The 576,716-nt window shown below is 37.1% G+C and overlaps 3 protein-coding genes and 3 pseudogenes across 13 annotated transcripts; 3 read left to right on the plus strand and 3 right to left on the minus strand.

Moving 5' to 3' along the window:
• Positions 1–3,470: 3,470 nt before the first annotated feature.
• Positions 3,471–17,927, minus strand: LOC306668702 (retinitis pigmentosa 9 protein-like). The gene is made up of 6 exons (XM_079152375.1): positions 17,488–17,927; positions 13,192–13,222; positions 11,807–11,936; positions 8,017–8,108; positions 5,917–5,978; positions 3,471–4,801 (listed from the first exon to the last, which is right to left on the minus strand). Exons 1-6 carry the CDS (start codon positions 17,637–17,639, stop codon positions 4,603–4,605), a joined length of 666 nt encoding a protein of 221 aa, XP_079008501.1. The 5' UTR covers positions 17,640–17,927; the 3' UTR covers positions 3,471–4,602.
• Positions 17,928–24,172: 6,245 nt separating this feature from the next.
• On the plus strand, positions 24,173–481,340 carry BBS9 (Bardet-Biedl syndrome 9). Of its 8 annotated transcripts, none has more exons than XM_079152330.1 (22): positions 24,173–24,889; positions 43,247–43,369; positions 50,868–51,018; positions 53,568–53,632; positions 60,080–60,193; positions 153,269–153,443; positions 161,174–161,258; positions 165,512–165,695; positions 166,556–166,685; positions 225,611–225,789; positions 230,520–230,596; positions 233,423–233,476; positions 238,763–238,865; positions 240,671–240,775; positions 247,838–247,978; positions 253,871–253,966; positions 264,782–264,954; positions 270,151–270,303; positions 385,847–386,029; positions 416,295–416,517; positions 480,227–480,337; positions 480,550–481,332. In XM_079152330.1, the coding sequence occupies exons 2-22, from the start codon at positions 43,258–43,260 to the stop codon at positions 480,576–480,578; spliced, it is 2,643 nt and encodes an 880-aa protein (XP_079008456.1). In that variant the 5' UTR covers positions 24,173–24,889; positions 43,247–43,257; the 3' UTR covers positions 480,579–481,332. The 8 variants fall into 8 exon arrangements, with proteins under 8 accessions (XP_079008456.1, XP_079008459.1, XP_079008455.1 ...); XM_079152333.1 differs by having other exon boundaries at positions 43,274–43,369; positions 480,547–481,330; XM_079152329.1 differs by having other exon boundaries at positions 480,547–481,328.
• On the plus strand, positions 67,101–70,807 carry LOC306668706 (small nuclear ribonucleoprotein G-like; annotated as a pseudogene). Its single transcript has one exon. The product of its transcript is annotated as a small nuclear ribonucleoprotein G-like (transcript).
• Positions 71,786–73,993, minus strand: LOC306668703 (zinc finger CCHC-type and RNA-binding motif-containing protein 1-like; annotated as a pseudogene). Its single transcript has one exon. The product of its transcript is annotated as a zinc finger CCHC-type and RNA-binding motif-containing protein 1-like (transcript).
• On the plus strand, positions 103,433–106,041 carry LOC306668877 (cytoskeleton-associated protein 2-like; the record flags this gene model as incomplete). The annotated part of the gene is made up of 3 exons (XM_079152632.1): positions 103,433–103,458; positions 104,196–104,419; positions 104,499–106,041. 3 exons carry the CDS (start codon positions 103,433–103,435, stop codon positions 105,446–105,448), a joined length of 1,200 nt encoding a protein of 399 aa, XP_079008758.1. The 3' UTR covers positions 105,449–106,041.
• Positions 444,481–446,512, minus strand: LOC306668510 (small integral membrane protein 15-like; annotated as a pseudogene). Its single transcript has one exon. The product of its transcript is annotated as a small integral membrane protein 15-like (transcript).
• Positions 481,341–576,716: the final 95,376 nt, after the last annotated feature.

Here is a 576,716-nt window from a genome sequence, read left to right on the forward strand (position 1 = left end):
CATTTAAGTTGGGGGGATCTGGTATTGCTCAGGAAAGGAAGTATAGATGGAGGCAGTGTGCTAGGCTGCCATGACTTTTTGGGTTGGTGTTAGTACTCGAGATTGAAGCTGAGTATGAGCTACAGCCCCAACCTTTTTATTTTTTGAGACAAGATGTGGTTAAGTTGTTGAGGCTTTCCTTGCACTACAATCCTGATTTAGCCTCCCATTTAGTTGGAATTATAGGCAAGAGCTACTGTGCCTGGTTAGAATGCCAATTTTATGCAGGTTTTCCACATTGCATGTCCTGTGTGACTAATGGTACTATATTGTGACTTCTCTTAATGACCATTTTTGAGCACTGCAACCTTGGCCCAACGTCAGAGAGCTGGCAGGATGAAAAGCCTCCCTTTATTCATCTTTGGCAATGATTATATTTTGCCAACTCACAAGACTTGGTCCTCAGGTGTTGGGTGGTCACTTGACTTAAAGGCGATTCCTGCCCTGCAGTAGTCATAAAGGAAATACTAATAACTGAGTAAGAAAGAATGTAAGGATTATGACCTTTACCTTTATTACAGGAGGGAAACTTCAGATACATTGATAATGATTCTTATGTAACTTTGATTCTTCCGCAATAGATTTCAAGTAATGTTTTGTTTTTCATTATTTCCTAGCTGGAGTACCTATGACGAAATTTACTGGATGCCATGATGGGAAAGAACATCTTTTGAAATAACACCAGTGGATCAACAAATGAGTTATAAAAAATGTGAGGCCTGTTGAATGATTTATTCAAAACTGAATAAATGAAACAACTGAATAAATGAAATTGCATATATGTGATTCATGAGTTCACAAGTGATTAAGCTTTTTCCCTTCACCTGAAGTGGCTAGAACACAAATATCAAACTAATACTTGTCATTACATTTATATTTAGTTTTCCCATGGTATTTGCACATAGTATTCTCAAGTCCTTTGTAAGTAATGTCTTTGCACATAAAACATGCACATCTTCCCTATACTTCAAAATCATATTTAGGTGACTTGTACCTAATACAACCTAAATGCCACCTAAATAGACTGTACTTATCAGAGAACTGCAACAAGAAAAAAGTGAGTCTTGTATACTTCATTTGGTATTGGATTGATCCCAGGGGGAATTTACCGGTAGGATGCATCCCAGCACCAAACCCCTTTTTAAAAAATGTTTTCAGTTGTAGATGGACACAATACCTTATTTTGTTTTATGTGTTGCTGAGGATCAAACCCAGTGCCTCACATGTGCTAGGCAAGCACTGTCAGTGTGCCCCAGCTCCAGCCCAGCCCTTTTTTGATAGTGTTCCTCAATTGCTTGGAGACTTCATTGCTGAGGCTGCACTCACAAACATTGCAATCTTTCTGCCTCAAGTCTCCTGAGTTACTGGTATAATTGGTTTGTGCAAATGTAGCCGGTACTGAAATTTTTTCAAATTTTTAATCCGTGATTGGAATCCTGATGTGGCACCCCTGTCTATAGGAGGTTAAGGAGGCTAACTGTACTTCTGCCTTATGTCTAGGGAATGGAATTATAGAAATCTACAACCAGTGAGTGGATTACTAACAGATAGCGAATACCAAGGGTATGGAGTATATTTATCCTCTTTTGGGTACTGGGGATTGAATTTAGGGAAGGTTGGCACTCAGCCATTGAGTCACATCCCCAGCCCTGTTTTGTATTTTGAGACTGGGTCTCACTGAAATGCTTAGGGCCTCACCTTTGCTGAGGTTGGCTTTGAACTTGCAATCCTCTGGCCTCAGCCTCTCAAGCCACTGGTATTACAGGGCTTTGCCACCTCACCCAGCTTAATTTGTTTTTCCTTTTTGTGGTGTTGGGGATAGCCTTGTACATGGGAAGCAGTTTATTCATTTTTATAATTAAAAAAATGTGATTCTTAACATCAAATGTGTAGTGATGGGTTGCAGTGTTGTAGCACAGCATGCAGCTGGATTATCTTGTGAATTAAAATTCACAGGTGCGAGGGTGAGAGCAAAGTTACAGGGTTATTTGGACTGACCAATTAGAACTCCCAAAAGGTGGAAGCATCCCAGGAGAGGGACACCAGAGTACCTATCTAGGGCTTTATTTAGATCTGCAAGGTGAAGGGACCTGGCCCTCTACTCAATCCTGGTTAAGGCACACTGTCCATGAGCTTTTCATATGCCCTTTGGTCCAGAAAAGATTACTGTGCCCCTGTTTTGATAGGGGTCCAGTTACAGCAGATGTCTCACTTTTTTCTGCATTCTCAGGGATCAGTCTGCTTTGTTGAAGCTGGCTTGTGTCTAGTATCTCAGCTCTGCTATTCAGGCCTTACCTTGGAGAAGCCCAAGTTTTCTGCCTCAGTGTCAAATATACTTCACTTTCAACTATTCACTTGAAATAAGGATGGAATATTTTCATGCTAAGTGTGTTCTCTACCACTATGGTGTACCATCAAACAGCCTTTTCAGAGGAAGACCTAGATAGTAAATTTACACAATTTCCCAATGAATACTGCAGATGAAGTCTAAATTGTTTCAAAATGATAAGAGTAGGTGAAGGCTATACTAAGACTCTCCAAAAAAGCAGGCATGGTTGGTCTCACAGTGCTGAAGATCATGGGAGAGGGCAGAGAAGCATCTGTGAAGCATGGGTGGTAGTTACAGATGGAACACCTGTATATAGGGATAGGTCCATTGAAGAGTCCTAGGTGATGGAATGTCTTCTACATTTTTACTTATTTTAAGATACCTTTTAAGATCAGAATAGACAGGAAGAGTTGGTAATAGTAATTTCAAATGGGATGTAGAGTCCAGCAAAAGAAAGTTTTTCCAGTCTTTCATTTCAGATTCAACCCCTACCTAAGGTTTAGAAATTCCTGGAAACCTGCACTTGCCCCAATGCAAGGCTGGATTATGGTGATTTTGCTGTGTTCCAGCAGCATCTATGCTACCATCTCCATAGCCCATTACATAGTGTTGACTCCTGGTGGCAAGATAAGCAGAGTTTGCAACAGGAGTGAGATTGGATCCAGAAGGGAGCAACATCCCTGAGGAAAGAGGAACAGATAATGAGAGCAAATAGTTAATCTACTGAAATATGCCTGTTTCCTCTGTCCCACCCTCATACCAAGGATTGGACCCAGGGGTGCTTAACCACTGAGCCACATTCCCTAGCCTGTTTTTTTTAAAAAATAATTAAAATTTCAAGATATTGTCTAAATTGCTGAAGCTGGCTTTGAATTTGTGATTGTCCTGCCTCAGCCTCTGGAGCTGCTGGGATTACAGGCGTGTATCACCAGGCCTGGCTAATCTTTTATTTTTATTTTAGTTGTGAGTGGACACAATAACTTTATTTTATTTTTATGTGATGCCGAGGATCAAACCCAGGGCTTCACACACTAGGCGAGCACACTACCACTGAGCCACAACCTCAGCCCAGCCAACAACCCAAGTCCCTGGCTAATCAAACTTTTTCTGAGTTAAAACTTCTGAGAAAATTCTCGAGATTTTGGTACTAAGGTCCTAAAAATGAACAAGTCATGTCAGAGGAATACAAATGTTCACATTTTATGCAGCATTAAGACCACCTCATATGCTATTAAGCTGGTCACTTTCCCATGTCATACAGTTTAAGTTTAAAAAGTAACAGTGTACAGGTTAGCGTATCTTGTACTTACATAGAAAAAGCCCTGTTTCTGATGTGCATTTCTAAAAGACCTCTGTACAAATGGTAAGAAAGGTAACCACTGGGGCTGGGCACCATGGCACATGCCCATAATCCCAGCTGCTCCGGAGGCTGAGTCAGAAGGATCTCTAGTTCAAAGTCAGCCTCAGGAAAAGCAAGGTGCTAAGCAACTCAGTGAGACCCTTTCTCTAAATAAAATACAAAATAAGGCTGGAGATGTGGCACAGTGGTCGAGTGCCCTTGAGTTCAATCCTTGGTGCCTAAACAAAAAACAAACAAAAAAACCCCACAAAAAACGCCCCCAAAACAAAAAATAAACCACTGGGGAAGGAATTGGGACAGAAATGAAATAGGAAGAATTGTCATGATTTTGGACCACATGATTTTTTTTTTTTTTCCTTTTTTCCAAACCAGCCTTGTGCAAACCAGACAAGAACTCTATCACAGAGCTACACCCCATCCCACATGCCTGTTTTTTTTCATAAATAACTAAAAAATTAATCATGACTTTTTATTATCCTCAACCACACAGAAGGGTTAAGTAATGGACTTTAGTCCATGGGATTTGAGTTGCTTTACTATGGGAAACAAAAACTGGGAAATGCTTAGAGCATCTTTTCAGAGGTTCCCACTATACTGCCATGCTGCAGGAGGCCTTTCAAGGGAACTGCAGACTCAAGCAAATGACAGGGAGGGAGACAATGAATAAACTTTGCTGCCGAACTCTGCGGCATCCAGACATAGCACCTGCGTGGAGATAGATCACATTCCTGTGGGCCAGCTCATCATTGCAAGGTGGGGAGAATCCTTGGCCTTGATGCCAGATGTCCTCCTGTACTACTTCTCTGTGTCCTGTTACTCTTTGGCCACAGTGTTAGATTTTTGTAAAGAGAATGCTGAACAAGTCCAGTCCTCGTCAGTCTGAGTCTGAACTCTCACTCGACTTGGAAGACTTATGCTTCTGTTTTTTCTTCTTTTTCTTTTCCTTCTTCCTTTTCTTATGCTTTTCTTTCTTCTTCTTTTTCTTATGCTTCTCTTTACAGTCTGAGGAACTGGAGCTGCTCCCATCCTCATCTGAGGTGGAATCCTCCAGTAACTGTTTTAGTTGCTGTATCCTAGACATATGAGATTGATCAAAGAAATGTGATTCTTAACTTTGAATATTTCTTTTATGTAAATGTGATTTGAAAGCAGTATTGAGGTGGGTCAAAAAAAAGTCATGATTAACTGCTTCTCTAAGGTAAATACTTAGATTTTCATTGTCTTAAATATATGTGTCAGTTCACGTGGTCTTTATAACTTGTGAAAGATGCATACTTTTTTTTTTTTGTACCAGGGATTGAGCCTACCTATGCCTAACCCCTGACCCATATCCCAGCACTGCTTTTTTTTTTTTTTTTTTTGGTACTGGAAATTAAACCCAGGCGCACTTAACCACTGAGTCACATTCCAGTTCATTTTTATATTTTATTTAGAGACAGAGTCTTGCTGAGTTGCTTAGGGCATTGCTAAGTGCTGAGGCTGGCTTTGAATTATTGATCCTCCTCCTGCCTCAGCCTCAACACACTGAGATTACAGGAGTGTACCATAGCACCTGGATTTTTTATTTTAAGAGAGGGCCTAGCTAAATTGCTGAGAATGGCTTTCAACTTGTGATGCTCCTGCTTAAGCCTCCCAAGCTGCTGGGATTACAGGCGTGCACCACCACACCTGGCTACAAATGCAACTTAATGAACTTTTTCCCCACTGCTCAGTGTCAAGATCTATCTTCTGAGGAACTACAATTCAGTGCAACCAATTTGAAAACAATCCCTCCCTGTTCTGTGGTTGCAGGGTGGTGTACTGGGGAATGAACCCAGAGGCTCCCACATGATAGGCTGCCTTGTCCAGGTTGTCCTTGAAAACTTGATCCTCTTGCCTTGCCTCAGGCTCCTGAGTACCTGGGATTATACATGTGCACTATTATTCTGGGTTCCCTTTTCACCCTCCCTTTAATCATGTCTAAGAACAAACTTTAACAAAAACTCAAATCCTCAATATTGGTGAAGATAAATTAAATCACATTGAGGAGTGAATTGACTATAAGCAGACACCACAATGTGGGTTTCCAACATCAACTCTAGGGGTTTAAGTGCTTGGTCAAAAGGATGCTGGCCTATTCATTCCCTCCACATTGGCCTGTTCTGCAATGACTCCTGACTTCCCAATCACTCACAATTAATGACCTCACCTCACATCCTTCTCATGTCTTTTATTCTCTCGAATGATGTCATACATGGGATCTTCATGTGCCTTAAGGGATCAGAAAAGGTTAAGATTTTGTTAGGCATCATGGACTGGTAGGTAAATAAAAATAAAATCTGTATTTTATTTTTACTTAAAATATATATTTTTTTAATTTGTTCTTTTTAGTTATACATAACAGTAGAATATATTTTGACATATCATACATACATGGAGTATAACATCCCATTCTTCTTATACACGATGTGGAGGTATACTGGTCATTTATTCACATGTGAATATAGGAAAATTACATCAGATTCATCCTACTGTCTTTCCCATTCCCATCCCCTGTCAAAATCTCTAGTTTCTTTGATATAGTTTCATATTTAACATGTTCTAACCTTCTTAGGGGTCATTTCACTGTAAACTCATTAAAGCTAAAAAAAGAATTTTCCAATTAGAAAAATACAGGAAATAATATTCTTCATGAGGAAATAACTACACAAATAGTGGCATGATATTTGTATAAAACAGTGCTCAATTTGAGAAATACTGAGGTGATGTTTTTTGGCCTAGATGACGAGAAGATAGTATTAAGTGAAATAAATGAGTCACAAAATGACGTGTAATAATGATCCATTTAAAAGTACATAAAAATATATGCTACAGGAGCTGGGGTTGTAGCTCAGTGGTAGGGAGCTTGCCTTGCATGTGTGGAGGCACTGGGTTTGATTCTCAGCACCACAAAAATACATAATTAAAATAAAGGTATTGTTTCCCACTACAACTAAAAATAAATAAAATAAATAAGTAAATAAGTAAATAAAATATGCTGTATACCCCAAGAAGTCTAGAAATATACGTGCATCCAATTACTTTTCGTAGACTCACTCTGGGGAGAAAAGTAAGATTGGACTTGGTGGTATAAATCTTATATGAGTTTTTCATTTTGTTTAATAAGGCAAATGTATTCTTGGATTATTTACATACTTGAAAGTGGCTTGAAGTCAGGCATGGTGGCACATACCTGTAATCCCAGTGGCTCCAAAGGCAGAGGAAGGAGGATCCCATATTCAAAGTCAACCTCAGCAATTCAGTGAGGCTCTAAACAATTTAGTGAGATCCTGTCTCAAATTAAAAAATAAAAAAGGACTGGGAATGAGGCTCAGTGGTTAAGAGCCCCTGAATTTAATCCCAGTTACAAAAAAAATGTATCCTAATATAGAAATGCATATAGGAAGTAGGGTACAGTGGTATACACCTGTAATCTTAACAGAGAGACTGAAGCAGGAGGATTCCAAGTTCTAAGCCAGCCGCAGCAACTTAAGGAGGCCCTAGGCAACTTAGCAAGACCTGTCTCAGAACAAACAAATATACAGGAGAAACACAATAAGTAAATTATCTCAATTTAAAAAAGAATATTTATATTTGGTACCAGGGATTGAACCCAGGAGTGCTTAACCACTAAGCCACATGCCCAGCCCATTTTTTAATTTTTTATTTTGAGACACAGTCTTACTGAATTTCTTAGGGCCTTGCTAATTTGCTGAGGCTGTCCTTGAACTTGTGATTCTCATCCTCAGTCTGCTGAGCTGCTGGGATTACAGGTGTGTGCCATCATGCCCAGATCCCTTTTTTTAAAAAAGGAGACAGGGTCTTCCTAAATTGCTTAAGGCATAGCTAAATACCATCAGCAGATGGTAGCCTTGAACTTACAATCTTCCTGCCTCAACCTCTGTAGTCACTGGGATTTCAGGCATTCACCACCATGCCTAGCATAGTTAGTTTTTAAATTAAAGAGTTTATCTATCAAAAATGCATGGTATAGGTTGGGATTCTGGCTCAGTTATAAGAATGCTTGCCTAGTATGTATGAGGCACTGAGTTTGATCTTCAGTACCACATAAAAGTAAATAAGATAAAGGTATTGTGTCCATCTACAACTAAAAAAAAAGCATGGCAAAGGTGAAGTTACCATCTGACAACTCTGATTAAAGGCTTTTGGGGAATGTATTCATATGAACAGTTGATTCACTGGTGACTACTAACTCATTTGATATATACTATCTTTGATAAATGTGAATTCACACTGGTGTTTTACTTACTACTCTGAACTGTTCTAGCTTCTGGTTGCCTTTGATAAAGAAAGGGCATTCTTTGTCGCCTGTTCGGTGACCGTACCGTTTACAACGCCAACCTAAAAACAGAAAGGGCAATATTTCTGTAAGATAACATTTTTTGATCTCAGTAGATTAAGTTTTTCCTCATTAGTCTCCAAAGCTAATCAATGGATAGAAATAAAAGTAAGTTTCTCCCAAAATACAGATCAACAAATTTCTTCTGATTCTTGAATCTTAGCTTTATGAATAAAATATTCTCTCATCAAATATTTAGCAAACATTTCCAGGCAAAAGCACCCCAAAAGGGGATATTTATTTTTAGTCTCCCTGAATATTTTTGTGTCACTATATTTTTGTGAATAAATCTTTTTATCAAATGCCTCTGATTCTGCAGGCTAAGGGTGTAGGTCAGTGGTACAGTGTGTTCTTAGTAAGCCAAATAGGCCCTGGGTAAAATTTCCAGCATCAAAAATAAATAGCTGGAGCTGGGCATGGTGACACATACATGTAGTCCTAGCGGTTTGGGAGACTGAGGCAGAAGGAACACAAGTTCAAAGCCAGCCCCAGCAAAAGTGAGGTGCTAAGCAACTAAGTGAGACCCTGTCTCTAAATAAAATACAAAATAGGACTGGGGAGGTGGCTCAGTGGTGGAGTGCCCCTGAGTCCAATCTCTAGTACCCTATCCCCCTAAAAAAAGCAGGGAGCCATGGTACATGCCTGTAATCCCAATGAGTTGGGAGGCTGAGGCAGGAGGATCACAAGATCAAGACCAGCCTCAGTAATTTAAGGAGACCCTGTCTCCAAAAATATAAAAGGGCCAGGGATGTAGCTCAATGGTTAAGCTCCCCTAGGTTTAATCCCTAGTACAAAAAGGGGGGGGGGGTGCATTCAAGGAACTCTAGCAACCTTAACCTCTTGAGTACCTGGGATTATAGGTTTGGCCCCCATATCCAGGTGGAACCATCAAGTTTAGTAACATATACATAATGAGAATGCCAGGAGGAGTTAGAGGAATAAATATTTGAACAAATAATGATTAAAAAACTTCCCAAATTTGATGAAAACAATGTACAAGACCAAGGAGCTCAAAAACTCCAAGTAGGATAAACAGAGAGGGTCATACCTACACACAACATCGACAAATTTAAGAAGCCAAGATAACAAGAGAATTTCGACAACATCAAGTGAATGTAGTTCATCACATATATGCAATCCTTGGGCTGGATGTGGTGGTGCATTCCTGTGATTCCAGTGACTCAGGAGGCTAAGGCAGGAGGATCGCAAGTTCAAGGACAGTCTTAGCAACATGGTGAGGTCCCAAGCAACTTGGTAAGACCCTGACTCAAAAAAATAAAAAATAAAAAGAGCTGGGCAAGTAGCTCAGTGGTTCATAGTGCCCCCTAAATTCAATTCTCAGCACTAAAACCTAAACAAAAGAAACAAACAAAAAAATCCCAAATATGAACAATTCCCAAGAAGGAATTAGAAAATGTGGCCATAAGGCAGTGGAATGATATATTATTATTTTTTGGTACCAGGGATTGAACCCAGGGTGTTCAACACTGAGCCACATCCCCAGCCCATTTTTTATTTTGAGAAGGGTCTTGCTAAGTTGTTTAGGGTCTCATTAAATTGCTGAGGCGGTTTTGCACTTGCATTCCTCCTGCCTCAGCCTCCTGAGTTGCTGGGATTATAGCATGTGCCACCAAGCCTGGCTGGAATGATATATATCTAAATGCTAAGACTTAAAAAGAAAAAAAAAATTGAATACTGAATGAAGATTCAGTTTAGAATTTAAAAAAATGGTATGATTATTGAATCAGAATTTCATGCCAGCCAAATACACTTCAAAAATAATGGAAAAATGAAGAATTTCTAGATTAATAAAACTGAAGGGAATTTGAGGGCTTGGGAGTTTAGCTCATTGGTACAGCAGTTGCTTAATATACGCCAGGCACTGGATGTACTCCTGCCCCCCAACGAAACAAAACCAAAATTACAGAATTTGTTGTATATAGAGTTGCCCTATAAGAAACAAAGTCAAGAGGCTGGGGGTTGTAGCTCAGTGGTAGAGTGCTTGCCTAGCACTTGTGAGGTACCAGGTTCCAGCCTCAGCTCTACATAAAAATATATAAATAAAATAAAGGTATTGTGCCCATCTACAACTAAAATATTTAAAAAAGGAAGAAACAAAGTTGAAATTATGTGAGGGCACTACGGGTAACTCAAATTCACATGAAAAAATATGGCACCAGTAAAAGTAACTTGAGAGGTATATATAAAAGAAGTGACAAATGCATTTCATGGTACTTCTTTCATTCTCCTCCCTTGTTTAAAAAAACCATCCCATAAAGTAATGTTTATAAAACTGTGATGACAGACTTATTATATATAAAGATGTAATTTTTTGGTGTATGGGGGGTACAGGGGATTGGACCCAGAGGTGCTTAACCACTGAGCAATGTCCCCAGTCCTTTTTTTTTATTTTTCACTTAGGGTCTTTCACACAGGGTCTCACTAGGCTGCTTACAGTCTTGCAAAATTGCTAAGGCTGGCAATGAACTTGTGATCCTCCTGCCTCAGCCTCCAGAGGTGCTGCTTCACAGGTGTCTACCACTTCATTAGGCTAAAGATGTAAGTACACGACAATAATAGCACCAAGGGAGGCAGGGTGAGGTATAGAATGTGCATAAGAACTCTTCCTGTCCAGACATACCCTCTGTGGACCCTGATGGCTCCTCTAAAGTTACATGCCTTCCAGTGTATCCTCACTCCCATGGCATTTCGAATTTCTACCATGGAATATCTATTATTTTTTTTTTTAAGAGGAATATCACTTGTACTCCTGATGTGATGAGAGATCAATGAACTTGGAGTAATAAGCTTTTGAGTCATTTCTTTGCTTCTTTCCTGTTTCCTTGAACCATTTACAGACATAAGCTAGTTTCTTTTCTTTTCTAGAAAGGAAGATCATGCCATGATCTCATCAGGCTCATGCCTATAATGAGACTGCATGCATGCCAGGTACTTGGAGCTGAGGGAGGAGGACCTGTAAGACCCTGTCTCAAAACAAAATAAAAAGGGCTGAAATGTAGCTCAGTATAGACTGCTTGCCTAGCCTGCAGAAGGCCCTCGATTTGATGTCCAAACCCCTGCTCCCCCAAAAAAGAGGAGTGTGCTAAGACCAAGCTAAACAGAACTTAACACACTTTGTAAATTGTTACATAATTGTGTATATGGAAGAGTGCTATGGTTTGGATAGACTTGCTCCTCAATGGTTCATATGTTGGCAGCCTCCTCGAAAGTGTATCAGAGTTGAGGTGGTGAATTTATAAGACATGGAGCCTGGTAGAAGGTAACTGGTCATTGGGGTATGTTCTGTCTCCTGGAATTCCATTAGTTCCTATGAGAATGAGTTGTTATTAAGAGAGTTCATCTGATGAGTTTTTCTCTTGAACATAACAGGTTCCCTTTCCACTGCTCAGTCATGAATGATGCAGCCAGGGAACCTTTGCCAGGATGCCAATGTTATGCTTTTTGGACTCTCCAGTCACGAGATTAGTTAGCCAAATAAACTTTTTTATTTTCCCCAGTCAGAAACTGAACTCAAGGCCTTGTATATGCTAGCCAAGGGCTCTGTCACTGAGCTAAATCCTCAACCCCCGCAAAAAAAGTTCTTTATAAGCTATCTAACTTTTGAATCTTGTATGAAAACAAAACAAACAGACCAAAATATTAATATAAAAAAGTGTCATTTAAACTCCTCCACACTCACACTGCATAACTTTGACTTCTTTCCCCAGGGGCATCCAAAGTCCTTTAGTTGGCGCGTGAGCCAGAAATTCCCTGGCATGCTCGTTGCCTGGTACATCAGGAATACAGTCTTCTGGCTTAGTCTCATCTTCCTAAATGAAGGGAACAATGTGTAAACAACATCGCAACAAAGCATTAGAATTGTCCCTACTTCCTAGCAACCCACTATTGCCTGGCTTTCTCCTATGCCGCAGGTCCCAATGTCACCTTCAGTCATCCCCAGGAGCAAGAAAGACAAATTATACCTGACAGAAGAAACAGGAAATCAAAGGAGAAGAACTACACCAGAAAAACAACTTTCTGCAGAAAAAAAGAAACTTTACTACAGGAAAGTTATAGGGAAGCACAAGTCTGTCCTTCAGAGGGAAATGATTTGTGAGTGCCACATTCTGATGTAAATTAGATGCAATGATCAAAAAAAAGGTTTCCCTCCCTCACAATGTGTGGAATCAGGCAAAGCATAAACACGGGAGCAAGGGGCGTGGAGCTCAGTGGCAGGGAGTTTGCCTGGAGTGTATAAGGCCTGGCTTCTATCCCCAGCAGCACCCAAAAAAAAAAAAAAAAAAAAAAAGTAAACCAGGTTTTCTGTAATAATAGAGATAGTATGTTATATTAAAACAGGTCATTATGACCTGGCATGTCTGTGCACACCTGTAATTCCTCATCCTACCCAGGAGGCTGAGGCAGGAGACTGCAAGTTCAAGGCTAGCCTGGACAACTTAGTGAGACCTTGTCTCAAAATGAAAACTAAAAAGGGCCGTGGATGTAGCTCAGTGGTAGAGCGACCCTGAGTTGAATCCCTAGCACCCTCCTAACCCCCCAAAATAGAAAATTATCATTCACAAGAGGCAATCTGTTTTCACCTGCTTTTCTAAGTTTCCCTCATGCAGAGACACCTGACAGGGTGGCCAGGGAGCTGGGAGAGGGGCCCTGTTCAGGGAGGATGTAGTAGATGTGTTCTCAGGTCTCCCCAGAGGCTGCTCTTTGAGCTGAGGACACTAGAGACCCCAGCATGGGGTGTACTGAGGAGCTGACCAGGTGAGGTAGGCAAGGCAAATGAGGCAGCCAAGCTTTGAGGAAAGGCAGCCACAGTGAGAGAAGGGGAGCTGTGGCCCAGGAACGAACACACACACACACGCCTGGCTGGTTCTTTGGGGAAGGGAACACACCTGATGAAATTTCCACAAAGGCACAAGGCCCCAAATTAGGACTCATCTGGTGTCTACAGGGACGAAACAGTATTTTCATAAAAGGAGGTTTAAAACCTATACTGTCATTTTTCCTAACATGTTATTAAGTGTGCAAGTATGTCTAACAGAATAACCAGAATACAAACTTCACACTAACCTTGATGAGCCCAGGAGGAGGTTTTTCATAGCTAAAAAAGAAAAAAGCAAAACTTTACCAACCATATTAAGAGAATCAAACACACCAAGTTAATGCAAAACAGAGGTATAGAATTATTATTTTTTATATTTTGATAAACCTTTATTTTATTCATTTATTTTTATGTGGTGCTGAAAATAAAACCCAGTGCCTCACACATGCTAGGCAAGTACTGTACTACTGAGCCACAATCCAAGTCCCAAGCTATAGCATTATTGATTAGAACTTTTAGCAAAGATAAGCTTTTCTCTTCAACTCAGAAGTGTGGAAAGGTTCCTCTGCCAGTGCTCAGCTGCACCCTCCTATCAAACACTCACCACTTTGTCTTTTTCACCCTTGAAGGACTGTACCCTGTGATTTTTTAAAAAAATATTTTTGGTTGTAGATGGACATGATATCTTTATTAATTTTTTTATATTTATTTTTTTATGTAGTGCTGAGACTCGAACCCAGTGCCTCACGTGTGCTAGGCAAGCGCTGACTGTACTCTGAAGAGACCCAGAGGTTGGGTGTGAAAGTTTACATTTCAGATAAGTAGCTACAGGGGAAGGAACACTGTACAGTCGTCTGTGTGCTCAAAGAACAAATCTCAGGCTCTTAAAAGCATCTGTACTGCTTTCACAAAGAGTAACACATAAACATTTTTACCTCAGATCTGTGACTTCTCTGAGCCTCCAGGGAAGTACTCATTTTAATATCTCAGAATAGATGGAAAGGACAGAAACATTTAATGTTGTAATTTTTTTTTGTTCTTTTTTTTTTCTGATTCTCTCATATAGAGTTTAAGAGACACTTCAGAGGAGAATGAAAATTAAGGATGATAGTCAAGGAGAGTATACTAAGGGAAAAATAAATGATTTTCCATCTCCTCTTCTGTTAAGATGTGGGAGAAAACCACTAGGTGGATGATGCACGAGAAATGCCCAAGTCATTAATTCAGATCTTTTCTAAGGGTCAAAGGAAGATCTGCCCCTGAACAGTATCTAGTAAATGAATGCATATGAACAGAATTAGCTTCTTAGAATTGGCACAGTTCTCTTTCCCAAATTGATACTTGGCTATTTACATGCTAGGCAAGTGCTCTATCACTGAGCTATATATCCCCAACCCTGTTTATTTTAAGACAGGGTCCTGCTAAACTTGCCCAGTCTGTCCCCCAACTTTTATGATCCTTCTGCCTCAGTACCCCAAGTAGCTGGAATTAGAGGCATGCTCCCCAATCCTCAGCTTTAACATAACTAGTAACCGAAGGTGTGTCATGACACAGGGCTAATTTAACAACAAAAATGGAAACTGAACAATCTGACAAGATGGTAGACCCCATTTGGTAGCCATTTGTTAGAAATATTAATGTGATGCCTCATGCATCTGGACTGAAAGAAGTTTGGTATCCCCAAATCTAATAAACACATCATTTTAAACCTTAAGAAGACTTGTACAAACAACAAAATATGGCTAATTAAATTGAGAATCAAGCTGAATGTGATGGTACAAGCCTATAATCCCGGGTTCTAGAGAGCCTGAGGCAGGATTGCTACTTTGAGGCCAGCCTCAACAATTTAGCTAGACCGTATCAAGATAAAAAAAAAAAAAAAAAAAAAAAAGACTGAAATTCATTAATAAAATTTAAGCATTTTTGCCAGAATGAAAAAGAATGTGCTGCTTTGCAATATGTTAACATTAGAATTGGCATTTTCTAAAACGTCCATTTTGCAACTGGTTTCAGAAATTTAATGAAAGGTGGCTGATGTTTATTCTTAGGGCTAACCAATTCACTAATGTAACACAGGAAAAGATACTTCTCAATGTTTAGAGTAATATTTAAGTACCAAATATATGAGATTACAAAACTGGAATAAGATAATTTACTCTTTAGATTCTGAGCTGTGACAGTTAAGATCTGCATTTGGCTGAGGATGTAGCTCATAGGTTAGCCCTGGCTTAGTATTAACTGCTGTATCTACTATGACAAAAAGTTAATAGATTAGCTTAAAATTGTTGGCTCCACTAAAACAGTATACAGTTTAGAAAGGTGTAGTTATATCTCAGAAGTATAAGCTAATTGGGCTTGGTGGCACATGTTTCATCCCAGGAACTCAAGAGGCTGGGGCAGGAGGATCATAAATTGGAGGCCAGTCTCAGCAACTTAGTGAGACCCTGTCTCAAAAAAAAAAGGGGGGATGGGGATGTGACTCAGCGGATAAACATAAACAACCCTGGTTCAAGCCCTGGTTAAAAAAGGAAAAAAAGTACAAGACCAAACAAGACTCTGAAGTGGCCAAAGGCAAACATGTCAAATAACCTACTCAGTGTGAGGTTTCAACTGGAAAAATTTTCACTAATCTGAGACTCTGACCACTGGGTTCAGCTCTCATTTAAGGGTTATTTGGTTACTGTATCCCTGTCTTAACTATTTAATCTTGATTTTCTATAAAAGTTGGTTTTAATCTTTCTCAGTAGTGAAAAAGGTCTGAACTACAGAAAAATTTCATAAATATTGACAGCTGGGTAGGACCGGGCTCTACTTGGCCTTATACTAGGAAAAGATCTTTGAATATGTGTCTGGCTTGCATGGGAGACTTACAGTGACTTGAAAGGACCAACATGGATCTACAGTGTGGATGCCAAAAGTGCGGGTCTCTATCCCTTAACTACTGCCCTGCTGAAATTAAAAGTATTCAGCTTTTGGGCCAGACCCCCAACAAAGGAATGGGTTTGACGTCGATGTCAGAGGTTTGACATCGTTAATTAGGAAAGATTTTGAAAACTCACTGAGGTCCTTTACTTACCTAACTTACATAGCACAGGTAACTATAAGTATTTGAAACAGAAACAAATTACTGAAAAATCCTGTGACTATCACATTTAGAAATGTCTGAGTTTTATGGCTAACTATGGAATTACAAAGAGGTGAACGAAACGATAATCTGATCTACCTAATGTTTGTTTTGGGGGTCAGAACAGCGCCCCCCATCCTGTTTAGACTGCCACAAACTAGAATATGCCACCCCAAAATATAAAACCCTGACATACATTGAGCTAAAAGGAATTGAGAACCAGCCAGAACAGGAAAACTTCAATAGCCCATCAATTGCCTAAAATAATTTATAAGACTGTCCTTTTATAAGGGTATCTTTACACCTAAAAGGGAAATTTAGGTGTATGCTATGAGGAAGAAAACAGCTTGGAGTCAACTGTTATCACCTCAGACTTTTTGAAAAAACAAGGCAACCTTTATTCCATTTCTTCTCTAATCTGTCTCCACATCTCTCAGAAGCCCCAAAGTCCTATTCCCAGACTCCTCTCTCCAGTCCTTTCAAATAATGTTACTTTTTGTTTTACTGGGGATTAAGCCCAGAGCGCTCTATCATTGGGTTACAGTCCCAGCCTTAAAAACAAAACCAAACTTTTTATTTTTTATATTTTAAGTTGCCCAATCTAGCCTGGAAGCTGAGATCCTCAGCCCTTTCTTGCGACTCATAAACTAAAATGGCTTTTCCCGTCTTCGAGGTTTCTGCTCATTTAACGGAGCCCAGTCAAAGAACCCAGAAGGGCGGATTCAGATTCCACTGGACTCTCCTCTGCAGGTCGCCTGGACTCCTGGCGGCCTCTGCAGCGAGGGTCACCGAGCCGCCTCCACCAGGCCGGGCGGACCCTGAACCACGGCGCTGGCCCCGGGCCCCGCTCGCCGAGCTGCAGCGGCCCCTGCGCGCCCCGGGCCCGGCCTGGGCTCCGAGGGCTGCGGAGGCGCCACACTCGCTGTCCCCGCCGCCCGCCCCGGGACCTTCGGGGCCAGCTCTGGGCGCTCCAGTCTCCTCCCCACAGCGCAGCGACACGCCCGGGTCTCCCTCCCCTTAACGGCCGAGGAAGAAGAGTCGGGGTGGGCGGGCGAAGGGAAACGCCGAACCACAGGCCCCGAGGTGCCGGCGGGGCGTGTTTGTCACTCAGTCCTCGACGCCGCCCGCGCGCCCGAGACGCGGCTGGTCCCGGGGCGGCGGGACACGCGCGCGGCCTCCCGGGGCCGACACCGCCCTCCACGTGCGCCGGAGGCGCCTGTGGGGCCGGGTCTCCCCGCCCAGGACGAGGCCAAGCCGGCGAGCGCCGGGGCCGCCACCCTTCGCCCCGAGGAGCCTGAGGCGCGGGCCCTCGTCGCTCGGCCCCGGGCTCCGGCCGCGGCCCAGAGGGTCAGGACCGCCCGAGCCCGGCCTGGCGCGCAGCCCCCTCCCGGCGAGCGGCCGCGGCGCCCGGCGGACTCACAAGGACTCCAGGTGCTTGAGCTGCTGCAGCTGCTGCGCGTCGTGCCGCCGCCGCTTTTGCTCCCGGCGCCGCTGCAGCTCCTGCTCCGCCGGCTCCCGCGGCCGCCGCGAGCCCCGCGCCCCAGCGTCGTCGGCCCCAGGCCGGGACGACATCGCGGCCCCCGCGCGCGGATCCGGCGGAGGCCGCGGCCAAGGTCGCAGTTCCTTCCTCGGCGCCCGACAGGCCCGCAGCGCCCCCTCCCGCCGCCCCGCAACCCGCTGGGCCGGGGCCGGTATCCCAGCTGAGGCTGCCGGGCCCCCGCCTCCGCGCCTCGGCCCCCAAGTCCAGAACCCCAAGTCCGAGTTCCCCTAGCCGGGTTCTCTTGCGCCCCCTGGCGGCGACCTGGAGCAGAGGCGGGCGGGGGTCAGGGCGGAGCCTGAGAGGCTTCCTGACCCAGGCTACCTGCGGGCCACGCCCCTTTGTGGGCCTGGGTTTGGTACTAGTCTCGTGTGTGTCTTAATACATGGGCCTGGACTTTCCGATGAGTTTAAGTGCACTTATAACCTATTGGCAGGATTCATCCATTTTTTTACCCCCTGTCCCCTTCCTCCCAATGTTTTCCATCAGTGAGCTGCTTCCCAAGCTTTTTGTATTTTGCATTTTGAGATTTGGTGTTCAGTTGCTTAGGCTGGCCTCCAGTGTGGGGTCTTTCTGCCAGAAGCTTCTGAATGACTAGGATTACAGAGTGTGCCACAGTTCTAGGTCTGTCCTTTTTTTGAGGGGGGGCAGTTTCAACCACTGAACCACATCGTCAGAGTTTTATTTTTATTTATTATTATTATTATTATTTTTATTATTTTGAGACAGGGTCTTTCTACATAAGGCCTCACTAAATTGCAGAGGCTGGCTTTGAACTTGATCTCCTCCTACCTCAGCCTTCAGAACTGCTAGTACTACAGGCTGTGCCAGACCTGTCCTTGTTTTATTATTATTAACCCCAACTGTATGTATTAGGATGGTTTCCTACCCATCTTGACTGAGGGTACTCTTGGTATTACTTTTTAAAAAAATCTTTCTGTCCCCCACCCCTCCCACCCCGTTTTCCTCTACACCATCATCCAAAGTTCCTTCATTCTTCTCTTCCCCCATCACCCCCCCTCATTATATATTGTCATGCACTTATCAGAGAAAATATTCGGCCTTTGGTTTTTTGGGCTTGGCCTATTTCACTTAGCATGATATTTTCCAACTTCATCCATTTACTAGCAAATACTATAATTTTAGTCTTCTTTATGACTGAGTAATATTCCATTGTGTATATATACCACAGTTTCTGTATCCATTCGTCAATTGAAGGACATCTAGGTTAGTTCCACAATCTAGCTATTGTGAATTGAGCTGCTATGAACATTGATGTGGCTGCATCACGTAATATGCTAATTTTAAGTTTTTTGGGTATAAGCTGAGGAATGGGATAGCTGGGTCAAATGGTGGGTCCATTCCAAGCTTTGTGAGGAATCTCCACACTGCTTTCCAGAGTGGCTGTACCAATTTGCAATTCCACCAGCAATGTATGAGTGTGCCTTTTTCCCCACATCCACGCCAACACTTATTGTTGCTTGTGTTCTTGATAATAGCCATTCTAATTGGAGTTAGATGAAATCTTAGGGTGGTTTTAATTTGCATTCTTAATTACTAGGGTTGATGAGCACTTTTTCATATATTTGTTGATCACCTGTATATCTTCTTCTGTGAAGTGTCTGCCCATTTCCTTAGCCCACTTATTGATTGGGTTCTTTGTATTTTGGGTGTAAAGTTTTTTAAGTTCTTTATAAACTTTGGACATGAGCGCTTTGTCTGAAGTGTATGTCTCTGTCTGAAGAGTCTGTAGTCTCTCTTTTCACATTATTTCTTGTTTCCTGTGCTGAGAAAAAACTTTTTAGTTTGAATCTATCCCATTTATTGATTCTTGCTTTTATTTCTTGTGTTTATGGGGGTCTTGTTAAGGAAGTCTGGTCTTAAGCCAATGTGATGGAGATTCAGGTCTACTTTTTCTTCTATTTGGTGAAAGATCTTGAGCCTAATTCCTAGATCCTTGATCTGTTTTGAGTTGAGTTTTGTGCAGGGTGAGAGATAGGGGTTTAATTTCATTTTACTGCATACGGATTTCTAGTTTTCCCAGCACCATTTGTTGAAGAGGCTATCTTTTCTCCATTGTACATTTTTGGCACCTTTGTCTAGTATGAGATAACTTACTTATGTGGGTATGTCTCTGTGTCTTCTATCCTGTACCATTGATCTACCTGTCTGTTTTGGTGCCAATACCGTGCCATTTTTGCTTTGACTATTCCAGGTCTTTTGTTCTTCCAGATGAATTTCATGAATGCTTTTTCTATTTCTATAAGAAATGTCATATGGATTTTAAGCAAAGGTCTTGTAACTTTTTATAGGTGAGTCTCCATTGCAATGTAACAGATGTTCAAAAAATAACACTAGAGTTGAATAAAAATAGAACTGATCAAAAAACCATTAACCTAGGTATGTAGGATCCAAATTGTGAGCCTGAAAAATACTTTAAAAATATTTTAAGAAAATAAATTTCTTAAAATTTAAGAAATGTTGATGGACCTTTATTTAATTTATTTATTTATATGTGGTTCTGAGAATCAAACCCAGTGCCTCGCACATGCTAGGCAAATGCTTTACCACTGTGGCACAATCCCAGCCCTTCAATGTGATCTTGATATAGCTCTTTATGGAGAAGTGGATTTATCTATGCCCTTGAGGAATCCAGGAAATGACAGGGGTGCTAAAGCACCCCTGGCTTCAATCCCTGGTAACCCCCCCCCAAAAAAAAAAATTAAAGAAGGACTGGGGATGTAGCTGAGTGATAAAGCACTGGGTTCAACCCCCAGTACCAAAACACAACAAACAAACAAACAAACAAACAAACAAAAAAACTGGAGATGGCCTGTAAAGCCACAGTTTAACAAAGAAAAGGTTTTAAGTCAATGCCTTCTGCTTTTAGTCATCCTCTATTCGGTGCTGAGAGATGTTCTTTTGAATGGGGATTTCCTTTATAGATAACGATTTCTCTTACAAAAGAATAACCTTTCAGAGTTTCTGTGTATGCAGGTTCTCAAAATAAGCAGCTTGAATTAATGTTAAAGAGATATTCCAGAAAAATCCAGTATCATAAAACCAATTATCAATTGCAAGGTGCTGTGAGACTGAATCGGTTTATATAATGATGAGGACAAAAGTGATAATCTGAACTAGAATGTACCTAATCTTATGCTTATATCAAGTTTGTCAGGCCCATTCCAAGTGCTCAAGGCATTAGGGTTAGGTGGCAAAGCTCCACATACCACTCTAAAGGTTTTATTTATAGGAAGCTGGAAACACATTGGGGTTGGAAGCAGGATTACTCACTGGGCAATTATGCAGTTATTATTCAAGATGGCTGCAGGCAGGTCAAGGTGAATTCCTATGAGAGGCACCATTTTAGAGTGGCATATTCTGGTCTCAACTGTTATATTTCTGGGTGATATGTTAAGAACCCTAGTCTGCTATCACAGGAGAAAGCCTGAGTCAGAACTGTGCTTTGGGAATTCTTAATACACAGGAATTGTGAAAGATAAAAGGTTGATAATTCAATGTCACTAGGTTTGGTGAGGTTTACTATTGAGCAGTAGTCAGGAATCTTCAATGGGTGTGCTGAGCTTTGGGCCTGTAGGGCAAAGGACCAGACTGCACAGTTGTGCCTCTGTGATAGCTGTGTGGGAAGTGGACTTTCCTCAGTGACATTTCTAATTCTTTCCTCTCCTCTCCCTCAACTCCTTCATCTATTTATTTATTTATCTTTTGTTACTGGGGATTGAACTCCAGGGCCCAAGCATGTTAGTCAAGTGTTCTACCACTAAGCCATATTTTTGAAATTTAAAAAAAAAATTGAGAGAGGATCTCATTAAATTGCCTAGGCTGGCCTTGAACTTGCAATCCTCCTTTCTCAGCCTCCCAGGTAGCAGGGATTACAGGCATGCACCACTACAACCAGCTGATTGAATGTTTTTGAGACTTATTATGACAATCAACTCTTGCTGGGGACTTGATATATACCTGTAATCCCGCTACTTTGTAGGCTAAGGTAGGAGGATCCCAAGTTCAAGACCAGCCTGAACAATTTAGAAAGATCCTGTCTCAAACAAAAAAATAAAAAGGCTGGGAATGTAGATTAGTGGTAGAATGCCCCTGGATTCAGTACTCAGAAGAAAAAAAATCAATCATTCATCCACTCATTCATTCATTCATTTATTCCTTTGTTCATTGAACATGAAATGAGACCCTCTACTGTTATAGAGGGAATTTGAGGAGCTGAAGTGACTGCAGGGATCTGTCTGTGGCAATTGGTCCTCACAATCAGGCAGGAAGGACTTTAAACAAGTTCCACAGGATGACAGGAAGGAGTTTATAGAGAAAGTGAGAGTAAGGGCACACAGCAAGGCACTGGGCGGAGGTCTCTGAGAAAGCAGTGTAGTTCATAGTCCGGATTTTTAAGGGGTTTGGATCCCTCTGTCCTTGTCTTATTCTCTCATACCTTTTCGATTGATAAGTGACTTGTTGCCCTTTGCTTTTTCTTTTGTATTGCCCTCAGTAAACTATTTTGTGAGGGTCATGATGACCTGGTCACAAGACATAGCTGTGACATTGTTTTGAAACAATAATTCCTATGGGGCTATAATTAACTATGACTGGGGGATATTTGACATAACAATTCTCATTTTCCAGATGTTTGTTTTGATAAAATTTCTACTACTCCCAGTCCTGTACTTATGGACTCCCTTTGATGTACATGTTTGATGCCCTCCCTATAAGTTACTTCCCTTTAGTGTCCTCCCCTACCTACACATGACTATCACTATGGAATGACACTTTTCCAAGTGGAGGGGACAAATTGGTCCTTGCCTTCATGAAGCTTATGTAATTAAAAATGTTGAACCAATAATTATCCATATACCAATGTTTTAATGGTTTTAATGATCAGGGTTTTTTTTTTTTTTTTTTTTTGTTAATTTATTTTTATATACATGGGGTCTTGCTATGTTGCCCAGGCTGGTTTTGAACTACTGGGCTCAAGAGATTCTCCCTAACTTAGCCTCCCCATTATTGGGACTCCCCAGGTGTATACCACCATGGCTGGCTCAATGATGAGTTCTTTTTTTTTGGTACCAGGGACTGAACCCAGGGGCACATAACCACTGAGCCACATCCTCAGTCCTTTTCTGTATTTTATTTATTTATTTTTCATTTTTATTTATTTTTATTGTAAACAAATAGGATACATGTTGTTTCTGTTTGTACATGGAGTAACAGCATACCATTTGCATAATCATACTTTTACATAGGATAATGATGTTTGATTCATTCTGTTATTTTTTCCTTCCCCCCACCCCTCCCACCCCTCTTTTCCCTCTATACAGTCCCTCCTTCCTCCATTCTTGCCCTCCTCCCACCCCCCATTATGTGTCATCATTCGCTTATCAGTGAGATCATTTGCCTTTTGGATTTTTGAGATTGGCTTATCTCACTTAGCATGATATTCTCCAGTTTCATCCATTTGCCTGCAAATGCCATAATTTTATTATTCTTTATAGCTGAGTAATATTCCATTGTATATATATATACCACAGTTTCTTCTGGCTGTACTATAGGAATACATAAATTATTACTTTAAATTAATAAGTAAATTTAAATTAATAAGTAAATTAATACTTGAATTCACTGGGAACATGCATTCTTGCTAATACTTTAATAGAAATCTGGTAATGAAACAAGCTTGGTGTATCCTGTTGCTTTGTCTCATTTTAAATTGAGCATTAAGGGAATGCATTATTTTAGTTGTAACTCTGCAAATATGTCTATCCTAGAGGCCTGTTGCCATTTCTGTCTTCAGTGAAATTTTTGTCCCCAAGAAAGGATAACAGATTGAGTTGGTATAGTGTATTCTTGGTTATCAAAAATACTCATGTAGCTTTGGGATTTTGAATTGGTGAATATTCATGATGTGTGGAAAAACATGATACACACTACAATCTCAATCACAAAATGGGATTTTGTGTATGTATATGCACGACCTGGAGGGACACGTCCAACTAAGCTGCTTGTGACTGGATGACGTTGTTCTTTGCTTGTGTTTTTGTTTTTCCTGTAATGCACACATTAACATTTAAAAAAATAAATGCTATTTTAAAAATAAAAAAAATTGGTATTGCGAAGTTGAATATTTCGTATACCCTATATAACAGGAAATCCACTTCGAGGTGATTATTAAAAATAATTTACACATGTGTATCAGGGGACAGGTACAAATTACTCATAACAGTACTTGTTCAATTACGAAAAAAGTCATGTAAACCTGGAAACTGTTCAAAATTCCACGATTGACGATCTTGGTCTTGCGGCCCATTTTCCTCTTCCCAAAGTGAATATGCAGTGGGCCAGCACCACCCCCGCCCGAAGGGGCACACGCAGGCCACAACTGCCCAATCCATGCACAGGACCTGGTGGTGTGTGTTCCGCCGGAATAACCAGAACCCACCACCAGCCAGGGCTGCGAACCTGGGAAGCACCACGCCCCGCCCCACGCGGCGCTCAGCGCGGGCTCCGCCCACTGGAGCTGAGCAGGCGTGGCCAGGGCGCGGGAGGCGGGGCCTGTGCCCGGAGCCCCGGCTGGCGGCGCGGCTTTCCCAGCGTTTGGGTCCGAGAAGCTGCTGCCAGCAAAGGGAGGAGAACTGCGCTCATCCTCTCTGCTAAAGTCTGGGAGGCAGTGCTAACGAGCTCCGCATTCCAGTCGCGGCACACCCAGAAACGTTCCCCGCCTTCCAGGCCTCAGCCTCTCTGGACTACAGCCCCCAGTAGGCTGCGCGGCGCAGCGTGTGACTTGCGCAGTAGCGTCCGCTGTAAAGTGCTATGACAACAGGGCGAGGATGGCACGGAGTTAGGCTGGAGCGGGGAGGTGTCCCTTCCGCCGGCCAGCGGTTCTCTGCTACATCGCACCACCGCCTCCTGCATCCATTTCCTCCTCTGTGTGAGCAGCGGGACTCGCAGTTGTTCTCACCTGCCTGGTTTCCCCCAAGGGATAGGTGTTTCCCCTGATTTGGGGGGCGACCGGGTGCAGGGGAGCTTCTTAGGGGAACCGCTCTAACTCTCTGAAGCTGGTGATGCTGCCTCGCAGGGCACTCTCTTATCCCGAAACGTACAAGTTGGAGCAGGAGAACAAGAGGGAGTAGTAAAATTAAGGGCTGCTCTTCTCTGTATCCTCATTGTTGCTTGTGCTTCATCACTGGGTCCTCGTGAAGGCGTTCTTAGAGGGAAGTTTGCGGATAGAGGGATTGAAGGAGGGCGAGAGTCCACTTGGCATCAGGTAAGAAGTATGTCTGGCATTAAACTTGTGCACGATTGCCTTTTCCATGTTTTATTTTGTCGCTAAGACATCTCGTTACGCCATGTAATGGTTTTAGGAATGTAAGGTGATCCTTTTCTTAGGAAGGATGTAGTTAGAGAAGCAAACAAGAAGCAAAAGTGAGTGAGATCCTGTGAACATCTTTGAGAAAAAAGTGTGTTTTTTTTTAAAGGATGCCATTGAAGGAGTCACGTGGTGCATGAACCATCCTCCTGTGACATTTCAACAGGTCCTGTGAGCAAAGCGTTAAAACAGTTCTCAGCCTGTGACTAAAGGGGGATGCATGTACTAATACCTCCTAATACTTCTTGCAATAGGATTACTGTTTCTCCTTCTCTCTTTACTTTGCAGACCACAGCAGTTTAGATGAACTAAGCTGATTTTATCAGCACCTCTTCCCAATTGAGCTCAGCAACCGACTTCCAGTTTCCTGGAGAAATTTATAGATTTTTTTTTTTTTTTTTTTTTTTTGTATCTTAGTGTTATTTTAACTGGGAAATCATTTCTCTCTCTCACACACACACACACATCTTACGTGTGCACACACATAACACAATTTGGAAGATACTGGAGGGGGAACTATGGGTTATTTCTTTTTTTTTAAAGATAACCTATGATTTATTTTGTAAACTTACATCAAGGTGGGGAGCATGGATATGAGCTGCTCACATGGTGGTGGAGGAGGAGGGAGAGAAAAAGAGACACACACAGAACTATGACTTTTTTTTGGTGGGGGATCCCGGGGATTGAACCAACCGGAACTTGATCACTGAACCATATCCCCATCCCTATTTTGTAGTTTATTTAGAGATAGGATCTCACTGAGTTGCTTAGTGCCTCGCTCTTGCTGACGCCGGCTTTGAACTAGCTATCCTTCTGCCTCAGCCTCCCGCTTTGCTGGGGTTACAGGCGTGTGTCACGGTGCCTGACTACTTTTTCTTATTTTAAAAAAAATTTTTTTTTCGTTGTAGGGGGACACAATACCTTTCTTTTTTTACTTATTTTTATGTGGTGCTGTGCTGAGGATCAAACCCAGTGCCTCATACATACTAGGCAAGCACTCTACCACTGAGTTAACTGCAGCCCTAAAACTATGAGTCTTAACTAAAGTGTGCCAACATTTTCAGAGAGAGATATTGGCTAACTTATTAGCAATATGTAAAGAGAGTAATTGATAAGATTTCTTTTTTTGATGACTGGATTAATTTTTTTAAGCCATACTGGGAGTTGAACTTGGGGCGCTCTACCACTGAGTTAGATCCTTAGGTTTCCTCTTTTTAAAAATTTGAACAGGATCTCATGAGTTGCTGAGTGAACCTGTGATCCTCCTGCCTGAGCTTTCCAAGTATTTGAGATTACAGGCATGTGCCACCTTTTCTGGTTTAGAATGGACTATTATTTAGAAGAATTAAAAAATAAGAGACTTTATTTTGAAAATAACCTCAACTTCTTTGTGAGAGTTTGAGGAATGTGTTACACAATTTGTATAATTGTGCTCCTAAATTACAATTTAGGCTTAAATTTATGATACAACTTCTTGATGGATATACTCAATTGCAGGAAAAAAAATCCAGTACCAGTAATGCACTAATACTACTAATGTAGCAAGTCTTAAAAAATATATATGTAATATGAAGTTATTACAAAACATTTCTGATGATTAATGACATTTTAATTAAAGATTATCATCTGAACATGGTGGATCAAACCTACAATCGCAGCTACTTGGGAGGTTGAAGCAGGGGGATTGTAAATTTGATGTCAGCTTCTTCAATTTAGCAAAAGCTTGTCTCAAAATAAAAAAAAAAAAAAAGGCAGGAGATGTGGCTCAGTGGTGGAGCACCCCTGGATTAAGTCTTCATTACTGATAAATAAATAAATTTGGAAGTCATAATCTAGAGTTTATTATGTAATTTGATGACATCAATTGTATTAATGAATACCATCACTACTCATCTTTTACTTTTCTAAAAAGAATAGAACTCCAAAAATAAACACTTATTTCAAAGTTTTGTAAGTTTTTAATTTTTTGCTTAGTTTAAGTTTTTTAATGTTTTTAACTTTATTGATTTTTAGTTATATATTACATTAGAATACATTTTGACCTAATCACAAAAGCATGGAATATAATTTGCTCTAATTCAGTCCCCAGCACTTCCCCCAACCCCTCCTCCCTTCCCTTGCTCCGCTCCCTCTGCTGATCTTTCTGTAATTTTCTTACAGTTTTTTTTCTTTTTTTTAATTTAGTGTCTTGTAGATATACTTGATGTTAAGGCTCACTGTGGTATATTCATGTACATACACAGGAAAGTTTGATCAGATTCATTCCACTTTTCTTCCCCTTTCCGGTTCCTCCTTCCTTCCTGTCAATCCCACTCATCTACTCTACTAATTTTTTCTCTGTATTGATGGAATTCCCTCTCTCTCTCTTTCCCCCACGTTATTTTGGATTAGCTTCCACATTCAGAGAAAACATTTGACCTTTGACTTTTTGGGACTGGCTTATTCACTTAGCATGATAATCTCCAGTTCCATCCATTTATTGGCAAATTCCATGATTTCATTTTTTTTATGGCTGAGTAATACTCCCTTGTGTGTGTATGTATATATATATATATATATATATATATATATATATATATATATATATATATACCACTTTTTTTTAATCCACTCATCTGTTGAAGGGTACCTGGGTTGGTTCCATAGCTTAGCTGTTGTGAATTGCACTGCAATAAACATTGATGTAGCTGCATCCCTGTAGCATGTTGATTTTAAATCTTTTGGAGTGGGATAGCTGGGTCATTTGGTGGTTCCATTTCTAGTTTTTGAAGAATCTCCATACTGCTTTCCAGAGTGGTTGCACTAATTTGCAGTCCCACCAATAATGAGTGTACCTTTTCCCCCACATTCTCAACATTTGTTATTATTTTTATTCTTTTTTTTTTATTGTAAACAAATGGGATACATGTTGTTTCTGTTTGTACATGGCGTAAAGGCATACCATTTGTGTAATCATAAATTTACATAGGATAATGTTGTTTGATTCATTCTGTTATTTTTTCCCTTCCCCCCACCCCTCCCACCCTTTTCCCTCTATACAGTGCTTCCTTCCTCCATACTTGCCCCCCTCCCTAACCCTAACCCTAACCCTATCATTAACCCTAACCCTTCCCTCCCCCCATTATGAGTCATCATCCACTTATTAGCGATATCATTCGTCCTTTGGCTTTTTGAGATTGGCTTATCTCACTTAGCATGATATTCTCCAATTTCATCCATTTGCCTGCAAATGCCATAATTTTATCATTCTTTGTGGCTGAGTAATATTCCATTGTATATATATACCACAGTTTCTTTATCCACTCATCAATTGAAGGACATCTAGGTTGGTTCCACAGTCTGGCTATTGTGAATTGAGCAGCTGAGAACATTGATGTGGCTGTATCTCTGTAGTATGCTGATTTTAAGTCCTTTGGGTATAGGCCAAGGAGTGGGATAGCTGGGTCAAATGGTGGTTCCATTCCAAGTTTTCTAAGGAATTTCCACACTGCTTTCCAGAGTGGCTGCACTAATTTGCAGCCCCACCAGCAATGTATGAGTGTACCTTTCTCCCCACATCCTCGCCAACACCTATCGTTGCTTGTATTCTTGATAATCGCCATTCTAATTGGGGTGAGATGGAATTTTAGTGTAGTTTTGATTTGCATTTCTCTTATTACTAGAGTTGTTGAACATTTTTTCATATGTTTGTTGATTGCTTGTAGATCTTCTGTGAAGTGTCTATTCATTTCCTGAGCCCATTTGTCGACTGGATTATTTGTATTCTTGGAGTAGAGTTTTTTGAGTTCTTTAGAGATTCTGGAGATTAGTGCTCTATCTGAAGTATGATTGGCAAAGATATTCTCCCACTCTGTAGGCTCTTTCTTCGCATTGCTGATAGTTTCCTTTGCTGAGAGAAAGCTTTTTAGTTTGAATCTATCCCAGTTATTGATTCTTGCTTTTATTTTTTGTGCTATGGGAGTCCTATTAAGGAAGTCTGGTCCTAAGCCGACATGTTGCAGATCTGGACCTACTTTTTCTTCTATAATCTGCAGGGTCTCTGGTCTGATTCCGAGGTCCTTAATCCATTTTGAGTTTAGTTTCGTGCATGGTGAGAGATATGGGTTTAGTTTCATTCTGTTGCATATGGATTTCCAATTCTCCCAGCACCATTTGTTGAAGAGGCTATCTTTTCTCCATTGCATATTTTTGGCACCTTTGTCTAGTATGGGAAAATTGTATTTATTTGGGTTTGTGTCCGTGTCCTCTATTCTGTACCATTGATCTACCTTTCTATTTTGGTACCAATACCATGCCGTTTTTGTTACTATTGCTTTGTAGTAGAGTTGAAGATCTGGTATTGCAATACCCCCTGTTTCACTCTTCCTGCTAAGGATTGCTTTAGCTATTCTGGGTTTCTTATTCTTCCAGATGATTTCATAATTACTTGCTCTATTTCTGTAAGGTACGTCATTGGGATTTTAATTGAAATTGCATTGAATTTGTATAGCACTTTAGGTAGTATGGCCATTTTGACAATATTAATTCTTCCTATCCAAGAACATGGAAGATCTTTCCATCTTCTAAGGTTTTCTTTAATTTCTTTCTTTAGTATTCTGTAGTTCTCATTGTAGAGGTCTTTCACCTCTTTTGTGAGATTGATTCCCAAATATTTTATTTTTTTCGAGGCTATTGTGAATGGGGTAGTTTTCCTAATTTCTCTTTCTGAAGATTCATCACTTATGTATAAAAATGCATTGGATTTATGAGCATTGATCTTGTAACCTGCTACTTTACTGAATTCACTTATGAGTTCTAAGAGTTTTCTGGTGGAATTTCCAGGTTCCTCTAAATATATAATCATGTCATCAGCGAACAGGGATAGTTTGAGTTCTTCTTTTCCAATTCGTATCCCTTTAATTTCTTTGGTTTGTCTAATTGCTCTGGCTAGAGTCTCAAGAACGATGTTGAATAGAAGTGGTGAAAGATGGCATCCCTGCCTCGTTCCAGTTTTTAGGGGGAATGCTTTCAATTTTTCACCATTTAGAATGATATTAGCCATGGGCTTAGCATAAATGGCCTTTACAATGTTAAGGAATGTTCCCACTATCCCTGTTTTTTCTAGTGTTTTGAGCATGAAGGGGTGCTGTATTTTATCAAATGCTTTTTCTGCATCTAGTGAAATAATCATGTGATTCTTGACTTTAAGTCTATTGATATGGTGAATGACATTTATTGATTTCCGGATGTTGAACCAACCTTTCATCCCTGGGATGAAACCCACTTGATCATGGTGCACTATCTTTTTAATATGTTTTTGTATGCAATTTGCTAAAATTTTGTTGAGAATTTTTGCGTCGATGTTCATTAAGGATATTGGTCTGAAATTTTCTTTCCTTGATGAGTCTCTGTCTGGTTTAGGTATCAGTATGATATTGGCTTCATACAATGAGTTTGGGAGGGTTCCCTCCTCTTCTATTTCATGGAATACTATGAGAAGTATTGGAATGAGCTCTTCTTTAAAGGTTTTGTAGAACTTGGCTAAGAACCCATCTGCTCCTGGACTTTTCTTTGTTGGTAGGCTTTTGATGACTTCTTCTGTTTCATTACTTGAAATTGGTCTATTTAAATTGTGTATGTCCTCCTCGTTCAGTTTAGGCAATTCATATGTCTCTAGAAACCTGTTGATGTCTTTGAAATTTTCTATTTTGTTGGAGTATAGATTTTCAAAATAGCTTCTAATTATGTTTTGTATTTCAATCTTGTCTGTTGTGATATTTCCTTGTTCATTCCGAATTTTAGTGATTTGGGTTTTCTCTCGTCTTCTCTTTGTTAGTGTGGCTAAAGGTTTATTAATTTTGTTTATTTTTTCGAAGAACCAACTATTTATTTTGTCAATTTTTTGTATTGTTTCTTTTGTTTCAATTTCATTGATTTCAGCTCTGAGTTTAACTACTGCCTGTCTTCTACTACTTTTGGTGCTGGTCTGTTCTTCTTTTTCTAGGGCTTTGAGCTGTAGTGTTAGGTCGTTTATTTGTTGAGTTTTACTTCTTTTATTAAATGCGCTCCATGAAATAAATTTCCCTCTAAGTACTGCTTTCATAGTGTCCCAAAGATTTTGATATGATGTTTCTTTGTTCTCATTTACCTCTAAGAATTTTTTAATTTCCTTCCTAATATCTTCTGTTATCCATTCATCATATAATAGCATATTGTTTAATCTCCAGATGTTGGAATAGTTTCTGTGTTTTACTCTTTCATTTATTTCTAACTTCAATCCATTATGATCTGATAGAATACATGGTAGTGTCTCTATCTTCTTGTATTTGCTAACATTAGCTTTGTGGCATAATATATGGTCTATTTTAGAGAAGGATCCATGTGCTGCTGAGAAGAAAGTGTATTTGCTCTTGGTTGGATGGTATATTCTATAAATGTCCGTTAAGTCTAAATTATTGATTGTGTTATTGAGATCTATGGTTTCTTTGTTCAATTTTTGTCTGGAAGATATGTCCAGTGGTGAGAGAGGCGTGTTAAAATCACCTAGTATTATTGTGTTATGGTCTATTTGGTTTCTGAAATTGAGAAGGATTTGTTTGACATACATGGATGAGCCACTGTTTGGGGCATAGATGTTTATGATTGTTATATCTTGCTGATTTATGCTTCCCTTAAGCAGTATGAAATGACCTTCTTTATCCCTTCTGACTAACTTTGGCTTGAAGTCCACATTATCTGAAATGAGGATGGATACTCCAGCTTTTTTGCTGAGTCCATGTGCATGGTATGTTTTTCTCCATCCTTTGACTTTTAGTCTATGGGTATCTTTTTCTATGAGGTGAGTCTGTTGTAGGCAACATATTGTTGGATCTTTCTTTTTAATCCAATCTGCCAGTCTATGTCTTTTGATTGATGAGTTCAGGCCATTAACATTCAGGGTTATTATTGAGATATGATTTGGTTTCCTGGTCATTTGGTTCATTTTTTAAATTTTATTTATTTATTTATTTGACACAACTTGGTTCCTCCTTTATTTGACAATTCCTTTAGGATAATTCCTCCCTTTGCTGATTTGCTTCTTTGTTTTTCATTTCTTCTTCATGGAATATTTTGCTGAGAATGTTCTGTAATGCTGGCTTTCTTTTTGTAAATTCTTTTAGCTTTTGTTTATCATGGAAGGATTTTATTTCATCGTCAAATTTGAAGGTAAGTTTTGCTGGGTATAAGATTCTTGGTTGGCATCTATTTTCTTTCAGGGCTTGAAAAATGTTGTTCCAGGCCCTTCTAGCTTTTAGGGTCTGGATTGAAAAATCTGCTGATATCCGTATTGGTTTCCCCCTGAATGTAATTTGGTTCTCTGCTCTCACAAGCCTTTAAAATTCTGTCTTTATTTTGTATGTTAGGTATTTTCATTATAATTTGCCTTGTTGTGGGTCTGTTGTAATTTTGTGTATTTGGAGTCCTACAAACCTCTTGAACTTGATTTTCCATTTCATTCTTCAGATTTGGGAAATTTTCTGATATTATTTCATTGAATAGATTGTTCATTCCTTTGCTTTGTTTCTCTAGGCCTTCCTCAATCCCAATAATTCTTAAATTTGGCCTTTTCATGATATCCCATAGTTCTTGTAGATTCTGTTCATGTTTTCTTACTATCTTCTCTGTTTGTTCAACTTTGTTTTCAAGGTTAAATATTTTGTCTTCAATGTCTGAGGTTCTGTCTTCCAGGTGTTCTATCCTACTGGATATGCTTTCTATGGAGTTCTTAATTTGGTTTATTGTTTCCTTCATGTCAAGGATTTCTGTTTGGTTTTTTTTCAATATCTCTAACTCTTTATTGAAATGATCTTTTGCTTCCTGTATTTGCTCTTTTAATTGTCGATTGGTGCGATCAATCAATGCTTGCATTTGCTCTTTCATCTCATCATTCAGTGCGTGCATTTGCTCTTTCATCTCATCATTTGCTTCCCTGATCATTTTAATTATGTACATTCTGAACTCCTTTTCTGTCATTTCCTCTGCCATGCTGTCATTGGGTTTTATTGATGTAACATCTAGATTTGTTTGCGGCATTTTCTTTCCTTGTTTTCTCATATTGTTCAGGTATCAGTGGACCGCAGAGATATTGCAGATTTCCTCTATTGACTTACAGTGTCCCAGAAGATTTCTATATATATCCCCTCTTAGCCTTCAGTAGGCTGAAGTCTTGGAGGAAGTTGATAATGCGGTGCTCCACAAGGAAGCTGCCTCTCTAGGAGTGGTGGCCTTCAGGTGGGGTATATTCCCTGCTAGTGGGCAGAGGTGCCTCCACTTGTTGACCAATGGTCATCCAAAGGGGAACTAGGCTGCGGGCTAAGGCAAGGCCTGTTTGGGCCTGTGTCTCTGGTTTTACCATCCTTGTGGGGAAACCTCACCTGGCAGGGAAGACTCACCCGGTGGGGAGGTCTCGCTGGTCAGTTCCCCTCCTAGAGGTTCCCCTCAATTTACAGCTACCGCCTGGGCTGGGCTGCCTTCCTCTGCAAAGTTCCCAGGGGCCCGGCCCTACCTCGTGGGCCCTGGAGCCTCACCCTTCGCAGACGAGTCTCCTTAGGCTGCGTCTCCTCAGAGAATCTGTCCGCAGTCCTGGAACCTTTGCTCCGCCCCTAAGCGTGTCTCTGTGCGGCTCTTCCACCAAGAAGCTTCCTAGATCCTGGGACCCTGCTCTGCACCTAATCGCCTGGCTATGCGGCCCCTCCTCTGAGCAGCCACCTGGGGCCCCGTACAAACGCTCTGAGTACCAGAGACCCGCCGCACGCCTCTTCCTCCAGACAGCCGCCCGGTGTTCTGGTGCGGTCACTAGGAGTCCAAGCAACTCACTGCGTGCCTCCTCCTCCCACCAACCGCCCGTAGCCCTGGGCAATCACTCCGAGTCAAAGTGACCCGCCCCGTTCCTCCTCCTCCTCCAGGTAACCCCCCGGGTGTTCAGGAGCGGTTGCTCTGAGTGGCTCTGAATCCACGTGACCAGCTGCTCGCCTCCTCTTGGCGACTGCCCGGAGCTCTGGTGCGGCCACTCGAGACCAAGCGACCTACCACGCTTCTCCAGGCAGCCCCCCTGTGTTCAGGAGTGGTCGCTTTGAGTCCAAACAACTCACCAATCGCCTCCTCCTCTGAGCAGCCGCCTGGAGCTCTAATGCAGTCACTGCGAGTCCAAGCGACCCACCGCGCTCCTCCTCCTCCTCCTCCTACTCCTCAGGGCAGGCCCTGGTGTTAAGAAGTGGTCTGAGTCCAAACAGCTCGCTGCGCAGCTCCTCCTCTGGCAACCGCCTGTAGCTCTGGTGCAGTCACTCCGAGTCCAAGCGGCCACGCTCCTCCTCCTCCTCCTCCTCAGGGCAGGCCCCGGTGTTCAAAAGCAGTCGCTCAGAGTCCAAACAGCTCACCGCGCAGCTCCTCCTCTGGCAACCGCCTGTAGCTCTGGTGCAGTCACTCCGAATCCAAGCGGCCATGCTCCTCCTCCTCCTCCTCAGGGCAGGCCCCGATGTTCTGAGTCCACACAGCTCTCCTCGCCGCTCCTCCCCTGGGCAGCCATCGGAGCCCCAGTGGTTGCTCCGAGTCCCAGCGCTGTGCTGAGTGGCCTCCTCTACGACGCTCCCAGTTGTCCGAGTTCACTGCTCTAGCGGGGGGAGGGGCGTCTCGCCGGCAGCTCTACTTCACAAAGTTCCCTGCGTTCCGGGACTACCGCCCCATCCGGGACGCCTCCCCTATGGGAGCGACTCACCCGGCTGCTTTGAGTTGGTCCCAAGTCTCTCAATTTCGCCTCTTTTGAATCCTGAGTCCTCGAGCAACATGAAATGCAGCCACCCTCTAGGCCGCCATCTTGAAACTCCCCTATTTTTATTCTTGATAATTATCATTCTGACTGGAGTGAGTTAAAATCTCAATGAAGTTTTGATTTGCATTTCCCTAACAGCTAGAGATGTTGAACATTTTTTCATGTATCTGTTAACCATTTGTATTTTTTTTTTTGAGAAGTACTTGTTTAATTCCTTTGCCAATTTGTTGATTGGTTTTTTTTTTTTGGCGTTAAGTTTTTGTATATTTTGGATATTAATGCCCTATCTGAGGAGCAGGTGTCAAGATCTTTCATTCTGTAGGCTCTTCGCTCTCTTAATTGTTTCCTTTGCTGTGCAGAAGCTTTTTAATTTGATGCAATCCCACTTAGACTGATTTTTTTTTTTTGTACTGGGGATTAAACTCAGGGGCTTTCAACCACTGAGCCACATTCCAAACCTTTTTTTTTTTCTTTCAAAGTTTTTTTGGTTGTTGATGGACCTTTATTTTATTCATTTATTTGTATGCAGTGCTGAGGATTGAACCCAGTGCCTCACACATGCCAGGCAAGCGCTCTACCACTGAAACAAGGTCTGGCTAAATTGCTGAGACTGACTTTGAACTTGTGACTCTCCTGCCTCAGCCTCCCAAATTGCTGGGATTATAGGTGTGCATAACCACACCTGACCCAGTATTGACTTTTTATTTTATTCTTGAACTTTAGGAGTCTTGTTGAGGAAGTCAGTTCCTGTGCTGACATGCTGGAGTGTTGGGTGTCATTTTCTTCTAGCAGTTGCAGTTTCTGCTCTAATTCCTAAGTCTTTGATTTACTTTTAGTTGACTTTAGTGCAGGGTGAGAGATCGGGTTCAAATTTTGTTCTTCTACACGTGGACTTCCAGATTTCCCAGCACCATTTGTTAAAAAGGCTAGCTCTTCTCCAACTAATCTTTATAGGTGCTCCATTAATGGGACAATGGGATGTAGTGGGTTAAGGGAGATTCTGTCTCAGAATAGAGTAAGTATTTTAAAAAGGACTGCAGAGCCAGGCTTGGTCCATGTATATAATCCCAGCATTGGGCTCTGTCTCAAAATAAAAGGTGGTAGAGATGTAGCTCAGTGGTACAGCATCCCTGCATTCATTACTTAGTACAAAAAAAAAAAAAAAAAAAGAGGAAAAAAAAAGAAAGTCTGTGGAGTTAGCTAACCGCTACAGTGCTGACCTTGCTTGTATGAGGCCCAGCAGTCAATATCTCTAGTATTGAAACAGTATAAAACACAATGTTCCTCCCATACCCTGCCAAAGATTACTACTGGGGGCTATTGATATACCTTAGTGGTAGAACTGTTTCTTATGCACAAGTCCCTGGGTTAAGTACTCTACAGCACAGAGAAAGATTGCTATTAGCCTTTGGGTGTCTCATTTAAATTCTTGAAATATAAAATATAAAAAGAGCTGGGATGTGACTTAGTGGTCAAGTGCCCCTGGGTTCAGTCCCTGGTACCAAAAAACAAAAAACAACAACAAAAAATCAGTGTGGAACTTGAAATTGTTATTTGTACTTTTGTTTTTCTCATAACATATTACCACTACCATCACCCCCATTATTACTGTTGTTACTTCTGCTACATTACTATTGGCATTTATCTGATATTTATTGAGTGCTTGTTATGGATCGGGCCTTGGCTAAAAGAATACATGTGTTAGGCTGTTTCATTTCTTTTTTCCCCCCTTTTTTAAGGTGCTGGGGATTGAATGCAGGAGTGCTATACCTCAGAGCTAAATCCCCAGTCCTTTTTACTTTATTTTTGAGATTGAGTCTCACTAAGTTGCTGAGGCTGACCTGGAACTTGCTGTTCTTCTGCCTTAACCTCTTGAGGTGCTAGGATAACAGGGGTTTGTCATCATGTCTGGCTTCATTTGATTTGATTTCACTTTATTTTTTGTGTACTGGGTATTAAACCCAAGGATATTTTCACTGAACCATAGCCCTAGCCCTTTTTATTTTTTAATTTGAGCGAGTCTCATTATGTTGCCAGGGCAGGATTGCAAGATCTTGAACTTCCAATGCTCCTGCTTTAGCCTCCCATTTTGTTGGGATTGCAGGTGTGTGCCTCCCTTCCTGGCGAGGCTATTTTATTCTCCCACTACCCAAACAGTTTGGAGACTAGAGGATGAGGGACTTGCCTTGAAATTATATAGCTGGAATATGGGGTGAAGAAGTAAATCCAGGTCTGACTTCAGTTCCTGTGTCTTTTTTTATTTTTTTTTAATTTTTGTTTTTAGTTGTAGATGGACACAACACCTTGATTTTTATTTATTTATGTGCTGCTGAGGATTGAACCTAGTGCCTCACACATGCGAGAAAAGCACTGTACCACTGCGTTACAACCCCAGTCCCAGTTCCTGTGTCTTTTGAATCTTCTTTTTCTTCTTTTATTTTTTGGTACCAGGGACTGAACCCAGGGACACTTAACCAATGAACTACATCCTTAGCTAAGTTGCTTAGAGCCTTGCTAAGTCGTTGAGGCAGGCCTTGAACTTGGGATCCTCCTGCCTTAACCTCCCAAGTAGCTGGGATTATAGGTGTGTGCCACCACTCCCAGCTTTCAAGTCTTCTTGAAGACCCCAACACTGGGTCCTTGAAATATTTTCTTTGAAAAGCAATATTTTTCTAACTTTACATGCATTTGTCATCTGTGCTGGAGTGGAAAATCTGATTCCTACTTTTTGAAATACGATGTGGCACTAGCATAACCTGGAGAAAGCAAAGTTCCAAAATTGAATAATAGCTTCAGAGTCTTGGCCTCCTAATTCCAGAATCTGCTTTCAGATCCACATATTCCTCCCACAATGTAATTTGGGGTTATTATTGCCACTGCCATTCTTCTATTCTCCTTCTATATCGTAGGACTATGTCAATGAGATATTAAAATTATCCATCTCTTAAATGTAACCTAAATTTAAGTGAACTTGGTGTAGAAAGTAACATGTGGATAAATAAATAAATAGTAAAAACCGAATGGAAAATGTCATGTGATATGTATTGAGGAGACTTTCTAGAGTTTAGGGGATAAAGTATCTCCTATTTATTTTTATAAGAACTTAGAAGCTTATCTTTTGTGCCTATTTATAGGTCTGTACCTGTTAACTTCAAATTATTATTTTCTAATAATTCTTTTTTTTTTTTTTTTTTTTGTGGTGCTGGGGATTGAACCCAAGGTCTTATGCATGCAAAGCAATCACTCTACGGAGCTGTATATCTCCAACCCCTGAAAAGTGAAAGTTTTTACTCTTTATTTATAACCCTTTTTGCCTCCTCTACTGGCTGGCCAGAAGCAACTACTAATACTTTCTGTTTTATGAATTTGCCTATTCTGGGTATTTCATATAACTGGAATCATGTAATAAGTGGTCTTTTAGTGACTGACTTCTTTTAATTAGCATATTGCTTTGTTTTGTTGTTACTAGCCATTGAATGCAGAATCGCTTTGCCCTGAGCTACATCCCCAATCCTTTTTAAAATTTTTTATTTTGAGACAGGGTCTCCTTCAGTTGCTGAGGCTGGATTGAAACTTGTGATCCTTCTGCCTCAGTCTTCTGAGTCACTGGGATGACAGTGCACCAACATGCCCAGCTAAAATAACATTTTTAGGGTTCATTCATGTTGTGGCATACGTTAGTACTTCATTCTTTGTTTATGATCAAATGATATTCAATTATATGGATATGCCATCTCTTTTTTATATATTCATCAGTTGGTGGACATTTGGGTGTTTCCACCTTTTGGTTATTATGAATAATGCTACTATAAGCATTCACGTGTAAATTTAATACCTTTATTTTATTTATTTTATTTATTTACGTGGTGTTGAGGATCAAACCCAGTGCCCAATGCATTTGAGGCCAGTGCTCTACCACTGAGCCATAAGCCCAGCCCTTGTGTAAATTTTTGTATGGACATGTTTTCATTTTTCTTTAATACATACCTTGGAGTGAAATTGCTGATCCTATCATGTCTTAGTCTGTTTCGTGCTGCTAAAATTCAATACCATGGATTTAGTTATTCATAAAAAAATAGAAATTTATTTTCTTGCAGTTCTGGAGGTTGGGAAGTACAAGACTGAGGACTGGTGTGTGTCAAGGACCTTTTTGCCTCATTATCCTACTATCTTAATTTTTTATTTTAGGTTGTGTGATCATGCCCTACCCCTAGTTCCTTATTTTTAATTCAAGACAATTAACTAAATTAAATAAAAATCAATTTATGCATATATTACTTTTTTGATTCTAGCTATCATAATGGGTGAAGTGGTACATTGTAGTTTTATTTGTCATTTTCATGGTTAATAATGGTGTTAAGTGTCTTTTTATGTGCTATCTCCATTTGTATATCTTATTGAAAGAAACATGTATTCAGAACCATTGCCGTCACCACCCTGCCTTTTTTTTTGTGCTGAGGGTTGAATCCAGGCACATGGTTGGCATGTGCTCTACTACTGAGCTATACTACCAACTGCCCACTCTTAAAAAAATTAGTTCTTGGGCTGGAGTTGTGGCTCAGTGGTAAATCACTTGCCTGGCATGTGTGAAGCCCTGGGTTCAATCCTCAGCACCGCATATAAATAAATAAAATAAAAAATCCATTGACAACTAAAAAAAAAAATTAGTTCTTTTTAGTTATACATCATAGTAGAATGTACTTTTTTTGTAGTATATGGACACAATACTTTTAATTTTATTTTTATGTGGTGCTGAGTATTGAACCCAATGCCTCACACATGCCAGGTGAGTGTTCCGCCACTGAGCCACAATCCCAGCCCAGTAGAATGTATTTTGGCTTATCATATATACATGGAGTATAGCTTCCCATTCTTATAGTGGTACATGATGTGGAGTTACACTGGTTGTGTTTCCTATATGAACATAGGAAAGTTATGTCTGATTTATTCTACTGTCTTCCCTATTCCTATCCCCTCTTCCTTTCCCCCTTTTTCCCTGTGTCCAATCCAGTGAACCACTCCTCCTCCTTCCCCCTAAGCTTGTTGTGAGTCAGCAGCCTGCATATCAGAGAAAATATTTGGCCTTTGTTTTTCTGGGATTGACTTATTTCACTTAGCATGATAGCTTCCACTTCCATCCACTTACCGGAAAATGCCATAATTTCATTCTTCTTTAAGGCCAGGTAATACTCCATTGTGTATATGTATCACGTATTTTTAACCATTCATCTGTTGAAGGGCATCTAGGTTGGTTCCATAGTTTAGTTATTGTGAATTGAGCTGCTATAGACATTGATATGGCTGTGTCACTGTAGTATGCTGATTTTAAGTTCTTTGGGTATAAACTGAGGAGTGGGATAACTGAGTCAAGGGGTGGTTCCATTCCAAGTTTTCTGAGGAATCTACATACTGCTTTCCAGAGTGCTTGCACCAATTTGCAGTCCCACCAGCAATATTTAGTATACCTTTTCCCCACATCCTCACCAACATTTATTGTTGCTTGTATTCTTGATAATTGCCATTCTGACTGGAGTGAGGTGAAATTTCAGGGTTTTGATTTGCATTTCTGTAATTGCTAGATGTTGAACATATTTTCATGTTTGTTGATTGATTGTATTTCTTCTTCTGTGAAGTGTCTGTTAGTTCCTTAGCCCATTTATTGATTGGGTTATTTGTTTTTTGGTGTTAAATTTTTAAAAAAAAATTTTTAGATGTTGATAGACCTTTATTTTATTCATATATTTATATGTGGTGCTGAGAACTGAACCTAGTTCCTCACACATGCTAGGCAAGTGCTCTACCACTGAGCCACAACTCCAAGTTGTGTTAAGTTTTTTGAGTTCTTTATGTATTCCGGAGATTAATGCTCTATCTGAGGTGTAATGCTCTATCTGGGGTGTAAGGGATAAACATTTTCTCCCATTCTGTAGGCTTCATGTTTTGATTATTTCCTTTGATGTGAAGAAGCTTTTTAGTTTGAGTCCATCCCATTTATTGATTCTTAATTTTACTTCTTGTACTTTAGGAGTCTTGTTAAGAAAGTCACTTCTGAAGCTGACATGGAGATTTGGGCCTACTTTTTCTTCTGTTAGGCCCAGGGTTTTCTGATCTAAAGTCCCAGGTCCTTGATCCACTTAGAGTTGAGTTTTGTGCATGGTGAGAGTAGGGGTCTAATTTTTATTTTATTTCATATGGATTCCAGTTTTCCCAGCACCATTTGTTGAAGAGACTATCTTTTTTTCCAATGTATGTTAATGGCTCCTTGTCTAGTATGAGATAACTGTATTTATGTGGGCTTGTCTCTCTGTTTTCTGTTCTGTACCATTGGTCTTCATGTCTATTTTGGTGTCAGTACTGTGCCGTTTTTATTATTGTAGCTCTGTAATATAATTTAAGGTCTAGTATTGTGATGCCTCCTGTTTCACTTTCCTTGCTAAGGACTGCTTTAGCCCTTCTGGGCCTCTTATTTTTCCAGATGAATTTCATGAGTGCATTTTCTATTTCTAGGAAGAATGTCATTGGAACCTTAATAGAAATTGCATTAAATATGTATAGTGCTTTTGGTAGGCTGGCCATTTTGACAGTATTAATTCTGCCTATCCAAGAGCATGGAAGATCTTTCTGCCTTCTAAAGTCTTCTTCGACTGCCCACTGTTAGTTGTATTTTTGTCTTTTGTTATTGAGTTGTATGAGTTCTTTGTAGGTTACAAATGCAGGTCTAGTTCTCTGTTATATGATTTGCAAATTTTTTCACCATTCTGTGGGTTATCTTTTTATTTTGTTGATGGGTCCTTTGAAATACAAAAGCGTTGAATTTTAATTAAGTTCACTTTATTTACTTTTTCTTTTGTTATTCATGCTTTCAGTTTTCAAATCTGTCATGAAAATTTACTTACCCATTCTTTTTTATCAAATTTTTTTAGTTGTAGATGGATGCAATACCTTTATTTTATTTATTTAATTTTATGTGGTGTTGAGGATCGAACCCAGTGCCTCACTCATGTTAGTGCTCTACCAGTGAGCTACAACTCCAGCCCTTCTTACCCATTCTTCTAATAGTACTTTTTAAAGAGATTTTTAGGCAGAAGATGTAGCTGAGTGCATTTTTGTAAAAAGTTGCATTTCTTTTCCTGGTGATTCCCCTGTTTAAGGTGTATATGCTAAAGTGTTGCCTAATGTTCCTAAGTGTAAGAAGTCTGTGATGTACTATATGGAGAAAATGTGTATAAGTAGATGTGCTTTGTTCAGGCTGAGTTATAGTGCTGTTGGCCATGAGTTCAATGGTAATAAGTCAACAATATGTATTAAATAAACATACATGCACAAAAACAACATTATATATCGATTGATAATAATATGACTAGAGGCTCTCAGGAACCTAACCCTGTATTTTCTTCTCTGAGCAATGCTTTTAGTATTTGCTGATTTGTTAAGTTAGTATTTCTGGTGATCTTATATAATGATGGTTGCAAATTAGGAGAATTGACTGTATTTCCTAACTACCATTTATATCAGTGTAGCATGAAGGAAAGCTTCATGTAGGTTACGGAAACAAACTCTAGTAGAATCCCAGAGTATGTGATGCTTTGGAATTAAAATGTCCAGTATACATTCACATTAGTAACTCAATAGGAGGTAAGGTTGGTAGATGCTCATTCTAGATAAAAATTCAGAGTATAGAGAGATTGCATGATTGCCTGAGGACATACCTAGTTAGTGCCTGAGGACACACCAGTAGTTGTATGAATGGACCTGCAAACCAATTTTTCTGTTTCTTTGTGTGAATTTCTCTCTTCCATCTTGCCTTCTTTTTTGGGTGGGGGTCAGTACTGAAGATTGAGCCCAGTGGTGTTTTACCACTGAACTACATCCCCAGCACCACCACCCTGGCCCCTGTTTGATACTGGGCATTGAACCCAGTTGCACCAAACCATATCCCCAGCCCAGCTTACAACTTGCAGTCTTCCTACCTCAGCCTCCCAGGTCCCTGGGATTACAGACATGTACCACCATGTCTGGTTCCAGCTCTTCTTGAGACAGGGTCCTGCTAAATTGCTTAGGCTAGTCATGAACTTGCTTAACCTCCAGCCTTAACCTCCCAAGTTATTGGAATTACAGGTGTGCACCATCGTGCTGGGCTAGATTTTGAATCTTGATCATGCAAAGCACTCTTTTTTTTGTTCTTTGTACAGTTCTTTTCTAGATGTCTTAGAGGATAGAATTAGTTCAACATGAGTGAAAAATTTCTCAGCCCAGCTTTACCAATGACATTGCAAAATACCTAATTAATGTGGATTCCAATCACTTGGATTTGTGGTTTCATGTAAGAGTACCAAATACAAAACAATTAAAGTTAAATACATAAATGTTAATCTCAAAGTATTCAAGTTTAATTTGTTCTGCCTTAAGAGATGATTAATTCATAGTGTGAAGTGAATTTTTATTATAAACAAATGCTTTCTTTTTAGAGTGAAAGAAAATGTCTTTATTTAAAGCCCGTGATTGGTGGTCTACTGTTCTGGGGGAAAAAGAAGAATTTGATCAAGGCTGTTTGTGTTTGGCTGATGTTGATAATAGTGGAAATGGACAAGGTAAGCAACTTGTGCCCTGCTTCTTTTTTTTTTGGTGGTGGTGGGAAATTGAAGCCAGGGCTTCACACATTCTAGACAAGTGCTCTAGCACTGAACTGTAGCCACAGCCATCATGACTGTGCATCTTGGAGCAAAACTTAAAAGATAACAAATATAAATGATTTGCCTTTTAATTATTTACTATTTATTTTTTTTTCCTTGTGGTTCTGGTGATCAAAACTCAGGCCTTGTGTACACTAGGCAAGCATTCTACCTCTGAGCTACACCCCCAAACTTTGAATTGCTTGAGAATTGAACCTAGGTGACTCTTATTTCTGAGGTACATCCTGAGCCCTTTTTATTTTTCATTTTGAGACAGACTCTCACTAAGTTGCCAAGCTGGACTTGTATTTACAATCCTCCTACCTCAGCCTTCTGAGTGACTGGATTAGAAGCATTTGTTACTGTGCCTTTATTGGATTTGCCCTTTTAAATATATACATTATAAAACATAATTATAATCTTTTATGTATGTGTGTGTGTGGTACTAGATATAGAACCCAGGGAACCTGTATCACCAACCTACATCCTCATCCTGGCTTCATTATCTGTTTATTGTTATTGCATCCTATTCTATTCTTACATTACTTGTTCCTCTTTACATCTTCATGTGTTTTATTATTTTTTAATTTTAAAATTTTTACATACTGGGGATTTAACCCAGGAGTCTTTTAACATTGAGCTACATCCCTGGCCCTTTGTTAATGTTTTATTTTGAGCAGGACCTTGCTTAGTTGCTTAGGGCCTGGCTATGTTACTGAGGTTGACTTCAAATTAACAGTCCTCTTGCCCCAGCCCCCTGATTTGCTGGGATTACAGGCATTTGTGCCACCATGCCGGGATCTTCATGTGTTTTAAGTGGTCTTTAGAATAGTTTAGTTCTGCTGATCACATTGCTGCACATCTGTAATCCCAGCGATTTGGAAGGCTGAGGCAGGAAGACTGCAAGTTCAAGGCCTGTCTTGGTAATTTAGCAAGACCCTGTCTCAAAAAAGGCTGGGAATGAGTTCAGTGGTAAAACACCCCTCAATTCAATCCCCAGTAGTGAAAAAACAATAAACAAACAAAAAGCAACATCAACAAAATAAAATTCAACCCCAATCCAACCCCCCCATATAAAAAATCAGTTTAGTTCCATATCATTGTTATATGAAATATTTTTTGGTTTAAATAATTATAGTAACTTTTATTTTATTTTGCAATTCAAATAATCTTTGGTCTCTTAGAAAGAAAGCTTATAACCATTGTTTCGTTCAGTATATATAAATAATGTCCCCTACATTTTTATTTCTTTTGACTATAATAGAATCACTAGGATCTGGGGAACAAAGTGAAAAGGGAAAATTATATTGGCAAAGAAGAAGAATGAGAGGCTCTAAACTACAGTGAGCACATTCTCAATTATTTCTGAGGAAATGTAGGCCTTTCTTTCCTCCAATAGGAGATGGAATGACCTTCTATTCAGAGAATGTCCTTGAGGGGTCTCTGAAGGATAATCAAACCTACTTCTGCCCAATTGTTAAAGCTTATGGTTCCCCTATTATTTGACCCCACAGAAGAATCTTGCCACGAAAATATCTACCAGAGAGAACAATTTCAAACCCACTTCTGTGCAAAGTATCTTAACTCTCAACTTGGTTGGAAACTATACTTTCTGATTTTCTTTTTTCTTTTTCTTTTTTTTTTTTTTTTTTTGGTACTGGGGATTTAGCCCAGGGGCACTTACCACTGAGCTACATCACATTACTTTTACTTTTACTTTTTATTTTGAGACTGGATCTCACTAGTTGCATAGGGCCTGGCTAAATTCATGAGGCTGGAGTCAAAATTGCAATCTACCTCAGCCTTCTGATTCACTGGAATTACAGGAGTGCACCATTGTGCCTGAATAACTGATTTTCTGCTCATTTATGTATGTCTTTTTTTTTTTTTTTTTTTTGGTACCAGGGATTGAACCCAGGGATGCTTAACCATTGAGCCAAATTCCCAGACCTTTTTTATTTTGAGACAGCGTATCACTAAGTTGCTTAGGGCCTTGCTACGTTACTGAGACTGGTCTTCAACTCGATCCTTCTGCCTCAGTCTCCCAAGTTACTGGGATTCAGGCATGTGCTATCATGCCTAGTTTCTTTCTTTTTTTTTTTTTTTTTTTTTTTTTTTTTTTTTATGGTGGTGCTGGGGATTGAACCCAGGGCCTTGTGCATGCAAGGCAACCACCCTACCAACTGAACTATATCCCCAGACCACTTGTATATTTTTGTTAGAGCGCCTTACTAGAGTACCACCAGTGGGTTATCAGTGTGTTGAGATATTGCTCCCCCTCAGTGTATGTCCACTGTGAGTAGCATTGCTACAGAAAAATTATTGCATGTGTATATCCTTCATAGACAAAAACACTAATCATTATTTCTCAAAGCCTGGACACCTGTGTTGTAATATCTTGGAGTGATTATTATATGCAAAGATTACCTATTCCAGACCTACAAGATCCTATAAGATTGTATTCTCTGGGATTGGGTGAAGTGGTGGGGCTCAGGTATCTGAATTTTGAAAAGCTCCAGAGTTGAATGGTGGCACTCTGAAGTTTGAGCATTATTATTGTTATTGTTTTGGAATAGAAGGTTGATGAGAGAAGTTTCGGACATGTTCTGGTTGAGATAGAAATTTGTAGTATATGGAATAGAGGTAAAAATTTGGAATGAACAGGGTCCTGGTTGTATACAGAATAGAGGTAAAGATTTGGTGATGGTTGTATCTGAAGCCCTGAGAATAGGTGAAGTTCCACATGGAGAGCAGTTGGAATTAAGATGTGGGAAGTATAGGACTGTAGCCTGGAGAATGCAAGCATTAAAGGGGGAGTTTGAGAAAAGTAGTCAGTAATAGGTTCTGAGGAGGCTGGCAGAGAGGCAGATGAACCAGCAGGGCTACTACCTGGGAGGCAAGTTTTAATGATAAGTGGCCTGGAAAGTTTCTATTCCATTTAGCAGGAAGTGGTTCATTAGTGTCTTTGATGAGGGTGTCCACAATGGTAACAAGATCCAGGTTTGTAGTGAGTGAGAGTGGAAGGTGGGGAGACTGAGGGTTTATGCTTCTTTAAAGAAACTTAGCTGTGAAGGGAAAAAAGGACGATGATGATATGGGGAAACGTAGGGATAATGTGTAGGATAGAGGCTGTCATTGGTACAGCAGGGATCCTGAGAAGGTGAACAGAGATGGGGTCTGATATGTAAATGGAGGATTAACCCTGAACAGGCATGAGATCTTCATGAATGCAGGAAGGAAAGAGTAAACACAGATGTGGAGAAGTTTGCATGTATACTGATGAACTCTCAATCAAATCAAGATCTATTTGATTTTAGTGTTGGAAAGTTTGGTTAATTAAATAGGGATATGATAGGAATCCCCTATCCCCCTATCATACACTATTTAATTAACCAAACTTTCTACTACTAAAATCTCACATGTTAGTGTTTTTGGCTTTGAAATTTGAAAACTGTCCCAAATCTGGCATAGTAGTAGTATTTTGATTTTGGCCTTGGTGGGGAGATAGATTTCTATATAGCCCTTATAATATCTCTTAAGTGTATGTGTTAGGGAACCAAAGGAATGGTATATCATTTTCTGAGGAAATATATTTCTTTTAAACTCTCAGAAATTGAGAAAAAAAGCACATAGTGGCCTTGTTCTCCCATTGGATGAACTATGATAAACAGTTCATGTATCCCTGGGCCTTCATAATTGGCAACAACAGTGTCCTTTCGGCTTCTAGATTTATTACTCAGTAACTCAAAGCCAGTATTCAGTAGGTATGTATGCTTTTATTTATTTATTCTTTTGGTGCTGGGGATTGAACTCAGGTCCTCACAAATGTTAGGTAGATGTTCTTCTAAGTTACATCCCTAGCCCCAATATTCGGTATTCTTGCAGGGCTTGGGTATTTCTATTTTCTGAGTATGTCTGAATGAATGACTACCCATCCTGTAGGGAAGGATATTAGTAAAATTCACATTAGGCATGTGGGTGTGATAGAAAGGATTTACATAAAACCTTGTCATTGTTCATGGGGTGCTGAGTCTGGCAATTGACTTTTGTATGAAAATGGGCAAGAAGCCATGACTGAGGTGTCTTCTTTTTCACTTACTGAAATATTTATGGTTATCAGTCTTCAAAAAAAAAGGTCTTAATGAATGCGATGAACATATTGTAGTGTTTTGTTACAATTGAATTATTTTTCATAAAAAAGGCCTTAATAGTTTTCTATTTAATGCCTTCCTACTTACTTAATTCCTGTGGAATCCCTTATTAGTTAGCCATACCTCGAATCTGTAAGTCAGATTATTACTTGGAATCTGGTTACTCTAACAGTCCTGCTAACTGTTATAAAAATCGTACATAGAGCCAGGCGCAGTGTATATGCCTGTAATCTGAGTGACTCAGGAGGCTGAAGCAGGAGGATCATGAGTTCAAAGACAGCCTTAGCAACTTAGCGAGTCTCTGAGTAACTCAGTAAAACCCTGTCTCTAAATAAAATTACAGAATAGGACTGGAAGTGTGGCTTAGTGGTTAAGTGGACCTGGGTTAAATCCCTGGTATTAAAAAAAAAGAAAAAAAAGAAAAAGAAAAAATCATACATAGAGCTGGGCATGGTGATGCATGCCTGTAATCCCAGTGACTCAGGAGACTGGGAAAGGATGATCACAAGTTTGAGATCAGCCTCAGCAATTTAGTAGTGAGACCGTGGTAGAGTTCTTCTGGGTTCAGTTCCACTTCTCCCCGCCTCCCCAAAATCACACATACCCTTTACTTTTGAGAATTAGCTTGTTATTGGATGGACTTGATCATCTTGATCTTTTTATTTCTGAATGCAGTGAGTTATAATGGGATGAGGGCACGACAAGACACAAAAGATAAGTGGGGATCATTTTAGAAAAACTTGGAGGTTTCAGTGTTCTCCAGGTTTTCTGGACTCTTAGTAACTCCGTTTTAACAGTATACTCTTAGTCACGCTGATTAACATCATAATTTTTACTTCAGAAACCTGAAGAGATTTGTCAGCTCATACGTTACAGTAATTTAAAACCCAAAGAATCCATCTCTCTCATGGGTCTCACTGAGACAATTAGTAGGAAACTCTGAAAAGTCCTGGAGATCCTGAGTCTTATTTTTTTATCCTAAGTTGAGAATTTTGAGGGTGAAGTCCATTATTTTTAATTATCTAGTACCTTAGAAAATCCATGTCACGTTTGGCATTCCTCCTTCCTGTTCAGTGGACCTGTGGCAGCAACTGTCCAGGCCACTAGAGGTTCACCTGCAATGTGTGCAGGACCTCAGACAACTAGAGGTGATAACTTGACTGTTCTGTTACTGTACATAGTACTGTTTCACCCCATGTAGAATAACCTCTTAGAATAACAGTAATCTTACCGCTTTGTGCCTCAGCTGAACTCAAGAACCAGTTCCAGACATCCCTGTGGGTTGTGGTACCTGCAGTTTATTCTCTGATGCTCATTTGTACATCAGTTCACTTTAAAAAAATTTTTTTTCTTGCCTGACAAATAACAGGAAATTGATAAATTTAAGGAGATTGACAAAAGAGTGAGCTTCTCCAAATGCAGGAAGAATTGAGCTGGCCAAGTCTTGGTGGATACAGGAATGAACATAGCTCCAGAGACTTTGCAGACCTCTGGGACATCAGATCACCTAGCACCAGATTCCTGAAGACTTAGGTGTCTCCATTCAGGTTTGAAGTTCCCATGAGAGTACATCTCATATGGTCATTATGAAGATTTAATGAGTTAGCACATGTAAACTCTTTAAACCTTTGTCTGATACATAGAAAACTTCTCAGTAAATGAATATGTAGAACCTCTAGTTTTAAATAGAGGGAAATAAATTTCCTAGAAATACTATAAGAAAGCACCATAAATTAAGGTAGTTTAGAGATGTATTTTCACAGTTCTAGAGACTTTGTAAATCTAAAGTCAAGGTATTGGCAGGGTCATATCAACTTCAAAGCCTCTAGGATCCTTCTTTGCCTCTTCTAGCTTCTGGTAGTACCAGATCCTCTTTGGCTTTTAGATGTCCACTCCAATCTTCTGTCACTATTGTCACATGAACATTTTTTTTCTGTGTGTATTTCTTAACATGGCATTCATGTCTCTATTTCCTCTTTTCTTTTTTGTGGGGGGCGGGTAGTTACCGGAGATTGAATTCAGGAGCATTCTATCTCTGAGCCACATCCCCAGCCCTATTTTGTATTATATTTAGAGACAGGGTCTCACTGAGTTGCTTAGTGCCTTGCTTTTGCTGAGGCTGTCTTTGAACTTGCGATCCTCTTTCCTCAGCCTCCTGAGCCACTGGAACTACAGGTGTATACCACCTTGCCTGGCTTCTATTTCCTCTTAAAGGACACTTATCAAGTGCTATAATTTGTTTTAATTGACTTTGCCCTCATATTCTGCAAAGACCATTTCCAAGTAAGATCACATTCATAGGTACCTGGGGCTGGAATTTCAACATATCTTTTTTGGGGACACAGTTAAACTCACAACATTCTACACATTCTATTACTTCCCCCTCCTGTATGGAAGACTAGACATTATTAATCAGGACATTGTAGCCAGGTCTCAGAATCCCCCCACCCCACCTTTTTTTTTTTTTAACAGTACTGGGGATTGAACTCAGGGCTTTGTGCACACTAGGCAAGTGTTCTACCACTGAGCTATACATTCAGTCCTTTAAAAATTGTTTTAGGATGAGACAGGATCTACTTTGCCAAGCTGTCCTCAAACTTGTGATCCTCCTGCTTCAGCCTTTCAAGTAGCTGGGATTACATGGTTGTACCACCTTACCTGGTAGAATCCTTCTTAATCCAGGTTTTTCTTTCTTTCTTTCTTTTTTTTTTCCCTCTAGTACCAGGGATATTCAACTGTTGAGCCACATCCCTAGTCTGTTTCTTATTTTTTAAATTTTTAGATAGGGTCTTGCTAAATTGCTGAGGGTCTTGCTAAATTGCCAGGGGTGGCTTTGATTTTGTGATCCTCCTGCTTTAGTCTTCTGAGCCACTGGGATTACAGGCATGTGCCTCTGCTTAATACAGTGTTTTCCACAGTCACATCAGTTGTAGAATTGACACTATGATTGAATCAGTTCTTTGATAAAAGGGCTTACTTTGTTAAATTGTGACTCTGATAACAAATCAAGGCTTGGGGAAAATGTAATGCATTAGTATACTTGAATATTGGTGATATAAATTATTTTTGAAGAACTATGTGTTATTCTAATAAATTTACTTTAAGTGCATCTTCTATTGGCAGAGTAGACTTTCTATGTGAAGCAAGACTGTTGTTTTTTTTTTTTTTAAATTAGATTTCTCTTTTAGACATTAGGAAGTTTGTTCCCAAAGATATTTGCTAATGTTTGTTTCTGTCTGCATCTTTTTACAAAATTCTCTCTACAGATAAAATAATTGTGGGTAGCTTTATGGGATACCTAAGAATCTTTAACCCCCATCCAGTAAAAACAGGAGATGGAGCTCAAGCTGAAGATTTGCTTCTGGAAGTCCAACTACGAGATCCCGTACTTCAAGTGGAAGTAGGAAAGTTTGTTTCGTAAGTACAGCTCACTAATTCTGGTATTTTGTCTTACTTGGAGAGCAAGTCCGTTCCTTACTACGTCACTTTTGTGGATTCTTCAGAAAAGACTATATATGTATTCTGGATATTGTCATATAAGTGTTCCTCATGTACTGAATGCTTTTTGTATAAAAACCTTTAAAAATATTGAAGATAGGGGGCTGGGGATATAGCTCAGTTGGTAGAGTGCTTGCCTAGCATGCACAGTGCCCTGGGTTCAATCCCCAGTATCACCACCAAAACAAAACAAAACAACAACAACAACAAAAACCAAACCAAAACCAAACAACATTTATTGAAGATAGAATAATTTTGGATCTTATAGGAACAAATCTAAGGTAACTGACACATCAGTGACTTAAAGGAAATGAGATAAATTTTTAAAATAACCAAATTAAGATGTAGTAAATTATCACTGCCTGCCTGTAATCCCAACTGTTTGGGAGGCTAAGACAGGAGGATTGTAAATTAAAAGCTAGCAACTTAACAAGGCCCTAAGCAACTTAGTGAGACCCTATTTCAACATGAAAAATAAAAAAAGGGCTGGGGATGTGGCTCAGTGGTTAAGTGCCATTGGGTTCAATCCCTGGTACAAAAAAAAAAAAAAAAAAAAAAAAAAAATTATCACTGTATTATTCAGGTTGGACTTGAACTTACAGTCCTCAGCCTCCTGAGTTGCTGGCATGACCAACATGCCTGGTGGTCACTGGACCACTAGTCCTTTTTATTTATTTTGAAGCAGTCTCTATAAGGAGCTAAGGCTGACCTCACACTTGTGATCCTCCAACTTCAGCCTCTCAACTAGTTAGAATTACTAGACATTGTTAATCAGGACATTGTAGCACCACTACTCCCAGTGAAATTCTTGCCTTTAAAAGCATTTTGACCTTTCCATTGGAAAAAAATAGGGAACACAATCAACATTCATTCTGTATGACTATCTTATGTGTAGTTCTCATTTTTATGATCACTTGGAAGGGAAGGGTGTTGATAGTAATGAGTTCTGGCAAGTATAGGTCTTTATAAACATTGTCTCAATAATCACCTCTGCAAGGCAGATGTGATCTGTATTTGAGATAAGGAAACCAGAGCTTATAGTGTAAGGTTACAGCCAAAACTTGGACACAGGTCTCTGGCTCCATACTTCACTATCTTTCCAAGATACAATTTTTCTTGAGCATGATGGAAAAATTATTTTGAGTGTCCAGGGTACATTAAAAAATTTATGAAGTTACTATTAATTATATGATAGCTGTGTCTATTTGCATTTATAGAGTAAATAATAAGTATTTACATATCTATTATACCAATGCTTTGCAGATATTTTCTTATACAATTATTATTTTGTAAATGAAATAGTGACACTCTAAAAAAATTAAATGGTCACACATACAGTAAGGTACAGAGTCTGGGTTCCAACCCAGGTGTTCAGACTTTAATTACAGTCCTTGTAGTTTAGAATAGTCTGCAACAGAGATTGTACCAGAGGCCTGCTTGCACGTGTGGGCCTGTAGTTTTAAATGGAAAAGAGCTGCCAGCATCTGAGAGCCAGGAGGTTTCACATAAAAGCCCTGCTTTCTGGCATTTCATGAAAAATATGGAGATCTGGCCACAAGCCCAGAACCAAGTAGTAGCCACCACCTTTAGTCTGGCCCCAGTCTCTACTTAATCACAGTCATTTACACCCTTTCTCGTTAACATCCATTAGCTTGACCCTTGAAGACTGGGTTTAGGAGTTCTAGACTGTGCCATGCTGCTGACTCTGGAAACCACTTGACATGGACTGGGAAATGTAGTGGGGATGTTGGCAATTTATTTCTATTTGAGAGTTAGTCCAAACTAAAATGTTTTCAATACTTTTAATAAATTTCAGATCTGGAAGTGATAAATGCCATTTATTAATAATGATTAGCATTTTGTGGTGCTTTAAGCTTTACAAGGTTCTTTCACATGACTTTATTTGATTTATTTGAACGTCTTATTCTACAGAAGGGAAACAGGCTCAGGGAGACTAAGTGATTTGCCCAAAGTTACAGGTGGATTAGAGAGCCAGAATCAGAAGTTGGAGCTTTTTACTGTGGAGAGTACTCATGATGGAGCCTCAGATCTGCCTCTTCATAGGTCTTGGGTTGGTTTCAATGTGAAGACAGATTCTTGAAGCAGAGTATCTTTCCTCCCTCCCTCCCTTCCTTCCTTTCTTGCTACCCTCCTCCTTCCTTCCTCTCTTGACAGGCTCTGCTATGTTGCTTAAGCTGGCCTTGAACTCACAATTCTCCTACCTCAGCCTCTGGAGTAGCTGGAATTATAGCTGATGCCTCTGTTCCTGACAAGACAGAGTATGTGAGGCCGTGGAAGTTAATTTCCCTATTAGTTGTTACATTAATTTTTAAGTTCAGAATGTTTTCTAATGACTTGTTTACTCACAGTAGGTATAATTAGGAGGTCTTTTTGTAATTATTTTATAATTTTTTGGTTATATTGCACATTAATATTTAAAAACATTTAAAACATTTCCTATTTTTCAGAGGCACTGAAATGCTTCATTTGGCTGTGTTGCATTCTAGAAAACTTTGTGTTTACTCTGTCTCAGGTAAGAAACATTTATTTTCAATGTGGAATTTATATTACAAATTGGGTTCCTTACTATAACAATAGATATTTTCCTTTCTTCATTCCTTCCTTCTTTTCTTGTACTAGGGATGGAACCCAGGGGTGCTCAGCTACTGAGCCACATCCCCATCCCTTTTTATATTTTATTTTGAGACAGGGTCTTGCTAAGTTGCTTAGGTCCTTGCTAAGTTGCCGAGGCTGGCTTTGAACTTACAATCCTCCTGCCTCAGCCTTATGAGCTGCTAGGATTAAAGGGATGAGCCACCACACCTGGCTAAGTATAGATATTCTCTAGTGCTGATTTGGGAGAGAACACAAAACATTCATTTGAAGGTTTTTTGTTTATTTTATTTTATTTTTTGGTTTTGGTTAGCATTTTTCTGTTGTTCATTACTCTTTCAGAGACTTAAAAGTATTACATTTTCTTGGTCTGTTATTTCTTTGCATATTGATATTTCTAGCAGAAGGTTCCTTGTGGTCTCCTTCCTCTCAGGAATTATGTTTAGGATTGCCTATGACTGATAGGGGCCACTTCTGGGTACTTGGCACTCTTGAGTTATAAGTGTTCAACAGTATCAACAAAATTCATTAGATGCTGAGTCATAGTGGTTTGAAATACATTTTCTTTGGTAAACCTCAAGTGTTTTCTCTTCATAGTTGATATTTCTTGGCTTTTGGTTGTCTTTACTTAACTAGACCCCAAGCCACTTATTTTGAGGCTTAATCAGGTTTCATTGTCTGACATGGTTTTGTGGGCAGCAATATAGTAGTTTATTGTGGTTTAGTTTCAGCATTTCAACCCTAATTAAAATTAAAAGGTAACTTTAATTTCAGTATTTAGGTAAATTTTACTTCAACTTCAGAGTTTTTTGTGTGTATATTGATTTGGAGAATTTCTTATGGCTATGATAAATCTAAGTGTCTGTAGGACTGTTCTGTATATAAGTTATACTTTGGATTTTGTTATAAATACTAGTTTCTAAGATTTGAATTTCTCAGATTTATTCTATTTGAGCTTTCTTTACATTTTGCCTTTAATTTGAGTAATAATTTGTAATTTACTGACACATAGCTAGTGTCTTTTTGAGGTGAAGATCTATTAGTTTTCTAAGGCAGGCTTGGTAACCAGGGATATTGTATTTGGTAGATATTCAGTAAATTCTTTGAAGAATAAGTGAATAAATTTGTGGGTAGTGCTGAGGCAATTGGCAGTGGCTTTTTTTATTATTCTTTACCATGTGCTGTTTTCCTTCCCCTTCTCTGTTACCCCTGTCAGTGTTTCTTTTCCTTCCTGTTTATATCAAGGCCTGATGGAGTACACTTTCCTTGGTTTCAGGTAAAAGATGTTGCTCTCCTAGTGATAGGATATATATATATATATATATATATATATATATATATATTTAGTATTTCAGAGTAAGTTGAGGATATAGGTTACTTCATTGCATGGATCTAGTTCCTCTTTTTTGGATTGCAAGCACATTAATTACTAGTGATATTTTACTGACTGCATTAACACAGGAAGTGGAGGAAGAGAACTTACCCACAGTTAGTTACTCTGAGTACTTGAGTATTTAGCCCTTCCAGAGGCCCCTTGGGACTCTAAGCAGGGCCTCTTAGAAAAATTAAATTCGACTTTTGGCCTTCCTTGGTCCCATCTGAGATAGGCCCAGAAAGACAGAAACCTCTAAAGTGCTACTGGGCTTAAGGCGTAGGCTGGGGATAAAATGTGTTTTTTTTCAAAAGCCTGCTGGCATGTTTGACCACAATATGTTTATGGGACTGTGGTATCCTCCAAGTTAGTATTGAAAATGAAAGTTATTTGCCACAGGAATGATGACTTTTATTGCTCTTTTATTCTTTGTATTCATTTAAAAGCTTTATCTTCTCTGGAGACCAGGAATTGTCCAAACTACATTCCCTTATGTTCCATCTCACTTTCCTTCTGTCTCTCACTTCTTCATTCTTTTATGATATTTGAAGCTGACAATTTGTCTGTTTTTCCTGGCCCGGCTTAAATTGAGACTCATGGGAAATCAGTGTTTTTGTTCTCTTGAATGTTTCTTGAGGTTCCAGACTGAACTTTTACCTAGCTTTTACTGTAGCAGGGGAAGCACAAACATTTCTAGTTTAAATAAAATCACTGGTGTTAGGAGATGAAAATATTAGTTGAACTTGACATCCTTTCTCCCAACTTCCTGCTCCCTAAATATTTTTTTGTTTTCTTTTATTGTGTGTGTACTTCTGAAAAGGATTTGAAGCAAACTGGAGATCTTTAAAATCAAGTCTCTTGGACATACCAAAACACCAGCTGTCACACATTTTTTTTTTTTTTTTTTCCTGGTACTGGGATTGAACTCAGAGGTGCTCTACCACTGACCTACACTCCCACCCTTTTCATTTTTCATTTTGAGATCAGATCTCACTAAATTGCTGAGGGTCTTGCTAAGTTGCTGAGGCTGGCCTCAAACTTGAGATCCTCCTGCTTCAGCTTCCCAAGTTGCTGGGATTACAGGTGTGCATTACCACGTCCAATCATCCCAGCCCTTTTTATCTTTTAGTTTGAGACAGGGTCTCACTAAATTGCCAAGGTTGGCTTTGAACTTGTGATTCTTGTACATCAACCACCTCAGTCACTGAAATTGCAGGCATGTGCTTCCATCCCTGGCCAAAACAATCCTTAAAAGAGACTACTGTGCTGACCTGTTTTTGGTTGAAGATGTGTCATCAAATGTATGCTTAATAGAAATAATAGGATCTTGCTGACCTGAAGGTAGCCCATCTTACCATACCGTGGTAAAAAGAAAGCATCAGGTGGCATCTGATTCTTTCCCTCCTTCCTTTCTTTTACTAGGGATTGATCTCAGGAGTACTTTACCACTAAGCTGCATCTCCAGTCCTTTTTATTTTTTAATTTTAAGGCAGGGTCTCACTAAATTCCTGAGGCCTTGAGCTTGAGTAGTATGCCACTGTGCCCAGCTGCAGGTTCCTTTATGATGGACTTCAGTTTCTGAGTAAATGCTTACAGATGTGTGAGCCATACTGAGTATATTCTCTTAGTCTTTTCCAATTATGTACAATAGTGTACTTCATAACACGCCTTTGCTACACATCTAACTTACTTACAGAAGTTTAATGGTGCCGTGAGGATAAAAAAGATGTGATTCTTTATGTTTGATGGATTTATATAATCTAATTTAGTTCTTTAACTCAGTGAAGCTTTACTTAATCTGTACTGAGCTCACAGAACATCTTTAGATTGCTGAGTAGTGATCTAAAATGACACTGAAAACTGTCATCAAGGAGATCTTGAATTTCTTTTTTTGACTTTTGGTTTCCTGGAGAGTTCTTTTGTATAAATCACATTTTCTTATTTAAATAAGACCCATAGAATAAATGTTCTAAATATGTATTTACTTTCTAATTGAAACTTTTTATTAACTTCAGCTTAATGTAGACTAATCATATATACTTAGAATATTCAGTCTATATAATGAGGGCCAAAATCTGTTTAATTTTTTTCTTTTGGAAATGTAAGTATTTTTTTTTTTGGGGGGGGGGAAGCAAAATACTTTTTATTAAATTGACATATAGTAATCGTATATATTTTATAGAGTCCATATGATATTTCAATACATGCATATAATATGTAATGATCAGTTTAGTGTAATTGGCATAACTGTCACCTCAGACACATATCATTTCTTTGTGTGGGAACATTCAAAGTTCTTTCTACTAACTATTTTGAAATTTCCCATTAATTATGGTCAATCACAGTTATCCTACTGTGCTATATAGAACATAAGAAGTTACTTCTCTTATCCAACTGCATCCCTGTTCCTATTAACCATCATCTCTCCATATATCCATCTCCCACACCCTTACCAGGATCTGGTAACTACTATTCTATCATCTCCTTTTCTGAGATAACTTTTAGTTTCCAATATAAGTGAGAACATGCAGTATTTAGCTTTCTGTGCCTGTCTTATTTCACCTTAAAGTAATACCCTCTAGTTCCATCCATGCTGCTGCAAATAACAGGATTTCATTCTTAGTAATTTTTAATATTGTATCATTGATGATTTTCTAGGAAAAACACAAATCCTATTTTCAGTTCATGCCAGGTGTGTTTAACTATTAACTGCTGAATCCATTATTTACTGGTGTAAATACCTTTTTTTTTTTTTTTTTTTAGTTGTAGTTACTTTATTTTTATGTGATACTGAGGATCAAACCTAGTGCCTCACTAGTGCTAGGCAAGCACTCTACCAGTGAGCCACAACCCCAACCTCCTGGTATGAATTCTTAATGTTCTTGCCTTTCTTTTCTTTTTCATTTTTCTATTTTTAAAGAAACAAGGTCTCACTTTATTTCCCAGGCTGGCCTGGAACTCCTGGGCTCAGGCAGTCTTCCTGCCTTAGCCTCCTGAGTACTTGGGACTCTGGGTGCAGGCCACTGCGCCTGGCTTATAGTGGCATTGGGGAATTGTTATTGACCACATCCATGGACATTGTGATCTTTACTGGGGGAGGACCAAATTTCCTGAATGTTTTTATGTGGTGGATAGCCAGGCTATATCATGCTTGGCTCTAAACACCTGGGTTGATTGCATATCCTTTGCCAGTTATGTGATTTAGGGGAAATTTATTGAATTTTTTTGAATTTAAGGTGCCTCCATTTTAAAATAGGAAAAAAATATTCTTATAACCTAAATGTATGTTGGTAAGCCCTTTGGGACAAAAAAATCCCAAAACAAATAGATGCACATATTGATACATTTAGATTATTTTAATGATTGAATATTACTCTTGTTTGCTTTTTGGTAGTTTAAAAATTTCTTTAATTTTTGCATATTGAATGAATAAATGACAAAGATGTTTCTTCATTTTTTTTTTTTAACTGAGGATTGAACCCCTAGGGGCACTTTACTACTGAGCTACACCCCAACCCTTTTTAAATTTTATTTTGAGACAGGGGTCTAATAACTCAGGTTGGCCTTGAATTTGAATCCTCCTGCCTTGGCCTTCCAAATTGCTGGGACTACAGGCAGGTGCCACTGTGCCAGGCTCAAAGATGCTTCCTTATTACCGAAAAAGTTGCTTTGGTACTGGGGATTGAACCCAGGGGCACTTAACCACTGATCCATAACCCCAGCCCTATTTTGTATTTTATTTAGAGACAGGGTCTCACTGAGTTGCTTAGTGTGGAGGCTGGCTTTGAACTTGAGATCCTCCTGCCTCAGCCTCCTGAGCTATTGGGATTATAGGCATGAGCCACCGTGCCCAGCAGAAAAGTTGCTTTTTGAATCCTTTTTCTTTATAATACCTCTTTTAATCCTAATGCTCTTGCTTGATCACTGGTCAGTAGTTCTAACTGTAAGCCTACCACCACAGAAAAAATAAGGATAAAGAATCTTTTCTTTTTCTTTTTGTATTGGGGATTGAACCTAGGAGTGCTTAACCACTGCGCTGCAGCCCCAGCCCTTTCTATTTTTTTATTTTGAGACAGGGTCTCATTAAGTTGCTGAGGCTAGCCCTGTGTTGGGTAAAGAATCTTTTCTGGACTGGCACGGTGGTGCATTCTTGTAATCCCAACAATTCCAGAGACTGAGGCAGAAGGATTGCAAGTTTAAGCAAAATAAAAAAAAATAAAAAGGACTGGGATATGGCTCAATGGTCAAGCACCTCTGGGTTCAATCCCTGGTACCCCTCCCACCCAAAAAAAACCCAATAACAACAAACAAAACCTTTTCTCTTCTGGAAAGAACTAGAGGATGATAGTAGTACATATGACCTACATAATAGTATGATGTAATGAACAATCAAGTTGATATCAAGTAGCTTAAACAATGAGTTTGATAGTACATATGATCTATTAAATGCAGAGAAAGTATTTTTCTTTGCTTTGAAGGTTATTTTTGGCAGAGTTCAATTATAACGTATTACTTGCTGAGGGTAACTTAGAGAATCTCTGCATTATCTTAGTATATAATCCATTAGGGGATTGAGTATTTTGAGAGTTGGGTGGACAAATGCATTGCTTTAAAGTGTTGGAGATTTTAGCCTTAGACACTTCAAGTCATTTTTTTGCTCGTTTATTATTTATAAATGCAGGTACTTCATTTATTTGAGAACTGAAATTAGAGGATTTTGTTGTTATTTAAATAGTTACACTTTACTCAGGAATGTCTAATAGAAATAGATAATAAAATGTTCCCCAAGGTAGTATTTCATCTAATGTTGTTATCTAGCCAGATTTAACTGGTTTTAACTGTGCTGTTATCATTATGCTAATTGTTCATAATGTTTCAGTGCTTTGTCATTTTAATTTTTACTGAAATTAAATCACTTGATATAGAGAATGAGAAGAAATTAATGTCTTTTAACAAAAACAAATATAAAGTAATCCTTTAATTTTTTCTCCTTAGGAACCTTGGGTAATGTGGAACATGGGAACCAATATCAGCTTAAATTAATGTATGAACATAATCTTCAGAGAACAGCCTGCAATATGACTTATGGATCATTTGGTGGGGTAAAAGGTGATTTGCTTTTAATGATAAGTATGTTATTTCAAATGATAGATTTAGAATATTTGGTCATATGAAAATGAGGGATTTTTTGATTTGAATCTTAGAGTAGTTAAAATAGGATATTTTATTGAAAAATTTGTATCTAAATATTCAAACCAATAAAAAAGGAAACTTTAAGCAAAGATATGTTGGATTTTCATATAACCAGCAGTGTTTGTACATGGTCTACAGAGACATTTCTAAATAGCTTTTCTATAGATATTATTTTGTATATAGAAGCTGACTGAAATTGAATTTTTTTTGGTGCTGAGACTGTGTTCCTGGCTCTTTGAGGGGGATAAAGGGTTGACCCTCTTATTGACAGGCAGTACTTCAGTACTTGCTGTACCCACTGTAGGCATGGAGAAACTACAAACCCTTCTCTTCATCCTACTCATCTCCAGAGTTACTGCATGGAATTCTTATGGATTTTTTTTTTTCACAAGAGCAACTGTAAGAGTGGACAAGTGGGGACTGAAATATAGACTTGATCCTGCTTATCAAATCATGCTTTTTGACTTGAAGTAAATCTACCCTAGAGGAATCTACCCCGCCTTTTCAAAATTTCATAAAGGCAACATTTTCCCCCAAGTAAAGTTGTCCTTTTGGTATACTTAGGTCTTGGGAGATTGAGTCCAGATTCCCCTCACACCTGTAGATACCATAATACCTATGTAAAATGGAATAAGTGGGCTATAGTGGTGTGCCCCTGTAATCCCAATGACTCAGGAGGCTGAGGCAGGAGGATTGCAAGTTTGAGGCCAGCCTCAGCAACTTAGCGATATAAGTAAGAAGGGCTGGGGATGTAGCTCAGTGGTTGAGTGCTCCGGTTTAAATCCATAGTACCAAAAAAAAGGGGAATAGTGTTTGCATATAACCTACACATATCCTCTGTATACTTTGAAACATTTCTAGATTACTTATAATACCTAGTACAAGGTAAGTGCTATATAAATGATTGTTAGACTGTATTGTTTAGGGAATAATGACCAGAATAAAAGAGTTTATGCATGTTTAGTACAGAACAATTTAAAAAAAAAATTTCTGTGCTGGGTATGGGACCCAGGACCTCCTGCATGCCAGGCAAATGCTCTACCACTAAACCACATCCCAGTCCTACTGAATAGTTTCAATGCAAGGTTGGTTGAATACACTGATGCAGAATGTTCTTACGTGGAAGGCTGACTGCACTGTCTTGGAAGGATGAGTTCTTCTAATCTTAACATTTTTGTTTCTAATTAGCAAAAGGGCTTTCTTCATTTTGTGTACCAGACCCAAACTTCTGGAATCACCAGGGCATGGTGCTTGTGTACACTGTTGCTGTTTGAGTGTGTGTGTGAATCTTATTAACAGTCAAATTTCTCTCATTGTGCCATAACATAGAAGAAGAGCTGGTGGTGCTGTGTTGAGCACAGAAGTCCTGTGGTGACATTTACCCATGTTATTAAGTAACTTTGGTTGTGTAAGAATACACACACACACACACACACACACACACACTTGTGCCACCTGTAGAACCTATGATTAGGAATTTTATAGTATTTTAGCTCTTTTTGAATTTATGTTTTTGTGAGTTTATTATTTAACTTACATTACAGTGGTTAGTTATATTAGATTTTTTTTTAATTACATAAGAAAATGACTATTTTGAAAGTATCCTTCATTTGTGTGAACTCTTGTTTTTTTATATATAGAGGTAAAGGCAGGAAGGGCATAGATAAGTTTGGGCTTACCAATTTACCAAGCATAGATTTTTGTTTTTACATTGCTGGGGATTGATTCCAGGGGTTCTTTACCATTGAGCCACATCCCCAGTTCTTTTTATTTTTTGTGTTGAAACAGGATCTCACTGTGTTGCCCAACTTGGCCTCCAACATTAAATCCTCCTGTCTCAGCCTCTTGAGTTGCTAGGATTACAGGCGTGTGCCACCACACCTGGCACAATCATAGGTATTTTTGGTGGTAAGGTGCAGATAAGAGTTTTCTTTCACCTAAAGTGAAGTGAAACAACAATTGGTTAGATTGCAGAACTGCTTAACTTGAGTAATGGGAATGTTTGCATTATTTGAGGAGTGTAGGAAATGTTTAGAGTTAGATGAAGGGAAGAGAGAAAGAGATTCAGATGAGAAACAAATTTCTGTTAGTATAGTACCTCCTCCCACCTTCAGCTTTTAGAATTGATTTTCACTGCTTTTTTTTTTTTTTTTTTTTTTTTTTTTTTAAGAAGTCTGACACCACTGGGGAACATACATTTCCCATTGCTATTTTGAACTTGTTTTCCCCCATCAAATGCCCAAAAGCCAGTTGCTAAATTCTGTATACCTGGGTTCCAAAAAAATTATGATTAGAGAAAAAAAGTACTTTGACTTAAAAGTAGTTTTTTTTTTTTTTATTATTGTATCACAACATTTGTTTGTTTGTTTGTTGTTTTTGAGTACTGGGAATTGAACATAGCACTCTTTATCACTGAGCTACATCCCCCAAGCCCTTTTAATTTTTATTTTGAAGCTGGGTCTCCCTAAGTTACTCAAGGCCTCACTAGATTGATGAGGCTGGCCTCAAACTTGTGATCTGCCTGCCTTAGATTCCTGAGTTGCTGGCATTACAGGTGTGAGCCACCATGCCTGACTCGGACAATTCTTTAGATCATATGTCAAATGTTATTTTATATAGATCATATTATACTTTTTATTTTATTATCAGATTACATGAACCCAATTAAAATAAAGATTCTTCTTGATTTTGTGTAACATTTTTGCTGGATTTCATAATAGACTTCCAAATAAAGTGATGGAGTTCAGGAAATACTGTCTTAAAATATGGGACCTTGGGGCTGGGGGTATGGGTCTGTGGTAGAGCATGTGCTTAGCACGTGTGAGGCCCTGGGTTTAATTTCCAGTACCAAAAAGAAAAAAGAAAGAAGAAAAAAAAAAAAAAAAAGAAAGACTTTGACAATTTGGGGATTTTTGTTTGTTTGTGGTGCTGGGGATTGAACCCAGAGCCTTGTGCATAGGAGGCACGCACTCTACCAACTGAGCTATATCCCCGACCTGACTTTGACAATTTGAAGAACACCACAGTAGCAGGGAGATTACTCTGATCTTCCCTCTACCCTTCTCCCCCGAAGCAGATCATTAGACTCATGGGAGAGGTGTGCTTCCTATACCCAAAAGGGAGGAGAATCCTTGTTTCTGAGGGTGAAAGGTACAGAGAAGAACCTGAACAAGCAGGCCTTGCCGAGTTTCCTGTTTATTATCATTAGATCACACCCCCTTGGCTCTATCATATTTTCCCATAACTATCCATTTCCGGATGAAATCTAGTGTAAAAGGACATAAATTGTTTCTTCAGGTCTTCATTTCTTATAAAGACTTTGGTGTCAGGTAAAATGTTTTATTAAATAATGTAATGTTGTATGCCTTTCTCCAGTGAATCTGTCTCTTATTAAAGGAACCTCAGCTATGAACCTAGAATGAGTGAGGAAAAGATATTTTCCTCCCCTACAAATGATAATTGCTACTAGTTTTGAAAAGAATGGATAACTTTGTGTTTCTATGATACTCTTCTTCTCTTCACTCTTAAAACTGTGCCTTACATTTAAAAAATATCTTTTGAAAACAAGAGGCAATTTTGACATGTTTTACTTCTCAGTCATTAAGAAGGGAACCATTTTATGATTTGACACTATAATCTGCATAGCAGAAGGAATCATTCTATTGCATGGGTTTGAAACAATTATATCTACAAGAAAATATGGAAACATCATGGGATGGTCAATTGGTAAAAATTAGCCATATTGGGGGGTTGATGGCAAGAATAGGGAGTTACTGCTGATGGGTGCAAAGCTTTCAGAATGATGAAAATGTTCTAAAATTAGATCATAGCAGCCTGGTGTGGTGGCTTACACCTAAAATCTCAGTGACTTAGGAGGCTGTGACAGGAGGATTTTATGTTCAAGGCCAGCCTGGGCAACTTGTTGATCCTGTCTAAAAATTAAAAATAAGGGGCTTGAGATGTAGCAGAGTAGTAGATTGCCTCTGAGTTAGATACCTAGTAACATACACACACATCTATACACACACAAGTGTGTTGCACATCTCTGTAAATACATTAAGGACTATTGAGTTGTTCACTTTATAAGTGTGAACTTTGTAGTATATAAATGGCATCTCAATAAAGTTAATGAAAAATTACCCATAGAATAAAATCTAATGCCAGAGAGGTGAGTCATTTGTTGCTCATGGTCATATAAAATGATACAATATTCTTACAAAGCAAGTTGATTATTAACCATGAAAATGTTCTTGATGCTATAACATAAGTCACAGGAATATATAAGGGAATGTATATTAGGAAATGATCCAGAATATCCAAATGATCCAAAATATGGTAGTCACATAAAGTTGTCATTTATTTTTGTCCTCTTCCTTCTTTCCTTTCCTTCTTTCTGTGTATACATAGAATTTTTTGTAGTAAGGAGAAATTAGAGGTGATCTAACTGGATCATAGAGGAGAATGCTACAATAAGTTTTGATGCACTGAATCAGTGGGTTATTATGAAGCTATTAAGATTGTTTCCTTATTGAAATGAACATCTTTTTTCATTACCTTTGTCTGCAATTCTGATTACTTCCTTAGGATGAAATGTGGATGTTATTAAGTCAGATGATTATAAAATGACTTAATGAGAAAATAGCTATTTATGTGCTTATATGAATACACCACAGTAAATCCCACTTTTATGTATTTCTATAAAGCACCAATTAAAAAATAAATAGACGGAAGATCAGTTGAGTAGATGAAGGGGATGGGAGAAGGAGGCAGGGAGGGAAAGAGGAAGCACTGGGGACTGAAATGGAGGGAATTATATTCCGTGTATGAAGATTATGTCCAAATGAACCCCACTATCATGTATAACTATAATACACTTAAAAAATAAAACTTGAATACTATATAAATAAATGGTAAATAGTGTAGAATTTGGAAAGAAGAAATAAAAAATCACCTCCAAATTATGCACATTTCAAAAGTTTCATTTTCTAAACTTAATGTCTCTAATGTTTAATTTATACCTTTCCAGGAGAGAGTGGGTCATTCTTTTAATTTGAAAAATTCCTGAGAGTTAATCTGGGCATAAAAAGGGGAAACTTAAGGCTTCGAAAAAGGAATTAAACAAAAACAAAACCCAGCACTACTCAGGAGACTGAGGTGGGAGGGTTGCAAGTGAGGCTCTCATGGGTAACTTAGTGAGACCCATCCTCTCAAAGGGCTGGGGATGTAGCTCAGAAGTAGAACACTCTTGGGTTTGCTCCCCAGTACCACACAACCAAACCAAACCCTCTCTAGGTTTTGGTTTTTAAACAAATATTGTTTAACAATATTTTGAACAAAATGTTTTAAAACAAGGGAAGGCTGTGGGAGAAGAGACCTGTTGTGTACCTGCCTCAGAATTAGTTACCACTAGATGGCAGTCCTCTACAACTTTACTGTCTGAGTAAGATAACGGTAAATCATTAATGGGAGGAATTTCTTTTTAATGGAGGAATTTTGATCTCAAATTAACTCTTTGCTTATTTTTTTAAAGAGAATTTTAGCTTTTTTAAAAAAGTTTATTTAGTTTTGTATGTGGTCCTGAGAATCGAACCCAGCGCCTCATGCATGCTAGGCAAGCGCTCCACCACAGAGTCACAATTCCAGCCCCTGCTTTTTATTAAAAATAAATGTAGGGCTGAAGTTGTGGCTCAGTGGTAGAACACTTGCTTAGCATGTGTGAGGCACTGGGTTCAATTCTCAGCACTGCATATAAATAAAAGGATAAAATAAGGGTCCATCAACAACTAAAATGTGTATATATATGTATATGTGTGTGTGTGTGTGTGTGTGTGTGTATGTATATAAAACTTCAAGTTGCAGAAAAGTAATAGTGTTTTTTAAAAAATATTCACTATAATTGGTAACATAGACTGTTCTTTCTAGGGGCTGGGGATATAGCTCAGTTGGTAGAGTGCTTGCCTCGCAAGCACAAAGCCCTGGGTTCGATCCCCAGCACCGCCCAAAAAAAAAAAAAAAAAAAAAAAGAATATGCTTTCTAGCTGTGCTTCTCAAACTTTAGTTTGCATTTGAATAGCAAGGAGATCATGATAAAAATCAGGTTCTGACTCTTAAGTGTGTAATTGGACTGGAGATTCTGGATTTCTGACGGTATTTCAGGTGATGCCAAGTTGCAGATATCTAGAGGCATACTGTAGCCCTGCACCTGTCAAATGCTTACTCTGTACCAGGCAGTCTTCTAAGATCTTTTTTTTTTTTTTTTTTTTAAATATATTTCTTAGATGTTGATAGACCTTTATTTTTATTCATTTATTTTGTATATGGTGCTGGGAATCGAATCCAGTGCCCCACATATGCTAGGCAAGTGCTCTACCACTGAGTCACAACCCCAGTCCCCTTCTAAGCTCTTTACACATTGAAAACTTTGTCTAAAATATATGTAGTGAATAGTGAAGGATCATAACCCAGGATGTATGCATGTAGAAGCTTGCAGCTTAAACCAAACTAAACTGCCTCCCATATCTGGTCTGTGAGTGAATTGGAGAAACCTTTTCAATTCAGAAAAAAAGCTCTTCTTTCAGAAACGTGCTAGCTGGGTATGGTGGCATGTATCTTTAATTCCATCTACTCAGGAGGTTGAGGCAGGAAGATTGAACATTTAAGCCTAGACTCAGCAATATGGTGAGACCCTGTCTCAAAAAAAGCCATGGGATGTAGTTCAGTAGTAGAATGTTTGCCTAGGATGCAGGAAGCCCTGGGTTCAATCCCCAGTGTGGGGGAGGGAGGTGAGGGTAGGGTGGGTTGGGGAGTTTTGTTTGCTTTAAGTGTATAACTTTGATTCTTCATAGATTATGGGAAACTATGTTGAGTAATTTCTGGGTCATATATTTGATTTTTCAGTTTCAGTTTCTGGTTGGTGCTTTGGTTTGTAAGGAAAGTCCAAAAAGTAAAGCCCAAAGGGAAGCACAATATTTTTATCTATTTATGTATCTATCTATCTTTTTTTTTTTTTTTAAGAAGGGAAGGTGTTTTGAAGTTAAATTTTTTTTTCAGTGCTGGGGATTTAACCCCGGGATGCTTTATTACTGAGTCTTCCCCACCCATCAGTTCTTTTTATTGTTTATTTTGAAACAGGGTCTCACTAAATTGCTTAAAGCCTGGCTAAGTTGGTGAGATTGAACTTGAACTTGGGATTGCCCTGCCTCAGCCTCTCAAGTTGCTGGGATTACAGATGCGTGCTACCATACCTGGGATTTTTTTTTTTTTTTTTTGACAGGATCCCACTAAGTTTTTAGGGCCTCACTAAGTTGGTGAGGCTGGGCTCAAACTTGAATCCTCCTGCCTCAGGCTCCCACTGCCTGGGATTATAGGCATGTACCACTGCTCCTGGCTAATATTTGTATGTTTTAAAGTTTAACTCTAAGATGCTTTTTTGAAGGCACATGGACCTGGATTTTATAAAAATCTTAGTCTATCTTTGATTTTGTTTTGTTTTTTGGTGGTACTAGGGATTGAACCCAGGGGTGTCTAATCATTGAGACACATCCCCAGCCTGTTTTTAATTTTTTTTTTAATTTTGAGATAGGGTATTGCTAAGTTGCTTAGGGCTTTACTAAATTGCTGAGGCTGAACTTGAACCTACAATCCTTCTGCCTCAGCCTCTGGAGCACCTGGGATCATAGACATGCACCACCACACCCAGCTATTTTTTATTTTGAGATAATCTCCCTAAATTACTGAGGCTGATCTCAAATTTGTGATCCACTTGCTTCAGTCTCTTGAGTTACTGGGTGTGCACCACCACACCTGGCTCTAAATTAGTTTTGAAGGTAGATTTGATTTGGAAATATGTTAATAAAATTGATGTGATTTATTTGACTTGATACTTTGAATTCCTTTTTTTTTTCCCTTTTTATTTTTTATTTTGAAACAGGGTCTCACTAAGTTGCTGAGGCTGATCTTAAACTTGTTATCCCCTGTTTTGACCTCCTGAGTTGCTGGGATTACAGGCATGCACCACCATGCCTACTTCTAAATTTCCAAAAGGTGGATTTGAATTGATTTAAAATGTGTTAATAAAATTGTTGGAATTTATTTAGTTTGATAATTTGAACTCTCTCTCTCTTTTTTTCTATACCAAGTACTGAACCCAGAGGTGCTTTACCACTGAACTGCATCCCCAACCTTTTCAATTTTTATTTTGAAACAGGGTCTTACTAAGTTGCCTAGGGTCCCTGTAAGTTTCTGAGGCTGACTTTGAACTTGCCATCCTCCTGTCTCAGCCTCTCAAACTACTGGGGTTATAGGTGTGTGTCACCACGCCTGGCTTGAACTCTATTTGTTTTTGAAGAAAGGAGCAGAATGATATTTCATCCAGTTGCCTTTCCTTTTGTTTTATTGTGTTACTATAACTTCTAATGGTTGTAAAATATGGTATTTTACCTGATTAAGATAAACTTATTATTTCAAAATAGCAAGTAGACAAGAATAGCATTAATATTGACTGACAGACGGCCACTGATGAAGTAAAGATAAATATCATTTTAGGTCAACTGCATTAACTTAGCTTAGTAGAATAAGATGCTTTATATTTTCTATGTGATGAAACTGGCTACTGTCAAGATACTTGAGTTGGAGTTTTCTGTACTCATCATTTGTCTTGGATATACTGTTATATCCTTATTTACCCAAAATTTGCCCTCTAGAACTGTGATAAATGATAAACTGATAAACCTCATAATGTATAGGAATCTTTCAAGTGTGTAACAGGGACACTGAAAAGATATTATTGATTTGTTAGAGGTGTGTGGGGCTTTTTAGAGATTGAACTAAGACTTGTGTATTAGTCCATCCTTATATCATCTCTCTCCATCCCTTCAACCAACCAGTGCAAATTTACTGAGAATCTTCTGAGAGACCAGGCACTGTACTAGTTTGAGTAGAAAGATAAATAAGATTGTTTATGGTTTCAAGCAACTCACAATCTAGAGGTTGATAAATAATAATGAACTGTAGTGTATTGCAGTCAGTCACAGTAAAGGAGAATATTTGCAAAGTTTTGCTGGAGCCCTGAGGATACAGCTGTTCCCTGTAGGTGATGTGAATGGTGTTTGTGTGAATTGAATTTGGGTGAGGAATGCACTGTTACCTTTTTTACATTTTTGGTACCGGGGATTAAACTTGTGGGCACTCAACCACTGAGCTACATCCCCAACTCAATTTTGTATTTTATTTAGAGATAGAGTCTCACTGAGTTGCTTCATGCCTTACTGTTGCTGAGGCTGACTTTGAACTTGAGATCCTCCTGCCTCAGCCTCCCGAGCTGCTGGGATTACAGGTGTGTGCCACCATGCCTGGCTCTGTTATTATTATTTTTTTTTATGCCACCACTTCCTTTTCATCCACTTTAATCCAGAGGTTAGCAATCTCATTTTCTGATAAATGATCAACTTTGTGGTTTTTAGTACCAAACTTTCATTTTCTAAATTTATAATCCTTTTGGGATAACTTATTCCTCTTGAGAAGATTATTCTTTAGACTTTAGAACCCTTGTAAAAAATTATTTTGCTGAAAAGCATCTCTGAGCCTGTGGAGTAGACAGTATGAGCAAAGCTCACCCTGCTGAGCGGAAAAAAATTTATGGACATGAAGTTGTCATTGAAATTAAATGGTGGCAGACATGTCCAAAGAATATTGCAGGGATTTGACCCCTTTATGGATCTTGTGATAGACGAACGTGTGGAGATGTCAACTAGTGGGCAACAGAACAATATTGGAATGGTGGTAATACGAGGAAAAGTATCATCATGTTACAAGCCTTGGAATGAGTATAAATAATGACTATTCAGCGGAGAGATCTGTGTCCCCTTTCCAGAGGGCCTGTTTAACTATGACATAAAAATGGGGTCATGTACATTTTCACATTAAACTTTTTGTTAAATGAAATTTTAATAACAAAAAAATTACTTTGCTTTAAAAAAACCTTATGGTGGACACTGGTGGCACATGCATGTAATCCCAGTGGCTTGGGAGGCTGAGTCAGGAGGATCACATGTTCAAAGTTGGCCTCAGCAATTTAGTGGGGGCATCAGTAACTTAGTGGGACCCTGTCTCAAAAAATGAAAAAGGCTGGGGATGTGGCTCAGTGGTTAAGTGCCCTGGGTTCAATCCCTAGTACTCTCTCAACCTCCAAACAAACACACACAGAAACAAACCTTGCTATTTTCAGACTACTAAATTGGTTTACCTATAGCTTAAAGCCCACTATAAGGCAAAATTATCTTCTTTAACTAATTAACTGATCTTTAGTGGAGAAGGACATAGTATTCTTCAAGAGTACTATGATATGACTCTGTTGAGATTGAAAAATTTAAGGGGAATGATAGGAAGAGGAATTAACACAGAGATTAAGAGATCCAAATGGGAAGTACATTGTGGTCTTTCTTTGTAATCTCAGTGACTCAGGAGGTGAGGCAGGAGGATCACAAGTTTGAGGCCATTCTAGGCAATTTAGCAAGACCTTGTCTCAAAAAATAAAAAGGACTGGGGATGTAGATCAGAGGGAAAGTGCCCCGGATTCAATACTACCCAGTACTACCAAAAAAAAAAAAAAAAAAAAAAAGGCAGGGGTGGAAGGCAGGTGGGATTGTGGCTCAGTGGTAGAGTGCTGTTTAGCATACTTGACCTGGGATTGATTGCCAATAGAACATGGTGTCATATAAGGGGAGGAGGTAACAGGAGTCAAAAATGTCACAGGTTAAGTACCTGGAGCATTGAAAAGAAAACACTGGATTTAGCCATTTTTAAGTCATTGATGATCACAGGAACAGGTTTTTTTGTTTTTTTGTTTTTTAATTGGTATCAGGGATTGAACTCACGGCACTCGACTACTGAGACACATTCCCAGCCCTGTTTTGTAGTTTAGTTAGAGCCAGGGTCTCACTGAATTGCTTAGTGCCTCTCTTTTGTTGAGGCTGGCTTTGAACTTGCAATCTTCCTGCCTCAGCCTCCTGGGCTGCTGGGATTGTAGTTGTGCATCACTGTGCCCAGCTACAGGAACAGTTTTAACAGAAGGGGAGGAATGTTGGTCAAGTTGCCCAGAATGAGGAATAGAGATGAAACAGAAATCCTGAAGGAAAGCTGATATATAAAGAAATTTGGTCTTGAAGGGAAGGGGAAATTAAAGCCATAACTGCTGGGGAAAAGACTTTGTAAGGAGGGAGAAGTCTTTGAAGACACAGGATGAAATCTTTATCTGATGAACAAAATGTTTTCCATAATATTTTGCTGAAAAATTAATTTGTGTACATTTTTATTTTACAAATTATGTTATTTGGATTATGATGTGCCTATTTTGTTCCTTAGAATTTTATTTCTTATCACATAATTTGTACTGTGTAGTCATATTGAATCACTGCCTACTTCTCATAATGAATTTGTGGTTTATGGAAAAAGGATTCTTTAAGATTATCACCACTACTTCTTTGTTCTATTTTCAAAAATTATTTTTCTTGATCATAAGCTTTGTTTTATGTGAGGCTATTTACATTTTGAGCTTTCTTGGTAAACACATAACTCAAAGACCTAAAGGAATGTTAATATAAAAAAATCAGTCTCGGATGTAGTGGCGCACTCCTATAGTCTCAGTGACTTGGGAGACTGAGGCAGGAGGATCACAAGTTGGAGACCAGCTTCCACAAGTTATTGAGACAATGTCTCAGAAAATAAAACAAAATAAAACAAAACAAGGGCCAGGGATGTAGCTTAGTGGTGAAGCACCTCTGGGTTCAAATTGCCAGTGACAGAAAGACACACACACACACACACACACACACACACACACACACACACACACAATCAGAATCTCTCAAGTTCTGTAATGACCACAATTTTACTTTTCTGGGTGGATTTGGGTTTGCTTCTGTTCTCTTTCCAGCCTTGCCTTTGGTACAACTGAAGATTACTTTGGTTACAGCTGACAGTTGGAGCATTTAAAAGAAAACATTAGATTTGACCATTTTTAAGCTCTAGGGTTTGTCTTATCTGTGGTTAGTAGATATTGGGTGTAGTTTTGTGGGATATGCAAAACTGACAAATTCTAAATGGCTAAAAATATGCTTATATGGGCTTTGCGTTAAGATCCTGCTCAAAGAAGGGGCTAGTGTAGACAGGAGCCACCTTTAACCCAATTATGTAGTAATAACAAAATAATAGCAAAATACAGTAGTAATAACAGAGAATGAAATGGGTTTTGGGTGGCTCAGAATTGTAAAGACTCATCTTACCTTTGGTTTTGCTTTCTCTCCCAGAACTCCATTAGAGTGTTCCTTTAGATTTGACAGGAAAGGCAAGCAGTAGTGATTTGAGAATGTGCTGGAAGAGATCTAAGTGGATTAGAGAAGGCAGAAGCTTGCCCTGGACCTCAGCAATCTCATTCTGATAACATTGTCAGGGAATGTTTGCTCTCAATGTTTACTCAATTTGAGAGTTTTGTTATTATTCAATTTAATTGAATGCTTTGCAAAGTCACTTGTCATATTTTTAGTTCTGGTATGCATAGATATTTAAAATTTGGAGGTATGTCCCAAATTCTATTTTTTTTTTTTTTTTTTTTTTTTTTTTGGTACCAGGGATTGAACCCAGGGGCACTCAAATGCTGGGCCACATCCCCAACCCTTTTCTATATTTTATTAGAGACAATGTGTCACTGAGTTGTTCAGGGCCTCGCTAAGTTGCTGAGACTAGGTTTGAGCTTGCTACACCTCCTGAGTTGCTGGTATTATAGGTGTGTACCACTGCACCTGGCCCCCAAATTCTTTTTTTTTTTGTACTCCAAGATTTTTTTTTTAATTTTCAAGATATTTACATAATAAATACAATTTTAATCACTAAGTTCTTCCTCATCACTGAAATATGTGGTTTTCTTTATCCTTGGGTGTCTTGAATCATCTGATGTTAAGGGACTCCCTGCACTGGGTTTCCATTTGTTTTGTTCCTCTTCACTTTTGGCTTGCTGAAATGCAGTGGCCTGACTGAGGCTGTCAAGAGCAGGATCTTCCCCTTCATCTTCACTTTCTTCGACTTCCTCAGTATCTTCTTCTGGTTCAGGAAGTTTCTTTTTTTTCTTTTTTTCTTTCTTTGGAGGCTCCAACATATTTTTAGGACAGGCATAACTTAAGTGTCCACTTTCCCCACATTCATAACACTTAGATTTATCAAAGTAGTTTTGCCTTCGGATGAACTCAGCTGCTCTTCCATTGTCAATAGCAATTGCCTTTATCACTCTACCAAACAACTGTTTGTTGTTTATTGCTCTAGTGCAGTTTTGTGCAGAGTCTTTGTCCAAAAATAAAATAAAAATGACCCCTTTACTTTTCCTGGTATCTTTGTCTTTCATTATAGTAACCTTCACAACTTTGCCGTACTTGGAAAATATCCGATATAAATCATTGTTAGGGAGAAGGGCAAGTTGGATACATAAACTGTGCTCTTACTTGGAGCTAAGCCACCACTCATTTCTTTAGGTGGGGCAGACCCGAGAGACCAAAGGACCACCAGCGTCAGCTCAGCTGGGGCTCAACCCTGATTCTTCCTTGCCGCAGGCAACTGACTTGGCATCACCTGCCTCGGCAGGGGTCTGACGCAAATATCAGGTGGTAGGGCCACCCATACCCCATACCCCTTCCCTACTTACCTTAGACCTGGGCCCTGGAGCCCAAATTCTTTTTTTTTTTTTTTTTTTTTGCAGTACTGGGGATTGAACTCAGGGCCTTGTGCTTTCGAAGCAAGCACTCTACCAGCTGAGCTACCTCCCCAGCCCCCAAATTCTTTATAGATAGATTAAAACTTGATTTTACTTCATCTCTTTCTCACTTTCAATATTACCCACACCAAAATGTGTATACTCTTGTTATCAGATAAAAATGTTATCTTTTGATTGAAATCATATTTTCAAATGAACATTTAAAACATCTAGACCTATAGAAAAGAAAAAGTAGTTGATTTAGCACCACCTCCCAGACATAACCACTGATAATATACCAGAGTACAGTAGAATATAACCAGAAAGTTCCAGCCTAATCTAACCTGAGTAATTTAATTTTTTTGAAATTTACCTCTCACTACCTAAAAGATATAACCATCCAAAATGTACATCTATTATGTAAAGTCTGGTGCTGTATAATATGGGATGCAAGCAATATGGCAATAAATATGTTAAATGGATATTTCTTAGAAAAGCTTTGGCTTCATATCCATATATCTTTAAACTATTTTTCTTATTTGTGATACTAGGGATTGGACAGAGGACCTTATGCACGCTAGACAGGCTTTCTACTACTGAGCTATGTCCTCAGCCTTCTTTTTGTTAACTGTTTTTTTAAACTTGAAGACAGGTTCTCATTAAATTATTGAGGCTGGCCTTAAACTTGTGATTATAGGTTTGTACCACTGCACCTGGCTTATTTGTATTCTTGATGGCTTCCATTCTAATTGGAGTGAGATGAAATCCAGTATAGTTTTGATTTGTATTTTCCTAATTGCTAAAGATTTTGCACATTTTTTTTCATGTTCTTGTTGTTGATTTGTATTTCTTCTTTTGAGAAGTATCTGTTTAGTTCATTTGCCCATTTATTGATGGGGTTATTTAATTTTTTGGGTGTTAAATATTTTGAGTTATTCATATGTTCTCCTCTTTTTATTTTCTTAAATAAATTAAAAAACAATTTAGTTGTAGATGAACACAATACCTTTAATTAATTAATTAATTTTTATGTGGTGCTGAGGATTAAACCCAGGGTCTCACATGTGCTAGGCATTTGCTTTATCACTGAGCCATAACCCCAGCCCATCATTTACAAAGCACTAGTTCATTTATGCAGATGGGGCCTTCATGATTCAATGAGTTCCCCAAATACTACCATAATGGGGATTAAGTTTTAACGCAAACTTTGGGGATTTGTAGATTGTAGCAAGTAGCTTTTGACAGTGATTTTAGATCTGTCCATTTTATTTATTTATTTTATTTATTTATTTATTTATTTTTTTTATTGTAAACAAATGGGATACATGTTGTTTCTCTGTTTGTACATGGTGTCCATTTTATTTTTATTTTTTTACTTTAAATTTGTTTTTTAGTTGTGGATTGACACAATACCTTTATTTTACTTATTAATTTTTATGTACTGTTGAGGATCGAACCCAGTGCCTAATGCATGCTAGGCAAGTACCCTACCACTGAGCCACAACCCCAGCCCCCTAGATCTGTCCATTTTAATTAATTCATTTATTGTACTGGGGATTGAACCTAAGAGAGCTTACTACTGAGCTATATCCCCAACCCTTTTTTTTAGTTTTTATTTTTAGGCAGGGTCTCCCTAAGTTGCTTTGGGCTTTACTAACTTGTTGAGGCTGGCTTCCAACTTGCAATCTTCCTGCCTCAGTCTCCTGAGTCACTCTGATTGCAGGTATGTGTCGCTCGCTGCATCTGGTGGTAGATCTGTCCATTTTATATACTGCCCATGTTATGTGGATTTGGGCTTCATGACCTACTGGTCACATGACCCACTTGTCATTTGAGATTTGATAGATGACACTACAATTATGTTTCATTTGTCAAAAATTTTTCCCTCATTTATTTATTTTAATATATATTTTTTTAGTTTTCAATGGACGCTTATTTTATTTATTTATATGTGGTGCTGAAGTTTGAACCCAGGACCTCACACATACCAGGCAAGTGCTCTACCACTGAGCCACAACCCCAGCCCCACTCCCTCAATTATTTATAATGCAACACATTCACATATATAACGTGTGTTAGGTTTGTCTGGGTTCTCATTTTGTAGTTTTAGTTCTCCAGCCTCCCTTATTACCCTATATGCTTGTTTTGTTTAATTCATATTCTTATTAAATTGCTCAGTAGAGTGAAATGTTTTCAGAGAGTTTTCTTCCGATTCCTGGTTCTGTTTTTCCTCCATCTGCCTTTTTAATATTGTCTTTCCTGCTTCTTCTCTCCTTGCCTTTTTTCTGTAGTACAATTGAGCATTTGCCAGGCTAGGCTCTTTATAGACTTGCTCAAGCTTAGCTAGTTCAACTCTGTCTGGGCCAGTCTGCTTTTTTATGGTGCTGTATTTTTTTTTTCTTTGCCATCTCTTCCACCCAATCCAAGATAAGTTTGTGTTCCTTCCTGATATACTGTTTTGAGGGCGGGCTCTTGTTCAGTGTCTCACTTGTCACCTGTCTATGGGGGTAGTGGGGAAGGGATGGGAGTTGGAGAGGTTTTCTGTGGTCATGGCAGCCTTACTGGAGGATATGGCCTCAGCCCTCTTTTCTGCCTCTTACATCTCATACTATCTGAATAGGGTGAAGTCCACACTCTGGATGGTCTTTGACTTGAAATTCATATTCCTGGGTGGCCTGTAACCTGTTATCTTGGGAAGTGGGGGAGATACTGTCTAACTTTGGATCTTTTGGGTAAGGACTTCCTCTTCAGGTTTCCCTGAGTCAGTCCCATATATTCCTTCCCTTGTTTGATGGAATCTCACCAGAAGCTGTTTCCATTCCCTCCCCACCCACTTTTATTTTTTGCAGTAGGGGATTGGACCCAGTAGTGCTATACACATTGAGCTATATCCCCAACTCTTTTAATTTTTTATTTTGAGACAGGGTCTCTCCAAACTTCCCAGGCTGGCCTTGAATTTGTAATCCTTCTACCTTAGACTCCTGAGTAGCTGGGATTACAGGGATGCACTGCCATGCCCTGCCCATCCACTTTTCTTTTGGCTGCACTTGAGTGTGTATAAAAGTTCATGTGGCAGTTCTCCTCTAACCCATTGTTTACTCATACTGATCATAATTGCTGGAGATGGTTAGCGTGTCTGGTATTTTTTATAGTGTATACCCTTTCCTTCTTCCTCCTCCCTCCTTCCTTCCTTTTTTTTGGTACTGAGGATTGAAACCAGTGGGTGTATTAACCACTGAACTACTTTTTAAATTTTGAGACATCATCTTGCTAAGTTGTTTATGCTAACCTTGAACTTGTAATTCTCCTGCTTTAGCCTCCTGAGTTACTCCTGCCATTTTTTTCCCCCAGAAAAATATGCAAATGGTTAATTTGTGTTTTCTTGTTCGACAGGAAGGGAATATAGTGAAGTTAGAGATTTTTGGTATTATGGACACTTGCATTTCTCCAGACTATTTCCCTCCCGAGTCTGTCTTCCTCTAAATTTGGAAGTTTTAGTGAGATTTTCAGAATTTTGTTTATTCACAACCTTACCACTGCTCCTCCTTGTCTGGAGTTTATAGTTAGCAGCTTTACAAAATGCATGAAATTTGGCCCTAAATATTCTCACAAGCATTGCTTGATGGTCACCAGTTTTCAAAGATTCCATCATGAAGTAGTACCTTTTCCTTAGTTTCAGTTTTTCTTTTGCATGTTTGCTATTCTTTATTATTAATTAATTTATTAGTTTGCTTAATCTACAATATTACAGTTTTTACAAGTTCTTTTGAAACTCATCCCCATGCTAGATTTGAAAAATGGATGTTCATCAAAAAAATTCTTGTGGACTCAACAGTAGTTATTTGGTTGATTCTTATAGAATCCTGGATAAGCAATCTCTTATTTCCATTAAATGAGCTATTTATTTAGCACTGATTAATTTCATTGTATTTGATGTGAATATCTTTTTTTCCAGATTGTTTTGCTTTTTAAATTGTGTCTGCTTTGATGTGGTCAGATTATTCTCTTTATGCACAATTTATTCTGTTTCTTGTAAGCCTAGAAGCTTCTCTCCTATGCAGAGTTTTTATGTTTTTGTTGTCTGGAGTTTGTTTTCTGGCAGGAATTTTTATCTTTATTAATAGAGAAGACTATGAGGAGGGAGTTTTATCTGTGATCTCTTATGTGTTGTTATATTGCATTTAACTCTAATAATTACTGTTTTCAGTCTAGAAAATCAAAGCTCAGAGAAGGTAAAGGTCCTTTCCCAAATTATAACTAGGCACAATGATTCGAATCCAGAGCTATCAAATTCCAAAGTCCATGCTATTTCTAATACATTACTTCTTATTAAATTGCCTTGCTAGTTAGAGAGAGAGGGTCTGTATGGACTCTGAGAGGAAGGAAAGGGAGACTTTCCTATAAGCTTAGTGTAGGCAGAGATGATGGCTTTTGTTGCCTATGGTGTATGTTGTGTCTTGCAGTCATGGCAGGTAGTGGGTGCTAGTTAAGTGCAGAATGAATGAGCCAAAACAGTGACTGGGCAGAGTTGATGGTATTTAGGTTAGACTTTCAAGGGTTTTTTTCAGAACAAATGTTAGCCCAGTGCCTTCATTCTACCCAACTTCTGAGTTTCTGCATGACACACATGTGTTGAACATCTACTACAGTGTATGAGTTATGATAGCCACTGTCCCCCTTAGTGGTAAAGTATGGGTGATTACTTAGGTTGTCTGGGTTCATCTTTACTCAAAATATTTCTCAGTATACCAGTGATGCACTATTTGCATATCAGACTTACCTGTACAAATAACAACTTCTCATCTACTTGCGGTAGTGTTTCTATACATTTTTCATCCCTTCCTTATTAATTTTTAGTATAAAGTGTGAATTTATACCATTTTTGATAATGCTCACAATATATTTTTGATTTTAGAATATTACTTAAATGCTTTAATATTTAATATAAAAGACTTTTTACTTCCTCTTTGACCTTAATCTCTCTTGTCTTTCCTGCCTTTTGAAAGCTCATTTTCCTTTAACTCTTCCAGTTGTTCTACTTTTTTTTTCCAGTCAAATGGAACTTCAGAAAGAGTAGAATTTTTATCAAGGAAAGTTTAATGTCAGAATGTAGACATAATATGGGCATGGTGTAGATTAGAGGTCTGGCAGCACAGTAGTCCCACACTTGTGATTGAAGTAGAAAGAAAATACTATATATAAAAGGTTCAGTATGTTTGGGCTATAATTGTCAGTAAATGGGGTGAACAGAATTTTACTAATAATATATGTGAGCATGGTGGAATATTTTTTAAATCATAAAATGACTTCTATAAGCTTGTATGGGATTATATTGTCACATAAATAAAAATTCATGAATTCCTTGAATCAAAGGCCTGCCAAAGAAAATAGTGAACTGAAGGAAAAGTCAGTCACCTTTTGCCTCATCTTGAGGCCACTATAGATAATCAGATTCTCAGCCTTCAAATAACTTCTAATTGTCTAAAGTGCAGCCTTTTTTTTTGTCTGCCAAGGGAATGTATCAGTGGCCACATGTGGTTGCTGAGAGGCTGTGCTTCTCCCAGCTGTCTGGATTCTTTGATTGCTATCCAGAGAGTGAATTGATATGCTCAGCTGGGGTGAACGAACAGCCAGAACACAGTCTTGCTCTTTGGTGTGGGACTCTTAGTGCAAATAAAGAGTAACGCTATTTTCCTCTTAGGGAACCAGGGGATAATGTTTTGATAGCCCTTGTCTTACCAGTGAACCATATGGCCCCTATTTTCTAATACATGTGGTTGAAATGTTAGAGAGTAACGTTAGAGGAAGAATTTCTATGGTGTACTGGCTCCTGTTCTAAGCATGAAAGTGTAGGTGTTTTATAATATTGGAGAACTTCCCTCATTTATTTTTAAGATCCTTTATGGATCCACAGTGAGAAGTTGGGAGATCAAGGGGATAATAGGATTGACTCCCATCCTGTGCTGGGTTTCTCATATACGTGGCATTCATTTTTAAAATTTCTGGCCCAAGACCCGTAAAACAATGTTATTTTCAAATAGTGTCTTCCTGTATATTATGTTGTATAAAACCTTTAGTTCCTGGGGGCAGACTTATAATGAGAATTCCCTGTGGTCTGCACATTCATTTTTTACATAATCTTTTAAAGTCATTACTTTTTCTAAAAGGTGAATTCTGATTCTCTCTTTGTATATATTGTAGAAATTCAGTGGTTAAATACCTCTTTGCCTGCTCTTCTAAGAGGGGCAGAGGCTCAAAAGAATGTTTAAAGTTTCTTGGAATTATTGAAAAAAACCGAAAATTTATTTTATAGTGGTTATTTTAGTCAGCTGTTTCACTGCTGTGACCAAATGACCTGCCCAGCACAACTGTAAAGGAGGAAAGGTTTATTTGAGGGCTCACAGTTTCAGAGCTCTTAGTCCATAGAAGGCCGCTTCCATTCCTAGGGACTCAAGGTGAGGCTGACATCATGGCTGGAGATGTTGGTAGAGGGAAGCAGCTTACATCACGGTGATCAGGAAGCAGAGAGAGAGAGAGAGAGAGAGAGAGAGAGAGAGAGAGAGAGAGAGAGAGAGAGAGAGAGAGAGTGAGTCTCCACTCTCCAGATACAAAATATATACCCCAAAGTCACCTCAATTTCAATCTCCTCCAGCCACACCCTGCCACTTCAGTTACCACTCAGTTAATCCCCGTCAGGGGACTAAATCACTGTTTGGGTTAAGAGTTTTACAACCCAATCATTTCTCTGAACCTTCTTGCATTGTCTCACATGTGAGTTTTCTGGGGGACACCTCACATCCAAACCATAGCAGTGGTTGAATGTGAGGACTGGAAAAGTATTGTGGTAATGTTTCCTGTCAACACTGCCTTTGACAAGAGATGGTTAAATGCAGTAGTCTTAGCTGAGTGTGGTTGTGCACCTGTAGCCCCAGCTACTGGAGAGACCAAGGCAGGAGGATTGCAAGTTTCAGGGCATCCTGGGCAATGTAGTGAGATTCTCTCTCAATAAAACACCCAAGCCCCTGCCCTCTGCCAGTTCTATTAGTGTTTGGCAACCATTGTTGATCTGTATGTATGTTCTCACATGGTCTCCCTTTAAACAATGGAATAACTATTATATATTTTTATTCAATTGAGAAGGCAAATGATAACTACAAGCTGCTTTATTCAGATGACACCACGATACACAGAGAGTTCCAACAGTTTCAGAAATTCACTTACAAAACACATTGCCATAAACTATCTTCCTTTCCTCACAGTCTTAAATTGCTTCAGTAACCCTTTCCATTCTACACGGACATTCTTACTTCCAAATTTAGGTTCTAAAGCACAAGGTAGAAATACATGTTAATGCTTAGTAGGAAAAACAGATATTTGTATTGACTATTACCATGTTAATGGTATTTTTAAAAGTACATTAGAGCTGGGTGTGGTGGTACACACCTGTAATCCCAGTTACTTGGGAGACTGAGGCTGGAGGATAAAAGTTTGCTACACTGGGCAACTTAGCAAGACCCATCTCAAAATAAAAAGCAAAAAGGTCTGGGGATGTAGTTCAGTGGTAGTGTGGCCTGAGTTCAATTCCTAGCACCCCACCCACTCCAAAAAAAAGGATAAAAGGATATATGTATGGTATAAAATTTAAGGGGATTATCTTTTTGGTAGACTTTAGAGTGGTTTCCAGTTTTTCTTCAGGTATGAACAAAGCTACAGTGAATTTCCTTATGTAATTTGTTATGTGAACAATGTAAAAGTGTCATAGAAATGTAGGATTTTTTTTACTATTCTGTTAATTTTTTTTCCAATTCTTTTTACTATTATAAAATGTTACCTAAGGATATTGGGAATAGAGTTCTAATGTTAGTAGCATGTTCTATGTGGAAAAATGATATTATATGTTTGCCTCTTAATCTTTAAACATACAAAATTTAAACCTTTGGTATTTCATATAATACATGCTTTAAGTCACTTTTGGCTGATTAAGAATATCAAATGGTTAAGCTTGGCATATCTGAATAAGTCTGTTTGTATTAGATTAATGTTTGAACTGTATTTCTAAATATTGTTTTAGTTGTAGAAGGACACAATATCTTTATTTATTTATTTATCTTTACGTGGTGCTGAGGATGGAACCCAGTGGCTCACACGTGTGAGGCAAGTGCTCTACCACTGAGCCACAGCCCCAGCCCTGAATAGGGTTTTTAAAACCAAATTTCCTATGTTGAAATTTGTGAATAAAAAACTTTTAAATCATTTTTAGATCTTTGCTAAAATGAGACAATGGTATTTAATGTGGAAACAATAACTGAGAAATATTTCTAAATCTAATTTGAAATGTTATTTTTATGATTTTAGGGAACTGTGAACATAAAATAGGCAGTGGAAAATTAAGATTTCATATGGCTTTTTGTAGTTGGTTGATTAAGGCCTATATAGTTCATTGTCCTAAAGATGAAATTTGTACAAAGTTTTGGAAGGCAGAAGTTGAATTAAGAGTCCTTGTTTCCAAGTTAGTATGAACTGGTTTTTAACAGTCTTTCATTTTTCATTTACTGAAGGAAATATGTTAAAAGAAAAAGGAAAATGTTAAGCAGGAACAAAATGCTGAGATGGTGAAAAGCTACAAGGAAAGAAAAAAAGACTTTAGAAAGAAACTAGCTTTTTTTCCCCTCTCAACAATCTGTCTGAATTCATTTTACTTTCATTATATATCTAGCCTGGAGGCAAAGTAAGTTGAGTATTACAACAAAGAGGGTGTTATAAGGAGGACTTTTTTTTTTTTTTCAATAATAAAGTATAACATATGTGTAAACCATGCAACCTTGTAACAGGAAACTTCATAATAAGGGAGGACTGTGCTTAGCTTTTCCACAATTTTGGAAGAATGAATTTTATTAGGTGTTAGACAAAGAAATTATCAACTGACTTTTATGCTGTAAGGTTGAAAGATTTGTTATGACCATTTCTAGACTTTAGTAGTGGTTTTAATGTGGGTCCTGATATATTAGGAACAGTGCCTAGCACTATTAATATGTCTACTGTTGCTAGTTCTCTTAAGGAATATGATGTTTAACTTTTGCCTTTCAGTGAAAGATTATTCAAAATTCTGTTTTTCTGTGGTTTTCTCAGCAGTATTAGGCTGTTCTTGAATTGATCAACACATAATATAATTTGGGAACCCAATCAATGGTTCTTTTCTTTTTGAAAGATGGTGACAAATTCTTTTGAAACTTGGGAAATTGGCTCCATCATTCATCCCTTATTCTTTCTTTGCTTCTCCTACTCAACTTTCTAAAAACCATATTGTTTTGATATCTATATACAAAACAGATTATCTGCTGAGAAATCAATATGTATCAATTATACTGGAATAAATGTAAGTAAGCTTGACAAACAACATAGGTTAGTAGGCATTTGGCCAAATGGGTTACTCAGTTAATGAGGACACTAAAATTAGGGAGCTCTAGTATGACTGAAACAAATTTTCTGTAAATTTTCCCTGGTTTTAAGATTAACTGGCAATAGCTGTGTTTTTCTGACTTTTAAAGGCTAATATATCATGGTAGAGTTTAAGGATTTATATACTGCTTATTATAGAATAGTTGAGCTCTTTGTATTTATCTCAGTTATTGAAGCAAGCTTGAAGTGCAGAAGTCAGTCCTCTGCCTTTTGGCTTTTCAGCAATCTTTAAAAAATTTTTTTTTTAAAATTATACCTGCTCACTCTCCTTTCCTCCCTCTCCCACTTAAAAATGATTACATACCCCATACATTTATGTACAATTTTAAATGTTGGCTGTAGAACTTAAAGATGCCCTTTAATATGGCTCATTGCACTGCAGGGCGGTTAGAAAATCAAGGATGAAATTCCTAGAAGATGAGATATTAGAAGGAAAGAGATTTTAGAAGTATATTAGCAAGATATATTGTTATACTTTAAAAAACAGACCAGATACTCAGAGTATATTAGCAAGATGTTGTACTTTTAAAAAGAGACCACTTTAAACCTTGCAAGATTACAGAAAAGTTTAAAATAATTAATTTGATAGAAACAAAACATCAAGTAGTAGACAAGCTTCTGAAGGCATTAGTCTCCTCACTTCACCCTCTACTTTCCAAAATAACACATTCCTACCTTTATTCTTACAATGTCAAGGTTAATAATATTTACATATTGGTCTGTAATTATTACCAAATCTTCCATGAGTTTTCCTAATTCTTAAAGTTCACATAGTTTGTAAACTATGTAAATTATGTAAGTATTGTTCAGTGTAAAATAGCAGGATCACATTTCCTTATTTCATGAGTCCAGTGTCCTGTGGTCGTAAAGGAAAATGATCCTGGTGTAGAAATACATATTTCTCCACATTGTCTTGGAATTCCTCAGTTCTTTCTAGGCTTTAAGTCACATTTTTTAATCTGTCTGTTCCCTCTAGTTCCTGGAGAGCCTTCCCGTCATCCTGGAGGTAAGGGAACATACTCTCCCCATGTTCTATTTTTTATTATCTTGTTTTGTTCTAGAGTACATTTTATTTTATTCTTTGTTTTTCTTGGTCTTTTCTTATTGCAGGCTTTCCTGAAAGGTCTGAGTGTCAGTTTTTATTTGATTGCGAATCAATAGAAAGATTGAGTACTGTAAAAATAGGTTGGCCTTTAAAAAAATTGGTACATATTAATTATAGAGTAGTGGGTTTCATTGTTACATATTGGTACATGCATTTAATATAATTTTATCATTTTCACCCACTAGTATCTCTCCCTTTATCCTTTCCTCCTCCCTCTTCTTGATCTTTTTCTACCCCAGTCATTGCCTTTCTACTTTTATAACTTCTCCGGCTTTCCCCAACTTGTAAGAGAAAACATAAACTCTTATCTTTCTAAATCTGGCTTATTTCACTTACCATGATCATCTCCAGTTCCATCCTTTTGTCTTCAAATGACACAATTTCATTCTTTATGGCTGAATAAAATTCCATTTTATGCGTATAGCACATTTTATTTATCTGTTCATCAGTTGATAGACACCTACCTAGGCTGATTCTATAACTTGTTTATTGTAAATTGTGCCGCTATAAACATGGGAATGCCTCTCTAAAGCATGTTGACTTTAATTCTTTTTCACAAATACTGGAAAGTGGTATACCTGGATCATATGGTGGTTCTATTTTTGGTTTGTTGAGGAATCTTTATACTGATTTCCAAAGTGGCAGTACCAATCTGTGTCCCCACTAACAGTGCATAAGAGTTCCCCACATCCTCACCAGCATTTATTGTTGTTTGTTTTCTTGATGATTGTCATTCTTATTGGTGTGAAATGGAATTTTTCTTTTTTTTTTTGGTACTGAAGAATGAACCCATAGCACTCTAACACTGAGCTACACTCCTAGTCCTTTTTAATTTTAATTTTTAAAAAATTAAAAAAATTTTTATTCTGAGATAGGGTCTTGCTAAGTTGCAGAGACTGGCCTCAAACTCATGAGTCACTGGGATTGTAAGTGTGTTCCATTGCACTTGGCTTCTCTAGTTTTTCTAGTGGTTAATTTCTAATTTTACTTCATTATGATTAGATGTAAGAAATTATTTCAGTTTTTAAAATTTATTTTTTACTTGCTTTGTGGTCTAATGATTATATAATTATGATTTATATGATTTATTTTTGAGAGAGTTCCATCAGCAACTGAAATGAAAGTGTATTCAGCTGTTGTTGGATGAATATTCTGTAGATGTCAAGTCTATTTGATCTGAAATATAGTTTAACTCTTTAGTATCTTTTGAGATTTTTTTTTTGGTGCCGATAAGCTCTTCTTTTTTTATTTTATTTATTTTTATTTTTACAGACTGAGTTTTGATAAATTGTATACAAATGGGATACAACTTTTTATTTCTATGGTGATCTCTTCTTTTAGTGAAAGAAGTATCTTGAAGTCACCCGCTATTATTGTATAGTGGCCTGTCTGTCCTTTTATATTAGTGTTTGTTTTATGAAACAGGGTGCATGATGTTGAGGGTATAAATTTTATAATCATTATGGACTGTTCCCTTTATCATTATGAAGTGACTGTTTTTGTCTCTTTGGCCTAATTAAAAAAATTTTGTTCTTTTTAGATATACATGACAGTAAATTGTACTGACATATTATACGTACATGGAGTATAACTTATTCTAATCATGATCCCATTCTTGTGGTTGTACATGATGTGGATTTTCACTGGTGGTGTATTCATAGGAAAGTTATATCTGATTCATTGTACTGTCTTTCCTATTCCCATCCCTCCTCCCTTCCCTTCAGTTTCCTTTGTCCATTATTCACTCCCCAGTTAACAGAGAGAACATTTGACTTTTGTTTTTTTGGGATCTACTTATTTCACTTAGCATGATAGTCTCCAGATCCATCCATTTACCTGCAAAGTCATAAAGTCATTATTTTTTATGGCTGAGTAATCTTCCATTGCGTATATATACTACTTTTTCTTTATCCATTCATCTATTGAAGGGCACCTAGTTTGTTCCAGAGCTTAGCTATTGTGAATTGAACTGCTGTAAACATCGATGTGGCTGTGTCACTGTATGATAATTTTAAGTCCTCTGGCTATATGCTGAGGAGTGGCATAACTGGGTCAAATGGTGGTTCCATTTCAAGTTTTCTGAGGAATCTCAATACCGCTTTCCATAGTGCTCACACCAATTTGCAGTCCCACCAGCAATGTTTGAGTATACCTTTCCATCCACATCCTTGCTAACATTTATTGTTACTTGTATTCTTGATAATTTCTTTGGCCTAATTTTGACTTGAAGTCTGGTTTTTTGGATATGAGAATAGTTACTCTTATTTGCTTTCCAATTCCATTTGTATACAATATAATTTTCTATCCTTTCACTTTTAGTCTGAATGTCTTTGCTGCCAAGGTGTGTTTCTTGTAGACAGCATATAATTAGATCTTGTTTTTAATCCAATCTGCCAGTTTGTCTTTCAATTAGAGAATTAAGACCATTCACTTTCACTATTATTATGGGGAGTCATGTATTACTTTCTATCATTTCATTTCATTTCTAATGTTAGATTCATTCCTAATTTTTAAATGTTTACCTGCTCTTCCAATGGGATTTGTGTTTTCCCATATTCTCTTGGTTGTTTTTATCTTCTGTGTCTAGGGTTTCTTGGATTATCTTACACAATGCTGGATTAGTGGTCATGAATTCCTTTAGTTTATGTCTATCTTAGAAGGTTTTTATTTCTTCTTCAATTCTGAAAGTTAGCTTTGCTGGATATAGTAATCTAGGTTGGTGGTTACTTTCTTTCAGGGCTTGAAAAAAGTTTCATGCCATCTAGGCCTTTAGAATTTTCTGCTGAGAAATATGTTATTCTGATGGGTTTACCTTTATAAATGAGTTGGCATTGTTTCTCTTTAGCTTTGAAAATTCTTCCTTTGTTTTGAATTTTTGTTTTACTTTAAAAAATTGTTCTTTTTAGATACACATGATAGTAGAATGTATTTTGACATATTATACATACATGGAGTATTTTTATGAATGTTTTATATTTTTAGCTATAATATCTGGTGGAGAGGTCACATGTATTTGGAAGTCCATCTCATTTCCAAGGTTTGGGAAATTTTCTGTATTTCACTGAATAGATTATCCGTGCCATTAACCTGTATCTCTACTTCTTCCTTGAGGCCTACAAATTTTAAGTGAGGTCTCTTAATGTTGTTTCAGAGTTCTTGTCTTTTCTCTTCATAGTTTCTTATTTTTTTAAATTATTAATCAATACAGAATAGAGGACATGGACACAAACCCAAATAAATACAATTTTCTCATACTAGACAAAGGTGCCAAAAATATGCAATGGAGTAAAGATAGCCTCTTCAACAAATGGTGCTGGGAAAACTGGAAATCCATATGCAACAGAATGAAACTAAACCCCTCTCTCTCACCCTGCACAAAACTCAACTCACAATGGATCAAGGACCTTGAAATCAGACCAGAGACCCTGCAGATTATAGAAGAAAAAGTAGGTCCACATCTTCACCTTGTTGGCTTAGGATCAGACTTCCTTAACAGGACTCCCATAGCACAAGAAATAAAAGCAAGAATCAATAACTGGGATAGATTCAAAGTAAATAGCTTTCTCTCAGCAAAGGAAACTATCAGCAATGCGAAGAGAGAGCCTACAGAGTGGGAGAATATCTTTGCCTCTCATACTTCAGATAGAGCACTAATCTCCAGAATCTATAAAGAACTCAAAAAGCTCTACACCAAGAATGCAAATAATCCAGTCGACAAATGGGCTAAGGAAATGAATAGACACTTCACAGAAGATCTACAAGCAATCAACAAACATATGAAAAAATGTTCAACATCTGTAGTAATAAGAGAGATGCAAATCAAAACTACCCTAAGATTCCATCTCACCCCAATTAGAATGGCGATTACCAAGAATACAAGCAACAATAGGTGTTGGAGAGGATGTGGGGAGAAAGGTACACTCATACATTGCTGGTGGGGCTGCAAATTAGTGCAGCCACTCTGGAAAGCAGTGTGGAGATTCCTTAGAAAACTTGGAATGGACCTACCATTTGCCCCAACTATCCCACTCCTCGGCCTATACCCAAAGGACTTAAAATCAGCACACTACAGAAATACAGCCACATCAATGTTCATAACGGCTCAATTCACAATAACCAGACTATGGAACCAACCTAGATGCCCTTCAATTGATGAATGGATAAAGAAACTGTGGTATATATATATACAATGGAATATTACTCAGCTATAAAGAATGATAAAATTATGGCATTTGCAGGCAAATGGATGAAATTGGAGAATATCATGTTAAGTGATATAAGCCAATCTCAAAAATCCAAAAGAGGAATGATCTCACTGATAAGCGGATGATGACACTTAATGGGGGGTGGGAGGGGGACAAGAATGGAGGAAGGAGGGACTGTATAGAGGGAAAAGAGAGGTGGGAGGGGTGGGGGGGGGAGGAAAAAAATAACAATGAATCAAACATCATTACTCTATGTAAATATATGGATATGCAAATGGTATGCTGTTACTCCATGTACAAACTGAAACTGAAACAACATGTATCCCATTTGTTTACAATAAAAATAAATTAAAACAACAACAACAAAAAATTATTAATCAAATATTCTAGTTCATCTACCTTTTCTTCAAGCCCTGAAATTGTTTGTACTTGACTTAGTGGTGAGATTTTCTTTTCTTTTCTTTTCTTCCTCCCTCCCCTCTCCTCTCTTTCCCTCCCCTCCCCTCCCCTCCCCTTCCCCCCTCTCCCCTTCCTCCCTCTCCCCTTCCCTTTCCCTAGGTATTGAACCTAGGGGTGCTTTACCATTAAGCCACATCTCAGCCCTTTCTTCATATTTTATTTAGAGACAGGGTCTCTTTTGAGTTGCTTAGGGACTTGCTAAGTTGTGGAGGCTAGCTTTGAATTCACAATCCTCTTGCCTCAACCTTCCGAGCTGCTGGGATCATAGGTGTGTACCTCCACCTCAGGCTTTTTGGTGAGACTTGCAACTGATTTTTTTTTTTTTTTTTGACTTGCTGAGCTTTTCATTTCTAAGGCATCTGTTTGGTTCTTTTTTCAGAGTCTTTCTTTATTGAATTTCTCATTCATATCATATATTGTCTTCTTTAATTCATTTGTCTCTTCTTTGAATTTATTGATTATTTTAGGAATGAATTTTTTAAAAATTCCTTGTTGGGCATTTTATCAACAGACTCAATTTTGGGGGAGTTAAGTACTTTTGGAAGCCTCTTCTTGGCTTATTTTCTCAGTTTTTGTGATTCATGCCTTCCACCACACCCAGGTACAGCACTCCTGTACCCAGTTCTGTTCTGTGTACACACTCAGTATGACTTACTTCTTGTCACAATGTTCAGATTGCCAATTCTATAGGATGTGCACACTACCCTCCTCTGATTTTCAGACCTGCAAACTGGTAATTTTGCTGCCTGATGCCTAGAGCTTCCAAAGGGTCTGTACCACAGTCTACTGACTTACTGAAAACAAAAGAAAAAGTGACCATTGGGTCCTCGAAATATAAAAGGAAAAGCCTATACAATGAAGCTTCTTTTAAGATGACTCCCCTACTCTCAGGGAAGCGCAGGAAATTTTTCTCCCCTGCCAGCTTGCTGAGCAGGATCCGGGTTTCCTTTATGTGCACCTCATACGTGCCTGATGGAAGAATCAACATTTCTTGAAATCACTGAGATTTTTTTTTTTTTTTCTTTAGCTTCTTGGAGGAGAGCGTCCCCTTTCCCACTGACCTGCTGCTTGTCTTATGCTGATGCATTTCTTTCTTTTTAGTTCTCTATTATTCTTAAATTTAATATTTCTCAAATTCACTGGGTTTCTGACTCTCTAGGTTGCACCAATGCTTTCCCATAGACACGCCCATTATTATGCATCTGCACAGCTGTTCATTTGATTCAATCCCTGGGAGAAGTCGGTATGTGCCAAATGCCTGTTCATTTTCCAAAAGTCATAGGTTGGCCTTTTGAACAGCTGGCCTGACTTTGAAATGAGGGGATAGGGCAGTTGCTTGAGTTAGGGATCTCCAAAGCCTGTAAGGAGGGCTGTGTAGTCGAAGAGTCTAGCATTCATATTGCTCACTCTAGTTCTCAGTTAGGTATGTCAGTAGCCTTTGCAAGAGAATGCCTCTCCTCCATTTTTTTCTTTTTTGTTTTGGGAGTGGTGGCACTAGATGTATGACTATGGGAAGTGGGAAGGAAAGTGGAGAGTTGGTTATCTCACTGTTCTTAACTGATTATATTGTATTTCTTTTGTTCAAAAACAACTTTATTGAGATAATGTCACATATCATTTGTCTGCTTAAAGTATACAATTCAGTGATTTTTAGTATACTCACAGAGTTCTTAGCCATCACCACATCAATATTAGAATATTTTCACCACTACAAAATAAACTTTGTAGTCATTGATAGGTCACTCCCCATTTCCATGTAAGTTTTTCAGTTCTAGACAACCACTAACTCAGTTTATGTTTTTGTGAATTTATTTATTCTGAACTTTTTACATAAATGAAATCATATAACATTTTGTTAGGAGCTTCTTTCACTTAGCATGATGTTATTTTTATTCTCGCTATAGCATGGTTCAGAACTTCATGTCTTTTTATTGCAGAATGGCATATGGTATGAATATATCATACTTTATCTGTTCATCAGTTGATAGACACTTGGGTGGTTTCACTTTTTGACTATTGTAAATAACTCTATTTATGGACATTCATATATAAGTTTTTGTTTGGATGTAAGTTTTCATTTCTCTTGAGTATATATCTAGACTTTGCAAAGGAGCTGGGTCTTATAGTAACTCTGTGTTTAACCTTTTGAGGAATTATTCAACTATTTTATGAAGTTGTTGCACCATTTTCCCTTCCCATTGGCAATGCTTGAGAGTTTACCATAAGGTGGGTAGTTCTATTTGACTCATTTAGAATTTGGAAACATGCTTTTTCTCAAAAACTGCAAGTTCTATATAAAGAGGCAAAACTATAAAATACTTGTTCTAAAACCTTAGTGTCTATTATAATGACCCGGAAGGCTTACATTAATTGCTGGGCCCCATCCTCAGAATTTCTGATTCAGTGGGACTGGGATGGGGCCCAAGATTTTGCATTTCTGACAAGTTCCTAGGTGATGCTGCTACTGCTAGTCTTGGGAACCACACTTTGAGAACCACTACTGTAGAACAGTGACTCTTAAGCTTCAGTGTGCAAAAACTTTTCTGAAAAGGTTTACTAAAAATGTTGTTTCTATGGTCTCACTTCCAGAAATTCAGTTTTGGGAAATGTAGGGTGGAGTCCAGGAATCTGCATTATTTTTATTTTTATTTTTATTTTTTGCGGTGCTGGGGATTGAACCCAGGGCCTTGTGCTTGTGAGGCAAGCACTCTACCAACTGAGCTATATCCCTGCTCAGGAATCTGCATTTTTAAGTAACCCAAATAATTCTTTTTTTCTTTTTCTTCCATTTTTGTTGGTACATTATAATTATATGTAATAGTGAGATTCATTGTTACGTGTTTGTACATGTACTCAATATAACAATATGACATGTCCTTCCCTAGTACCTCCCCTGTCCAGATAATTCTTATATAGGAACCACAGGAGTTCAGCAGACCATAATATGAGAAATGCTATTTTGTAGGTTTCATGTAATAAGGATTGGAAATAAACTATCCTTAGTGGGTATGATGGTACACACCTATAATCCCAGCTACTTATGGGAAGGCTGAGGCAGGAAGATGACAAGTTTGAGATCAGCCTTGGCAACTTAGAGAGACCTGTCCCCCACCAAAAATAAAAAGGACTAGGGATATCACTAAGTGGTAGAGTGCTTACTGTGTGTGTGTGAGGCCCTGGGTTCAATGCTCTTTGGCACAAGAAAAAAATTGTTAAATCATTCTTTGTTTTTGCTACATTCAAACACTACTTTTTCTTGTCAGTTGATCTAATAATATAATAATGTGCATTATAGCATTTTTCCTCCCAACTATCATAGATTCTGGTCTAGAGGCAAGTATTGCATTTAGTTGTCATGTTTATTTACCCTCTTTTAATCTGGAAAATTTATTCCACCTTTCTTTGTATTTTTGTCACATTGATATTTTCCTCCTTCCACTTAAAATTTTTCCTCATTTTATTTATTGCTCCCTTGTGACTAACTTGAGACTATGCAAATTTTGGCCAAAATACTGCCAAGAATAGGTGATATTGTGTTCTTCTCACATCACATTGAAGTATCTTCATTTTTTTTTCATATTTTTTTATTTATTTTAATTAAAAATCATAAATTTACATAGGGCAATGTTGTTTGATTCATTCTGTTATTTTTTCCCCTCCCCCCACCCCTCCCACCCCTCTTTTCCCTCTATACAGTCCTTCCTTTCTCCCATTCTTACCACCCTCCTTATCCCTAACCCTAAACCTAACCCTAACCCTAACACTAACCCCTCCTACACCCCCTTATATGTCCTCATCTGCTTATCAGCGAGATCATTCGTCCTTTAGTTTTTTGAGATTGGCTTATCTCACTTAGCATGATATCCTCCAATTTCATCCATTTGCCTGCAAATGCCATAATTTTATCGTTCTTTATGGCAGAGTAATATTCCATTGTATATATATACCACAGTTTCTTTATCCACTCATCAATTGAAGGACATCTAGGTTGGTTCCACAATCTGGCTATAGTGAATTGAGCAGCTATGAACATTGATGTGGCTGTATCTCTGTAGTATGCTGATTTTAAGTCCTTTGGGTATAGGCCAAGGAGTGGGATAGCTGGGTCAAATGGTGGTTCCATTCCAAGCTTTCTGAGGAATCTCCACACTGCTTTCCAGAGTGGCTGCACTAATTTGCAGTCCCACCAGCAATGTATGAGTGTACCTTTTTCCCCACATCCTCGCCAACACCTATTGTTGCTTGTGTTCTTGATAATTGCCATTCTCATTGGGGTGAGATGAAATCTTAGGGTAGTTTTGATTTGCGTTTCTCTTATTACTAGAGATGTTGAACATTTTTTCATATATCTGTTGATTGCTTGTACATCTTCATCTGTGAAGTGTCTGTTCATTTCCTTAGCCCATTTGTAGATTGGATTATTTGTATTGTTGGTGTAGAGTTTTTTGAGTTCTTTATAGATTCTGGAAATTAGCATTCTATCTGAAGTATGAGTGGCAAAGATATTCTCCCACTCTGTAGGCTCTCTCTTCGCATTGCTGATATGCTCAGCATAATTTACCCTTTAGGGCAATTGAAATCAAAACCATTATTACGAAAACGGTCCATTGATATACCTGTATACACCCAGCAGAAAAGCTAAAAGACTGAAAGTATTAAGTTCAGTTAATAACTGATCATGAACTTGTAATGGTTTGACTTTATGTTTGTATAGGGAAGATCTGTGGAAAGTACACAGTATTTCCTAAATCTTTCCAACTTGGGATGTTTTACCTCCCAGATTTTCTTCCCCATGAATCTTGTCAAGGTTTGGTTTTAGGCCTTGTGATGTGGATATATAGCAGGCCTTACTCAGGAACATGATCCTTACACATAAGGGAGCAGCCTTTCTCCAGGGTGGTTATTTATTTATTTATTTTTTCAGAGTTACTGGGGATTGAATTTAGGGGCTGGCTCATGCCAGGCAAATGCCCTACATCCTCATATCTTTTTATTTTATTTTGAGACATCATCTTGCCAAAGTGCTCTGGCTGACCTCGAACTTGTGATCCTCCAGCCTCAACCTCGAGAACAGCTAGGCTTACAGGTATATGCCAGCATGCTTAGCTCTCAAGGGTGTTTATAAGGTGTTAATGATGTCTCTCCTCTGTAGCTGGGCCAGACCTTTAATATTGCCTAGAACTGCTTGACCTCTGATGTCTGTTCTGTTCTCACCCCTGTAGGAGCCATTCTCTGATCAACCTTGCACTGTCTTACCAAGTGCATGTTCAGCTCAACACCCATTCTGGAACTCACAGGGAATTGGCACCTAGCCTTCTGCTTCATCCAGTCCAGATCTTGCTTCTTTCTGGTGTTCTACTCCATATAGTTAGGTTCCTCAGCTGCTTCCAACTCTGATTTCTGCCCCTTCACCTTAGTAGGGCTTCTGTACTCTGCTTGAACTCTAGATTGCTGTTGCTGCCATTGCAAGTTATCTCTTAACAGAGAGCTTGAGAAGTGATGGGACCCACTACATGGATTTCCCTTCTCTTGGGGATCATAGGCTTGTGCCACCTGCCCACAGTAGCCTGATATGTTTTTTTCAGGGTTACTGTGGGAGGACTAGTTATTTCATTTTATCCAGAAATTGAAATCCTCCAAGAGACCTAGACTTTAATATCTGGAAAACAAGATGATTCATAATTTGCTGAGAAAATAGAAAAGCTGTCTGCCTTAGATTTTATCCAGGAGCATGGAAGGATAATTACAGAGCACGCTTAAAGGGATAATGATGAGGAAGAATAAGATTATTTCCTGCTTGTCCTCTGCCAAGATCAGGTCCTTTAGGAAAGTGTTTACATCTATGTGGAAGGAAGGGGAACTAGTCAACACAGCACCAACCCTCTCCAAGGAAATTATTTTTCTTCATTTGCTCTCTATTGAATTCTTATTCTTATAACCCTAGTGGTGGGTAATGGGCTAGTTATCGAAGAACCAGTTTTGGACTACTTCTTTCAAGATGGTCCAAGATGCGTAGATGGTAGCATCTTGCTTTAGAACAGGAGTATGTGGCACTGACAATTTGATGCTCTGGGAACTTAAATGATTAACTTTGAAGCAGGGAATGTCTGATTTTAACCACATGTTACACAATGAAATATATGACTCTGAGCTCGTTTGTTCTGATGTGTAGAATTATGGGGAATTCTTGATTTTAAATAGTAGTAGAAACCAGAGGCTATGATTATATATCTTTCATTTATCCAGTGTGGTAGCACAGGCAAAAGCATACCTCTAAGTCTGTTCCTAGTCTTGGAATTCATTTGAGCTCATCAGCATGATAGATCATTGGAATTCTAAAAAATTATACAGTTTTATAGATTTTAGAATGTATGGGTTTGTTATTCAAATAATTACTTACTTATATTAGCCATATGTTCAAAATTTGCTTTTTAAAAAGCCACAATAATCTTACTGTGAGATTTATTTGCTTTAAGGTAATAAGAGTGTGGTTTATGCTCTTCTTTTAGGAATGTTGTTGGAATGACTTATGAATGATTAAATTTGTTTTTCCCACTCTAACAATTATAATCAGCATCTCCATTATAAATTTGGTGATCTGCATAATTTGCATAGTTCCATATTTTTTTTGGCTAGTTGTATGGCAGTCATATAACTTTCCTCTTTTGTGGTTGGGAACACATTAATATTTGTTCAGAAATTTTGGAATCTGGAACATTTCTTGAGAGAAGGGAGATATCCTTCAGCTAACTGCCATTTAGAGCTACATTTTCAAATCTGGTGGAAGACCTAAACATACATTTTTTGGGGAACTGGGGCATCCATACATATGAGAATGGTAAGCTTGAAGTGGGTTTTTATGTAATTTCTGGTAAATTATTTTCTCTGATGGAGTCCAGGAAACGTTACCCCAAAATATTTTAAGATGTAAGAATTTGAGAAAACAATGGAAGCAGGAAGTTCATTTTCATTCCCCGCCTGAACCCTACAAGGAATTTTTTAATCCTTCTCTGAAGCAGGTTGCAAGATCTTCATGTGAGAGACGGCCTCCTTATATTCAGAATAGTCCTAGAGAAGAATCAGAGCAAACAGGCCAGTTTATTATCATTACATTGTATCCTCTTTGCCCTATCCTTTTGCTCTACAACTGTTCATTCTTCATCAAACCTAGCAGAAAAATATACAGATTTTTCCTTTGGACTTTAATTTCCTTATGAAGATTCTCATGTCACATAAAACACATTATATAAATTTTTATGCTTCTCTCTTATTAATTGTCTTTGTCAGGTTTCCTTTCAGACTCAGCCAGGGACCCTGAGTGTAAGGAAATCCTTTTCCTCTCCTATACCTCCAGTGACTACCACCTGCTGTTTCTCATATTTCCCCTTTTAATATTGACATAGTTGTATAGCAGTTATGGAGGGAGATCGCTTTTTCTCTACACTTGGAGTTTTCCACATGCTTTTGCTAATCCCATGCCAAAATAAATAAATAAATAAATAAATAAATAAATTAATTAATTAAAAAAAACCGAGTTTTTCTCTCTGCTGATAGTAATCATTTTGTAATGATTAGTGATATTTAGAAAAATTCAATCTTCGGTATAGAGTATTGGGCTTATAATTCTTGGTTTATGAACCACTCTTTTTTTTTTTTTTTTTTTGGCAGTGCTGGGGATTTGAACCCAGGGCCTTGTGCTTGCGAGGCAAGCACTCTACCAACTGAGCTATATCCCCAGCCCCTATGAACCACTCTTATCATTGGTTTATGCAGAACTTTTCTTATTTGTTTGAAAATAGTTTCATACTATTTGTATAAGTGTAACTATTTAAAAAATAATTTAATAAGTACTCCTGAGATTGTAACTGAACACAAGAACTAGAATATTATCAGGAAGTCACATGAGTTTTTCATTAAGAAATGAAAAGGCAAGTTATAAAGGAAAAATATTTGCAACACATTTAAACTTAGAATGTACTATTGTCAAGAATATATTAGCAATTGTTAGAAATCAATATAAAAAGCACAATGACCCTATAAAATGGATAAAAACCATGAATTTTCATTTTTCAGAAGAGATACATAAATCAGTAATCACATAAAAAGTTGTTCAGACTCATTGGTGATCAAGGGAATGCAAATGAAGACCATAATCAGATACCATTTATATAGGCCAAAGTTTTTTTGTTTTTGCTTTTGTTTTTCTTTTTTGCAGTGCAGGGGATTGAACCCAGGGCCTTGTGCTTGTGAGGCAAGCACTCTACCAATTGGGCTATATCCCCAGCCCCATATAGGCCAAAAATTTGAAGCCTGACAAAAGCAATAGAGGGAGTAGTCCAGTAGGATCTCTGTAACCATTTTGGGAACCCAGTTTGGTATCATATTGAAAAGTTGAACTTTCATATATTTGATGAGCCAGTAATTCCATTCTGAGGTACTCTAGCACATGTGTACAAGGGTGTGTCTGTGTGTCTGTGTGTGCATATGTGTATACATGTATATGTATATGCATTTAAATAAATCACAAACTTCTGTGACTTTAAAATAAGTGCATATTTCTTGCTTACGTTGCAAGCAGAGTGCAGTTGACTGTGGCAATATGCAAACCTGGACCTCTGCTCCTGGTTGTATCTCTGCTGTTCCAGGCAATCAGTAGCCACAACTGTCCTTATGGTCTTTTTATTCTAGGACACAGGATCTGTGAATTCATGTCCTTTCTTGAAGTAGAGGGAAAGAGCAAAAGAACTGGTAGAAACCTGTGATGCTTCCTGATGTTTCTATTTAGATATGGCATACATCATATTTGCTCATGTTCCCTGGGTCAAAGTGTGGCCACACCCAAGGAAAGTGGGGTAATATACTTTCATGGGAAATATGGCAAGTCATACCTTCGGAGTGCATTTGTCACTAAGAAGGTATATTCCTCTTAAAGAGCAAGGAGGGGACTGTGAAGAGTGAGTCACTGCAAACAATAGTACAATTCAAACTATGTAAATTCATTCATAAAATACCTGTCAAGTCCCTATTGTGCTAGGGATACATCAGAGACAAAAACAGGAAAAAATTTTCTGTCTCATGAAGCTTACATTCTAGAAAAAGTTTTCATGAGGAGGTGAGATACAAGCCAAATATACAAAAAAATCAGTATCTTTCTAGATACCAGCAACATTTAAGGGATAGTTACCTAACAGGTTGAGAAAAAGATCCCAGTAACAATTTCTTAAGAAAAACATCTAATTGAAGAAGAGTTCACTGAAGTACATAAAAGATAGATATTTTGGTCCTCAAAGAGAAGACTCAATATTGTAAAGATTTTATTTTCCATGGAATTAATAGAAATATAATAGATATGCAATAAAAATTCTCAGGAGAAAACTTGACATATTACTTCTTAAGTTCATAAAGCACAGTAAACCTGAGTAGGAGTAGGGAAGGAGGGAGGCCATACTATTTTCGTTTTTTATTCTTCTCACTGCTTCATTTTATTACTTAAGTAATTTTAGAATTTGATGTGGTTAAAAATAAACCATACTTAAGAATAGCAAGTACCTTTTAATAGCTGCTTGCTCCAAAATATAAATTCTCAAATGTAACATGACAAGCTCCTGTGATTTTAAAGGTTTCATGAACTTCTTTCATCATTTAATTTTTACATTAACATGATGAATAATAGTTACTGCTGGGTACAATGGCATGGTCCTATAGAACCAACTACCCAGGAAACTGAGTAGGAGGATGACGTGGCCCAGGAGTTGGAGGCCAACCTGGGTGACATTGTGAGACCTTATCTCTAAAAAAATAAAAATAAAAAGTTATTTATTGTGCACTGTTTCTGATACTGTGATAGTTGCTTTTCAATACTGATAATGTGTATCTTAAAAAATAAGTATCTGTGAGAAATGGATACTTTACCACAATTTATCATACAAGAAAATTCAGAGATATTAAGTAATCTGTTTATATGACAGGACTAAAATCTGGAATTGAGCTGACTCCAGAGTCTTTCTTTGGGACTTGGGGGTAGTGCTGGAAAATAGATGATAAAGTTCCTAATACTTTCTTTCTAGACAAGAAAAAGAATGAGTGGGGGAAACCAAGTACTGGGCATCTAGATTAATATAGGGGTTCTGCATGGGCTTCTGAGAAGGTGATTTCAAAGCTGGCACTTGAAACAAGATGAAAGGATTTTGAGAAAGAAGGAAATGTGCCTGGGGAGGAAAAGGTAGTATTTAAGAGAGGAATAGCAGTGCAATTGTCAGGAGTCAAGACAAGAACCTGTTTCTTTGGGAAAGAATGATTTTTCAGAAGCTAGATTTCTAAAAATTGGTTTGTTAAATCAGAACTTCTCAAAGTATGTTCAACAGATTGGTGCTTTCTGTTACATGCAAATAGGTATTCCTTAGCCAAATGAGTCTGGGAATTGCTTCATTAATCAGTTAAATAGGAGTTCTTAAAGTGGCTAATGTGCTCCAGTGTGCACTGCAACTCTCAGAGGCCTGTAAGGAGGTACTGTATTCCACATCTTGATGACTGTGGACTACTTTCATTGCTTTTAATGAGACTAGTGTTCCAAAGAAGAACTTTGGAGAAACCTGGTAGAAGATTTTGATTTTCCCTTTGTGTCATGCAAAAATGTCAATAGGATTTTATATATAATCCATTGAATTTTTATATGGAATATTTTAAACCTCATATATCTATAATAACTTCTTAATTATAGTGGAGTTATGTTCCAAAAATTTATTTCTTCATTACTTTTTTGGCTCTTGGATGCATTTCCCATAGTTATAATGTTAGTAGTAATTAGCTTCCACAAAATTCATTTAATTTATAATGAAAACGAGGTATATTACTATTAAACAGATTTTAACCAGTGTTTATAACATGATTTTTATGAAGAAATGTCTTCTTAATTCTAACTTGGAGTTCCTTGAGTACAATTAAGTAACTTCAGAGAGCCAGTTTCTTTTGGAAGGGTGGATATGATGTATTTTTCTCCTAGGTCCTCATAGGTTGCTAATAGGCAACATCTATATAAATTAAGATACCTCTCTATAAAGGGGTTGTGAATTAAATGCTTCTTTAGGTATGTACTATCTGTTTGAAATGGAGAACAATGATTGTCTCCAAGAGGATTTGTGGACTCTATGTATATAAGTCTATATATATTTTATAATTTTGCTTTGTTTACACTGTTTTTATTTGGAAAAAATAGGAACAAATTTTAACAAGAAAAAAATTTATTCAGCCCTCTGATGGTAGTCTCCAACTCTAAAGATAGCAGGAAAAGAATAGAAACATTAAATGGGTACATATCCACTACTCAGTGTAGATGAACTTATGATGAAAATAACATCAGAATTAAAAAATAAAATTCTAATTCTTTGATCAGTTTGATAAACCACTTTCCCAATCAAGTAATTATACAGATATTCAGAAAGACAGTTTTGGTTTTTGAAGTTGCATTAATGGTAGACAGTCTGACACAGAAAATTTATTTATTATTTATTTATATTTTATGGTTTTTATTGGAGTGCTATAATTACACATACTACTAGGACCCATTGTGACATTCATACGTGCATATAACATAATTTGATCAATTTCATTTCCCAGTATTTTTCCCTTTCCTTTCCCTCGTCCCTCCCCTGATCCTTTTCCTTTACTCTACTGGTCTCCCTTCTATTATTTTTAAAATCAGGGCATTTAAATTATATATAAAAGTGGGATTCATTGTGGTATATTTGTACAGGATGATGGCATAATGGTCATTTTTGTTCCCTAGTACCTTGCCTTTCTCTCTTCTCTTCCCTCTCTCTGAAGCCCCTTCCTCTGCTCTATTGGGCTCCTTTCTATTTTCATGAGATACCTTTTTTACTCCTTTTTTCTCTCTGGTTTCCACATATGAGGGAAAACATTTGACCCTTGACTTTTTGAGTCTGGCTTATTTCACTTAGCATAATATTCTCTGGTTCCACCCATTTATCAGCAAATGACATAATTTCATTCTTCTTTATGGCCAAGTAAAACTCCATTATGTATATACACCATGTTTTCTTTATCTGTTTTTCTGTTGACAGGCACCTGGACTAGTTCCATACTTGGCTTCTGTGAATTGCATGACACAGAAATGTTAAATTATGTGTTTTCTAAATCAGTTTTTTTGCCTCCCTTTCCAATTTCTTGGCTTTCCCTAGCATTTTCTTTTCTCTCTGATATGGTATCTTTCATTTACTTCAGTGTGTACAAATCCCAAGAGATACCAAATTAATAGGGAAGCTTCATAGGAGGGACAAAATTACTTTAAGGGTTGGTTTTCCAGTTCAAGTAGTATTAATCTACCTGTAGATTTGAGCCCATTACTGGTTCATTATCTATTTTTGCCTTTTGGCAGTTAAGTAAAAGTCTGTGGTTGATTCCATAGAAGCTTAGTCTAGTAACCTGAAAACAGTTCAGAATGCTTATATTACTGAGTAGGTCCATATTCTTTTTAAAAAAATTTTTTTAGTGATCAATGAACCTTTATTTATTTATATGTGGTGCTGAAAATCAAACCCAGTGCCTCACATGTCCTAGGCAAGCACTCTATCACTGAGCCACAACCCCAGCAGTAGGTCCATATTCTTATATATTCATTTATGAGTGGAGGTACATCTTCTCAAATAGATGTCATAAATAGCCCCAATTTGCATCACCATTCCACTCCCCTATTTGGTAAGAGGAACTAACTTCGCATTTTTCTCTCAATATTGTTGGAGTCAGTGTGGTGGACTAATAGAGACTATGGATACTGGATGAAAAGAGAGGCTCTAGGATCATTTTATCATTAGATTAAATAAATAAATGCATATGTATACATACATATATACATACATGCATACATAGTTTATGAGATATTTTACATTTGCACTGCCCCTTCTTGGCGTTTCTTACATCTGACAAATTTAATGTTTTAGGAAACTAACATAAAAGGGAAGATTCGAATACTGATTCTTACATTAGGCAGGGAAAGGGTTATTACCATCTGTAGTTCATTGTTACTAGTTTCCTCAGTTGGGCCATTTGAGGATCAAAGGCTTTGTTTAATGATCTTGAACTCTGACTCCTTACAAGGCAGCACATATTTCTGACTCTAGGCCACTGGGCCTTCTCTGTTCTTGTTAAATATACAATGCCATAATGTACATGCCATTCTGGGTATTATAATGACATATACACTTCTGTTTTTAATAACAATAACCCTTTTCTAAATTCTGCTATTAAAGATAGAATGATTCTTCCATTGGAAATTTTTTTTTAATTAAAATTTTTTTTTTATTGATGATTGGTGCACAATTTTTTGGTTCCTAAATCTAGGCTGCATTCCTATCCTTGCAAAAAACAGAGCTGAACTTTATGTTTTTTATTTACCAAGGAAAGAGATTATTGTTTGACTATACAAAAAGAGTAGTTCTTTTCCATATAAGAAAAACATAATTACTGTACTTGGTTCAAAGTTATAACACTTGGTAAAAATGATTTGCCACTCCCACCCCCTTTAGTACTTAACCCAGAGCCTGTGCATGCTACTAAGAGCTCTACCACTGAGCTATATCCTCAGCCCTTTTTATTTTTTGAGACAAGATTTTCCTAAATTGCCAAGCCTGACCTTGGGATCTTTCTGCCTCAGTCTCCCAAGTAGCTTGGATTACAGACATTTGCCTTAGTGCCTGGTCTTTTAAAAACATTTTATTTTAAGACAGACTCTCACTAAGGCTGGCCTTAGACCTGAGGAATCCTCCTGCCTCAGCCTCCTGAATAACTGGGATTACAGATGAGGGCCACAGCTGAGGCATGAATTGTCTTTTAATAGTAAGAACAATACCTTTAAAAAGAGAAAAATCTGTGGGGAGTATAAGGGCAAGTACATAATAAACCTTCTGAAAAGCAGTTATAGAACAGCCAGAAGTCTCCTTTGTTTGGCTTTGTCGCAGGGTCATACTTTGTGGAAGAATTTTGGCCTTATTTGATGCAAAAGATGCATGTGTTTTCTTAATTGATTGACATGGAATGAAGGTAAAGGTTTTTTGGAAGGACCAAATTGCCTTTTTTTTTTTTTTTTGTATTCTTGTATAAAATTGGAATTGGAATTCTTGTATAAAATTGGAATTGGAATTGCCTCTTTATTCGAAACCATTACCTGACTAAAAATGCAACCCTTGGAAAAACAAGGAATGTAAGTGGTGAAATTTGACATTTTCTAAGAATTGAAATTTTCTTACATTTTGGTGTATTTGTGGTATTTCTTACTAAAAAGGCTCTATATCAATAGTCATTTGTCATGAAAGAGCATAACATAAGATAATTTGCAGTTTCTAATTTTTTCTTTTCTTCTTTTCTTTTTGTTTTTTGGTGCTGGGGATTGGACCCAGGGTCTTGTGCATGGGAGGCAACCACTCTACCAGCTGAGCCATATCCTCAGCCCCACAGTTTCTAATTTTTTAATATTATAATTGATTTCTTTTGACATTTACCATTTCTGCTTACATGAACCATTATTATATCTGTGAAATATTTTTGACTTTAAAGAAACTTTGAGAACTAAGGAAATGATTAATATTAAAAGATTTTGATCTCCCAAACTCTACTTGTTAGTTATTTAGTTTTATATGGATTTCATACAGTGTTCATGATGCAAACATATCTTGATTGTATCTTTTTTTCTGATTGTATCTTGATATATAATAATGTTTATAATTCTCAGAACACATATATTCTAGTCATGCTGAGATAACACTGATGTTCAAACAACAGTAGCAGGTTTAATGTTTAAAAGAAACACTTGCTGACTGTAGGACATTTCATTTGAGGCATGGACTGGAAACCACGTTGAGCATGCTAAGTGATTCCATCTGAGCTGCAGAAAGTCACAATGGGTTGCATTTTTGCTTTTCACATATGTCACTGACAAAGCCAACTGGCTGGAATAGGCTTTTTGAAATGGACATTTCTGACTGAGTGTTTGGAAGACAGTGTTTTAAAAAGTGAAACATTGAGAGCTAGCCACTGCGTGCTCAGTGTGAGGCGGCGGTGGCGGCCGGAGCGATATCGAAGCTCTCGAGGCGGAGTCGCATCCCTGCCCGTGCCCCGGAACCTTGCAGCTGTCCCCGAGTCAGAAGGCCCAGTCCGCGTACCTAGTAGAGCCCAAAGAGTGATGACGTCTGAGGACCAAGTCCAAGAAGAGACAAAAATTCTGAAACTGAAAACAAAAATGAGCTCGTCTGAGTGAGTGGAAAACTAGCAAAGGAAAAGTACTGAAAAGACCCTCTAACTCAGTAGTTACCCAGCCCACGTCTGAAGGACAAAATGAAAAACCTATTGGATCTTTTTGGATTACCATGGCAGAAGAAGATGAACAAAGATTATTTACTGAAAAAGTAAACAAGACAATTTCTGAATGCCTGAACCTGATTAATAAGGGATGTCCAAAAGAAGAAATATTGGTTACACTGAATGACCTAATTAAAAATATTCCAGATGCCAAAAAACTTGTAAAATATTGGATATGTCTTGTATGTATTGAACCAATCACAAGTCCTATTGAAAATATTATCTCAATCTATGAGAAGGCCATTCTGGCAGGGGCTCAGCCTATTGAAGAGATGCGACATGTCATTGTGGATATTCTAACAATGAAGAGTCAAGAAAAAGTTAAATTGGGAGAAAATATTGAGACTTATGCATCCAAAGAACAAGTTGAAGAAGTCAACACTGAAGACATAGGTGTTAATCTAGAGCCAGAAAAACCAGAAATTGAGAATAAACATCATAGGAATGTGGTATTTAAAGATTATGAAGAAGAGCAAGATGACAAAATGGAAGATCCAACCAATGATGTTAAAACTCCTGATACAGAAACTAGAGCAAGTTGCTTAATTAAATATAATGTATCTACTACACCATACTTGCAAAGTATAAAAAAGAAGATGCAACTTGATGAATCAAATTCTGCATTTAAGGAGCTGAAGTTTCTAACACCAGTGAGACGTACTCGAAGTCTTCAAGAGAAGACTTCTAAATTACCAGATATGTTAAAAGACCATTATCCTTGTGTGTCTTCACTGGAACAGTTATCAGAGCTGGGAGGTAAAACCGATGCTTTCGTATGCCGCCCTAATGCAGCACTGTGCCCTATGTACTCTGAGACTGATACACAAAAGAATTAAAGTTCCAATAAGGAATGAGGGTTTTTATTATTCATTGGTTTCCTTCGTTTTGTGCGGCTTTCTATTCCCTTAGAAGTCTGTAGTTGGATAGATAAGTATTCATGGCATTGAGCTTTACTAACATTCATTTTATAGTTGTCCTTCTGTGCATTAAGAAACTAATCCTGCCTTGTCAATCTCAACAGACTGAGTTTTTCTTTGACATAGGTAAAATTTTGTTAGTTTGCTTATTGTGTTCCTTAAGTATAAATAGGTTTTGTCATAATGGTAACTTGTTCACTTTACTCCGTATAAGTACATTAATAATGCATCATCAGGAAATGGGGTGTTCTGCATACAAGTATATTTTTAATGTTGCCATGTTTTAAAACTTTATGATGTACCTCCCTGTCTTTAAACAGAATACTGCCAATATTTTTGCCTTTATTCAATTTGTATGAAAGTAAAATATTGGGACTGGGAGTAGAGCTCAGTGGTGTAATGTGTGCTTGAGGCCCCTGAGTTCAATCCCTAGCACCAAAAAAAAAAAAAAAAAAAAAAAAGGTGAAAAATTTGTAATGTGCAGAGTGACTCCCTTCAAATATAAACACACATAAGATTCAGGTTGCTTTTCCTCCAAATTTGTGTTAGCCAGACTGTAGAATGTTGTACTGTGTTATATCCCTTGAACTGCCTATGGTTCTTCACTATTACTTTTCATTTGTGATAGAGTCTGCCTATGTAGTCTGTTGGCTTCTGTCTTTTCATTGTAACTGAGGTCATAAAAAGGATAGTTTAACTAAATACCCCATTCCTAACCCCATTTCTAAGAGAAGGTACTTTGTATAAGAAAAAAGTGCCAAATTTAGTGAATATTAGAAACTTTAGTCTGAGTTCCCTTTATAGCTGGATTATGTAAGAATTTTAACTTCCATAGCTTCATTTGAGAGTTTATAAATTATATTAGAATGGAGTTCAGGAAGGAAAATATATTTAAGAAGTGTCATTCCAATATAGATAGCATTTCTGAAATAATACTTACACTTGCTTTCTTCTCTTGAATCATGTCCCCTGAGACATGACAGTTACATGCAGTGAACAGTTTTCTTCTCCCCATACATGAACAGCACCAATAAACTTGTTTTCTAAAGCCCTGATATATGCCTTAAGTGGCATATATCTAATATCATTCTACAGTTTCAAATAAGTGAACTATAAAAGAATAGTTGAACTACATGTGTAATATGAATGTGCAGATCACATACTTGGTCTAATGTTCATGCTATTTGCATAATATCTTTGTTTTATTTATTGTCTTCTCATGTTCTAGAGAGTGGAATTTTCATTCTTTTTAAACTGTGTACCTAACATGTATACAATAAAAGTATCTGTATAATAAAAAAAAAAAAAAAAGTGAAACATTAAAAAAAAAAAAAACACAACCCACTATTCATTGGTTGCACATTAAAAGCAAATGGTTAAAGGAAACAAGATGGAACTATAAAAAGCTTATAGTATGAAAGTATTAAATTTTGTGTACAGTTTTAATTTATTTTACTCATAGGTTTAAAAATTATCATACTAAAATAATGAGTCAAGTTCTCTAAAAAAGCAAAAGAATTAGAATTAAACTCAAATTTTACAGAGAAGTATATATTGTATAGCATAATAAAGAAAAAGATTTGACATGGTTCCTTTTACAAATGTTTAATCACAACTGTATGTTGATCTTGAACTTACTGAGTGAAGACTTAGAAAATCGAGGTGAATCAATGTTCTTTTGTCCCTAGTCTAATTTGGAAAAAACTCAACTTCATGCAAAAATTTCCAAGTATGAGTGAGTCCTTGCTTTGTTGTTGACTGACTCTGCCTGTATAAAGTACATTCTGTTTTAGCTTTGGGTTTCCCTTAAAATTTGGTCGTATATTTGCCTCATCCTGTCTTTGTCAGTAATGAACTGTTATTTAGAAGTGGCTTAAGCTCCTGGTAAGAAAGCCATTTTTGTAAATTCAGGGTATTATTTTTATAGTGTGCAGTAACTGAACAGGCCAAGCCAAAGCTTATGAACCACATATGGCATTGGGAGATGGGTGGGTACTCAGGAGTAGTTACACAAACCTTTTAGTAGTTAGTTTTTATCATGGGCTTTTCTTAAAATCTTTGTTCAGTACTGTTAGGGTTACAAGACAAATACATGCTAGTGTCCCACCCCAAAGGAAGGAAAGAAACCAACACGAGCTCTTTGCAGCATGTACTGTGAGAATAAAGAACATTCTTAGCACTCAAACTGCAAACATTCCAAAAAATGTTGGTATTACTCAAATGGAATAGGTAGTTATTGTGAAGGGCCCCAGACAGAGATTTCAGTTACATCAATGTAGGATTCAGCCTCTGGAAAATTAAAGTGGCTCCACATAGACAAATGGTGGTAAAATAGAAGGGAACTGGTTACGGTTACCACTATAGTCAAGATCCCATGAGGTCTATTTAAGTAAATGTGTCCCTTGTTGAAATCTGAAATTCCTTGGGTGAATAATACATTTGGAGAGTTTGGATGAGTGCTGCTTGTTCAGAGGATCTCAAGGCCAAAGATGAGTGAATCTTTGAAGGATATGAAATTGAACTTATTTCAAATTTGTTTTATTCAGGAAGCCACGACAGTTAAAAGCAAGGGTATCAAAAAGTTTTTGGATAGCATCTATGTCTCTGAAAGAGGAATTCAGCCTGAATTCATCAGGCTGATGAATAAGATCTGAGAGTTGTCCAGCTATAGATATAAGATCCTAGATTTTAAGACCAGTTGTGATATTATAGTGATGCAATAAAAGGCCTGCATTGGGCTGGGGAAAAACAACAACCAATATGAGTTAAGTGCTGACTTGTGCCATGTACAATGCTGGTGAGTGATGGACCTTATGTGATCAACTGTATCAGTTGAAGACCTCACATTAGCAGTTTTTTGAGTGCTTACTGTGTGCTAGGTATTTTGCTGAGAGTCTGATCATAGGGGATGCCACTGATCCTTCTTGACTGTGACCCTATGTTGCCTAATGTGAGAAGCCCTCTGGGATTTGGATTTAAGCTTTTTCTGATTGACCTGCACTTGGAATTTTGCTGGAGTATTGTAATGGTCAGACTGAGTTTTCACCATTGTGGTGTTTCCTCTATTAAACTACTTTGTACAAAATCGTGTCTGTAAACATGAAGGATAGAATTAAGCTGTTTGAGTGCACACGTGTTTATGAAACATGAAGATAATTGATTCTCTGGCAGACACTCTTGATTTTATTTGTAAAGAAATGAGTTCCAATCCAGGAGTGCTGGCACATTCCTACCTGGGAAGCTGAGGCAGGAGAATTAAGTGTGAGGCCAGCCTAGTGACTTAGACCTTATCTCAAAATAAAAAAATAAAAAGGACTGGGGACATATAGCACAGTGGTAGAGTGCTCCTGGGTTCAATCTTCTAGTACTGCAAAAACAAGAAGAACAGACAGACAAAAATAAATGAGTGTTACATGATGATGCATCCCTTTGTATTATTTGCCTCTTGTACATTATCTGATTCATGTGCTCATTTATGTTTAATCTTTTACTGATTAGTTATAAAGAAATGCCTATGTCCTTCTTAATTCTGAAATTTACATGGAGTAATAATACCAATAAAAATGAAACACTTTGAGACCACCTTTTAAATAAAGGTTATAAAATTTCACTTGGCTAGGGATAAAGGGAGAGAAATCATGTTTTATGGTTTTGATTTATACTAAGAAATTTGTTTTACAACTACAAAATTAAAGCCATGAACCTTTCCTACAGTGTAAGAGAAAAATCTCAAACATCTCTTACAAGTTTAGCAATGTTTTTTTGCACATGCAATTTCTCCTTCTCAGATTGCAGACCTGATTCTAAGGTGCTGATCTGCTGGTGTAACTTTCTGTGTGAAGCTCTGCTGTATTGGTTCTCTGCTTGTTTATAGATACAGGTTTTTTTTATACCTTACCTTTAATTATTGCATGTATTAAGTTATGGCATAATGACTTGTTTTAGTATTTCTGGACCTCAGTATTTCTTTCTTGAGATCAGGGATCATATTTTATTCAGGTTTTTAATCTCTAGTATCAGTTCCAAACATACATCAAGTAGCCAGTGCCTGGATTGAATGAATACGGTAATCATATTTTGATTTTGGGGGGGTTACTGGGGATTGAATATACAGGTGCTTTACCGTTGACCCACATCCCAGCCATTTTATATTTTTTATTTTAAAACAGTATCTCACTAAATTGCTTACAGCCTTGAGGCTGACCTTGAATTTGTAATCCTCCTGCCTGAGCCTCTCAAGTTGCTGGGATTACAGGTATGCATCACTGCACCCAGCTCATATTTTGATTAAAAAAAAAAAAAAGTACGAGATTGAGATGACTGAGTACTGTGAACTCCATGAAAAAGTATTTATTTTAAAGATGGTTTAATTTGGAATTAAAATATCTTTTCTTTTGGACATTTAATTTATTTTTATTATTTTATTTTATTTTTTTAAAGAAATTTTTTATAACATTATTTTATTTATTTATTTTTTGTGTGGTGGTAAAGATGGAACCCAGTGCCTCATACATGCTAGGCAAGTGCTTTACCACTGAGCCACAACCCTACCCCTATTTCTATTTTTTTAATTGTTCTTTTTCAATATACATGACAGTAGAGTGTTTTTTGACATATTTTGCATACATGGAGTATAACATTCTAGTTAGGATCCCATTCTTATGATTGAACATGATGTGGAGTGACACTGGTCATGTATTCATTTATGAACATAGGAAATTTATATGTGATTCATTCCGCTGTCTTTCCTATTCCCAATTCCCCTCCCTTCCCTTCATTCCCCTTTGTCTAATCCAGTGAAATTCTCTTCTTCCCGCCTACCCCCTAATTGTATGTCAGCATCCATATATCAGAGAGAACATTTGACCTTCGGTTTTTTGAGATTGACTTATTTTACTTAGCATGATACTCTTCAGTTCCATCCATTTATTAGCAAGTGCCATAATTTCATTCTTCTTATTGGACATTTAATTTTAACAGGAAGAGAAAAGAATTAGAGGAAATTGTTTTCTACTATGGGATATTATATGTCCTTACTTAGAATAATTCTCTTGCTTTTAAGTTGTCTGCTTTCTTGATAGAAATTGTAGAGCCTGTAATTCTGGAATAAAGCTGAAGTGCTTTAGGCAGTTCACATAACTCAAGATGAAGGTGTTATATTGTTCATATACTAGAATGAATTTTTAATTGCTTATAAACTCTTTTTTTATTTTTTTATTGTAAATAAATGGGATACATGTTGTTTGTTTGTACATGGGTTAAAGGCATACCATTTGTATACTCATAAATTTACATATGGTAATGTTGTTTGAGTCAATCTATTATTTTTTCCCTTCTCCTCACCCCTACCACCCTTCTTTTCCCTCTAAACAGTCCTTTCTTCCTCCATTCTTGTCCCCCTCCCTAACTCTAACCCTAACCCTAACCCTAACCCTAACATAACTCCCCCCACCCTCCCCCTTATGTGTCATCATCCACTTATCAGCGAGATCATTCGTCCTTTCCTTTTTTTGAGATTGGCTTATCTCACTTAGCATGATGGTCTCTAATTTCATCCATTTGCCTGCAAATGCCATAATTTTATCGTTCTTTATGGCTGAGTAATATTCCATTGTATATATATACCACAGTTTCTTTATACACTCATCAATTGAAGGACATCTAGGTTGGTTCCACAATCTGGCTATTGTGAATTGAGCAGCTATGAACATTGATGTGGCTGTATCTCTGTAGTATGCTGATTTTAAGTCCTTTGGGTATAGACCAAGGAGTGGGATAGCTGGGTTAAATGGTGGTTCCATTCCAAGTTTTCTAAGGAATCTCCACACTGCTTTCCAGAGTGGCTGCAATAATTTGCAGCCCTACCAGCAATGTATGAGTGTACCTTTCTCCCCACATCCTCGCCAACACCTGTTGCTTGTATTTTTGATAATCGCCATTCTAATTGGGGTGAGATGGAATCTTAGGGTGGTTTTGATTTGCATTTCTCTTATTACTAGAGATGTTGAACATTTTTTCATATGTTTGTTGATTGCTTGTACATCTTCTTCTGTGAAGTGTCTGTTCATTTCCTTAGCCCATTTGTCGATTGGATTATTTGTATTCTTGGTGTAGAGTTTTTTGAGTTCTTTATAGATTCTGGAGATTAGTGCTCTATCTGAAGTATGATTGGCAAAGATATTCTCCCACTCTGTAGGCTCTTTCTTCACATTACTGATAGTTACCTTTGCTGAGAGAAAGCTTTTTAGTTTGAATCTATCCCAGTTATTGATTCTTGCTTTTATTTCTTGTGCTATGGGAGTCCTGTTGAGGAAGTCTGGTCCTAGGCCGACATGTTGAAGACCAGGACCTACTTTTTCTTCTATAATCTGCAGAGTCTCTGATCTGATTCCAAGGTCCTTAATCCATTTTGAGTTGAGTTTTGTGCAGGGTGAGAGATATGGGTTTAGTTTCATTCTGTTGCATATGGATTTCCAATTCTCCCAGCACCATTTGTTGAAGAGGCTATCTTTTCTCCATTGCATATTTTTGGCACCTTTGTCTAGTATTAGAAAGTTGTATTTATTTGGGTTTGTGTCCGTGTCCTCTATTCTGTACCATTGATCTACCTGTGTATTTTGGTACCAATACCATGCCGTCTTTGTTACTATTGCTTTGTAATAAAGTTGAAGTTCGGGTATTGTGATACCCCCTGCTTCATTTTTCCTGTGAAGGATTGCTTTAGCTATTCTGGGTTTCTTATTCTTCCAGATGAATTTCATGATTGCTTGCTCTATTTCTGTAAGGTACATCACTGGGATTTTAATTGGAATTGCATTGAATCTGTATAGCACTTTTGGTAGTATGGCCATTTTGACAATATTAATTCGGCCTATCCAAGAACATGGGAGATCTTTCCATCTTCTAAGGTTTTCTTTAATTTCTTTCTTTAGTATTCTGTAGTTCTCATTGTAGAGGTCTTTCACCTCTTTTGTGAGATTGATTCCCAAGTATTTTATTTTTTTTGATGCTATCGTGAATGGGGTAGTTTTCATAATTTCTCTTTCTGAGGGTTCATCACTTATGTATAAAAATGCATTGGTTTTATGAGCATTGATCTTGTAACCTGCTACTTTACTGAATTCACTTATGAGTTCTAAAAGTTTTCTGGTGGAATTTCCTGGTTCCTCTAAGTATATAATCATATCATCTGCAAATAGGGATAGTTTGAGTTCTTCTTTTCCTATTCATATTCCTTTAATTTCCTTGGTCTGTCTAATTGCTCTGGCTAGAGTCTCAAGAACGATATTGGATAGGAGTGGTGAAAGAGGGCATCCCTGTCTTGTTCCAGTTTTTAGGGGGAATGCTTTCAGTTTTTCACCATTTAGAATGATATTAGCCATGGGCTTAGCATAGATGGCCTTTATAATGTTAAAGAATGTTCCCACTATCCCTATTTTTTCGAGTGTTTTGAGCATGAAGGGGTGCTGTATTTTATCAACTGCTTTTTCTGCATCTAGTGAAATAATCATGTAATTCTTGACTTTAAGTCTATTGATATGGTGAATTACATTTATTGATTTCTGGATGTTGAACCAACCTTGCATCCCTGGGATAAAACCCACTTGATCGTGGTGCACTATCTTTTTAATATATTTTTGTATGCGATTTGCTAAAATTTTATTGAGAATTTTTGTGTCAATGTTCATTAATGATATCGGTCTGAAATTTTCTTTCCTCGATTTGTCTCTGTCTGGTTTGGGTATCAGGGTAATATTGGCTTCATAGAATGAGTTTGGGAGGGTTCCCTCCTCTTCTATTTCATGGAATACTTTGAGAAGTATTGGAATGAGCTCTTCTTTAAAGGTTTTGTAGAACTCGGCTGAGAACCCATCTGGTCCTGGACTTTTCTTTGTTGGTAGGCTTTTGATGACCTCTTCTACTTCATTACTTGAAATTGTTCTATTTAAATTGTGTATGTCCTCCTCGTTCAATTTAGGCAATTCATATGTCTCTAGAAACCTGTTGATGTCTTCGAAATTTTCTATTTTGTTGGAGTATAGATTTTCAAAATAGCTTCTAATTATGTTTGTATTTCAATCGTGTCTGTTGTAATATTTCCTTGTTCATTCCGAATTTTAGTGATTTGGGTTTTCTCTCGTCTTCTCTTTGTTAGAGTGGCTAAGGGTTTATCAATTTTGTTTATTTTTTCGAAGAACCAACTATTTATTTTGTCAATTTTTTGTACTGTTTCTTTTGTTTCAATTTCATTGATTTCAGCTCTGAGTTTAACTATTTCCTGTCTTCTACTACTTTTGGTGTTGGTCTGCTCTTCTTTTTCTAGGGCTTTGAGCTGTAGTGTTAGGTCATTTATTTGTTGATTTTTACTTCTTTTATTGAATGCGCTCCATGAAATAAATTTTCCTCTAAGTACTGCTTTCATAGTGTTCCAAAGATTTTGATATGATGTTTCTTTGTTCTCATTTACCTCTAAGAATTTTTTAATTTCCTTCCTAATATCTTCTGTTATCCATTCATCATGTAATAGCATATTGTTTAATCTCCAGGTGTTGGAGTAGCTTCTGTTTTTTACTCTTTCATTTATTTCTAATTTCAATCCATTATGATCTGATAGAATACAAGGTAGTGTCTCTATCTTCTTGTATTTGCTTACATTACCTTTGTGGCATAATATATGGTCTATTTTAGAGAAGGATCCATGTGCTGCTGAGAAGAAAGTGTATTCACTCTTGGTTGGATGGTATATTCTATAAATTATTGATTGTGTTATTGAGGTCTATGGTTTCTTTGTTCAATTTTTGTTTGGAAGATCTGCCCAGTGGTGAGAGAGGTGTGTTAAAATCACCTAGTATTATTGTGTTATGGTCTATTTGGTTTCTGAAATTGAGAAGGATTTGTTTGACATACATGGATGAGCCACTGTTTGGGCCATAGATGTTTATGATTGTTATTTCTTGCTAATTTATGGTTCCCTTAAGCAATATGTAATGTCCTTCTTTGTCCCTTCTGACTAACTTTGACTTGAAGTCCACATTATCTGAAATGAGGATGGTTACCCCAGCTTTTTTGCTGAGTCCATGTGCATGGTGTTTTTCCCCATCCTTTCACCTTTAGTCTATGGGTATCTCTTTCTATGAGGTGAGTCTCTTGCAGGCAACATATTGTTGGATCTTTCTTTTTAATCCAATCTGCCAGTATGTCTTTTGATTGATGAGTTCAGGCCATTAATATTCAGGGTTATTATTGAGATATGATTAGTATTCCCAGTCATTTGGTTCATTTTATTTATTTATTTATTTATTTTGACACGACTTGGTTCTTCCTTTATTTGACAATTCCTTTAGGATAGTTCCTCCCATTGCTGATTTGCTTCTTTGTTTTTCATCTCTTCCTCATGGAATATTTTGCTGAGAATGTTCTGTAATGCTTGCTTTCTTTTTGTAAATTCTTTTAGCTTTTGTTTATCACGGAAGGATTTTATTTCATCATCAAATTTGAAGGTAAGTTTTGCTGGGTATAAGATTCTTGGTTGGCATCCATTTTCTTTCAGGGCTTGAAAAATGTTGTTCCAGGCCCTTCTAGCTTTTAGGGTCTGGATTGAAAAATCTGCTGATATCCGTATTGGTTTCCCCCTGAATGTAATTTGATTCCTCTCTCTTGTGGCCTTTAAAATTCTGTCTTTATTTTGTATGTTAGGTATTTTCATTATAATGTGCCTTGGTGTGGGTCTGTTGTAATTTTGTATATTTGGAGTCCTATAAGCCTCTTGTACTTGATCTTCCATTTCATTCTTCAGATTTGGGAAATTTTCTGATAGTATTTCATTGAATAGATTGTTCATTTCTTTGGTCTGTTTCTCTAAGCCTTCCTCAATCCCAATAATTCTTAAATTTGGCCTTTTCATGATATCCCATAGTTCTCGGAGATTCTGTTCATGATTTCTTACCATCTTTTCTGTTTGGTCCACTTTGTTTTCAAGGTTAAATATTTTGTCTTCCATATCTGAGGTTCTGTCTTCCAGGTGTTCTATCCTATTGGTTATGCTTTCTATGGAGTTCTTAATTTGGTTTATTGTTTCCTTCATTTCAAGGATTTCTGTTTGGTTTTTTTTCAATATCTCTAACTCTTTATTGAAATGATCTTTTGCTTCCTGTATTTGCTCTTTTAACTGTCGATTGGTGCGATCATTCAGTGCCTGCATTTGCTCTTGCATCTTGTCATTTGCTTCCCTGATAATTTTAATTATGTACATTCTGAACTCCCTTTCTGTCATTTCTTCTGCCATGCTGTCGTTGGGTTTCATTGATGTAACATCTAGATTTGTTTGCAGCATTTTCTTTCCTTGTTTTCTCATATTGTTCAGGTATCAGTTCACCGCTGTGATGTTGCAGATTTCCTCTATTGACTTATAATACCCCTGAAGATTTCTGGTATATCCCCTCTTAGCCTTCAGTTGCTTGAAGTCTTGGAGGAAGTTGATAATGCGGTGCTCCACAAGGAAGCTGACTCCCTAGGGGTGGTTGCCTTCCGGTGGGGTATATTCCCTGCTAGTGGGCAGAGGTACCTTCACTTGCTGACGAATGGTCATCCAAAGGGGAAGTAGGATGTGGGCTGATGCAAGGCCAGTTTGGGCCTGTGTCTCTGGTTTTACAGTCCTTTTGGGAGAACCTCACCCGGCAGGGAGGACCCACCCAGTGGGGAGGTCTCGCTGGTCAGTTCCCCTCCTAGAGGTTCCGTTCAATTCACAACTACCGCCTGGGCTGGGCAGCCTTCTTCTGCAATGTTCCCAGGGACCTGGACCTACCTCCTGGGCCTGGAAGCCTCGCCCTTCGCAGACGAATCTCCTTAGGCTGCCTCTCCTCAGAGAAGCTGCCTGCAGTCCTGTAGCCTTCGCTCCCCCGCTCAGTTTGTCTGTGCGGCTCTTCCACCAAGAAGCCGCCTAGGCCCTGGGACCCTGCTCTGCACCTAATTGCCTGGCTATGCGGCCCCTCCTCTGAGCAGCCACCTGGAGCCCCTTACAGTCGCTCCGAGTCCCAGTGACCCACCACATGCTTTTTCCTCCGGCAGCCACCTGGTGTTTCGTGCGGTCACTCTAAGTCCAAGTGACCCACCATGCACCTCCTTCTCCACCAGGCAGTCACCCAGAGATCTGGGGCGTTCGTCACGAGTCCCAGGAACTCACTGTGCACCTCCTCGTCCCGACTGCCACCGTAGCCCTGGTGCAGTCACTTCGAGCCCAAGCACCCCGCTGCGCTCCTTCCTCCTCCTTCTCCAGACAACCCCCCTGTGTTTAGGAGCGCTTGCTCTGAGTCCAAACCACTCTCCATGCTGCTCCACTGGATAGCTGCCCGGAGCCCTGGCGCAACTGCTCCAAGTCCAAGCGACGTGCCGAGCCTGTGCTTCTCCTTCTCCTCTGGGCAGCCCCCTGTGTTCAGGGGTGGTCACTTTCAGTCCAAACAGCTCACCGCGCACCCTCTCCTTTGGGCAGCCTCCCAGAGCCCGGGTGGGTTGTGCCGAGTCCAAGCGCTGTGCTGAGCAGCCTCCTCTCCAATGCTCCCAGTTGTCCGCATTCACTGCTCCAGCGGGGGGAGGGGTGTCTTCGTCGGGCAACTCTACTTCACAAAGTTCCCTGGATTCGGGGACTACTGCCCCATCTGGGACGCCTCCCCAACAGGAGAGACTCACCCGGCTGCTTTGAGTTGGTCCCAAGTCTCTCAATATCTCCTCTTCTTGAGTCCTGAGTCCACGCTGCTCCTCCGGAGAGCCGCCCGGATGCTTATAAACTCTTCAAGCATTTTGACCAACCCTACAACCCTTGTCAGAGTTGTTGTTCTTCATTGAGGTATTCAGCAAATTTGAATTTGGAAACATATTCAAGTTTGAATTTTTAGAAAGGAGAATTTTTTGAAAAGGGAATCATATATACACTTGAGGAGCCTGGAAACAATGGAAAAAATAGTTTTTTTTTAAAGGAATACTCTTGGTTAATGACCAAATATAGCATAGAAATTTTAATCCTAAAATAAAAATTATATATATCCACACTGGAATATGTGGGGTCTTCATCAATTTAAGAAAGTCAATGTTTAATTAGCAGGAATAGACACTGTCATGCATTTGACTACATTTTTTGGCTTCTTGTTTTTGCAGCATGAACTTCTTTGAAAACTGAAACTTTTTTCTTATTTTGTATTGTTTGTGTCTATGTTTCGAAGTTAAAGACTCAAGCATCTGATTGTTGATAGAAATGATAGAGATCATATGGGATCTGCTTTTTGATTTTTTTTCATCGTTTGTATAAAAACCAGTGTATCAAATTGGTTTTATACTTGGTTTAAGAAAAAGTTTTGGGGATAGTTTCTGGGCTAGTATAATGCAAAGAATTGTATGACTTTAAAATTTTAATCTTAATTTAATTTAATTTAATTTTACCTCATAGGCTAAAGGATCAAGGTCATTGCCTTTATTTCTGTGGTGTTCTTTAGTTTCTGAGCAGAGAATTCTAATGACCTAAAAAACGAAGAGAAATGGTTCATCACCTTTATCTACCAGCTTTGCCTCAGTTTGGGCCTTCTCAGTTGCTCATCTGCATTATGGAAAGAGCACCCTATGGTCTGTGTGCCTCTTAGCTTGTTCCCTAGGTTCCCTCTGTTTCTTCTCCTTCTGTTCTCCATTCTGCTGCTTTAGAGTCTTCTTTTCAAAGGAAAATCTGATCATGTTTTTGTCCTGCTCAAAATTCCTTATGGCTTCTGTCACTCAAAAATAGTAACAGTGCTTACTGTAAGGTTCTTGTCCCATAAGTTCTCTGGTCTGGTTTTACTTCAGACTCCAGGTCAAAGCAATAGTTTAAAACATTAATTTACTTTTTCATATTGATAAAAATTATATATACTTATGGTATACAACATATGTTGAAATATGCATACATCATGGAATGATTAAATCAGGCTACTTAACATATCTGTTGTCATCATCGTCATCATCATCATCATCATCTCCCTCTCTCTCTCACGTGCGCGCGTGCGCACACACACACACACACACACACACATTTTTTGTGCTAAGTCCATTTAAAATTTCAGAGCTGGGCATGGTGGCACACCATGGTGGCCTATAATTCCAACAATTTGAGAGGCTGAGGAGGATTGTAAATTTGAGACTAGCCTCAGCAATTTAGGGGATATAGCTTGGGGGTAGAGTGTCCCTGGGTTCAGTCCCTGATACCTTGCCTCCCCCCAAAAATCTCTCAGCAGTTGTAAAGTATAAAATATGTTATTATTAACTGTAAATATAGATTGCTAGACATTATTCCTCTTATCTAACTGGAATTTTAGACCAATACTCTTTCATGCTTCTGCCTATGCATAATATTTTATTAGTTTTTCTTTTTTTTTTTTTTTTTTTTTGCTGACTTCTCTTTCAAAATTTACTTGAGGCTTTAATTTTTATTTGGGGGGAAGAGGCCTTTGGAATCACTTTATACCTACCTCTCTCTCAACCCTGCTTCATCCCCCAGACTTAGGTATACCTTTTGTGTGAAACTTTAAGACCCTTGGTGTGCTTCTATCATAAACTTATACTTTAAAATTTGTCTTTCTTTCACTAGATTATGAGTTACTTGAGGTCAAGAGAGACCTCTTTTTATTTATTCCTCTGTATCTAACATACCTTCTGTTTCTTAAATGAATAGAATCCTAAAAACTCAAAGGGTCATTTAATATTTGTTTGTTCATTTTGCAGATAGCTACTAGTCTAAGTCTAGTACCACTTTGTTATAAACAGTTGTTGATTTTCTAGTTTCGAGCTTTATAGTTTGTTAACATACATTTAAAGTTGACTGAAGCATATTTAAAATTAATTTTTTTCTCTTCCTTGATATTTCCTTAAGTAAGTCTTAGTGTATTAGAATGTGGTGAGTATAGTATTTACTTTTTGAATAGGAGTTCTGTGATTATTCAGTTTTTTTGTGTGTGTGTGTGTGGGACTACAGTCTGAAAGTAGGGGTCTTCTACCACTGAACTACACCCCAGACCTTTTTTTTTAAATTTTTATTTTGAAACAGAGTCTTGCTAAATTGTAGAGGCTGGCCTTGAATTTTTGATCCTTCTGCCTCAGCCTCCTGAGTTGCTGGGATTATAGGTGTGTGCCACTGTGCCTGACTAAATTTGCATTTTTAAAATTCTAATATGAGACATTTATAATCACTCCTAAAATATTTATTAATAATCACTCCTAAAATATATTAATAATCACTCCTAAAACATTTATTAATAATCACTCCTAAAATATGCCCAATAAATCATTATTGGGCATATTTTAGGAGTGATTATTAATTTTTTTTCATATAATACCTTAATCACCAAAACAATCAAGTCAGTGTGATTAGCCTCATTTTACAGAGGAGGTAACTGATACTTCTAAAATTACTTGCTTGGATTCACATAGCTGCTTACTGCACAGCTGAGGTTTGGACTTGGTGAATCTGACTCTGTAGACCAAATTCTTAACTATTATATGCATTCCTGTTACATTTATGACAGTAATTGCAAATAATAATTTTTGAAGACAGTAAATTCATTTCAAGTTTTAAAAATTGTTCCTACAGCAAACATCAGTTAGGCTTAATTTGACAGAGGCAAAATAATATTTTAACATGAAATTTTATTGGCTTTTAAAAATGTTAAAATATATGTTAATAGATTAAAAATAGGTTCTCCCTCTTTTTTTCTCTTTCCTTCTCTCCTCCTCCACTCTTCTTGGTAACTTATTTGTTGAATAGGTTGGACTGTTTATGCTACAAATTTCCAAATGTCTGATTGTCCCCATGGTGTCTTATAATGTGCTCCTTAGGCCATATATTTTTTAATATATTTTTTAGTTGTCATTGGACCTGTATTAATTCATATGCAGTGCTGATAATTGAACCCAGTGCCTCACATATCCTAGGCAAGCACTCTTACCACTGAGCTACAACCCCAGCCCCTCCTTAGGCCATATTCACTATAAATTTGCAGTTGATTTATAGCTTCACAGTTAGTTTGTGGTTTTCTAAGGAGGCACACAATCCCTGGTTGTTCCTCTTTTTGTGTTGTTATCAACAACCACTGATGAATGAATCAGACATAACTTTTGTATGTTCACATATGAACACACAACCAGTGAAACTCCACATCATGTACAACCACAAGAATGGGATCCTATTTAGAATAAGTTATATTCCATGTATGGATAATATGTCAAGATATACTCTACTGTTATGTATGTCTAAAAAGAATAAAAAATATCATTCTAAAAATTATTTATACTAATCACAGCTAATTTACCAAAGCATTTTGATATCTAGTAAAAGCATCCTTTTCTTAAAAAAATTGATGATCTACACAGTTCTAGAGATCTATTATTTTATGGACTGTAAAGTGGTTATATTCTGATTTTATCATTCCTTTATTGTATACTAGCTGAAATATATCTAAAAGAAAAATTTACTTGATTACCCAGAGGTACCTTCATAGAGGAAAAGTAAGATGAATGTTTGATTTGTTCCTTGTTTTCAAAAAGGGCTGTGACCTTCGAAGGTGACAAATTAATTGTTGTTTTTGTTGTTTGCATATTATTATAAATTCACGAATTTAAATATTTTAAGCATTTCAATTTATTAAAGTTATTTTTACATTTTATGTATTTTGATTTATTGAAATTATTTTATTAATGCTAAAACTTTAACATGTATAATATTTATATTCATGAATTTATAATAATATGCAAACAAGAACCAAGCATTTGTTCTAACATATTTCTATGAATGTGCCTCTGGATTATTTTTGTGGTTCGTGTTTGGAAATATTATAAGTAACTTTTAAAGATAAACTATATTCATAGATTCATATTGATGCTTCCAATTAGGATTCAAAAACACAGATATTTTGCTTATCATTAACCTTACCCACACATATGTTTATGCACACATATGCATATATACTGTACACACACATAATTATTTTATTTTATTTGTTTTTAGATATACATGACAGTAGAATGTATTTTGGCATATTATATATACATGGAGTATAACTTATCTAATTAGGATCCTATTCACACACAATTTTAATACACAACACACACACACATATATATTTGCTGGAAGATACTTTTTTTTGGTGGTTGGGTATTGAACCTAGTGGTGCTCTACAACTGAGCTACATCTCTAGCTCCATTTGCAGGCAAATGGATGAAATTGGAGTATATCATGCTAAGTGAGATAATCCAATCTCAAAAAACTAAAGGACGCATGATCTCGCTGATAAGCGGATGAGGACATATAAGGGGGGGGGTAGGAGGGGTTAGCATTAGGGTTAGGGTTAGGTGTAGGGTTAGGGACAAGGAGGGTGGTAAAAATGGAGGAAGGAAGGACTGTATAGAGGGAAAAGAGGGGTGGGAGGGGTGGGGGGGAAGGGAAAAAATAACAGAATGAATCAAACAATATTGCCCTATGTAAATTTATGATTTTTAATTAAGATAAATAAATAATTTAAAAAAATCAACTGAACTACATCTCTAGCTCCTTAAAAAAATTTTTTTTTTGAGTCAGTTTCTCAGGCTGTGGCAACTTGAACTTGTGATTCTCCTGCCTCAGCCTCCTGAGTCACTGGGATTATAGATGTGCATCACCATGCCTGGCCCATGGAAGACGCATTTTTTGATAAGTATTTTAAGTGGTTTGTGGACCATCTTGGAACTGCTCTAGTCATTGGTTTTTAGCCTTTATTTCTTTCTCATTCTAGTTTGTGGTACAGCAAATTTCCTTTAGTAATAATGGCTTGATGCCAGTGATTCTTATTTTCAAGTGAAAAAAGAGATGGAAAGGGGGAACTTATAAATTCTCAATGATAGGCGAATATCAGTGCAGTTTGAAAAAATGAGGCTTACTTTTGCTCCCTTGGTAATTTGAGCCCCCAAATAGGAAAATTTATCCTATACTCTCTAAAGTGAAGTTTTTTTCCTCTCTGCTACTGGAACCCAAGTGTGCTTTACCACTCAGTTACATCCCAGCGTTTTTTATTTTTTATTTTGAGACAGACTCACTAAGTTGTCTAGGCTTTCCTTATGCCTCAGCCTTCTGAATTGCTGTTATTAACCGGTATGTAACACCACTTGGCTCAAAGTAGAGATTTTTTTCCAGGAGACTTTTGCATGTTTGCATGGGAGGTACTTTTTAATGTATTTTAAACTGTTAGAAGGTGATTATCTTAAGGGTCTAAATAAATACACAGGTCTACTTTTGTTAGATATTTCCATGACATTATAGGTGCATATTGTACAGCTTTTTTAAAAACAATAAGTATTAGTAAGTACTGCTGAATCTCTCCTATAACTTCTGATATTATGCAGAAAAAAGAAAAGGATGTAAGGGTCATAGAAAATATGTATTTATATTATCAAGAATTAATGAATACTCAAAAAAATTAAAAAATAAACATGGAGTTACCATATGATCTGTAGTTCTACTTCAGGATGTATGCCCCAAAGAAAGGAAAGCAGGGACTTGAACAGATATTTGTTACCCACATTGATAGCAGCATTATTCACAATAGCCAAAAGGTGAAATCCACTCTAATTTCTGACAGATACATGGATAAACATGTGGTAAATATGTACAATGGAGTATTAGCCATAGAAAGGATTGAAGTACTGATATGTCCTATAACATGAATGAACTCTGGAGATCCTATGCTATGTGAAATAAGCCAGTCACAAAGGACAAATATTGTGTAATTCTCCTCCTCCTCCTCCTCGCTAGACAAAATCCACCACTGAGCTACATCCTAGCCCTTTATGATTCATTCATTCATTCTTTCTTTTTAAATTTTTAATTTTTTTAGCACTGGGGATTAAATCTGGGGTACATTATCACTGAACTATATCCCTGGCCCTTTTTATTTTTTATTTTGAGACAGGGTCTCACTAAGTTGCTTAGGGCCTTGCTGAATTGCTGAGATGGCCTCAAACTTGTGATCTTCCTACCTCAGCCTCCCAAGTTGCTGGGATCACAGCTGTGCCCCTCCATGTGTGGCTGTATCTTCTTATGTGAGGTTCCTAGAGTTCCTCAAATTCACAGAACCACAAAGTTGAATGGTGGTTTCCACAGACTGGTGAAAGGGAGGTTGGGGAGTAGTGTTTGATAAGAGTTTTAGTTGGGAAAGATGAATGGTACAACATTGTCCCAGAACTATACATTGAAAATGGTTAAAATGGTAGATTTTCTTTTATGTATATTTGACCACAATTCAAAGAAAACAGGTTGGAGGTGTGCTGTCAGAAGATGAGAACAGACAATGAGATTAAGCATAAAAGAAGAGTTTAGCTTTATTTTTTATTTTTGGTGATTGGTGTTGAACCCAGGACCTTATCACTATACCCCAGCCCTAGGTTTCATTTAAAAAAAATTTTAAAGAAGTAGATAATTTAGATGCTCAGAAAAGTCTGAGTTAATGTATACTTCAAAATAAAACAGATATTAATGCTTTTTTGAATTAAAATTATTATCATTTTAGAGTTTTGATTTATAATTTAAACCTGAGGTATACCCCACCCCAACCCTGAAACATCAGGGTTTTGCTTCCCTCGGAACTTCTGAGACTCTGGTTTGCATAATTCTTTGTTGTAGAGTCTGTCCTGTGCATTGTAGGGCATTCAGTAGTATCTCTGACCTCTGTCCACTAGATATCAGCAGCACCCCTCCATCCCCCATCCAGTGTGACAACCACTGGGAGCAAAATCACCTGCTGCTCTACATTATAGGATCAATATCAATGAAAATTAAGGATTGGATTTTAGAATTATCTTATACCCCTCTTTTCTTCTTATTACAACTGTTAGATTAGAATTTAATATATGTCCCTTTTGAACAGATCATTAGAAGTCAAAATTTCATAGTTTAGCTCTTTGGTATTTTACATTTTCTTAAGGCAATGACTGCTATAGCAGTGCTAAGCTTTCTGATCTATATTTTGTACTTGAATGCTTTAATTATTTCTTTAAAATTATTTCTTATAATTTGTAGAAAATTTGGAAAATACTAAGGAAATTAGACCAGTCTTTTATCAATATGTACTTTTAAGCAAGTACATAAGATGAAAAATATAGTGTGCTTTTGGTGAACACTTAGAGACACTAGAGGTTAAAATGGAATTGTCCTTTCTTGGGTTAAAAATGGCAGACAATAATTGTGTACATTCTTGATTAAAACAAAAAAAAGGTCCTGGGGCTAGAGGTGTAACTCAGTAGTGGTGCATATATTTAGCATGCACAAAGCCCTGGGTTCAGTCCCCATTATCCACAGAATTTTTAAAAAATGGTGCTAGAGCTCACCAATATTTTCACTTTACTTAATTTTGTCTGAATTGTGTAAATAATTGTGATGGCATGTACAAGAGTATCTGTGAGATTAAAAAAGACTTGTTAATGAATGAACTATCCATTTGAGAGATTAACGTTAATTTCCTCACGTGTGTGTAAAGTAACTTCTTTTATAACACATTAAACCTTTCAACTGTTCATATATAATATATGGCTTACGTGTATATGTTTATATATATGTGTATGTGTGTATGTGTGTCTGGTTCTAATTTTATAAACAATAAAATCTAGGTTTGAACAGAAGCCATAGTCTTTTCTATATAATCAAAAAAACATGTGTTTTGGTGTAGGCAGACTTAAGGAAAGTTGTAACTCTGAAACAATTCATCTGTTTAGAAATGCTTTAGGGACTTTATATGTTAAACCCTTAATTCTATTACAATTATTGAATTTTGCAACAAGAAACATTTGTTCATTGACTCAAACTTTTTGCAGATTTTAACAACTAGAAATTTCCCAACATGATGCATGCTGTGTTGGAGAAAGAGAGAAAACTGAGAAAGAAGCCATTTCTGGAAAAATGAATTAACTTTGTAGGTTAACTGAATCTTGGCACTGATAGTTTGGGTGGCTATTGATGATGCTGGAAATGTTAATTTACTTTTATTTTATTGTCTTTTTTTTTTTAGAATGTACCATTGCAATTTTGACTGAGTTCAAGGACTTAGCAAAATGTTACCAGGTTGCAAATACATTTTTACAAATCACAAAAATCTGTTTAGAATCTTCCTTATTTTACCTAGTAGAGAGAGGCTTTTCTCTATTAGCTTTTGCTGATATGCTTTTTAGAGTATTAGAAATTTATTTTATATTAAATGATATTTATTGAAGGATAAGAACTTTGCCTAGGGAGGAGAGGCATGGTGTTTTATGTATTAATTTGTGTTTTTGTTAGATGAAGCTTTTTTTTTTGGTGCTGCTGGGGGTTGAACCCAGTACTTTCTGTGGGCTAAGCAGGAGTTCTTTCTACCACTGCACTACATCCCTAGCTATTGTTATATTAGAGAACTAACATCCTAAATGTGAAGTCAGTAAAGAATCGTTAAAACATCTTAGAGAGTGTATTTGATTTAAGAAGGAAAAAAAAGACAATTGCAGATGTTATATTGTTTCTTGTGCCGAAGAAGTCTTTTAATAAAATCTGTTAACTTTGACATTTGTTTCTTTCCAAAGACTAAGAAAAAATTTTTTGACTGCAAGTTATTTGTCTGGGACTGTGCCACATTACCTTCACATTTTTTCATTTAATTATCTTTTCCTCCAGCTTTTTTGAGGTCTAGTTGACAAAAATTGTGCATATTTAAAGTGTTCAATTTGATTTTATATGTATCTATATACAGTCACCATAATCAAGCTAATTAACATTTCTGTTAACTTACATAGTTACTATTTTCTTTCTTCCTTCCTTTTATTTTTTTGGGATGAGAACAATTAAGATCTACACTCTTAGTGAACTTCATGTCTACAGTACAAGCTACCTGTATTCACATTGTTGTATATTAGATCTCTAGAACGTCTTCATTTTGCATGATTGAACCTTTGTACCCCTTGACCTGAATTTTTACAACAATCTGCATAGTGGATATTGTTCTTAATCTGTAGATGACAAAGTTGGCAAAGCTAGAATACAAACTTGGACTTAACTTGAAAAAGGCCACATTTGTTCCTTCATATGTATTTGTGTGTTTTTACACACATACACACACACATACACGAATGTATATATGTGTGTGTATGTGTGTACATATATATGTGTGTGTGTATAAAAACATATAAATTGGAATAGAAGGTTATGAAAGTAGTGGTTTTATGATACAGTCTTCTTTTCTACTTGAATTTAGCATTGCTGATATATTTGGTTTTGAATTTAATGTGTGACAAGTATATTTGATCTTATGCACTGACTTTTAGATGTGAAAATGCCATCAAGAAAAGATTATACTTATTATCTCAGAACATGGACCCTATGGATCCTTCTCTAAAATAGACCATATATTATGCCACAAAGCTAATGTTAGCAAATACAAGAAGATAGAGACACTAGCATGTATTCTATCAGATCATAATGGATTGAAGTTAGAAATAAATGAAAGAGTAAAACACAGAAACTATTCCAACATCTGGAGATTAAACAAAATGCTATTATATGATGAATGGATAACAGAAGATATTAGGAAGGAAATTAAAAAATTCTTAGAGGTAAATGAGAACAAAGAAACATCATATCAAAATCTCTGGGACACTATGAAAGCAGTACTTAGAGGGAAATTTATTTCATGGAGCACATTTAATAAAAGAAGTAAAAATCAAAAAATAAACGACCTAACACTACAGCTCAAAGCCCTAGAAAAAGAAGAACAGAACAGCACCAAAAGTAGTAGAAGACAGGAAATAGTTAAACTCAGAGCTGAAATCAATGAAATTGAAACAAAAGAAACAATACAAAAAATTGACAAAATAAATAGTTGGTTCTTCGAAAAAATAAACAAAATTGATAAACCTTTAGCCACACTAACAAAGAGAAGACGAGAGAAAACCCAAATCACTAAAATTCGGAATGAACAAGGAAATATCACAACAGACAGGATTGAAATACAAAACATAATTAGAAGCTATTTTGAAAATCTATACTCCAACAAAATAGAAAATTTTGAAGGCATCAACAGGTTTCTAGAGACATATGAATTGCCTAAACTGAACGAGGAGGACATAAACAATTTAAATAGACCAATTTCAAGTACTGAAATAGAAGAAGTCATCAAAAGCTTACCAACAAAGAAAAGTCCGGGACCAGATGGGTTCTCATCCGAGTTTTACAAAACCTTTAAAGAAGAGCTCATTCCAATACTTCTCAAAGTATTCCATAAAATAGAAGAGGAGGGAACCCTCCCAAACTCATTCTATGAAGCCAATATCACACTGATACCTAAACCAGACAGAGACTCATCAAGGAAAGAAAATTTCAGACCAATATCCTTAATGAACATCGACGCAAAAATTCTCAACAAAATTTTAGCAAATCGCATACAAAAACATATTAAAAAGATAGTGCACCATGATCAAGTGGGTTTCATCCCAGGGATGCAAGGTTGGTTCAACATCAGGAAATCAATAAATGTAATTCACCATATTAATAGACTTAAAGTCAAGAATCACATGATTATTTCACTAGATGCAGAAAAAGCATTTGATGAAATACAGCACCCCTTCATGCTCAAAACACTAGAAAAAATAGGGATAGTGGGAACATTCCTTAACATTGTAAAGGCCATTTATGCTAAGCCCATGGCTAATATCATTCTAAATGGTGAAAAATTGAAAGCATTCCCCCTAAAAACTGGAACAAGGCAGGGATGCCCTCTTTCACCACTTCTATTCAACATCGTTCTTGAGACTCTGGCCAGAGCAATTAGACAAACCAAAGAAATTAAAGGGATACGAATTGGAAAAGAAGAACTCAAACTATCCCTGTTCGCTGATGACATGATTATATATTTAGAGGAACCTGGAAATTCCACCAGAAAACTCTTAGAACTCATAAGTGATTTCAGTAAAGTAGCAGGTTACAAGATCAATGCCCATAAATCCAACGCATTTTTATACATAAGTGATGAATCTTCAGAAAGAGAAATTAGGAAAACTACCCCATTCACAATAGCCTCGAAAAAAATAAAATACTTGGGAATCAATCTCACAAAAGAGGTGAAAGACCTCTACAATGAGAACTATACAACACTAAAGAAAGAAATTAAAGAACACCTTAGAAGATGGAAAGATCTTCCATGTTCTTGGATAGGAAGAATTAATATTGTCAAAATGGCCATACTACCTAAAGTGCTATACAAATTCAATGCAATTCCAATTAAAATCCCAATGACGTACCTTACAGAAATAGAGCAAGCAATTATGAAATTCATCTGGAAGAATAAGAAACCCAGAATAGCTAAAGCAATCCTTAGCAGGAAGAGTGAAACAGGGGGTATTGCAATACCAGATCTTCAACTCTACTACAAAGCAATAGTAACCAAAACGGCATGGTATTGGTACCAAAATAGAAAGGTAGATCAATGGTACAGAATAGAGGACACGGACACAAACCCAAATAAATACAATTTTCTCATACTAGACAAAGGGGCCAAAAACATGCAATGGAGAAAAGATAGCCTCTTCAACAAATGGTGCTGGGAGAATTGGAAATCCATATGCAACAGAATGAAACTAAACCCATATCTCTCACCATGCACGAAACTAAACTCAAAATGGATTAAGGACCTCGGAATCAGACCAGAGACCCTGCAGATTATAGAAGAAAAAGTAGGTCCAAATCTTCACCTTGTTGGTCTAGGACCAGACTTCCTTAACAGGACTCCCATAGCACAAGAAATAAAAGCTAGAATCAACCACTGGGATAGATTCAAACTAAAAAGCTTTCTCTCAGCAAAGGAAACTATCAGCAATGCGAAGAAAGAGCCTACAGAGTGGGAGAATATCTTTGCCAATCATACTTCAGATAGAGCACTAATCTCCAGAATCTATAAAGAACTCAAAAAACTCTACTCCAAGAATTCAAATAATCCAGTCAACAAATGGGCTAAGGAAATGAATAGACACTTCACAGAAGAAGATCTACAAGCAATCAACAAACATATGGAAAAATGTTCAATATCTCTAGTAATAAGAGAAATGCAAATCAAAACCACCCTAAGATTCCATCTCACCCCAATTAGAATGGCGATTATCAAGAATACGAGCAACAACAGGTGTTGGCGAGGATGTGGGGAGAAAGGTACACTCATACATTGCTGGTGGGGCTGCAAATTAGTGCAGCCACTCTGGAAAGCAGTGTGGAGATTCCTTAGAAAACTTGGAATGGACCCTCCATTTGACCCAGCTATCCCACTCCTTGGCCTATACCCAAAGGACTTAAAATCAGCATACTACAGAGATACAGCCACATCAATGTTCATAGCTGCTCAATTCACAATAGCCAGACTGTGGAACCAACCTAGATGCCCTTCAATTGATGAGTGGATAAAGAAACTGTGGTATATATATACAATGGAATATTACTCAGCTATAAAGAATGATAAAATTATGGCATTTGCAGGCAAATGGATGAAATTGGAGAATATCATGCTAAGTGAGATAAGCCAATCTCAAAAAGCCAAAGGACTAATGATATCACTAATAAGTGGAGGATGACACATAATGGGGGGGAGGGAAGGGTTAGTGTTAGGGTTAGAGTTAGGGTTAGGGAGGGGGGCAAGTATGGAGGAAGGAACTACTGTATAGAGGGTAAAGAGGGGTGGGAGGGGTGGGGGGAAGGGAAAAAATAACAGAATGAATCAAACAACATTACTCTATGTAAATTTATGATTACACAAATGGTATGCCTTTACGCCATGTACAAACAGAGAAACAACATGTATCCCATTTGTTTACAAAAAAAAAAAAAAAAAAAAAGAACATGGACCCAAAGAAGAGTATGCTTTATAGTTTGTATTTAGTAGCTTCGAATAATTTAAGTAGCCTCATTTATTTTCACATAAGAATATGTATTTTTCTGCTCTCCCTTTCTCTTTCTTTAAGACAGAATTCAGATATGAGGTCTTCTAAAACTTCATCTGAGGTATGTCATGAAGGACCTGACTTTCCAGCAGGAGGTGGCAATCTTAGCACCTTTACTTCTAATTAAAACCAGAACCCAGGTTTCACTAGGGAATTTAATATTACTTTTAAGCAATGAGAATTTCAAACTTGGGAGTAGAGTTTTCTCTAATAAACTTACAGTTCATTTGGGCCTCAGGATTTAAAAAAAGCTGTTGACTGCCCATTGTGCATTAAAAAAGGTTAAAAGTCATAGTTTTAATAGTTTTATGGCATTCTTTTTTATTATTATTTTTGTTTTATGGGTTTTATAAAGGTGCACTAAAATGTAGCAACTTCTGTGGGAGGATATTAAATTAAGTTGTTGACTTTACTGACAATTTTTTTGTCTGACAAAATTCATTGGACTTTTAAAATTATACACATGACTGAAGATGGAAATGTTTGTGGACTAACATAGAAGGTAACTTGAGGTGTGGGTACATATACAGGAAGTGAAGGGGAAGTGCAGAGGTGATTACCAGGGCAATTCACATTTTCAACCTTTGTCTGAATTAGTTGGCTACTTCCTCCAAGTACACATCTGCAAACACACACACATACACACACTTATGTAGAATTAGGTAAATAGTCCTTTTTTTTTCACTTTGTGTTTCTAGAATCTGGCTTAGAATTTATTTATTCATGAGTTTTAGATATAGAACCCTTTTTGTCTAATGAAAGTACTTTGTGAAGTATTTGGCATTACTGTACAACCACTATATTATTTATAAGTTGGAAAGTACAGTTAAATGAATACAAAGTAATTACAACAGAGGACACTTAAAATTTTATGATTATAATTAATTCAGAATTTATATATTCATTTATATCCATATACATACTTTAAACAAAATGGGTTTTGCCTTATAAATATATTGTGACTGTTTTTCATGTCAATAAACATAAAATCTACTTCATCTTTTACAAATGTGTTTATTTATTCCATATGCTAGTAGGATTGCTTTATTTGTTTACTAATTTTTAATTGGCAAATAATATAATTGTGTATATTTATGGGGTACAATGTGACATTTTAATCTATATATATGTTGTAGAAAGATTAAATCAAGCGAACTAACACATCCATCACTTCACCACCTTAGTTTTTTTGTGGTAAGAATGTTAAAAATCTATTCCTGTAGTAATTTTGAAGTATACAATATGTTTTTACTTACTGTGCCCACCATGCAGTGTTATTATGAAAACTTATTTTTCCAGTCTAATTTAACTTTGCCTCTTACCTCATTTTATGCATACATATACATCATAATTAACTTTTTTTATTAGAACTTTATAGTTATACATAGTAGTGGGTTCATCCCAACAGACTCATACATGCATGGAATTTGATTTCAGTTCCTGATCTCTTCCTTCCCCCAATCCCCTTTTCCTTCTGTCCTCTCCCTCTCCTCCTCTTCTCCTTCTATTACTCTACTATACATCATAATTAATTTAAGCAGTCCTCTATTAATATATTTAATGCTTTTAATTAAAAAAATAAATCACTATTTTTCTTTTTTTTTCCTTAAAAAATTTTTTTTTTTTTTCTTTTGAGATAGGATCTCCCTGTGTTGCCCAAGGCTTATCTTCAACTTCTGGGCTCAAGCAGTTCTCCCCCCTCAAACTTCTGAATAGCCAGGACTAGAAGCTTGTGTTCCCATGCCCAGTTTATTAGTGATTCTTTATACATTTATTTAAAAAAATAAAACTAATACTTTTTTTTTTTTTTTTTTTGCTGTGCTGGGGATTGAACCTAGAACCTCATTTATGGCAGGCAATACCACTGAGCCACATTCCCAGCCCTTAAATTAATACATTGTTATTTTATAAAAAATAAAAACTGAAAGCCCTTTTCCTTCTTCCAATGAAATCTCACTCTTCTCCCAAGACAGAAGGCAACCTTGCACTTACATACATTATTCAATACAGTTACAAACATATTTTGTTTTGTTTTACATAAATGGGTTCACTATATATTTAGTCTGTACATTGCAAAATTCATTTACTACATAGGCACCTTTTCATGTCCAGATATACAGACTACTTTCTTGTATGGGCTATTTAGAATTCTATGTATGGATATTTCATAATTGATTTAGTCAATGAGATTGTTTCTAAAACTTGCAGTTGTAGACTATGTCTTTTTTCTTTGTCTTGCTCTACTTTAATAAACAGACTCACAGTAAAACTTAAGTGTGAATATCCTGTTGGTCTGACATGGCATGTATTTTAGTATTTACATTTAATATCACTTAGGAGTACAGTTGTATTTGTTGATCTTATGGGGAGATTAGAGGCAGTTGTGGAAACATTCTAGACATTGGCAGAATTCTTTTTTAATTTTTTATTTATTCTTTCTGGATATACAAGACAGTAGAATGTATTTTGACATATTATACATACAGGGAGTATAACTTATTCTAATTAGTTTTCCATTCTTTTTTTAACATTTTTTTGAACCTTTATTTATTTATATGTGGTGTTGAGAATTGAACCCAGTGCCTCACACATGGTAGGCAAGCACTCAACCACTGAGCCACAACCCTAGCCAGGATTCCATTCTTTCATTTGCATATGATGTTGATTTTCACTGGTGGTATATTCATATCAGAAAGGTGGTCTGATTTATTCTACTGTTTTTTCTATTCCCGTTCCCCTCCCTTCCCTTCATTTCCCTTTGTCTACTCCACTGAACTACTCTGTTCGTCTCTCTCCCGACTTGTTGTGTGTTAGCATCCACATATCAAAGAGAATGTTTTTTGGGATTGGTTTATTTTACGTAGCCTGATTGTCTCCGGATCCACACATTTCCTGGCAACAGTCAAAGTCATATTTTATGACTAAGTAATATTTTATTATGGATATATATATTACATTTTCTTTATCCATTCATCTATTAATGGATACCTATGTTGGTTCCTTAGCTTAGTCTTGTGAATTGAGCTGCTATAAACATTGATGTGGTTGTTTGTTGATTTTAAGTCATTTGGGCATATACCAAGTGGAGTGGGTAACTGGGTCAAATGGTGGTTCTATGTCAAGTTTCCTGAGGAATCTTCACATTGCTTTCCAGAGTGCTTGCACCAATTTGCAGTCCCACCAGCAATGTATGAGTGTAGCTTTTTCCCCCACATCCTCACCAACATTTATTGTTACTTGCATTCTTGATAATTGCCTTTCTGACTGTAGCAAGATGGAATCTCAGTGTAGTTTTTTTTTTTGCGGTGCTGGGGATCTAACCCAGGGCTTTGTGCTTGCAAGGCAAGCACTTTACCAACTGAGCTATCTCCCTAACCCTCAGTGTAGTTTTAATTTGCATTTCTCTACTTGCTAGAGATGTTGAATATTTTTTCATGTATTTGTTGACCATTTGTATTACTTCTGTGAAGTGCTTGTTCATGTCCTTAGCCCATTTATTGATTGGGTTATTTGTTTTTTTGGTGTTAAGTTTTTTGAGTTCTTTATATATTTTGGAGATTAATGCTCTGAGGTTCAGTTGGCAAAGATTTTCTCCCATTCTGTAGGCTCTCTCTTCACATTATTAATTGTTTCTTTGCTGTAAAGAAGTATTTTAGTGTGAATTCATTTCACTTATTGATTCTTGATTTTACTTCTTGTGTTTTCCGGAGTCTTGTTGAGAAAGTCAGTTCCTAAACCACCATGATGGAGAGTTGGGCCTACATTTTCTTCTAGGAGGCCCAGGATCTCTGGTCTAATGCTAGGCCCTTGATCCACTTCAAGTTTTGTACAGGGTAAGAGATAGGGGTTAAATATTAGAGGGAATTATGGGAAGATTCTAGAAGCTTGCAGAAATCTTGATCAAATAAACTGAGTGCAAGAGATTTCTCTCTTTAGGATTACCACTTTAATCTAGTTCATTCCCTCCCTCTCTGTACTGGGGATTGAACTCAGGGGGACATAACTAGTGAGCTACACCCTGTGGCCTTTGATTTTTTATTTTGAGACAGGTCTTAGTTGCTGAGGCTGATCTTGGATTTGTGATCCTCCTGCCTCAGCCTCCTGAGTAGTAGGATTATAGGCATATGTCACCATGATTAGCTATAAAAATTTTTTGATACACATTTTAAAGTGTTTTTTGGTAGAGAGATCAGCCCAATTTACTCTTTCATCAGCTATGTGTAATATCTGTGCCAACATCAGGTAGTATCATTTAATAATAGTTCTGAAGCCTTCATGATCCAATCATTTCCTAAAAACTCCACCTCTGACCATCACTGCATTGGGGATCAAGCCTTCAACACATGAGTCTTTGGTGGACATTTCATATGCAAATCATTACAGTAAGTCATTATTGTCATTGTAGGCACGAGAAAATGTATGTTTGGCAAGATTAAGTAATCTGTCTTTGGAAACTCATCCTGTATGTGGCGGATTGTCTTTTTAACTTTTACTTTCATTTGCTGAGTTGTAATATGTGTTATTTTTTATGATGTTAAATATTTTAATATTTTGCTATGGCATCTGATCTTAAATTATCCCTATTAAGACCTTTCCTACACTTATATTCTAAGATATTTTCATATCTTTTCTTAAACTTTCTTAAATTTAATGTAGGGTATATAGGCTTCTTGATTTTATTTTTTCCCAAATATATATCCATAATTGTTTAACCACCATTTATGAATATTCTTTTCTCATATGCTAAATTCCCATAGTCATTGATGTGGTCTTATATTCTACTCATTTTCTTGATTTGTATATAAATAAGGTATTTATATAAAGAGTGCTATATCATTTTTAAAAAAATGTGCAGTATATATTTTTTTGTGGGAAGACTAATCATTCTTCATTGTTCTTCTTTTACAAAAATTGTTTTTGGTTATTCTTGCTCTTTTCCACTTTACCCTGAAGTTTAAAAAATATTTGAGTTCTGTGAACAACAATCATAGAATTTTGTTTGACATTTGTATTAATCAGCTTTTCGTGACTGTGATAAAATACCTTAGATAAACAATCTTATGGGAGGAAAGCTATATTTTGGCTCATGGTTTCAGAGGTTTCAGTCCATGGTTGGTTGGCTCCATTGTTTCTGAGCCTGAGGTAGTTGATCATAGTAGAAGGGCAAAGTGGACCAGAGCTACTTACCTCATGGTTGCTGAAAGGAGAGAGGAAGGGACACACACACACACACGCACGCACGCACACACACGGGATAAGATATGTTGAAAGAAACTCCCTTCAACTAGGTCCCACCTTCTACAGTTTCCATTACCTCCCAATAATGCTATCAAATCATGAATCCATCAGTGATGGGTTGATGAGATCAGAACTCCATGATCCATTCAATTCCCCAAAGCCTCACCTCTGAACAGTTGTTAAGGTTTGGATATGAGATGTTTTCCCAGACTCCTGTTAAGACAGGAATGTTCAGAGTTAAAATGATTAGAGCTATAACCTAATCAGCCCATCCTAGTTTGAATAGATCAACTGGGTGGATCACTGTACCCTCCCTGCTTCTCTCTCTGCCTCGTGATCATGAACTGAGCAACTTTCCTCCCCTGGCTCCATCCCATGATATGCCGCTGCCTTACCTTAGGCCCAGAGCCATCTATAATTGAGACCTCTGAAACCATGAGCCCCAAATAATCTTTTCTTCCTCTAAGTTTTTTTTTTTTTTTTTGGTATTTTGGTCACTGTGATGAAAAATCTAAGTAAAACAACGGGGGACCAAGTCTTCAACACATAAGCCTTTGGGAGACAGTCTATATCCAAACCATAATAGCATTTCATTATAGCTGTAGATTTTTTTTTTTTTTTTGGTCTATTTAGATGTACTTTTATGTCTTTTGGTAAAATTTTTACTTTTTACCTGTCTGAGGGTTTTTTTTTTTTTTTTTTTTTTTAAATATATCCCTGTCTCTTTTGGTCCCTTCCTTCTTCCCTCCTTTCTGCTGTTTATGTGCCAGGCATCCTGATAGAGTATGGATACAATGGTGAGCCAAAAATAGAGGCCTAAGTCCACCTTATGTTTGGGGACAGAGATAAACATTAGATAATTGTTACATTGATAGCAATAGGTGTAAAGTTATAACTATATTATGAAGGAAAAGATATTATAATAATAAGTATATCCAAGGGTGATATTGCTTAATTTAGTCTCATGTTAGCTTTCCTAAGGAAGTTAATTTAAGATTTGACCTGGGGGTGTGGCTCAATGGTAGAGTGCTAACCTGACGTGTGAGGCCCTGGGTTCAGTTCCCAGTCCTGAGTTAAGGTCAGTATACTAGGAACGTAATTGCTTTGGTCATTATTGTGAATGCAATATTTGTTCTATAACATTAAAATTTGGGGGTGAGTAGAGTGTGATGAAGTATGGATATGTAATGCCATGTTAACAGTTATTTTTCTTAGTACACAAAAATTAGTATCATCTTCTATTCCTATTTCCATTGATAGAAGGAAGTCAGCTTTTAGTACATCTTTTTATGGTGCTGGGGATTAAACCCAGGGCCTTGTGCTTGGAAGGTAAGCACCCTACCAACTGAGCTATATCCCCAGCCCATTAGTATATCTTTTGTTAGATAATGTCTTTTTTGTTTGCTTTTATGAGAGTCTGTGTTTTTGGTGTTCAGCAGTTTCTTATCAGGTATGTAGGGAGAATTTATTTTTACTTCTCCTACTTGGGTTTTATTGGGCTTAAAATTGGATTTTAGGATAGATAATTCTCAGTCATTATTTCCTTGAATATCACTTCTTCTATATTCTCCTTATTAAGAAATCCCAATTAGATATAGGTTTAGTTCACCTTACTTAACTTCATTTATGTTTTTCATTTCTGTTACTGATACATTATTATTTCTTTAGGTTTATTTTTCTGTTTTCTAAACCACTGCTATTTAGACATACATTTCTATTAAAATTCCTCTGGAACTTTTGTTAACTTTGTCAGTTCTATTACATCTTTTATTTTTCAGTTTTTTGTTCTTTTAAAGAAGTCTGGTTGGGCTGGTGATGTAGCTCAGTTGGTAGAGTGCTGGCCTGGCAAGCACAAGGCCCTGGGTTCAATCCGCAGCACCACAAAAAAAAAAAAAAAAAAAAAAAAAAAAAAAAAAAAAAAATCTGCTTGATCATTGATAATAAAATGACCATAATTTTAATAACTGCTTTTATTTTCTGAAACACAGAAAATGTAGTATTTTTATATTCTCTGTAAATTTCAGCATATGATGTCTTTGCAGCTGTAATTCTGCTCTTATTTTTGTCATCTTTTGCTCAGATTTTTAATTCCTTGTATATTGTGATTCTGACTGTGAAGTCATATGTTTTGGAAATTTATCCATGGGAATGATGGGTGTATTCCTTCAAAGATTTGAGTTTTCTTTTGTTAGGTGATTGTAGTATTTTCAACTCAGGGTTACTTTATACTAAATTCACAGACAGATTTCTTGGACCATCCAGTGAAATGAATTTGGTCTGCAAATTCATATGAAGATCAGGTTGAAGTTTATGAATTCTTAGGAGAGATTTTTTTTTCCTTCATCTTGTTCCAAGTTTTGAGATTGCACTTTATTTTGGGTAACTGTTTCTGAATTCTCCTTACATTAGGGGTAGAGTTCTTTGTGGCCTTAGCTTTATACTGTGGAATGAATACAATGTAAGAATCTATTAGATTCCTACATAGGGTGATCTCCCCTTATTTTCTTCCTTTCTGTACGTCACTTGAGACCATAAAAAAAAACCGTAAGGTCATCTGGTTTAGGAAAATGTCTCAAAGCCTATTTACCTTTGTAGGTTTTACTTTCACTTAGTTGTTGGTTTCTGAATTTTCTTTTTTCTGGCAGTCTATTGATATACTTTAAAAGGCTGCTTTGAACAAACATTTTATTGTGGCATTTTAATGGGAGAATTGATATTATCTGTTATTTTTCTCCTTTATTTATTTTACAGTTTAATTTTGTTATTTTTGCAAGCAATTTATAAAGAATTCAGTGAGAATTTTATCAAGTTTTATCTGTTCAACTGAAGTATTTAACATTTAGTATTTAGATTCCATTTTCTTATAAGCATAAAAGTACGGTTGTGATGATGGCCACATTAAATTTGGAATCAGAAAAGGATTTCATAATGTGCCTGTTGTATGCATAGCATTAAGTTGGATAAGCAGTATGAAGATTAGAGGATAGAATGGTGAGGTCTGGCCCTGCTACTTAACCAACTTTGAGTCTCTTACAAAATCATAGAACTTTCCTGAGGTTCAGTTCACTTCACAGTCAAATGAGGACAATAGTTCTTGACCTTCCCAATTTACTGAATAGTTGCTAGGCTTAAGTGTGTTGTTAATGTGTGGGCCAGTACTTGTTAAACAAGTATTGTTGATTTTGAAGTATAGTTTGGTTCTATTAATTTCATTGGCCTTCTGTGAGATAAGGGTGTCATTGCATTCAGAAATTCCTGCCTTTGTTCCTCATAACCTCTTAAAATCTGCCACAATTCTTTAACCTTCCTTGTTTAATTTCTCTGCATGGACATCAGAACTTGGTGAAACTTTGCAGCTTAGAGCAGGAACCAATGAATTTGAAAATTGGTTTAGAAAGATTCATTGGTTCTTTTTTCTTTTGGTATTGGGGAGTGAACATGGTCTTTAAAATTTTTTTATTTTGCAGTGGATCTTGCTAATTTGCTGAGGCTGCCCTTGAACTTGGAATCGTCCTGCCTCAGCTTCCCTAGTAGTTGGGATTACAGGCATGCACCACTGCACCCACATTCACGGGAATTTGTAAGGAGCATTACCTAGTTAAATATGTCTTTCACATTCATATCTGATGCAACAATATTCTAGTGTTTTAAAGCATCAAAAAGTCTTTGATAGAGAATAGTAAAAGCATGTGTAGTACCCAGTCAGTATTGGAAAGACTTAGCAAGATTCTGTCCCTAAATTAAAAAAAAAAATGGCTGGGAATGTGGCTCAGTTGTTAAGTGCCCCTGGGTTCAATCCCTGGTATCAAGAAAGAAAGAAAGAGAGAAAGAAGGAGAGAGAGAGAGAGAGAGGGAAGGGAAGGGAAGGGGAGGGGAGGGAAGAAAGAAAGAAAAGAAAGAAAGAAAGAAAAATCGCTGCTTGTTAGGATTTCTTTGTCTACTTGTCAGCAGAGGGAGCCTTTGCCTCACTTTTTGATTCCAGAAGTTTGACACTGGTATTTGTTAAGAGCCAACATATTTATACAAAAATGCTTGTTATCTTACTTAGGCTTGAATAAGATTTGGAGCTAGTTTGTCCTTTGCTCCTGGAAAGGAAAAAAAAAATTGTCCTTATTTTCTGACTTCTTTATAATAATAGTTCTCAAGTGCTGGTGTGGAGTTCTTTAAAACTGGTTAGTGCTGCAATATGGTAGTTGTTCTCAAATGCTAACCCCTGTGAAAGTTTTGAATGGTCTTAAGGTAATGAAAAAAAAAAGTTAATGTAGTGAGTTTTTTACCTTTTTACATTTTTTTACATTTTTACATTTGTTCAGTTGAAAGTCTGAACTTAGGCTGGGCATGGTGGCATAGGTAGGAGGCTGAGGCAGGAGAATCCTCCAGCCTAGGAGGAACATAGAGACCCTGTCTTTAAAAAAAGCTGTATTTGTGCTAACATTTTGCTGACTTTTTTTCTTTTTAACTTCTTATTTATTTGTATTGTTTTGTTGGTGATGATAGCCTGTTCTCTTGAAAAAAAAAATTCCTCTTTGGGCATTTCCTGAGGTTGACAATGTTATGATGAATGCAGTTGCTGAAATTTTACAGGACTGTGAAATTTAAGAGCCTGGGAGTCAGTGCTTTAACAAGATGGAAACTATTGAACTGAACCAATTTCTAGCTTCTTGGTCACCTTTGGCCTTATTTTCTTCTGAAATCTTTTCTATCCTTCAATACCTTAGTGAGACTGAATGACTAAATTATCTTATATCTAAGATACAGATAAGTGCTAAAGGAAGTTGTTTGGTTCTTTTTGTTAAGGGTTGCTAAATTTAGGATTAAGATGGCAAATATCTCTACCACCTTCCAGGTTCTGTTCTGGGTAGTTAATTTATAGTCCCTCTATTAGTTTTCACAGTAACCACATAGGGTGTAGAGTTTGTAATAAGGTTTATTTTGCATTGGAAACACAAACTAAATGAAGTTAAACCACCAAGGTGACATATTTAGGAATCAGGATTCAAGGTGTTATGATCTTGCCTTTCTCATTAAAAATCTTTGCTGTACTGCTTAGTCACCCTTTCTACATATGGTACTTCCCCATATTTGCTTAGATTTTCCTTTTATAATATACCATTCTGCTCTGGGAACAGGGAACATTCAGAGTATCCTAAACAATGCCCTTTATCTGGTACTTTGTCTTCTGGCAATAATCTCCTATTTTGTATTGACCAGAAGAAAACTTTGTACCTATGCTCTAACAATTACTAAAACTTTAAGGTTTAATTTGAGTATATTTTAAAGTCAGAGTTCTATGAAATATGGATGGATCAAAGGATCATTCTACTCCTTGGTGTCCATTTGGGGTTCCACAATTCATTCTTTGTGATTGAATGATTTCCCAGAGTCCTCCCCTAACCTTCCTTTATTTTCTTGTATGAGGCTCTCTCTTTCTTTCTTTGGTACTGGGGTTTGAGCCCAAGGACCTTGGGCATGCTAGGCAAACTGAGCCATCCCAAAACCCCAACAGGTTGCTTTTTATTATTTGTTCTGTTTAGTCATACATGAGAGCAGAATGCATTTCAATTCATTGTACACAAATGGAGTACAACTTCATTTCTCTGGTTGTACATGATGTAGAGTCATACCATTTGTGCAATCATATATATATGTATATATATACATATATGGTAATGGTGTCTGTCTCATTCCACCATCTTTCCCCCTCTGCCCCTCCCCTCATTCCCCTCTGCACAATCCAACTTCCTCCATTCTTCCCTTATCCCACCCCCACCAGCCATTATGTATCAGCATCTACTTATCAGAGAAAACATTTGGTTTTTGGGGGATTGACTTATCTCCCTCAGCATGATATTGTCCAACTCCATCCATTTACCTGCAAATGCCGTAATTATATTTTTCTTTAAGGCTGAGTAATATTCCATTATGTATATATACCACAGTTTCTTTATCCATTTATTGAAGGGCATCTAGGTTGGTTCACAATTTAGCTATTGTGAATTGAGCTGCTGTAAACATTGATGTGACTGTGTATGCTGATTTTAAGTCCTTTGGGTATAGGCCCAGGAGGGGATAGCTGGGTCAAATGGTAGTTCCCTTCCAAGTTTTCTAACAAATCTCCATACTACTTTCCAGAGGGGTTGCACCAATTTTCAGCCCACCAGCAATGTATGAGTGTACCTTTCCCCCCACATCCTTGCCAACACTTATTGTTGCTTGTATTCTTGATAATTGCCATTGTGACTGGAGTAAGATGAAATCTTAGTTTTGATTTGCATTTCTCTAATTACTAGAGATGTTGAACATTTTTTCATTTATTTGTTAATCTATTGTCTGTCTTCTGTGAAGTATCTGTTCAGTTCCTTTGCCCATTTATTGATTGGGTTATTTGTATTTTTGGTGTTAAGTTTTTTGAGTCCTTTATTAATTCTGGAGATTAGTGCTCTATTTGAAATGTGCGTGGTAGATTTTCTCCCACTCCGTAGGTTCTCTCTTCATGTTATTGATTGTTTCCTTTGCTGAGAAAGGGTTTTTAGTTTGAATCTATCCCATTTATTGATTCTTTTTTCTTCCAAAAAGTTTTTAGTTGTCAATGGGTCTTTTATTTTATTTATTTATATGTGGTGCTGAGTATCAAACCCAGGACCTTGCACATGCCACTGAGCCACAACTCCAGCCCTATTGATTCTTGATTTTACTTCTTACATTTTGGGAATCTTGTAAAGGAACTCTGTTCATAAGCCAACATGATGAAGATTTGGGCCTACTTTGTCTTCTGTCTGGGCTAATTTTTTAGGTCCTTGATCCATTTTGAGTTGAGTTTTGCACAGGATGAGAGATAGGGTTTAATTGTATCCCAAAAGGTTTTTGAATCCTGCTATGTACTAGAGTCCATTGGTAATGGTGGGAGTGAGCATGATGAATAAAACATAGTGTCAGGATTTAAGGGGCTTTCCTGTGATTATGGTGATATATTATTGAACATTGTGGTTGTCTTGATACTCATTGGCATTCTGGTATCTAGTACTACAGTGTGGCATGGTTTCTTACTTTGATAAGAGATCAGTGTAATTGAACAATTATTTTTAGAGCACCAATAAGGGGCTGTGCTCAATATTGTGGGCTAGACAATGAAATTCAAATAGCTTTATCTTCGAGAATTTTATGCTACATTTCTGGAAGCAAGGGAGGGGAGAAAGTTGTGTCCAGTTTAGCTAGATTATTGGGAAAAATTTTGTCAGTACTAAAAGGGAGTTTTGCAAACTATACTATGAAAGAACAAAGGGAGAGAGCAATTGGGAAAGGCTTCATGGAAGTGGTGGTGTTCTATCTTGGGAGCCGAGGATGTCTGGAAGAATTTTGTGAAGTTGAGATGGGAGAATTAAATCTGAGGGAAATGTGGACTAGACGAGAAAAGGTATAAAGGCACTTGGGCAGGGTTCTTTTACGTGGAGTATTTGCCTGGTGGGACTGGATGGCAGGAAGGACTCAAACCAAGCAGTTCTTTGAATGTCTTGTTTATGAACCGGCATTTAACCTTGGAGATACTGGAGTACTTCAAAAAAGGTTTTGAGTGGGTTGGTAACATAGTTGGATGTGTGTGTGGAGGTGATTATTTTGGTATATTTGTCCTTATGACTTTTATTAAAGATATAGTATTTTAACTGCTTGCTTTAGAAGAAACCAGATAAATTTAATAGATTAAATAGTGGTTAAATGGCAATTGAACTCTGTGACAGGAATTGACAATTCAGCAATTCAGGAAATTTAGAGTTCTTGTCATTGTCCACAATTCATTTTTATTCACCTTTTGAATTTAGATCAGGAATTTCCTGGCTATAGTTGTTGTTGTTTTTTTCCTTCAACTTTAATTGATCTTAGTGAGTTCAGTACAAATTACAGATTTTTCTTTTGATAATGCTAGTGATTTTAAGATTAAGAAGATTAACTATATAGACAGCAAATATTTAGCTTTTAAAGTTACTGCTTTAAGGGACTGATATTATTGCAAACAAGGAATATATTGCACAAAATGAAGTTTTTTTTTTTTTTTTTTTGTACTGGACTTTGAACCCAGGGCTTCATGCTTGCTAGGCACTCTATCACTGAGCTATATCCCTAGCTCTGAAGAGGTACTTTTAACATTTTCTGTTGTTTAATTTTGGAAGTATTCTCTAGATGTGTTATTGTGATTGGTTATTACCTTGAGAAATTTATCTCACTTTGAAACTTGTTATTATTTTTTTTTTAATTTCCCCAGTATTATACTCACCCCTTAAGAATTTTTCTTTTGGAAGAGGGTGAAGAAAGGAATGCTAAGTACATGGCCTCTTCTGTATAATATCATGTCTGTCTTGTGTTTCATGTATTATATGGGGAGTGATTGTGCAAAAAAATAAAAAAAAATCAGTATTAGAAAGAGAAAAGGGGAGAGGGAGGAGAGAGAGAATGAATGAATGAATGAATGAATGAATGAATGAATGAATGAATAAATGAATGACTGTGTGTTCTGGTAGTGAGGGTGACACTACCAGACAGCTCATCCCCTACTCCCAGATAGGTTTCTGGCACATTCACAATATACTTATTCAGTTATTTAATTAGTTATGATAGGAAAATTGCTATTTTGAGGAAAGTAAACTTAAAATAGGTGGAAACGCATCTTGAACAGCCAATGATTCACACAGACTTCTAAGACAGTTCTAAGAGATTTTCTCTAGTAACTAAGGTTTTTAAAAGCCCCTTGTTTTGGCAAAGAGGATGAATTTCTAATTGTGTGTGTGTATGTGTCCTTTTTTCTCTGAAAAAATTTTTCCCGTTGAATTTTAAGCTTTTCACATATTTTTTTAGGCCAGTCTAGCAATAACAATTATAATTGTTGAAGGTACTAAGGCAATATGTATTTTTATTTTATTAATCCTTATAACAGCCTCATGTAATATTTTCTCCATACTTCTGTGTTATAGGTGAAGAAACCGATAGGGCTCCCAATACTAAAATAAAAGTGCAGCAGAACTGTCCTAAGCTTTGCCATCAGTTGATAAGCATGCCATCTTTATCAGCTGTATGTCCTTCCACGCAGTGCCCTCTCTCCTAATGCGCTCCAACCAGCTCTTTCATAATCCATGTCTTTGTGCAGGGTGCTTCATTGGCTTTTGCTTCTCTGATTGCCTGACAGACTCTTTCTTAACCTGCAAGATCCACATGTTATCTTTGTTCTGAAGCCTTTCCTGCTTGTTTCAGACATGGTTAATCAGGCTCTGATAGCTTTTAAATCATTTTAATGTCTCAGTTCTTATATGGTTGTAATATTTAATTGTTTGACTCTTCATTTTCACTGAACTTTTTGAGGGTCGCAAACTTGTAGAATTTTTTGCATGGAGAATGTTGTTAAAATATATATGATTACTGCATCTGGTGAAATAAGTCTTCCAATATTTTGTGATGCAAGTGATAATATAGCATTTAGGACCTTCTTTTAGGTTTTTAACATTGCATTCATATTGAATCCATCACATATAATGCTAATTTAATGAATGCTTGTCTTTTCTTTTTAATACTTTATTAACCTTGTTCACAGTTTAGAGGGAAAGACTGTGATAAATAGCTTGGTGAAACACACAGTAGTGGTCTTTGTAAAGCTATTAAAGTTTGCTATTAAAATGAGACACATTAAAATGTCAGAAGACAAGTTCATAGGAAGAGTTAGTATGTAGACCCAATTTTTATTTTCTTGAGTCTTAAAGTAATTAGTCTTGTGAAGTTATTTATTGAGGTAACACTTGAATAGTAGTTGAGAATTTATATAATTTTTCCTGGCACATAATTTAAAATATTAGTTATTTAGCTTGATGCATGCATTCTATTTGTTGATTTCCTGGGTTTTAAAATGTATTTATTTTTGTCCTACACTTTTAAACATAGAATCTAATTGGATATTGAATTATTATTATGCACAAATTACTTTTAAAATGTTCAAACAAAAAACTTGAAAGAGTAATAAGACAGAAGCTAGCTATTTTTTAATTCAAATTACTACTTATGATTAAGCATAGCCAGAGAGTAGTATGTATCTCAAAAAAATGGTAGTAGTTTTATTTGTATAATAATGTAAATGAAAAGTATAAAACTGATACATAATGGCAAATTTATAGTCCTGCAAATTGTAGAAATCCACCTACTGGTTGTTTTTAAGGCATTATCTACTGGAATCCTACTCCAAACATTTTTATGTGTTTGCTCATAGCCAACATGTTGTATCATTTTTGAGTTAGGTTTGCACTAAAGATTAATGAGTTAGTGTTTCAGTTTTTCTGTAACAACAACAACAAAAATTTTTTCCATGCTGTGCATAAAAAGAACGGAAGTTCTACAGACTTTTGGACTCTTCTGTTCCTATGTATCAGTCTCTTGATGTTTCCTGTCTGCCTTTTTGACTACCTATACAGCTGTTTTTCATGTTTTTCAGACTTGGAGAAAGACCAAGTATTTTTGACAGCTGCATGCTGCACTGCAATATATGCTTGGCCACAGGTCACGTTTGCATTTTTTTTTTTTGTATTTTTACTCATTGTACCAAAGAAATATGAGCATAGATTCAGAAGACATGTAGCATGCTGAGTAATGGTATTCTTCTTCCACGTTTGCCATTCCACTTGCTCTGCTGCATAGATTCCACAGGAAGAGAAAGGGTACAGAGAAATGAGGAGATGTCATTCAGGAGTGCCCCCTATGGGGCTCTCATTGCCATAATATTGAATTATAGAAAATGCTCTGGGCCATACATGGTAGAAATAGCTTCTGGACTGGGGACCCACCCATACACACACATTTCTACATACCATTTTAGTGAACAGACTATATAATTTATTAGAGAAAACTGTTAATCGAGCAGTAATTTTAGCAAGTAATTGATTATTGGTTTATGTATCATGTTAAAGCTTTGATTGACTACATGATATTTTAAAGCCAGGAAATGAGTATGCTATTTAATACTCATTTCATGAGGCTGCCATAATGGGACTTCCCAGCTTCCGTTATTCATCCCCACAGGCACAAAAAGTTTCTTTTTTGAAAATAAATACTAATTTCCAAAATCATTTCAAAATGGTCTTGATAGATCCTTTCTAAATTTGTTCTTAGATCTTACGAATACTATTTCAAATCACAAGTTATTTTTTTCTCTCTGCTCAAGATTAATGGAACAAATGTCTGAGTTCTTATGAAATCTTTAACCTTCATAATTATTTCCACTTCAAAAATATTTTGTTCTGTATAGGGTAAGTATATTTTTTGAGGAAGCATCATTAAGATATTGTCATCTTTTTAGATCTGTTGCTTTTATCTTTCATGCCCTGTTGATAAAACTTGATTTATTATACTGTGGATGAAGTCTAACTGACTCTGCATCTTCTTATAATGTGTTCCTTTTCTCTCCCAGAAATTTCTTGTCCTCTTTTTTTTTTTTTTTTTTTGGTACTGAGGATTGAACCTAGGGGGTACTTAACCACTGAGCCACATCCCTAGCCCTTTCTAAAAAATATCTTATTAGAGACAGGGTCTCGCCAGTTGCCAAGTGCCTGGATAAATTGCTGAGACTGGCTTAGACCTCTCAATCCTCCTGCCTCAGCCTCCTGAGCTGCTGGGATTATAGGAATGCGCTATTGCACCTGACCTTCTTGTACTTTTATCTTTTAACCCAATTCCCTTTGTCTGTCCTTTGCAGTCCACAATTCATCCTACCCTTATCATGAAACCTTTTTCAGGAAGTTCACTGTAATGAAGCACTGATTTTCTGTAGCGTTTAGTCTATTAAATAGCATTTAGATTTTGTATATTATTATGTGTGATTTTAAAAAATGGATGGAAATTTTGCCTTTCAGTGATTCTGTGATATGTAATAGAGCTAGATAGATCCTTACTGGAATGCTAGTCTGTCACTTTCTAATTCTTTGATCTTACACAAATTAAAGTTTAAGTCTTTTTTATTTTTAAATCTTTAAATTATTTTGATTCACTGTACACAAATGGGGTACAACTTTCATTTCTCTGGTTGTACACGAAGTAGAGTCACACCGTTTGTGTAATCATACATGTACATAGGATAGTGATGTTTGTCTCATTCTATTATCTTTCTTTCCCCTTGCCTCCTCCCTATCCCACATTTTCCTCTATATAATCCATCCTTCCTCCATTCTAGCCTCCCCCCACCCTGTTATGTATCATCATCCACTTATCAGAGAAATCATTTGGCCTTTGGTTTTTTGGAATTGGCTTATTTCATATAGCATGATATTCTCCAACTCCATACACTTACCTGCAAATGCCATAATTTTATATTTCGTGGCTGAATAATATTCCATTGTGTATATATGCCACAGTTTCTTTATTCATTCATCTATTGAAGGGAATCTAGGTTGGTTTCACAATATCACTATTGGGAATTGAGCAGCTATAAACATTGATGTGACTGTGTCACTATAGTATGCTGATTTTAAGTCCTTTGGGTATAGGCCAAGGAGTAGGATAACTGGGTCAAATGGTGCTTCCATTCCAAGCTTTCTAAGGAATCTCCATACTGCTTTCCAGAGTGGCTGCATCAATTTACAACCCCACCAGCAATGTATGAATTTACCTTTTTCCCCACATCCTCATCAACACCTGTTGTTGCTTGTATTCTTGTTGATAGCCATTCTAATTGGAGTGAGATGGAATCTTAGGGTAGTTTTGATTTGCATTTCTCTTATTACTTGTAGATCTTCTTCTGTGAAGTGTCTGCTCATTTCCTTAGCCCATTTGTTGATTGGGCTATTTGTATTCTTGGTGTAAAGTTTTTTGAGTCCTTTATAAATTCTGGGGATTAGGGCTCTATCTGAACTGTGTGTGGTAAAGATTTTCTTCCACTCTGTAGGCTTTCTCTTCACATTGTTGATTGTTTCCTTTGTTTGCTGAGAAAAAACTTTTTAGTTTGAATCTATCCCATTTATTGATTCCTGCTTTTATTTCTTGTGCTTTGGAAGTCATGTTAAGGAAGTCTTTTCATGTATAAAATGGGACTATTATCTTATTTTTAGAGTTATTGAAGATTATAGCAAATATAATGGTTAAATGTTTAGCACAAGGCCAGATTATAACACGTGCTCAATATATGGCAGTAGTCATTACTCTTGATGTTTTCCAATTTCTTACAGGTCCCAATATGATATCAAGCATGTGGTAAGGACTCTTTGAATATGGTTCGTGGCTAGGTCACTGAAATATCTCCTAAAATCTCAATGCTTTTATGAAGGTTTCCTGTTGGCTCTGTTCTATCAGACCTTCAAAACTTTCATGACTTTTCTGAACTGTTCTTTCTATTTTCATTATCTGTAAGAGGAACCTTTGGTATGTGTTCTGAAGTGGTTTCAAAATAGTGATTTGAAGGATTTATTTATTTATTTTTGAGTAATATTTTGGATTGATTCCTACATTTTTCTAAACATTAGTAGTCAAGATCGTAACAAATAGAGCATTTTTCACATACTTCAAATTCATTGTGTGTAACACATAGAGTAAAATCTCAGCCAATTTAAACTGCAGATGAATAAATTATTTTGCCTAGTTTAATTCGGCTCAACAAACATTTACTAATGTATCTCTTATGTGCCAGGCATTTTATAGCTGCTGGAATTAGAAAGACGAGTAAGACAGGGTTTCTGCCTTTGAGTTTAGTCTAGCATTAATGAGAGACACAAAAACAGATCATTTCAGTAGATGATTTGTTCTAAGATGATAGTAGGATGGGGCTTTGTGGGGTCACAGACACAGGGTGATTGAAGGGGAAAGAGATCTTATAGGAGGAGATGAGCTGCAACCTGTGATGTCTTTCAGAAGAAAATAGGTTGATACATTCAGAGTCAGAAACTCAATTCATAGTGGCTCCAACATAATGGGAATTTATTGCTTGAAAGTTCAGAGGTAGATTTGGCTCCAGGTTAGCCTTGACACACTGACTCAAATGATGCCTTCTGTGGCTCTCTCTTAACTGTGCCCTTAGAAAGCCAAATGGCCTCTGTGATTACAGACCTTATCCTCCTCATGCATTACTCTCCAGGGAGAGTAATTTTTTCTGTAGTTTCAGTTTAATTTAGGGATTTGGTTTCTTTCATTGAGTATAAATTATACCCACTTTGACCCAACCACTGTGACTAGTGAGATCCTAACTAGTTTGCAAAAGTCAGGGCCTAACCTCAAGCTTAGTTAGTCTCCCATCAAGGTGAGTGTGGGAGGAGAGAATGGATGACTAGGAGGAGCTAGGAGATGTTCAGTAAACCAGGGGAAGAAAAGTAAAAGGTGTTTTTTGTTTTTGAGAAAGGGATAACAGAAACAACAGTAAGGAAGCATGCAACATTATGATGTATATGGAAAAAAATAAGCAGTTTAACATTAATCCAACATGTACCATGAAACTTTGAAAACAATGATATTAATTTTAATGCAATTGAATATTTATTACTACTGGATCTAGTTTCCATACATTTTTTTTTTTTAATTCTCACAAGTTAGGTACAGTGTCAGATAGATAGGAAACTTGAGCCCATGCTCACAGCTAAGAATTGATGAAACTGGTCTCAGATGTAGGTTATGTGACTCTACAGACAGTCCTCTTAGACTTTACAGTGTATTAAGTACTCTCCTCTTTGTTGCCAGGGTTTCAGGAAATTAGCCTCTGATGTCATACATGTTCATGGGGGGGGGTCAAGGATGCCAGGTTTCTTTGGGGTTCAGGTTTTCTTCAAGCTCTGCTTTTATTTTTTTTCTCCTTCCCTATTATGCTAAGGTTGTAAAACTTTAGCATGCATCTGAATAGTCTCTCTTGCTTGCTGCTGTGCCCCACCACTGGAGTTTCTGATTTGGTAGGTTTAGATTTGGATACTAGAATTTACATTTCTGAGAAGTTTCTAGATGATGCTGATGCTGCTAGTTTGGGGGCCATATCTTAAGAATTGCTTCTTTCAGGTCTTTGAGAGATGGAAAATTCAGGGTTCAATGATAACCACATATTGAAATGAACATATTTTTTTCTTTTTTCAGTACTTGAGATTGAACCCAGAGACTCTACCACCGAGTGACAACCCTCACCTTAATCTTTTTTTTTTTTTTTTTTTTAAATTTGAAACAGGGTCTTTCTTGGTTGCCTAGTCTGATCTTGAACTTGCAATCTTCCTATCTCAACCTTCCAAGTAGCTGAGATTACAAATGTGCATCACTATGCCTGGCATAAACACAGATTTTTATTTGTACTTCTACTTGCATGAACTGCATGCTTTGACCTCACAGTCTTTTTAAAAAAATTTTTTCTAATTAGTTATACATGACAGTAGAAGGCATTTTGACACATTGTACACAAATGTAGCTCACAGTCTTTAATGCAGATGTCAAGAGTATATTTTGGTTACTGTGATATCCTCCTCCATAGTTCAAGGTTATCATGTACATGTTTCATATACAAAAATATATACATAAACAGTCAATTTTTTACACTTTTATTGTGAAAAGTATTTAGAAAAAGTAACAACAGCTGGGTGGATGGCACACACCTGTAATCCTAACTACTTGGGAGGTTGAGGCAGGTGGATTGCAAGTTCAAGGCCAGCATGGGCAATTTGGTGTGATCTGTCTCAAAGTAAAAAATAAAAAAGAATTGGGGATGTAGCTCAGTGGTAGAGCACCACTGATTTCAATCCCCAGTACTGCAATAAATAAATTAAAAAACAATAAGTAACTAGAAGGAAGACCAGTAATACAGAAGAGGGGGAGCAGAGGGAGGGAAAAAGGAAGGGAAAATGGGGACTGAAATGGAGCAAATTATATTATATGCATGTATGAGTATGTCCATGAACCCCACTATTATGTTAAACTAGAATACACTAATAAAACATAAAAAAGAAAAAAACAGCACAGACATCCATGTTTTTGCATCTAGAGTCAATAGTTGTAACTGTACATAATACATTTTTTGGTGAACTGTTTGAAAGTAAGTTACAGATACTTCAACATACATCTTCCAATAAGAATGTTCTCTTACATGATCATAGTATTGTGATCACACTTAAGAAAATCCACCATAATTCCTTAATGTTGTTTAACATGGAATCATATTAAAATTTCTTTAGCTAGTCCCAGTATGCCTTTTATCAGGATGTTTTTTGGTACCAGGATTCAATCAAAACCAAATTTTACGAGGCATCAATGATGGGTGAATCTGTTGGGTTCAGGTAGTTTTTGTGGTGTTTTCTATAGTAGAGCTTTGGTTGCAACCATAGGAATGAAAAAATGTACCCCATTTGTGTACAATGAATCAATATGCAGTCTGTAAAAATAAAAAAATAATTAAAAAAAAGACCCAGTTGGATGATGACTTAAATGGAAAAGATGTTTATTTCTGTCATATTTTACCAACTGGAGATAAAGTGGTCCAGGATTGGTTAGGAGGGCTCTGTTTTCCTTAATATGTGGATTCATCTCTGAGGCCAAGACAGCTGCTCCAGACTTACTGTCATGAGGCTAAGAGGGAGTGGAGTGCATAGATGGTTCTTTTTAAGGGCATGCCTGAGAATTGCACGTATGACCTATGCTCCTGTCTCGTTGACAGTGTAGTCCTTTGATGTGTCTGTAATAGAGGACTGTGAGTAGACTTTTTTTTTTTTTTTTTTTTTTATCTCTGTGTGTCTAGTGACAATTCATAGTTCGAGAACCAAAGAAAGAATGGCTATTTGGAGGAGCAGTTAGCATCTCTGCCACAAAGCTCTTTTTGGAAATGACTGAGTTATAATAAATTATATTAAATCTACGTAATAACTTCTCCTTTTTGTTAGTCCATTAGCTGTCACTGCTCATGGCTGACATTGTCTTTACCCCTTTTCTAATTTCTTTCCTCTGGGTTGGGGAAACAAGCAATAAAAACCCTCATAATAATGCTATAATTTATTGTTTTCTTTATATGTACTATAAAGTGTTAGGGACACTGACATTTTATCTCTTTGATACCATTTTTTTCAGCTTTATTGAGGTATTTTCAACAAATAAAAATTATATATTCAAGGTGCACAATGTGAGGTTTTGATATATGTATATATTGTGAAGTAATTATCAAATTAAGCTAATTAACATATGTATCACCATGAACAAGAGTTTTTGTTTTATTTCTGGATTTGGAAAAAATGGTATCTTAGCGTCACAATTATTCTTAGGGATTATTTCAAGGTAGGAGATTTTAGCATGTAGTGAATTTGAATAAATGTACTTAAAATTATAGATATCTTCTAAATAATGTAAAAATTGGGAAATGTGCGTATATTAATATCAGTAACCTGATAACTTCATTTGTTTGTGATTTAAAATTTAAGGTACCATGCAGTTGCCCCTTGGTAAAAAATTAGCACATATATATATATATATATTTGTGGCAGATACTGATAAAGTAAACCAGTATACTAACAAAAATAGTAGGTTATCTAATTTCTTCTAATTCTTCTTTAGGTCGAGATTTAATTTGTATCCAGTCTGTGGATGGGATGCTGATGGTGTTTGAGCAGGAGAGCTATGCTTTTGGGAGATTTCTGCCTGGTTCTCTTCTGCCTGGCCCTCTTGCTTATAGTTCCCGTACAGATTCCTTCATTACTGTCTCTTCCTGCAGACAAGTGGAAAGTTACAAGTATGTTTGTATATTAAATATTTGAAATATTTATGTATGTATGTTTGTGGTGCTGCTGAGGATTGGAACCAAGTGCTCTATCACTGGGCCATGATCCCAGCCCCTGAAATCATAATTTTATTGGTGTATTTGTTGCTGATTAATTCTTTTCCACAAAGAGCCTGAAGATTACAAATGAAAAACAGACTAGTTTCTTGATAAAATGTAGTTGTGCTGACTTAGAGCATATCACTATTATAAAATATTTGAAAGGCAGTGTAGTGCAGTGATTTGTGGTATTAAGTCTCACTTTTTAAAAAAAAATTTTTTTAGTTGTTAAGGGATATTTATTTACTTATTTATATGTTGTGCTGAGAATCGAACCCAGTGCCTCATGTGTGCTAGTCAAGCACTATACCATTGAGCCACAACCCTAGTCCTGAAGTCTCAATTATGCTGCTCATAGCTGTTGGTGATCAGCGTCCTTATCCAGCCTGTAAAGGAGGTAATAATGCTCATTTTGACATGGTTGTTAAAAGGATTAAATGGATGTCAGGTTGCCACCCTGTAGAAAATGCTCAAAAGTTACTGTGACTATTCCCTGAATCAGATAATAAAACAATGTTGAATGAAAAACACCAGACGTTAAGATGCATGTATGAAATTATTTTATAACAAAAAAGAATGTAAATGACATTGGAAAAATACTGGCAAGATATTTAAGTATTGTTATGACTGTTAACAATTAAAAAAACTATTGAGAATAGAGATGAACTATGAAAATGATCAGCTTACATCTGGGCATGGTGGTATATGCCTGTAATCTCAGTGACTCAGGAGTCTAAGGTACAAAGATTGTAAGTCTGAGGCCAGCCTCAGCAACTTAGCAAGATTCTGCCTCAAGTAAAAAATAAAAAGTACTGAAGATGTAACTCAGTAGTAAAGTGCTTCTGGGTTCAATCTCTAGTATAAAAAAAAAAAAAAAAAAAAAAAAAAGAAAGAAAGAAAGGGAAAAGAAAAGAAATTAGTTTATACTTTTTGCTAGAAATTCTTATTGATCTTGGTAAATTGTATTTGAGAGAGAACATTTTCTTCTCCACCAGCTACATTTCAATAAAAGTTAAGACTTTTTGTTGGTAGAAAGATTGGGGAAAAGAAGGTAGAAATTTAGGATGGGAAAAGAAATGACCTGATGGATTTTAAAACTTCAGTTATTATATTGCTATCTTTGTGATGGCAACATTTAGAAATTTAAATATCTAAATAGCACATTGTTATAGGACCTGATTTTTCCCAAGGTAAGGAAATATAAATTCATTAGCAGATAACTGTAAAATTTTTCTCTTCAAGTATTGATATTGCATTTATTGTGAATTAATGCAGTTTTCCTTTCATAAATGGCAGTGTACCCTCTGTGAATAATTGTCAGGGCACCTTGGGTTTAAAACCCTGAAAATAAGCAAATGTTTGTGACTATGCACAAGTTGATGCAGGTAGTGTATCATCAGGTCATATTTTTTCCTTCTGTAACTACCATATCTCTTTTTTTTTGTATTTTTTTTTATTGTAAACAAATGGGATACATGTTGTTTCTCTGATTGTACATGGAGTAAAGGCATACCATTTGTGTAATCATAAATTTACGTAGCATAATGTTGTTTGATTTATTCTGTTATTTTTTTCCTTCCCTCCCCACCCCACTACCATATCTCTTATCTAAAAGAAAGGAGTGAATTGTGGCTGCAGATAATAAATGAAATATTATTATATCTTGAAAGGTTGAGAGAAATATCTATGTCATTTACTCAGGCCTACCAAAATTTAAACAATATTTAGGAGATCTGCTTTTCAGCTTTCCACTCAGTTTCTGCTCCTCACCTACTGCCAAGTAGTGCTATGCCAGGGTCACAGTGCAAAGATTTGAATGCTTCATTACTTACTCTTTGAAATATGTACGTAGGAATTAATTTGGTAATAACTCCAGGAGTGAATGGATGAGGAAATGGTGTATAGATTTGTTTACTGTTAATGTGTGTGCTTAATCTCACAGAAGCCTACATTATTTTACCTGTGGAAATTCTCCAACATACCAATTTATTATTTTCATCTCCATCTAGTACTAAAAATGCACACTTTATCCATTATGAGACTTTTTATAGTGGTAAAAATGAATGAGATGTGATTATCATTAAATGACAATTGAGAGGTTTTAGAACATTAAGTCCTACCTTGTACTTATACGCTCAAGTTTAATAGGTTAAATTCAATAATAATCACTGGTGTAATTTAGGATGGGAGAAATCATGAAAACTATAGGTTTGTTCTTTTGAGGCTTCACTTTATCTATTATCTGTTAATAGAATATAATCAGCTAATAGTATAGGCCTTTAAGATATAATTCATTTTCATTTTTCATATTGATGTTTAATTACTTTAAACTCTGCTCAGTCATGTTCAAACAGGAACTGATATGAGCTTTGGGTCTCAAACTTTAGTGTGCATAAGAATCTCTGGGGCAGCCTGTTTCAGAATGTATAATGAGCATTTATAGATCCATCTTCCCCAGTACCTTAGATTTTGTATTGGGGATAAGCTCCAGAAATCATCATTATAAATACATATTTGCAGTGATTCTAGTTCAGGACACACTTTGATTGTGATTTTTCTTTTGAAGTGAGAGAATTATTTGTTTATTATTTATGGACTAGGGGAAAGGGCTTTGGTATTATTCCCTTGTCCTGGGTGTTCAAACTTTGAATCCTCTTTTATTCTCTTTTCCCTTCCTTTGCCTGTCAGAATTATTTAGTCAGCGAACACTGCCTATTCTACCTTTAATTCTCTTATTCCCATTCTCATTGGTTCAAGACTTTATAATTTCACTTGGACTTCTGTTTTTCCCTCCTTCTTCTAGTCTCTGAATGGTATTTCTTATATCTGTGCTTTTAAATTACTTGAGTCTACAGTAAGCTTCACTTTCTATTAAAAAAATTAATTTTTTTTTTTTGGGTAGCTGGTCCTATGAAATCCATGGGTTCCACAACCATGGATTCGACCAATCTTGGATTGAAAGTATTTGAAAAAAATTGTTTATTCTGAACAAATATGGACTTTTTGGGGCCATGATTCCCTAAACAATACAGTATAACAACTATTTACATAGAATTTTACATGGCACTAGGTATTATAAGCAGTCAGCATATGATTTAAAGTACATGAGGATGTAACTCAGTGGTAGAGTGCTTGTCTGGCATGCATAAGGCCCTGGGTTTGATCCCCAGCACCACAAAGAAAAACAAAAGTATACAGGAGGATGTGTGTAGGTTATAGGCAAATACTGTGCCACTTTATGTAAGAACTTTGAGTATTTGCAGATTTGGGAATCCACAGAGGTGAGGAGTCGGGGGGCTCCTGGAAATAGTTCCTCATGAATACCAAAGGACAATTGTATTGACATTCAATGCTTTTTATAATCCAGCCCATTTTACCTCTGTGATGTAGACTTTCAGATTTGGAAGGGGCTTTTTAAAGTTAACTGGTTCAACTACTCTTTTTTCATCTCCTAGGTATAAAATTGCCTAAAAATATTGATTTTTTTTTTGCCCAGTATCATATATTGCTGTCTGTATCATACAGACATATTCCAGAGTAAGTCTTATATTGTCAGTTCCTTGAGAGCAGAAATGTCTTAAACATCTGTTCTGTGACTGAATAATTTAGTTCATTTATTTAGTTATTCAGTCATCCAATATTTTTCAAGAACCTTCTCTGTGCCACACACTGTGCAAGGTACTAGAAACGAAAAGTTAAATAAGACCTGTCTCTTGTCTTCAAGCAGTATTCAAACCAGTGTTGGAGGCAGCAAGTCCATCAGCTATTTCAGTGCATTGTGATACCGGCTACAGCAGAGCTTTGCTGAGGAGGCCTGTACCACAGTGCATTGAAATAGCTGGATTTGGAAGGGACTTTTAAAGTTAACTGGTTCAACTAAACTTTTTTTTGTCTTCTAGATACAAAATTGCCTAAAATCATCAATTTTGTGCCCAGTATAATATATTGCCTTCTGTATCATACTGACATGTCCCAGCTTTTACGTGCTGCATGCTTTCACTGATACTAAATATTTGCCCCTTTGTTTTTCTCCTTGATTGGCCTCAGTGTTTCTGTATGGCAAGGAATTTTGTATCCCCTGAAGTGCATCATACGTTGCTGAGGGGTAGGCGTTTAACAACAATTCCATGAAGGAGTGAAGTGTATAATGAAAGCTTCTGTTTTGTTACTGGCATCTTTCAATGAAAATGGTTCTTCCTGGCATAATCCAGAATGTTTTATTGAAATGAACATAATAATGCTTTGTATGCAGAGTTTCCATTTCTAATAAAGTTCTCCAGGTTAAATATTGAGGTTCTAAAATCACCTGGTACTCTTTGAGGTGACAACTATGTTTCATTCGAAAATAAATGATTTCAGAGGGTTTACTTTGGTGCTCTGTGACACGTCAATCCATATTTTAGTTACTTGCTGCTGTTTTTACGATGTGATATGGAAGAGCACTAAATTATATGGTTGCATTTGTCATTGGTGCTCCATGGGACTGGTTAAGCATTGGGTCAGAAAGTACTGCCATTCACCTGGAGTTGCTGTGTTTGTGATTAGCACCTTTCTGTTCTGAGAAACCTGTCTGACACTCTTTCATAAAATCTTATTGCATGGGGCCTGATTATCCTTTCAGCAGTCTCAACAAGAGAATTTCATTCTTTAGCTTATATCACTGAACACTTGAGTGGTAAGAAAAAAACGAATCAGGTGTTTTCTTTATTTCAGACTTTCCAAGTCTGCTTGGATTTGTTTGGTTTTGAAAATAGATTTTCATGTACATTATTGGTTACAGTTAAGAGGAGTTAAGGAAGAACCATAAAACAGATGCTATTATAAGTTTGTCATCATCTAAACTTATTGTCAGTTATGTTTAAGTAATAAAATACTCTTTTGAGTTGTCTTCCAGGAAGTGAAATAGTCTGGATTTGGAAATCAGGAGTCAATTTCGGCTATGTCTCTGCCTGCTGTTTTGATGTTAATGAGGCCACTTTAGGGGTTCACTTATTCCTCAGATGAAATAATCACCCTTTGTAGTTATGTAAGAAGCTTCAAACAGCTCAAGGAGCTTTGGATTTTAGCAACAATTTCATTAATAACCATATCATCCTCAGGTAGGCTGGTGTCTGCAGGAAATAAACGGCCTTTGTAATTAATTGCCTGGCGTTAGATCTATAGCGGGAACAGTTCTGGGGTAATGTTCTAGTCACCAGAGCATACTGTTTCTGTTATTATGAACTAGAAATAGAAAAAACATTTCTGTTTGGAGACTTGGAATGTGAGGTCTAATTATTTGGTACTTTTGGAGTCTTTGGGATTTTGATGGTCAGTCTGAGATGGTACAGAAACATTTGCCGCAGCTGCCTGTGAAATTTTTTAGCATGGTTTTACAAGGATCTTTCCCCTCCTACCTTTTTTGTCTCATTTCCCATGACTCATTTCTCCCTGCTATGCACCTCTTAAACTCCTACCATGGCCTTTCATGTTTCTTTCCCTGCTGCATGCTTTTACATGTGCTGTTTGCTTCATCGTAATGCTTTTTTCTCTTTGCCAGCGTGATAAATTTTTACTTGTTCTTTAAAACCTATACTGCGAGCATATCTCCTAAACCCCCAATCCGTGTTTCTGCCACCCTACTCCATTGATACTATGTGCACACCTTCTTTTAGCTCAGGGAACTCTTGAGTTATACTTAGTTGACTATGAATTCCCACAACTAGTTTGGGAGCTCCTACTGAGTATAGATCAGGTAGTAGTATTTTCCATTGTTAATACCCGTATTAGTTTTCTTCTATATATTTATGGAATGGATGAAATTCATTAACACTGAGCTTTCATAATAACTATAAACCTGTTTTTAAAATAGGCTATTGTAAGTTTCTCATCAGTTTCTATGATTTGCAAAGTCTACCTTAATTTATAATTATTTTACCTTCTACTCAAATCTTTTTTAGAAATGAATTATTTCTGATTAAGATAGGATGGTTGAGTCAATCTATAGATGTCTGCTTTTTTTGTGCCACAATAACAGAATATCCAGATTGGATGATTTATAAAGAACAGGATTAATTACTTATAGTTCTGGAAGCAGGGAAGTCCAAGGTCAAGAGGGTATTCTTGGTGCATTACCTCTTGGTGGGAGGGCAAAACAGAAAGCAAAAGAGGGAGCTAGAGATAGATCTTATAGCCTCAAGCCCTTTCATGATGAACTTTACTCCCTTTATGAGAGTGGAGCCCTCATAATCTAAACATCTTCCACTTGGCTCCCCCTTCCCATCACTGTTGCATTGGGGGTTAAGCTTTTAACACATGCTTTTGGGGGTTACATATCCAAACTATTGCAGTAGGTGACCCTGGTATAACACTGTGTATTTCAGTGCTTATTTAGATATTTCACATTATATTCATTCAAGTCTCTGGGTTTTATTCTCAGACATCTAAAGCTCTTAGAAAATATGAGGTTTCTGAATATATCTATTCTCAGTTTTCCTCTTAGCTATGGAGGGATGACAAAGGAGCTTTGAATCAATAGAAAGGAAAGGAGTGTTAGCTTGAAGTTTCTTCTTTCAGAGTAGGATTACTATTCTACCATTAATTAATGGGAATTAAAGGAATCTAAATTTGATTGACTAAATTATTTCTAAATTGAATGCTATTTGTAAGTTGTTTTTAAGAATGGTATAGGCTAGTAGTAACTATTGAGATAGAAGCTATAAAATACTTTTAGGAGGTCATAATATTCAAAATGACCATTACTGGGAACCTATTACATACCAAATGAGTGGTATGTAATACAGATCTCTATATGTAGATCTGTATCTGTCTGTCAATCCATAATCAATAACTGGACATCTAATACAGGTTGAGCATCCTTAATCTGAAAATTTAAAATCTGAAATGCTTTAATATCTGAAACTTTTTGAGTGCTGACTTCATACTCAAAAAGGTTTGGATTTTGAAGCATTTTGAAATTTGAATTTTTGGAGTAGGGATGCTCAGTTGATAAAGTCTGTGCAGATATTCCAAAATCCAAAAATCTCCAAAAGCTGAAATATATCTGGTCCTAAACATTTTGGGTAAGGACTACTCAGTGTGTTTAGACCAGATACTGTACTGGATACTTTTTAATAACTTATTTTTAGTTCTTTTTACTACTGTTTAAGTTAGAGATTATTAATTTCATTAAGCAAAGGCACAAAGTGATTAATTTGCCAAAATTCACTCACAGTGAGTAAACAGATTACCTGGGGAGTAAATTTAGTTCCTCTTGGTTCCATAGATTATGTATTAATAATTTCTAGTACGTCTAACTCCTTTGCATTATTTATAGTAACTTCTGTCTGGTGGGTTGGTGCTAGGTCTTTCTTGCATGTTGTTTGTCACACAGAGGTCTAATGAAAGTGCTTTGATAGTTGACAGAGTGGTTTTCCCAATGTTGAATAATTAGAATATTGGTTATAATTTCTTTATTGTGACAGTTTTGCATAACCTCATTTTATGACATAATTCAATAAAAATTCAATTGCAAATTTTTTAGTTTTTAAAACTTAAGAAAGAGTCATTTGTAATGTTTATGGATTATTGCCCTTCAGGTTTAAAATAATTTGTGCTTTTTAAAATTTAAATTCACTAATAATTTTTCCATCTCTTTCATACAGGTACCAAGTACTTGCTTTCGCAACAGATGCAGATAAAAGGCAGGAGACTGAACAGCAAAAACTTGGTTCTGGAAAAAGACTAGTTGTAAGGCCTTTTAAAAAATATATAAAAAATTATAGAAATGCCATATCTAATCACAGATGTTTGTTAAGAGCAAGAATTCCTGGGAAGAAAACTTAAAAAAAAAAAAAAAAAACAACTTTAACCATTTCTCTTTTCTATGTACAGTTACATTAATGACCTAAGAATTTAGTTGGCTACTTTTGAATAATGGAGGCATATGCCTAGTCATAGCTATAATAAATCAGATTATGGAGCTGTATCACTAGAATTATAGATGTCTCAATGGGGACACATTTAACTGAAGTGATTATAAACTACTAAAATAAAAAATAAGAAAACTTCTTTAATGAGCACATTTATGTACATTATATTCCTCTGTTTATAATGCCTTTTTTTGGGTGTAATTTTCATATTATCACATATTTTAAGCCCTTAGATTATAATGGCTGCCTGCATGTCTTCCCTCTTTCCTTTCTCCCTTCCTCTCTTCCTAACTTAGGAGTTGTTGGGCTTCTTCCATCTGTGAATTCATTGTTTTTTTGGCCATTAATTCTTCAAATATTTGTTTCTATGTTATCTCTCTCTTCTTTCCATTGGGAACTCCAATTACACATATAGGTAGGTACTTGCAGTTGTTCTACAGCTGCAGATTTTCATTTTATTTATTTATTTGTTTAGCAGTGCTAGAGGTTAAACCCAGGGTCTCACTCTACAACTGAACTATATCCCATTAAAAACAAAATTCTTGGGCTGGGGTTGTGGCTCAGTGGTAGAGTACTTGCCTAGCATGTATGAGGTACTGGGTTTGATTCTCAGCACCACATATAAATAGATAAAATGAAGGTCTATCAACAACTAAAATTTAAAAAAAATTTTTTTCTTTATTCTTGCTATTTAATTTGGGAAAATTTCTTTTTCTTTTTAAATGTCAGCCTCACGCCCCCCCACCCCCAAGTGATAGGGATCTAACCTAGGGCCTTATGCATGTCAGACAAACGCTCTAGTAGTAAGCCACATCCCTAGCCCCTGGGAGAATTTCTGTTGCTATTTCCAGGAACAGTAATCATTTTTCCTACAATGTCTGATGTGGTATTAATTATCATTTGTTATAGTTTTCATCTTTACTGTATGTTTGTATATCTTCTATGTCTCTACATAGCTTTGGAGATCTAGAATACAGTTATAATACTTGATTTAATGTCTTTTTTTAAAATTATAATACCTGTATCAAGTTTGGATCAGTTTCAGTTGATTTATTTATCTCTTCTGTGTAGATCACATTTTTATGTTTTTTTTTTTTTTTCATGGTTGGTAACTAAAGAAATTTTTTTTATAAAATGCCAGATATAGTAGATTTTACCTTGGTGGGTACTAAATATTTTTATATTATTAAAACTGTTCTTGAGCTTAGCCCTGGGGTACAGTTAAGTTACTTGAAAACAGTTTGATCTTTTTGAGTGTTGTTTTTAAGACTTATTAGGTGTGACCAGAACAGTGTTTATTCTAGGGCTACTTATTTCCCCTTCCTTAGGCAAGATCCTTCTGAGCACTCTACTGAATTTCCTCAGAATTATAAGGTTTCCAGCCTGGCTGGAAGGCATAGGCAGTGTTTAATTCTCTATGTGAATGCTGCTTACTGTTACATCTAGTCCTTTCAGGTGGCTTTTTCCTTGACCTTGGGTAGTTTCCTTGCATGAATGTACTGATAAGTACTCAGTTGAATATTTGAGGGGGACTCTACCACTCTTCAGAATTCTGTCTCTACATGACTTTCTTTTCTTCGGTATGCTGTCTTGTGAACTCCTAACTGTCTTGGGTTTTCTGGACTGAGTGTCCATATCCAAAATTCAGGGAGTCTGAGAGTCTCTTCCTCGGTTTCCTTTCCCTGTGCACTAGCCTGAAAACTCCCTCAAAGCTGGAGCTGTTGTACTACTTACTGCATATATTTTCTCTTTAAGGGATCACTGTCTTTTCCTGTCTGATGCTTTGCAGACAGTTGTTTCACATATTTTCTCTTTTGTGGTTGTTTCAGGTGGGATGGTAAATTCTTCCATCTTGGTTGGAAGTGGAAGAAACACTTTTATTACCATCCTTAGTAAATTTCTATATTTTAAGAGACTCATTCATTTAGAATGTGATGAATTTCCCTAAAGGGAAGTTAGAGAAAGTGACAGTACCTGGTAAATTTAAAGTATTTAGTGGGCTATATCTCAAACTATGGCCTTAGGAACTTGATTTGCCTGTTCATTCTAAATGAATCGTATCTCAGAGTCAGGCACATATTTGCCCGAGTTATAACCATTGACAAAAAATGCTAGAATGCTAGCCTATTAAGATGTATTGAAAAATTTAACTGCCGTGGGACTGCCTCATGTTCAGTGGAATTTACATAAAGGTAAGCTGTACTTGAACCAAATAGTAATGATATCTTTGTGTTCAATTTTAATTTACCTTAAGATAGCCTGATTCATCTACCTATGTTCACTTTGCCATCTCCGTTCTATTGATTGTTCTTCTATACACACTGGCAATATTTGTCCTTCTGACAAGTCCCATTTGGATTTCATATCTGCTTCGTATATTTTAATGCCTAATGTAGGTAGATTAATACCTGGTCATGTCTTGATAGCCAGAAATCCATATGCATCTTTTATGTGACTTTTCATTTCTTTCTTTTTTTTTTTTTTGATTCATTGTCTGTTGATTATAGCTAACTTTGAGGGCAGTTTTAGTTCCTCTGTTCAGATTTTTTTTGTGTGTGTAAAGCCATCTCACTGTCCTTCCCATAGGTGATATATGCCAGCCAATGTTTTTCAAAATGGTATGTCATTGCTCTTTTGCATCTTCTTGATTTAGAGATATTAATTACTTGGAAGATGAATTCTAAAAATCTTTTATATGTTCATTGTACATTCATTCCTTCATTATTTTAGGAAGCATTTATTGAACATTGACGTGTTGCTGAAATACTCTAGAGTAGTTCCTGCGTGCAGAGGATCCTATCTACACTACTGTAATAGCTTGGTGACTGCTCTTTATATATCTGCATACTGTTAAATGTTGAAGTTATAGTTATAGCAAACTACTAAATTTAAAACAATAACAATAACAATTGTATGTTTTATGGATCATTCTTGATTTGCAAAGTAAACACCATGGTTTTTTAAAAAAATTAAATTGATTTAAACTGATATATAAAAACAAAAATTATGCATATTTTTGGGATACCACATGATTTTCAATGCAGGTATACACTGAGTAATGTTTAAATAAGGTTAAAACATACGTATCCTCAAACATTTATCATTTGTATGTGATGATAACTTTTAAAATCCTTTTTTTCTAGCCTTTTGAAATATACAGTGCATTATGGGAATCTGTATCACCCTACTGTGCACTAGTACAGCAGAACTTCTTATTTCTATCGAACTGTAACTTAATACCCACTTATTAACCTTTTATTAACCTTTTCTCATCCCTTCCTCCCCCAGTGATAGCACAATAGCTAGCGTTCTTTCTTTTTTGAGTAATAAAGAATAATTTATTCTACTCTATTAGAATTAAAACAAAGCACAAAAATGTTTATTAAAATAACATGGACATTGGATCCAATAGATTTAGGTTTTGAATTCCAGGTTCTGACATCTTGGACAATTAATATCTTTAAGTGAAGTATGTGTTTTAGACCCTAACTGTCCTATTCCCCCTTTCCTGCTCCCAAGTTCACATCCTGGCCATGGTCTGATCATGAACAGAGTATACTTCCCTGTCCTTGGTCTTTGGGCCTGGCCATGTGACTTGGTTTGGTTAGCAGCATATAGACAAATGAACAGTGTTTCAGTTCCAACAGGGCACAATAGCTTTCTTATAGAAGTTTTTCAGGGAAGAAGATAGCTTTTTAATGAGTATTTTTGAGCCACCAAATAGGTAATATCTGGTAAGAGATGGTGCAAAACCTGCTAGAGGCCTGGGGTTGAGTGCTTGCCTGGCACTTGTGAGGCACTGGGTTCAGTCTTTAGCACCACATAAACATAAATAAATTTAGAAAATGGTATTGTGTCCCCATACAGCTAAGAGAATATTTTAAAAAACCTACTAGAGTCTATAAAGTACCAAAATCTGGTGATAAAAAACAAACCCCTGAAATAAATGAAGATTAGCCTGTCTTTATATTCTGCTTTGATGTAAAGCAGTTTCTTAGTTTGTATTGATATGAAAATGACTGAAAAGTTCTGTTTTTAGCAACTAACCTGATTGTGTGTTTTGCTTTGCAGGTGGATTGGGCTCTAAATATTGGCGAGCAAGCCCTTGATATATGTATTGTCTCTTTCAATCAGTCAACATCTTCTGTTTTTGTTCTGGGTGAGAGAAACTTTTTTTGTCTTAAGGAAAATGGACAAATTCGATTCATGAAGAAGCTTGATTGTAGCCCAAGTTGTTTTCTCCCATATTGCTCAGGTGTGTAGAAAGATTTTCTTTTATCTTTTCCATATGCAAAGGTTATGTTGTATATATCAGAAAAAGCCACACTCATATTTTAAACATCTCGGAAAATAGTTCTGTACTGAACATGTAGTGGAAATTTTAACTTTCAAAGTTTGAAAAGAAGTTTGATATAAAACACACATTTGGTTTTGTCAGTCATTTTATGTTGTACAAAATGACTTATAGAATTGGCCTCTAGCATACATTAGTGCTTTCCATAATGTCACTCTTAAAGTTGCTTCCAAGAGAACATTGGGCTGTTTTATAAACAGTAGTAACGTATAATAGAATGACCTATCCATAGTGAATACCCAGTAAATCCTTAGCCTAAATGTGTTAAAAGTTAATGAAATTCATTTAATTTACTTATTTTTGTGCCAGGGATTGAATCAGGGTTGCTTAACCACTGAGACACATCCCTATTCCTTTTAAAAAATTTATTTGTTTATTTTTAAATTTTGAGACAAGGTCTTGCTAAGTTGCTCAAAGCCTTGCTAACTTGCTGAAGCTGGCTTTAAAGTTGTGAACCTCCTGCCTCAACCTCCCCAGCTGCTGGGATTACAGGCAAGTGCCACTGTGCCTGGAAAATTCATACTTTTTAGATGAAATGTAAACATGTTGGTCATTATCTATAGTTTCCAAGTCTGTAAATTGACTTTTTTTTATATTGGTACCTTGAAGTTGAAAAATAATATTTTTTATTATTTAAAACTATTATTCACTAAAATCAAGCTATTAGAATTAATGTGTCTTAAATTCTCTGAAAGAAATATAATATAGTGTTTCAAATGACTGTTTTCTTAGTATTCTCTTTATGTATCTTCAACCTGCAGTTTCTGAAGGAACAGTAAATACTTTGATTGGAAACCATAAAAATATGTTGCATGTTTATCAGGATGTGACACTGAAGTGGGCCACTCAACTTCCGCATGTTCCTGTGGCAGTAAGAGTGGGCTGTTTTCAGTAAGTGATTTAACATAATTTTATTAAATTTTAAGAAATTCCATAGAAATTATATGAAATAATGGGAAATGATTTCATGAAAAAATGACAAGTGACATTGTAGTGTGAATGTCAGTAATCGAAATAATTTAAAATTTAACTTTTATTGAAAAAGAATGAAAAAAACTTAATTAGCACCATTATTCTCATTTAGAATTTCTAAAAAAAAGTCCCTCATAAATTAAAGAAAGCTGTTGAGATACCAAGAAAATGGTTTGCCTGATAGATTATTTTCTTTAAAATTTATTTCCTTTAAAATAAAGGATTTCTTTTTATAGTACTGAATGTGTATCATTTAGGAATCATTTACTGACAGTGTTCATGAGCCTGAATTTTATTATGTTAAATTATACATAACTGCTAATGTCATGTGATTAAGCAGTTTAGATTTTAAAAAATACAGTATACTGTTTTGCATTTAAAAATGAAAAACAAAATCCATCTTAACATCAAAGTTACAAAATTTATCAGAAATGAGAGAAGTAAAACGTTGTTTTTCAGTGAGTAATTTTTCAAGGTCATTAGTATAAAAGGCAAGATCCTAAGAAGGATCTTCTGATCTTGTGACAAGACACAACCTTGTCTAAAGCTTCATAGATTGCTGGTACTCACTTCTGCTTATTTAGAGAATTTTATTGCGCATTTCAAAAACCATATGTAGAATTCTTCAGTGATGCATATAGTATCTGATCAGGATGAGTTATCCCCTCACATAAAGGGTTGGCTTTGTAATATTACTGTTGAAACTCAGTGAGGGGGTATTCATGTTTGTGTTAATGCTTATCCTAAAGCCTGCATATTGGAAAATAATAACAGTGTTTTGAAAACATCAAATATTTTAAAAAGAAGTTGTTTCCTTATGTTTATGAGTAAGGACTATCTTAAAGTTATAATTGCTGTGTACTTAACAGGAATAATGGTTTTTCTGTATCTGAGGAATAATTTAAAAATTTGAAATTGGCTTTTACAATATCCACCAGATGGTCTTTTTAAGTTTAACTAAACAGACTCAACAGACATTTTGTATTAGATTTACTTAGAAGGATTTAGAACAGGAAAAACATCTTGCCAGCAGGGCAACATCAGGTATTTCTCTTCTGGGAGAGTAATTCTTACAGCAGTCCATATATTCATCCAAGAACTGTTCTCTTTGGCCTCACAAATGACAGCTCAGGTGCAAGAAGACAGATCCACACTGGTGGGTCTGTGGCCCATCTTGGCTTATAATCTCCATGCTCTTTAGGAGCCAAAATCTTTAAAAACTTAAAAGTCATTGTGGTTTGGAGGTATATTTTGGGCATGGAAGAGTGATGGCAAGAAATACTTCATTGAGAACATTTAGTTGAAATAGTTATTTTACATATATATTATGTGCAGGACTTTCAAGAGCCACCTTTCACCTTACCTAGGGAAGTATAGAGATATGACTTAGCAGATACGTGTCATAAATGTATAGTTTCTGGTTCACTTGTAATTTACAAATAAAGAGTACACTAATAGCAAGTTATTGTAAGTAAGAAATTAAATTTCTATATAGTGTGTATTATGTTGTTTATATTCAACTGTAGCATGCCACATAGTATTTTAGGCACCTGTATTTGTAAGGTAATTGACATAATCAACACATTATATGTTAATTGTTAGTATATAATAAATATTAATATATAATATAACATAATATGGAATAATAAATTCTAATTATTCAATTGAAGATTCATCTTATTTTTAGTATACTTTATTATTTTTTGGCTTTTATTTTTTAATTATTCTTTTTAGTTATACATGACAGTAGAATGTATTTTGACATAATCATATATACATGGAGTACAACTTCCAATTTTTGTGGTGTACATGATGTTGAGTTACCCTGATGGTGTATTCATATATGAACACAGGAAAGTTATGTATGATAATTTTTAATATACTTTAAAAGGATAAGATTAGACTAGTTTTGAAAAAAATTTATGGAAACTTTTTTGTTGGAATTTTAGAAGTAATTATTACTTAACTATAACATGTTTATATTTAGAAGTTATTTGAAATTAGAAGCACTGAAATAACTTCCCTCCTGCTTTTTATTACCTTTGGGATTAAGCCTTTTTGGTGGAAGCTTTCTTGGCTGAAAGTGTTTATTTATAAAGGAAATTGCTGCTATTTTAATTTTTTTCAATGAATAAGGAATATTGGCTTTGGATCAAGTTGATGCAGTTATACTTAATAACAGCATTTTACTCAGAAACTAAGATGCTTTATTTCCTCCTACTCCCACCTACTTGGCAACCCTAGTCCTTTCTACCTTGTTTATTATATGCTAATTCTAAATCAGTCTGTGTTTCCTTCTTATTTTACAGTTAAGCTTTGTTCTTGATTAGATAGTATCCTTTAATTTTAATTTTTTTTCGTGGATTAGACTACAGAAATGTAAAATTAGTATATGGGTAACAGAGTCAGGAGAACCTTAATGTGATAATGCTCTTTAAATTCTTAGCTATTACTGATTCTTATTGCATGAAGTAGGTATGGAATTCTGGCTGAGCATCTTACCTCTGCTGTGGTCAGTTTCCCAAACTGCAAATAAAGATCATTATTTATAGGTTACATTATTCTCTCTAGTGATATCAAATATATCTAACAGTGGAAGTTCATTTGAGTAAAAGTTCAAAGTGATGAGAATCTTTCCAAACTTTAGCTGGCAGCCTATAGCCATAGTGCTTTAAAATCTTACTGCAGCTCATTTTGTAGAATAAACAATTTGGTCTGGTACTTTGGTGTTTTTCTTTGCAGGCTATGCCCACAATAGTCACTTATTTATTTTTTTAATAGTTGCTTATTTTAACTTTAGTGTTTCACATTTTATCTCTTAGCTTTCATTGATGCAGTATTTTTGACTAGAGTGTTTTTCCATTTGTTCTCTGGCTTTTCGAATTTCTTCTTAAGAGTCTCAGTTCAAGTCATAAAAGTAAGTCTTCCCTCCTTGCCATGGTCTCCTCTGAATTTCTGTCACATTTATAATTTTGTGGTGACTGAATTTGATTTTCCTAACTCTCCAACTAGATCATGCACTCATTTTCTACCTTTGCATGTCATACTGAAAATCATAAAGCTCAACAGAGCTTGGTAAATATTTAACGGCCTTTGTGGTTTGTGTTCATACGTTAGGGGGATGGAGTGGCTAGAAACATCTTTTAATTGAAAACCCTTTTTTAAAATAGGACAAAAACTGAGACACATAGAGGGAAGAATGTTATTTCTTTAAAAATCACATTGATTAGGAGAGCATTTTAAAATTCCAAGTGATCTTACTTTTTTCCTGAACAGCTGTGGAGGTGGGAAATGTTCAGGTGAGTTGGGATAAAATAGGTTGCTTCATTTATGGGGTTTATTAACAGATGCACGCAATTTTCTGGTTTATATAGAACCTGTGTTTCTGAATCAGATTAGGGCAGGGTCGAGATTAGGGAGGAAGAATGAAACAACTTCCTACCTTTGTTAAGGTGAAATGAAGCTGGAGTGTGGTATGAGGGACAGTTGGATTTTTGGCTTCATTTACTTGGTAATTAGTCTAAATTCCTTTTAAGTTTTGAATTTATAATTTGTGGGATTGTTTTTCCTTTTTCCTCCTGCCATTATCCCTCTCTCTTTTTAGTGATTTTTATGCCTGTGACTTTGTTCTCTGTTCCTTCATGACTATTTTCGTTAACTATTGGAGGGATTGCTCCGAAGGCTGTTGTCATATTGTTTTATACATTTCAGAAGACTCTTAGGATCATATTCTTAAATTGCAGAGATGAATCTAGTTGAGAATTTAGACTGGAGTAATACTGAATTTCACTCCATAGTAAATCTGTTTAATTTACCTGTTATTTTCCAAAATTAATTTCTCTTCAAGCCAAAAATGAAGTGATTTTTTTAAAAATTAAAAAATAGAACGTAAAAATTTTTAGGAAAATAAATTTCTCAAATGGTTGCTGAATTCTTGGTTTTTTCACAGCAAATACTGCAATCTTTAGTTATTGAATATCCACTGTCCTCCCTGTCCAGTTCATGTTTGGTCTTTTTGCACAGTGTTCTTTATAGCCAAATTCTAGTATAAAAAGGAATTTTCAGTTCCATGAAAACTGACATAGTGGGTTTTGACAGTAACATGATTATTTTTTTGCTTTTGCTCTTGCCGGTCATAATGTTGCATTTGCATTCTTTTGGCGATTTTTCTAGAAATTGTGTTTTTGGTTGTAACTGATACTTTTGACATTCTAATTAAATTAAGTTTAATTTAGCTCATTTTACTCTGTTTAAGCTTACTGAATTTCATTGTTTCCACCATTATGTTTTTCCTAAGAAATCGAGCTCCTTCCCCCTTTGTTTGCTTTCTTGTTAATTTTCTTGTATTTTTTTTGTTTTGCCTTTTTGATCTATTTAGGAGGTAAAAAATACCTTATTTTCTGTATTAGTAATGATTAATCAGTTTTTAAGAAACCTACTTTGTGCCTTAAGCAGCATAAGATTTTATAATTTGGGTTTATGATCAGAAGTATTAGGGAAGAAAACCCTTGACTTTTATGGGCCCCCACCAGAAGTAAGGGTTTCATTAGGGCTTGGTGGGCCTGCTAATGCAGCATGATACCATTTACTTAACACAATCAGTAGTGGAGGACAAAAGAACAGAATTATGTGATATTTAGTGTTCTTTTCTTCCTCTTGTTATTACCTTAGTAACCGTGATATGGATGAATTATTTCTATCAATCCCATTGAAGAATTTTTTTGGGTAATATGAGTTGCATTAGTTTGGAGGTTCATCATTACTTTCATGCATCTATTTCTGTTGTGTGAGATCAAAGGTCCTTAATGAAATGACCTCTAGATTTTATATTGATTGATTGTACTGGAGAAGCACAACAGTTGGGTTTGTATTGTCCCTACAGTTACAAGTCTAAGCCATCGTTGTCATATGGTCTATCATTTAGTGAGCTACTTTTCATAAGCTGTTGTATGACTACTTTAATACTTTTACTTACGTTGAAAAGACTTGTGGTAATTATATAAATTATATAAATAAACTAAGTTCCCATCTTTGCTGTTATTTGTCAGTTGGGGTTGTAATTCTCAGAAAATTCTCATGAAAGTTAGAAATCTTCTACTTGAACTTGTGTTTTCACTATCATTTTTTTATGCACTAATGTAAAATACCACATCTTTTATTCTCATGAGGTGTATAATAGTAATTCCAGTTCCAGATTATTTGATTTTGTTATATTCCATAGTAAATCTGTTTAATTTTCCTATCAAAGATTTTAGAAACACTGTACAACTAAAAATAAGGAGTTGTATTTAGAATGCTATTTGTGCTTATGATTTTGTTTTATAAATTGTTTTAATAATAGAACTCTACTTATTACCATGTATTTCACAGGAAAAATTTCTTTAGTTATACTGTCATTGAGGCTGTGAATGTCTCTTAAATTGAAACTCTTGGTCTCAGAGAAAATAATTCATACTAGTAGGAAAAATGCTCTCATGTTTTGGGTTGTTGATTCACTAACCCATAACAGGGGTGAGTCAGTTGTTAATAGAGTGGTGGTCAGCAGGAAAAGTGTTTTGCTCTTCATTAACTACAAAAGGTCTTGCCTTTCACTGAGCACACACCTTGTTGGCCCTTTGGTCCTGGAGATCATTTGGATCAGGTTGGTGGCTTTGCTTTTATCTTTTCTGGGAACTACATGCAATTTTACATCTTCTCTCCTTACTTCAAATAGTGATCCCTTCTGATAACTGAAATTTGACTCCCTGGTTTCAAAGACAAAATGAGTTTACCTTTTTCTCCCTATATATCTCTATTTTCCAAGAGGAAAAAGGTCACATTTTCTTAGTTGCTTACTAAAGAACATAAAAAGGAAAAAATGATTTTTTGGTAAACTTAGGTTTACATATTGCTAAGGTCTTTGCAAAGCTTTTCAAGACTGGCCTTGAACTTTGAACTTTGGATAGGCTTAGGTTCTTTATTCTTTTATCTGGCATATGGCCTATATTTCAGAAATCTGAGTTGTTGACATAATAAAAAAGTATGTAAATAATGTTATGGAGTGTAATGTATATATGTTACTGAATAGGCTAATGTTGGATGACTTAAAATTAGAATCATTATCTGAAAGGAAATGTGGGAAAATATAACAGTATTTATTGCCTGCTATGCACTGCATAATGATGCACTGCATCATTAGAAGTTAAATAGAGGGCTACATTTTTCAGTTAGAACAACAACAAAGAGCTACATTGGAGCCAGGTGTGAAGATGTGGTGGCACACACTTAGAGTTCCAATTACTCAGGATGTTGTGCAGGAGGGTCCCCAAAGTGGGCAACATAGATTCTGTCAAAAGAAAAGAAACAGAAACTACATTGGTAGCTTATTCAAAAGTTTTTAAATGTTTAACATGGCAGGTTTAATAGTTTAGAAGCCTTCGTTAATTCTTTACATTTTCTAAAAAAAAAAAAAAAAAAGATGTGGGAAAATCATGGTGCATTTTTATATTTCAAAAAAATAGAATATTTATCAAAATTACTAAAAATAGTGTTGAAAAATAAAATATACAGTCAGTCCTATCATTTAAGGCCTCTTTGTAACTTTAACTTGAAACTTGTATAAGTAAATGAAATCTCACCTTGTAAAATAAGGCTTTAAACTCAATTATCTGACCTCTGGATCCATAGACTCTGTAAACAGATAGGATGACTCCCACATATTCTGAAATGGAGAACTATGCTCAGTGGTCTCTCTCCCTCCCTCCCACTCTCCTTCTCCCTCTCCTTTTCCCTCTCTTCTCTCTTTTAGTAGTAGGGATTAAACCAGGAGCACTTTACCACTGAGCTACATCCCCATTCCTTTTTGTTCTTTATTTTGAGACACGGTTTTGGCAGGTTCCTTAGGGTCTCACTAAGTTGCTGAGGCTGCGCTAAGTTGCTGGAAGCTGGCCTTGAATTTATGATCCTCCTGCCTCAGCTTTCTAAATTGCTGGGATTACAGGTGTGTACCACTGTGCTCAACTTTGTTATCCTGCCTTTACATAGAGAAAACCTGCTGTTTTTTGTTTACTAAAATGCAATTTACTATTAAAATGTATCAAATTAAAAGTTATGACATACTTTATTGATGAGCAAAAAATGGCAGATACCCACATTATTTGTTGTGAGTGTATAATATTTAAAACCATAGAGGAAAAGTTTACAAATTCAAAGTTTAAAGTGTTTTGTTTTAAGTAGCAGATGACAACATGCCATTATTGAAGATTAATTCATCTAATTTAGATTAATGTAACAATGAAATATGTTCTCATTAGAATTTGTTTTAATCTTGATAAACCTTGGCTAGATTAAAAACTTTGCTTTGTATAGAAAGAAAGATTTGTTATTCTTATGTCCCCTGTGTTTCATTGAAAAACTATTTTTAATGTTCACATGTTTTAGGGTGAGCATACTTTAATATCTGTATATCTACCATGTAGTATATGTTATGAAGATATTTTATGAACATATATTTATTGGTTAATTAGAAACATATTATTTCACCATAACACTATTCTTTGAGTTCATATGATAATAGTTAATTTATAGTCAGGCTGTATTCTGACTTTTCACATAGTGACAAATTTAATTATTTTAGGAACAGTTACTATTATTATAATTAGAACCATCTGGATTTTATAGATGAGGAAACTGGGGCTTAGAGAAATCAAATAATATGCTCCAGTTCATAAGTAAACATGTAAACAAATAATCCCAGCATAAGTGGGTTAGTGTTATATGGTAGAAAAGTAGACTATGCTAGGCCTTCACAGTATTTCGTCCACTACACTGCTAGAAGTCCCAGCTCTTTTTGTTTCTACTAAAAGTACTCTTTACATTTCCCTTCTCTAACACAATTGCTTCTTATTCAGATTAGTGCTACCCAATATTCTATCTGGCAAGAAGTATCTTATTTAAAGTCATAGTGGTAAGCATCTGAGAAACAAAATATATTACTTCTAAAGTGTGGGACTGAGGAATGAAAGGACCTGAAATCAGTTTTAAAACATCTTTTAGAAAGTCTCAAGTATTCTAAAACTTAACTCAAGTCTTTGGACAACTAATGATGCTGTCAAGGCTCTTTTATTTAAATCTATAATAGTTTAGAAGTATTAGATTTAAACAAATAATTTGGAATAAATGAAAAATAAAAGATTATTATTTTTAACAAGAAGAATGCTATAGAAAACTATTTCCTTTTTCATTTTTATTTGAGGGAAAAGTTATGGTTTGCAAATTAGAAATTTCTAGTAATTAATTAGTTAAAATACAAGGAAAAATATTACCTTTTGCTTTTGGATGCTGCATTTAAGAATGTTACCTTTTCTCTTTTATTTGTATTTATTTCCAACAGCAAATTCCTTTCATCTTATTCTATCTTGTTACTTTTGTATTTTAAATGAATAAGTACAAGTCATAATCATCGAACATTTTAAAATTTTCATGAATGGAAAATTACTGATTTGGACCATATGCAATTTATATTTAGGAATGAATTTTGCAATAACTTGAAAATTTTGGAATTTAAAAAATTTGCATTTCTCTTTTATAAAACTTTGTACATGATAAAGCAAGCAAAAGTATCTGTTAAGGGCTATAGTTAGAAAAAAAAAATACTCCACTTTTTGAAGCTTCCACTATGCCCATACTGTGTGAATGTAGCATGGGACTTGTGTGGGTGAGCAAGCCACTGGAATATCCAGAGTACTTAAGTTTAAGAGAAATATATGAAAAATTAAAACACAGTCATATTGAGAGTAACGAGGGATATAGTTAAAAAAAGTCATCTCACTGTTTTTTCAATTTCTGCAGCTTCCAGATGGTAGGAAATGCTTTGTTCTTCCCTCCAACCCATCTGTTGTTCTGTTGTGTAACTGACACCACTGCAACTACCCAACACTGAGCACCCCCATATAAAAAGGCAAAATTTAGAACTTATTACACAGTTTTATGGAAAAAATTACAAGAGTCAAAGTTTTAATTTCTCTTTGAGTAGTGTAGAAATTTTTCTGACTTAGAATTGAACACTAGAATTTCTTTATTGTTGAATTTACTTAATTTTTAAGCTATAGGTGATCCATTAAAATTATGCATTTGTTCTATTTTTTCCATATTATATTTTTGTTAGAAATGGAAATATAAATGTTTTCTACACAAAAATTAAAGAAAAAGGTACTAGTTATTTGTGATAATTTTAGTTCAGTAAATACACCATTTTTGCCATTTTTAGAAAAACTAAAAAATGGGGTGCAAAGCAAGATATATTTTTCTTTGAATAATTAAATATTTTTATAAAATGTTTCTTATATATTGGTGCCTTCCTCATAAATGCTATTGATTTGTATTTTGATTCTTCTATGGAAGAGAATTTGTGCCAGGTGTGGTGGTGCATGCCTGTAATTCCAATGACTTGGGAGGCTCAGGCAGGAGGACCACAAGTTGGAGGCCAACCTCAGCAATTTAGTGAGACCCTGTCTCAAATTTAAAAAATTAAAAAGGTCTGGGATTCCATTAACAACAAAAAAAAAAAGGTCTGGGGATGTAGCTCAGTTGTAAAACTCTCTTGGATTCAATTCCTAGTACCCAAAACAAACAAACAGAATGTACTTACTAGTATAGAATTTAGATAGTAAATTATTTATTCTTTTATTTGTTTATTTATTTTTACATGACAGTAGAGTACCTTTTGAAATATTATACATACATAGAATAAGTATAACTTGTTCTGATTAGGATCCCATTATTGTGGTTGTACATTATAAGGAGCTGTTTTGGTTGTGTATTTATATGCAAGAATAGGAAAGATATGCTTGATTTATTCTTTCCTGTTACCATCTCCCCTTCCTTCCCTTCATTCCTCTTTGTCTAGTCCAGTGAACTTCTAATCTTCCCTTCCTTTATTGTGGTTTAGCATCCACATATCAGGGAGAACATTCTGCCTTTTGTATTTTGGGACTGGTTTATTCACTTAGCATCACAGTCTCCAGCTCCATCCATTTACTGGCAAATTCCATAATTTTATTCTTCCTATGGTTGAGTAATATTCCATTGTGGATATATACCACATTTTCTTTATCCATTCATCTGTCGTAGGATGGTTCCATAACTTGGTTATTGTGAATTGAGCTGCTATAAACATTGATGTGACTGCATCACTGTAGTATGCTGATTTTAAGTCCTTTGGGTATAGGCCAAGGAGTGGGATAACTAGGTCAAAGGGTGGTTCCATTCCAAGTGTTCTAAGGAATCTCATACTGCTTTGCAGAGTGGTTGCACCAATTTGCAATCTCACCAGCAATGTATGAGTATATCTTTTTCCCCACATCCTCATCAACATTTATTGCTACTTGTATTATTGGTAATTGCCATTCTGACTGGAATGAGATGGAATCTGTGTTGCTTTGATTTGCATTTCTCTAATTGCTAGAAATGTTGAACACGTTTTCATATATTTGGTGATGGATTTTATTTCTTCTTCTGTGAATTGTCTACTCAGTTCCTTAGCTCATGTATTGATTGGATTATTTGTGATTTTTATTTTGGTGTTAAGTTTTTTGAGTTCTTTATATATCCTGGAGATTAATGCTCTGTCTGAGATGCTGGTGGTAAAGATTTTCTCCCGTTCTGTAGGCCCTCTGTTCACATTCTTGATTGTTTGCTGTGAAGAAACTTTTTAGTTTGATACTGTTCCATTTATTGCTTCTTTTTTTGGGGGGTATTGGTGATTGAACTCGGGGGTACTAGGCCCCTGAGCCACATCCCCAGCCCTATTTTGTGTTTTATTTAGAGAAAGGGTCTCACTGAGTTGCTTAGTGCCTTGCCATTGCTGAGGCTGACTTTGAACTTGCAGTCCTCCTGCCTCAACCTTCTGAGCTATTGGGATTACAGGTATGCGCCACCAAACCCAGCACCATTTATTGATTCTTGATTTTACTTCTTGTAAAACCATAATCATTATGATAATTTTGGATCAATTATTCATCTTAACTTTCTTTTTCTCTTCTATTCCTTTATTACTTAGTCTCAAAAAACTGGTCTCTTAAGAAAAGTAAGTTTTGTTAAAATCAGAATAATTTTTGTCCAGGTTTTTTTGCCTACTTTTAAATGTGAATATACAGCAATCAAGCAAGCAAGTATATGTTACTTTGAGGAAGAGTATTATCACCTTTCTTACGTTACTTTCCCCAATTACATGTTTGTCTTTTGGTTTTTATATATTTCTTGAAAATTCATATTAATTTGAAAAAGTCTTTTAAGATTATGTCACATTTGAATTCAGGAAATCCAGTTGAGTATAGAAGTGTTAATTTACCTTTTCAGATATTAAAATGAATTAGTGCTATGCATTGAGTTTTGTCAGATCTCATTCTTAAGCCTTTTGAACTATCCAAGTGATATTCATGTATCATTAGGCAAGACAACCATAGAAAAATTCACTAGACTAGAGAAGCCCAGTGAATTCTACAGGATTTGATTTATTAAAGACAAGATCTGCTGGGGATATAGCTCAGTTGGTAGAGTGCTTGCCTTGCAAGCACAAGGCCCTGGGTTCAATCCCCAGCACCGCAAAAAAAAAAAAAAAAAAAGACAAGCTCAACTGAATAGTAGTGTAGGGTGGGGTTTCTGTAGTAAGCTATGTACCATGGAAACAAAATATTTGCTATATCTAAGCTTTTTCCATAGCTGGGATTGGAGTCTTGTGGTTTGTAGCCTTTATGGACACTTGAGTCTCAAGACTGGAGAGAATTGTCATCTTCAGCTGAAGTTTTCCCAGGGAACTGGCTTATAGAATGGATACTTCTTCCTTTGTTTTACAGGGGCCATGTTAGTCAATTTCTTCTTGCTTAGCAGTAAGTTCGTATTCGATAAATATTGGTTGAATGAACGAATGATGGAGAAATTAGGTTTATAAATTGGGTCTGTAAACAAATGACTCACTTGAAAGGTCAAAGGCATGCTGTTTCAGAGCCTGCTCACTTTGTCTATAGAAACTTCAGAGAGCATTTAGTTTGGTTCTTTAAAATTTGTTTTTAACCATAAAGCATTCATTGTAGGAGTAGGTTAAAACTATAGTCTAAAGCAAAGGTTTTCAAATTTGTGGGAATTTAATTTAGTCCTAGTAAGACTATCTTCTCTTCTATGGATGATGGGGATTTATTTGTGGAACATTAATTTGTATAGGTCAAACATTTTGCTAACCTCTTTTATTCTATCAGATGTTAGATGATTATGTCATGAAGAGTCTTAGATTCATATTTAATAAAGACATGATTGCTATTTGAATTTTTATATGCATAATTAATATTTACTATGCTAGTAAATATACCTGAACTATTACTTTAGATTGTAGAATGAAATTTTGAAAGAATTATGTTTTTTGGCTTTGATTTTATATCAGTAATATTGAATTCAAAGTATTTTAATATATAAAATTTTTCATACCACTTTGAAAACAGCAGATTTGGTTATCTTCTAATGGACTATTTTAAAATTTCTTTCACATACATTTTTTGTGAAAGTGTATTTTTATCAAATATATATTGTATATATTTTATCAAATATGTATTGTACATATGACTCAGCTTTGGTCACTTGAAATATGTAATTGTAAGTGAATGACTATAGTTATAGTAAAAAAGTGACATCATAAATTATATAATACTATGATTCTTTTGGGGAAAAACTTCATAGTTTTAATGTTGCAAAAGGGAAACAAAGAGAAGGCTAAATCAGCCCAAATCAGAGCATATATAGATTCTACCTAAACACAGAACAATTTAATACCTTATAATGCAAACTTCCATTGTTTCTATTGAAATATTGTTTCTTGGGATTATACAGTTTCATCTGGGATAAAGTGACAGTATCGTTTATAATAAAATCAAGTTATCAGCAGGGCATGTTGGTGCACACTTGTTATCTCAGCAGCTTGGGAGGTTGAGGCAGAATTCCTAGTTCAGAGCCAGCCTCAGCAACTTATTGAGTCCCTTAGCAACTCAAAGAGACCCTGTTTCTAAATAATTATAAAAAAGGGGCTGGGAATGTGACTCAGTTGTCAAGGGCCTCTGGGTTCAATCCCCAGTACCAAAAACAAAAACAAAAAACAAAAACAAAAAAAACACACCCTGTTATCATGCATGTACAGATATGTACCAACAAATACCATCATTATGTTCAACTGTAGTGCACTAATAGAAAATGTGAAAAGAGAAGAACAAACAAACCATGTTATCCTTTAGGGTAGGTAAGACCAGGTGTAGTGTGTGAACCAAATTTTTTTTCTACTTTTGCCTTTCTGTTTTCTAAATAGTTTTGGGCCTCATTTAATTGATAAATAGAACCTATTTTATAGGTCATTGGGCCATGAAGATTCTTATACTTTTAATTACTACAGTTACTAAGGAGTAATGTATTTCATTTCACCAATGCCATTTTAATTTTCAAATTTTTATTTATTTATTTTTGGTGGTATTGGAAATTGAATCCAGGGCACAGCAAATTTTAATTTAACGTATACTTTCTTAGAAACCACTACAAGTAAATAATTTATTTTGTATTATATCATGCTGTTTAACTTCGGTCAGTTAGTAATATGAGACTTCCAAATTTTCTTTCCATTTAGGATGTTTACTTTTATCATCAGCAAAATCCCCTCATCCTTGCACAAATGTGTGCACATGCATACACACGTACTTCTCTCTCCATCATTCCATCCATTTACTTGCTTGTGTATGTAGGTATACATATATGTATGTATCTGTCTTCCCCTTCGCAGTTGATGGGGTGGATGGCTTATGGGAGGGGCAGTGGGAAGGGACCTTGGCTAGAGGTTTCTGTTGATTTAAGACAATGGGCATTATTAATAGACTGCTTCTGCACTCTTGATAATGTAGCTGACCCTTTTACTGCTGAGCACCCCAGCTGTAAGTGGTAATATTTAATACAGTACCTTAGAGTTATGTTCTTACTAAATAAATCACATTTAGAAGCTTTTATGTACTCACAATCATGCTTGTATATTAAAAAATCTAAATATTAAATATGATAAACACTAAAAGGAATTTGTATTCATGAAGCCAAATTTGATTTTCTAGATAATGACCAATTCATACGGAAATTCAAATGGTTGCTTTTAGTGTTTATCTATGCAAATTGACACTATCAAGAAAGTAAGCTCTGCTGTGATATTCAAAACCATTGCAAATGGTTTTCTTGATGATAAACTTATTTTTTCTAATGCTTTTTCAAATAGTCTCTTTTTTTCCCAAGCTGAACTTACTCTTATTGGAAGTAACTTAATAATATGTTTACTGTTAGAATGAGACCAGTATGATCTTCTATTTAGAGATTTTAGTTAGGAGCTTTTCTTTAGTTAGTACTGTCATAATGAGCATTTGAAATACAGTTGTAGACTAAAGGCTATACAAAGACATTACAAAATTTCACAGATGTCTACCATTAGGACAGGCAGTGTTGGAATTTGTGCTTAAATGACCTTGGATCTAAAATCAGGTTCAAAGGGGCAAGAATTCACAGGAATTTGGTTATACTTATTCACAGTGTTACAGAATGAGAGAGTTATGAATTGCCATTGATGTTTAAGAGTAAAATTTTTAACCATAGTGGAGAAATCCCTGATATTTTTCACCTTTCTGTTACTCATACACAATTTTTGGTATTTAACTGTAAATTTGAAATGAGAATATGCTCAGAGTGTTTTTTTAAACCAACACTAAAAGACTACAATGTAGGTAGTCTTTTTAATTATTTGTCAAGCAATAAATGGGCAAGAGTAAGAAATATTAAAAAAAACCAATCTTATGCAATACCTAATTTTTTAATTTTAGTTCTGCTTTCACACCTTCATGATATTTCCAATTTTCCTCCTTCTTTTAAAATTTTTAGTTGTTTTTCCTATCTTGCATGTAAGTTTTTTTTTTTTAAAGTAGTCTATTGTTATTTTAGTTTGTGGAATTAAAAAATTGTTCCAGATTGTATTGGAATGGCGTGACCTTCTATTTTAGATAAACTGACATTGAAGAAAAGCTGGGAGAATTCAAAACAGCTATAGTAGGCATATAAATTGAGATAGGTTTATTCAGAAATACACTGCAATGTGATTTAATTGCTACACTGGCAACTGTTTTTTCCAAACTGTTGGATTTGTTTATTAGTGACTTGTGATAACAATATCTGAATATATTTTGGGATTGGTTATTATGCTACATTGTAGATCTTAATATTATGTATCATTAGAATTTAATTTGTGAATAGATGTCATTTGATCATGTTTTGATATATAGCTAAGTTAAAGCAATTATTTTATATTTATGAATTGCATTATTTGTCATGCTTTCCTTTTGGATTTGTAATGTGGAAATTCTTTTTAGTTAGGGAATGATCACCTGCTTCACTGAGACTGTGGTAACCTAAAGGAACAAAATAGAACTCCTACTTAAATTGGACCTCTGACCCAAACTTGGCAGGTCTCTCCGTTTGCCAGTGAAAACACTTGCAGGGTTCATTATTTTCTTCCATCATCTTGAGAGATTCTGCTCCATTTTTTCTCCTCCATTGTCTAACCTTTGACTTCCCAGACCTGCATCTCTTTCCAACAGAGGTGAATAAACACTCTTGGTATGTGAAGATTAAAGGCTTGTGGCCCCTGCAGGTGCCCTGAAGCAAATTTGTTCAGAATTAATTTGGTACCTCCAGTTGTGGTTTGCTTACGATAGGAAACCAAATAGAATTCAATAGTGTATCTTGGGCTTAGTATTTTTGTTACAGACAACAGAAATTTAAAAAAAAAATGACCAAGTGCCAGTTACATTTATTTTATTTTTCAAAGGAAAATTTTGGTCTTTCTGTGCCTGGTTATCTTCAAGAATTGCAGAGTGAAAAGAAAATTTCAGTGGAAATATATTTCTGTCTCTGATATAGAAAAGACCTTTAAAAGAGTCATTGTTGACAGGAAAGGGAAAACATTCTGATTTTCTGGGATGTAAACCTTAGAAAACAAGCCAGAGTAAAAGAACATGTAGAAATGAAAAACTTATGACTCTAAGAGATGACCTGTTGTGAATTATTTCAAAATTCAGTGGGTATCTCAGATGGTTGATTTTTCTCTTGAGGTTTGCTCCTGTGAATATACTTGCTATACTGAGTTTTTAGAGTAAAAATCTATTTAATGACCACCACTGTTCTGAAGACATTAAATAGTGCTATAGAACATTCTATGTAAGGTATATGTTGTAAAGAATAAAATAAGTTTCTGTATAACTGAAGAATATAAGGGAACATTTCTCTGAGAAATTGTAATGGCTGTTCAGTCTTTAGTAGTGGACAATTTGATTTGTAGATTTTTTTTTTGTTTACAGATTATAGAATTTACAATTGGTGGATGAATTTTGCCAATTATAGTTAGGTGATTCTGGCATCAGCTATAGTAATTTGGAAGCAACAAAAGAACCAAGAAAAAAGGAAGCAAGAAGAAATAGATCCTTTCTTAGGAACACATTTCTCACCTTTTAGTGAAAGGGTAACAGATTTATTTCATAATACATGTTACCAGTGTGGCCAACTCTTAGACATTAGTTGTTTATGTTCTATTTAGGAGTAGAAGTGCAAAGTAGGCATTTGATAGTGATTTTAGGTTGGACTGATAAAATGGTTTATTAGATTCATGAAAAGATGCTGCTTTTTAAAACTTGAACACAGGGGCTGAAGCTGTAGCTCAGTGGTAGAGTGCTTGGATAGCACGTGTGAGGCACTGGGTTTGATCCTCAGCACCACATAAAAATAAATAAAGGCACTGTGTCCATGTACAACTAAAAAAAAAACCTTAAACACAGGATAGAATTAACTTCGTTAGACATGAATATCATCATTTTACTGAATACTTCTTGAATAATTATGTGCTTTATAAATACCTGCCAAAGACATTTTCTCAATCCTTTATAGATTTTCCATAATGAATCTTTTGAAATTTCATTGGGTAGAAATTTTATTATAGTCTTATCTTTTTAAAGGAATGATATGCTCTGTTCTTTTATCTGTACATCTAAACTTAATAATTCACAGACAGAGGAAATTAGAAGTGCTTTGGTTAGTTCAGTGATATCACGGCTCAGGAATATTTTTAAAAGCCATGTTTTTAGCATGAAGATATCATAATAATTAAATCAGAGGATTATGGCCTTCAGGACTTTGAGCTGTTCATTAGCTCTGAGACCTGGGCAGGATATTTAAATTTCCTGTGCTTCCGCCCTTGCTTTCTGTAAAATGGGTCTAATAACAGTATCTGTTTCATGTGGTTGTTATGGGGATTGGATGAATTAAGATAAGCACTTAGAAGAATACCTGGTGCCTGGTAATATATGTTCTGACTATCATTACTATTAGTTTTGGTACATTTGCCAATGTGCTTACTTTTGATAATTATTTTCTTTTGAGATCCTGTAGCTATAATTATTAAGTCCCTGACAGAGATTTAGTTGTCTCTGAATGGATCTCTCTTAGAAGATTGGACTCAAGATAGGAAAGTTAGACAAAGAATTAGGTATTTCCTGGTAAAAATTAGATAATGGGTCACTTAGCAACATCATTTAGTTCCACATATGCCAGAATTGTTTCACTTCCTTTGTTTGCTGAATTTGCATCAAGTTCAAACGGTTCAAATCAGAGAGAGTTGGAAATTGTTTCTCACAGGGATTTGATTCAAGATGGCAGCTAGTTGTGGTCTCCACCATCAACTACAGATACTGCAATCTGCCTGGGCGCCAGCCTGAACTGGTACCCTGATGCAGTACAAAGGAAGAAGTCCTGCTTTTCTCATTCTACGCATTCAATCAGTACCACAACCAACTTAGGAAAAATATTTTGGTTGATGGTTTAAATAGCAGTCAGTGGTCTTTTATTGTTGATACTGTTTTTCACTTAGAGAAAATTTGGAAGATGGCTAATTGTTTAGTGCTGCCAAATATATTGTTATTATGCAGACCCTGCAGGCAGCAGCTGCAGCTGTTTTCTAAAGGACATGCAACTCATCTAGCTATCGTATACCCAACTAGTATTGCTGGCTGTATTTGATTTTTAAACTCATAGTTGCATGCACACTAAGACTTTCAGTCACAACATTAAACTTGAAGGATGGGTACTGACTATTGATGGTCTGTCTTCTCTTTCATCTGTTCTTTGTTTTAGTTTGCAAATTATTGTTCTTAATTTTGAGTATTTCTGACCACAGTGTATGGTTGATTTCTATCTAATATATCCTTTTTTGGAGGGTGGGGGTTCAGGGCAGTTATATAAGTATATGATGTACTGAAATGATTTGCTTTGACTTGACCCAATTAGAATTTACTTTAGCTCTGAGCCAGATGAAATAAGATTGAACTAATTTATGCCACAATTTTTTCCAGTAATGCTGAACTGGAGCAGAACCACTTATTGTGCTAATGCTGTCTTCTGAAACATACAGATGCTTATTTACATAGACAAATTATGCACACTCGTTGCATTTTAGTCTGTGGTAAGCAAAGTATTGTAAAGGTATAGTTTGGCTTTTGACATGATTTTCAGGTGTGAAACTTGATCTGTTAAATAGCAATTAAGCTAAAAGCTGAGTGGGATGGCTATATTACTCTCTAAGTATAGTATAGTTATGTGGTCATTTTTATATTATAATTGAAGTAAATACTAGTAGTCAATAATAATGATAACACTAACATGAATAGTTTAATATTTTTTATTTACTTATTTTTTTGCGGTACTGGGGATCGAACTCAGGGTCTTGTGCTTGCAAGGCAAGCACTCTACCAGCTGAGCTATCTCCCCAGCCCAATAGTTTAATATTTATTAAGCCCTTACTTTCCACTGGACCACGGCTTTGTGTTAAATAATTTACACCATGTGTAGGAGGAATAACTTCCAAAGTTATATATAGCACAGTAGAGTAACTATGGTTTTCAACAATTAATTGTATATTTCAATTAGGGAAAATTTCGAGTATTTTATCACAAAGAAATAATAAATATTTTGAGTGATGGCATATACCAGTTATCCTGATCATATTATTACATACTGTATGCATGTATTGAAATATCACATTGTGGCCCATAAATATGATATTTATTATGTATCTGTTAATTGAAAAATGCATATATTAAAATAATTCATACCAAAATAGTTTTTGAAGTAGACACTACTGTTATTTTTTCATTTTATAAATGAGATAAGAGAGGCTTAGAGATGTTAGCAAACTCTTCCAAGGTCATGGTTTTGTTAGCAGGTCTATTTATTTCTAACTTTGGTATCAGAGCCATTTGTCTCCATGTTTTTTATTATTTTTTTTTTTTTTTATTTTTATGGTAGTGGGATTGAACCCAGAGGCACTCTACTTTTGTTTTTTTTATTTTGAGACAGGACAATGCTAAATTGCTGAGGCTGGCCAGGAACTTGAAACCCTTCTTCCTCAGCCTCCCAAAGTTGCTGGGATTACAGGCATGTGCCACCATGCCCAGTGTCCCTATTCTATTTTTACTACCCTCCATGTTATGAATCAGCACACAGGATCTTGGCAGCATGATGCACACTCAAATGGGGTAAGTGATATGTTAGGTGTGGACAGGGTAAGAGACACAAACGGGATGCTAACAACAATGGTAACTATTACCATATCCATATCTGAAGGGGCAGGAAGAGGGATTCCTTACTGGATTCTCAGCGAGTAGCTGTAGCTACAGGAGAGGGCTGTTTGAAGGGAGCTGTTTCTTTGGGTTGAGGGATACAACATCCCTTGGTGACAGCAGGGAGGGGGCCGAGAAAATGCGTACCTGGACCCCACCTTCCTCTCTCTTTTCAGTCTCTTGCCAGTGATCCTCATTGGGCAAACTCAACTGGAAGCTAGAGGAAAAGGGATCCTTGGATTCTGTGGTCAGCTTCTTCTGACCCAGAGCTGATTGGAAACAGATGGAAAGTTTTCAGGGAGAACAGAAAATATCTAGTTCACAGATGTATTACTGAAAAAATAGTTTCTCAATGTCAAAGCATAAGTAAAGCCAGGATTTTCTACTTCTGTTGTTAAATTATTTGACCTGCTTCTTTTTCATCTTAATTTTTAATATTGTCTTCTTAATTATATTAGGGAGAATGTAGACTAAGAATCTTCCCCTGCAGTTGCCAGTGTTACCTTTAGAATTTTGGACAAATGAACTTTGGATATATCTCTTCTTTTTTCTGCTTTTTAAAAAATGACTGACAATTTCAATACTATTCCTGTTCTCAGTAGATTTAATAGGGGTCCCTGAAAGTCTTCTGAATTTTGGACATTTAATAACATTTGGAAAAATCTATATTTTCACCTTTCTTACTAGTCTTCTTCCCAATCTTTAAGCTTCTGAGATCATTTCCCCCTGCCTAAAAAATTATTCTTTTACTATTTCTTCTAGTGTGGATCTATTGGTAAGTAAATCTTTCAGTTTTTCTTTATCTGAAAAGTTTTTTTAAATCCTCTGTTCATTTTCGAAAGGTATTTTTTGGCTAGATATGGAATTCTAGATTAATTAGCAGTCATTTTCCTACAGCACTTTAAAAATATCAATCCATTGATCATCTGACTTTTATAGATACTATTGAGAAACTATTTTATTTGAATTGTTACTTCTTTGAATGTAGTCTGTGCTTTTTTGGACTGCTTTTAAGATTTTTCTAGCATTTTGACTATGATATGATAAGGTTATGAACTTATTCACAACTTGTTTCTTTCTTCAGCACTTTTTAAAAACAGGATCAAAAGAATAAGGTGTTAAATTAAAAAAAAAGATAAAAAGAAAGCAGTAGGTAAGGATGGTTTGTTAATGTCAGGTAATAGGTAACAGGGTCTTTCTTCTTTTCATTACTTTTACATATTATTAACAGTATGGTTTTTTTTTTTTTTTTTTTTTTTTTTTTTGATACAGGGGATTGAACCACCCCAGGGCACTTAACCACTGAGCCACATCCCCAGCCATTTATTTATTTATTTATTTATTTATTTATTTATTTTTATTTTGAGACAGGATCTTGCTAAGTTGCTGAGTCTGGCTTTAAACTCACATCCTACTGTTTCAGCCTCCTGAGCCGCTGGGATTATAGGTGTGCACAACCACACCCATCAACATTGCTTCTTAATAGAAGAATGATAGTAATGTGGGAAGTCAGGTGGGAAAAATGAAGAAGACTTAACAAACTTTCCTTTTTCTCTTATCTGAGCAGGAAAGTAGCAGAAGAGAAGGAAAAGGTAGATTTTTTCCTGTTTTATATAAACATCATGAAAGAAGATGGTGGTCAAGGAGCTGTTGCTTACTGTAGCATAATATAGACTTGTTAACCTTCTCTCTTTGTTATTTCATGATGAAATAATGCATTTGAAGGGACAAATACTTTTTTGGGGTGCTGGGTATCGGGGTTTGAGCTCAGGGGCACTTGACCACTGAGCTGTCTCCCCAGTCCTATTTTATATTTTATTTAGAGACAGGGTCTCACTGAGTGGCCTAGCCCTTTGATTTTATTGAGGCTGGCTTTGTACTCTCGATCCTCCTGTCTCAGCCTCCTGAGCCTCTGGGATTACAGGTGTGCACCATTGTGCCCAATTGAGACAAATACTTTTAAATGAAAGGCATTATATCAATTCTGAAGCTTTATTACAAAGCTAAGTATTTTGAAATTGGTTGATTTTTATTGTAAAGGACAAATTATGTCAGTATGTAGTGAAGGTCATTATACTACTGAAGAACTTTTCCTTCCATACACCAAATTCATTTTGTATTGGCATCCTTAAAGTCTCTCATAGTCAAATCAGGACAAAAGTATTAAGAAAAAGAAAAACAAGAAAAAGGAAAAATTTTGTGATTTAAAATATGAGAATATTTTTACAACCACTAAACTATATTGGAATACAAATGATGAACTGCTTTTCTTTTGATAGTAATCTAAAAAAGTTTGTGTACTAAATCCTGTAAGCCAGATATTTGAATTATGAGTTTGATATTGCAAGATGGAAAGTATCCGAAGCATTTTGATTTCAAAAAAGGTTATGTTGTGAAAAATTTGTTTTGTAAGAGTAGATGTACAAAAAGCATATGCCATTGTTATTACCTAGAATCCAATAAAAGATAACTTTTGAAAATTATTACCACATGTGTGTAGGAGTTGCTTTCACAGTTAGGTTGTTTTAGATACCAGAGTAATTTGTTTCATATTTTAAGCATTGAAATACCCCTTCAGATTCCATATTCCTATGATTCTTGTATGATATATGACAGAAATAGCACAAAGTAAAATATTTTGGCAAGTAATTGAGATGCCAAATACTACAAGCAATCTATTGAACAAAGTAATGATATTTGCAGGAACATTGTGTGCTTGTAGTATCTCTGAGTTATCTTTCCTAAAAACTATTAAATGCAAGACTTCTGTCTTAGACCTCATAATTTAAAAAAAGCAAAAACATAAATTGAATGACAAGCAATTCTTGAGTAATGCAATATAGTATTATCTTCAGCTCTCAACTTATAACCTGTATTTGCCTTTAAAGTATCACTTGATTGTATACATGCAGTAACAAAATTAGTGGGTTTTTTCCTTTTGGTCTGTGTTTATGGATTTTAAATATTGGTAACATTATGAAATCATCTGACCCCAAAGGAAACTTACAGCCTGTAAGTATAGGCTGTAAGTAGTACAAGTAATTACTAACCATTAAGAAGGCCATTGTCACTGGACATGGTAGTGCATGCCTGTGATCCCAGAAGCTCTGGAGACTGAGGCAAGAGGATCATGAGTTCAAAGCCAGCCTCAGCAACTGTGAGGTGCTAAGCAACTCATTGAGAAACCCTATCTCTAAATAAAATACAAAATAAGGCTGGGGATGTGGCTCAGTGGCCTGGTACCCTTGAGTTTGATCAAGCCCGGATACGATCCCCGCACCAAAAAAACCCATTCTTTTTTTTTTTTTTTTTTTTTTTGCGGTACTGGGGATTGAATTCAGGGCCTTGTGCTTGCAAAGCAAGCACTCTACCAGCTGAACTATCTCCCCAGCCCAAAAACCCATTCTTATACCCCACTTAGAAGGACATATAATTAAATGGTCTATTAGTCCTCATGACTCATCATAAGGCACCTAGAATTTTAAAATATTCCTTATCAGTAATGAAATGTGTTTAAAAATTTATTGTTCTTTTTTATGAGTACAGTCTTGCCCTTTTGCTTTTTTTTTCTTTCTGTGTTTGTTGCAGGAATTTCTCAGGGCCTGGTAGACACTGAAAGTGTCCTATAACTTAAAAAAAGTGGTACTAACTTGGGCTATGTTCCAGAAGATTTGGGTGATTTGTTTGTTGCTAAATGTGATTGGAAACAAGTAAGTTCTGTAGAAGCCTAGAAGAAAGAGACAAAATTGTCCTATAATGGAACCATTTGATTCTATTCAAATTGTATTGTATTTTGTTGCAATATTGTCACTTTCTCCTTTCCAAAAATGAAGTTCTAAAACAAACCAGTTGTGAAATATTGTTAGCAGATCTGCAAAAATGACCTCAGTTGCTGAATGATTAATAAGTCATTCCATGTGGGAATGAAGTGGCACGTGCTCATTGGAGTGTATGTGTGTCGGAGGGTGAGGATTGAAGATGCACAAGTTAATAAATGTCATCTTATGATTGGTAAAAAGTAAGTAGGCAAGATGTTGGTTTGGTGTTCTCAGCATGCAGCTGGGTGACTGTATGCCTCACAGTCTGCATTAGTTGGAAGAACAGCAACAAAGGGTCTGGAGCATTCCCTGAGGGTCATGGAATCAAGGAAGGATTGATCTGGAAAATACAGCTCATCACAGACCTCTGCTTTCCTGAGAGAAGAAAATAAGGGCAGAATTAAGGAATAGGTTGCCCGGAGAGAACTATGAAAGCAATTTAGAGGTTTATTTGTCAAGATTAACCTAAACTTTCAGACAGGAGGGAAGCAGATGATGAGATAGACATCAAATTTCTGAAATTATTTTGTTTTAACTGAATTGTGCTAAAGAATTTTTGCTCAGGTGTTTAATCAAAGATTAGACACTAAAGTTCTCATTTTTGCCATTTTATATTTGTATAGCTATAAGAAAGCACCATGCTTCCCAATTCTACACCTAGAAATTGTCCTTCCCTATAGAACTTTGTGCTATAATGGTTCTCCATCTCAATCATTTGATAGTATGTTTACATTATTGTGGAAGTTTGAGGCAGAAAGATCATGAGTTCAAAGCCAGCCTCAGCAAAAGTGAGGTGCTAAGCAATTCTGTGAGACCCTGTCTCTAAATAAGATACAAAATAGAGCTGGGGTTGTGGTTCAGTGATTGAGAACCCGCGAGTTCAATCCCTGGTACCCATCCCACCAAAAAAAAAAAAAAAAAAAAAAAAAAAAAAAAAAAAACGAAAACAAAAACAAAAACAACAAAAAAAACAGGAGTGATGGACAGATCTTTCCTTGGAATTTTGAAAATGTGAACCTAATCACTACTTTATGAAAGCTATTTAAAAATGGATTTTATATTATTGTATTCTTAATCCTGACATCATTTCTATGGGAACAATGAGAAGACTCTTATCTTTGACTTAGGAGACACCAGCCATATACATATGAGAGAAAGTGAAACATTTTAAAAGCAACCTAAAAACAAATATTATATTGTCATTTCTTTGAACCTGAGTCTCTTCATCTGCAAAATGAGAGGTGGCAATAATGAGAGCCTAGATCCTGGTTCTCAGTCTTGATGAATTAGAATCACTAGAGAGTATGTATGTGGGTGTTTTTAAGAAATATGGATGACTGGGTCTCAGGAGAACTAGTATTTTTTAGAAGATTCCTGGGTAATAATTCTAATGTGTTGCGAGAATTGAGAATCTCTAGCCTAGACTAAGATAGTGGTGAATGAATCCGAGAATTTCCAAGACTTAGAATCATAACACTTTTGAACTAGAAGGAGCTGCTTTATTTCGCAAGTTAGGAAACTCAGAAACAAATAAGTTGATTTGGTGACTGCATTTACATAGAGGCATGGAAGCAGAGAAATAATTATGGTTATAATTTGAAACATGGATGATGGGTATTATGTTTCAGATCCAGACTCCCCCAGTGGTTCATGTGCCGAAGGCATGGTCACCACTGCAGTAATGTTCAGAGCTGGGGCTTTCACCAGTGATTGGATCACAAGGGCTCTGACCTCATCAGCTGAATTAATTCATTGATAACTAAATGGACTACTGGGAGGTGTGATTTGGTTAAAGCAGTGAGTCCTTGGTCCTTGGTCGTCCCTGGCCTTGTCTTCTCTCATCCTGCTTTCTAAATATCATGAACTAATTGACTTTCCTTTGCCATACCCTTCTGCCATGATGTTCTGCTTCACCTTAGGCCCAAATGGAGCCTACTGAACATGGTCCGAAACCTGAAATGGTGAGCTAAAAATAAATCCTGCTTCCTTTAAGGTGTTTTTCACAGGTCACAGTGACATGAAGCTCACTAACAGAGTGGATTAATTGTAGTAATACTGAAAGAGATGGAAAAGTAGGAAAGGGACCAAATCTATGAGAAAGAAATGTTTATTTCTCACCCTATTGAATTTAAGGTGACTGAGGTACATAGAAGGAAAGAAACGTGTATAAAAAAGACTGGAAAGACTCAGAAGTTAATACTGTTCAAAATACTCAGAAGTCACCTGGGCACATCTTATTCAAGGTTACAGATGAGAGGGTTGGCTAACAATCCTCAGCATAGAGGTAATAGCTAGTGTAGCATTGAATTTTTCAAGAGTTAGTGGAGAGTGAGAAGAACAAAAGTGAGTTTAGGGATATTCATAATTAGGAAGCAGGAGGAGAGCCCTTGAAGAAAACCAGAGTAATTAGAGAAGTCCAGTGGCATTGGAGCCCAAGGAGTAGCCCATATCATGAAAACAGCTTGCATGTTTGCAAGACCTGTGCTTCTGTGTCTGGTGGCTGTCACCTGACCTTTGAGGAGGCACCTTAGAGTGCTTTCCACTTCACCTCATTCCTTCCACAAAATCCAGGCCTCCTCCCAAAGTGTATCTGATCATGTTGGATGGCTTCAGACCCAGCTCTCTCAGGCTTAAAGTCAGGAATATTCTTGGACTTCTTCCTGTCACTCTTTTCCCACATTCATCCTTTTTCCCATTATTCATTCTATTTCTGGTATATTCCTTCTTTCCATTGTTTTTATACTAATTTCCACTAGTTGCAAAGCTTACTACATATCTTTTTAAAAACACTTGTATTAGAAATACTACTACTAGGTCCCGATCTTCAACATGTCGGCCTAGGACCAGACTTCCTCAACAGGACTCCCATAGCACAAGAAATAAAAGCAAGAATCAATAACTGGGATAGATTCAAACTAAAAAGCTTTCTCTCAGCAAAGGAAACTATCAGTAATGTGAAGAAAGAGCCTACAGAGTGGGAGAATATCTTTGCCAATCATACTTCAGATAGAACACTAATCTCCAGAATCTATAAAGAACTCAAAAAACTCTACACCAACAATCCAAATAATCCAGTCGACAAATGGGCTAAGGAAATGAACAGACACTTCACAGAAGAAGATGTACAAGCAATCAGTAAACATATGAAAAAATGTTCAACATCTCTAGTAATAAGAGAAATGCAAATCAAAACCACCCTAAGATTCCATCTCACCCCAATTAGAATGGCGATTATCAAAAATACAAGCAACAGGTGTTGGCGAGGATGTGGGGAGAAAGGTACACTCATACATTGCTGGTGGGGCTGCAAATTAGTGCAGCCACTCTGGAAAGCAGTGTGGAGATTCCTTAGAAAACTTGGAATGGACCCTCCATTTTCCCCAGCTATCCCACTCCTTGGCCTATACCCAAAGGACTTAAAATCAGCATACTACAGAGATACAGCCACATCAATGTTCATAGCTGCTCAATTCACAATAGCCAGACTATGGAACCAACCTAGATGCCCTTCAATTGATGAGTGGATAAAGAAACTGTGGTATATATATATACAATGGAATATTACTCAGCCATAAAGAATGATAAAATTATGGCATTTGCAGGCAAATGGATGAAATTGGAGAATATCATGCTAAGTGAGATAAGCCAATCTCAAAAAGCCAAAGGACGAATGATATCGCTAATAAGTGGAGGATGACACATAATGGGGGGGAGGGAAGGGTTAATGTTAGGGTTAGAGTTAGGGTTAGGGAGGGGGGCAAGTATGGAGGAAGAAAGTACTGTATAGAGGGTAAAGAGGGGTGGGAGGGGTGGGGGGAAGGGAAAAAATAACAATGAATCAAACAACATTACTGTATGTAAATTTATGATTACACAAATGGTATGCCTTTACGCCACGTACAAACAGAGAAACAACATGTATCCCATTTGTTTACAATAAAAAAAAAGAGTAAATACAAAAAAAAAAAAAAGAAATACTACTATTACTACTACTACTACTACTACTAATAAGTTCTGCTATGTTGGATGCAAAACCATGGTCATTATGTACAAAACAAATCACTCATTCTGACCAAGAGAACTCAAAAATACACATCTAGATGGGCCATGGGTAGAATGACAATGATAATATAATTCATCATCTTATCTAGGATATTTTTTAGGGTGAAAAGGGGTTTTTGTTAAGAATTTTACCAGGACAACAGGCGCTAATAAGGACTGTCCTGTGCAAACCAGGATGTATGATTATACTAGCTCAGTGGTTCTCAGCTGGGAGAGATTTTACCCCATGCCCCTGCCCTGCTCCTAGCTCCAGACATTTGATAATACTTGGAGACAAGTTTTGGTTTTGTCATAACTAGAGAAGGAAGGTTATTTTGGGCATTTAGTGGGTAGGGGCCAGGGATTCTGCATAACGTCCAGGAACTGTGCTAGATTCTAGGGATACTTCAGTCATGGTCACTGAATTCACAGAACTTATATTGGGGGAGACTGAGATTAAATACATAATTGCACAAATGTATCATTCCAACAGTGAAAAACACTCAGAAGTAATAGTTCTTGGCACTTTGGAGCATATAATAGGGGCTGTGAGTTCAGGGGAAAAGTTTCTGACAGTTGAGTTGAAATCTGAGGGATGAGTATGTCTGACCTAGACAAAGATCCTTTTTAAGAGGAGGAAGAAAGAGCATACCAGACGCCAAAGGGTCATGGACAGTGACCATTTCAGAGAACTGGAAGAGAACCAGTATGGGAGGAGGATGCAGGGTTGGGGAGGCGCCTAGAGGGAGACTGGTGAGGTAAGCCTGGGTCTGATCACAGCTTTGTTTAAAGGATTTGGATTTTCATGTAGAAATCCATTGGAGGTTTCTAATCAAGGGAGTGATGTCATCAAATTTACATTTCGAAGAAGATCCCCTTTCTAAAATACTATCTAATCCTGTGTGTTACTAATTTGCCTGAGGACAGCACTCACAGAATCCAAGATGTGTCATAGTTTGACCCTTTTGCATTTTTATTTTCATCTCTCTGAATGTTCTTCTCACATGCCTACCATGCTTACTGTTAGAAAGCTGCCCTCAAAAACGTCTATAAGGTCACAGAGACAAACCCACATAAATGTAGGTATCTCATACTAGACAAAAACATACATTGGAGAAAAGATAACCTCTTCAACAAAGAGTGCTGGGAAAACTGGAAATTCATATGTAGCAAAGTAAAATTAAACCCCTATCTCTCACCTGCACAAAAATCAACTCAACCCAAAGTGGAGTTAGGACCTAGGAATTAGACCAGAGAACCTGCACGTGCACCTAATAGAAGAAAAAGTAGGCCCAAATCTTTATCATGTAGGCTTAGGACCTGAGTTCCTTAACAAGACTCCTAAAATGCAAAAAATAAAATCAAGGATCAATAAATGGGATGGATTCAAACTAAAAAGCTTTTTCTCAGTAAAGGAAACAATAACATGAAGAGAGAGCCTACAGAATGGGCGAAAATCTTTACCACATGCACATCAGCTAGATCACTAATCTTCAGGATATATTAAGAACTCAAAATACTTAACACCACAAACAAAACAAACAAAAACCCAATCAATAAATGGGCTAAGGAACTGAGCAGACACTTCACAGAAGATATACAGTTGATCAACAAATATATGAAAAAATGTTCAACATCTAGCTATTAGAGAAATGCAAATCAAAACTACTCTAAGATTTCATCTCCCTCCAGTCACAATGGCAATTATCAAGTATACAAGCAAAATAAATGTTGGCGAAGATGTGGGGGAAAAGGTACACTTATGCATCATTGATGGGATTGCAAATTGGTGCAACCCCTCTGGAAAGCAGTATGGAGATTCCTTAGAAAATTTGGAATGGAACCACCATTTGACCCAGCTATCCCACCCCTTGGTCTTTATCCAAAGAACTGAAAATCAGCATGCTATAGTGATGCAGCCACATCAATGTTTATAGCTGCTCAATTCCCAATAGCTATATTGTGGAACCAACGTAGATGCCCTTTAATAGATGAATGGAAAAAGAAACTGTGGTATATATGCACAATGAAATATTATTCAGCCATAAAGTATAAAATTATGGCATTTGCATGTAAGTGGATGGAGCTGGAGAATATCATGCTAAGTGGAATAAACCAATCCCAAAAAACCAAAGGCCAAATGTTTTCTCTGATATGTGGATGCTGATCCATAATGGGGGGTGAAAGGGGATAATGGAGGAACTTGAGACTGGGCAGAGGGGAATGAGGGGAGGGGAGGGGGAATGGGGATAGGAAAGATGGTGGAATGAGACAGACATTATTACTCTTTGTACCTGTATGATTGCACGAATGGTGTGACTGCAACATTACAACCAGAGAAGGGAAAAGTTGTGCTCCATTTGTGTACAATGAGTTGAAATGCATTCGTCATGTTTAACTAATCAGAACCAATTTTTAAAAAATCTAAAAAAAGTAAAGGTCTGTAAAGTAACATTTTAGTGGCTTAAAAATAATGATCATTGTTTTTTTCATTGACCTTCTATTCAATATAATATAATATAATATAATATAATATAATATAATATAATATAATATAATATAATATAATATAAATTGTAAGAAATATACTTTTCCACGTGAGGTATATTAAAAGCTATTTTAATTTTGAAAGAGAATGTGGCTGAGAGACATTTGCATTTTCTTTTCTTAACATTTGTATTTTTGTTGAGTCAACTCTGTTCAAAAAGAGGTTTCGTAGCAATGCTTTAGCTGTCCTGTATTAGCAGTGACATGGGATTGTACATCTATAAATCTCCCTTCCTGGTGCTTCTCTACCCAAAATGCCTTCTTTCTGCTCCTCTTTCTTTGTTAAATTTTACTTATATTTCAAATCCTCCATGAAGCCTTTCTTGGTTTTACAAGATTAACATTTTAGAACACCCTTTTCTGTGTTACCACTGTACTTAGGTCACCCATTATATTACTTAGTGCCTTGTGTCTTGTGTTGATTAGAATGGGGTATAGGTATTTTTCTTTGTTGGTGATTGGAGATGAGCAATACCTCCATAACCTTTGTGACATTATGATATAATTCAGTGTTTACTTTAAAAATATTATTTTTAACAGAGGATCATGTAGCTGAACAGTGAATCCTTATTGAATGAGCAAGCAGCAGGGGCATGATCAGTACTTTCAGATATTGATAGAAACTGAGAAATACTGAGCAAACATGGTGTCCTTCCTGGGTCTATCAGTGACTTCCCATTGCTTGCGGGGTAAGGTTTGCAATTTTTTGCCAGATATTCAAAGCCCTGTGTACCCTTAATTTTTATCATTAATCATTTTTCCATTTTCATCTTTACTGGGAGAAAGGCTTTTCTGACTGATAGAAACATAGGTTCTTAATGCTTGTGCATGTGCTGTTCTACTTTTTCCAGAATAAATTCCCCAGCCTTAATACCTGTGTCTTCCTTTGTCTAATTTGTGACTCTTGATTTACTTTCTTATTAATTCACCATAGCACCCATTGCCTCGGATGTAGTATATATTTACTTCTTTTATTTATAGTTTCTGTCTTCTCCCTAGAATGTGAGGGACAGAGATATTTGTGTCTTCATCCTTGAGGACACAGAGATATTTGTGTCTCACTCTGGAATGATGCCTGGCATATCCTTGGCACTCAGTGGTTGTGGCCTTAGTAAAAATACTTTCTCTGAATGTGCAGCACTCTGTGGGGATGTGTACGTGTGCAGTGCAGGGAACACTTTGCTGAAATGCCTAGTCTTTCCCTCATTCAGTTCCTGCTTGTGTCATTCCTTCTGGGAAGCATTCTCTCTCCTCACTAATCTGATTTTAATGTTCTGTTTGTTTCTGTAGTCTACTTTGTTAACATATCTCTGTCACTCACTATAATTTTCAAGTTCTTTCAGGGAACTGAATAATGCAGTTTGCCTATCTTTAGCATTTAGAATGTTGTCTGAACCTAGTAGGTACTATTTTTTCTATAATGAAAGAAGTTATAGTTGAGCACAATCCTTATAAACATATTTTACTTCCAGAGTACAAAATAACCACTTCTAAAAGTTACATCATTTTCTTTTTTTCTGGTTAGCAATTTACTTGTTTAGTCTGTGAACATAATTAGTCAGATTTAGTGGTCTTGTGTTGACTTTCTAGTAAGTCTAATATGAGTTAGTTTTTAGAAAACAGGCTAAACCTTGAGTTTTTTTGCAAAGAAATTTTTTTATTACAAAAGGTATTTTGTGCAGTTTCCCTTCTATAACCTCTGTAATTTCTGCAATTTTCTGTGACAACTTATTTTTGCAGACTTCTTGCTACTTTGATATCTTTGGAAGCTGGCCTTGGCTCCCATTTTGCTTGTCCTTTTCTGGGGCATTCTAATTACCATGTCTCGCCCATTAAATAATCCGGTTGTTGATTATTGAGGCTAATGGTGGATAGCAATAATAACTGAATGCCATTTATACAAACCTTAAACTGCACCTTAAAAATCATTTGAAATTTTCCATTCTTGAAAAGTTAATATGGAAGGATGAGGACAAAACTCTCACTATAAATCGGGAAACTTAAATTCTAGACTTGATCCTTCCTGTCTCCCAGGTTTTTGTATGCATTACAGGCCATGTACATCAAAATCCATTGATTTGAAGCTTTGCCTGAGAGATAGTTATGCAGGAAAGGACCAACAAAGCATTATTATTTTTAAAAAATACAAAAGTAACTCCTCAATACATGCTTGCTAAAAGCCTTTGCAGGTGATTTGCTTAATACCTGACTTATCTCCAGTTATTATTCTGTAAATTTTTGAGTCATGTCTTTTTTCTGTGCATCAGGGAAGGACTTAAATGGCTAGCTTTCTTTGTAGAAAATTTTTGCCTTGAACTTATACTCTAGAAAAATCAGCCTTTTTATTTTCCTTGGGAAAGGATATATCTGTACACTAGTGTTATAGTTTGGACATAAGGCATTTCCACAAACCTCCTATGTTAATGCAGGAATGTTCCTGGGTAAAATGATTGGATTATGAGAGCTCTAACCTGATCCTAGTTTGAATGGATTGAGTGGGTGGTAACCAGGCAGATGGGTGTGACTGGAAGGTAGATCACAGGGAGTGGGGTGGGTGGTGGGGCATGCCCTGGCATGATGCCTATTCCCTGTGTTCTGCTTGTCTCTTCACTATTTCCTGACCCTGCTGGCCCTTCTACCATGATGTCTTGCCTCATCTTGTGCCAGAAAAATGGAGTTGGCCATCTCTGAATTGAGATCTCTAAAACCATGAGCCTCCAATAAGCTTTTCCCTCTCTAAGTTGTTCTTGTTGGGTATTATGGTCACAGCCATGCAAAAACTGACTAAAATAACTAGCTTTCTTGGCATTTCCACTTTCAAAGCTCAGTCTAGATTAGAGCTACCACCTGCATACTTAGACATTACCCACTTTTTGACATTGTCTTATTTGATGATTAGAAGGAATAATGAAGGAATATTGGATAGCTAGAAGTAAATTTGGTTATATTCTATGTTGATCTCAAAGGTTCCCTTTGAACTGTGAGGGAATTTAAGAGTTCTACATTTACTTGTTAGTCTGTAGTTATATATTGGTGTGTGGAATTTTTTAGTTTTTTAAATGTGCTTATAAATAAGTATTATACATGAGCCAGATAAGGTGGTGTGTGTATGCCTGTTTTCCCAGCAACTTGGGAAGCTGAGGCAGGAGGACTCCAAGTTTGAGACCAGTCTTAGTAACTTAGTGAGCCTCAAAAAACAAATAAACAGGGCTGGGGATATGGCTCAGTTGGTAGAGTGTTTGCCTTGCAAGCAAAAAGGCCCTGGGTTCAATCCCCAGTACTGCAAAAAAAAAAAAAAAAAAAAAAAAGGCCTGGAAATACAGTTCAGTGATAGAGAATTCTCCATTGGGTGGTCCAATCCCTGGTACTGCTTTCCCCACCAAAAAGTATTACAGTTGGATGAACCCAGAGTAAATTATTTTGGAAATTTTCATGTAAAGTCCTTGCCTTTGATATTGATGGATACACATTTAATCCTACCATAATTCTTCCTCTGAGGGAGTTTAAACCTGCTTAAAGGTGATAAATATGCAAAAATAAATTGCAATATTTTATGTGTTAACATAGAAGTACTATTTTGTGGCTACAGTGAGGTTATGAAAATAAGGTGGTCTGTTATCTGAAAAAAATGACATTGACTTTGTGAGAAAGAGTTTTTAAAAGAGGAGTGGGTATTTGTCAGATTATGTCAATTAGTTTTACTGTGTAACAACACATCCCAAAATGTAGCAACTTACAACAACCGTTTATTTAGGTCATGATTCTGTGAGTTGTTAGTTTAGGATTTAACTTAGTGAATAATTCTGTTCTTGGCTGATTTATTGGTTTCCTGGGGCCATTATAACAAATTGTAAGAAACTTTTTGACTTAAAACAACCAATTTATTCTCTTACCATCCTGGAGGGCAGAAGTTCAGTTCAGGGTGTTGACAGCACTGGTTCCCTCTGGAAACTCTCAGGGAGAATCTGTTCCATTCCTCTCCTAGCTTCTGGTAGACCGTGGCAGCCTCTCGTGTCCTTGTCTTGTGGACTCATGACTCCAATCTCTGCCTGTCTTCACTGACTTTCTTCTCTGTGCTTCTCTAGGTCTTCTAGTTTTCTGACTTTTATATGAACACGTGATTTTTTTTGCAACCTACCTTTATATAGGATGATCTTATCATTCTCTTAGCCAAAGCAAGCCACTCATTCAGTCTGTATTCAAGGGATGGAGGAGTAGACTACACCCATTGATGAAAGAGCTATAAAGTCACTTTGCAAAGGCAGTGAGAATTTTGGCCATGTTTGCGTCTACCATACAGTTAAATTGTAATGGGAAGGGTGGAGAAGTTTGAATGAGGGTGGGAGAGAACATTTATGGTATCAATATGGAGTGTGTTAGTTAACTTTTCATTACAGTGACCAAAATATCTGATATGAGCAATTTAAAGAAGGAAAGATTTATTTTGGTTCTTGATTTCAGAGATTTCAGTCTACAGGTGGCTTGTTCCATTGCTTTGGGCCGCAGGTGAGGCAGGACATCATGGAAGAAGGGCATGGGGAAGGAAGGCTCTTCCACCTCTGGCAGCTAGGAAGTCACCATTGGGCAGGGTGGAGGTGGAGGTCGGGGGGAGGTCTAGGGGACAAGAAATACCCACCAGGGCATGGTCCTGGTGACTTGCTTCCTCCATGCCCCACTGCTTGCACTTTCTGCCATCTCTCAGTAGTCTGTTTAGCTGTCAATAAATTAATCCACAGATGAGGTTAGAGTTCTCATGATCCAGTCACTTCACAAGAGCCCCACCTCTGAAATTGCTGCACTGGGAACCAAATGTTCAACACGTTCAATGAGACTTTAGGGCACATTTCAGATCTAAACCATAACATAGAGCTAGAATGTTAAGCAGGCTCGTGCCAGCCAGGGAGATTTTGTATATCAGCTCTGTAGGTGGTACATTGGTGGTGTCATTATATCTGTGTGTGTACGTATACATGAATTCTGTGTACTGATGCCGTCCCCCAAGAATTTTTTATTATGGGAAGTTCAAATGTATAAAAAGTAACATTCATGTATACCACACTCAGATTCAACAGTCAACATTCTGATGTGCTTGCTTTTTCTATATTTCCTATTTCTTAAATTTTGTAAGATTAACACACATTTAAAGACAGCTTAACTGTACAGTTTTGACAAGTGAATGAATTTGTGTATCCCACACCTCTCTCAATTTATAGAACATTTCCATCACCTAGAAAGCTTCCCTATATCCCCTCCCAGTTAAAATCTCCCTCTCTCCTACTCCTAGGTAACCACTATTCATTTTTTTTTTCTACAAGAGATTTATGTTAACTATTCTAGAACTTCATATAAGTGGAATAATGTAGTAGGTATGTTTAATATTTGTCATATTTTGTTTAGCATAACATTTTTTAGCCATCTGTGGTGCTGCAAGTAACAGTGGCTATTTATTTTTTTATTGCTGAGTAGTGTTCAATTCTTATACTATCATTTTAAAATTTCTTCTGTATAAATTATTTTTGTTGTATGTATGATTCATTTATCTTACATGAATAACTAGTAGATTTGTTGGGTCAAAGAGCTGTTGTATCTTTACTTTTATGAGAAACTGCCAAACCTTTTTGCAAAGTAGTTCCTTTTATATTCCTGACAGTGGTACATAAGACCTCTGGTTGCTTCACATTCTCTCCAACATTTTGTGCTGTCAGTCTTTTAAATTTACGTATTCTAGTATATATGTGGTAGTAGATAATTATTATTTTAATTCACATTTCCCTTATGAGTAAAGATGTGTTTTCTTCCCCACAGTGCTGGGGAGTCAAACCCAAGGCCTGGAGCATGCTAAGCAAATGCTGTACCACTGAGCTATACCCCTGCTCATCCATGATTTTTTTCTTTTTCTTTCTTTCTTTCTTTTTTTTTTCTCTTTTTTTGGTTACAGTAGTTCTTCATATTCAGAAGACAAAAGTACTTGACAGAAATTTGTTCTGTGAATTTTTTTCCCCCAGACTTTGGCTTACCTATTTTCTTTGTATCTTTTTTTTTTTTGTCTTGGTACTAGGGATTGAACCCAGGGTTGCTTTACCACTGAACCACACCCCCAGACCTTTACATGATTTATTTAGAGACAGGGTCTCACTAAATTGTCTTTAAGTTGCTGAAGCTGGCTTTGAACTTGCGGTTCTTCTACCTCAGCCTTGTGGGATCGCAAGCATATGCCATCTTTGTATCTTTAAAAATTTTTTTTTAGTTGTACACAATACCTTTATTTTACTTATTTATTTATTTTTATGTGGTGCTGAGGATGGAACCCAGTGCCTTACATGTGCAAGGCAAGTGCTCTACTACTAAGCTACACCTCCAGCCCTCTTTGTGTCTTTTGATAAACAGAACTTATGACACTTGAAGAAGTCTGATTTGTTGTTTTTCTGCTATGTTTCTTGTTTTCCATCTCTTAAATAAGTCTTTGTTTATCTTCGATCATGAAGGTATCTCATGTTTTTTTCAAAACGGCTTTAGGTTTAACTCTTATGTTTAGGTTTATGATCCATATTAAATTAATTTTTATATATACTGTGAGGTTTATTTTTTTTTTCCGTATGGATATCCAGTTTTTCCAGTACCATTTGTTGAAAAGACTTGCCTTTCCCATTTGAATTGCTTTGGCATCTTTGTTGAAAATCAATTAACTGTAGGAGTGTGGGTTTGTTTCTGGAGTCTGTTCTGCTCTGTTGAGCTGTTTCTCCTCATGCCAGTACCACACTGTCTTGATTACTGTAGATTTATAGGGTGTCTTGGGGGTAGCTGTGAAAGTCCTCCGTCTCCCCTTCTTTTTTAAGATTGTTTTGCTATTCTAGGCTCTTTTGCATTTCCATAGAAATCATGAAAATCGGCTTGTCAGTTTTTATGAAAAAGGAAAACAGAAAAGCCTGCTGGAATTGTGATTTGGATTATGCTGCATTTATAGACCATTTTGGTGAGAACCAACTTTTTAAAAAATTTAAACAATATTGAGTCTTTAAGGGTACATCTTTTTCAAACTTGTTTCTGCTCATGTCATTCACCAGCTCAAAAGTCTCTACTGCTTTTATTATAATTTAATGTTTAAGATCATAGGAAACTTTATTCTCAATAATCTCATTTTTCTTTTTCTTTTTTTTTTAGCCATCATATGTTGGATCCAGGTTCTTATTCTTTCTCATAAGTAATCTACACTTTTTTCCCTTTGTGCTTTTGTTACCTTATGTCCTCTATTCTGGATGTTCTTTATACCTACTTTCCAAATCTACAGATTCAGATATTATAGGTATTTATGTTATAATGTAATAAATGACACATTAACAGTAAAAGAGTTTTAAAAAATAAATTGTCTTGAGTCAATGAAAAACTTAACAGCTTTATAACACAGTAAACAGGACAAAAACCACCAAACAAAGCAAAACCTCAATAAATCATAATAAAATAGCACTTTTATTTAAAATATAAAGGTGAAGGAAGGTTTGAGTATACAAGAGCAAAGTACAGACTGATCAAAATAGCCAGCTAGAGGCACTTTCCAGTCCACACTCACAGGCAAATTGAGCTGCCGTGAACCAGTGGGATAATGGTGCATTGTGCACAGTCCTGTGCTCTTTTCCTGCTTTGCTGTGGAGGTTTGAAACATTCATGTACTGGGAAAACTGAGTATGAATCAGCTTCAGAGTTCTGTTGACATCATTTCCTTGTTTACATATGAGTTAATTCAGTTTTCAGAAACAATCATTGAAGAACAGACTGTTCTTCAACATCTAGCCTAAGCTTTTATTTCCACCATTAAAATGTCCTTGAGTCCTCTGTCTAGAAATGGTGTTCCTACTTCTGAGTAATAAAGTACTTATACTTGTCTTATGATACCTGTGACTTCTACCTTATGTTATCCTTATCAAGGAACATATCTATTTCCATCTGCATGGATTGCTCTTTTTTCTGAATAAATTTCTGATTTTGATTTATCTGCCTATGTTCTATAGCACTTCAAATAGTGCCCTGCATGTAACAGGTGTTGGAAAGTATTTGGTGAATGAATGATTGATGAATGAATGGAAATACAATGTAGAAATGAGAAAAGAGTAAAAAGAGGTTAAAACTAAATTGTATACAATCCGTTCTTTTTGTTTTCTATTTCCATGTTTGGTAAGAGACTAAAGAATCCAAAGCCAGTTTAACTATAGGAATGATAATTATAATTTGAGGTATATTGGAAATATGAAAATGATTTCTTTTTTAAGACATGTTTTCACAAGCACTAACCAGAGTCACATTCCTGTTAGACTCTGTAGATATTCATTAATCTACTTTATAAGCCAAATAATTTTAACAGTTGATAACTCTCATCAAAAGTTTTAAAATTTTTTCAAAATGTGCAAAGTTGATACCTGCTGAAAATAGCAACTTCTAAATGGCTGTCAAATATATTCCCTACTGAATTCCAAACATTTGTCAGATAATTTCATTTTAACATGGGGAACCAACCATAATCATTTTGTATTAACTTTATTGATTGAAGGCAAATACATTCACACAATATTTTCTGTAGCATTTGTTTCTCCTTTTCTCTTTTACCTTGATATTTGATTCTTTAATATTTGGTTGTTGTGCTTAGAAAAACAATGAAAAAAACCTTCTGTAGTTTATTTAAAGTATAGTTCAGTTATATGTAAACTTATTATGGCCTATAGAATTATATATTTGTTGAATACATAGTTCTAAAGAAATTATTTTGTATAAAGAGTCATCTGCTGCTTTTTAACAGCAGTTTTGCTTCTTTTCTCTTGGCAGTCATGATCTATTAATTTATTTTGCCTGAGTGGGTTTCATTTATTTTTTTCTTCATTAAGTAGAGGCAATATCTTTTTCTTACAAAATTATTAGGGAAACATAATATGGTCACACCTCCTGCGGTGTTTGAATCTATCTCTTTCTCTCTATTCCTGTTATTCTTACCTGGACCACTATCTCTCATTGCCTGGTTTTACAGTATTAACCCCACTCAAAGTGCTTGTGCAAGGGCACTTGCTCCCCTCCTCCATATTGAATCAAGGGCTCTGCCACTGCCTCACCCCCAGATCTCAAAGTATCTATTGCCATTGCAGTTACAGATGAATCTCATCATGTCATTCTTTGATCCTATATTTAAAAAATTCTTATGTAATTTCCCATTGCTTGAGAAAAAAATTCACAATCTTTATCAGAGTCTCAAGAACCTGCATTACTTATAAGCTTTTGTAATTTTTTGACCTCTATCCTGACCTAACCTCAGGAGCTTTCTTTGTTCCAGCTGCTCTGGGCTCTTTATTTCACTGGATACTTCATTTATCTCCTTGTCTTGGAGTCCTTACATATGTTGGTCTTTCTTGTTCAGCAAACTTTTTACATAATTGGCCATTTCAACACCCATCTTCCTTTTCTCCTCAACTCCCCATTTATTCTTTACATTTTGGCTTACATGTTACTCCCGCAGACCAAAATATCTTCTTTTTTAAAATTTTTTTTGTAGATGGACACGATAACTCTATTTTTGACATATATTTTTCTGTGATGATGAGGATGGAACCCAGTGCCTCACACATACTAGGCAAGAATGCTCTACTACTGAGCTGCAACCCCAGTCCCCCAAGGTCTCTTCTAACCGTTGTCCCTACCCTTCAATGCCCTATTCTCATCATCTACTTAAAGTTTCCTTGAAATCTCTGTCTACTTCTCTTGCATAGCACTTATTGATGGTTTTAAATAATTGTATATTCCCAAGTAAAAGATAACTACATGGCTATTTAGTGTCTCTCCCTGTCTATAAAATTGGGAAGGGACTCTGTATATATTCTGTTCAACTATATAAATCTCCAGTGCTTATCACTATCTCGGTTATTGTAGACTTTTTATATTTCTTGAATGAAAACTTAGGTTAGTTTTTATTATTAAATGCTTAATTTTGAGAGGTAAATGTATAAAATAATACCTAAGTAAGTGGGAGGACACATGCCTGGTCAACTGAAGTCAACCTTGTTTCTCAGCCTGACCAGTGTCACAAGTTTTTCCTTTAAGTTCATCAGCCTGGACTTGGTAGATGTTTCATAAATGTTCATTAAATTTGAGTCAATCTGTGGCCTTCCTTTAACTGAAAGCATAGCTGGCTGGAGACCTACATATCATGTGCCTGGCATTTTTGCAACTGTGATATGCAAAGAGTACCAATGTGCTTTAATTACTCATTTTATTCCTTTAAAGTAACATAAGGCCTTGGTGAATGATTCTGAGAATGAACTCTCTCATTTGTTTGTTATTCAATTAACAAAGCTGCATTGGGTTCATAGTAGGTGCTAGTCACTGTTCTAGGCACTTAGAAATGAATAAGTTCACTGCCTTATATACTACTGGAGACAGAAATAAAATAACAAATAATGTAGTACATTAGACCAGTGCTATGAAAGAACATAAAGTGTAAGAGGAGGATAAAAAGTGTGTGTGGGGGGTGCAGGGTGTGGGAATGATTGCCTTTTTAGATAGTGTGGTGGTTAAGTCCTCATTGAACAGTTGACATTTAAGCACCTGAATGGAATGACCCGAAGGAAGAGGGGGAACCTACGTAGATATCTGGGAAAAGAATATGAGTTCTTGGCAGAGAAAAGAGCCAATATAAATACCCTGAGGCAGAAGTATGCTTGTAGTGCTCCTAAGATTTTAAGGAGAAGGATTTGAATTATTTTTTTTTAAATTTATTTTTATTGTAAACAAATGGGATACATGTTGTTTCAGTTTCAGTTTATACATGGAGTAACAGCATACCATTTGCATATTCATATATTTACATAGAGTAATGATGTTTGATTCATTTCGTTAATTTTTTCCTTCCCCCCCACCCCTCCCACCTCTCTTTTCCCTCTATACAGTCCCTCCTTCCTCCATTCTTGTCCCCCTCCCACCCCCCATTAAGTGTCATCATCCGCTTATCAGTGAGATCATTCCTCTTTTGGATTTTTGAGATTGGCTTATCTCACTTAACATGATATTCTCCAATTTCATCCATTTGCCTGCAAATGCCATAATTTTATCATTCTTTATAGCTGAGTAATATTCCATTGTATATATATACCACGGTTTCTTTATCCATTCATCAATTGAAGGGCATCTAGGTTGATTCCATAGTCTGGCTATTGTGAATTGAGCCGCTATGAACATTGATGTGGCTGTATCTCTGTAGTATGCTGATTTTAAGTCCTTTGGGTATAGGCCGAGGAGTGGGATAGCTGGGTCAAATGGTAGGTCCATTCCAAGTTTTCTAAGGAATCTCCACACTGCTTTCCAGAGTGGCTGCACTAATTTGCAGTCCCACCAGCAATGTATGAGTGTACCTTTTTCCCCACATCCTCTCCAACACCTATTGTTACTTGTATTCTTGATAATTGCCATTCTGACTGGAGTGAGATGAAATCTCAGGTGTAGTTTTAATTTGTATTTCTCTAATTGCTAGTGATGTTGAACATTTTTTCATATATGTATTGACCATTCTTATTTCTTCGTCTGTGAATTTCTTTGTTCAGTTCCTTTGCCCATTTATTGATTAGATTATTTGGTTTTTTTTTTTTTTTTTTTTTTTAAGTTGAATTTTTGAGTTCTTTGTATATCCTGGCGATCAGTGTTCTGAGATGCAGGTGGCAAAGATTTTTCTCCCCTTCTGTAGACTCTCTCTTCATGTATAAAACATAATTTTTAATGGATTGTAAACATTCTATTATAATATTTCTTTCCCTTTTCTTATCATTTGGATTGTTTCTAAATTTCCCTAATAACTGTGTAAAAGGCAGTGAACATTTTTAAGAATTTTTGTGTACACACATATACATATATTCATATAATATGATCATACAAATATGTGTGCATATGTGTGTATGTGTGCATGTGTATGCATAAAATGTTCTCTAAAAGGATTTTAAACAAAGTTACACTCTCATGAAGTTTGGGAGACTCTATCTCCAGGTACCTTTTCTAACCCAGGACTCATTAAATACAAGTTTTGTTCTTTTGCCAGTTTGAGGTGTTAAACAAATATGCTTTTAAAAATAATTTAAAAGTATACATTTCTTTGATTTTGAATTTTTTCATCTACTTATTAATTATTTTAGCTTTATATGTGAATTGCCTGCACATGTCCTTGGAATTCTTTCTGTTTGTAATATAATCTCATTTTCATTGATTTGTAAAAGTTCTTTACATATTAGATTCAACATATAAAATTGTTCTTATAGGTCAAACAGTTGAATATCAACAACTTCATACAAATTTTATAAATTTCATACTTTTTTATTGGTTGCCAATGTTTTCCAAGTTTGTCTTTTGTTTCTACTCTGTTAAGCATACAGCGAGTTTAAAATTTTTGTGTGGTTTTACTTAGAGTGCCTTTCCTTTATAGTGACCTCTGATCTTTCTTATAGCAAATGTTCTTTTCATCCCAAAGGAAAATAAATATTTTTGTAGTTTCATTTTTTTTTATGTTTATATATATATATATATTTATTTATAAGTCGGTAAATTTTTTTTTTTACTAGTTTTTTTTTTGGCAGTGCTGGGGACTGAACTCAGGCTTTGCACATGTTAGGCCAGCACTCTATCACTGAGATATGTACCCACCCCCTTAAAACTAGGGAATTTTTATTTATTTATTTATTTTAATTAAAAATCATAAATTTACATAGGGCAATATTGTTTGATTCATTCTGTTATTTTTTCCCTTCCCCCCCACCCCTCCCACCCCTCTTTTCCCTCTGTACAGTCCTTCCTTCCTCCATTCTTACCACCCTCCTTATCCCTAACCCTAAACCTAACCCTAACCCTAATGCTAACCCCTCCTACCCCCCCTTATATGTCCTTATCCACTTATCAGTGAGAATCATTTGTCCTTTAGTTTTAGTTTTTTGAGATTGGCTTATCTCACTTAGCATGATATTCTCCAATTTCAAACATTTGCCTGCAAAGGCCATAATTTTATTATTCTTTATAGCTGAGTAATATTCCATTGTATATATATGCCACAGTTTCTTTATCCATTCTACAACTGAAGGGCATCTAGGTTGGTTCCACAATCTGGCTATAGTGAATTGAGCAGCTATGAACATTGATGTGGCTGTATCTCTGTAGTATGCTGATTTTAAGTCCTTTGGGTATAGGCCAAGGAGTGGGATAGCTGGGTCAAATGGTGGTTCCATTCCAAGTTTTCTAAGGAATCTCCACACTGCTTTCCAGAGTGGCTGCACTAATTTGCAGTCCCACCAGCAATGTATGAGTGTATCTTTCTCCCCACATCCTTGCCAACACCTGTTGTTGCTTGTATTCTTGATAATCGCCATTCTAATTGGGGTGAGATGGAATCTTAGGGTGGTTTTGATTTGCATTTCTCTTATTACTACAGATGTTGAACATTTTTTCATATATCTGTTGATTGCTTGTATGTCTTCTTCTGTGAAGTGTCTATTCATTTCCTTAGCCCATTTGTCGACTGGATATTTGTATTCTTGGAGTAGAGTTTTTTGAGTTCTTTAGAGATTCTGGAGATTAGTGCTCTCTCTGAAGTATGATTGGCAAAGATATTCTCCCACTCTGTAGGCTCTTTCTTTGCATTGCTGATAGTTTCCTTTGCTGAGAGAAAGCTTTTTAGTTTGAATCTATCCCAGTTATTGATTCTTGCTTTTATTTCTTGTGCTATGGGAGTCCTGTTAAGGAAGTCTGGTCCTAAGCCGACATGTGGAAGATCTGGACCTACTTTTTCTTCTATAATCTGCAGTGTCTCTGGTCTGATTCCGAGGTCCTGAGTTTAGTTTCGTGCATGGTGAGAGATATGGGTTTAGTTTCATTCTGTTGCATATGGATTCCCAATTCTCCCAGCACCATTTGTTGAAGAGGCTATCTTTTCTCCATTGCATATTTTTGGCCTCTTTGTCTAGTATGAGAAAATTGTATTTATTTGGGTTTGTGTCCGTGTCCTCTATTCTGTACCATTGATCTACCTTTCTATTTTGGTACCAATACCATGCCGTTTTTGTTACTATTGCTTTGTAGTAGAGTTGAAGATCTGGTATTGCAATACCCCCTGTTTCACTCTTCCTGCTAAGGATTGCTTTAGCTATTCTGGGTTTCTTATTCTTCCAGATGAATTTCATAATTGCTTGCTCTATTTCTGTAAGGTACGTCATTGGGATTTTAATTGGAATTTCAGCTATATTATTGACAGCTTGTGCTATTGGTATTGCAGTAGCTAATGCTGTCGTTGCTGCCACAGCTGCAGCAGCAGACACAGCCACCACTGTAACCACTGCTGCTATAATGCTGAAGTCTCTTTTGTTTCTAGACAAAATCATAGGCAGCTCTTCATCAGTTATGGAGACTGGTTACTGCAACGGAAAACTGGGAGGCATTCCAACAGTGTGAAAGGAAAAAAGTTACGTTAGCATCAGAACAATTTAGGACTGTAGTACCATGGTTAGTTAATAGAAACATGAAAGGGGGTGACACACAAACTGGAGTGGGAGGAAAGGTTATACTTCCATTACAGGTAAGAGACTGATTAGCAGATAGGAAAGAAGAATTGTCCCAATTAGAGGAGTTCCACTGGCACAATTTATGTCCGCTCCCAGAAGGCTGAAAAATGACTGTATATTAGTATATCCTTTTGTGTTAGAAAGCAGAAGCCAGTTATCATAAGGATTGACACGTTTCATTCCTAACTGAACATCATCCTGGTAAAGAAAAAGACATAGCATTAAAAGAACGGTCTGTGAATCAAAGGGAATTGCAGGCAATCCTGTCGAGGCATTGGTACTAAAAATAGGTGGAAGAATAGAAGAGGTATTAGTTAATGGTAAAGGATGATGACGTCTTAGATGCAGTCTTGTTAATCTCTCTGGGATCCAGACTGGTGTTTTTTCACCCTGTGGGAAAACATATGGAGCCTCGACTCCAGAATAACACTGGATCTGGGCCTCTCCATTGTCCATTGAGTACATCCTTCCATTGTACACGAACCTTTGGAGCCGCTGTAGGATTTTCGTGTCTATCTGCGGCTGTTTTTCCATCTTTGTCCAAATTCAAAAAATTTAAAGTAAATAATGCTATGTTTAGTTTATCTTTAGGAGACCTGTATGTGTCTCCTATTCCCCCTTTTTGTTTATTTAAAACAGCCTTTAGTGTTTGATTGGCTCTTTCAGTGATTCCTTTTCCCATAGGATTGTATGGAATTCCAGTGGAATGGGAAATATCAAAGGTACTTAAGAAATTTTTAAATGATGCAGAAATATATGCAGGCCCATTATCTGTCTTACATTGTTTAGGCTTTCCCCAAGTCGCAAAGGCCTGTAAGCAATGTGATATTACGTCTTTTATTTTTTCTCCACTATGTAATGAAGCAAATATAACCCCTGAGTAGGTATCAATAGTTACATGAACAAATTTGAGATTTCCAAACTCTGGAATATGTGTTACATCCATCTGCCATAGATGGTTGGGCAATAGGCCTTTTGGATTAATGCTATTATTAGGTTAATTTATGTATGTTACACAATTATTACAGTTTTTTACAATGGTTCGGGCTTGTTCTTTGGTTATATTGAATTTTATTTGTAAGGTTTTAGAATTTACATGAAATTTATTATGGAAGTTTTGTGCTTCTTCTATTATAGAAAAAACATGAGGATCCCTTGTGGATAGATCAGCTATATTATTGCCCTGTGTTAACAGACCTGGCAAGTCTGTATGAGCTCTTAAATGTCCTATGTGGAATGGCTCTGTTCTACTCCAAATGAGTTTTTGTAATGCTAAGAGTATGTTGGATATGGTGGAATTTTGTTGATTAAACAGGCATCTTCCAGTTGTTGAACTGCATTAACAGCATAATGGCTATCCGACAGAATATTTACAGGAACTTTATGAAAATCTTTTAATGTTTGTTCTATTGTTAATAATTCTATTTGCTGTGCGGAAGCCTTTGGAAAAAGAAATGTTTGTACCTTGTCTTTATGAAAATATGCTCTGGTACCATTATTGGAACCATCAGTAAACACTACCACTGCTTGTCTTATAGGTTCCCTTTTTGTAATTTTTATTTGAATCACAGGATTTCTTAGATAAAATTGTATATATGGATGTTTTGGATAATGATTGTCAAATTGGGCAGCAGTTGTGAACATAAGAATTGCCCAATCATTGTTATTATTGCTTAAGTAAGAAATTTGTTCTGAATTATATGGGGTTATTATCTTGCCTGGAGTTTTTCCAAATACTATGATGGCTGATTTTAATGCCTTGAATATTATTTGTGCCATTGCTTCAGGATAAGAAACTATTGTTTTTCTTGGAGAGTAGGGTAAATGTATCCACATTAAAGGTCCTTGTTGCCAGAGGACTCCTGTAGGGACTAAATTATTTGGAAGTACTATGAGTGATAGAGATGCTGACAGATCTATGCGATCAACCTGTGCCTTGTCTAGTCTTTTTTTGTACTACATCTAGGGTTTTTCTAGCTTCCTCTGTAAGTTTTCTGGGTGAAGAAGGATGAGCATCTCCCTTTAAGATATTAAATAATGGTCCTAAATCTTGAGTAGTTAATCTAAGGTAAGGCCTTATCCAATTAATATCAGCTAATAACCTTTGAAAATCATTTAAGGTATTAAGATGGTCAAGTCTAAGAGAAGTTTTTAGAGGTGTAATGATTGTGCTGTTTATTTTAGCTCCTAAAAATTCTTGAACTTGTTGTCTTTGTATCTTTTCAGGTGCTATAATAAGTCCTCTTGTCTTTAAATGACTGATTAGATCAGTAAATTCCTTATCTAGTATTGTTTGTTCTGGATGCAAATTAATACATCATCCATATAATGGTATATAATTATATCTGGGTACTTATTTCTGATTGGTATTAAAGCACTATTTACGTAAATTTGACATATGGTTGGACTATTGGCCATCCCTTGGGGTAGGACTTTCCATTCATATCTGGCATCAGGCTGTCCATGATTAATGGAGGGGACAGTAAAAGCAAACTTTTCTGTGTCGTCAGGGTGGAGAGGAATAGAGAAAAAACAGTCCTTTATATCTAATATTGATTTCCAGTCCTTTGGTAATGCTGATAAGACTGGTAGGCCCAACTGAATTGGCCCCATGGATTGCATTACGGCATTGATGGCTCTTAGGTCATGTAATAATCTCCATTTACCTGATTTCTTTTTTATAACAAATATGGGGGTATTCCAAGGTGATGTGGAGGGCCTTATATGCCCTGCCTCTAATTGTTCTTGTACTAATTCCTGGACCGCTTTAAGTTTTTCTGTATTTAGGGGCCACTGAGGGACCCAGATTGGTTTTTCTATATTCCATTTTATTTTAATTATTTCATCAGTGGCCCTGAGGAAAAACCCAATCCCTGTCTATCACCTTTTTGTTTAATTGATATTGGTTCTGTTATGCCTTGTTCATTGATTCCTAAGCCCTTTCCCCACTTGTGCCCTTGTTTTTTTTATTATGTTTTGTGCTTGTTCACTGTATATTCCTTCTGTGGTTATTTTCATCCCCATTTGATTTAAAATATCTCTACCCCATAGTGTCACTGGGATTTGTTCTAAGACATATGGTTGGAAAAGTCCTTCTTGACCTTCTGGGCTTTTCCATTGTCGCCACATGGAGCTCTTTTTTGGTTCTGTGGCAATACCTAATCCTCTCAATGTTTGATTTGCCTTTTGTGTGGGCCAATCCTTTGGCCAGTCTTTTTCTGCTATGACACTTGTATCTGCTCCCGTGTCTAACAATCCATTTATAATTTTTCCTTTTACAATTAATTCTAACATAGGTCTGTTTTTTACTTCCATAGTAAGGCAGGCCAAATCAATACCTGTAGATCCCATACCCTTATCTCTCCTAAAACGTTGTCATGATGGGAATGAGCCATGAAGACTAGGTAGTATACAAAGCTGAGCTATTCAGTCTCCCGGAGAAATGGAAATAATGCCCTGAGGTGATGAAGCAAGCACTTTTATTTCTCCTGTATAATCTTGATCTATGACTCCTGGAACTATCCTTAATCCTTTGAGTGCACTGGAGCTTCTGCCTAATAATAGCCCCATGGTGTTCTCAGGTAGGGGACCCTTAAAGTCAACAGGTATGACTTGTACTCCCATTTCTGGCGTTAGTATTGCTCTGGTGGTAGAACAGAGGTACAGTCCTGCACTTCCTGGTGTCGTTCTCCTTGGTCTGTCACTGGATAATGTGTCCTGGCCACTTTTTGAATCACCCCATACATTTGTGCCAGGCTCTGGGGTTGTGGGCCCCGTCTCTCGTTTTTTGAGCCTCCACGAGGAGGGATAGGGTTACCATCTACATCTATCATAGATCTACATTCACTAGCCCAATGATATCCCTTTCTACATTTTGGGCAGATTCCAGGTTTAGGCCTTCTCTGGGGTCTGTCTTGCTGTTTTAGCTGGGGACATTGTTTTTTAAAGTGTCCTTGTTGTTTACAATAGAAACATGATCCTGGAGGCCCTCCTCTCTTAAAGTTTAGCCCTTGCATTCCTTGTGTTCTTTTTTCCTGTTCCTTTTTTTTTTTTCTCCTCTAAAATGTCTTCTCCTTTTTCTAGCGTATCTTTAAACATCGGCCTCGGGTTACTTAAGCACCCGCGAATCAACGTCCAAATTGCGCTTGTGCCCACTGGCAATGGTTCTACTTTCTCCCTCTTTCTTAGATCCTCTCCTAAGTGATCCCACTGTGGTATACTTAAGAGTCCCTCATCTAAAAACCATGGTGCAGTTTCCTCTATTGTTCTGAGGAAAAGCCTCGCAGTCTTTGTTTTTAGAGGTGTTCCATTTGCTTTTAATAAGTCTCTAAGCGGACCCTCCATTCTGATCTGTGATGTTTTGCCGCCCATTTTCTAAAGCTTTAAATGCTAACCACACTACAATGCTAAGTCACACTAAAATAACTAAAAACAGTAGCGCTCTGCAACAATACAATACAACCAAAGACATGAACTCTTGACAAACAACAAACACACAAAATCTTATTATTTTAATACCTGGCCAGTCCGCCGGGGATTACTTTACCCAGCTCCCTGTCTGCCGGGGGTTACTTTACCCAGCTCCCTGTCTGCCGGGGGTTACTTTACCCAGCTCCCTGTCTGCCGGGGGTTACTTTACCCAGCTCCCTGTCCGCTGGGGTTACTTTACCCAGCTTCCTGTATACTGCTTTAACCTTTCTTAACTTATTTTACTTGAGTTGTTTAGTTTTAACAGCTGTTTACCTGGATATTACTTACCTCTTTTGTGGCGGTGCGAGGGGTCCCGGGTCTCGGCACCACTTGTCTCGTCCAGCGAGTACAATGAAGACTCGGCTCTCAAATGAAGTTTTAAGGTCTTTATTTTTATGGGAGAGCTTCTGAGCCGAATGTCTGGTTCTTCCTCCTCTTCCACCACCGCCGTCTTCTTCTTCTTCTTCTCTTGTCGCGCAGCTCGCTCTCTCCTTCTTCTCCTCGTGCAGCTGCCGCTTCTCTCTTCTTCTCTTGTCGCGCCGCCGCCGCCTCTCCTCTTCTCTCGTCCCGCAGCTGCTGCCTGCCTGCCTTGCCTTGCCTGCCTTGCCTTGCCTGCCTCCACCGCGCAAAGTATGCAGCTTTATGGGATGTAACAGCCAATCACCTTAACAGGTCAGGCGTTTGGCTCGTGGAGACTTAATGGTGGGTAATGAGGACATGTACTGATCACGAGCTAAGCACAGACGTTGAAGAGATCAGTCAGCCAATAGAAAGCACTTCCTTAAAGTTGTTTTTCTTTGCAGTTGGGCTTCTCGGCGCCATCTTAGGGCGAGGCCAGCCACCACTGCGGGCCCTACAGGGCAGCGGTCTCCAACACTACTGAGGATTGCTTTAGCTATTCTGGGTTTCTTATTCTTCCAGATGAATTTCATAATTGCTTGCTCTATTTCTGTAAGGTATGTCATTGGGATTTTAATTGGAATTGCATTGAATCTGTATAGCACTTTAGGTAGTATGGCCATTTTGACAATATTAATTCTGCCTATCCAAGAACATGGGAGATCTTTCCATCTCCTAAGGTTTTCTTTAATTTTTTTCTTTAGTGTTCTGTAGAGGTCTTTCACGTCTTTTGTGAGATTGATTCCCAAGTATTTTATTTTTTTCGATGCTATTGTGAATGGGGTAGTTTTCCTAATTATTCTTTCCAAAGATTCATCACTTATGTATAAAAATGCATTGGATTTATGAGCATTGATCTTGTAACCTGCTACTTTACTGAATTCACTTATGAGTTCTAAGAGTTTTCTGGTGGAATTTCCAGGTTCCTCTAAATATATAATCATGTCATCGGTGAACAGGGATAGTTTGAGTTCCTCTTTTCCAATTCGTATTCCTTTAATTTCTTTGGTTTGTCTAATTGCTCTGGCTAGAGTTTCAAGAACAATGTTGAATAGAAGTGGTGAAAGAGGGCATCCTTGCCTTGTTCCAGTTTTTAGGGGGAATGCTTTCAGTTTTTCACCATTTAGAATGATATTGGCCATGGGCTTAGCATAGATGGCCTTCACAATGTTAAGGAATGATCCCACTATCCCAATTTTTTCTAGTGTTTTGAGCATGAAGGGATGCTGTATTTTATTGAATGCTTTTTCTGCATCTATTGAAATAATCATGTGATTCTTAACTTTAAGTCTGTTGATATGGTGAATGACATTTATTGATTTCCGGATGTTGAACCAACCTTGCATCCCTGGGATAAAACCCACTTGATCGTGATGCACTATCTTTTTAATATATTTTTGTATGCAATTTGCTAAAATTTTGTTGAGAATTTTTGCGTCGATGTTCATTAAGGATATTGGTCTGAAATTTTCTTTCCTCGATGTGTCTCTGTCTGGTTTAGATATCAGGGTAATATTGGCTTCATAGAATGAGTTCGGGAGGGTTCCCTCCTCTTCTATTTTATGGAATACTTTGAGAAGTATTGGAATGAGCTCTTCTTTAAAGGTTTTGTAGAACTTGGCTGAGAACCCATCTGGTCCCGGACTTTTCTTTGTTGGTAGGCTTTTGATGACCTCTTCTATTTCATTGCTTGAAATTGATTTATTTAAGTTGTGTATGTCCTCCTCGTTCAGTTTAGGTAATTCATATGTCTCTCGAAACTTGTTGATGCCTTCGAGGTTTTCTGTTTTGTTGGAGTATAGATTTTCAAAATAGCTTCTAATTATGTTTTGTATTTCACTGGTGTCTGTTGTGATATTTCCTTGTTCATTCCGAATTTTAGTAATTTGAGTTTTCTCCCTCATTCTCTTTGTTAGTGTGGCTAAGGGTTTATCAATTTTGTTTATTTTTTCAAAGAACCAACTATTTATTTTGTTAATTTTTCCGATTGTTTCTTTTGTTTCAATTTCGTTGATTTTGGCTCTGATTTTAACTATTTCCTGTCTTCTACTACTTTTGGTGTTGGTCTGCTCTTCTTTTTCTAGGGCTTTGAGCTGTAGTGTTGTTTATTTGTTGATTTCTATTTCTTTTGTTGAATGCGCCCCATGAAATAAATCTTCCTCTAAGTACTGTTTTCATAGTGTCCCAGAGATTTTGATATGATGTGTCTTTGTTCTCGTTTACTTCTAAGAATTTTTTTATTTCCCTCCTGATATCTTCTGTTATCCATTCATCATTTAATAGTGTATTATTTAATCCCCAGGTATTGGAGAAGTTTCTGTTTTTTTCTGTCATTTATTTCTAATTTCAGTCCATTATGATCTGATAGAGTACAAGGTAGTATCTCTATCTTCTTGTATTTGCTAACAGTAGCTTTGTGGCATAAGACATGGTCTATTTTAGAGAAGGATCCACGTGCTGCTGAGAAGAAAGTGTATTCATTCTTTGTTGGATGGTATATTCTATATAAGTCAGTTAAGTCTAAATTGTTGATTGTGTTATTGAGATCTATGGTTTCTTTATTCAATTTTTGTTTGGACGATCTATCCAGCGTTGAGAGAGGTGTGTTAAAATCGCCTAGTATTATTGCGTTGTGGTTTATTTGATTTCTGGAATTGAGAAGGATTTGTTTGACGTACATGGATGAGCCTATATTTGGGCATAGATATTTATGATTGTTATGTCTTGTTGATTTATGCTTCCCTTAAGCAGTATGTAATGTCCTTCTTTATCCTTTCTGACTAGTTTTGGCTTGAAGTCCACATTATCTGAAATGAGGATGGATACTCCAGCTTTTTTGCTGTGTCCGTGTGCATGGTATGTTTTTTTCCATCCTTTCACTTTTAGTCTATGGGTATCTCTTTCTATGAGATGAGTGTCTTGCAGGCAGCAAATTGTTGGATTTTTCTTTTTAATCCATTCTGCCAGTCTATGTCTTTTGATTGATGAGTTCAGGCCATTAACATTCAGGGTTATTATTGTGATATGATTTGTATTCCCAGTCATTTGACTCATTTTTGTTTTTTGACATGATTCGGTTTCTCCTTTATTTGGCTATTCCTTTAGGCTAGTTCCTCTCGTTGCTGATTTGCATCATTGTTTTTCATCTCTTCCTCATGGAATATTTCGCTGAGAATGTTCTGCAATGCTGGCTTTCTTTTTGTAAATTCCTTTAGCTTTTGTTTATCATGGAAGGATCTTATTTCATATTCAAATCTGAAAGTAAGTTTTGCTGGGTATAAGATTCTTGGTTGGCATCCGTTTTCTTTCAGGGCTTGGTAAATGTTGTTCCAGGCCCTTCTAGCTTTTAGAGTCTGGATTGAAAAATCTGCTGATATTCTTATTGGTTTCCCCCTGAATGTAATTTGATTCTTTTCTCTCACGGCCTTTAAAATTGTGTCTTTATTTTGTATGTTAGGTATTTTCATAATAATGTGCCTTGGTGTAGGTCTGTTGTAATTTTGTATATTTGGAGTCCTATCAGCCTCTTGTACTTGGTTTTCCATTTCATTCTTCAGATTTGGGAAATTTTCTGATATTATTTCATTGAATAGATTGTTCATTCCTTTGGTTTGTTTCTCTAAGCCTTCCTCAATCCCAATAATTCTTAAATTTGGCCTTTTCATGATATCCTATAATTCTTGTAGATCTGTTCATGATTTCTTACCATCTTTTCTGTTTGGGCAACTTTGTTTTCAAGGTTAAATATTTTGTCTTCAATATCTGAGGTTCTGTCTTCCAGGTGTTCTATCCTATTGGTTATGCTTTCTATGGAGTTTTTAACTTGGTTTATTGTTTCCTTCATTTCAAGGATTTGTTTGTTTTTTTTTTCAATATCTCTAACTCTTTATTGAAATGATCTCTTGCTTCCTGTATTTGCTCCTTTAACTGTTGATTGGTGTGATCATTTAATGCCTGCATTTGCTCTTTCATCTCCTCCTTCAATGCCTGCATTTGCTCTTACATCTCCTCATTTGCTTCCCTGATTGTTTTAATTATGTACATTCTGAATTTCCTTTCTGACATTTCTTCTGCTGTGCTGTCATTGGGTTTTATTGATATAGTATCTAGGTTTGTTTGGGACATTTTCTTCCCTTGTTTTCTCATATTGGTCAGATGTCAGTGGGACTTTGTGATATTGCAGAATTCTTCTATTGGCTTATAGTGTCCCTGTAGATTTCCATTGTATCACCTTGCTGCCTTCAGTAGCCTGAAGTCTTGGAGTAACTTGATAATGCAGTGCTTCCAAGGAAAGCTGTCCCTAGCCCGCTACTGGTTCCAGGACTTGGAAAGGCTCCCACTGGGGGGCCTGCTCCGAGAAGCTAGCCTGGAAAGGCGCTTCCCGCCAGAGGGAGACAGGCTGCTTGTGGAAGTCCCTGACTGCCCTGTCCTGATCCCTGAAGCAACCTGCGGGCAGGAACTCACCGCGCTGGTTCAGGGACTTGAAGCTTGGTTCTGTGCAGAAAGACTCTCCCTGGGGGGCCTGCTCTGCGATGCTGGAGAATCTGGCCCTGTGGGAGGAGCCCACCACAGGAGTGCGCAGGGCTGCCTGGGGAGGACTCTAGCTGCCCTGCCCTACTCTAATAAGCCGCCTGAATCCGGGCCTGCCACCCGGGCCGAGCTTCACCAGGTGGGGGAGACTCACCCCGTGGCTCTGTTTTAGTCCGAGTCTCTCAATACCTCCCCTTCTTGAATCCTGGGTTCTGGAGTAACTGGAGATGCAGTCACCCTCTAGTCCGCCATCTTGGATCGCCCCATGGAAAAAACCTGCGGCCAGGGGTGCGGGGGGGGGGGTGCAGGGCCGCCTGGAGAGGTCTCTGGCTGCCCTGCCCTGGTCCCAGAGGCTGCTTGTGGGCCAGAGGTCTCTGCTGGCTTGGGGACTTGTGTTTGGCTGTGTGTAGAAAGGCTCTCACTGGGCGGTCTGCTCCGAGAAGCTAGTCTGGAAAGGTGCTTTCTGCCGGAGGGTGCTGGGCTGCTTGGGGAAGTCCCTGGCTGCCCTGTCCTGGTCCCTGAAGCAACCTCAGTTTCATATTTTTAAATTTAACTTTTTTGGAATTTTGTTTTAATGTATTGTTAGGGCAGGGATTTGTTTACTGAATGATGAAACAATTACTTTCAGATTCTATAGCTAAATGCTGTTGTTCAATTTCATGCCCCATTGCTAAAATCATAAATAATTATGTATCCTAGGAATATAACATCTTTGACCTTGGTTCTTCATGAAGTACATTATTCTGGTGCTTTGGGTTAGCTAATATGTTACAAATATCAGAAATAATTGAGAGACCTTAGTTTTGTCAGTGTTAACTCCATTTTTAAATTGGAAGTAATAGTGTACATAATATTGGTTTTAATTGATGAGTTCTTGTAGCATAACATTCCGTTTTTCAGAGAACCTTTGCTTTTAGCCTACAAGGAAAATATTATATAAAATGTTCTTTAAGTAGAAGTATTTTTAAAACAATATCTTGATTGATTGTGTTTCTTTTTCCTTTTATAAATTGGGCTTAACTTTAGGATATCTATATCATCTATATATCCTATATAAAAATTTCCCTTTACATAATAATGCTGAGTGATATTAATTATATATTTAATAGTTATACGGGCCTGAGTCAAAGTCTTTGTCCATCTTAGATGTTTTATAAAGAAATTCCACTGATTTATTCTAGACCATTTAGAGCTTATCATAGTGTCCATGAAATAAATATATGATTATTTTTTATTGTTGTTGTTGTTACTGGGGATTGAACCTAGGAGATTTGACCACTAAGCCACATCCTCAGCCCTATTTTTTATTTTATTTAAAGAACGTCTCACTGAATTGCTTAGTGCCTTGCTATTGCTAGGGCTGGCTTTGAACTTTCAATCTGCCTGCCTCGGCCTATCTGCTGGGTTTATAGGCCAGTGCCACTGTGCTCAACAGCGTGTGATGTTAAATGAATTAGTTTTTTGTAGAAATTTATGTTATTTGATCTAAATTATATGTAATGGTTCTGATTCTAGTGATAAGAAAATTATAAATTGCTTAAGTTCTTTAATGAGTTTTAACTGTCATGATATTCTGGTGAAAATCATTGGTAAGTTCTTTCAGAGAAAGAAGACCCCAACTCTTTCCTTTTCTGTTTGAGCACCTTTAATGCCAGTAAAGAGTGTTTTTTGAGAGTCTAAAGAAATATATGTATTCCCTATTATTCAAATTCTTCTGTATGAACTCAGAAATTGAATATGGTCAGATAATTTTTTAGTTAAATCCCTTATATCTAAATTGATAGTTATCTACTCTCTGAAACAATGGAATAAAAGTTATATAATAAACAATCCAATTTAAAGACCACAAACTTGGATAGGGAGGGACACTTGTTTTGGGTCATGCTAACTTTCCTATTATATAGATCACTCAAATGGTAAAAATGAAATGGTAATGCTGTCTGAATTCTAAGAAGAAATGGTTAGTACATTCTCTGAGAAGGCAACCAAGCATCTGCCCTTTAACATCTAGAGTTTCCTGAGAATTATTGGGTTCCTAGACTTTAGTGTGTCTGAGACCAGGCTATAGTCACTACTTGAAAGGGAGGGAGGGAGGGCTTGTAATCTTCAAATACACTCCTCAGAGCTACAAGTTAGAATTCTCTTGGCCACTAGGTGGCTTCAGTTGCTTGCAAAGAAAGGTTCAAAACCCAGGCTACTATGGGGTTATTTTTCACACTTTATTTTAGGAAAATAATTTCATTTGGGGTGTATTCATTTTCTGAGGTAGGTGACACAATTCATACAACTTAAAGATTTCTGGGGATTATCTAGTTTCACCTTCTCATTTTAGAATAAAGACCGTTTGGGAGGAATTCAAGTTGGCTCCACTCTGTAGGGCTAAGGAGGAGCTAAAATTCAAGTCCTCTGACTTCTAGTCTAACTCTTTAGCTATTGAATTAGTGATATAAAGCTATTTTTTATTTCAGTGATAGCATATTGCAGGGTTCTGTGGCATTCACTATATGTGACCCTGGAGAAGGTGCATATAGGAATATTGTGTTTGAAGAAGGTGGTGAAGTGGATATTGGTGGTCACCAGTGGGAAGGATTAACAATGGTGTCTGCTCTCAGCCTAGTCAAGCTTTTATATTAATGAGATGACCATTGCAATGATCCAGAGTTGGGAAGTTTTAAACATTTTTATTTATTCTGAATAAGCCTCAAATTTTATATATCTTATCCATTGTATACTTTATTTCCTTTTATCTTCTTCAGATGAATAGCAACATTTTTTCACCTTATTGTCTCTCAAAAAGCTTCTAGCCCATTGATTAATAATTAACCTTTAGACCAAGGTCAAAATCTTCTTCTTCTTTTTTTTTTTTTTTTTTTGAATCAAAAACCACTGTAGAAAATATAACAAAAATTAAATGTGTATTATATATCTACTCCAAAGGACTTATGCCAGTATTGATTTTTTTCCTCTGGAAAAACTATAAGGAGGAGGCAATACAATATTTCTTTCAGCTGTTTTTTATAGTAATTTCAGAAAATTTTATAGTTTTTATTTTTTAAAATGGAATGTTAAAAATTACCCACAATTTATATATTATGACTAGTTTCTAGAGTAGAACAGAAATAAGGGAACCTAAAAGAAGTAAGATTGAAAAGATGGTATCTCACTCCATTTTATGCCAGTATAATGACACCAGAGATTGGGTCATTTTTGTAAAGAAAAGAAAATGTTTCTTCTTTTGGTTCTGGGGATTGGGGAGTTAAAAGCTGATTGTCTACATCTGGTGATGACCTTCTTACTGCATCATTCCATGGCAGAGGTGGAAGAGCAAGAGACAGCAGGGTACTGAACTTGGACCATCAAGTGTGTTTATAAGCAACCTTAATCCATTCATGAGGTTGAGCCCTCATTGCCTAATCTCCTCTCAGAGGTCCCACTTCTTAACACTTGCGTTGGGAATTAAGTTTCTAACATATGCCTTTTGGGGGACACATTCAAACTGTAGCAGATGGGGAGGAAAAGAGATAATAAGGATAAGAAGAGTGATGGAGAAAGAGCTATGAAACAGGGCGATGGTCTAAGAGTGGAGAAAAAGAACAAATCCCAGGGCTACTTGGGAAGGGATATGCATAAAGGAAGCGATGGATGGACCTGTGGAAAGAGGGTAAATGTTAGCCGCCAGGGTAGAGAGAGAGAGAGAAAAGAATGAGAAAAGAGCAAGAACACATTTTTCTTCTAGGCCTTGCATGGCTTCTCCAAACATCTTCACACTGTCTCCTTGGTTGTCCTGGCTTTTCTTCTGTGCCTCATCCATTATCTTCATCCAGCCAGCAGCCCAGCTTCTTCTCTATTTCATCTCTATTTTGTTTTTATTTTTATGTGTTGCTAAGAATTGAACCCAGTGCCTCACCCATGCTAGGCAAGCACTCTGCCACTGAGCTACAGCCCCAGCCCCCCAACTCTGTCCCTCTTTTTGGGTGGATACTGGGATTGAACTCAGGGACACTTGGCCACTGAGCCACATCCTCAGTCCTGTTTTGTATGTTATTTAGAGACAGGGTCTCACCGAGTTGCTTAGTGCCTCAGTGTTGACTGAGACTGGCTTTGAACTCTTGATCTTCCTGCCTCAGCCTTTCAAACTGTTGGGATTTCAGGCATGTGCCACTGCATCCAGCCCAGCTTCATCTCTTGATCTATTATACTTCAAAGTATAGTTCACAGCTGGGCACGATGGCACATGCCTATAATACCAGCATCTCTTTGAAGCTGAGGCAGGAGGATTGCAAGTTTGAGGCCAACCTTAGTAATGTAGTGAGACTCTGTTTCAAAATAAAAAATAAAAGGGTGGGAGGTGTGGCTCAGTGCTCAAGTGTCCCTGCCCTGAATTTAATTCCCAGTGCCAAACCAACCAACCAACCAACCAACCAGCCTGTAGTTCTCAAGTTGTCATGAATCTGTCAAGTGAGGATTAAAACCTGTACCTGAGAGCACTCTTCACCATGTAGTTGGGTCCCCAAAATGGTGGCTATTATAAGAATCTTAAAGGTTCTTCTTCCCTTCTGGAATAACTCTTAACATTGGGAGTATTTCTGTAAAAATATAAATGATATTTGAAACATTTGAATTAAGTCTTTGAAGTAAAACTTTAAAAATAGACATATAATCATTGTCTTCGTGGAATTTTGATGCTGAATTGAGTAAAAATATAGTTTGTTAAGGCAAAATACTTTGAATTTTTGTTAAAATTATGTTTCATTTTGTCTTTCTTATTGTAGTGATTTAAAGGGCGTGATAGTCACCCTCAGTGATGATGGTCGCTTGCAGTGCTCATACCTGGGGACCGACCCTTCTCTGTTCCAAGCTCCAAAAGTTGAATCTAGAGAATTAAACTATGATGAACTTGATGTAGAATTGAAAGAACTTCAGAGAATTATCAAAGTTGTTAAATCACAAGGTATTTTATTTGCAGCTTTTTATTTAATTTTAATTTTAGTATTTACTGTAAAATCCACGTTATCTTGTGTATAGACAATGTTTTGTACATACTAGTTAATTTCCTCTCCCAAGATTAATTAAGGTCATATTGCAAAGACAGTGTTACTTAGCACATAGGGTCTCTGTGCTTATTTTGTATATTAACCTTTCTGGAAAATATGTCCTATTCAAGATAATGCTTTTGTTAATATGTTTCAGGGACAGCATTCTCTAGTTTTTTTTTTAAACTGTAAGAGAAGAAAAAGTACTTCTTTGGCTTGTGAGGTTAGGCCTTGAGAAGAACTTTAGAGTGGTCATTTATTAACTTCTAATATCCCTGAAAAAAAATTTAGTTACTGCTTTTAAAAGAAACCAAAGCAGTACATGTTGTTATAAAAATGTGATAATTTGCAGCTTAGTGATATAATTTATGTTTGGAGTTAATTAACTGTCCAAATGGAGTGTAGCCTGTGGTATGCTGATTTCTAATGACTCAGAGACTGATGATATTTTCAGTTCCTAAGTTTTGAATAACTCAATATTATCTTACTTTGGGACTCACAAGGGTATAATTTTATTGTAAATTAAAAGGAGAAACAAAACACCAATCCTGCAGTTACAGTTAGACATGTGAAAAGCATTACTTTAAGTTCCCTTTTCAGGGTCAGGTAAAAGTATTTTTTTAATGAGAAAAAATATGGACTATTCTTGCATAAAAGAAATGTTAAAACAAGTAGGAATAATAAAAGAAGCAAAGCATCAAAGGCCAACCAAAATAACAGAGCCAATCTTAATCCTGATCCAATCATTGCCCTAGATTTATGTATTTTTGAGTCTGTTACCAAGATTATATTCCTCTGGTTCTAAGGAACTGAGATGATATATATATATAAAAATGTGAGTATTAAAAATGAAGTTGTTATGCTTTGGCTTCACAGGTTCTTTTAGAAAGTTTTCAAAGTAAGCCAATGAAACTCAGGTCTTTCAAGTACCTCCAATTACTTCAAAGCTCCTTTGTTGTCAGCACCCCCATGTCAGCTAGAGAATGGTTAACATTGGAGCTATCATACTACAAGATACAATTGTATTTTCAATTTTTGATACCAGAATTTTGGGGATTGATGGAATTATAAGTCTCATCTTGTCATTTAAAAATGTATTTGGGGAAGAGTGGCCTACACATGAAAATGAAATTTCTAGAGTTCATTAAATAATGTGGTTTTCACTCCAAAGTGTGTGCCTTTAGATTTTGTCCTTTCCATAAGCAATGTGCTAATGGTATTTTGATTAACATTAATTGTGTATGAAATTTCTCAGAAAATCCCTTATAGCTAAAAGTCATTTCTTGGCCACCATAGTGATGCCCTTAAGTGAGAAAGGTTTGGCTGTTTTCCTTGTCATTGCCTTGATCCTTTTGTGTATCTTGAAATGCTTCTGATTAAACTGGGGATATAACTACAGACTTGAGTGCAAAGTTCATTATTTATATAACCTCATATTTTAGTTAATATTTGAAGTTCCTTACCCCTTTTAGGCTACCATATTTTGGTTTTATTCTTGTAAAAGAAACAAACTTAAAAAAGAGATTTTAAATATTTTATTTCTGGATATGGGAAAAAACTTAGTGTTTTGTACCCTTGTAAAGCTTTGGTATGTTTGTTTATTAAAATACCTGTAATTATATTAAAGTACCAAATTATTTCATTTATAGTTTATGAGAAGTTAAAACACTGAACTTACTGATGACCTCATTATTCATTTAAATGTCACTTATTTTAGTACAGTGGCTTTAACTTCCAAAAAGAATTCACAGTCTTGTGGGCTATGTTCTATAGTTTAAGCTTTTAAAATCTTTTTCAAAAGAAGAGTTGCAGCAAAATTTAAAGCCAATTTAAAGAGTACATTTTGTTGTACACATGGTGTATATTATCTACTGCAATAAAAGTGTTTTTGAAGCGGATTTTATGTGTGTAAGTTATATGAGGAATGTATGTTGTAAGCATGAAATTATAGTAATAATTTCTGCATGGCTCATGGATTCTGAAGCTTTTCATATTCAACTCATTAGTGAGAATCCTGCCTAGCATTTTTGTTACCAGTCGGCAGTAATATCTGCTGGTAGGATTTTCCTTATGATTTAAACAATTGATCATGTTCTCTGCCAGGGGTGAGCATGGTGCACTTGCTGCAACACTTAAGATAGGCACCCATACAGTTATGTCTTCGGGGAGGGAGAGATAGCAGTAAGACACAGGCATATAATGAGTCTGCACACCATTGGAAATATGTCTGGGAAGACTTAGGTTGACATTACCACTCAGTACTAGAAATATTAGAACTTAGTAACCTTGTTAATTTAGGGTTATGTCTGGCTGCATATAACAGAATACCTGAACAAGGCAGCTTAAACAGGGTGGATGTTCATTTCTTTCTGATGTAAAAGAAACTCAGTGATGGGCAGCTTGGCAGTTCCAGTTATAAGGGATACAGATTCTTTCTATCCCAGGGTCATCTATTGGTCCAGGATGGCTTCTGGAACTTTTGCTCTCACATCTGCAGTTGAGTCAGCCTCTGAAGAGCTTTCCTGGAAGCCACACCCTGAACGGCTCCTACTTATATCTCCCTGGCTATTCCAAGTTGCAAACAGGCAGGGAAATAAAGTGTTTTAGCTGAGTACTTAGTTGCTCAGAATAATATTGGGCTTCTTGTAGTAAAAAAGAATTGAAACATCGTTATTGGATGGGCAATGAGTGACCTTTTATACTCTCACCAGGTTTAAAAATTCCCTTTCCAAATTTTGCAGTATTAGTGGGAATGCCTGGTGGCAATTGTGGATAGTTTTTTTTTTTTTTTTTTTTTTTTTCTTTTTTGTGAGACATTCAGTTGCTGCCCATGTTTTTAGTCATTTGTCCTCATTGGGTAGGGATGTTTCCTCTTAGGATCACAGGGTAACCTTAGCAGTTGCAGGCATTATGTGCAGATATGATTTCTGGGGAAGAAGAGGCTTGAGTCTCCCTCTCATGAAGGAGGAAGCACTTTCCCAGAAGCATATACCAGTATTCCACAATGCCAACTTCCTTTACCTCCTATTTGCCAGGATTAAGACCATGTTCATGCCTAAAATAATGAATGGTTAGTGGAACGGAATCACTAGGATTAGATTTGAATCTGGAGTCTGAGAGAGGTGACTTTCACTGAGATGAAACTGAATACCTTAATAAAATTACGGTTGTGCCACAAAGAGGGAGGAGGGAGGAATGGCTGCTGAGTAGGCAATCAATTGTTGGATGTGTGTTTGTGTGTGCTTGTGTATACACATATATACATATACATTCACATATGTATATGTGTACAAATATGTGTATATATGTATACACATATGTACATAAAATAATTTGTGTTTCTTGTTTAGGATCTCTGTCACTTATTTATAATATTATGTAATAAAAATTATTTAAAGTTAGGAAAATAACTTATATATGTTAGTCTGTTTTGTTTCTGCAATAAAATGCCAGAAGCTGGGCACTTTATAAAGAAAAGTAGTTTATTTAACTCATAGTTCAAGGGCATGGCATCAGATTGACTTGCTTTTGGTAAGGTCCTCATGGCAGATGGCATCACAGTGGTTGAGCATGTGTGAGAGGGGAGCAATTACATTGTAAGCTAGGAAGCCATAAAGAAGGGAGGGACCAGTCTTGCCCTTTTTATAACAACCCTCTTGCAGGAACTATCCGAGTCCCATCAATTTCTTCAAGGGCAATCAATACCTTCAGTGCTTTAAGGACCTCCCACTAGGTCCCGCCTCTTAAAGGTTCCGCTACCTCTTAACTTCAACATATTGGGTGCCAACCTTCCCACATATGACCCTTTGGGGGACATACGTGAACCATGTCTAAATCATAGCAATGTATAGTAAAACTAATTCAGAAAGTACTAAAAGGATAAACGAAGAAACATGAGTCTCCCTTTGATCCCAGATCCTAGTTCTCTTTCTTAAAGGAAATTCTTACCAAGAGTTTTGTATATTCATCTAGAAAATATTCAGGTATATGTACTTGTTTTGACCCAGACATATGCATATTAAACACATTGTCCTATAGTTTACTTTTTAAAAGTTAATAGGTATATCTTTGAATTCTTAACAGTGTATGAAGATTAAATGCACTCTTACTTATAGCTTTGAACCATTGCATAGTGTGGACATACCATATTTAACTATTTCCCTATTAAATAGATATATAGATATTTAAGTTGTTTTCATTTTTATCTTTAAACTATTAATGGCAGAGAACCTCCTTAGGCTTGTGAGTATTGGATAAATTCTTGGGAGTAGAATTGTTAAGCTACAGGATATGTATACTTTACATTTTCATAGTTATAGCCAACTAACCTTTAAAAGAGTTGTATTAATTTGAGTTTTCAGTAATGGTTGAGGAGAGAGCATTATAATTCCCAATACTGGTCAATGACTTTAATTTTAACTTATATCTTTGGAGAAAGAGACAGTATTCTTCACATTATTGTAGAGGAAAAGAATTAGGATCAATGTTCTAATTCTGTTAATACATTAATTTTTTTTGATTTGTATGTTTATGAGTTTAAAAAATATATGGTACAGATAAACTTTTAAATAAAAATTATATGAAGCAGGTTTTACTTTGTGATTAAATGTCTCCCCCCTCTTTTTTTTTTTTTTTTTCCTAATTGCAGGTGTTTGGCCGATGCATGAGAAAGAAGATGACTTGAATGTTTCTGCCATGGTTTCTTCTAACTTTGATTCAGTGTCTGTAGGTGTATTCATATATTTTGTATTGTGATCAGAATATACCGGTTTAAATTCTGGGCCTCCCAGTAGAAACTTCAGGGAAGATGATAAATTTTAGGCCTTTTACTTTTCATATAAAACATTTCTTTTCTCTTAATGCTTGTAAGGAGCCTCTGAAATACGATTCCAGTTTAAAAAAGAAGTGAGGGTATGTGTTTTGGGGGAAGTAGTAGAAAGGTTCTTGTACTTGTTCTGAAGCTACCCTTCTTTTTAATTTAAAAACTTTCTCATTACCATAGAATTGAGATAATTCTAATCTACAAGATTTTTGTTGAAGATTCAATGAGATGATGTTTGTAAATGGCCTGCCTTAGGTTTTGATGATTTATAGTCTTTAATTTTTTTTTTTTTTTTTTTGGTGGGGATTGTCGTAGGGTAGTTTAAGAGTACAGTTGATTGAGGAATTATTTTCCCTTCCACTTCTATCTGTGTGATCCTAGGCAAGGTACTTAATTATTTCAGTCTCAGCTTTTCATTTGATGTACAAAATGGGAATAATAATAGAATCTACTTTGTTGAATTGTTATGTAATTAATTATCAGCAGCAGCAAATTGAATTTTACTTCTTCCAACTTTGCCACCACCTATGTCCCATTACTTGTCTTGTTCACTGCTGTATGCTTGGTGTGTGCCACATAATGGGTACTCAATAAATATTTGCTCCATGAACGTATAAAACGAAGAACCAGAAAGGATGAAAGTGAGTGAAAGGGGGGACAATTCTTGGTTCTATTATTTCATCTTCTTGTATAGTTCTCTGTACATAGTTTTTAAGAGTATGATTGATTATGTCTTATTGCCTGAGTTTGGATAAAATCCATTTCCTGAGGTTTCGGTAAAATCTGTTAAGTTTATCTGTGTCTCTTCCAAAAACTGATCAATTTAGGGAAGTGATTGAACTTGCTGATTTTACCTTTGGAGTTCATATCATATAGTTTTGCTTGATATTTAAGTATCAGAACATAATATAATAATCGTTATGGGTCTTCAAAGATTAATCTTGTATAAATAGCCAATCCAATTTGTGATAAAAATCATGTTAACGTTGCTGTAGTATAATAAATTAGGTACACTTTTAAAAGGTAAGACTATATTTGAAAGAAACATGCACCCAGATGAGTCTCATGCTAGAGGCACTATTTTAAACATTAGCCATTTAACACACCATTTCTTACTATACCTGAAGGATGTAGCCTGAATGGAACATTTCTGCTAAGTTAGCTGACAAATGTACACACATTTTCTTGCTATGGAAATGACTCTTTTTTTTTCCTTTGGGCGACTTACATAATTTTTTCTAGGTTCTCTTAAACATAGGCTATTTAGAATGAGGAATTCCTTTCTATTTTTTGGGAACTTTTGATCTTATGTGCAGTGGTGCTTTTTTGTAATGTATATTTCCCTATTGGTAACCTTGAGTGCTGTTTTCTCTTAAGTAGGTATCTCTTTTCAACTTCATTTTCCCTGTGTTGATATTCTTATTTCTTAAGAATATCATATTCATCCTACAGGAAAACATTAGCCCAGCAATTTTTGTGGCTACAGTGCCATGATGTTTTCTTATAGCCATTTCTCTCTAGCTATAATTTCATGTTTCCAAACAATGACTGTCCTTGAAAAATCTAGATGTTTCAATATGGATTGAAAAGAGCAGGAAACAGGAGATGTTGATTTCTTTTCTAGATCTGTGGGCAGCTAAATGTGAAACATTACCTGGATTGTAGGTAATTTGGTACTGGAGCAAAAAGCCTGGATTAATATTTTATTTTGAATCATTATTATGAAAGAATACATCTCAGAATCAGAAATATAACATATTAGAATGAAGTCTTTTGTAGAGGAGAGAAACATTACTATCCCATCTTCTTGTCTGAGCAGCTGGATCAGAGTTCAAATATGATTTTTTATGGAACCATAAATAGAATGTGAATCTCCCAACTTTTAATTCTGATGATGCCTATTACATCATAGTTTTCTACATTGCTTAGAAGTGGCTTAGTTTTCCTAGCAAAACATTTTCAAATACAAAAGCACAAAGGATCTGGTTCATTGGTTGAACACAGACATTATAATCTTAATTGTACCCCAGGAATTCATATGGGTATTATTACAATATAGTTACCCCTTGCTCTTATTTTATCATAGTGTGAGTGTTCTTTTCTTCTCAGTGTGCCACTTTTACTGTATAAAGCTATAAGGAAATATTTGCCTTATATATTATGAGTTCTTTAAGAGCTAGGGCCAGGTAACACATGATGTTCAAAGAGGGCCAATTAGTTTATGCACTGTTAAGAAAAGTACTCTTTCATTTTTATTTTCTAGGTTTAAGGCCATTTTTCTCTATGTTGTTAGTTACATGTCTTAGATATATGTTATTAATCTAAATAAAACATACCTTTTGCAAGCTGAAAGGATGGGTACCTAAATGAGTGATATAATGGCATGATGTTTATCTGGGAAGTATAATGAAGGCTTTTTCCATATAATGTAAAGAACAAGTTAATAATTACTACTTTGAACATTCAAGTAAATTTGGAAATAGAATGGTTTGATAAAATATGTGACTTTTCCTTTCCTTCTTGAGGGGTGTTTTTTTTTGTTTTTTAAATGTTAGCTAATGACTTTCCACATCAAAATATCCAAAAAGCCACCTTGAGTCTTTTAGTTCATCACTGGAATGATGAATCCTTTATATTTAGTTTCCTACTTGATGGTGGGAAGTATATATTGTCCCCAAATGTATTCACTCATTATTGGGCAACATCTCTTCTCAATTTTGTGTTTACAGCAAGCTGCTGATGTTGAAGTTGGAACTGACGTTGTCCCTTCTATCACAGTGAAGGTATTGTACCTGGTTTTAGATTGTAATGTGCCAACAGCATTAAATATTTCATCACATTGTCACTATTGTTATCCTATAAGTAGCTTATGGAAATATAAAATAAACACTTGAAATTTTTAGATTTTATTTTGCTTTGAGTAGTGAATAGAAAAACTTCATTGTTACCTGTAAATTTAAAGCTGCTATTTGCATTTGTAGCACATGTATATAATATAAACCATCATCATGATTTTTTCTAACATTATTTAGATGTGTAGCATGATTCATGTTTTTTTCCTAGAAATAAAATTAACATTTTGAATCTGCTAAAGGAATTGTGTCATCACCATTCATAATAGACCAACCATTTAATTGTAGCATCACATATAATAGACTGTGAAATGATACTGGGAAAGTGCATGGATGCTAATATCATTCTTATATGTATGGCTGTGTGTATGTTTGAAAAGAATTCCAAGGCATTCAAATGCCATAACATTACCCTTAAATGGATGTATTTATAGCAAGAAAATATTAAATGAAGAAGCCACAAAGTAGAGTAGTGACAAATTGACCGTCCTGGAAAAATAGAATATGAAGGATGTGGTTTTGAGTCTCGTCATTGTAGAATTTTAGAACTAGAACTCTAATGTAGAACCTTCTTAAGGCATTTAGATTAAAGTGTGGTAATCAGTCAGCACACTATTAAGCTGAAAATATTTATCACTGCCCAGACTTTGGAAGCCAGGAAAAGTTGTGGATTTTGGCGATTCACTTAGTCAAAACTTGGACGAGGCTTCATATTTTCTTAGATTATGGGTTGCTGTCCTTGGAGGAGCTTGACAGAGCACCAGGCTTTACCAATTGTGTTCGCTTACACTGGACCCAGCGGGTGGCCCAAGTGTGGAGATCTTTGGTTGGAGTTGAAGGGAGCCCAATCTTATAACAGTTTCCTCAACTAATTTTTTTGGCTTCATGCCACTGGAAATAAGGGTGGTCTTTCCCTAGTTTCCCTTCCCCCCAGTCCAATCAAAGACTCTATCTCATTAATTCTTCTGAGTCTGGAAAGGCATTAGGAGTGAGAAATCAAACATGTTAAGAAAAAAAATAATTAGAGTTCCAGAAATGATCTATACTTTTGTGTGGGCAAACCTCTTTTTACCTATGTAATGATATTGTTCAGGCACATGTGCATAATAATTCAGAAGCACACTGTAAATTGCAAGAAGAAATCTTGTATCTAAATCAGGTAACATTGCTTATGCCACCTCCACCCCAGTCAACCAGAAGTTATTGCTATAAGTAAACACACTCTCCCTCCCATGAAGTTAAGCTTTCATGTGTAATAGCCACCATAAGATGATGGCATGACACTACTGGAAAATTCTCCATTAGTGAAATTTACTATATTTGAGAATGCCAAACTCACAGCTCTTTCTCATTGCCATTATAAAAGCATGAGAAAGAATGCAATATACAAGTGTTACACAAAATTGGCTAGACTCAAACAGCAGACACAATGATTTCCTGATCCTGTCTGACAAGTTTCTATACAAATTTCTGCTATAAATCTCTCCTTATGGCCTTTTGTAACAACAGCAGCCAAGATATATAACCATGCAAGTTTCCATCATAATAAATCCTGTTAATTGAGAAAATTTTTCCATCCGTTCCAAATGAATGAAGATGTGGCTATCTTGAGTATGTGTGCATGATGCGTGACCATCTATTCCAGGCAACCAGGCAGTGTGGTTGTTCATACCTGGTCTTTGAAATTATATTTATATATCTAGGATAAAAATTTGCTATTATATTTCTTGAAGATTATATTTCATTTCATTAGAAGCGGAAAATAGCATGGAAAATTCTCATATTAACATTTTATATGTTCTCCGTAATATTCTATAATTATTTTCTTTTTAAAATATGAAGTCTATGATCTAGCCAAGTCTTTAATTTTTTTTTTTTTTGGCACAAACACAGCTATTCTTTGTTACTGTAGTTATTTTTGTCACATTTCTTTGATTTGTGTTTTAAAAGTGCCTAACCCATTGTTGGGATTCAATAAATCTGTGTATGGGAACTATCATGATTGTGCATCTAAACCAAATACAAACCCTTCTTGTAACTGCGTAAAATTGTGATTATTGTTCAAGTAGATATCATTATGCGAGGCAGAGTCAGAATGTCTGCGCCTTTACAAATAGTGTATTACTACTTTAAGGTGTTTTCATTTTCAGTTGTAAAATTGAGCTCTCATGATAATGTTCCTGATCACAGTTTTCAGATCTCTAGCACTTATTGACTCAGTGATCTTGAACATGTTTTTTACCTTCTCTGAACCTCCATTTTTAAACTGTAAAATAGGAATCCTTCTTCATTTGCAGAGTTATTTTGAGATTTAACCACAGTTGGTTAAAGGTAAGGACTCTGAGTTCTGGCAAATAACTTTTAAATTGTGATTCTTCCACTTAGAGAAGCCTTGGGCAAATTGTTTTGAAGCCCAGCTTTCGGTACAGTGTGTGTGATACTGTTGTGAAGATTAAATGAGATAATACACATAAATAATTTATTAGCACAGTTTCATACATATAAAAAGCTGCTAATGGCTATTAATGTCATTAATTTTCTTTTAAAAATATATATACATGATACATGTATGCAGACTGGCATTATATCAACAATATTATTATATTGTGATAGTTAAATACTTAAATTATAATACTTAAATGTATTTATTGTACTAGAATTTATTTATTTATTTATTGAACAAGAAGTTTGTGCCACTTGCATAGATTTTTTTCTTGCCATAATTACCATCAGGATTTTACTAAAAAGGTATTGCATTGTTCAGCTTTGAGGTATCATTGAGGAAGTTTTGTTTGTGGCCTGCCAAAATCTGTTACCAGATTTTTCTTTTCTATTGGTGGAACATTTTTGGACAAATTAAAAGTCAAGGAAGTGTTATTCATTTGCTGTGATTGTTATATTTGTTTGCATTAATAATTACCTCTTAAAAATTTTGCTCTGCAGTTCAAAATTTTTCAGTTTAACTTAAACTTATATTCACACCACTTAAAATTAACACATTTACTGATAAACATACAGTGTTTGCAGGTCTATTGTATATTCTTATATATGTATATTATATATTATTATTAACTGTATAATATATATATGTATATATATATAATATATAGGAATGGATAATACATGCCTTTTGCTTAAGAGAAAAGCTAAAACTACTTTTCTTAAAAATAAAAATGTCTTTACTTTGTATCAGTTAATAATGACATATGTCTATCTCATTCTTAATAGAATCTAATAATAAGACTGAACTGCTCCATAGAAAATGTACCACATAGAAGAGTGGTTCATTATCAACTAGTGATTCCCTGTGCATAAGAATCACTTGGTAGCAATAGAAACTATCCATACTTGGGTCTGTCCTTAGAGATCTGACTGAGTTGGTCCAGTGAATCTACCTACATTGGTGACTGTGCTGTCTGGTTCACCACACCATCCATATGTGACTATGTCATCTAAAAGAGATTCAAAGAGGCTGGCATTTTTAGGAGAACAAATCCAAAGAAAGAATATGCCCAATTGAAGCCAGGTTTTTAAGCCTTTCATTTCATGAAAATGACACTCTTAGCACTTTGACTCAGTAAAGGTTTTTGAGTCTGATGGTTTCTACAGACACTCCTTCTGAGATGAAAGTGAAAGAAGTTCTGACCTTCTGTAGCCATATCCACCATATTTTCCAGGTAAACTATTATTCTAGAATTCTTAGCTTTTGATTCTTATTGGAGCTGAAGGATTTTCTTAGCATTGCCAAGCAAGAGCACCAGTCTGGAAATGGCAGGCATCTTAGAGATGCAGCAGTCAATATTGATATTCTTCAATATTTTTGAGAATTCTTTATATCATATATTTTTGTGATAAGCCATGGAAGAAAATGTGGTATACTGATAATGTGTCTAGTATAAATCTACCTAAGTAAGGAAATAATAAAAGAATAATGTAAAAGGAAATGTACTGATACTAGATAATATAAGTCATGATAGTATAATTATATGTGAAAAAAGAATGAATACACTTATTTAATGATGTAGTTATTCAGTAGCTATGAGGGAAGATTTTTCTTTTCTATCGGTAGATCATTTTTTGACATTTCTTTGGAAATATAATTCACATACCACATGACCCACTCCAGTGATTTTTAGTATGTTTGCCAAATTGAGCAACCATTGCCATGATCTAATTTTAGAACATTTTGTCCCCCTCCAAAAGAAAGCCATACCCATTAGCTGTCATTCCTCAATCCACCCATCTTGAAGCAACTGCTAATCTACTTTATTTTTCTGTAGATGTGGTTACTCTATACATTTCATGTAAAATGAATTGTACAACATATGCTTCTTTTTGACTGGCTTCTTTCACTTATGATATTTTCAAGGTTTACATAGATTGTAGTATTTATCAATACTTCATTTCTTCTTTTGCTGAATATTAATTTATTGTATAGCTGTACCACCTTTGTTTATACATTCAACTTGATGCAACATTTGGATTATTACCACTCTTTGACTATTATGAATAATGTTTTTAGGAACTTTTGTTCATGTTTTTGGGTGGATTTGTGTTCATTTCTCTTAGCTTGTAATCATGAACCAATATTTTAAATTTTTGTTTACCTTTTTAAGAAATTTCCAGACCTTTCTTCGTTGATTGTAACATTTTATATTCCCAGTTCTTCCACATTCCTTGCTAGCACCAGTTATCCTTTCATTATAGCCATTCTTGTGTGTGTGGTAGAATATTATTGTGGTTTGCTTCATATTTTCTTCCCTCCCTCCCTCCCTTTTTCCTCCCTCCCCCCTTCTCTCTCTCTCTTTCTTTCTTTCTTGTGCTGGGGATTAACCACTGAGTCACATTCCCAGCACCCCCTTTTAAAAAACAATTTATTTAGAGATCGGGTCTCACTGAGTTGCTTAAGGCCTTGCTAAATTGCAGAGGCTGACTTTGAACTTGCAATCCTTCTGCCTTAGCTTCCTGCTAAAGATATTGAGCATCTTTGCATTAGCATCCTAGTCATCTTTGTATCTTCTTTGGAGAAAAATCTGTCCATTTTCTAACTGGGGAGAACATTTTAGTCTACACTTATGTTACGTGTTCTATTTTGCTACTACTCATTTTCCTCAGTTTTCATGATTATTTGCTAGTTATTTTTAAGTAAGTGTAATAGTTCATATAAATTTGGATAAAATGTGATTTTTCTATTAATATCAATGGCTGTTTCCTTAGATCACACTGCAGAATCGAATTGTATTGCCAAAAGTCAAATTATCCATCTACGTGCAGCCACCATTGGTATTGACTTGTGATCAGTTTACCTTTGAATTTCTGGGTAAGTTTTTTGTTTTGGCTTGAAGTCTACCTTGGTGTGAGGGTTTCTTTTTGGTTTATTTAAAAATAAAACAATGTGTTTATTTTATGGCTATATTTTTTATTTAAATAGTGAAGCTGAGGCTTTTCTGAAATCAGTGATTATATTGTGTTGCTTATATTTTCCCTCCAAATATCACACATAGACATTCAATCAATTATTTTGTTTGGATTTCAGATTTCTAAGTGCTTTTTAAAAGCTTATTGGATTGATTATTGTATTTAAGTACCATAATTTGGAAAGCTTTCTTTGTTAGTGACTTGTTTCTCTAGTGACCTGTTCATTGCAACAGTAATATTTGAAGAAAGAATATTAACTTTGGAGTTTGAATCCTAGCTCTGACACTCCATGTGTAATTTCGGGCAAGCTACTTTAGCAACCACTTGGAGCCTCCATTATTTAATTTGTAAAAGAGGATAATAACAAATGTGTTACAGGGTTGTTTTGAGGATTTAATTAGAAAATTAATCTATATGCGATATCCATAATAATGTCTAAAACAGTAGACCTGTCATAAAAGACAACTCTTAGTAAGGATTTCTTTGTATAGAATCATCACCAACTACTGACGTATAATCTGTCATTAGTCCCGTGAAAATGATCTTTGAGTTATCTTTCGAATATTTGTGCCCCTCCACCCCCCATATCAGCTGATGGCAGCCAATGGTAACTCAATAAATATTCATTGAATGACTCAACGAATGATTGACTGAAGTAACCTTGTAGGTGAGGCCCAACTATTTAATTCTCACTTACTTTTAAAATATTTTATAATACTTTCAATTTATTTATCTAAAACACATTCCAAACAATTTATTTTTCTAGTTAAAAATCTTTTATGGCTCTTTAACACAAATTGGAGGCCAAATGCATTAATGTAGAGGGACATGCACAGTCTGCTAAGTTCCTACTCTTACATCCATACATATTTCCTCTCTTCATTTACCCCTGCAAACTGTGTGCTAGCCATGATAAAGTACTATTTCCCCCCTAAATTCTCTTGCCCTTTTGTGTACCTTTTTCTCTCCGTGTTCATATGATGAGCAGTAGTGTTATGGACATGCTGGACTTACTTGTGTGTTGGATGATCTTTACCTCTCTGTGTTCTGCTTTCCCCACACATAAAAAATAAGAGCAATAATGGTACTTGTCTTGTAATTTGTACCTTCTTGTGAAGTTTATATAAGTTGCTCCATTTTAAAGTACTATGACAACATAATAGCCAAGTTATGGAATCAGTCTAGGCATCTGTCATCAGATGAATGGATAAAGACAACGTAGTGTCTATACTATGAAATTTTATTCAGCTATGAAGAAGAATAAAATTATGTCATTTGCAGGAAAATGGATGGAACTAGAGACTATAATATTGAGTAAAATAAATCAGACTCAGAGAAAAGTACTGTATGTTTTCTCACAGGTGTAGAAACTAGAAGAAAAAAACAAATAAGCAAGCAAACAAACAAAAAGGGTCTTCTTGAAATTAGAAGGGAGGCCAGTAGGGAAAGGAAGGAGATTGGAAGAGGGGGCAGGGAAGACTTGGGAAGGTATTAGAGAGTGAAATTGATCAAATTTTGTATTTGAGTATGCACAAATGTGCCATAGTGAAACCCACTCTTCTGTATAATTAATGTGCACTAATGAAAATAATTAAAAAATAAAGAACTATGACAATACTTGGCATATAGTGAGTGCTTAATAAATTTTAACTGTTAATTACAATTGATCTGATTATGTAATTTATATCACTTTTATATTACTTATAGCACCAGAGATGACTAGCACAGTAGCCTTTTCTGTTTATTTGAAAAGAAGTTATACACCATCTGATTTGGAAGGAAATGCTGTTGTTTCTTATTCCAAACCCACAGGTAAATGGTGATTCACACATTTGCAAGTCTAATTATTCCTTTAAATTATTGGAGTTATGAGTTAAATGATGATGTGTTTAAGATGGAGAAACATGTTGCAAAATATCATTAATAAAACATGCTCTTTTCTACTATTAAGTAAATGTTCAAGTTTTAATTACTTTTATATGTTATGAGAAGTTAAGTATGTTTAACTGACTTCCATATATAATGTTTGGTTCTTCTTTTCAATTAATAGCAAATTTGATATATTTTTATTTCCACTGGAAAAATGTTGTAGATCAAACTTCATTCACTTGAACTAAAGAAAAGCCTAGTCTGAATTAGTTAAATAAAGAAAAGGATATTATGGATTATTCTAACATGGCATTATTCAATTTTAGACAATATTCTGGTGACTAAGTAAAACTCCTTAGTGTCTTAAATATTAAATGATTTAAGAACAGATATATTAAAATTTGACCTGTATTGTTTCAACAAATCTCTTTTAGATTTTTAAGGTTATCTTTAATCCAAGTAAGATTCAATTATTTTAAATTTCTATTTGGTTAAGTCCAGCTTGTTTCTTTTTCTTTCCTGTGTATTGAATTCTTCCGTGATAATAGTTTGACAAGTTTGGTGGAAAATTAGACTTAGTAGTCATTACTTTTTAAAATGCACTTTTAAACATAGAATAGTTGATATTAGGGTATTTCAGCAATATTGTATTTGTGTTTTTAACAGATTTCTGTACAATTTTTTATTTTAACTTTTAAAGTGGCTTATTCATGTTTTTCCCCTCCATTCATGTCCATTTGCTTACTTGGTGACTTTTAATTTTTTTTCTTTGTCTGATTTTCTTTCTTAGTCATTGATAAGTTTATATGCTCTAATATGATTTTATAACCTAAGTGTATGTTTTAGAAATCTATTTCTTCTGCTTTGTAAGGTATTTGCTTTAAAATTTGTTTTAAAAATTTATTTTTAGCTATAAGTAACCATGTTAGCCATGTACCATATTTTCAAAATTTGGGGTTATAAAAGTATTTATATTTAATGTTTGAAAGGTTTGATAAAATTTGTTTTATAAAGAAATAAAAACTTTATAAAGAATTAAGAAATGAACTTTTGGTTGGTTATGTCTGAAAGGAACATTGAGGATCCTCCTTCTCCCCCATATTATGGTTTGAACCTAGGGCACTAGGCAAGTGTTGTACCTCTGAGCTACATCCCTAACCCTTTTGATTTTGAGACAGTCCCATTAAGTTGTCCAAGCTGTGCTTGAATTTGTTATCCTGTGTTGTAGCCTCTTGAGTCACTGGAATTACAGGCATATGCCACTTGGCCTTACTAAGATTTTCAGTGTTATTTTCATTTTGACATGTGAAATAAAGAAGCGAGAAATACATGGTTAAGATCTCTAGCTCAGTTTTCATTAATTGAACATTTCAATAATTGTTAGCATGTTACACCTTGCTACACTGTTGAATATACAGTTGGAGAGTCTGCTAATGCTTTAGTTTAAGGAATTCTTTCATTCATTTTCAAGGAAAACTCATGATATTGGTTGAAAATTATATTTGAAATAGAGAAATGGGTAATTGAATATGGGAAGAATATGTAAAAATACATTACAAAGTTGTTAAATCAGTCTGTGAGCTTATGGTTGCATATACCATTTTGGGCTATTATGCTTTTCTAGAGGTGAAATTTAAAAGATTATAAATTATTGCTGGGCCACAGCACATAGATATTAGTTGACTGAAAGTGCATTAGAAATTAATGTTAAAAAAAGTATGTAAACATAAAAGAATACCAAGACAAGCCCCCATACCCCAGATAAACATTACCTCATAATACTAGCTACTCAAATTAGTTTAAGCAATAGTAACAGGAAATATTATGTATTTGGCCTTTCAGTTGTTTTCCATTTAATATCCTTGATGCCATTTACATGTTGAGTACTTTTTGCTGTTTGACTAGATCAGATAATCTTTACCTCTTTTTGCCTCATTTAACACTGGAATAACACATTCATGAACTTCTGTGTGCACATTCATTGTTGGGTTTCATTTATCCAATCCATCCTCTTCAATTATGAAGACTTTGTGTTTGGTTAGAGGGCATCTATACCATCTGTGACAATCTTGAAATTTTAAACATATTTTTAAATAGATGTTTATTAAGTTTATGTTGTAACCTTACCACTGTCACAGATAATCTGTCACAGATAATCTTTCTCCTCTATCCCTTTTTGCATTACATCTGATGGATAGATCGAAATCCTGATGGTAAGTGAAAAGATAATTTAGAAAGAGATGAATTTCAGAGCTGAAATTTGGTTGATGAACTGATTGACCATTATACCATAAATGAACTGTTTATATAGACTGCTGTTTTAACTATACAGATTTCTTTAGGATTATGTGGTGACTTGATCCTGCTATGGAGAACATAGTTGGTATTTCCACGGAGAGTTAGATCATTATTAGTTGTTTCAGAATAATGAAAAAGAACAAAGTTAGGAATAAGAACGAATGGCTCCTTTTTAAAAACATTAAAGAATGTCATTGTCAACTTATTGCTCCAAGTACTTGGATATTATTTGCATGCTGTTATTTTTACTTAAGGAAAAAGTAAAGAACAAAGGTATTTGTCACTGAATTCTAAATTGCCTGTTTTTCTTCATGCCTCAACAGATCCATCTTTCTCTCTGATAAAAATGCTGGGTGTACTCACTCTGTGGGCCTGTTTCCTGTCTTGTTTAGAATTTGTGGGGGACTGTCATTTAATATTTAATATTTAATTTAATATTCTGGGCCCCTTGAATTTGCTTGGGTCAATGTTGTCACTCATTTCTACACCCCAACCCCAATACTTTGACTCTGTTGTAATACATGTCATAATGTGAGTTTCATTTAATTTATTTCTTAGATTTTCCTATTAGATTTTGAATTGTTTGAGTGTAGGGATCAGATACTCATCTTTGAATTATGTAATATCTTGGTACACAGCAGGCATAAAAGTATCTCTTACTTTGATTACTTCCTTCTAGATATAAATTCATATCATGGTTTATCTTTATTAAAGATATTTTTGTCAAGACAAATTTTAGATAATAATAGTGGATGATGACACATAATGGGGGGAGGGAGGGGTTAGTGTTAGGGTTAGAGTTAGGGTTAGGGAGGGGGGCAAGAATGGAGCAAGGAAGGACTGTATAGAGGGAAAAGATGGGTGGGAATGGTGGGGAGAAGGGAAAAAATAACAGAATGAATCAAACAACATTACCCTATGTAAATTTATGATTACACAAATGGTATGCCTTTACTCCATGTACAAACAGAGAAACAACATGTATCCCATTAGTTTACAATAAAAAGAAAAAAAATTGCAAAAAAAAAGATTGCATGCAACTGATAAGATTTTGGATTAAATTTTATAAAATAACATTATTTTTAAGTGATTAGCTTTAAGTTGAAAAACATCAATGAAGGTTATGGTTGAAAGAAATATATTCTCTTTTACTATAAATTCAGCCTAAACCTTGAGAAAAAGAATCACAATTTATGGAAATTTTAATGTTTCAATACAAAGCTAGAACTGGTTTTAATAATTTCTTCTGATATATTTAAAATTGTAATTAGGCTTTAGGGAGTATATTTGAAATATTCAGCCACACCTAGTAGGCAAGAAAATAATGTGTTGCCACTTGGGTCTTACATGCAAGGCTTCGTATTTCAAAGACTGATCTTTATTGTCCTGATGTGTTCAGGCTGTTTTGTAGATAAGCAGTTCTGCTTTTACATGTGGAAAAAGAGAAGCAAACGAGGTTTTATGTTGTCCCACAAGAGTTAGTCTCCATTATTTCTGCATTAAGGTTACATGACATGGGCAGTGTAAAACATGACTGCAGATGAAGCACAGTACGGAGCCAGACATAACAGGAAGGGATCAAGGAAGTGCTGGCTACCAGACATTGCTACTGCTTTGGGGTTCCTTGTTTTCAGTAAGAAATTACTCTAGCAGGCCCCTGGAAAGAGTTCTAAGGTATTATATAGATGTGTAATATATAGATGTAGTTATCCTACTCTAATATATGTGTATGTTCTTTTTTCTTTTTTAAGCACATTTTGGCTTCCTGTTTGACAGTGATACTGGGCTCTTGGGTGTGCCAGGTGTAATTAGAATTCTCTTCCTGGAAAAATTGTTCTGTCAGTAGTGGTTTTGATGTGAATTTTCTCTCTGAGTGTTAAATGATTTTGTGATTAATTGCACTGTGTTAGTTGCAACTATCCATTTCCTCTAGTATGTTAAGGGAAGGAGAGGTGATTATATTTGGTTAAAAAACCCTGCAGAACAAAGTCAGACTGATGAATGAGTAGGCCAATATTTGAGTAAAATACATGATGAAATTTTTTTTTAGCTTACCATTCAGAGTTGAATAAGCCAGAGACTGTTTTGCCTACTGCATAGAGGAAGTGCTGCAGATAATAGACAAAGTTAGGCCCAGTTAGGCTCCTTCAGTTAAGTTGAAAGCTGTTCTGTGAATAAACTTGAAAAGTCTTCAAATGCATGTAATTCTTTATTACAGAGGAGTGCGCATCAACACTGCGTGCACATGAGCGTACACACACACACACACACACACACACACACACTTGCCTCTACTGGTCTTTGATACAGTTACAATCTGAAGAGTAATTGGAAGCCAAATTTATACTTCAAGCTGCTCAAGAAAATGTAAATTCCAACTGAAATATGCCTCTATTAACCCAGGTCTGTGTACTAGAGATTGTATTTTGAAATGCTTGAATTTTAGATTGATGAGTAATACCATAAATTAGTGGCATTCTGATTTTTCTTCTAAAGGTATTGTTTCCTTACTCTGGTTTCTAAAGGTTGTCATTTTCTTTTTTTCCCCTAAAGGTAAAACTTTTCAAGCTGCCATCACTTAAAAAATAGCCATAATCATTTTATTTAGTATGCATGTCATCATTTTTCAAAGTAATGTTTTCCAAATGTCCTATGAAGCAGGTTTACAATTCCTGGGGAGAAAAGAAGTTCTGGAGAGGTTCTACATATCTTTGCAACTGCAGATCATTGCCCTAGTGTGTGATATTGTCATTAACTGACCTAACTGAACTGTGAATTGAGTTATAATGTATTTTCCTCCTTGGGTTTATTAGTGCTTGCAATACATTTATTTCCATTTCTGAAAGCACTACCAGTTCTTGAAAATTTAGGGCAATAACCTTTAAATACAGAGACTCAGTAATATAAAGCCAGTGTTGTTGATCATTTTAATTTATTTTTTACCCATGAATTCAGGATGTACCTGGTCCAAGTGACATGGAGGTCATGGTGCAGTTTTAGAGGAACAGTTGGAGACAAACTTTTGTTTGAACATTTAGCTCAGAATTCGATATTAGAAAATGTGTATAAGATCGCTTTCCTTTGTGTATAGATATAATTGTCAGGAATCGTAGCTGTTGTACTACTCTTTAAAATGAAAAAATGATGTTTATTTTTTGTTCTTTCCAGACCATATCTATTAATTGAAGCTATAATTTATTTATTGTGACAGAAGTATATTCAGTGGGTACACTTTCATAATTCAGGGATATATAGAGTATATGGAAATTTCCTTAAAGTTGGAAAAAGTAGTGCTATATAAAATTTTTTGTGTGTGCAGATATTGACAGTTGTGGTTTGACCGGTGTTTTACATCATGTTACCATAATATTTGGATTCAAAACATCTCATCATTGTAAAGTATAAATGCACATGCCTCTAAAAACCTCACAGAATGTCAGGAAATAATACCCTGGGACTTTTCTTGAGAGACACCAGTTATAATTTGCATCTAAGATTCCAGAAGAAGTGAATTTAACATATGTTGCTTATGAGCAAAAAATGGGCTAGGTAAAATTTGATGGATAATAGATTATGCTGAAGAGAATGACAAATATGCTCCACATGCTCTGAAAAAGTATTTAATTGGCCTCATATATCAATATGCTTGCCATTGTTGATGATCTCTCACTATCCTGGTGAATAAGTAGAACTGCAAAGTGTATTCCCAGCTTGGATGTAGAGTGAGCCACACAACTCTGGTTGTCTTTAACAAAATATATTGCTAATTCTAGCAATCCTGCTTTGGGATCAGGTCTCCATACTTTAACTGCTTCTGCTTTTACTATTTTTTAGCTACTCACTGACTCCACTGTGAAGAAATAAAGGAATTAATGTGTAAATCCATCAAATAGAGTAGAACATTTTGAGCTTTTCACTTCTCTACAGTATTATGTAGTATGCTGAAATGTAGACTTGTATATATTATCTTTTATCTTTAATCTTACTCAGCAAAAAATTCAGTTATCTATTTCAATATGAATATATGAGTATTGAAAACATTTGACAATTGAGTGACATGAAAGCTTTTCAAAGTGTCACTTAAAATGATATGCAAAGTTAAATGGCTTAAAAAATTTAATATGAAAGTGATATTTTTAATACTAATGTGTAAAATAGACATGGACTTCAGTAGAATGTCAGTAGAGCAAATTCTGCTTTCATATGCATCATTAATTGAAAAATTGTTAATATAATTTGAAGTAAGAATAGCTAAAGATTTAAAATGTTTTGGGTAGAGAATATTTTAGATATGGTTATATAGAGTCTTACTGATACAAAATGCATTTTTTTTTGCTTGTTTTAACTAATAGTCTTGGATTAGGGCCTGAAGATTTTAAAGACTTAGTTTAGTAATTGAATATAAGTAACCATAATGATTTTTATAGTTTCCAAATATGATGATGTAAAAATATGATATTGTTGTTAAAGATCTTATGCCTATGTTTCTTTTAAGATTTTAGTTTTGCCTTGCACTTTTAAAAATAGTGTAAGGCAAAAATAAAAATATGAATCATGATGGTGTTCTACAGTCATTGTAGTTATACTAAATGAATTTGGCAGACAACAGACTTACACACTAAGATAAGTTATTACTCAAACTACAAATTATTCTTTGCCAAATTATTTGTCGAATCTATGGATCTTCATTTCTGTCTTTTATTTCAGGCACTCCTCGAGTTATCCAGTGTAAATTTAGACTTCCCCTGAAATTAATCTGCTTACCAGGTCAACCTTCAAAAACTGCAAACCACAAACTAACTATTGATACCAACAAATCTCCAGTCAGTCTTCTCAGTCTCTTCCCAGGTAGGACTTTTGAAGTAACATGCCTGTAGCACCAGAAATGTTAAGAATTTCTAATGGAATCCTTCATCAGCAAGTAATGATAGGGCAATTATCTGATAATTGTTAAGTAAGAATATAAAAATGCCTTAAGGACTTTTCCCTCATTTGGTCTGTTCAAAGGCAAATGGCTTATATCAACAAGGTTGTTGTATCTTTTAAGTTTGATTAAGATGACTGTAATCATTATTTTGCTTCAATATTCAGAAATAACAACTTCAAATGTTTCTTTTTTAGACTGGAATTTTTGGCTTGGAATATAAATATTTATTATTTATCTTCATTGTAGGCTTTTGGATATGTACTTTTTGAAAGTATATTCTTATGCCCCTGAAAAGTAATCTCATATAAGTAGGTGCTCTTTGTGGTTCTGTTGTCTACAGTAGCAGGAAGGAACAAATGTTCATTCTGTGACTTTGGTCATTTTGTGGGGCTTATTTAGGGCCCCACAATGTTCATTTGGGGTAATTTGTCAAGGTGTGACATTTTCCAGGTCTCAGTTTTTCTTTCTGAGCATTTTAGACAAACAGAATCTTTGATTGGATAAAGCATCTTTAGTAATCAAGATTTTTAATGTATCACATCTATGAACTTTCTTGGTGATGGGGTAGAATTAAAGAAAAAATTCTGGGGATTAAATCAACCTTTTTAAGTCCTTCATTAAAAGCCAGCACTGTTGGCTATGAGATGCACCCTCATCCTTGCATTTGTGGATAGGATTTAGAATACAAAGAATATTTCCCACCAGGTTTAGAAATTTATGGTAAGTCAACTTTTGTGTCATTAATTACTTAAAGTGCTTTAAATTTATTTTTCATTAATTTGAAGTGCTTAAAAAGCTTTATTTCTATGTAACTCTTTGAAAACATCTCTAAAATCAAATGTTCTTTATTAAAAATTTTCTATTTTTAAGTTTGAAAACAATGTGTGTAAATATATATGTATAAATTTCTAGTAAATATTTTTTGTCTTTTAGTTTCTTTTTTCCTCCCTTCTCTTTCCTTTATACTTATTCAGTTAGAGATTGAAGAAAAATACATGCCGTTGACCAGGGAGATAATCTCTGTAAGAATTGTCTGCAACTTTGTGGATAATCATGTGACCATATTAATATGGGTGCATTTTTGCTTACTCTCTTTTGTTCCATTAATCTATTTGTCTATGCCCACCAACATTGCTAAAAATCAATAGCATAATGTCTTGATTATTATAATTTATAATAAGTTTTGAAGTGAGGTAGTATAATATCTCCAACTTTATTTTCTTTTTCAAAGTTGTCACAGATATTCTAGGTTTTTAGCTTTCTCATATGAATGTTACAATCAGTTTGTCAATTTAAAAATATTCTGCTAGGATTTTAATTGGGATTGGGATTGCATTGATTCCATAAACTAATTTGGAGAGAATTAACATTGTAACAATATCAAACATGATAATAATTTGCTCTACTTATTCTAGTTTCTAAGATTAAAGTGCAAATCTTCATTTATTTAGGGCTATTTCTTTTCTCTTAGGGAGGGTAACTTTCAATGTATAGATCTTACAAATGTTTTAATCACATTTATTCCAAATTATTTTATATATTTTGATACTGTTGTAAATTATTTTGCTTTATTTCACTTTCAAATTATTCTTTGCCAGTACATAGAAATACAGTTAATCTGGTACTTGGATTTTTTAAGATGCAACATTAAGTCACTTCTTGTTGTTAGCTTTTTTGTATATTTAGTTAGATATTCTATGTACATGATCATGTTATTGGCAAATGAAAACAGTTTAACTTCTTTTCCAATCTGGCTGGGTTGTTTGTTTTTGCCTGGACTAGAATTTCTGGAATGATGTTGAATAGGAACAGTGAGAATGGACATTCAGTTTTTTATTAAGTATGTTTTGGCTATAGATATTTTGTCCTTATTAGGGTGAAGAAGCTCCCTTTTGATCCTAGATTATTGATATTTTATCAGAAATAGGCATTGGAATTTTAAAGACCTTTTCTGTATCAGTTGAGATACAGATATCATTGCTTCTAATCAGTTAATATGATAGACTACTTTGATTAATTTTTAAATGTTAGTTCAACTGCATTCTTGAGATAAAGCATACTTGGTCATGATGTATTTATGAATATCAATCTGTAATTTAGTTTCTCTATAATTGTGTGTCATTAATGTGGGGTTTGTGGAATGAAGAGGAAAGTATTTTCTTTGCTACAGTGTTTTTGAAGAGTGCATAATTGGTATTATTTCTTGCTTAAATAGTTCATAGAATTCACCAGGAAGCTCTCTGGACCTAGATTTTCATTATAGATTAGTTTTATTAGTCTATTTTTTTTTTTTTGGTACCTGGGATTGAACCCAGGGATGCTTAACCATTGAGTCACCTCTCCACACCTTTTTAATTTTTATTAGAGACAAGATCTCACTGAGTTGCTAAATGCCTCACTAAGTTGCTGAGGCTGGCTTTTGAACTCTTGATTCTCCTGCCTCAGCTTCCTGAGCTGCTGGGATTGCAAGTGTACTCCACTGTGCCTGACCTGTAATTTAATTAAAAAAAAAATCACTCCCCCTCACTTCTGGTCCTTTGTATGTACATTTTAAATATATAAAGAAACAAATCCTTATTAGTTATTTATTTAAGGGGTCACATTTCCTGACATTCATAAACCTAAATACTACTCAAATCATGGATCTTAATTATCTTCTGGGCTTCTGAAGCTCAGAAGCAATGTTATAATAGTTTTTATTTATTTATTATTCTTTATGTCATATATGACATTAGGATACATTTTGACATAATCACAAGGCATGGAATAGAGGCTGCTCTGATTCAGTCCCCAGCACTTCTCCCTTCCCTCCTTCTCCCTCTCCCCTGCTCCTCTCCCCTCTATGCTACTGATCTTTCTGTGATTTATTTATAGTTTTTAAAAAATGAGTGTCTTGTGAATGAATTGATGTTGAGGTAAGCTGTGGTGTATTCATGTATGTGCACACGCAGGTTCTGTAAGATTTGTTCCGCTGTCCTTCCCTGTTCTCTCTCTCTTTCCTCAATTCCCTTCATCTGCGCTACTGATCTTTCCTGTAGTTTGAAGGAACTCCCTCTCCCTTTTTTCCCTTTCTTTCTTTCTCCTCCCCCAGCCCTGCCCCATTTTGGATTAACTTTTGCATATCAAGGAGAACATTCAGCCTTTGCTTTTTGGAGCTGAATGCTATGATTTTCAAATCACTTTGAAAGATGCTGAATTTGGTTAAAAGTGTAACTATAAAATGTACAGTGAATATTATTTTACCCCAAATAAAAATCTGGAGTCATTTTAAAATATGAAAAATAAAAAACAAAAAACAGGTTGTTCAAATCTTTGGCTATTCACTGTTTTTTTGAGGGGAGAGGGGGTGGGTACCGGGATTGAACTCAGAAGCGTTTGACCACTGAACAACATCCCTAGCTGTTTTTTGGTTTTTGTTTTTGTTTTTTATTAGAGACAGGGTCTCACTGAATTGCTTAGTGCCTTGCTTTTGGTAAGACTGGCTTTGAACTCGAGATCCTCCTTGTCTCAGCTGCTGGAATTACAGGCATGTACCACTGCGCCCAGCTAGCTATTCACTTTTCATTTTTGCATTTCTGTCAGTTTTTACTCTGTATATTTTAGAAGTCTGTCATTAGGTGCATAGAAGTTTAGAATTGTATGTCCTCTTAATTGTTATGAAAGGTTCTCTTACTCCTTGTTAATATTTTTTTTGCTCTGAAATCTACTTTGTATGATGTTAAATAGCTACTCCAACTTTCTTTCAACTAGTGTGAGAATATATAATTTTCTCTTTTAAGTTATTTATATATTCAAAGGAGGTTTCTATAAATGATACACACCCAAGTTTTTAATCTGATATTTGCCTACTTTAAAAAAATATTTTATTTATTTAATTGTTAAGTAAAATTTTGTATATTCATGATGTGCAACATGGTGTGTTGTTACATGTGAGTGGGGGTGTGTACAGCCATGACTCCCTCTCTGGGATTCTCTGGCAGGAGTGGCTATTGGTTTCTTCAGTGGTAAATGACACCAGTGTCCTCTGGGCAACAGGCTGCTTGGGACCATGGTGGTTCAAATTGCATGACTGTCCCTGATAACCTTCTTTGTTCCTTGCAATACGTAGGCATCTCAGGTACACCATTATTACTAGTTGTTCTTTCTATGTTGCTGCAGATTCTTAAATTGGGTATTGAGCTTTCATAGGGCTATTTTGGTTTGTGGATAGCTGTCTATATTAATTTCCTTCCTCCCATACTCCCTCCCTTCTCTCCTTATTTCAGTGGGATGAAGGCTGGCATCTCTTACTCCATCATCTTGGGGATATCCTTTATTCCTTATGATGTTGCTTACTATTTTCTTCTGTCTGCCATATAGCCTGTAAATTGGTAATGGGATCTAGAGTTAGCAGAGGCAGGATTAGTTATTTTGACTGAAGTTCTTTATTGGTGGTAGTATATACTTTCATCAGGGGGCATATGATGTCTGTTTGTCTTTTTTTGTGTGTAATGGTCCTAGCCATTGATATTCAAGGCTGAGATTTACTTCCTGAGAGACTGAAAAATGGTGATCTCCTATTTCATTTGAGCTTTCTTCAATTTTTAGCTGGAATATTTCTGTACAGAGAACCTTTCCCTTAACCAGTATTATTTAAAATGGTGCAGTTTGACTGGACGTATCAGAAAAAATGTTTTTTTTCTTTTTATTAGTAGTTTAAAAAAATACAGATGGTTTCAACTTACGATGGTCTGACTTAACGATTTTTTTCAGCTTTTTTGTGATGCAGCATTTGGCAGACACCATACTTCAAATTTTGAATTTTGATCTTTTCCTGTGCTAGCAATTTGTTTTATGACACTGCCTTCTGGGGCAGCTGTTAGCAGCAGCTTTTACTCAGTCATGTAATCATGAGGGTAAACAATTGATACTCTACACTGTGTTATGTTGCCAGTGTTTTTTGGATGCAGGTTTTCATCCGATTACATGAGATAATTATCACTTTGTTATCAAATAGACTTTGTGTGAGATGATTTTGCTTAAATATAAACCAATATAAATGTCCTGGGCACATTTAAGGTATGCAAAGCTAAGCTATGATGTTGGTTAGGTTAGGTGTATTAAATGTATTTTTGACTTGTGATATTTTCAATTTTTTGTTCGATTTATTAGAACATAATCCCATCATAATCTAAGGAGCATCTATATTTGAGAAATAGAGATTGAAACAAATAAAGATGATTCTCTATATAGTCTGATAGTGGCCATTTGTTTTTGTTTTGCTTTTAGTATCTGTACAAATACATGCCTTTAAATATGTTTGATGTTTCTCTCCTTTGCAATTGTTAACTTTTTTGATACTCAAATATTTTGTCTGTGGCTAGTGGTAGCCTCTTTATTTTTAATTAGAGCTTTATAGTTATACATAGTAGTTGGGTTCATCCTGACAAACTCATACCTGCATGTAAATTGATTGAGTGGTAGCCTCTTTAAGTTGGTTCCCAAGTCCTTTTCATAGAACGCTACTGGTCACTGATAGCTCCCTTGCTGTCTGCTGTGACAATGTATTTTGGGTTCTCTTGTGCATGATCTGCCTCAGACCAGAATTAACCACTAGAAGAAAGGAAATGAAATCTTCCAGCATGTTATTCTGAATCAGAAATTTCAGCAATTGGAAGCTACTCTGAAAATCAGAGTTAATATATTATCGTTCATACATGAACTTTAAATATGACTAGTGTCATAAAAGTAAATTCAACTGTTTTATATTTTAAGTATTAAGTGTTAACTGTGCCTTATGTTTATGTAAGATGATTATTTTCTTTTCTTTGTAGGCTTTGCCAATCAGTCAGATGATGATCAGGTGAATGTAATGGGTTTTCGTTTCTTAGGTGGCTCTCAAGTTACCCTTCTTGCTTCCAAAACCTCTCGTAAGTAAAATCATGTTATTACTGCTTTTGTAAGTTTCTATTAAGTACAATCACAAAGCATTTTCACATCAAGGATTCCTGCAAAGGGTAAAGATAATGTTTAAATATCAAAAACTAAGAGCCATGATATTAAGTGTATATGATGTAAAGGTTATGAAGATAGGATTGTGTTTTGTTAGAGATATGTGACTGGTTTGGGGAATGAAATGGGTTTAAGAGGGGAATTTAACGAATTGAAAATGTTTTTAAGATAGGTATATAGTAAACTGGGTTTTAGGAACTCCTAGCAACTGGAATTGATTTTTTTGCAGGGGAGGTACCAGGGATTGAACTCGGGGGCATTCGGCCACTGAACCACAATCCCAGCCCTATTTTGTGTTTTATTTGGAGACAGGGTCCCACTAAGTTGCTTAGTGCCTTGCCTTTGCTGAGGCTGGCTTTAAATTCACGATCCTGCCTCAGCCTCCTGAGGTGCTGGGATTATAGGCGTGTGCCATTGCACCTGGCTGGCATTGAGTTTTTTGATGTGTTCTCATGTCCCCCATTGGACGTGGGTAGAGATGAAAGTGAAATGGCTTTTACTGATACACATCTCAGTAGGTAGAAAAACAGTAATTATATAGTAAAGTTTGAATTTCAATTTAAATATATTTACTTAAATATATTTATATCAATTTAATATATTTATTGATTTATTCATATGAGAATAATAGTTGAAAATAGTCAATGCAAAACTAACTACTGATGTTTATAGCATACTTAACTTTCTGATCTCATTATGCACATCTTCATGAGATGATGTGAAATATTAAAAAGTGTTTAGTAAATTTGTATTAGGGAAAATTGTGTGTGTGTGTGTGTGTTGAAATAGTGCGGGCACGCTACAATTTAAAAAAAAATCTGAATTTTTTTTTTTTCTTTCTTTTTTTGTGGTACTGGGGATTTGAACCCAAGGCCTTGTGCTTGCAAGCACTCTACCAACTGAGCTATATCCCCAGCCCCCAAAATCTGAAGTTTTTGCAGAGGGCTTTACTTTCTGCTTTAGGCATTTCAGTTTTACTTTGTTACTTTATAATAAGCAGAGTAAAATAAGAGTATTTCTTTATGTGAAAGAATGTTGTTAGCAGGAGGAACATACATCCCATTATGAAACAAACTATATTTCTTTAACTAATATAATAGCTTTTGGAATTTGTGAATTTGGTGACTATCAAAATAAACTTGGGTACAACTAAATATTCTAGATTAAGTCACAGAAATAAAAAAAAAAAAACTCTGAGAAGAATGAGAAGATTCTTTAGTTTTCATGGTCCTTGTGACCTATCACAATTATTTAAATTTATTTTAAATTTAAAAAATTACTTTAGTAAGAATGCTTAACATTTTAAAATATATAATACAATATTGTTGATTATAGGTATATACCACTATTTTTGCTTTAGTTAACTTTTATCATTAGTTAGATGAAAGAATCATTTTGGTGATTATAATTATTCTTTTTAAGTTAAACTAAAAAAGTTGTTGCCCGTTATTCTTTTGGAAGTTTCATATATCTGTCTCTTTTCAGTTGATGGTGCTATATAATAAATCTGAGATTGGGACCATTTAAAAAAGGCAAAAAATTATTTTTTGCGCAAATGAAGGTATTTACAATCTTTTTTAGATAAAGCAGCTCTTAGAGCATTGATGTTACCCACAATTACTTTCTTATTTAAATTTCACCAAATAGCCAGATTTAAAACTGATTTATTCACTTTATTTGAGCATATGGCAATTCCTTGCCATGGCCAAAATGTAGTTTGACAAACTAATGAAACAGAACAGGACCTTTTAAACAAGGAACCAAATGAACTATATAAACTGAAGCCTGAAGAGAAGCCACTATAATTTCCTGATGGTTTCTTGGTGTCAGTGTCCCAGGTTTCTACTTAAGAGATTTGGTGATAAAGGAGATAAGCATGAAATATGTAGATTTCTGGGATTGAGGCAGATATTGGTGCTCCTTTCTGCTCTGTCAGTATATTTATCCCCAAGAAAGCAATGAAATAATATTTTCCCAACCAGTGTTTGGTATTTTTCTTTTCTGTGAAAAGCACATAGTGTTAATTCTAGTGTAGAACTCTGGTTTGACAGAATAATCATAGGAGTTGAAGTAGTAGGACTTAGAAAACAAGTGAACTAGATCAAAGGTGGTGTTCAGAGAATGGATTGGTTGTCGATGCCAAAAGTTCAGATGAACTGCAGATTCTTTTTTTTTTTTTTTTTTTTTTTAATTTTAATTAAAAATCATAAATTTACATAGGGCAATGTTGTTTGATTCATTTTGTTATTTTTTTCCCTTCCCCCCTCCCCTCCCACCCCTTTTCCCTCTATACATTCCTTTCTTCCTCATTCTTACCACCCTCCTTATCCCTAACCCTAAACCTAACCCTAACCCTAACACTAACCCCTCCTACCCCCCCCCCCCCCTATGTCCTCATCCGCTTATCAGCGAGATCATTCGTCCTTTAGTTTTTTGAGATTGGCTTATCTCACTTAGCATGATATCCTCCAATTTCATCCATTTGCCTGCAAATGCCATAATTTTGTCATTCCTCATGGCGGAGTAATATTCCATTGTATATATATACCACAGTTTCTTTATCCATTCATCAACTGAAGGGCATCTGGGTTGGTTCCACAATCTGGCTATAGTGAATTGAGCAGCTATGAACATTGATGTGGCTGTATCTCTGTAGTATGCTGATTTTAAGTCCTTTGGGTATAGGCCAAGGAGTGGGATAGCTGGGTCAAATGGTGGTTCCATTCCAAGCTTTCTGAGGAATCTCCATACTGCTTTCCAGAGTGGCTGCACTAATTTGCATCCCCACCAGCAATGTATGAGTGTACCTTTTTCCCCACATCCTCGCCAACACCTATTGTTGCTTATGTTCTTGATAATCGCCATTCTAATTGGGGTGAGATGAAATCTTAGGGTAGTTTTGATTTGCATTTCTCTTACTACTAGAGATGTTGAACATTTTTTCATATATCTGTTGATTGCTTGTACATCTTCTTCTGTGAAGTGTCTGTTCATTTCCTTAGCCCATTTGTTGGAACTGCAGATTCTTATAATGACAAGCTTATCAGACAAGGTATAACCTTGGGGGAGTAGGTTGCTAAACTAGAGAGGAGGCCATTGGAGACAAGGATGGTGAGATCTCACAGTGGCAGATATTGAAAAGACCTATTTGATGTTTATTCCAATGAATGACAAAAAGAAATACACCCAGACACATCATTTTGAAATTTTAGAGTACTAAGGATCAGGAATATATCTTTAAATATTAGAAAGGAAAAAATAAGCTACTTAGCAGGCAAAAACCAAGACAGCATTTAACTTTTCATCAAAGTCATTGGTTGCTATAGGGCAATGGAGACATTTTCTCCAAGATTGAAGGGAAATGCTTTTCAGCTTAGAATTCTCCATCCTGCTAAATTGGTAATCAGCAAACAAAACTGAATAAACATGTACTCTCAGTGCCACAATGTAGGGCTGAACAATTAACATATAGCGAATTTGTGTAGCTTCAGGTAGGTGTTTGAAAAATGGAAAAGATAACTAACACACTGAACTTTTTCATATCTTGAAAGATTTTTAACATGCTAGAGAGTGTGAATGAATCAAATAAGATCAAGTTTCAAAGTATCTAATTTATCCATTTTAATTATTTTGCTTTGAGATACAGTAGTAGTTGTACATGGGGAAAAGGATTGGGCCTTCAAAAAGCCTTTCTTTTTGTATTTGTCAAAAGAAAGTGTAGTGATCTTGAACTATGTTCATCAAAATATCTTCAGAACGAGAGATGTGAGTCTTGTTTTACTTCATCTTGGTAGACCATATCTTTGTTCTGTTGTCAATCAGCAGAGTATTAGAAATAAAGACAGTGTATCACTTGTGGAGCTCCTGGACTAGTATTGGGAGAGACAAACAGGTAAAGAGAATCAATAACAGAATTTTGGATGTGCTTGTGGAGGCATGCTTTAAGTACTATTAGATCCCCAAGGAATGAAGCTTCACGGGAGATTTTATTTGTAAAGAATTTTGAGGAATGAGTTGGAGATTTAGGTGGAGGGCATTCCAGGAAGAGGGAAAAGTATCTTCAAGTGTTTGATAAAGCATGAGGTTTTTAGAGATCAGTGAATTGTCTTGAGTGTCTGGACGGTCATATTATAGGGACTCTGAGATAGTCCTTTAATGAAGCCAAGAAATTTAGGGACAGTAATGATTGTAATGATCAGATCTAAAGCCATCTGATGCTCACCTCATGCCTCTATGAGCATTTTAAATAATGCAACAATTCATCAATACATTACTATTAATATTGGTCTTAGGAATTCCTTACTAATATTATTAAGGACCATCATGATTACTATATAAAATACAACCTTTAAAAAGTCTTTGAAAAGTAAGTGTAGATAAACTTCCTAAGTGTCTACTAATATTGAAGAGGTTGTATATTTAGAATATTATACTTATATCTACTGAAGATTGTTCATGTTATTTCTTCCAACTTTGGATCTAAAAAGCATTCATCTACTCTTTTATCTTGCATTTAAAAATTTCCAAATAGTATAAATTATGTAGATGCATTGTTTATGATATGAATACAAATATTATTTATATTGATGTTTTCCTGATGTTCTGACATGACTAAAGATTGATACGATGCATTTTTGTGGCCTGTTTAAATAAAAGTATTTTTTTTTCAACTCGTAGAATAGAATGACAGTTGACTGTTTTGATCATCCAAATTTATTTTATTTGGAAACTGAAATGGTTATTTTCACTGAGCTGCCATTACAAGATGCAAAGGAAAAAGAGATAAACAAATTGAATGTTTACTTTGGCAGTCTTTTTGATTACTAGTATTTTAAGCAATTATTTTAAAATGCAGCTTCTAAGCTGTCTTATAAATAGAATTTTTAATTTTTTCTTTCCATGAAATATATAATCTGGAAAGTCTCCAGGGGTAATGTTAATCATCTTGGAGTGCTAACACTAAGAAAATGTTTAATAATCAAAATAATGCCTTATTAATCTTCGACTCCTTGATTCTTATTGATTCTTCATAATCTGAAAAAAGTTAAGAATATTTTTTTCTGAATCCCAAGTCTAGTTTCTCATTTTAGAAAAACTTAGTTTCCTTTTATCCCTGCATATGTTAATGTTTATTAGAAAAAAAGGTATAAGATTTAAAATTACAGAACATATCATACATAGTCAAATGTTTATTATGATGCTGACATTTCTATTATTTAGTAACATTAATACTAGGTGAGATTAGAATATCTATCAGATACCTAGAATTTTATGTACATTTGGGTTTTTCATTGAGTTTTAGATTTTTAACTTGTTTCACTCCACACTTTTGGGTATCAGATAATTTTAATATTTTAATCAACATTTTTGAGCACTAATTTTTCTTGTTCTAAATTTTTATAATACAAAGGCAAATTGTATTTGCATAGGTCTTTGCCATATAGTGTTATACCTAATCTCCCTAACAACCTTATGAGGTGTTTTATTTTTCCTTTTATGTAAAAGAAGAAATTGAAGATTGGATAATGTATTTTAACTGAAGTTATAGATTTAAAATTTTAGTAGATTTTAAGTTTTTCTTGGAGAATAAGATCTGAGAAACTAGAGGTTTCCTTCCTAGCGTGATTGTCCTTAATTGCTCCATATGGTACTGCCATCTATTACCTGGACCATGGTTAAAGTGTTCTAATTGTAAATTTTTTCTTATCTCTTTCCAATTCATTTTCTATTTGGCAGCTCTTGTAATGATGAAAACAAAGAAACAAACACAAATCACAATGCTACCCTCTACCTTAAAAATCTTTTTGTTTATAATAATATGCAAACTCTTTACCAAGCCTTGTGGATGTCTCTGTATGTTAAGAGTTTGACCTTCTTTCAGTTCTTAATATGGACTTTTTCTGACCTAAGGTCTTTGTCTGTGTCATTCCCTCTACTTTAAGGTCTAAACTTTATGCACAAAATGAATAGTAATGTAGACTCTACATACCATAAGTTTAGATCTTAGCTCTGGCTTACAGTTTATCTGGATAACCTTATAAAAATTATCTAATCATCTATAAAATACCAGTAATTGTTTTTAAACTTATAAGATGGTAATAAAATAGTATGTTAATATTACATATGAATAAAATGAGATAAACTCTCAAAAAGTGTGTGGTAATTTCCTGGTAAATTATATGTGCTAGATAAACTCTAGCTCCCAGTATTACTTTCATTATTACTTCTCTTAGGATTACTACTGATGTTGCTTTCTCAGTGTGGCCTTCCATGATCATAGTATCTCAAGAAAACTCCCATTAATCTTATCACAGCATTCTTTTTTGTCTGCCCCTTGTCCTTTCATAACCTGTATTTTGTTATTTGTTTGTTTTCTGCCCTTCTTATCAGGATGAGGACCAGGACCATGTGTGTGTTGTTCACTATTGTCTCCCTATCACTCACTGGTCTTTCAATAGTATATTTTAAATGAATGAGCAGATGTAATGTTACCTTGGATCTTATTGCAACTATAAACTAAGGGAAGTCTTTTGTTACTTCTCATTTGTAGAGTGAATTTCGTTCCTCTGATTTTTCTCTTTCTTTTGAACCAATTTCACATGGTTACTTTATCTTTTTTTCACATGGTTACTTTATCAATTTCTGTTACTTTATCTTTTAAAGTGGGGAATTCTTTGCCCAATATAGGGAATTGAGATCTCTCTCTCAGAGAGCTTATAGTTTCCTCTTCAGATAATTCGTTATAAAAGTAGAAGGGGAAAGTTTAGATTTGTCCACTTTTCACTTCTCACGTTAGAGAGTTTGGTGTCTACCATAGTCTGCGAGGAGTAACGGAGGAGCTCCACCAATAGGTAGCTAGGACATTTGACCTCTCTGGGGGAGGAGTTTGGGTCACTACTGCCTTTCTTGGCCAGCCTACAACATCCCTGCTTTCCTTCATGCAACACCCACGCCCAGTGTAAGCTGTGAATGAGGACTAAACCCAGCACTTCCAGTGAGGCGTCAGGGTAGGTGCTGATTGGGGTTGTCTTTCTCCCTTAACAACTTAGCCCCTGGCCAGCTAGGCGTGAAAGTACTTTTGGTGTTCTGCTGAAAATCCTGTCCATGTATTATTCCCCAGTGGGAAGTTTTGATGTATTTTCACACTATCTTTTAGTTGATAGGCTTACCTGAACATGCCTTGTTTCCAGGTCTTGTAATACCTACATGGTGACTTAAAAGAAGCTGGAGTTCTAGCTAGCTTCAGCCATACTGATAATCGATCTCCTGGAGGAAGTCCTGGCCTCATTGGGCATGGGTCAGTCCTAATGGGTGATGAAGAAACAGTGTGCATGCTTCTGTCATCACTCCATCTTTCTCAGACTCCTCTGAGCTCTTTGAGAGCAGAGGCTCTTGCCTTATTCTTGATTTTATACTCAGTGTCTTGTATGGAGTTACATAAATGCATGAAAGCATGAATAAATAACAGTATGGGTTTAATATGTTGGATCTGAAGATTAGCATGAATAAGACTAGATTTAGAGGATTCTAATACTGTACTTTATCATCATCATTCTTCCTTCCCCCTCTTTACCCCTACTTCACCACAACTGTGCTGCCTTTCAAGCATTAAACCTTCAGTGACATTTACAAAGAAATGTACAAACTGTTAACTCTGATTTTAGTTCTAATATCTTTGTTGGGGAGAAATGAGGAAAATGTTACATTAGCATCACAGGCAGCATACAGAATAATACTGGAATGTGAGGGAACTCTGAGAGGAATGGCATGACAGCAGAAGAGAATACCAGAGTGTTTGCATGGACTGTGGTAGGCATACCTTGTGTATTGTATTCTGTATATAGTTGAAAAGGTAAATGAGTAAAAGGTTCTTAAGAAGAGAGCCTAGTGCTTCTATAGTAGCGAAGTCAAAGGTCCTTAAGAGTAGATGAGATTAAAGCTAGGTCCTTCCTGAAGAATAGGTAGGATTTAGACAGGTGGGGAAGGATATATATTATGAATTCCAGCTCTGGCATTTACTTTGCTTTGTAATCCTTGGCAGGTCACCAAAATTCTGTGTGTTTTGTTTTTCTTTCTACTAAAGGGGGCTGTTGCAATTGCAATGCTTGCCATAGTTGGTGCCCAGCAAATAACAGTTGCTTTTATCACAGCGTTATTGCCACCACTGCCTTCATCATTGTTGGTGGAGACATCATCATCGTCACCACCACCACTACCATCTGCTGTAGACAATACACAGGAATTTGGTTCTCCTGGAACTGAGGTGTCAGGGAAAAGAGGGAAACAAAATTTACATTCAGAAAGGGTCTTATTAGAAAATCTCTCTTCAAATTAAAAACTATTAAAAAAGAAGAAAACCTTGATCATAAATGTTTATTTCCTATCACTTTTCTGAAACAAACTAATGATACCAGCTTGTACTTGTTTTTTGTTTTTTTTTTTAAATTTCAAATCTGCCCTGGCTTTTTTTTTTTAATTGTAAACAAATGGGATACATGCTGTTTCTCCATTTGTACATGGCGTAAAGGCATACCATTTTTGCAATCATAAATTTACATAGAGTAATGTTGTTTGATTCATTCTGTTATTTTTTCCCTTCCCCCCACCCCTCCACCCCTCTTTTCCCTCTATACAGTCCTTCCTTGCTCCATTCTTGCCCCCCTCCCTAACCCTAACTCTAACCCTAACACTAACCCCTCCCTCCCCCCATTATGTGTCATCATCCACTTATTAGCGATATCATTCATCTTTTGATTTTTTGAGATTGGCTTATCTCACTTAGGATGATATTCTCCAATTTCATCCATTTGCCTGCAAATGCCATAATTTTATCATTCTTTATGGCTGAGTAATATTCCATTGTATATATATACCACAGTTTCTTTATCCACTCATCAATTGAAGGGCATCTAGGTTGGTTCCACAGTCTGGCTATTGTGAATTGAGCAGCTATGAACATTGATGTGGCTGTATCTCTGTAGTATGCTGATTTTAAGTCCTTTGGGTATAGGCCAAGGAGTGGGATAGCTGGGTCAAATGGTGGTTCCATTCCAAGTTTTCTAAGGAATCTCCACACTGCTTTCCAGAGTGGCTGCACTAATTTGCAGCCCCACCAGCAATGTATGAGTGTACCTTTCTCCCCACATCCTCGCCAACACCTGTTGTTGCTTGTATTCTTGATAATCGCCATTCTTATTGGGGTGAGATGGAATCTTAGGGTGGTTTTGATTTGCATGTCTCTTATTACTAGAGATGTTGAACATTTTTCCATATGTTTGTTGATTGCTTGTAGATCTTCTGTGAAGTGTCTATTCATTTCCTTAGCCCATTTGTCGACTGGATTATTTGTATTCTTGGTGTAGAGTTTTTTGAGTTCTTTATAGATTCTGGAGATTAGTGCTCTATCTGAAGTATGATTGGCAAAGATTTTCTCCCACTCTGTAGGCTCTTTCTTCGCATTGCTGATAGTTTCCTTTGCTGAGAGAAAGCTTTTTAGTTTGAATCTATCCCAGTTATTGATTCTTGCTTTTATTTCTTGTGCTATGGGAGTCCTGTTGAGGAAGTCTGGTCCTAAGCCGACATGTTGAAGATCTGGACCTATTTTTTCTTCTATAATCTGCAGGGTCTCTGGTCTGACTCCAAGGTCCTTAATCCATTTTGAGTTTAGTTTCGTGCCATGGTGAGAGATGTGGGTTTAGTTTCATTCTGTTGCATATGGATTTCCAATTCTCCCAGCATCATTTGTTGAAGAGGCTATCTTTTCTCCATTGCATATTTTTGGCCCCTTTGTCTAGTATGAGAAAATTGTATTTATTTGGGTTTGTGTCTGTGTCCTCTGTTCTGTACCATTGATCTACCTTTCTATTTTGGTACCAATACCATGCCATTTTTGTTACTATTGCTTTGTAGTAGAGTTGAAGATCTGGTATTGTGATACCCCCTGTTTCACTCTTCCTGCTAAGGATTGCTTTAGCTATTCTGGGTTTCTTATTCTTCCAGATGAATTTCATAATTGCTTGTTCTATTTCTGTAAGGTACGTCATTGGGATTTTAATTGGAATTGCATTTAATTTGTATAGCACTTTTGGTAGTATGGCCATTTTGACAATATTAATTCTTCCTATCCAAGAACATGGGAGATCTTTCCATCTTCTAAGGTTTTCTTCAATTTCTTTCTTTAGTATTCTGTAGTTCTCATTGTAGAGGTCTTTCACCTCTTTTGTGAGATTGATTCCCAAGTATTTTATTTTTTTTGAGGCTATTGTGAATGGGGTAGTTTTCCTAATTATTCTTTCCAAAGATTCATCACTTATGTATAAAAATGCATTAGATTTATGTGTATTGATCTTATATCCCGTACTTTTGCAATGGTTGTTTTCTTTTTAAGAAAAGTGGTATTTTGAACAATCAAAATTTGGGTGGTTTTATTGTACTTATTATTAGATACATGGCAAAAAGGATCATACTGTACCGCTTGCCCCTGGAATCATCTACCTTTGCATTTAGATTTGAAATTATTAAGTGATTGATGCAGAAAACAGCAACAAGATACTAAAAGTATGTTTTTAATAAAGCTAATTGAAATCATTTGTGTTACAAAAAGAAATATTTTTTCTTTTAGTTTTAGTATTTGCATCAAGGTTAGTGATAGCTCACTTAGTTTCAATTGGTAATTGTGGGTTAACAAGCATTTTATTTGTTATTTACTTTTTTATTATTTTTTTCTTTTTTAGAACGATATCGCATTCAGAGTGAACAATTTGAAGATCTTTGGCTCATAACAAATGAGCTTATTCTCCGCCTTCAGAAATATTTTGAAAAACAGGGAATCAAAGATTTTGCATGTTCTTTTTCCGGAACTATGCCCCTTCAAGAATATTTCGAGTTGATTGATCATCATTTTGAGGTGTGTATGATTATAACCGACATCATCTGTAATCCCTAAATATGCAGAAGAACTGCTGTAGTGTGAGAATTTCAGCATAGATGCTAGTAGGCTGTATGCTTTCAGTTATTCCTATGTGGATGGTGGGTTTCGAGAATTCATTCCTGCCCTCTTGCCCAGTTTGTGATCAGTTGCAGACATTTACAGAGTAGCTGCCTGAAGCTAAGCAAGGTCTGGCCTTGAAACAGAGCTGATTTAATTCTCCCATATGGGGACTTAACCCTTGACCCCAATAACCCAGTGTTAAAATTGTTTGAGCTTATGGGCAGCCATTTGGCTAACTAATTCTGGCAGGCCATAAATGAGGTGTGATTATAAAGTAAAGTGATTTTTTTTTCTTTTTCTTTTTTAACAAGCATAGCAGCGCTTCTGCCTCTGATGAGGGTTAACTACTTAAAATATTCCCTGGTACCTGGCTTAAGGGTGTTTAGTAAATGCTGAATGATTAAATGTCTAAATAAATGAGATCTGACAGTGACTTCATTGCTATTTAGTGTTGAATCTTCATCTGTTGAAGATTAATTTGGTGTTTGGAAAGAGTCATGTTTTGTGAATGGGTTGGACAATGACCATCATAGTTTAAAAAATTCTGTATATTAAAACAAAGCCAGGAGGCTGCACTTACTTTACATGTACTGTAAACAGACTCCTATAGGCAGTACAAAATGGGAATGTTGAAAGAATTTTGAACCTTATTCAAGTAAGCATTGGTTCCTAGAGTGACTACTTTTTAAGGACTAGTAGATATTTCAGTTTATAAACTATGATATACATGTGTGTGTGAGAGAGACAAATGAGATGATTAGTTGTGCAGCTTATCAGTCACCCTTTGAACAGTCCAAGAGCACCAACATTCACCTCTCAAGACTTCTTTTAATGTAGTGTGAACTTGAAGGGGAAATTTCAGGCACATATAATTCAATTATGAATAATCATGTTATTAGCAAATAAATTGAATTTATTTGGGTTTTCCTTCATCTGTAATGATAGTATTTTCTAGGATAGTATGTTTTTGACCAAATCGTGACACCAGAATTTATAGTTTGGGGAAGTATGTTTGGGTATTTTAAGGGTTGAGAATCTTTACATTTCTCTATGTTTTAAGAAAGCCTTGTGTTCTACTGGTTTATGAGAGTCTGCAGAAAGACTATACTAATTACATATTTTTAATATTTAAAATAGAGAATATTATATGCTGTTGACTAATGAGTTTGACATATAGTTTTCTCTTCTTATTTGCTTACTAGGAATTTCTTGTAATGTTTCCACATCACAGTGTTTCTTTTTGGGGAGGAGGGTCTTAGGAAATATGGTTAACTATAGGCACTTTCATTTGTTACACACAAAATAAAGGGACATAAATATACTTATTTTTCTCTCTGACCCCACTATCTGTTTTCAATCATTTTCAACCATTTTAAACTTAGAATCAAAATCGCTTTTGGAATCCAAGCGTCTCTTCGCAAGGCATGGATTTTTGTCTGTTTTATTCATTGCTATAATTCTTAGTGCCTAAAACATTTCTTAGGCCTGGGATCAATAAATATCTACTAAATGTTAAAATTCTGACATGTGCAAACATTTCAGTTGCTGCTGCTTGGTTACACATTGAAAGGAATGATAACCTGGCTGATGTCTGAGCATTGAGAATATCTTTTCAATTTTTTTGTGCTTCATGAATTAAGGAAGTAAAATATTATGATAGTAAATTATATAGTTAGATGAATGAATGATTGATAATTAGGATAATATTCTTTAAAAAAAATTAGTTAGTAAAAACTGGATTGTATTCCTTAATATTTGGTAATGAACTTTTTTTTTCCCCTCCAGGGAATATTCTTTGGTTTAGTTAACTACTTAGTGCTTCTAAAATTGGGATTAAAGTAAGTTAATAAAATTCCAGATTTCATCTCAAATATATGTATCTGGAGAATACCTGCAGTGAAAAGAAGTTTGGTTTGATTCTAGAAATGTAAACAATAATATGCTTGATTTCTGAACATTTTGAATATATTTATTTCAGAGCTAGTTTATTGCAGTTGAATTAGCAGTTCATGTGATCTGGTCTGATGAAGTGTTCCTTCTGTGACTTTGGCTAGCGCTCTCTTATTTACTAACATTAAGTATGAAAATCATGAGACGGGCTATGGTGAAGAGTGACTTCTGATTCTCATTCCCCTAGCCTCACACTCTCCTTTTTTTTTTTTTTTTTTCTCCAATACTTGAGATTGAGCCAACATGTACTTTTAACATTGAGCTATACCCCCAGTCCTTTTGATTTTTTTAGCTTGAGACAGGGTCTTGCTAAATTGTCCAGGCTGGCCTCAAACTTGGAATCCTCCTACCCCAGCATCCCCAGTAGCTGGAATTACAAGTGTGTACCACCACTGCAGTCTTCTCTTTTGATAGATATTTTCAGTGTTCAGTTTCTTGTGTCTCTTTCTAGAAATATTCTACATAGTCACACCTATGCTAATATGCAAGTTTATTTTTAAAAAACATGCATGGATAGTATCATGATACATACTATTCTGCATTATTTTGCTTTCTTTTTTTAAAATTTTTATTTATTTTATTTTTGTACCAAGGATTGAACTCAGGGACAGTCAGCCACTGAGCCACATCCCCAGCCCTATTTTGTATTTTATTTAGAGACAGGGTCTCACTGAGTTGCTTAGTTCCTTGCTTTTGCTGAGGCTGGCTTTGAACATGTGATCCTCCTACCTTAGCTGCCCAAGCTGCTGGGATTACAGGTGTGTTCCATCCAGCCTGGTTGCTTTGTTTCTTTTAATGCATTTTTAGATAACATCACGTGTCTGCACCTACCTTGCAGAATAGTCTTCTTTATTTAACTAGTTCTATTGATGGGCATTTGATAATTAATATCTTAGTGTACTTACAATGGAACAGTTATGTTATGAGTATTCTTATATGTACATTACTCCCCCCCCCAAAGAAGCCTCATTTTATTGCAGAGAGAATACAAAACCCTTTCCTCATAAGGAAAAATTCTGTTCCCCTTCTTCAGGGTGAAGGGTGTACTTCTTCCACCGTTCCCAGCTTTCTGTTCTACTGATCCGTCCCATGTCGGTTAAAGTGTTTACAGAGATAGCTGATAAGGTTGTTAATGATGTGCAAGTCAGCCAAGAACATTCGATTTCCCACCATTTTCTTCTTCCGAATATAATGGTACAGTTGTTCCCCTTCCAGCCTCTAAGGTATATGAGCCCTTGGTTAGTTCTTTGGGGTGCTTTTCAAAGTTTCCCAGCATCCTGGTGTGGTCATATACTCCGAACATGGCCCTCTTCCCGTTTGCCTATAGAGCACTTTGCGTGTTGGGAGGGCGAGCCTTATACCAGGGGTCACTCGCGAAACTCCCATAGAGGAGCTTCTGCAGGCCAATGGCATCCAGCCCCATAAGCCTCTGCCTGCCCAAGAGAACCTCTGCCATTGCTCCAGGCTGTCTCTCAATGGTATACCAAAAAAGCCCCAGAATGAAGGCCAGGTGTGACTTCAAAGGAGATGATGAAGGGCACTGTCCCCACTGACCCCAAACGGGTACCAAACTGCAAGCAGCCATCTTGGACCTTACCCAGCTGTAGGGTACTTTTTGTAAGTGCAGTTCTAGGTTAAATTCCTAGAAGTGGAATTGTTACATCACAGACCGTATCTTTAAGAGCTATTGTATTAACTTTTGTGTAAAACTTTGTCCATTTTTCTATTGGATTGTTTTTCTTTTTCTTACTGATTTCTATTGAATTGTGGTTTCATTGATAGATACTTTCTAGATATGATGGACATAACTGTTGTCTTTGTGGTTGTTGCCATTACTTTTCAGTTTGCTGTTTTTCTTACCACTTTGTTTTTTTAATCACATAGAATTAAATGTTTGGTGTTATTTTTTAGGAATTTCTTTATTTTATTTTATTTTTATTGTAAACAAATGGGATACATGTTGTTTCTGTTTGTACATGGAGTAACAGCATACCATTTGTGTAATCATACATTTGCATAGGATAATGATGTTTGATTCATTCTGTCATTTTTTCCCCCCCCCACCCCTCCCACTCCTCTTTTCCCTCTATACAGTCCCTCCTTCCTCCATTCTTGCCCCCCTTCCCCCCCCATTATGTGTCATTATCCGCTTATCAGCAAGATCATTCATCCTTTGGTTTTTTGAGATTGACTTATCCCACTTAGCATGATATTCTCCAGTTTCATCCATTTGCTTGCAAATGCCATCATTTTATTATTCTTTATAGCTGAGTAATATTCCAGTGTGTGTGTGTGTGTGTGTGTGTGTGTGTGTGTGTGTATATATATATATATATGTATCACAGTTTCTTTATCCATTCATCAATTGAAGGACATCTAGGTTGGTTCCACATTCTGGCTATTGTGAATTGAGCAGCTATGAACATTGATGTGGCTGTATCTCTGTAGTATGCTGATTTTAAGTCCTTTGGGTATAGGCCAAGGAGTGGGATAGCTGGGTCAAATGGCGGGTCCATTCCAAGTTTTCTAAGGAATCTCCACACTGCTTTCCAGAGTGGCTATACTAATTTGCAGCCCCACCAGCAATGTATGAGTGTACCTTTTCCCCCGCATCCTCTCCAACACCTATTGCTTGTATTCTTGATAATCGCCATTCTAATTGGGGTGAGATGGAATCTTAGTGTAGTTTTGATTTGCATTTCTCGTAATTTCTTGATTGTAGTGTGTATATAGGTGGGCCTGGCTTTTGACCCATACTAACAAAGACCTTTTTCATGCTCAGATTATAGAAAAGAATTGTATTTTTTCCCTAGGACTTTTATTGTGTCTAAAATTTAATTCCTTCAGAATTGTTTTTACTATAAAGAATGGGTAGAAATTCCTTTTTGTCCCCATGTACTCAGTTATTAAAAAGCATTTATCAAATAATCAGTCTCTCCCCCAGTGATACTGGATCACCTTTCCTAAATTTTCATATGAATTATTCTACTGTATTATCCATGTATTCATGTACCAAATATCACATTGTTTTAATTCCTAGAACTCTGTAAAATGTTTAAATTTGTTTGTTACTCTCTTTTAGACTTTTATGGCCTGTATTATTACTTTAAGCATGTTTTGTTTTGCCTATTTATCCTCAGTTTAAGAAATTCTTTATTGTAGTTGCGGATAAATGGTGAAAAATTAGAAGAACTCTTATCTGAAAGAGCTGTACAATTTCGGGCCATCCAACGCCGGCTATTAACAAGGTTCAAAGATAAAACACCAGCCCCCCTCCAACACCTCGACGTGTTGCTAGATGGAACCTACAAGCAGGTCAGTATATCAGTGATAGTTTTCTATTACTGAATGTAATTTTTTTCCTCACCCTAGAGTCATGTATCAGAAAACTAAGATAAGGTTATTTCTTTCCTGTTCATTATGATTAGGATTATTATTAGTTAATTCTTGGTGTATCCATACTTATCAAAGTTCTCTAACTTTCTAAGAAACTGATTTATACTTCTAGTTTATGTCAATTGATATTTTAAAATGGAATTTGTAAACAACTTAATTCAAAGAGTTCTAGTTCAAAAGAACTTTGTTTCTCTTCTTTCTTTTCTCCTCTTCCTTGAGTCCTTCTATAGTTTTATTATTTGCTCAGCTAGGGTGGACTGGCTCTCACTCTTAAGTTAGTATATCTCTAAAACTGCTTTAAAATTATCATATCTGACTTAGAATAATAATTTTTAAAATTTTAATTTCATGAGTAAGGCTCCTACCAGTTCCACTATAATGAACTCTTTCCGTGATTAGACTTTGACTACATTCTTTCATACTTCTATGTAATATCACTGCCTTGTTTTAAAATCATTGTTGGTGGTAGAATATTCTGACTTACTTTGCAGTACTGGGTATTGAACTGAGGGCCTCATGCATGCTAGGCAAGTGCTCTCCCACTGAGTTATATCCCCTGTCATTTAAAATAGTTATTTAAAATTTTGAGACAGGGTCTTATCTGGGCTGACCTCCTGCAATTCTCCTGCCTCTGACTCCCAAGTAGCTGGGATTACAGGTGTATGTCACCATGCCAGGCTGAATATTGTTTTTTAAATGGAGATTTTTGTTGTGATAACTGAATATTCCTGTGCAATTCTAACAAATGATATAGAAATATTCCATGTATCTTATCCCCACTTTCCTCCAATAGTAACATTTTGCAAAACTGTAGAGTAATACCATAAACAGGATATTGACATTGATAAAATCCACAGCTCTTATTCAGATTTAACTTGTACTAATTTGTGTAAATGTGCGTATTAAGTTCTACACAATTTTATCATATGTTTAGGTTTGTGCATCCACCACCATATGCCAGATACTGAATAGCTTCTTCATCACAAGAATCCCTCATGCTACCCTTTATTACCAGTTCCTTCTCTACTCTCCTCCCCTACTCCAATCTGTTGATTTTGAAAGCACAAATCAAATATTTATTTCAGAGTTTGTTTTCCTACAGGAAGGGAAACAGCTTACTTATTTATATTGATAATACATTTGCTTCTTGAAAATTTCATGATTATTTGAAAATGAGTACTAATTTGAGAGAGAGTCTGTAGCAGTAGTGGGATACTGGAAAAAAACATTGGGTTTGGAAGTCAAAGTCCTCATTTCTATTAATCATTAGCTGTGAGACTTTTAGCCATTTCCTTACCCTCTCAGATCTTAAGTTTTCTCCTGTAAAATGGGTTTAATACTGTGGTGTTACAAATATTTTATTCCATAAGCTGTATGGAAATGCTTTATAAATTATTCTACAAATCCATACTGCTAGTTTCTTTTATCCTGGAGTAATTATATGACCCCTAGTTCAGTAGGCTTGGTGCCCTTTCTGACAACTCTTTTCTCTCCTGAGTGCATTTTTTGTCTTGGTTTGTTTTCATTTCCTTCTTTTTCCTTCCTTGTTCACATTTCTTTGATCACTTGTCTGTTTCATTCTTAAGCCTGCTGTCATAATTGCCAAACTTGGGGCTGAAGAAATGCTCAGCCTTGTCTTTAATGATGCTCTCACTTTTATTAGATACGATGGTACAGGGGGGTTTAAAAGGTCAATGAGGCAGCTTAATTTAATGCTTTCCAAATCTTCTGCATAGCCAAGACTTCCTTTTTCTGTCTCTGCCTCTGTCTGTCTCTCTGTCTCCTTTTTTTCCTTTTCCTTTTTGGTATGGGAGGTTGAACCCAGGGCAACTTTACCACTGAGCTATGTCCTCAACTTTTTAATTTTTTTTATTTTAAGACAGGGCCTTGCTAAGTTTCTGAGGCTGGCCTTGAGCTTATGATCTTCCTGTCTTCGCTCCCCACATAGCTAGGGTTTTAGTTATGCTTCACCATCCCTGTCTCCTCTTTTTTACATTTGAAGTGTGAAATTTTTATTTTTATTTTTTTCTATTTAGTGTCAGGTTTAGGATTTTGCATGATTTGTAATATGAGAGACAAGAATAGTCAAAATCATGGATTTTCACTTGAATGTATATTTTTTAAGTTCACATTCCTTTTAGTTTAACGAAAAGAATAAGATTTTAAATAGAAAATATGAATACTGTAGAGAATTTGACTTTACTTTGAGATTCAATTTTGCTTTATATGTTGAAGTTAAATTATAGTGAACTGTTGATTTTCAATTAGTTTCTTGAGCATAATAGTCATTTAAATTATTTTTAGTTAATTCTTAATGACATGATAAACATGAATGATTTTCCACAAAAATTACATTATACAGAATGCTAAATCCTCTTATTGTTCTCTGGCTCTCTTCAGTGGAGTGCTGATGGGTACTCTGTTCTGGATATCTGTCAGTGCCCATCTTCTTTTCCCACTGTGTCTTCACATGGTCCTTCCTCTGTGTAGCAGCATCTCTGGTTGAAAAATTCCTCTCTACTCCTCTACTGTGATCAGGCAGGCATATCACACACCTCATTATTACATACCTTCAGTTTACTGTATCTTATCATTATACTTTGCCTGGATAGGGAGTATGGTTTGCTTGGTGGATTAGCATGGCATAAGTAATAAGCTCTGGTAGAGCCCCATCTTACTCACCATAGCATAACTCTATGCTTTTAAAATTGTTTTCTTGGTCAGTTTAAACTTAGATCTGCCCACTTCTTGGAGTCCTTTTTTTTTTTTTTTAGGAAAGAGAGCTTTCAATTTTTTTCTCTCAGACCTTTTGTTTATCTTAGTGCACTTTGATTCTCTCAGAAGCAATTAGAAAAGACTCTGAGCTGTGCAGTGAAAGATTTAATTCGGCTTCTCTTGTCATCAAGTAACTGGAAGATGCTATATTATCACCATTTAAGGAAGTGATAGGAATTTGCTTATGTGAAAATAGAAACATAAACAGGTATATTTATAAAACTAGAGTGTAAGCTCTCCAAGGACAGGGGCTCATTTTGTCTTATTCATCACTATATTCTTAGAATAATACATATCTCAGCACATAATAGGTGTTTAATAAATATTCATTCTATGAATAAATGCTCTGTCATCACTAATGAAGATGATTTGTGGAGACTCTGTGTCTTTGATGATAAAGACACCACTACAAAGAACAAAGTTGCAGAGAATTCTTTGAGTACAGGCTCATGCATCATTAGGGTGATTTATTCTGAAATACTTAAAAGCTGCTAAGAAATGGAAACTCTTTTCTCTCTTCCTAAATAACATAATTGGAGGATTCCGGCAAACTGACAAAGCCAGGAAGGGTTTATAGCTGTAAATTCTTGGCTGAGAAATTATTTTTTTTTCTTTTTTCTTTTTTTTTTTTTTTTTTCATGAGAGCATATATACTGCAGTGAAATGTGAAACAATTATCTGTTGAACTGCCTCCATGCAGATGGGGCATTGTCGAGATTGAATCCCTTCATATTCTAAGTGGAATAAGAATCGATTGTGTTTTCCAGTATAAATATGTTATAAATATATGTCCAAAAGCATGAAAATTTCTGATTCTCTTTATTTCCTATTTATAGAATCGATGAACTCTTCTTCATAGAAGGCAAAATTTCTTTCCTAAAACATACCCTTTGAGCAACCAGGATGGGGGACAGAAATGTAAAATTAAAGGCTGTTTGGGCATTTCATGGATTCTAGATGGTCCAGAAACTGCTGTGAATGTCAGTAAAGTCATTCTGAAAATCTGAAAGTGAAGCTGAAGGTTCTTTATATACAAATGATTGAGCATTACTGAGTTGGCTATAATGTGTGGTAGTTTATATGAAATACTCATTTATGTAATGAAGTTAGTAGGGGTACTCTACTAGGGTTGAAGTTTGGTTTACTGTCTCTATATTCAATAACAGTAGCTACTCTTACTGTTTAGTTACAGGAAGTTCAGTTGACTAGGTATAGAAGTAGGTAAGTTCAGAGCAGACAATATGGGAACTGTATCTTTGATATTTAGGTATAACTCTGGGCACTTGTAATTTAGACAGTAAGCCAGTGAAGTGGACCTCTAATCCTTGAATGACCTTGGGTGTAGGTACTTTTAATTCTGGTACAGCAAGAGCCAATTAGTGAAAGCCATTGCTTCTAAGGGTGCAGTAAGAAATCCAACACTGTTTCCTTTAAGTACATTCGAATAAATACTATAGGGTTTGAAGTATATCTGATGTATTACAGGATAACAGTTGAGAGCTCTTTCCATCAGTTTTATCACCACTATGATCAAAAGACCTGAAAAGAACAATTTTAGAGGACAATTTATTTGGGGCTTCTGGTTTCAGAAGTCTCAGTTTATAGATGTCCGACTCCATTGTTCTGAGCCTGAGGTGAGGCAGAACATCATGGAAGAAGGGTGTGGAGGAGGAAAGCAGCTTAGGACATGGCACCAGGAAGCAGAGAGAGCTCTGTTTGCCAGATGCAAAATACATATGCAAAGGCTCCCAGTGACCTACCTCCTCCGGCCATGTATCTGCCTGCAGTTACCACCCAATTCAAGTGAATTAATGCACTGAACAGGTTAAGGTTTTCATAACCCAATCATTTCATCTTTGAACTTTCTTTCATTACCTTATTCTTGAGATTTTGGGGAGGATATCTCTTATCTCCACCATAACAAAAGTTTTTGTTCAGAGTCAGTTTGCCTGTGTTTCAGTCCTGGGTTGCTGCTTGCAAGCTGTGTGCTCTTAGGCAGTTACTTAAACAAACACAAAAGAAAACCTTCCCTAAGCTCCAGTTTCCCCACTTATAGAATGTTGATGACAATGGTGCCTCTGCGTGGGTTGTGAGAATACAATTGTGTAAATGCATAAATTGCTTAGAATAGTGCTTGGCATATAATACCTCTCAACAAATGTTAATTATAGTTCTGGGAAATATTCATCTTTATTTGTCTAATAAGTTATGCTTGAAAGTGGTGCTATTAATTGATCAAAGGAGATTATATTCATACATCATCTTTCTGTAACTCTGCATCAACCTCACATATGTAGATCTTCGCTAAGAATCAGGAAGATTTTTATCCTCAGAGGCAGCCCCCAAACTCCTCTAAGCCTACTCATCTCAGACATTTGGTTATAGAGAGGATACCAAAGGGAAGGAGCATGAGGATCATGGCCTCTGGTGACCTTCTTTTGAGACTCTTATTTGTTTCATTTGCATGTATTTCTAGAATAAAAATAATCAAAAACCATCTCTCTCTCTCTCTCTCTCTCTCTGTTTCACACACACACACACACACACACACACACACACACACAACCATATCCATTGCATTGCAGAAACATTATACCAAATTACAGTTCATGAGCATATGAAAATGTTTTTCTAGGGGTTATTGCTTTTAACAAATGAATTAGTCAGAATTAGAAGTTGGCTACTTGAGTTCATGCTCCTCATGCCCCTTCCCTTTGGTGTCCTCTCTAGAGCAAACAACATCTGAAATGGGTAGGCTTAAAAGAATTTGGGGGCTTTCTCTGAGGATATAAGATCTTATTCATAATCAATTGTGGTCTATGGATTCTGAAGATAATTATCTTAAAATTAACTAGGTTTGTCTGTAGTTGTTTAAAGGAGAGGATCAGTACTGTTTCCAGGCTGTTGGGACTATTGACATTCTTAACAGTTGTACTTAGTTATGTGCTTGTGTGAAGGATTATTCTGTCTCTTTCTAAGCCCTCACATTACCGTTGTCCAGGACTGGTTTCATGGGCATGTGTGTGACCTGCACAGTTACACAGGCCCCGTGTTTGTTTTAATGCTCTGCCATAAACATCCTCAAAATCCTGATACCTCTTTAAACAAGGGGCCCTGTATTTTTATTTCGCAGTGGGTGCCTCAAATAATTAGCTGATCCTGACCCTGTCAGAATATCAATTTCTGATGGGTAAAGTAAGACAACTGAGAGTTCAAATACAGGGTTGAAGTACAGAACAGCTATTTTACCCCTAACTCCACATCACCTATAGGCTTCCCCAAAGATGAAGAAAAGGAAATGCAATGGATGTCACTGATGGTTCCTCTCGGCATTGTAAGGGCTTCTTTTTGGGACAGGTGTCTTGACTAACTGGCCATGAAGCAACCACGCGTGAAGAGTAGCCTCATTTAGACATTGTATTCTGCAGTCTGTTCTCTCTGGTCTTTTAGATTTCCAACAGGTGGGTCACTGACTTCAGGATGCACCATTAATATTTATGCATTTTGATGCACAAGGGGGTCAGTCACTTTGCTTCTATTTTCAACCACAAGTCATTTCCTGTGTCTTGTATAGGAATCTTCAAACCCATATTCCAGTTGTACTTTTGCTATCTTTCCTTTCCCATGTACCATCTACCACTACATCACACTCCTCTAGGGCGTCTATCAAGCATCCCTTATTGAAGGTAGCAGTGACTGAAGCAAGGAGAGGTACTAGGAGTATCACTCTGGGAAAAGATATGGCCTCGGTGAATAAAGATTTTCAAGTTGTAGACTACAATTTCATTTGTGTGTATTCTAGAATTTGGGGGAAATAATCTTCCTTTTTGAAAGAAATTTTGACCTTTACTTCTTAACTCTAGAGGCATAATGTCGAAAGAAAGTAAGCACATTGAGATTCTCTTCTGTTTTCACAAGTTAGAAATATGAATTTTCTCATTTATAAGATTGGAATACTGCCTTACTTTCTCCATCACCTGAATGTAATTTTGAAGGACCTGAGACAAAGTAAGGGAAAAGAGGTGAAATTCATATTTATTCAGTATCTGTTCAGCTTGAAATAAATTTCCTTCATTATTTTAATGCTTTCCATCATCTAGTAAGGTTGTCCTTGTTTCTATTTTATGGTTGAAGAAACTGAGACTCTGAACAGGTTAAGAAAGTTAGTTGTTCAGAGTTACATGGTATTAAGCAATGTATTTCAAAGTCTATACTTTAATATATCATGTGTCATTTTTACTTTAATCATTACCAGGTGGGATGTAGACATGCTAGATTTTTCTTAGTAAAGGTATGGTCAGGTTACAAAAAAAGGAGATGCTTAAAAACTATTTGTATGTATTCATGCTTTGTAAATTTATATATTCATGATCATCTAATATTCATTGTGTATACGCCTGTCAGTATCAAAACCTTTTGGAGAGTTCCCTAAAGTATGATATTAAAACTGAAATTTGAGTGTCAGAGGAAGAAGGGACTTTGTTAATTTGTTAACTTAATTTTTTTTTGCAGTTGAATGCTAATGCTTATTACATTTGGCAGTAAAGTTTTGGAAAATAAGTTCTCTTTCATGTTATAAAATATTCACATTCATTTGTTATTTGAAGCAAGGCTGAGTAGAATAAATTGAAATGGGGGAAGTTAGATTTACCCTTTGGTTTGGCTTATGTTTTGATGCTTTTATGTGTGCTGAAATCCTCCCCTGCCTTGAACACTAACTCTCTGTTGTAGCAGAGGAAAAATGTTTACTGATCTAAAAGTTTGTGTCAGATGACATAAGTGTGATGTAATGACTGATAGTCATTAATGTTCTAGAAAGGCACTTGGCTAATTTTTCTCTTCTTCAAAACAGAGGCTGTATTAGGCTTAATTTTAAACAGAGATCCTGTGGTTTGGAGTTTGCTATTTGTTACTTTTTCTGTACTTAAAACTTCCTTCCACTCTGTTTATTTGTATGGTATTGATATAAAAATCATTTTAAGTCACGCAGAAGTCTGAGAATGTTTTGGTCCGTGACTTTTTAAATGAGCCTGATTTTGGCTGATAATGCAAAGGAATATGTGATGAAACTATTCAGAGACCCACTTCCCTCATTTGCCATTGGCAATTAGGAACAGTGTGCTGATAGACTGAAAAGGAGCTATAGAGGATGTGATACTGTTGCTCCACTTGTTTTCTGTATGATCACATAAGAACTAAAGAAAGTTCTGTCTCTAAAGGTGGTAGAACATCAGGTGAGAAAGTAGGGCACAAGAATTGGCAACCATGTGTTTGAGGATTAATAGGGGTGGTAAGAAAAAAAGAATTGGATGACAATAAAAAAGAGGAGTTCACATGTTTTTACCCTGTAATTTCACTCTTGGATATTCAGCTAAGAAAATAGTTCACAAAGGAAAAAATACATTCGTCAAGTTGATCAGTTATAATATTAATTTCTTTTGTAAGAAATTTCATATTGATTACCAGCTTTCTGCAGTTGGGAAATGGTTAGGTTTATTTGAGTACTGCTTTCTGATATGGTATCATTATTTCATTATTTTAAAAGCTAGATTAACATAAACCATTTCAAATAGTTGAAGAAAGCAGTGTATGAAATACTATGTACTAAGTAACAAATTATGAAATAGATATCTATAATAGATAAGCATGTAGAGATTTGGATGGAGTAAAAAATCAAAAATGGTATATGATTTAGATGAGTTTAAATTCTTAAACAATTTAATATTCTGATCATAATTTGATTAGAATAAAAATAATTTTTGCAACAGTGTGAATGTACTTAATACTACTGTACTGTATGCTTAAAAGTAGTTGGAATGGCAAATTTGTGTTGTATATACTTTACCATATATAATACCACAAATAATAACTTTTATGTAAAGTGGGATGTGGTCACAAACTCTTGGTCTTCATTGCTATTTTCTGAATGAGGTATTACTTTTTTATTCATATACTCTAAAACTTATTTTTCTAGTCTTGGAATGTTTAGAGCTTTGGATTATTATCCCATGTATGAATTGGTTTATTCCTGTTTACTCAAAAGAGAGCAGTTAGACAAATGGTATGCTGGAATGAATATGTGAATAAGAGGGGTGATCTCTTGCTTTGTCTGACCCTCTTAGTCCCTCAGCCAGACTAGAGAAGTACACAAAGCTCTTTCACAAGTATTTAACATTTTCATCATCCAGGTCAGAGCACAATCTAGAATGCAATCTCCAAAGTTTAGATCAGTATGTCCTGTTCTGTTCAGTATCTGTGTGACTGCAGGGTCTAGACCAACATTATCCAAAAGAAGTTTGTCCAAGCCACAAATGTGAATCACATATATAATTTTTAATTTTCTAGAAGCCATGTTAAAGGTAAAATGAAATAAATGAAAATAATTTTATCCCTATATTTTACTTAGCCCTACATATTTAAAATATCATCATTTTAACATGTAATCAAATAAAAGTTACATTTCATAGTAAGTTTTCAAAACCTAACTTATTTTATGCTCTAAGTACATTTCAAGTGTTTAGTAGCCACATGTGGCTCATGTCTGCCTTATTGAACAGTATAGCTGAAGGCATAGAGAATTGCCAAATTACAATTTACTATTATTTCTTGTCTCTTTTCTTGATTTTTCTTCTTTAATTCTTTCAAATTCTTGATTTTCACTCACTAGATGTGAATTGCATAACAATTGAGAATCACTCAGTTTCTCAGGGAATCTTTAGGAAACTTTGCTCATGTAAACCATGCCTTCAGTTATTATTTTTTTTTAAAAGTTATCAAATTTTATGTCAGCAAACTTGGACCCTAGTTCTAGCCCTTTGTGTTTCTTTGACTTTGGATATGTCAATTCATTTCTCTGACTGTCACCTTCTTTACTTTGATCTTTGAATCATGTAGAATCATCTGAGCTGCATCTAGCATGGTGTTTTATCTTCCAGTCAGAGTCTCAATAAATATTTATTGTGTCTACATAATGTTTATAGCAAAGGACTTGGAATCTCATATTTTCACCAATTCAGGACTTCAGAAATCATTGGGTCCTTCTGCGTCACTTAATGGCAGCCCCTGGCCTGGTTGTTGGCCAGTTGGCATTTGATTGTAACGATAATGTAATGATATGGTCTAAGCTACAGGGCTTTGTGAGGCTGAGTTAATTCAGACAAGATATGTATGTGTAAAGTATTATAACCCTGAAGTTTTGCTTCCCTGGATTTAGGTATATAATGCTAATTGACATTAATGCGGGTGGCACATACATCAAGGAGAGAACAAACCTATTAGTGTTTAAAAAAATTCTACTTTTAATAACCATCTGGTATGCTTTACTTCCCTGGGGCATATGTACTTTTTATAAATTGAACGCATACTTCTTTATCTGCATGTTCTTCAATCTGGATTTGAGTTTTCTGCTTGCTAGTGTTAACTTGAACAACTGCCTAGATTGTAAATTTAATATTAGGATTTTTATCTTGGTAAATCTATCAGATTTAGAAATGTGATCATCTGTCTGAAATAAAGTATTCTAAGCCAGTCGTAATCATGGGGTACCTTCTTCTGCTAAAATTTCCTTCTACTTCTTGTTTGATCTTTTAAAAAATTAGTTCTTTGAGATACACTCAGAAGCAAGATGTTTCTAATATTACAATAAAAGTATTAATGGGTGCATTATAAGGAAATGAAAAGCTTATCTTTTTGTGTCAGTGATGAGAGAAAAATATAAAAGTGGCCTCCAATTATCTGTAATTGTATGAGGCTTTCTTTCATTATGTTATCTATCTTCCTGTTTAATCCCATCTAGTTCAATTATTCCTTTTGTATCAGTTTTCTGTAAATGGAGTTCTGAATGGTTTGAATTGTGAGTCAACAGTTATTACAACCTTTATAATCCTAGCAGCCCTCCCTTTCACCTCCCTTCCCTTCTCCATGTTTTCCCTTTCTTTAAATAAAGGGGCACAAAACCTGTTTTCTAGAGTTTATTTTATGATCTTTCTCAATAATGATAACAAAAAGATGTGCCATCTTTATAACAGTATCTATGAATAGATACTCTTAAAGTATCTGTATTAGTTCTGATATGTGTTTATCTCTATATTAATACACAGAAGGCTAATAGTGCTCAGTGTTGCTGAAAGTACCAAATGTAACCAAGGTTAAATTGAGGTTATATTTTAAAAGATATTTTGGGCAGGCCTAATGAATGTCCAGAAACAAGGTAGTGGTAAGTAAAAGTGGTTTAATGTAATTAAAAGAAATGCACTTTGAACATTGGACTTTAAATGGATTTAAATGTGTTTTCATACTACCTAAGGATCATTAATAGAATGTGCAGCTCTCCAACTTTACTGTATTTTTGTTTTTGAGTTTCCTTTTATATGATTTCCAAATCTTTTATAGCAGGATATTAGATTTCAAGGAAATCCAACCTCTCTCTACCCAAATGTTGACCACACCCCCACTCATCTAGGAGTGACTTCTGGATGTCCTTAATATTTTTGTTCATTTGATTCGCCTGTTAGAGTGATGAACTCAAAGCCATGTTGTATTCTTAAGGATTTTTTTTTTCCTGTGAAAGTGATAGGTTTTCAGGATACATTCCTCCATCATTCATTCTGCCTTTGTGATTTAAGGTAAAAGTATGTAAGAGGATTAAGTGGAGGCCAGGGTCCTAGGGAATCCTACAAGTTTTGGTCCTTATGGTTGAGTTTTTCAACTACTTATTTGACACATTAGATGAGATTACTGATCTTAGTTTTTATTTGTTTTTGTCTTATCCCATTCCAAGACCTTCAGGGGATGCCTGTTGTTTATCAGATTTATTCAAGACTTCTTACTGTGACATTCAAGGATCTTTGAAGAGTCCTACTCAGATCCATCCAATCTTAACTCCTATTTCTTTTATTTATTCTTTTTAGATATACAAGATAGTAGAGTATGTTTTGACATATCACACATACATGGATTATAACTTATTCTAATTAGGATCCCGTTCTTGTGGTTGTACATGATGTAGTTAACTCCTATTTCTGCAGAAATTATTTGCCAGTCAAGCTAGTCTATCTTCTTAAAAGATCAAGCTAATTTTCTATCAAGGGATGAAAGGATAAAATAAATGGTATGCAATGGAATATTATTCTGCCTTTAAAATGGAAGAAATTCTGTCATTTGTGACAACATGGACGGAATTGAAGAACTCATTAAAGCTAAGTAAAATAAGCCAAACACAGAAAGACAGATACTACATTTTCTTGCTTGTATTTGGAATCTAAAATAATTGAATTCATAAAGAAGAATAGTAAAGTAATTACAAGAGACTTTGGTGAGGGTGAAATGAGATAATGAAAAGTATAAAGCCTCAGTAGGAAGAATACATTTAATGTGTTCTTTTTTTGAGATAAATTGCACAGCCCTGTGAATGTAACTGATAATTGAGTACTGTGCATTTAAATATCAAAAGTAAATTTCAGATGTTCTGATTATAAAACATGTTAAATAAGTAAGGTGATGAGTATGTCAATTAGCCTGATTTAGTCATTCCACATTATATTTAAAATATAACACCACTTCGGACTCCCTAAACAATTTTTTTTGCCAATTACAAAAATAAGATACAGCTTTACTGATATACAATTTGAATACCAAAATTCACCTATCTCTTGGCAACCGCCATTCCATTTTCTGCTTCTGTGAGTTTGACTGTGTTGGATACCTCATATAAATGAATTCATGATGCAGCATTTGTTCTTCTGTGATTTATTTCAAGGTTCATTCTATTGTAGCATATGAAAGGTTTCCTTTCTTTCCTTCCTTTCCTCGTGCTCCTTGTCCTCCTTTCTTTTTCTCTTTTCTTTCCTTTTTCTTTTTGGTATTGGGAATTAAACCCAGGATGCTTTAGCCTTGAGCTACATCCCTAGTGTTTCTTAAATTTTGAGATAGGCTCTCACTAAGTTGTCGAGACTGACTTAGAACTTTTAATCCTCCTGCCTCATCCTCCTGGCATGTGCTACCACATTTGGCTGATTTCCTTCTTTGTAAAGGCTGAGTAATACTCTATTATACTTATTATATACACATTTTCTTTACCCATTCATTTGTCAGTGGACCGTTTGGTTGTTTCTGCTTCTTGTTGTAAATAATACTGCAGTGAACATGGAAAACCAAATTTCTCCTCAAGGCCCTTTTATCCAGAGTGGGATAACTACATCATATGATAGTTACATTTTTAATTTTTTGAGGAACCTCCATAATATTTTCCATAGTGACTGCATCATTTTATATTTTCATTAACTGTATTCAAGGGTTCCATCTTCTCCACATCCTCACTAACACTTATTTTTTTTTTGTTATTTTTGATTTTATTATGTTAAAACAGGTGTGAGCTGATATTCTATAATGTGAGGTGATTTGCATTTCCCTGATAATTAGCAATATTGACTACCATTTCATATAGCTGCTGGCTGTTTTGTATCTCTTCTTTGGAGAAAGGTCTGTTTAAATCCTTTCCATTTTTTAAATCAGGTTATTATTTTTTTTACTGAGTCGTAGGAGTTACTTATGTACTTTGGGTATTAGCCTTTAATCAGATATATGGTTTGCAAATATTTTCTACTGTTCTTTAGGCTGCCTTTTCACCCTCTTGGTTGTTTTCTTTGCTGTGCAGAAACATTTTAGTTTGCTGCAGTCCACGTCGGTGCTTTTGTTCTCTATGCCTTTGGTGTCATCCAAGAAGTCATTGCCAAGACCAGTGTTACGAAGCCTTTTTTCTGCATTTGTTCTGGAGTTTTATAATTTTAGGTCTTAGGTATAAGCATTCCATCTATTTTGAGTTGATCTTTGTATGTAGTATAAGATGAAGGGTCCAGTTTCTTTGTTTTTCATGTGAATATTCAGTTTTCCCAGTACCATTTGCTGAAGAGACTCTCCTTTCTTCCTTGTGTGGTCTTGGCACACTGGCTGAAAATAATTTTGACCACCTATGTGTGAGTTTATTTCTGGTTTCTCTGTTCTTTTCCATTGGTCTATATGACTGTCTTTATGGCAGCACCATACTGTTTGATTATTGTAGCTTTGTATTATATTTCAAAATCAGAAAGTATAAGGCCTCCAGCTTTATTCTTCTTTCTCAGGATTGTTTTCGTTCTTTGGGGTTCTTTATGATTTCATATGAATTTTATGATTCTTTTTCCTGTATTGAGAATTGAACCTAGGGGCTCATGCTTTCTATATAAGTACTCTGTCACTGAACTATATTCCCAGACCTTTTAAAAAATTTGAGACAGCCTCTTACTAAGTTGCCAAGGCTGGCCTTGAACTTGTGATCCTCCTGCCTCAGCCTCCTGAACAGCTGGGATTCCAGATGTGTGCCCCCAATTCTTTATTTCTGCAAAACAAAACATGCTATTGGGACTTTGATAGGTGTTATCTTGAATCATTGGATTGCTTTGGCGAGTATGGTCATTTAAATAACATTTAAGTCTTCCATTCCATGAGCACAGGATGTCTTTACATTTATTTGTCTTCTTTATCTATACACTTTTTATTTTTGTATCAAGGATTAAACCCAGGGGTACTTAATCACTGAGCCACATCCCCAGCCCTATATTTTATCTAGAGACAGGCTCTTGCTAAGTTGCTCGGGGCCTCACTACATTGCTGAGGCTAGCTTTGAACTTGTGATCCTCCTGCTTCAGCGTCCTGAGTGGCTGATATCACAGGCATTGCACCACCATGCCCAGCATCTATACACTTTTAATGTGACGTCTGCCTCTACCTCTCCACCAAGATCACCTATAAGGCCAAACCCAACAAATATTTTTTGGTCATAATATTACATGACCTGTATGCCATGGTTGGCACTGTTGTCCATTCCTACTGTTTTTGAAAATCTTCTCTGACTTCCTTAAAAATATAGCTATTCCCACAGCCATTTCTTCTTTGATCTCCTTATAGGCTGTGCTTCCTTCTTCTTCTACTTTTAAGTGTTGTGTTCTGTCTGATCTGTTGTACTCCACTTGATTTGCTTTCACTGTCTAGATAATTTTTTATATGATTCGTATATTTCCTTGTGGGACTTTTTTATGTTAAGACCTATGTTAGGAACTATGAAGAGAGGGATTATAAAAATTAATCAAATAGTGATTACCATATTCAATGAATATATGTATATATACTTTGCCTAGACTATCTTGTCCCATCATACAAAAGCTCCTGTCCATGATTCATTTAATTGATTTCACATGCCATTGTTATGGTTCATGACATAGTTTGGGAACCATTGAGGATAGAGCAGAAAATGGGTCTGAGGAGTAAGTCTGGTAGTCCTTCAACATATAAGGCCCATTAAGTATTGTTTGTCCCTCTAGTGAATGGTTGAAACTAATATGCCATTAAAATTTTTTTTGTATACTTTAAAAAATATAAAATTGGAATTCTGTTGTTTTGGGGTCATTATTTTCACTTCTGATTTATAGTAGCCCTGCTGATTCCCAGTTTGGTAGATTTAACAAATGGTTTACAAACTTGTTTGATACATAAATTAATAATAGTGGGTGCTGAGCAGGTACCTGAAGTTTATGTGAGTGTTTTATGTGAATTGGTTTTTAGATTTCAGTTATGAATACATTTTGGGAGTTCAGGCATGTTTCTCCCTTATCCTCTATTTCATAATTCTTATTGTTTGGATGGATGAACTCACCAGAAAATTTTGATCTAAATAGCTGATGTTTTACTGAATGTGTGCACCTTCATATGCATCCATATGTATATTCTTTTCATTTGTTGCATAGGTCTTTACCCTTAGAAAATTAACTGAAAACAATTTCCATAGTTGTATCCTGTGTGATAGACCACTATTGTATAACAATATTTTTGCTGATTCTGAATAAATATTGCTTGCTCTAAAAGTCCTGGTCAGAAAAAATTTGACATTTGGTTTAGGAGACCCAAGATGAAAAGAAGTTATAACACCCTTGAATCATATCCATCTATGCTGTGTTAACCAAGCCTCCCATTCTTGAAGATTTCTTCATTTTGAGAAGAGTGTCTACTGATTGACAATAAACTGAATCTTTTATCCTTGATGGCTCTTTGCTCTGAAAGTTTCCCTGGAAGTTAAGGGAGCTACAGAGATAATCTGGTTCTGAATATCTGAATTGCATTAAAGCTTCAGGCAAGCTCAAAGTAATATTTGATGATGAGGGGTTTTGTTTGTTTGTTTGTTTGTAATTTGGGGGCAGAGTGAAGTGATTTAGGGAGTGCCTTTAATACTATGTATTTAAGTTTGAAATATCACATATTAAAAAAAAAGATTTGTGTTAGCATGTTTTTAATTTAGGAAAGAAGATAAAATTATAGAGAAGGTTAAAAAATTTAGGTTGTACGCATGCAGAAATGGACCACAGAAGAATTTAAAATTTTCCTTTTTTTACTGTATGTACCTCCAGTATAATGCAGACCCTATATATGCATATGGGAATAATTAAATACAGAAATGCACTCTGCTTTTGAGCCAGAAAGTATGCCTGGAACATGTGGATAAGCTTGAATATTTGTCTAATGTTAATTGGAATATTGGTTTTCAGTTAAAGATGCCAAATCTTCAGAAAAGTAATTGGATTTAGCTTCCTATTTAGCAAACTACTTCAAATCCCTGAAGTATCCCACATCCGAAACTAATTTTTCTTGATTGTATCAGGTTTAGTCATGAGCAGAACAAGGATTGACATAGTTTTTTAATATTTAAAGCATTTCTTGACAAGGTTTCAACACTGCTGCTTGTCTACAAACTTTATTGTCAGACACACTAAACAGATGCAATCTTCACATTTTGCAGAACTAGTGTAAAAGCTTTGCAAAATTGTCTTCTTGAGATTAACCACATTTCTTCTTTTTTTTTCTATTTACTTAAATTTAAACTTAGATTTTGATCAGATTAAAAAAAAGCCCCACAAAAATGATGTGTTTTTTATTGGTTTTCATAGAATCTTTTATATATATATAATATATATATATAATCTTTTATATATATAATATATATATATTTATATATATATATATCCTTAATTTAAATGCATTAAATTCAGCCAAGGGAATGTATTTTGTGGTGACTTTTGGTGGTTTTTGAAGTGTAATTCAATCTATAAATGTTCAGCATGATGTGTCAAAATGTTTGGGGTTCATAAGAAGAAAAAGCCTCTTAGAAAAAATAGAGTATTTTTTTTGATCATTGAAATTCAGGGATGAAGAGACTCAGTTTAAGGGATTTGATCTATCAAATATTTATTGAGTAACTAGAGTTCTTTGGGTTGAGAAGAAGTGTATGAAGGTGTTTATAACCATTTATATAGCCTCAAGAAGCATGATTTTCTTATGTAGATAACAATTAAAAAATGAATAAATGGTATCTCAATGTAATTTTTTTGCTATTGAGGATAATCACAAATATCTGAAAAATAAAATGTTTCTTAAGTGAAATATGAGCAGATGAATCATACATAATTTTAAAAATTAAAATGTTATAAGATGAAAATAATTTTAATTGATATTAATGACTAATAGGAGCTATATAGCTCAATAATAGATTATTATAATGTATTTTTTGTACTTGGATCCATTTTGTTAGGAAAAAATACTGTATCATTTCTCTTTCAGGACCCCAAACTATTTAGCATGAACATATTGAATATTTCAGTTGAATGGATTTTCAGTCTGTTTCTAGGGCGGAATTAACTTCCAGACCTAACATTGTTCATAACTGAATCATGGTGCCTAGCATAGAGTCTGATGTTGTTGTTGTAGGGCTCAGTACATATTTGTGGAACCCTTTAGTTCTGTCCTAGAAGCAGTTGGCTTTTCTTGTGGGAGCTTCTGGAGGCTGTCTAATGTTTGTCAGGAATTTCCCCTGCTCCAGGATATGCTAATGAGATATATACTTTACAACCTACATGCCCACATTTATCACTGCTGCTCCTGAAGTTGAGCAGTCAGTACAGGTACTATGGGCAATCTCCTTAGTTTTCATTGTGTTTTAACTATCAAGTTGTTTTGGGACTCTCAGTTTTGTCACTGGAATTTTTATGATCCCTTTGTGCTTAGAAAACAGTTATAATCTTGGAACAAGAATAGGTTCTATCATTCTTTTGGTGTTAAGTTGCAAGCATTTGAAAAGTTTATGCTTTACATCACTTGAGGTAAATTATTTGCCACATCTCAGTTAGATTTATGGTTTAAATATGTTTCTTATGAGCCTGAATCACATCGATTAGAAGTGATGTTATAAAGTACTTTATTTTTTTGAAATAAAAATTATTTTCCATAAAAATTTGAAAGCTATTGACTACAATGTTTGATATAGCTAAATAGGTAAAGTTATATAATATTGTATACCCAGGATCTAGAAAAAGTCAACTTACTTTTTGCTATGAGTTAATTTGTTAAATGACAGTTCCTTTAGCCTCTGGTGGTCCAGATAAAATATAGTTGCACTAGTAAAGATGAGGAGAATCAGGTATTTCTAAAACTCCTGGTGCCTGAAAAGCCATTTTAACTTTTAGCTTTCTCTAGGTGGATAATCCATTGGGACTATGAATGAATGAATGATAATTTAGTTAATCATTCTTTTATAAAGACTTCAGTTTAATTTTTTGTTTTGAACATTCTTTTTTTTTAAATGGAAATTCTTTTCTGAAGATAGTTTCCATAATAAGTGTTGCAAAATCAAAGAATAGGAACATTTTAAGTCTTTAATTTAAATTATGAAATTGTTGCAAAATATATGAGTTAATATTGCTACCAGCATCATAGAAAATGCAAGGGTGATTCTTTATTCCTGAGAGTATCTTCTTTACTAATTGTTCCAACATATTTATTTTCAGAGCTCCTTACATAAAATTGTCAAAAGAATGTTTTCTTGGTCCTGTCTTGAAGGGACCATTGTAGAGCAAACAATTGCATATGGAAGCAAACATGGAGTGTTGGCACTAGTAGCCAAAGACAGGGGCTGGCCATTGGCCCTTTGCTTATGGTGAATTAAAACCAAACCCAACAAAACTCCAGCTTCCCAGAGTGGAGGCAGCACATAAGTACCCCTGCAGTCTTGTATATTTTGTAGTTTAGATCAATTAGAATTTTCCTTGATTGCATCAACCCTGAACTATCCCCATTGCTTATCTTCAAGGAAAGTAATGCTTGACTTTTGATTGTATTTTATTGTGAAACATGTTTAAATTCCACAAAGAAAATTATTATAAAAGCCCCTTTTTGTCTTATGTAAACTGTGATTTTTTTAGAATTAAATATGATCATTGTAGAAAATTTTTAAAATTCATACAATTATAAAAACACAAAATTGAAAACACCCATAATTCCTTGTAAACATTCTCCTCTTCGTGTGTGTGCATGTGTGAATTATTTAAAAAATTTTTATCACCACATAAATTTTTTTCTTCTAATTTCATTTTAGGACTATTTATGTTGTTTTAAATATTTCTGTAACATCTTACTTAATGCTACATAGTGCGGCTATGTTAATTCAGTTTTTTAGCGTTGGATAATTTGGTTACTTTGATGACTGTGTTAATGTAAATAATACCACAGTGAATATCTTTGGGGGTAAAACTTGGTACATTCTTGACCATTTCCTCAGGACAAATTTCTAGATGTGGATAGATGGGCCAAGGTCCATGTATTTTTGCAAAAGTTTCTAATATGTGTTTCCTTTCAGAAAGGCTGTGAGTTTATTCTCCCTCCAACAGCACATAAGTTAGTCCACTTCTTAACATCTCTGGCAACACTGGGAATTACTATTAAAACAACAACAAAATCTTTGCCAGTTTTATAGATGAAAATTGTGTCTCATGCTTCTTGTGTGAGTCTGGTTTGTGGTTAAGTCTCAGTCCTGATCTTTGTTGGCACTTGGGAGGCTCCAACTCCTCTTTCAGGTCCAGTGCTGGATGTGGGACTGAGTGCAGAGGTTAGTCCAATCCCCAGTTGTTAAGCACTTTTTATCTAGTTTGCTTCAAGGCCTTGTAGTGTCATATTCTCCTACAGATGCTTTGGATCTCCAGGGGTATAGAGAAAATAATAGTTTTTGGCCTGTGTTATTTCTGGGTTTCTTCCTACCTCACAGTGCTTTAATGTGGAACGTTTTCCAAGATATATTTTTACTTCAGATTGTGACTTTGAGTACATCTCCTTTATTGGATTTGCCTTAACTTTGCCTCCCTTCCTCCCACCCCAAGAAGCTGATCCCTAAGTCATCAGTTTTCGAAAATGTCTAGTGGAATCTCAGGGACTCCATGGACCCTCTTGGGCCTTCATGATAAAGAGTGGGAAGATCAATCTTCAACCCAAGTACCTCAACCTTTTATTTTTGCAATTTTTAAAGAGTCTTTGAGGCTGTCTGACTCAGCCTCCTACTTATTTGTGTCACTGGTGTTAGTCTTACTTGCTTTGTTTCAACACTCCTAAGGAAGCGGAGGTCATTCTCCCTCTTTTCCTTTGGGGGCAGCATAGGAATAAATTGGGTTAATCTTGGTCAGACATTGTAATTGGCTCACACGGTGTTTTTTAAAATTTGTTCTTTTTAGGTTTACATGATCGTAGAGTGTATTTTGACATATTATACATACATGGAGTATGACTTATTCTAATTAGGATCCCATTCTTGTATGTGGTGTGGCCCTTCACTGGTTGTATATTCATATGTGAACACAGGAAAGTTATGTCTAATTTACTTCCCATTCCCATCCCCCATCCCTTTCCTTCATTCCCCTTTGTCTAACCCAATGAACTCCCCCCACTCCATGTGTTAGCAACCACATATCAGAGAGGACATTCAGCCTTTGGTGTTTGGGGATTGGCTTATTTCACTTAACATGATAGTCTCCAGTTCCGTCCATTTACTGGCAAATACCATAATTTCATTCTTTTTTATGGATGAATGAATATTCCATTGTGTGTGTATATATATATATATGACATTTTCTTATCTATTCATCTGTTAAAGGGAACTTAGGTTGGTTCCATAGCTTAGCTATTGTGTATTGAGCTGTTATAAACATTGATGGGGTTGTATCACTGTAGTGCTGATTTTAAGTCCTTTGGGTATAAACAGAGGAGCGGGATGACTAGGTCAAATGATAGTTCCATTCCAAGTTTCCTGAGGATTTCCACACTGCTTTCCAGAGTTTTGCACCAATTTTCAGTCCCACCAGCAATGTATGAGTGTACCTTTTCCCCACATCCTCACCAATATTTATCATTACTTGTATTCTTGATAATTGCCATTCTGACTGGAGTGAGAGGAATCTTAGTGTAGTTTTAATTTGCATTTCTCTAATTGATAGAGATGTCACACAGTGTTTTTATTAAAACTTTTATTCATGGGGAAAAAAAACCAAGAGTTTTCTCTTGAAAACTCAGAGGTCCTGGCAACACCAGGCCTGTATTCATTCCCTCATGATGCGATAGGGTTATCCTCTTCACATGGATCCAGGCTTTTGCCTGATAACTCCCACCACTGCTATTGTCATCTGACACTGATCCTGAAAATAAGTTATGCTTAAGTTGTGCTTCCTCTCCTCCCTTATTGTACAGCTATGAGGAAGAGGAAATTGTTTTTATTATCCACATTTATAGACATTTAAAAATGAATGGTGGATTGAAAAGTTACATTTATTTCAGCATTCAGGACACTGTACTGACCTGTACTGATCTTAGGGGTTAAAAGGCGTTGCCTGCAGATGATAATTATACCTTCATTCATCCACAATTGTTATTTGAGTGCCTGTTGTATGCCAGACCATTGAGCCATAATGCACAGTGACCACCACTTTGCCCGGTCACTGAGGCCTCAACAGTGCATAAGACAGGCATGGTCCCCACCATTAAGGAGTCTAGTGGGGCTCTCCAAATTATTCTGAACCTCTACCTTATAAGCATTTCACTGGCAAAATGGCCATGCCAAGTCCAATGGAAGTGGTCAAGGAGGGAGCTAATTTTCCTCTCTCAGTGATCAGAAAATGATACAGAAGCCCCATTGTTCCTTTTCCCTTTTATGTGGGTAGATAAGAGAAAGAGGCATTTGCTTCTCTTATACTCTAGGGTTTCTTTTAGGAAAGTCTTTCATTTATCTGCAGTTGTTCAATGAATACTTAGGAGAGACTCTGGGCAGGGGAGTCAGGGAAAGATACCAAATGTATTTGAGATGGTTGCTCTTCTCAGGTAGTTTTCAGGCTCATTGGGAAGATGACATATACATCCCAACAGGTACAACAGGCAGAACATTTTAATAGTAGTAGTTAGATTTTGGGTATAGTCCACAAAGCTGTTTTAAACATTTATTGTGAATAATATACTGACCCCCTTGTAAGTCTATTATTTTCTACTAACTTCTCTTTTCAAATGTATACTAGCCAGTTCCATTTTGGCCCATTATAGACTAAAAGAGTCGTTTGGGAACTGGTTTGTGAAATAAACACAATTTATAGCATGGATAAATTCCTTCTATGGGCTTAAATACCCTACTAACAAACACTTTGGGAATGTTGTAATTGTAAGTTGAATATTTCCTCTTTTTAGGATTTCATATTCCTAGATTCATGGCATTATAACTAACCTTAGTCATGTATTCTAATCTTCTGTTGGGTATAGAAACTGCATTTAATGCAGCTGTATGTTACACTAGCAAGTAATTTTTACCTCCTGTGTCAATTCTGAAAATTGATGGTAGCCGTCTAAAATACTGAGTTGAGGAGTCTCAGCCTCTAAGGCAAAAGTTGCTTAAACTGTTTAGCAAAGTTTGTCAAAGACATGGAAATTCAGAATGTTTCAGTATATCTTGTCTATAAGAAAGGAGTTTTTTTTTTTTTTTTCCTTCTCCTTGGCTTATGAAAGTCAGTTTTTGCTAACAATCATTGGAAGCAAAAGTCTTAGTGCCATTTCCCTTTCTAATGACCAGTCTTTTATTCAGCTACTTTCTTTGGGGACTTCATCAAAGTATTAAAGAACAGAAAATAGAGTACATAATGAAGGGAGATGGAAACAATAATGTTTCTACTAGTATGTTCTGTTTACTTTTAGAGTTTGGGCACTTACCTTTTCTAGCTTAAACCCAGGTGATTGAGACTGTATGTGGCACTGTACAACCACTGTGTCCTAAGTTCTGTGAGAATTGCACCATATCTATCTTGTTCTCACATCCAAGCACAGTGCTAGCACATGGTAGGTACCTCAGAGTTAATGAATGAATCAGTCCCTGCCATCTTTGGAGGAAGTTTCAGTTTAGTTTAGTGCTCTGCAAAGTAGTACGATGTTGATTCCTCTGGATGCTTAAGCAGTATTTCATTATTATTATCATTATTATTATTATTATTATTACAAATGGGTGTTAAAGGATATATGTATGTGTTCATTCATTGCTGGTTCTGATTTGGTCTTGAGATTTTGACAGTGTGTTCAGGACATAGTGTGACGTTTCTGTGGAAAGGCTTCTGGTTAGTAGGTTGATGGATGTATTTTCACACCTGATGTTGAGAAACAAGAACTGACCATGAAAGAGCCGTCTCTCTGGGGACACTAAGTGTGTGGCCCATGTCTGGCATGGTGGCTTTTTGCAATGTAATTCTGAAGCTGAGGCTGGTGTTCCATTCCATTTTTTGCCAAATTTTGGAGTTAGGTCATGAAGGGTCTTTTCACAGTGGAAACCATTTTCGCTCAATTAATTGGATGAAAACAAAGACTGGCCTGGTGCCCTGTGGTTATTGCTTTACAAGCAGGAGGCTCAGATTAAACTGCAGACTCCGTAGGTCTCAGGTTGATGGGGACATGGGTGGTGGCTCCACCCCCTGGAGAGAGCTGGATTTGAAAGTATCTTGTAGTCACCTTTCTGGTTGACTTAATAGATTAGGGTGGAAGGCTAAGAGGGGAGAACCTGTAAGGGCAGCCTCTCCCAGCCTGGAGAAGAGAGTGTGGAAAAGTTCTGGGAATATGCTGACAAAACTCCTTAAAGGTTTTTGATCTTTCCCTCTCTTTGAAAAAGGAGCAGCAGATAAAACATGCGAATCAGATGGTGAACTCAGTCTTTCATGTATGCCACAGTGTTGTCCATTTACTCACATTTAGAAGGCCAGTACTGCCTTCAGTTTGAAGTAGTTAACAAGCATACCTTGTAGTGTTACTTTTATTTTCTGCCCCCTGTAGCACTTAGCAGAATCCCATTATGCAGTTGGGTAGTATTAAATGTTAAAAAGTTAATTTGTTCTGCATTCCATTAGAATTGCACTTTTTTTTTTTTTTTTTTTCTTGTGCACTGGGCCTTACATCTTGTTTAAAGCCTATAATTTAAGCTCACACTGTGGTAAAGTCTTAAGTAACCTTTTGCCCTCCTTGTTACCTTAATTGTTTTTCATCATATGCATTATTTAGGGAGGATTGTGACAGTGGGTTAACTATGTGCTAATTAATGAAAATATCTGTCACTTAAAAAGTCAAATGTAGAGATTTGGTGTTTTAATTAAAATTGTACATCAATGAAATAAAATGTACCTTTAATGGAAGAAAATAGATTTCAAAAGTGTTCTTTTCTTTTTTGAAATAGCCGTGCTTGGATTAAGGCTAAACAATTGATTACATAGTTGATAGAAGTGGGTGCTTGTTTAAAAGTATTAAGAAATTGGCTTTTTAAACATAATAATTTTCTAGTTAAATTCATTGTCACCTTATTATGTAAATATGCTTGGAGATTATGATGAATATAAACATAAAAGTTGTGAAACTAGATTCTAATGGTGGTGTGGCCTTATTTGATTTCAAATATTTTAATATTTTGGCAAACTTGCAGTGAATTAATATTAAATAACTTTAAGGAATAAAATTTCTTGAACATAGTATTTTAAATGCCTTAATAGCATTTGGTGTGTTATTTGGCCTGTTTTTGATAACTGGTCTACCCTATTAAAAATTAAGTTCAGTGAGAACATTTCTGATAATTGCAAACTTTACTCTCAGCTCTAGAAAGCATCTGATATATAAAGCCCCCCAGATTACCTTGGGTTTATTTAGCCCAGAAAATTTACATCCTTATGTCACATCAAAGGAGAAAATTGCCAGAATAGAGAAGGGCAGGTGGAAGAAACATATGAGCAGATTCTAAGATAATGACTCTTTTGAGTTTGAAGAAGTCTTGGAAATTAGGTTCAGTTAATAAAAAGCAGCCTCAAATATTCAATGACCAGCCCAGTGTTCTTCAGTAACTGTGATGGAACAAAAACAAGGTCTCTGAGGCAATGTGCTGGATTTGAAAGAGATTTGGGGTCAGCCAAATCTGCGTTTCAACCTTTACTTCACTGTTGACTCCCTTTGTGACACTGGGCGGTTCTTGAAGGTTTGTGAGTCTCAGTTTCCTCTTCTGTAAAATGAGGATGATTTTTTTCATCTTAGGGGCATTGAATGACATCCTGAGATAATGGATTTGAAGGGCTGGCTCAGAACTTGGTCCCTTCTAAGTGCTTCGTCTGTATGGATATGATTAGCTTTGCCAGGTCAGAGTCTTTTCTACAATACAGTGCTGTATAGACTGTATAAATACAGTTTATTTATACAGACTAGGACCCTGACTTGAGTTTTGGTCTTGCTGCTTGCTGGTCCAGCATAAGACACATGGGGGCACTAGTATGCACTTGGCTTATGATGATAACATTGGGAAGATTTGGGCAGGGCCCATACTGAGGCCCCACAGTGCTTTTGTTCTGTGGCCTGTGGACTTCTGCAATTTCCCCATTTTCATTTGATTGTGCCGCAGAGAAATCCACAGAGAGGGAGATATTACTGAGGAGGCTGCTATCCCCTCCCCCCATCTTTTTGCAAAAGAAATGTTCCATGGAAACTTTCCCTGTGAACCCTCTTTGAGAGATTTATGCAGATTATAAAGTCAAAAGAAGGGGGTCATTCCAGACTTTTCTTTCCAGGCAAAGAGGCCAAAACATAATTTTAGCAGGTATTAGTAAAAATTGAGAAGTATTTTGTGTATGCTGGGATTCTTGCCAACGTTTGTGTTTGCAACTCCCAAGACAGAACTAAGGTGAAAGTTTTTCCTCACTGCCCTCAGAAGATTGTAGAAACAAGCCGGCCATGATTCTTTTCCATTGCATCTGTGTTACTGAGGCTGCTCCAGACTCTGTTTTGTGAATTCTCGAGCCAAAACAAATTGATTTACTTTTCACCGAAAGAGCTTTGTGTTGAACATTGACTGCAGGTGTGTTTTGTGGTAGGAAGAAAAAGGGCAAAAACTCAATTGGTAGTTAGATAAAGCAGGTGTAAGTCCTTTAGCTATTTCCTAGAAAATTGCAAAAACAACCTGCTTTAATTTGGCGAGGTTTTATTTTAAAGTAACAAATGATTCAACAAACCATGAAACCAATTAGGTACATCCAGGGAATTTATAGCAACATTTCCTTGATTGAAGATGGATCTTTGAATTTGTTTAAATGAGATGAGAAAAGATCTAGGTCTGATGACATTATATAGAACATAATATTTAAAAATGCCTCTTCTACCTTATCATCAGTGATTGCTTGGATAGCCACTTAATATGTGAGCGTGATTGGACTTGGTGTATACGTTTGTAAACTCAAATCTCTTTTTATTAGATAAAAATATTCTTAATTATTCATAGAAATATGTAAACCTCCAGGAGAACATTTTAAGCAGTTGTAGCAAGGACTGAGGTGGACTTTATTGATCATTTTGGGCAGACCATCAGGGAATGTTCCAGCAGAGTGCAGCAAAAGCCAATTATTGCAAAACGTACTCTTGTCTTTCCTTAGTCAGCCTGGAATGTGGAGACAGTTGTTTTAGATTTTTAAAATGATGGATACAAACAGTAAGAGATTCTGGAACAGTGCTGTCTGCACTGCTGCCCTCATCTGCTGAGAAGTCTCAAGAAAAGCTTGCTCTCATTTTTAATTGAGCAACACAGATCCTTCTTCAAGAAGGAACATGGTGGTAGCTTCAAATAACATACAAATATCAGAACTTATACTTTTACTTTCTTTTCTTTTAAAATGACTTTTTAAAAGTATGTACTAAATATCAGGAATCTTCATCAGAAGACACATATGAGGAAATAAAAACTACCTTAACCCCAACACTCAGAAAGAAATCATATTTTAAATTTAGTATGTATCCTTCTAGATTTGTGTATGTGTGATATTATGTATAAATATAAATAAGAAATAGAAATATTTTAAAATGGAGCCATATGTTATGAACTGCTTGGAAAGTGTTTTTCTTATGTAAATATAAATCATATATATATATATGGTTATAGCAACTGTAGATTTTAATAAATATAGTTATTCTTGCTGCTAGTTTCAGTAGTTTGTAAGATATGCTTCTGCCTTTTGAAAAAAATGTGGCCTCTTGCTTCACAGTAACATGTAAGTAATTCATTTCACGTTTGTGAATAAATATTATTCTGATGCAGACCACTGTATATTTGATGTGTACCACAAGGGATAAATATTTACCATTGCAGATTAGCTGATTTTTGTTTCAGTTGGTGAATTACTTTAAGAAGTTTCTCTTTCTAACTTCAAGCCCATTTTTAGAGAAAGAGTGATACTTTTTACTAGTATTTGATTACATAATGATACCTAAAATTTGTGTGGTGTTTTTAAAAAAATATCAGTTAAGTAGGAAACTGATGTCCAACTTTTCTTGCTTTCCATCTACCAAAATTCAGTTACTTTTGATCGGCCTACTTAAACGCCTGCTTTAAAAGAATAGTTATCTGTTATGTTTACAATAAGCTAATTTAAGGAAAAGAAGTATAAAATGTTATGCTTGATTTTCAGCAAAGAGAACAGAGCTGGTTACCAGAGAAGCAGTGCTATTAGGTTTAGAAAAATGTAGTGTTAATTGGGGCTGGGGCATAGCTCAGTGGTATGGTGTATGTCTAGCATGTATAGGACCCCAGGTTTCATCCCAGCACTGGGGTGGGGGGGAAGCAAATAAGCTAACTATTTAATTTGTATATTAGCACATCTGTTTGAATTATATCTGTCATATGAATTTTCTGAAGGAATCCTGACTGGGAGAGTATTCGTGGTGACCAGATTAATGATCTTCCCATCAAAAATGAGTACCACTTACCAACTGGGCTAAGACAATGATCACAGTGAGTGCCTGAGGTCCAACACTTGCTGATTCAGGAGCTAGGAGGTCAACAGAATGGGAAACTGTAGTTAGGTTAGAGAGATTACAGAAACTATCCGTTGAGGGGCTGAGGCTTTAGCAGGCCTGGTTGTTGGATAGGCCTGGCTATAAAAGCACTATGTGGACCAATTCCATGGCAGGGAACATCTGCCTATACTGCTGGGGGCAGAAACAGCGTGGTCTGTAGTGAGGGCACAGAGTCAGGGCACAGCCTGCTTATGAGAGGGTCTGCAGAGTCAGGGCACAGCCTGCTTCTGAGAGTTACCAGAATCTGAGATTTTTATATACAGTGATTATTATATGTATAGTGAATAAAGAATATACAAATGTAGGGGGAAAAAGCATAAAAATATCTTGCATTGTTTATCATCAGAGTTGGTGAACTTCAAAAATTGCAGATGCCTCAGAAAGTAAATTAAAGACCTGGAGATAGTCACTTTACCAGAATGAATATACTAGGACATTCAGAGCCCAACTTCAGTTTCTGTATTTTGTTTCAAAGATGAAGCCTCCCTCAAGCCCTTGTAATCGGGGTAAGCAGCCACCAGGGGGTAGTCATGATTTGATAAAAATTATGAGCCTGACCAGTAAAGCTTTTTCCCAGGTGGGGAAGTGAAAAACGCCACTTTCATTACTCTTTGAACTAGAGCAAATAAAATGAAAGTTAAGTAAAATTTACAAAATAGAATTTACTTTTGACTTGGTATAAAAGACATATGAGTTTGAAGTTATTCCTTGGCATTTTCGATTTCAGCCACCAATAGTGCAGTTTTTCTCAGACCTGACATTAACTAGCAATCATCTTGTTTTTCTCATCATTTTGTAACTGGAAATGCACACATACCTGGCATATATGTATATTATTTTATTTTTAATATTCTGACTTTTCAGTTAGTGATTTCAACAAGGTAATAGATGGATGAACATGGGAAAATTTGTTGGCTATGATTTTGAAAGAAGAGAATTGATTGGTCTCTTAAAAAAAGGGAGAACCATTCCTTTCCCAAAGAGCATTTTTCTTCTCTAACTAGATGATACTTGAAAGGTACACACTTGATGTTTAAGGAGTTCTAACATTTACCTTGGGTTCAATCAAGAGGGGAATATTTAAAAATACAGATTTCTAAGCCCCTCCGTGGATTCAGTGAATTTCAAGGGAGAAGGGATGTATTTTTTAAAAGGTTTCCTGGTGATTTTGATGCAAGGTCCAGGAAAATGCCTGGCAACGTTCTGTCTTATAACTTGTGAGAACTACACTAGTAAGAGAATTTCTGAGAAGTAATTTTTTAAAAAGTTTACCTTATCTGAAACAGGTATTTAAAAGCATGTTACAAATAGTACATGAATCTGGTTTTAGACAAAGGTTTTAATGTAACATGTAAACTACATTTAATGAAGCTTCTTATTTGGAAGTTCCCTCTTCTTTTCTTCTTCTCTCTGATGGCCATATAATTATATGATTTGTTTTTAAGTTTTTGAAAATGGAAATGTACTTTCTTGCTTAGCTGCTATTCAAAAAAGATCTGGAATGCCAGAATAATCATTAGAAGTTCCCTTTTTATAACTTAGAAGATTTAATCATTCTGAGAATAATAGATGTGCAAGTGAATATTCACTATCAGGTTATGTCAAAAAATTAAAAATAGTATGAGTTATTGGATATAAGTTAATATTTTATAAATTCATTAATCTCCCTTTTAAACTATGAATGAAAGGGAAATGATCTCATTCTAGTTAAGGGACAGGAATCTGAATGATGAGGAGGAAAAGCACCTATCTAAGAATATTCTGATACATGATAAACAAGAATAGTACTAGATTATTTAATTTCCATGCCATTGTGTTATCCACCCTTCTACAATAATTGGAGAAGTTCTCCTCCTTTCACTGACTTTTACAGTCTGGTTATAAATCCAGTTGTTGCCTTTCTACTTAAAACCTCCTTTATCCAATGAGTTATCATTAATTAATTCAAAGCCTGATGATAATAAGACAAACAGACCAGCTGGGTAGGTGATGGAGGCCTTGTAGAGATGGATTGCAGCTAGCCTGCCAGTTTTCCTCTCCCAAGCTGGCTCAGAAACTAAAGGCACTGTTAGGAGAGGGGCTGGAAGAAGTGAGGAATTAAGAAACCTCTTTTGGGACCTTGTCAAGCTAACTTAATATTGCCTTCACTTTGAAATACCAAGTGGGCCTCACTGAATTTTATTTTAGTGTTGAGCTTTAGATAACTAAGCCAGCGTCTTTTGCCACTTGCTTATGAGATCCAGCTTGACCTTTCAGTGGCAACCTTGTTAAGGGAGAAAAACTGAAGAAAGCCACAAACACAGGAAGTTTGAATTAATTCTTCTAAACAAGTGCAGATCTAATTTTTTACTTTAAAAGAAAACAAAAAGGAAGACTGGCTCTGGGTAACATTTATCAAATTTAGACTAAAATAAACCTAAAGGTTTATAAGGTCCAGTTTGTGGAGTAAAATATTGGCATGAAGAAAATGGAAACATTGCATGTAGGAAAATGTACGGGAGGAGAATTCGAGAAGGAAACATCACTAGTCATGACCCGATGTTACTACAGCCACACCAGCTTACTTATAATAGGAATTCAGTGTGTTACAACAAAGAGGGTTCTGTATATGAACCATGATAAAAATGGCTAATACTTATAATAGCTGCTATTTTTTGAGCACTTACTGTGTGCCAGCTAGTGCTAAGTACTTTACCTACATTATCTCAATTATTTTTAAGGGTTCTGTTGCTCAGAGGGACTCTGCAATTTTTTTTTTTTTTTTGCCTTCAATAAGTTAGTACTTTTAAACAGCATTTCTCTATGTAAACACTTCTCTGTGGATTTGGGGTTTTAGGACATAAATGGGAAAATATTAGCTAACCTTGTAGAAGGGAGAATGATGGTACTGGGCACATGGTATAACCTCTCTCCACATTTCCCAAACTGTGATCCAAGGAATATTCCTCTGGGAGATATTAATAGGTGTTCTGTGAAAAATGGATTTTGAAACACTGCATTCTATATCCTCTTGTTGGAGAGTCATTAAGTCATGGTGGGTTATTAAAGGCTCTGAGAAGTTCTGCTCTAGAGGAACTTTCTTTTTAAAACCATGGTTACTGTTTTCCAAAGGATGGGAGCACATTTCATGAGTGCCTAGTTGGTATTGGGAGACAGTTCTGTGCAGTTGTCTGTTGTTTCTGTACATCATGTCAGCAAAGGCATTGACTGCCTTTGCTCTGGACTCTTTTCTAAGGATATTTTACAGTAGATAGCCTTGGATGATAGAAATAGTATCTTCTTGTAAGAGAAGAAGGTAGGTTGTGTACTGTCTGGTATCATAAAGAGAAGACTCTCCTTCCAGGACAAAGTTCAGGCATGCTTACTGACCACTATAAAAGACTCAGGTTCCCTAAGCTCAGGGTTTTCCTTCTAAACACAGCCCACAACATGCACAGTGGGTTGATTTTTTTCAGGTCACCCATTGGAATTTGGGCTCAAGGAACTGGCACAAATGCTAACATTCTGGCTACTGCTGTTGCTGTAAATAATCAAATTCTTTACCTCTCTAATCCAGGGTCTCAAATCTTCCATAAGCATCAGTAAAAATATGGCAAGTTAACTTGTTAGCTAGCAAGTACACTTATACCCTTCACAATTCTTAACATTTGGGAGATGCTGAAATATGTCCTTGGAGATGGTTGGGTCATTTCTTTAGAGATGGCTGGGTAGCCTAGGGTATGATAAGGGTGGAATGACTGGGAAAACTCTGAAGAATTGAAAAATAGAAGTTCAACAACATATGATTCTAAATTCAAGCACCTTTTAAACATTCTAGAATATTGAATCCAGAGGAGTATGGAATCCTCAAGTTTGCTCCTATGAGCCAGTTTATTTCAGTTTGTGTAGCTTTCCTTTTAGGTCATGTGTTCTAGATATCAGTTATATTTTGCTATGTTCTTTTCTACACTTTATTTTACCGGGTGTAGAATTTCTGTTTATATAATGAAATACCAAATGGTGGAAGATCATTAGTATTACAACTCTTACAGATTTAGGGAAAGGAAGGAACTATCTTGTCCAGCATGTATCATTTACCTGGCACTCTGCTAGATGCTTTACAGGGATTTTATAATGTAATCATTCATATCACTCAGGATTTTGGTATTATTAGTCTCAAGTTTATATATGAAGAGGCTGTGGCTCTGTGAGGTGATTTTGTAATTTTCATTCTTGGCACTTGTGGAGTGCTTACTAAACACCAGCTGCTGTGCTAAGCATAGGATTTTTAAAATTTAATTTTCATGATTCTATTTTTATCCATATTTTATGCCTGAGGAAACTGATAAACAGAAAGAAATTGATCGCCTAACCCCCGGATCACATCATTAGCAGAGTAATGGTTTGAATACAGGTATTCATATATGACTTTAATATCAAATTTCTTCTACCCTCTTCCTCCAAACTGAGATTTTCTGAAGATAATGATACTCTTTGACTTGAGTTTAGGGTGACCATGTATTTATATCCAAACTAGACATTTTGGAGAGGAAAGGGGAACAATAGTAATAATTATGTCAGAACACTAGGTATAAGCCTAGAGTGTCGTGGAAAGGCAAGGGTGTGCAGTCACCCTTGTGTGTATAAAAGTTAAATACTCAAGTAAATACTAGGCTAAATTTCGGCCATATTGGCACTACTAACTTTTGACAGGTGTGATTGTAGGGTGTTATCGCCCATTGAGTCAATATGTTGAGCTTAAATAGTTTTAAATATTTTATTGTGCTTTTAAAAGTGATTCATTGCCAAGGCAGACCCACCCTTATTGATAGTTCCAATACAGATAAAATGGATTACTGCACATCCTTTTCTCACACCTCAGTGTTTTAGGGTTTCCAGAATTTAGTGCAGTCCAAAGGAAAGGAAATACTTATGACATTTTTAAAACAAAACAGGAGAGAATTATTCTTCTCTTTCTTCCTCCACCCTCTCAAACTGAAGAACATGATTGACTTGGCTTTATAGGGACCACATTCCTCTTCTAAATGAAACCCAGCTGAGGATGGAAAATTGCAATGCTATCTTGTCCACCCTATGTCAATTGAAAAAGGGTAAAATACTTACATTTTGCTTCCTTGACATCATTTCAGTGGGAGTTATAACAAAGAGAGAATAACAATATACAGATCTTTAATAATTAGGATACTTTTCTACTTGTGGTTTATATATAGTTGCTTAATTAGTCTCTGTAGGGTATCACAGTGGTTTTCAGTTGGTTTTTTTCTATTGTGCTACTTTGTTAGTGTTTTTTTTTGTTGTTGTTTTTTTTTTAAATTTGTTTGAAATCAGTGTTTGGCTAGCTTTTTAAATACATTTTGTTAACTTTTCCACATTGATATATTTTTTGTTTCTTTGTTCTTTTGAGTTGGGGGTCTTGCTATTTTGCCTAGGCTGTTCTCACAATTCTGAGTTCAAGTGATCCTTCTGCCTCAGTTTCCTGAGTAGCTGGAACTACAGGTGTGTTTCACTATGCCTGGTTTCATATGCACATATTTTTAAAGGGTATATTCTGTGGTCAAATAGTGTATCTTGGAGATTGTCAGTATATTGATAGCCTGTTAAAGACCAGGAGAAATGCTGGAAATAACTTGCTGAAACTTTGTTACCTAGTATTCCCCAAACTTAAGTTCCAAACTTTTTTTTGATGGAGCATCTATTAACTTTAGAACGCGTCAGCATATTGTGCAGTGCAGTGGTTCTCCCCATCTCTGTCACTCTCTTTCTCTCTGTAAGTCCACCCTTACTTCTCATTACGTCTTCTTTTCTTTCCTGATTTTGTTTCGACTTCACCTTTTTTTGACTAGTTTTTCCCTTGGAATTTTTTTTTTTTAAATCAGTCAGCTAGTTTATTACACTCTGAATCTTTTCATTCCTTTGCCTGTCTACCATGATTTGCTTTGTTCCTTTTCCAAACTTAACTATTTTTACAATTTTACAAATGCTCTACAAGTTCAATTTGGATTTTCCTCTGACAGTAGTTTTATAGTAGTTTAGGAAAGTGATTACTTACCGGATATCAAGTTAAAAACTTACAGTGGTTTTCTTACTTTTTAGTTTTTTATAAACTGATCAGAATGTGTGATCTTTAATATTTCATGTAGGTCAACCTGTATAGGCAGGGATCCCAGCTGGATCCAGAGCTTGAATGCCATAGGGATCTCACATACTCTATTCCACCATGGTATTTCCCTACTTAGAAGCATCATTTTCCTTGCACAGAGGCCATGCTAATCTTCTCTGTATCGTTCCAATTTTTAGTATATGTGCTGCTGCAGGCAAACGGATGAAATTGGAGAATATCATGCTAAGTGAGATAAGCCAATCTCAAAAAATTGAAGGACGAATGATCTCACTGATAAGCGAATGATGATTCATAATGGGGGGTGGGAGGGAGGCATGAATGGAGGAAGGAGGGAATGTGTAGAGGGCAAAGAGGAGTGGGAGAGGTGGGAGGAAGGAAAAAAGAATGAATAAAACACCATTACCCTATGTAAATGTATGATTATACAAATGGTATGCCTCTACTTCATGTGCAAACATAGAAACAAGTTGTACCCCATTTGATTACAATAAAAAAAAAAAAGAAGCATCATTTTCTGAGACCAGCTTCTCTGTGGGAAGGAGGGCCTGTCTTATGAAGCTCTGAGCCTGCATTTGCTTGCGGCCCATATAAAAAGGATCTTTTACCCACAATGTCAAGTCATATTGGAGACTTGGTGCAGTATGGTCTTACTGGTCCCTGGGGTAGTATCATGGGAACACACGTGGACTAAGAGCCATATGTGTAGTAGAAATTACTCCTAATGTATAGTGGACAATTAATGAATATTTTTACTCTGCGGTGCTTTGTAACTGGGTGTCCTTTTTGTCCCTTAAAAGGGAATTAACACCAAAATAAGATAGAAGAGCAAACTAAGTACCACTTAACACCATGTCAGTCAAAAAGCCCTCCCTATACTTTTGTCCTTGGAAAGGTCACCAAGAAAACAGGAGTTTATAATAATATGACCAAAAATTTCATTCTAGTTTGTCAAACATTTGTGTTAGGAACTTTTTCTTAAATTATTTGTCAGTATAATTCCCTTATAAGGTGATTTTTATAAATCTTCTGTTTCTTTTCTGATAAACCTAAAGGATTCTACTGAAAACTAGCTTATCTCATCCAATTCCAGGTGTCCTTTTTGGGTCATCAGGTTAAAGTATTAAACTATTAAGACAGCTCCCCACCACCATTTTTCACTTTTATCATTTTAGAAGAAAGAATTTAGCAGAAAAAAATACTCCAAACACCTCAGATTTGTATATTTTGTTATTTAAAATGAAAGGTAATATGAAATAAAAATGGAATCCCCTCGCCTAGAGGGGAGTTATTATGAGCATCCCTAAGTAAGGTTTTACAGTATCATGCTTTTCCTTTTCCTTTTTCTAAGATTGCTTTCTATGTTTTATCATATGTGGAACATTATGCCCTAAGAATTTCCTTGCAGGACTTTTACCTGCTGGTACCTCCTCTCCCTTTTTCTCTCCTGAGGCTCTGATCTATTCTATAATTCAGACCCTCAGTTAAAAAGGAACTGACACATATGTGAATAAGAGGGCTTATGTATTCCTTGAGACATGTTTCATCAATCACCTAGCCACTTTACCTAGAGGCTGAAAACTGTGAATCATTTCCTCCAGTGCCACATTCTAGCAGACCCTTGGTATAGGACTATAGATAATGTGGGCTCTAATGAACTCTTTTATATCTGTTTTATTTCTGTTCTTTGTTTTAATATAATGCATATAATTTTATACTAATGGTAGAGATGTCAATTAAAAATTTGCACTTCCTAGTACCATAGTCTTTTGTTGAAGGGTATTTATAGTTACATGAAAACACATGTATATTAATCAATAATTCACCTTCAATCACAATCATCTGTAATACCTTTCCACTGACACATTGTGGGTAGAGCAGTTTGGCCTGCTGAGAATGCAACAGTTGTTACTGATTTTGCATTCTTTTGGCACACTTGCAACAATCTTCCCACACCCTGATCTGGTAGAGACAGTAGATGGATTGCTATACTGTACTTGCATTTGAAATTTCTTCCTCTGTTTTTACTCTGAGTATTTATTTTCCATCAGCTTATAACATCGTACCATTGATTGGTGCAAGTAATGTATTATTCATGCCCTTCTGGTTTCATTCCATTAGTGCTATCAGCATTAGTATTCAGTCTGAGAAGATAAAATTATGTCAAGAGCTTTCTGGATCAGCTTGTCCTGTTTTCCATTTGTTTCACATTTATAGAAAAGTTCTCTTTTGTAGAGAAGATATTTTTATTTTGTTGATGTCAACTGGAATGAAACAAGAAACTGATATGAGACTGATGTAAATGTCATCTTTTAAATAATCTTTTATTTTACAGATAACTTGTACAAGATTTGAAAATTTGGAATCCATAAAAATTGGAAATGTAAGGAGGAAAATAAAGCCATTTATAATTTTATCACCCTAGTAACAGGTTAATCCTGCCTTCTAGTCTTTTTAAAAAAACTTCTTAAGAAATAAAATTTTTATTGTATTTGGTTGTGTATGTTGTTTTAAATGCTGATTTTTAGCATTGCATTATGGATCTTTTCCCATACAACATTTAAAAAATTTGATTTTGATGTATATATGATACTTGTTCATATTATTTTATCATTTCAGTCATTTTTTATGGTTTTATTGTTAATAATGACACAGTTTCTCATTTATAAGTTTTTGATCATATTTCCTTAGATTTATAGAAGTGAGATTATTAGGCCAAAGGGTATAAGCATTTAAAAAGCTCCTGATACATATTGCCAAACAATTTTCCATAAACACTGAACCATTATTAGTGTTTTTTTTTTTTTTTAATGCATTCTTCCTGGTTTAGCTTACATTGCTTTTAGTCATTTTTGATGTAATGCTGTATAGGTATTTTTCAGTAATACATTCATTCAAATAGACAAGTTAGGTCATCATTGGTTTACTAAAATAACCAAAGCAGTTCAGTGAATATTTTCCTAATGCTAAAAGCTGCCTGACATTTTTAGTGGACTGTTTTGCTAAGCATGTAATTTTTGATGACTTAAGTTGCTAGATCCTGTAGCTAAATGTATGAATGGTAGAATGGGTTAGGTTTAGGTCTGAATATCACATAGATGATAAAGTTCTATAAATCTGCTGTGAGAGCTGCTGTCTACTGCCTCATAAATACTGAGATTTCATTGTGTTTTACCTGTGTTTTACTTCATTTATAGAACTCTTTAGTGACTGAGTTTTAAAAAAAATTATAATTATGGCAAAATTTGTAGAAATTCCAGTTAATTAATAAAGACAAGTTATAGTTGAAATAACAAATGCTCATTTACTCATTGGATCTTAAGTGATGGAGTCTAAAATGGTGGTCATGACATAGTGATGATTTGAATTTAATGTAATATTGTATCTTTGACCTCATAAAATATGCAGAAAATACTGAATTCAAAGGAAATGTTTTAATTATACTGTTGTGACTCCATTACTTCACTTTAACCTTTTGTCACAAGACTTCTTAAGGAATATTAGAAAATTTCACCTCTTCTAAAACTATTATGTGAGATGAATAATGATTTTTAATGTTGTGACTCCATTACTTTATTTTAGCCTTCAATTACAAGACATTTTAAGGAATATTAGGGATTCTAGCTTTCTCTATAGGGGCTATATAAAACATGATTTTTATTCCTCTGCCCAAGTTGATAGGAACATTGTCTTCATTATATTATAAAGTAATCTTGAATCCTTAGCATAATAAATGTTGCATTTCAAGAAGGTCACTTGCTGGTGCTCTTTCTACTTGAACTCTTTTAGGTCTTGCATCAGTAGACTTCTGGTGAAGGGAAGGAAGCCTAAGAATGTTCAGAATATTTGGAGTCATTTAAACCTTCTATCTATGAAATGTACTGGCAGTATGAGCTTTGTCAAGTTCTTGATACTTTCTGATTCCCAGTTTTCTCATCTGTTAATAAGAGTTGATATTACCTTCAAGATTTAATGGAATGAGTAAAATACCCTGTTTATAGAAGATTCTTAATAAAAATGGTTCCTTTCTCATCCTTGTTATACTGAAAGTTCAGTTCTTGGTCTCCATTGCCAATCCAATAGCAAAGACAAGGTTTTGAGAAAAAGAAAAAAAATTTTATTGATTTGCTAGCAAAGGAGAAACTCAGGGGCCTATGGTCCCAGAGGCTGTGATTTTTCTCTGCAAGTGGGAACACTGGGCTTTTAAAAGTGGACTACAAAGACTGGGATCCAAATATTATCAGTGTATATAATTAATTAGTGTCCATCAGATGTCCTTGAGAGAGCTGTTGGTCCAGTTCCCAGGTATGGAGTTTCTTTATTCTTGTGGGCATTGACACATTCATCTGGGAAGTGAAGGACAAAATAGCTTAGCCTGAAGTTGTTTTTATTCTTGTGGGCAGGGACACTCGTCCAATAAAAGTAGGACTTGATAGCTTAGCCTCGGATAGTTTTATTTCCTCTGCTGTTAGAGAGGCAGAGAAGGGGAAAGAAAAGGAGAAAAAAAAAAAACAAAAAAACAAAAAAACAGTCATTTTTAAAATAAGCTACTTGTGGTTGAGCATCAAGGTTTATACTCAAAGCATAAAGTGGACCCTGGTTATACTTATGTGTAAAATATGTAGAAAGTTACGACTAGACCAGTGATGCTATTGAAAAGAATTAAATCTGTTAAAACTTGCAGCTGTCAGAAAAGTAATACCTTCAAGAATGTTTTTGTCCTTTCCTTGTAAACAGATGAATCAATAGATATTGAATTAAGTACCAAGCTTAGTATGTGCGTGGGCAACAATCCTGTGTTTGCAACTATTGGAATTAATTTGCCCTATTTGCAAGAATCATAATTATCAATAAGTCATTCACAAAATAGCAGTGCCTATTCATTATGGAGACATAGTTTACTGTAATTTAGTTCCAAGAGAATTTGGTGTGTCTCTGGTGATACTGAGTTTTTGGTCTCTTGTGCTTTTAATGCATGAAAACTTAAGTGGTCAGAATTATCAGTGTTGTTCAGCTGCTCATCACAGTAAAGCATGGATACTAAGAGTTATTTGTGCGTTCTTTGGGCCAAAGTTAGTGCCCCATGTGTTTTTCTTGGGGAAGTGGCTTTAGTCCTCCCATTTCTTTGATACAGAGAGTATATGTAAAGTGCTATATGCAAGTGCTTCAAGATAAGCCAGCCCCCTCACTTCCAAGCAGATTGCTGTACTGATTTTGGAGCCACTACAGTTTGGGGCTGTGTAACATAACCAAGAATTGAAGAATTGTTTGTTTGCCATCACCTGCAATCTGTCTGCTTCCTAACTGTTGCCTGAATCTTAGAGATGTGGGAACCCTGTAGCAAAAACATATGCCATTGCTACTGATGTGAATTTAGATCATATTTTTGCATATTGAAATGGTATGGGGTTCTTGAAGAATGATGCTTAACACGTAAAAATTTTACTTTGTTAGTATTAATGATTTTGTAATATTCTCATGACTGATCAGTATTCCAACTTTGAAGCCTCTACCTTCTAACTTCAGATGATTTTTGCTCAGAAAGTTAATTTCCTAAGGATTATATAATTGACACTTGTAATTACATGATTCATAACCTCAAGCTCTTATATTAGAAACAATAAGAAAATAAGAACATTTAATTATTTTTAAAAAAATTTTATTCTTTTTCAATGTACATGATAGAGTGTATTTTGACATATTATACATATATCAGTATGTATGACATGTACATATGGAGTATAACTTCCCATTCTTGTGGTTGTACATTATGTGGAGTTTTACTAATCTTGTATTCATATATGAGCATAAGAAAGTTATATCCAATACATTTTATTGTCTTCCCGATTCCCAGCCCCCCTTTCCTTCATTCCTCTTTGTCTAATCCAGTGAACTTCCCCCTGCATTGTGTGTTAGCATCCACATATCAGAACATTCGGCCTTTGACTTTTTTGGGATTGTCTTATTTCGCCAAGCACAATGGTCTCCAGTTCCATCCATTTACTGGTTGTTTTGTTTTTTTGAGATAGGGTCTCACTCTGTTGCCCAGCCTGGCTTTAAACTTTCAGTCTTCTTGCCTCAACCTTTCAAGTAGCTGGGATTATAGGTGGGCACCATTGTGCCCAGCTCAAACTTTACTTTTTCAAGTTCAAACCAGAGATGTTATATTCATTGACTATTTAAGGTCTGTTTATTTGTCAAGACCCTTCTCCACTGTAGACTGTTCTCTTTGCCATCACAGCTTTTAGATCCACCTTGAACAAAGCATTTATAACACTGTATTGCAATAATTTTATTACACATCTGTTTTGTTAACCAAGCTGTGAGTTGTGAGTTGAGGACCTGTCTTCTATAATGCTATTCCTAAGTATTAGGAAGCATCCCAGTTTTTAATAAATTTCAGATAAATGTTTTTCAAATTATCTTGAATTGATTTAAACATGGCATATGATAGAAAACACTCAAGTTATAAAATATTAGTGGTCTGAGATCATTTCTGTGTAACTTGACTTGTAACTGTGACATGAGTTATTTAACATGAATTTTGGTGGTAATATTTGTATGAGTAAGGAAATTTAACAAGGGATTCAAAATAGAAGGGATTAAATAAAGGGGAAAGAAATAGCTTACAGCTTTAGATATTATTTGGACCAGCCTTCTAGAATTTATCTCTGTCTGTCACAGTCTTGTCTGCTTCAGGCTTATGCCTGATATTTAAACATTGTCTAGAAGAATAGTTAGAAACCATCTAATTCAGGGTTATTTCTTTTGAGGTAAACTGAAACTTGCCTTGGCATTAACCTCTTTAAAGTCAGAACAAGGTTTGCTCTTTATGGAAGGCCATGTAGCTTACCTACCTGCTCCTACACCATCTTCTTTCCAAACAGTGACTTCTGATTATTTGTGTAATAAAATCAAGTGCTACATTAGGTTAACCCCAGGGTATTTTTAATGGACATTCAGAGAAGCATCAGAGTGGTGTCTGTCGGAGTTACTTCCAATTTCTTTGGAAAATTTTTTTGCATTTCACATAAATTCTTAGTTAGAAACAAATTGATTTATATTGAAGATTACTGTGCAAGAAATGAGAACTTCTTAGATAACTCTGTTCATATGTTTTTAATATATCTTTAGAATCAACCTTTGTACTTTAACAAATAGTAAACTTAGTGACTATTTTTGCTGGATGTGGTGTTAGGTTCTGAAACAGAAATAAAAAAGACACTGCTCTGTTTAGTGATTTTAATCTTTGGTAATAAAATATAAAAACATATGATACCTTGTAATTAGTGCTACAATAAACATATTTTGTTGTTGATTTTAAAATACTATAGAACTAAATCAATTGATTATTTATACATAAAAATTACATTTGAATCCTTACCTCGTAAACAAAAATAAATTTTAAGTGACTTAAATACCTAAATGGGAAGCGCATAGCTTTTATAAGAAAGAAGACTCTCTTAATAACCTGAGGGCAGGAAAGGACTTGCTAAACAAGCTACAGAAAGTGCTGCCACTCTTTAAACTAAAAAAATTGATAAATTTTACTGAATCAAAATGTAACTTTTATACATTGAAGTAAACTTTAAACAAAATTGAGACAAGATATTTTTAGTTTGTCCTACATCAAAGGAGTATGTAAAGAATCCCACAAAATATTAAGAAAAACAAATCCAATAGAAAAATTGGATAAAGGATATGGGTAGAAAATTGATTTTGTTGATTTGACTATACTTCAAATAAGGCATGGGTGTGATGAGTGGTCTCAAGAAAACTCTTGGTTTTTTTTTTTTTTTTGGTTATGCTCTTTGGTTCCCATATTATAATGCTATAAGCAGTGTCCAGAAAGAAAAATAAAAGGCTTAAAATCTTAAAAAAAAAAAAAAAAAAAGGAGCTCAAAACATAAAAAGATGTTAACCTTTGTAGTAGTCAAAGAAATGTAAATTAAAACCCATAGTGAAGTTCTATCACATACAAATCAAACTGAATGAAAAAAAAGGGAAAGATCTGATCGGGCAAAGTACTGGCTAGTGTATGAAGCAATGAGAACTTTTCATACTCTTGGTAGGAGTGCAAATGGGTATATTTGGAGAGCAGTTAAAATAAATAAATTTGGGCACCCTGTCAACATTTAAAACATTTTTAAAAATAATATGTATGTTGAGAGGAAAAAAAAGAACACAGGATATTAATTTCTCAAAGCAGGGACATTTTCTCATAGTATCAATATTGTCTTCTTTCTGTTAGAATAGTCAGTTCATAGAATTCTGATGACTAAAGTTACCAAAGGAGTTTCTTATGGCCTTAGGCATAACATTTTGTAGGTGATTACAAGGTTTTGATTACTCTATCAGTGCTTTGGTAAGTAAATCACCAAGAATGAAAACAGAGGTTTCAGACTTTGAACTGGGTTAGAAACAGCTGTAATACTTGTACTCTTGAGCAAGTTTTATGGACATAAAGCCCTAAAGCTTTGGGCCAACTCAGGTGTGAGGAGCATACAAGGCCTGGCCCTAGTATTTTTGCTGTGGGCTTTTTGACCACTACTTACATGATCCTGCTATTCATATATTTCTTCTCTCTATCCATTTGTTTCTTATAAGAATTTTCTCTTGGGTGCTCTGGAGAGGATGTTTTGATTTTTGAGTGATTGTCTGTATGAGGTCTTATACTTTTTGGTTATATCCAATGGACCTGTCTGAGTTTCACAGAATTTCACTTTTCTATTTTATTGTGTGATTATTTAATTTTTTCTATGCCATCCATGATTTCTATATCTTCCTTCCTGCCTTTCATTATTTCATTTTATGTATGTATGTATGTACTGGGGGATTGAACCCAGGTGTGCTCTACCATTGATCTACATCCCCAATCCCTTTTATTTTTTATTTTGAGACAGCATTGCAATAAATTGATAAGGCTGGCCTTACATTTGCAATCCTCCTACCTTAGCCTCCTGAGTTACTGGGATTATGCACCACCATGCCCTAGGGCTTTCTCTATTTCAGAATGAAACTTTCCTGTCTCCATAAGGCTGTTCCCATATGCACGTTTTGTCTTTAAGGAGGAAATGTCACTTCTTTAAGGAACTTATAGTCTTTTCTGATTCCTGGAGTAGGGCACAAAGAATTGACTGTGAGGTAGGTGAGGCAAGTGAGGTCAACCCTAGCATTTAGATTTTGCATGAGGTGCGTGTCTAGAACAGTACATGGCATACCAGGGGAAATTTGGTAATGTTTTCTAGTGCTGTAGCACAAAATGGTTTAGACTTTAGGGCTGGCAGTTTTTTAGCTATGTGATCTTGGAAAAACTCATAAAAACTCTTGAAGTTGGAAAAGACTCTTATAAAAACTCTAAACCATAGTTTCATCCATCAGAGGATGGAAATAATAAAACATCTCATGGAGTTGTGTAGTTTAATTTATTTGAAAGTGCATTGTAAATTATAAATTGCCATACACATATGCAATAGTAATGTCATCAATATTCTTTTTTATGATGTCTAGCATTCTTTCCATCTTTTTTGTCTCACCAATATGCAATGTCGGTATGCTCATAGTTCAACACAAAGTAGCTTTCATCCCTATTTTCTTAGTGACCTTTCTTTTTTAAAGAAATGGTAGATTATCCATAAATGTACTGCAGCTGGGCACATCTCTTTTAACATGTGAAATTATTAAATATGGGTTGTTGCTTCTTGGGAATGCTGCTAGGTAGCACATTTAGGGTCATGGGCCACAATTCCCAGTTTGTGGGGACTGCCTTCTGGTCTACTGAGACTGTGCCCAAAGGTTTGGGGGTCAATAAAGGAAAGCTGCCGGAATTTATTTCCTTCCTAAAGAAATCATTTATCAAAAAACTAAAAACCTACTTAATTACAAAACATTATATAAGTGGATGTTAGACATGGAAAATTATGGAATATGGAAAAACTTCAGGGCCCATCAATATACCACTGTATGATGTAGGTCAAACTCATATAAACCCAAGATGTTTCAAAGGGCCGGAGAACAGTGAAGTAAAACCATCCACATCTGGAAGACTCATGTTTTCTTGTCTAGCTGGAGTGAGAAAGAAACATGACAACTTTGGACATAGCTAGCAACATCTTTGGACTTTAATAGTGCTGAGCAGTATGCTAGAAATTGGACAAAGTAGGTAACATTAAAAATGTCAGAGAATAGTCAAGGAGCTTGACTTTTGAACACAAATGAGCTCTTCATAAACTTGCAGTCTGAGAGAGTGGAATGAGAGAGAGGGAGGGAGGAAGACGGGGGGGGGGATGAGAATGAGTGAGAATCTAATATTCATGTCACCAGTTAGTTTGTAGGATAATTTTGAACAGGTCAATGACCATTTGAATCTTTTCTTCACCTACAAAATAAGAACAGCACTTGCCCCTGCCTACTTTGAAAGGCTATTGAAGATTGATTGTGGTGATATATGTAATTTGCCTTGGAAATATGGAATCAGGATTTTGGGACTTAATTTTTATGTAGTTTAGAGTAATTTGATAGTATTGTCAAAAACCAGGTCAACAAATAGACCTGACTTTAAGGATAAGATTATGGGAGCCAGAAAAGTAGATAAAATTGGAACAATAAAATATTAGTTGCATTCAAGGACTTAGCACACAATGTATACAGTGCAATAGTGATATTATTTATGACTTACTAAAAAGATATACTCTATAGGAATTGAGGTCAGAAAAATAGTTGCTTTTGGAAAGAGGGAGATTAACAGGAAAAAGAAATGAGCAAACTTTCTAGGCAGATGGAAACATTCCATTTCTTGTGTGGGGTATTAGTTATACAGGTGTGTACTTTTTTCAGAACTCATTGAACACTTAAAATCCATGCATTTCCTGCATAGTTCAACACCAATAATAAAGACAGTAATATTTAGTGGGAAAAATGACTAGGTATGAAATAAGCGGCTACAAATTGTCATAGTATAAGTAGAATTTCTAATTGTGGTGAAAAACAGAGTGAAGGAATCGTCAAAATAGCTGTAGTGGAGTCAACCCAGAAATGCCCCCTATTTGGTAAGTGCTTGAGCTAGGTTTTGAGGCAAGACTGATCTGTACATTGGCAAAAAGAAGGGAAAGTCCTCTTAAATCCTGGAAACCATATGTTCCAGGACTCAAAGGGTGCAAACTGAGGCAGGATATCAGGTTAATTTTAAAAAATTAATGATGGAGAAACAATGCTTAATTGGCCTGTTAATAAAAGTGAGAATTGCAATAATAGCCTGTGGAAACTTAGTCATTTAATTATATTTTAGATTATTACTACATAATAATGTATTTCTTTAGAATGTTCTTTTTGAAAACTTGAATATTCTACTTAATACAGCAAGAAATATGAAAACCCACATTTGTACTTATATCTCTAATATCTCTATTTTCCCAGGAAGTTAGTATTCACAGGATCATTAGCCCACTAATTGGAAATAATGTTTGCTCTGATGACTTATCTTATTACCTTTTTGATTTGTTTTCTTTCCTAAGTATTCATTTTGAGGAGTTGGACTCATTTCTTGTGGAATTCAGAAAATTTAAGATGTGTTAACAGAATTCCTTTTATAAGCTATCTCAATTCAGAGGTTGCCCATCAATCATAGAAATGTTTTCAACCATCCCTGGTGTATACTTCTAAGAAATTTCTACATTCAGTCAGTTTGACAGTTGAATCCATGAACTCTTAGTCTAAAAACCCTTGATACTAATTATCGTATTATGTTCCTCAAAGAACAGGAAAGAGATTAAGATAACAATAGTTTGCATAATTCAAACTGTAATATGAAGCATAGAAAAAGAGCAGTGCGGTTTGTGGTATGTAAGCTATATGTAGAATCCAAGTAGGAACTTTTAAAAACAAATGTCCAACAGAAAGTATCAGTGTCATGTATTTGGAGGACATTGGAAACATTTCATCAAATTATTAAATTTTTAGCAGAGTGAATTTTAGCAAACAAACTATTACAATGCTTAAAATGTTAAATCCATTTTGACCTGATAAATTATTACTTTCTTCTGGTTGGGAAAGAAAAGTTAATTAGCACCTCACAAATCAATGGTGATGATAGGAAGCTCCACTGTAAACACACCAAGTTTGAGGATCATTGTCCCTCAAAGAAGGTATGCATTAAGGATAATGTAATTACTTATGTTTGTCTCATTAACAAGATGTTTATTCCTTTAATTAACCCATGTCCAGTTAGAGTTATTAAGTCACTTTTACCTGGAATGGACCTTGTCCAATTTTCACACTGTGTAAATATAGATGGGGGGGAAAAAAAAACACCCTCCTAAGAAATAGCTTTGAAAGTGAAGAAAGTCTCTTGGAAACATGAAGCATATTTGGCGTCTTCTGTGTCATGTGTGAAAAGTTAATGGAATTGGTTTTTATGACTAGCTTATGGAATTGGTCTCATTATTCTGCTGTCACACCTTGTATATGAATAAATGGGTAGATCATGTACTCGTTTCTATGAAAAATCATGACTACTTTGTGGTAGAACTGGCAGGATTATCAAGAATTTATGAATTGGAGATTCGTTTTAGTAAAAATGGAACCTGTTTTAAGCAAAATTATTTAATCAAACCCTTCAATTTGTAACCATTCACCAGAATTACTTGATTTGGTTTTGATAGAAAGGAAGATGGGAAAGGATACTTGCTTGTCATTATGTCTGCTAGTTTTATAAAGAGAAATATGGAAAATGTCTTTCTTTCATATTCTGAGGCTTGCCTAATGGCGAACTAGTTTGGTCACTGGGAGTCTCTTCAATCCAGATATCTTGTCTTCCATGCCCCATACTTTCACCCTGGAAACCCCAACATTATTCTTTCCTATGACTCCTGCTTTAAAAATTGCTTATCTCCCAAGAATAATATAGCAATTTTCATGTAATTTTATTAGTATTATGTGGGTCTACATAAGAGAGTTTATGTTCACTGTGAAACAATATTGCTACAAAGAGACTTGACATTTTACTTCACTTGAAAGTCATTATGTAGAAACATGTATTTTTCTCTCATTTAAAAAATATTGAAAACAACTAATTGATTCATAATTTTTACCTGCAAAGAGTCCATGCTGGGATTCTCTTATAGTCCTGTTAGCAAGCAAGCCAAAAATGGGTTACATATGGCACCAGACCCCTTCTGTGTGACCATAGATTGTAACTTTGTAAAAGTGACTTCACTTGAGACAAGTTTAAGGCAATAAAGTGAATGCCTGAGAAAAGAAGTCATCAGTAGAGGTTTATGAGATGTGGAAACAAAGAGCTCCAACTGTGCTCACCACAAGCTGAGTAGCTTAGAAAACCAGAGAAGGTGTTTGAATTGATGAACTGTTTGAATTGGTCTTCTGACCTCTAGAGTGACCTTTGCCATTACCTTTTCAGGTCTGAAAGATAATTGCCCTCCTCTCCTTTCCCCCTAAGGCAACCCTGGCAAGAATTTCAGATTTCCTTTTGAAGAGTGATACCCGTGGTGCAGTGCATGAGGTCAGAATATGACCTTGCACATCTGTATTTCACTAGGACCACCAAATATCGATGGGTGCCTCCATTGCTGTCTTTGGATGGGAACTAGGAAGAGTGCTTCCCTAAATCTATAAAGCCTGCATCTAAACTTGTTTTCTTCATTGTCAGTTTTGGAGAATAATAATTTTATTATTTGGGGACATGAAAATGAAATAAATTATTTGGAAGTACTAAAATATGATAGTTATTTTGGATGATAATAGATTATTTTTTTAAGTTTATCTTGTTTTTCAACATGTCTAGCTACTGTCTTAAGAGCACTTCTGAAACTGCTATAATGAGTAACTTAATCAGTTCATATAAATTTGTCGTACACTATTAAGAACTTTAATTGGAAATACAATAAATCCTTTAAGAATTAGTCATTATAGAAAGCTGATTTGTAACAGTTAAATGTTCACATTACACTAAAGTGAGATATAAACACTCCTTTGTAACTTGCATGTCATTACCACACACAGATGTCTTGGCTCCAAGAGCACATGTATTAAATGAGTGCTGGCTTGGATTTTTGCCAGGGTGGAGGCTTTAGTGATCTTAAGTAAGAGCCCAGAACATCGCATGATGGGAGGTCAAGCTAACTGCTTTTTGTTCTGGGAGCTCTAGGCCATGCTTTGGAGTTTGTAGCTTCACTGATAGAGAGGGGAAGCCCAGTACAGTCTTTTCTCCTATGGCATGCTTCAAGCTGACTCACAGTTAGACAAAACCTTATCAATGCATGAATACCGTAAGAGATAAATTGAAAATCTTGCAGAAAGCTCTATTTTAAGATGTGTTTAAAAAATTCCTTTTATAGGTTATCTTAATTCAAATGTTGCCCTTCAGTTGTGGTTGCTTGAGGTTGAGTTGCTATATGATAGATCAGATCTCTAGGTTGGATTTTTACTTTTCATAGAACTGGTCTCTACTGGGAATGAATCCACATAAGGACCTACATTCTGTAGGAGAAAATGTGAGCCTGGGTTTTCAGGTCCTTAAGCGTTGACTGACTGTTGGGTACAAATGCTAATGGAGATTGAACTATGCTGATATTCCTATCAAAACTTAATATTTTAGTGTTCTGATTAAGGACTTGCAAACATTTTTGAGTGGTCAGTCCCTATTTTTTTCTTTTATACAAATTTGCAGAATGTGAAGTTTTTTCAGGAATGTATGTACATTTATTTTTATTTATTATTATTATTTTAAAAATATTTTTATTTGTAGATGGACACAATAATTTATTTTGTTCATTTAGTTTTTTTTTAAATTTTATTTTAATATGGTGCTGGGGATTGAACCCAGTGCCTCACCTGTTAGGTAAACACTCTACCACTGAGCCACAACCCCAGCCCTGTGTACATTTATATCAGAAGTGATGGAATACCATGGTAAATATCTACTTAACTACATGTACACTGATGTGTAAGATTAAATTTGGCAACAGGATTTCAGTGAGTAACTGAGGCATAGAAAGTTTGTGTTGTTCTCATATGGTTGGAATATTCCATATTTACTAAGTTGCTCATTACTTTATTAAAACCATTGTAATCTAATAACTGATATTAATACATTTTGAGGTAGATGCTATTTAATTGTTTTATCATTCTTTCAAGTAATATATTAAGAATGAAAATACCAAATTTAAATTTATTTGATGTGAGAGTGGGACTTCTAAAATAGGTTTGCTTGAGATTAAAACAGCAGCTACAGCAACAATAACAAAATCCTATTATTGTAGAGCCATAGCCACAGTACTTTGGAAGTAAATGAAGGAGGCCTGAAAATGCAGTATATGAAAGCAAAGAGAATTAACATACATGAGCCAAAAGTTGCTGTGCTTCTGTGAGTAGTATTAGGGTTCAATTCTTTGTCCATAGTACTGCCATTTGGTTAATATTGTGATAGTAAATATTAAATGAATATATAATAATTAGTGTCAATGATTAATAATAAAATTAAATATTATGTCTATTTTCTTTAAAGAGCTTGACATTCCCTTCCAATGTGAAGTTTCGTAAGTATCATCCTACTAGATCAGGTATGGATCTAGTATCTGTTCAGTGTCATGGTCATAGTGACAAGCAGCCTATCTAAAATCATATTAAGGCTTTCATTTAATCTTTATTTAAAATTGGAACTTGGTATTTGACCCAGAGAAGGTAGAAAGTCATTAAATATCTAAGTAGCTTAATTTCTGCCTTCTGCATTGTCTTGTGTATATTTCTTCTGTTTGTCGGAAGATGACACCACATTTTCCAGGTTTGGCCTCTTCCTCTCATGTTATCAGGGTGAAGTTGGGCAGCAATATCAGGAAGACTTGGGTTGTCTGCTTTTCCATTCCCTTGCTCTGAAGCACACCAAGCCCAGACTGGATCTGGTGCCGAGCTACTCAGAGGCCTTCCAACTGGCATCTGGACAGAGCCTGAACATGTGGAGAACAGATTCAGTTGACTGCTAGGCTTGTTTCACCCTAGAGGCTGTAGGTGGCAAGCCCTGCTACCAACAGGTTTAATAGTTTGGGGGAGGGAACAGGTAGAACCAACCGTAATCCAGAAAGAAACTAATGAATTTGTGGGGTAAGCATAGAAGCATGCCACATTATCAAAGATCAAGATCAAGTCTTAAAAAACTTCCTTTCAAAGACCATATGGATATTTTTAGGGCTGTGTTTCTTACACATTATCATTGGGGAGGAAGCAGAAAAACAAAGATTGCTAAAGATGTGCAAGAAGAGACAAACCAGAATATTCCACTTTATTTCTGGTTGGCAGTTCTTCCTCCTCACTTATAGGCCAGATGGCCACAGACTGATAGTGTAGCAAGAGAATTGATACCCACAATGAATTATTGAAACTGCAGGGGAGCAGTCAGAATGGGCGCCTCGCAAAGAAACAGACTTTAGAGGATAGTCCCGGTCAGACCTCATATTTGAGGACAAACCTTATTATAATGAGCATTTGTAGTACCTCCGAACTTAAATACTAACAATGAATATTCTACATTTTCAATAGTTATGACTTGAATTGATTTTGAGTATTGTCCTGACATTTAAAAATAATTCGCATAGAAATTTTAGACCTGATTTGAATGCTTGTTAGACGGTTAGTTATGTGTTTATAAAAAGATTTATACCATAAATATCTTAATTTTCTCCTAGAAATATTTAGTGTTGTTATAGAGAAATTTAACACTGGGCTGTTAAATATTTATTTGATGTCTGTGGAATAATAATGATCTGAGAAGGCTGCTGTAGGTTATGTGTCTATTACAGAATTTTTGTGATTTTTTTTAATCACACAGAAGCTAACTTTTGGTGGCATTTGCCTTCGGTACTATAGGCACATTATTTGGGGGAGTTTCCAAATAGTAAAGAATCAGAACACATTTTAATGAAGAAGGAAGAGTGGATATGTATTGTTCAGGTTCTGCTTACATGGTATCAATTTTCCTTACTAGCAGAAACTCTAGTTTTATCTGGGAGGTGCAGAAGAGATTATATGGCCCAAGTTTTATTAGCGACCTAGTTAAAAACAAAACAAAACAAAAACAAAAAAAAGAAGAAGACCTCAAATTTTTTAGGTTTTTTTTTTTTTTTTTTTTTTAAAACCTCAGAGCAGATATGTTCCAGTTAGTTCTGTATGTTCTACAGTTAGTTCTGACCAGGGATGCGGAAGTTAAGTTGGAGGCCTCCTGCCTTCTTTTCGTTTCCATCACTGTGATTCCTGGCTCTTGGGTTTCTGGCCTCTGCCTGTTCTGATAACTGCAGCATTGCCTGCTGTGTGGGAAACTGAGGACTTGTTCTGCTGATTTCACCTCTGCTCCGCTCTCCAGACATTTCCTTGGTTCAGGCCTCTCTCCCTCCCTGGTTTCCTAGCCTTTCAGATGTGTGTTCTCCTAGGCTGGTGTTGGTTTTTCAGTTCATGTTTTTAGGGACTATTATGTAGTCCCTACTACATCTTCTTTGTCTTGGCAGTTTTCCACTTCAAGAGCTCTCATGTATCATCTCATTTGCTGTTAAGAAGGCTGCATGGGGTGAGTTGCGGTGACACATAACTGCCTTCTCAGCCACTTAGGAGGCTGAGGCAGGAGGATCACAAGTTCACCACCAGCCTGAGCAACTTAGACCCTGTCTCAAAAATAAAAACTAAGAAGTGTTGGGGATGGAACTGGGGATATAGCTTAGTGGTAGAGTACTTGCCTAGCATGTGTGAGGCCATGGCTTAGAGTCCTCAGTAACCCCCCCATCCCCGCACCCACCCCCCAGAAAGTGCAGGCGATATAGCTCAGTGGTAGAGCATCCCTGGGTTCTATCCTCAGCATCAAAAAAAAAAAAAAAAAAAAAAAAAAAAGGAAAGAAAGAGGCAGCATGGAGGTAGTGGTTCAGAGCAGGGGCTCTGGAGTCAGACAGGCCTGGATTTGAGTTTTAGGAGTTATTTAATCTTCTGTTCCTCAGTTTCCTGGACTGTAAATATTATTATAGTTCTATTTTTGGTTTCTTAAGGAACCTCCATACTGTTTTCCATGGTTGTCTACCATTTTACATTCCTATGAAGAGTACACAAGGGTTCCCATTTCTCTAAATCCTGGTCAACATTTATTACTTTCTGTTTTCCATTTTGTTTTTTGATAGTGGTATCCTAATAGGTATGAGATTGTTTCTCATTGTGGTTTGAATTGGTATTCCTGATGATTGGTAATGTTGAGCATCTCTGCATATGCTTCTTTGCCATTTACATCTTTCTTTTTTTTTTTTTTTTTTTGAGACATTTCTATTCAGGTTCTTGCCTTGTTTTTAAATTGGGTGAGTATTGTTTTTGTTATTGAGTTGTAGGACTTCTTTGTGTACTTTTACCAGATTTATGGTTTGCAAACATTTTCTCGCATTGCTTAGGCTGCCTTTTCACTCTTTTGCTGTGCAGAAACCTTAGTTTGATGTAGTCCTGGATGCTTATCACCTGTGTCTTTGGTGTCATCCAAGAAGTCATTGCCTAGATCAGTTATAAAGCCTTCCCCATATATTTTTTTTCCTAAGAGTTTTATAGTAAGTCTTCAATCCATTTTGAATTGCTTTTGTGTGTGGTATAAGATAAGGATCTTATCCCAATACTGTTTTTTGAATAGACTCCTTTTTCCCCCTTGTATTGTTTTGATACCCTGACTGACCATCATTTGACTACATATACATGGGTTTATTTCTGAGCTCTCTATTCTGTTCCATTGCACTATATGTCTATCTTAGTGCCAGTACCGTACTATTTTGATTACTATAGCTTTATAATTTTTATTATCATCATTAGCACATTTTAACTGCACAAAATAATGGGTTTCTTATGCCTGTTTTTTCCATGCATATAATGTCCTTTGATCATATCCATTCTCCCTTTTGTTTCCTTGTAATGTTTGGAAGTCAGGAAATGTGAGGTCTCCATCTTTGTTCTTCTTTATCAGGATTGTTTTCTCTCTTTTGGGTCCTTTGAGATTTCATATGAATTTTAGAATTTTTTTATGTTTTGGCATAAAAATGCCATTTTGATAGAGATTGCCTTAAATAATCTGAGATTATTTTATATAGTATGGACATTTTAACAGCATTAAGTGTTCTAGTTCTTGAACATAGGATGTCTTTCTGTTTATTTGTATCTTCTTTAATTTCTTTTTTTTTTGATAGTGGGGATTGAATTCAGGGACCCTCAATCACTGAACCACATCCCCAGCCCTATTTTGTATTTTATTTAGAGACAGGGTCTCACTGAGTTGCTTAGTGCCTTGCCATTACTGAGGCTGGCTTTGAACTCGTGATCCTTCTGCCTCAGCCTCCCAAGGCACTGGGATTACAGGAGTGTGCCACCACACCTGACTTCTTTAATTTCCTTAGTAGTGTTTTGTAATTTTCAGGGTATAAGTCTTTCATCTCCTTAGTTTATTCTTAAGAGTTTTATTTTGACAAGTATCTCTTTAACATAAGTTTATGGAATTGAGTTCATTCTCAATTACATATTAACACTCTATCTTTCTGAAGTTCAGCTCTTTCATTTCCTTACCAAGAACCATAGTCCTTTGAATATGCAAAATAATGTTCACAAAACCTTTGCACTCTCCTGGGAGGAGAGTGCTGTACATCTTCATTTGGAGCTTTAAGTAACTATCCAGCTTGAAGTTCTCATTTCCCTAGTAAAGAAGATAGTGTATCCCTTATGAGGTTATTTGAATATTAAATGAGATAAGGGAGACAAAACTTGAGCATAATTCATGAAACTTACTAAGTGCTCAACAAATATCTATTATTAAATATTTTTTAAAATTCATTTTTATGTATTTCGAAGATTTCTAACACCACCTTAGAGCAGATACAATAAATTGCAAGGATTACCTTAGACATTCTAGTGATGTACTCAAAAGAAAGAAGACAAAAAGTATAAAACTAAACATAAGAGCAATAATAGTACAGTAGTTGTACCAAGTATTTTAGGATCCAAAGAGCTCCCTGGAATTTCTTCTGGCAGGATAAATTTACAACTGAATGTAGCAGTTGATGTTCATAGTGGTGACTTCTCTGAGTCATCAAGAGAAGATCAAGTTATATGAAGTGCACTCCATTTAAGAAGGTGATGAGATTGGTGATGCAATTTAGAAAGGTTTTCCTTCAGAATAATACATGTTTTGCCACTGGCTTTAAACCCTTGGCTTTTCCAGAATTTCCAAATGTTCCATAGGACTAAGATTTTAAAGTACTGGAAATCAGGTTTAAAGGTTTCAACTGTAGTTATGTGCTAAGAGTGGTAATGCCATTAGATAGAGCACACTATACTTTTTCAGATGATGGCATGTTCTAGAGAATTCAGATTCACCAAGCAGCTAAGTTAAAGGAAGTGTCAGAGTGGATCTAAATACATGTTACTCTGGATATAAGCAGTACTTTGTCTTCCTTTGGGGCCCCTTCACTGGGGAGTCAGTGCTGCCCCTCTCCACCCCTCACCCTTCATGGTAGGCAGTACTGTGTAATGATCCAGAGCATGAGCTTTTGTCTGTAGGTAACTAACCTAGCTAAGATTGGGATACTTTTGAATGCTTTGGTCTATATGTAACTGAAACCTGACTCAGTTTGGCTTAAGCAGTAAGGAAATATATGGGTTCATATAAATGAATGTCCAGAGGATTCAAAATTGTTTTTAATCTAGTGGCTTCCATTCAGTAGTCCTGTGACTTGCTTGGCTTTGCCTTCCTCTGGGATTTGGCTTCATCCTGAGGTGGGTAGTACTGAGATGTCTCCAGCTATGCTAGACCCCACAGCAGCACACAACATCCAGAGGCTCACCTTGGAGGAAATAAACTCCAAGAAACCCCAAGCAAATTGTTCTTATTTTTCTCTGGCATGTGTTAGGTCACCTGCCCATTTTGGAAACAATTTTTGATACTGGAGAAATATATAATGAATGGTTAGGGCATGTTATTAAACCAGTCATTGCCAAGAAGAATGGGAACATCATAGTTGACTCATACAAATCACGACTCATCTTTCGAGCTGGGTTAAACTACCTCAATCTCAATGGCTGCTGCACTGTAGGCAGAAAGATGTGGTCAAGAGCACACCTGTGCAGTGCCAGCCCTGAGGAAGGATTTGGGGAAGGCACCTTGGAAATTGGCTTGTGGCAGTTTGTGTAGGGGATTCTAAGCTAGTTAGAGCATGTCTGGAAGGGGAAAGCCGCTGGGTTGGTACACTTCCTTGGCTTAATGAGCTGCTTTTCACATGGAAGAGGTTTGCTTGGAGAAGGGTACAACTCTGACCTTCCAAAGCTAAAGAGCAAGGCAAAGGCTCTTCTTCCTGTTCTAAGAGTCGTTCTGGTTTTCAGTTGTAAAACTAGCAACAAGTGACAATTCCTGTGACACAGTTTTCTTCTGAAAGGGGAGATAATACAAGTCCTAACCAGTTTATCATGTTGTGAAAGTTTTTTGAGAAGTTGTATGCAAGAATTCACTAAAAGTTAGCTATTCTTATAGTCCTTAAGTACACAAGTATTCCCAGGCTGTACAACTCCCTAATGGGGTGGAGGGGGGGACTTTGGCAAGTCACTTGACTTCCTCAGACATCAGTTCCTCATGTGTAAAATATGGATGGTGACTCCCACTGTAGAGCTGTTGTTGGTTTACTGGGAAGGAACATAAAAAACACATAGCGCCCACTCAACTGTCTGGAGAGCTCCACGTTTCTGATGAGATTAGATAGAGATTCTGGCCACTGTTGCCTTCCATAATTTTTTAGGTAAAAATTTTCAGAAGAAATTTGCCTCTGACCATGTGTCCATACTTCACGTTAGTTTACTAAACCAGAAAGTTAGTTTCCTAAACCAGAAAGAAATTCTTGACAAGTTATTCCTTTTCTTTTTTGTTATTCCCACCTCAAAGTATTGCTTTCATGTCTTACTCAAGGCAACCTGACACAATTAGTCCTATTTTCTCTAGGCTTTATTTCACAAAAATTATCCCCACAGCAATAATTAAAAAAAATTTTTTTTCCATTGCTGAGGATTGAACCCAGGACCTTATACATGCTAGGCAAGCACTTTGTCACTGAGGTACAATCCCAGCCCCTCAGCAATAACTGACCATCTACCCTGGCAATAGAGACTGTAGAAAACCATCACTGTGAAAGCACCCCCATGTGGTGTGGTAATTAGGTTATTGATTTTTTTTTTTTTTTAAATTTTAAAGGCAGAGTCTGAATTGGGGCTCCACCTAATTCAAGATCAGAGCTACAGGAGTTTATAGGAAAATCCGGGTTGGTTTTCTTTGTGTTCTGTTCTAACAGCATTCTTAGAGATGAGTGGGTGCTTATTTGGCTCGACCTATTTTGTTACAATATTAAAAAAGGAAATCATTTATTTAATTAGTACTATTGTGTAGGTCAATGTCTGTCCTTTGTACTTAATAACAATTCCAAAAATATTTGAAATATATAGAGATAATGAAATTATTATGCTGGGGAAAATTAATCAGTAAGACACAATATCAAATGTATCCTCAATTTCTCTCTCTCTCTCTCTCTCTCTCTCTCACACACACACACACACACACACACAGTCCTTTAATCCAAGATATGAATGTTTATGTAATATTTTCTTTAGTAAATACTTTTTTTTTTTAAAGTCATAGAGATAGCATATATTTTTAGTGGTAATACTCATACGGGGTCTGAGTATCTTGGAACTGATTTGGGGATAGTAAGTCTTTAAGAATTTAGAGTCTAAATTGAAATCCTTTCAACTGCTAGGTAACTTTAAATTTTCCATAGGCTTTGATTTTGAAAATAAGCATTGAAATTTATTACATATCAAAGGAAATATATGCATTTAATTAAGACAGCATTATGTTCAAAATGGCAGCGCTGTGTCATGGTAATAATGAATATAAGGAAAGATATGTAATAAGATGGCATCTTCTCTTTAGAGTCTTTCCTCTTAAACTCATGCCTGAACTAATTAATATTAATCTAATATAAAGAGCCACTTATAAATGATAATTAGAAGACTCCTTTTGCTTTGTTCTAGGTAGGTTTTATGGTTGTTTTGGGTTAAAAAAGCAAAACCTGAATTAAACCCAGGACTTCCCTTGTTTTTCCTCTCTCTCCCCTAAAGTATTTGTTTTCTGTATCCCGGATATGGGTAAATAAATGTCTCTTCCAGATAAAATGGAAAGTTTAGGATTGCTGTCATGGATAACAAAATGGTGAACGTTGGATGCTCCTAAATAACATCCTTGTATCTCCTCCAGGGTGTCAGATGGAGCTTTGATTAAAAAGTTAGAAGAAGTAACATCATCCAAAAAGTTCCAATTTAAAAACAGAACAGACAGAAAGTCCATAAATAGAAGGATTACTGGTTAACTTTTTATAACTGATTCTGATTGTAAGGTGATTTTCCTTAGATGAGTCAGTTTGTAGAACAAACGAGTCACACTGTTAATTAAGTGGGATGAGTAGTAAGTAGGGCTCAGTCTTGGTCTCCATGGTGCAGGGCAGAGAATGTGGATGCGGCCCCTACCAGGGAGCCCTAGGTGCACTCCAGGCTATTGTAAAGCCAGCACTTTGGCTGAGAGATTAGGATTTGTCCTTTTGCCCTCTTCTGTGGCTTCTGTGGGTCTGCTCAGACCTTGTTTACACAGCGGGTCATCTTTTTGGAAAATGCATAGGACACTCTGATTAATGAATCACAGAAGTAAGTAGCCTCGTAATACTGGGTGTTAGTGGTAAGAGACCACATGTTCCTAAGGTACAAGAGGAACATCAAGAATCAAATAAATTAGTTTAGGCTTGTGCAGGGGAGTTTTTGACTCCACCAAGCTAGTCTCTTAATATTGATGCACATAGAGAAACAGGGTAGGGCAGATGTCATGGTCTGTCTTCTCCCTGCCCCGAGGGCAAGATTTTAGGACTTTCTCTGAGCCAAAGAAAAGGCTAACATTTTTGTTTCGGTAAGCACTTCCACTGTAGTTACTCAAATGAGAAATACTGCTGTACTTATCTCTGTACATTAAGAGTTCAGACACCTTCTTAAACTTGTTGATGTAATAAAGAAATAATTTTTTGTGCTTAAAATGTTTCACAGAAGCCGGGTTGATGTAATAAAGAAATAATTTTTTGTGCTTAAAATGTTTCACAGAAGCCGGGTGTGGTGGTGCACGCCTGTAATCCCAGGGCTTCGGAAGGCTGAAGTAGGCGAATGTAGGGTTCAAAGACAGTCTCAGCCAACAGTGAGGACTAAGCAACTCAGTGAGACCCTGTCTCTAAATAAAATACAAAAAATGACTGGGGATGTGGTTCAGTGGTCGAGTGTCCCTGGGTCCAATCCCTAGTACCTCCCTCCCACCAAAAAAAGTTTCACAGAACACACAGAAAGCATGTATCTTAGGATAAACAGCTTTTTACATGCAAAATTTTTCCACAGATTAATTTTTCTGGAAGTCTGAAATATTTGTGGAAAAATTTTGGTGAAATTGTGTCTTAAGAGTGTTAAAGACCCCAGTATCTCTATTTAGAGTTTAAAAATATGATTTAACGTTTGTTTTATGACTTTTAGCTAATGCTTTTAAAAGGTCTGTTCCATAAATTACCCTGTCATTTGCCAAATAGTTGTCATTTATAGATCAATAAAAGTCCAAAGAGGTTAAGTGACTTGTCAAAATAATACAGCAAGCGGCAAAATTAGAAAAAGATTCGAGGCTTTTAATTTCTGGTCTTTTGCTCTAAAACAATTAGCTAGTTCTGCCCTGAGATCAGCGCTAGTCAGTTTAAAATGGAGCCTTCAGGTGTGCTTGTTAAAGAGACTTTTTTCATGGATAAATCTGTGGGTGTAGTACTCATTATAGAGTATCTCTGAATTTGTCTGAATTGTTTATGTCACTCTTTATCAGAGAAGGAATGTAGAATTCAGCTGAAGAAAGGGTGAATGGAACACGTAAAGATGATTTTCTGAATGAAAGAAAAAAGTTGAGACAAAATAAGCTTTTTTTACTATTTTCAAAATGGCCTTCAAAACATGGGTCAGTGTAGCTGTTTGCTTATTTGATCTGTAAGTTGAGAGATTTGATCTTTGTTGAGAGATATCAGTATATGTAATTAGACTTGCTCTTAAAGTTATAGTTCAGTTGAAGAACTTATGGAATTACCTTACATTTTGGAGAGTGTTTATGTTTATAATTCTGTGCCTATTTATCTTTGTGAAAAATTCTTCTCTGCATTTAGCTAAAATGAGGAACAAGAAGCCAAAGATTGTAGCTAATTGTCTAGAATACAGGATTAGAATCCAATTCTGGCAGAAGTCAAACGAGTTACACTGAATTTGGCACAGGGTGTAAAAGAAACTGGTCTCTGTTAATCACATGTTCCTGTTCGTAAACAGGTGTTTGCCCAAGGGGAGTATACTTGCACTTCTTCTCAAATGTTACGGAAGAATGATTCACTGGAATAGGTGTTTCTCAATTTCACACCCGGCATACATTATGGCAGTTCTTTTAGTACTCTGGGTTCAGTGAGCTTTTTACTAGCAGCGGAAGAGATGGGATTCCAGAAAGTGTAGCACCCTCCTTATTTGGTGTTTCTGAGTTTAACTGGAAGCCTGTTGTCCCTGCCTTTAATTAAATTGCTTCTCTACTCAGTGTCCTTGAAGGACAGCTTTTGTGAAGTCTGTCAAACACTGCAGCCTTTCTCTGCTCCTTAGCAGCAGTGGGGAATGAAGTTAAGGGATCAGGAATACAGTACTAAAAGTCGTGAAGAGGGCCTGTTGCTGATTGCTGAAGGGGAAAGGAGATGAGAAATGATCAAGAAGATAAAACCAGCTCCTTTCTCTTAAGATCCACCCCTCTTCCCTTTGCTAGATTGGTTCTTTATATTAGTCAGAATCTCACAGCATTGTTCAATATTTGTTTGTTCAACTATCAGGTTTTATTTAGTTGAATATTTTGGAAGTTTCTCTGGAGAAATCCGTCTTGTCAATAGGCCATTTTGGACCCTCCACTCTTAAGACATATGGCATTGCCTGGGACATTTTTGATTGTCACAACTGGGGAAGAGGGTGAGGATGCTATTGGCATCTAGTGACTAGAGGCCAGCAATGCTGCTTAACTTTCTGCAGTGCACCTAACAGCCTCCCATGACAAACCAATACTGTCCCTAAATGTTTGAAGTGCTAAAGTTGAGAAACTGCTCTAGATGAAGAAATTAAAAGGTTTTTGAAAGTATTGGCCTGTCTGCAAATTCACAGCTGCTTGCACACCAAATATTCAAGATATTCCACTCACTAGTGAAAGTACTGCAGTGTTTTTGTCTTGAGCACTTCCATATTTTCTGGCACTACGAGATATTCCAGCCTCATCTTGTATATCTCTTGCTCTCTTCCTAGAATCAGCCATTTTCTCCAAGAAGCCCTAGTTCCTTTTGTTGACCGATAGTATTAGAAATCAAAATCTGGGTATTAGGTGTGCTGATTAGCACTTGGTGTTTTTAAACTCCATTGTTGAAACTTCATTTATTAATGAAATCAGTTTTTAAGACATGGTCTTTTCCATATGCATGCACTTTAAAAATACTTTTCTGATGTTTGAGCCTATCTGGATATTCATGTCTTCCAAATAGTATTGAAATTTGAAATGACATCCTTGTAAGTTAAATGGAATCTAATAATGTGATTTGTAAGATATATTTCTTTTTTAACATGCTGTTGGTGTTGGAGACTACTATTGCTTTCAGCCAACTTTGTTATTGATGGCTTTTACCATGTTTTATTTTATAGCCTCCTACAGCTGCAAGGCACCTAATCCTATCTACATATAGATAATTTGTTCTGAAGTGTGTAAAAGTATGCATGATGGTGAACATTGATAAAAGAGTTTTATTGTGGTCAAGTTTATTGGATAGTCTTTCCTTAGTCAATGTTTACATCTCCATAGAAATAAAGGATTCTATTCTAAAATGTAAGGTTTTAATTATTCTTCATGATTTCTAGGATTTTTAAGCTTTGTCCATAACTGTTTTCTGCTTATTTCAAAAATATCTTCTAGGCCCATGATTGATCTATATAACTTGTTAGGGTTTTCTCTTTGTGCAGCATCAGTGATTTTTTAAAACAGTTCAGGAATAAGTGAAAATAATTTGGTTTTAAAACAAAGCCAATCTTTTGTTACTTAAATATTTATGTAGTGAAAAAACTCTGAGATTTATTTATACAGAAATTTTATAATTTATCACACTGAAGTATACATGTAAAGAAATGTAAGCAAGATAAATTATTCAAGATATTCCTCAATTTTTTTACATTCAGAATCTGTTTGGAATCATGTTAAAACAGAATTGTCAGGATCTGTATTTTTCCAAGCCTTACTGTCCTCAGTGTCATCTGTAGTTTTGATCATTTGGTATTTAAAAAATTTAAAAGATTTATCAAAGTGAATCATATAACATAAAATTAACCACTACCCCTTTAAAATGAAGAACTCATTGATGTTTTGTGCAGTGGTTGTGTGATGACCACCTGTCTCTGGTTCCTAAACATTTCATCACTCCAAAGTAAAACTCCTTACCCAGTAAGTAGTTTTTCCCATTGTTCTGTTCTCTCAGCCCCTAGCACACTCGTCTATATAGTATCTTTGTGGATTTGTCTATTTTATGTATTTCATGTAAGTGGAATTATGCTTTATGTGATCTTTCTGTCTGCCTTCTTTTACTTAAAACAGTGTGTTGGATGTTCATTCACTTTATAGCATCTGTCAGTACTTAGCTCCTTGTTAAGGCTAAATAATATTCCATTGTATGAATATACCACATTTCACTTGTCCACTCATCCATTTTGGATTTTTGGGTTGTTTTCACCTTTGACAATGGTGAGTATTGCTGCTGTGTACATGTGTGTATGTGTATTTGAGTACCTGTTTTCAGTTGTTTTGGGTGTATATCTTGGAGTAGCATTGTAAGTCATATAATAGCTCTGTGTTAAATTTCTGAGGAATAATCAAATTGCTTTTCACAGCAGTGGAGTGATTTAAAAAAAGTATTCCTAACTTTATGTCTGCTGTTTAAATCAAGATACTTGATTTAGAAATATACTTTCCTCAATACTTTGATTTTTTAATTTAAAAATAGATCATTCTTTAACATATCCACCACTTTTTCCCAAAGATGCTTAAAAAAAAAAAAACTTTGCATAATTCCCATGTTCCTCTCAGGAAAGTTTGTGAGACCCTCAGAAAGATTCCAGGCCTTTAGTTTCTAGTCTTCTCTAAAAAAATTAGCTAGCTCTTCCCTGGGCTCCACAGAAGCCAGTTTAAATGTTCAATGTAGTATCTACTTTCCATATGACTTGATTAAAAGCAAAACAAAAACAAGCCAAAAATTATGCTGGGTGCTCAAAAGCCCTTTATATATTTAAGGAGATAATAAATATTTGATTTATTCTGAATAGGAAAAGAAGAGTTCTGCATTTGAAGATGTACCCATACAATAAAAAGTTGATTTTTTTCTTCTTTGCCTGTTGCTGGAGTTTTTAGGTTTGCCTAAAAAAATAGTCTTAGTATGCTTTCTTGTCACTTCACATAGTATATCTCATTACCAAGTGGATTCAGAAATGTTATGAATTCTGTGGTTTTTTTTTTTTTTAGCAACCAACAGTTTGTATTATTTTCTAAGCACTTTATTTATATAAACTTTTAATTTCCAAAGACATAGAATGGGAGACAGGGATCCTGTGTTAGCTTTTCATATCCTCAAATGAGTCAACACAGAGTTGGTTTATTACGGATGCTTGATAAATACTTGTTGAACTGAATTGGTAGTTAATTTTCCAGACAGACAGGAAACTTCATAAGTGCAGGAAGCAAATCTGTCTGGTTCACAGGAATGTCCGTAGCACCTGACACTGTCTCTTCCACATAATAAATATTTATTGATGAATGAATGATGAACAATATAAATACAACATAAATATTTTCTAAATGCTGGTGAAGCCAATACTTCCTATATTAAAGATAGTTTTAGTTTTATTTCTATGTTTGGTGTCTTTATGATATTCATGCATAAAGACATGTAGTTTTCTCATGGGGTAGGTGTCCCAGGTTAATGATTAAATAACAAAGTAAATAAAATTGTAAAACCTTGGTCAGGCTCAATGGTGTGTGACTCTAATTCCAGTTACATGGGAGGCTGAGGCAGAAGAATGGCAAGTTCAAGTCCAGCCCAGGCATGACCCACTCTCAAAATAAAAAGTAAAAAGGACTGGGGATGTAGCTCAGTAGTATCAGTGGTAGAGCGTTTGCCCAGTGTGCCTGAGGCCCTATGTTCACACCTAGTACTAAAAAAGAAAAGAAAACCACTCTCAACTCTAGTTTAAGTACAAAATAACTTTTTATTGGAATAATGCTTGGTTATGTGTAAGCTTCCGCTGTTGTGAAATGTAAAATATTCCCATCCTATTAATATGTAAAATATTCCAAATTTGGATCTTTAGTTGTGATTATCTTTTTTTATCCTAGTTATGTTTTACATTCACATTTGAAGTCAGTGAGGAATTCCTTGTAATCCTTTCCATAAGGAAATACAAAAAGATTTTGACAAGAAGCATAATGTTAGTGTAGAAGTGAAGTCAAATAGTTAGGGCTTGGTATTAGAAGATGGCACACAGTAATTACCATATTCTCCCATAGATGGCTATATTTATCCGGAAACACTGGATAGGAAAATTATCATAGTAGATTGACTTGGAAAATTGCAGTAGCTTAGTTTGAAACTGTGAAAGCTACCATGAATATAGGTCACATGATATCTGGCAAAAAAATGTGGTGAGCTCTGTTTGCCTCTAAGTGAACTTTAAAAAAAAAAAAAAAATCTGTGCTTAGGCACATTGTTTTAGTCAGCTTTTTCTCTGCTGTGGCTAAAAGACCTGACCAGAACAATTGTAAAGAGGAAAAGTCCATTTTGGGGCTCACATTTTCAGAGGTTTTAGTCCATAGACGGCTGACTCCACTCCTCGGGGCTCCAGGTGAAGTAGAACTTCATGGCAGAAGAGTGTGGTGGAGGGAAGCAGCTTACATGATGATCAGAAAGTGGAGAGAGAGACTCAACTCTACATATATAAAATATATACCCCATAGCCATGCCCTCAGTGTACCACTGACTCCAGCCACACCCTACCCACCTCCAGTTATCACTCAGTTAATCCCATCAGAGACTAATACACTAATTAGGTCAAGGCTATGATCCAAACTTTGCCTTGTCTCACATGTGAGCTTTTGGGGGATACCGCATCTAAACCATAACACACATACTTATAGGAAAACACGTAAAATATTCTCCATGGGTTCTTTAAAACATAGGCCACATTAATGAAGGATATTACTTAGAAATGTCAGAATGAAGTTACCCAGGAAGGGTGAAAGGTCATGCCTTTGACAGGCAGCTCTTCTCATAACAATGGCATTGCTCTTTTGGGTTAGACTCAAGATAGACCCAGGAAACCTGTACTCTGTCTACTTTATTAAAACACATTTTTTTTTTTCAGACCTGAGCTCTGCCCAGAGATCTGGGAGAGCCCTTCACTCTAACCACTTTGGCTTAATCGCCACTTTCCCACTGGTCACCCACCCAGTGACCCATTCTTAGTCTGTAATAACAATTCCTTACATTCCAAACGGTGTGGACTGGATGAGGTTTGTGTACACACAGAACCATTTGACCACACCATAGCCCAGTGAGGTGGGCAGGGTAGGGATTACTGTCTCCATTTTAGAGATAAGAAATCTGCAACTCGGGGAAATCAAGTGACTTATCCAAGGTCATATGACAGCTAAGTGGCAGTTCTGGCTAAAGCGCAGGTCTTTGTGACCCCCATGCCATTTTTCTTTCTATCACAAACAGAAAATCTCACCCCCCTTTTTTCTCAAGAACTCTAATTTGAGTTCCTTTTATTTCCAATAGCCTTCACCTAATGCAAACCCTTACTTCATCTTTGGTAGTTAAGAAGACACAAAGATGAATAAAATGTCATCCGTGCTTCAAGTTGTTCATAGACTGCCACCAAACCAGTGAATCAAAATGGCAAGTGAAGAAAATCCCCAGGGGGCTTGTGAGCTAAGCTGCTTGTGAGTTAGGAATTCATGGAAGAATGGAGGACTTGGTTGGCTCTAAAGATGAAGAATTTTCGAGCAAAGTGACATGAAAAAGGACATTTTTACTTTTTTATTTTTATTTTATGAGCAAGGATCACACTATGTTTCCCAGGCCAATCTGGAACTCCATTCTTCTTCAGCCTCCTGAGTAGCTGGGACTATGGCCCTGCGCCCCAGTCCCTGGACAGAAAGGCATTTGACGAGTAGGCCTCCTTTGAGAAGCAGAGTTTTGTCTGGGAACTTGCATGTGGTTGGCAGGGCAGTGGTAATGGGCACGTGCAGTGCAGACTGCCTCCAAAGGAAAAGCAACCAGAAGTGACGGGGGGCACGTCCAGGTGTTTTGGAAATGACCACCCCAGCTTGTTTTGTGTGGGCTTCAAGTAAATCAAGTCCATCTGAAAAGCCGGTCCTCTGAGTTTCTTTATCCATCCCTTAGGAGGCTCTCATGAAGCAAAAGTCCAAAGGGAACTTCAGTAGGAGAGACAAAAGCCCTCCAAACTTTTACTGTATTTTTAGGCTTCAGAGGACTCGAGTACCTGGCCCGGTCGTGAGATTTGAAAGCTATAGCTGAACCCAGCCTCAGTTTACTAGATAGTTCAGCTGTAAGGTCTCGTTTGTCATACTAGAGGAGAGGTGATCACTCAGTGTGAAACTCTGTCAAACAAGGGGACAGGCATCTCAGTATTGACTGAATTCCAATCCTTCGCCAGGCATTTTATTAAACCCCAATCATTATTATTATTATTTTTTAAAATTTATTTTTATTGTAAACAAATGGGATACATGTTGTTTCTGATTGTACATGGAGTAACAGCATACCATTTGCATATTCATACATTTACATAGAGTAATGATGTTTGATTCATTTCGTTATTTTTTTCCTCCCCCCCCAAAAAAACCACATTTTTTTATTAGGAAATATTTTAAGTCTGAATAAGTAGACCAACTACACAATCGTGTTAAACCTTTTAGGACTTAGTGCTGACCGTAGGGGCAAGCCAGAAGAAAATGGATGGTAGAAGGGTATGGGCTTCTGTTTGATGACTAAAGAAAGGACAGCTGGGGAGCCTGGATGATCTGTGCAAAATATAATGGATATGTAGTTTGTTGGGATTTCCCAAGATATCATGAAGGGAGTGGGGTACGCAGGCTTACCTTGTGGTTAGTTGTCGCTGGCCAGAAGATTGAGGCTATGCCATTCAACTGCAAGTGAATTGATAAGACCTTACCAAAGATTGCTAGGCATTGTGTAGACCAAGACACAGACTCTCAGATGCTTGCATTTTCCTTTGTGCGGCCAACTGTGCTAACATCGTGTATTCAGAAGTGAAATAGTACAGGGAAGCCTCTACATTAACTTTCTGACATGGTGATGCTTATACTGAGCTCTATAGATCCAGTTTCCATTAGGAATCCTGTGGAAGAAAAAAATAACTGTATTGCTTGGGTTAGTGGGAGAAATGGGCTCCAAAGTATTTCCATGTTACAATGGTTCCTTCCAATTCTAAAAATTCTGCGTTTCTGGAATGGGAGTTTATTCAGCATCTCTGTGAGCCATGATGTGCTTTTACCACTATCCTTAATCTTTTATTTTTGTTTGAAATAAAGTTAATCAAATTCCTCTAAACTTAACAAGCCTCAGCTAGTACAATGGAGCTATTGAAGCCAAATATAAACAACCTGAAAATAATGTTTTCCAAGTGTTTTAGGCTTTTATGCTATTCTGTTTGCCAAAGCAGAAGAGCCTAGTTTATAGAAGGAGACCCATCAAATATTATACCAATGTAATGATGCTAAATTCATTTATGGAAAGATTAAACTAAAATTAAGATTTCATCATCTATAAACCTAGCACTGTCTCAAATTCTGTGAGTTGATTTTGTGTGTGTTTGGGTGTATTAAAATTTAAATAATGTAATATTTTTCTAGGTATCAGTTGCTTTTTGTTCAATGAGGTTGACAAATTCTGTAGTATAATGTCTCTAAGTGTTTTAGATGTGTTAATATTTCAATATTTCATACTTCTAAATGACAGTTCTTATTGTTTTGTTAAATTAAAATTGCACTCCATTCGTAATAGAATTGTCAAATGTCTCGTGGAACTCATAAATGTGGCTGTCTTCTTTGGCTACCCAGATTTTTTAAAAGGTTAATATACTTGAAAAGACTTTGGTTTTGTTTATCTAGGGGCAAATGCCATTATCAGAAAAGTTAGGTCAAAATAAAACAAAAATAGCTTGTGAAAATAAGGGCATTATTTCTTACCTACCAGGGGTAATGTAAAAAAAAAGTATGGGATGTGAACTCTACAAGTTTTGGGATTCATTTCCTATTTTCCATTTACTCCTTGATTAGGTTTCCTCTTCTTGTAAAATAGGAATGATAATATCAGTTTTCTTCATACAAATGAGAATAATAAATATGAAATGGATATGACATTTAAAAACTTCATTATAGGGCTGGGGAGATAGCTCAGTCGGTAGAGTGCTTGCCTGGCAAGCACAAGGCCCTGGGTTCGATCCCTAGCACTGCAAAAAAAAAAAAAAAACAACTTCATTTTGATTACATAGAGACTTATTTTGGGGGGTGGTGAGGAATACTTTTCTTTGAATTTCAGTTTTTTCCCAGAAGTTTTAAATACCCATTTTTTCATATTAAAACATAGATTAATTTTTAGACTGTTCAGATGGCTTATAAATATGCAGTACTAGTGATTTCATTCTCTATCTTATCTTTAATATTTAATATTAGAAAGCACATTCATCAGTTCTTGCATAGTTTTATCAACTTGCAGTGAGTCCTTTATTTAGCTGTTCTTATCTATATTTTACAGGTGAGGAGACCAAGATTTAGAAACTTATTATTTGGTTACTTATTGTTTTATCTACAACCCTGAGTGCCACCAATGGCATGTGCCAGTTCATCAGACTTTATAATTTGCTAATTATGCTCTCTTACAGTTTTGTCAGTTTTTTCATAAAAACCAGAGTTCCTGTGTGACTTTTCAGTTATTTGGTGGCTATTCCAGATAGAGAGGGGATTTGTGGTTATTCTTGTAATTTTGACTTAGAGATAACATGCAGTAGCCAGAAAGCCAAAGTCTGGTGGAAAAAAGTAAGTTTGGTTGTTTCTTTTTTCTTCAGCCTTCCCCCATTAATGCTTCCAGGAGGCATATTCTTTTTATGATCTTTATGAGAATCATCTCCAATGAGATTCTCTTCCTGAGGTAGAGCTGTGGGGTGCGGGGGGGCACGGGGGAGGCAGGCACTGAAAAGTGCATGTAGAGGTGTCCCAGCAGCAGGAACCAGTGCCCAGAGCATGTCAATAAATTGAGGTTCTTCCTTCTTTTGCAGTTCCCTATAGGGACAAGATAAAATGATCCCTCCATAAATATTAATTTTAGGACATTCTTATTCCATCCAAAGTGACAATTTTAAATTACAGATTCCTTTTGGGGAATTGTCTGTATTTCACTTTACTGTCTGTATTTCAGTTTTCTCATCTCTAAAATGGGGTACTAATAACCCACCTCATAGGTGGTTTTGAGGATTAATTGAGTTGATACACATAAAGTACTTAGTGCATGGGACATTCTAAATGCTTAATAAACATTAGCTCTTATCACTGTCAGTCTATTCTTGCCTTGTTATTCATGGTTAACTGGACTAATAACTTTAAAGAATACTCTTTCTAGCAATGAAAATAATGACTTCATTTTTCACTATTTTGGATGAGCTATGAAGTTAGATCAAATTGATATAGATCAAGAAAGATCATTTCATTAGAAAAAATGGCAGTATTTTTTCTCCTGGCTTTTTTGAGGTATACTTGACAAATAAAAATTATGTATATCTAAGGTTTAAACATGATGTTTTGATATATGATACTTTGTGAAATTATTTCCATAATCAAGCTAATTAGCATATCTATCACCTTGTAGTTATGATTATATGCTGTGAGAATACTCAAGATCAACTTTTTTAGAAAATTTCAAGTACACAATACAGTATTAACTATAGTCACTATGTTGTATAGTAGATCTTCTAAACTGATTCATTCCATTTAAATGACCTTTTGTGTCCTTTGACCAACATTTTCTAGCTTTTGGCATTTATCATTCTACTCTTTGTTTTTATGAGTTTGGTCTATTTTGATTCCACATATAAGTGAGACCATGCAGTATTTGTTTTTCAGTGTCTGACTTATTTTTTCATTTTGCATAATATCCTCCAGGTTCATCCATATTGTTTCAAGTGGCAGGACTTTCTTCTCTTTTTTATAAGACGGATATATTCCAGTATGTCTGTATATGTCTGTACATAAATGTTTGCACATCACATTTTGTTTATTTATTCATCTGTTGACAGACAGTGAGATTTTTGTTTTGTTCTGTTTGCAGCACCAGGGATTGAACTTAGGGCCTTGCACATGCTAAACAATCTCTCTACCACTGAGCTACACCCCTAGCCTGTTGACAGATGCTAGGATATTTCCATAGCTTGGCTGGAGTAATGTAGTCTTGAAATACTCTAATTGATTACTGAATGGGAAGAGTAAGAATCATGATATCACATCTTATATCCTTAAAAGTGAGAAAAATGTTAAAAATGTTAAATAAGGATAAATGATAATTAAAGAGTTATTTCAGCTGGGTGTGGTGGCACATGCTTATAATCCCAGCTACTCAGAAGGCTGAGAGAAGTATTCATTCAAGTCCAAAGCCAGTCTGGACACTGAGCAAGACCCTGTATCAAAAAAATAAAAAGGGATAGGGATGTAGTTCAGTGGTAGAGTGCCCCTAGCTCAGTCCTGAGTACCCCCGCGTGCGCGCACACACACACACACACACACACACGCACACTCTCTCTCTCTCTCAAGGAGGAATTTCACAACGAGGAAGAAATGGGACAATGCCATGTGTCCATCAAATACAATTAGAGGATATATACAGGGAAGTCCAGTAGGCACATACTTGACCCAGGGAATATGTCATGGACTTGAGCCGTCAGTGTAGTATAGTTAGGGTGGAGGTGTTAGCAGAAGTCAAGGGTAAGCCTTCCTCTAGTATGGCTTTCCAGGTGTCAGGATCCTCATCCTCCATAACACACACATACACTCTCTGAGGAGAAAGAGAGGGTATCTTATCATGTCAATCACACCCCTCATTATGGCAACCATTGAATAGCAACCATTCAGGGACTGTTGACTGTTAAGAGAATGTGCGTCACTTTTTCACTAGGACTGTGGCTGTGATTGAAGATGGCATAAGCACATTTTTTACATGTGCCCTTAGAGACAGGCTTTGATTCTGACAAAATGTTCTTCTAGGGAGCATTCTGTGCAGTATCTCAAGTTTGTTTGCTCAATTATGTTTATCAGCAAAACACCTCCTTTCATTTTAATTTGTTTACTGGACCCAGAATAGTATGCTGTCTCCTTTGTTTGTATCTCCTTTCAGCTCTCTTTAAAAATCATTAGGGATCCCAGACCCTGTATTACGTTTACTTTGTAATTTCTCTATGGCTGGACAAGATCATTAACTTCAACTCATTTGTGCTTTACTATTCCTAGTTTTAACAAAAAGTCCACTATTTCATTTGTGTATTTCTTAGACTTTGACCAAATTGTGTGTCTTGTCTTTTAAAAACATATTTCTTAATGCCCTCCTTTATCATGAATCCAGTTGTGCTATGAAACAAACCTGCACTTATAATTACTCCATTGATCTAATGTGTTAGTCTCATGTCTGTAGGGTTTTTACTAGCATTTTCTTATGTAATGCAAAGATCTTTCTGGAATAGTGTCTTAGAATCACAAATTCTTCATGCAGAATTTATTATCTTCCTTCCTCCTCTCTTTTAAGAATGTCTGTCTTGTCTGTCCTTATTTTTGTTAAAATATTGATCATTTATTATACTGACTGAAGAAATTTAATGGGTTCTTTTTTTTTTTTTTTTTTTTTTTACTTATTACAGGTAACATAGGTGACAGAATCCAGTAACAGCCTTTTGCTATCTAATTTGCATCAAATTTTATCATTATTATGCTCACAGGAATTCCACGTAATCTTTTTTTTTTTAAATTTTATTGTAAACAAATGGGATACATGTTGTTTCTCTGTTTGTACATGGTGTAAAGGCATACCGTTTGTGTAATCATAAATTTACATAGAGTAATGTTGTTTGATTCATTCTGTTATTTTTTCCCTTCCCCCCACCCCTCCCACCCCTCTTTTCCCTGTATACAGTGCTTCCTTCCTCCATTCTTGCCCCCCTCCCTAACCCTAACTCTAACCCTAACACTAACACTTCCCTCCCCCCATTATGTGTCATCATCCACTTATTAGCGATATCATTCTTCCTTTGGCTTTTTGAGATTGGCTTATCTCACTTAGCATGGTATTCTCCAATTTCATCCATTTGCCTGCAAATGCCATAATTTTATCATTCTTTATGGCTGAGTAATATTCCATTGTATATATATATATATATATATATATACACCACAGCTTCTTTATCCACTCATCAATTGAAGGGCATCTAGGTTGGTTCCACAGTCTGGCTATTGTGAATTGAGCAGCTATGAACATTGATGTGGCTGTATCTCTGTAGTATGCTGATTTTAAGTCCTTTGGGTATAGGCCAAGGAGTGGGATAGCTGGGTCAAATGGAGGGTCCATTCCAAGTTTTCTAAGGAATCTCCACACTGCTTTCCAGAGTGGCTGCACTAATTTGCAGCCCCACCAGCAATGTATGAGTGTACCTTTCTCCCCACATCCTCGCCAACACCTGTTGTTGCTCGTATTCTTGATAATCGCCATTCTAATTGGGGTGAGATGGAATCTTAGGGTGGTTTTGATTTGCATTTCTCTCATTACTAGAGATGTTGAACATTTTTCCATATGTTTGTTGATTGCTTGTAGATCTTCTTCTGTGAAGTGTCTATTCATTTCCTTAGCCCATTTGTCGACTGGATTATTTGACTTCTTGGAGTAGAGTTTTTTGAGTTCTTTAGAGATTCTGGAGATTAGTGCTCTATCTGAAGTATGATTGGCAAAGATATTCTCCCACTCTGTAGGCTCTTTCTTCGCATTGCTGATAGTTTCCTTTGCTGAGAGAAAGCTTTTTAGTTTGAATCTATCCCAGTTATTGATTCTTGCTTTTATTTCTTGTGCTATGTGAGTCCTGTTAAGGAAGTCTGGTCCTAAGCTGACATGTTGAAGATCTGGACCTACTTTTTCTTCTATAATCTGCAGGGTCTCTGGTCTGATTCCGAGGTCCTTAATCCATTTTGAGTTTAGTTTTGAGCATGGTGAGAGATATGGGTTTAGTTTCATTCTGTTGCATATGGATTTCCAATTCTCCCAGCACCATTTGTTGAAGAGGCTATCTTTTCTCCATTGCATATTTTTGGCCCCTTTGTCTAGTATGAGAAAATTGTATTTATTTGGGTTTGTGTCCGTGTCCTCTATTCTGTACCATTGATCTACCTTTCTATTTTGGTACCAATACCATGCCGTTTTTGTTGTTATTGCTTTGTAGTAGAGTTGAAGATCTGGTATTGCAATACCCCGTTTCACTCTTCCTGCTAAGGATTGCTTTAGCTATTCTGGGTTTCTTATTCTTCCAAATGAATTTCATAATTGCTTGCTCTATTTCTGTAAGGTACGTCATTGGGATTTTAATTGGAATTGCATTGAATTTGTATAGCACTTTAGGTAGTATGGCCATTTTCACAATATTAATTCTTCCTATCCAAGAACATGGAAGATCTTTCCATCTTCTAAGGAGTTCTTTAATTTCTTTCTTTAGTGTTGTATAGTTCTCATTGTAGAGGTCTTTCACCTCTTTTGTGAGATTGATTCCCAAATATTTTATTTTTTTCGAGGCTATTGTGAATGGGGTAGTTTTCCTAATTTCTCTTTCTGAAGATTCATCACTTATGTATAAAAATGCATTGGATTTATGAGCATTGATCTTGTAACCTGCTAATTTACTGAATTCACTTATGAGTTCTAAGAGTTTTCTGGTGGAATTTCCAGGTTCCTCTAAATATATAATCATGTCATCAGCAAACAGGGATAGTTTGAGTTCTTCTTTTCCAGTTCGTATCCCTTTAATTTCTTTGGTTTGTCTAATTGCTCTGGCTAGAGTCTCAAGAACGATGTTGAATAGAAGTGGTGAAAGAGGGCATCCCTGCCTTGTTCCAGTTTTTAGGGGGAATGCTTTCAGTTTTTCACCATTTAGAATGATAGTAGACATGGGCTTAGCATAGATGGCCTTTACAATGTTAAGGAATGTTCCCACTATCCCTATTTTTTCTAGCGTTTTGAGCATGAAGGGGTGCTGTATTTTATCGAGTGCTTTTTCTGCATCTATTGAAATAATCATGTGATTCTTGACTTTAAGTCTATTGATATGGTGAATGACATTTATTGATTTCCTGATGTTGAACCAACCTTGCATTCCTGGGATGAACCCCACTTGATGATGGTGCACTATCTTTTTAATATGTTTTTGTATGCGATTTGCTAAAATTTTGTTGAGAATTTTTGCGTCGATGTTCATTAAGGATATTGGTCTGAAATTTTCTTTCCTTGATGAGTCTCTGTCTGGTTTAGGTATCAGTGTGATATTGGCTTCATAGAATGAGTTTGGGAGGGTTCCCTCCTCTTCTATTTTATGGAATACTTTGAGAAGTATTGGAATGAGCTCTTCCTTAAAGGTTTTGTAGAACTCGGCTGAGAACCCATCTGGTCCCGGACTTTTCTTTGTTGGTAGGCTTTTGATGACTTCTTCTATTTCAGTACTTGAAATTGGTCTATTTAAATTGTTTATGTCCTTCTCGTTCAGTTTAGGCAATTCATATGTCTCTAGAAACCTGTTGATGTCTTCGAGGTTTTCTGTTTTGTTGGAGTATAGATTTTCAAAATAGCTTCGAATTATGTTTTGTATTTCAATCCTGTCTGTTGTGATATTTCCTTGTTCATTCCGAATTTTAGTGATTTGGGTTTTCTCTCGTCTTCTCTTTGTTAGTGTGGCTAAAGGTTTATCAATTTTGTTTATTTTTTCGAAGAACCAACTATTTATTTTGTCAATTTTTTGTATTGTTTCTTTTGTTTCAATTTCATTGATTTCAGCTCTGAGTTTAACTATTTCCTGTCTTCTACTACTTTTGGTGCTGGTCTGTTCTTCTTTTTCTAGGGCTTTGAGCTGTAGTGTTAGGTCGTTGATTTGTTGAGTTTTACTTCTTTTATTAAATGCGCTCCATGAAATAAATTTCCCTCTAAGTACTGCTTTCATAGTGTCCCAGAGATTTTGATATGATGTTTCTTTGTTCTCATTTACCTCTAAGAATTTTTTAATTTCCTTCCTAATATCTTCTGTTATCCATTCATCATATAATAGCATATTGTTTAATCTCCAGATGTTGGAATAGTTTCTGTGTTTTACTCTTTCATTTATTTCTAACTTCAATCCATTATGAGCTGATAGAATACATGGTAGTGTCTCTATCTTCTTGTATTTGCTAACATTAGCTTTGTGGCATAATATATGGTCTATTTTAGAGAAGGATCCATGTGCTGCTGAGAAGAAAGTGTATTCACTCTTGGATGGATGGTATATTCTATAAATGTCCGTTAAGTCTAAATTATTGATTGTGTTATTGAGATCTATGGTTTCTTTGTTCAATTTTTGTCTGGAAGATCTGTCCAGTGGTGAGAGAGGAGTGTTAAAATCACCTAGTATTATTGTGTTATGGTCTATTTGGTTTCTGAAATTGAGAAGGATTTGTTTGACATACATGGATGAGCCACTGTTTGGGGCATAGATGTTTATGATTGTTATATCTTGCTGATTTATGCTTCCCTTAAGCAGTATGAAATGACCTTCTTTATCCCTTCTGACTAACTTTGGCTTGAAGTCCACATTATCCTAAATGAGGATGGATACTCCAGCTTTTTTGCTGAGTCCATGTGCATGGTATGTTTTTCCCCATCCTTTTATCTTTAGTCTATGGGTATCTTTTTCTATGAGGTGAGTCTCTTGCAGGCAACATATTGTTGGATCTTTCTTTTTAATCCAATCTGCCAGTCTATATCTTTTGATTGATGAATTCAGGCCATTAACATTCAGGGTTATTATTGAGATATGATTTGGTTTCCCAGTCATTTGGTTCATTTTTTAAATTTTGCTTATTTGTTTGACACAACTTGGCTCCTCCTTTATTTGACAGTTCCTTTAGGATAATTCCTCCCTTTGCTGATTTGCTTCTTTGTTTTTCATCTCTTCCTCATGGAATATTTTGCTGAGAATGTTCTGTAATGCTGGCTTTCTTTTTATAAATTCTTTTAGCTTTTGTTTATCATGGAAGGATTTTATTTCATCATCAAATTTGAAGGTACGTTTTGCTGGGTATAAGATTCTTGGTTGGCATCCATTTTCTTTCAGGGCTTGAAAAATGTTGTTCCAGGCCCTTCTAGCTTTTAGGGTCTGGATTGAAAAATCTGCTGATATCTGTATTGGGTTTTTCCCTGAATGTAATTTGGTTCTTTTCTCTCACAGCCTTTAAAATTCTGTCTTTATTTTGTATGTTAGGCATTTTCATTATAATGTGCCTTGGTGTGGGTCTGTTGTAATTTTGTGTATTTGGAGTCCTATAAGCCTCTTGAACTTGATTTTCCATTTCATTCTGCAGATCTGGGAAATTTTCTGATATTATTTCATTGAATAGATTGTTCATTCCTTTGGTTTGTTTCTCTAAGCCTTCCTCAATCCCAATAATTCTTAAATTTGGCCTTTTCATGATATCCCATAGTTCTTGTAGATTCTGTTCATGATTTCTTACCATCTTCTCTGTTTGTTCAACTTTGTTTTCAAGGTTAGATATTTTGTCTTCAATGTCTGAGGTTCTGTCTTCCAGGTGTTCTATCCTACTGGATATGCTTTCTATGGAGTTCTTAATTTGGTTTATTGTTTCCTTCATGTCCAGGATTTCTGTTTGGTTTTTTTTCAATATCTCTAACTCTTTATTGAAATGATCTTTTGCTTCCTGTATTTGCTCTTTTAACTGTCGATTGGTGCGATCATTCAGTGCCTGCATTTGCTCTTTCATCTCATCGTTTGCTTCCCTGATCATTTTAATTATGTACAATCTGAACTCCTTTTCTGTCATTTCTTCTGCCATGCTGTCATTGGGTTTTATTGATGTAACATCTAGATTTGTTTGCGGCATTTTCTTTCCTTGTTTTCTCATATTGTTCAGGTATCAGTGGACTGCTGAGATATTGCAGATTTCCTCTATTGACTTACAATGTCCCTGAAGATTTCTATATATATCCCCCCTTAGCCTTCAGTAGGCTGAAGTCTTGGAGGAAGTTGATAATGCGGTGCTCCACAAGGAAGCTGCCTCTCTAGGAGTGGTGGCCTTCATGTGGGGTATGTTCCCTGCTAGTGGGCAGAGGTGCCTCCACTTGTTGACCAATGGTCATCCAAAGGGGAACTAGGCTGCAGGCTGAGGGAAGGCCTGTTTGGGCCTGTGTCTCTGGTTTTACCGTCCTTGTGGGGAAACCTCACCCGGCAGGGAAGACTCAACCGGTGGGGAGGTGTTGGTGGTCAGTTCCCTCCTAGAGGTTCCCCTCAATTTACAGCTACCACCTGGGCTGGGCTGCCTTCCTCTGCAAAGTTCCCAGGGGCCCGGCCCTACCTCCTGGGTCTGGGAGCCTCACCCTTCGCAGATGAATCTCCTTAGGCTGCCCCTCCTCAGAGAATCTGCCCACAGTCCTGGAACCTTCGCTCCACCCCTAAGCGTGTCTCTGTGGGGTTCTTCCACCAAGAAGCCTCCTAGATCCTGGGACCCTGCTCTGCACCTAATCGCCTGGCTATGCGGTCCCTCCTCTGAGCAGCCACCTGGGGCCCCGTACAATCACTCTCAGTCCCAGAGACTCACCACATGCCTCTCCTTCCAGACAGCCGCCCAGTAGTCCGGTGCGGTCACTGGGAGTCCAAGCAACTCACTGCGTGCCTCCTCCCACCAACCACCCGTAGCCCGGGGCAATCAATCACTCCAAGTCGAAATGATCCTCCCTGTTCCTCCTCCTCCTCCAGGTAACCCCCCGGTGTTCAGGAGCGGTCACTCTAAGTGGCTCTGAATCCACATGACCCGCTGCACGCGTCCTCTGGGCAACCGCCCGGAGCTCTGGTGCGGCCACTCGAGACCAAGCGACCCATCGCGCTTCTCCTCCAGGCAGCCCCCCTGTGTTCAGGAGCAGTCACTTTAAGTCCAAACAACTCACCAATCGCCTTGTCCTCTGAGCAGCCGCCTGGAGCTCTAATGCAGTCACTGCAAGTCCAAACGACCCGCCGCGCTCCTCCTCCTCTTCGTCCTCAGGGCAGGCCCCGGTGTTCAGAAGCGGTCTGAGTCCAAACAGCTCGCCGCGCGGCTTCTCCTCTGGCAACCACCTGTAGCTCTGGTGCAGTCACTCCGAATCCAAGCGGCCGTGCTCCTCCTCCTCCTCCTCAGGGCAGGCCCCGGTGTCCTGAGTCCACACAGCTCTCCTCGCCACTCCTCCCCTGGGCAGCCACCGGAGCCCCAGTGGTTGTTCCCTCCATGTAATCTTAAGGCATTTTAAGATTTTTTTACTTCTGTTGACACAGAGCAATAGCTGTGACTTTATGATACTATGACTGTTTCTCCATCCAGACCTTTGTCATAATTCTTTGTTTTGACATTGGGGATTGAACCTGGGGTGCTTTGCCACTGAGCTTTAGCCCTAATCCTTTTTATTTTTTATTTTAAGACGGGGTCTTGCTAAGTTGCCTAGACTGGCCTTGAACTTGTAATCCTCAGCCTCCCAAGTTGCTGTGATTATAAGTGTATACCCCTGGCCTATGATTCTTTATGTCTTTTAATCACATTGAAAATTGATCACACCCTAAACTAGAACTCACCATCTCTAACCCCAAATGTCCTCTCACCCAAATCTATTCATCTTCTACAGATCCATTTTGGGGCTTAACTGCTGAGAAACCTAAACCATTTTCTAGTATTTTAGCAATGAAGGGTAATTCAATCAATAAAATAACATCCAAGAGATATTGAATTTAATTGGTTTATAGTATTTAGCTAGACTTTGATTTGGCAGGGGGTTCTTTCATATATATATATGTGTGTGTGTGTGTGTGTGTGTAAAAACAAGCAGCAAACACACATTGCCCATCATGTTGTATAACCCTTAGATGGTGGAAGTTTAATTAGAACCAGAATCAACCACAGATAAATAGAAACTTCTTGTGCTTAAAGGTAATAAATGAGGCGAACCTTTAAACGTGCAGAAACTCTAACAGACTCTGAGCAGTCTGGGTGCCTAGGTGAAATAGTGCTGAAGAGAAAATGTGACAGCTTCTGTTAATGTGGGAGGATGCATGCAAGTGATAAGAAAAATTGATCCATTCCTGAGGCTGAAATCTGAGTTGGTCTAATCCTGAAGAACATGTGGCTACCTTGAAAAAAAAAAATTGTCATCCATCATTTTGCTGATAATTGCTCAAACTTTAGTCATATGCTCTGTGAGCTAAATGTTAAACTATTATTCATTTTTTAGGGAAAAATGTAGCTACAGGAAGATATATGTGTTCTTTCACTCCAATATAATGGAGAATAGTGAAAGGAAGAGGAAGGAAAGAACACCAGGGAATGGATAAAATAGCTAGGTAGAATGGGAAGAGATTTAACAATAATGGAGGCAGTGTGGACATTGTGGGTCAAGTTGTCTCAAGCCCAAATACTTTTCAGTATTTTTTGAAAACTCTTCTAATGGATCTCCTTCATAATCTACCATGAAGGCTGACCCCATTACACAGTGATAAGAGTGAAGAAACCACTCTTTCGAGAAGCTATCTGCTTTTGTGATGGTAGTGTTAACAGTCACTGTCACAGTAGAGTAGATTGACTGTGCATTGGTAAATGGTGTCAGCATGGCCATTGCCCTGTCCAGTGATTCATTGATGCCATCAAAGGCAGCATAGAGGATTGGAAAAGGCATTGTTTTCAAACTATCTTAGCTCAGAATGGACGAGTATTACATTTGTACTGAACCAAATAAGAAAAAAGATTGTCCCTGCCTGGGATGCCATAAACTGTAAATTTTGATATTTTCTTCTCCTTTAGCTAGAAAGAGAGGCCCATAGAGGAGGGAAGGGAAAGGGGAAATACTGAGAATTATTTGACCAATTCTCTTGATTACATCATGTGTACAATTATGCAATAACAAATTCCACCATTTTGTATAACTATAATGCACCCATAAAAATAGGGTTAAAAAAAAGTGAGGCCCATAGGGAGACCTTCTAGTGCTTGTTAGATTTAGTATATGCAGATAACCCTCAGTAATTTTGGACTGGATTTTGTACTTTATCTTATAGTCACTTTTCCAATTAATATCAATTTTTATTTGGCTAAACATCTTTGAAATGTTTTATTTCACAAAGTTCTATTTCTTTACAGACAGAAAGGATATTGTTACCAAATTAAATGAAAAATAGTAGAGAAATTGGTAAAGGAGGGAGATGTTTTCAACTAAGATGCAAAATGAAATGGTTGACAAAGTGGGAAAATATCTGGAGGGTTTAATGAACTACAAAGATGTGAAGTCTATTTGAAATCCCTTTTATTTTTGCAAAACTAAGCAAAGCCAAAAGAGTAAGATTTTTGAACCAGACACATCACCCCACAACTTTCCCAGCTGTTAAAAAAGAGGGGGAGGGAAGACAAGCTGCTTGGCCCTTGTGGTTTGTAACCCAGGTTTGTAACTCAAACCTGCAGGCTATGTTGTCTTGATTTTCTTACAAAAATATCTTCTTTTTCTCAAGAGTATAAACTTGTGAGCATGTTTAAGTCCCCTTTATTTTAATTACCATAACTAGCAGACATTTGGTGTGTTAGATTGGATTTGTTCTGAGAAAGCCTTTGTAGAACTTGGAACTGGAATGCAAACTCTGTGAGGAAGGAGGCTATGTCTTGTTCTTCCTTGGGATGGAGACCTAGCCCAACTCCTGGACCATGGCAGGCCTCATGAAATGCTTCTCATTTTAAATCCAGTTGTAGTACCACCTTGCCCTAGTCATAGTAATTACAGTTATATGATCCACCAGCATTTCACATTTACTTGAGTATTATCTTCCTAAATTTTTGTAACAGTGAATACAAGTATCCTCCTTTTCAGATAAATGATTTTGACACAGGTTGTTCAACTAGTTGTTTCTATTGTGGGAAATTAGAACCCAGGTTTGTTAAAAAAAATCACTTCTAGACTTTCTAAGATATTCCTATTGTTTTGATGATCAGACTTTCTCCCTAAACTTCTAATGTAAATTATATAATTTCCCTCTTGCTTTTGCACAACTATTTATCTCAAATTATCTTTTTTCATTTTCCATGAAAATAGCAAGCCCTTTTCTGATGTGTATGATGTCAGTGCTCAATGATGAATTCCCTCTTTTCAAATGGTACTAGAGTCTATCTTAGCACTAGAGACCTTGGAAGGTATGAAGCCAAGGCAGGCAGAAAATGTTAGTGAGTGCATTCTCACTGTGGGCCATAAGATACTGTCTGAAGAGTTTAAAGTTGCAGAAGAGAAGTCACACACAAGCTCACAAAATAATACATGAATTATGCAAGAGAATCCTTGGACCCTCTCTCTTTTATGGAGATCTAGGCACATAGATGGACATAGAGAAGGACACCAATCAGAGATGGTGTCCTGGGATTAGAGAAGGTGAGTTTTGAGAAGGCTTTTCAAGAGGGGACAAATAGATATCAGCTGAGAAATAGATGGTTATGATTCTTAGAAGATTCCATAATGCCATAATGTCACATAATGGCATAGATTGTCATTATCCTGTGTATTATTGATTAACCAGTTTTCAATATGAAGTCTTCACACGTGAACAATCTGACAGTTTTTAGCTGGCATTGCTGCATTTTTTTCTTCAGCATCAATTCTGGCACTTTCTGTTGTTCCATTGGCTAACTATGTAGTCGTTCACTTCTCCAGACTTCTTGTTGGTCCTGTTTCATCTACCCTTTAGTTGATTTTTGAATGGGCAGTCCTAGTGGGATAAGGAAGAAAGCTGGAAGTGATGGTCTTTCATTTATTCTAAAATTGTTACCTGTTTGCTTGTCCAGAAGTTGGTGAAGTTTTAAAAAGAGGTGACAAAATGAGATATTGGAATTAATTTGGGGTTTATCAGTACTGTTTCTTTTTTTAGCATAAAAGATGGCGAGCTGCCTGCGTAGAGTCAGTCATTAAACTGTGAAGTCCCTGAGGGTGAGGTTTGTATATCTTGTACACAGATAGCCCATAATAGGTGCTTATTAACTGCTAGTGAACTAACTGCCTTTCTAGAACTAGAAGAAAACTTAGAGGTGTAGAAACCAAGGTCTAGGAAGTTTAAGAGCATTCTCATTAGAGACAGAAGCAAGACTGGCCCCAGGTCTGCTTACCTTCCGTCCATTGCTTTCCACCACACCACATTGCCCAGAGGCAATGGCAGTGCTAAGTGTGTAGAGCCCAGCAGCCAAACTGGAGACTGTGCCCAGGGACAGTAAATCGGAGGCAGCTGGGCGACAGGGGTTTCTTGCCAAATTTGTAAATGTTGGTTGTCAGCAAACCAGAGTTACAGAGCCATTTTAGAAAATTTCCAGTTAAAGTGGAATGTTCAAAACCATGAACTGCCACCAGTTCAGTGAAGTTGATTTTATGGGAAGCCAGGGTTTTGCACAGATGGTAGAGCAGACTGGTAATGGTGGCTCAGCCTGAGGACTTCCGCCAGGCCAGATTGCCTCTGACCATAAGTGCCTAAAATCATTCACTGGGGATTGCTTGCCTAGTCATTTCTTAGGGCAAACCCCCATTTTTACTCCAGGGCCTTTTGACTCACAGAGAAACTTCTAGAAGGACATTTGTTAATCTCATTTCTTTGTAGATTCCAGTTGAGAACTAGTGAAGTAGGCAAGAGGATTAGAAGTGATTGTTCAATGATAAATAATGAGTGCAGAGAAAGGATATTTTTATTCCTTTAGAGGCAATAGGTGTATCTAAAGCACTGTAAAGATGTTCAGGTGAGTTTATGAAGTTTGAGGGAAAAGAAATAGATGAGGAGCAGATGAGAATTTTGGATAAAGGCCTTGATCATGGAGGATTTTATTTGTTTTTTTTTTTTTTTGATATTATAGTGGATAATAGCAAGACAAAATTCATATGGAGGATTATTTTCAGAAAAAAAAAGTTGCACAGATTTCTTGTGCAATATTTGAGAAAATATCTCTTAGAGAAGATTTTGGCTCTAATTTTAATAAATTGGCCAACTATAATAAGTAAGCTTGAAGCTGGTGACCTCTCAGATAAAATCAGATGAGGACATGATGTTAGATAATGTGAAGGTTAGGTAGTATTTATGAACAAACTTGCCCTGGTAGGTCTGGTATTGGTTAACTACTTGAGAGATTCTTTAGCAGAAAGGTAATTGCAGAATACATTGACAAGCACAGTTTATTGTTGAAGTTAATGGCATATTTAATTGTGTGTGCTACTTGGGCCAAATGGCTTCTTCTTACCCTGTGGTTCTTGGGTTCTAGAATACAGTAGCATTAGCTCCATCCTCTAAACCATCCTTATTTTCTCTTGTAGTGGACATATAAACTTAATGTTTATGGAACTCATCACATAATAAACATTGTCAACAGTGTCAGTGACCATAACAAATTATTTTTCCACTTGGTCAAACATGTAATGAAATGATTCATCCCGGTCATGGTGATTTTGTTGAGTATTAGTCTAGTTCCTGGTACTATAAGGTTTTGGACTGTACCTTGCCTCAAGGTCTTAAGTTGGCCATGTAGGCCCAGGACAGTCCTGCTGAGCTCCCACTCTGGATTGGACATTTCTTTGTACTTGGGAAGATTGTTATTCATGAAATTGGAACCATCCCTGGAATGTTAATCTTTCAAGATTATGTGTTTTCCCCTACCAGGTGAATGATGAGAATTTAATGAAGATACATCTCCAAGTGCAGTGAATTTTTAGGAAGATTAATATATTTTAAATATTTTTATCCAGATTAATTTGCTAAACCAACTCTATGATCCTTTGTATGTGACATTTTTAAATACCAGTTTTTCAAAGTGTAGCTTCTAAAATCTTTGTATAGTAAATTCCAGTTTCCATAATATATTTTACTTATGATTTTGAATCTAATTAGATTTGATTCTTATTAGAATTTAATTCTAATTAGATTACCCCTCCTCTTTGTTTTCATAACACTCTGCAAACTTCTGTACTCTTAATTTCTTTTCTCGTAATTCTCTGTGTATATTTATCATTTTTTCCACCAGATGGAAGCTGCTTGAAGGCAGGGATCATGGCCCATTTGTTTTTGTCTCTAGAACCTAACACAGTGCCAGGTGTATTATATATTATGTAAATATATGGCAAGCTACATTATAGTCTGTGGGAAATGAAGTTGTTTACATGAAGATTTAAAATATCCATTTGTATTTAGTACATCACAGGTTCAAATCAATTAAAATCCAAGTCATGGTGTCTTCACAGCTGCTTACCTCTTGGAGAAAACATTGCAAGTATAGTAGCTTGTATTGTGTGTTTCTTGTGGTAAACCTTTGATTATATTTATGCAAATGTGGCCTATTAAGTTTAAATTGCTCTGGTTGCAGTAGAATAGGAAATAGTTATTACTCACTATGGTTGGAGGAAAAATTTAATTTGCTTCAAACCAAAATTGTTTTACTTCAGTATTTGTATGGATTATGAATGCAAACATACATGAACTAAAACATAGACCGAAGGTAATTAAAAACTCTTGTAGTTGTTTGAATTTGTTCTCCCCTCACCCTCTTGACTTTTTATCCCATTTTTTGCCCCCTTTTTTTCTTATTATTCAACTAATAAAACCTCATTGTGAAAAAAATTAACCTGGATATCAAGCTCTTTTCATGTTTACTATTGTTATCTTCAGAGTGTTGGTTTTGTTCTTATCTGGCTTTCCTCCTGGTTGCAAGATGGCTGCTGCAGTTTTAGTATCACACCCAGAGGAGAAAAAAGTGTATCTCTTTGTGTGTCTGTGCTCCTTAGAAATAAGGAATATTTCCCCTAATGTCCATCTTTATGTCCAGCAACATTCCTCTTCCATCTTGTAGATCCCGATAATCAGTCTTATGGCTTCCTGAAAAAGCCATTCCTAAACCATTTACTGGTTAGAATAATAAAATTATCATGATTGGTTTTAAGAGTTGGCAAACTATTTTTCTTTCCACATTTTTTATTGATGCATTATAGTTGTATATAATGATTTGTTGTTACATATTCAAATATACACACAGTACAGCAATATAATTTGGCAGATATCACTCCCCAGAACTTCTCCATTCCCTCCCTTCATCCCACCCCCTGGTCCCTTTCCTCTACTGATCCCCCTTTGATTTTCATAATATCCCTGCCTCCCAACCTTTCTTTTTTCTTTTCCTCTCTAGCTTTTACATATGAGAGAAAACATATGACCCTTGACCTTCTAAGTTTGGCTTACTTTACTTAATACAATGTTCTTGAGTTCCATACATTTTCCTGCAAATGACATAATTTCATTTTTCTTTATTACTGAATGAAACTCCATAATACATACACACTCCATAACATACACACACACACACACACACACACACACACACATATACACATGTATACTTAATATACTCATTGTGTGTGTGTGTGTGTGTGTGTGTGTATACCACATTTTCTTTATCCATTCACTCCTCATTGATGGACATCTAGGCTGGTTCATAGTTTGACTATTGTGAATTGTGCTTCTATAAACATGGGTATGCATATATTGCTATAGTATGATGCTTTAATTCTTTAGGATAAATACTGAGGAGCTGAATAGCTGAGTCCTATGGTGAGTCCATGAAGAGTTGGCAAACTTTTTCCTAAAGGCCTAGATAGCAGATGTTTTGGTTTTCCCATCCATCTGTTCTATTTTGCTGTTGTAGCAACAACAGACAGTAAGTAAATGAACGGGTGTGCCTATGTTTCAATAAAATGTATAATTTACACAGGTGGCAACCCTGGGAGCCTTAGTCCAGTGATTCTGAAACATTTCAAGTTTGTCAGAATTAACAGGGGACTTGTTAAAGTAAAAGGTTCCATCCCCAGAGTTTTGGATTCTGAAGATCTGGAGAAGAACCAGAGAATTTACATTTCTAACCAACTTCTCTTGTTAGATGCTGAGGCTGAAGGTTCAGAAACCTTAGTTTTAGAACAAATGACTTAGACCAGGGGTTCAAGGTACCTCTTGGTTGTGGGAAGGGGTGCTGTCCTGTGCATTCTAGCATGTTTAGCAGTATCCCTGGCCACTGCTCACTACATTTTTATAGCCCTACCCCTGTACCTTTACCTCTCCTCTTGTATGATGACCAAAAAAATATTTGAAACATTGATGAATATTCCCTATGGGGTAAATCTCTGTCCCTGGCCTCTTCACCTCCCCCTTAGATTTTGAATTTTCAGATCTCTTCCCTGAATGTAGAGACAGGTTCACCTTTCCTTGTCACATTTGGAGTATGTGTGTGTACACAATCTCTATGCTGTGAGAAAAGAATGGAGAAAGATGATTGATGGATAGACAACAGTATCTACTGCCAATCATACCATAACTGCTGAGAAAAAGACTTCATTGGAGAAAATGATCCAGAATATAGAAACATGATACCTATTTTTGAAGATTTTCTTGGGTTAAGAATTTAGTTGTAAAATTGAAGGAACTTTATAGATTCTGACAATAATTGCAAAGAGGAAGACAATTAGTGAGTAAAACATCCCAGTAAGTAAAACCTCAGTTAAAGATGACATCTGTAGTTGGTTCTGGTAGAATTAGTTTTCTACCAGATTTTATGCAAAGATTTTGCATAAAATGCAAAGATTTTACGAGTGGTTTAATTTATAAAATTTTGTTAGCCTTTCAAAAGTAACACTAATAAAATGCAATTGATTTTCTATTTTCTCAACTTTAAAAAAATTTTTATTTGTTCTCATTAGTTATACATGACAGTAGAATGCATTTTGATAAATCACATATAAATGGAGTATAATTTCTCATTTTTCTTATTGTACATATTGTAGGATCACATCTGTCATGCAATTATATGTGTATTTGAGGTTATATAAACTCTTTGTTTTTTGTTACTGTTTGCTTATGAAGTTTTTACATATCAGATACTATTTGGGCTTGACTTTGAATATTTATGTAGGTAACAAAGCCATGGTAGAAATGTGTGGTTTCTCTGTGCCATTATTCTTCAGTCTTCTCTGTTTCTGCTCTATATAATAGAGTGATGAAGACTGCATCTCAGAATCATACTAGCCAGAAGGCATTGGGAAGACACCTAAGTGTGGCAGGAAAAATTAGAAGTCCACATTTCTCCCCACTCGCTGTCTGCTTTTGGCAGCATCTCCTCCATGGCTGCCTCTCCTGCTTGGCTCCAGATCCCTTTGAAGGAACCTGCTGTTGTTCTGTCTGGATGCTGGACTTTGATATCCCAGATTCCTCCGATTGTTCCTCTAGCCTGAGGGGTTGTGGGGAATTCCTGCTGTTGCCAGTCTCTAGGTTACCCCACCACCCACTCTGTCAAGCTTCTCATTTCCTTTATAACCTATTAAACCCTACATCAAAATTCCTCAATTTTAAGCAAAGCGGTTTCTTTTTTGTTGATTAAACTCCTACTGCTACAAAACTCAACCCCAACTGCCTTGGATACAAACCTTAAAGATATATTTCTCATGAGATTTTGTTTTTTTAAGTGGCATACAAATAAAGTAGATACTGGGTTTGTCAATAATAGTTTATATACTAATATATACTTTTGGTGGCTATTAATGTCAGGGTCTTAAAAACAGAAAAAGAAGTTGAAAAGTTCCTAAATTTGCTTTCAGTCGCCTATTAAACTTGTCAAATTAAATTGAAATAATAATAAAAGGGGAAAATCAACATTTACTTATTCATTGAAGATTGTACTTATTATTTATGGATTCTAAAATTAATTATTGTGGAGTAAATTTGAAGAGACAGGTTATTATTGAAACCCATTTAATAGCTAAAGGTCATTCTGTAAGAGTTGGATCTGGATGCTGATCTGGTGTGACATAAAGGATGGTATGAGACCTGACCCACCTTAAAATATACTATCACTCCAGCTTCAGTTGCTTACCCTTTTTGTCTTTAAGTTTATGTTTTATTTCAAGACTGGTCTTGGAAAGTCCTTGTAACATCATTACCTGTGGTAATTATGGGGTGTATACCATAGAAAAACCCCTGTGAGCACATTTGCCCAAATTAGTTTAAGTAGCCTGGCCTGGAGCCTTATGGTGTTATTTAGCTGTGCTGATCTGCCACTATTTGGGGATGGGTAATACTGATGCACCAGGGTGAACTGGGTCAGTGAGGCCTGGTGGAGTGAAATGTTGGGGGAGTGAATTTCAAAGAAAGCTTTGTGAGGGTTGTTAGGATATTTTAAGTGACGGAAATCATATGTCTCTCTTTTCAAGGCAGCAGGTAGGTTTTCTTGACTCTGTTAGAAATTCCAGATCTGTGAAATAATAATGGATGTGGGCCATTAAATATGATGGAGGTGATGAAAGGGGAATATTAAAATTATAGTTGTGAACCCTTTTTGAGGTCAGAGACTCCAGTGGGACTCTGAAAACTTTGGGGTCTTTCCTTTAGAAAAATGCATAAAAACATGCAAAATGTTAGTTTCAGTTTCAGGGGGTTAACTGACCCCTGAGGCCCATTTTTGGGCCCAAGTTACAAAGCTCTGGACTAAAGGAAAGGTTAGGGTTTTTAGGATCATGCCAATATTTGTAATTTTATTATTCACTTGGGAAGCAATTGGGAACCACTATAGTTTTCTGATTGTGGGATTGGCATGATCCTGGTAATTCTTACATTTCTTACAGAATACCTCTGTTAGTAGCTGATGCAAGGTGCAATACAGTTTAAACTAATTGGAAAAAAGTAAGAATTTAAAATATTCATCAAGGAAAATACAAAAAGCACAGTAGATGTAATTTTATTTCAAAGTGTAAGGTGTTCTTATCAGAGAATTTGGTCTAGTCAAAACAATCAGGAATAACTGTTAGTCATTTATTCATAATTTAATTTTTTTGGAGCGATGGTTTCAACCTTTTTCTTTTCAATCTATATAAGTCACAACATGATTCTTTAGAGCTAGATATTTTGCTTTATGATTATTTGTGAACCTTCACTTACATATCTTCACATTTCTGTAAAACAGTCAATATAATTTGTTCTTACAAATAGACAAGAGAAGCAAAGTTGAATAATAGTGTTTTGGGGAGCTATTTAAATATGGTGTTCTTGTTTTCCTCAAACATAATTTATATATGGTTGGTAATGGTACTTTTCCATACCTTTACTAATAACTGACATTTCCAAAGTCAGTATTAGTAAACAAACCAATTAGACAGGTTCAGGATGTGGCTATCAAAGGCACATCGAGGGTAAAGTTGTGTTTTTTGCTTGTTTGTTTTCTTCTGATTCTCAGTAAGGTAAGTTGAACTCAGGACCTCATGCATGCTAGGCTAGGTGTTCTACCAGAGAGCTACATCCCCAGTCCTTTTAAATTTTGTTTTGAGACAGGGATTCACTAATTTGCCCAGAGTGGCTATGAACTTGCAGTCTTCCTACGTCAGCCTCCCACATAGCTGGGATTACAGTGCATGCCCAGCTCAGTTTGTCCTTTCTGAGGGATTCAGACCATTGAGTGTCAAGCTTGTTGATTTTTAGCTCAACACTGCTTAACTCAGCAGGAGGAATCACTACATTGTTTTTATATCAAAATGCTCAGTAGAGAGTAGAGCCTCAGTACAGACTTTAGGTAAGTGGAAATAACTTAAGAGATATAGCTGTTAGTGATTTTTTTTTTTTTTTTTTTTTTTTTTTTTTTTTTTTTTTTTGGTGTTGCTGGGGTTTAAACTCAGGGCCTTGATAATGCTAGGCATGAAACTGATTTTTTCAAAAGCTTCTGAATTCTTATTTGAAACATGAAATTACTAGACAGTCAAATTCTTATTTTCCAGCATTAGCAGCAGCAATAACAATAAACCTGATACTTATTTTGTGCAAGCCCTTACTGATATCTAGGAGTACAAAATCATTTAACTTAACCATTTCAGAGGGGAGGAAGGATATGTACCCCCAAAAACCTTACAGTGTAGGAGAACATATGTCAAGCTTTGGAATGAATATAACATAGGTAATAAATAAATAGAAGAGGAATTCTGATCTGGGATACAACATCATGAGCCAGGGTGTCTTGTCAAAGCTTCACTGAGAAAGTTCTCTGGATGGGGGGGGGTCACATACTTTGACCTAATGTTGATCATATTTTTGTGTTATTACTTATTTAATTATCATTCTTGGCCATTAGTTAGGATGTTGCTTAGGGGCAGGCCTGGTGTATATGCGTTGTTCATCTTTGAATCTTTATCACTGGTGCATAGTAGATATATAGGAAATACATGTTACAAGAAGAAATAATGAATGCATGAATAAAGAGGCAGAACTTTTATGTAGTCTAGAAGGACATGCAATTGAGAGTATATAAGAAGGATTTGAGGGCAGAAGGAAGAATACAAGTTAATGTATGGAGTGGGAATACTTGTGTTGGGGAATTGGTTGTGAACCAAATTAGTTTTGATGAAGAAGTTGATAGAGGAAAATAATATAGGTAGAGATTGGTTAAGATAAACACAAGACTTGGAAGACTTTGTATATTGTTATTAAATTGCTCCATAACATAGGTAAGACATAATTTCCACATTTATTTCTCTATAAAATAAGGGCAGGAACAGGTTATTCAGGAAATACAGAAACATAATTTAGGAGTAAATTATAGGAGATGATATTTACTGTATATTGCTATATAAAAGAAGTCTGCAAAGCATCTAAAATATGAAAATAGTCTCAGAGAATATTATTTGAAAAGATGTTTCCCAAAATATTAATAGTGACTATCTCTAGATGGTATATAATCTGATCTCCTTCCTTTTTAATTTAGCCAAAGTCTCTTTAGTAACCTAGGGGTGATTTGCAGAGGATAATGTTGTTTGGAGTGGAGAGGACAAAGTAAATATGGGGAAATATTTTGAAGGCAGAATCGAAGGAACTTGGGGTCTTAATGGAGGGAGACACAAGTGGAATTGTGAGTTAAATATGATATTAGAATTTTGAGCCATTTGGCACTATCAATAGCAAAGTTGGGAGAGATGTGTACCCTCTTGCTTGGGACATTTTTCATGGAAAAATTGACTTATCAATGGAACTTCTTCAACTATCATGTAAATAGATGAAGCAGCAACTGAACTAGTCATTAAGAGTGAATGAGATAAAGTAAAACAAAAAATAAAGTAAGCTGAAGCTGGTACTAAATTTTGATGTTTCAATTATAGAATTTAATATTCTTGAAAAATGAAGTATCTATTCAATTCTGCACATATTTCTTGAAGAGAATGGGCACATATGATTTGTTCTCATTTGAGAGACTGAGAAAGCAAGAGCTAGGAAAAATGGAGAAAATTATATTCTAGTTTAGGTGCTTTCTGAATGGTAGAGGGAGAATCTCCCCATTTGTTGACAACTATCTTGTCTCAGATGGGAGAAAATATCCATCAGTGATGCTCAATGTGATGCTCACAATATATTTCATTGTGATAGGTTCTTTGGTTGTAGCTCCTCTTTGCTTAATCCAGCTAAAAAGGGCTCTGTTTCTAAAAGCTGTGGTGGCCTTAGTTTTTAGGTTTAATTATTAACAGTTGAGATGCCATGAAGGATGGCTCAAAATAGGAAATACAGTTGTATAATTGAGACATAAAGGTATATCCTGGAAATAATATTATGTTTAGTAGTAAGGTTTAGAACTTCTAATTATGCTGGTCTTTTCTTTCCCCTAATTACTAATTTTAGACAACATTTCTTTCAATTTAAGAGTTAGCCTGAAATTTGTCTGTTGAAACTATGTTATAAACTATATATTTCCAGCTCAGTTGAAATTATATGGTATGAAACCTGTATATTTCCAGGTTCTATAGACTGACACAAGTGGATTTAAAGCATTTGTGTTTTAGTGATTTTCAGAGGTTAAGGTCTTCCTGTTGTTTGGGCCATACACACTTTACTGCTTCTATTTTTGAAGTATTCTGGAATGGAAATGGTATTTATTTAATTAACTTAAATAGAAGTATGTTAGTTATTCCTATTTTAAGAGGTTTAGTAAACCAGATCCTGAAGAGAAATTTAAAAAAAACAGATCCTGAAGAGTTTTACATTTTAGTCTCATTGCTCGAATAAATCATGAATTCTAAATAAAGAATAAATATATTTATTTATTTCTAGGAAATAGCTTAAAAATAGACTGACATGTTTGATAATTGGTAGCCTGTTCTTGAACTGAGCAGAAAAATCCTTAAACTCTATAAAGAAGTAGTTACTCTTAATATTGACTTGACCAAGGATGGAAGACGAGACATCCTTCTTAGACTTTGGAATCATGAAACTCAAGTCTTTGTACTATTCACTAAGTCCTGCCTTAAGTAAATTTTCCAGAACTTTCTATCCCATTAAGTTCTGCTTTTCTGACTTGGCTCTTTTCATTGGCCTATGAAAATATGGCATCAATCTTACCTTGGGGCCTTCACTGATATATACATCTTTTTTGGATTCACCATGTTCCTTTGATATGACATATTTTGGTTCTCCAAAATCAGATTTTTTCTTAACAACTCCAGTCTTCGTTTATTAATCCCATCGATTTTATTTATGGGAAAGTGTTTGAAGTTTACCACTCAGTTTAGCACTATGTGACATTTGCCTTGGTTTTATAGATGCCAATTTAATCTCAAAACTTTTACTTAGTGTTATCTTTAAAAATTTGAAGAAAGTCTTTTTTAAGGGAAAGTGTCAGGAAGATAGTAAATGATCAACAAGAATCTGTCATTAGTATTAAGGTGATATGGAGAAAAAAGTTCTGAAATGTCACTTACTGAGTTGAGGCTTAAATACTTGCTAATATTAATTTGACTAAATTAAGACCCTTATTGTGATCAACCTGGCATGAGTCACTTAATTTAGAAGAAGTGATATTTGTTGATCATTAAGAGTCAGCCCAGTAGTATTCAGGAAAATCTACCAAAAAAGTTTAATTTTTCAATAAACTTTATTCCGTCTGGATAAAAAGAAAATATATATTGCATATAATATATAATATTTCTACATTGGTAGTCATGGGCCGTGGATATGGTTTCTTTGCATTCAATACAATGTTTGAATCACAACCATTGAAAAAATCATTAGTTATAAAGAAACAGGACACATATAGTTTTTGCTTTCATTTAAAATTTTTTGTTATCTTTTGCTTTTTCAATAGTAGATTGACTTTTCCTAATATTGTAGTCTTAGAGAAACTTTTCTGGTGGGCCTTTATAAGGTGGAGAACATTGACAAGGGTAGGAAGATATGGTCAAATTAGTTGATACATTTAAATCAAAAATTAGTCAATTAGGTGTGAATCTTAAGAAGGTCATTGGCTTACTTTACCCAAATTGTTCATTTTTGCCAGTTCTTTGCTGTAGTGTAGATAGCCAGCCACCTCCACCAAAAAGGAAAAAAGATGAATTCATTCACTGATTGAATCCAGTGCCTGATGACTCACAAGTCGTTGGGTGTAATTCTTATGACCACACAATGGTGGGTTGAAGCCCGATTTCCTAACTTTGGAAATTAATCTTTTTTATGTTCTTTTGGGGAGCAGGAGTTGGGGGTATCAAGCAAAGAAGCCTCTGTCTTCTCCAGAATTCAGGGACATAATTTAGCCTTATTGTTCAAGATTCCCTGCCAAAGTTAAGTCTGAGGCAGTGTTTTTTCCTCAGTGTAAACCATGTAGGCTAAATTTGTTTTTCAGCTTACAATCAGGAGCAGTCTTAGAATAATGGTGCTGTCACAGCTCCTCAAATTCATAACATTAAAGTGGGCTGTAAATGGCCTCCTCATGGATGTGTGGGTCAGCAGCAGCCCCAGAGAAAGCCCCAGGGAGCAGAAGTGCTGGAAGCAAGGAAGCTAGCAGTCAGACAGTCTACTATTGGACTGCATCACAGTTGTGCTTTGCAGAAAATAACTGTAGAGAAATGAGATTTGTTTAAAATCTAATTCTGTTTTCATTGCCCTTAAGGAGTTGCCAAACTGAAGAGGGATCCTGTTAAGAAGCACTCTTTAAAGTGAGGAAATCCTCCCAATATTGTATCATTTCATATTTTTGCATATTCAGAGGTCTTCACCTAACTTGGATATGTGGATTTTAAGGCACAGGTTAATTTCAGCAATGTGGGCCTTAGGGGACAAAGTCAAGGACCTGTTCTTTCCTGAGTCAAATTAGAAGTCATCTTCTTGCTGCTGTTATTGTTATTTTGTTTGTTTGAGCAGCAAACCAGTTGCCTGTTCACAGGTAGCCCTGCTAGGCATTCAGTTGAAAGGGGGAATTTTTAGGGGAAGCCCCCTCCTGCACCCCCAGTTCCTTCCAGTTGCTTAAGAGGAGAGCACTGATATAGGTGCTCTCACCAGTGAAGAAAACATGCTTCATTGTCCTGGCCAATAATGCTTTATTTCACACAAGTTGAGTTTGTGATTTGTTAGGTAGTGTCTTACCTTATATCTTTATCATGTGCATGTCCTGGACCAGTGATTATGTTTTATTTTATAAATTGAAATTCAATATCAGTATTACAGAAAGCAAAAGTTCTTTATTATAAAGCTTTTCAATATTGAAAATCTTTTGATCCTTACCTTGACTATTGAATGTCCCCTCTATACTGTATAATCTGGCAAATCTTTACTCATAAATAGTATTCTTTGTTTAAAGACATAGCCTAGGATTCATTGCAATTCATTGGTTTTCCCGTTTCTTAAATTGTAATTTGTTCCAGATGCTGTTTCCCCCACCCCCCAGATCAGCTACTGATTTTATACTTCTTCCTTATAAATTAGTCGAAGAGCAGACCTTGGTTTGTAGAATATTAATGAAAACTATTTGAGATATTAAAATCTTTACTTTTGTAGTATAGTGATAGCTAACATTTAAATTGTCTCATAGTTTACTAAAATTTATTCCATACATTATCTTAATTGACCCTCACAATAACTCTGTGAGGTGAGTTAGTGTTACTTTGCTTCTTTTCACATTAAAAAAATAGTAGAATTGTGTGGAAAAGTAGAATGGTTTGTCTGAGATAAAATGTCAGAACTTGGACTCAAATGTTGACTCCAACACCTGTGCTCTTTGCTGCTAGGGAAGCCCTTGGGCCATTTCTTTCTCCTTCCATCTTGTTCTACTCTTTGAGCCCCCTCATCCCAGGACCTCTGGTGAGAATGGCCAGGTGTGTCCAGGACTCTGTCCTTTCTGGCCATCAGGGCAATGGTAAGGCTTGAGGCCCTTTCAGTCTCCTTTAAAGTAAGGATAATATTTCAATCTGATATCTCAGTATCACAACCTAGTGATCACAGGAAAAATAATCTCAGTGTCAGAGATGACTGGAAACAACATATGAAATGAGCTTTGTAAATTATAAAACTGATAGTGAAGATAATTACTAAGTTTTGGAGAAAATGGAAAATCAAAGCCAGACCAGTTGGAAGTTCCTCTCCTGCCTCCCACCAGCTACACTGTGCCACCTCATACCAATCTCTTTTTAGGCCACATCCATGTTTCCCTTTTCTTTTGTACCATCTGTCTCTGCACACTTGGAGTAGGTTCACTTCCTTGTTCCTCGCTCATGCCTTGTAGGTAAGGAGTAGCATGTTTTAAATTCTTCATGCCACAAGAACAATAGCTCAGGTCTGAAGTTGAGTTTAATACCCTTTTTAACCTTCCTTTGGACCTGGGCATTTTGTATTCTTTCCTCAAAAATTGGAGGCTTTAGTTTTTTAAGCTACATGATTCATAAAATTGTTGTAAATACTAAATAAATCCGCATAGGTAAAATCCTTAGAGGAGGATGTGGTTATGAGGGATTAGCCATGGATTCACATAAACTTTTGTCTGATGTTACCAAACCTTTCTGTGTCTTAGAATTTTTGTGTTTTCATTAAAAAAGGGACTTGCGAGAGATGATTTTCAAGGTATTTTCAAATTCAGTCAATTTAACTCAGATGAATATATTGAATAGTGTTATTTGCTGCAAATAAGAACCTGTCCTTGTTTCAAAGATTGTATAATCCACGGAATGGAGACAGGTATGTGATGTAGATGTCTTATGATCTAGCTCTAGAAGTTTTGATTCTATAATTGCCAACCTCATCTCCCCTCAATCTCATTAATCTTAGAGTTTATTTTTTCTCCAGAGTAGAATTCAACAAACTGCTTTTAAAAAAAAAAAAAAGTTTATATTAAGGAATGGGGTTTGCTTGGATCTTAGTAGAACATTAGCAGTGATTGATAACAGGTATGTGTCTGAAACACCCAATAACAATCAGTGTGAACTCCTTAAGATCAAAATAACCACTTGGAATTTCTGTAATTATAGCTTTTGAGAAAACCTGGGCTAAAAGTTTATGAAAAACTTCGTTGAATATTAGTAAGAGTTTCTCCTTGAAAGAAATTTAATTAGAGAAGGTTCAACTAGTATGAGAGTAGTCTAGAGATTTGGCTTTTTAATTTTTTTAAATGAATCCGATGCTAAGTTTTTTGTTGCTAAAATTGGTTTTCTCCAGTAAGTGGAAGGGAAATTCGGATGTTTAATAACTTGTCAAAGTAGTATTGATGACCCCAAACCTTCCTATTCTCTGTCCTAACAATAGCTGTTATAAAATCAGAGAAACAATCTAAATACCTTGAAAATTGGTACACTGAGATGTAACTACTCAGCTTATCATTCTCAAGTTCCTGCCACCGTGGATTTCTGACATCTTGGATGTTTTGTGGTGAGCAGTCCCCAGTGACCTATATAATCTTTCACAATATTGTTTTTTAATCATCAAGTCACAACTTTCTGAAATTGCTAAATGCCACTTTTTTTTTTTTTTTTTTTTCAGTACCAGGTATTCAGGGACTGAACTCAGGGGAACTTGACCCCTGAGCCACATCCCCAGCCCTATTTTGTATTTTATTTAGAAACAGGGTCTCACTGTTTTCTTAGCACCTCACTTTTGCTGAGCCTGGCTTTGGACTCAAGATCCTCCTGCCTCACCCTCCTGAGCTGCTGGGATTTATAGACATGTGCCACTGCACCTGGCTGCTAAATGCTACTTTCTAAGATGTTCTTTGGGGAATTAAAATGATGGCTACAGGATAAAACTCTGGAAGGCTGAAAGAAAGAACTATTTCCTGAAAGTTCAGGAGAGAAACTATAAGTGTCCCCATTAGTCATGAGCACCTGAAGTTTCAAGATGTATTCTACCATATTTAAAACTTCCTCTTGGGGTGGTTGGTGTTATACTATTGTTCTATCCAAATTCAATTATTTTTTCCCAGTTTTGGATGCTAATACCAACAATTTATACTGAGTGGCTATTTGAATTGGTTACTGATAGATTATAACCTTTTTCTTCTGATTTTTCCTGAAAATGGATTCAGAGTTCTAGTAAATGGAAACTGTTTGAGATTCCAATTTAAATAGATACCTGATTGATTCAGTTAAGTAGAAAGTGAGTTGTTTGCTGAGATAAAACTGAATCCTCTTTTTTCTTTTTGTTTTTTCTTTCAGTTTTGTTTTGTTCTTCTTTGTATGCTTTGTTTCAACAGAAACTATCAATCAGAATACTGACATCAAGACCAAGATTATCATGGATCCCTGTTTAAAAATAAAATTCTAGTCTGTTGGAAGTTTACATAGATCTCTACTATCTTTTGGCTAGTTTATAGTTCAAAATCACTTAGAAGATAGTCCTTAAAAATTGTTTTGAAAATTATGAAAAATGTCACTATCTCACAGATGTTTACTAATTTTATCCCAGTTTCAGTTTGCCCTCTGAGCAATTTTTCTAATGGGTGCTCAGTTTGTATTTGTTGAATAGATTGAATAAACATCTTTTATTTTTTCTTAGGGTAAATCAATCTTACCCTGTATTCATAAGAATATAGTTTACTATCCTTCCAAAATACATAGTTTTTCTTTTAGTGAAATAATAAGAATGAAGAACTAAATATTTGAAATAAATGAAATTTTGGTGAAAAGTGAGTGTTCCAGCTCCAGAGAATTCTATGGAAGCAGTGTGAGTCATGAATGAGCATGTATATTGGCTAGCCAGGCCTGGGTTTGAAATTGGCTACATTATTGGGAACAGTCTCTTAAACTATTCAGTCTCAGTTTCACTGTGGTCAAAGTGAATTTAACAAACCCACTATAGTTTTGTTATGGAGACCCTATGAAGGAATTCATGCTTGGCCTGTAATGGGTCCTACTGGGAACTTCAGGGGAAGATGAGGGAGTCTTTGTGAAAATAAGAGAGCGTACCCCACAAGGGGCAGCTGAAGAGTGATCAGAACAGTTAATTTTTGGAAACTGAACAAAGTCCCGACATTGGGTGGTGTAACTCCACACAAAATCCCAGACAGAAATAAATTTAATGACTTTTAATATGTTATCTACAAGGCACATTATTAATTTTTTATTACTTTTGAAGATAAAGAGTAAAACTACCACATTAAATGGATACATAGATAATAAAACACATCATAATGTGTATGATGGCAGAACACCTAACAAAGTACATTATAGAATCAAGGAAACATACTCTTGCTGGGGTCCTAGGCACTAACACTACTTCTAAGAGAAGCTTCCGATAGGAATGTGAAGCCAGTATGCTTCCCTTCCAGGATTTTCCAGATGAAATTTAATTCAGTTCTATAAAATAGATGTTTGTTGAGCCCTACTGTCTTAGGTTCTATGGTAATAGTGTGCTGTGAACAAGATAGTAGATAAGACAAAACAGTTCCTATCTTCACAGGGTTTGAATCTATTAAACAAGTAATTCTAAATGTGATAGATATAATAGAAGGGAACATACAGGCTGCTTTGAGAGAGTAAGGTGTGGGATTATGCCATATTCTTTGGTAAACAATGTATATCTTTGTGAAAAATCAATCTCAAGAGATACTAAAATTATTAGAATTCTGTAAACTAGAGATAAAAAGTCAAAAGGGGATATTATTATTGTTATTTTAGGCATATGATATTTCTGCTCTGTTTTATAAATAATGTGTTGGTTGAGTGTTTTGACAGGGAATAATTAACAACAATAATGCAACTTTCATTGATGCTTCCTGTGTGCTTAGGCACTGTGACAAACTCATTTTATGTTATATCTAATTTAATCTTCATATCAAACACTGCTTTTACAGAGAATAAAACCTATGCTGAAAGAAGTCAAGGGACTCTCTGTTAGGGTCAAACAAGCACAGTCTAGTTTTGTTTTAATCTTTGGTAATGAGATGATGTCTGCTTTTCCATACCTGTGTAGTTTTTTATGTTTGGAATTTGTGATTATTACAGGAATTATAAGCACAAATGATTGACTATAGGACCATGCAGATAACACAGATGTAGATGGAAGTCAAAGAGTAACGTTCAGAACTCATGTGCTTCTGAACCAAAGTCTTTTAAGCCTTCAAATACAGGTTTATTTAAGAGGGACAAAGGAAATCAGAGCCGCTTGTCCTCAAGTGGTCAGTTGGTGGGAAAAACTTACTTTAATATTTTCTCATATCAACTCAATCTAGCGGTCATTTATCCAGTTTAGGTAGGTAAGTAGGGGTGTGTGTGTGTGTGTGTGTGTGTGTGTGTGTCTAAGGATACAGCATAGTATGGTGGGAAATGTTTGTGCTTTGTGGGTTTTAAACAGACCTGGTTTGAATCTTGATCTTGCTATATGATTTTGACCAAGTTGTCTGACTTCTCTGAATCTTGTTTTCTTCATCAGTCAAAAATAGTAATTACCTAGAGGGTTATTAAGTGATTCAAGAATAATATACATGGCACTCACAGGACTGCCTGGAACAGCAGAAATGGAGTAAGTAGCAGCTACTTTTAAAAAAAAAAATACATTTGTTTTTCTTGGTCAGTCTATTGGTTCGTCATGGGTAGTTCCTAAATCACATGTATCCTCATCACTTAGCATGGGCTCAATGTTGTATACTACCTTTTTCAAGTTGGTGATGCACAACTTTTAAATTCTTTTCTGTAAGCAATGATAATCACCCAAAAATTTGAGATGGACGAGCGTAAGCTACTTCTCCACTACCTCTCTCCTTGGTTATAAAGAAAGCAAGTCTCATGTCAAATTTTGTCATACATCAAGATATTTATTAAATAAACTTATGAGCACAGAATAATCTGAACAGCCTGTACTATAGGCTGGATGCTGTCTTTTGCATAACAGACCACCACATTTCTGGAAAGGTTCACTTGAGGCAAATTGGACAGTAATCCAGGGCAAGATTGTTTTTCCTCATAATGTTCATCAAACAGCTAGAAATCTGCTTCCCTAAAGGCAAGACCCAGGTTCAAGTCTTCAAACCCATCTCTTCAGTGTCCTGGTGGATTCATATGCTCTGTTCATGCAAAGGAGAACAGGAGTATAAAAAGATTGAGCCTATCTACATGTCTTGAATGACACTGATTTTGCTAGGGAACCTGTTTCTAATATCGATAACACCAGTCATCAAACTTCTGATCTCACCCTTCAAAGCTCATTTCTGACATTCATTATCATAATTCAGAAGTCTCTAGTGTTGTTTGAAATACCCATAACCTAAATGCAAGTGCTTGTGATCGGCCTGTCTGGTTTGTGGGCTTCACTTGTAATGAGGATAGCTGTTTTGAGCATGAACTCACTGACTCCAGACCATTGGATCTCAACAAAGGTGATTTTGCCTCCAGGGGGACATTTAACCATGTCTGGAGACATTTTTGGTCTTGTGTTGGTTGGGTATTTAGACAGGGAATAAACAACAATAATTCCAACTAATGGTATGGGATGTATCTAGTGTAGGAGTCTAGTACCCTATTAAACATCCTACAGTACCTGAGTCAGCCCTCACAGCAAGGAATGATCTGGCCCTAAATGTCATTAATGAGCAAGCCAAGAAACCCTGCCCTTAAGTGTAGCTTAAACTAACTTACATGCTCATATCATATGACTGTCTGTAATGATGCATTATAAAGTTAAATTACAGACTTAAATTGAATGAATTTAGGAATCTATTGAATGTAGTACATGTCAAAGATATGAAGGTAGAGCCTAGTTATTTACAACGTATGGTAAGCCTAATAAATAAAATAATCTACAAAAACGTCTCAAAAATGGTAGGGCTTGGTCCTGTTCATCTGGAATGTAGGGATGGACTTCCCTTTCCCAAGTAGTATCCTTTAAATGACCATCTTAATGGACACTGTTGTGCTACTGAGTCATCAGAATTTTTAATTTACTTCAGTATAACAAACATGCTTTGAATGCCTGCTGTGAAGCTGAAACTGTGGGTGGGTTCAGCAAATAAAAGGCCTGGAGGAGTTTACAGTACTGTAGAAATCAGGCACCATTTATCTTCAGCGAGGCATCTTCCAGTTCTAACGTTCCAGTAGCCAGTAATTGCAGAAATATCCACAGTTTACCCTCGTTTCACTCCATGTGAAAACAGGCAGCTCCACTGGTTGCTTTTTTATATTGTTTCCATGTGTTCTAGCCATATAGGCCTACTGTCACATGTCTGCCAAAGTACCAGCAGATAGTATGGATACAATTGTATCTTTTTTATCTAAAACAAACAAACAAACAAACAAAAAACATAAAACCACCCTCTGGAAAACTGGACATTTTAGAAGATTCATAAAAAAAAGCAGCAGCTTCACTTAATTTGAAAATGTCACTTTCGCCGCTGAAACTAAAATCGAGGAAACAATCCATAATATCACCATCATGGTTGGGGGTTCCAGGTTCCCTTTTTTGCCATTTTAGGTGGATCATCATCAGCATGTCCTAAGTGATCACATGTAATTCTGTGACCGTAGGTAAAAGAATGCGCTAAGGACACCCAGGCCCTGCCTATCATTTGCCTTCATTGGAGATGGCACTCAAGGCTGTGTGGGTGGCTACATAATTACCAAAATGTCTGCATGTAAGAATGTGGCCTGAAACATTCTAAACTTAGAAACTATTCAGATCAGACCTTCTGGATGTTGTTTTTGGAGAGTGATAACTGTGGCATTCTCCAGGGCTTGTAAAACGAGCTCTGACATTGCCAACCAGGGATTCCAACTTTAACAGCAATCTGTTCAATGAGTAACCATGGTCCAGAGAACATTCATTCTTCTTTTTACAACTTGATTCCATTAATTATTATTTTTAAAATTTGGGTCTCACTTGGCTATAGGTAGATAATTTTATGGAAAGGGGTAAAAATTTGGTCAGCCAGAGGGGAAAAAAGGTAAAAATAGTAATCAGGTTTGAGATCAGTTGTATTTTTAGCTTTATATTAGCCAAGCATTGGAGTTAGTTTCCTTTCAGCTGATTAAGTTACATGTCTATTTGGTGAATAAACTTTGCAGAAATAGCAAAATTTGTCTCTATGTCACTTGTAAATGATTTATTGTCTCTCTTATTTAACATTTTTATGTATCAATGGTATATATTTTACAAGGCTCAGCCAAAGTCTATATCCCAGCACTACCTACCTTTTATATTCTTCTGGGCCAAAACACTGAAAGAGAAAAAAAGTGTTCTATAGTACACAGTATAAAGAAATTTCTCAGGAATAATTTGTTTTTCTAAGACCAGTTTTATGTGAATACTCAAGGCATTTGGCAAGTGTGGATTGGTGTCAGGGAAAATTCTACTCCTAGATCAGAAAAACCATCATGATTTCTAAGAGTCACAGTGATCATACTTTGGTGTTCTGAAGCATCAGGTGGTTTAGCCAACAAGCAGGTCTTTTTCTATAATTTGTGTGACTGAAGTTTTTTCCTGAAATGTATACATTTTTCCTGTTATCTTATTAGATACTGAGAATGGTACCATGGTTAAAAATGTATTCTAATCACAGTTTTCATTTAAAATTTTAAGCAAAACACATATTAAAGCAGAATTTTAGGTTTTCTCTTCATTGGAGGTGCAACAGAATATAATCCAGTCTCCATATCCTGTTTGGATAAATTAACATAGTAGCAAAAATAGGTAAGAATTAGATTCTTGCTATACCTTCAAAGTAAAAACTCCAATGTTCTCTTTTATTTAGCTGAAGTTCAGGCAGCAGGTAGTGAGTAGACATGGGTAGTGAATTATACACTTGCTACCCAACACTTCCAGTGTGCTTATCTGGCATTTAAACCATCTCTGTGCCTTTTCTCTGTTCTTTTTCTTTTGGTAAAAGAACAATTCTTTTGGATACAAATTGAATATTTTCAGACAAAGTAAAAGTTTAGACCTGGTAAACTTCTTCTTGTTCCTTATTACAAGGTCTTTGGTTGGAGTCTGCAGCAAATGTCATTGCAAAATAACACTGTTGAGAGGGAGGTATGCCCTATTTCCTGCCAGCTTCCAAATCTCTCCGAGGCTGAAAATGTAGCTTCCTAACAAGGGGACTGCCATCTGAAGAATAAATTCTTTTCAGCAGGCTTTAGAGCTGTCTGTAGCTTCATGTTAAGCAGTTATGGCTAAGGGTGAAATGGAGCAGTTTCTTTCTTTCTTTCTTTTTCTTTTTTTTTTTTTTTCTTTTCTTTTTAAAGTAGATGACAGACATATTGAGGTAGGTCTGTTGTTTCCATGTGACATCACTTGGGTTCCATTCAAATTGGGAGCCTGACAGGGCCTGATTCAGGGTATATAGGATTTAAGAGGCATTTTGGTATTATGGCTTCTAATTGTGCTGGATTTTTAGGGGGACTGACTTTGAAGTTCATCAGTTCATCCAGCTCTTATGTGACACCCTCTGTGTACCTGGTATTGGAAAATTGTGGGCATGTTTAGGAACTTATCAATTGCTTTTTTTACCCTGAAATTTTCTGAGCTTTTTGAGTGGGTGTTTTATTTTCCCTCTATGTTTTCATGGTGTGCCAGTTTTTCTTAGCATTTTCAATAAGATATAAAAGAAAATCAAACCATGCATACCTCCCTGAATAACAAGCCTCAGAGGATTTTTAGAGAACCAGTCATATCAGGCAAAGTTATGTGTCTGTGTGTACATGTTTTCAAAGAAATGCTAAAGCAGTAGAATAAGGGAATTCAAATGTGTAACTTACTGGGCTTTCAGTAATATATTTGATACGGAGTCTCATGATTTTTTGCTTTGAAACTCAGAGTTAGCTACAAAATGAGCACTATCCCATTGAGCCATCACAGAGGGAGGGTAATGAAACAGGGGGTGTTGATTGCTGTCCTGCCTCACTTTGAGAGAGAGTACTTGGCAGTGTGCCTCAAGTACCAATAGAAAGGTCCTCCTTTTAAATGTCATCATTAATCTAATAAAAACCAGTATTTTTGATGTAACTAATTTGAATTGAGTGGTAAACTATAGGGGAATACAAAGAAATAATAACCAGAAGCCAAACAAGTTAGAAATGAATAAAAGGGATTTTAACAGTCTTTTATTGAGTATTATTTTATAGGTGAAAAAACTAAGTCAGAGGGAGGTAAACTAACTAGCCAAAGGTCCTACAGGTAAGCCAAAGTCACATGATTATTCCATCATCCAGAATGCCATTAAGCCCTAGATGCAATATGGTATAGCAGTTAACACATCAAAATTGTTGCATAAGTACTTTATTTGTATTAATTTATCTTTCTTACATTGATTACACTTTTTTTTGCCTTTTTAAAAAAATATATCTATCTCTGTTTTTACAGACTGCATTTTGACTCATTGTACACAAATGGGGTACAACTTTTCATTTCTCTGGGTATACATGCTGTAGAGTCACACCATTCGTGTAATCATACATGTGCATAGGGTAATGATGTCTGTGTCATTCCACTATCTTTCCTACCCCTGCCCCTCCTCTCCCATTTCCCTCTACACTATCTGAAGTTCCTCCATTCCCCTCTCGATTATACTTTCAAAGTACTTTTCCATTTTTGTTTCAAGGTGCTCAAACCTGGCCATAATACATAGGACCTCACACATGCTAGGCAGGCCATCTACCACTGAGCTACACCACCAGCCCTTCAAAGTACTTTTTATTTCTCTTATTTTAACAGGTTTATTGAGGTACAATTTGTAAAGGTGTGATTCATCCATTTAAAGTGTATAATTCTCCATGTGTAATAATGCATGCCTCTAATTTCAGCTACTCAGGAGGCTGAGGCAGGAGGATCACAAGTTTGAAGCTAGTCAGAGCAACTTAGTGAGACCCTGTCTTAAAACAAAACAAAACAAACAAACAAAAGGGCTGGGGATATAGCTCAGTGATAGAGCACTTGCCCAGCTTGTGCAAGGCACTGGGTTCAATCATCAGTACCACATACAAAATTTATAATTCAGCCATTTTTGTTGTAGTCACAGGGTTGTGCCATCATTACCACAGTTTAATTTTGTAGAACCTCATCCTCCCTTAAAAAAAACCCATGCCCTTTAGCTGTTACTACTCACTCCTTTCTATCCACCTCATACTACCACCTTTAGCAGCTGCTAATCTACTTTCTGTGTTTATAACTGTCTCTTCTGAGCATTTTGTACAAATGGAATTACATATATATATATGTATATATGTATATATACATATATATGTATTTTATTTGTTCTTTTTAGTTGTATATGACAGTAGAATATATTTTGACACATCATGGAGTAAAATTTCCCTTTCTTGTGGTTGAACATGATGTAGGGTTATACTAGTTGTATATTCATATAGGAACATAGGAAAGTTATGCCCAGTTCATTCTACTGTCTTTCCCATTTCCATCCCTGCTCCCTTCCCCCATTCCCCCTGTCCAATCTGGTGAACCTACACTCCACCTCCCCGTTGTGAGTCAGCATACACATATCAGAGAGAACGTTAACCTTTGGTTTTTTGGGATTGTTTTGTTTCACTTAGCATGATAGTGTCCAGTTCCATCTGTTCACCAGAAAATGCCGTAATTTCATTATTCTTTATGGCTGAGTAATATTCCACATTTTCTTTATCCATTCATCTATTGAAGGGCATCTAGGTCGGTTCCATAGTTTAGCTATTGTGAATTGGACTGCTATGAACATGGATGTGGCCGTGTCACTATAGTATGCTGATTTTAAGTCCTTTGGATATGTGCTGAGGAGCAGGATAAGTGGGTCAAATGGTGGTTCCATTCCAGGTTTTCTGAGGAATCTCCATACTGCCTTCCAGAGTAGCTGCACCAATTTGTAGTCCTACCAGCAATGTATGAGTGTACCTTTCCCCCCACATCTGCCAACATTTATTGTTTACTTGTATTCTTGATAATCGCCTTTCTGACTGGAGTGAAATAAAATCTCTGAGTAGTTTTAATTTATATTTCTCTGATTACTAGTGATGTACATTTTTTCAAATATTTGTTAGCCTTTTGTATTCTGTGAAGTGTCTGCTCAGTTCCTTTGTCCATTTATTGATTTGGTTATTTGTTTTTTGTTGTTTTTTGAGTTCTTGATAGGTCTTAGAGATTAATGCTCTCTCTGAGGTGTAGATGGCAAAGATACTTTCCCATTCTGTAGGTTCTCTTCATATTCTTGACTGTTTCCTTTGCTGTGCAGAAGATTTTTAGTTTGATACAATCACATTTATTGATTCTTGATTTTACTCCTTGCGCTTTAGAAATCTTTCGGAATTCAGTTTCCAAGCCAACATGATAGAGATTTGGGCCTACTTTTCCTTCTAGTAGGTGCAGGATTCTGATCAAATGCCTACATCCTTGGTCCACTTTGAGTTGAGTTTTGTGCAGAGAGGGGTCTAATTTCATTTTGTTACATATGGATTTCTAGTTTTCCTAGCATTGTTTGTTGAAGAAGCTCTCTTTTCTCCAATGTATGTTTATGGTGCCTTTGTCTAGTACAAGATAACTGTATTTGTGTGGGTTTGTCTGTGTCTTCTGTTCTATACCATTGATCTTAATGTCTGTTTTGGTGCCAATACCATGCCATTTTTGTTACTATAGCTCTGTAGTATAATTTAAGGTCTGGTATTTTGATGTTTCCTGCTTCATTTTTCTTACTGAGGATTGTTTGGCTATTCTGGGCCTTTTATTATTCCAAATGAATTTCATGACTCCTTTTCTGAAGAACATTATTGGAACCTTAATGGGAATTATGTTTAATCTCTATAGCACTTTTGGTAGTATGGCCATTTTGACAATATTAATTCTGCTTATCCAAGAACATGGGAGATCTTTCTATCTTCTAAGGTCTTCTTCAATTTCTTTCTTTAGTGTTCTGTAGTTTTCATTGTAGAGGTCCTTTTGTTAGATTGATTCCCAAATATTTTATTTTCTTTGAGTCTATCGTGAATGGGATAGTTTTCCTAAGTTCTCTTTCAGTTGATTCATCACTGATGTATAGGAATGCATTTGATTTATGGGTGTTAATTTTATATCTTGCTACTTATTGAATTCTTTATGAGTTCTAGAAGTTTTCTGGTGGAGTTTTTTGGGTCTTCTAAATATAGAATCATGTCATCAGCAAATAGGGATAGTTTGAGTTCTTCTTTTTCTATTTGTATTCCTTTAATTTCTTTCTTCTTATTGCTTTGGCTGGAGTTTTCAGAACTCGGTTGAATAGAAGTGGTGAAAGGGGACATCCTTGTTTTGTTCCAGTTTTTAGAGGGAATGCTTTCATTTAGAATAATGTTGGCCTTGGGCTTAGCATAGATAGCTTTTACAGTGTTGAGGTTTGTTTCTGTTATGCCTAGTTTTTCTAGTGTTTTGAACATGAAGGGGTGCTGTATTTTGTCAAATGTTTTTTCTGCATGTATTGAGATAATCATGTGATTCTTGTTTTTAAGTCTATTGATGTGATGAATTATGTTTACTGATTTGTGAACTTACCCTGTATCCCTGGGATGAGCCCCACTTGATCATGGTGCACTATCTTTTAATATGTTTTTGTATGCAATTTGCCAATATTTTATTAAGAATTTTTACATCTATGTTCATCAGGGATATTGGTCTGAAGTTTTCTTTCCTTGATGTGTCTTTGTCCAGTTTTGTTATCAGGGTGATACTAGCTTCATATAATGAGTTTGGAAGGGTTCCCTCCTTTTCTATTTCATGGAGTAATTTGAGAACAACCGATGATAGTTCTTCTTTGAAGGTCTGATAGAACTCAGTTGAGAAACCACTTAGTCCTGGGCTTTTCTTTGTTAGTAGGGTTCTGATAGTGTCTTCAATTTCATTGCTTGAAATTGATCTGTTTAAATTTTTAGTATCCTGATTCAATTTGGATAGGTCATATATCTCTAGAAATTTGATTTTCTATTTTATTAGAGTATAGATTTTCAAAATAAGTTCTGATTATTATCTGTATTTCAGTAGTGTCAGTTGTGATATTTCCTTTTTCATTGCAAATTTTAGTAATCTGAGTTTTCTCTCTGTTAGCTTGGCTAAGGATTTATTAATTTTATTGCTTTTTTTCAAAGAACTAACATTTTGTTTTGTCAATTTTGTGGATTGTTTCTTTTGTTTCAATTTCATCGATTTTAGCTCTGATTTTGCTAAGTCAGAAGCTCTGTCTTCTTATGGTGTTTATTTGTCCATCTTCTTCTAGGGCTTTGAGATGTAATGTTACATTATTTATTTGTTGACTTTCTATTCTTTTAATGAATGAGCTCAATGAAATTAACTTTCCTCCTAGCATTGCCTTCAGAGTGTCTCCACGATTTTGATCATTTACTTCTAAGTATTTTTAAAATTTAATCCCTGATACCTTCTGCTATCCAGTCATCATTCCATAGCATGTTATTTAGCCTCCAGGTGTTAAAAAGTTTATTGTCTATTCTAATTTCATTCCATTGTGATCTGATAGGATATAAGATATTATCTCTCTTTTATGTAATAAATGGAATTATATAATGTGTGATAAGCTTCACTTAGCATGATGTTTTCAAGATTCCTTATTGTATAAATGTTTCATTTCTTTTTATGACTGAGTAATATTCCATTATGTAGATATGCCACATTCTGTTTATCCATTCATCAGTTGGTGGACATTTGAGTTGTTTCTGCTTTTTGGCTATTATAAATAATGCTTTTCTCAGTGCTTGTTCATATTATAGCTTGGATCTGGAATAACTCCCAAAGGTCTGTGTGTCAGAGGCTTGGACCTTAGCTTGGGGCATTAGGAAGTAATGGAAACTTTTGGAAGGTGGGGTCTAGTGGAAGATCTTTAGGTCACTGGGGACATGACTTTAAGAGAAGATTGTGGGTCCCTGGGTCCTTTTCTTCCTCTTTTTTGCTTCCTGACCATGAGGCAAATGGTTTTGTCTTGCCATGTTGTGCCACCATGTACCCAAAGCAAGAGAGACAATTGATCATAGATTAAAATGTCCAAAACTTTGAGCCAATGTAAACCTTTCCTCTTTATAAGTTGTTTCTCTTAGATAATTGTTATAGGAACAGAAAGCTGACTAACATAATTCATGAATAAGTTTTAAAGTGAATATATATTTCAAATGCCTTTGGGCATATGCCTAGAGTGGAATTGCTGGGTCATGTGGTAATTTAACTTTTTGAGAAACTACCTGTTTGTTTCCTGAAGTGACTGTACCATATTATATTCCTACCAGCAATGGACAAGTGTTACAATTTCTCCACATCTTTGTCAACACTTTCCATTGTCTATTTTTTCACCCTCGTCTAAAGATCTAATAATTGTATAATTTATAGGTTAAGAAATCCAAGTCAACAAACATTAAACAAGAAGCCTAATGTATGTGAAAATAGAGGGGAAGGAGTAACATGTATAGTTCCAAACACCCTAGTTTAAAAAGTTTAAATTCAATACTTATAGCAGGTTGGATGTTAGAGATTATATTTCCCACATTTTAAAGATGATGAAATTCCAGTAAAGAGTAATCTGAACACTGACATAGAGCTGCTTGGTAGCAAAGTCCCATCTCTTTGGCTCCCAGGTCATTGTCTATTCCAGCACAGTCTATTGGGTTCTTCCCTAGGGGTTGTTCAAACTCGTCCATGTCACAGGAACTCCATTTTTTAAACTTGTTCATCCAAGCTGGCCTTTTATGATAATAAATCTATCTTAGTTCATCTGGGATATTGGAAGGTCAACAAAGCTGAAACCTCCCATTTGGGAGCTCCTGATAGAATTCGTTCCACATATTGCCTAGGGTGAGGCTGATGTGTGGGCAGATAATTAATGTAGGCAGTGTTATATGGTGACGTTTCTTGGGTCAGATTGCTTAACTCTGAGTTCTGACTCTGCCACTTACCATTTTACCCTTTCAGTAATTCTCTTATTTTTAAAATGGGGGCAATAATAGTATTTACCTCACTGGATTTTTATTTTTATTTTTGGAAGTACTGGGGATAAACCCAGGGGCACTTATTCATTGATTAATTCAGCCTTTTACAGATTTGTTGTTTTGATACAAGATCTCACTAAGTTTCTCAGGTCGACTTGCCATCTGCCTTCCTCAGCCTCCTAAATAGCTTGGATTACAGGTGTGCAGTACAGTGCTCAGCCTTTTTTGAGGTTTAAATGGGATAGTCTGGGTAGAAAGTTTTTGCACAGTGACTGGTCTTTAGAATCCTCAAATGATGTTGACAATATAGAACATCAACTTTCTCAGACCATTTAAAACATTGTAATGTGAAATTTAGACAAAAATAAATGAATCATCCCATTAAAAAGTCCCTTCATTAAATAAGCAGATCTAGAAAATAACTGCTTTGTCTGAAATCTTCATATTTTGAGTGATATTGAGCATAATAAAATTTCTCTTGTTAAGAGAAGAAAGCTTAGTATGTTAACTTTCCTTCTTATAAATTATGAACTAATTTCCTTTAAATTTTGATTTGGGGCAATACCAAGCAACTTTGGGCAGAAACCAACCAGCTAAAGATGACCCCATGTTAAAAGCCCTATGGTAGAGAAACTGAAAAGTACTTATGTCTGTGATGAATGTAATATAAGTAGTGTCAGTGTTTTTCCTTAGTGTTTTTATTTGATTATCAAGATAAAAATCCACAGCATTATTTTGTGGGGCCACCTGTATATGTTTGTGTAACTGTACAGAAGAAGGGGCACTCAATGGGAGATCAGAAGACAAGAGTGGAATTCTGACACTTTTCTGCCCCTGTTCATTACCACTACCAGTGATCTCAGATGGCTCTAAGCTATGTTTCTTCATCAGGAAGTGAGGACATAGGGGATCAACAATTCCTATCTGACCAAATGATGAGCTAAGAGAGCACTGTGCCTGACTCACAGTCAGCCTTCATTAAATGACACCTAAATAGCAAAATAGTAGGATTCTGCATGCCACACACACAAGATTTGGAGGCAGATTGGACGATAAGTTTAGGTGAAGAAATTGGACATGTCGTGTTCACATAGTATGATTCATGTCTATTCCACTGTTGCTGCTGCTGCTGCTGCTTTCCTGTAACCAATTTTAGAGCCTATCTTGGCAGCTGGAAGTATTTGGGATTAATTTCACACTCACTTTATGAGTTGAGCGTTTTCCTGCAAGCAGCTCCCTGGGCCTCTGCCTCATTACTTTGGCATCAACTGATATGGCAGTTGGACAGAGATGTCCTTTGGGGTCTCCATTTTATTTGGAAACCTTCAATTTGAAAAAGCAAAACAAAGGCCATCAACACATTGTGCTTGAAATCGTTAGCATTTATTGTTTCCTACAGCCTTCCCTTTCTGTAGTTCTGTTGAACACCAGGGAACACACAGCTTGCTCAGCCAGTGATGAGCCCTGAAAAATCGCTCTCCCTCAAATTTAAGCCTTAGCAGCTGGTTGGCCTCATTTCTCAGTTCCAGGTGAGTTGGAGATCTTCTAGACCTTGGTCACACAGATCTGAATCTTGATGGTTCTAATTTTTCCAGCTCTTTTTACTCTGTTAATTCTGCTAAATTCATTTGGCTTTCAAGAAGAACAAAGTAAACTTGGCTGTTACGTGTAAAACTAAATTGAGAACATGGAGATCTGTTTAGTATTTCATGCTGGCCAGTAGGTCAGGAAGATTTTCCTTGGGGGTAATTTACATAAGGAATTGTTTATCCCATTTCTTTTCCAATTTCTGTGACCATTTGGGGATAGTGGACTGTTTCCACAATGGCACAGAAACATATCCAATGGGATGGAAACTTCAAGAGTCGATGCTTCTTCTGGATTGATGTATTTTGGGCCTTGCTCAGGAAAGATCCTGTGGCCTGGGCTGCTGTCTCACTGAGAAGTCATTCTTCCACTGCAGCTGTGTTTAGCAAGTTGGGTGGGTCCATGGTCTGACATGCAGTTACACTTAGTGAGAATTTCCCCTTGATAGTGAAGAATGTGCATAAAAGCTTCACTGAAGTCCCAGAAAATGCCCCAGATATTTATTATGATTTGATAGCTACTTAGAGAGAGTGCAGCCTTCATCAGGCAACACCCATACTCAGAATATTTAGTGGTTCCCCGAGTGCTGCTCCTTTCTCTGACATTCAGGTTCCTCTACAGTTCTCACCCAGCTTACCTTTTTTAGTTTTGTGAAATATCCTTCCCAACCCAAGAGGATTGTTTTTCCCCAAGCAACCAGCCTCCACTTTTCTGCTTTGTTCAAGTTGTTTCCTTCTCTTTTAAAGATCCCTTACCTAAAATCTTTGCTTTAGGATGCATTTCAGGTACCTCTTTTCAGTGGTATGCTGCTAAATATTTAACAAAAGCTCTGTGGCAAGGACCTGACTCCTTAACATTTGTTGGTTTCCATGTTATAAATACTTCCAGGGTGGCTGATTTTAGCTGCCAATGTGAGGTCTCTGAATGTAGAGTTGGAAAGAAATGGGCAGTAGCCCACCATTGCAAAGTGTTTCTAATATACAGATATAATAGGCATAAATAACCTTGGAGCCTACATAAAGTAGGAAGAAATAAGTTTTGACTATTTATTACCTTTGTTTTTAATGTAACTTACTTAGTTTTAAGTTTATGTAATCTAATTTTTAGTAATGGCTGTGTTAAACAACTGGCTTACAGAATTCCTGCCAGTTGATCAATGGTTTTTTTCTCAGGACCTGGAAGAGGCTGCCAGAGCCAGCTTTAGCACACCACTGCTTCTCCCATTACCATCTCCTTCCTAAAACCTTCTGTGCACAGCTAGCAGTAGTCTCAAGCAGGTTTTGGAGTGAGACATCTGTGAAGTTTGAATTCTTTTCTTTCATCTGTTAGATATATGATCAGACGGACTACTTGGCTTGCAGATCCCAATGCAAAATGAGGGTCCTTGTTAAAAAGACAGAAAAAGAAAGGGGTATTAAGACAGCTATTAAAATAAGACGACTTTTTTTCTTCAGTGGTCGTGGCTTCTTTCAGAGCCTCTGATGGTGTGTGTGTGTGTGTGTGTGTGTGTGTGTGTTTAATAATTTCAATTTAATATCTTTCCAAGTAAGGAGAAATTTAAAAATTTAAACATTAGCATGAACTTTACCGTTCGTCTTTATATGGACAATGCCAGTTTTAGTTTTGTCAAATATCCTTCCCAACCTGAGAGGATTGGGAAGCATTACACTCACACATGTGAATGCACATGTCTTCTACTCATGTGCATGCTTTACTGGTTCATTGACTTCAATTACAAAACACAGGTTCAAAACTAAAATTCTTAAGAATTTCAGGACAGACATGGTAGAGCCTTGAACTAAGCATGGGCCCCTTCTAAGCATGCACACAGATTGCATACCCTGTGTACTATACTGGGCAAATGCCAGACATTAGTTGACCCTCAAATTTCTCATCTGTGAAAGAGAAATAGCACCAACCAAGTATCACTGAAAGCGTGAGGATTGAAGCCATTCATCCCTGAATGGCACAGAGCAAAAATGCATGGTACCAGTCTATGTTCAATTAATTGGAGGGATTATTGTTAAAATAATAATCCTGACATTAATGGAACCTCCTTTAGAGTCTGTCATATCCTCCTCATATGGTCAATGCCTCCTTGACCTTTTTTCCTTTATTATGGACTCTCTGAAGGTAGAGATTAGATCTGTCGCAGTTGAATTCCTGTAGTGTTTCCCTCAAATTCTTGCATATACCTGCCACTCGGTAGGTGTTTATGACCTTGATCTTTGAATGCTTTGGACGTTTTGACAATAAGCATCTGTGTCAATATCATGGCTTCACAACGATGCTTAATTGTTAACATTCACAAGGAGAAAAAGAGTATAAACTTAGATTTTAACAGGAGTCAGTTGTAATCATGGTGAGGGTGGGGAAGTATATAAGTCCAGGTGTTTTGGTTTAAGGAAAGTGGCCTCTCTTCGTCTCTTCAAGGGGACTTCTTGAAGTAATGGGAAGGGATGAGTTCCAAGCCCCATTTGAGTAAAAGAGGCCCCAGGGATATTAACTCTGGCCCACAGTAATCCGTCTCTTTGCTAACTTCTTTCACACTTACTTTCTGTTCTGCACAATTAGGACATTATTATAGTAATGTTTCTTCCCACTAATTGGTTGTGTATGTATGTTTTCTTTCCAAAAAGTATAAGATCCTTGTAGAATATGAGATATCGTGTAGTTCTTTTGAATGCCAGTGGCAAGCACAGTACTAGGCACATAATAAGCAATGCACTTTCTGTAGCATTGGTCTTGGTTCAAATTTCCATAGCTCCCTGAAGAGCTGAATGTGAACTGCAATTACCTTTTATAACTTCTGTGAGCCCTCTGCTAAGTGGCAAAGAATCCTGGTCTGTCTACATTTTCAGGCAAGGACCTTCAGTTGCAGCCTCTCTCCCTAGCTTATATCTCTTCTCCAGTGTCTCCCAGACATTCCAAGGACTGTCCCTTTACAGCCCCTCTCCCCACATGGAATTTGAGAGACCACACAGCTGTAGACTCTACTTGTTTGATGACTTTTTAACAAGCCCTTTGGGCCAGTGTCAGTAAACCATGAAATATCACCAAATGGATCATCTGTACTAGACTTCTGAATCTCATCAGAACTCTAGTCCTTCAAGCTGACAGGGACTTATAGAAAGGTACTCATTGCCTTGGCCTTTGCTATTCATGTTCTGGGGATTGTCAGACGCCTTGAGCCTCTGGGGCAGTTAGTTCATTACTTTTAATGAGCACAAAATTCACCACGACATTAAAATAAAACACCAGTGGGCAGCCTTGGATGTTCCATTCAATTGTTGCTTTAGTTCTTTTTTCCACAGGATTATTCAAAAGGATAAAAAAAAAAAAAAAAAAAGCAAATTCTACTCACTCTTGCCAATTTTTATCCTAAGTAGATTTGGCATTGTAAAGCTAACACACCCTGAACTTTTTTTTTTCAGGTCCTGTGGGCTGTTGCCTGACATTTAGGTTAAAAATTACATTATTCTGGCCTAATGTTTGAAATTATCTGCCTTTTAGATATAGTCAATAAATATTCGCTGTTCTAACACTATGTAACATATAGAGACTAATATCAGAGGAAGACAGTTACTTTCTGAAAAAAGGTATAATGAAGTTATTTTGAACTGTAAGGAAAATTCAGTTATTTTGAGAGAATATTTTAATTGATGGTGTCCATGGCTGGTAATAAAGGCTATAATAACTTTATTAGAGGTTACTTGTATTACAAAACACTGAAGGTTAATCAGTGGTGAAGCAGACATGGAACAATGTCTGCATTAAGCTGATTTTGTGGATATTTTCATCTCCTGGCCATATGGATTTGGAATTACTTTGGACATATTTTTAAAGAAGGAAATGAGTAGATGAATGATAACTCTTTTATTACTCAACATAGCTTGTGTTTGTGAAAGACAAAGTTCATCAACTTGTTTTAAAGAAAAATAAAACTGTGCCAAACGTAATTTGTTGAGGGCTCAAGAATTGTGAAATTATCCCTAACCAAAGTTTGTAATTTCTATAGGTAATAGCTCTAGCAGATGCAGTTGAGGAAAACCAAGGCAATCTGTTCCAGTCATTCACCAGGCTGAAAAGTGCCACCCATCTGGTGATTCTGCTGATCGGGCTGTGGCAGAAGCTTAGTGCTGACCAGATTGCTATTCTGGAAGCAGCATTTCTGCCGCTACAGGAAGACACGCAAGAATTGGTAAGGACCCATATGCCTGCAGTAGGAACAGCCAGTGTTGTTGAAAAGATTTTGGTTTTGGAAAGATGTCACATGGCTATCTGTGCTTTCTAAGGTATCGAATGGAGCCTTAAGATTTTGTTTTGTTTTTTACAAAATGCTTCTTTCCTTTGCTTTAAATGATAATAAAAGTGTCAAATGAGGACTTTTTTTACTAGAGCTATTTTAAAAATAGGTATGTAGTCCTTTTTTATGTGGTATTCAGTCTATTTTTTATGTGCTCTTCAATCACTTAGAAGCCAGGGAAACAGTCATTTGACAGCCTGAGTGATGGCAGTAAACCTGCAGTTTAGCTAATCCTTTTCCTTCAGAGAAAACAGTTCAGTCATTTCAGCTTGTTCAATGTTCTTAAACTTAAGTGTCACTTCAAGGGTTAGAGAGAGCTAAGATGGCCTAGCTATGACAAGACTTTCTTACATTTATAGAGTTCTTTAAAACAGTTTATAAACTTTTTGCCTTCAACCCTAGAATGGGCAGTTTGGAATGAAAAGGGGGGAAATAAGAGTGATATTTGAATTTTTCACTGAAAGATTATTTAAATAAAAACATCTTGGATCCTTTGAATCACAGAGGTATATATAACCACCAGGTGCCATTCTGGGTGACTTTCTTAATATCATTTTTTTTACTGATATGTTATAATTTTACATAAAGGTGGACTTTGTTGTCACATAGTCATACATGTGCATAACAGAATTTGATCAATTTCATTCTCTGGTTGACTTTTTCTCTGCTTTTATTTACAAAAAAATGATATATAGTTTAGAAATTAGGGACCCTTGAACTTAGTGTTTTTTCAAGGGAAAACTTGTTTCAAATTCATTTTTAAACCTAGATATGAGGACATGGTACCAAAAATAATAGCACTGAAACTATATTTTTTAGGTGCTTGCCAGACAATATCATAGAGAAAATTATGTCATAGAGCTAGTTAAGGTACTGTCTTCATCCCCATTTCACATATGGGAAAATTAGTGTATCAGTGAAGTTTCTTTCCGAAACTAGAAGGCAACAGAGCCAGCATGGATCTAGGTCTGCTTGCTTCCAAAGGACATGTTTTTAACCAGCACATCCTATTTTAGTGAAAAGAGTCCTGAATATTATTTTGAAAATCACAAGTTTTGTCAGCTGAATCAGATTTTCTACAGTTGGGTCTAAGAATTGTCAGATGATCAAAGGAGGAGGAGGAAAAGGAGCTGTGTTTAATAAAAGTGTAATAAATAAATTAGAAAAAAGCAGATTACATTTTTTTTTTTTTTTAGTGGTAAGTGATATAAGGAGATTGCTAAAATACAATTACAACTGAAATTGACCTTTGAGAAGCTAGAAATGGAGACACTTAACTGCAACAATAGAAGACAAAGACTGCAATGGTTAGAATTATATTAATAAGAATGGTAACTATTATTTATGAACTCCAATTTAGTAGTCAAAAAGATTTAGATTATCTCAGTTCCTGGTTCCAGTACTTAATGGCAAAAATCACTGTGGTCCAGTTTCTTAACTGTTCTAAATGTCTGCTTCTATCGTTGTAAGATGAAAATAATAAAAGGACCTACCTAGTAAGTAATGATAGGAAATTAATGAGATCATTGAATAGTGTGCTGAAGGTTAGCAGTTGTTATTGGAACGGGTTTGCACATTTTATGTGTATCATTTACGAAATTTTGTGCAAGGTGGGTCTTCCCACCTTTCCATGGTTATTTGTCCCTGTCCCCAGTATACTTAAGAGCAAGGATAATGTCCTATTCCTTTTTATATTGTCAGTACCTGGTACAAGACCTGAGCACAGCACATCAATATTTGTTGGGTGGGTGAGTAGAGGAAAATGGTAACAGTTACCAAGGTGACCTTGCAGAACAGACACAGAGGATGCAGTCCACAGCAGGAGGAAGCAGGGCAGGGCCAGCTATAGAATTTGTAGCGCTCGGTGCAGAGGATAACATGGTCCCCTTGTTCAAAAAGTGGGGAAAAGTGCTGAAGTGCTGTAAAAACAGATGTGATAGTCTCCTTATCCTTGGTTTTCACTTTTTGTGATTTGTTACCTGTGGTCAACCATGGTCAAAAAATGTTACTATTTGTCTTGATTCTTGAGAGAGAGAGAGAACATGTGCATTCATATTGTTATGGCATATGGTTATAAATGTTCTATTTTATTATTGGTTATTATTGTCAGTCTCTTACTGTGCCTAATTTATAAGTTAAACTTTATCAGAGGTGTGTGTGTATAGGATAAAACAATATATCTAGGGTTTGTACTATGTGAGGTTTCAGGCACTCACTGGGGGTTTTGGGACATCTCCCCTGTAGGTAAGAGAGGGACTACTATATTGAAAACAAAGCTTCCCCCACTTTTTTTCTGCAGTCTCTTTTTCAGCTTGCCATAGTGCTTTTTGTTGTTGTTGTTATTGTTGTTGTTGTTTTTGGTTGTTTGTTTGGTGCTGGGGGTTGAACCCCAGGGGTGCCTCACCACTGAACTAGATCCTCAGCCCTTTTCATTTTTTATTTTGAGACAGGGTCTTACTTAGTTACCGCAGGTCTGACTAAGTTGCTGAGCCTGGCCTTGAACTTGCTGTCCTCCTTTCTCTGCCTCCTGAGGTTATAGGAGTGCACCTCCATGCCTGCATTGCCATGGTGTTTTTATTTACTATTTCATGTCCTTCTAAGAAAAATCAAAAATTTAAATTGTTAGCATAAATTTTACCACTGTTCTTTATAGTGAGCAGTGCCAGTTTGAAATGCAAATACGAGGGCATTATGCTCATATGCACATTCAACAAAATTGTGCAATTCATATTTCATAACTTGTGCATATAGATATATTTTATTCCTACAGAACTGTGGAATTGCTGCACAAGATTTAACTTTCGATTTCACTTGTTGATATGTACCACGTACCAACACTTGGAAGAGGAACTCTGTGTGGCTCCAGCTTCTCTTTCATTTCGTGTTATCATTTTCAGTGTAAGTGGTTGAGTGATACAGGGAAGAAACAGGAGTAAGAAGGAAAAGAGTGGGCTTCCTCAGTCACTCATATTTCTTTGAACGCTATTGAATTCTTTCATCATTTGACATGTTTTCTGGTTCCAGTGACAGCCTCTTGAGCTGTCAGTGTCCCTGTTTACTCAGTCCAGACACAGCACACCTGCCTCATCCTTGCTTGAGTGTCCTCTTCATCCTGGGACCACGGCACTTCTGAGGTTTCCAGGCTGTATGTGAATGGGACAGAAAGTGGAGATGGGGCATGAGGCTTCCCTTCTCATACACAGGTTCCATTGCCCCATCAGACTTTGTCTACAGAACACATAAAAGTAGTAAGAATTTTAAGATGGTGACAACAAAACATTGAACTGGACAGAAGTTTTCTACACACAGGGATCTGTGTGATTGAGCAGCTCCAGTGCTTATTAGGAAGCTCACCCTGAAACCTGGACGAGCTTCCTGGAAATCAAGGTTCTAAATGTAGGAAATGATTCCCAAGAGAGATTGTGGTATTTCCCACTCCAGTGATGGTTAAAAGCAGCCTCTTCTGTCTGGAAGAATTTAAATAAGTGTGTTCATCCCTGTAGCAGGTAAGTGGGCTTAGTCTCTTCTCAGGGCCCCTTTCTGCCCTGCATCCTCTGCAACCTCTGCTGTCATACCTCCCAGAAACATGTAGAGGAAAATACTTTCAACTCTCTTCCGAATCCGGTGAGATTAGAAAGTGTGCATACTTGTTATGTCTATTGGAGTTATTAATCAGACAAGACATTTGATAAAAACATAGCTTGGAGAAGAATGAATCAAAAAAGACATTTTAATACTGCTTGTTATGCTCTTCATCTTTAATTAGGTTGTGGTATTCACTTTGGGCTTCTACTGTTGAGACAGCTTATATGTCTTGAGAAAAAAGGAATCCTTTTTCATTCTTTAAGAAGTATACATACAGCATGTGGTTTTGACATGCTCATGCACAGTCCCCCACATTATGCCTTTAGACCCCACAAATAAATGTTATGTGATGGGTATCCCACTGAGATGTGAAAATGAAATATGCAAACCTGAAATAACTTGGAAGGAGGGTGAGGCAGGAAGAAAGGAGTCTCTTACTAGAATGTTGAAAATATATCCCATATTGAAGTTATTATGATACCACAAAAATCTGAATGTAATTTAGATGGTTTGGTTGAGGGTAGATGGCAGAATACATGTTGGGGGAAACTTTAGACATGTGGACAACATTTTCAGAAGAGACTCAGCTCAAGGTCAGATGTCCCAACATGTATTGAGAGGTAGAAGAAAATGTTCAGAAGATATTTTATTTACATTTCAAACAGCTTTGCATAATGATTTGTTGTGTTGTTGTTTATATGGCATGTATCAAAAGGCAGGCTAAATGCAGTAGTAAACTCTAGAATATTTTCCTTCTAATGGCATCAGCTTCAGAAAACAGAAATATTTAGAATTTACTATTGCTAATGAAAATATAATGCTCTTTGCATTACATTAATCAATATTTTGTTTAAATACTATTGCATTTGGAATAAGATTCATCATTGTTTTCTTTGACCTGTCTTTTTTGGGAATGCTTTTCCATTGTTGTCACTTTTCAGTACTATATTGGAGCAAATAAATGCTGATATTACATAGTATTACATATAATTTTTTAAGGTGCTGAAATTTATGTATACCAGATGTATTTTTGTGAGATATCCCCTTTTCACTCTAAGAAAAACATTAAATGGTCTACTTGGTATCTCCAAAATGAGCTCTTAAACTCAGTTCCATTATTGGACTTGATAGTCTGTAATTGTCACTACCATCTTCATCTTCTGATGAAGTTTTGTGAAAAATAATTTTCTATGTGATAGGGTAATTTTTTCTTTTTTTTTGGTGCTGGGGATCAAACCCAGGGCCTCGTGCATGCTAACTACTATCGATCTACAGTCCTAGCCCTTGATAGGATAAATTTAAAGTGAACTGTTTTCATACCTTTCAAATTAAGAACTAAGGATATTCAGAGTAAATTCTCAGTGCAGAATGTAAATACTGCTATGACCCACTACTTGAATTTCTTTAGAAAATATTTTATCTACCAAAGCCATTGAGGACAGTGTTACTGTTTTGATTCTGAAAGAGTGTTTAATTATGGCACAAGACTTATCTCCCTCCCATGATACCACACAGAAGCCCAAAACCACCATATGTACTTCAGGATTGATCTAATAAGAAAGCTCTTTTATCTAATTATATACTCTATGAATATTAATTGAGTGCCTAATATTGTTTGAGGCAGTACTCTAATACTGCATGCCTCAGTAAACAAAGCAGACTAAGATCCCACTCATTGTGGTTTTGCTTCAACATTACCAGCAAACATTCTAGTCCCACGTTGTCCAATATGGTAGCCACTTGCCACATAGATATTAAATAAAGTGAAATAAAATTAAAATATCACTGACTGTATTTCACCAGTTCAGTAGCCACATGTGTTGAGTGGTCACCACATTGACAAGCCTGAATATAGAACATTTCCATCATTGCAGAAAGTTCTTTTGGTCATCAAGAGAATTAACTTCAGCACTTTGATAAATGAAAGTAGGAATGGATACTGACATTAAGTTCTGCCATGATATTTTTACCACTAGTCCCTGTTTCTAGTATCTTAGGGTCAGCATGGACATGTGTACAATACCCAAACCCTTTCCCAGGAATAGATTTCTCTGGAGAGATTTGTAAACCTATATAAAAGGGAGACAAGAAGTCAGCACATGTGCTGCTAATCTCCCTTTGCTATGGTTTGGAAATGTCCTTCGAAGTTCCATATGTTGAAGGCTTGATTGCCATCTGCTTTAGTCACTAACAGGAGCCTTTGGGGGACACCATGTATCCAAACTATTAGCACCAGCCCACCATCAAGGAGCAGTATAAATATTTCCAAGTGGACTGTGTCAGGTGCTGTTGGGAGATAGTGGAACCTTTAGGAGGTGGAGCCTATTAGAAGGAAGTTAGGTTATTGGGAGTTCTTTTGCTTCCTGTCTGTGCCATGAAGTCAGCAGCTCCTCCACCTCATGTTCCCACCATGATGAACTACCTCACTAGAGGCCCAGAGGCAAAAGGGCCAAGTGACTATGGGCTGAAACCTCTGAAACTGTGAGCCAAAATAATCCTTTCTGCCTATAAACCTTTTCCACCTGTAATCGACTTTTAAAGTTGATTATCTCAGTTATGTTGTTATAGTGATGGAAAACTGACTTTCCAAAGATGACTTTGGCAGACATTGTAATCATCATGAATTCTTTCCTGTTTAACTTGCACATGGTCTCTGGATACTTTTGAATACAACATTCTAGGTGGTTACTTCATTTGGAGTTGGTATGTGGATGAATCCTCTTATTTCATCCAGCAAATGGCAAGAGAGCAAAGAGGAGCAGTATCAACATTTCCAAGTGGGCTGTGTCAGATTTCTGTTCTTATGTTCCTTTATGTTCACTTGATTCTGGAGGAATCTCTAAGAAAAGAGCTATAGCACACTGGTTTTGGGACCTGATTACATAGAATCCTAGAGTTGGAAGGACTATTGGCACATTGCATAGCATTTTGTTTGGATTTTTCTAAAGTACATTCAATATCTTCAGTAGATATTATCTAGTATTTAAAAAAGAAAAACTTGATTGTGTTCTTAAGGGCTTAATAGTTACCTTCCCTAGTATTGAACTTTAAAAGTCCCTGGGAAAATTAGGATGGAAATTTACTTTCAGTGGGGGGAGGAGACTTGGACCTCCAGCCTTACTTTTGATTGATTATTCCTTTTACAAACTGATATGAAAAGAGTGGCGTATTTTTAACATGTTCAACATGGTTCATGTGAGAAAACAGATGTTTATAATAGGAAATCCTATTGTGTGGAGGGACTTATCAAGGCTCACTTACAAGGTTTAAAGACTTTAACGTCACAGGTCAGATTTGATGTAAGGGCCATTGTGCCTGCTGTCTAGATTGAGTGATGACCGAGATGGCTAATCATTACCATTATTAATGACCTTTTCTTAAAAGGCAAACAAGAGGAGGAAGTCTGGTGTCAGTATTAAGCTCCCTTTATGACTGTTCAAGTATCATCACAATTAAAACTGTCTATGGGAACATAGTACAGAAAGTAAATATTTTGGTAATTCCCATGATCCTAGCCAGCAAGATAAACATGAAATAATTAGTTTTTTGTTCAGAATGGTCATTTACCCTGTGTCATAGTTGCTGGTTAGATGCAACTGCTTTTAATAAGTTGTATAATATTCTACCTCACTGAAGTTGAATATAACATATCTTAGCAAAATGATGACTTTCTTGCTGTTTTAAAAACTAAAATGACTGTGGTACATCAGAATAGGAGCCAGGCAGAAGACACTGCATGTGTTGTAACTCATAATTTTTAAACTTTGTTTGTATATATAAAATATGAAATAGTGCTTTGCTGGACACATTTAATATTATCTGGTCATTTAAAAATAGGGAAACTAAATAAATGAAGAATTAAAGCTTTATTCTTCTGGTATGACCCCTCATATCTTTTGTGAAATAAGGTGGGACTTAAATATAAATTAACTAAATAAGCAAAATTCAAACAGCTGCAGTGAGGAGAATAATGATTGTCTTCTTCATAGTGCTTACCATTTTGACTCCTGGTTGGAAAGGTGATTATATTGATTCAATTTCCCTAAAATGCCTTTTCCTGACCTAGTTGGAGTCTGGTAATTACAAATAGAAGATTTTGACATTTCTAAGACAATATATTCTTTCAGAAATTGGTGACTTTCCTTTAAAACCAGCTTGCCCTCTGTGCTATAATCACATGCAGTTCCTTTTCTCTCTGCATCTCTATGTTTATTCCGCCACCCTGACCTTCTGGTGTTCATTTGGAAATGTTTCTGGGGAAACCCGTTGTCTCAGGCCCTTGTTTTTCCACCTGGCTTCCTGTGGTGGCATCTGCAGCAGCCTTTCTGCCCCTGTGTGAGCAGTGGTAAGCCTGTGTCTCTGCTGGACTCCTCTGGCATGATTGCTTCAGTACTTACTGTTGCTCTCTTGGTTATCGTGTTCAGTTTGAACTCTGGTGCTAGGTGTGTGGGACTCTCAGTCACTTGGTTCCACCACATCTTATTTCGAGAAATTATTTTCTATGTCTCCCAGCTTCCCCCTTCCCCTTTCACTCTGGGAAGACTGAGTTTCTATTGGACATGCAACTTCTTTCCATCAAACCAGGGCTGGTTTTTTCTTCACTGCAAGTAGTATCTGCTGTTTACCCCTCTGTCCCCCGTCTTTTAAGAGGCAGATCAATTTTCATTTCCTCCCTTTTATTTTGGCTTCCATTTTCTTGTGAATTTCACCCGGAGTTATGACACAATTTAGCTCATAGTACGCTCTAAAATTGTCATATGTGCTTGTCTTATATTTCTTATAAAATACAGATTTTTTTTCACATTTCCACAGAATTAAAGCAATTAAGCATATAGTCATATGTAAGCAATCTAGGGATTGCTTGATATGCCATTTATTTTCATAATGTCTTACATAATTATAGATGCTCTTCCAACAACTATGCAGTTTTTTAAAATTATTGTTTGAAAAGGAAACCTATTACCTCCATTTATAAATATTTTGGGGTTGTATAAAAGAAAAACTTCTCTCCCATATAGATGTTAAAAGATACAGACAGATTGATAGCTAGGCATGACACATATGCAGTCATGTGACATTCGACGATGTTTTGGCCAACAGTGGATTGAATATACAATCATGGTTTCATAAGACTGTATAATTTGGTGACATGGTAGCTATCTTAAGTTTGTGTAAATGTACTCTGCAATGCTCACATGATACAGTCACCTCATGACATGTTTCTCAGAATGTATCCCAGTTGTTAAGCTGTGCATCATTGTATATTCATGAATATATTTATTCATAGATTCTTACAACTAAAAAAAGTAAACACAAAAATTTTCAACATTATCAGTGATGCATATATGCAAGTGAAAGCTACCATTAAATACACTTCATTTGTATTGATTTAGCCAAATTTGTTGATAAATGGTCCAATAAACATGTAGTAAAATAGACATACCCATCTATTTCTGGTACAGTCTTTCCAGAGAGTACTTTAGGAAAACGTGGTTTATAAAACTAATCCTACATCAGATCTAAGTCAATGCACTAAAAGAAGTAAACTAAAATCCATTTGGTACCATAATGTTTATATTTATAATTATGAAGTACTGAAAACAACCTTAATGCTAATAGTTGGAAAATAGAAGCTGAGTTTATCATTTAAATAGAATACTGTGCCATACTGGGTTCAAATTTCTTTTTGAACAAATACTTAAATAGTTCTGTGTCCTTTGGCAAGTTGTGGGACTCCTGAGTATTGGGTTCCTCATCTGTATAGTGGTGAACTCGTCCACACCCTAAGCACTGGTTCTGCTTTGAAGAGAGGGGAGAGTGTCCATTGAGATTTGATGTCAGCTTGTTTACACTTTATATCCTGACTGAACCAGTAAACAAATGGTACAGAGGAGGAACACCATATTAAGAATGTGAGTGAACTTGGCTCTCCAGTGTCTTACTCTCACAGTGTGATGAAAAACAGTCTGCAGAATAAGGCATCAACCAGGTCAGAGGAGTGCAGAACCACGGGCTCACATGCTTAGGTTGCGAGCTGTTACTCGAAGAGGTCCTTTCTACATTTCAGGTGTATCCTTTTGGGGCTGTTGCTGCTTTTTTTTTAACCACATAATCTGAACTTCATTAGCTTTAGCTGTGGCCTACGGTAAATGATTTACTGAAACACAATAAACATTTAAAATATATATATATATATATATATTTACACTAAGGTTTTCTTCTTCTTCAATAAGATATCCAAATATATGTAACATCCAAATTATATATATATTTTTTATTATAAACAAATGGGATACATGTTGTTTCTCTGTTTGTACATGGAGTAAAGGCATACCATTTGTGTAATCCCAAATTACATTTTTTAACACAAAATAACTTAAAGTTATATCTTTTGTTTAGCTTCAGTGAACTAGACCACACACTGAGCCTCCCTTGAGTATTTTCATCATCATTTCAGATTCAGGGTTTTGGTGTTTAGTTATCTATGTCTTCTGGAAGATGATGATGATGATGATGATGATGATGATGATGATGATGATGATGATAAACCAGAAGTGCTAAATCATATTTTAAAAAACTGTGACCTGGGTTGAGGGGTAGCTTAGTGGTAGAGCATGTGCTTAGCATTTGTAGTGCCCCTGGGTTCAGTCACTCAACACTGCCAGAAAAAAAAAAAAAGAAACATACAAAAAAAAAAAAAAAAAAAAAAAACCCTATCATTTCATTTGGAAACTTTTCAAAGGTTCGGGATTTCATGAGGATACCCTTTACATACCTCTTAAGGTTTTGTGAGAAACATTGAGATAATGTACATAAAATGCCAAATGTGGTACCTGGTGGGTACTGAGAATTGGGAGTTATTATTACCACTGTATTACAATAATAAGATGCCAAGCACTTTAACTTGTGGCATTATTTTGTGAACCAGTTAGGAAAAACAAAAATAAAAAGAGAAATACTGCCAATTAAACTATAATGTAAGTTGAAGATTTTTAATAATAATTGAAGCAGCTCTTTTGGGCACAAGTATGCTTGTGCCCAAATAGGAAGATATGTCTAAGCAACATAAGCCTATTAAGGTATTCCTAAAACTTCTTTGCCTTTAAAATTTGATTCTGCTAAATCACCTTCACACCAGGTCACTGCCAATTGAGCTTCTCCTCACAGCCTGGTCTATGTGCCAGGAAGGCTAATGTCGATGCACTGTTTCTTAATGACTATGACACTGTTGCCTCCATGACATTTTTTTCTGAGCCTCTGATATCCATTCTGAAAAATGTTCTTCTTAACTTAAATAAGTTGAAGCATGTTGCTAAAAGCTAAGCAGCTTAAAGTAACAGCAGGACATTTTAGGCAAATTCATATTTACTGTTCTAATTATAGTCTTGCATGATACACTAATTAATCAAATCACATCTATTCCAGAGATTTGACCATTTTTTCTGATTTCAGTTGTACTTTTTGGCATAGGATAGTCATATATGTGCATGTGTCCCATTAACAAAGCATAACATAGTTTTTTCTACCTGTGGGTATCTTCTTGTCTTACATTCTGGGAAGCACTTAGATTTGCTTTGTAAGAAAATATGGAATTGCCGTCAGTCTTCTCTCATGAATGCTTGCTTCAGGAATTCCAAGTTTATACTTCCAGCTGCTCTATTTTCATGCCTTTCTGTGCACACAGTAACGTTTTTGTTTCAATGACAAGTCATAGTGTAATTTTTAAAGAAATTTTAAATGGCCGTTCAACAGGGCAGTATGAACATTACACATCAGTGGAAGTGACATTAAATGAACAGCTGAGATAAAGGCTGCACATACACAGGCAGTAATAACTACAGGATGACTGAAGACTGAAGGCAGTGCTTGTCGATAGCACTCAGTGTTAGATACATCTTCAGGGATGTTAAAATGTGTGAATATGTATGGGTGTATGGTGAGGGATGTCTCAAAACCAGTGGAACATAACTATAAGCAGAGTAAAAGAATTGTAATGATGTTCTTCTTTTATTAGAGGGACCTTGCAAATAGATTAAATTTGGGGCAGGAAGTTATAATAAAAGGCAAGTTCTTGATTTTGCATCTGGGAGCAGGCATCCTTGACCAGAAGCACATTTCATATAAATAGAAAGAATCTTACCAGTTGTTGATTTTTGAAGAGAAAGCCACAAGAAAAGTGTGAAGAATAACGAAGATTTGGTTTCTATTGCTATCATTTTTAATCTGGCAGATTATATAACGTAGTTATGAAATGTAAGTTTAGATCTCACTGATAAGTAGTTTGCAAGAACCACAGGAACACAGATCTTTTCTCCACCACAGTGAATAAGAATTTGCAGGTGAAAACCCTGATATTGTTAACAGGGGTATACTTCACTCTTTGCATTTGGAATGGTGAAATTTCCAGCTTCCTAGGAAATAAAATCTAATGTCTATGCTTTAATGGCAGTGGTTAGTTGCTTTCTAATCCATTGGGTCTGAATTCAAGGTCATAAACATTTCCATATAGTTTTTAGCAATCTCAGAATCAAGTCCAATAAACCTCTATAATTAGAAGATTCCTGTTTTGTAAAGAAAAAAAGGAGACAAATTAAGCACACACATCTATAAGATGGACCTGCCTCATGAAATTCAAAAGAATGTAAGAAAACTAATTTTTCTTGAGCAGTAGTCGATGCTAGGCAGTGACCAGTAACTTTAAAAAATTTTTTTTTATTTTTACATACTGCATTTTGATTCGTTGTACACAAATGGGGTACGACTTTTTTTTTTCCCTATGGTTGTACACGATGTAGATTCCCACCATTTGTGTGATCATGCATGTACATAGGGTAATGATGTCTTCTCATTCCGTCGTCTTTCATGCCCCTGCCCCCTCCCCACTCTCATTTCCCTCTACGTAATCTAAAGTTCCTCCATTCTTCTCTTACCCCCCCAACCCCCACTCCCATTACGTATCATCATTCACTTATCAGAGAAAACATTTGGCCTTTGGTTTTTTTACTTATTTCGCTTAGCATATTCTCCAATTCTGTCCATTTACCTGCAAGTGTCATTATTTTATTCTTTATGACTGAATAATATTCCATTGTGTGTATATATATATGTATATACGTGTGTGTGTGTATATATATATATATATATATATATCACAGTTTCATTATCCATTCATCTATTAAAGGGAATCTAGGTTGCTTCTACAATCTAGCTATTGTGAATTGAGCTGCTATGAACACTGATGTGGCTGCCTTACTGTAGTACGTTGAGTATAAACCGAGGAGTGGGATAACTGGGTCAAAAGGTGAGTTCATTCCATATTTTCTGAGGAATCTCCATACTGCTTTCTGGAGTGACTGCACCAATTTGCAACTTCACCAGCAATGTAAAAGTGTGTCTTTTTCCCCACATCCATGCCAATGCTTATTATTGTTTGTGTTCTTGATAATAGTCATTCTAAGTGGAGTAAGATGAAATCTTAGGGTGGTTTTAATTTGCATTTCTCTAATTACTAGAAATGTTGGACACTTTTTCATATATTTGTTAATCTGTATATCTTCTTCTATAAAGTGTCTCTTCAGTTCTTTAGCCCATTTATTGTTTGTGTTCTTTGTATTTTTGGTGTAAAGTATTTTAAGTTCTTTGTAAATTTGGGAGATTAGTGCTCTATCTGAAGTATGTGTGGAAAAGATTTTCTCCCACTCTGTAGGCTCTCTCTTCACATTCTTGATTTGTATTCTTTGCTGAGAATAAGATTTTTAGTTTGAGTCCATCCCATTTATTGATTCTTACTTTGATTTCTTGTGCTTTGGGAGTCTTGTTAAGGAAGTCTGACCCTAAGCCAACATGATGAAGACTCGGGCCTACTTTTTCTTCTATTTGTTGCAGGATCTCTGGTCTAATTCCTAGGTCCTTGAACCATTTTGAGTTGAGTTTTGTACAGGGTGAGAGGTAGAGTTTTAATTTCATTTTACTGAATATAGATTTCCAGTTTTCCCAGCACCATTTGTTGAACAGGCTATCTTTTCTCCTTTGTATGTTTTTGGCTTCTTTGTCTAGTATGAGGTAACTGTATTTATGTGGGTTTGTCTCTGTGTGTTCTATTCTGTATCATTGATCTACCTGTCTATTATGGTGCCAATACCATGCTGTTTTTGTTACTATTGCTCTGTAGTACAGTTTAAGGTCTGGTATTGTGATACCTCCTGCTTCACTCTTCCTGCTCAGGATTGCTTTGGCTATTCAAGATCTCTTATTCTTCCAGATGAAGTTCATGATTGCCTTTTCTATTTATGTGAATGTCACTGTGATTTTAAAAGGAATTGCATTTAATCTGTATAGCACTTTTGGTAGTATGGCCACTTTGACATTATTAATTCTTCCCATCCAAGAACATGGGAGATCTTTCCATCTTCTAAGGTTTTCTTTAATTTCTTTCATTAGTGTTCTGTAGTTTTCATCATAGAGGTCTTTCACCTCTTTTGTTAGATTGATTCCCAATTTTTTTTTTTTTTGAGGCTATTGTGAATGGAGTGGTTTTCCTAATTTCTCTTTCAGAGGATTCATCACTTATGACCAGTAACTTTTGATACATTATCTCATGCTCACTATATCCCTTTGAAGAAGGAGGTGTGGCAGATACTGTCTATGCACCACCCAAGCTCTTCACTTTTCCCCATTCCTGAAAGCTTCTACCTGCTGAACCCCTGCAGTTTTATGCCTGAGGACTTCTTTGCTGTGGCAGAGGTTATATAGCCACCATGCTCAGCCAGTGACTGATGGGATTTGGTAGATTAATACTTAGGTCCCTTCTAAATACCATCTCCCACAGTTGTCCAGCAGGACTGAACGGCAGTTGCCTATAGTGGCACCTGCTCAATAACACACCCTTTGTTGACTTCTACCCCTTCTCCATCTCACTTCCCCACTCCCCAGTGGCACTTCTCAGATCAGTTCTCAGGTAAACTGCTACTTGCCTCAGGCCTACTAGTTGCAATTTGCAGAAGGGGAAATATGCCTAAGCTCACATATCAAAAACATAACAGAAAAGATTTGAACCCAACCTAAGGGACTTCACAAAAATGATTAATCTGATTTGCTTGAGGAACCTTGGACCAACTGATCATATTGAATTTTAATTCTTCTCCAATTTGACTACTTTAACAAGGATAAGTATGGATTTATTGTTTTGTATTTATGTACATACCTGAGCTGGATTCTGTCCTAAAAAATGCTGACAAATTTAATCAATTTGTGGTTTGATTCACATGACACTAAAATGAACTCAAACTGTATAATCAATTTTTGCCCCAAACCGATCAGAAGATGATTTATTATTTTAGGCAAGAGTAAAGACTTTCTGTTTTGAATAACGCTTTTTTATTTTTTAAAATTTGTTCTTTTTGGATATACATGACAGTAGAGTGTGTTTTGACATGTTATACATACATGGAGTGTAACTTTCCATTCTTGCAGTTGTATGTGATGTGGAGTTATACGAAAGTTATGTTCATTCATTCTGCTGTCTTTCCTACTCCCATTCCCTCACTTTTCCCTTCATTCCCCTTTGTCTAAGCCAATGAACTTCTATTCTTCCCCTCCCTACCCTACCTTGTTGTGGGTTAGCGCCCACATATCAGAAAGAACATTGAATAACTTATTTGATAAATATTTCTTGATGAAAGAGGGCTGGCATATGGGGGTTAAAACTAATTATCCCTAAAGAACTTTATCTATACCTTTCTCAATATATTTCATTTCTGTATTGTTATGTTTTTAAGGTTCTCATCACTGAGTGTAAGGTACTTGAGGGTTAAATCCATATCTGATTCACCTTTACTGATTTTTTTAACTTCACAGTATTTAATGTAATGTTTTGTACCAGTTGGCCCTAAATATTTTTTCAATAAATTAATGAGTATAGTATTCAAATTAGTGCTTTATTTTTGAGAAAATACATTTAAAATTAGAATCAATATAAGGATAAACATACCACCTTATAAATAATTACAGCTTTGAGATTTGAGCTTAATTGCTCTGAAAAAAATGACAGTAATATTGAGTGATATACAGCATTCATTTTGGATACTATCCTTTTTATCCAGACTTGAATTCTGTTTGAAGAAAGCAGAAATATGAATTCTATGTAGATCTTTCTGTAACTGTTTCATATCCATTGGAAATTCTGATTTAAAAAAAGAAGTAGGTAGCCACATCTTAAAATAGTGAAGCTTCTGGGTGATCCTGAAAAATCTGAACTAATTAAAAGGAGAAGAGAAAAAGAAAAGTATCATGTATTACTTTATACTTTAATCGTGGTTTCATGTATTTTTGAGTTTGAATTTGGTTATTTTTCTCCTTGAGTTTGGCCATTCCTGTTCTTTGAGTTTGTTAAACAGCGTTGTCAGTGGGGGGTGATGCCTGTAGTTTGCTCACATGGTGGTTATTTAGTGCTTGGTGTCTCTTGACTAGGACTATTGTCAGATATTTTGGTACTGGGTGGTCTTTTACCCCACATAGCTTATGATTTGATAACAGCAATAGCTTCTATAAGTCATCTCAATAATGCAGTCCCTGTATAATGAGCATCTATGACTCATCAGAATCAAATCTGACCATTGTTATGTTTTCGGGAGCCATGACCTCCCAAAGCTATTCTCAGATGTCAGTTTCAGTAGTCTGTGCAGGTACTAAGAGCTTTGGTGAACTCTTCTAAATGTTTGACTCAACCAAATGGACACAGATCACTCTACTTTTTGATTACGCAATAAAACTTCATTTAATCATATGCAGGAGGATTTCATATGCGGCCTAGAGGGTGGCTGCATTTCATGTTGCTCCAGGACTCAGGATTCAAAAGAGGAGAAATTGAGAGACTTGGGACCAACTCAAAGCAGCCGGGTGAGTCTCTCCCATTGGGGAGGCGTCCCGGATGGGACGGTGGTCCCGGAATGCAGGGAACTTTGTGAAGTAGAGCTGCCAGCGAGACGCCCCTCCCCCCACTGGAGCAGTGAGCTCGGACAACTGGGAGTGTCGTAAAGGAGGCTGCTCAGCACAGCGCTGGGTCTCGGAGCAACCACTGGGGCTCCAGCGGCTGCCCAGGGGAGGAGTGGCGAGGAGAGCTGTGTGGACTCAGGACACCGGGGCCTGCCCTGAGGAGGAGGAGGAGGAGCAGTGTGGCCGCTTGGATTCGGAGTGACTATACCAGAGCTACAGGGAGTTGCCAGAGGAGAAGCCGCGCAGAGAGCTGTTTGGACTTAGAGCGACGCTTCTGAAGCCCGGGGCCTGCCCTGAGGACGAAGAGGAGGAGGACGCGGCCGCTTGGATTTGGAGTGGCTATACCAGAGCTACAGGCGGTTGCCAGAGGAGGGGCTGCGTGGCGAAGTGTTTGGACTCAGACCACTTCTGAACACCAGGGCCTGCCCTGAGGAGTAGGAGGAGGAGGAGGAGGAGGAGCGCAGCAGGGCGTTTGGACTTGCAGTGACTGCATTAGAGCTCCAGGCGGCTGCTCAGAGGAGAACGCGAGTGGTAAGTTGTTTGGACTTAAAGCGACCGCTCCTGAACACAGGGGGGCTGCCTGGAGGAGGAGCGCGGTGGGTCCCTTGGTCTCGAGTGGTCGCACCAGAGCTCCGGGCGGTTGCCCAGAGGACACGTGCAGCGGGTCATGTGGATTCAGAGCCGCTCAGAGTGACCGCTCCTGAACACCAGGGGGGTTACCTGGAGGAGGAGGAGGAACAGGGAGGGTCATTTCGACTCGGAGTGATTGATTGCCCCGGGCTACGGGTGGTTGGTGGGAGGAGGCACGCAGTGAGTTGCTTGGACTCCCAGTGACCGCCATAATACTGGGCGGCTGTCTGGAGGAAGAGGTGTGTGACGAGTCTCTGGGACTCAGAGCGATTGTACGGGGCCCCAGGTGGCTGCTCAGAGGAGGGGCCGCATAGCCAGGTGATTAGGTGCAGAGCAGGGTCCCAGGATCTAGGAGGCTTCTTGGTGGAAGAGCCGCACAGAGACAGGCTTAGGGGCGGAGCGAAGGTCCCAGGACTGCGGGCAGATTCTCTGAGGAGGGGCAGCCTAAGGAGATTCATCTGCGAAGGGTGAGGCTCCCAGACCCAGGAGGTAGGGCCGGGCCCCTGGGAACTTTGCAGAGGAAGGCAGCCCAGCCCAGGCGGTAGCTGTAAATTGAGGGGAACCTCTAGGAGGGAACTGACCAGCGAGACCTTCCCACCGGGTGAGTCTTCCCTGCCGGGTGAGGTTTCCCCACAAGGACGGTAAAACCAGAGACACAGGCCCAAACAGGCCTTGCCTCAGCCCGCAGCCTAGTTCCCCTTTGGATGACCATTGGTCAACAAGTGGAGGCACCTCTGCCCACTAGCAGGGAATATACCCCACCTGAAGGCCACCACTCCTAGAGAGGCAGATTCCTTGTGGAGCACCACATTATCAACTTCCTCCAAGACTTCAGCCTACTGAAGGCTCAGAGGGGATATATATAGAAATCTTCAGGGACATTGTAAGTCAATAGAGGAAATCTACAATATCTCAGCAGTCCACTGATACCTGAACAATATGAGAAAACAAGGAAAGAAAATGCTGCAAACAAGTCTAGATGTTACATCAATAAAACCCAATGACAGCATGGCAGAAGAAATGACAGAAAAGGAGTTCAGGTTGTACATAATTAAAATGATCAGGGAAGCAAACGATGAGATGAAAGAGCAAATGCAGGCATGGAATGATCGCACCAATCGACAGTTAAAAGAGCAAATACAGGAAGCAAAAGATCATTTCAATAAAGAGTTAGAGATATTGATAAAAAACCAAACAGAAATCCTGGACATGAAGGAAACAATAAACCAAATTAAGAACTCCATAGAAAGCATATCCAGTAGGATAGAACACCTGGAAGACAGAACCTCAGACATTGAAGACAAAATATTTAACCTTGAAAACAAAGTTGAACAAACAGAGAAGATGGTAAGAAATCATGAACAGAATCTACAAGAACTATGGGATATCATGAAAAGGCCAAATTTAAGAATTATTGGGATTGAGGAAGGCTTAGAGAAACAAACCAAAGGAATGAACAATCTATTCAATGAAATAATATCAGACAATTTCCCAGATCTGCAGAATGAAATGGAAAATCAAGTTCAAGAGGCTTATAGGACTCCAAATACACAAAATTACAACAGACCCACACCAAGGCACATTATAATGAAAATGCCTAACATACAAAATAAAGACAGAATTTTAAAGGCTGTGAGAGAAAAGAACCAAATTACATTCAGGGAAAAACCCAATACGGATATCAGCAGATTTTTCAGTTCAGACCCTAAAAGCTAGAAGGGCCTGGAACAACATTTTTCAAGCCCTGAAAGAAAATGGATGCCAACCAAGAATCTTATACCCAGCAAAACTTACCTTCAAATTTGATGGTGAAATAAAATCCTTCCATGATAAACAAAAGCTAAAAGAATTTACAAAAAGAAAGCCAGCATTACAGAACATTCTCAGCAAAATATTCCATGAGGAAGAGATGAAAAACAAAGAAGCAAATCAGCAAAGGGAGGAATTATACTAAAGGAATTGTCAAATAAAGGAGGAGCCAAGATGTGTCAAACAAATAAGCAAAATTTAAAAAATGAACCAAATGACCGGGAAACCAAATCATATCTCAATAATAACCCTGAATGTTAATGGCCTGAATTCATCAATCAAAAAACATAGACTGACAGATTGGATTAAAAAGAAAGATTCAACAATATGTTGCCTACAAGAGACTCACCTCATAGAAAAAGATACCCATAGACTAAAGGTAAAAGGATGGGGAAAAACATACCATGCACATGGACTCAGCCAAAAAGTTGGAGTATCCATCCTCATTTCAGATAATGTGGACTTCAAGCCAAAGTTACTCAGACGGGATAAAGAAGGTCATTTCATACTGCTTAAGGGAAGCATAAATCAGCAAGATATAACAATCATAAACATCTATGCCCCAAACAGTGGCTCATCCATGTATGTCAAACAAATCCTTCTCAATTTCAGAAATCAAATAGACCATAACACAATAATACTAGGTGATTTTAACACGCCTCTCTCACCACTGGAGAGATCTTCCAGACAAAAATTGAACAAGGAAACCATAGATCTCAATAACACAATCAATAATTTAGACTTAATGGACATTTATAGAATATACCATCCAACCAAGAGCGAATACACTTTCTTTTCAGCAGCACATGGATCCTTCTCTAAAATAGACCATATATTATGCCACAAAGCTAATGTTAGCAAATACAAGAAGATAAGACACTAGCATGTATTCTATCAGATCATAATGGATTGAAGTTAGAAATAAATGAAAGAGTAAAACACAGAAACTATTCCAACATCTGGAGATTAAACAATATGCTATTATATGATGAATGGATAACAGAAGATATTAGGAAGGAAATTAAAAAATTCTTAGAGGTAAATGAGAACAAAGAAACATCATATCAAAATCTCTGGGACACTATGAAAGCAGTACTTAGAGGGAAATTTATTTCATGGAGCACATTTAATAAAAGAAGTAAAACTCAACAAATCAACGACCTAACACTACAGTTCAAAGCCCTAGAAAAAGAAGAACAGACCAGCACCAAAAGTAGTAAGAAGACAGGAAATAGTTAAACTCAGAGCTGAAATCAATGAAATTGAAACAAAAGAAACAATACAAAAAATTGACAAAATAAATAGTTGGTTCTTCGAAAAAATAAACAAAATTGATAAACCTTTAGCCACACTAACAAAGAGAAGACGAGAGAAAACCCAAATCACTAAAATTCGGAATGAACAAGGAAATATCACAACAGACAGGATTGAAATACAAAACATAATTCGAAGCTATTTTGAAAATCTATACTCCAACAAAACAGAAAACCTCGAAGACATCAACAGGTTTCTAGAGATATATGAATTGCCTAAACTGAACGAGGAGGACATACACAATTTAAATAGACCAATTTCAAGTACTGAAATAGAAGAAGTCATCAAAAGCCTACCAACAAAGAAAAGTCCGGGACCAGATGGGTTCTCAACCGAGTTCTACAAAACCTTTAAAGAAGAGCTTATTCCATTACTTCTCAAAGTATTCCATAAAATAGAAGAGGAGGGAACCCTCCCAAACTCATTCTATGAAGCCAATATCACACTGCTACCTAAACCAGACAGAGACTCATCAAGGAAAGAAAATTTCAGACCAATATCCTTAATGAACATCGACGCAAAAATTCTCAACAAAATTTTAGCAAATCGCATACAAAAACATATTAAAAAGATAGTGCACCATCATCAAGTGGGGTTCATCCCAGGAATGCAAGGTTGGTTCAACATCAGGAAATCAATAAATGTCATTCACCATATCAATAGACTTAAAGTCAAGAATCACATGATTATTTCAATAGATGCAGAAAAAGCATTTGATAAAATACAGCACCCCTTCATGCTCAAAACACTAGAAAAAATAGGGATAGTGGGAACATTCCTTAACATTGTAAAGGCCATCTATGTAAGCCCATGGCTACTATCATTCTAAATGGTGAAAAGCTGAAAGCATTCCCCCTACAAACTGGAACAAGGCAGGGTTGCCCTCTTTCACCACTTCTATTCAACATCGTTCTTGAGACTCTAGCCAGAGCAATTAGACAAACCAAAGAAATTAAAGGGATACGAATTGGAAAAGAAGAATTCAAACTATCCCTGTTCGCTGATGACATGATTATATATTTAGAGGAACCTGGAAATTCCACCAGAAAACTCTTAGAACTCATAAGTGAATTCAGTAAAGTAGCAGGTTACAAGATCAATGCTCATAAATAATGCATTTTTATACATAAGTGATGAATCTTCAGAAAGAGAAATTAGGAAATCTACCCCATTCTCAATAGCCTCGAAAAAAATAAAATACTTGGGAATCAATCTCACAAAAGAGGTGAAAGACCTCTACAATGAGAACTATACAACACTAAAGAAAGAAATTAAAGAACACCTTAGAAGATGGAAAGATCTTCCATGTTCTTGGATAGGAAGAATGAATATTGTCAAAATGGCCATACTACCTAAAGTGCTATATAAATTCAGTGCAATTCCAATTAAAATCCCAATGACGTACCTTACAGAAATAGAGCAAGCAATTATGAAATTCATCTGGAAGAATAAGAAACCCAGAATAGCTAAAGCAATCCTTAGCAGGAAGAGTGAAACAGGGGGTATTGCAATACCAGATCTTCAACTCTACTACAAAGCAATAGTAACCAAAACGGCATGGTATTGGTACCAAAATAGAAAGGTAGATCAATGGTACAGAATAGAGGACACGGACACAAACCCAAATAAATACAATTTTCTCATACTAGACAAAGGGGCCAAAAATATGCAATGGAGAAAAGATAGCCTCTTCAACAAATGGTGCTGGGAGAATTGGAAATCCATATGCAACAGAATGAAACTAAACCCATATCTCTCACCATGCACGAAACTAAACTCAAAATGGATTAAGGACCTCGGAATCAGACCAGAGACCCTGCATCTTATAGAAGAAAAAGTAGGTCCAGATCTTCAACATGTCGGCTCAGGACCAGACTTCCTTAATAGGACTCCCATAGCACAAGAAATAAAAGCAAGAATCAATAACTGGGATAGATTCAAACTAAAAAGCTTTCTCTCAGCAAAGGAAACTATCAGCAATGCGAAGAAAGAGCCTACAGAGTGGGAGATTATCTTTACCAATCATACTTCAGATATGGCACTAATCTCCAGAATCTATAAAGAACTCAAAACACTCTACTCCAAGAAGTCAAATAATCCAGTCGACAAATGGGCTAAGGAAATGAATAGACACTTCACAGAAGAAGATCTACAAGCAATCAACCAACATATGGAAAAACGTTCAACATCTCTAGTAATAAGAGAAATCCAAATCAAAACCACCCTAAGATTCCATCTCACCCCAATTAGAATGGCGATTATCAAAAATACAAGCAACAGGTGTTGGCGAGGATGTGGGGAGAAAGGTACACTCATACATTGCTGGTGGGGCTGCAAATTAGTGCAGCCACTCTGGAAAGCAGTGTGGAGATTCCTTAGAAAACTTGGAATGGACCCTCCATTTGACCCAGCTATCCCACTCCTTGGCCTATACCCAAAGGACTTAAAATCAGCATACTACAGAGATACAGCCACATCAATGTTCATAGCTGCTCAATTCACAATAGCCAGACTGTGGAACCAACCTAGATGCCCTTCAATTGATGAGTGGATAAAGAAACTGTGGTATATATATACAATGGAATATTACTCAGCCATAAAGAATGATAAAATCATGGCATTTGCAGGCAAATGGATGAAATTGGAGAATATCATGCTAAGTGAGATAAGCCAATCTCAAAAAGCCAAAGGACTAATGATATCACTAATAAGTGGAGGATGACACATAATGGGGGGAGGGAAGTGTTAGTGTTAGGGTTAGAGTTAGGGTTAGGGAGGGGGGCATGTATGGAGGAAGGAAGGACTGTATAGCGGGAAAAGAGGGGTGGGAGGGGTAGGGGGAAGGGAAAAAATAACAGAATGAATCAAACAACATTACTCTATGTAAATTTATGATTATACAAATGGTATGCCTTTACGCCATGTACAAACAGTGAAACAACATGGATCCCATTTGTTTACAATAAAATAAAATTTTAAAAAAAATCATATGCAGGTTATCCTTGGGTAAAGCAGCTGATCGAGATATGGGTTCTGTGAACATAATAATTGTGGCCATAAATTTTCTAGTGGAAGAAGTCATTTCTCAATCTCAGTATAATAAAAGGAGCCTAAGCAGATCTGTTCACTAAAGATTGAAAGATATACATGATGAAATGGGAAAAAAAGTGCTTGGTAGTGTAGTGGTCAAAGGAATGGAACTTATAGCCCTGGATTCCATTACCACTCCCACTGTTAATAACTATGTCATTTGTAATGAAATACCTTACATCTGGAGCCTCACTTGGAGATCATGATCATAATACCTACCTCATATGGTAGTGGAGAGGATGAACTGAAACTCAATTTGTAAATTTCTTAGCACATTTTCTAGCATACAAGAGGTCCTTACATTAAAAAGTGTTGTTTTACTCAATAATCTGAAGCTAGGTAAATACTGAAGAGTTCTTATTCCTTCCACAATATGCAATTTACAATTAAGGTACAAAGATTTATTTGGGTTTATAATGACCCTTCATACAATTATTTTTACTTATCTTTGTTAAGCATTGTGTGATAGAATACAGTACAAAGTAATGATCATGTTCTGTGAATCAAACAAATAACCAGACTTTTTAGAATGAATCATTTACATCTATTCAAGAGGAAATTTATTTCCCTTTAATTCAGTCTTTAAAAGATAAGTAAATATGATATATAGATTGTTTTGCCTTCAAATATTTAATGTTAGACAGGCGTTGTATATGAGAGTCTTCTCTCCTCAACTGAAGCCTGGACCGTGGCCAGTCTCCATTTGTTTCTTCAGATTGGTCTCCTTTTTCATCTTTTTTCTTTCCTTGAGAATTAACTGCACATTTGGAAGTAAACAGTGCTGTGGCATTTTGTGAGTTTTCCCTATACTACTATTGTTAAGGATGTGGTCGTATTTCTACTATAAACAAGTTTGCAGGGGTTTATAATTTGAAAAAAAATATTTAAAGATGTTGCTTTGCACATCAGATTTCAATGTTATACTTCTATTTTTTTATTTAAAAAGAAAGTAGGATTGAAGCTAGAGAGGAAAAGTAAAAGAAAGGTGTATGTGATGGGGGAGAATCTCATGAAAATCAGAGGGAAGTCAGTAGAATAGAGGAAAGAATCACCAGGGGCAAGAGGTGAGGCAGGAGAGGGGAAGTGCTGGGGAGCCAAATTGGCCAAATTATCTTGTTATATTGTGTGCATGTACTAATATGTAACAACAGTGACCACCATTGTGTACAACTATAATGCACCAATAAAAATGTGGGAAAAAGATAGGATTAAATATATTTGCTTGTTCCATATTGTGTTCTAATTAAGATTTCAGAGTGCATTACCATCTTTGAAAGATTGACAGAGTGAATAATGTTGTTCCTGTTTTTATGGAGACCTCAGATATACCTCAGAAAGATTAAGTGAAGGGGGCAGTGAAGGTGAATGAGGGTAAGTCGGAACCCAGAAGGGGCAGCTATCTTCAACTTACTTGTTTTAATTTACAGGTGGTCTGGGAATATTCTCATTTTTTTTTCCTTTGGTTGCTTTGATTGATACCCTAAGGAATTAATTTTATAAACTTAGTTAGACTTTCTGCTTTTTTACTGTTTCTGATAAACTACTTGCTTGGTACTGGTATAGACACAGTGGCCAGTGGAGACTAGCAGGGTAGGTAGAACAGAGCAATCAGAAACTCAGCTGCAGCTCTCTGGTCTCCTAGTAGTAAAAAACATAACCTGTTTGACTTCTGTCAGGAGGATTAGAATAGGCAAGGCCAGGACCTTGAATGTAAAGAGCTGATGGTAGAAACAGGGCACACCTGCTTATCACACTGGTCCCCACAGGCATCTGGGACCCTCATGGAGTATAGGAGGCTTTTCACAAGTAGGTGAAACATGGAAGTTGAGAACTGGGTAGCCTTTTGGGGGTACCCACAGCAAGTAACTGAGAATTGGAGAAACAGGTAATAAGGCCACAGCCTCTGAGTCCAGTTCATTGGAGAGCATCTGGCAGAGCAAGGCAGCCCAGGCTGTCAGAGTGACACTTTAAGTAGGCTTCCAAGAAAGGAACTCAGGTAGAGAACTAAGACATAAATAAAGTTCCCACAGTCAGCTTCATGTTGCTGTGACAAAATACCTGAGATAAATAGCTTAAAAGGAAGAAAGGTTTATTTTGACTCATGGTTTCAACATTTCAGTTCATGATTGTTTGGCTCGGTTTCTTTTTAGCCTGTGGCAAGGCAGAATATCATAGTGGTGAGCACCTGGTGGAACAAAGCTACTCATCTCATGGAAACCAAGAAACATAGAGGTAGAGAGAGAGAGAGAGAGAGAGAGAGAGAGAGAGAAAGGGGGCTATGCCCTTCAAGAGCATGCCCCCCATGACCTATTTCCTCAACTAGTTCCACCCCTGAAGTTTGCACGACCTCCCAATCATGCCACTAATTGAGGACCAAGCCTTCAGCACTTGAGTTTTGAGAGAACATTAAGATACAAACCATAACAGTGGGAGTAGAGAGAAGGTCTTGGGAGTGCAGGGAAAACCCAGTTAGCAATATTGGACTAGACAAAGTGAACACATCCCTCCCAAACCTAATGAATAAGTTAATTTCCAGTACTGACAAGAAAGTAAAGTAGAATAACACACACATTTAAATTCCTTTCTGCCTTCAGTTCTTCCTTTTCACACCTGCTATGTTTTCTAAAAGTCATACACAGGTCCACTGAGATTTTAGAGATACCATGTAGATTTGAGAACTAAAACTAACCCAACTCTCACTGAAGGGCATATGCTTAGTTCCCTTCCGGATATTTTTGGTAATATTTTCCCCATATTAAGATTTACTTTCACTCTCGTATATGCAGCATTAGAGGATGAGTGAGGTATGTGCATGTGAGGCATGTAGGTATGTTTAGATGTGGGCTATAAATAAAGGTGAAGGACTTAGACACCAAAATAGCTTACCTTTGCGGTACTTCTCACAAGTAGATTCTAGATTCCACACAGTTTTGTTTAATATTTCATTCAGTAAGTATGTTACACATTGGATCAATGAGTTACCATATTGTAGTTTTATGTGACTAAATTCTCATTTCAAAGGCTCTTCCTTTGTCTCATAAACATTCTCTTTTATTATTATATTTGAATTTATGTTGCAATTCATGCCTTGCAAATAACTCTATATTTTAGTAGCAATCTCTCTGAAGTATTGGCATTATATTAAAGAAATATCCTTGCCAAATACCTAAATATGTCATGATTTTTTTCTTGATTTGCAAGTTGGCAGTAGGCAAAGAAATTCTGAAGAGGTAGTTCTATGCTAACTAAATTCTATACCTACTTAAATTATCTAATAAGCTACTGTAATCTATTTACAAATACAGAAGTTTGCATAGATGAATAGCCTATAAGAGAGTGAAAACTGTTTTAATGCTGAAATGACCAGAGGATACAAAGGTCAAATTATACTCAAAGGATTTTTTCTTCTTATACTACAGAACTCTTTTTCAAAGGCTCCAAAAGCAACTTGAAAATTGTCTTCTCCAGTGACCTCTAGGTTACTTTTTTTGTCTTTACTTGTATCATTTCATTATTATTGGGATGTAGAATCAATTTCTGATATTTGTCTAATTTAGATTTTGGTAGTAGTGGAGAGATATCTTTGTAGTAACTAGTGATTTATTATTCTTCAATGATTAGAAAACTGTTTTTGCAGTCTTTGAGGTCTTCTTGAAAGGATTTTCCAGTCATTTTAAGATCATTATTTATTTCCTAATTCACGTAGTGCCATCAATAAAGGATTGATAGAAATGGGTCAGTAAGTGAAAGAGTCTGGATTAACGGATCACGGCAGTCAGTGGCAAGTTCTGTAGTAGATTTTTGTAGCATCTGCACTTTGGTCTACTGAAGCAGCTATGTGAGCCAAGAAGGGAAGAGTGTGGCGAGCGAGGCAGAGCCGGGGCTCGGGGCGTCCATGCACGCATTGTGAAACTAGAGCATGGTGCAGCATCCAGGAAAGCAGAGGCCAGGCTGGCAGGGAGGATTCCCTGAAAACAGGAGGGAGGCCAGAGTCCTCGCCTGCACTACCAGGCCCAGCCTGGTGTCCTGGGGTCAGTTTGGGGTTCTCTCCTTAGCCGCATACATTTTTAAGTGTTTAAAATTGGAACCCATTCAAGGAGTGGCTTGGATGGAGAGAGAACTTGAAACCGTGTTTATATATGAAAGAGCTAGAGGAACTGGGATGTTTATTCTGGAGGAGAGGGTGCAGAATTGCTGTCTTCACAGATATAAAGGGCCATCATGTAGAAGAGAGTTTTGACTTATTTTGCATGGTTTTAGAGACTAGAACAGGGCCACTGGGGCACACTTTGGTTTAGAGATGAATAGCTTTCTGCTGGTCACACATGTCCTGAGAGGAGTAAACTGCCTCAAAAAGTAATGTAATTTTGGGCCAGGCACATTGGTACACATCTGTAATGCCAGTGGCTAGGGAGGCTGAGGCAGGAGGATCGCATGCTCAAAGCCAGCCTCAGCAACTTAGCAAAGCCCTAAGCAACTTAGTGAGACCCTGTCTCAAAATATAATATAAAAAGGTCCAGGAATGTGGCTCAGTGGTAGAGCACCCCTGTGTTCAATCTCTGGTACCCTTCCCCCACCAATAACAAGTAATATAATTTTGGATCTTAAAGTAGCCCTGTCTGGGCAGATGGTTGTTATTGTATAAAGGATTCTGGAAAAATCTCGAACTTACAGATCTCCAAAATCCTCTCAACTTTGTGATGCTGGTTCTATATCTCACCATCTCTGTCCAGCAAACATATTTCTCGATCACTGTCAGTGTACCAGGAACAGCGATACGGATAGTTCCTAGCACTCCAATGGGAAGACTAGATTTACAGACAGGGTAAGGGGTGCTGGAGTGGAGCTGGGGCTATGACCCCTCAGAGCCCCATAGAGGGCCTGTGAGTGTCATCCTTAGATGCCAGTGCCTGAGTTGAGTCGTCAGTGGGAGTCAGTCAGCTAAAGAGCAGGGGTGGAGTGTAGCAGCATGAAAGCTGAGCATGTGAGAGGCCTGAATAGGAGGGAAGGTGGGTGCAAGTGGATGGGAAGAGAGCACAGTGGAGCAGGAGCTGGGGCAGAAAGTGCCTGAAATACTGAACTGAGCATTGAGATGTAGGAGCTGAAGCTAGGGAATAACATCACTTGATCTGCATACTTCCAAGGTGACTCAAAAACAAGGTTGAAGATGGAGTGGTATTAACAGTGAGGGCTCCCAGAGCCACAGTCCCTCTGAGTCTCAGGTTTCTCACCTCTAGTATAAGGGTATCAGATTTTTCTGGAATGTTCTATGAGAATAAATTATTTTACTATCTTCCTTTATAATATCACTTTGATTATATGGCACATGGTGCCCTTGGCCTTGTTGGTCTATGGGTACAAATGATACTTTTTTAAAAAAATTCTGAATGGACACATAAAAAAATCTACTTCAGGTCAAGATACTACAAGTCTTAAATTCTTAATAGCAAGGCTTTGAAAGGAACAGGAAGCTGAATGATATCAATGCCTGCAGGAAGTACTGTGTACAGTATTATTTCCTTAAAGGAGTAGCAGAGGGGGAAAAAAATCCACAATTTTGATCACTCTTTTCAGATTTCAGCATCTCAAAACTTCATACCAAACAGGAAAAGCAAATCCAGAAACTTATACCTGCTTATGATCATTGCCGAAGGGTGTTCTTAGGACGATAGAATTACTTTCCCAGGGTCAGGCTGGGTGTGTCAGAAAGCCACTCTCACAAGAGGCTGACTGAGGAGGGAGCTTGGGGAGCAGCATAGTCAGCAAGCAGATGGCCTCTGGCTTTCAAGTGTGTGATGTTGCTGTGGAACTGAAAGGGGTCTAGACACCAACACCCAGATTTATTTCAGGCTTCCCTTTGTGTTGCAAAGGACCTTAGACCCCCATGAAGATCTAACCCAGTTATCTCTGGGACCCTTGGGGGTGCCTAATGGAAGTCCATCATCAGATCCTTCTGCTCTTTACCCCTTACCCCCTCACTCATAGCAGGTGTTATCTGCACCCACCTGAAGTTGAGCCCTCCCTGTGCCCATCCTGCTGGTGATAGCGTCCTCTGTGACAATGCTGCCTTCATGATACTAAGGTGATGCTGTACTTCTCCAGGTCTTCACTGCAGCACAGCCACATTGTTTCCAACAAAAGTGGGCTAAATGGCCCATTTTATTGCTTTGTGTTACTTTTTGTCACTTGAGTGACATGGGACTAGTTGGGCCCTTGGGTCTCGCAAAATCCCTCTTGAAATTAGCTCCTTTGATTTTTTGCCTGCAAAATCATGGCTGTGACACTGGTAGCTGAGACATCAGGGTTTTCTCTCCATATCAGTTTCTCCCAAGGTATGCAAAGGTTCTGCCTGTCTGGGCCAGCTCTCCTTCCGCAGAAGTATAAGGCAAAACAGACGATGCTTCTGGCAGCTTCCCCCACCAGATCATCAAACAGACCTGCACTGGAGATTAATCTTATTGTTACTGATTACTCTATGCCTGACATGGTACTAAGCACTTCTCATATATCATCTCATTTAATCACCCCAACCCTTGCGGAGGATGAGGCCAAGAGGAATTAGTAACCTGTTCAAGGTCAAACAGCTGACAGAGCTAGAACTCAAAATGCGTCTGGTCTGGAGTATTGCAGGGACCAAGCTCTTTTCCAACACCTGAACATAAACAATCATCTGGATAATCTGGTTAACAGTAAAGTGCCCATTTGGCTCATTGTCATTTTTCCTGGCTTTTGCATACAGGGCTGGGAAGAAACAGTGGATGCTGCCATTTCTCACTTGTTGAAGACCTGCCTGTCAAAGAGTTCAAAGGAACAGGCTTTGAACCTCAGCAGCCAGCTGAACATACCCAAAGACACAAGCCGACTGAAGAAACATATCACCTTGCTCTGTGATAGATTAGCCAAAGGTGGCCGTCTCTGCTTAAGTAATGATGCTGCGGCCCCACAGACCATGGTCATGCCAGGTAAGAGCTCTGTCCATGCTCCCTAAGCCCAATTTTACTTTCCCCAAATTAAAGGAATGTGCCTGTGGTTGTGTTTGGGGTTTAAATTTCATATTAAAGTGATGATAGCCAAGAAAATTGCTTTCACGTTTCCCCTCAGATATCCCAGGGTAACCACTTGGATAAATATTCTTGGGGTATTTGCTTGCTAGACAGTTCTAGAATGGTATGTCTTTTTTTCTTCCCTCTGCTTTTAAATATATGATCCATTTTGTTTTTCTCCTAACCAATAAAAAATGGATTAGAGAATAAAACTGTTTTTAAGGAAAAGTTTTACTAAATGTGATCTCTCAATACCATATTTCATGAATGTAAATAGCATGATACAAGGAGTTAATGTAATCCAGATGAGTCAGGTCCCTTCTGCTGTTTGCTTGGACTGTGGTCATCAGAATAAGGAGGAAAGACAAAGGGAAGGAGCTGGGATCAGAAGATGTAAGCAGGCCTCAGGGCCAAGGCACCTATGCGCCAGGGTGGAGGAGGAGCTCCAGCTTGCCCTCAATGAGGGTCATGGGCACCCAGGTTGGCCCTTCTCATTGCTGGGGGCTGGGGAGGGGGCAACAAGCAGTCAGTGGCACTGCACTCAGGTCTGTCAGAGGCAGCAAGCTTGGAAATCCCACTTTCCTCTTCCTACCCTCTATGGCAGCAGCAAGGAGCATAACACAAGTGAATTTGTTAAGTGCGGCAGCTGTGGCATCTATTTCTCTAAGATGAGGACCATAGTTCAGGAAGTGGTGTGGTTTTCTCTTCTTCCTTCTTACATGCCTTTTGTCTCCTTCCCCTCCTCCATTGCTGATGCTCTTGCTGTTGCCTTCTTTCTCCCCTTAATCAGCATTCCTAGAAGTAAAAAGGAATGCAAGCGAAATCTTAAAAAGATAAACATGAAGACAGCGTAGTATAATCTAATAAGCACAGGCTCCGGAGGCAGACAGACCAATGTTTGGATCCTACCTCTATCCCATACTACTTAGATGACCCTGGATATATTACTTAACTTTCCAGCCTTAGTTTCATCTTCTGGAAATTGAGTATAATAAAGTCCGCATTGTTGCCAGAGCCTTATGTATTTGTAAAGCACCTGCTACATTGCTTGGAATCAAGAAACACAGAAGAAACTCAAGCTATAATTATTACCATTGTTATTGATATATGTATAATTCAGCTTCTAAATTTAACAGTGAGGAAATAGCTAGTTTAAGGTCAAGGAATTCCATATTCTGTGATTGATTTGAAATACTTTAACCTTTACACCAAGAACTTAGCTTTTACTTCAAAAAAATATTTCATATTTGGCTTTTTAGAACAGAAATGCCTTTCCACACAGTTCTGATACTGTTTACTTTTATGGAGGCCCTCTTCATCTTGCCCTCATGACATCCTCCTCACTAGTCCTCTGGCCTCTGCTTGTCTATCTTCTGTCCATTATTACAGGAGTATTTTCCTAAGATATAAATATTGTCATAATAAAATAGTACTTGAAAACTCTTCACTATAACTGGCACATAGAATATGGCTTCCTTCCATATTTAGGGGAAAGACTGAATATATGAAGGAGAAAATCTGAAGAGAAATGGGCTCAGCCCACCTGATTGGCTGGTCCCTGCCAGTCCAGGCTGCAGCAGTCCTGGGTTCCTTCTGCAGACCCCCATCTGAACCTCGTGGGAGCAGCTATTAGGAGTCAATGGACAAAGCTAGCAAAAGCTCAGGGGTCCCTTAGTTACATTTACTGATTATGAAACATTAATAATTGTCATTTAAATGACTAAGCAATTTAAGGTCTATTTGCACATTTATGATAAGGAACACTTCAGACTTCAGGGACAGAGGAAAGGGGGAAGAGAAGATGCATAGGAGGAAGAAATAAAGGAAGGAAGATGGAAAATGTTTTCACAGCCCAGGAGCCTGTAAGCTTGCTGTGTCTTGTGCCTGTCTAGTTGAGTTCTTTCACTGGGGGGATCAGGCCGTGTGCGTTGCCTGTCCCAGTCATATTGTCACAGTCACAGTTTTCCTGTTTGCTCTTACTTTCTGATGACCTGCTTTGCCACTCTGTGGTCCAGTATCTCTACCCAACTTGTCTCAATCTGATTACAATAGTGAGTTTACTCCAGAGTGAGTCTACTGCTAAAGTGTTCCAGGCAGTGATGCTCCTTAGCATTAGCACACTTACTGCCTATAAAAACACTTTCCTCTCTAGAACTCAGCGTTTTCACATACTTTATTCCTGTACTTGACCAGTTTTGAGGTAGAAGAGACATGTAGAAGTATTGCTATTTTACGGATGGAAAATGGAGGTAGGAAAGGTGAAATATCTTGCCTAAAGTTACATGATTGCTGGAAGGTTTAGGCCTAGCATCCAAATCTCCTCCTCCGCTGTGTTGCCCTCTAGACCACACAGACCACAGTGGTACAAGTCTGCTTCTAGCTAGAGCCACCTCCTGTGTAAGCTGTTCTTGAACTGCCTTCTTTTGCTTAAATTGATCCAGCCATGTGGGGGTGGGGAGAAAGGCCAAGACATGGCTTCACACAGTCTCTTTTCTGTGAGGTAAATATTAAATATTTATCATATGTTTTGTGCTTGACTTTTATTTTCTTTATAGGGACATGATACTATTAGCATAGAAGTAATAAGACCATGAGTTATTTCTGCTTCAAGTCTCTAATTGTGCAATGTACAATGTAAGTTCAACTCTACTAGTCACATCATAATATAAAAAGGTACAGTGGCCTATTAGAAAGGAGAGCATTACTGAACACATAAGCACTTTTCACAGACATGCTACTTTTTAAAAAAACTCTGGATGAGAACTTCAAAATCATCTGGTTCACCTCCCTCACTTAACCACTGAGGTAACGAAGGCCTAAGAAGGTGAAGTGACTAAGTGGTTAGTATTAAAAGGCAGGAGTGTGTGTAGTCTTACCATGTTCCCTATTAAATTGCAGATGGATAAACATCTCTGAATAAAAAATCATTGGTCTTTTTTAGCCTAGAGACTTTATGAGTTCGCCACCTTGGATGTGCCCTTTCTGTGTTCCAGTGAAGGCCACGATGACAACATCCTCTCTGGGGTGCGGAGTTTGAAAATCTTTCCCACTAGGAATCACCTTATGGCTTTCTTGCCTCTCATTTCTCCTGCCTGCCTTTATTGACTCTCTATCAGACTTTCAATTAACCTTTTCCAGGCAAATTCTTTTTATTGCAGAACCATCAAACTTATATTTTTCTTATCTGTAGCTCTGGTATTCACATCTTTCTGCTAGGGAATATATCTTATAAGGAATTCACTTTCATTGAAATCTTTCCTTGTCTCTATGCATTCTGCTCTCAGAGCAAGAGTCACAGAGGGCCACCAGGACAGTGCTTTTTAAAAATTTGAATATGAATGATTTGGTGGTCTAACTGATCTTCTCATATGTTATCTACTTTTGCCCCTACAGGTGCTTGGGGCTGAGAGATTTGCCTCCTTTTATGAGTTTAGGACAATATTTCAGTAGCCTAATTAGAATAAAGATTTGAATCGCTCAAGTACATTTGCACAACTTAATGCATACATGGGTGGGCCTAACGCATGACATTTGGAGATTAATCATTTTAACCTCATGAACCAGAGAGCTTTTGTTCTTTTATAGAAGTGGTATGGCATCTAAGTGCTGGCTTCTCAGATGGAAAGTGTGGAGGGCAAGTGGTATGGGCCCCTCAGCAGGACAGGCAGAACAAGCAGGCAAGGAGAAAGGGTTTGACCGCAATCGAGGCCTGATCAAGTGCAACAAGTGAATATTTCCTTCATGTGATGACATGAGCCAGAAGTCATAATGGGCCATAGTTTCAGCTGTATTTTCTTTGGCACTGCCAAACTTGAGGACCAAGAGGAAGCTGGGTGGTAGAGGATAGGGGAGGAAGCAAAGAAGGTTTGATAAATAAGATGAGCCTTTTTGTGGATATGGATCAGAACACTTCCTATTTTTAGATGTGGTATGGACCACCCAGGAATTACTGTTTTGTGCATCTTTATTATATTAAATGGACAGAAGAAAATACAGAGTATTAATCTGAATGTAGAGTACAAATCTGAATAAGGTATCTAGTCTATCCCCAAACTTAATGACCTTTTGCCTTAAGAATTTTGTGTTATTTTGAAGCTATTTCCAAATGACCCATTTTAACAGAATTTAAGTTTAGTTCTTCATAAAGTCTCACTGAGATTCTGGGTAAGACATTTGGTGTTTACTTTCATATTGTCAGTGCAGTTTAACTGATTGTCTTACACTGAATTTTTATAAGTTTGAAGTCTTTCACTAAGGAAATTTAGATGAATTCAAGATAGAAAAGGCTTCAGGAAAATTACTAAATGGTTTCCGAACCTCTTTTTTCTTATAGTGAATACAGTACTTTGTACATTTTTTAAAAAAGTGAGTTCTAAAATAGGAAAATACTATTGTAAAGTGAACTTTGACACCAAAAGTGCCTGTGTTCCAAAGCTAGCTTGGCCCTTTCCCAGTTCTATGATATGTAACATGTTTCTTAGCCTGTCTACTTCTTTGTTTTATCAACTATCAATAGAAATAATAATGGTACTTGAATTAGAGTGGGCTAAATTGAATATAGTAGTGCATGGAAAATGCTTAGCAAGTATCTGATGCACAGCAAATTCTCACTAAAAGCAAACTTCTATTAATGATAATAATAAATACTACTGTAAAATCCCAAAGGCACTTGGGAAATTTTCCCAAAGGATTCTATGGTTCAATTAGGGGATGCAAAATTAGACAGGGAATTTATAAAAAAAAGGGGGGGGGTATAACATTTTCCTTTTTAGAATATTATAAAATAACTGTAAACAACAAGGTTGCAATCATAAAAAGAGCTTACACTAAAATAGAAAATTCAGAACTGGTTAAATAAGGCTGGTTTGAGGCTAATTGGAATCAAGAAAAAGTCTACCTGAAACTGAGACTTAATATTTCATGGTAGATATTGAGAAAACAAAAGGTTTGTTTACAAAGTAAGTAAAGTTAAAATTAACTGTAAGTTTACTTTGTCTTATATTTGCCAAAATGTAGGTTATGCCTATAATAATGTACTAATTTTTGGAGACAGCAATGAAAGAATTGAATGAGGCTTTTGTTTTGTTTTTGGCATGCTCATATACTCGTTTCACCTTACAGATACCTTTACAAGGGGGGTGATTTCAGGAAAAAAATATTCCAACTCATCATTGTTTTCCTAGAAGTTTCTCTTAAATCTTTTGATGTGCAGATAATTTTCTTCCTTTTATTTAATTTGTTGTTTTGGTACTGGAGATTGAACCCAGAGGCAATTTACCACTGAACTATATCCTCAATCCTTTTTATTTTTTATTTTGAGACAATCTTGCTAAGAGGCCGAGGGTCTCACTAAGTTGCCCAGGCTAGCCTTGAACTTGTGACCCTCCTGCCTCAGCCTCCTGAGCTACTGGGATTACAGGTGTGTGCCACCACTCCAGCCAGATATTTTCTTTAAAACATCTATAATGTCATCATCCTTGTCAGTTTCCTTCTCTTCATTATTAAAGGACCTGTAAGATTTTCAGTGATCACTGGCCTTGCATGTGACAGGAACCTCTCTCTAAGAATACTTAAACAGTGTTAATCTTGCATAGTGTACAAGATTTGTAGATTACCCTTGCAGCCTGTGTATATTGTATTTGTAAAAATTTCCAACACTCAGGGAGGGAATAACCAATAAAGTATTGATAGCATACAGGGACTGATCTGCTGTTGTTGAACACAGAAGAATATTTGATTAGAGACTAATTTTATAAGCAGTCAAATTAGTCTTTGCGTGAATATTTTTGTGTTCTGCTTTTGCTTTTGTATGACTACAGTAACTGGAAAAATTAAGCCTTCCTTAAATAGGAGGCTCCACCTCCCTCCCCCCAATTATATATGTAAGAATTGAAAATGTGTGAACCCTAACTCTGACCACATGTGCTAATGTGGCATTTCAAAGCAATGGAAAGAGGACAGGATGAATTAGTTTAAAAAATGGTGTTGGGAACTGGCCAACCATTTGGAGAAAAGAAATAGTTAGATTCTCGTTCATACCATATGCCACAATACATTTCAGACAAATAAGCAGATTGAAATGGAAAAAAAAAAAAAAATGGAAAGAAAGAAAGAAATCATAAAACCCATACAGAAATAAAGGCAGATACACAGTTGTGGAACCAGCATATGCTTTTCTGAAAAAGTCAGCAAAGGCTGAAAACGAAAGACTGAGCTGCAGTTATTTACCTCTCAAAATCTGATCCAGAAGGATACAGACCAAGGTATGTATTAATGGAAATTACCCCAGGTGGTAGAGTTATGGGGGGAATCTGGAGCTCCTCTTACTCTTCCTTTTTCATATCTGAGTACATTTCCTACAAATAATGTGTATTACTTTTATTAAAGGACTGTGATAGAAACTGCCAACAAGAAAATACCTAGGTAATTGTGTCTAACTACCCTGAAATAAATAGAAGCTCAACTCTGTACTTTCTATATATTTATCTTTATAGTATGTATGTATATATGCAGATATGTGTGTATATGTGTATACACATGTATACACATATACAGTCTTTTTTCTTTACATGTGTATACTTCTGTTTTATAAAAATTGGATCATATTGTACCTACTGCTTTATATTCTACTTTTAAAACTTTGTTATTATTACAATGTATACAATATTTTAATGATTGTATACTTAACCATCTTCTTTTTAGAAGTATACAAACTGTTTCTGTTGTTGGTATGATACACATTAATTATTTGGTGAATGTTCTTGTACCTAAATCTGTGTACATTGTGATGAATTTGTGTTTTTTCATGAGTATGGGTTTCTATGAAAAAAATGTGGATCTGGTCATATTACTTCCCTGCTTTAAAAGACTTTACAATTTTCTACTGTATAAGATTGAAAGTTCTAAACCTGAAATACAATGTTCTTTATTAAGGAGATCCACATTTTTCTTCTAGCCATATCACCTACATTTTCTTCCTTAAGAGCCTTTACTGATAGTGAGCTGCACAATAGTCTCCAAATACACCATGATTTTCAAGTTTCCCTGTTTTAAAGAGTCTCATTGCTTTGGGTAGGCAGTCTTGGCCTGGTAGTAAAATTACCATGAATTTCTAAAGGCCCAGCTGAAATGAGGTTCCACAAAGCATTTCCTTGGACCTTTCTGCATTACTGTTCAGTCTTTTCTCTGTATTCTCTGGTCCCCTGAATATATGGCTATTATAGTACTAATCACAGAGTACCATCACTTAGTATTTTTATTCTGTTGCTCATCCCCAGGTAGAAAGTTTTGAAGATTGTATTGTATTCTTCTCTGACCTCAGTACCCCATTTGTGACTCACTCACACACACACACACACACACACACACACACAGTTGATGCCTACCATATATTTTTAAAACTTTTCTTTTGAAATAATGATAGACTCACAGGAACATGTCAGTATAGTACATGTGATCACATAAATGGTGACATCTTATATAACTAGTACAATATCAAAACTAGGAAGTTGACATGGATATATCATACATTTTTGGAATCAGTCAGTGAAGATTTTTGTAAGAAGTACAGGCTTTGAAGTAGGTGTACATTTTGGACTTCTAGAAAGGGTGATGGTAGATCTTATAGATGGACCTAGTGGTCTGAGCAAGATCTGAGATTGTAGGTAAGCAGGTTAAGGTTCAGATTAGAAGGTCATCTGGGGAGAGCAGTACGTATAAGTGGATGTGAGACCTGAGAGGCTCAACTAAAGCGATTGAGCATGTTGACGATGGTAATAGGAGCTGTTCTTGGTTTGTGACTTGTAAGTGACCTACAAAGGCTATGTTTTACAAATACAATCTGATGGTGGTATGCATTAGATAAGTGTGAAATAAGGAAAAATATAGGTAGTTCAAGTTTTTGGAACACTAATCGAAAGGGCTAATAACTAAGTGAATCTTATTTGTATGGGTAATGTGTTTCATTTCAGTTACACTGGGCTTGGGATCATAAAGGTACATCCCAGAAAAGATATATGTCAACATCTGCCTCTGAGAAATTTTAGATTAAGGGTAAGACTGAAGCTGGAAAAATAGATTTTGGTATCCTCAGGTTAGAGTTATCATTGATAACCTTGCAACCTATTGAACCCTCTGAGGGAGTGAACTCATGAGGAGTGAGGCACCCAGGATTTGAGACCTAGCTGAAGAACTGTGGTTGGGGACAAGAAGACTAAACAGAACAGTGAAATTCAAAGAACTCACAGAAGAAGTAGTGTCAGTACTATCAAGGCCAACAGCAGGTCAGAAAGGAACTATTTCTGAGTGGAAAAAACAATGTAAGAAGACTGATGGGAGAAAAAGTAGGCTATTGTTGGGTTTTCACTTCTTTAAAAAATATTCTAGATGCTTGAAAGTCAGGTGGTGTGGCAAGTTGGGAGTGCTGCAACCCAGTGTTTGTGTTAAATGGGAAGCTTTAGGAAGGCAGAGGGAATAAGGTAAAATATATGTAGACTGAAGAGAGTTAGCATTTGAAAAGAGAAAAAGTGAGAAACTACATGTATGTTTGGGATATATGAAGATTAAAAAAATAAGAAAGAGGCGAATGTAGTGAAGTTCAGCCACATAGGCTTTAGAGAAGTAGTTTATAGTAATTTGTGAAAGAGCAGGAAGAAATGGGTGGTGAGGGAGTAACCTGAAGTTGATTTGTATTAGCCACTGGGAGAAGGATAAAGTTGGCAATTTAGTAGTTGTACAACTGTTTATTCTTTTAAAGTCATAGTTTTCTCACTTGGAAAACTGATAATACCTCCTTGTTTTGAAAAATATGGATTATTTCAAAATTGTTTTGAAAATCAAGTTGTATTGTGTAAGTAAAGGACGCATTCTTTTTTTAATGGGATGTATATTCTTACTCATTGTAACATAATGAGGTGAATGGAAGATTAGTGGAAGAGTATTTGAATCTAGGATTAGAGTTGGATTTGACAGGAGAAGCAATTAGAAGGAACTATAGGGGAAGGTCTGCCATCAAAGACCCAGCAGAATAACATTCTCTCTGTGTGTACTTAGCAAATACTTGTTGATAGACATGCTGGCTAGTAACTAATTACAATGTGATGACCAAAGACTAGCTTCTTGGAAGTAAGGTTGTTAATACTGGAATAGAATACCAGGGGAGTTTGAGGAATTTCCTTCCCTGCAGATGTTTATACTAATGTGACTATTCAACAGTCCAAAGATAATTTGGGAAAAACCTGCCTGAAAGCAGGGAGATATGTTAAATAACTTTTAAAGGACATCACTATTTTTATTTCTTCAATCATGTCACATGGACAAATTTGTTAAATGCCCATTTTTTTTTTTTTTTTTGGTCACCCAGCTATCTATGCGAGCTCTCTTTTCTGTATAATATTTCATGTGAAATATTATAGTGACCTGACTACAGTCAGTTTTCAATAACCTTAACCCCCTCCTCAAAAAAGAGTACTTCAATAACACTGGTGCATCCCTAGGAAGATAATTATCTCTGAAGCTTTGTATCATATCAAAAATAACTTTTCTTACATATTCTACTAACATTTGGAATTGCTTTGTTTTCAAATATGAAGATGAAAAATGAATGTATTTATTCTAACAGTTGCTGGCAATGAAAACAAAAATATGAAGAGATTTCTATTGGGTAACCACAAACATGTAACTTTTTTTCTCCAATTTTCTTTCCATTTACTCTTAACCCCAGTTTCTGCTACCTCAGTGAATTTATCTTCAACAGTCATGTTTCACTGGTTCACCTCAAACTTATATTAAATATCCTGCCTATTTTCTTCCCTTCAGTTTCTATTCCCAGTATCTACTATCTCTGTGAGGAATTCAATTTTCAACAATAAATTGAATCTGTTTCTCTGGTTTCATAGTAAATTCATGAATATTATTAAAGTCGACTTAATTTTTTTCACTTTCCTTTAGATTTGTATGGTGTCCAGATAAGGTATTTTCTTTGCTTTAAAAGCAATTCATCAACTGGTTACTTACGTGCAACAGTCATTAAGACTTATTTTATATCACATTATTTCCTTTTTTCCCATGTTTTTTATTGGCGCATTGTAGTTATACATAATGGTTGGAGTTGTCATTACATATTCATACATGCACATATCATTGTTTTCTTTTTAAAAATTTAAATGTATGTATAATGAGAATATTTATATGTATATGGGGCAGACCCAACAATTTGGACCATTCCTATGACTTAGTCATTTTTAATTCTAGCCAATGTAACTGGCTAAAAATAGGAATACTTTATTTTTGACACTGCTTAGCCATGACAAGCAAAGATGACATTCTTTCAGAATCGTCATGCTGAATGAAGCCAGGTCCATGCTGCCAACCTTTTAAAAAATCTTTTCATAGTAAACTTTTTTAAAAACCATTTTTAGTGTGTTTATTCCAATAAATTGTTGGAATAGTCAAACCCTTCTGATTTATATATAATGTGGACAACAGTTAAAATTTAAAATAAAACCAGTTCTCTTGTTTCTAATGTCTCTTAGTGCATATAAAATTCCTATTCTAAAAAGTAAACATCTTTATTGTGTTCTTCTGTGTTGTTTAAACTGTATTGTTTCAACTGTGTGCATTTTTAAAAATTTAGCTTTTTATTCTTAAAAGGCTTAATTTTTTTATTTAAAGATATTTTAGTTAGCTAGAATTTTTGTATTCCTTCTCAAGTCTGGTTTCTGAACCATAGTTCAGGGTCATGCAGTAAATGTTAAAAACTGTGATGTCTTTCTCTTGCTCTCAGAAGCCATGATTTATGCTAATACCAATAGGATAGTTTTTATTTAGTACAGGTGTTTAGTACAGGTTGCACTGATATTTTTGGCATTTTTAAAAAATAGTCTTGGAAATGACTACAAGTATAAATAAGAAGCAAATACATTGTCCTAGTGAGTTTCAACGTGAGGGGGGCCAGGCTCCAGTTTATTACCACTGTAATTACAAGCAAAAGTCATGGCAGGTAGGTGCAGAAGTCTGGCTGGGTTTCAATGAAGGAAGTCAAGTTCAATGAAGCCTATCTTGTAAGCAAATACTCAGTATATATGACTGCATACTTGTGCAAATAAATACCTGATGTTTTTTAATCTGTTTTTTTAAAGAAATAAATCTTTCCTTTCAAAGGTAGATAAAACACCAGACTGTGATAATTTTTTTAAATTGAATGCGTTAACTCATACAAAAAGCTATAAATTATATACTTTATCATTTGTATTAAAAATCATATGTCTGACAACCAAGACTTGGATCCGTAAGGTGATTTGTGAGTGCTTACTCTTGTCAGGTGTTCTAGGTACTGGGGAACGGTGGTGAACCAGACAAACACAGTCATAGCCCTCAGAGAATTTGCATGCTGGCAGGGGACAGTCACTATACAGGGAAACAAAGTTCAGACAATGAAAAGTACAATAAAGAATAACAAATCAAGATAAGGGGAAGAGGGCCCCATTTCCTTCCTTCCTTCCTTCCTTCCTTCCTTCCTTCCTTCCTTCCTTCCCTCCCTCCCTTCCTCCGTCCCTCCCTCCCTCCCTCCCTCCCCAGGGATTGAACCCAGGGGAACTTAACCACTGAGCCACATCCCCAGCCCTTTTTATATTTTCTTTAGAGTCTCACTAAGTTGCTGAGGCTGGCTTTGAATTCAAGATCCCCATGCCCCGCTCCCCAAAACCTTGCCTCCTGAGCTGCTCTGGGATTAGAGGTGTGCTCCACTATAAATTATATACTTTATTAAGTAAAAATGCAATAACAAAAAAATTATATACTTTGTCATTTGCATTAAAATTTCACCTGACAATTTTGTTTTTGTATCTTTTTCAGGACCAAAACCTCTTTCTCTTTTTCATCATTTAGTGAAATAAGAGGCTATCATATTTCATTATTTGAGACAGATTCATTATGTAACTAGTTAAAATTGCTTGGTTATATAATATTTAGATTAGTTTTTTTACTGTTAATATTAGCGAAGCACTATGAGTTTTAAAGTTTTCTGATCAAAGAATCTGTTTTGGTTTTCAGAAAAGAAGCAAAGCAATTCTTGAGAAGTTTCCCTAATAAATAAATTTGATAAACTATAGTAATCATTAAAACATTTTATATCATAAAAATCATGTTCATATTATCTTCATCATGCCTTTGAATTTATTAGCCACTGTTGCAACTCTGCTGTCTCATGGTATCACCTTACTAGACTGTGACATCCCTGATGTCATTCATTCATTCCCACATATCTGAAATCTAATACAATTGGAACTAGAAGGTATTCAACAGATCTTTGTGGAATTGATTTGAATTGAATCACTTACCCAAGCATTATTTCCTCCCTTTCTCAGTTTCATGCTACTCAGTTCTCTGTTGTCCCCATCCCACATTCTGGCACATGCATCCACCTTCATTTGTCCCTCAACTGGCCTGTTATTCTGCACTCTTGAAACCTTGTGGATTTCTCCTCGAGGTCCATGACAGATCCTAGCCCTGGGCAAATCTTTGACTTTTCATGGATCTACTCTGGAACTAGAGATTGTTGCTAGAATTAAACATAAAACCGACCCTTCTCTTTCTTGCCTCCTTTTATGCTGCGTGACTTTATCTGGACCCTTCTCTGCTAATCATGGTTTTTGAGTGAATTTCTGTCTCATTTCCAACAGAGTTAATCTCTGTTGTTTTTCTCAAACTCAGATCTCTTTCCCCCCAACCTGTGCAGAAGACCTCTCTTCTCTTGTACCCAGGGAGCTCAAGACTGTCCAGAGCAGTCTTCACTTTCCACTAGTTCACTTAAAATGTTATTGGTAATTTTATTTATCTTTTGTCTTTCTGTTCTTTCTCAGGAGAAAATGTGCTTTACTCTTAGAATCAAAATCAGGTGTTCCTTGACCTGTTGGTCCCTACTTCTCCTGGCTCTCTCCATCCACTTCTCTATCAGCAATCCCCCCTCCCAATTCCCCTTGCCCACTCCTCCCTGACTGCACAGTGTCCCTTCCCTTTACTCATCAAACTATTTTCTGCTTCTGGTCTTTGCATATGCTTGAATATTGTCCTATATTCACTCCCAAACACCTCCTACCTGCCCTTGCCTGCCACCTCCCTCATACACACATGCTCACTGGCTAATTTCTATCCATTCTCAGATCTCCATTAATAGTTCACTTTCCTGGAAGAAGTCTTCTGTGACTCCTGTTATTCTTGCCCATGGTCTCTTGGACATTTTCTTCGTAGCTGAAATAGAATTCGTATTTGGATCTTCATAGTGAGGTTGTATTATTGTATTTCCCCATTATACTCTGTGTTCACCAGAAGGGAAATCATGTCTGTGTCATTCACTACCATATAACCAGCTCTTTCTGCATGGAACAAATATCCTAAAGACAATGATCAATTGCATCTCTCCTATTTCTGATTTCCTCAGAGACCTTATATCTTCAAATTCATCTCACTTGATCTGTCAAGTAGTTCTTTAATGCTGTTCCTTTCCCATTTCTAAACTTTGCTCAGTTCTCCTTTGTTTCAGTAATGCCTCCGATTATTCATGTTATTTTAGTAACTGTCTTTTTTTATTCTCTCCCAGACTTATAAATTGTACCAGTTATACTGAGGCCTCTTAAATATAATTAAGCATATGTAATCCATTCTTGTTTTGATCCAGAGAACAATGTTAACAACATAATTAACACACATAAGGTCCTTAAAAGGTGAAATTTATTTATTAAATTTGTTTATTAAATTTATTTATTTATAACATAGGACAATTTTGTTTTCATTTAACAGGTATTTTTTTAAATGCCACAGTGTTCAAATATGGTGCCAGGGATGTGATTATTAATAAGAGAGACAGGATTCCTACCCTGATGGAGCTTACATTCTGGTGGGGAGCCAGGTAATAGACAGTTGTACAACTAAACAGGGAAATTGCAGGTTGTATTACATGCAGTGAAAGAAAAACAGAGATTTCATGGTGGATGAAGAGAGTTGGCAGGAAGAGCTAGATCATGTACTATTCCTTGCGTTCGATGGCAAGGAATTTAAATGATAGTTATCCAATGAATCGTAAGAAGCTATCAAGTAGTCTTAAGTAAGGAAGTTACATGATCTTATCTATGCTTTTAAAAATTCCTATGACTGATGTATGGGAAATGTATTGGAAAACAGCTGGAATAGAAACAGGGATAGCTCAAGAGACTATTGTAGATGTGTGAGTGAGAAGCCATCTTGATGGATTGTGGCAATAGGGATAGAAACAGATCTAAGGCATATTTTAGAGGCCAGAAAATATAGAACTAGGTGGTGGACTGCATATAGAGGGTGAAATAAAGGGAGGGGGAAGAGATGACTTCTGGAATATTGGTTTTAGTTATGAGGTGGACAGTAGTGATGTTGGTGAACTGGGAAAGTCTGAGGGAAGAACAATATTGTGGGATGTGGGTTGGGGGATGGCAGAATCAGAGGCTCAGTTTTGACTGCATTCCATCTGAGAGGCCTAACTGGCACCCACTTGTAAATGTCAAGTGGACTAACGTGCAGAGTTAAAGCCTGAGTTGCAGATAGACCCTCAGGAGATGGCAGCTATTGGTATTATTCCAAGCTGAATGGGCTCGCTTACATGGGGAGAAGAAAGAGAAGGGGTCTGATCTAAGCTGAGTAGTCTTCCAGCATCTAGAGATCAGGTAGAAGGGCAGGAGCCAACACTGGAAATTGAGGAGAAGCAGCCAAAGAATGAGTAAGAGGAAAACTGTGAGAAAGTAGCCACATGGAAGCCAAGAGAGGGAGGATTTCCAAGGTCAGCACATGGAGCATGGTGAGGGCAGAGACAGGAGTGGCATGCTTCTACCTGAGAGTCTTATAAGCTTTGCAACATTTCTTCTTTCATATATTCATTCCTTATCTTTAATGGAAAATAAAGTTTTACATGTGTCTTGATAGACTTTGCATTTTTTTTTTAGTATGTAGGAATAGCCAATATAAGTGCTATATCAATGAGCACCACACCTCCTCTTGTTTTTTCTTCAGAGGGACACAGAAAAATCCCAAGCTTCCTAACTAGAACAATTCCAAACTTACTGTAGTAGTTGCAGGCTCTTCCTAATATGACTTACTTGTTCCTTCTCTCTCTTTTTTTTCTTTTTTTTCCCTTTTGTGGCATATAAACAACCCAGGCCTCATGCATGCTAGGCGTCTCCTCTTTATCTTGAACTCTTACCTCTAGTGATGTAGTTTGGACATGATATGTTCCCCAAAAGCTCATGTGTGAGATTATGCAAGAACATACAGAGGTGAAGTGATTGGGTTATGAAAGCCTTAACCAATAAGTGATTTAATCCTCTAGTGGGTATTAACTGAGTAATAACTGAAGGCATGTATGTCATGCCTAGAGTAGGTGGGCATTGGGGGTGTGCTTTTAAGGTATATATATATTGTATCTGGTGAGTGGAGTCTCTCTCTGCTTCCTAATCATGATATAAACTGTTCCCTTCCACCACATTCTTCCACCATGATGTTCTACCTCACCTTGAGCCCCAAGGCATGGAGCTGGTCGTCTGTGGATTCAGATCTCTGAACCATGAGTTCTGAAATAAACTTTTCCTCTTCTAAAATTGTTCTTATCTTTTAGTCACAGAAGTAAAAAAGCTGACTAAACATCTAGTTATTTTTCTTTACTTATTCTTTCCTCACATTCCAGGTTTCTAGCAAGCAACAGAAAAGTAATGGTGAGCAAAACAGACATAGTCTCTGCTGTCATGGAGCCTATATTTTCAGACATGAAGTAATCATACAGATATTCAGTTGCAAAATGGGAAAAATACATGAGGGCAAGAGATGATGGAGGCTCAGACTTAGGATCAGCAATGGAGGTAAAATCAGAAGGGCTTGGTAATTGATTGGAGATAAGGGTTGAGGGGAAAAGATGTATCAGGGAGAGCTCCACTTGGCTGGTTCCAGGTAACTGGTGAGCCATTCATTGAAAAGGCATAATTGGAAGAAGACAGAGTTTGAGGGGGACAGATTATTAGTTCAGTTTTGTCCATGAATGCTTATCCCATGTCTGCCTTTCCTGGAGAAAGCCTTCCCTGAATATTCAACCCTTTGCTGATTATTTTCTCTTCTAGATTACATAATGTTAGCAATTTCATATGCTTCAACCTAATACTGTCAATATTGCCCACTGGCATTTAGCATTACACTGTTTCTCTAATTGCTGTGTGTTCTAAATGAGGACCTGAAATCCATGTGAGTACAAATTACATTATGACTATTTTTGTTTATTACAACTGACAACATGTGACACGACCACAATGTTTTGAAATACTACATATTTGGATTTTCTTGAGAATACCCTCATTTTGGGTTAATTCACAGTCTATCAAAAATTATTAGACAATAAGTATCTTTCAGGGCAACAGGAATTAATGAGTTTATTAACAGAGAATGAATAATGTACTCTGGGGTTCTAATGGACTATGCTCCCTATCTGAAACTATTTTTAAAATTAAAGTTGTGAAACTCTTATCACTTGTCATGTTAACTGAGCCTTAAGTAGAACACAAGGATGATGAACCTTCAAGAGTTTTCCCAGCCTGAAGTTTTGCATCTTGTGTGTTTTTCCCTTAGTACATTGTAAAACATCACCTAAGTTTGTGTCTTTAATAGAATTTGATAGCCTTCTTCATACTGTTTCTCAAATTAGCCTCAGAAATTTCAGCATTGGAAAATTGGAATTTTATTTTCCCAGCTGTTTAAATGTAATATATTTGAAGACAGAGGCACTGTCCTGTAAGTTTATAGCCTAAATAAATCTATTTTAAAGGTGTGCTGGTCAGAGGCCAGGTGGCATAATGGGATGACATATGAGCTATTCACATTTGAAGACCTGGCACTAAATTCATCTCGAGATGCCAGGAAAATGACTTTAGAGGTGTCAATTTGCTGGAGTCCTTGGTGGGCATCTGAGAACATCACAGATCTGCTGTAAGGTCTAACATAATGTATCCTCTGTAAATTATATTGCCACGTTAGCCACCTAAGTTACAAAAGGGCAGTTTGAATGACTTCAGGAGGCATTCCAAAATCTTGTTTTAATGAGTAATGAGAAGTACAAGCTGGCCTGCAAGAAGACCTGCCTAATCTAAAGGGTTGTATGTAGGACTGGAAGTTGAAATTTAAGCCTTTCCATTTCTCTAATCTTTATCTGGCTCATCAGTTATTCAACAAGTACTTAAGCCCCTTTCTGTTGTCATTTTAGGCACAAATTTTCTAACAAGACCAGTTACCTTTCCTCTCCCTGGCTTCAGGTCTGCAAATGCCAATAGTAATTTTTCAAAGAAGTGTTGTGAAGAACTTACTGGTACTCCAAAAAATACTATGATAACCCTGTCTTGAATACTTGTAAAATCATCTCTCAATAATCCCAAGGTACTTAATTGGACTGCTTATCTGAAGATCTTTTGCTTTTTTCATTTGCATTTGCCAAGAATGTCTAGTAATTACGTGCTCAGTTTCCATTTGAGTAACTTTGAATTACTTTAAATGCCATCATCATTAATTCATGTTTAATATCTGAACCTTAGGTTTCCTTATGGTAGTAATACATTGTATGCTAGCCAGAACCATCACTTAATTTAAAAAAGCATAACATGCTCAAAGGTACCAGTCAAACTTTGTTTTTGACTCTGAAAATGGAATTTAGTCACTCAGAGACTTACCCTCTATTAACTTGACCCATCTAGTTCCAGTCCTTTGGTATTTAGCCTCAGTGCTTTGGATAAAATAGTGTGGTTAGTGATTTGTCATCAGAGGGGATTCAAGTGAAGAGGGCAGTGATGTTGGACCAGGACAACTGATGAGGGGCAAACCTGGGCAGAGCGTGTCCTCTTTAACTACCCAAGAGGAGGATTCAGTCTGAAAGCAAGCTGCACAGGGATCTGTGGCATTTCTTTTTTTTTTTTTTTCGTGGTGCGGGGGATTGAACCCAGGGCCTTGTGCTTGTGAGGCAAGTACTTTACCAACTGAGCTATATCCCTAGCCCTGTGTGGCATTTGTAGGCTGCTGAGAGAGGAAGATGGTTTCACATATGACCTCTCTTCATCTCAGTTTTTTTTTTTTTTCTTTACCTCTGTTAGGATCTCAGGATACTCATGTCAATGGGAGTCTGTGACATAATCCTTCAATCTACAACATCCCAAGTTTAAGGATATGACCTGTGACCCTGCTGATTACTTTGTGGTGCCCTTTGATGACTCATGAAGTCAGTTCATAGAATTGTGGTGAACTAGCAACAAATAGAAATTATTTAACTGGTTTGGAATTAAAATGTACTTTAATTATTATCTATTGATTAGAAATTCATTTATCCTATAAATTTTTATGGAGTACCTACTGTGTGCTCATTACCATACAAGAGCCTGGTTATACAATGAACAAAATAGACAAAGACTATCCCGATAAAGCATCCAACCTAGTGGGAAAGGAAAACAATATAAAAACAGTGAAAAAGATAAACTGTGATATTATGAACGCAGTAAGTAGGGTAGTGTAATAAGGAGTAAATGGTAGGGAAAGGAGGTACTCAGAAAGACCAAAAAAGACCTTTCTGAGTGGGGGGGTGGGGGACATATAAGGTGAGACTAGAAAGTTGGGAAGGACTAGCATATGAAGATGTACTTGGTGGTCTCAGTAGTAAGAGTGGAGGCGGAGTGGACATTCCAGGTGGAGGGAACGGGACATGCAAAGGACTCAATGGAGGTAGGAAAGGAAGCCAATGTGTTCGGGGACAATGCCATGAGGCTGCATTGGTTAGGTGGTCAGGAGCCAGATATGAAGGAGGCCTTGTTTCAAAATTTAAGTTTTATTGGAAATGAAAATTCTAGAACTAGGCCATTTTTTAGATGAACTTTTTATCTCTTAGACCAAATGAAAGGTGACAGTCTTAACCTTGAATAGCCAGTCTGTATTCACAATCCAGAATAATTGTGAGCAGAAGCCAGCAGAATGTTGAAAAAGCATTTTGTTATATTCAAAAGTCCTGCCACTGCTCAGTTCTCAGGCATTTATCACTTGAAAGTGAAGGAGTAGAAAAGTTTAAAAGGCTACAGCAATAACATTTGGGAAAATGAATAATTTAAAGAGAATGAAATCATGAATAATGAATTTTAAAAAAGAAACCTTGCTTGTGATTAGAGATACATAATTTTCATTTTACAGCAAAATAGAGTTGACTGCCGTACATTCCTGACTGACTTTGTCTAAGTACAATTAGGCCCAACACATTAGTGCCTTGATGTGCAGGCTTAGGACTGGCTTCTTGTGTCGAAACCATTAAATTTTAATGTATTCAGCTTAAGCATAAGTGGTCACAGATGATTCATAATGCTGCTCCCTGCTTTTGGTGAAAATGATCGTCAGAAATGGAATTGTCCCCAAAGGCCACACTAATCTTTGTAGTTGATTTCCTAAACATTTTTGTGTCTGTAGGAGACCAGGAATAAACATTGCACAGCTGATGGGTAAAGCACTATGATAATTGCTCTGAAACCACAGGAAATTTGATGATGATAAAGTAGAACTCTGTGACTCTTGACATTTTATTTTCAAATTCTTAGTGTCAAGAGGGTACGAGTGATATAAACTGCTCTTTAAGAATGGAATTAGTCAACAATAAGCCTCCCCCTCCCTTTTTCTTCTCTTAAAAATAAACGCAAAGAGTTACCGCAATATTATAATCTCATCATTTAGCTGCCAGGCACAGAGGCAGGATGAGCCAGCAGGGTTACCTGGCTGAAGCTTTGGACAGCAACTTAACCCAATAAAAATAGGGTTATGGCTTGGACATATGAGATTTAACAGTCTGGTAATTACTCTATGCCCACCTGACCCAATCACTATCCAGGTACTGAGAAATCTCAGTCAAATACGCTGCCAGATGACTTTCCTTGTCTTACGCAACCCATGGAGACATACATAATCTGATCATGTCCAGGGGGACTGAAGTATTTCGTGGCCTCCCAGTTAATTCCCAGATACCTGGACTCATGGTCCAGTCACGATGTGCCTCCAGCCCCTTCACTTCACTAACCACCAGCCACTTAGGCTGCTCTCATTCTCACCCAGCTGCAGCTCCCAAAAGGAACCATGTTCTCCACTAATCTTCAGGTCTCCCTTGTCCCCAGGCTTGTTACTCTTCTGCCTAGGATTCCCATCTTGCCTACTCCATCTGACTCCTGTAGTCCTTCTCAGCACTGATGTTTTCTAAGGCCATTCCTGTTCCCTTCCTCCATCACAACTCCTAACACTCCTCTCTGCCTGAGACATTGATGCTGTTTGCCAAACATACTGTATCTAGAGTCACACAGTATTATAGAGATTTTTTTTCCCATACCCCAACCCTGCTGTGGAGTCTATAGGGATAAGGGTTGTGTTTCTTACCATTGAAACCCCTAGCTCTTAGCAGAGTCTGCCCATGGAAGATGCTTGGTGAGGGATAGATGGGTGTACAGAGAGTAGTACTCTATCTTTCTTGGCTCTGATATTATGTAGAACAACTGAATCTTCTCCAAACCAGTCTAGGTATTATATGGATAATTCTGGATAGGAACAAGATAATGAAACTTACTTCAGTCTTCCCATCACATTACAATTTGATTGCTTCCCTTTTTAAATGAAAACATTTTTATAGTTCTTTTGCTTAATGAAGGAGCATGGTCCAAACTTGTTGTAATTCTGTGAAATTCTCATGAGACACATTCATTAACTAACCTAAGATTAGCCACACCTGGGCATAGGCTGTGGTTCAGGATCTCTGAGCATTGCTTTTATCCAAGTAAGGTCAAAATAATTTGGTGCTGCTGCTTGCTTCCCCTGGCTCATTCATCATAGCTTCAGTGGAGGGGCCAAGGAAACAGTCTATTAAATAAAGCAATAGTATTTTAGGACTGGAAGATAAATCTAAAAGTCTCCATTATAATATTCCAGGCCCTTTTACATCAAACCATAGAAGGAAGATAGATGTCTGTTCTTAAGTATCTCTAGGGATAGGCTTCTACCGCCTCTCAATTTTGTATTCCATTATCTCACAAGACTTCTCATCAGGAAGGTTTTCCCCCTGATGTTTAACTTTAATCCCTCCTGTTGCAATTTAAGCTCATTTCCTTTTGTTCTGGCTTTAGTAGAAATAAAAACCAAATATCCACCAGCACCTACCCACCCCTATTTGTGATGGTGGACATCTGGCTTCCCCCAGGCAGCTCTTGCTTACTAGTGCTCAGTATACCCCATTTTGCCTTTTTCTTCTTATGTTATTCTTCAGAGACTCTTCCTTTTAGAACTTTCTCTGCTCTTATTGCAGCAGGTATTAGGGACCATATACTTCAGATATAATATTGATATATGCCAATGTGAAAATTGGTTCTCATTGTTAATATTCTAGACAGTCCTAATACCTAGGTCTCTTCAAAATTAAAATAGCTACATAAAAGAAAATGAAATATTAACTTTTCCTCCTTCTCTAAAATAGTGCTGTTTGACTGTTTCAGTCTTCAGACAGGACAGAATTCCATTATCCCCAAATTAAGTGAACTGGTTTCCATTAAGTCAAACAGGTACCGTATTATATAGTACAGCCCAGAATCCTCATTTAACCTTGAAACAGTTAACCTACAAAAAAATTAAAAGGCTTAATGTCTTGGACATGTAGTCATAGTAGCCACAGAAAAGAGAAATGAGACGTCTTAATATTCTTTTTTTTTTTTTTTTTTTACAAAATCAAAAAATGTGCACTGATGACATTGTTGATACAATAACATATGGTAAGTATAATTATTATAGATTGCATTTTAAAATTCGTATTGCTAAAACCTAGGCAATTGCAATGGATCTATCAGTGTAAATAAAAAATACTGTCAAAACAATACTCCAGGTGTGTGAAGTCATCTTTAGGTTCCAAATGATAAGTTTGGATAAAATGAAAAAATTTGCAAGAATATATGTAGATATTCACTGAGATGTATGCTCCTAGTTTTTAAGACCTCTGTGCATTTCACTTCACTATAAACCAAAGTCAAGACCACTGGAATCTGAGATCTGGAAGTTGGTTTATTGTTAGTATTAGTAACAGTTGTTTTAATTTATTGTCATCCTAATGGGGTCATCATCCTAAGACTGCCTTTGAAAGAATTTGCAATCCCCACAAACACAGAAGGTCAAGTCTACATTTAAAATAACTTTTTTTAGTCACTTAGCATCATTCTGATCTGAAATCATGACATTTGAATAGAAGATTTAATTTTGATAATGTTTTTGTAGCCCATTATACAACCATTCTCTATCTGAACATGGAGAGAGTATGGTGTTTTTACCGCCAAAGAAATGGTGTGTGTGTTTTGGCCTCTTTTCTGGTACATTAAAAGCAACTTTTTATTCTGGTCTAGTGTAAAATTGATTCTCATGTGAATAACCCAATGCTCATGCCTATTGAGTTGCACACATGGGTCAGTTCAGCTGCAGCGTGTGCTTTAAGTGATGGTGAAGGGAAGGAATGTCAGTAGGAGTGCGGCACAATGCCCATGCCAGTCTGCATTCAGTGCTAAAGCAGAGTCACAAGATGTGAAGCTAGAGCTTCTTCTAACAGTGTTTACTATGGGCCTTGCTGCAGTATTGCAGTGTCTGAGAAAGCACTAAACTAAAGCTAAAACTTCAGGTCTCCAAATGTGGCTGCCAATAAGACCAAATACCAAAACTTATGTTTTATTCGTTTTAACTTTCAAAGACTTGAAAAAAAAAGTCTTGCCTGGAATTCATCAATTAAAAAATAGATTTCTTTTTTTTTCTTTTCTTTCTTTCTTTCTTTCTTTTTTTTTTTAAGCAGTCTCCTCCCCCTTTTTGTTTTATTGGCTAAATGGGGGGGGGGGAGTTGTGACAGAGAGAGATTGAGATCCAGAAATTTTTATTTGCATCTTAGTTGTATTACTGATTAACATAATTTATTTGCTATAGATCTGTTGTTAAACTTTCACCCATGACCCCTTCTGTGACCCTGTTTGTAACTCTCACCTATAATTCCTCTTGCATGTCTGAACTTTGAACACATTTTAATCTAACATAAGCAACAAATACTTTCTTGGAGATGACGTTGTGTTTTAGGAACATGAATATCAAGGCAGACTGACCTGGATTGGTGTCCTAACTTACCACATAAGTTGTCATGTGATTTTGATCAATTAACTCTTCTGAATCTTAGTCTCCTCATTTACTATCATGGTAGTGTTGTGAAATATGCATGGAACACACTTAGCACAGGACCTGGCCCATGGGAAATGCTCAATTCATGATGACTTTTTTATTATGATTGTTATAATGGAAAGTGATTTATTCCTTTTTGCGTCAGATGTTTTAAAACTGCCATGGAAGATTACATAAAGAAATTCTTGGCTGTTGCTTTAAAGGCCTGATCAATTTCTTCTGGAAAAGAGGTGAAAATGTTATGTGTGCTCATTCTGTGATGAGAATAACAATCTCACAAATATTTCTATGTTGCCTTACCAGGCATTTGAGATTGAAAGCAGATCCAGCCTGTTTCTCCAAAAACTGAACTCATTGCTGGGAGATAATCTCTCTTTTTGAGGTAAAGAATGATTTGAGCTAATTTTTTGGAACTAACACTTAAGAATCCCTGGCTGTAGAACTGCAGTGTAGATATAACTTCAAAAGGACATATTTGCATAGTGTGGTGGATGGGACTTCTTGGGCAAGTTGAAAATAGCTTAAAGATTGGCATTGGGTGAACCTACTTGATCTTAATTCGATGTCATTTGCTCCAGTGTCATTTCTAAATGGTGGTCATAATGCCTGCTTCGTAAGGATATTGAAATATCAAGAAAGATAAAATATATAAAGTACCTGGACCCAGTATCTGGTGCCCAGTAGGTGCTCAGTAGATCCTAATTGTCCTCCACCCTTCCTATAATGTATGACAAATTTCCATGTACAACTCCTTCTTTTTTAGTGACTTGATCTGCTTTCTACACTTTCTCACCTTGAGCCTTTGTTTCTGAGTCATTCTTACATTTGCCTATTTGGTGTGAGGAAGACTAATCCTGTCCATAAGTTGCCTAGTAGAGTTTCTGGAAAATATGACTTAGAAATGATGTGGTAACTATGTACCAGCTAAAACATTTGTGAGCTGGCAGAAAATGCATTTGTGCCAGGTAATGACTCCCCCCTCACTAAGTCTGTTACAGTCAACAAAATGATGTCATTCCAGAGTTTATTTTCTTCTGTTATTGCTTTTGGTTCCCTGTACTTTTTTTTTTTTTTAATGATGCATAAAGATAGCAGAGATTGTCTTCAATTCTGTATTTGGCTCAGACCTGCCAGGTTGTGGGTATTCTCTTACCAGTGAAGGAGAAAACATATATGTCATCACTTAAGTTTATCTTCAGGTCTAATTTGGAGTTTTGCATAACATCCAGTATTCCAAGTGGATCAAAAACAGAGCCCAGATCAACACAGAACATTAAGCCTATCATCTCCACAGAAGAAGTAACTGTTTTAAGGATGACTCTAAAATATAGCCATAAATAAGTCAGGACACTTCTTAGACAGAATTTATTTACATAGGCACAAGGTTGGAAGTGGAAGGGACTATGTCCCAGGGTCTGAGTTGAACTTCGTTTACCATTCATGAAAACAAAACAAAACAAAACACAGGGAGTGTGGTCTTCAGATAACATCTGGATTAGTGTTATCTCTAAATGTCTATTTAGGTTTGTTTCCATTAAACATAGATTCTGTTGTACCCTTTTGTTAAGTTTGGAAGATATATATATATATATATATATTATACATATATATATAATGTGTAAATTACAGTGCAAGATTTTTCAAACTACATAATACATGATTTATGTATTATATAACTATGATATATACATGTATATATAATATATATTTACATAGTTTTTAATTCTATTTGTAAGTTAGTTCCTGGAAGACTGTAAAGTTTGAAAGTAACATCATCCTTAAAGCCTCCATTTAATGAAAGGAACCAGATATTTACAAAAAGGGCCTTGTGACCTGAAAATTAAAGAGTAGTTTCTATGTCATTTGTTTGTTTGTTTTGAAGTACTATCTCTGATTGGGAAGGTAGAGATAAAAGAATCAGAGCCTTTTATATCTAAACACTTGTTTGCTGTTTTCATAGCTCTGGTTATCATCAGTGTGCTATCTTTTTTGTTTTTTTTTAAACAAGGGGAATTAGTAAGTCATTACTGGATGTATACAGTACATTTTTGCCAAAAGTTATAACATACATGTGTTATTAATATAAAGACAAAACTTTGAAATGAAAGATTCTAAATTGGCTTAAGTTTCATTGAAGAAGAATGTACATTTGACAAATTAGAGACACATTTTTTCCAAAGAAAATTATAGAAATATTAAATCCTTTATATTGAGAACATCAACAGCCACAATGTAAGAACATAAGAAAAATAACTGTAATGAGGAACTAAATTTACCCAGGTGTTAAGTTCCTTCCCAGTGGTGGTTCTATGAGATAATGAGGACAATAAAAGGAAAAAGAAGAAGGGTACTTGGGTTCTGTTCCATCTCAGAATGGAAGCACTGTCATGTTAAAGTGGATCTAATTAAATGTGTGTTAAAGAATCCCTAAATCAGACCTCATCTGTTCTCCATTAAGCACAAGGTGAATCTACCTGAGGTTCTAACTTTATGATTTTTCATTCCATATTATGATACAGTGCTCTTTATTTGACCTGAGACTATGCAAACTCATTCCTTCTCCCAATAACATCCAAACTCAACTAGGTTTCTCCCTTTTAAAAAATATCTATATTGCATATATTTACCTGGATCCCAGGTCTCTTCAAACACTGTTACTATTTATTTCTACTTCTTTCAGAATCAAGCTTTTCTGAAATGACCCACATTATTGTCGTTCTTAACCTTTGAGCACTGGTCTTGGCTGACCATTTCCCCCTTCTTGAACATTCTTCTTCCCCTGGTTCTGTGAGCTTGCCACATCTGCTCTACTGCTCTCCTCAGCCTCTTTTGTGGGCTTTCTCACTTAGCCCGATGCTTTGGTATTCCTTCAGGTTCTGACCTTGACTCTTCTCACTGGGTGATTTTAATTTCTATCATTGATTACTTTCTGTATGTTGATGAATTCCAGATTTGGATCCTAACATTTGTCTCTCCCAAGTTCTAGTTCCATATATCCAATCACTTGTTGGATTTTTCCCCTAAATATGACATAAGTACCTTAAGCTCAACACTTTCAGAAACTAAAGTCATCAGCTCCCACATTCTACCACCCCTTAGCCTTCTTCTCTCTGTATTCATACATCAGAATTGGTATCAACACCTGTTTAGCTAAAGTGCCCAAGCTAGAGTTAAATTGATGTATAACATCTCTTGCCTCAACCTGTTGCTCTCTGTCCCTACTGGCTACTGGCCTAGCACAGGCCCCACTGTTGCTCTGTTTGCTTTGTTGCAGCAGCCTGTTCTTTCTTCCTCTGGTCTTTTCTTCTTTGATACATTTTCTGTATTTCAGAACATGTAGAAAGAATCCCCATCGTCTTAAAATCTTACTTAAGTGACTCTTATCATCTCTACGATCAAGTCCAAACTCCCTACCGTGGGAAGAGACCCTTTGTGACCTCATGATCTCATCATTGCTTTCTTTTCTAGCCTTGTCTCTCACCACTCTACATGAACAAGATGAATTTTCTCTTTAAACATTTGTTCGTGGATGGAGTTCCTGCCTCTTCCTGCGTTACTGCTTAACCCTGGCCAGTTCCTAATTGACCTTATTTCTCAGTTTACATGATTCCTCCTCCAGAAGCTCTTGCTGACATCCCCACTTCCTCTCACTCACCCAATCAAAGTTCTGTGTTTCTCTGGATTCCTATTGCTCACCCCTATAATAGACTTACCTCAATGTAAGAGAATTGCCTTTTGTCTCTCAGTTTTCCCCTCTATTTTAAGTTCCTTAAGGTTAAAATTATTTTTATTGTTGAAGTTCATTAGTAGTTCCTGGAATATAGTGGACACTTGAAAAATATTTCTTGACTTGAGTGTATGCATGAAGTACTGTGACTTTTCTTTACTGTTTCTTTAATGGTTTGCCAGTGTTATCATGTATCAGATCTCCTAATTTCATATAAAAGCTTAACTTCAAAACATGCTAAGTTGTATATACTATTTAAAGAAAAAGGGAAATACAGAATACTATTATGGTTTGCTTCCTTTCAGGTAAGAAGGAAGGAATATAAGAAAATGTGTGTCTATACCTTTATGCAAAAGAAATACAAGAAAGATAAATCAGAAATGAAAGAGATGGTTACCATGCTCATGGAAACAGCATATCACCTGTTAAAGCAAGGAAGATGCTCCATGGGCATTGGTCTTGGCAGTGGGAAACATCCAAGTCAGGAAGAGAACACACACAGCATTGGTCCTAAGGTTCAGAGACAGCACTAACTATCATCCCCACCACACACACTCCCTTATATCATAGAAAACATTCACAAGGAATGCTGTTACAGCTGAAATTGCTGGGAAATTCAGTACTTTTCAATTAAATTATTTTGTTCTTCATTGTTGGAAAGCAGTTACATTTTGAATGTATTACTTCTAATGACATTTCCATGGTTTGTAATTTTTTAATAAATTTCACAGAGGACAAGTGGTAATTTGTATATAAAGAATTTGGTAAACGAGTTTGATGAAAATATAAATAGTCACAATTAGTGTAGAACCATCAATATATTTTTTTTCTTATAAAAGTATCAAATTTATTTCAATATCTGGTTTCATTTTTAAATTTAGAGCTGTTGGACAATTATATAACCTAAAATTCATTCTCAGAGGTGCAGACACATTAATAAGCTATTAAATACAATGAATAAGATTACTGGACCATGCATTTAGAAAAGCCATGTTTAAAACTCACAAGTTCCAGTTATACTACTAACTGAAAGATCCTTTAACTCTGAACTTCCAACTATACCACTCTCATTTTGAATATGATTTATCCTATTTGTGCAAATATTATTATGCCCAACAAAATCTTCCCAAATTTTAAACCTTTCTTTACTATTTAAGAACTTATGACAGCTGTTATAAACTAACTTTGTAAAAAAAAATATCAAATTTACTTTTCACCTCAAACTTGTTGGATCAAGAAGTACAGGACATCACTCCCTATGAGTTATTAAAGAATGGAATAAAACCAAAAGTGCCATCTATATAATCAACAAATTATCTGACAAAACTTTTTATCTACTTCAGTGTTCTAATTAACACAAAAATAAACAGGTTCCAAGATATTACAGCATTTGGCATTTTTACTGCAAGCTTTAAATCAGTGTTATTCTTCTCAACAACTCATCTCTTAAGAAAATGGCAGTGTTCATAAGTACAAAAACTGTTAAAACCAGAAGGTAGTATTCACAAGAGAATTCTTTATAAAATTAGGTTTTAAAAATGAGAATGTCTTGATAATTGCCAGTTGTCTCAAAGGCTAAAATCAGAAAAAAATGAAGAAAATAGACCTATGTACTCACTGATTAATACTACTTTACTTTGAGAAATCTAGAAACGATTACATTCCAAGGAATAAGCAATAATGATAAAAGATGTGATTAATATACTGTATCTCCTTTAAGCCAAAGCAAACTTTTCACCTAGAGAGGATGATTCTTTTATATTCTTAACATCCTTTGTCCAGAACAGGATCCCATTTTAAGCCACTATTTGAATAAAGTTCATAATCTAAACTCATTTTTCTCCATAGGATGTTTTCATTTCAGTACAAAAGCTACAATGGCAAATGACTTAAGTCACTTGTGTTTTTAAGAATTTGCAGATTGGGTATCCCGTATCTGAAATGCTTAGGACTGGAAGTGTTTGTTTTTTTCAGATTTTGGAATATTTGCATATACATGAGATATCTTGAGGATAGACCCTAAGTCTAAACACAAAAATTCATCTGTTTTGTATAGCTTGATGGTAATTTTATATGATATTTTTATATGGCATTTTTAGTGTACTTGTGTTTTGACTGAAACCCTTCAAGAAGTCAGGTGTGGAATTTTCCACTTGTGGATCATGTTTGTGCACAAAACGTTTTGGACTTTGGAGCATCTGGGGTTTGGAATTTTCTGATTAGGGATACTCAACCTGTGTAATAAATGCTTATTTATAATATAATAATTGCCAGTAAATACCAACAAACTTCTATACCCAAGCCTAAACTACAGTACTGAGGTCAAAACTAACATGATTCTTCTATATGGTCAGATTTCATTTACTAAATAATACTATCATGAAATTCAAAGAAACCTTAGTGAGTCCTTCCAAAGTTGAATATTTTCCAAATGATTTTTCTCTGGTTGCAGAGCCTATTCATTCCTTCAGTCCTTTTTCAGTCGTTTGGCTTTTGCAATGTTTTCTTGACATTTTTGTTTCTTCTTTTGCTCCTTCTCCCTGGCTTTAATCATCTTGGCCAATTTCCAGGACAGTACGCACTTGCTAGGAACAGTGGAGTAAGGGCCAAAATAACTGTTGTAAGGAAGCCATATGGGTCTTTTGCAGCCCATTCCACAACATACTCAACCCAAGCCTTTATGTCAAACATCTTTGTAGCAGTCTTAGGAAAACTGGGGGGTAGGCTTATGCTCAAGTAGTGATCTCTAATTTGGTCCAGGATTATCAGTAAGCCAAGCACAATTTCAGATGACCCTTGGTGGTTTGCCTTCTTTAGTTCCACAGTATACTTCTGAGAGGGTTAAATTCTTGCGCCGCGGCGGTCTCTGCCGGACAGCCGGACACCACTTCAGCGACCGCCACCAGCCCCTCTGCATCTCCCCAGAGACGCGGACTCCCCATCAATATATTTTTGATGATTTCTTATGTGTGGTGAAAGTTTAAGTTGCAACTGATACTCTGATATAAGTTTTGAGAGGCAGTTTGGGAAAATAGGTTTTTAGACTTTCTTAAAATGCTTTGTTAAAATTTAGGACGACATTTTCTTGACCTCATTGGTAGATTTAACTTTGCACTCTTTCATAATTATGTTTTCGAAAAAATGCGTAAACTTAGTAGGTGTAGTCTCTGAAAGCTTCATGTATGCCTGTTTTGACCCAAATTTGTAGAAGGATCATGTGTTAAGTTCTCTTTGTCTCCCTTTTTTTGTTCATTTATTGCTAGAGTGACTTTACTATTAAAGTACATGCAAATATGGAAAAAGTAAAGAGCTGGTTACCTATAGAGAGTGAATGATAAAGGGATGGAAAGAAGAGGGAAGATGGGAACATGATAGGAGGGGTGAGGAAGGAGTAGCCCTCTCCTGAGAACCTCTTTGTGTATTGCTTTGATTCGTAGAACCATAGTAATGTTGTGCATACCTGCTCTCCAAAATAAATAGATAAAACAGCAATATGGGAGAACCCAAAGTGGAATGTAAAATGTAATAGCTAAGCCTAACTCTTGTGAATTAATAACATTCACACTGAAGGCAGTGGGAAGAAAGCACTAACTTGAGTATTTTGTCTGGATATTGTGAAGCTGAAGGCAAAAAGAGCTGTGTAAGGGCTGGGGTTGTGGCTCAGTGGTAGAGCACTTGTCTAGCACATGTGAGGCTCTGGGTTCAATTCTCAGCACCACATAAAAAAATAAAGGAATGTGTATCTACCACTAAATTTTTGTTTAAAAAAAGAGTTGTATAAATTGAAACTGTACTCCATGTTAGTGACTGTTGCTCAAAGGGGTGTAGGTTTTGAATTATGAAATGGGTTTATATATGAATAAGGATTAAACAGAGAGGTTAGAATTATGGAAGGGGTGAACCTTGGACTGAAATCAGAGGTAGTATATGAAGTCATGGCTTTAAATCTTTATATCTGCATAGATATACAGAGATCTAAACAGATTTATAGGTACAACAATAAAGTAGATTTGTGTGTATGGTATATAATATCCCCTAGCTCTGTCTGCTAAGAGAGCCTGGGAGCAGACATTCTAGCAATAGTGAGCATACCTACTGCCCAAATTTTGGTTTCTAATTATAATCTCTAATGAAAGGACAGGCTAATTATAAAGCTACTATATGCTTATGTTTTATAATTCTGCTTTTCTTTCTTTCTGGATCATAACTATTGTTCCATGCATGAAGAAGCAATTTTCAAGATTCAAAGCACATCCAAATATAAGGGATTTTTACCGTGTTAGTCATTTTTGTGTTGCTGTGACCAAAATACCCAACAATAATTACTTAGAGGAGTAAAAGTTTATTTGAGCTCATGGTTTCAGGGGTTTAGTCTGTGATGGCCTGATTCCATTGCTCTGGGCCCAAGGTGAGGTACCATCATGGCAGAAGGGCATGATGGAGGAAAACTACTCGGCCTTTTGTGCTCTGAAAACAGAGAGAATAAAGTGGGATGGGGCAGATGCACCCTTCCAGGGTACACTCCCAATGACCTGTCTTCTCCATCCACACTGCATCTGCCTACCGTTACCACCAGTCAGTCCATTCAAACTAGGATGGACTGATTAGGTCACATTTCTCTCAATCCAGCCATTTCACCCCTGACTATTCCTGCATTAACATAGGCACTTTTGGAGGACACCTCATATCCAACCTATAACTTTTATGTTAAAGATAAACATTATAAGGAAAAAAGAATAAAGTACTTTTTAAAAAAGAACCCAGGGTAGTTAGTCCTATTTCTTTATCTTCTGTTTAGTTATGTTAGTCCACCTTTTTGTACAGGTTCCATTGTTACACTTCTGATTTTAATATGTTTGAATATCTTGTAGAGTTTAAATGTCTTGTAGAGTCCTTCCCCTATGACTCTCCTTTTTTACAGTTAAAGTTTGCTTTTTTATTATTGTCTTGCTTGTTTAATATTCTAAATAAACTTTATCCATCTTGTTAGGCTCTAGATGGGGGTGGGGCTTGATATTATGCTGCGGGAAGGAGCATGGTTGATAAATTAACATGGGGAGAACTGATATAACATTGAATTTCTGTGTCTAAGAACAGCATATCTTTCTAGTTGTTCACAATTACTTTGTATATTTCATTAATATTTCATAGTTGTTGTCCTTTGTCACCTTTTCTTTTAAGGTATATGTTGTATACAATAGAATGTCCTGATCTTATATGTATAGTTAGATGAGTTTTGACAGTTGTTTCCACTCATGTAATCACTACCTAAATCATGATATAGAACATTTTTCTCAACTTAGGAAGTCCCCTCTTGGCTTTTCTAGTCCCACCTTCCACACCCCATATAATATTTATATATAGGATTTTTTTTTGTGGAACTATGTTTTCATATATATTGGGTAAATATCTAGAAGTGGAAGTAAAAATTAATGGATTTGCATAAAATAGGCACATTTTAAACACTTTAACATTTTTTGTAGTTTATAAGTTGGGTTCATTGTCTACTCTTTAAAAAAAATTTTTTTTGTAGTTGTAGATGGGCAGAATGTCTTTATTTTATTTGCTTATTTTTGTATGGTGCTAAGGATTGAACCCAGTACCTCACACATGCTAGGCAAGTGCTCTGTTACTGAGCTAGAGCCCCGCCCCGCCAGCCCTTCATTGTCTACTCTTAATTAAAAGGAGATAATCTCTTTATTCACAAATGGGGTGCTTATCTTGCTCCTGCTGTTATTTCACCTTATCTGACTTGAACAGAGCTGGTGATAGCATGATTCACCATTATGAACTTTACGACTTTAGACTGGTAAATATTTTTCTTTTTTAAAAAAATGAAATTATTTAAAAACTAGATATTCCAGCCTTTCCCAAGGAAAGGAGATCAGAGAAGAATTTGATGCTACATGTTCTTCATTGACTCCTTTTCCTTTCAGCCTTTCAGAGGGTAACAATATGGTGCTCCCCTAGATTCAGTTGCCCTTGCATGAAATGGTTTCTCAGTATTTGGAAAGCTTAAAGTCAAGTCCCTTTGCTAAGAAGGTTTAGTGCTTGATTCTGGCCTATCTTTGCCCATTTGTTTTATTTTTGTTATCACTATAAGTTTGTGTTGTTACAGAGAAAACTGAGGCTTAAAATTTGTAAGCAACTTGCCTTAGGTCAGTGATGAGGTGAAGCTAGTAGGAGATGAGCTAGCTGAACTCCCCAACTCCAGTACTCATTCAACCCTGCCAGGCAGGACAGTTTCCAACTAGGCAGCTGAAATTGTGGCTTCAGACCCCAGAAATAAAAATAACAGTTCAGCTGCGGTTTGAGGAGGAACAAGACAATATCAAGGACTGCTTCTTTATTTTATATGGAATCATCTCCTTATTCGGACCCATTTAATACTATCTTTGCACTTCTCTGCATGTTTCTTGTATTTTAATGGAGAACTCTGCAAAATAATTGAAGCCTAGTTTTGAAAGTTGAATGTGTTATCACTTGGCTTGCACAATCTCTGTGCCATAATCTGCAGCAGAATGTTAACAAGTTCAGGTAGGAATTCATGCCTTTATGTTACATTACTTTTTAAGAAGTACTCATTGTCACAGCCCTGTTCTGAGATTCATGAGCTGCTAATATCTGTCCCCTATCAGTGTAGAAGCTTTCACAGTTTCTCTTTCTCTGGGACAAAGGGAAATGGTGTGTGTAATCTTTCATCTGGATATAGAATATATTCAACAAAGAAAAAGCATATGCTAGAAAAGCAGAACAAAGCTTTGGAACCTGAAGGAAGTGTGCATTAAAAGTATTGGAAAATGGAAATCCTCAGTGTTCTGTGTTCAGAGGAGGGAATTGGGCCCAGTGTTGGGCTGTGCTCTCCCACCCAACACTGCAGTCTGTTTCTTCACATTCAGAAGGCTTAAGGTTGCTCTTTGGCCTTAAGTCCTGACAGCTTGAAAATCTTAATATTGAACATTTTTGTTTGGAATTCCTAATAAAAGTGGGAAATTTTCGAGGGGCCATCCTTGTCAGTGTTTAGCTTGGAAGTCATCCTGTCCTTCTGGGGCCTCCAAAACCTAGCCACTTCATCCTCTGTAACACTTCATTATGAGCTGAAAAGGAGCCAGTACAAAAGACCCTATTCTATCTGGGATGGAACAGGACAGTGTGTTTGTCTTGTTTCCCAGGATAGGGTCACCAAACCATTCGCCATCTCCAGTTGGTCTTGTTTATTTGTGTCATGCAAAGGGAACTATATTCTCTAAATTAAGAGTTTAAATATATTTATTACACCCTTTAGAAGGTTTGGCCTCAGTTTGTATCATAGCCTTGTCTTGAAGCACTGAGGTTTGTTTTCTATCAACTTGAGCCTCAAACATAAAAGAGTTTCAGCAGTGGCTGGGATATTACCTGTCATTTTAATGATCAGATGAAGAGAAGTTAAATTATGAGATGACCTGGACAACAACCAGACTTCAGAATCCATTTCAATAGAGTGTTAGTGAGTTTCTCAGTACCCTTGACGGTGGCAAAAAAATATATAAAATGTCAGCCAAGTTTTTCAAGACAGATTAGAGAATTGTCCAATTCCCTCTACTTCTTTAAGTCTAAGGCAAATGTTTATTTAAAAACTTAAAACGAAACAGTTTATGTTCAACCAGATGAGTTTCATTCATTTGGGACAGAACAACCACCAAAAGAGGTAATCTATAGTGTTGTGTCATAGCTAGTGTAGTCTTCATGAAGAACTTTCTTTTGTGTGCCAGTAATCGTAACAGTAACACCAAAAAAAGCAATAAAAAGTTTTATTTATCATCTATTTTAAAGCTAATTTATTTACAGTAATAAAAATAACAGTAGTACTTTTTGACAATTGTTGACATATCCTTATGTAGATTGCAGAAATCCTACAAGGTAGGTACTGTTATTGCCCCACTTTATAGATGATTAGGCAGGGCTGCTTTTGGTTAAGTTAGTCACCTAAGAACATTGAACTGTGGAGCTGAAACTGGAGTCCCTGGAGTCTCAGCCCAGCATGGTACTCTTGATCTCCACACTAGATGGTTTTCAGATTTGAAGCTTGGTCCTTCCAGGTGATATAGTTAGCTGTTGACTTGTCTACTAGATGACCACTTAGAACAGAAAGCTAATCATGTGGCCTTGTCTAGCAGAGATAGTGAAAGAAACTGACTTTTATTTTTTTTTAATGGCTGTATTTAGCATTCACTTGACTTAACTATAGGTACTTTGAAGGTAAGTTCATAAAAGTTGGATAGAAATGGAGTTAGGTAGCAATTAAGAAATAAGATTTCTTATTTGTATGGAAAGTGATTGCTATTCCTTATGTCTCCAGATGAGACTTTGTTTTTTCTTTTTTAAGTAATGGCTACCCATATGCTGCTCATAAGAGACAAGAGAAAACATCAAAGAATCCTAGAAGAGACTGAACCAGAGAGTGTCATGGGAGGTTGTTAAAGGATAATTTCACCAAGGGGAAAATTTTTACAGATCAAACTGGCATATGGGAGTTATTCGTTTGTCTCTTCCAGAAATAGCTGAAAGGAATACAACAGAAATCATTCTTGTTTGAACATACATAAGGGGATGATTTCAGCTGAGATGCTTAAATAATTTTGAACTTTTTAAGTTTAGCATGTGTAGGGTTTTCATGAATATCACTAAGACCCATGATTCAGTAACAGAGGGTTAGAGGTTAATTCATTCTGCATTGTGAGCTGTATTCTTCAGGATAAAACCTTTGGGGAAAGTGAAGATTTGTTTTTGAACGCTGGCAATTAGTCATACCAAGTTGTGTTATATAACCAGTCATTGGCCATGACCTTCAAAGAAAAGTGTTGGCCTGCCATTTGCTGAAAGTTTTGTTGGGGGGCGGGTAGACAGGGAAGGTGGGGAGAGCATGCATATTCAATAGAAAGTAACAGAAAGTGGGGCTGGGGAGATAGCTCAGTTGGTAGGGTGCTCGCCTCACAAGCACAGGGCCCTGGGTTCAATCCGCAGCACCTCAAAAAAAAAAAAAAAAAAAAAAAAAAAAAGGAAGGGAGGAAGATAGGAGTGGGAAAGGAAAGGGAAAAAAGAAAAGAAAGAGAAAGGCCATTACTTTAGATCTAAACAGGCTATTTTGGGGCAAGAAACTTGGTACTCATTTTGGGGAGAAAATGCTATAAAGGCACATTATTGTAAAAAAATAAATAGTTTTTCTGATAGAATTAAATGATAGCAGACTAAGTTCTTCTCACTGGCAAAATGGAAGGTCACTCACTGTATATCCTAAGTCTTTAATTTGTATCTATGAACATTATGGCTCTGGCACATTCAACCCATTTTCTTGTACATGAAAAGCCACATTACCTCAACCTGAACTTACTCCTATAAACACAAGTTCTTTTATGACCTGCCTAGCTGTATCTCTGCTTGACACATAGACACTGTCTAGAGACATTGCTGCTGTGCAGGAAGGCCCATGTTACTTACAGACTTCGGCTGGGTCTGCCTACCTGAACAGCCTCAGGAGCAACAAACGGCACAGCTGAGAAGCTACTGGTTTTATTTTCATGCAGGTTAAAAGTGTCACCTGCCCTGAGGGTTTATCTTGGAGTTTGGTGCCAAAATCTTTCCTGATTCCAGAATGATGACAGCCACTAACATTTATGTGATATTCTAGCCTTTCCAAATCATTGATATGATCTCATTTTATCTTTATAGGAATTTAGAAAGTAAAAACTGTCAGGCATATCACATATACTGCTTCAGGCTTTTTTTGTTTCCTACTCACACAAATTTAAGCACATATTTTCCAGAAGAATTCACTATCAATTTCTTAATAGGTTAAGGTCCTCTTGTTGTTTCTTATTTTCCTTCTATTTTGTTATTCTCTGGGGAGGTTTTCCAACAATTGTTTTACACACATTTAGGCATCAGCAAGCCCTCCAGAGAGCCTGTGCAGAACATGTTATTACTTTTTTTTCTTTTTCCATAAGACTTAATAAGATGCAAATTTTTGACTTGTCCCTTTTTCTTCTTTTACCTACCTACCACCAGTGCCGTTTTGCCTGGAGAAATATTGACCCAAAGTCCTGAGTCAAGTGCAGTCATGGCCAGGGGTTATAGAAGGCCTCTTGGATGTTTGAGTAGATTTTGGAAGATAGGGGTTGGACCAAGAAGCTGGCAGAGGGATTCCTGGCAGTGTATTATATGTGTGCAAGGCATAGGGGTGCGGACTCTGGAGTGAGTTCCAGGAACATGCACAGACCAAGGGGGATATGGTGAAGGTCTTGTGCCTATGAGGGGAGACTGGGAAGAGGCTGATGTGAAGGCCAGGCCAGATTGTGGGAACTGTAGTCTTTACCCTGGGAAACTAAGTAGAGGCATTAAAGACTTTAGAGTAGAAGAGCAATATGTTTGCTGTCCCCTTTCATAGTTAAGTTTTGCTTCTATAAAACTTATGTATATTCACAGTCATGCATCACTTAATGATGAGGATGTGTGGTTTTGTCATTGTGCAAACATCATAGAGTGTACTGATACAAAGTAAGATGACTACAACAGCAGTAGGCCGCATCATCTTATAGGAACACCATCCTATATGCAGTTGGCCATTGACTGAAATGTCATTATACAGAACATGACTTTGTGAGTATGCATACATCTGATACACACAAGGTCAGGGTTACATGGTCACCTTTTCTGGGCACTTTGCCTTTTAGGTTCTTTTGCTACTCACCTGACCTGCTGCCAGTTTCAATTGCATTCAGTTCAGTGAACATTTAGTAAGAAATATCTTGGAACCCTGCAGGAACTGATTTGGTACATTGTATATTTATGTGGACTTAAGGAAAACATGAGGATTTGAGTGATCAAAGACTTTTCTGAATTTAAACTTGGCAAACATCCTCCCCGTCCTACACTACCCTGTTAAATGATTCCTGTTTTGACCCACCATGGTCCTGTCTACCCAGTTGGTGGGAGTTCCATATCACATCTATTCCTGCCTTTTTCCGGAGGTGCCAGCCTTTGAAATAGGACGGCAGACTAGAACTAAGTGCTATGGTGGCCTGCCCCCTCCTACTCTCCTTTATATTTTTTATCGTATTAAATATATCCTCTTGCCTCATTATAGCAGTACTTATGGTGCATGTCATTGAAAACAGAGATCTATTTTTTCTCAGGCTGTCCTTGCTAGTTTTATGGAATCCAGAAGGAGCCTTCAGATATACTAGTAAGGAAATATTTTTCACTATTTAAGTGACATATATTAATATGAAAACAGCACATATATGACATGGTAACCTTGTGGGGGTCCCCCCCCCCCTTTTTCCTACCCTTCTCTTTTGTTTGTTTCTGTTTTGTATTACTTTTTGGTCTTTTGGTTGACCATGGCATCAGCTCAAATCCATTAGATAAACAGATAATAGGTAGATTGGGTGATTGTCTAAAGACAAAAAAGCATTCTATCACTATCCTTCCTTGATCTCTGACTTTCCCTATGTGTAGACTTCTCCCATTTATCTTAGATACTTAGTTTCTCTAATTTTCTTGTGCATTGATTTTTCTTTCCATTTTTTTATTAAAAATCATAAATTTACATAGGGCAATGTTGTTTGATTCATTCTGTTATTTTTTCCCTTCCCCCCATCCCTCCCACCCCTCTTTTCTCTCTATACAGTCCTTCCTTCCTCCATTCTTACCACCCTCTTTATCCCTAACCCTAAACCTAACCCTAACCCTAACGCTAACCCCTCCTACCCCCCATTATATGTCCTCATCCGCTTACCAGTGAGATCATTCGTCCTTTAGTTTTTTGAGATTGGCTTATCTCACTTAGCATGATATTCTCCAATTTCATCCATTTGCCTGCAGATGCCATCATTTTATCATTCTTCATGGTGGAGTAATATTCCATTGTATATATATGCCACAGTTTCTTTATCCATTCATCGACTGAAGGGCATCTAGGTTGGTTCCACAATCTGGCTATGGTGAATTGAGCAGCTATGAACATTGATGTGGCTATACCTCTGTAGTATGCTGATTTTAAGTCCTTTGGGTATAGGCCAAGGAGTGGAATAACTGGGTCAAATGGTGGTTCCATTCCAAGCTTTCTGAGGAATCTCCATACTGCTTTCCAGAGTGGCTGCACTAATTTGCAACTCCATCAATTTTTGGTATATTTGCATTGAAATCCCTTTTTCCTATAGTGATTGTGCTAAACTATGAGAGATACAAACCAGAGTAAGATAAAATCCTCAGCACTGGCAAGTCTGCTAGAGTAGAGGCACAAATAAAGATTCCAAACCAGGTGTGATGCACTCTCATAAGTAGTGTATGGGAGGTTTGGGAACTAGGGCATGACTTTGGGCTTGAAGCATAAGAAATTTTACAGAGGTGACCTGGACAGGCTGAAAGCTATGAACATGGACTTAGAGCCATATTTTGGTTGGGTTTGTATCCAAGATCTAGCACTAACTGGCTGTTTGCCCTGGCATGAGTTATTTAACCCCTTGGTACCTGAGTTTTCTCATCTGTAAAGTGAAGATAATAATGGCGTAATCTTATAAGATTGTTATCAGTATTGTTATGTGTCTCATTTAGAATAGCATTTGTCTCTTAAAAGCACTTGATAATTATTAGCTGTTGTTATTATGGTTTCTTTTTTATCTTTTTTTTTTTTTGTACTGGGGATTGATGCCAGGGATTCTTAACCATTGAGCTACATCCCCAGCCCTTTTTATTTTTTATTATGAGACAGGGCCTTACTAAGTCGCTGAGACTGACTTTGAACTTGCCTCCTGCCTCAGCCTCCCAAGCCACTGGGATTACAGGTTTGTGCCATCAAGCCCAGATCCGTGTTTCTTTAGTCATTATCATAGTTCTTATTATTCATTAAACTGATTCCTGAAGAACATGAATTCAAAGGAAATTAGGGGAGGACATTCCTGGCAGAGGACATGTTTTAATTAGAGCAAAGGAGAAACCAAATTTTGTTCAGAAAACCAACTATAAGATCTTTAGAGTCAGAGATGTATAATAGAAAGTATGAAGATGTTCTAACCGTGATTGCTGAATGATTAGATGACTTCATTTTCAAATTTTTATAAACACTACTGTGCATCCTATGTATTTCAAGAAATTATTCCCACTTGCTTGTTGGCTGAGTCTAAGGGGCTAGAATCAAAGAACTTGCTTCTACTCCTGGCTTGCCCTTTAAGAAGTTCTTGATTCAGAAGTTCACTGGTGACTCTTTGGTACCTCTTGATATCAGTGGTTCTTAGTCTAAGTGTTTTTATATAAATGGAACTATTTCTAATACTTCTGTACTATTCCATTTTCCCATGTTATTCTGACACTGATACCAATGTCATCATAATTGTTTAACTGTTAAATATCTTTTTAAAATCAGTGGTACAAATTCCCCATCCTTATTATTTTATTCACTATTTCTTGATTCTTTTCATATACTTATTCTAATACTAGGAGCTTTAGCATCATACTATCAAGTTTAAAACAGTCTTGGGAATTTAGATTGGAAGTGCAGTAAAATTTGAAGTCAGTTGAATCTTAATGTATTTTTGTCCATCTATTCAAATCATTAATGTCAGTCTATAAACATTTCATTCTTACCCTGTAGGCCTTGAAATTTATTTTTTAGTTTTCTTTTCCCTAATTATTTATTCTAAAAAAATTAATGAGTATATTTTTCAATGTAATGTTTTCTAACTAAATATTATTAATGCAGAGAAAAGTTATCAACATTTTTATATTTATGTTTTGCATGTGTGTGTATGTGTAAGAGAGAGAGAGAGAGAGAGAGAGAGAGAGAGAGAGAGAGAGAGAGATATGCTGGGGATTGAACACAGGGCCGTGTGGATATTAAGCATGTACTCTACTACTGAGCTATGCCTCCCATCCCATATATTCTGTAATCTTCCACCTGTTCTAATAGACTGTTATTTCATATTCTTGGAAAATTTTTAAGTATGCCCTCATAGTATCTAGAAATTATCACAACCTTTTTTCTAAGGCATACATTTCCTTTTATCTTATTGCATTGCTTTGAACAGTGATAAATAATAGTAGTGATAACTATCCAAGCTCCTCATCTTTAACCTAATGTGATTATTTATATTTGCTTTGCTTAAACATTTTATGTGGTCTATTAATTTCAGGTAGTTATTCCTAGTTCACTAGGCTTTCTAAAAAAAATCAAAAGTGGATGTTGAATATTATCCCCTGTTGAGACCCTTTTTTGATATATTGATTTGAGGAAATTACAATAATTGATTTGTTTTTCTTTCCTGGGTTAAATTTTTTCTTATTATATTTTTAAAAATATAATACTGAGTTTGATTTTGCTAACATCTTCATTTGAATTTTTGCACATACATTTGTGTGTGAGACTGTCCCAGAGTTTTCTCCTATGTGAATTTGTACCCAGGGTTTTGTGAGGTTTTTGTAGCACAGTTATGCTAACTTTGGAAAACAGATCTCCATATGCTCATGTTAAATGTCCTACCACCATCCAGCATTTTGAGAAAGTTACCTAGTTACCTTCCTTATGATCTTTCTTTAAATAATTTTCCTCTGATTTTTGTTGTAATTAAATTTTATCTTCTATGAACTCCTGGAACTTTCCCAACTTCTAGAAGATTGATTTTTATCTTTTTTCTTAGCATCATTGGAAAAAGCATAAGCTTCCACTTTATTACTTCACTTACTTCTAGTTGTAAATCTTATCCACTCCTCTGAGCTTCTTCCTCTCCTTTGTAATTACATTCTAGATTCCTATAGAGGCATTCATCAGTTCTGAATTCTTTTTAAGCAATGTAAGGATCTTTTTAAATAGTTTAAGGACTTATCTTTACAGATGGTTCTTTAAGTTACTCCTATGTTAATTTCTTTTTTACTGACATGAACCCTCAGTCATTTCCCCAAACTTATTCACTTTCCTTTTGAGCAAGAAATGAAGTAACTGTTGAGTTCATGGGGTACAAATTATAATCTCATTTTTGCCAGCCTAAAACTCTTATTTTTTGAACAGTAATTCACAGTACATTGCTGTATGCCTTTCTCTTCCAACAGGAAGAAGCAAGATAATGGAATAGTTTAGGACATGAATTTTGGAATTAGCATATAACATATTTGAATTCAGATTCTAACACTCACTATGTGTCTGACTTTGAGCAAATCACTTGAACCTTTTAGAGCCTAGTGTCATCATCTGTGAAATGAGACATTTAATAACTTCCAACTTAGGTCTCTGTTAATGAGCAAATGAGTAAAGTAAGCAGCACTTTGAAAGGCACATAGGTACTCAAGATGGTACTGGGGTAATTATTATTCAACTGTCACTTATAAGCCCCTCATCTTCTCCCCTTGTATACCAGCCTTCCTTTTCATGTTGTAAAACTATATCCAGTTTTTTACATCTTAGAAACTGTAGTCTGGACCTCTAGTTATTTGTCTATATTATTTATACAATATATCATTCAACATTTTCACTATATCCCTCAGTACTTCTTTTGAGCTCCCTCAATTTCTGCCTTCTGTGTTTCTTGCCCTGTGCTTTGGTAAAAACAAGCACTGCGCAGGAGACCCAGCTTCTACTCCCAACAGCGTCATTGGCTAATTGATTAATCTTCTTATCATTTATTATAATAATTGCCAATTATAGAGCATGACTTCGTGTCTGATGCTTTCTATAGCATATATTTTACTACTCACAATTATTTCTTAGGAAGATATTTCCATTTTGCAAGTGAGGACATACTCAAAGGTATTAAGTAACAGGTCCGGGAGCTTATTTGGGTCTGTGGTTTTTCTGGGGCACAGGAATACAACTTTTTACCTACTCTACTATTCCAAGTTATGAAGACCAAGGTCAAATGAAATTGTTTTATAAACTACAATATGACGTAAATGAAATGGCCTGGTGAGCATAGCATTTCCTCCTAGCCACCATTCTTTCACTCTTAAACTTGCTAGCATGTGGGTTGTACCAGGAGCTGGTTATCTTCATTCCCTCTGGGTTTTCACATCCTTTTTGTCCTCCATTCTCTTGTTTTCTCCCCACTTTCTCCTAGGGTGTTCCCAGGGAGTTGCTTCTCCAGGTAGCACTTACTCTCTGTCTCCTTGCCTTAGCCAGAGAACTCTCTTCTCTCAGATGTCTTCTTGCTCTATTTCAACCCAGCACTGTTGTATTTGACATGAGTTTTTTTTTTTTCTTTTTTATAGATTTCTTCTTTTTTTAATTAGAGCGTTATGGTTATATGTAATAGTTGGGTTATATATAATAGTTGGTTTTTATGGTTATATGTAATAGTATGGTTATATGTAACAGTTGTAGACTCATACATGCATGGAAATCAATTTCAGTTCATGATGTCTCCCCTTTTCCTTCCCACCCTCCCTCCCTTCTCCCATTCTTTCCTCTACTCTACTAGACATCCTTTCACTCATCTATTAATTTATATTTGATTGGTTCTTTATGTTATCTTATCCTTCCCTCCCTCTTTATTTTATTCTAGATTCCTCATATGAGAAAAAAATTTGACCTTTGAGTTTCTGAGTTTGGCTTACTTTACTTAGCATGATATTCTCCATTTCCATCCATTTACCAGCTAATGCCATAATTTTACTCTTTTTATGGTTGAGTAGAATTCCATTGTAAATATTATATATATAATATTACATATATTATATATATCACAATTTCTTAATCCATTCATTGACTGATGGGCATCTAGGTTGATTCTATAATTTCCTATTGTGAATTGTGCTCCTAAGAACACTGAGGTGACTGTATCACTATAGTATGCTGATTTTAGATCTTTTCAGAAAATACCAATGAATGGGATAGCTGGGTCACGTGGTGGTTCCTTCTCAATTTTTTTGAGGAATCTCTATACTCCTTTCCAGAGTGATTGTAGTCTTCAGTTCCACCAACAATGTATAAGTGTTACTTTCTCTCCACAACCTCACCATCATTTCTTATTGTTCATATTCTTGATCATTGACTTTCTGACTGGAGCGAGATGAAATCTTAGTGTAGTTTTGATTTGTATTTTCCTGATTGCTAGAGATGTCAAAACATTTTCTCTTTTCTCTTTCTTTCTTTTTTCTTTTTCTTCTTTTTTATTTTTGTACCAGGGATTGAACCAAGAGCCACTTAACCACTGAGGCACATCCCTAGCCTGTTTTCTTTTTTATTTTAAAACAGCATCTTGCTAAGTTGCCTAGGAACTCGATAAGTTGCTGAGGCTGAATTTGAACTTTTGATCCTCCTGCCTTAGGCTTTCAAGCTGCTGGGATTACAGATGTGCACCACCACACCTGGCTTGAACATTTTTTCATATATTTGTTGGTCATTTGTGTTTCTTCTTTTGAGAAGTTTATGTTTAGTTCTTTTACCCATTTATTGATTGTGTTACTTGGGTTTTTGGTGATTTTTGTGTGTGTGTGTGTGTGTGTGTGTGTGTGTGTGTGTGTGTGTGTGTTAGGTTTTTGAATATTCTGGATATTAATTCCCTGTCAGAGGGGTAGCTGGCCAAGATTTTCTCCCATTCTGTAGGCTCCCTCTTCATGCTCTTAATCATTTCCTTTTCTATGCAGAAGCGTTTAGTTTGATGGCATCCTACTAATTGATTCTTGATTATATTTCTTGCACTTTGGGGGTCTTATTAAGGAAGTCAGTGTCAGCACCTATATGATAGAGTTTTCATCTAGTAGTTCTAAAGTTTCTGGTCTAATTCCTAAGACTTTGATCCATTTCAATTTGAGTTTTGTGTAGGGTGAGAGATAGGGGTCTAATTTCATTTTTCTGTTGACATCGTGTTGAAATTGTTTTCATAGCTTAATTTCATGGAGCATATGGCTCCATGTTTCCTTTCTATGTTTATAAAGTTTGGTTTGAAAAAGGGCAGTACAGGATGTATAGGAGGTAAGAAATAAAAGAAAAGAAACTGTTGGGAAGAGCTATGTTTCATCCTCAAAGGAAGTAGAGTTGGGGTCCCTCCAAGGTGTTTCAGAATTGGAAGGTAGTACCATACTTTGGACAAAACCCATCCTTTCATTGCCAAAAAAGTGCAAGATGAAAATGAAGGTAAACATGAATAATTCAAAGTAATGTTTAAACTCTGAGGATATTTCACCTTTTCTGGAATTAGAGATTTATGCTTATAAAGAGGGAGGAATTTGAAATGTTTATGTTACCAGAGTGTAAAAAACATTGTCCAGTTGTTTATCTAATCTTTCATTGAGCTTGCTTTTAAAAACACGTTTAGATTTGAAGTAGCCTGGGAAAAATAAACTGTTCCAGGACATAACTTGATGCCCCAGTGGAAATAAATGGATCTTTTTTCATTCGTTTTGAAAAACTTCCCAAGCAGACAGATGTCTTCGTGCCTTTCTTTACAGAGCCTTCATCTACAAGTAAGTATTATCAAGAACCAGTATTACAAGTGCTCTGTTGATTCTTTTTAACTTTAGCTCCTACAAAACTTACTGCTAGGATCTTATTTCTTTTCTGGGTTGGACATTTTGTTGTTACACCTACTCAGTCTCAACAGATTCTCCATGTGTTGTCACCCAGTAAGATCCATTTCTTAGAGATGTATAACAGCTAAAGCAAAGAGAACCTTTACTGGGAGATTCTTTATGAGAACCTTTTTTGGTTCACAGAGAAGCCAGGTGAACTGAGGAGTAGGAACACGAGGTTCTATACTATGTTTTGTATTTACTTCCTAACCTCCTACTGGAAAAGACAGATAATATTATGTAAAAAAAAAAAAAAAAAAATAGTTTCCATTGTTTCCTCCCAATCATTCAGGCTAAATTTATTCATTCAAGTCAATAAATAATTATTATATACCTACTGTGTGCCAAGTACTATTCTCTGGCTTGGGTACAGCAAAAATCAAAATACACAAAAATCCCTTCCATTTTGGAGTTCTTTATTCTTTAAAAAAAAATTTTTTTTAGTTGTTGATGGACCTTTATTTTATTCATTTATTTATATTCATGCTGAGAATTGAACCAGTGCCTCACACATGCTAGGCCAGTGCTGTACCACTGAGCCACAACCCCAGCCTGAGTTCTTTATTCTTGCAGGGTGTTATGATTTGGATGTGAGGTGTCCCCCCAAAAGCTCATGTTTGAAACAATGCAAGAGGGTTCAGGGGAGAAATGATTGGGTTGTGAGAGTCTTAACCTAGTCAGTGAATTAATCCCCTGATAGGAATTAACTGAGTGGTAACTGGAGACAGGTAGGGTGTGGTTGGAGGAAGTGGTTCACTGGGGGTGTGGCTATGGGATATATATTTTGTATCTGAAGAGCTGAGTCTCTCTCTGCTGCCTGGTTATCATGTGAGCTGGTTCCCTCTGCCACACTCTTCCACCATGATGTTCAGCCTCACTTAAAACCCCAAGGAATGGAGCCTGTTGTCTGTGGATTGAGAATGCTGAAACCTTTCCTCTTCTATAGTTATTCTCCTTGGGTTCTTTCATTACAGCAGCAAAAAAGCTAACAGAAACACAGGGGGAGACAATAAATAATAAACATGATAAATAAATAAACTGTATAATATGTTAGAAAGTAATAAGGATTACTTTTGAAAAGTACTAAGTGTCATAGAAAAAGAACATATGTATTGGAAAAAATGGGGAGCTATACAGTTAACATTTTAAATTAGGTGGTAAGGGTAGGCTTTGTTCAGAAGCAACTTTTGAACAAAAAGATTTTAAAGAAGGTTAGGGATTTATCCATGCAGAGATCAGAAGGATAAGTATTCTGGGCGAAGGGAATGACTGGTTTGCCTTTCATTGGCAAAAATGTACAAGGTGGAAATGAAGGTACACGTAAATGGTCCTAAGGCAGGAATGGGCCTGGCATGTTTCAGGAACAGCAAGGAGGCCACTGAGGTAGTGCAGTAGGAGGTAAGGTCAGAGGGATTAGATCGTGTACAACATTTGGGCAAACATTTGTTTATTCTTTGGGAGAAACAGGGAGACTATTTTGCATGGGGAATGGCATGTTCTTACTCTTTTTTTTTTTTTTTTAAACAAAGATTTTGTTCAGGGTCTCTGACTTTCAGGCAGCTGCTGAATAAAATGTTGCATTACTAGTGTTCATTTTGTTCCAATTCCTACCACTGAGGGGACTGGAGAAACCCATAGGAAGAGGTTTTTAAAAAGATAGAAAATTTGTTCTTTTTAGTTACACATGACAGTAGAGTATATTTTGATGTATTTATGCAAACATGGTTATATCTTATTCTAATTAGGATCCCACTCTTTTGGTTGTATGTGATGTGGATATTCACTGGTGTATGCATATATGTACATAGGGAAGTTATGTCAAATTCATAACTGTCTTTTGTTCTTACATTTTGAAGGATCCCTGGCTGCTATTTTGAGAATAGACTGTGGGGAGCTGTCAAAGGTAGAAGTATGTGGAGTCCAGTTTGGGTGTTATTCAGATAACTAATTTAGCAGTTCAGGTAAGAGATGATGGTAGATTGCACCAAAGTAGTAGGAGGGATTGGAAATCGTCTGATTTTAAATATACAGTCAATATATTTATGATGGATTTGTTTTAAATATGTAGTCAATAGCTTTCATTTACCCATGGACATACTGTGTTAGAAGAAGGGAGTTCAGAATGACCCCAAGAGTTTTGGCTTGAGCAACTGGAAAGATGGAGTTGAGATGGGAAAGACCATGGGGTGGGACAGATTTGTGGGGAAGAACAGGAGGAAAGTTTGGAACATGTTGAGTCTGAGATGCTGTTAGATATCCAAGTCAAGATATTGAGTAGGTAGTTGGCTCTCCAGGCCTGGAGTTTGGGACAGAAATCCAGGCTGAAGTTACAAAGTTATAGGTTTCCAGCATGAAAATATTATTCAACACCATGATTGCTAGATAAGGTCACCAAGGTAATAAGTTTAGAAAAGAGATGAGGACCAAAGCCTGAGAGCTGGAGGTTTTGTAAAAGAGGGGGAACCAGCAAAGGATAATAAGAAAGAGCATGCGATGAGTTAAGAGGAGAATCAGTAGGATGTGGTATCCTGGAAATGAGGTTAAAAAGAGAGTCAAGGGAGACAGAATGATCAGCTTTATCAGATGCTGCTATTAGGCCAAGTAAGTTAAAAGCTGAGAATTGTTCGTGGATTTAGCAATGTGGAGGTCATTGTTATCTTGAGGGACTTCTGTAGAGAGATAGAAGCAAAGGGTAGGCTGAGACGGATGAGAGACAGAGAAGTGTTGAAAACTTCCAACACTGAGCACTTTTTGGAGGAGTTTTGCTGCCAAAAGACCAAAGAAATAGTGGAAGAAGCTGGCAGGAAAGTAGTATCCAGAGATGGTAAATTGTTACTGATTTGATGTTTATCGTTGTCTCTTCTTACTGATCTAGACTCCAATCTTTGCTCTCTGTTTACCAAGCTGTTATTTCCGGTGACCACTGTTTTGTTTTGTTTTGTTGCCAGATCAGATATCCAATTGAGGTTCTTCCTTGACAAACTAGCGCAACACTCCATTTTCTTGGCGCTCTAGCTGCTTCCTGCCTTCTTAAAATTCAGTACCCTTCCTCCCTTCAGCTCCCCAGCTCCTCTTACAGGAGGATGTCAGGGTGAGGATGGTACTGTGATAACACTTGTGGCCATCTGCTGTGAACCTGGCACTGTTTGAAGTACTTGATATAATGATATCAATTCAGTCTTTCCACTTATCCTGTGAACAGGGTACATTTATTATCTGCATTGTACAAACAAGAAAACTGAGGCAGATTTAGTGGTTGTTTCTTTAAAACAACAACAACAACAAAAGCTAATAACAGTATAGCCGGGATTAAAATTCTGTCAGTCCAACTCCAGAGGTTATGCTCTTTGAAAAATTTTGAAAGCAAGCTGATAGCTAGAGAAATTTCATTTTATACAGTAAAAGAATTTGCTAAGCAAATAAGTTAGGTTTTTTGAGAAATAGCATTGGTCATTTCTTCAGATTTCCTAGCCTGTACATTAGTGGGCTGTGTCCAGCCCACAATCCTGGAATGATGTGGTGGAACATTCTTCAGTGATGACTTTAAAAAAAAAAAAAAAAATGCTGTATTTCCTCAAGTTTCACAAATTCCTTTACAAGTCATCAAGAATATATTAAGCACCTACTCTTTCATAAGAAAAAAAATTTAACTTCTTGGCTTTATTTGTTTATTTTCCTGTAGGAAGCTTATTTGTTTATCATACAGACTATAAAATCATCTGGAAATGAAAACAAAAGATTATATATGTAGACATAATATTTTACTATTTTTTCAAAGGGTTTTTAAAATTTCTCTATCTTTAGAGATGAGGTGTAAACCAAACCATTCTTTGTTAAGCATCGCTTCTTAGAATGCTGGTAAGTAGTTGCCACTGAATCCTTCATTAATAATCCCTTCCTTTTCCAGAAGGACTTGCCAACACCCATAAAGTATTCACTGGGAGAATTAAAGTCATATAAAAATAATTGGTGTTTGCTTCCTTCAAGGCATACATTGAAATACATTGCTCTGTTTCTCTGTTCCTTGGCTGCCTCCTATGTTTAGTAACACTAAGTCAGCAGACTTCCTCCTTTAAGGTTCATCCGCTGGCCATTTCATTTTCCCATGAGAAAGCAAACCTACCACTGTTGTACCTTTTTATCTTAATGTTTCTTCCATTGATGTCATCATAGCACATAGGCTTGCATTTATCAGTAGTAAGGGCACTGCTGGTAAGTAGAAAATAGAGAATGTGATTATATACCGCCACCACCACCATCATCATCCGAGCCCTTTTGAAATTCCCGTGGAGATCTCAGAAGAGTGGTTTTCTGTGATAGCAGAATATCAGTGACTTCCTCTTGAAAAGACTGAGTTATTTTCAATGCCTTGTTGACAACTTCTCTGTTGGCCACTGGGTCTAGTTGTAAACATTCCACTGCTGGTCTGCTTGTCCCATCCTCAACTTTTGTTTGAGGAATTTTTAGAAAATCTATATAAATCTGTGGTGTCCTCATGACTTGCAGTTTCATATGTAATTGGCTGAAACTGCGATGAGGGGGTTAGTACTAAAAATTATAGCTCACATTTATTGGGGGGCTTATTCTGTGCCAGGTGTTGTGATAAAACCCATTACAAGCATTCATTTAACCCTCATCTCTTGGAAAGTAGATGATGTATTTTCTGCATTTTAGAGGAAAAGAAACCAAGGCCCAGACTCCCGTGACTTTGTTCCAGGCCATATGTGCCATGCCCTCTTTTTGAATGTCCCTTTTCATGATTAGTGGTCTGGTTTGTCATCCTGTGTGTCCTTTCCTGCAAAATATAGCATCGTTTCCTGGCTGTGCTACCCGCACAGCACTAGGTAAAGTTGCCTTGGAAGGATCCTTAGTGTTCACTGCGTTTCCTCGTTGGATGGGAAAGACCCTGGCGCAGCGCTGGCTCTCCAGAGCCCTCGTGTCTTCTCTTTCCCCTTACCCTGTTTGTAAGCCAGTGACCCGGCTGAACTCTTGGTTTCATAATACCACCTAGACTCTGTCGTTATTAAAAACAACACAATTTGGTCAAGATTATGGCTTTTAATTGGGTTGTGGAAAGAAACTCAAGTTGAAGAAATGTTGCCAGGATCACAGGGGAATTAATAGCCTCTTGATGCAAGAGGGAAGCTGTGAGGAACACTAGTTCTCTATTATGTGGTGTCCAGGCAGAGCAGAGTTATGCTCTTACTATTTCATTTCTTTCTTTTTTTTCAGAAATTATTATTGCAGAACTATTGGCTTCCTTTCTTCCTCAACTGTAACTATAATGTTTTATTTGTGCGTGTGTACTTTTGAGCGTTGGTCTCTGAAGAGGGAGTTAGGAGAGGAAAGTATTTGAAATGGAAATGTTTTAAAATTATGTCTCTTTCCAGTTGTACATTGGATTTCCTTAAGATTTAGAAACAAAATGGAAATTAAAAACCACAACTACTTTCTTTTTGAACTAGAAAGCACTGTACTTATCAGCATAGAAAAGATCTAATTGAAAGACAACCGATTTTGCTTTTCATGGCAGAGGGCTCCACCCATTGATTAGCTGGCAAAGAAAAGAAAATGTTAGTTTACTCCTCTTCTTCACCATCTCACAATGACTGGGTAAGACGTTTGTGTTTCTGTTTGGAGGGTCTAATGGCCTTGTAACTGTGTGAAAATGTTGTGATTGGAGACTTTCACAGAATAGTAAGTAGCTTTTTTTTTGTTTTTTTTTTATTTTTAAGTTTCCATGTTTATGTTCTTACTGGGTGTGTGTCTTTCCAAGTGCTCCAGGTTAAGAACTAAATGTGTTAGAAAAACAGATGTAACACAAATAAATGGGAGAGTTCTCATTTCCTTCAGTGAACAGAGCTCCAGGTTCCTGAGCAATAATTTTATAGAACCTTCTTGCTGTATCAGAAGCCCCCAGCTTCTTTTCCCTCACTTCTGTTGTGTCAGAACTGATTAACGATCAATAGGGCCAGGCAGCCGTGTACCAACATGTGCTAGAGGTCATAATGCACCGACACAGTGTGGAGATCACTCTTGCCAACAATTAATTGGGGAATTCACTTTATGAAGCCATGTTTACAGACTGACATCTGGAGAAATTCTTAACCTGGATTCATTCCAATCTGTAGGATTTATAGACTGTTCTTGCTCTTTTGTAAATAGGACTCTCTTTCTGCTTGGTACATTCTGTTTACATAATTATCAATGGATGAAAATGATGATATTCCTGCAATTTCTAGTCTTCTCTACCAAATGGACCTAGATTCTAACCAGCAGTCCAGCTAGAATACTTGACATCTATTGTTATTCAAGTTGTGGAACCATCTTAATGCCAGGAGCACCCTGCTCTCTTAAATCCAGACTCCCTGACTGGAGCCCTTATCCCCTGAGGGACGAAATGTTCAGCCTTTATGGGGGTTTTAAAACTTGTTGAGACACATGCTAGACCTCTTAAAATGTATTAGACTCCCTTTCATTCACACAGTTGGTCTTTGCTGTGAGGTGTGAAATGGAAATATTTTCAAACATAGGGTACATGCATAGTCTTGAACTTGTTTTAAGTTCTCACGGTGTGTGGGGGGGATCAAAGTTGATTATTAAGTAGCAGACTGAGCTCCGAACATTCCACAGGCTTCACGTTGAACACACTCTGCAGTGACCTTCACCTGCCTCTCTATGGCTAACCATGGTTACCTCTGCTGCCAGCAGATGAGCTACTATCAATGTTGATCAGCTTTGCTTCTGCAAATACAGGGAGAGAGAAAAGTAGTAGAGTAGATTTAAAAGAAATATCGAAAAACAAATATTGCATATTGGAACTGGAAACCCAAGGCTATGTAGAAAGGCCCTTTCTTATGTTCACAGATGGTAAGGTTATACTAGGTCAGGAGCAGTACGTCCCTCTCCTCAGTGCACACAGTGAAGGGTAGAATGGAAGTGGACATATGTCCACGAGTCCCACCTCGATAGTAGCTGCAGCTTCAGATGAAAGCAACCTGATTGTCCATGCTGTGGTAGGCGCACAGGAAGCAAAGGACTGAATTCCCAAGGGCTTTATTTCTAAGCAGTGCTTTGATAAGTCTGTGATTTCATATTCATTAACCATCTCCTATAAATGAGTTATTCTGGAAGGTGTCTGCTCAGTGAGCACCTTTGAAAACCCAATTTCATAGAAATGTTGGCTCTTGGAACTCACCCATATACACAGAATATTCTCTCTCTCTCTCTCTCTCTCTCTCTCTCTCTCTCTCTCTCTCTCTCTCTCTCTCTCTCTCTCTCTCTCTCGCACACACACACACACACACACACACACACACCATTAGTAAAAAAAAAAATTCCAACAAATATAGCTTTACTGGTTGTACTATGCTTTTAAAAAATGTTAAGTCTGCAGTCCTGTTTAGAAGGAGAGAGGTTAAGGAGGATTGGTCAGAGGAAGTGCAGCTGCACTTTCTTTTCAGAGCTTTTTGCTTTTTGTCTCTACCATAGTCCTTGGGTAAGTCCTTATCTGTGCTTATCCATAATTCTTCCTAGCTATATCTCTTATTCTGGTTTGCATTTTTCTAACATATGTTTTGTATGGTTTAATGTTTCATCATCTACACCTTCAGTAAGGCATCTCAAATATCTTGCATAGAAGTGTATTAATATATATTGATGATTTATCTATCCTTTCCCTTCCCCTTTTCCTTTTCATCCTGTCTTCCTCTCTCTTCTATCCCCCTCCCTCCTTTCATTCTTCCATTTTGCCAAAACGTTCCTAAATACTCAGCCAAAAGTACCAAATGGATCCTTGATCTTCTATAGCTTATGTTCTCCTAGGGTTAGAAAAAATACACTTGAAATGACTAGAAAAATGAAGAGTAGAGGATTCTATCCTTATCCATGGGGAGTAATTTCCGAGACCCCCTCAGGGGGGTCTGAAACCACAGAGAGCACTGAACTTTATTACTAAGCACTTGCACAGAATGTAATTTCAGCAGCTTGAGATGCAATAGCAAAAGTACCATTGACTTCTTTTCCTTCTTTACAATTTCACAATGAGAACATTCATTTTCACTGTAGATCTTAATAATCGCAGTACATGGTTATTTTCTTTATTAAGTCAAGAGTTTTTACCTTTTTACTTTAAGGAAGTACTTTATAGCTTCTCTTTTTCATATCCAATCTGCCACCATCACTACTCTTGAACTTTGGGCAATAAAATAAGTGGTATTTGTACACAAACACTGCAATACTGCCAATTGATCTGATAACCAAGATGGCTACTGAGTTACCAATGAGTAGGTGGCATACATAGCATGAATGTGCTGGAACAGGGGATGAGTCACATCTTGGATTAGAGCAGGGTAACATGAGATTTTTATCATGCACAATTTAAAACATATGAATTGTTTATTTCTGAAATTTTCCATTAAATATTTTTGGACTGCAGTAGACCTGGGGTAACTGAAATAATATAAAATGGAATATTGGCTAAAGGAGGGACCATTTTACCTGTATGCATATGCATATATATGAATAACACACACACACACACACACAGAATAAAACTTTCCAAATGAATATATTTACAGAAAATCTCTGAGGAAAGTTCTTCACGTTTAAGAGTGTGATATTCTTCACAGAGCACCCATTCTCTGCACTTCGCATTAACTATAAAGCTTTGAAATGAATTCTGATGTTAACTTCAAAAAACATGTTAATGTGTAAGTCAGCTTTATGTTGCTGTGACCAAAATATCCAGCAAGACCATCTTAGAAGAGGAAAGATACATTTTGGGCTCATAGTTTCAGAGGTTCAGTTCTTGGTTGGCTGATTCCATCCCTTTGGGCTTGAACGAGGCAGAACATTATGGTAGAAAGGGAGTGGCAGAGGTAAGCTGCTCACCTAGTGGCAACCAGGCAGCAGGGAGAGGGCAAGGGACCACAGAGAAGAGGAGTCACCAACCATGTACCATCTGCCCACAGTTATCACCCAGGCAGTCCATTCAAACTAGGATGGACTGAATAGGTTACAGCTTTCACAATTCCATCATTTCACCTCTAAACATTCCTGCATAACACTGGAGGAGGATACCTCATCTCCAAGCCATAATATCTATCAAGTAAATTTTGATTAAAAGAAGAATGCCACTGGTGTGTGTTTCTGATTCGGCTGTTTTTAATTCTTAGTATCAATTCAGACCATGAAGACAGAAGATTGTTCGGTTGGCAAGTTTGTGGTCATTTGTGATTCTCTAAAAGTATCTCCTTGTCTGATTCCTCTTAAAAATATGAGTGTTTTCTCCTCCATAAAGGAGTGTAATACTCTCACCCATACAGCTGGTTGATTGTGAAGTCACTGTTGCAAGAAAACAAATGAGCAGTCTTTAAATCACCCAGATAAATCTGGACTTTCTGTATTGTTGAAAGGAAGCACTAGTTAAGACAGCCAAATTGCAAGCAAATCCATTAAGATCTTCCAGGAGAAAAAAAAAAGTGATCCTGAGAAAGTTCTAGTGGCATCAGCTACCCTCTCTGAGCCTCTGTCTTGATATTTACTAAATGTGGTTCTTTGATTCCACAGAAGTGGTACAGCAATGCATCTATGCCAGGAAAATTAGTAGACGGTAGAGGGTGAAAAGGTATGTTATGTGCTGAGCACAGTGAATGCTCACAATTGGTCTCATCATGACCCCCTTTTTACCCAAGGGGCAACTGATTACACGCCTCACAGATCCTACAGCTAGATCCAGACAGTACACTGCTGTGTGAGCTTGAAGTATGCTTTGCCTCCATCCCCTTCAGCAACCTCTCTGTTCATTGCCTGCTTGGTTTCACTTTTGACAGAAGATGAGGGAGACACTTGGAGATCATCCTAAGATATTGAAAACCTCAATAATTTGAAAAAGGAACTTCCCTTAAAAAATATTTCTTCAGTCTAATCATAAGAAAAAAACATAAGACAAACTCCATCAGAAGGGCATCCCATAATATCTCTGACTCATACTCCTCAAAACCATCAAGGTCATCAAAAACAAAGTCTGAGAAACTGTCCCCAAACTAAGGGGAGCCAAAGAATAGGACAACTCATGCCATGCTACTCTGGAAAGCATCCTGAAACAGAAAAAGGACATTAGATAGAAATGAAGAAAATCTGAATAAACTGGACTTTAATAATAATGTGTCAATAGTAGCTCATTAACATAACGTATGTACTACACTAATGAAAGAGGCTAATAATAGGGAATCTGCAGAGGACATATGTACTCAACCTGCTAAATTTTTCTGTACCACTAAAATTGTTACAAAAAGTAAAATTTGCCCAAACAAACAAAAGAAGCCCATTTGTTGAAGTGGGCAAACAATAATATTTCAAAACTTTTTATAGTAATACTGTAAGATATTCTGGTAGTAGTAGTATTATAAGACAAGACACCTGGCACTGTTAAGTGCCTCATGGAACCCTTAGAATTAGGATATGCAGAGCAGCTTTCCATAGATCAGGATTGGCAAACTGCTTAGGCCTTTGGGCCCACCACTTGTTTGGGTAAATAAAGTTTTTTTGGAACACAGCCAATGCACAATCACATTTCCACATTGACTATGACTGCTTTTGGACAACTGGGGCAAAACTGAGTTAAAACTGGGTTGTGGCACCAGAAATGGGATGACACAAACACTAAAAAATATTTACTCTCTGACCAACTGCTGGTTTAGGCTGAGTGACAGAGTAGGGGGTGAAATAGTTTAGTTGGGCCCCAAGGTTCCCCTGGACTAGAATCAAATATTAGAGGCAGATAAAGTAGCAGGAGATAAAGTGGTTACGGCTTGAGTGAGGTAGAGCAGCCACCTCCTGAGGTGGCTGTGTGTGTAAGGTTTACAGGCAACCTCCTCTCTGCTGCAGAACTGTGGCTTAGCCCCAGGGTCTGTCAGTCTGTGTGAACCCTACCTTTCCAGAACCCCACCCTAAGAACTTTATCTTGGCCTGTTTATCCTACTCTTGGTATTCCTGACTTGGCCTGACAATAAATAGTTAGAATTTAGTGTGTATTTCAGTGTGCCAGGCACTGTATGCATTCATCTCTTTCTTCCTTGTGAAGTGGGCTGCCAAAGTCTTACAGATAAGGAGAGTGAGGCTGATTTCATTGAAATAGTGTGTTCAGGAGGATCACTTAGCTAGTAAATGCTGAGCGGTGGTTTGAATCCAGGCTTCAAAGCAAAACCTTAAACTGCCTGCACCATCCCCATCTTCAGTGTAAGAGCTGGCTCACACTGGCTAATGTGAACTAATTCCTAGATTTCTAGGGGTGTTGTGAGTTGTGAAAGGCAGTCATTATTAAAAATTTGATTATCTAAACTGATAACCAAATAAATTGTATTAAAAGCAAAGATAATACCCACTCAAAGCTCTTACCTCATAATTATTTTACTGTTTCACCAGTATGTATGTACTTGAGGTTATTTATGAGTGGAATCTGGTGATAATACTAAATAGTACTATACTACTGCATAACTCTGCCAAGCTCCATATTTGTTGATATCACGTTGGTTGCTTGAAACTGGCCATATGGGAGTATTTGTACCACAGAAAAGGGCAAACCCTATAGATTAGGGCTTTGCTTGTTTTTTTCCTAGAAGTCCACCTGCCACACACTTACCAGCATGACACTGCTTACCTTGCATTCTGACTGATCTTGGTATTCTAGATGACAGCCACATTTATTTCTGCCTGACCTCCTATCTTAACCTTTAAACTCCGTACTCTTACAGTTAAATCTACAGCGGCAACCTGCAGAGAGGCCTGAGCTCTTCCTGTTGTTTTTTGTTTTTCTTTTTCTGACAATGGATAGAAATTCCTCAATGTGATTCTCTTGCTGATAAAATATGTTCCACTTGGTGAGGAGGAAGTCCAGCCATTCCATAATTTGCTTTTGAATGTAAAAACAGGTTTGAGGACAACTTAGAATCCCCCCGACCCCTGCAAATTCTAGAATTGTATTATCTTTATAAATTTATGGGGAACTCCTTTTAAGTTAAATTTTCTACTTAAATAATCATCTGACTAGATGAAGATTTCTCTATGTATTAATCAAAGTCCAAAAAACAGATTTTTATAACAAGGTTTCATTAACACAAATGATCATGTATATAATTTGATTGTTAAAAATTCAGGATCACTGGTAGCTTGGAAAAGTACCTTGGAGATATCTTTTTTAATATCATGGTGTAGTTTGCAGTGTTCCAGTTGCTTCCATGCTGATCATTCATAATTCATAAAACATGCCACATGTTTTAAAATTTCACATGCAGGGATTAGGTTTCCAGATTAATTCAGAAAAGTTTTTAAAGTAATAACTTAATTATAGTAATATAGTAGTATAATAAAACTACCACTTATAACAATATTCCCTGGTGACAGTGCATCCGTACATCTGATTGGGGATGCCAGACCTTTCATGATGACCCACTTTGTTAAAGAGCTCTTAAGTAGAGGTGGGTCTCCTATGGTGGTGATTAGAACCAGGGAGATGTGAGCAGTGGGGACATGAGGTTAAGGGAGTAATTCTACAAATGGGCCCACTATACTGATCCCCACACACTTTCTTTTTTAAAAAGCAATTTACCTGCAGTCCTGCCTGGCTTCAGTGGACAGGATATGTCACAGTCCTCATCCAACTACCTGTTACCTGCAGGAGAACTGCAGGCCCAAAATGCTGACAAAAAGAACATGTTGACTTTGGGGGGGGGGGGTGTCTTTTGTGCTCCTTACACAGACCAGATCCCAGAACTCAGAGAGATAAGGATAATTCCCCCAACCATAAAATCTGTAAGATCAGGTTCCAGTTAGAACAGGTCAACATGGGCCAACGTGACCTAGAGTTGTCATGGCAGTGGGGATTTGAATGTCTGATGTCAGTCAGAAGTTAAGATCTGAACCTGGGCAGGACTCTCTGGAAAATTCCCTGGGACCCAAAGAAACTGGAGGACAGGAGAAGTGTGCCATCCCTCTCTCTGAAATGACTCACTTTCTCCCTGGAGAGTGTTCCCTTTCCCTTTCCTACCCCTTTTAATAAACTCATGTCTGTTACTGTAAGCAATATGTCTGAAATATTTTGGCCTGATTGCAAGAATAGGGATTTGGAGGAGGGGGGTCTCCACATTGCCTCAGCTTCATGAAAGGCTCCAGCTCTGTAACAGTTGCAGCGCTGTGAAGGAGGAGCCTGGGCATCCTGTGGTGGTGGGGACAGTGGGACTGCTGTGGATATGGTGGCAGCTGCAGAGTTGGATATTTGAGTAGAGATATGAATAAATTGTGAGGAGACCCTCTTGTTGCCCAAAGGAGTTTACTAGCCATTTGAACCTTAGATAATTAAAAGTTTGATATATCATTATTTTTAAATCCCAGGTATACATATCATATTAATGAAGGTAGACCATATCTTATAATTAAGTGCTACTTACCCAAAGAATGGCATCTGACTGCAAACATTTTGTTACATGGAGTTGAGAGTATTTAGAAACATTTTTAGCAATTGACAAGGGACTTTTACAACTATCAAATTGAATACTAAAAGATGAAGGCTGATAGGTTATTCATTTCCTTTTTCTAGTAATTCCTTTGATTCATCATTATCTATATTTTACAGAAGTACTTGTTTTGATAGATAGGAAACTTGCAAAGTGGATCCTTTTGAGATGTACTGTTATAGTACAGAGAGCCAAGCTACGGGACTGTATAGATTTACTGTGTGACCTTTGGCAAATGACATTATCTCTCAGTTTCATTTAATATATTGAGACTTTCAAGCAGGGCTGACAGTCTGCAATTCAAGTCAGGGATGCAAGAAATGTCAAAATTCTCTTTTCTTTAACAACAAGAGTGTGAAAAATTCAGTCTTGATTATTAGTGCCCACCTCTGCACACCATCCCTGTCCAGGGAGTCTTATATGTGGGGCTCAGGAGGTGAGGATGCAGTAGCTGCCAACAGTCTATTTGCCAAAACCCTTGGCAGTCTTCAACTCAGGGCTTTCTGTGGCTGAGTTGGGGCTCCTGGTGCTCAACCTCCCAGTGTCCCATGACTCCATCCTCCGGGACTTATTACCTTGGGGCACTGGGCTGCTGCCTCTGGACCATCTGAGATCCCAGACACCTCTCACCCTCTGAGCTTTGCCCCTTCTACCCCCACCAGATGATAACAGTTCCGTCTCGTCAGTGAGCCCAGGATGCAGAAAAGCATGGCTAGAAAGGAAAAAAAAAAAAACAGATGACTTGATGGGGTTACCTCCCAATAAGCCCATTGTAAAACTGAAAATATCATCAGTGGAAAATGCACTTAATCCGTCCAACCTACCTAATCTCACAGCTGAACAACATGTGCACTAGAGCAGGTCCATGGTTTCCCCTCATGACTGTGGGGCCAATTGGGAGCAGCAGCTCACTGCCACTGCCCTGCAGGAGACGGGCTCAGCCTATATATAGCACCAGCCTGAGAAAAGTTTCAAATTCCAAATTCCAAATACAAATTCCACTAAATGTACATTACTGTTGCACCATCATAAAGTTGAATCATCACAAGTTGGGACCATCTGTATTTCCAGGCTAATTTTTATTCAGCCCCATTCTAAACTTCCCTGAGGCAAGAACACACAATGGGGCCAGGGAAACTTCAGGGGAAGAGATGATCTGGGAGGGACAACACAAGATCTATTTAGTTATGAAACACAAGATCTATTTAGTTATGAAATGAGGGCAGGGAGTCTGTTCTGGCAGGACTGTTTGAGAATTGATTGAATTAACATTGCAGATGCACAGCAGAGTACCCAGCACACAGTAGGTCCACAGGATATGAGCCCCTTGCCCTTCTGGAGGCCCTTGCCTTATTTCCAGATTGTGAAGTTCCCAGTTCCTGCTGGTGCCTGCTTGTTGGCTCCTGTGTGTCACACACCATTTCTGTTTTGATGATCCCATCCAGCTGTGGATTTTCTTCCCCTTTTCCTCTTTTAGGGTGGGCTCCAAGCCAGGGACACTTCATCTGGCATCCGTGGGACCCAGGCTGTGCTTCCACAGATGGTTTCAGAGGGTCTCCATTAGTTTGGAAGTATTGTTTTATTTCTATTATTTTATTGCTTACTCTTAAATTTTTTGCATATATATATATATATATTTATATGTATTTTTTTCTTTTTCCTAGCAAAAACTCATTGGATATATTCATCTTTCTGATTAACAGATTTGAATCCACGACATGTGGGGTGGGGTCTGAAATTCTGCATTTCTAACCAGCTCCCCAGGTGATCCTTCTGCTACTGGTGTGATGATCTCACACTAGCAAGGCAAAGAGACCTTCTGACTTTCTGAATTTGCTTTCTGATGCCTTTTAGCTAACACTGAGCCTGCATTTTCTGTTTGCAAGGTATTTGGTCGTCAGGAACAGTCACACTACTCTGAAGTCTTTATAATTATAAATATTTCCATACCACAGTAACTTGATCTCCCAATGTCTTGACCTGTGCATGCACAAATCCCAGTTAACCATGGGTGAAAGCTTTAGTATTTACAACCAGGGATTGCTGCCATCCTGTTTAGCACCAACTGTGGAGCCAGTTTGTTCTTGCAGATGAGTGGTCAATCTAACTTCCAAATTTAATCTTGAAGACCTGGTTTTAAGAATTTTTTGGAATATTTTCTTTTTCAACAAGAAAGCAGGGCCTGAGGCAAGGATTAAAGTGGTGGCAATTTATTTGTGAAGCACAAAGGAAAGTGAACAAGGAAATATATGAAGTTATGCCAAGTGGTGCAGGCTCACAGATAACCACCTCTCCCAGAGAGCCAGGAAGAGATTGAGCAGGTGCACCCACTCAGCACACAGCACCTTCCTGGAGATCTGCAAAGACAGGTCCTGAGGAGAGAGGCAGGAGAGAAGTTCTTTGCCCAACAACCTCCTTTCTCCCATTTCCCATTGACCAGGAGGGCAGAGTCCACACTCCATTGTTCCTGTCATGCTAGAAATGACAGGTATTCTGGGCCTATGGGTAGGCGATCCTGCTGCCTGGGGCATCCAATGAAAGGGGGTCTCATTGCTAGGGCAGTGACTGGTCAGCCCCTGCAGTGGGCATTGACTGAAGTGGGATGTGCTAAAGGAATCTGAGGAGGTGCAACAGTTGGGTTCCAACTGCAGGGTAGAGCAGCATCTGGGCAGGGCACCTTGTCATTGCTCTGTGCTCAGGATGTAGTGAAGAGTAATTTAAATTAGTTGGTGACTGTCTACAGCAACTGACTTTCCTTTTGTGCCACGTGATAAAGAACTAAGAGATGCTCTTTAAGTCTTCATACTTTTGATTTGCCCCCATGTTGAGTCAGCTGAAGTCAGAGGTGGGCATTGCTAACTGCTCTGTGCACTCCTTCCCACCTGTTGGCTGTGGATGTCTCCGCCTCGCTCCTGCTCCTGAAGTTTACTAGTGTGTGAAGCTAGCTGCATGACAATGGCTTTCCTGGCCTCCCTCTCTCCCTGCCTGCCTCCCTCGTCTCTAGGATGGAGAAGTGACCTGATCTGATTGGTGAGTCTGGAATGAGAAACCAGGCCCTCCTTCTGCCTTTTTCCTTGGGATTAGGGCTCAGTTCAGCAGGAAGCACATCCCTTCTTTCCTCTCCTCCCTGTCATTAATCTGACAGGTGCGCCCAGCCCTTTCTCCCAATCTCACTCCCTTTCCTTTTCTCTCAGTTGGCTGAGTGTAAAGCAGCAGAAGAAAGGGGCTGTTTCTTGGTCTTCGCTAAAAGTCTCAGCACCACAGAACTATGTGACCTTGGCAGAATAATGATATCTGTGCCATGGTATAGCATATAGGAATTAAATGAGATAACATAGGTAGGGTCTTGATCACTTGGTGCTTAATAATGATAACTCTTGTGCCTTGACTACAGACTTTCCATTGGAAAGAGATTAAAAAGTTACCCTAGTTCTCCTTCCAGGTAGGGCCTTGCCATTTGCAGACAGATCCAGGTGAGTGCTATTGCATTGATGGGTAATTCCAGCGTTTCCTGTTCAGGGACCTGTGGGGCTACCTCTAATTCTCATTTTACGAGTGTGGCAACACCTTTCTCTGCAGCTTCCCTTGGCATCAATTTCTTTTTCAGAGGAGATGTGGAGGGCTGGGTGGCAAGGTGTGTTTTCCTTTAGACCCAGGGTCTTGCCACTTCCCTCTCCTCTGAGTGATGTGGTTTTCCAATCAGTGCTGCCGACACACTGTCTTTCCTCAGAATGTCATGAGCTTCATAAACTGTCTCAAGCATAAAACCCAACCTGAGTGTCGAGGCTTTGGACTCAGTATGTGAGAAGCCTCTGAAAAAGAAATCACACTTCATTAACAAGAACGGCTTTGGAGTGAAACGGGTAGGGTGTAGTGTTAGCTCACTTCCAGGAAATGAGGGCATGTTAGTCAGATCAAGTTGCAGACGTAGTCAGGAGATTCTCACATGATTCTGAGTTCCCATACAAGATTTTGGTGGATAAAGTCAAATGACTTATAACCAATCTTTCAAAAGCACCATGGTGCCAACTCATCCTCAACTCACCTTAAAATCAAAATCTCCCACATGCAGTTCACAACTTTGCTGTTGAGTTGTGAAGTGTTGGTGTCTGTGCTGTGAGGTGTTGGGATTCAGGGACAGAGAAGCACCATCATAGTCACTGTCTCCGGATACCTGCAACTTTCTATGACCCAAGAAGGGTCCTTTCTCTTTGGCCCATGTACTTTGTTTCTTTTATCGAGTCCTATCCTCTAGTATTATAGGAATATCCTGTTGAGAGACCATTATAGTATGGATATCACATATGCTTTAGGTTTTGTTTTCTTTGACTTCAAAAAAAGGATACATTTGAAGACAATACTGTTGCTACTGTTGCCAAGTCATAATCACTATAACATGTCTTTGGGGGCAGTAACTCATTTCTAGTATTTTCACCAGAGTAACATTAAAGACGATTCTTTTTTGGTCCACTCCTGAAGATGATTGTCACATCATTTATTATCTTTATGCTTGCTGTGTTCCTAAGCTCTGGTCACTGTGTGGGGAGGCAGATTTTCTTACAGAGTGCTTAAAATATTGTTTGTGTTTTTCACCTAGGTGGCTGTACTCCAATTCCAGAATCAGACCTAGAGGAAAGATCAGTAGAACAAGACTCCCCAGAGCTGTTTACCAACCACAAGCACCTTGCTACAGAGACTCCTGTGCCTGGTAAGAGAACAGGTGCCTTCACAAGTGATAAATCAGGAGCAGCCATACTCTGTTCATCTGGGGCCATAACAAAGAGTATTTTGCAAAAGTAGTCATTTTCTGACCTCTACATCCTTCCCCTTAGCATAGGCATGACTGAATTTAATTTTTGTTTTTGTGTCATGAGTGAGACTTTTACTCTCCCTCTCTCTTTCTTTCTTTTCTTCCAGAAGTTTCAGCCCTCCAAGGAGTTTCAGAATAGTCCAAACAGTTGTATAGCTAAAAGGAAGATGTCTTCTGAAGTCTACCTTGTGTGGACCACATGTCCAGCACAGGTGTGGGGCTGGCCCAGGTGCTATGTAAAGCTCAACCCTGGAGAGGACGCTGGCTGTGGGGCTTCTTATTTTTCTAGAAGACTTGGAATAACATGGGCAAGTCACCTGGAAGTCAAGATTTGTGTATTCTTGCAGGGAAAGGATGCTGTAGCTCTTGGCCATCTATCTGCCTATAGTCACAGGATATAGTGAGATGACAGTTTGGGAACAGACTTCATAATACAGAGAAAATAATTTGATGTCCCATTTTTTCACAGAGTTCTTATATAGTAAATGTATCAAGTTTAATAAAGCCTCTCATTATCAAACAATGTCTTGGAGTTGATTTATAATCAGAGGGTTCTGGAAGTGATTTCTTTATACTTTTTTTGGAAGAAAACTTTTTGAAAGAAATTGTAAAGTTTACTGTGCCATGATAAGACTTGAATGTGATTATTTTATACATAAAAGAACCACTACAGGAGAACTGTCATTTGATTGCCGTGTTAGACTACAGGTGGAAGAGGGTAAGTTTTCTATCTGGTATCATATAAAAGTGTTAAAATATTTTTGAAGAACCTAGTACATTAACATCCTCTTTTCACTCCCCTAATGAGAGACACCTTTCAAAAATCCAAAAGAATTCATATTTTATTACAATTAAAATTAAGGTTTTTTATATGTAAAATTTTAGACTGCCTATTTCAAGTGAGAATTACAATTATAAGACTTATTTAAACAAAAATATGCCCGTATCAGTTTTAGAATGCCTTTCTGTCAGCACAAAGGAAAAAGTGGTTCATGGGGTTTGTTTGTTTTTGTTTTTGTTTTTGTTTTTTTTTACATGTGAAGTGTTAAAAACCTGCAGAGGATGTGTTATTTATTTTCTAGTATCCTTTTTTAGGAGACAGCGGAAGTTGTACTGTTTTTAATTGTGGAGCATAGGAGTGGACAGCTAGCTCTGGGTGAATTTCTCCCAGCGCGTGGGGACCCGTGCAGAGATGCCATTGTGTATGTCAGTAGCAGCAAAAACACACTCTGATCACCTTTAGCAGCTCTGTTCAGGAGGCCACAGAAAGGCGTCTTTCTTCTTGCAAATGTGTTTCTCTCTCCCTCTCTCTCTCTCTCTCTCTCCCTCCCTCCCTCTCTCTCCCTCCCTCTCTCTCTCTCTCTCTCTCTCCCTTCAAGTATTTGGTTTTTGTACTGTGAGTGTACCGTGTGCTCATCCCTGTCCTCCTTTCTCTCTCTTCTTTTCAAGGGCACAGGGTCATGTACGTGTGCCCTTCAGTCTCCTCTCCAAATTCAGCTTCTCTCGTCTTTCTGTATTCATGTGCCTTGCCTATTTTTCTCCCTTCATTTATTCCCCCAGTTCTTCCCCTTCTCTCTTTAATGTTCTCTCTTGATTTCCTGTGGTATAAAACTGAAGCATATTGTTTGAGGTAAAGGTCACAGTGTGCCTGAGCAGCGATTTCCACCTCTTTCAAATTCTTCCACCATTGTTTCCATTTTTAAATACAGTCTATGACTTCTCTGTCCTATGAGAGAATGACCACTAACATAAATTCGAAAGGCTTCCTGTCTCTTGTTTGGGAGTTTAGGGTGACTTTTGATGCTACAATTACTTGTTAGACTGAGAGTTTTTACATTGAGAAGTATATTTGTAAATATGCAGTAAATGTTTTCATGGAAATCATTACTATCTTAAATCTCTTAACATGATTATTTGACACTTTAGTTTGGATCTTAAATGTTCCCAACCCATGTTTAAAGGCTTGGGTCCCCAGTCCACTATGCCCTACTATGGTAGAACCTTTAAAAGTAGGGCATAGTTGGAGGAAATTAGGCCACTGGGGACATGAAGGAGGTATTGAGACCCCAGCCCCTTCCTCTTTTCTTTTCCCTTCCCAGCCATGAGGTGAATGAGCTTCCTCTGCCATGTGCTCCCTGCCATGATGTACTGCCTTGACCCAGACCTGAAAGGAGCTGTGCCAACTGACTGACCGTGGACTATCACCCCAAAGCTGTGATCCAAAATACACATTTTTTTTCTTTTTAAGTTGATTATCTCAGGTATTTTGTTATACTAATAGAAGGCTTACAGACTTGACCAAATGTTTTTATTTTTAATTCAAACCACTTTAATATAAAATTCTTTCTATATAATCATACACAAACATATATGAATATATTAGATACTAGGTTTATTGAAAATGTATCTAAAGCTAGGAGAAAGAATTTTGAATATTTTCACCATAAAGAAGTGATACATGCTTGAGGAAATAGATGTTTGAACTGATTTAAACATTATACAATGTATACATATATCACAAGGTCACATGGTACCCCATAAAAGTATATAGTTTTTATGTATGTTAAATTTAAATTTTAAAAATATAGAAAAAATGAAATCATATGTAATTTATTACCTCTTACATTTTACTGGATGCTCAAAATAAATGTTACTAATCAAGTTTTTTCAAAATTATCAAATTTAAAATATAAGTTCTAAAAAGAATAAAATAATTTGATTCATGACTTGAAAGTGCCCTTTGATATGGGATTTCCTGAATTTAAGCTGTGTATCTGTCTTCTACCCCTGATTTTAGCCTCATGATTTAAAAACACACATAAAATGTTTCTGCTAACAGAAAAATAATGGCACTAAAAATTATGTTAGTTTAAAAATCAAGACCCACATAATTGTTAAAACTATTCAGACTATTTGGACACTAATATTTTCGTCTTTAATAACAGTTGTCCATCATGTTAAGTGAAATAAGCCAGGCATAGAAGATAAATGTCATATAAGTATCATAGGCTTTCTCTCATATTTGGAAACTTAAAAAAAAAAAAAAGACCAGAAAGTAAAAGAGGAACAACAGCCTGGGAAGGTAGAGAAAAAAGAAGGAGAGAGGGAAAAACAGGATGGGGAGAAGTAAGACCAGCACCTTATATATGCATACAAGGAAATACCATAGACAATCCCATTGTTTTGTACAATTAGTATGTGTTAGTAATTATAATAAAAACAACTGTTTATCTGTCCATTGTCATGTTCATGCGTGCATGCATGTGTGTGATCTTGGAGTAGCTTATAAAACTGGAAATGAGATGATTCAGTTTCTGATTAGCCAGATAATCATATTATTATTTAATATGTCAGAATAACTACTAATAAAATAGAAAATGTTTATTAACTTCTTACTGTGTCCGAGGCACAGCATTTTGCACTTTATATGTAGGATTTCACTCACTGTGATGTAGGTACTGTTATCTATTTTACAAGTGAGAATACTGAGATCTGTAGACATTAAATAATTTATCCAATATCCCCAGTTAGTAGGCAGGAGACTGGAGTTTTAATCCAGCCTCATTCCAAAAACCCAAATACACATTGATAGTTCAGATTATTGGTAAAACTATAATAAAGGACATTTTAAAACTGAAGCCTTTTACTATAAAATACCTGCGCTTCTTTGACTTCTAGGGTGGCTGCCTGTTTGAAAAAAAATGTTTATTGGCCATTTATATTCTTCTATGATGAATTATGTGTTCATGGTCCTTTGCTTTTTGGGTGGCAGTAATGATAATTATCTCCTTATTGATTTACCATAGCTTTTTATGTAGAAATGACATAGTCTTTGACTGATCACGTGATAAAGACATTGTTCTCAATTTTTCACTTTTTATTTCTGGGTTTGATTTTTTAAATACACATTTTCTAAATTTTAAATGGCCAAATCTATTAACCCTCCGTGGTTTCTGCCTTCAGTGTGAAGTCTAGGGTATCTTAGGGCCTCTCCTGCTTCCCTGTGCCAATCTGAGGTCCTGTCCAGACTGTTGGGTCCTGTACTATGGCGGGCTTGGATCTCACCCTCCAATGGTGATGCTCTGGTTATATTTGCCATGAAGCTATATTCTCTTCAGCTTCTCTGTCTCTCCTAACTTTATGTGAAATGCCTCCTAGGTTCACCTGCTCTTTGTTACCATTCCTTCACCCTAAGGGAAAGCCACCCAAATGGCAGACACTACACTGCCTTTAAAATCCTCATGTCTCAGGATTGGGCCACCCTTGAGGCTCTCCTGTAGCATGCTTGACTTTCCCTGAAGAGTCTGTAGCACTCTTTAAATTAACCCAGCCACTCCCTCACCAGTCCTTCAGACCTGGCCAAGAATGTCCCCATCCATGTGAGCACAGTCAGACTCGGGTTGGGCAGTGTTCCAACTGAAATCAGTGTGTACAGAGGCATGTTGGGGATGAGATCTGCACCCTCAGTCCTCAATTCCCTGTTTTGGTTCTCCAGCCTCTCGAGGGACTGGCTTGTGAAAAGGAGAGGTACTTCCAAGGTCAAAGACACCTGGAACCACAGGCGTTTACTGAGGCTTTATCAACTGAAGTTGGGGAGTATCGGGTTATATGATGAACAGTTTTGCTATAATTTTATTATTTTAAAAATGATTCCATGCCTTAAAACTGACTGATTCAAGCAAACTCGTGTATTTTGTTTTTCTAAAAACATCTGCCTCAGACTAGTTGGTAATCTGTGTGGCAGTCTGCCCTATTACATAAAAATGTAGGTACAGATAAGCAAGAAAATAAAAATGAAATATATGTCTGGAGTGCTTAAACTCCTTAAAAGGCATTGTGTAATATAGGCTTGGCCAGGTCATTTCCTACGGCATGGGTATTCCTTTTGTGTGTCAACAGATACCTTCCATGGCCCCCTGGTCAGAGATTGTTGTACTGACAGGTGCTGATGTGCCCCTTAAATAATTGGTGAAAAAGATGGAGGATGAATGAGTCAAGCCTATTGCCTCTTGAGAGTTTCCTGATTGTTGGTAGTCATCTTTCTCTCCTTGGAATTCCTGTAGAACTCGACTTTTCTCTTAGCATGTGTATCTCTCACTTCCTTTATTTCAGAAGTCATATTTTCTTGAATGGTAGGTCTGCAAGCTCCTTGGACACAACCGCTCTTGGCTTCTTACCCTGTTTAGTAAATAATATTTATTGTTTCAACTTATCCACTTACCTCCTAAAAAAGTCAGTAAGTCAAATAGAAATGGAGAAACCAGTGATTTAGAACAACAGTCTGTGGCCTAGCCAGCCTAGTTTGGTATTGCAGAGATTATGCTGAGAAGAAGCCAATATAACTGTCCTACTTTACCTACTTCATTTTGGCCTTAGAGAGAAGTCTGATTCTTAAAATTTCAGTCCTTCATATTCTTTTCATGAGTATTTAGGTGATATTGATTTGAACATAGAGTTCAATAAAAGTTATAACATGGAATACTCATTTAAAATATTTATTTAGTACCAGAAAACAATAATAAGTTACACATTTGTAAAGAGCTGACAATTGCCACAACTATCACAAAATCCATACAAAATCATTTATAGTAACTAATAACTTTCATATTTTTTCATCAGAAAATTCCTTATTTACCTCTTTGATTATTAACAACATAGTAATTTCATAATCTGTACAGTGAATTGAAATATGGTTTTTCCTCTAACATTGTTGGTCACTTTTAAAAATTAATGGTAGCTGAGCATAGTGGTGCACACTTAGAACCCCAGCCACCTGGGAGGCTGAGGCAGGATGATGGCAAATTCGAGGCTGGCCTGAGCAACTTAAGAGACCCTCAGCAGCTTAAGAAGACCCTCTCTCAAAATAAAAAACAAAAGGGCTGGGGATGTAGCTCAGTGGTAGAGTCCCTGGAGTTCAATCCCCAGTACTGAAAATAAGTAAATAAAATGATGATGATGATGATATATTTTTGCTTCACAATTCTTTATTAGGAATGTCATGTACGTTTTTAGAATTACTGTCATATTTAGGAAAATATCTACTAAACTTTTTCATAGCTGCGCTGAAGGATTTCAGATTTTTTCAGGTTTTCCTGTACAATGGTAAATTGTAAATAGTCTTAGAACTGACAATTCTTACTAGCCAGTTTGTCATCAAAGTCCTCACTGAAGTTACCTTTACCCCACTAGTATTTATGTCAAATCAGCAAGGTATTTAAATATTTTTCCGATGCGTTCATATGATTCACTCTTCTATATTAACTAGATAAGCAATCCAAAAAAATCTATCATCTCATCTTAATTAAGATTGGTATGATTTGAAAATGTTTCTATGATTTGCTTACTGATAGAATAAGTTGTTGATTATATATCAAGTTGTAAGGGAAAACGTTATTAAACGGTAGGTTTGCAATTGTATACTCTATCAAATACATTCCTGATAGTCCAGAACTTTTGCTTTGATCTGGTGTCCATGAAACTGGAATCTTCAGCTTATGCTTTGATATGTCTGATGTACAGAGCATCAGATTTTGTACATTTCACACTGTGTTTTATCTCTACTGTGCTTATACTTCTGGTGCCAGGCACCGTGGAACGTGCCAGCTCTGATACAGCCCTCTGCTCTGCACTTTCCCTCAGGACCCTGGATGAGGAAGAGCAAAAGGCGGCAGTGGAATTCCTGGAATTCATTCCTCCAGCAGAACAGCTAGCAATAATTTAACCATATTCAAAGGACTCAAGCCACGTGAATGGGTCCCATTAACCAAATTAAACATCTCCCCAACTCAACTTCTCCTTGGTCTGATCCCCAAGTCTGAAACTACACTAAAGCCCAATACAAGGAAAAAACAAAGAAGAGATAGTAGTCTTCACCGATTATGATTAAAATCTTTAAGATTATGCAGAAACATGACCCTGTACCTGGGCAAGGAAGGTGCCTAGAACTTAAGCTTCATTAGCATCATAATAAATTCATCTTGTAGCAGGAGATGACCATAAAGAGTTTATTTAAAAATTTTCTCCATGTTTGAAATAACTCCAAAAAAAAAAAAAATGTATATGGCAGAAATATGTGGGGGTGGGGTCGGGCTGGTGCAGGGGTGGAAAGGGCAGAGTTTGTCAGGAATTCAAAATCCTTTAAGTATACTCCTGGCCACCGTGTGCTTTCACATGACCTTGGGCTCAAATTTAAGTACACTTTCACTTTTCATATTTCACAATTATTCCCTTACAGATTCCAGTGAACCCATGTGGCTAGCAGAACAGTTCTCTCACTCAGTGTCCACTTGGGGGAGAGATGGTTTACCTTCAACTCGGGCAGCTCTACTGACCCTTATTTCTTAGCAACTGCTCCAGGAGCTGTCCCATAAGACACTGAGTCAGTCTCTGAACCAAAGTGACTGAAGGGTCTATTTCAGAAAAACCACACAGCATACTACCAATTTAAAACAGCCCAGCTAGCTCCAGGATGATCGGATTGGTGAGAGCAAGGAGGTTTAAGGTGCGATTGATTTGAGTGAATTCTGACTGGTTGGCCGCAGTAGTCACGTTTACTCTATCTGGGACCAGTCCCCGAGGGGGCAGCTCATGGAGTCCCCTGTGAATTCTCATTTCCAGATCATTCCAATATGAGGGACAGTCAGAACCAGATCCTTTCATGTGAACGAAAAGTCTAGAAACATTATCTTCTCAGAACAGAGTATGACTTGAGCCTAGACTTGAGTCGCCTGCCACTTTGTGAAAGTTAAGTCTGTAATATTCACTGAATTCCTTAATGTTACCTTCCTATATTTAGGTGAACTGTATTTAGGTAAATAAGACTAGAGTCTTATTCATCTGAGGACTAAAGTAAGAACATTTCTTTAGTTCTGTAGTCACGAGTGAGAAAACTGAAGCTTTTGTTTTACTGTCATTTAGAATAAAAATTAATAGTTACTTCTTCCTTAGGGGAAAGTGTAATACTCATTTTGCACACTCATCTGCTCCCAAAAAGGAAAAAGAAATAAGTAGCAGTCAACAAGTAATTCTGAAAGAAACATTAAACAGTCCCCAGACTGTGTTGGGATGGACAGAAGACAAAAGTTGGGATTTATTCTTAACCTTTCTCCAAAATGTCAATAATGAATAATAAAACACGCACAGTACACACATGCACTTCTCATTATCTACTTCTGAAACCAGTGCCACCTGGATCCCGTCTGCCCTTTCCATCCCAGCAACAGTGATGTACTTCTCCCCAGGCTTGCCCTTTCAGCCATCGCCTCTCTGATGCCTGCTTGCTCCTGTCCTTCAGGGAGTCCCGCCCACCACTGGCGTGCATGTGACTGACCCTGCAGTGGCGCTGGCTCCAGTCATCCCCGCCTCATCTGTTGTAAAGTCTATCCCTTCATTCTATCAGAGCTTCCTTGCCAAGAATCTTGTTTGCATCATTATTCCAGTACTTCCTCTGGATGTTTTCCCAAACTTTATTCTCTGCTTAGAATTATTTCTCATATCCATCCGGTCAAGATTCAACCTACTTTCAGACAACCACTCAAAGTCTATTCCTTAAAGGAGAAAATATGATACAGAAAAAAAGACCTTGTGACTAAGGGTCAGGTGGCCTCAATTCTGGTCCTGGTCCTTCTGAAAATGTGCTTTCTGATTTGCATCAGTCATCCTCTTTGACCCCAGTTTCCTTTTGTATAGACTGGACATTTATTTACCCATTTGTTCATTCAAAAGCAAACAAATTATTTTTAGACATTGTACTAGGTGCTGTGGCCACACAAACAAACAAAAATTCTACTGCTTGACACAACTAAAGTGCTGGAAGAAATGTAACCAACATATGTTCTTTTAATATATTGAGCTATTGTGAAAAACCATGAAAACAGAAATCCTGAGAGGTCAGCCAGTGCCAAAGCCAGCTTTCATCTTGCTGGTTTCTGCTAAATTCTGTATTGAACAACTTTATGCCAATAAATGTGAAAATTTCAATGAAATGGTTAAATTCTTTAAAAATATAATTTTAAAAAAATATAAGAAAGACAAAAGGTAATAATCTTATACCCTTTAAAGTAATTTTGTCAGAAGCTAAAACCCTGCCCCTATATGTGTGTAAATATATATAAAACTGTGTGTGTGTGTGTGTGTGTGTGTGTGTGTGTGTGTATACAACATATATATAACATAGAGTCACATGTCTTCTTTACAGGTGAATACTACCAGCATTGACCCAATAGTTCCTATTACCCATCCTGTTCGTCTTACAGTTTCTTACATGTCATATCCATATATATTAAAAACATCCAACTGCATCTTCAGTTTCCAGCTATAGATAAGAGATATTACTTTGTCCAAACAAGTAAAAAACTGAACAAACTAGAGAATCAACAACTTTACTTAATAATTAGATAAGAAAGTCAAAGGGCAAACCACTATCTTCCAAATTAGAGAAACAGACAGGCAAATACAGAGAATGATAGCCTACTATAGCAGAAACCCACAAGCAGAAGCTTAGTACTAGTACTGAGATGTTGCTGTTATACACTGAACACATGTGACTTGCTTTTGTTTTTAACATGAGCTCATAGTCAAAAGTTTGTCTTGAGTCTCAGAGGAAACTTTGGACTTGGACTTTTGGGTAATGCTGGAACTGTTAAGATTATGGGGACTCTTGAAAATGGACTAAACTTATTTTGCATTGTGAGATGAGCATGAGATTTTGGATCCACTTTATTTTTTAAATTTTTAAATTTTTATTTATTTATTTATTTATTTATTTATTTATTTATTTATTTATTTTGCAGTGCTGGGGGATTGAACCCAGGGCTTTTGCTTGCAAGGCAAGCACTCTACCAACTGAGCTATCTCCCCAGCCCCTGCATGAGATTTTGGGAAGCAGGGGTTTGAATATGAAGTGTCCACTTTTTTAGTCAGCATTTTTGTCACTGTGACCAAAAGACCTGACATGCATGGTGAAACAACTTTCAAAGGCTCCCTTGTGCAAATAAGGTACCCCACTGGGCCCTTTTCAAGGAAATTTTATTTTTATGCCCTGAAGCCTGAGATGGGTATGATCTTACCAATTCCTGAGATGCCCTCAATTCATCTATCCTATTGTCTCTGAGTAAAGCATTTAGTATCTCTTTAATGACTATAAAGTCTTTAACAACCACAACCTTCTTAGTGTCAGTTTTATTTGCACTTTTCTTGATAAATTCCAAGATTTTCAAATATTTCTGCTCTGCTTTCTTCTCCTGGTCATTACAGTAAGCTTTGCTAAAAGCCACCAGCAATTCTATGCTGCTGCCTGAATATTGCACTGCCTAGAAATTTCTTCTGTCAGATTAATTAATACCTCACTTTAAAATTGAGCCTGACAGAAAGTCGCAGGACAGGGGCAAAATGTAGATAACTTGTTAGCCAGAACATAACACGAATGGCCTGTAGTCCAATTTCCAACAGAGTCCTCCTCTGAAACCTCATGAGCCCAGTCTTTACAGTCCACATTCCTATCAGCATTCTGGTATTTTGAACTCCCACTGGAATTGTCCATTAAGCTCCACTTACAATAATCTAAAACTTTTCCAACTTGCATCTCTAAACATTGCAAAATTCCTCCCACAAATTCCACAAAAAACTTCTGAACCACATGTTCAGGTTAATCACAGTAACAACCCCACTTCTTGGTACCAATTACTATTATAGTCAGGGTGTTTTTTTTTCCTGTTTGTTTGTTTTGGTTTGGTTTGGTTTCTGTGACCAAAAGACCTGACAAGAACAATTTTAAAGGAAAAACAGTTCATTTGGGGCTCATGGTTTCAGAGGTCTCTGTCCATAGATGGCTGACTCCATTACTCTGTGCCCCGGCTGAGATAGAACATCAAGGCAGAAGGGCATGGCAGAGTAAAACAGTTGAGAACATGGAAGACAGGAAGCAGAGAGACACCACTCACCAGAGACAAAATAGACACCCCAAAGGCACAGCCCCAGAGACCCATGTCCTTGATGCAAACACTACCTTCCCACAGTTACCTTGTAGTTAGTCCATTCAAGTGGATTAACCCACTGATTAGGTCAGGGTTCTCACAGCCCAATCATTTCACTTCTAAACTTTCTTGTGTTGTCTCACATGTGGGCTTTTGGGGGGCATCTCATATCTAAACCATAACACTCCCCCAAACTCCTGTGCTAATTTAGGAATGTTTAGAGATGAAGTGATTAGATTATGAGAGCTCTGATCTAATCATTTAATGTACTACTCATTTTAATGGATTAATTCATTTGATGGATTAATAATTTTAAACTACTATACTAGGTGATAACTGTAGGCAGGTGAGGACTAGCTACAGGAGGTAGGCGACTGGAGACATGCTCTGGAAGTGTTTATCTCTTGGTGACCTATTCCATGCAAACACTGTCCACCCCCTGGAACTTTCTGGCTGTAATGAGCTGAGCAGTTTTCCTCTGCCATGCCATTCTGCCATGATGTTCTGCCTCACTATGGCCCAGAGCAATGGAGTTAGCCAACAACTTCAAACCTTTGCAAAATATATTAAACAACTGTTTTCAGTCACTTGACAATAGTCACATAGCACTGTGCTCCCTCAGTGATGGGAAACAAATGGGTCTAGTCCTATAATTGCCCCATCATTCTTTCTGGAGGCCCATTCTGGACTACAGTAAAGAAAGAAGAACCAACAACATAACAACCCATACAATATAGCAGGAGATAGAGGATAGGTAGGTAGGTAGATAGATAGATACATAGATAGATACGTAGATAGATGGATAAATAGAACAAGCACTATACAGGAAAGAACGTTAGAAACAAGCTTAGAAGTCAACCTCAGTAAAATGTACTTCTTTAAGGTGAAACTTCACAAGATCAGCAAAATAATACTTTTGGAGGCAAAAACAACTACAAGGGAATTATAAGGTGCATAATTTCTAGAGCTAAATTAGACCTGAGAGGTGTATTCAAGTTTCAATCAGCCAGAGTGAGGAGATATTTTTGATTACTTAGGGTATTTGATAAAGACCTGATTGAAGTTGATCAAATTTTGTTTTGTACATGTACAAATAGGCCACAATGAAACCTACTTTTCTGTATAATTATTATGCACCAATAAAAAAATCAAGGCAAAGACCAAATAAGTGTGTTTATAAATAATTATACCACAGTCACAGATAAAATCTCTTAGGTACTCAGTGAAAGATAAAAGATAAATTTCTAGTCATTTCTGGATAAAAACAAAAAAAAAAAATTGGGCTGGGGAGATAGCTCAGTTGGTAGAGTGCTTGCCTTGTAAGCACAAGGCCCTGGGTTCAATCCCCAGCACTGCAACAAAATGAAACAAAAAAGAATCTTAGTAAGCAAAAGGCAGTATTTTAAAACCTTCTCTGTTACGGGAAGTCATGCAATAAAATTTATTTCAATCTCAAAAAGCAAAGGACCCCAAAGAAATCACAAAGGATTATCTCTTATTAGTAGACTTAAACTTATTACATGAGTAAAGACTATACTAAATCAGTCCAAAAAAGCTTAAAACAAGCCTCAAAAGAATCTAGCTCTTCTTAAATTAATTTAATGGACTGCGAAAACGAAACAGCACTCTTTAAAGATGAACAACACAATCAATATACCCTACAAAGTAACATTTATTATAAAAAGCATTCAATTAAAAAATAGAGATGTGCTGGGCATGGTGGCACATGCCTATAATCCCAGCAGCTCAGTAGGCTGAGACAGAAGGATCATGAGTTCGAAGCCAGCCTCAGCAACAGCAAGGCACTAAGCAACTAAGTGAGACCCTGTGTCTAAATAAAATACAAAATAGGGCTGGGGATGTGGCTCAGAAGTCAAATGCCCCTGAGTTCAATCTCTGGTACCCAGAAAAAAAAAAAAAGAAAAAGAAAGATGTGAAAAAGTCACATAGCATTCCAGATCTAGGAGAAAATTCAGTCAATAGAAGTAGACGCCAAAATTCTAGATAATGAAATTAGAAGAATAGGCCTTCAAAATAAGTTTCGTAAACAAACTCAAGGATTTAAAACAAAATATAAACATAAGGAATAGAGAAATGAAGATTTTTTTTAAGAGAATCAGAACTTCTGGAGACAAATATAGTTGTATGAGATAGAAAGTACTAGATGACCTTCAAAGAAAATTAGATACTTGCCAGAAGGCAAGATTAATGAATGGATTAATGAATGTCAAGACATAGCAACATATACTATTAAGATAAAACTCAGAAAGAAATCTGAAAATAAAACTAACAGAACCTCTATGACATTTGTGAAAATATCAAGAACTCTGTGAATTCATGTAATTTGTGAAAATATCAAGTACTCTGTGAGTTCACTCACTGGGGGAGGTATCTAGGAAAGAAAGGTAATGTCAAAAATATTTGAAGAATAGTGGGTGAAAATTTTCCAAATTGGATGAAAACTGTAAAGTCTCCAAGTCCGAAAGACTCAGAAAAACACCACGTGAAACACAGGTAAGATCATACCAACATATTTCATAACTGACTTGCTTAAAACCATTCATAAAGAAAAAACCACAGTACAGTAAGGAAAGAAAATAATACTGCTGACTTCTCATTAGAAACAATGCAAGTCAGAAAATAATTGAACAGCTTTAGTGTGCTGAGAAAATAAAATTGTCAGTTAACAATAATAGATCCATTGAAAATATCTCCCAAAAATAAAGATGAAAGTTCCAGGTGAATAAACTGAGAGAGTTCATTCATAATCAGCAGATCCACATTAAAATAAATATATAAAAATTTCTTTAGGTTGAAGGAAAAATGATTCTAGGTGGATAAATCCTATAAAAAGAAATGAAGGATAGTGGAAATGATAAATATGGGTAAATATATACATTTTTCTCATAGTTATTTAAAAGAAAATTGCTATTCCGAGCAAAAAAACAAAATTTTGTAATTTACTATAAAAGTAGAAATAAAATATGTAATAGTACAAAAGCTAGAAAGGTTATTAAAATCATATCATTAAAACCTTAAGTTACGGCGATCCAAGATGGCGGACTAGAGGGTGACTGCATCTCCAGTCGCCCAGAACCCAGGATTCAAGAGGGGGAGGCATTGAGAGACTTGGACTAAAATAGAGCCACCGGGTGAGTCTCCCCCATCTGGTGAAGCTCGGCCCGGGCGGCAGGCCCGGAATCAAGTGGCTTATTAGAGTAGGGCAGGGCAGCTAGTCTTCCCCAGGCAGCCCAGCGTACTCCATTGGTGGGCTCCTCCCACAGGGCCAGATTCTCCAACTTCTCGGAGCAGGCTCCCCAGTCAGAGCCTTTCTGCACAGAACCAGCTCCAAGTCCCTGAGCCAGCGCGGTGAGCTCCGGCCCACAGGTTGCTTCAGGGACCAGGACAGGGCAGCCAGAGACCTCTCCAGGCGGACCTGCCCCTCCGGCTGCAGGCTTTTTCCACGGGGCGATCCAAGATGGCGGACTAGAGGGTTGACTGCATCTCCAGTCGCTCCAGAACACAGGATCCAGGATTCAAGAAGGGGAGGCATTGAGAGATTCAGACTAAAATAGAGCCACAGGGTGAGTCTCCCCCACCCGGTGAAGCGCTGCCCAGGCGGCAGGCCCGGATTCGGGTGGCTTATTAGAGTAGGGCAGGGCAGCTAGAGTCTTCTCCAGGCAGCCCTGCCCACTCTGGCGGTGGGCTCCTCCCACACGGCCAGCTTCTCGGAGCAGACTACCCAGTGAGAGCCTTTCCACACAGAGCCAGCTCCAAGCCCTGGAACCAGTAGCGGGCTAGGGGCAGCTTTCTTCGGAAGCACTGCATTATCAAGTTACTCCAAGACTTCATGCTACTGAAGGCTGGGAGGTGATACACTGGAAATCTACAGGGACACTATAAGCCAATAGAGGAAATCTGCAATATCACAGAGTTCCACTGATACCTGACCAATATGAGAAAACAAGGGAAGAAAATGTCCCAAACAAACCTAGATACTACATCAATAAAACCCAATGACAGCACAGCAGAAGAAATATCAGAAAGGGAGTTCAGAATGTACATAATTAAAACAATCAGGGAAGCAAATGAGGAGATGAAAGATCAAATGCAGGCATTGAAGGAGGAGATGAAAGAGCAAATGCAGGCATTAAATGATTGCACCAATCCACAGTTAAAAGAGCAAATACGGGAAGCAAGAGATCATTTCAATAAAGAGTTAGAGATACTGAAAAAACAAACAAACAGAAATCCTTGAAATGAAGGAAACAATAAACCAAGTTAAAAACTCCATAGAAAGCATAACCAAAAGGATAGAACACCTGGAAGACAGAACTCAGACATTGAGGAAAAAATATTTAATCTTGAAAATAAAGGTGACCAAACAGAGAAGATGGTAAGAAATCATGAACAGAATCTACAAGAATTATGGGATATCATGAAAAGGCCAAATTTGAGAATTATTGGGATTGAGGAAGGCTTAGAGAAACAAACCAAAAGAATGAACAATCTATTCAATGAAATAATATCAGAAAATTTCCCAAATCAGAAGAATGAAATGGAAAACCAAGTACAAGAGGCTTATAGGACTCCAAATATACAAAATTACAACAGACCCACACCAAGTCACATTATTATGAAAATACCTAACATACAAAATAAAGACAGAATTTTAAAGGCCGCGAGAGAAAAGAATCAAATTACATTCAGGGGAAACCAGTAAGAATATCAGCAGATTTTTCAATCCAGACCCTAAAAGCTAGAAGGGCCTGGAACAACATTTACCAAGGCCCGAAAGAAAACAGATGCCAACCAAGAATCTTATACCCAGCAAAACTTACTTTCAGATTTGACGATAAAATAAGATCCTTCCATGATAAACAAAAGCTAAAGGAATTTACAAAAAGAAAGCCAGCATTACAGAACATTCTCAGCAAAAATATTCCATGAGGAAGAGATGAAAAACAACGATGCAAATCAGCAACGTGAGGAACTAGCCTAAAGGAATAGCCAAATAAAGGAGAAACCAAATCATGTCAAAAAACAAAAATGAGTCAAATGACTGGGAATACAAATCATATCACAATAATAACCCTGAATGTTAATGGCCTGAACTCATCAATCAAAAGACATAGACTGGCAGAATGGATTGAAAAGAAAAATCCAACAATATGCGGCCTGCAAGAGATTCATGTCATAGAAAGAGATACCCATAGACTAAAGGTGAAAGCATGGGAAAAAACATACCATACACACAGACACAGCAAAAAAGCTGGAGTATCCATCCTCATTTCAGATAATGTGGACTTCAAGCCAAAACTAGTCAGAAGGGATAAAGAAGGACATTACATACTGCTTAAGAGAAGCATAAATCAGCAAGACATAACAATCATAAATATCTATGCCCCGAACATTGGCTCATCCATGTATGTCAAACAAATCCTTCTCAATTCCAGAAATCAAATAGACCACAACACAATAATACTAGGTGATTATAACACACCTCTCTCACCACTGGATAGATCGTCCAAACAAAAATTGAATAAAGAAACCATAGATCTCAATATCACAATCAACAATTTAGACTTAACCGACTTATATAGAATATACCATCCAACAAAGAACGAATACACTTTCTTCTCAGCAGCACATGGATCCTTCTCTAAAATAGACCATGTTTTATGCCACAAAGCTACTGTTAGCAAATACAAGAAGACAGATACTACCTTGTACTCTATCAGATCATAATGGATTGAAATTAGAAATAAATGACAGAATAAAAAACAGAAACTTCTCCAATACCTGGAGATTAAATAATACACTATTATATGATGAATGGATAACAGAAGACATCAGAAGGGAAATGAAAAAATTCTTAGAAGTAAACGAGAACAAAGACACATCATATCAAAATCTCTGGGACACTATGAAAACAGTACTTAGAGGAAGATTTATTTCATGGGGCCCATTCAACAAAAGAAGTAGAAATCAACAAATAAACGACTTAACACTACAGCTCAAAGCCCTAGAAAAAGAAGAGCAGACCAACACCAAAAGTAGTAGAAGACAGGAAATAGTTAAACTCAGAGCTGAAATCAACAAAATTGAAACAAAAGAAACAATCGGAAAAATTAATGAAATAAATAGTTGGTTCTTTGAAAAAATAAACAAAATTGATAAACCCTTAGCCACACTAACAAAGAGAAAGAGGGAGAAAACTCAAATTACTAAAATTGGGAACGAACAAGGAAATATCACAACAGACACGAGTGAAATACAAAACATAATTAGAAGCTATTTTGAAAATCTATACTCCAACAAAACAGAAAACCTTGAAGACATCAACAAGTTTCAAGAGACATATGAATTAGCTAATCTGTATGAGGAGGACATACACAACTTAAATAAATCAATTTCAAGCAATGAAATAGAAGAGGTCATCAAAAGTTTACCAATAAAGATTAGTCCGGGACCAGATGGGTTTTCAGCCGAGTTCTACAAAACCTTTAAAGAAGAGCTCATTCCAATACTCCTCAAAGTATTCCATGAAATAGAAGAGGAGGGAACCCTCCCAAACTCATTCTATGAAGCCAATATCACCCTGATACCTAAACCGGACAGAGACACTTCGAGGAAAGAAAATTTCAGACCAATATCCTTAATGAACATAGACGCAAAAATTCTCAACAAAATTTAGCAAATCGCATACAAAAATATATTAAAAAGATAGTGCACCACGATCAAGTGGGTTTTATCCCAGGGATGCGAGGTTGGTTCAACATCCGGAAATCAATAAATGTCATTCACCATATCAACAGACTAAAAGTTAAGAATCACATGATTATTTCAATAGATGCAGAAAAAGCATTCGATAAATACAGCATCCCTTCATGCTCAAAACACTAGAAAAAATTGGGGTAGTGGGAACATTCCTTAACATTGTAAAGGCCATCTATGCTAAGCCCATGTCTACTATCATTCTAAATGGTGAAAAACTGAAAGCATTCCCCCTAAAAACTGGAACAAGGCAGGGATGCCCTCTTTCACCACTTCTATTCAACATTGTTCTTGAGACTCTGGCCAGAGCAATTAGACAAACCAAAGAAATTAAAGGGATATGAATTGGAAAAGAACTCAAACTATCCCTGTTCGCTGATGACATGATTATATGTTTAGAGGAACCTGGAAATTCCACCAGAAAACTCTTAGAACTCATAAGTGAATTCAGTAAAGTAGCAGGTTACAAGATCAATGCTCATAAATCCAATGCATTTTTATACATAAGTGATGAATCTTTAGAAAGAGAAATTAGAAAAACTACCCCATTCACAATAGCATAGAAAAAAATAAAGTACTTGGGAATCAATCTCACAAAAGGGGTGAAAGACCTCTATAATGAGAACTACAGAACACTAAAGAAAGAAATTAAAGAACACCTTAGAAGATGGAAAGATCTCCCATGATCTTGGATAGGCAGAATTAATATTGTCAAAATGGCCATACTACCAAAAGTGCTATACAGATTCAATGCAATTCCAATTAAAATCCCAATGATGTACCTTACAGAAATAGAGCAAGCAATTATGAAATTCATCTGGAAGAATAAGAAACCCAGAATAGCTAAAGCAATCTTCAGTAGAAAGAGCGAAGCAGGGGGTATCGCAATATCAGATCTTCAACTCTATGACAAAGCAATAGTAACAAAAACAGCATGGTATTGGTACCAAAATAGAAAGGTAGATCAATGGTACAGAATAGAGGACACAGACACAAACCCAAATAAATACAATTTTCTCATACTAGACAAAGGGGCCAAAAATATGCAATGGAGAAGAGATTGTCTTTTCAACAAATGGTGCTGGGAAAACTGAAAACCATATGGAACAGAATGAAATTAAAAACCCCTATCTCTCACCCTGCACAAAACTCAAGTCAAAATGGATCAAGGACCTCGGAATCAGATCAGAGACCCTGCATCTTACAGAGAAAAATTAGGTCCAAATCTTTAACTCTTTGGCTTAGGTTCAGACTTCCTTAACAGGACTCCCATAGCACAAGAAATAAAAGCAAGAATCAACAACTGGGATATAGTCAAACTAAAAAGCTTTCTCTCAGCAAAGGAAACTATCAGTAATGTGAAGAGAGAACCTACAGAGTGAGAGGATATCTTTGCCACTCATACTTCAGATAGAGTGCTAATTTCCAGAATCTATGAAGAACTCAAAAAACTCTACACCAAGAATACAAATAATCCAATCAACAATGGGGCTAAGGAAATGAACAGACACTTTACAGAAGAAGATGTACAAGCAATCAACAGATATATGAAAAATGTTCAACATCTCTAGTAATAAGAGAAATGCAAATCAAAACTACCCTAAGATTTCATCTCACCCCAATTAGAATGGCGATTATCAAGAATACAAGCAACAATAGGTGTTGGAGAGGATGTGGGGAAAAAGGTACACTCATACATTGCTGGTGGGGATTCAAATTAGTGCAGCCACTCTGGAAAGCAGTATGGAGATTCCTCAGAAAGCTTGGAATGGAACCACCATTTGACCCAGCTATCCCACTCCTCGGCCTATACCCAAAGGACTTAAAATCAGCATACTACAGAGATACAGCCACATCAATGTTCATAGCTGCTCAATTCACCATAGCCAGATTGTGGAACCAACCTAGATGCCCTTCAGTTGATGAAAGGATAAAGAAACTGTGGCATATATATACAATGGAATATTACTCAGCCATGAAGAATGATAAAATGATGGCATCTGCAGGCAAATGGATGAAATTGGAGAATATCATGCTAAGTGAGATAAGCCAATCTCAAAAAACTAAAGGACGAATGATCTCACTGGTAAGTGGATGAGGACATATAATTGGGGATAGGAGGGGTTAGCGTTAGGGTTAGGGTTAGTTTTAGGGTTAGGGATAAGGAGGGTGGTAAGAATGGAGGAAGGAAGGACTGTATAGAGAGAAAAGAGGGGTAGGAGGGGTGAGGGGAAGGGAAAAAATAACAGAATGAATCAAACAACATTGCCCTATGTAAATTTATGATTTTTAATTAAAAAAAAGTAAAAAAAAAACAATGCACAAGAAAATTAGAGAAACTAAGTATCTAGGATAAATGGGAGAAGTCTACACATAGGGAAAGTCAGAGATCAAGGAAGGATAGTGATAGAATGCTTTTTTGTCTTTAGACAATCACCCAATCTACCTATTATCTGTTTATCTAATGGATTTGAGCTGATGCCATGGTCAACCAAAAGACCAAAAAGTAATACAAAACAGAAACAAACAAAAGAGAAGGGTAGGAAAAAGGGGAGGGGACCCCACAAGGTTACCATGTCATATATGTGCTGTTTTCATATTAATATATGTCACTTAAATAGTGAAAAATATTTCCTTACTAGTATATCTGAAGGCTCCTTCTGGATTCCATAAAACTAGCAAGGACAGCCTGAGAAAAAATAGATCTCTGTTTTCAATGACATGCACCATAAGTACTGCTATAATGAGGCAAGAGGATATATTTAATACGATAAAAAATATAAAGGAGAGTAGGAGGGGGCAGGCCACCATAGCACTTAGTTCTAGTCTGCCGTCCTATTTCAAAGGCTGGCACCTCCGGAAAAAGGCAGGAATAGATGTGATATGGAACTCCCACCAACTGGGTAGACAGGACCATGGTGGGTCAAAACAGGAATCATTTAACAGGGTAGTGTAGGACAGGGAGGATGTTTGCCAAGTTTAAATTCAGAAAAGTCTTTGATCACTCAAATCCTCATGTTTTCCTTAAGTCCACATAAATATACAATGTACCAAATCAGTTCCTGCAGGGTTCCAAGATATTTCTTACTAAATGTTCACTGAACTGAATGCAATTGAAACTGGCAGCAGGTCAGGTGAGTAGCAAAAGAACCTAAAAGGCAAAGTGCCCAGAAAAGGTGACCATGTAACCCTGACCTTGTGTGTATCAGATGTACGCATACTCACAAAGTCATGTTCTGTATAATGACACTTCAGTCAATGGCCAACTGCATATAGGATGGTGTTCCTATAAGATGATGCGGCCTACTGCTGTTGTAGTCCATCTTACTTTTGTATCAGTACACTCTATGATGTTTGCACAATGACAAAACCACACATCCTCATCATTAAGTGATGCATGACTGTGAATATACATAAGTTTTATAGAAGCAAAACTTAACTATGAAAGGGGACAGCAAACATATTGCTCTTCTACTCTAAAGTCTTTAATGCCTCTACTTAGTTTCCCAGGGTAAAGACTACAGTTCCCACAATCTGGCCTGGCCTTCACATCAGCCTCTTCCCAGTCTCCCCTCATAGGCACAAGACCTTCACCATATCCCCCTTGGTCTGTGCATGTTCCTGGAACTCACTCCAGAGTCCGCACCCCTCTGCCTTGCACACATATAATACACTGCCAGGAATCCCTCTGCCAGCTTCTTGGTCCAACCCCCATCTTCCAAAATCTACTCAAACATCCAAGAGGCCTTCTATAACCCCTGGCCATGACTGGGGTTAGGGTTAGGGTTTAGGGTTAGGGATAAGGAGGGTGGTAAGAATGGAGGAAGGAAGGACTGTATAGAGGGAAAAGAGGGGTGGAAGGGGTTGGAGGGGTGGGAGGGGTCAGGGGGGGAAGGGTAAAAAATAACACAATGAATCAAACAACATTGCCCTATGTAAATCTATGATTTTTAATTTAAAAAAAAATCCTTAAGTTACAAGTAAAATTATATAATAATATTTGAAGGTCATTATATTATGATATTTTTCAGATATGTGTTGTAAACTCCAGAGGAGCACTAGGAAAATAAATAGGTATAAGATATAAAATATAACACTAAGAAATACTCAACTAATCCAAAAGGCAGAAAAAGAGAAATTAAAGACATAAGCAAAATATGGAAAAAATGTAAGACAAATAGCAAGATAGGAGACTTACACCCAAATATATAGATAATTATATCCAGTGTGATTTTTCTCAGACTGGATTAAATAAAAGCAAGATCTAAGTAAACATAAATTGCAATATAAAGACTGATTAAAATAAAAGGAAGAAAATAATGTCCCACACCAAACTATGATATTAATATAAGACTGTAATGGTTAATTTGAATTGTCAAGTTGATTGGATTATTAAGAGATGCTGATGAGTAAGAGGCTTTGAGGAATATCTAGGAATGATTGGAATGTGGGATAGTGAACTGAAGTGGAGACCCTCCCTAAGGGTGGGCAGCATGGCCCAATAGGATTGTGGCCTGATGGAATAAAAGTTGGAAGAACAAGGAAGCAGATGCAGATGGAAGCTAGACTCTTCTTGAACGGGTTCTTGATCGCTGCTTTAATTGAGGATAGTGGACTCTTGCTTCTTCACTCTTCCAAAGCAGACTCTGTCAGTGATTCTCCAGGTAGCTTCCAGAAGCCTTGGTCTGAGACTAGGGTAGCACTGTTGATTCCTCTTGTTCTGGGGCTTCTGCCTCTTGGACTGTGCAGTTACTGCTTCTTCCAGCTCTCTCAGCCTGCAGACATTGTGGACTATCCAGCTTCAGGTGTGCAAGCCAATCTAATAAATTCCCTTTTTATAATCATATTTCCTGTTGATTCTGTTCCTCTAGGGAGCCGTGATTAATACAAAGACAAAGTAGACTCAAAGCAGAAGAATATTACCAAAGTTAAAGAGGGGCAGTTAATAATAAAAAGGAAAGTTCATCAAGAATATAACAGAGCTGACACAGCAGTGTAGCCTTTAATCCTAACTGGTGGGGAGGCTGAGGCAGGAGGATGGCAAGTTCAAGGCCAGCCTCAGTAACTTAGTGAGACCCTCAGCAACCCGGTTTCAGAAATAAAATATAAAATGAAGTAGAGGTATAGCTCAGTGGTAGAGTGTCCCTTAGTTCAAAACCCCAGTATCAAAACAAACCAAAAAAAAAGGGGGAAACAAAATGAACTGGAGGTGTAGCTTGGTGGTAGAGCATTGTCTGGCATGTACATGGCCCTGGGTTCAATCCCCACACTAGGGGGATAAAAGACAGCAATCTTACATGAGGGAACATCTAATAACAGAACTTCAAAATACATGAAGCGGAAGCTGACAGAGTGCTTGCTCGCTTTGACAGCATGTATACTAAAAGTGGAAGAATATAGAGGAGATTAGCATGGCATCTGCATAAGGATGACATGCAAATTCCATATTCTCAATTAGAACAAGGTATATTCCATGCTTGAATAATTATATCAAAATGGACTCTACTGTCATGAATAACTACCAAGAACCAAAAAACAAAATCAAAAACCCAACAGGACCAAAAAGAAAATCTACAATCACATTTAGAGATTTCAATAGTCTTCTGTCAATAACTGATTAAGAGAACAGACATAAAATTATTAAGGATATAGAGACACGAACGTCCCATCAATCTCATTAACATCTACAGAACACCACATCTAACATGGCAGAGATACACATTATTTTTAAATGATCATAGAACATTCCCCTAGGGGAGACCACATGCTTGGCCATAAAATGTCTCAGTAAACTTTAAAGTGTTAAATCACTTAGAATATCTTTTCTGATGACAGGTGGCATTTATGTGAAACCAATAACAAGAAGACAATGGGAAACCTTGAGTATTAGAAATTAAACAACATACTTCAAAATTAACTCATGGACTAAGAAGAAATCAGAAGAGAACTTAGAAAATATTGTGAGCTGAATATTGTGAATAATGAAAACATGACATCATAATTATGGGATGAATCTGATGCAGGGCTTAGAAAGAAATGTATAGATTTAAGGGCTCAAGTTAGAAAGTTGAAAGGCCCTAAAAATCAACAACCTAAGCCTCACTTACATAACTAGAAAAAGAAGAGTAAGTAAACCTGAGGCAAGAAAATGGAAGACAATCATAACAAGTAGAACTCAGTGAATACAAGAACAGAAAATGATAAAGGAGCCAATGAACCAGAGCTCTTCTTTTGGAAAAGATGAACCAAAATGCAAAGTGGTCAATGAAGAGGAAAGAGAGCAGACATGAACTGCTGGTGTCAGGAATGAATGAAGGGCAGGAGTACAGACCCCACAGACACGGAAAGGATAATGAGGAGCATTGTGAATATCCTGTGCCAATAAATTTTATACCTTAAATTCCTAGTCAGATTCCCTTGAAATTACGTATTACAAAAATGATACAAGAATGAAAGGAAAATCTGAGCATTCCAATACCTATTTTAAAAATGCATATATAATTAAACACTTCTCAGACTAGTGATTTCTATCAAACATATAATAGGAAAAATATCAGTCCACCAAATTTAGAAAGCAGGTAGAGGGAATCATTTCAACTTAATTTTTTTTTTTTTTTAAAGACAGCATTGTCTTGAACAAAAACAAGGCAAAATGTTATTTAAAAAAAACAAAAGTCGGGCATGGTGGTGCGTGCCTGTAATCCCAGTGACTAGGGAGGCTGAGGCCGGAGAATGGGCAAGTTCAAGGCTAGCCTCAGCCACTTAACCAGACCCTAAGCAACTCAAGAAGATCCCTTTCAAAATAAAAATGAGAAGGGTGGGAGATGAACAAACACACAAAAGAAACAAAACAAAGGAACAAACAATACAAGACAGAAAGGAAAAAGTAAAAAAGACTATACGGTATTTCTCTGATATATGGACGCTAATCATAATAAGGAAGGGGACCAGGAGGAATAGAGTTACTTTGGAGAGGAGTGAAGGGAGGGAAGGGGTGTGGGGGTTGGAAGTCTAACAAGGAAACAGACATCATTTACCGCAGGTACATGTGTGACTGGTTTTGAATTCTACATGGTATCAGCTAGAAGAATGAGAAATTATACCTCATTTATGTATGAGGTGTCAAAGTGCATTCTACTGTCATGCATAACTAATTAGGACAACAACAAAGAAAGACCACTACAATATCCTTATGAACAAAGATGCAAAATTTGACCAAGACAGTGACAAACAGAACCCGGCAATATATAAAAAGACAGCACATCACATGAAGTCAGGTTTATTCCCCAAATGCAAGGTTGGTTTAACACTCTAAAATCAATCAAGACCATTCACCATATTCATGGGATATAGGAGAAAACAACATGATTATCCCAATAGGAGTAGCAGCAGTAGTGTTCAGTATCTTTTATTGGTAAAAAAAAAAAAAAAAAAAAAAAGAAAAAAAAAAAAAACAAACTCTCAGCAAGGGACTTCCTCATGTGATCACTTGGGCTAACCTCACACTCGATGGGGAAAGACTGGACACAGGAGCAGCGTGCCTGTCTCCACTCTGTTCTGCGTGGCCCTGGAGCCCTGCCTGGTGCAGTAAGACAGAAAACAAACAGAAGAAGGGTGGGTGGAGAAGGGAGGCAGAGAAATTGTAAAGGAATGGATGAAACTTTGTTCATAGATATCAGAATCTTAAAAACAGCTAAGTAAATTTATCGAAGTTATAAGATTAATACAAAGACTCCATTATATTTCTAAATGCTAGCAACCAACAATTGGAAAATGAAATTAAATACTCTTTCCTTCCTCAAAACAGGAGAGAAACAGAGAGCTAAATAAAATGCAATGTGAGGAACTCTCCCAGTGGTGGCCCCAGGGCACCAAGAGCATGAGGCTCCCACTCTTGCCTGGGTGGGGTGGGGATGGGGTCCAAGGAAAGCCAGCAGCAGGGCACGGTCAAAAGAGGTTGCAGTCCTGACCCTCGTTCTTATCCTGTCCTCGTTGGTGCAGACTTTGAATACACAAAGAGCCAGATAAACAGTGACTTCAGGCTTAAGTGTATTAAAGGCTGTGTGGGGTAAAAACACAAGCAAGAAGGTGCGCTAGGTGTGGTTTAGGGAGTTAGTTTTCAAAGTCACAGAATGTCATTTATGTAATTACTCTTAAATACTGCATACCGGTCCTTGCTGGGTGGCACTAAAATACTCACATGTGAGCTCTCATTTAGGAAACTATTCAAGAATTCATCTTTGTTTCCTTTGTTAATACTTTTTTCTTTTGAAAATTCTGGGTGGCCATAGAAAGGACACAGGGATGTGGGGAGACTCGGTGGCAGTGTTAACTCTGCTTCTTGCTGTGTGAACTCAGTGCCTGCCTCTTTCTGAACCTTAGTGCTCCCTATATGTAAAATGAGTCCAGAAATGGCGCCCTCAGCCAGTGGTGCTGACTAGGCTGAGATGAAATAAAATACAAAGCTTTTGGTATGATGCTTGATGCAAGGCAGGAGGCCAAATGGTACAATTCTGGCTTTTGTGGGGTTTTTTTCCCTTTCACATACTTTAAAATTTTGTCATTTAACTTTATCAGAAACAAGGTACTTAAACTTCACACATCAAGCCACCACCGTAGCAGAGCCCTATTTAATGCTAAAACTACATTCTGTAAAACCATGAATTCAACTGTATCATCCTTAAATAAATACAATCTTTCTTACATTATCAACAAATTAAACTTCAACAATTACACTTGCTACTGTGGTTACCTCTGAGTTCGTCTAAAACTCTTCTGTGTTTTATTGCTGTGTAAATATTTAGAAGAGTTTAAAGGGCTAATTTCAGATTTGGGCCTTCTCTCTTCCACAGTTTATATTTCAAGACTATTTCTGCACTTTGAATTCTCATTTGTGAAGCCTAGCGAGTGCAGATCTCACATTGTTACTATTTACATTTTTTTTGTAACGTGCCACAGGTTTATGAAACTTCCCATTCGAATTTTTGATGTGATTAGCTGCTTTCAATTACATCTAAAAATTCCTTGCCAAGCAATGATTAAAATGCACAGAAATTGTACAGATGAGGCGTAAACAAAGCAAAACAGGTCTACGTGAAAACCATTTCAAGTGGAGTAACTTTGTAAATCCGTCTAGTTTATACATATAATGGGGGATTTAATTCAAACAGAGAAAAAGATAAATGAGGTGAGAAAGGCAGTTAAGAGAACTTTAAATCATACAAGTTCACTTTTTTTTTCTTTTTCCAAATCTGAGAATAATTGAATCTTTGCAGATAGTTTTTTGGAATAGAAAGCAAACCCATATATAATTATGGGTCACAGCCAAATTGCATTTACCTGCCTGTTGAGCAAACTCAATTGAGTATTCAACCACAGTGTCTCCCACCCTGCATCAGGTGGGAATCAAACTCTCTCTGCTAGTTCTCTATGGCCCTAAATCAACACCTAAGCACACTTTGGGTGTTGTTGTGAGATGGGTTGTCAGGCAGCCAGACCCCTGCTGAGGACGCTTCAGCAGATCCCAAGATGTCAGTGTCAATTCAAATTCATAGCCTTGGTGGGTCCAAGAGCCTGCACAGCCTATCTCTCTTTTTTTTTTTTTTTTTTTTTTTTGGTGCTGGGGATTGAACCCAGGGTCTTGTGCTTGTGAGGCAAGCGCTCTACCAACTGAGCTATCTCCCCAGCCCAGCATCTCTTTTTCTGACTCTTCTCTGGGCACCCAGCACCACCCATCATGCCCTTCCTCCAGCCACACTAGTACTGTCACACCCCCCAGGGGGAAGGTCTCTATGCCTTCTGCTGTCATTCATTCATATACATCCCCTCTGTCCATCTAGTCTTTTTCCCTCACAGATGTTTAGTTCTTGCAATGTGCAGGCACTGTGCCTAGTGACGGGAGTTCCCAGTAAGAAACCCTGTCCTTGGTCCTCATGGAGTGACTGTGGAGTGGAGGAAACAGAATTTACTCTAAGTTATCTCCCAGGCAGCTGCCACACGCCTGCTCTGTGAGCAGGTGGAGACAGCACGTGGGGCGACGCAGGCCCCTGCAGTGTGCAAGCACTTGATCTGGCTGGAAAATGCTTCTCTGAGGAAGTGGCTGTGACCCCGAGATGAGGAAGAAAACAGAGGACGAGTGTTTGGGACGGTGGGTTAGAAGGAGGAGAGAAGCCCTTCTCCACAGAGAAGGAGGGAACAGGTGAGGCCGGACTCATGCAGCAAGGGAGGATGAGCTGTGCCATGCCCTGGAGAGTTGTGACATTTGTCCCAGCAGTGATGGGTGCCAGTGCACTCTTCCTTCTCTCTGGGCCCTGCTTTCCTACCACCAGCAATCCTGAAGGCCCAGCTGCTTGTGCCCCTCTGGAAACCTCTGATGGCCTCCTCCCAAGAGCCGTGTCCTCCCCGGGTCCTGCACCCTGCCGATCTTGCATCCTCATGCTCTGGCATGGAGCAGACATCAATCAGCACAGGACAGGTACAGAGGGAAAACCAGGGCCAGGCACCGCTGCTTTGCTGGACATGCAGCTACTTGGCCTCATGTACGAGTCTAATTTTCAGAGCCTCTCCCAGCGGGTGACCCTAACTCATCCAGTACCAGTACAGGGGGCCCCTTCCCTCCAAAAGACCCTCCCTTTTAATTCAAACCAAATCCCAGCTTGATGTAATTTCAGATGGTAAGGAAACACTGGATGTGATGTGGAAGCATGTGGTTTGTACAGAAGAACTCAACCATGACTTACTCCACTCCACGGGTGCCGTCCTGATTCTCATCAGCTTCCCTTGCTTGGTGTTTCCAGTGACGGGGATTTATTAAAGAGATGCTGGAGGGGGGAGGCTGGTCCCTTTTGGGGAAGTTCCAGTGAGCAATGGGGGAACCAGGATGGAGAATCACAGCTGCTAATTGGTGCATAGAATGGAACAAATTCCCTCTCATCACCGAAAGGTATTGTATTTCATGTTGAGGGAAAGGAGAGATTTGCCTACAAATTAGGCTGGAAACTCTAGAGAAGAAATTGTTTGCTGGCCAGATTGGTGTGCAGGACTGTAATGAAATATGACATGTGAGCAGGGGTAGGTGCTCAAGGAAGTAAGTGGGTTTTCTTTCACATTTCCTTTACTGTCCCTGTTTGCAGGGCTGGCTCCTTCCTGTTGCTGGTGTCCCTTGGCACGCAGTCAAGGATCCGCGTCAAGGGCAGCTGGTAACCCCTTTCCTAAGAAGCTGCTTCTGAGAAGCAACAGCAACATCCCTCAGAAGAGTTCAGTGTTCAAGGTTCTGCCAACTCCACAGAAGTTGAGAAGACTGGGAAAGCTACTTAACGCTTCAGAGTCATAAGTGAATAGAAAGGTCCTTTTGGACGTTTATTTTTTGGTTGGTAAAATGAGCAACAAGTGAGACCTGCAACCATTGCTTTGAGGGCCTTCTGGTCCTGATCCCTCGCAGACCTGCAGAGCCAACCCTCAGGCACACCTTGCCAGCCTCTTCATCCAGCCAGTGTCATCCCTTGCTTCCCAGAGGGGCCCTCCTCCTGGCCTTGTCCTTTCTCTGGGCTGGTCAGAGTTAGTGTTTATCACACCTCATAATGACTCAAACTTTTTTTTTTTTTTTTTTTTTTTTTTTTGGTGGTGGTGGTGGGAATGAAATTCAGGGCCTCCCACCTGGTAGGCAAGTGCTCTTCCACTGAGCTGGTGCTGGGCTTCAGAATGACCACTGCCAACCCAAATCTACGCCCCACTTCCTTCTCATCCCTCCTGTCCAGTCCATGACAGTAAAGAAAGAGACTTATTTATGTGTGTTGCTTTTAATGGATATAACTTATAAAGAAGCCATAGTTCTATACTTCAATATTCTTTATTAAAACATAAATAAAGTTCTGGGCGTGGTAGCACATGCCTGTAATTCAGTGGCTCAGGAGGCTGAGGCCGGAGTAGGATCACAAGTTCAAAGCCAGCTTCAGCAACTTAGCCAGGTCCTAAGCAACTCAGTGAGACCCTGTCTGTAAATAAAATATAAAGAGGGGCTGAGGATGTGGCTTAGTGGTTAAGTACCCCTGGGTTCAATCCCTGGGACCAAAAATAAATAAACACATACATATAAATAAATACACATGTATGTTTTATGTACATATATACATGTATATATGTATATACATATACATACATATACATGAAATGGAAATACGGACAGTACAGACAGATGTCAGTGTCTGCCTTGAGCTGGTCTCTGGATTCTCTGGGGTGGATGTGAACAAGGGGATGCCGGGAGGCTGGTGCAGCAGCACCTTCATTTTATCCTTAAGGAAGAATTTCTTTGGTCTATGATGAGGGATCAGGAAAACCCTTCAGCAAGGTGGGTGACGTGCAGTCTAACCACTTCTAAAGCTTTGAGAGCAATCAGGTGGCCCAAACTAGGTTTAACCAAACCAAACCAGGGTTGTGGACAAAGACATGCTATACGGGAAATGCCCCTTGCCCACACACTTTATCCCTAAGAGCCTCTCACTGAGCTTGTCCTCACACAACGTTTCCTTATGGAAAAAATCAGAAGGCAAAGTGCAAATGTAGTCACAGACTTTACTAAAAAAAATTCTACATAGTTTTTTCTTTTTTTTTTTTTTGAGAAAGTTTGTAGAGAAGACTTTAAAAACTTTTAAAAAAATCACTTGATTGAAATTTTTTTTTTCTTAAATCACTCAATTGCCTTTTCTTCCAAGAAAATTGACACATATATTTTGGGGGAGTACACTTGGAACTGTTTCTCATGAAAAAATCACATTAATCAGCTGACAGAGTTTGAAGCCTGGTTTCTCATGAACCATATGAAAAATTGGTTTGCATTGTGAAGCTGGTGAAGTTAGCTTTCTTTTTTTTTTTTTTTTTTTTTTTTAAGGTTTGAAATAAATGTGGGACTAGGAGTGGAAAGGAGTTCTTTGCTGGATAATACCAAATATAATCATCAGTTATCTTTATGGGTTTTACCAGTACCATCTCAAGATCTTGGGAATAACTTCCTTATGACAGAATAACAGAATGCTCGTAGTATTCCTTTCTGTATACTTTTACAAGTTCTGAGGAAAAAATATTCCTTTTCCTCCTATAAAAACTATGTTTGCATAATTGTCTTGGGAAATGTGGTTTTGAGGGCATTAAAAGGGAAAGACTACTTTTCTCTGCATGAGCTGGAGCTGGTCACTTGGGCATGGAAACTGTTCCCCTGCCCACCAGTCCACTCTCTGTGACCCCTTCTGCTCTGTGAGCATGGCTGCTTCACCCAGTGCCTCAGCACCCCCACTCCACAGTTCTGACCCAAGACCAGAAAACTTTTGGGGGGAATGAGTATCAGACGCAAGCTGTACCCAGTGGTGTCTGGTCCCACTCCCCAGGGAGACTCGAGACTGGAAACCCACAGGCTCCTTGCTTGTCCAGGTCACCTTCTTGACCCATGAGGGCCTGAGTCTCAGTTGGGAGGTAAGCACAGATAGGGCTCAATTTTGGTGGAAATGCTCTGCTATCCAAGACCCTGAAGGCTTCTGTGGGTGTGAGGTGTGAGGTCGGGGCAGGCTGCTGCCACCAGGCAGCCTGGGATCTGATTGACATCTCATCAGTCCCAGGACCAGCCTTGTTGAGTGGCGTTTTCCTTACCTACGAAGCAGAGATAACAGTGCCTTCTGTGCTTTTTGTGAGGATTAAATAATAAGTGTGAAATATTTTGCAGAAGAGCATTTCCAAACTTTCCCCTGATGCCCTGTAAGACTGACCCTAGCACTCTTACATCTGTCCTGTCTCAGTGTGTCTTTCTGTCCATCCCAGACTGTGTCAAGCAAAATGGATGCAGTGCACGTTTGTAGGGTGACAGAGAAGAACGACTATAAAGCACTGTTTGAGAGACTGAGTTGATAATGTCTAAGCACCTGGTATGCATGCTTCCAGGGTCAAAGTGGGTTCAGTCACAGCCGGAGCAGGTCTTGGTTCAAATTCAAAACCTGTCAGGCTAAGGCAAGACCACTCAACTACACAGCTGGGCATAATGATGACATCAAGAAAAGGCTACGGTACTCATACATTGCTGGTGGGACTGCAAACTGGTACAACTCCTCTGGAAAGCAGTATGGAGATTCCTCAGAAAACTTGGATTGGAACCAATATTTGACCCAGTTAGCCCACTCCTTGGCCTATACCCAAACAGCATACTACAGTGACACAGCCACATCAATGTTTATAACAGCTCTATTCATAATAGCCAAGCTATGGAGCCAACCTAGGTGCACTTCAACAGATGAATGAATAAAGAAAGTGTGGTACAATGTAATATTATTCAGCCTTAAAGAAGAATGAAATTACGGCATTTACTGGTAAATGGATGGAACTGAAGAATGTTATGCTAAGTGAAATAAGCCAATTCCCCCAAAACCAAAGGCCAAATGTTCTCTCTGATATGTAGATGCTAATACACAGTAAGGGAAGGAAGAATAGAAGTTCATTGGATTAGACAAAGGGGAATGAGAGTAAGGGATGGGAGATGGGAATAGGAAAGACAGTAGAACGAATCAGAAAACTATCCTATGCTCATACATGAATACATGACCAGTGAAACTCCGCAGCACATACAACCACAAGAATGGCATGGGTAGAATGGGAAGTTATATTCCATGTATGTATGTATGTATAACATGCCAAAATACACTCTACTGTTGTTATGGTTTACACGCAGTGTTCCCCAAAAGCTCACGTATGTGACAATGCAAGAAGGTTTGGAGGAGAAATGATTAGCCTCTAACCTTAACCTAATCAGTGAAATAATCCCTGATGGGATTAACTGAGTGGTAACTGGAGGCAGGTGGGGTATGGCTGGAGGAGGTGGGAATTGGGGCATGGCTGTGGGGTATACACTTGTATCTGACAAGCAAAGATCTCTCTCTCTCTCTCTCTCTCTCTCTCTCTCTCTCTCTCTGCTTTCTGATCATCATGTGAGCTGTTTCTCTCCCTCATACTCTTCCACCATGATGTTCTGCCTCACCTTGAGCCCCCCAGGAATGGATCCTGCCTCCTATGAACTAAGACCTCTGAAACTGGGAGACCTAAATAAACTTTTCCTCCTCTACAATTTGCTGGTCAGGTCTTTTAGTCGCAGCAGCAAAAAAGCTGACTGAAACAATGGTCATATATATGTAAAAAGAACAAATGAAAAAATAAAAGGAAAAGAAAAGGTTTCAGCTTCAAGTTCAGTCCTGAGCCTTGAGGTAAGGACAGATGGTGAACTCACACACTTGCTCCTGGTGCCAGAAACAGGTACTGGTGTGTGCAGTGGGTTGCTGATGGACTGAGGGGGCAGAGCTACCTCTGGGAGAAAGTGTGATAAGGGTGACATTCTCCACTGGGGTCCTTGGCTCCCCCATCATTATGTCTTCCTACCCACAGTGACTCTGTCTTCTAAGCCATCAGATACCCAGTGTCCTCCCTGTTCCCCCAATTCAATCCTGGGCTCAGAATTAGAAGCTACAATTCAGTCAACCCCTCATATGTGTGGATTTTGAATCCAAGAATTCGACCAACCATAGATCAAAAGTATTTGAAAAAAAAAATGTGTCTGTGCTGAACATGTACAGACTTTTATTTCTTGTCATTATTCTCTAGATGATACTGCATACCATTGTATTGGGCATTATAAATAATCTAGAAATGATTGGAAGTACACAGGATGCTGTGCATAGATTATATGCAAATACCTTGTCATTTTGGACAAGGGTTGGATTTTGGTGTTCAAGAGAGTCCTGGGACCAAGCCCGGATGGATACAGGGGACTATGGAGCTATCAGTGAAGCCATACTGTAGGTGGTAGCTGTGGGTTTGGTTGCATTGCCGGCCTCTGCTCCAGTTCTGTCCCTCTCTGCTCAGAGATCCTGCATCTGGACCCTGGGAATGGAAAGAGAATCCTGGCTTGGGTCCTCAGGGTGTCCCATGCCCCCAGCCATGTATGGGCCCCAAAGTCAAGCTTCACAGGATAGTTGAGACTGAGATGAGCTAATGGGGAAAGTCCTTTCGTCTTTGGTTTGTGAAGTAAAGGACATAGGGGCGTCACCCTGTTGTGTGGAGAAAGCTTGTATGCCGAAAGTTCAGGACTGAGTCATGCCAACATGGGGCCTGGAGAAAGGCCTCCAGGCCTGGGCCCTTGTTCAGTCCCCCAAGGTCCTAGAACCAGCCTTGTCCCTGCAACTACAGTTGACTTTCCTGTCTGTAGACTACCTCTGTGCCCTTCTAGTAGCTCCCCCTTGTTTGTTTAAAGCAGCTGGTGTTGTATTTCTGATGCTTTTCTCTGGAAAAATCCTGTATGATTTGACTTACTCCAGGGTCTTCCCTCCCTGAGATGGATTTATTCAAGTCACTGCTACATAACCCAACATAGGGAAGTCTGAAAGGTGTTTTTCTGTGAAGTACATTATTCCCTGAATGACATTCAGGAAGTATGTGGGAAATTAAATTCACTGTAAGATTATTGGTCTGTGTGTACTTTTTTGTTCTAAAATGTTCAAGGTGTAGGTAGTGGGCAGCTATGCTCAAGACACTTTATTTTTTGAAAAGCAGACAATGGTAATTTAATTTTAGATCATTCCAGATGGAGTTCAAGTCAACATATGGATGACTAAAAACCTGCCAGAAATTAAATTCTGATTGTTGGGTGCCCATTTCAGGTTATGACCCAAGTTGGGGTCACTGAGGGTGTCCAAAAGGGTTGTAAGGTTCTAATAATAATTAAAAAAAATTTTTTAACAAAGAAATGTTATCTTTACCTCCAAGTTACTTAGTTATCAGTTTGGGGGAAGGGGCTAGTTTTCTAAAGGCTCTGAGGAAGGTGGTAAGCTCCAGAGCCAGGCTAAGGGCAGAAGCAATGCATGGCATCAGCGGGGACTGGGGCCCGAGAAAAGCATGCGCCAGAGAGGAGCTTTCGAGTGCTCATTGACTTGGAGCGGGGTTGAAAACCAGGTTCCATCTCATATTAGATTATTATTTTTATTACAAGTTTTATCTTATTAGTGAAGCCTACCTTGAGCACAGGAGTGAATTCTGGAGATGCCACATGGATCAAGTATTTTTCATCCCCAATTCAGATTCTCAGCAGCAGAGGGAATAAATAATTTCAGTTCATTCCAGCAGATCCATACTTGGCGAGCACCCACCAGTTATATGAAATTGGGCAGGGAGATGTTCTTAGCCTTTCTACAGATGTGACCAGAACTCCAGGGGGATCCACAGAGCTGTGGGAAATGGGTCTATTGCTGAGTGTTGGTAAGTATTGAGTTTAGATCACCCTCCCTATATGGGATACAAACATTTAAAACCCTTCAAGGTAGACTGATGATAAATCCACGTATTACTGGCTGAGGGCAAGAGAATAATATCTTGAAGATTTAAGAATCATCTGTGGATTCTGGAAGAAATTTTTAGAAAAACGGTAAGACATCAGTGATTGGTTTGAAAACAAAGAACTGAAACAAAAACATGGGCTCTAAAGTAAAACACTCAAAGGAGAGATTAGGCTGAGATGGAGGTGGAAGGATGGAACAGTTACTTATTTTCTTTAGTTTCTGTATCTTTTTTTTTTTTTTAACCATTTTTTAGCTGAATGGTTAGTTCTTTTGTTCCCAATATTTTTATTTTTGAATATACATAGCTAAGATGATAAAATTTTCTCTGAGTACCAATTTGCAGCATTGTCTGCATTCCATAATTTTTGGTATGCTGCATTGGAAGAATTCGGAGATTTCGGGTTTGATTTCCTCTTATATCTAAGCAAATATTAAACACTTTCTAAGTGAAGGGGATTTAAAAAAAATCTTTTGAATATTACTTTCTAGTTTTATTACATTGTGATCAAGGTATGAACCCTCTGTGATGTTTTACTTTTAGAATTTATGAAGTTTTTTCCTTGAGGACCATTATATCATTTTTTGTAGATAGTCTGTAGATTCTTATCTATGATTTGCCAATTTGAGACAGATTAGGCTAAAGTTTTTCACTATGACATTGAATCTGTTACTGTTTCCTTATTCATCTAAAATTTTTGCTGTTATTACTATTTAGATGCATAAATATTTACTTTAAAACTTTTCCTACTGCCTCTCAATGCAATCTTCCCTCGTTTAATATTTTGTGATACTTTTATTTTGAAAGCATTTATCTGATATATTCTTGTTTATTTATTGTGGTACTGGGATCATATTATTTTTAATTTTTCTGAATGATTTTGTTTTAAATATATCTCCTCTGACAGGAGAAAATTTGTAATATTTTTATTATGAAAAATTTCAAACATACAAGAAAGGAGAACAATGAATGTCAGTTGTCTCTTTGCTTCAAGAGTGATCAATTCTTACCAATTTGGATTATTTTGTAGCAAGCCTTTTTAAAATTTGGCAACAGAATTGGATTTTTTTGTTTCTATTTTCTTTTTTTCTTTGCAGATGGGAATGATCCAGGAGAAAGAAAAAAATTGATGCTGACACTAAGAGTATTTTTTATATTATGCTTCTACTTAGGCATAATTTCCTGACAAATGCCTGAAGGACTAGTCATATTATCAATATATTTTTGGGCTTACCTATGACTTTTGTCTTATTGCTTTTGCATGTTCCCATATTTTCCTCTTTTGGATCTAGGATTCTGATTTTTTTTTTTTTTCTACAAGATATCTTCTAATTCCTACAGAAAGGGTTCTTGATTGACAGTTTTCAGTGAATAATATTTTCCTTGTGAATAAAATTCCAGTTCAACATACTATTCCCTCCTAACTCCAGAGTCACTGCGTTTGTCCTCTTGTTTCTGGGGTTGCTACTTCAGGTGTAAGCCCACCCACTGTTTTTCTTTGTAGTTTAGGAGTGCCCATCATTTATTTACAAAGTTGTTTGTAACCTATTAAAGCAACAAAGATGTTCTCAGAAATTTATAGTACGGATGTATCTAATTGTAAAGACTTACTCCTGGGCATATATCTGCTAACTGAGGCTTGACTGAACTGAGAGATTGAGAATCTCTAGACTCCCCGCCTTGCTGGCTGAATTTTGACTTCTACCAATTAGGCTTCTCTATGGGTTATTTGCTTTGGGATGAGTTCACTTCTATGGGGAGAGCTTGAGCCCATCGCATCTGAAGCGAAGGTTTTCCATCTACCTTTATTCTTTTCCAACTTGGGAGGCCTGTGTTTTCACACTCCGTTCCTCACTCTGAGATTTGGAAGAAATCTGTTCCTCAGTGATTGCTTCAAGTAGTCAATGGTGCCATGCCATCATAGCAGTTGCTCTCATTGACTAAATATATTGCAGAGAGAGAGAGAATATGAATGAGAGATATGAAATCCTACTACAGATTCAGAAGGGCTTGTCTTCCTTCTGTTTCCTTCTATTTTAAAATAACTTAAATGCCCCTTCTGCCTTACTTTATTATTATTATTATTATTTTTATTATTATTATTATTTTGAAGAGTTTATCCTCTTTCTAATTGACTGAGGCTGAAAATTGCTTGAAAATAATAGGACTGAAGTAATGTTTTCAGTTTTGGTGCTGTGGGTGTGAGTAATTAAAAAAGAGAATACAATCTGGATTTGTTTTTAATGAACTGGATACAGTTTTTACTTTTTCCCTAGTAGAACATCCAACCGAGAGCCACAAAATGAGGCCTCAAGCCGAGAATAACAATGATTTTTTTTTTTTTTTACGTTGTCCACTCCACGCTCAAGGCTGCCCATTCCAGGATCCATTCTGCTGTTTTCATAACACTAAATGATTTCACATCTGCAAGTAATTAGTTGCAAAATAATCTATCTTGGGACTGTGGGCTGGAGAAGGGTTGGGCAATAGGAGTTCCCACTATGGTCTAACAATGTGTAAATCATGTATTCCTTCTGCCTTTGTCTGCACAGGCAACTGTGGATATATTATGTGCATATAGGCTGGTCCCGCACAATTGGACAAAGCTTTTTGAGAAGTTTATCGTCAACACCAGTAGCATCAGCAACAGGATATATGACCTCACGTTTGATAACACTCACTCCCAACGCTGTCTTAATTCTTTTTCACAACAACCCTGATGGATAGAAGAGGTTAAGATTTTTACCTGGCAAGTGAGGAACTGTGGCTGTAGGTGGCATGATTTGTATTTTGTAAAGATTTTATTAACAATTCATTAACTGTAATAATGCACATGCAGAGAAGTTAGAAAAAATCTTAGCTTAATGAATTATTCCAAACAGAATACATGCCTGTAATCAGACCCAGGTCAAGAAGCAACTGCATCGGCACCGCCAGACTTCCTTCCAGTCACTCACCCCCAAGAGGAACCACCATCCTGACTCCTAAATAGGTGACAGGAATATATGAATTAATTTTGTAGGCAGGTGAGCCCGAACCTCGCCACATAAGGAAGTTTCGTATATGTCTTCCTGCTGTGTTCACAGATACACCTTTACATGGTAAAATGTACTGCACATGAGGAAATGATAAAGGAACAAAGGTTTTCCAACTCGAAGAAAGCTCAGCTGAGTTGGGTCTTCAAAGCTGGCTCAAACGCATGAAGGATGAATGTGTGACCACCATTGGTTGTTTTATCCATTTCTATCACACACTGAAAAAACTGTTTACTAAGAGAAAAACTGTTATTTTTTTTTTCCCCTCCTTCTTAGGACTTTGTGGACAAGGAGGAATCCTTTTTCTTCTATGAACCTTTTGAAATCGCAACTGTAAATGGTAATTCCAAGATGACTTCAGTTCCATCTTAACCAGAGGCAAGGAATGGACAGTGTGATTTTTCAAAAGAGCTTCTTTCTTTCTCATTGTCTGGCTGAGTGTTTCTATTCTTTTCCATGGGAGAATCCACATTGTGTTCTCTTAAGGGAAATGATATTTTGCTGGAGAGGAAGGCTAGTGACTTGTTTCTAAATGGGCTGCATCTCCTTGGGGTGGTCAGAACCAAAGACTGACAGGACTTGCTCCAGCTGGTATCCCTCATAGATGAATTCTGGAAGATTTCTCTCCATTATCCTTGAGTTTTTCTCCACTCTCTGGAGACTTGGAAGCCAATGGGCAACTAGTGACTTGTTTGAAATGCTTTGGGATTTGTGCTCATGGAAGTATACAGAGTAAGACTGTGCCCAGGCTCCATGCTGTCTGTAAATGGACCCTTTTGTTTAACAGATTCTGTGTTGCTGTGGCCCTGTCGCTGGCTTCTGCATGCAAGGACGTTGCCCAGTTTGAGCTTACCTATCTGTTGTAGAAGGACTTGACTATCTTTTTTTTTTTTTTAATTGTCAAATAGATTAAATTGAAGTATAGGTCAGAATCTTCTTAAAAGGCCAATACTTTTTCCTTTAAAAAACTTGACAATCTTCTATAGACAGCTATACTTGCATAGAGAGATGGGTTGTTTTTCTTTATTTCTCACTTCTATCCTGCAGATACATAAAAATGTGCATCCCAAATGAAATCTGTGGTGTGGCATTCTGAGGTCAGTTCTGAAATGAGTGAACATAAGGAGAAGGACATATTTATTACTCAGATTATACTCTGTGTTGTAAGTAATGTTACCCAGGTATGGAAAGGAGGACAGTAGGTCCTGATGCTAGTGCTGACCTCCTTGGTCCTTTGACCCTAGATTCCTGGGTCTGGCATATCCACACTATTCTGAGAATACAACAGAGAGATAGTGGGCATGCGTAGACTCAGATTTAACACTTAGTTACGTGGCCAAATTGGTAAGTATTTTTCAATAAGCCATTACTAATCAACTAAAAAATGTCACTTATCTCCAAAGGGAAATCTTTAGAAGGCAAACCTCACCTGTCATGAAGTATACATGGAAATGCAGTGAAGTTTCCTCTTGGGAGTCGCCTACCTCAAGCCCTTCCTGAATGACAGGACATGGAATCTTGATGCAGTGTTGTACCTTAGATCATCCACATGCCCCTGCATCCCTGAAGAAGAAAGGAGATTTAAACTTGAAAAAAATTATTTATAACATTTGAACTATAAAGTTAATTAGCTATGGCATTCAAAAAATATACAGAAAAGAAAAATAGCTAAAATAACCAACTAAATAACTAAACCTCCTTAATTTGATGACTCTTGCCCGAAACAAAACATTTTTAATTGAAGAATGATTCATATACAGGAAAGCTAAATTGTACGTTGACACTTCTCTGAGTTTTCCTCAAGTGACCATCCCTGTGGGACCAGCATCCATGTCAATCGGGAAAGATGACTTCATCAGCCCCCGAGAAGTCCTGTGATACCCACTTCCTGCATGACTCTGTCCCTATGCGTCCCTCGAGTAATTGTAAGCCTGGCTTCTCTTCTGACATCTGTGAAGAGTTTTTACCTGTTTTTCTTTTTCCATACTTTCTTCTTTTTTTTTTTTTTAAATCAAACTTGCAGGAAAACCGGAAGAATAAAAAAAATGAAATCACGTCCTTCACCCAGGTTTGCTGGTTGCTTGCATTTTGCCAGTGTTGTCAGATTTCCCTGAACCATTCTAAAATTGTGGACTTCGTTTTACTCTTACTACTTTGTCAGATACCACCCTAAAAATTCTCCTGTATAACCCCAAACCTTTATCACCCTCCCCAAATTAAATGTTGATGAAGTAATATGATCTAATTATAGTGATATCCAGATTTCCTCAAAGGTTTCAATAATTTTATAGTTTTTAAATCCATGGTACAATCAATTGCCATCTCCTGTACTTTGATTGTTTAGTCTCTTTTAACCTGTAATTATTTTTATACTCTCATGTTACAAAAAAAAAAAAAAATGGTATTGGCAATTTTTATGTTCAGGTCACTTGTGTAAAATGGTTCCTCAACTTGAATTTGTCTGAGTCTTCCTGAATGACTCAATTCTGATTAAATGTTTTTGGCAAAAAGATCACACAATGTGTTAGATTTCTGAATCAGAGTGCTTTTCCCCCTCACATCTCTGATGCTTGCTTTTTAATTAAGTGTGGGGTAATGATATCTTGTGCTTTCTCTGTGTTTGGGAGACAGACATTCGTCAGATAAAGGTTTGGATTCTTGTGCTGTTTCCTCCTCATTTGGGGATATTTTTTTACCCCCACCGGACCAGCAATAACTGTCATATGCAGACAGAGGCTTCAGGTAAGGGTTAGGGTGGTGCTGGTATTTCTTAATTCAAGAGCTTCCTCCTCTGTTGGCAAAGTACAGTTTCATTAAAAATTGACAGCCTTTTGGAGTTGGTGGTGTGTCTTCTGATTTTGTGATTCTCTCGTTTTTCCATACTCTTGGTGTCCAGTCTTATTTTTCTTCACCATCAACTTGAAAGGCCTCTGTCTCCAGGTCGCTCCTGCTGCAGAGCTGATGGCTTCCCGAGGACCCCACACACTTCAGTCCTGCAGACATTGGCCTCTTGCCTCACTGGTCTTCGCTAACCACTGGTCCACCAGCCCACCTCGTACCTAAGCTAAGGATTTCCCCATTTCGGACAGACATTCTCTTTCTGGCTTATTTTCATGGTTTTCCCACACTCGGCCTCCTGCTCTCCTTTATTCTTTGCTGAACTGGTTCTGAATTTGGTCATTTATTTACCTGTTTGGAGATGATTTGAAATCCTAGTTGTGCTATACACATGGTTTTGCTTGCTCATCTCATTGACCTGTATGGTTTTCTGGAATATTTATGGAGAATATTCATCATGTAGAATATTTATTTCCTTCTGAGTTTTATTTCCTTCCCATCTTTTGTCTGTGCATAATTTTACATAGTTGTCATCATGGGTCTACTTGATTTTGTTTCCTCTTAACTTAATATCACTTTAATTTTCCCAATTTCCTTCCTTATGCTATAGAGTCTATCATTATTTGTCAGTGGGCCCATAATATTTTGCCAAGTGGTGGTGCCATGCTGTATTTTATTACTTTTCGATTGCTGAAGATTTACATTGGAAAAGGGGGGTTACAAGTATGTTTGGCATGCACAGGTTTAGCTCAGGCTGCTTTGAAGGATGAGCACTTGGCTCAGAAGAGGCATATAATAAATCTTTATAGAATCAATGATTCAAAAGAAAAAAAATTGGATAAAATTGCCCAAAGGTGAAGAAAACCAAAATGTTTTTTAAAATGTTCAGTTAAAAGACATAAGTCCCATATTTTAAAGGAATTTCATTAATGGTTTAGGACTTTAATTGGAGCATGCCAGAAACAAATAGGCTGGGCTTATCAGATTGAAAAAAAACTTCATAATTAATTTAAGTGTTTGGGAGAGTCAACTGCAATGACTGTAACCTGGGTATGGGTCATGAAAAAGACTTCAATCTCAGGCAACTCCTGTTTGGGGTGACTCTTGGGATAAATAACCATGTGACCTTGCTGTTCTCTCACCGTTGCATGATGGTGATGATTGAACCAGAGAAATGAATGGGACTTGCAGCTCTGGATGTGGTCAGTCTCCATAAATCATTTCTTCCATTGTCTGGATACATTTGGGCATCCACAGTAGTTTATTTCCAAAGTATATAAAGAAGTAGAGGCCAAGGGTATAATCTTGGAGCTATTTAAATAGAGTGGTTCCAGTCAAGACAAGCAGCTGTTCCCAATTATTAGTCCATATATTCTAGGTGCCAGGGAAAACCCACAAGGGTGTCACTAAATTGAATTTTAAAGTGACCTCCTGTTCAGATGAAAATCTCCTAGCTGTTGTTTTTTTCCCCAAAGACTGGTCTCCTATTGAACAAGTTAGCAACACTCTTGTTCTAAATGAATCATTGCTACTGCCTATGGAGGAAATCAGAATTATTCCATAGGGATTCAGGGAACGTGAATTTACTTTCTAGGGAATCCTTTGTAAATGCTGTTAGGCTAAAAGGACAAGTCAGAAATCTGCAAAAGGAGAGAACTCTAATGATGGGGAGTGGTTTTTAATATTTTAGATCTATGTGTATTCTATTAAAACACAATTTCAAGGTGTTCCCTGATTCTTGGCCCATCTTTGGAGGGACTTTGCGGGAACACAGGACTTGTGGCCCATTTCTATTGAGAGAAGCAGGTCTCTTTCAGGCTTATCATGAGTTACCTGAATGGTTTATGCCAGAGATGTCCCTGAAAAGCATGGGTCCCAGAGAATGACAAGGCATTCTTTCCACACAAAATCTTACCAGGGAATACCCTACTGTCTCTTCCACCAAATCCCATTAACTTTGGCACTAAAAAGCCCAAGCTCAAGAGACACATTGCCTGAGATTATATCTTGTCTTCCTCACTTATTATATAGCATGTCCTCAGACAAGTTGGTTAACCTTTTTTTAAAAAATCTCCACTTTTGTATCTATAAAATGGAGATAATAAACTACTAACTTAATAAGGTTGCTGTGAGAATTTAATGAGGTTATCCATTTAAAGTGCTTGCCAAATGTTTATGACCCAGTTTTCCTCCTCTGCATTACCACCGGCCATAGTTGTCCCTCACAAGGGATACATATATGGAATTAAAACAGGGCTTTTATTTATCTGACTCCCTTTGTTGGAATTATCCATTTGCTGAACTATTTAAATTATTCAGGGCAAGCCATTTTCCTTTTTCCTCTCTCCGCATGTGTAGAGATTTCAGAGATGTCTGAGCTGCTGTTTCACAATGCACAAAACCAAGGGTGTCTATCCTTTGTTAGGCTAATGGAAACATCTCCTGGGGTCACTGACCGAGCCAGAATGTCACTACACAGAGGTTTCAAAAGTGACCTTGGGTCAGTAAAAAATTCCTCATTGGACATACTTTCCCTTGGTGATTTGGGGAACCTAAGCTTGAGAATAACACATTCGGTGCGTGTCCATGTGGAACATAAAAGCAATGTATCTAATTCTATGTGCCTTGGAGAGATAGAGCCATTGAATATGTATTTCACAAATATGAAAAAGGCCCATTTAATTAGTTGTCAGGGCTGGTGAGTTTATGTATTAAAGCACATATGAAAGCGCTTTGAACGGCAGCACAGAGAGTTTATTTAGTTGTTCTGTTTTACTGCGGTGAGGTGCCAAGCTGGCTCCAGAGAAATCTTGCCATGTGGTGCCTAGGAGTCTAAGTCCCAAATTGAAAGCCTCGGCCGCTCTCTGTCCTTTCCCTGTCAAGAGTAAGAAAGCAACCTCAGGAGAAGTGGGCCTTTTATTTCACACAAATGAATTCTTAATAGTGGATGTTTATGATTGTTTTTACATACAGTTTTTATGGCTTATTTTACGTCTATGAGTTTCCTAGATTATGTGTCCCTGAGTTCAATGTTTCCCTTTTATTCCCTCAGACCTAACTGCGTTTGATATGCTGCATTTGATATGCTATCTTTTATTATGCAGAAGCCCTTTGATCTCTACAGAGGAAAGGCGCCACATAAATGCAGAAATCCATTATAATCATACAGAAGAGTGGCTTTATGGGCCGAGGCCAGGTTTGCCACGCTGTTGGATGGAAGAGCGTAGGAGGCTGTGGAATGCTAATACCGAAGCCTCTATGCTGATAGGTGGGCCTGCTTCAAGACATTTGTGTTTCAAGTGTGCTTTCCACCGAAGAAAATATACACAAAAAAACAGGCACACAGCCAGGTGCAGGTACGCACACCTCTAAGTCCTGATACTCAGGAGACTGAGAAAGAGTCAGGAGATTGAGACAGGAGGATTGTAAGTTTGAGGTCAGCATCTACAATTCTGTGAGACCTTGTCTCAAAATAAAAAGGACTGGGGTGCCTTTCAGAGCTACAGTCCTCTTGGAGTCCCAGTATCACACCACACACATACACACACAGACATGCACAAATTGTAAGCATTCACCTTAATGGATTTCAGCCTACGAAATACCTGCATGGAACCAGCACTCAGATGAATAGAAAGTGGAAGCATCCCTTACGTCCCTCCCCACTCCCAGGCCCCTTAAGGTCTCCACTGTTCTGACTTCCATCCCCAGAGATTACTTCTGTTCTATGTTGAACTTCATATGGATCAAATCACACAGCACAGACCATTCAGGGCCTGGTTTCTTGTTTTTAGCAGAGGGTTGGTGAGATTCATCCATGGAGCTGTCTCTTTGCTGCATAAGATCTGATTGTACAAATATGCTACTATATATCCATTCTACAATTGAAAGACCTTTGAATTGTTTCCAATTTTCTGCAATGCTACTAAACATTCCTGCACATGCCTTGTGATTGACATATGAACTATGTATGTTTGATATGGACATAGTTGTGGGATTCATGGGTCACGAAGTATATACGTACATTTCTGGGCTTTAATAAATGTTGCCAAACACTTTTCCGAAGTGGTTGTACGTATTTTTTTACTCCCATCAGTGGTGTGTAAGTTCTCAGGTGGTTTCATATTCTTACTGTGGGGTACCAGATTATGCTTCCTCCCAAATATGTTTCTTTGTCTTATGGATTTTTATTGGGAATCAGCAAATGCAGGGAAAACTCTTAAAACAGGGCACATGTTTTCTTGCTGTAAAGGAAATTTCCTTTTGAAGAGATGTCTCCTCCCATACCAGGAGGAGGACTCGTAATAACTCTTAATAACTTATCAATCACAAAAGCATCAGTTTAAATCTACACAACACACTTTATCAGTGATACCTGGTCACCTTATTATAACGTGCCATCCCCACTCAGAAACCCCAAACCTCTTTTTCCTTTGTTTTATCCCAAGGTGGTATATAAATCCAAGTTCCAACCACCCTTTTGGGTAACTCATCACTGGTGGATATTCCATGTGCGAACTCCATGTACTTGTCAATCAACCTGTTTTTCTCTTGCTGATCTGTCTTTGGCCACTCTAAGGTTCAGGGCCCCAGGTGGAGAACCTCAGCTCTGTAGACAAAGATCTTTTGTCTCCCCTGTGTTGCTAAGGTTGGAATTGCCAGTGTTTTACATGTTTGCCATTCTCTTACTTGTAAGGGAGAAAAAGTAACATCTTCCCCTCACCCACTGCAGGGTTTATAGCTGAGATGCCTGTAACAAAAGACAGATTAAGAGACAAGATTGACAGATATAATTAATAAAAGTTTTATGCAACATAGGAGTCTTCAGAATAAAGATCCAAAGACATAGGGAAAAGTGTATTTTTGTGGACAGTTGTGCAGAAGTGTGACTGGGGGACAAGTTGTGACTCAGTGGAAATAAACAGGGCAGGGGGCTCAGCAAGGGCTGTTTGCCTAGATTCTTCTGTGTCCCTGTGTTTTCCTTCCTTTCCGCTGGATTTGGAAAGAACTTTTCTGGAATGAGGGTCTTATGTCCTACATTAAAGAAAGGTCAGATAATTCCTTTGTGTCTGTTTCTGGGGAGATGAGGGGAGACAGTCAAAGACCTTCCTGCTTCTGCTATTTCTCAAATACCAAAGTGTCATATTTTAGGATCACATGACATAAGCCCTAACAGATATACAGTGGCATCTCATGTGTTTTAATTTTTGCTCTCCCAGTAACTAATGATGCTAGGCACCTTTACATATATATATTAGCTATTCTTTACATATATATATATATTACATCCTTTACATATATATTATATATTATATCCTTTATTATATCCTATATATTATATATTATATTCTTTACATATATATATATATTAGCTAGGAGTCTGTTCAAATCTTTCTCTTACTGTGGAGTTGCCTTGTTCTTGTTGGTTTATGGGAGTTCTTTGTTTATTATGGTGATGAACCCTTTGTCAGATATGATGCATGTATCTCAAACATCTCCATCCATTCTGTAGTTCGAGTTTCACTTTCTTCCTAGTATCTTTTGATAATACAAGTTCTTAATTTTAACACATTCAATTTTATACATGTTTGTTCTAAAAGAAGAAATAATCCTTATAATCTGAGAAATTTTCTCCTGCTCCAAATCATGGAGCTATTCACCTATGTTTTCTTCCAGAAGAGCTATTGTTTTATATTTTTATTTTGTTTTATATTTATGTCTACACTCTATTTGGAATTGATTTTTTCATGTGTGGTTTGAGGTGTGTGTTGGGGGGTGTATGTGTCAAGGTATGTGTTTGTTTTTCTATACAGATTTGCCATTGCTCCCACAACATTCATTGGAAAGTTCAACACTTTCTTTGTTGAAACAAGTTCAAGGGTGAAATTCACAACAAGAGGTGCAGGTTTGCAGACTGTTGTATGTAGGAATTGACATGGACTATGTTTGAAATTTAAATGCTTCAGCTGGTCCCAGAGACCCTGACTGCTGCAGAGGGGCTCATGCTCGGGACTGACCCTTACCCTGGGGACTGACCCCTACCCCGAGGACTGGTCTGAGCTAATCAGACTCTATATCCTGCTGTCTTGTTTATCTCTGCATGGGCACTTGTATTTCATAGTTTACTATGGTGGGGATGATTGGTTAACAAGTTCATTTTTAGGGATCCTATTTGTTAATTCTAATGTCTTGTTTGATTGATATTCTCTCCCACCATTAGTCATTCATTGGTACCCAGGTGGTAATAGTCACTGCCTTGAACTATCCCTGGGTATTCAACTCCCACTCTTGTCACCACACTCTGATACTTCAGAAAGTCACTACAAAGCTTATCTCCTAATAGAGCTTAACCCCACTCCCTTATTGTCTTTCTGTAAGAATCCATCACACTTAGCCTTTACTGAATACCTACTATTTGTTAAAATTGTCCCAGAATCTACTTTCTATCCTCAAGGTTCTTATGGTCCCTGGGGGGAGGGTTGGGAATGACCATCCTCTAAAGGGGTGAACACATGAACTGTGACATTTGCCATAAGTGGGAGTGGGGTAAGGTTGCTCAGAGGGGAAGGAAATCACCCCTCCCTGTGGGATCAGAGAAGCCTTGCCAGTAACGGGTGAGCTGGCTTTTGAAGAATGTGTAGCAGTTTGCTGGGTGATAGGTAGGTGAGGACATTCAGGCAGAGGAAAAAGACATGAAATCACTCAGCGTGGTTGAGGTGCTGCAGAGAGTTCTGCATGTGTGCAGTCCCTCCATATCTCAAAAGCCTGTATAAATCATGTGGCAGGAACACTGTAACACTGACTTCCAAACAAATCCAACCGCAACTGCCGGACAAAATATCTATTTCAGTTAGTGAAATTTTTGAAATTTATTTTATTTTATTTGTTCTAATTAGTTGTACATGACAGCAGAATGCATTTATACATTTTGATAGGTCATACATAAATGGAGTATAATCTCATTTTTCTGATTATACATATTGCAGGATCACATCAGTCATGCAGTCATACATGTACATGAGGTAATAATATCTGTTTCACTCTACTATCATTCCTTCCCCCACACCCCTTCCCCTCCTTTCACTCCCCTGTGGGGTTAGCTGTACATCCCCATAGTTCAGCAAGACAAAATCCCTTCTGCCTCTGAGGAATCCATGTCGACTGATATGGTAGACCTTGACAGTGGGCCTTCTGTATCCATGGGTTCTGCATCTTTATACTCAACCAACTGCACCTTGAAATATTAGAAAAGAGTTGCATCTATATTGAACACGTACAGACTTTCCCCCTTGTCTTTATTCCCTCAATAATACAGTACACAACTATTTACATAGTATTTGCATTATATTGAGTATTGTAAGTAATCTCGGGATGATTTATAGTATAGGAGAGGATATTACGCAGATTCTACATAAACACTGTGCCATTATATGCAATGGACTTTAGCATCCTTAAATTTTTGTTTCTGAGGAGGTCCTGGAACCAATTCCCCAAAGATACTGAGGGACGACTGCATACTCAGTTGCTCAGTGCTTGCTGAAGTTTCTTTGCCTGCCAGATGACACCCCCAACATGGAAGCAGGCTGGCATCCACCCCATGAAATGGTGAGGACCTAGTGCTATCTGATGGGGAAGGATGCAGCTGCTTTTGTACCACAGATAATAAAAAGGGGGAAACCCAGCGAATTCCGTTTTTAAAAAATTCTAAGTCATAAATATCCCAAACTGAAAGCAAACCTCTGAAAGGCCAGTTTGAAATTGGAGGTAATTAATTCCTCATGCGATGTGCTGAAATTCAACCCAGACGTGCTTTTTTAGTGTGTTTCTTTCAGACAGTTTACAGTCCGGTGGAAAGTAAAATCATGCAATCCCTTGGCATGGTACAGTTTTACTGTGTGTCTCTTTTTATTATTTTGGTCATTTTGATCATTTTTTACGTGAACATGCAATAATGAATTCAGCTCCTCTTGTCCATGAGATTTATTTTACCCTGAGGATCTTGCTTTTCTCTACGGGCAGTGGAATTGTTAGTGAATTTCTCAATAACAAAAAAGATCTCCAGACTTGAGAACTGAAGGTAAACACTGCTGTGAATCTGAAATTTTTATTTTTTTAAAATACAAAGGGGAACCCCGCCCCCTGCCCCCGCTCTTTAGCTAAATCAGATGTAAGTTTAAATTCAGCAAAATAAGGTTTAAGCTCCATATTCAGAGAATCATAAACCTCTAAAGTGTCCTGACCTTTAAGGGTCTTGTTCTAAAACTGACTTATTGAGTCAGGTTAGAAATGTCTTAAATTCCCAAATGTGGTGTTGACCTTCACTGCTGTACACCCAGTCTGGCATGTCCTTACGGTCCTTCTCTCTTTGTCAGGGGTTTGTCCACTGCGACTCAGATGCATCAAAGCAAGTTTCTTTTACTATTTTTAACTATCTCGTGATCTGTAAAAGTGTCAGTCCTTCTAGGCAGGTGGGAGAGAAGAAAGCAACTAAATACACAATCCACTTTAAATCTTAGCCCCAATGCTGACTTAAAGACCTCTATAGATAAACTTGTCTTTGGGGATGACTGCTTGACCCCTCCCATTTCTACCCTCTGTCCCTGTCCCTGGTTAGACAGCCGCTGGGTGTGTGGAGCAGGCTGTGCTTGCTCCCTTGGGCTAGTCCCTGGATCTACATCAAGATGGCACCAGGACTTCTGGATGGACTGGGGTTCCTGCCTGGCCCCAGCTGCTCCAGGGGTGCTGTCACTTCCAGGCAGCCTTGCTCGTGTGTTTTATGGATCTCTTTTCCTGATGTCAGCAGCTGATAAACACCTTACCTCGTCTTTCTCAGCTTGGTGGCTCCTCTGCTGATGTGACCTCCCCGTGGTCTTGTACTGGTCCCTGACTCAGGCACTCTGCTTAGGCTGTAGTGGGAGGTCAGTGTGTGGCCTTTGAGGTCTCAGGGCAGGCCTGCGGATCCTCAGCCTGATCCTGAGGGAGGCGCTGCAGTAGACCCCAGCCTTTCCTACCTGACTACATGCTGGGCCCTCTTAACTCTGCGGTGGTATCTCGTGTCTTAGTCATTTTGGATTTCCCGTTCCCTAGCAGAATGCTTCAATGAGATGACCTAGAAATGAAACTGATGGTGAATTTCTTTTTGGTGAGTTAGTCCACTCTTTAATTGGCAGATAGATCCTAAGGAACATGACTTCCCCAACATTTAATAGAATTCATTATTGCTCCATCAAAGACAAAGGGGTCTTCTGGTCCCTGAAACCTGGCTTTTGGTATTGTTTTAATCCTCTTAAAAATCTCAAAATTTCTCTAATAAAAACTTAGTAAGTCTAAAATGTTGGCATGCTGATACCCAGATTTTATGGAATGCAGGAAAAAAAAAAAAAAAGGAAAAGAAAAAGAAAAAAAGAATTAGCCAAAAAAAAAAAAAAAAAAAATTCCCTTAAAGATTGCTGGAGTGCGTAGTTTTGTTTGAATATATTTGGTGGGAGAGAGAAACGAGAGTTGTGATTTACCTACTTTCTGAGTTTTTTCTCCTTTGCTATTGAATCAGTCCAGACACCTGTAGAAAGAGTGACATACAGCACTCCTGTGTGGGGAAATGCTCAGTTTGATAGCCCAGTCAAGGGGTTGCCTGGATTGTTTGAGCAGGAAGTTGCAGAGGCTCTTGGGAAATGAACTTTCTCCTGCTGAATGGGGCAGAAGTGGGTGGAGAGGTGTGATATCTTTTCTCACCCATCATAAAGGTCATGGCAAGTGCTCTGTAACAAAGGACAAGTTACCATGAGAAAAGCTTAACAAATTTATTTAATTGAAGTGTTATGTGACAAGGGAGTCTTCAAGAAATAAGACCCGGAGTCCATGGAAAACTGTGTTTATGCTTAGGGTTGATGAATAGCCATGTAAAAATGTGAGTGGACAAGAGGGTCTGATCTAACGGTAATAGGCTTGGGTGGGGGCGATCCAGATTCTTCTCAGCCTCCATGCAGTGTTCCTTACCCCAGAATGAAGCTCTTCAAGGAAGAAGGGAGAAGAGAGGAAGTGACTTTCCAGATTTTATGGTTTACTTTGGGACAAGGGGTTCTAGTTTCTAGGACTTACCTTGGAGAGATATTCTCTAAGAATTCTCCAATTCTTCTATAACTTGCTTTGGGGGAGAAAGAAGGCAGGAGACCAGAGGATGGGAGAAGGTCTGGAGGACTTTGCTCTGAGGATTTTATAATGTCCTACAGTTTAAAGCATGCAGCCTGTCAAGGTGCAGTACCTTGAGGTATCATGTTCTGACCCCCAACTGCTAGTTGTTAAGGGAAACCTGGAGATGTGGGAGTTGGCTAACTAATTCAGAAGTACTTCTTAAGTGACTTGTGTGTGTCAGGCACTATTTCAGTTCCCAAAGAAGGGTTCAGGGAGAATTATCACTTGAGGCACTGTGGACACACAGGATGACTGTGTTATCCAGTTTTCTGCTGCTAGGACTGAGTACCTCAAAGCAGGTAATTTATAAAGAAAAGAAATTTATTTCTCACAGTTCTGGAAGTCAGGAAGTCCAACACTGAGGTGTCAGCATTTGGTGAGGACCTTTCTACTGTGTCATCCCACGGCAGAGACAGTGTAATAACTAACATACTTCCAAAATGACAGAATGAGTCCATTCATGTGGGCGAAGACCCTGTAACCTAATCACCTCTTACAGGTCCTGACTCCTAATCATCATGGCAATTAAATTTCAACATGAAATTTAATTTTGAAGGGGATTTAAAACCATAGCAATGTCACAGAGAGACTGGAATGGGGGAAAGATGAAATGATTCCCAATGTTTGCTGAAAGCCCCTGTTAGAGTTTGGATATGAACCCTAGCTCTAACCCTAACCCAAAGGCCCATGTGTTAAAGGCTTGGTTACCATCCTGTGGTGCTATTGGGAGATGGTACAACATTTAGGAAGTGGGGCTTAATAGGAGGAAGTTAGATTATTGGGCGTGTGCTCTGGAAAAGGATACTGGGACTCTTGTCTCTTCCTGCTTTCCTCTCCTTATTGGTTACAATGAGGTGAACTGTCATCTTCAACCTTGTGCTCCTGCCATGATGTACTTTATTACCACAGATCCAAAACAACAGGGCCAAGTGACCACAAACTGAAGCTCTGAAATCATGAGTCAAGATAACCTTTTCCCCCTTATCAGTTGATTGAGTTCAGGTATTTTGTCACAGCAATGAAAAGCTATCATAGGCCCATGCTTTAAACTTGGACCAATGTCAAGGACATGTACTCCTATGGTATAGAAGGCAGGAGACAAAGTGCATTGGTAACACTATGCATGTATTACTAAATGTTTACCTTTATGTAGATTTTCCTTAGAAGTTTTGTTGTCTGACATTCTTTGTCAAGAGAGTGTGCTCTTTTCATTTAGTGATTTCTTTCTAACTTAAAGTTGTGGGTTATTTGTTTTAGCATTTTGAAGCTCAATCCTAGTTATAAAACCAATATTGAAATTGGAAGTGGATCTGGAAGAATCTTTTTGAATTTATGTGCTTTGTCACTTTTAAAGTTGTGTTAATTACTAGTCAGGGAGGTGAAACACAATTTATCATCATCGTTGGAATTTGAGACTGGCCTTGAACATTCAAAATAATGTTCAAAATTAATGAAGTCCTCTCTTAGCAACAATGTCTTCCTAACTGCTTTAAGGGTGTTTAATTTTTATGAATGATACTTTCCCTCTGTTTTATAGCAGATTAAGTGGCTTTAAATATGAACACTTTTGTTCTTTTTTCAGCATAGAATTTCAAAGTTTACAGTCAGCTGAGGTTTCCAGTTTTTGTGTGTTTAAACTTTTATATTGTAGTGAGGCAGGAAAATAGAAACATTTGTGTTTAATTTTCTTCCTGTGCATAGTATAGATTCCCACAACATTTCCATTCAGAATGGTGATTCTGACTGGAAGCTCACCTGTGTGTGTTCAGTGCCTTTTGAAGAAGAAAATGAAATGTGTTAAGATGGGGGTGTGGGGAGGATAGGATCTTTTTTATGGGGCAGGAATGTAGGTGGTCTGGTTTGCCTCACTGTTGGTGGACGGATAAAAAGAAGTTGTTCTTCATGAAATAGTAGATCTTTTGTATTCATTTCATCTTTATTATTCCAATTATCTAAATGCACATGGTAAATGACACTGATTCATGGGTTCTGTGTGGGCAGGAGTTCAAAGGCCTCATCAGCAAAAGATCCGGGAACTGAAATGGAACAGGACCCCACCCCTGTCCCACCAACACGTTGACTTTATAATAAATTAGCTTCATCAAGCAACTTCATGACTTGCAGGAGGAGAAATGAGGAGACTCAATTAACATCATTATCACCCTCCTTTGGCACTCACTTTAAAGCACGGCAAGTCCAGGGATGGGCTAGAGAGGGAGGACAGATTTCTGTGCTCACAGGGAGCTGCTGTGGAAGGGAAGTAGAGATTCCATGACTTGAACCCGAAGCATAAATGGCGACCATTGAAGGGGTTAAAGAGTTGAATTGATTTATTTCAAGGTGGAGTGATGTGGCAAAGTGGAATAGAAGATGTGAATTGCAAACAGAAAGCCTTGAATCTCTATTCCAGCTCTGCCAGAGACTGGCATGGCTGGCCACTACTCTTCCTGGGCCTTGAGACATGGACTTGGTTAGAAGATGTATCCATTTCCAGCTCTGAAAAGCTGTTGGTACTAGCAGGTGCATCCCATGATGAAGGAGAATAACCCCCTTAAGCTCAGGTTTTATGGTCTCCTGGAGTTTGCCTCATCTCAGGGGACTTCATGGGGATATTGCTAAAAATGTTAGTTCTGTTGACATTAAGGGCCGAAGTCATATGGTGATTGCTTGTGGCCAAAAAATATTGGCCAGTACCAGCTCCTCTCTTACTTGAATTTAGTGTTCTTTGGGTCTGATTTCAGTTCATAAAAGGCTCTGGGATATGGAGTCCATGGCCATTGTCTGGGTACCTGTTGGGGCAGGCCCCCAATAGCTGTAGTTGGGCTTCCTCGCTGAGACTTCCAGTGGGCTATGTTATGTGTTTAGTGTGTAGCCAGGGCTGGGAACAGACCATGTTATAGTTAGTCAAGGCCAGAAACGCACTGATTGAGCCTATAGACTCAAGGTCATAAACACTAACTTGTGAGCACGCGCCCCCCCACCTTATGTAACCTGTTGGCAGTGTGCCTTCTTTGTTTGGCCTGCATATAAAAAGGGCCTATGGAAATGGGCTAAGAAGGGGCTCAAATGGAACTTACTAGGGACTGAAGCTGAAGTTGGGGACTGAAGCTGAAGTTGGGGGCTGCTAATGACTGTGACCGCTGCTGAATAAAGCATGTCTACCATCACAACTGCGTCTGGCGTCTTCTTCCATCTGTGGAACCCACAGTCTGTTTCCTGGTTCAGAGACTCTGCCGGACAGTATCTCCCCTCACTATAAACAGGGAGCAAGTGCGAGCTGCCTCTCCTTCAAGGAAGAGCATTGCAGACTATGGACATGGAATTGTTGGCCGACACCATTCAACTGCTTACCTTCTAACAGATTTTTAAATCTGCTGGAAGAAATAAATTTGAGTCCTTTCATTCCTAACTCTCATTTTGGGAAAAAAAAAATTATTTCTATTATTTTAAATCACAAAGCAATAAACCATCCGTGTGATGTTTTGCTAAAAATGTTTTGGCATCTCGATCTTGTTTTTCTCAATCAAGTTATGGGAGACATTGGCTGCCAAAACAGACACTGAGGTTTGTTGTGAAAGTCATTAAAATATAATTGAAGCCCAATGCTATTTTGAGTCATTTGGATATGTTTTTTATTTTTCCCCAGTGGTCTGGTTTCAAATTTAATTAACTTGGAAAACTAGGTTGCCATCACCTATGCAATCCTGAAAAATACATTTGAAAGAAGCAATATCCTATATTTCCTATACAAATAGATCATAAATTGGGGCTATTAATTTGATAATTTAATAGAAAAGTCATTGCCATGTTAAGCAATAGATAATTAACCAGAGTAAATAGTGTGCCTGCCCATTGGTATAGGTAGAAGGAATGCAAAGGCCCAGGGGTAAGATGCCCCTGAACTTGAGGCACTGCCAAGGGCAGAATCACAAATGGCACATTCTCAGTCTTCCTCATGGTCATCTCATACTGTCTACTTTTAAAGAAATTATTTTTGCACTTGAGTAAGATAAACTAGGTATTTAAAGATGAGGATAAACATCTAAATAAAAATCTATAAAAGGCAAAAGGAAGAGAATATAAGAAGATCGTGTATTGATTCAAGTCTTACAAATACAAAACCAGTCATTGGTGAGGAAAGGATTTTGGCATGGTTTGCAGAACTCTTTTTTAATATATGCTTCTATAAAGTTGGCTGTAGAAAACGTTTTCCTGTGGAATATGGTGTTAGAGGTGTACATTTTCAAAAGAGAAGGAAGGAAATGGTCCCACTATGTAATAAAAATGGGAGTTGAGATCGAAGTGACTTTCATAAATCACACATTTTAGGATATATGCTATACTTTGCGGGCTGATAGTCATAACAGTCAGATATGTAATATACGGGTACTGTGTGGAAACTGAGAATGTTCACCATCTATTGCACTCTCTTAGGGCTGGAGCTTTGGATTGCCTCATCTTTGATATGAAATTTTTTTGTTGTTGTTGAATTTAGCTTTTAAGATAAATAAATAACCAGGTGTGGTGGCGCATACCTCTAATCCCAGCGACTCCGGAGGTTGAGGCAGGAGGATTGAGAGTTCAAAGCCAGCCTCAGCAAAAGCGAGGCATGAAGCAATTCAGTGAGACCCTGTGTCTAAATAAAATACAAAATAGGGCTGGGGATGTGGCTCAGTGGTCGAGTGCCCCTGAGTACAGTCCCAGTACCCACCCACCCTAAAAAGATAAATAAATAGTCCTTGCGGGGATTCCTCCCTTTAGTGACTTTTTATTCTAAGAGAATCCATCTTGTACTCTGTCCGTGTGTCTACATTAGCTGCTGGGATCTTCGGTTGCTTCCTTTTTTAAGGGTCTCCTAATTTCTGACACCTCATAGATTTCTGAATGATGGTTTCCCTTTCAGGCAAGAGTTGCTGAACCAAGAAAATGACTGATCTTAATTATTTGTTCCCTCCTCCACTGCAGGGAACTGGGAAGTGTGCGTGTCTTTTTCACTCAGCAATTGAGCATCTGCAAGTGCCAGGTCCTGCTCAGTGTAGCTATACATAGTCCTGGCCCTCATGGAGCTTTCTGGAAGACATAACAGGCTGATACCCTCTGGCTGCTGGCCTACAAAGCGAAAGAACTTACCCCTCAGGACACTAAATGCATATAAAATCAGTGTAAATGGCCTAATAGAATAAATAATGCCACATCGCTTCTCGACCATTAGCTATTTGCGTGGTGGGCCCATGCTAAAGCGATTTATTCTGCCCTCGTCATTGTATATGTTCTTTTACATTTAAAAATTGAGGGACCACTTAATGGATCTGATGAGTTCAGAGCTGATTGGATAGGCGCTTGGTAACATTAGTTGCTGTCCTGAGAGTTCCTGTGCCCCCTATGGTCACTGTGAGGTGGCCGTGGGCTCTGTTCTCTAGCCCTGGAGCCACTGACACTCCTGAAATCTACAGCATCCTCACAAAGGATGGCAGTGTTTTCTTATGTGATGTAGACTTCTGGGCACTTCTAAAGTACGTCTCAGAGCCCTTGATATGTTTTGGAGAAAGGTATATGATCCAATAAATTAGATTAGTTGGAAGAGGGACAATAACAGGCTCCACTTCATTAGGTGGTTTGGAGTATGGCCTGAGGGGTCATAAACGCAGGGCCTGGCTGGGGTGAGCACTCAGGGGGAGCCTCAAGGATGGTGAGGCCTGGAGCTCATGCAGCTTGGGGTAGGGGATCTCATAAGAAAAAACCCCAAATTAAAAATTAAAAATATAATAGAGAAAAATCTCAGCAAATTCAAAATTTTAAAAATTCAGCAAACATCACAAAATTCAGAATACTGTAACTTTTCTTTAGTAACTAACAATTGGATACCCCACTTCATTAATACCTTTGTCTCAATATTTTCGAGATCTTAGCCTCTTAATATAACTAAAACTCCATGGAGAAAATAAGATAATTTTGGTTTTTCCTCCGGCATGGTGGATCAATGTAACTTTGTTGTTATTGACTGTTGAAAATATTTTCTTTCCACTTCACAAATTGCTATGAGCAATTATTTTAGAATTGCTAAATTTAAGAAAACCTCCATCAAATGTGTTTCAGGACTCCTCAAGTGTTGTAAAGTAATGGATCCTAAATATTCTTAGACCTTTAGCATTTGCTAAAGAGCATATCACTGACGTCGTTGCTTCAGTTGAGATTTATATTTTATGTGATCTTTATCCATAGCAGTAATTTCAAGTAAATAAACAAAAAGGATAAAAAATAAAATAAAAAGGCAAAAGCCTCTTCTGTGTTCACAGGGTTCATTCTTCTTGTGGGCTGGAGTATCAAGAACTCTCAGAGTCCATTCATGGCTTCTATTCAGTATGTAACTCTCCTTCTTCAGGACTTGCTGATTTTTGTATTCTTTGAAAATATTTTGGTTATAGTTTGTGTCTGTATATCAGAATAATTTCTCTTGGTTCCATGCAGAAACAGATGAGTTGTCCTTATTTGGTGAATTTGTGCTTTGTGTGCTGCAGATTAGTACTTTGGTCAGTGTGGGTGAGGAATGAAACCTCTTCTTACACTTCTGATCAGAAGAACCTTCTGTGAGTAGTTTCTGGCTTCATATTTTAAACCTTATTTCTCCATCACCAAATACATATTTCAAGTGCCAAGAACTATGGACTTATTCATGTCACACCTAACTAACCCCTCTAGCCTTGTACCTTTGTGTCACATGGGATGAATCAGTACAGGAACCTGTGGAAGTTTTCCTGGAAGCCATTCCTACCAGGACAGCTGGAAACTTAACTATGCACGGAAGTGACAGTGAATCATGTAACTATATTCCACTGCACTCAAACTAAATGTACTGTGTCCCCAACTCAATTTCCCCTCAGGCTAGTTGTTCTCAGCCAGGGTAAATTTTGCTGTCCACTCTCAGATGTTTTTGGAAATGTCTGGAGACATTTTTGGTTGTCCTGCCTGGGTAGGGTTGGTGCTGGTGCCTCTGGAATCTAATGGGTCGAGGCCAGGGGTGCAGCTCAGTCTCCTGTAATGTATGGGACCTCTAATGCAAAGAAGCTAGCTCAAAGTGTCAATAGTGCCAAAGCAGAGCAGTCTTTACTAGATGGGTCCCTCAAACGCTGCAGCCACTCCAGTATGACTCCATGTGAGTGGAAGTGTGATGGAGTGAAGTCACCATGGAAGAGACTGAGGTTGTGATTCATTTTACTTTTGCAAATTTGAGAGATAATGACCATTGCTAGGGTGCAGCCCATTCCTGGCTTTGGAAGGGGCTGGTGGTGTGAGGCGCTATGAAGCTTCTGCTTCATTAATTTTGTGGTAAGTTCACCACTTTGGTGACTTTTATTGCATTCTTTCTTTCCCCTCTGTGTCCTCCAAAGATAGAATGTGAGTTTTGTAGGTAAGATGGGGACAGCCTCTTAGGCTGCGGGACTTTCTATTCCTCTAATTGAAAAGCTCTCTGTTGGCAATGGGAGATACCTGCGGCTGGTCTTCAGTTTTCACCTGAAGCCCTGCCTGATCCCTCTCAGTTCTCATAGGCTGTGCTTCTGGAGTGTGCTGCTCATTTCCTTGGCTAGGGAGATGTCAGCCTTTTTGCTTTCCTTCACCAGATGTTTCCTCACATTATTCATCTTTGCTATGTCTGAACTCACAGTAGCTCTTTAAAATCATGTGTTTCCCCTTCTGATGATAAAAGCAATCCATGCATATGGAAGAAAACTTAGAAAGTACAGAAAATATAATGAAAATGAAAGCACTTTATACATGACCATAGTTGTTATAACAACTATGTGTGTGTGTGTGTGCATGCACAACATATGTGCATGCATTGTATAAAGTTTTCTCTCCTCTTATCACTTGTTTTATTTAACATACATCATGATATGTGTTAGCTTTGTGTTACTATAATAAATACCTGAGGCAATCAACTTTTGAAGAGAAAAGGTTTATTTTGGCTCACATTTTTAGGGACTTCAGTCTATGATTAGGCAGAACCATTTCATAGAGGCCTTGGGTAGGAGCACACAGTAGAGCAAAGCTAGTTACCTCATGGCCAGGAAGCAAATGTCAGAGAGCAAGAGGCCAGTGTCCCACAATTCCCCTTGAAGTCACGCTCCTCAATGACCTTATGACCTCCCTGTCGGCCCCACCTCTTAAAATTTCCATGACCTCCCAGGAGTGCCATTCCAGGCAACAAAACTTCAACCAGTAGGCCTGTGAGGCCTGTACTTTACTTAGACCTCTAGCATATACTTTCTCTGTCATTAAATATTTTCTGAAAAAAAAAAAACTTTTCTTGACTATATGGTATTCTATCCTATGACTACATCATCATTTGTAGGAACATTTTTCTTCTTAAATGTTATATCCACACTCCCCTGTGCTTCCACTTCTATAAATGCTGTAATAAACATCCTTACTCATAAGTCTTTGATGACATCTTAATTTTTTTCTTAAAAAAAAAATGGATTCTCAGAATTGGATTTAATGGGCCAAAAATTGAACATTTAAGTCACTTGATCCAAATTACCAAATTACTATCCAGACCGCAGTGTAATTTAAATTTAATTCTTACTGTCATCTTGATGGTTAAGAGGAAGAAGTTAAACTCCTCACATTCTAGTTTAATGAGAAAATCAGATCTCAGCTGAAATAGCCATTGTTACATATAACGTATTAAGTGTTCCTGCCAGGAACATGTGACGTTTGACTGAAGTTGAGTTTAGACACTGCCTAATTCTATGTGGGTCTAAACTAAGGCGTCCCGAGGGGAAGCTGGTTCTCCTGAGCTTGCACAGGGGACCGAATGAGAGGCAGTAGTGCCGATGTCATACTGCTTGGTTTTAAAACTGATGCTTTGTGTGTCTTTCAACTCACCTAACTTGAGTGTAGCAATTCCATAAGATAAGCAATGAAAGGGTTATGGAGACCATTTTTCAAGTGAGAAAACAGGCCTGAAGAAATCAAGAGCCTAGTGCTTGGCCCTGTAGTTAGTGTGCTCAAGCTTGAATCCACTCCGTCTCAAGGGCTAAGTGTTCTCAATGTTGGCCGTGCACTGCAGTCACTGGGATTGTACTGATACCTGGCTCTACCAATTGAACAGAATTCAACAGGGTGAAGACTGAGTACTGGTGCCTTTTTAAAGCTCCCTAAGTGATTCCAATGAGTAGCCAGACATTGCAGTACCTCTAGGCAATACTACATAAGACTTCGTCTCTCCTGGTACCTCTGATCAGTTGGTAATCTTGTCTGGGGCCTAGTGTTAAGGAGGATCCCCATGTCTTCTCATCTTAGAACATGAGGGACTCACTTTCTATGATGTCTGCAGTGGGGAGGGAAATCACAAGTGTCCTTGCTTCTTGGCACTATACCATAATTCCACGCCACTCAGAGTTCCTAGGAAATATACTTTCCTTAAAGACACAGAAAGATTAGTGAACAAACAAGAGTTAGTGAATGACAACCAGTCAGAAAAGGTCTAAAGCAATTGCTATTAAGTAAAGGCAAAAACTTGATGTGGCTCTTTGGGGCTTATTTCCATTTGCTAGGGCTCCCCTAATGAAGTACTGCAGAGTAGGTGGCCTCAGCGACAGAAACTGTCTCATAGTTCAGGAGGCTGGAAGTCTGAGGTCAAGGTGTCAGCAGAATGGTTTCTTCCAAGGCCTCTTCCTGACTTGCAGATGCTGCCTTCTGGCTGGGTCCTAACATGGCCTTTCTCTCTGTGCACAACCCTAGTGTCTCTGTCCAAATTTCAACTACTTGTAAGCACACCTGTCAATTGAAGTAGGGTACAACCTATTGGTGACATTGCAAATACCTTTTTTCTGTCCCTATCTCCAAATATAATCCCATTATGAGGCACTGGGAATAATTACAGCTTTGAGATATATATATACATATATATATATATATATATACACAAAATATATATATGTATATATTTTTGGTGGCAGGAGTGGGGACAAAATTCAGTCCTTGAAAGTGTTAAAAAATAATATCTAGCTGGTGCTGGGGATATAGCTCAGTTGGTAGAATGCTTGCCTCAAAAGCACAAGGCCCTGGGTTTGATCCCTAGCACCACAAAAAAAAAAAAAAAGTCTAGCTGGGTGTAGTTGACTTGCCTGTAATCCCAGCAGCTCAGGAGGCTGAGGCAGGAGGATCTTGAATTTAAAGCCAGCCTCAGCAACTTAGTGAGGCCCTCAGAAACTTATCAAGACCCTGTCTCAAAATAAAAATAAAAAAGGGATGTAGCTCAGTGGTTAAGTGTACCTGGGTTCAATCCCCAGTACCAAAAAAAAAAAAAAAAAAAAAAAAAAAAAAAAAAAAAAAAATCATAATAATGTTTAGCTTTTTTTATTGGAAACTCAAGTTTGGGAATAGTCTTAACCAGGGTCACTTTTACCCCTGAGGGGACATTTTTCAATGTTCAGAGACATTTTTGGTTGTCAAACCAGAATGAGGAGTTGCTAATGTACCTAAATACCCTACAGAGCATAGGACATACCCTCAAACTGCAATAACAAAGAATTATCTGCTCTAAAATATCAATGACATTTTGCAGAGGTCAAGACACCCTGGGTTAGAGAGAACTCCATCTGAATCTCCATCTGGTATCTACTGTATGTGTGACCTTGTTCCATATTCCATCTTCAAGAAGTTCCTCATCTGAACGTCCTCACTGTGGTTAAATGAGATGATCTATTACAGCTTTTAGCACATGGCCTTACTCCTGGGAAGCTCTCAACAACTTTAAGTGCTTTATAGATTTCTCACCCACAGATGCCTCACTGGAGAGCTCAAGTACGAATTAGCATTGGGAAGTGTCCAGCGCAAGGAAGAAAGGACAGAGCCAGGCATAGGCAGGTAATTTGGGCCCTGAGAAGGCAAAGGCCATGACTTGCAGAAATATATTGGATTCCATATTTTCTTTGGATGTTTTCCAGTTTCAAATATATCTTCTTCATTGGGCAAAATATGGCTTGAATTAGGGACGGCCCTTTCTCTGAAAGTAAAAGGTTACATCATGCATTTCCAGTATCTGCGTGGCCTGCTGCTTCTTCCTTGAAATCATTTAGAAAGGATTGTCGGGCACATCAGGTTTCTTGCTCACAGTGTCAGGTCCAGGAGGCCCCAGAGGAGTGGGGGGGAGGCCCAGGAGGAGAAAGCATTGGTTCAAAGGGGCAACTGTTTGACACATGCCAATATCCTCAGAGTTTTCTGCTAATTAGAAGATTAGTAGAAATGCATTTCTGCATTAGCATCTGCACTCTACTTTCACAGAAAGACATATCTGAGCTATAATGTAGTACTGTGCTCTCTTACATTAGCTTTCCCTAAACCCAGCTACACAAGACAGCGTGGACCAGCAGCAGCATTTGCTTCATGGCGGCGGTGGGGGAGGGGGCACTTGTTAGGGAGATAGGATCTCAGGCTCCACTCTGGGGACCAGTAAAGTGGAACCTGCATTTTAATAAGGTCTCCAACCAGTGTGGCAATCCTGCCCTCATCTCGTCAGTATCATTGCTCCCTCCCCCTTTTACTGGAATCTTATCAGTCACCCTCGTTTAATGACTTTGTGGATTTTATGCTTATATCTTTTCTTACAAGTGATTTCAACTCCTTTTTGGGCCTTGATGTATACAAATGTTTGGTGAATATAAAGTGTCAGCTGTCCTCTAAATCAGGGTTTGATGGTCCAGCTCTTTTCATATGTAATAGAGAAAATACTTTTATAACAGCTCTATGAAGGAAGAAGAGGAGTAGTAAGTAGTTTTGAACAAACACATCGTTTTAATAAGTAGCCGCCTTTAACTGAGCATCTACTGTGTATTAGTCCTGTTTATGCGAACTCACTCAGTCCTCTTGAAATTCTATTAGATGCTTTTATCTCCAAGTTACAGGTTAGGAAGGGAGACTCAGCAAGGTTCTTCACTAGAGGAAGGAAGGCAATGCCAAACAGTGGCTTCAAGGTCTTCCCCACTACACCCCCCACTGAAAATCAGTCTCATACATAATGATACACTTGGGATAGCTTTGCATAAAATTGTGCACAATAAATAAAATTGTCTATTTTACACGATTTTGCTTCAAGACCTTTCCTCATTCAGCTCCACCCATCTCAACTAGCTTGCATTTTACCGCCCTTCTGACTGGAACTTGGAGTGAATCTGCATCCGAGGTCACTTACCTTCACCCCAGTTCCCGGGCCTCCTCCTACCACTTGCCACTGCTTGTCTTTTATAGCCATCCCAACAGATACTCGGCAGCATCTCACTGTGATTTTGATTTGCATTTCTCTGATGATTAGTGGTGCTACATTTTCCACGTGCCTGTCCACCATTTGTTTGTCTTCTTTGGTAAAATGTCTGTTCTTCTCCCTTGTCCATTTTTAAAATTGGGTTGTTTCTCAGGCTTTTGTGTAAATGCTTAATACAAGATCTGGCAACACAATCCAGACTTAGTAAATGGTAGTTCTGATGATACCAGTGGTCATGGTGGCCAGAATGTGTAAATCATCTAATTGGGGAAACATTAAAGGACTGTGATTGTTCAGCCCTGAAGAGAGAAGAACATTAGAAGCAGTCTTTAAACAAACAGGAGTTTTTCATGCTGGGAAGATGCCCACTTTTTCTATGTTCCGACAGATCCAGTGTGGAGGCCATGGACACTATCCAAAGGTAGTGAATAAGAAAATGTGCCTGAAAGTTAGGTAGCCTGGGTTCCATCTGGGCCAATGGCATTCCAGCTCTGTGACTGATCATGTTAACCAGTCTTTCCGATTCTCAGTTTACTCATCTGTAAAATGGAGATAATAATACTATGGGACTCAAAGAGATTTTATGAGGACTATGCTTAATATAATGCCAGCCTTGCAGTTGGATTGTTGGTATTTGCATTTACATTTAAATACAAGCCCAGGTCACTGCTTCCAGACAGATTGGACTATTGCCTCAATAAGAAGACTTAGCAGAGTCTCTTTGGGAAGGCGTTCAATGAGAAGGGAGAGTGTCTGTGTGAAATGGTGTAGGGGGATTCCTGGCTACCCTGTAATCCCCAGTGGCTCAGGCACAGAAAAAGAATTTAGCTGGGTAGTTCAGTGAACTGTGGAGACAGAGTGTCTTTCTCATAAGCCTCAACTGCAGAGCTCATGCTAAGAAAACTGTCATCTACTTTCTGATTCTCCCTGCTATCATATTGCCAGCCTGGTTCATTTGCATATACAATATTTAAAATTGGATTCTTCCAAACTGGTCTCCATTTTGATGACTTTTTGTTTCTCCATTATTATCAGAGATCACAGACAGTGTGAACAGAGCGTCTTAGGCAGGAGGTGCTAGGGCAGGCTCTTAAGAAATTGCCCCTATGAACATATGTATATTGTATTAACAGTGAGATTCTTGTGCTTTTTACTCTCCCTACAAATGATAGAAATGATATACAGGAATAGAAAGAAGATGGTTGTTTAATATTTTCCCTCTTTGTTCCTGTGGCTTGTTAACCATAAATCTAATGGGTACTTTCAGCTCAGCTGGTACATTAGAGAATTCCCAGTTTGTCTAGGTCATATAGATACTGCTTTCCATTTGATTGTTTTTTGCATAAAGCTGATTCATGAATTGATTCATGAAGTAATTCAGTCATTCATTCCACAATATTTATTGAGCATCTAATATGCAGAGATGAATGACTAGGGGACCCTGCATTAAGAGGAGATACAGGCACTTAAGGGGACATATATCAACTCTTAACAGTGAGTACATCCTGAGCATGGGTCTATGAACACGAAGCAGGGATCCCCACCATGTTTGGGACTCTCAGGGAACTTTCCAAGAGGCAAGAGTTGAGCTGGCCCCCAGGGAGTAGGAGAGGATTCTCAGTTAATTCTTAGGGTAGTAAATGAGAAAAAAAGAGGAACTTCAGAGAGAGGAAAGAGCGCATGCAAAGCCACAGGTAAGAAAGTGTGTGTGTTCATGGGGGAGAAAGGGAAGGCAAAGCTATTCCAGAGGCAGCTGAGTGCCATCTAATGTCATCTGTTAAATGTCATTTAGTGCCACAAAAGAAAGAAGCACAGTACTATGACTTCCCAAGAGACCATGCTTCTACCAGCTTTCAAGATGTGTTTTCATATGTGTTTAATCCCACGTTGAGAAGCGTCTATTGTCCTCTGTCCTCCAGGAAATGCTCCATAGCCAAAACAGCACTCACATTCCATCTTCTAGCAACAGGGCGTGCGGCTGAAGCTGTGCTTTGTCTTGTAGTTATGATCCATGACAATTACATTACCAAGAATAACAGTCTTTAGAGCAAGATCGACAAATTTATCACTAGCGTTTAAATCAACGCCCAGTCGCTTAAATAAATATCCGCTCGGCTCAATTACTTTCTCTGTCAATGTCAGGGAGAGAAGTGCCTGAGCACTTTTGTTTGACACCAGAAATGAAGACCTGAGGGATGGTCCAAATGAAAGAGGAATTTCTAGCATAGTTAAAATATCGATGCTGTGAAGTAGGTGGAGAATTTCTGAATGCCAGAGGGAAGTATTTGGCTCTAGGGTGTGAACAGGTATCCCAGTCACCCAGAGGTGGAAATCAGAAAAAGCCCGGGAGCCCATTGTAGCACACGTCTCTTTGGAGTGACTGGGAGAGCTGTGAATGTCTTGCAGGTGGCTTTTTAAGCTCTCCTTAATCTCTAGGGAGTCTCCCTTCTTCTCCCACCGCCGGGCTCTCAGACTTGGCAGAGGGTATCGTTAAAAAAGAATAAGCAATAAGTATAAAAGATCTTAGCACGTCTCTCTCTGCTGGGGTGATCTGCCCTTTTATAAAAGTCATAACCAATATTGTATGATGGGGTACTAGGCATTGGCCCCATGAGCAAGGCTGAGGACAAGGAAACTACTGTAGAGGGGTTTAACTAACTTGCCAAACTTGCCTAGCTAATAAGTGAGAGAGCTGGGTTTGTACCCACGTAGTATGATGCCCAAACCCCATTTTCCACCAGAATATACAGTTTTCTTGTGGTATCTGGACTTGTAACATAAGGATTTGTGTCCCAACCCCTTAAATTCCTAGATCTGATTTCTTGCGCTATACTCTCAGAGCACACTGAAACAAGAGTTATCCAAAGGGAGAGAGGTAGAGAGAAAAACAGAAAACCTCTAGGACTCATGCCTAAGATGCTGTGGCTAAGGCAGAAAGCCTCTGTGAATCTTCTACCATAAACAGGGTGGTTTTGAGCAAGTCACTTATCCTCTCTGGTTCTGCATCTGTCAGCTGAAGGATGGGATTGGATGTTCTCTATGGTCGCAACCAGTCTTCCAAGCTATAATCTAATTTTCTTAGCAAACAGAGGTGGTGGCGGCGGTGGTGGGGCAACATGGAGATGGGCTTCACAAATAGTATCTTATTTGGTTTTGGGGTTTATATTACAGGAATATCGTTAGTTGGGACTCTTGTAGGCCGCAATTATAAAACCCAACCTGAATCAAGCAACTTCTGTGCAAACTATGGAGTGGAAGTACTGATTTCATGAACTGCAAAGATTTGAAGGCACAGGGATTTCAGGAATGGATTCTGCTAATAAGTGATAAAGCTGGGTCTGGAACCAGGGAGCATGCTGTCCAAAGAACCCCTGTATCTCTGCCCTCTTGACCTCTCTTCTCTGCTTCTCCTAGGTGCTTCTCTCCTCTTTCTTGCAGGATGTCTTCCTTGTTTATTTTCCATGTGACAGAAAATGACTCTTTCTTAGATCCAATTCAAATTTGCAGGGACTGATTTCCCCAGCTTGAGTCCCATGGGACCAATCCATAGCAGCCAGAGGTGGGATTGTGTAGTAGAGATAAGGCAGGCCCCAAGTGACTTTGAGGATAGAGAAGAGCCATCAGCTGTTATTAGACTAGGTCAAATCATTCCAGAGGACAGAGAATGGCTTACATTTATCCACAGTGATGGCCAAGATGAAGGGACTTAGACACACTCACACAGGCAGTGACTGAATAGATTACAAGTAGAACGCAGATCTGAGCTTTATGTTCTTTCTATATACTTGAATGTATTCTGCTATCTCCTTGGGGACTCTAATAACTTCTTTGAGTAGTGGCTCTAACCACTTTGAGAGATAATTATAAGTACTAGAAGAAGGACTCTAAAAGAATGACTCGGTCTTTCCCCTCACTAAAAGATACAACTTATCTTTTCCTATGTCTTTTGGTCCATAGTAAAATTAAATTGAAATTGTGCCCTCCACAATAAGCTTCCATTCAAACCCTAGCTTCCTAAAACCGTCAGAAAAGATTTTATCAAACCATTTTAGAGGCAAGCATTAAATGTATCCCACATTTCTTATAAATCTTAGATCTCACACCTCTCAATCCTCAGGCTAGATCTTCAGGGTATCATTTCAGCTTTTGTGAGGGGTCTTGCATTTCTCCCAGTAGGATGTGATCTTGTTTGAGGGACCAGGCACTTGGAACTATGGAAGAATTTTCTTTGTGTGAAACTTAGCTCCAACATGCTCTGTCACGCTTGATGGAGTTGTTTATGGGCTACTTCCTTTCAACCCCAACCAGCAGACCCCTGGCTGCATTTCACAAGCTATTAAAAACACGAGTGCTCTCTTTTTTTGTGTGTGTGGCATCTAACCATTTATTTTGAATATTACATATTTGGAAAAGCATTCAAAATAGAAAATGATGGCTTTGGGGGATTCTGACTGTGCCCTGAGTAAACTCGATCTATAATCTGAAACATATTCACATTTATGCAGGAATGATGACCGTGGTCTTTGCCATGATTTTTTTAATACTTGAAAGCCCCATTTTGCTGTTTTCAGGGAATTATGTTTTGATTTCTGTTTTCCATAGACAGTAGCAGACACTCACCTCCCTTAATCATTCATGAACTTCCCTTGTGTTTTTATTTTGGCTCCAAAGAGTTTCTCCTTCTCCAAAAATACCCTCCAGACCATACAACATTTTTCTTAGTATTGCTTAAACCAATACAATCTTTTGTTAAACTACATTCTTACAGTTTATGAGACACATTCAGGAACATTTTATCATTTGATCCTCTTGTAAACCCTGTGAAATAGTTTTCATTCTCCTCTCCATTTTACAGATGAGGAAACTGAATTTCAGAGGGTTCCTGAAGGTCACACAAGGTGGAATTAGTGCTCAGGGGCTGTGTCTGCTGTGCTTGTACTTCCTAATTTTTCTTCCTTCCTTCCTCTCATCCATCTACCCGTCCGTCCATCCATCCATCCATCCATCCATCCATCCATCCATCCATCCATCCATCCATCCAACCGTCCAGAAAACAGTGATTTAATTCCTATAATATGGCAAACAGACATGTCTTTCCTCTGGAGCCTCCAGAAGCTCATGATAATCCAGTGGAATGCCATCGTTGGGTCTTCTGGCAGGGTTAGTACATCAGCTTGCTTGAGGAGGCAGTAGTTAACTGTGTTTGTGTCTGACAGTGCCACACTCCACCATGCTGCAAGCTCTCCAAGCCACCACATGTCCCAGCTCATGCACTGCACTGGGACTGTGGCTTTTTCTGTGAGGGCTAAAACCAAGCTGGCAGCTACAGAAGCAGGTGGGAGGAACTCCTTCTCTTCTGTTTGGCTCAGCTGACAAGTGTCTTAACCACAATATTGTGTCAATGTCAAGACACATATTATGCCTCCATTTTTCTTTGCCTTTCCTTCACACTTATTCTTAGCGGCTGCTGATGGTATTTGTTACTAGAATTTAATTCTGTTTCCCTCTTCTTTGCCCTAGTCAGGGTGGACACACATTCTATATAAATTAGGATCACAGAAGCAGGACCAAGTGAGTGAAGAACTTGCGTTGGGCACAAGAAATAAGAAAGCTGTCAAAGAACTCAATAATCCAGATAAATAATACTTTTTTATTTTTATTTTTATTGTTTTTATTTAGCTTTTAATTTTTTACAGACTGCATTTTGATTCATTGTACACAAATGGGGTACATAATTTTGTTTCTATGGTGGTACCCAATGTAAATTCATACCATTCGTGTAATCATACATGTACATAGGGTAATGATGTCTATCTCATTTCACCATTTTTCATACCCCCTTCCTTTCATTTCCCTCTATGTAATCTAAAGTTCCTCCATTCTTCTCTCACCCACCACCCCACCACCCCCATTATATATCATCCTCCACTTATCAGGGAAAACATTCGGCCTTTGGTTTTTTGGGCTTGGCTTATTTCACTTAGCATGATATTCTCCAGTTCCATCCATTTATTTGCAAATGCCATAATATTATTCTTCTTTATGGCTGAATAGTATTCCATTGTGTATATATATCAGAGTTTCTTTATCCATTCATCTGTTGAAAGGCATCTAGGTTGGTTCCACAATCTAGCTATTGTGAACTGAGCTGCTATAAACATTGATGTGGCTGTGTTAGTGTAGTTTGCTGATTTAGGTCTTTTGGGTATAAACCGGGGAGTGAAGAACCCAATCAATAAATGGGCCAAGGAACTGGACAGACACTTTACAGAAGACACACAGGCAATTAATAAATATATGAAAAAGTGTTCAACATCTCTAGTAATTAAAGAAATGCAAATCAAAACAACTCTAAGATTTCATCTTACTCCAATTAGAATGGCTTTTATTAAGAACACAAACAATAATACATGTTGGCGTGGATGTGGGGGGAAAAGGCACACTTTTACATTGCTGGTGGAGTTGCAAATTGGTGCAGCCACTCTGGAAAGCAGTATGGAGAATCCTAAGTAAACTTGGAATGGACCCACCTTTTGACCAGTTATCCCACTCCTCGGTTTATACCCCAAAGACCTAAAAATCAGCAAACTACAATAATACTTTAATGTAAGTATTTTAAAAAATTAAAATCAACACAAAATTCAATGAGGGAGGAAATGTCAAAATTTTAAGTAAGGATCAGGTGCTTCCAGAGCCCTGTGGGGCTATGCAGGGGCCCGAGGCCAAAGGTACAATCCTTGATGCTGCTCCTTGGAACATTAGAACCCCATGCAGGACTTGATCTTTATTTGGCCTCATCATTCCCCAAAGACCTCAAACTCTCCTTTGGTTCTTCCACAGGCCTCCCTGGGAAGCCTTTCTTGCTCGGAAGCATGACTTAACGCTTTCAGAGGTTTTAGTCCATGGACAGGCTTGTTCCATGGGAGAAGAGGCATGGTGGAAGGGCTTGGCACAGGAGGCTGCTGAGCCTCATGGCAGTCAGAAAACAGAGGAGAGGAGGGGATTGGGCAAGGTAATGTCCCCAAGGACACACCCAGTGACCTACTTCCTCCAACCATGCCCCATCTGCCTATAGTTCCACCTCTTCCCATAGTCCATTTAAACTATTAATCCATCAAATGGATTAATCCACTCATGAGGTCAGAGCCCTCATGATCCAATCCTTTCCCAAAAGCCCTACATTGCTGTATTGAGGGCCAAGTCCTCAACATATGGACTTTTGGAGGACATTCCAGATATAAATCACAATACCAAGGAAACCCTGGAAAATGTCTCTGAGGTTTTCTTATAAAAAGTGGTCACTCTGAAGAGCTGGGGAGCGTGGTGCTCCCATGGCTTCCTGGCCTCAGGAAGCCTGCTAGACGTCTCATTCTTGGATGTGGCAAAGGAAGCAGGCATTTGGAGATGGCTTTATAAATTCTTGTTTGATCTCAGAGCCAGAATTCACACTACTTATGAGTAACTAGTTACGGTCACTTGCTATTTTGGATTGACGATAAATATGTTTAGTTTGTGCATAACATCTTTGCTGTCGATTTTGAGATGCATTATAGATATTAGCTATAGCAAAGCCAGGTGAGTAGGGAATGAAGCCTCCTGTCTGTTGCCACTTGACTGACTGATGTGCTTGCTTGGGTCCCTTTTCTTTGGGTTGCTAATTAGACAAGAAAAGGGAGAGTTTCTGGGCATCTGTGGCTATGGGGCATCAGTTTAGGGTGTCTGTTTCTCAGTTGGGTCCTGGGTAAGGTGAACAAAAGGTGACACCAGTGAGAGGCTGGCTATTTTCCTGTAGACTCACATGAATAGGCTGTGAGTTTACGTGAATCATGTCTTTATGGAAGAGTCACTTCCACATTCTGTTTGCCCTGGCAATGGGGCCCTGTAAACCCACTGTGAAGGGTTAACAGAACAAGGTATGTGCTCTCTTCCACGTGTCTGCTGCTCCTGTTCTAAGCTTCATGCCTGATCTTTGGGATGGAAGTCCAGTCAAGGCATGCTGGACTCCAGGGATTGGTGCTGAATTCTGTGCTTGGTCTCTGGGGTCCAGTTTCTATGTCACCTGTTGGCAGAGAAGTAGGAGTGATTGACTGCTTTGTCCTTCTCAGGAAGAGCTTAGCATTTTGCCTTCCTGAGGAACCCATGGTCCAACAGTTACTTAGGGAGTGTCAGCCTACATTATCTACATAGCAACTGCATTTTCTGAACTTGGATGGTTGAACCATAGTTTTTGAACTATGAGCTTACATTGGAAGAAAGTACTTTATGTTTTGTTTTAAAATAATATGTTAGAACATTTTAGCCAACATGTAATAATTGTACATATTTATGGTGTACAAGCCTGATATTTCAACACATGTACAAAATGTGTAATGTTCGACTCAGAGTAATTGACATATCCATCGCCTCGAACATTTACCATTACTTTGTGTTTGGAACATTCAAAATCTTCTCCACTAGCTATTTTGAAACATACAATTAAATGTGGTCAACCATAGTTAACCTATTGTACTGTAGAACACTAGAAGTTATTCCTCTTATTCAATTGCACCCCTATATTCATTCACCTTCCTGGTAAAAAGTGATTTAAATCAGAAGTCTCTAGGAAATTCAGTAAGAATCTCAGTATCTTTGATACATGTATGGATTTAAGAATCATTTATTAATTTTTATTGCTCTATTAGGACTTAACATTGGTTTTCTAAGTAACTGTGATGAAGGTTTTCTAGAAGATATATATATATATGTATATATGATGGAATATATATATGATGGAATATTATATATATATTCCATCATATGTTATATATATAATGTTTTATATATATATAAAATGTTTTATATATATATATTCCATCATATTATATATGATGGAATGTTACTCAGCTTTAAAGGAGAATAAAATTATGACACTTACTGGTAAATGGAGGAAGTTAGAGAATATCATGCTAAGTGAAATAAACCAAACCCCTCAAACCAAAGGTCAAATGTTTTCTCTGATATGCAGAAGCTAATTCATAATAAGCGGGGGATAAGGAAGAATAGAGTTCCTTTATATTAGGTAGAGGGGAGTGAAGGGAGGGGAAGGGGTATGGGGGAAGGAATGATAGTAGAGTGGAACAGACATTATTGCCTCATGTACATAGAGGACTGCATGACTGATGTGATCCTGCAATGTGTATAATCAGAAAAATGAGAGATTACACTCCATTTCTATATGATCTATCAAAATGTACAAAATGCATTCTACTGTCATGTACAACTAATTACAACAAATAAATATATTTAAAAAAAGAATGATAAGGCAAAATAGATGCCACATATACACATATGCATAATCATCTTCATATATTCTGTGATTCATTTTAGGAGGTGCTCTTTGATCCTGGAATATCCTATTCAGTACCTCCTTCTTGTTGAAACTGACTGACCTTGAGCTATGCTTTCATAGCTAAATCTGATTGATTTAACTAAAGGTACCAGCACATGAATGTGGACTTTTAATATTTACAGGGGACTCTTTCTTGTGTAAGCCATAACAGCACAGACCAAGCCAAGTGAATAAGATACTCCCTAGGTGTCGGAGGACTTAAGGATGGATCCAGTTGATGCTCTGGGGTGCTAAATAGGAGTCCTCCCAGAGGACCACATCATCAAGAGGGACAGGGTCAGTTTTGGAAGGGAAAATTTTCTCCTGTAAGCTTTGGCTAGCTAAAGACAACCCCCAATGAGGGTGAAAAAGGCAAAAAGAAAAAAAAAAAAAAGGCGAAAGCAATCTCCTCTCAAGTTCACACCACCTCCTCAACAGGTTCCACCATTCTCCATTGCACCTCCATGACTTGAAAGATTAAACCAGTGCTGTCCTGTGACATGCCACACCATTCCTGTCCCCTGGTTTTTCTGCCTGCCCTTTTCTCCTTTCCTATTTGTTAGACTAAATTCCCTTTCCAGTTTTGTGCTCATCTTAAGAATGACCCCCATGCATTGCCCACACATTAAACAAGAAATAATCTTTCCTTCAGGCCTATTTTTTGGCACAGAAATATGAATTTATTTGTGCCCTATACCTGCTTGTTTCCAAAATGCACAGCAAGCCAGGAAAGGGGAACCTTGGACTGTTCCTAAACTCCAGCCCTGACCCCCATGCCCGTCTGATGCATTAACTTTCTACCACAGGGAGTTAAGGCTATGGGGGAGGCTGCCAGAATCAGGCAAAGTGAGGCTACAAGAAAATCCATCCAGAAGGTGTTTTCCTTAGTGCCATGGAAGGCAGGGGATGTGTGGGAAGTGACCACATTTGCTTAACATTCTGAAAGCTGATCCAAAGTAATGCAGCAATCAGTCAATACGAGATGAATTTCCAGTTGGAATCAGGATGTTGGCCTGGGTCCTTGGTTTCCTCCCACCTATTGGGTTCACCTCAACCAAACCCTGATGAGTCCAGTGGTATTACTGCTCTCGTAGAAAGGAGAAGTGACTTGTACTCTCCATTCACTGCCACTAATGTGACTTAACCTTCAAAATGATCATTTTGCATAAACCTTAAAAATATGTTTGAGAATCTTTTCTGCATTGGGAGGCTATGCTTCATGTTAGGTGGACTGGGAAGAGGTTGGGGGGACTTTGGAACAGACAGACCTAGCCTTGAAATTTGTTCAGATACTTGCTGGTGTTGTGAACTTGGACAACTTAAATTCTCTGAGACTGAATTTTCCCATTCCATCTCTAAAATGGGTAGATGATGGCTCTTTTTAGAAGACTGTTGCAAGAATTCAAGGAGATAATGTATACAATGTGATTGACATGAATTTACTACCTCACACCTCCCTCCCCTTTATATGTTTATAAATGATAATTTTTTAAAAAGATGGTTTGACTGGTTAATGAATAATAGTGAATTTTAACTGGGTTTGTTTATTTACATCTTAAACTTACATACTCAAATTTTTTTTTTTTTTTTTGGTACTGGGGATTGAATTCAGTGGTACTTAACCTCTGAGCCACATTCCCAGCCCCTTTTTTATACTTTCATTTAGAGACAGGGTCTCACTAAGTTGCTTAGTGCCTTGCTAAGTTGTTGAGGCTGACTTTGAATTCGTGATCCTTCTGCTTCAGACTCCTGATCTACTGGGATTACAGGTGTGTACCTAGATACTCAATTTTTAAAAAGAGGATAAAACAGAAGAATGAAAGAAATTGAATCTTACTTTGCTTAACACTTGCTATGGTTTGAACCTTGAATGTTCTCAAAGGCCCATGTGTTGAAGACTTAGTGCCAGTTTGTGGTGCTATTGGGAGGTGGCAGAACTTTTCGGAAGCAGGGCCAAGTTGGAGGGAGTTTGGTTATTGGGGATACCCTTGGAGGGCATATCAGAACCCTGGCCCCTTCCTATCTCTCTGTTTCCTGGCTGACATAAGGTCAACAGGTCTCTTCTACCTCATTCTTCTTGCATGTGCCCAAAGCAATAGGGTCAAGAGACCATGGACTAAAATCTCTGAAACCATGAGTCAAAATAAAGTTTTTCTCCTCATAAATTAATTTATCTCAGGTATTTTTTCCAATACCGAAAATATCTCCATCTTTACCTCTCTTTATCTGGCTGTCTGTTTGAGTTAAGGGCTTCATCTCTCTGGCAAACATGTACTGAATATTTACCATGCTTTGTATTCACATCCTTTAGACAGGTTAGAACATTAGGGAAATGAATCAGTTCAGATTAAAATACATTGCCTGTTTAAAAAATCTTTCTGATTCAATAAGTCAAGAAGTCGAAGAAACTTGGAAGTGGCCTGAAAATTTTTGGCAAAGAAACTCCTACTCCACTTTGGAACAGTATACAGAGACACTTGTCCCACATATCACCTGTCTCTCTGCCTTGTCTTTGCCTCAAAGAAGGGCATTGTTCAGAATCCAGTGTGCTTTTTGGAAGAGTAATGTCTTGATGATTCAGGATCAGGAATATGTGAAATACATCGGAAATTCATCTGGAATCTCAAAGTCTTATTTTAGCCACTGATATCAATTTCCCCTCATATCAAACAATTTTAAAAACTGCTAAGGGAAAATAAAGTACCTAGACATGAAATTTCCCGCCTTGCTTTCAGTTGACAAGCCCTCTGGAATCAGCTATAAAAAGGATCAAGCAGGAAAAATCAGAGGGCAGGAGACAGCCCATCCAGGGAGAGCTGCATCAGGCCGATTTACACACAGTCTGTCTCTAAGTGACTGTGTGATGTTTGGCAAGATCCTTAATCTCCCCAGTCTTGTTTCCTCAGCAGTCACAGGACGATGACTGTCACAACAAAACCAGTTCATTCACTTGCAAATTAATTATGAAAAGGACTAGCTGAATATTTTCCACCTCCAGTTATTCATTTTAGTTATTTCCAACTTTTAATGCAACTTAAAAGCACTTTTTAAAGAATCTCTAGTTTACAACTTCTAGAATGGTTTAGCAACTCTTTTTGGCAGTGTTGAGAACTGAACCCAGGTCTTCGCATGTGCTACCACTGAGCTATAGTCCTGGCACAGTCTGACAGTTTTTAGTGTCCTTTAATACTTTCTGTTTGCTTTTGAGATTTTCAAAAAATATTTTGAATTTATTTTTAGCCATTTGTGAAAATTAATGATATTAGAAATAAAAGGTAAAATAAAGTCAAAAGAACTGTAAAGAGAAATCAATCAAGTAAAACTGAGTAATGTCTATTTTTGTCTCTTTGGCAAATTTTTTGTTGTACAATATTTAATTTTCAGTTTTATGCAGTTTTTGCCAGATATTCATGAGCAGGTCACTAATATGTTATTTTTTTTAAATGGAATGTAGACTAAGAAGTTGATAAATATTTGTCTAGACAATTTCTTATTATTTGAGTATTGTAATAGGTAGTGTTCCACTTTCTCTTGAGTTCATTAATATATGTTTAAAGTAGTGTAGTTTAATACATGACTGCTAGAAAATGTATTTAAGTTTCTAAAAAAGCTTGAAGTACTTAGAAAATGGTGAGTTGCTTAAAGATAAATTAATTAATATTAAAAGTTATTATAATAAATAAATGCTTCTAGGATATATACACACCAATATGTGAATTACAGATCAAAACCAATAAATTTTGGAACTTTTTACTTTTAATCAGTTCATTTAACACTGGAGATAAAAATTGAAAACTCACAAAAGATTTTTGTCAGAATATGCAAGACTACCTAAAAGATTATAATATGTCATAATTAAAATAGACAAAAATGCAAGGAAACATAAAATTCTGGAGTGTTCTCAAAACTTAAAAAAAAAAACTGTAGAATAAAAACTCATAAGGAACTCCAATACTGCTTAATGATATACAAAAACAACGAAAGATTATATCTGGAAATATTAAATTTTATTTCTTCATTTGACCCATTTGTTACTTCAACCAACTTAAAAAGGCGATTCCTGTATAGTTAAAATTTCCTACCCTGCAGGATGGCAAATGAGGATCAAAATAGATGCTTGTAAGGTGACTGGATCAAAATAGACATTTAAAGCATAACTCTAAAAGAGAGGCTCAAAAATCTTGATAGCATGCCAAAAGTGTATAAGCATAACAAATTGAAATAAACTTTAGGATTTGGGGAGTGTTGGAGAGTGGTTTCTACAGATCATCGTTTATTCAGCCTGTCTGATGTTTGTATACTTCATGAAATTATTCTCATTGGCAGGACGGATCTTGTTGGCAGAAAGAATCAACATATACAGTTGATCCAGTTCTTAAACTCATTGACTTAATTGTCCATTTACACAAAGAATATTCAGTAAGCCTCGATAGAGGAAGTGCAGCCAGGGCTCAGGAGTTTCCAGGCTGCTGCCCACATTCTTTCCCTGGACATCCTGCTGTTGGCTTGTGGTGACTAGCACTTATCCTGTGTCCTACAAACCTGATACTCTGTGCAAAGTTGTGAGAATATTTGGTTAAATTCATATTTAATGATATATAGACACATAATATATCAGCTGAACCAAGTGATATATGACTGTTTCCTGTTCCTTTTTTAAATAACTTTTTTTCTTAGTTAATAATTATTTCCTTTTTTGCTCCAAAGAAGTCTGTCCCTTCTGGGCCTGTTGCCCAGCTATCAACCTGGGACTCTGCCCTACTCCTGTTTGTTGTTCTGTAGTCTGTTTGGGGGATCTCCTTTCTCCCTCTGTGTCAGGCCAACTGGCTCATTTTGGTGAAATGTATCTTTTGGCAACATCTTGCGACAAAAATGGGTAGAACATTTTTTTGAGATCTTACATATCTTAAATTATCTATTTTTTTTCCTTGTCCCTCATTAATGGTTTGCCAAGATATTACAAGATTTGTGAAATTTTTTTTTTCACTTACCATCTTCAGGCCTAAAATTGCCTCTAATATTAGTATAAGTCTGATACTCTGTTTTCTAGTCCTTTGTATATAACTTATTTGTTTTCTGGAAGATTTTAAGACCTTTTCTTTATTGTTATTGTCCTGGAAAATTCATGATATAATGCCATGATAATATGGCTTTTTGTGTTTTCGTTTTATTTTGCTTTGCTTTGTTTCCCCCTTGTCTCTTGGGTTGGGCACTCAGTGGGCCCTTCCAATCTGAGTCTGGGAATTTTTTTCATATTATTTCTTTGATACATTTTGGTCACATTCTTTATTCTCTCTCTCTGGAATTTTTCCTTTCTGGAAGTTGGAGTCCCTGAATAAATTCTCAATAGTATCTTTTTATTACATAGTTTTTTGATTCTTTTGCTCTACTCTTGGGGAGATTTCTTTGATTTGATATTTTAACTTTTTGCTGAATGAAAATACTTAGTTGTTATATTTTTAATATTTAAGAATTCTTACTTGTCTGATTATTTCCTTTCATAGCAAACTGTTCTTGTTTCATGATTTCTTGGACATTTTGGCTGTTTCTGTAGTATTTCTGTAAGAGAATCTTTGAGCTCTCCTTTGTCTGTTTGTTTTGGTCATTCTTGTTCCTTTTAGAAACTTTCTTTAAATGTCTCATGACCTTTGGGAAATATGAATGTGTTGCTTCCTTTTAGTGGGATCCAGTTGTAAATCAGGCTTAATGTTGGTGACTTGAGTGTATCTCTAGATCTTTTCAGTACAATGGTATTTTGGGGAAAAATCCTCCAATTTCCTACCTAGGGGTTTTAAGCTTGGCTGATGGTGTTCAAAGATAGGTGGGAAAGGAAGCCTGAGGATACCACTGCTTAGTATTTAGTCCCATGTTCTGAATGTTTGTGTTACTGTTTTAGGAGCCTCTCAAGTTCAATTTCTCCAGAGACCACACCACCTATTTCAAGAATGGGGAAGGGCGAGTACCTGGGATTATAAGCGACTCTAGACTTGGGCCATCTCTCTGTTTTCAGCGTCCTTCCTCAACCCTGCCCTTTCGGGGTTTCTAATGCTTCAGATTTTCTAGAGTTGTACAGGGTAACGCAGCTTGCTTTTCATCTGTAGTGCCATGTTAGTGGCTCTTCCTTTGAAACTCCTGCCTCCTGGTGGGGCCATCCTCTTTTGAGCTTATATATTATAGCTTAAAGTCAGAAATATCTCTGAATGCTAGTGAAGATAGAATCTGTGTATCTAGTCCCCCGCCCCTACTGCTTGGGATGGTTTTTGAAAGGACCAGAAGATAGAAGTGTCTGTAGCTATCCCTTGTTAAAATGAGAGGGAGGTGGGTATGAAAAATGGTGGAATGAGACAGACATCATTACCCTATGTACATGTATGATTACATGCATGGTATGAATCTACATCATGACAACCACAGAAATGAAATGATGTACCCCATTTGTGTACAATGGATCAAAAGGCAGTCTGTAAAAAATAAATAATAAAAAATGTGAACACTAGTGTTAACTTTAACATCAGAATTCATAAGGAATGGAACCTTCAGCTCTGGCTATACAAATAAATACATGAACATTAAAGAAACCTGACAAACCCTCTTTCTTCTTTTTACAAAGACTGAGTTTGCTTTTCATGGAATGTTGAATTTGTAGCCACTATTGGCTCTAAGTTTAGTTGCCTTAGACCAGCAACATCAAAAGTTAGGCAACGATACCAAGTATTTCTGGGAGGAGGTGTGGTGAGGAGTAAACAGCCTCTTGGTCGAAGAACCATCCACTGCATGAGGCTCTTTGAGGTCAGTGTTTCATTTATGGAAGTGTAAGGGTTAACTCCCTTCACCTTTGCCTCCAATCTCTTAATTTGGTGCCAAAGAAAAATAACTGACTTTCATATTATTTCAGGCTATGAATCCTGACTCTGTGTCTTATGAACTATCTCACCTTGAGCAAGTTAAAGAGTTTTGCAACCTCAGTTTCCGCTCTCATCAGCTGGGGAAAATAATACAAGTGGTGTTGATTATATCCGAGGTGTTGATGAAATGATTGATGATTCATATAAGAATTAAGAAATTCATTCCTTTGCTTATTTATTGAACAAATATTTCTTGAACCCCAGTGCCAGGCATACTGCTTGTTGATGCAAAGATAAGCCCAACATTCCTGATAAGTGTTTAGCAGGGAAAGCAAGACCAGGAGCAGATTATTAGGGTCTGGAATGGCTAAGTGCTGGGAGAGAAGCTTGTGTTATGAGAGTACAGACGATGAGTGACTAATGTGGCCTGGGGGAGTGAGAGTATGTCGGGAAATGGTCTCCTGAGGGTGACGCTTGGAGTTTGAGCACCAGATCTTGAGAGAAGGGTAGGAGTTACCCAGGTGAAGAGTAAGGAAGAGAATGTTTGCTATTATAGAGACGACATAAGCAACACCGACAGAGGTGAGAATCAACATTGTACAGCAAGGTGAAAATTATTTAGTATCGATGGACTAGGGACTGCCCGACGATGACTCTGCATTCCAGAAATGTGGGTCGTGTTTCTTTCATCCCCTAAACATGGTCTTCTTAAAAATTCAAGGGGTTCTCAATTCTTGGACTCAAGATGTAGAGATACCTGTCATATAAGTCGGGTGTAGCCACCATGGAAAGTGTACACACACTTGTACATGGGAGTGTGTGTAGGTGTGCTTGTGCTCTGTCATCTTTGCGTGACCTACGTTGGGTTTCACTAGTAAGCCAGTTTCTTCCTCTTAGCAGTTTCAGTTTGACCTCTGCCATGGGTATATTAGATTAGCGTATAATCTAATATGCATGTATATATTATACACACAAAATATACACTAATGTGGTTTATTAGGTTACACTCCGCTGTGCTTCTCTATGAACTCTCTGTATAATTTTCTATGAAAACAGCTGTCGTGTTCTGTGAAAATCCTTGTGCTCAGACCTGTACCACAAAGGGGACTTTTCTTAGCCACGAACTAGGTTTGCCTATTCCTGAGTTCCCTGAGAAGTTGTTCTTGCCAAGGACTGTGATGGAATTGAGACATAACCCCCTCATTTGAGGCGTCCAGGGAATACCAACTCAATATTGAAACCCTGTTGCTGAGGTTAACATGGGTTTTCCTAATTAGATTGTTCACAAAAGGGGATGGATAAATCACCTGTGTGTTCTCAGTCTTCTCTCCGAATCAGACTGGCTGGCATGGGTATTACAATTGTTTGTGGTGTTGCTTATATTGTCCACGAACAGCATAGTGTGACTTGGTCATTTCTGTAATTAGCTTCTTTTAGAAAAATGGCCAACTTTTTCTCCCATGAAGCATATCTATAAAATGATGATTTAAAATTATAGAGATTAACATGGCCTCTGTCACGGTCATTTCCTTGGGAAGATGGTTTCTTGTGCCTGGACTGTGCTCGGGTCCTACAGCATGGTCTATCGAATATTCTCAGTTAATTTCATCCAATGAATGTGAATTCCACTGTGGAAATCTCACCTCATGTCCTGGGAGAAAGCATGGGCTGTCATTTGAATCTACAGAGATGTCACTGGGAAGTAATGAGAAGTAATGAGAAACGCTTCCTGTTTGCCCTGCAAAAATAGTTCTGCAGGTATTTTAGAAAGGAGTTCCAGAAAAAAAGTGTTTTTTAAAGCATTAATTTAACCACTTTTTAGTTCATTCATCAGATGTTTGTCAAGAAGATATTATCATTATGCAGATACCATATTAGTTACTGGGAATAGAAAAAAGAAAGAGATGCAGTTGGTTCTGTCCTTTAATGAGTCCTTAGTCCACTTCTGATGGGAAAATGAATTTAGATATAGAAAAAAATACATAAAATACAGTACATTAAGTACTATGTGCTGTAAGTGCTATGATAAGTGCTACATTATCATGTCATATGTTACGTATTACTCGATAGTGATCAGCTCCTAGGCTGTTAGGGGACTTTCCTAGAGAAAATAAGGATACCCTCCCATGCTGACGGCCCTGCAGAACTGGACTCTGTTGGAAACATCTAAGTTCTGCCTTTAAAAAAAAAAATACAGAATCTTGACTTCATAGTTATATTTACAGTGACATAAATTGTACCGGATATTTGAATTTTGAATGATATATTGATGAAAAGAAAGATTTCTGGATAAACCAGAAAAGACAGTTGTCTGCTCCTTTTCTTTTAGAAATAGTCAACTGCATGGTTATTTTTCTAAGACAACAACGAACGTGATTGAACAATTTTCAGATTGTTCAAATGAGAGTTGCAAAGAAATTTTTTCCTTTGATATTACTAGGGATCGAACACTGGACCCAACAAATGCTAGGAGAGAGGTCTACCACTGAATTACACCCCAGCCATTTAATTCTTTTATTTTGAGATAGGAACTCACTAAGTTACTCAGACTGGCCTTGAACTTGGATCCTCCTGGGCTCAGCCTCCAGAGTTGCTGGGATAACAAGCCTGGGCCACCATGCTGTTCTTCTGCACTTTATTTCTCTTGCCCTTCTTTTTATTGTTCTATTACACGGCTTTCTTGTGTCATCCCAACCTAAGATAAATGTAACAAAATTAACAGTTTAATCAATGACCATAGCAATCTGGAGGTGAAATCTCCTCCCAGTCAATATCAGAATTGCTTGCAGCTAGTGTTAGACCCAGAGGGGATTAAAAGAGACCCACAAAGCCTAGCTGCTTCTTAAAGAACTGGCTGTCTACGTAGAGAGACAGGAATTAATGGGGAGCTCCACAATCTAATGATACTGCCAGAGGCATGTTTTAAGCTTATAATATACCTGCGGCTGTCTCCTGCAGAAGCTCTTAGGATATCAAAACCCCAAGAAAGCTTTCCAGGCTGCCTGAAGTGAGTGTGGTATTCATTTATTAACTACGAAGTATGAACCTAACCTTTGCCAGGCGCTGAGTAAAATTCTTGCCCTTGTGGAACTTGAATCCAGTAAATCTAAGAAATAATTGTGTAAGGTGTGGTTTATGCTTCTTGTGGGTGAGGCGCCATGCCTTAAAACTCAGTTTAAGAAGAATAATTTTTAGGGCAGTGACTGTAAGAGAAGGAAAGAATAATAACCCTGAAGTCCAAAAACCAGACCCAATTCATCATGATGATAGGGTTGACTCTGGAACTCTCCCAGGATGGGACAGAGAAGTTTACCTGCCACACTGTTGTGTGACTGCAGCTCTGGAGTTGCCTCCTGACATGTTATTGCATTTCAGGGCCTACACTCTCCCAAAGAGTGAGTATGTGTAACGACATGTTTTCATGTATATTTTCCTGATTGCTATTTTGGTCATTGTTTATCCACATGCTGCATGGCGGAAAATATGCCTGATAAGAAAATTAACTAAAAACTGTTGACATTAAAAATGACCTTCAGAATTGGGTAAATGATAGGTTTGATGATGTAACATTTTGGAAAACAGGTTGAATAGTCCTACTGTCAGGGTCAGAGAGGAAATTGTTGGAGTGTTCATTCTCTCATTTATCATATGTTATACAGCAATAGATTTATTTTATTGTTTAACATTTTATTTTGCAAATAAGAATATATATATATATATGATCATAGGCAATCTTTTAGGTATCCCATTATGATTTTAATGCTGGATATTTTTTCATATGCTTATTAGCTATTTGATCATCCTCTTCAGTGAATCCCTGTTTGTGTTTCGTTAATTTTTAATTGCATTATTTGCTGATTGTTGAGTTTTCCAGTCTTTGTATATTTTGTAAACAAGCGTGTGTATTGCAAATGTTAAAAAAATTATAATAAAAAGGGGGGGAAAAAAAAAGACCTTCAGACTTGGAGCCTGATATTCAATGAGAGATGTGAGTTGCGAAGGGTTAACCAAGTCAGTTTTCAACATCAAGGGGGAAAATCTCCTCCAGTGTGTTCTTAGGTGTGTAGACTGGGATTCCCATACCCTCCCCCCCATCACCACATGCAAATCTCACATTCTTTGCCAGTCTTGAACAATAGCCACTCTAAGATGATTACATCACATTGCATGCTTGTGCTGGGAAGAAGTCATAGTTGAATTGGGTTAGCCTGCAGCAGTTTTCTGGGTTGGGTCCTTTGATTGACATGTACAAATAGTTCCTCTAATGGCAGCACAATTAGGTACCACAACTGCTGTGTGGGGCACACATGGCCTGGATCCTCACTGAGCTGTTCAGGAGGCTTGGTCTGGTGAGACTGCTTCTGCAAGGTGTTCCTCCTTTATTCCTGTTAAAGCTCTTCTTTTCAGTCTGTCAGGAAGATAAGCCTGATATTGAGAAAGACTTCAGTGGGTCCCACTCAAGCAAAGAGGTGGTAATTTAACACTGCAGCAACCAGCTTTGGACTCCACTTCACTGAAGGATGTTTGGTAAATCTCGAGAGACAGAAAGAAGGCCAGAATACTTCCAAAGTCAGTTTGTAACTGAACTCTGCTTGTAGCAAATCTAGAAGAAAGAACCGAATTGCTAAATTGTTTGTCTCCTGCCAAACACTCCTCAGGCATTCAAGATAGAAAAGGAAAAACAGGACTGAGGGACAGAAAGCCCAAGGGGTGTGGAAGGCTTATGAGCTGGTCCTAGGGGGATGCCAGGGCATTGCTTAAAAGAATTTTGTTGCAATTTTCCACTGTTGTTTTATTTTGCTTCTAAAGGAGATCCAAAATTTGAATCCCTTCTTGGTCTTGCAAGTCCCCACTCTTCCTGTGTAGAATCCTGTCACAGTCAAAGATTCATCTAAAGGGGAAAGGAGCGATCACGAGGTGGCTTTACATTAGAGTCTACTTTTATTTTCTGCATGTTTGACCTGTGACAGTGACCTTTTCTAATTTAATAAACATACAGAATTACTCTTTCTAAGCATGACCTCAGGGTCAGAGTTTGTTTTCTTTCATAAGATTACAAAACTTCTTAAAGTTGAGAGAGAATTTCCCTCATGTGATAAAACGTTCCTGAGAGGTGTTTGATTTTTTTTAATGCAATGACTAGAGCATCAAATTTTTGTCTTTATTAAAATACTAGTGTATAATTTTAACTATTCTTCATTTGACAGTTCATAGCCATAGGAGACATAGTGTAATGTCTCCTGTAGCTCAGTTCCCCATTTTAAAGATGGGAGACTTCATTTGCAAATATTCTGGTATTGTTTTTCAATTTTATTTTTATCCCAGATGTCCAAATATAGCTGTATATTTTTAAATATATGTAAAAAGGCAATATCAAAACAACTCCTTGAATTTGTTTTAGTAGAATGGCATATGAATTCCAAATATATGTATAAAAGCCCCACTTGCAATAACAGCTGGTTTAGAGGTGATTTTTAAAAATGTGTGGGGTATAATAGGATTCTTTGCTTTATAAAATAGCTTTCCACAAAGTTGATTTAAGTAGCATTCCCACTCATTTTGTTTAACAGAGGATTGTGAATATAAAAAATTCCTAAGGACTTTGACGTACATTTAGCTTCTTCAGGACATTTCTGTGGAGTGAAGTAAGATATTTCAATGTTTGTCTTCCATTCAGTGGTTATTTTTAAGGTATTCTCTATGTGCTGGAGTTTGGACCTAATGCTAAGCGTGCTATTATAAGCGTGCTACCCTGTTCTTTGAGATTTGAAGGGAAAGATGAAAGTCGGCTGAACTCACTGTTCAGCAGACTAAGGGTGTGGTAAATGATGCCCAGTTTGTGGGAGCACACAGGAGCGGCATCCACACCAAACTGGGGAGAAGGGTAGGCTTCCTAAAATCGGTGGGAGATTAGTTTTTGAAGGATGAGCATCAGTTAACAGTTGAAAAAGGAGAAAAAATATTCTTGTTGTAGAGAACTGCACGTAGGAACCCTCCTTAGGATATGACACTTCGAAGGCTGTGTGCAGTGGCCCATGTCTGTTATCTCAGCTACTTGGGAGGCCGAGGCAGGAGATTACCAAGTTCAAGGTTAGCCTCTGCAACTTAGTGAGAACCTGTCTTAGAAAATAAAACACAAAAACAAAAACAGCAATTTATAAAAGGGTTGGGGATGTACCTCAGTGGGCAGAGCATCCCTGGGCTCAGCCCCCAATACCAAAAAATGAACCATCATGATACGATTTTGGGGACCTTCATTTATGATCGAGCAGGTAAACTGGAAGAGTGATAAAAGATAATTTTTCTTGGTTTAATACCTATTGACTGGTTACTCTTTTTCCAATGGAAATGGTTACTCATTTCCATTTCCTATTTTTCTCCCTAAATTCTTAACGTTAAAGCTTCCAAAGACTAGATCATTGGTCTTCTCCTCTATCTGCTCTCGTGCCACAGTGATTTCATTCAGTTTTGTGGCCTTCCACTCAGAAGGACCCAGCATTCCTCCCCACTGGAGGGTCAGCAACAAGGCACCATTTTGGAAGAAGAGGGCAACTCTCATCAGACAACTGTAACTCCCAGTGCCTTGTTCTTGGGTTTCCCAGCCTCCAGATCCATGAGAAAATAAATTTCTGTTTTGTAGATTACCCAGTCTCAACTGTTTCGCTATAGCAGCACAAAATGAACTACAATAGAAATTGAACTAAGACAGCTCTTAGTTGTTGAATAAGCCAATAGCTCTCAAATGTAGATATTCCAATATAAATATTCTATTATCTTTTCAACATTTCTATTTGGGTACCTAGAGGATCCTTCAGACTCACGGTGTCCAGAATGAATCTGTTCACTTTCCCTACTAGCCTGCCCGCTCACAGCTCTCCCCATTTCAGAGGATAGTCACTCCATTCTTCCAGTTGCTCAAGCCAGAATACTATGAGCTGTTTTTCTCTCTTGAGGTAAAATTCACAGAACATGAAACTTATCATTTAACTACTTAAAAGTATACAATTAAGTGGCTTTTAGTCCATTCATTATGGTACCAGCACCAACACTATGTCCAGAATATTTTTATCACCCTCCATATATTCCCTTAACTGCGTGCAATGGGGCCCCATTCCTTTTGTCTTCCCAGCGCCCCCATAGGAAATTGATTGATTTTCGGTAGCTAGGTCCTATTCTGGACATTTCATATACATAGACTTATGTACCATGTGACTTTTGTGTCTGACTTCTTTCACTTAGCAAAGTGTCTTCAAGCTTTATCCATATCATAGATTGGGTGTTTGTAACTACTCTCTTGCACACCTCAGATCCAATCTGTCAGGAAATCCTATTGGAATATACCTGGAATCTAAGCCCTTCTCAGTTTCTCCACTGCTGCCACAAGGGTGTGAGCACGCTCACATCTGCATCGTGGCTGTAGCCTGCCCCCTGTCTCCCTGCTGTTAGTCCTGGCTCCCCACAGCGGGTTCCCAACACAGCATTCTTTTAGAAGTCAGAATAAGCTACTCCTGGGCTGGGGAGATAGCTCAGTCGGTAGAGTGCTTGCCTTGCAAGCACAGGGCCCGGGGTTCGATCCCCAGCACCACAAAAAAAAAAAAAATAATAATAATAATAATAAGCTACTCCTCTGCTCAAACCCTGTGGTGGCTCCCATTCCACTCACAGGCCAAGCCAAAGTCTCTACTGTCACACAAGGCCTTTGGGGTCCTCATGACTTTCCAAAGGCCTGATGAAGTAGCATTCCCCATCCAGACGGATCTGCTCTCCTCCTTGTCCACTGAGCCACACAGGCCTTCTAGCTAGCTTTTCTTGCTGTTCAACATCTCAAGGATGTTTCCCTCACTCTTCCCTCTGCCTGGAATACTAAGCCACTGGCTTCCTTCAGCCCCTTCAGTCCCCTGTTCGTGAGGCCTATGCTGACCTCCTCCACCATGGGATAGAGCACCATATTCTTCCACCTGGCATCCCTGCCTCCTTTGCCCTTGTACATTTTCCTAGAACAAGAATGCCCCTCTAACTTGTCCTATTGTTTACTTATTTCTTCATTTCTTGTGTGTATATTTCCAACCAGAATGTGAACTCCACAGAATGGAAATCTTTGTTTTTTCATTGATGTATCCCAAGAGGCTAGAACAGTGCTTGGCACATAGAAGTTGCCTGACAAAGAGTTGCTGACTTGAATAAACTAATAAAAATAAAAATCATGCAATATTTCTAGGAGTAACTACATTTATTGGTCTGTTTATATGCCAGGAACTCAGCTAAGGGACATAATTACATGATTTATCTCGTTTAGTCCTCACCAATAACTATGGGATAGATGATCATTTATCCCACTTCTACACGAGAAAACAAAGAGAAGATTTCATAGCTCATAAAAACCCAGAGCTTCTGGACTTTGAATCTGGACTCTTGACAGCTATTTTGAACTACTAGGGTGGGTTCTTGAGGGGCAATGTGTGCTTTTGGACCTTCTCCTGAAGAACACAGCAAGAACTGGAAAAATTTTCATTAGAGATATGATAGAATAAACTTAGGTTTTGCATGGAGCACAGTAAGTTGAATGATGTACTCCCACCCCCAAATCTGTGAATGTGTTACCCAAAGGCGTTTCTTAGCTACGATTAAGTCAAGGGTCCTGTGATGGGGAGATTATCTTGGATTATTTCAGAGAACCCAATGTAAACATAAGGATGGCCAGTCACAGAGAGAAGTTTGGAAGCAGAGTTTGGAGTGATGTGCTTTGAATATGCAACAGGGGGCATGAGTCAAGGAATGTGTGCAGCCTCTAGAAACTGGAAAATACATGGAAACTGATTCCCCCTAAAACTTTCAGGAAGAATATTGACCTGCTGACATACGGATTTTGATCCAGTGAAACTGATTTTGGACTTCTGAACTTCAGAATTGGAAACTAATAAATTGGGGTGTTTTAAGCCACTAAATTTGCAATAATTTGTTAGAGCAGCAATAGGAAACTACTTCCCAGAAGTTTCTTGAAATTAATAGAAAATTGATTAAAAAATCAAAAGTTAGAGGATCTTTTATTTGCACTCGCAGATATGTATTTTCCTCTATTCAGTCTTTGTGTATCTACACAGAATCTTTTCTAGATGCCGTAGATACAAACATGAATAAGACAGGTCCCCTGTCTTCTCCAGGGGGCAGGACAATTTCAGATGTGTGTGTGTGTTCACCAATACTCATTAATGAATTAGCTTTAGGAATTGAGTTAAATTCTAGAATTTGTTAAAGGATACTGAATTTACACCAGACTATTTTCTTTTCATTCATTCTTTCTTTTCTTTTCTTTTTTGGATACCAGGGATTGAACTCATGTGTGTTCAACCATTGAACCACATCCCCAGCCCTATTTTGTATTTTATTTAGAGACAGGGTCTCACTGAGTCGCTTAGGGCCTTGCTAAATTGCTGAGGCTGGCTTTGAACTTGTGATCCTCTCACCTCAGCCTTCAGAGCTGCTGGGTTACAGGTGTGTGCCACCACACCCGGCTATACCAGCCCATTTTCTGAGGACAGTTTTTCTCCCCCATATGGTTACCAGCACCCTTTCCCAGTTGGCTCACACTAAATTCACAGCTGGGTGTGCAGAGCCTGGTTCCTCACATGACCTCGGTAGTCACTACCCACAGCCCAGAAGGCTGAGAGGAACTGATAATGCCACTTACTAACACTTGACAAAACGCATCATACCCAGGGCCTTTTCAGCTGCTCATTCTAACTTGGAAAGGTAAGGAGAGACTCAACAGTGCACCAGGAAGGAACCCATTTGGGAGAAAGTTCAAGCTAGCGTTACCTCAGTGGGAGGGTTTCCTACTGTTAGAGAGGAAACCTAGGAACAGCATTCAACACAACTGGCCTCAGATGGAATGGCTCAAAACAGATTTGGAGTGGTTGTGAGAAGGTCTCAGGGTCTAACCTTGAATGTTAAAAAGGAAAAGAAAAGGAACAAAAGGCTGTCTTTCAGAATGAGCCAGGTTTAAAGAAGCAGATAATGAAACAGAGTTTGAGGAGGTGGCAATGACAAGACTGTGACACATAATTTATCAGGTCTTCAAAGGCTTTAATGGAGAGGGCAAACTGCTGATCAGTAGCAGAGCAAGGGGTGGAGGAAGGTGTGGGGGAGGAGGACCTGACAGCACAAGATGGGGAGGGGGTGGGGGTGGAGCAGGGCGGTGGTGCCAGAGTAAAGGACAAGGTTGCTGCAGGCAGAACCCCCAGAATGCTGGAAATGGGGGGAGGTTTCAATATCCTACAGGGCAAGCAAAGACCTCGCAGCTTTTACCTATTACGTTGCATTTGGCTTAACCTTGTCCCCCGTGCCTGCTAGTCAGTCACAGGGAAATTCTTTCTCATCCATCTCCGATTGAAAGGTTGAAGGAACGTGAGTCATCTTCCTCGCGGACCAGGGATGAGGCAGGGTTCATACTGTAGCCTCACCACTCTACAGTTTCCCCTCCCAGGTAGACTGTTTTCCTCGGAAAGAGAAACAGAAGAGTAGCCCATCTCCTCCCTGAACGGAGCCTGGCTCGGTGGAGCGGGCTGCAGAGATCTCGTCCGTGGTACTCAAGGTGGGGATTTGGTGGGAGGGCAGGGAAGGGTGGTGGGTGGAGGGCTCGGTTCCCCATCTTGTGGTTGTACATCTACTCTTGACGCCACCCTGCCCTCTGTGGACTGCCATAAGGCAGGCATGTTAAACATTAATAGCTGTCTTTTCTTCGCTCCAGGTGAAGGCTAAATTGGATGGCCTGGAACAATGCAAATATAGAACCGCATAGATGGCACGTGGAAGGATGTTTTCTCAAGTGCTTGCAGATTTTCCGAAAAAAAAAAAAATCATGAAATAAGAAAATAATTTTTCTTTCCTTCGGTAGTTTGAAGAATGCTGTCAAATGAGGGCTAACTTGGACTCTAACCAGATGGTGTCATCCTGAAATCCTGAGATACCCCTTGAACTTCTTCCTGTTGAGTGCTTGAATCTGAATGTGAAGGTGGCTCAGGAAGATGCTTGAAGACAGCACTTTGGAAGGCGGTTACTTTAGGGTTGCCAAAGTTCGGCCACATGCTGAGCTAGCTCAGAGATAGGAACCCAAGTGGAATTGGCTTTTCCCCTCTTGGCATCCTTTAGAGTTGATAAAGAGTTAACCTAGGTTTGTTTGTCACTTCCCAACCCAGTCCCAACTTGGGAGAGAGTTTGGTTTCACAAAAGCAAATTTAGAGCAAACAGAGTTGCATTAATAAAATAACAGTCCCTTTAGACTTGGGTCATCTCAAAGATTCAATTTCAAGAGTGTTTTAGTGTAAACACATTTCTAAGATTTCCTAATGCCAGCTGTTATGGTCCTTTTGGGAGAAACAAAATGTGCCCAAATAAAATAGCAGTAAATGCTGCAGAGAAATTCTCATAGAAGATAAACCATTGCAAAAAAAAAAAAAAAAAAAAAAAAAAAAATGTATTTTTACTATCAGTTTTGGCCAGATAGTCCAAGATAAAGGAAGACAAAGATTAAATCTTAATACTTTTGGTTAAAAGAGGTTCAAAATTGTTTACAATAAACTCTCCATCTTCACAAGGGACTCAACTGTGGTGTGTGCTCTCTAAGATGGCACTTGTGCATGTCCCAGCAAAGGATCTGCATAGTCAGCATAGTCAGTACTGATCAAGGGAGCAGCTTGTCACTGTAGTGCTGATGCTTTTTGCCTGGTCTCTGTGTGGTTTTTTCAGAAAAAATGCAGCATGGCTGCGCCTTTCTGATAGGTATGGACAGCTCAGTGTCTGCTGATGATGGAATTAAGACAGTCCAATTTTAAATGATTTTATATAGCAAGTACTTCTGGAACTCCTTTAGCAAATGTTTACTGTGCTCTTCTTTGTACTATTGCTGTTGGTATTAAACACATACTCTTTCCTGAGGGATTCCAGTCTCTTGATGGAGACATACCAGAAACTGGACCAGGCTCAAGGAACACAGGGTTCTGGGAGGCCAGGGGAAGATAGATAATTCATCTCGGTAGTGGGAAGCAAAGGGAAGGTTCCCAGAACAGGATCCAGAGAGGGCCACATCAGAGCTGACGTGAATACTTTGAATCATAAATGAATTGGATAGAATAAGCCCTGAGTGGGAAACATTTGTCTGTCTTACTAAGTGATGAATTATGACTCAAACAGAATAATGTGCCTGAACATTATTTTACTGAATACATTACATTATTTCACTCATTCCCAGTCCCACTGGCTGTTAGATATTGAGAACAAATTAGGCATCTCAGTGTCAGGGTGCCATTTTGTAACATCACTATACTGGTTCTGGAGCTTATTTGCTAGAAGGAAATAATTTCCAAGGAGATTGCAGAGACAATACCACTTACAATTATATAATGCTCTTAGCTTTAATGGACATGATCTTGTTTGGCTAATATTCAACTCTTCCCTTTGGTGGCTAGTGTCAACCTTTTCTAGGCAAAATTTCAATGCCATAACTGTGGGTCAAATTATATATTGAAGGCCTAACTCCAAAGGTGACTTTATTTGAAAATAGGGCTGTTGTAGATGTAATTAGTTGAGTCACACTGGTATAGGGTGGACTTCTAATCCAGTATGATGGCTGTCTTTTTATAAAGGTAAAATGTGGATGCAGACTCTCAAAGAAAAGGGCAGGCAGTGTGAAGAGATGTAGAGAGAAAGCCACCCACAAGCCATGGAGAGATACCTGGAGCCGATCCTTCCCGAGTCCTCCTGAGGAGCCAGCCCTAATGACGCCTTGACCTCAGACTTCCAACCTCCACAACAGTGAAAGTAAACATTTCTGTCGTTTAAGCCACCCAGTCTGGGACTTCATTACAGTGGTCCTAGCAAATTAACACCCACCAAACTGTGGCATTACAGGAGTGGGAAGGAGTCTGCGGAAGTGTTGCCTCACCTGGCACAACTGCTTACTGTCCTCTGAGCTCCAGGAGGGGACATTTTCCCAGAGATGCCAGATAAATTCAGTATGATCCAATATTGGGATCTTTTGTCTTTTAAAAAATGGTATTGAGGAGGGTAAGAACTCACAGATTAGTTTTCTTTTAGTTTGTGGAATGTTGAACAGGAAAGAAAAAGAGAAAGAAAGAGCCCTCAGGGCACTGTAAGAATACCTACTTTTAACCAGTAGTGAAAAGAATTCACAAGTTATTGATGGGTTATTTTTAGGCAGGAAGATATTTTTGTGGATTTCCTTTTTAAATGGCAAAAAAGAAAAAAGAAAGAAAGAAAGAAAGAAAGAAAGCCAAACCCTCACTTTGTTTTTGAAGATATAATAGAACTCTCTGATTTTAACTCCTTTACTTTTAGTTTTTCTCTGAATTTCAACCCTTAATGATTGGTGTTTTTAATTCCATGCTTAATTATTTCTCATTATGTAACAGCACAAAATTTACTTTCCCTCACTGACAAAAAAGATGTGTATTTGTTTAATTTGAATTTTATAGATGACCTTGTAGGAAGCAATCTGAAAAGAAATATGGTGTTGGGAATGAGTCCTGGATTTGGAATAAGAAAATCTGAGTGTGCTTACGCTCAGACACTCTGACACTTCCTGTCTCTGAAACTGTGAACTAATCACTCACTAAACAGTGACCACTGTTTAAAGCTACAAGATGGTGATCTCCTCTCCATGCTCCTTCTGAGAATGAAAATTAAATAATGGACATTAAATGCTCTGATATGATGCCCACACAGAGGCACATCCGGAAAAATATAGCTAATGGGAATCTGTTGAATTGAAAGCTCTGTCGGAATGATACATGGAGGTAATTTGCATTCCCGTTATTTTGTTTTTCAATAACTTGTCCCTCTTCAAATTGGAAAACTTTTTAAAATTAAGTTAATAAAAGGCCTAACCTGTAATCTATTTTCCAAGGCACCTGGTTTTAGGAAGTTGTTTCATATTCATTGAGGGTTTATTGTGGACTGGAAGGAGTTTATTACCTATTATCTCATTTGGTCTTTATTGAAACCCAAGAGAGATGCTATCATTATCCGCATTATCATGATAGACCTAAAACATTGAGAAGAAATCTACGTGCAAAGTTCCCAGCCAGGAAGGGGAGAACAGGCGAGGAAGAGACTTCCAACCAAGGCGGTGGGATGCTGAGACTGAGCTTTTAAGCTCTGCTCCAGGCTGCCTCCTGCAATAGAAAAATCCTCCAGACCATCACATCCCGCTCTCGGTATCCATAGAACAGCCTGTGGCTGAAGTGTTTCTTGTTCAGAGTGATAACCAGTGAAAGGATTTGGATTTATTGTGACCACAGCGTACAGAATGGAGAACTCTCAGAGATCGCTGCAGAGCTTAATCTCTTCTCGAAAGAAAGAGCTGGAACTGGATAAGTGAACGTGAATGATGCCCAGCTCCGGAGAGAGCTGATTCCCGCATCTGAGCAGACTCACGGCTTAACCTCTTTGCTCGTTTCCCTTGTTGTGTCTTGTGATCCACTCCCTGGGAGGCGGCTCTGTAATAAATACCAGGACAAGACCCGCAGACAGCATATATTTTAGGAAAGCCCTGTACTCTGCTTTGAAGTGGTCACTTTCCCCACGCTTCCCACATTTCTTTTCCCCTGAGACTACATGGTCTACCATGAGGTAGGTTGGGAGGAAGAAGCACTTCATGCCATAAACATGATAGGTTGTTGGCTTACAGTCAGAGGCACTCCTGGTAAGGTGACAATGGCAGAGCTGAGGTGATGCTGGTTTTGAGAAGCTGCAGGATCCGGGTGATTGCTGCCCTATAGCAAGGGGCTTGTCGCCTTGGTTTTACCTCATCGATTTGGTTCATTTTGCTTCAGACACTTTTTTTTGTTTTTAACCTCCCTATGGTTGTCTCCACAAACCCCAGTGCTGAGAAGGATGAATTCCAATAAAACCTAATAAATCTGACAGAGAAATGTGGAGTTAGAGATCCACACAGAACACGAGGACTGTCGCATTAAGGGCTCCTAGGGATTTTTTTTATGACTTTTATTCCCCACCTCTAATGCTGGTCTCTTGCTTCCATAAATTGTGCAGGCTGGCTTTTCATTAACTCAGAGAGCTGAAATAATTCTTTGTAAAGAATTCTTTAGTCACACATGATTCAAAAGTTCACCAAGATCAAAGCTAGCCGGCTGTGTGGCGGGCCCAACACCGTATATTTCATGTAAATGGGGTGGCGGGCTGCCTTCTCAGCTGGAGTTGCTCCAATTTCACGTCCCTGCTGCAGATAATGGGACGCTCTGATACCCCTCCCCAGCACAAGGGGCTGCTCTGTGCCCTGTCCCATCTCCCTCAAGAGGCTGTATAGATGTTGTCTCTATGGGCCAGTGAAGTCATCACGACCGTCTCCTCAATATGATCTGAAATTTCATGAAGCCTGGGAGTTGTTCTTGGCCTTTGTGGGGCTGGGATGGTGGGCTGGGGGAGGTAGAGAAGGGAGCAGAGAAATGCTTCATTGTTCAAGCCTCCCCTGTCTCTCTTATTTTCCCTTTAGGAGGGTGGCATGTATTAAAGAGGCCCAAAGGGGAGATTAAAATAAACCAAGAACAACAAGAACAGACAGTCTTCCTTCTTGGGGGGGGATATTGCTCTCCTGTTCTTAGGCCGTCCTGTGTCCTTAGGTTTTTCTTTTCAAATATATGGGCACAGGAGGAAATGATGTGTGAGAGACATGGGAGAAAGAGCTTGACAGTTGGGCTGAAACAATAACAACTCTGGAATAATACAGGGCCTTTCAGGGGCTGGCCACTTCCATGCATCCTCCCACCCTGAGCAGAGGCGCAAAACCACCCAGAGACCCACCACACATGCAGATGGAAGCATGAAGGAGGTAATCTCTTTGTGGTGCACAAGAGGGAGAAGGGTACCTGGCAGGTGATCCCTGGAGGCACGTGATGACCGTTTACTGCATGCCAGCTGGTCACTGTACGGACTGATGGGTGGCCATCTCGGCTTTGAGAAGAGGCCCTTGAGTGGATGCTTATTTGGTCTTGGTATGGTTGGCTGTGGCTGTGATATCTGAGATCCAGAGATGAAGGACAAAGGTAGGAAAGGCTGGAGAGGCAAGGGGCATCTCTGAAATGCGGAAATGGAATACTCACAGCAAAACGGCGGACAGTTGGCCAACTGTCTGGGGGTAAGATGGTTGTCCCACCCAGTGCACCACGGTGTGATAAGTGGAATCACAAGTTGGGTTCCATTTGACAATCTTGTGCTTTCTCAAGGACATGGCATTTCCATTCTGCCACAAAATTCAAACCTAAACAAAACAGGTTCTGGTTCGTCCCTTCTCCATGCTTACATGGCTTGGGATCGAGTGTGAGACAGCTTCCTGCTTGGTTTTCACACCTGTGTCACAAAGACCATATGGTCACCTTAGCTTATTTCATCAGGATATTAACAAATAAGATAAGATAAGGGATAAGTCACACTTGGAGAAAATGCTGTGTTTGCCAACATGGTGGAAATATCGACTGTGAAGTTTGAAGGATAAATACTGGTTTTCTATTCTTCTCAACATTAGCTCATCCATCACAGAAGTTGCAAGTCAGCCTCCCCTCTTTCCTCCATAAGGAGCAAACTGTATTTTCAAAAAT

The sequence above is a fragment of the Sciurus vulgaris genome, assembly GCF_902686455.1.
Source record: "Sciurus vulgaris genome assembly, chromosome: 8".
NCBI lineage: Eukaryota > Metazoa > Chordata > Mammalia > Rodentia > Sciuridae > Sciurus > Sciurus vulgaris.

Excerpts from the sequence above, each read along its gene's own strand:
- LOC306668702 (XM_079152375.1), bottom strand. The coding sequence starts at position 17,639 with ATGTCGTCCCGGCCTGGGGCCGACGACGCTGGGGCGCGGGGCTCGCGG. Across the intron at positions 11,937-13,191 it reads CTCCTCCTGGGCTCATCAAG|GAAGATGAGACTAAGCCAGA; the intron begins GTTAGTGTGAAG and ends CCCTTCATTTAG. Across the intron at positions 4,802-5,916 it reads AGACATGAGAAGGATGTGAG|GATACAGCAACTAAAACAGT; the intron begins GTGAGGTCATTA and ends TCATATGTCTAG.
- BBS9 (XM_079152329.1), top strand. The coding sequence starts at position 43,258 with ATGTCTTTATTTAAAGCCCGTGATTGGTGGTCTACTGTTCTGGGGGAA. Across the intron at positions 51,019-53,567 it reads GAAGTAGGAAAGTTTGTTTC|AGGCACTGAAATGCTTCATT; the intron begins GTAAGTACAGCT and ends CCTATTTTTCAG. Across the intron at positions 166,686-225,610 it reads GTAAGAGTGGGCTGTTTTCA|TGATTTAAAGGGCGTGATAG; the intron begins GTAAGTGATTTA and ends TTCTTATTGTAG.